Source organism: Bolinopsis microptera, chromosome 2 (assembly GCF_026151205.1).
Source record: "Bolinopsis microptera isolate Bmic1 chromosome 2, MBARI_Bmic_1.0, whole genome shotgun sequence".
NCBI classification, from domain to species: domain Eukaryota; kingdom Metazoa; phylum Ctenophora; class Tentaculata; order Lobata; family Bolinopsidae; genus Bolinopsis; species Bolinopsis microptera.
Genome location: NC_087073.1, coordinates 5,732,033 through 6,308,748, shown reverse-complemented (window position 1 = coordinate 6,308,748; position 576,716 = coordinate 5,732,033). Strand labels below are relative to the sequence as shown.

General features: G+C 39.1%; 35 protein-coding genes, 1 long non-coding RNA gene and 1 other non-coding gene across 50 annotated transcripts in view; 22 read left to right on the top strand and 15 right to left on the bottom strand.

Annotated features, from left to right (window-relative positions):
• Positions 1-1,230, top strand: part of LOC134811111 (arrestin domain-containing protein 2-like) — a 4,117-nt gene extending 2,887 nt beyond the window's left edge. The window contains exons 8-9 of one of the 2 annotated variants that reach the window (XM_063817840.1): positions 180-407; positions 589-1,230. In XM_063817840.1, coding sequence (XP_063673910.1) covers positions 180-407; positions 589-845 — 485 coding nt within the window. In that variant the 3' untranslated portion in view covers positions 846-1,230. The remainder of the gene's footprint in view (positions 1-179; positions 408-588) is intronic. The other variant, XM_063817839.1, reaches the window with a different exon arrangement.
• A 2,373-nt stretch (positions 1,231-3,603) lies between these two features.
• Positions 3,604-10,636, bottom strand: LOC134811162 (uncharacterized). Its single transcript, XR_010159765.1, has 4 exons — positions 10,245-10,636; positions 8,985-9,072; positions 5,019-5,153; positions 3,604-4,811 (listed from the first exon to the last, which is right to left on the bottom strand). It is a non-coding gene; the product is annotated as an uncharacterized LOC134811162 (long non-coding RNA).
• A 7,020-nt stretch (positions 10,637-17,656) lies between these two features.
• LOC134811201 (uncharacterized) lies at positions 17,657-21,535 on the bottom strand. Its single transcript, XM_063817957.1, has 5 exons — positions 21,340-21,535; positions 20,939-21,096; positions 20,552-20,755; positions 18,658-18,793; positions 17,657-18,403 (listed from the first exon to the last, which is right to left on the bottom strand). The coding sequence occupies exons 1-5, from the start codon at positions 21,517-21,519 to the stop codon at positions 18,263-18,265; spliced, it is 819 nt and encodes a 272-aa protein (XP_063674027.1). The 5' UTR covers positions 21,520-21,535; the 3' UTR covers positions 17,657-18,262.
• Positions 21,536-21,751: 216 nt separating this feature from the next.
• Positions 21,752-122,031, bottom strand: LOC134811525 (PRELI domain-containing protein 1, mitochondrial-like). 2 transcript variants are annotated; one of them, XR_010159826.1, is made up of 6 exons: positions 122,016-122,031; positions 25,771-25,923; positions 25,401-25,538; positions 24,995-25,155; positions 22,409-22,585; positions 22,307-22,376 (listed from the first exon to the last, which is right to left on the bottom strand). XR_010159826.1 is itself a non-coding variant. In XM_063818372.1 (5 exons), exons 2-5 carry the CDS (start codon positions 25,885-25,887, stop codon positions 22,468-22,470), a joined length of 534 nt encoding a protein of 177 aa, XP_063674442.1. In that variant the 5' UTR covers positions 25,888-25,923; positions 122,016-122,031; the 3' UTR covers positions 21,752-22,467. The 2 variants fall into 2 exon arrangements, 1 of the variants encoding a protein (XP_063674442.1); XM_063818372.1 differs by having other exon boundaries at positions 21,752-22,585.
• Positions 25,925-64,299, bottom strand: LOC134811524 (nucleoporin p58/p45-like). Its single transcript, XM_063818371.1, has 9 exons — positions 64,288-64,299; positions 29,509-29,644; positions 29,277-29,362; positions 28,543-28,976; positions 28,254-28,364; positions 27,917-28,033; positions 27,590-27,760; positions 27,319-27,438; positions 25,925-27,063 (listed from the first exon to the last, which is right to left on the bottom strand). Exons 2-9 carry the CDS (start codon positions 29,640-29,642, stop codon positions 26,914-26,916), a joined length of 1,323 nt encoding a protein of 440 aa, XP_063674441.1. The 5' UTR covers positions 29,643-29,644; positions 64,288-64,299; the 3' UTR covers positions 25,925-26,913.
• LOC134811522 (WD repeat-containing protein 49-like) lies at positions 39,337-107,525 on the top strand. Of its 2 annotated transcripts, none has more exons than XM_063818368.1 (27): positions 39,337-39,346; positions 43,840-43,921; positions 44,099-44,177; positions 44,365-44,454; positions 44,598-44,651; positions 44,817-44,882; positions 45,072-45,176; positions 45,313-45,472; positions 45,587-45,674; positions 45,841-45,974; positions 46,089-46,184; positions 46,339-46,441; positions 46,619-46,745; positions 46,977-47,136; positions 47,264-47,436; positions 51,242-51,310; positions 51,546-51,713; positions 51,982-52,147; positions 55,319-55,428; positions 55,602-55,724; positions 58,131-58,299; positions 58,515-58,666; positions 59,093-59,203; positions 59,553-59,655; positions 78,480-78,607; positions 78,761-78,911; positions 106,697-107,525. In XM_063818368.1, exons 2-27 carry the CDS (start codon positions 43,866-43,868, stop codon positions 106,879-106,881), a joined length of 3,126 nt encoding a protein of 1,041 aa, XP_063674438.1. In that variant the 5' UTR covers positions 39,337-39,346; positions 43,840-43,865; the 3' UTR covers positions 106,882-107,525. The 2 variants fall into 2 exon arrangements, with proteins under 2 accessions (XP_063674438.1, XP_063674437.1); XM_063818367.1 differs by having other exon boundaries at positions 51,227-51,310.
• Positions 70,182-71,756, bottom strand: LOC134811523 (coadhesin-like). The gene has a single exon (XM_063818369.1). The coding sequence runs from the start codon at positions 71,705-71,707 to the stop codon at positions 70,331-70,333; it is 1,377 nt and encodes a 458-aa protein (XP_063674439.1). The 5' UTR covers positions 71,708-71,756; the 3' UTR covers positions 70,182-70,330.
• Trnak-cuu (transfer RNA lysine (anticodon CUU)) lies at positions 78,259-78,331 on the top strand. Its single transcript has one exon. It is a non-coding gene; the product is annotated as a tRNA-Lys (tRNA).
• On the bottom strand, positions 108,108-120,767 carry LOC134811416 (uncharacterized). The gene is made up of 3 exons (XM_063818213.1): positions 120,714-120,767; positions 110,438-110,513; positions 108,108-109,123 (listed from the first exon to the last, which is right to left on the bottom strand). Exons 1-3 carry the CDS (start codon positions 120,761-120,763, stop codon positions 108,728-108,730), a joined length of 522 nt encoding a protein of 173 aa, XP_063674283.1. The 5' UTR covers positions 120,764-120,767; the 3' UTR covers positions 108,108-108,727.
• A 1,032-nt stretch (positions 122,032-123,063) lies between the features above and the next one.
• Positions 123,064-181,893, top strand: LOC134826333 (BAI1-associated protein 3-like). 3 transcript variants are annotated; one of them, XM_063838669.1, is made up of 28 exons: positions 123,064-123,227; positions 127,399-127,551; positions 147,977-148,073; positions 148,217-148,303; positions 148,504-148,596; positions 148,696-148,822; positions 149,102-149,240; positions 149,686-149,820; positions 150,002-150,083; positions 150,197-150,304; positions 150,435-150,562; positions 150,744-150,927; positions 151,173-151,297; positions 151,510-151,654; positions 156,049-156,189; positions 156,375-156,523; positions 157,057-157,243; positions 157,390-157,569; positions 157,795-157,890; positions 158,313-158,393; positions 158,865-158,933; positions 177,071-177,150; positions 177,329-177,437; positions 177,793-177,876; positions 179,421-179,501; positions 179,946-180,196; positions 180,392-180,578; positions 181,023-181,893. In XM_063838669.1, the coding sequence occupies exons 2-28, from the start codon at positions 127,499-127,501 to the stop codon at positions 181,179-181,181; spliced, it is 3,357 nt and encodes a 1,118-aa protein (XP_063694739.1). In that variant the 5' UTR covers positions 123,064-123,227; positions 127,399-127,498; the 3' UTR covers positions 181,182-181,893. The 3 variants fall into 3 exon arrangements, with proteins under 3 accessions (XP_063694739.1, XP_063694738.1, XP_063694737.1); XM_063838667.1 differs by lacking the exons at positions 123,064-123,227; positions 127,399-127,551 and adding exons at positions 144,200-144,428; positions 154,481-154,510 and having other exon boundaries at positions 181,023-181,265; XM_063838668.1 differs by lacking the exons at positions 123,064-123,227; positions 127,399-127,551 and adding an exon at positions 135,643-135,949.
• Positions 123,927-124,984, top strand: LOC134826728 (uncharacterized). The gene is made up of 2 exons (XM_063839217.1): positions 123,927-123,932; positions 124,328-124,984. The coding sequence occupies exons 1-2, from the start codon at positions 123,927-123,929 to the stop codon at positions 124,982-124,984; spliced, it is 663 nt and encodes a 220-aa protein (XP_063695287.1).
• LOC134811466 (uncharacterized) lies at positions 166,497-168,095 on the top strand. The gene is made up of 2 exons (XM_063818303.1): positions 166,497-167,254; positions 167,971-168,095. Exons 1-2 carry the CDS (start codon positions 166,589-166,591, stop codon positions 167,995-167,997), a joined length of 693 nt encoding a protein of 230 aa, XP_063674373.1. The 5' UTR covers positions 166,497-166,588; the 3' UTR covers positions 167,998-168,095.
• A 5,044-nt stretch (positions 181,894-186,937) lies between the features above and the next one.
• On the top strand, positions 186,938-224,267 carry LOC134826726 (centromere protein F-like). The gene is made up of 45 exons (XM_063839216.1): positions 186,938-187,150; positions 187,256-187,348; positions 187,473-188,047; positions 188,159-188,290; positions 188,407-188,499; positions 188,670-188,840; positions 188,956-189,164; positions 189,331-189,457; positions 189,832-189,963; positions 190,103-190,224; positions 195,510-195,639; positions 195,886-196,104; positions 196,287-196,433; positions 196,806-196,906; positions 197,288-197,429; positions 197,577-197,738; positions 197,937-198,083; positions 198,236-198,336; positions 198,531-198,672; positions 200,136-200,363; positions 200,781-200,927; positions 201,040-201,140; positions 201,327-201,468; positions 201,632-201,787; positions 201,929-202,075; positions 202,177-202,277; positions 202,588-202,729; positions 202,884-203,039; positions 203,324-203,482; positions 203,611-203,712; positions 215,328-215,480; positions 215,924-216,184; positions 216,387-216,458; positions 216,625-217,014; positions 217,162-217,335; positions 217,523-217,702; positions 217,840-218,220; positions 218,353-218,565; positions 221,457-221,699; positions 221,891-221,981; positions 222,237-222,433; positions 222,756-222,948; positions 223,253-223,331; positions 223,448-223,526; positions 223,744-224,267. The coding sequence occupies exons 1-45, from the start codon at positions 186,994-186,996 to the stop codon at positions 223,795-223,797; spliced, it is 7,443 nt and encodes a 2,480-aa protein (XP_063695286.1). The 5' UTR covers positions 186,938-186,993; the 3' UTR covers positions 223,798-224,267.
• On the bottom strand, positions 191,797-195,061 carry LOC134826585 (neuronal pentraxin receptor-like). The gene is made up of 2 exons (XM_063839012.1): positions 194,524-195,061; positions 191,797-192,243 (listed from the first exon to the last, which is right to left on the bottom strand). Exons 1-2 carry the CDS (start codon positions 195,029-195,031, stop codon positions 191,990-191,992), a joined length of 762 nt encoding a protein of 253 aa, XP_063695082.1. The 5' UTR covers positions 195,032-195,061; the 3' UTR covers positions 191,797-191,989.
• Positions 224,268-230,864: 6,597 nt separating the features above from the next.
• Positions 230,865-258,224, bottom strand: LOC134811412 (mothers against decapentaplegic homolog 6-like). The gene is made up of 8 exons (XM_063818208.1): positions 258,050-258,224; positions 245,321-245,457; positions 244,853-245,001; positions 239,340-239,387; positions 237,324-237,362; positions 234,858-234,980; positions 234,556-234,689; positions 230,865-233,037 (listed from the first exon to the last, which is right to left on the bottom strand). The coding sequence occupies exons 1-8, from the start codon at positions 258,137-258,139 to the stop codon at positions 232,801-232,803; spliced, it is 957 nt and encodes a 318-aa protein (XP_063674278.1). The 5' UTR covers positions 258,140-258,224; the 3' UTR covers positions 230,865-232,800.
• A 5,143-nt stretch (positions 258,225-263,367) lies between these two features.
• Positions 263,368-265,015, bottom strand: LOC134826725 (solute carrier family 2, facilitated glucose transporter member 2-like). The gene is given in 2 exon segments (XM_063839215.1): positions 263,368-264,601; positions 264,604-265,015. Coding segments are annotated over 2 exon segments (1,506 nt in total). The 3' UTR covers positions 263,368-263,507.
• A 3,528-nt stretch (positions 265,016-268,543) lies between these two features.
• Positions 268,544-361,986, top strand: LOC134811508 (uncharacterized). Its single transcript, XM_063818355.1, has 6 exons — positions 268,544-268,550; positions 358,281-358,331; positions 358,544-358,669; positions 359,320-359,411; positions 359,844-359,948; positions 360,345-361,986. The coding sequence occupies exons 2-6, from the start codon at positions 358,286-358,288 to the stop codon at positions 360,450-360,452; spliced, it is 477 nt and encodes a 158-aa protein (XP_063674425.1). The 5' UTR covers positions 268,544-268,550; positions 358,281-358,285; the 3' UTR covers positions 360,453-361,986.
• LOC134811463 (inactive tyrosine-protein kinase PRAG1-like) lies at positions 277,123-316,717 on the bottom strand. Of its 4 annotated transcripts, none has more exons than XM_063818298.1 (9): positions 315,932-316,717; positions 311,082-311,305; positions 310,067-310,174; positions 308,763-308,859; positions 281,378-281,487; positions 280,313-280,460; positions 279,845-279,922; positions 278,998-279,489; positions 277,123-278,224 (listed from the first exon to the last, which is right to left on the bottom strand). In XM_063818298.1, the coding sequence occupies exons 1-9, from the start codon at positions 316,682-316,684 to the stop codon at positions 277,970-277,972; spliced, it is 2,265 nt and encodes a 754-aa protein (XP_063674368.1). In that variant the 5' UTR covers positions 316,685-316,717; the 3' UTR covers positions 277,123-277,969. The 4 variants fall into 4 exon arrangements, with proteins under 4 accessions (XP_063674368.1, XP_063674370.1, XP_063674371.1 ...); XM_063818300.1 differs by lacking the exon at positions 315,932-316,717 and adding an exon at positions 312,899-313,668; XM_063818301.1 differs by lacking the exon at positions 315,932-316,717 and adding an exon at positions 311,837-312,153.
• Positions 343,097-435,701, bottom strand: LOC134811507 (synaptobrevin homolog YKT6-like). Its single transcript, XM_063818354.1, has 2 exons — positions 435,690-435,701; positions 343,097-344,630 (listed from the first exon to the last, which is right to left on the bottom strand). Exon 2 carries the CDS (start codon positions 344,614-344,616, stop codon positions 344,026-344,028), a length of 591 nt encoding a protein of 196 aa, XP_063674424.1. The 5' UTR covers positions 344,617-344,630; positions 435,690-435,701; the 3' UTR covers positions 343,097-344,025.
• On the top strand, positions 356,481-358,103 carry LOC134811023 (exopolyphosphatase PRUNE1-like). Its single transcript, XM_063817728.1, has 2 exons — positions 356,481-356,655; positions 356,857-358,103. The coding sequence occupies exons 1-2, from the start codon at positions 356,508-356,510 to the stop codon at positions 357,777-357,779; spliced, it is 1,071 nt and encodes a 356-aa protein (XP_063673798.1). The 5' UTR covers positions 356,481-356,507; the 3' UTR covers positions 357,780-358,103.
• Positions 360,799-361,986, top strand: LOC134811506 (translocon-associated protein subunit alpha-like). The gene has a single exon (XM_063818353.1). It carries the CDS (start codon positions 360,799-360,801, stop codon positions 361,606-361,608), a length of 810 nt encoding a protein of 269 aa, XP_063674423.1. The 3' UTR covers positions 361,609-361,986.
• Positions 362,197-363,169, top strand: LOC134811509 (protein transport protein Sec61 subunit beta-like). The gene is made up of 3 exons (XM_063818356.1): positions 362,197-362,290; positions 362,392-362,493; positions 362,722-363,169. Exons 1-3 carry the CDS (start codon positions 362,199-362,201, stop codon positions 362,807-362,809), a joined length of 282 nt encoding a protein of 93 aa, XP_063674426.1. The 5' UTR covers positions 362,197-362,198; the 3' UTR covers positions 362,810-363,169.
• LOC134811504 (wee1-like protein kinase 1-B) lies at positions 363,219-370,261 on the bottom strand. The gene is made up of 13 exons (XM_063818347.1): positions 370,134-370,261; positions 369,736-369,925; positions 369,424-369,565; positions 369,172-369,251; positions 368,073-368,136; positions 367,573-367,751; positions 365,994-366,210; positions 365,652-365,729; positions 365,250-365,378; positions 365,051-365,110; positions 364,416-364,669; positions 364,216-364,292; positions 363,219-363,782 (listed from the first exon to the last, which is right to left on the bottom strand). The coding sequence occupies exons 1-13, from the start codon at positions 370,243-370,245 to the stop codon at positions 363,754-363,756; spliced, it is 1,611 nt and encodes a 536-aa protein (XP_063674417.1). The 5' UTR covers positions 370,246-370,261; the 3' UTR covers positions 363,219-363,753.
• LOC134826677 (tubulin beta chain-like) lies at positions 370,564-372,143 on the bottom strand. The gene has a single exon (XM_063839149.1). The coding sequence runs from the start codon at positions 372,099-372,101 to the stop codon at positions 370,770-370,772; it is 1,332 nt and encodes a 443-aa protein (XP_063695219.1). The 5' UTR covers positions 372,102-372,143; the 3' UTR covers positions 370,564-370,769.
• On the top strand, positions 379,585-390,217 carry LOC134811026 (protein SEC13 homolog). Its single transcript, XM_063817732.1, has 9 exons — positions 379,585-379,646; positions 379,856-379,971; positions 380,151-380,232; positions 380,342-380,548; positions 380,979-381,035; positions 387,411-387,493; positions 388,822-389,002; positions 389,276-389,365; positions 389,711-390,217. Exons 1-9 carry the CDS (start codon positions 379,599-379,601, stop codon positions 389,783-389,785), a joined length of 939 nt encoding a protein of 312 aa, XP_063673802.1. The 5' UTR covers positions 379,585-379,598; the 3' UTR covers positions 389,786-390,217.
• Positions 391,759-397,190, top strand: LOC134811137 (uncharacterized). Of its 2 annotated transcripts, none has more exons than XM_063817874.1 (7): positions 391,759-391,914; positions 392,208-392,342; positions 392,599-392,669; positions 392,847-392,987; positions 393,105-393,699; positions 395,607-395,651; positions 396,571-397,190. In XM_063817874.1, the coding sequence occupies exons 1-7, from the start codon at positions 391,818-391,820 to the stop codon at positions 396,711-396,713; spliced, it is 1,227 nt and encodes a 408-aa protein (XP_063673944.1). In that variant the 5' UTR covers positions 391,759-391,817; the 3' UTR covers positions 396,714-397,190. The 2 variants fall into 2 exon arrangements, with proteins under 2 accessions (XP_063673944.1, XP_063673943.1); XM_063817873.1 differs by having other exon boundaries at positions 393,105-393,705; positions 396,571-396,794.
• On the top strand, positions 406,942-439,944 carry LOC134811503 (polyunsaturated fatty acid 5-lipoxygenase-like). 2 transcript variants are annotated; one of them, XM_063818345.1, is made up of 14 exons: positions 406,942-407,017; positions 410,257-410,354; positions 410,606-410,735; positions 411,342-411,539; positions 412,192-412,343; positions 412,517-412,732; positions 413,212-413,363; positions 413,469-413,582; positions 432,383-432,561; positions 432,856-432,985; positions 433,098-433,244; positions 434,335-434,472; positions 434,919-435,074; positions 439,119-439,944. In XM_063818345.1, the coding sequence occupies exons 1-14, from the start codon at positions 406,974-406,976 to the stop codon at positions 439,635-439,637; spliced, it is 2,373 nt and encodes a 790-aa protein (XP_063674415.1). In that variant the 5' UTR covers positions 406,942-406,973; the 3' UTR covers positions 439,638-439,944. The 2 variants fall into 2 exon arrangements, with proteins under 2 accessions (XP_063674415.1, XP_063674416.1); XM_063818346.1 differs by lacking the exon at positions 406,942-407,017 and adding an exon at positions 407,381-408,540 and having other exon boundaries at positions 439,119-439,940.
• On the bottom strand, positions 434,356-466,687 carry LOC134811505 (uncharacterized). Of its 4 annotated transcripts, XM_063818351.1 has the most exons (11): positions 466,577-466,687; positions 466,078-466,166; positions 464,587-464,654; positions 455,834-455,919; positions 448,092-448,168; positions 443,775-443,882; positions 443,391-443,571; positions 443,152-443,214; positions 441,291-441,369; positions 441,084-441,115; positions 439,974-440,571 (listed from the first exon to the last, which is right to left on the bottom strand). In XM_063818351.1, the coding sequence occupies exons 1-10, from the start codon at positions 466,671-466,673 to the stop codon at positions 441,109-441,111; spliced, it is 855 nt and encodes a 284-aa protein (XP_063674421.1). In that variant the 5' UTR covers positions 466,674-466,687; the 3' UTR covers positions 439,974-440,571; positions 441,084-441,108. The 4 variants fall into 4 exon arrangements, with proteins under 4 accessions (XP_063674422.1, XP_063674421.1, XP_063674418.1 ...); XM_063818348.1 differs by lacking the exon at positions 441,084-441,115; XM_063818350.1 differs by lacking the exon at positions 441,084-441,115 and having other exon boundaries at positions 448,092-448,153.
• LOC134811961 (uncharacterized) lies at positions 451,586-453,497 on the top strand. The gene is made up of 3 exons (XM_063819129.1): positions 451,586-451,616; positions 451,812-452,161; positions 453,408-453,497. Exons 1-3 carry the CDS (start codon positions 451,586-451,588, stop codon positions 453,495-453,497), a joined length of 471 nt encoding a protein of 156 aa, XP_063675199.1.
• A 2,480-nt stretch (positions 466,688-469,167) lies between the features above and the next one.
• LOC134826698 (solute carrier organic anion transporter family member 4A1-like) lies at positions 469,168-474,297 on the top strand. The gene is made up of 12 exons (XM_063839185.1): positions 469,168-469,262; positions 469,434-469,566; positions 469,723-469,877; positions 470,493-470,675; positions 470,819-471,124; positions 471,244-471,464; positions 471,866-471,972; positions 472,323-472,461; positions 472,579-472,714; positions 472,830-473,005; positions 473,184-473,345; positions 473,819-474,297. The coding sequence occupies exons 1-12, from the start codon at positions 469,191-469,193 to the stop codon at positions 473,952-473,954; spliced, it is 1,926 nt and encodes a 641-aa protein (XP_063695255.1). The 5' UTR covers positions 469,168-469,190; the 3' UTR covers positions 473,955-474,297.
• Positions 474,298-479,974: 5,677 nt separating this feature from the next.
• On the top strand, positions 479,975-492,863 carry LOC134826459 (atos homolog protein A-like). Its single transcript, XM_063838841.1, has 7 exons — positions 479,975-480,055; positions 480,194-480,304; positions 486,994-487,172; positions 488,224-488,346; positions 489,452-489,597; positions 489,929-491,281; positions 491,630-492,863. Exons 1-7 carry the CDS (start codon positions 479,990-479,992, stop codon positions 491,806-491,808), a joined length of 2,157 nt encoding a protein of 718 aa, XP_063694911.1. The 5' UTR covers positions 479,975-479,989; the 3' UTR covers positions 491,809-492,863.
• Positions 492,864-493,301: 438 nt separating this feature from the next.
• LOC134811005 (uncharacterized) lies at positions 493,302-496,371 on the bottom strand. The gene is made up of 4 exons (XM_063817706.1): positions 496,302-496,371; positions 494,884-495,052; positions 494,535-494,684; positions 493,302-494,145 (listed from the first exon to the last, which is right to left on the bottom strand). Exons 1-4 carry the CDS (start codon positions 496,356-496,358, stop codon positions 493,970-493,972), a joined length of 552 nt encoding a protein of 183 aa, XP_063673776.1. The 5' UTR covers positions 496,359-496,371; the 3' UTR covers positions 493,302-493,969.
• Positions 496,372-507,111: 10,740 nt separating this feature from the next.
• LOC134811140 (protein SON-like) lies at positions 507,112-514,966 on the top strand. The gene is made up of 4 exons (XM_063817877.1): positions 507,112-507,277; positions 509,493-509,591; positions 510,965-511,078; positions 511,213-514,966. Exons 1-4 carry the CDS (start codon positions 507,186-507,188, stop codon positions 514,964-514,966), a joined length of 4,059 nt encoding a protein of 1,352 aa, XP_063673947.1. The 5' UTR covers positions 507,112-507,185.
• Positions 512,743-519,407, top strand: LOC134811141 (uncharacterized). Its single transcript, XM_063817878.1, has 6 exons — positions 512,743-516,119; positions 516,265-516,334; positions 517,426-517,626; positions 517,738-517,901; positions 518,011-518,276; positions 518,493-519,407. Exons 1-6 carry the CDS (start codon positions 514,980-514,982, stop codon positions 518,644-518,646), a joined length of 1,995 nt encoding a protein of 664 aa, XP_063673948.1. The 5' UTR covers positions 512,743-514,979; the 3' UTR covers positions 518,647-519,407.
• A 4,832-nt stretch (positions 519,408-524,239) lies between these two features.
• LOC134811358 (uncharacterized) lies at positions 524,240-526,717 on the top strand. Its single transcript, XM_063818150.1, has 6 exons — positions 524,240-524,677; positions 524,891-525,144; positions 525,415-525,613; positions 525,852-526,024; positions 526,207-526,413; positions 526,706-526,717. Exons 3-5 carry the CDS (start codon positions 525,472-525,474, stop codon positions 526,405-526,407), a joined length of 516 nt encoding a protein of 171 aa, XP_063674220.1. The 5' UTR covers positions 524,240-524,677; positions 524,891-525,144; positions 525,415-525,471; the 3' UTR covers positions 526,408-526,413; positions 526,706-526,717.
• A 6,478-nt stretch (positions 526,718-533,195) lies between these two features.
• On the top strand, positions 533,196-533,762 carry LOC134826724 (trimeric intracellular cation channel type B-like). Its single transcript, XM_063839214.1, has one exon. It carries the CDS (start codon positions 533,196-533,198, stop codon positions 533,760-533,762), a length of 567 nt encoding a protein of 188 aa, XP_063695284.1.
• A 1,184-nt stretch (positions 533,763-534,946) lies between these two features.
• Positions 534,947-574,604, top strand: LOC134811025 (cytoplasmic polyadenylation element-binding protein 4-like). The gene is made up of 9 exons (XM_063817730.1): positions 534,947-534,998; positions 553,397-553,563; positions 557,565-557,987; positions 560,757-560,982; positions 562,491-562,604; positions 562,869-562,958; positions 570,616-570,746; positions 570,994-571,287; positions 571,450-574,604. The coding sequence occupies exons 1-9, from the start codon at positions 534,947-534,949 to the stop codon at positions 571,645-571,647; spliced, it is 1,695 nt and encodes a 564-aa protein (XP_063673800.1). The 3' UTR covers positions 571,648-574,604.
• Positions 574,605-576,716: the final 2,112 nt, after the last annotated feature.

Sequence of the window (576,716 nt, the reverse complement as noted above, 5' to 3'; positions counted from 1 at the left end):
CTTCAGTAACATAGTAGTATATAGTATACGGACTAGATTAGTTATTTTAATATTCAATAAGTGTTGTTATATAGCAACACTTATTACAACACTTGCTATAAATAGCAGGTACTGTATGTTAAAGTCCATGTAATTTCAACATTTTTGTTTCATATTTCCTTTTAACACTTCCTTGCCAGAACTAACGGTGGAAACAGTGAGACTCCCCAAACAGAAACTACAGATCCCCCTAATAATCGGCACTATCCCGCTCAAAGAAGACGCTGATCAGTTCGAAGATGAACTGGACACAATCGCGGAGTCCCTCCAAGAGGCATTCGGCAGGAAGGCTCCCTCAATGCAGTTCGCAGAAAGCGTGTGGGGCAAGACAGAGCTTAACACTAACCAGCGCCGTGTCAGCCAAGCAGGTTACCATAACAACATCTTAGATTGAATACTAGTTGTATAATAAGGGTAATACATAAAAGTTAACGTCACCAGTATAAATGTAGACTATAGCTATATCTCGCTATGTCCATCGCCCGCAGATTATGGGCCTCTCTCTCTCTAAAAATTTGTAAATTAACAATTAACATTTCATTGTTTCAGGAAACTCGTTCACTCCTAACTACGTACTCTACAAGCGAACCTCCACGTTCGGTGGACACGCAACCAGCAAAACCATCAACCGAGTCAGCTCCACTTCTAACAATAAAAACTATTCCAAATCAAACGGTTCAAGCAGTTTGGACAGTATCCTAGACGAGGACAGCTCCCCACCGTCCCCCACCACTCACATTCCCACCATACCTGAGTATACAGCTAACTCTAACTCAAGGAGAAACAGCAGATTGTGCTCCAGATGAAGGTAATTTCACCAGGTGACCGCGCTGGTTCTCTTAAAGAGTAAGAGCAAGTAATCATGGTATTGGCAACGATAGCCGAGTAACTACAAGGTATCTCAGAGACAATCGTAGGAGCTTAGTTTAAAGCAGTGAACTGATGTGATATATATAAAGCTTATTTAATAAATTATTTAACTTAATTACGGTATATTCATCTGTTACACTTACACGATGCTGACCATTTGCTCCAAGAAAGGGCACGACATTTTTTAGATTTGTTTTCACTGAAAGACAGCCTGTAAAATGAAATATTTTCGAGTTGGTATGGCCGTGCATGTGAAGATCTTGTAACCAGTTATTTTTCTATACAGTATAATTTTATCACCGTAAAATTGATTTATTTATGAACAAGACTTGCTCTTTCTTTGTAGGAATCATGATTTAAAACCTCCAATATCCTATTGACCATTACATTAATAGCCATTGTGTTGCCATTGTTATCGGATTGGCGTGCCAAGTAACCAATCGGGTAAGACCATCTGATTGGCTCTCTATAGCTATGAGCTGGTCACGTGACTCACGTACGTAAGACAGTAAAATTAAAAATATCCACTCGTATCAAATAGGATAAAGTTATAGTCACGTTTAATCAGATCTGCCATTCAAACTTCTTATCTCATCGTTATCTCTATTCTCTCCCCACTATTGCGGTTAGCTAATGGAGATTTGTCATACGTTGTATGACCAGCCGCGCACGAAGTGCGCGGCTCCCCCTGTATCGTCAGGACGATAAAGGTGACCTAGTGAAACGACCGTGGGTGTCACAACGTGATACAAATGGAGATAGGGTGTTATTATTCTCTACACAGAGTGTAAAAAAATAAGGCAATTTTACCAAAACTTATAGTGGGTATCTACTTAGGACGTCCGGCAAATAGGCAGGGGGGTGGTTTTAAAATTTCGGACAAATCCGGACAGTACAGCGGGAGGGGGTGGTTTCTGAAAATCCCGACGTCCGGAAATTTTGGCAGAATTAACGAAAAAGTCCCATTAATATCAACTCTTTGACACTATAATTACTCAATGAATTTGAGTTGGTTTTATTCGTACTCTTAAAAGTAGCTGGAAATCCGGACGTCAGCTAGGGGGAGGGGGTTTTGAAAATTCGCACACCCGAACAGTGGGAGGGGGCCGGGGAGGTCTGAAAATCTGCGATTTTGTCGGACGTCCTAAGTAAATATACAGGGTGGGCCAAATTGTCAGTACCCATACTCTGGCCTTAATAGCTCCGCCGTGTTTTATATTTGAGAGCTGTTGCTTTGCAGATGGCATACTGTACTTAGTCTTACAGTTACTGGTTCGAGGATTCCGTCGTCAAAATTTGAAAATTCGAATATTTTAGACCACGCCCATTCAATATTAAAACACTGATATTGTTTTCTCTGAACATGCTGAATGCCTGATTTTTTTAGAGACGGTAGATTATCAAATGTTGCATATGATCTGAAAATATGAGGCAAAACGGATTTGAAATGACGAAGTTATCAAGCATTTTCTGTATATCGTTAACAAAATTGACTGGGTGATTATGTGACACCGTGACACGACACCTTAATTGGGCACCCTTAACAATTCCCATAATGTTGAACGGGGTAGTTAACGGGGTCACCTTATCACGTGATTAGGTAAACCAATCACCTGATCACACGTAATGAATAAACTCGTTATGCTTCATATCTCGGTCATCTGAGAAGGCTACAGTTCTAATTCTTTCAGGACAAACGTAATTCTATAAATGGCCAAACACAATTCAATAACATTTAGTTTGATCCGACTATCCAAACTATCAAATAAATGTGAAAATGAACCTCCATTTGAAAAAAAATGAACGCGAATATTTTTCGAGTTGACAAATTCCTCGAACCAGTGGTGGTACTAATTCATACCAGAAGGAAGTATTTAAATTGGGCACTCAGTGACTGAGCTATAAAGGCCGACGTATGGCCGGTACTGACTTTTGGCCCACCCTGTATATATATAGAGATTACGTGATGACATTCATATGGCTTGGCCTGGTACTGTTGAGGAACTATTACAATTCATGGAATGGCTTAACAGTATCCACCCAAACCTTTTGTTCACTTACGACTACTCTAGGGACGGCGTTGAGTTTCTAGACACCTATGGCTATGCTGTTGGTGATGTTGCCCACACCAAACTCTACCGCTCACCCCATGGCTAGTGACACAGGCGAGGATCGAACCCGCAACCTCGTGATCGAGCAGCGTATCACGAGTAGGGCAGGTCGACTAACGAACTGCGCCACTAAGCCATTCGGTCTTGATTACAGACACAGTTGATTACGGAGGGGGGGGGGTGTGGTAAAAATGGCCAAAATATTGATTACGTAGTATAAATATGTGAATGACCCCTTCACCGCTTAGTCAAAAAAATGTAAACTCTATACTACTATTACTGCTATCATAAGTGAATTTAAATACGGCGGCGCGCGCTTCGCGCGCGGAAAGTGGCAAGCAACGTATGTCAACTAATACTATTAGTATGTCAACTACTTGATTCACGATGTCAATCCTTCGCAGCTCGGTGAGGCACAGTGGTGCATCTCGCCGATCTACCGAAGGATTGATGCATAACAACAAGACACGCGCTAAAGACGCGCATTTTCTGAGTGATGTTAACGATAGCTTTAAATTCACTGATGTCATTATTATTCAGCGTGACCGGTAATAGTTTAAAAATCAGAAGGAGAAAACACATGTTTAAATTACTAAAAAAGGAGTATCACTTTACAGGATTGAATTTAAATATAGTCATAATAGATAAGAGAGGAATTTGTTTCCCTTTGAATCAATCAAACTAGATGAATTGTTGTAAATACTTAGATCAAACTATCAATCTACAGGCTATCGTCAAACATGTTGCAAGGCGTCATCTTCAGTGACATAATAGATAAGAGTTTATTAACTATCATGCCAACTTTAGAGACGGTAACCACATTAAACTAAAGTTTTCCCAATCAAAATAAAGGGTTTATACAAAATAAAAGGTTTATGCACTAGACTGCGAGACAATTAACCTTATGCAATGCAGGTTAGTATAACTATAATATCGGACTGAGTTGAAATTTCTGAGAGCATGATACCCCAAAATAAATATATGCCTGTGTCTGGCAATAGCGTTCAGATGGCTTCCGAACTTGTGCGGATAAGATAATATAAAAAATACAAATAAACTATAATAACAATCTGAAAATTAATGTATCAGTACAGATCTTATACTCGAAATCAGGCACTTTCAAAACATTTCTCTTAAATTATCTTTCTTAACACCGTTCAATTGTAACTTTAAATTAAAATATTATGATGATCCGGACGATGATAAATATTAAATTACAACTGATTATATTTATGGATTTCGGCCTGTCGATGCTGGAAGCTGATCAGCTAATCGTTAATCGTTACCATGTGACAAGAATAGTATGATGAACCTCCCAATCAGTATCTATGTATCAAAAGAAAATATTGATCTAATTCAACTCGTCGGGAGCCCTTTTGAAACATCTCGAAGTTAGAGTGCAGAGTGCATGATTACTGATTATCAGCACGATTGGGTGAAACAAAGACGAAACCGTGTGTTGATTAGAATTAAAAGAGGAAGATATTTAGTGATAAATTGTGCACTCTTGCATTTAAGTTTTAATTGTTAGACTTGTTCGATGTAGGGCCTTTAATTTAACCTAATACTAATGCAGTTACTTAATACTTGGTAAGTCTAGGGAAAACAGGTGCTAGTTGTCGGAAATGAAATGGAGTCTGTTCCTGATCGAAGTTACATGATGCTGATAGATTTGATGCAGTTCAGCACTCAGCAGCCACTGTCTTCAAATAGAGTGTTCCAGTTCTGCAATCTGCAGTCTCAAATGTTTTCGCCCAGCTTTTCTTTTCATCGTGGTTATAGAAGACAGACCTGAAGAAATACTAGTATAATGATAATATAGGTAACATGTCCAGAATGAGTAAAATTGTATTATCGGCAAATTTACTTATGTGAAAACTCCCAACAGGGTGGCGCTGGCCCAGAAGTAACTGCACACAAGCAACCCTTTAATGATCACGCACGTAATTTGTGTGAAAATATGTAACTCATTTAACGAAGTCAGTGAAAAGAACCTACCTTTATTTACCAATGTCGATTTTTTGCTTGTGATGAAGTAGTCCTCGCAAATGTGAGATATGTATGTAGTTTGTTTTTAAAAGTAGGATTGTAGTCATAGTCGATGTATAGCGACGGTAGTTTACCAGCAGCTCCCTGTACAAATAGAAATGTGGTTTTTATATAATATTACTAGTTAAATTAATGAGTACAATGCAGGAATAAAAAAATGTGTCTTAAATGTTTTATATTAAATGTGTTATAATTATATTAACCACCTTATATTCGTATAATATGTACTCACAAACAATGATAGTCCCAACTGTTTTTAATTGCTTATAATTTAAACCTTCTTATTAAATAATTTAGATGACTGTGTCTGATCTAAAATTGCACGAGAAATAGAGAAAATTAGGTCTCAGACAGAACTCGACCGGGATATAACCGGCGCAGCCGGAATACCGGCTGGTATTTGGCGATTTTGTACCGGTACCGGCCGGGATTTTGGTTTTAGCCGGGATTTTTCCAAAATAAATTCAGTTTTTCTCAACGTTAATTTGAGTCCAAAATTAACAAATCTGTGAACATTTTCCTAAAACATTTTGACGAAGTCATTGAACAATGGAGACTGGAGTCAATCTATATTTAACATAATCATGGGTGTACGAATTATGGACTTCTTTCTGACTTATGACTTAATTATTGTGACTAAGTGTCACGGCTCACGGTCTTGTGTTACCGAGGGACAAGTAAAACAGAGTTCTCCGGGTAAAGAAAGCATTAATAAATGCTATTCAGTATTCATCCTATTCAATTATTCAGGTAAGGTGATGTAAACTGTAAAGTGATAAGCTCCAACGTCAAACACCATGTTCAATTAAATAAGTTTAAGTAACCAATACCAGATCACAGGATTGTTATAGTTACGGAGACTGTTGGAAACGATGCAAACCAGGATCGGACTCCTATCAGAAATAGTCGTCCACCGGTCCAGCCTCCCTCAAACTCAAATGCCCTACCACTACCCCAGACCACATCCACCTCTTCAGCCAGGAACAGCGCTCCCACCATACCACTACCAGCAGTTCCTACCGCCTCAGAGGATACACTGCACGTGCCCGTTATTCCTCATGCCTCGTCTTAAATGTCCAGTCCATGAATCCTAGTGCATCAAGTGCGAGTATATGGGAAGTGCCAAAAATCTCAGCTCTTATTCAGGAGAAATCCAAAAACCACTCGTTACCGTTTATTGCACTTACGGAAACGTGGCTCAAGTCCTACATGTCAGACAAATACAAAATGTGCATCACCTCTTTCTCCTGCTGAGCAGAACCTCCCCCTTAAAAGTAAACAAATCTGCATCGCCTCCCAACGACAATCCAGATATATTAAGCAGCAGAGACAATCATTTAAGGAGACTTCGATATCTATCAGGATCATGATTTTACTGCCTGAGAACTCAGCACTTCAGGATGAAACATATAATATTTGGTTTTCTCGATTTCATTCATATTTAGACAGAAGTCCGTGTAGATAATTGGTTATAGAATAATTGGATATAATTTTATGCGAAGTTGTGTCTGCGAAAATATACGTGTGAACTGGTCATCCCGCAAATGCTGAAAAAGTAGATGTTACCTATCATAAAATAACCGCTCGCACCGTACAGTGTACACGACAGAGTTGTGACTGCGTTTACAAATTCTTTATCATATTGATGTGTTGCCATGGCAACCGAAACTCCATCGGAAGATCGGCCTGTAAGGCATAATCATGATAATACACAGTATCAAAACATTGCCATTGATATCATAGCAACATTCCAGAGATTAGATTATGTGTGTGTAAGAAAATGTATGTTATAGTATTATACAGTCTGCTAGAACATTCCGTTTACACATGGTGGCCGATAACAACTTGTTTAATTTATCTCCGAATTACACACAAATTTCTGAAAGTTTCGCTGACTTAAATCAATTACAGAGGGTGTGGCTATTGGCCAGCCCCTCTATTTCACTATTATGGTTGAAACTATAAGAATACAGATTATATTGTTACAGTGATTTTACAAAAGTCGAAACAGTAAACACCAATTTGTAGGATACTTTAAATCACACCAAAATTGGTCCCAGAATGCAATGAAATCTGATGGCGTCTTTTCAGTGAAAAAGAGGCCACACTCTCTGTAATTGATTAAAGTTTACGAGACCTTTAGAAAATGAGTTATATAACTTGCAACTTAAACTAAGATAAATTGAGTATTTATACTCAATTTATCTTAGTTGCATGAGTAATATATATATACTACCCACTATACCACTACCAGCAGTTCCTACCGCCTCAGAGGATACACTGCACGTGCCCGTTATTCCTCATGCCTCGTCTTAAATGTCCAGTCCATGAATCCTGTGCATCAAGTGCGAGTATATGGGAAGTGCCAAAAATCTCAGCTCTTATTCAGGAGAAATCCAAAAACCACTCGTTACCGTTTATTGCACTTACGGAAACGTGGCTCAAGTCCTACATGTCAGACAAATACAAAATGTGCATCACCTCTTTCTCCTGCTGAGCAGAACCTCCCCCTTAAAAGTAAACAAATCTGCATCGCCTCCCAACGACAATCCAGATATATTAAGCAGCAGAGACAATCATTTAAGGAGACTTCGATATCTATCAGGATCATGATTTTACTGCCTGAGAACTCAGCACTTCAGGATGAAACATATAATATTTGGTTTTCTCGATTTCATTCATATTTAGACAGAAGTCCGTGTAGATAATTGGTTATAGAATAATTGGATATAATTTTATGCGAAGTTGTGTCTGCGAAAATATACGTGTGAACTGGTCATCCCGCAAATGCTGAAAAAGTAGATGTTACCTATCATAAAATAACCGCTCACACCGTACACGACAGAGTTGTGACTGCGTTTACAAATTCTTTATCATATTGATGTGTTGCCATGGCAACCGAAACTCCATCGGAAGATCGGCCTGTAAGGCATAATCATGATAATACACAGTATCAAAACATTGCCATTGATATCATAGCAACATTCTAGAGATTAGATTATGTGTGTGTAAGAAAATGTATGTTATAGTATTATACAGTCTGCTAGAACATTCCGTTTACACATGGTGGCCGATAACAACTTGTTTAATTTATCTCCGAATTACACACAAATTTCTGAAAGTTTCGCTGACTTAAATCAATTACAGAGGGTGTGGCTATTGGCCAGCCCCTCTATTTCACTATTATGGTTGAAACTATAAGAATACAGATTATATTGTTACAGTGATTTTACAAAAGTCGAAACAGTAAACACCAATTTGTAGGATACTTTAAATCACACCAAAATTGGTCCCAGAATGCAATGAAATCTGATGGCGTCTTTTCAGTGAAAAAGAGGCCACACCCTCTGTAATTGATTAAAGTTTACGAGACCTTTAGAAAATGAGTTATATAACTTGGAACTTAAACTAAGATAAATTGAGTATTTATACTCAATTTATCTTAGTTGCATGAGTAATATATATATACTCTCATTTTTTTAGAGCAAACGTAATTTAAATGGCTAAACACAATTCAATAAAATTTGGCTCGATCCGATTATCCAAACTATCAAATAAATGCGAAAATGAACCTTCTTTTGAAAACAATGAACACAAATATGTTTCGATTTGACAAATTTCTCGAACCAGTGGTGGTAGTAAGTCATACCAGAACCAATTATTTCAATTGGGCACTCAGTGACTGAGCTATTAATGCCAACGTTTGCACACTGACTTTTGGCCCACCCTGTATATTTATAATATACGGCTGGAAAAAATGTAACTGGATATCTGCCACAATGCTGCTATTATTAAGGTTAAAGTAACATTTAGCACATAAAGAAGTCTGGTTTGCTAGGTTTTAATTGGTCGTATAATAACAAATAAAAATGAGTTAAGACTACAAAAACGGTCGATAGAACCTAATTATAATACCTGTATCGAGAACTCGACTTCAATGCACTGATAGCGTTGGTACTAACATTCTATCAAATTATGTCATATCTTGAGACTTGATAGCTGCCTGAAACAGTTTTGAGTCAACATTATCGTGATATTCTAGAAATTGAAACCAATTCTCAACTTTAAAAAAGCAGGTTTCAATAAATGCCAAAGAATTAAATTCTACCTTTTTAAATTTTAAGAATTTGTTGATTTATTAAAATTCTGTCTCAATTAATATATAAGGGTACATGCAATGTATTTCGACACGCACTGTAGACTCACTTATTGGATTCGTGCTAGATGCTGTGTACGTCACCCTCTTAACCACCTCTATGGCGAAGATGAGGATGGTAAGTGCAAGTACAGTAATGTGAGGAGAGGATGGGTATCATTTAGCACATTTTTGCTGTAGGTGTTAAGTAGCTCTTAGTCAAGGAGTATATAAATGACGGCACGACAAGGTTCTGCAACAGATCTCTGAACATGTTATCTTGTGAGCGCCGAGTGAACACTTATAAGAACAAGGCCAGCGATGTAAGACAGTATCATTGACTTAGTCCATGCTGGGAGGAAAAAAGCAAGTACAGACGACCGAAAGGAGTCGTGGTTTGGGATCCTGAGTGGGTCTCGATATTGGATAGTGCTTTTATATATCGGACCTTATGATATTCTCAAGGTCACCAAGACGGCACAGTCTTATGGCGGGAGGTAACGGTACCATCTAAAGAGCAGATTGCTGAATCATACAAGTAAAAACTCTACCGGTACAGCAGTCTTACAGCAGACTGAGATTCAAGCGAAAGAATTGTGCTGTTATAATTATGCGGTTAAAGTTCTAGCACCGGGAGTAGTTGTTCACGGTTTGGAGAGAGCTGAGTAGGCTAGTACGGGATAGAAGGGAAGAAGCAGCTCACTGTTCCAGATGGATCTACTTCTTATCAAGGAAGAAGGAGTGGTAGGTATAGTAAGGAAGATTGGAGCCTAAGAGTTAACTTAACATCTAGAGGTACCACAAACTTTATCTCGTCGCCAATTGCGAGCTTTAACGGGTTTCCTCAAGTGACTCGATGGTTTAATTGTGACAAATCATGATACGAACTTTGATGAACCCATAATAGTATAGTGCAATAATACTATGATAGTATTCTCATAAGTTCTACCCTTGCAACCGAGTACAATGTACATACTAAGTGATATCAAGCTGCAATCTAAAATTTATTAATTGAATCTCAAAATAACTTCAAATTTTACCTAATAATTGCGACATCGTTGGAAGTGAGAAATAAAATACATTAAATTTTAATCCAATTCTGCGAGAGAAGATTTGCCCAGACAGCTGACAAGAATGTATTACCATACTTCCTGTAAATGTGGTAGTTATTAGGTCATATCAAACTTGAAAATTATGTCAAAGTTTTTCTCAGTCTCTGGTGTCAATCACCAGTAGAGTGCCCAGCCGCACCAAAACAACCTGCGATTTTTACGTGGGAAACATCGTATAATACACATGCTATACACTCTAGTTTTATAGCAGCTACTGATATCATGCGGCAGTATTAATAAGCATACAAATTCAGCGCAAAAAATTGTAAAGACGACACAAATTCATGCGGGATGTTAATAAATGTGTCCATGTTGAACTCAAACTCCGACAGAATAATATTTCAAATCGGATATATTATAATTAATCAAATGGTATCTGCTCATGTTCCGTCTATATAAACTACAAAACTTAATAATTAGTGAAGTTCTGAAACAAAGATCACGACTAGGTTTTATCAAAATTGAAAAGAAAACCGATCGAAGTGCACTAGAGATATAGTTTAAGTTTAAAGGGTCATCATTACTAAAATCTCTTCCTAGCTCCTAGCAATCAAGTTGTTAATCCTAGTTCTACACCTAAACAAGTACAAAATTACAGCCTTACATTTTGAAATTTTTCGATATCCAGCTCAACATAAGACTTCGATACCAATAATGCATAATGGGTACAATCCGATGATCGGTGTTCGTAAATATTTGATTATTTATAGTATTGAAGTTTAAAATCTTCCTAATTATGTAAGAATAACAAAAGGAATCACGTACTAGTGTGCTGTTACGAAAAACAACTATTTAATAAAAATAAATTAACAGTATTCGAGTACAAAATTAAAAATACAAACTCCAACATAATCGACAGACAAACTCAATAAATGAAGATTTCGTCGTGAAACGAGCTATATATACAGCTATAACGTAGCGCTCGACTCCAGTCTGAACCAAAATTAAGTCGCGTTCGTAGGAAATTGACCACCAGCTGCTGGTGGTTCGAATGTTGGTTTGCACACTACTGTGGTTGCGAGAAGCATTATTTGATGCGCGCGCGACCCAGTAGTGCATCGCGCTACAAGTCAACTACCTATTAGTAATAGGTTATTACTATTAGGCAGAGTAGTCCTGTTTTAGATATTTTGACATTCTTCATTACCTTACACCTTAGCATTTAGGGCCAACAAATTTGGGTCACCATAAATTTTGGTTACCATAATTTTGGGCACAAATTTCGCAAATTTTTAGTCTACAACAATTTTAGTCGCATTTTTTGACTTTTCGAGATCATTTTCCATTCCATTCATTTGATTTTTCCATTATAAAGCTAGTTTTTTTCCAATTTCGCATATTAAGAAATAAAACAATCAATTTCTAAAATAAACTGCTATCTATCGATTCAGCAATGAGCAGTGAGCACACGTCTGAGCATTACAGATTAATTTTCAATGCATTACTCAGGAATTTCAATTACATCAGATCCAGAGTCTGTATCACTAAGATCTTGTGTACAGTTAGCGATATTTAACTGTTTATCATAAACATATAATAAAGAATGTAAGCTCAACAAAATTTAATACATATATGCTCTACTAAAATGTTGGTCTACTTCAAAATTAGTCGCCGAAAAATTAAGTCACATAAAATTTGGTTTGCAACAATTTTAGTAAAAAGTTTGACTAAATTTATGGTAGACTAAATTTGTCATTCTTAAGGTATTTGGGGTAATATGTCTGTTTCCAAACCACGAATGACGAATGTTATCACTTTGTAATCACTTTGTTAATTTTATGTTTATTCTGGCCCATTCATATTATTGTGTAAAACTTTTCGATACAAAGCACTGTAATATTTAACAATAACTCAGAGAGGAAACACAATTAAATAATAGTAATACTTAAGTTAGTGGGTGAAATTATCTGCAAGTCATAATTGCTAGCTTAATATATTTGTATAAATGTCACCTTAGTGGCGCAATTGGTTAGTTGATAGTTGTTAGTCTTGGCCCTTTAGCCCGGAGGTTGGGTCAAAATTTCAAAAATCGTCAATTAGTTCACGCATTAAATGCTTGTGTATACACGTTTCAGAAAAATAGAACTAGTCACCCACCAACGTTATTACACAATAACATTAAACCTAATACCGTATGATACGAGCAAAGTTACTCAGTTTATCTAACAAACGTAAAATATGAGAATATCGGTCTAATGTGATTTCCTCGCATGGGAATATAACAACAGAGCAGTAAACACGTGCTCTGGATAACGCTAAGTAAAGTTCAGTCAGGTCCTCCACGTCCTCAGTGTACCCCGACTTATGCAGTGCTATTACAGCTGGCCACTGAGCAGAATAACTATCCCCACTGCGACACACTGCAATCTTACTATCAGTGTTTTCACATCTCATATTAACACTGTCCTTAACTATTGATATTAAACTACTAGTGACATTAGTATGTACTATACCTATATCAGAATAATTTAATTCATCACATAATCTATCAAGCTCATTATCAATTACACGTTTAATATTATCAACATTGTAATCATTAAAAACATGTATAACAGTCAATGGACCGTGTATAAAATGTCCTTGTAATTGTGTAGGTAAAATCATATCTGATAGTGATACATCAGGTATTTCTGAAAAATGAAATTCTCTAAATTGTTCTCGTATTATACATAAGATGTCAGATAAATCACATGTATTTCTAAGGCTCATTGATAAACGTACCAACTGAGTGGATGATAGTTTGTCAGATATCATTCTTAGTAGTATGTCAATGAATCCTTCACCTCGTCCGATCCATAACCAATAACCCTGTGCCAGGTCACATGCAACCCTGACAGTGCACTCTAAAGATAACAACTTGTCCATCAGTACACTACACTCCTTAGTTGAGCAGGAATACAATAACTCCTGTATATCGTCAATGAATATGTGACAGTTGGTCACAGCACTGATTGTATCTGTTAACTTCTGTATCTTCTGTATCTTCTGATGGAATGTCTGATAATCTCTTATCTCTACAATGATAACTTTACACTTACTTTCTGATAGTTCTGATAGTAGTTCTGTGGCAGTGACGTCAGACATGCTGGTCTCTTGATATTCTACACTAGCTTCTTCTAATGCACGCTGATAAAGCTGACTGTTGTTACCATCACCGCCGAATTTGAATAACACAACTTTATTGTCCTCATTAAGTTGTACCAGTTGGATTATTCTACCGCAAAGTATTACACTTTTCCCCGCCCCTGCAGGTCCGTTAATCCACAACAGATTCTCGCTTGATTCGAACGCTTCACTTTGTTCTACTGTCAAGTTTTCCACTTTAACATAGTTTTTTATAACATCAGGAGCTGTTACAACTCCAGGATTCTGTGCACGATTCTTCCCTTTTTTTGGTAAAAAAGTAAATTTTCCTGATTTGAGCCGTTCATCAATGTTTAATATGCAGTTTGCTAAACTACATTTCGATTGATCGTAGTTTTTATCGGTAGCCCAGATAGCAAGTAACATATTCCTAACCTTTTGAAAGGCATCACAATTAATTATTGTATCTTGAGCTACTGTTGCGTTGTTATTCCACCAAGAACCAGAACTTGATAAGTCTATAATGTCCTCATAAAATATTACAGTTGATAATTCTGAATCGCTTAGCTGAAGTTTTGTATCTTCACTAGCCTGGAAATGTCCTTTAAATTGTTTACTGAAATAAGGATACGCAGTGAACTGACGGATAGTTGTGTCTTTTTCTATACATTGAATCAGAGATTCTATCTTCTTTCTCTGCTCAACTGATTTTGTGAACGTACCAGATAATGCCTTGAAGTGTTTTTCCTTGTCGACCGCATTGTAAATGTGAGTCATGTTCTTAACTTCGATTATAACGATGGAGCCTGAACATAAAATTAAAAAATCACATTCTCCTTCTTTATTCGACGGGTTCTTGCACCCTTTGCACTTCTTCTTGTTCCACAAATGACTCTGATCACACAAACGATATTGATGGTGCGTGTATTCAAAGTTATGAAGAACGATGATCTTATCGTCCGGTAATTTCTCTAAAGCCCTACACACCATGACTTCAGCCTCATAATCAGACTGACGTTGTCGTTCGTCTCTGAAGTCACTACTCTCCGGGTACCTGTCTATATACGACTGATCTGGAGCTCTCGGCAGCATAGTAGGTCGTTTGTCATCAGAGGTGCAGAACTTGAGGAAGATTTCTTTTCCGTTCTTTACATAGTTGTCCATTGTTCAGTAAGTTAAGATATTCTGAGATAAATGAAACTGTTAAAAGTTTAAAGCTATATGTAGTAGTCATAATTTGTAAATGAGATGAGGCACCAGGTGTTCAGCTTTCAGGATAAAGTACGAGTTTCATTTCGATTAAGGGGAGTTGTGAGGGGTTGAGTATTACGTACATACCTCAATATTGAAGATAAATGTTGATCTTTGGTACGAAAATATCAGAAACGCAGCTTAATCTTTGACCGGAATCTGGTACCTAAAATATATTATCCTGTCAATTATTGCGAGCAAGATAGATAATTTTTGATAAGATGTCATGGACTACAAATGTGCGGGGCGGAATATTTTAAATTATTATTTTAATTTAGGATGAAGAATGAGTCATGAAGGAGAGCTGAATAATAGGGATAATCATAACTACCAGATACCACCACCTCATCATCTGGTAGATACAAGGAAATGCTCGATTACAAAAATGGGAATCCTCAACAAAAATTGTTGGTGAGGAAACGGTGCGCTAGATGGTCAGTAAACTTTTGGCGTATGCCCCCTTATCAAAATGACACAAACAAGTATTTCAATTTGGTACCTGGTGTTGAGAGACTGTTAAAATTGAGTTGGATTGATCCTCTCTTTCTGTGTACCAAATCCTGAAATTCTCCATGTTATTTTCTTAGTAATCATTTTATCTAGCTTATGCAACGGTTTAAATCGTCTCTTATCAGCTGTTTTATCAACTTTAACACAGCACCGTGCTGTACAGCCCGTTTGTTGTACAATTGACAATGGAATTCAACGTAGCAGATCTACACACACAAGAGGAAGCTTTGCATTCATCAGTGGAAAAAGTTTTAAAAGCTGTCAATACTGCAAATACTGCGAAGAACGCTGTCAATATTGAAAAATTTGAGGAACTGAATCATGCAGCACTCATGAAATGTAACAAGGACACGATGGCAAAACTCATTGAGAACTTAACCAAATCACTGATCAGTAACATTGTTTTATGCAAATCTGCAGCCGGTACCATCGATTATGTTAAGTCAGAACTGATAAAAGTGCAGAGAGAGCAGCTAAAATCTGTGCAGGAGACTGTTCAAACTGAGATTAAAACGGAGATGAAGACATGGAGCGAAATTGCCAGGAAAAACTGCGACAATAAAGCTCCAACTTTGAAGACAGTGAAGAAAGCAGTACAGTCTGCTGTTCAAGACGACGCTCGGAGCAGGAACTTCATCGTCCACGGAGTCCCGGAGGATTACTCCACGTGCCCCGCTGATTTAGCAGATGAAGTACTGGACAAGATTTTGCAACACAATAACCACTCTGATATTGTAGCTGCTAATCGTATCGGTGTGAAGAAACGGGAGGATGGTAGGCCGAGGCCAATCAAAGTGACTATGAATAGTAACGAATCAGTGAAAGAGGCTCTCTCGAGAGCAAATCATTTGAAAAAGTCCCTCTGTACAACCTACCACAGCTGGTTCGTTGCTCCAGATAGAAACCGAGAGGAACAAGCAACACATAAAAAACTTGTAGCTCAATTAAAGGAGAAAATATCTGCTGAACCGTCGAAGTATCACTATATTAACGACGGAAAAGTTTTGAGTGTAGTGAATGCATATAAGAGATAATTAACTCAGATTAATCTGTTATCTTCTTTGTTGATTTGTGCGCAATTGGGCTGAGTTTAAGAGTTTAGAATAAAGTGCGTGATTTCGCTGAATTTCAAATTTGGTATAGCAACTCGAAGTGCAGACTTTTTGAAATCTGATGAAGTATGGCCAACGGGATTGTTACTCATATAATTTCCCGTGATGATTTTTGGACCATACATTGCTGAATAGCAATCGTGAAGGAAGTCTCACCAGTAGGTTTTATTTAACTAGGCTAAGTTTTCATACGCATATTCTATAGACTATACATTTACTTACTATGATTTATTAAAGGCTAATTTCTGCCCGATGGGAGTGAGATATTGTTTGGTGTGTGAATTTTTTGACTTTATAAGTTGACTTGAAATCCCTTAAGGGTACCGGCAAAAAAAGCTGGTTTCACAACAACAAATTATGCTTTTTAAATGAAATATTCATGGCAGCTGTAGTTTACAATAATGTAATTGTGCTAATTAATAACGATTCACAGAAGGAAGATTGAGTAGTCTGAACACTAAAACATTTACTAACTTGATAAAATAGGCTTAGCGTAGAGTCTTCACAAGATTGACTATATGTAGAACAAGTTGTTTTGATCCTCTACTTCTGTCCACTGAAATCTGATATACTCCACGAGAGTCTCTTAATCTTACCGCTTTAAAATTACGTGCCGGCTGTCGTATTCTAAAATGACACTAACTAAAATATCCCTCAAATTAATCAACCAATTAATTAAATAACCAAGAACACGTATGGAAAGAAGATTGAGTTTTCTGAATACAGTAAAATAGTCATATAGCTAAAAACCTGAGCTGGAGTTGTTAAGATCAGTCTTCACAAGATAGATTGCAGGATATCTGGATAGCAGGTTAGGTAACGTGACATTTCATTAGATCACTGTGGTGTTATTATATTACTCAACAGTACTCTCTGTTCATATCAATGTTATCAGAGCCTGATACCGTATAAATCCACAAAATCACCTGAGCCTCCATATGGGGTCGTTCACATATTACGTAAAGCCGAGGGGGGGGGGGGGGGGGGGGGGTTTCAAATGCTTACGGTTGATTTCACTCTGATAGTGATAAAATTTAGAAATTGATCGAATATCCGGCTATAATAGTAAGTAGTTTAGAAGATGCTTGGCCGTATGTCATATAACAATGATTTCGGCTCATCATGATAGCATGATCAGGGTAGCATGAAACGTAGACAAAAGTGTTTTCTAGGGAAAAAAGTCGAGGGGAGGGGGGGCGGTCAGGCCATGATTACGTAATATTGCTGTCAGGAGGGGGGCCGGGGGGGGGGGGGGGGGGGGGAGGGTTGGGTCTTGATTACGGTTGATTACGGAGGGGGGGGGGGGGGGTAAAAATTGCTAAAATATTGATTACTTAATATGTGAACGACCCCTAAGTCGATAAACAAGAAAGCAAGTCCAACTTAGGGAAATGTTAAAGTTCAATTGATTTATCAAATTTACACTATTAGTATTATGTTATTTTACTGAACAAAAGTCGAATACCTCATATCTTACAATCCTAGCTAGATGGTGGATTAACAAATGCTTGCATGCAGTTGGCAGCACGCCATTATGAAAGGGTCACATAATCAGCCATTCAATAATCTATCCCAATTAAAAATTGTCAATAAATACAAAATAAATTCCAATTTTACCCATTTGTGATATCATCAGCAGATTCTCGGGTGTTGGATGGATGGATTGAAAAGGATATTAAAGTGCTATCTATTATCACGGGAATTCACTTGTAAGTTGTGTAGGTTAAATTGTTAACTTAAAATTACCTATACCGGAAGGAACTCTAAACTATTAACTAATAGTGATCATAGATCGCACTTTTCTACAGCCTTTTTGATCCATCTATCTACCGCCAAATTTATCTACCGATGATAACACATTTGGGTTATGAAAGGCCAACAGGGTCAACGTTGTAGCACTATTCTAATTTAAATCCACAATACTTTTTGGGGTCACTAGCACAGTTCAAGTAAAGATGTTCTCTTCAGCTATAGGGCGAGGGTCACTGCCTATAAGTTCTTGGCCATGAGTTTCTTGATTTCTGCGATGGCTTTGCCTGGGTTGAGACCCTTTGGGCAAGTCTTAGTGCAGTTCATGATAGTGTGGCATCTGTACACGGAGAATGGATCAGCCAGCTTTTCAAGTCGTTCCTGAGGAAAAGTTTTTATTTATTTGCACGAACATTCTCCCTAGTAGTGATTAAGTGGTTACCTAATATCTTTATTAACACAATATATAGTAACATTTTATAAGAGGCAATGCGTACGTACACACAAAAATTGGAGAATTGCCAATGCTTAAAAGTTAAAATTACTATCAAATTGTGTAATGTTCCAAAAAACATAACATTATTAGATAAGAACGTCACAGCGACTGGGGAATGTAGACCAGAAAAGGAACAAACCTTGGTCTTGTGATCACGGCTGTCGGCTAGCCATCTGTAACTCTGGAGCAACACTGCAGGTCCTAGGTACTTGTCACTGTTCCACCAGTAAGAAGGGCAGGATGTCGAGCAGCAAGCACACAGGATGCACTCATACCTGACAAGTGACAAGTGCAAGTGTTACTACATTTTACTGTACCTAATCATATCCACATCTCTACTGAGATTGTGCCCGAATGAATAGTTAGCAGCCAAATTCAAGTCGATGTGTGGCCAATGAAACATTGTCAATCCAACAAAGACAAATATGCTGCTGTTTTTATTCACTATTAGTTTTTAGTTTGTTTCGTTTATCGCTCTCTTGAGTGGGTCGATCCTGATAGATTACTGGGAACGAAATGAGAATCTCCTCTCACTAAAACAAAATATTGTCGAGCTTTCGGCTACATTCCTCTGTCATATATGAAACGATTACTCTTTACATGGCTGTAAATAGTCATTATCGTTTCGTATATGACAAAGGCATGTAACCGAAACGTCGACAATACATTGTGTATTTTTTTGCAGTGAAAACTCTCATTTCGTCCCCAATAATATATTGTTAGTTATAACTCACACCGTAAGATTAAAACTTAAACCCCCTCAACCTTAGCTAGTTCACTAGACGGATTATAGGGCTCAAAGACACCGATTTTTGGAATAGACTGAAGGAACTGAAACTTACATCCCTGCAAAGACGCCGAGAACGCTACACCATCATACATCTGTGGAAAGTTCTCCAGGGTATATGTCCAAATGATCTAGATGTACAGTTCGGAGAGAATGCCAGACTGGGAGTCTGGCATTCTCTCATTCTGGCAAAAAAGCATCAGCCGCTGCACGCTCCACCTACAACCACTCATTCGCAGTGAGAGCTGGAAGACTCTGGAATGTTCTCCCCAAAATTGTCAATACTCAAAAGATTTTGGAAAGCTTCAAGACATCTCTTGGAAACTTCCTAGACACCCTTCCAGACAAGCCCTCTACTCCTGGATACAGTGCAGAAAACCCTAACTCGATAAATTAATATAATAGACTGGTGCAGTCAAGGAGGTGGTCCGCAGATTGCGTGATGACTGATGGCCGTGAAGATGCCTACTTCTAAACCTCTAGATAGGTTCAATAGGTAGCCGGTAGGTAGCATTCGTATTTAATTGAGGGTTCGTGTAAAATTTGGCGTGAAGAGTGGTCAATGATCAGCTAGGATTTAAAAGAGTATTATTGTACGTTGTTTTACAACTAACCATCAAACTTTACTCCGTGACTTCACAGCGACCGATTCCGGAATAGATAACGTTCCATGCATTATCGAATCAAAATAGCATCATTTAATATGCGCGCGTGTGATAAACGCGCGCGCGCATCATATGACGCGCGCGTAAAAAGCACGTACCGACTACAACATTTACTTTTTCGCGCCTTCCATTTAGTGAAACGTTCTAGAACAATCTGGTTCTGTCTAACATATTGCCAACAACACAATTAGATAACACTACATGAAACAGCGTCACTGGTATCGTGTTATGTTAATTGTATAGTAGAATGCAGATTTAATATTAATGCATGCGTCAAAGAAGAAATTACCAGAATCATTCCATACATTGAAAAGGTCAAGAATGATCTAGGGCGATACGACTAGCGATTATGAATTTATTAACGTATTTTTCAGCACACATTTATTTAACAGAATTATCCATTTCTTTAAATAGTCCGATGTTAGCTGCATGTAAAATGTTGTATATTTTAAGCGAATACCAACAATGTATGTGTGCCAATAACATTATTTGTTACAGTGATAATTGTATAGATTATATTTAACTAAGAATCAAATTAATTAAGTGATTAACTGGTAAACAAGTAAATATAAAGTACTCACAGTCCGTCGAGCTTCTTCCTGTCATCCACAGACTGATAGATCTGCTTTGCTCCGTAGTCAATCTCCTCGTCCTGCTGTAACCAAGGCTGCACACTGGCGTACTGCTCGAAGAAGTGAGTCATGTCGGGTACCAGGTCCTTCACCACGTACATGTGGGGAAGTGGGTAGATCTTGATAGCTTTCTCTGTGTCAGGGTCTATTCGACTGGAAAAAGGGTGACATTTAAGTGAGGTTGTTGGTAACAGTTTGGGATAAAATATGGGTTTTAAAATATCGTTTAAACAAAATCGCATGTTATCATCTGTTCAAAGTGACAATTTCTATTCGCCATTTTCAAACTGAATAATTCACCGCAGAAATGTCTAAGAAATGGCGCTGTGACTATACCTGATACAGGCGAGAGTGTTGGTGCCACCAATGTTCATACTACAAGATCCACATATCCCCTCTCTACACGATCTTCTGAAGGTCAGGGTTGGGTCCTGCTCGTTCTTTATCTTCATCAGAGCGTCCAGTACCATAGGGCCGCATTCATTCAGGTTCAACTAGAGGTTATTTAAATTTACAATACGATTAGTTCAATACAAAAAGTCGTTGCTTTTAAACCGACCAGCTACTTTTGAATAAGTTTTTCTTTCAGATCTGGTCCAGTGAAGCAATTGGAATTCCAGTCGGATTCAAACTATATTACAAACTATACTATAAATTTCTATATATTGTGAAGCTAAAGTCAGTAATTACATGCTTATAATTAAGTTAACAATAATGATACATTTCAATTAACGAACCTTGTAAGTGTCCATATGAGGCTTGTCTCCTGGCTTTTCTGGGTCCCATCTGTAGATCTGGAAGGTCTTCTCGCGGGGCGCCAGTGCAGGCGCTGCAGCAGCTGCTGACTTACATCTTGACAGGGTGTTTGCCAAACGTGCGATGGTGGAAGTTGGTCGTAATGATGCCATACTAGACATACACTAGACTAGAATCAGTAATTTAGATAATTTGCATTTAATATGGTAGATGATTCATTATATTTGAAATATTTTATACTCTAAGAGCATTATAAAAGTAACATAGCAAAGATTACCCAAAAATTCATGCAATCTCTACCGTGTGAAATTATTTTATCATTTTATAGAGCTACTCAGAATTCAGATTTCAGATTCAAAAGATTCAATGACAAATCACAGTGAAACAAGGAAATAGTTAAGGTAATAAATTAGTTAAGGTACAAAGATTCAGTCACACAATATACTTGGGATGCATGAAAAATTTGTCTGATAGTGTTTGAATCAAAAGAACTTATAAATTATAAAGGCAACTCCTCCAACTTGAGCAAATTGACATCGTCTGCATCGTGATATTCCTAATCGATATAAGAACCGTCCTGGACCTTTGCAAACTTTGTTATAAACGGTTCGTTATAGAGTTTATTATAAAAATCGTTACTCTAACACATGTATACTCTAAGATCTCTAATTCCTATTTTGTATATTATAATTTAGCCCAAAAACGAGCTTTACCTCCTCTATAAAAAGTAACATCAATCAAAAAATAACTTAAATTAATACTCGGAACATGAATGAAACATGAAGCACACATGTAACAAAATCATCACTTAATCATTTACAAAAACTCAATCTTAGTCCTTGAAGTAAGATCCTTAACAACCGTTTGTAATACCTCTTATATATTAATGCTCAGCATTAATAATAAACTCTACAATTAATACCAAATGATTGTACTAGGCATGGGGGCAGCTCACGTGACTGAAACTAGGGGGGGGGGGGGGTGAAGGTGTAGGGAACCACCTGAAACCGGTTTAAACCTGTTGGGAAATCGTCCAAAACCGGTTTAAACCTGTTGGGAAATCGTCCAAAACCGGTTTTGAACGGTTTAAACAAGAGTAGTGGCCGTTATTACAGAGTACATTGACCGGTGAGACCCTGCCGTTTACACTCGTCCAGTAACCCCAGAACACACATCATGCCTTTATCAGTGTTGGCGATGTTCTTCTGGTATCTGTCGAACGTGTAACTGAAAATAACATTTTATCGTTAATAATAAAACAAATATTTTAATAAAACAAATATTTATTTTTACGGCACAATCAAACAATATCAATAATAAATAAATCAGGGGAGGTTTGAAGAGGTTTCAAGTGCCGAAGGCCACTGCTTATCTTTAAGATTTGAGAGTGACCTGTGCTTGAAACCCCCTCAACCATCCACTACGTCAATATACTTGTTATACAAATATAGAAAAATATAATAATATAAAATTACTTATTGGTTTAGTTTGGTGACATAGGAGAGCCCAGTTGAGTTTTAGTTTAGGTTTAGGTTTTAAATTATAGTTTAAAAGGTTAGCCATGTTTCATGGCAGAGAGAGATATCATGTGTGCAGAGCCGTACCGGATTTAGAATTTGAGATATAATATAAAGTAGTTACCATGTATTAGGGTCATCTCGATTTTGGAGGGATAGCAAGTGCTTTTTAAGGTTAGATTTAATAATACCTGACGAGGCTGACAAGTCTGAATTCTTGGAAGAACCCGGGATTATTATCCCATCTTTATTAGCATCACAAATTTCAAATACATAGGGGCTGAGGTCATTCCAAATTTTCGTAGAGGTGTACAAAAAGTTCTGTTGGGAGATATCTAACCTCAGTAATGGGACAATCAGACGAAGTTTTTCATTTCTAGGACAGAACTTGAAAAGATCTTTAATCGACTGGGGGACATCAAATTTAAGAATTTTGAATAGTTCCATAAATGTATGGTACATGTGCAGATTCTCCAGGTTCATAATTTTCTGCTCAGTGAATAGCGGTTTAGTGTGTTCAAGACAGTAGTTCTTGCTAGCCATATGTTCGTTATAAGTTCTTGAACGTGCACAGGTTAAATAGTATTCTTTATGATCAAAATTGGGAATGTTACCAAATAGCAGTCTTATACATCGTTTTTGAATTGCAAAGATTTTATTCAGCTTATGTTTAGGGATACCACCCCAGCAACTTATACAATAGCTAAGATGTGACATAAAAAGAGCATTGTATAGTTTCAAATATTCAGATTTGGGAATGAATTTGCAAATTCTCTTAATCGATACAATACTGGAGTTCAGCTTTAAAGATAAATGATTAAGATGTGGTTCCCAGCTTAGCTGTTCGTCTATTATCACCCCAAGAAACTTTGTACATTGAACTTTTTCTAGCTTTTTGCCATCTATTAAAATCGTTAGATTCCTGTTAAAGGGCCGTGTTCTGGCACAGGTCTGTGTTGCTCTTGACAAACCTGGCTGGAAATGCATAAAACAACTTTTCCCTGCATTTATATGTAACTTGTTAGACTCCATATAGTTACTGACCTGTTTCATTACATGATTAGCTTTTTCAAAAGCTTCCTGTGCTGAACTACCTATCACAAAAATATTTGTATCATCAGCAAACAGGACGAATTCAGCCAAGCTTGAGGAGCTCACAATATCATTTATATAAATCAGAAATAGTAGAGGTCCTAACACTGACCCCTGGGGTACACCATACTCAACTGAACACTTATCCGATTTTTCAGTTTGAAAAGAAGTTACTTGGCTACGGTTTGTTAGATAGCTAGCAAGAGTTTTTAGTGCAATACCTCTTACTCCATAGTGTTCAAGTTTATGCAGGAGTTTATCGTGCTCAATTGTGTCAAATGCTTTACTTAGATCAATAAATATTCCAATTACATGATTTTTCTGTTCAATCTCATTAAGTATTTTATTGACAGAATAGTTTACGGCATGAGATGTTGAGTGTTGTTTTCTAAAACCAAATTGTCGATCATAAATCACGTTCATAGCACTGAGGTAATTATATAACCTATTATAAATTATTTTCTCAAGTATTTTTCCAAATATCGGTAATGTAGAAACAGGTCGATAGTTATCAAGGCATCGTGAGTCTCCTTTTTTATAAATTGGTGTAATAGAGCCCGTTTTAAGCTTGTTTGGAAAGACCCCATTGTCCAAGAACCAATTAAAGAATCTAGATATATGACCAGACAGATAATTTACACTCTTTTTTAAGACTTTAACAGAGATATCACTTGCCTTCCCATTTTCAAGGCTACCAATAATTTTACTTATCTCTTCCTCGTCACAGGGGCTGAGAAAAAAAGAGTTCACTATTCTTTCTCTGCCCTTGAGGTATTGTATAAACTTCGTTTTATTGAAATTGCCATCAGTTACCGTACGAGATGGTACAGAAGATTGAACTTTTGAATTAAGAGTACGAGCAATAGACGAGAAGTAGATGTTAAATCCGTTGGCAATATGGTTATAGGTTAAGTTTAAAACATGAAATTAACAGACACCATTATATACTTATTAATCATTTGGTAATTTACTTTCAATTTATACCAATAAATCAAGTTCTCTCTTCATCTGATGATAAAATACTAACTTTTGTATGCTCTCTATTTTGGCGGATATGCGAGTTCGTCTCTCCATGAGAGTCTCACACATTCTAACACTCTTGTACTTGAGGGTCTCTATAACCAGACTGATAAACCTGCAGTTCAAGTTCTCTGTTGTTATCGTGCACTCCTGGTTCACTGGATCTATCTGTGAGGGAAGAGTTTAAGTGAGGAGGAGGAGGCTATTTGCAGGGAGGCGATACACAGCTACTATTGAATTGGTTAAATGGCTGGATTCAGAACCGTAGTGGAAGACCTATTCATAACGAAGGACTGTACAGGCGAATTTAATAAATGAATGAATGCTTTAGTATTCCCTTTCATCAATGATTTACTTCTAAGATTTAATTAGTTGTGTCAAACTTATTGATTGATAAATGTATTGAAACTCACCACAGAAGTTTCCTTAACATAACAGGCCTTGTGTTTTGCAGGGACCATCCACATAAAAGATGTAGGGATACGTTGCTTCTTCACTATAAACCTTACTGTGTACAGTTTACCGTCTTCAATGCGGCGCTCTACTACATCCTGAATTATTGGTTGTAATATAATATTATGAAGTATGATGTACCTTGTACAGACATACACATGTTGTACAAATGTACATGTGATTAAGTGTTGCCAAATAATCCGGGAAATTTGGTTGGAGTAGTTGATATTAGTCTCGCATAAATCTTGCTCTGTGAATTGAAAGAAGTTCCTCATTGGATAACATTACAGAATAATATGTGAAACAATAAACCTGAATTTAATAACAAACCTCTGAGAGAACATGTTTGGAGAAAGGGTTGGGGTATTTGAGCCAGTGAGCTACGGTTACATCCTCCCATGACTTTTTAAAGGTGGTCCAATTGACGAAGAATTTTGGTGAAGTCATGCTAGTCGTGTAGACTAGGGGACGGATTGTCCGCCTAACAGAAAATACAGTGTTATTTATGTGACATTACAATTGTGTAATTAAATGTGTATTTGGGACACGTGAGAACAATCAACCAATCAGCTTGCAGCTCCAACCAATCAAATACTAGTATCACTGTCACGTGTAAAACAAAGTCGCACAACCTCTATATTATAATAATTAGCCACATATTGAATGAAACAGGAAATGGGTACTTTTAGGACAACTTTAAGGACGCACACAGCGGGTAATGTGATAATACTGCATACTCAACACTAGGTAGTGTATAGTGTGTAGTGTGTAATGTATAGTGTACTGTGTATAGTGTACAATGTGTAGTGTACTGTGTATAGTGTACTGTGTATAGTGTACTGTGTATAGTATAATGTACAGTGTGTACTGTACTGTGTATAGTGTACTGTGTATAGTATAATTATAATGTATAGTGTAGTGTAGTAGTGTATACTGTATCTAGTGTATAATATATATTGTATAGTATATTGAAGATATGTCTAATTCCACGATGTGCTTCTCAGCACTAGCTGATAGAATGGTAGTAATAAGCAACTTTAACAAGCATTGCATTGAAAAGTTTGGAATGTTCTTTTTCTGTTCATTATAATGAATTTTAAAGGTTGTTCAAGAACATGAGCTTGAGTGAAGCAGTAAAGAACGAGAATCATTCAGAGAATGCGATGTCAATTTATATAATGTGTAAAATAAATATGTTAAAATTGAACTTATAAAGTGTTAAAATGTCGATACCAGTCGACAAAATCTTGTAAAGATGTCTCCCCACTTAAACTTCCCATTTCCAACATCTAAATGATCTTTCAAACCCAAATCATTAATAGAAATAAACCCTTGATTAAAGCCGAATGAATTTAGTGTACAAATAAACGAAGTCAAAGTCACAAATTCCGTATCATTATTATCAATAGTCAATCAGTTCAACCAAAACAAAATTTATAGTGAGATCTATAGCATCACAACGCTTTTAACCTTTCATCTCTTTTTTTTGATTCCGAGTTTAGGAGTAGTCGACAGGGTTGATGTGGTATTGAAACTGGTATTGAAACTAGGTGCAGTCTTGTTGAACAGGCTGGAGGACGTTAGAGTTGTGTTTTGTGGAAGTGTAGAACTTATCGTGCTCATCTGGGGGAAACAGAGTTACAATTTACAAATTCAATTATATTCCTTGTAAAATATACCTTTACTTCAGCTGGGTATACATGCCAGTAATCATAACCACTGCCCTATCTGTTAAAATCTCTAAGTCTCTCAATGATGGGTGGAACAAGTAATACAATGTATCATGAGCCAGTTGTCCTCCAACTGTCAACCAATCAAATAATTCAATTTCGATGGAAGCATAAAAATTGGACTGTTCTAGACTGTCCCAATGTTTACCTGGCTGAAGGAGGAGGGTAGCATGTTGGTTGTATCTGAGAAAGGAGTTGGGCACACCTGTGAAACCAGCCTTCCTTTCCTCCTTATCTCGAATATGTTAGTGTCGTCTCTGTAGATTACCTGAGCAAGATTAAACTAAGTTAGTTCAACTAATATTGTGAAGCAAATCTTGCTTTGATAAGCACGATATCTTTAAAAACATTTGCACTTGAAGCGCCATCCAATGCTACAAGCACGTACGTTTACATTATAATCCCGACATGATATTTACTTTTCGATAGTTGAGATAAAAATCTTTCTGTATTTTTATGTCCTCGTGTAGAGAGTGAAGCTTGCTAGCTAAAGCTACGAATATCTGCTGCATTCTGTTCAGCATAGCTCCAATGTTAGCTGTTGAAACCACGCTGTGATCACATGTCATCACGCTCTCGATCTCGTCAATCTGGAGGTAGTTTCTATTTTTAGAAGCTATATTAAGAAGTAAAAATGTTGGAAAAATGTACTTATATTTTAGAAAACCTTAAACGCTGAGAACAGTTTTTCACTTCATTGATCACTCTTTCAACTAGCGAAAACATCAAAATTATTAAATTATTACCTGAACTTTGTAGGTTTGGATAGCTTCCTCAAACTGATTAACACGTTTGTAGAAGTATTCCATAGGAAGTGACATTTCTAATGGGAGGTTTGTGGAGTCTCTTGTTCTTTGGGCGACCTAAAATTTCATGAATTATTTAACTTTGGTTTATATCTCGTGTTGAACTTCAGTAAAACTACAGTGTGCATAGTAACTACAGTTTGCATAGTAATTTTCATTTTTATAGTAGTTTTCATTTTCAATGATCCAGATACACTAGCAAAAAGTTACCTTGACCTTTAAAATAGGACAACAAGATAAATTTGAATCATTTTGAATTAAAATTAAATGAAGTTACCTCGCAATTTTTGAGTTCTTCAATAACGGAATTCTTCAGATTTGCAACGGCAACTGTGTCAGCTACAACTGCTTGAGACAAATATCTTGCATTCTTTATCAAAAACTCAACCTGTGATAATAAAGCAAGTCTTAAGATCCGGAATCCCTCTCAACGAAATCAAAATATTTGGTATATACTTTACGATTAACAGAAAATTGAGCAAAGCTAAGCAGAGTTTCCTAAAATCCTAAATCTGAAATTTAGTGCTGTTGAAGAAAGAAAGTCGTTGTATTCTATTGATCTCTACCTCTTCTTTAACTTTATCAATTGAAGCTGGAGAGAACCGGCTTATCTCATCCTTCAATTCTTTCTGCTCCTTCAGAAACTTTTTCATTTCGTCCACCAGCTTACACACAGGCTCAGGCACAGTTTCGTTTCTCCAAGCTTTTGGTCCTGTACTTTTAGCATTATCTGACTTTATTCCACCCAACGTAACTGCATCATCTTTAGGAGCCGGTGCAGCAGCGGGTGCAGGTGCAGGTGAGCCAAATAGGCTGGGTGCAGGTGCAGCTAAACTGGCTGGAGTGTTGGTATTGCCAAATAAACTGGGAGCTGTTCCACCAAGGGTTAAGGTTGAACCAGTTGAGGCAGCAGGAGCTGCTGCAAGTGAGTTGTTACCGAATAGTGAGGTTGTACTTGTTGCTGTTGCTGGCTTGGCCGCAGATAAATTTCCAAATAAACCTGGAAGATAGAGGAAATTAAAGCAAGATAACAAGGGTACACGAGGTAACTAGCTCTGACAGATGTCTCCTTTTAATTTAATACATAACGAATCATAAACATGTTGAATTATGTGAGCCAGCCTCAGCCTATGTCTACAAAAGGAATCTATAAAGCTTATGTTAGTATGATTCCTACTCTGTAGCTGTGTAAAGTGGCTCACAGATGGGAAGGGGAATAAAGTGCCAACATTTGGCTTAAATAATAGGTCAAGTATCCCCAAAAGTTTTGTAAGATTGAGTTTATAATTTATATATCAACCTGTTGAGCCAGTTGCAGGCGCAGCAGGAGCAGCCGAAGGATTGACTCCGAATAAAGTTCCAGCAGTTGGGGTAGAAGTGGTTGAGCTAAGAAAACGTTAGCGTGTTAAAAGTGCAAATATTTCCAACAAAAATTTCATTACATTTTTACTTAAATATTCTTCCATAATTGAATAACAACGACAATATTCATCTTTTTATTGATCTTTTGATGATTCTAAAAAATTACAAACCTGCCACCAAGAAGGGAAGGGGGAGTGCCTGCAGTCTTGGTACCGAAAAGGTTACTGGCAGTACCAGTGTTACCAAACAAGCTGGTGGATGAGGTTGGAGCAGCAGTTGAGGTATTTCCAAATGAAAATGCCATTCCTTGGGCAATAAAAGAAGGTGAAACAATAATTAAGATACTTATTGTGCCAAGAGAAGATAGGTGGTGCACTTACTCCTTCTACAGTAAAGGGCTTAAGCCTATTGAGAATGAACTTTATGTCCTAGTAAACTGTTCACTCTATTTTTGAAAGAATTGTTTAAGGTAAAAGAACCTCTATATAGGGGTTGTGTTCCTGGTGGAAAGAGATGAAGCTTTTTAGTGGGAAGAAAAGCAGCTCCCCAGTGGAAAAGGGAAAGAGCAATCTAATTGCAGCGGCACACATGACACTTACTATTACAATCATGATATGTAGTAGTAGTAGTAAACCCGCGATGGGGTGGCATGTGCCTCAATAAAAATATTACAATCATTTATTATTATATCAATGTATCATTAAATATTTCAAAAATATCAATAACGTATGGTTGATCCTTCACACTTGGTAAAATATATAAAAATAAAGTTAATCTACACTAAAGAATAAATAATCTATATTATATAAATCAACAATATTAACTCCCCATCTTCATGTAGTCATTTATCAAAGCGGTAGAAATCCAAGTAATTTTAGTACGCGGTGCGCAAGGAATTTCGTTTTTTTTTTTAAATGTGTAGGCAGGATAAGCCTAAGTGTGGCAGTGAAAATTGAAAAATAAGTTGCAGAATAAATTGCAGTGACTGACTGTCAAATGCATTATCGCAGTTCATTTATTTGACTGCACAGTGCACTAATATAACGTTTAGGATTCTTACAGCTGTTATATTTTGCTAATATTTTGTTTAAAAGTTGTAAAGGACAAAGTTCTTGTCCGTCCACGAAAGGTTTTCTAGGTCAAGTTTTTGTTTGTCCAGTAAGTAACGTACAATGTTGTCCTTGTATGAATTAATAAACTTATCTTGTAACTTAGGTACGTTGAAGGGAAGGATTTTGTTTATTTCGTTTATCGTGTTGTTATATAATCGTGGTCCTACGTTAGAGATGCTATAATCGGTGATCCGTAATCTGTTGAACTTAATTTCAAAATACTTTGGATTTCTCCTTTCCGTTTGTCTAAGCGGTGATTTTTCAAATATACTGCAGATACTCGATGGTGCTACTCCCATATAAACCTTGTGCATCAAAGTTAGACAGCTTTTAGCAATGAGATTAGGAAGAGCCAAAATTCCTATTTTGTTGAAGATGGATTTTGTGTGAGATGGTGTTTACGTTTTTCTTTGTCGTAAAAATAGTTATGATATTCTGAATCAGTGGCGCGAATAGCTTTCTTTTGAGCAGAGAATAAAGACTGAATGGAATTTAAAGATTTAGTACCCCAAACAGTAGCGCAGTAATACAGGTGAGATTGAATTAAACTATTGTATAGCATTTTTTGAGCTTTATTCGGAATGGAACTTTTAAGTTTCATCATTACGCCTGCATTTCTGGATATTTTAGTTTTTTTTTTTGATTGTGCTTTAGACTGAAAAACTCTCAGATCGATTTTGGGGCATTTTTAACCACTTATAATGTTTTAATTATTAAATATCTTGAATTATAAATTTTTAATCAGAACGAATTAATAACTAATATTTGATAATTTATTCGATAGTTTAGTCTGATATTGATATTTATTATATTGATATTGTTATTATTGAATGAAGCTAACTCCTGACATAAAGTAGGAGTTAGCTTCTTGGAGTATAAACGACCAAGTTTGCATTAATGTCTATCCAACCAAGAATTCAGGAGGCAAGGGTGGGTGCGTAAACTTTACGGTCTGCACTCTCCGATACATTCTTCCAACTAGAGCACTGTAAACCACTTTTCAAGCAACAAAACATCCTGGCTTTCAAAAATTTATATACATATCACACTTTTATGGAAGTTTTTAAAATACTAAAATTAAGGTGCCCAGCATCACTGCAACAGCATTATCAGCCATCTTCTAGAAAGGAAACCACTCTCATTTCACAACTCCCATCTAATGACTTCATATCAAGATCCACAAAAATCTGGAGCACAATTGCACCTAAACTTAAGCTTTTTGACTACTCCTACAAGATTAGCCTTGCTAAAAGTCGCCTGAAAAAGGCACTTCTAAAGCTGCAACATGCTTATAATGATTCAGCATGGACTTCAAGCGATTATGACATAATGCAGCTGTCATTTGAAAACAATCCCCTTCAACAAATGTAATCCAGTGTTCTCACTTCTCGGCCCACAGGTTCCTCCTATTAAACAATTTTAGATTTTGGTAAATGTGTGCTGACTCCACCACCTATGTATTTAACCTAATATTTAGTGTATTACAGGTAGACATTGACTTAGGTAGGTATTTTTCTCTTAGGTAGATATTAAGAATTTGGTAAATTTCTTAATTGTATGACTATTTCCATTATTGAGACGTTTTAAATATTTGATTTAAGAGGGTTTTTTTTTATAAGACTGGTCCACAGTGTGAACAGATTCCAGATTTATATATTTTTTAAGTGATATTTAATAAATGATTAGAAGAACCAATTTTAAAGTTGCCATAGTAAAGCCTTTAGGTCCAAAAATATACCCATTATGCTCACGTAAAAACAACTCTAAATCAGTAGGCTGTCACTCTATTAATGCACCACACCGGGAGGGGGGGGGGGGGTAATGACTTCCAATGGAGACTTTTGGGGACTAAAAATCGTGGGGACTAGAGGTCAACTCGTTGACGTAATTCACCATTTGTCCCCATAAGTCCCCAGAATTTTTGACAGTTATTTATGGTTTTCAAGTTAGTTTAATAACCTGAGGTACTCTAACAGCCCTCAAGTAGCTCCCAAGACGTCAGGAATGTCCAGTGACCATTTATAAATATTCTAGACTTCAGTCTTGAGAAGTTTACGATCTGGTCTGGAGAAGCCAGATTTTTTGAAATCTAAATGGGGACTAATGGAGACTTTTGGGGACTAATGGGGACTAAAAATCATGGGGAATTGACGTAATTCCCCAAGTCCCCAAAAGTAGTCATTACCCCCCCCCCCCCCCTGGCACCACACCGCTTCCTCCACTGCACTAAAAGTTATACAATAAATTCTTCAATCGTAATTTTGTATCGTGATGGAGACCGGTGTCCATACAAAAATTTTACTAGGTTGCCGTTTGGTGTGAGCAATAGCGAACAGCACGAACACTCCTTTGCCCCGTCAACCTATATCTAATCTATTCAAAGAGTGACAACCATACTACACATTGAATTAGGATTCCTTTAAATATCAAATTGATTGATTGTAAACTTGTTTACTCTGTAATAAATGGCATAAAATTGAATTTTTGTTTAACTGAATTTTTGTTTAACTGATCCTGTATCACCCTGTATTTTAGTTAAAGGTATATATACCTTCTAGTCACTCTCTTGCTACTCCAAGTCCCCTAAGCTAAGGTATCTGGTCTTAAGTTCGTGCTAGTTGTATAAATACTTTTATTTTCTGCTTTAATTGATACTAAATAAAATTGTTGTTTTCTTGAAATTGTTATTTTCTTGGGCGCAATGTTGCCTGTTGGCACCCACATTCAAACGACGATTAGGCGCCCCCCTGGGATGGCGGTACAAAGGTGGGAAGAGAAGAAAATTCCCAGTGAAAGCGAGGAAACTTCACGGTGGGAAGGAGGGAAGCTTTATTGTGGAAGTGGAGAAGCTTCTAGATGGAGAGGAAGGGTGTACAATGAATTATTCCAAGAGCTTTGCATGGGCAAAATTCTCAACATTTTTTCCGCACAAAAACTTGAACTCTATATGTACATTATTTCAGGGGTGGTTGCCTATACTTTAGCTCAGAGTACCTTTAATCAGGACAGTTTCACTTGCCATACTAGCAGCCTAGAAGGAACAGAATGGCAAAATGCAGCAAGTAAGTGAATGTGGTCAACACAAGACTTACATTAATAGTAGGGGGAAGACAGAACTGCAATGAGCCTATTTCGCTGTGGAAAAATAGTAAGGCATTTTCAGAAAACTTAACTGTGACTTAGTGTTATTCAAACATTTGATTAATTAATGATCCCTCATCCCTAATTACTTTAAACTTTAAATGTTTTGTGACGATGTACTATTAATTACAGTACATTAAAATGTGTGACGTGTGTGTGCTAAAGAGTATCATTAGGACATGAGTTAATACGATATAGAGTTAAGTTTCATCTCAAAAGCGAAAACAAGTTTTAATACAAATTTAAATTGTATCCTTTATTGACAGTCAAATGACATGATGAAATTATAACATATGTATAATAAGCTCTCGTGTTTATAATTTTATGACAAATAAATTTGTACGTAATCAAAATTAAATCTTTAACAACGAAACAATGGCTAGCATAAACGCATTTAAAATGACTTTAATTGACAATTTTAATCTTTTCGAATATCATTGCTGTGATTTTGTCCAATTGAAATTTGAAATAAGCTTGATAATGCTTAACAGTTGACGAATGTAGGGACTACGGGTGGAAGATGAATAATTGAAATTCCAACTGCATCTTGTTCCCTTCATTGTGCTGATTCTGGGAAGCATTTTGTTTAAATCTTAAAATATTAGTACTATAAGTTTCGTCTCAATGAGTTGATTACAATATTATAATAACTATGTGATAATAATTGAAAATGTGAAAGTTATAGGCCAAAAACTAAAAATTTGCGCGAAAAAAGCACGCGCGGCAAACAAGCGCAGTGTAGCATTTTTGATTTTTAGCGAAAATTGCTACACGGTTGGTTTATTTTATTCACATTTTTAGACAACTTTTGGTACCAAATTTATCGAAATCGGAGAAAAAAGTTCTGTGCTCGCGCTTGGCGCTTATTACATTGACTATTAAGGTTGGAATCATATTAGAGGGTTAAGGTTTCAAATAGTCATACAGGATCATTAAGAGAACATGTTCAAAATATCATGTGTTCAAAAAGTGTACTGTAACGTAATTAATCGTCATCTGAAATATTGAGAAAAGACAATATTTTTGAGAAAATTTATTTTGGCTTTTGGTTCAATGGTTTTCATAACTCTTAAGCTATAATTGAATCAACGATGAGCCATATCTCATATTAAGCTGTGCTATATTATTATTATAAACTAATTACAACACTACAAATCTATTACATTTATTAAAGACGTTACAGAAGGAATATGTTTAATGTAGTTTGTGGAGTCCTCACTCTCCTCACGTCCGACAGTGGCGTTTCTCTTGTCGCTAATATGTATCAGGTTGAGAAAGACTGTACATAATGTATATAAATATCGGTGCAATACTGAAACAATCATGGAGATAGTGGACAATATACAGTGGCGTAACGATTTGGGCTTTGGCACCCCCCTAAGACGGCTGCATCAGGTTGAGAAAGACTGGCGATAAACAAGACGTAGTAAAACAAATTTTTTAGTAAAACAAATTTTATTTTATACCCACAATCAATTCATATTTAGTTCAAATATTTAAAGTCAAAATAACCATTTCACTGAAGTGGTTTTACTATAATAAAATAATTTGTGATACGTCTTCAAGTGATTAATTAATAAATTAATTCACACTGAAAAATGTACAAAATATACACAATTTTTAACCTTGCAACATTGGCTTAGAGCGCGGCTGATCAAAAAAGTTTGGTTTGCATTTACTAACTACAATGTACAGTGTACGCGTACATGACAAGATAACTCACTGAATTGTTTAATACTAAATGCATATTAAGTCATGTTGTTCAATGAGCCACGAAAATGTTCAAATTGAGTAGGAGGGTAAAGGACACAATTGCTAATAATGCTTCTTTGTGCCCGCAAGTAAGGCCACATCATACACATGTTACATACATACATGTTACATGGTAAGGTCTCCTCCTAGTCGTTGGAGTGGCCTGCATCACACACATCGCGTTGGCGGCGTAACATATGTCTCCACTGTACTCGGTTGGTAGCCAAAGCTTCTGTTGTGTCGTTGTCGATGTTTTCAACACCTGTAAACTTAGCAGCATCTTCGAGTACGCAGGACTTCCAGTTCTTACGGGGTCTGCCCCTTGACCTCTTTCCATAATTTGGCTTCCAGTTCAACAGAAACCTCGGTAGTCTAGAGTCTGGCATTCTAACTACATGTCCATACCAACGTAGCCTGGCAGCACTGATGAAAGTCTCAACTGACTTGATGCCAGCCCTCCTAAGAACTTCGTCGTTGGTTACATGAAAGAACCATTTAATCCTAAGGATCCTTCTCAAGGAGGTTTGATGGAAAACCTCGAAACGTTTCATCTGCTTTTTGGTGGTGTTCCAGACTTCAGCTCCATACAACAAGATGGTGAGGACAGCAGCCCTATAGATCCTGATCTTGGTTGGAGTCTTTATAGTTCTGCTATTCCAAATGTTCCAGAGCTGATGAAAGGCGCCATTAGCCTTCTGGATACGGACATCCAGGTCTCTGTTGATTGTCCCATCCCCACTAATAGTTGCACCCAGGTAGACAAAGTTGCTAACCTGCTCGACGGGTTCACCCTCAACCGACAGCTCAATACAATCATCCTTGATGAAAGGTCGCTGGGAGGCGCACTTGCTTACAGCCATGCATTGGGTCTTCTTTGCATTTATTCTGAGCCCAGCGTAGGAGCTGTAATGAACTAATAGATCAGTTGATTCCTGTAGGCCTTCCCCTGAGTTGTCCATAATAGCCATGTCATCAGCATAATCGGTGTCCAGAATGACCTTTTCCTCGACCGTCTTCATCTCTTTCTGCAGCACTGCGCCTTGACTGATGATCTTGTTGGTCTCAGCCAGAAATGCAGAAAAGTTTAGGCAGAAATTAAAGACAGGAGGTGCTTGAATGTCACCCTGACCTGTGCCTGAGTTAACATCAAACCAGTCTGTCAGCTCCCCATTAACCCTCACGGCACTCATGGTACCCCCAAAAAATGACTGAAATATTCTGACATATTTTTCAGGCAGCCCATAGTGTCTCATACTGCACCAAATAAAGTCCCTTCTGATAGAATCGAACGCTGCCTTGAAATCCACAAAATTAATGTAAAGAGGAATGTTAAACTCAAGACAGTTATGAATAATAGTTCGGAGAGAATAAATCTGATCAATACATGAGCGGTTCTGTCTAAATCCGCACTGATTCTCCCTGAGGAGACACTCCATACCAGCATGTAACCGCTTAAGAAGAATCATCTGAAAAAGCTTGGATGCTGTAGACCTTAAGGTGATCCCTCTGTTGTTCCCGCAGACTGAAGTGTCTCCTTTCTTCCCAATAACAATGATCACACCCTTTAACCAATCTTCAGGAACAGTCTCTTCTTCCCACACTTTCTTGAATAGACACTCTAGTTGATCAACTAGAGCACTCGCACCATACTTCAGTTGCTCGTTAGTTATCCCGTCCACTCCTGGGCTTTTGTTGTTCTTAAGCTTTGTCAGGGAATAACTAATCTCGTCTCTGGTGGGTGGTCCATCCGAACAAGAGAGAGAGTTAAAGTGGGGTTGGGGTGGTACTGTATCAAGGTCGGCAAGGTTGACACTTGATGATGGGGGGTTCAGAAGTTCGGTAAAGTGCTCCTTCCACCTATCCCTCTGCTGTTGGGGATCCGTGATCTTCCTACCGTCCTTGTCCCGGACACAAGATGCTTGAGGCTTCTTGTTCTTACCAGAGATCTTCTTGATCTTTGCCCAAACCTCACGCTGCTGACCTTTGCTCGCTGCTTCCTCAAGATCAGTAGCTACTCTAACTGCCCAGTTATTGTCGTCTAGCTTGCTGCTTTTCTTGACTAACTTATTAAGTTTAGAATACTCTGACCTGTTAGTGTCCGAGTTTGGGTCTTTGCGCTTAAACTGTGCCCGCTGAGTCAATAAATCCTTGGTCTTCCGTGACAGGTGTTGCTCCTTTGCCTTCCGGGGTCTTTTGCCTAGTACCTCCAGTGAGACATCAGTGACGGTCTGACTGAGATTACGCCACATATCCTCGAGGTCGACCTCACTATCCAGACTTGCAAATCGGTTTTGAAGAGCCACATTGTACTCTAAAACCGTAGTACTATCCCTCAGGCGCTCAATGGCAGGCACATTGGGCCTGTTGGCGTTGATCTTTGTCACTGACTGAAGTTTGATTTTCAGCAGTCCTAGAACCAGATAATGATCGGAGCCGATGTCTGCCCCGCGACATACCCTAACATCAAAAAGTGACTGACGAAACCGCTTTCCAATGCAGATATGATCTATCTGATTGACGGTGAGCCCGTTGGGGGACCGCCATGTTCCCTTGTGAATGTTCTTGTGCTCGAAGAGAGTTCCCCCGATGACAAGCTGGTTCGTCGCACAGAAATCCACAAGTCTTGTCCCGTTGTCATTTGATGAGCTATGGAGTGATTCCCCACCGATGACCGCTTCACTTCCATATCTGCCTGATGTTACTTTTGCATTAAAATCGCCGAGCAGTAACTTGATATCGTGACGAGGTAGCCCATCAAATGTATCTGTGAGTGTCCTATAAAACTTATCTTTCTCACTCTCCTCTGCACCCTCAGTTGGAGCATAGGCCACAACAACAGAGATGTTGATTTGCTTACTATGCAGCCTAGCAGTTAAAACCCGCTCCGATGTGGGAGTGAACGATATCAGGGAGTTTCTGATTCGTTTTGAAAGACTGAGACCGACTCCCTGTCTCTTGATCCCGTCGACTCTACCGGAATGGATGAGTAGACTGCCATTGTCCAGTAGAGTGGTGCCAGATCCAGGCATGTGAGTCTCGGTGATCCCCAAAAGATCCAATCTGTACTGATCAATGTTTTTACTAAGTTGGTAGAGCTGTGTAGATGAGCTGACAAGAGATAGAACGTTCCATGTTCCAAAACGTAAAAACTGTTTGCAATAATTTACTGGATTGGATTTGTTGGAAGCAGGGTCAACATGGATGATCTGTTGACTAATAAATCTGGTCGGATGACGAGTACCCCCTCTTCTCATCAGGCGACTGGGGTCCCGTAGGCTTTGCCCAGCCTCCGTCATGCTGGAACCATCCGTCCTTGAATTGGAAGTAGCACTCCGTCCATTTGATGTGTGTGTTGTTTCAGTAGCGTTGTTATTTGAGGTGGAAGGGATGCTGGCCCTTCGCACCCGATGAACTGCATGCAGTCCTAACGAGACAGATGTCCCGGTTATATTTTTCGACCTGTACTGGTCTAGAGCCGCAGTGTTCTGTTACCGTTCACCTGTTTTAACTGGAATCACCCAGAACAGGCTACTAAGCTTAACAGTGGCACCTCGAGAAGGGTGTGGCTCTTCACCACGCACTACGGATCTTGGGCTCGGAGAGGTTGTGTAAGACACTTCACGAGCCCCTGGAGTTTGGAAAACCCCTTAAAACCCCCATCACAGCCTAATATTTGTGGCAGAATTCTACTTTAGACAATCAACAAAACCGATTTTTCAATCTAAGAAAAACTGTACATAATGTATATAAATATCGGTGCAATACTGAAACAATCATGGAGATAGTGGACAATATACAGTGGCGTAACGATTTGGGCTTTGGCACCCCCCTAAGACGGCTGCATCAGGTTGAGAAAGACTGGCGATAAACAAGACGTAGTAAAACAAATTTTTTAGTAAAACAAATTTTATTTTATACCCACAATCAATTCATATTTAGTTCAAATATTTAAAGTCAAAATAACCATTTCACTGAAGTGGTTTTACTATAATAAAATAATTTGTGATACGTCTTCAAGTGATTAATTAATAAATTAATTCACACTGAAAAATGTACAAAATATACACAATTTTTAACCTTGCAACATTGGCTTAGAGCGCGGCTGATCAAAAAAGTTTGGTTTGCATTTACTAACTACAATGTACAGTGTACGCGTACATGACAAGATAACTCACTGAATTGTTTAATACTAAATGCATATTAAGTCATGTTGTTCAATGAGCCACGAAAATGTTCAAATTGAGTAGGAGGGTAAAGGACACAATTGCTAATAATGCTTCTTTGTGCCCGCAAGTAAGGCCACATCATACACATGTTACATACATACATGTTACATGGTAAGGTCTCCTCCTAGTCGTTGGAGTGGCCTGCATCACACACATCGCGTTGGCGGCGTAACATATGTCTCCACTGTACTCGGTTGGTAGCCAAAGCTTCTGTTGTGTCGTTGTCGATGTTTTCAACACCTGTAAACTTAGCAGCATCTTCGAGTACGCAGGACTTCCAGTTCTTACGGGGTCTGCCCCTTGACCTCTTTCCATAATTTGGCTTCCAGTTCAACAGAAACCTCGGTAGTCTAGAGTCTGGCATTCTAACTACATGTCCATACCAACGTAGCCTGGCAGCACTGATGAAAGTCTCAACTGACTTGATGCCAGCCCTCCTAAGAACTTCGTCGTTGGTTACATGAAAGAACCATTTAATCCTAAGGATCCTTCTCAAGGAGGTTTGATGGAAAACCTCGAAACGTTTCATCTGCTTTTTGGTGGTGTTCCAGACTTCAGCTCCATACAACAAGATGGTGAGGACAGCAGCCCTATAGATCCTGATCTTGGTTGGAGTCTTTATAGTTCTGCTATTCCAAATGTTCCAGAGCTGATGAAAGGCGCCATTAGCCTTCTGGATACGGACATCCAGGTCTCTGTTGATTGTCCCATCCCCACTAATAGTTGCACCCAGGTAGACAAAGTTGCTAACCTGCTCGACGGGTTCACCCTCAACCGACAGCTCAATACAATCATCCTTGATGAAAGGTCGCTGGGAGGCGCACTTGCTTACAGCCATGCATTGGGTCTTCTTTGCATTTATTCTGAGCCCAGCGTAGGAGCTGTAATGAACTAATAGATCAGTTGATTCCTGTAGGCCTTCCCCTGAGTTGTCCATAATAGCCATGTCATCAGCATAATCGGTGTCCAGAATGACCTTTTCCTCGACCGTCTTCATCTCTTTCTGCAGCACTGCGCCTTGACTGATGATCTTGTTGGTCTCAGCCAGAAATGCAGAAAAGTTTAGGCAGAAATTAAAGACAGGAGGTGCTTGAATGTCACCCTGACCTGTGCCTGAGTTAACATCAAACCAGTCTGTCAGCTCCCCATTAACCCTCACGGCACTCATGGTACCCCCAAAAAATGACTGAAATATTCTGACATATTTTTCAGGCAGCCCATAGTGTCTCATACTGCACCAAATAAAGTCCCTTCTGATAGAATCGAACGCTGCCTTGAAATCCACAAAATTAATGTAAAGAGGAATGTTAAACTCAAGACAGTTATGAATAATAGTTCGGAGAGAATAAATCTGATCAATACATGAGCGGTTCTGTCTAAATCCGCACTGATTCTCCCTGAGGAGACACTCCATACCAGCATGTAACCGCTTAAGAAGAATCATCTGAAAAAGCTTGGATGCTGTAGACCTTAAGGTGATCCCTCTGTTGTTCCCGCAGACTGAAGTGTCTCCTTTCTTCCCAATAACAATGATCACACCCTTTAACCAATCTTCAGGAACAGTCTCTTCTTCCCACACTTTCTTGAATAGACACTCTAGTTGATCAACTAGAGCACTCGCACCATACTTCAGTTGCTCGTTAGTTATCCCGTCCACTCCTGGGCTTTTGTTGTTCTTAAGCTTTGTCAGGGAATAACTAATCTCGTCTCTGGTGGGTGGTCCATCCGAACAAGAGAGAGAGTTAAAGTGGGGTTGGGGTGGTACTGTATCAAGGTCGGCAAGGTTGACACTTGATGATGGGGGGTTCAGAAGTTCGGTAAAGTGCTCCTTCCACCTATCCCTCTGCTGTTGGGGATCCGTGATCTTCCTACCGTCCTTGTCCCGGACACAAGATGCTTGAGGCTTCTTGTTCTTACCAGAGATCTTCTTGATCTTTGCCCAAACCTCACGCTGCTGACCTTTGCTCGCTGCTTCCTCAAGATCAGTAGCTACTCTAACTGCCCAGTTATTGTCGTCTAGCTTGCTGCTTTTCTTGACTAACTTATTAAGTTTAGAATACTCTGACCTGTTAGTGTCCGAGTTTGGGTCTTTGCGCTTAAACTGTGCCCGCTGAGTCAATAAATCCTTGGTCTTCCGTGACAGGTGTTGCTCCTTTGCCTTCCGGGGTCTTTTGCCTAGTACCTCCAGTGAGACATCAGTGACGGTCTGACTGAGATTACGCCACATATCCTCGAGGTCGACCTCACTATCCAGACTTGCAAATCGGTTTTGAAGAGCCACATTGTACTCTAAAACCGTAGTACTATCCCTCAGGCGCTCAATGGCAGGCACATTGGGCCTGTTGGCGTTGATCTTTGTCACTGACTGAAGTTTGATTTTCAGCAGTCCTAGAACCAGATAATGATCGGAGCCGATGTCTGCCCCGCGACATACCCTAACATCAAAAAGTGACTGACGAAACCGCTTTCCAATGCAGATATGATCTATCTGATTGACGGTGAGCCCGTTGGGGGACCGCCATGTTCCCTTGTGAATGTTCTTGTGCTCGAAGAGAGTTCCCCCGATGACAAGCTGGTTCGTCGCACAGAAATCCACAAGTCTTGTCCCGTTGTCATTTGATGAGCTATGGAGTGATTCCCCACCGATGACCGCTTCACTTCCATATCTGCCTGATGTTACTTTTGCATTAAAATCGCCGAGCAGTAACTTGATATCGTGACGAGGTAGCCCATCAAATGTATCTGTGAGTGTCCTATAAAACTTATCTTTCTCACTCTCCTCTGCACCCTCAGTTGGAGCATAGGCCACAACAACAGAGATGTTGATTTGCTTACTATGCAGCCTAGCAGTTAAAACCCGCTCCGATGTGGGAGTGAACGATATCAGGGAGTTTCTGATTCGTTTTGAAAGACTGAGACCGACTCCCTGTCTCTTGATCCCGTCGACTCTACCGGAATGGATGAGTAGACTGCCATTGTCCAGTAGAGTGGTGCCAGATCCAGGCATGTGAGTCTCGGTGATCCCCAAAAGATCCAATCTGTACTGATCAATGTTTTTACTAAGTTGGTAGAGCTGTGTAGATGAGCTGACAAGAGATAGAACGTTCCATGTTCCAAAACGTAAAAACTGTTTGCAATAATTTACTGGATTGGATTTGTTGGAAGCAGGGTCAACATGGATGATCTGTTGACTAATAAATCTGGTCGGATGACGAGTACCCCCTCTTCTCATCAGGCGACTGGGGTCCCGTAGGCTTTGCCCAGCCTCCGTCATGCTGGAACCATCCGTCCTTGAATTGGAAGTAGCACTCCGTCCATTTGATGTGTGTGTTGTTTCAGTAGCGTTGTTATTTGAGGTGGAAGGGATGCTGGCCCTTCGCACCCGATGAACTGCATGCAGTCCTAACGAGACAGATGTCCCGGTTATATTTTTCGACCTGTACTGGTCTAGAGCCGCAGTGTTCTGTTACCGTTCACCTGTTTTAACTGGAATCACCCAGAACAGGCTACTAAGCTTAACAGTGGCACCTCGAGAAGGGTGTGGCTCTTCACCACGCACTACGGATCTTGGGCTCGGAGAGGTTGTGTAAGACACTTCACGAGCCCCTGGAGTTTGGAAAACCCCTTAAAACCCCCATCACAGCCTAATATTTGTGGCAGAATTCTACTTTAGACAATCAACAAAACCGATTTTTCAATCTAAGAAAAACTGTACATAATGTATATAAATATCGGTGCAATACTGAAACAATCATGGGGATAGTGGAGGCCCTTCGTTACAGTGGCGTAACGAAGGGCCCCGCTGACGGGGCACCAAAAGGGGAGGGGGCGCCAACAGGCAATGTTACGCTACTGACAATATACATAATGTACTTTCTCTTGGCCGATTTGTGACACCGATTTTGGCAAATCCATGGAATATGTCCCATGGGCAGTCGAATACACGTGGTAAAATAGGTACAATTAAAACCCAACTAAAGAACTCTATATTGGAAGCATAGCACCAACATGATGTTATAAACTTGCAGGACTTAAACTTCATCATGTTCCTCCCAATCTCTGACTAGGAAAGTCCAATGAAATGCCCTCCTTTTGTAGGATCATTCATTTAACACCTGTTGATCACATCATACATATACAAACCCTCAAAAATTGTCTTTTCTTAATTGATTGTATTGGTTGATTAGGGAAAAATAATAAAATTGTCTTTTCTCAAGGTGTAGAAAACTAACAAAACCGTACAAGGATTCTCACAGTGCTACATCTCTCTAGGATCATGAATCATGACAGTATTTTATGATGACGTCTGCTGATTCATCCGTTCTTGTTAATCGTCGCGAGGAAACGTCAGGGTATGTATTTGAACTAACAAATCAGATCAATTGTAGCATAAGTCCTTAACCGAGTGAATCAATATTTATAATGTTAATTTAGTATATTCTGTTTGTCAGGATCATCTGTTATTGAAATCTATTACTTTATGCTAAATATTATTCACTGACTCGGAGTTAATGCCAAATTTGTTGCAGCGCTGCTGTCAAAGGACACATTAAACTTGAAGATGGTTTGAACATAAGGGATCTTCTAGATCTAAAGGATGCATTCCTTGTAAGTATCAATGATCTTTTATTGAAGTATTTGGATTTTACAATACACTTAGCTAACATATTAATCTTGAGATCATTTAAATTAGCCATTAGTACTAATGATTCCTATATAGACTAACTATTTTATTAAACTTTTAAAAGCAAATCATAATAATTGCACACGGTACATTAAACGTTTAAAACCCCAGGATATAACTGAGGGAAGATCAGATAAAATATCATACTCTGAATTTAGAGAGGCATGTCAGACAATACTTGGATCAACTCATGAAGAGCAAGTAAGGATATTTGTTGAGGGCACTAGTAATGCATCGTCCCTATTCTACTTCAATAAATTAATTTGTTGCCTTCCACTATAAACAGTTTAAAATATGATAAGCAATGTATACATATGGCTTCATTCTAAAGTTAATTTATTCAGTTGAAAGAACTCTACCTGCAAGTAGATGTGGCAGGAGAAGGTCATATTGACTGGGTAAGTTTTGGAGAACTCGTGTTCATGTTTCTTGATTAATCTAATAGTTTATCACGATAGCAAACTACCTATCATTGACAATATAGTATCTTCATTCTTCAGTTTTGATTAAATGTAAATAAAAGATTACCATGGTCTACCAAGTTGATCAATAATTTCTCACAGGACATGTTCTGTTCTCATCTTCTGCGGCAGTTTTATGAAAAAGATGATAAAATGAAAGCAACAAAGGTTGTTACTAAAATATTTTCTACTCTAGCCTAGTACTAATAAAGGAGTTTTACGTAAATTTGATATCATTTCTTGAAAATCAGACAATTATGTCGACTGTATGTATTTTTATCAGTCGTTATTGAGTTAAAACGATACTATCTTAAGTTTGAAATAGTCATCTTTTTTTAAACAAGTTTTTCCTGTCAGGTTCCTCAGTGGCAGCGACACCGTCCTATTGGTAGCCCTCACAAAGAAACAGTTCAACATGTCGATATATTGCAGAACCCAAAACGATACATCACCATCAGCAAGGTATATACATGATTCAAAGCTATTATTTACAAATTGCTTCAAAAGATGACAAACTATATCATGATGTAAAACTGTGGCTAGCCAACAAACTTTCAACCAAATTACTTGTCTTTAGTTCAATTGTCAACCCAAACAGGAAGGTATGATCGGGATATGGGACATGAAAATGAGGATGACCAACACACTCAAAGTGGAGAGTGGTTTAGTGAAGTCAAGAAATCTTTGGATAACCAGTATGGCTGTGTTGCATAACCTTCCACACAAAATAGCCATAGCAAGCACCAGCAAAGAAATTAGTGAGTCTATTTTCAGAATTAGCATGTCCCAACATTTCATTACTTCAATAGAATAAAAAAGTGGCAAAACGAATCGTCAGTTATAGAGCTCTGTTTTATTTTGTTGAATTTCAGTGATATACGACCTACAGTCAAAGAAAGGCACATCATGTACCTGCCGTATACAAGGACTTCCATATGCCCCACTCTCTCTGCATTACTGGTATGGTAAACTCCTAATCTTCATTAAGTTAATTATAGTTCATTTGAACTTTCATAGACTGAGTCTAATAGTGGTGATTTTCAGTTATAATTATTATCATTACATTATTATAGTAACTCACAATTATTGTTTGTGTATTACTGAGTCTGAAAGATCATGGCTGCAGGAGTAGTCAAAGTGAATCTATTCTCTGCTACGGTGATGTTCATGGGAATGTAACTGCCTTCCTCTTCGACAAAACAGACTCTCCCAACCTTTTTGAACCTACCTCCAGACCCTCATCCGATAGTGACGGTGAAGGTATGCCTCTTACTAACGAAAAGAGTCTATCTAATCAAACTGTTCATTATGTTCAGATGATCTTTCAATCCTCCTGCTTAGTTTACAGTTGCTTCAATAGATACCGTGTTTCAGATGTTACAGAGGTGCTGTACGATAAGATCCTAGCAGGACATTACGAACATGTTAAAGTAGTCACTCACAGAGGTCACTCTGGGTGGACTAGGAAAGGTAGGATATAATCCTCCTTTACCTGTCTAAAACCAATGAAATTAAATCAGGATATCAATACAAATTGACTTATTAAATTTAAAGTCTTTAGAAAATCATATTATTTAAAGAGAGTTGTTAATTTATAATATAAACAAAGAGGAACTTTCGTCAGTGATGTATGCTCCACATTTGGATTTGATAATAAGCTGTTCAACTACCAGTACTAATTCACTGGTCCTGGGGATGAAAGAGAAAAACAAAACACTCATGAGAACGTTAGTCGCTGAGATCTTGATTATTTGTTATGGAAAATGGCGTTGACTAGTTTTCAAATGAACTTAAACTTGATGACGTTAGGATAAACAAAACTGGCTGCTTGAAAATTGTTCTTATTGAGTTGAACTCCCACAAAACGTTAAGGAATTAACCCTGTACCCAGCTTGTACCCGCAGGACTGCGTTTAACGTGCCTCAAGGGGTTAATTGTTTCGACTACAACCCGCACATGAACATTATTGCTACTGGTGATGTAGATCTCATGGTCAGACTGTGGAATCCTTACGTTAAGAAGCCTGTTGGCGTATGTTATTTAACTATTTTAGTTGTTTTAACCATCTACAGAATTGGTGTTAAAGATTATTTTGTATGGATTTCCTAAAGAGATTATCTTGGACACTTTCATAATTTTAAATCCGTTTAATATATAAGGAAATAACTTTGAATCCAATAGCAATAGGAAAATCTATGAAGGACAGAGTGCTTAAACAGCACTGTGTAGTAAACCAGTGCTTTAAACGTGCTACTCATCCAGGTCCTAGGAGGTCACATGACATCTGTAACACACGTAATACTGAACGGCAGCAGAGGTCAACTAATCAGTCTCAGCATGGACAAGACGTTTAGAATCTGGGATGTTCAGAGACAAGCCTGTCTTCAGAGACTTACTGGCATCCTTGCTAAGGGTCCCGATGGTAAGTGCCGATGGTAATGTTGTTTTGAAATTATGTGAATACTAGATCCGTTGCTATTCAATTAGTGCGAACGAATAAGATTGTATTTATTGGTGTCCATAGAGCTTCAAATATTCCCCATCCTCAGTTCTGTACTCACCTGTACCCGTGACACTCCTGTTCGACGAGCCCAAGAACCGGCTGATAATGAGCTCAAACAATCTCCTCTCCATCATGGACATGAAACCAGAGATGAAAGACAGGATACTCAGTCACGAGAAACCCATAACCTGTACTAAATATATTGGCAGAACCAAACAGGTCTCTTTTTTTTTCATGATGTTTTGATATCGTCTAAATACTTTTGAAATAATGAAATAATCCCCAAATTACATAACTCTATCTAACTCTAATCTGAAAATGTCCTCTCTCCCTTCACGACTTAAAATGTGTGATTATTTACTGCACAGTTGATAAAGCAGTTAATAAGTTGCTTGTCAATGTTGGATGGTGTGCTTGTGGGTCTGTGCTTGTGTTTCAAGTGGTTATCCAGGTGCAACATGCAGTTATACTTATACACTACTCTTAACTCATTCCATCAAATGTATTTAGATTCTACAATTGTGTCATCCATCATTTCATCAGCAAACAATCGTTACATTTTCATTCTCTGTCTTTGGCAGGTCACATGATACGTCATGGATTGCTTGTAAGCAGACTTTTTATGTCAGTATGCAGATTGACTTTGGAATACTGGATACAGTGTGTGTGACCATGTCCTTGGTTGTGACGTGATTATATTGAATTGTACGATGAGCAAAAAAGGAGGGGCCTTAGACTCAGGGCATCTCAATCTGTATGTAGCCCTTTGGTACTTCGACAGTAAGAATATAAAGGGCCACCCGGGAACGGGTGAAATATGTGGTATAGCGGGTGTATCATCACAGAACATGATTTAAATGGTCGGACTGCAACTGACCACTGACCACTGACCACAAAAAGAGGCTATGTATTTATTCATCCCACTAGTGCTACTGCCTCATAATATGTGTTTCAATAGATATGACATCTATTGAAAAGTACCATACCAACGAATTTGGTATGCCGCTGTGATCATCCTATCTTAAAGTCGGTCCAGTTGCAGTAAATGATGCAATGCTTTTTTAAAATTGTGTCACCTTTAATGTTTCCGATTTCGAACTTATCAGTTTACCGATTTTTTGCCCATCGTGTTATAAAGAAAACAATCTATCATAGGTCTAATCAACCAGCAAGCATACCAATCTAAATTATCAATATAATATCAATATTGTTATAACATATTGCCAATATGTGGTATGTAAACTGTAAGTCTCCAGCCGGACAGCACAGAACATAAGTGAATGATCACGAGGGGAGGGTTTATGAATCCCAGTAAGATTACTAGCTAGGATAAGTTTTATCCTAGCTTTATTTTTACATCTTTTTAAGATTTTAAATATTTGTCCCATTTGCAGGACTTATTAAGCTCTCTGGGATGTTTACTATCGGAGAGCTAGATTTACAGTGTTATATTTAGTAAGATAGCTCATAACACCGGTCATTGCAGCTGTAATATGATAATATAATGTCCACGTGCAAAGGTTCCCTCGAGTAGAGTTCAGATTATTACTATATAATTGGACTCTAATAACTTTCAACTTGTCTTACTTCGATCACTCGTTATGTTGTGGGTTATTTTAGAATTTGCCAGCGAAATCGCCCAGTGGAAAAATCACTAGCTATTACGCAATGAGCGATCCTTACAACCATTTCTTCTTTTCTGGACAGTTTGCATGGATTTCTGGAGTCACAATTTGTGGCTTATCGGTCATTGGGATTTTTGCTAATGGAATATCATTCTCATTCTTCATCAGGTATTATATTCAATTAAAAAGAACATAATATGTAATAAGTTCTGGTATATGATTAGATTCCAAATTTTAAGTTTTCAACCTAAGATTGGTATTTGGTATACCCAATGCACCCAACTGAAAATATATCTTACTCGTCTAAACCTCAGGAAGCAGAAAAAGGGACTGGGTAACAAACTTTTAATCGTTCTAAACATTTGTGATCTGTTTGTCTGTCTCATATCCCCGGTTATCATACTCTACTTTAATGGGGCGAACAGAAAAGAAGCGGAATTCATTAAATTTGTTAGTGAAACCAATGGAACGGAGACACAGCCCGCTGAAGAATCCAGAATATTTAGGACATACAAAGCGTATAGTGTGGTGTGGAATCTAGTTTGTTATAATCCATTTCAGTTTCTAGTGCAAGTTTCTTGCTTCTTAACAGTCCTTCTCAGTGCTACAAGAATGGTAGCTTTGCTAAAACCGCTTTATATTATTCGGCAGAAGATGGTTTGGGGTGCTCTTATTATCGCTGTAACCTTTATGTTTAGTAAAAAGATCGTTAAATGGGTTGCACTTCAATCCTTCTTAAATTCCTTTTTCAATGAAGAAATGATGGTAAAAATGTTCAAAGACACAAGCAGTGTCGATATGAAGGTATTCGAAAGTTGGACAATTGTGACGTTACTCGAAACGATAGAATTTATCTTGGTTGGAGTGATGGTACTGGTAGTGGCGGTGTGCAGTGCATTAACCGTTAGAGCCCTCAACTCACCTATAGTGGAAATAGTGGGACCTGGAGGGCTACCTGATAATTCAAACAACAGAAGAGCTACTGTCATGGTACTTCTACTGTCCTTGGTCTTCATCATTATCAATGGTACCTATATCGCCATTTTTCTCACTTTGGCCTTTGAGTTCTTGGCAAAGCCTTTGAAAGATACTGAAGAAATCTTGCGCATGCTACAAGATAAAGATAGATATATTGCAATGTACACAACAAAATTAGTGATGATGCCAGCTACGTCTTTGATCAATCCTTTGATTTACATTGCAAGGAATACAGGACTGAATGAATACATCAGGAGTTCACTTAGTCTTAGAGGAATTGGAAGGGCGATCTTAAAGGTTTTCCAAGGGATCGGAAACGCTGCAATCTGCATTCCTACCCGGACATAATCATTGAAAAGTGCTGTTTTAGACTTTAGTAGTAGATCTGTAGATCTGTAAATTAACTAATAATATATAATATCATGATTTATTTATTAAATAATACAGTGTTTTTATTCTAAAACATTGTGGTAAAGAAAGAATCCGATGTACTGGAAATGGTATGTGGTATAAAAACTCGAGCTCAATATGAAACTAATAAATGTAGAAAAATGTAAACTAATTTTGTATGCCGCTGAGATCATTCGTTTATATTTTATAATCACACAAATGTTCAATGTTCATTTTCGAAGTATGTACCTAAAATATGTACCTAAAGTATGTACCTAAAGTATGTACCTAAAGTATACATACCTAAAGTATGTACCTAAAGTTGTTCAACTGTCGAACCCGCTTTCAATGAACAATATCCCGATGTATGGTAATATGTGCTTTTTGATATATATATGTGTTTATCCGTACCATTTTACTGACACCACGGCATCAACTTTAACGCGACTTTCCGCAAAAACTGTAAAAGATATACAACTGAAACTTTTTTGACTGGGTCAAATGCTTTAATGGCCTCCAAATCAGCATGAAAAATAAAAAATTGGCCAAGGAATAGGAATGTTAGAGCCCAAAATTTGGACCCCCGAGTGGTGTCAAAAACGCGAATTAAATAGTTAATAATTATTTTAGTCTCTAATTTCTATAAAATGGCAGTTTCTAAGAGAGAATCACTCTAATTATGAAGCCAACTATTTCATTATCAAACTCATACCCCGCCACACAAACTACAGCATATTATTTTGTGACTGATTGCTAAACTTAACTTTTCCATGGACTCCACTGGTCACGTATTTTCTTTCTTGGCTGCAATCGAGGTTCAGTAATCCCGAACAAAACCAAACTTCGATCTATTCTTAGACCCCACAAAAGAACCAAACCTTGAAGTCTACAATTTTATCTATAATTCTTGAAAATAATGTATTCAAAATAAAGTGTGCATCTTAATTAACTGATTATAAAGTGTGAATCTTAATTATCTTAATTAGCTGATTATTGATATTTAGACTTCCCCCTAGATTCCATTCTACCAGGTTTCCTCAGCCTGTCAGGGGTCCACAATCACACTCTGGAACATCGACACCGGACAGAAACTCAAACAGGTACATTTACTACTTTCGTTGAACTGCATTTATTTGTATTTCAACTTTTGGCTACTGTAACTGTAAGTTTCTCCCAATTTTACAATTACTACACAGTTAACAACCTCTCGCAGTCTCACATTCCCAATAGTATCTGAATCTACAATATTACCGATCCTAAACGGCTAAACTGGTTTCAGGATATAATTTTCTCTGATAAAAATGATATGTTCGTATCCTAACAAACCCCTGGCAGATCACAAACGCACACGGAGAGTCTGAGATAACAGCGATGGTGATAGACCTCCCCAGTAAACTCCTCTCAGGAAGCAGTGATGGGACCATCAAGATCTGGGACATCAACACAACCGCCTGTCACAGGGTCCTACAGGCTGGGAGAGAGGGCCCTGTTGATATTCTACAGGTTACTTCTTATTTTTAAAAATTTTATTTAAATTTGAATTTTTAAATTTACGTAATTTATTTTATTTCTTTGATTTTCTACAAGTTACTTCTTAATCAACTCATTCATAAGCTGTGATATTTTACAGCTGGATTTCCGGTCTAAGGCTGGTTTGAAAAACAAACCATCACGTTCTTATTCAAATGATTTGAAACAGGAGTGAGGATTAAATTCATTAAAAACAGTAATCACGTGACTAACACGTGTTTGATGACGTACTGCGCTGCAGGTCCTCTGTATAAAGAGGCGAGTGATAGCAGTGGGCTGGGAACGTGATATCTGCGTCTTCAGAGACAAGCAGCTAATGAGCAGTGACTTTAACATAACCCCTGATGAGTGGAGCGGGAAGAGGGCCCACTCTGAGGACATCATGTGTGCTGCTTACCATGCACCAGGTTAGAACAGGGTCCCCACTCTGAGGACATCATGTGTGCTGCTTATCATGCACCAGGTTAGAACAGGGTCCCCACTCTGAGGACATCATGTGTGCTGCTTATCATGCACCAGGTTAGAACAGGGTCCCCACTCTGAGGACATCATGTGTGCTGCTTATCATGCACCAGGTTAGAACAGGGTCCCCACTCTGAGGCTACCGGACAACTGAACCCAATTTGGACGTTTCCTAGACAGGGTAGCTTGGGAAAATAATTATAAACCCAATCAGACTACCTAATTAACTTTGAAACGACAACTGAACCCAATCGTCACTAGAAATCACTAACAGTTTAACAGGTTTCCAAATACCGTTCTAGCCTGGTTTCTAGTGCTATAATTTCGGTCTGTTGAGGTTGGTGCTTCGGAGTGGTTGGCAGATCCGGACTTATCTGCTCGTGATTTCGGATGGGCATGTAGATAAGGCTTCGGTGAGGAGGTTTCCACCAGGATCTGGTAGTCCTCATAATTCTGCGGCCTCTATGTGTCGTCATCTCGCACAACTCCGAAAAACCGTTGTGAGTTTGGCATGTGAAAATTTGCAGCCCTCCAGACATCGATTGGGTTAACGAGTTGTCGTACGTCACCTCAAGATCGGGTGACAGGGGGCTGAACAGGCCAGAACCCAATTGATTGGGTCTGAGGTCACGTGATTATGAGCCTGAGGTCACGTGACTATGACGTCACCAGAGCTCGTTCTCCGTTTCCCGCTCTTTGGACCAGGTGAGCTTGCATGCTTGTGAAAGTGTGTGTAAGTACAGCTGTACTGTAGTTACATCCAATTACCCCTAATAGAACGAAGATTTATTTTCTGGAGCTAGAAATTTACCAAAATATCGACTTTGTTCAAAATTTATTTTGATTACCACTCCTGACCTAAAATTGCACGAGAAATCGATTAAACTTGGTTTCAGAACTCAACAATGCTTCCTTATGCCTTCAAATCCATTTTTATCGATACAATAAACATTTTGATCCTGTGGATTGATTAGTAACAGGTAACAAATGCACCGTAGAAGAGATGTGTGTGATGCAGGCCACTCCAACGACTAGGAGGAGACCTCTTCAATCTTCATGTAGCATGTATGTATTAATATTTTACCGGGGTAAGCACATTAGCACAGGGCTCCAATGCTCTAAATTACAGTGGTCATGATCTATCCTATAGTGATAATGACCACAGTCATATCACTGAAAATCCGATCGTTGGGTTCAGTTGTCGTATTTCCTTGGGTTCAGTTGTCGTATTTTCAATTGGGTGCAGTTGTGATATGACCTGGGTTCAGTTGTCGTTTTGGGATTTAAGCTGATTGGTCACCCAATTAAGCTGATTGGGTGCCTGTTAACTGCGTGGGAACTAGGTTCAATTGGGTTCAGTTGTCTGCCACCCCACTCTGAGGACATCATGTGTGCTGCTTACCATGCACCAGGTTAGAACAGGGCCCGTCTACCAAGTATAGTTCTTAAGGGGGCAGGGGGGGGGGGGGGGGTCTTTATGAAATTTCTCTCGAAATTTATTTTATAGTTGTTTCTGATAAGGGGGAGTGATATCTACCAGATGTTTTTGGTCCCATGGAAAAATTTTGTTCCTAGCTGAAATTATCGCCGGTCAAAGGTCAGCGCTCATGTGTAATTGTATTGCGCGAGCGATTTTCAATCGCGCGCCCTGAAAATCGAGTCTAAAAATCTATCTTCTCCTACATTTTTTGAGCAATCACTCTGAAACTTTCAGGATATGTTCTGGGGACCATTTAGAAGAGATAAGCCGGATGGAATTTTGAGATAGGCCTTTAAAAAATTTTTATTCGATTTTGAAAATCTTGGACCTCGAAAAATCATCAAAAAACATATAACTTTCAGGATATGTTCTGGGGACCATTTAGAAGAGATAAGCCGGATGGAATTTTGAGATAGGCCTTTAAAAAATTTTTATTCGATTTTGAAAATCTTGGACCTCGAAAAATCATCAAAAAACGAGGTCCAAGATTTTCAAAATCGAATAAAAAATGTTTAAGGGCCTATCTCAGAATTCCATCCGGCTTATTTCTTCTAAATGGTCCCTAGAACATATCCTAAAAGTTTCAGAGTGATTGCTCAAAATATGTAGGAGAAGATAGATTTTTAGAGTCGATTTTCAGGACGCGCGATCAAAAATCCCTTGCGCAATACAATTACACACAAGCGCTGACCTTTGACCGGCAATAATTTCGGCTAGGAACAATATTTTTCTATGGGATTAAAAGCATCTGATAGACATCACTCCCCTCTATTAGAAACAACTAAAAAATCGATTTTAAGAAAATTTCCATGAGGACCCCCCCCTGCCCCCTTAAGTAAAGGGCAGGGGTTTTAGGGGTAAAGGGCAGGGGTTTAAGGGAGAAGGCAGCGGTTTAAGGCATAGTTGGTTCGTGCGAGGGTAGGTAAAAGTGCGTTTTACGTTTTTTCGTACGTTAAGTGCGTTATGTTTTAAAAGTACGTTAAGTGCGCACGAACCAACTATGGTTTAAGGGGTAAAGGGCAGGGGTTTAAGGGGTAAAAGCAGGGGTTTAAGGCCTAAGGGGTAAAAACAGGGGTTTAAGGGGTTAAGGGCAGGGGTTTAAGGGGTAAAGGGCAGGGGTTTAAGGGGTAAAAGCGGAGGTTTAAGGGGTAAAGGGCAGGGGTTTAAAGGGTAACGGGCAGGGGTTTAACTGTTTAAGGGGGAAGGCAGGGGTTTAAGGAATAAAGGGCAGGGGTTTAAGGGGTAAAAGCAGGGGTTCAAGGGGTAAAAGCAGGGGTTTAAGGGGTAAAGGGCAGGGGTTTAAGGGGTAAAGGGCAGGGGTTTAAGGGGAAAAGGGCAGGGGTTTAAGGGGTAAAAGCAGGGGTTTAAGGGGTAAAAGCAGGGGTTTAAGGGGTAAAGGGCAGGGGTTTAAGGGGGATGGCAGGGGTTTAAGGGGTAAAAGCAGGGGTTTAAGGGTATATAGCAGGGGTTTAAGGGAGGAGGCAGGCCGCAGGGGCTTTCTTTTGCCACTTTATTACAGTAGGTATATTGAGAAAACTGTTGTCCCCTTTAGACTAGAGTGTAGCTCAGCGCATTTCTTTTACCTGCCGCCCTGAAGTTTGTAATGGCGTTTATTATCAACCCTTCTCATTACTAGGACACTTAGCTACAGCTAGTGCGAATGGAGAGATAGTGCTATGGAACCCAAACAGTGAGAATAAGATAATGAAACTAGAGAGTCGCTCCAGTCAAGCTATGAAAACACAGGTATGTTTGTACTCTACAGTTAATTAAATATTCATGTTCTATCAACTCCAGCAGCTGCTGTCTTCGGTGTCCTTTTCAATCTTCCACGAACTAATCACATGGCATTTATTAAGCAGCTGCTTTCCCTGAATTATTCCTCGTTTCAAAGACGTAATATAATTAACCGTTTGCAGAGTACAGTTGAAATGATGTTGATACTGGAAACAAGGCTAGAGAACCCGAAAGAGGCAGCTCTGGTGACGTGCGGGCAGAACGGTTGGGTCCGGTTCTGGAACTTACACAGTGGTAGCTGCGAGGTGAGTCGGGGTTCACTTGGTAATACGTTTCCTGTTGTTATATATCAAGCTGTTTTATTATAGCCACCAAACATTCCTTCGATAGAAATTGATGCAGATGGAATCTATTTTTATGTTGCGGTGAAGTAGATGAAGTTTTTGGGATTTAAGATGTTACTAGTATTTCAATTCTTTTTGAATTATTGGCAAAAAAATATCACCTCATCATGTAACTGTGCACTTTTTAAAAATTTGATTAAAAGAATTCGCGAACCGCTCTTTCTCAGAGCTATTGGTCACAATTTCTCCGAAATTCGACATCTATTACAGTTTCCCAACTTTAAGTTTCAGACTGCACGAATGTACCGTAAATTTCTGGAGAAACTATTTCGTCGGTGAAAATTTTCTAAGAAGCTGACGATCAGTATGATTTCTCGATCCTTATTTAAAATAATAGGTATTTGCGAATCACAACTTGGTTACAGAATACAAAATAAAACACCAAACTTCATTATGAGTGAACAAATTACTCTGACATTAGTGTCACATGAATTTTCGTTTAAATTGTATAATATAGTGTTGCTTGGATGTTCAGAAAAGTGCTCAACTGAAAAGCGGGAGCATCATATTTCAAACTAGTGAAGCACTCTAAATAGACATCTCTCTCGTAACAGACGGGTAGACATGAAACTATTCTTCTGTCCGACTATTTCGAGTGTTTTACTAGTTTAAAATAATTTAAAAAATAATTTAATCGTTCATATTAATCATCATTGACATTACGTTTCCTTGAAGAAACAGCACACGCTAATCTTTCTTTTGTCCTCATTCCTTTTCCACCCGCAACCAAATTTATTCACTCCTTTTTTAAGATTTATTTTGCTTAAGTATGAGCTGCTGAGGTCTTGTTCTTCGCTTGTGTCGAAGCAGTGACATTTAGCTGTCCGTAACCTTGTCTGTGACCCTGTCTGTAACCGGCGTAACCCTGAAGAGAATTAATGATGTTTAGTAGAAGTTGCTGTTAAATTCATTCTTTTCTTTTTTTGAGCTAAATGCCATTTATTTTTTAACTACTGTTAGTCATTAATTTGATTGCTTCGATTGATAAATCCATTAAACAATTTCAAAAATTACTAGCTTATAACGAAGTGATTATAATACGATAACCCCCGATTTTCCTGTTTCCTTTCACTCCGCGGTAAATCAGGGTTAACTGTAACATAATCAAGCAATTATTGAACAATAACCTGAGGTTCTCCCACCGGTAGTCCCTAAATAATCTCTTTTGACCACATCGTTTTGTGAACACTTTTTCAATTTGTCTGATGCCTTCCCTCCAGCATATATTTCTAGTTTTCTCCCTGCCTCTAATCCTTTTCTCAAGAGTGTTTCATTTATAGAGGCCAGCTGTGTTCCTTTAACTTGAAGACATCCAGCAAGAATGAACGCTGAAATAACTATTAAGTATCAGAATTAAGCAGTAGCAAAGGTTCATGATACAATCTAAATTTTGGATTGGTTTTTTGCGAACATTTGACTTAATAATGAATTTACGTTTACCTGATAATATGGTTAGGAGTTGGCTGATGGCCATGATGGTATCAAAGGATGAGATTAGTTGGTGCACAACTTGATGAAAAACGATATTTTCTGGCTACTGATTTATGGGCATTGTTTCTTACTTTTATATTCGTGTGCTGCCAGGTGTTTTAACTTTTAATTTGCTAGCCAGATAAAATTATTGATTGAAATTCCCATTGAGCAGTGAGCACGATTGAAATGATTCAAATTATAATCGTTAAATGCACAATTTTCCTCTGTACTCCTGTAACTCTTTCTTAAAATGAAACAATTGCCGTAATTAAAATCGTTCTACAAATAGCGGTACGGACCACTTACGTTTCAAATGAATTCAAATTTTTCGTTAAATCACCCTTGTTAAATATCTTTGGCACTATCTTACCGCCCACTTGCACTGGTCGGAAATTTAGGTTTCGGCTCTCTGGAAAGTATTAAATTTTTATTTAATAACCCGCAAGGGAGGCTTGCATCGGTCACAATGTAATTACGGCATTAATTGTATAATATTTAGTTTCAAACAACTCCGTCGTAACTTTATTTATTTCAAGCGACTTAGTTTGAAGAAATGGAGTGACCTGTAACAGTGTAACCGGGCGAGGGGTTCTCCCCGAAATCAACCATAAATTTGACTTTGGGTATGTTGAAAACATATTAAAAACACATGCTGTACGACCTCTTATAAAATTTCTTATAAAATTTCAACCTCAGGGAGAGTTCATAGCGCACCCTAACGTTAAATATTTCAACCTCAGGGAGAGTTCATAATCATAGCGCACCCTAACGTTAAATATTTCAACCTCAGGGAGAGTTCATAGTGCACCCTAACGTTAAATATCTCAACTTCAGGGAGAGTTCATAGCGCACCCTAACGTTGACAGCATCACAATGGCAGTTGATCCAGAAAACCACCTGTTAGTGACGGCCGACACCTCCGGAGAAATGAAGACCTGGCTTATTGAAGGGTTCTGTGATGGCACTGTGCTGGATGAGGAAGCTGAACCCCTTCTTAAACCTGGTCAGTTCCTGCTCGTAGTAACTATCTTATTAGTTAACTTATAACATAAGTTATTATGTATTAATTACATAAGTTATTTAATTACATAAGTTATTAATATCCCGTTTTTATAAGGGATATGATCAGGTTCTTTATGTTAACCGTGGATGCGACTAAAGGTCATTTTCCAAGCCAGTACCTACACTGTTAAAGTAACTTAAAACTTGCCCCCTCAGTGATCTACAGACAGTGGACGGGGCACGGGGAATGCATCACGGAGGTGGAGGTGTGTGTCCGTGGTAACAGGGTTGTCATAGTGAGTGCCAGCAGTGACTGCTCTCTCAAACTCTGGGCTCCTGACGGCATGTGCATTGGAACTTTCGGACAGGTAATTGAGTGTAGTCACATGTAGTCATAATGTAGTCACAGTGTAGTCACAGTGTTATAGTCAAAGTGTAGTCACATGTATTGGAAATTCAGAAAATTTATTAAATTCACGAATCTGATACAATCCACGACATTAATCAATGTTGAACTGCATAAGCCAGGTGTGCTGATGTTAATGCAGTGCTGATTTGTAGTTTATACATGCACTAGAAATATAATCGGCTCTCTTGCATGCTCAAACCTGAACAGCAATCCAATGAGATTAAAGATTATGTGGTTTCTACTTAATATTACTAAAATATGGTCGCTATATTTGTATATTTATGGCTCTACAAAACCATCCTAGCTGACGAATTGAACATGTAGAGCCCTACAGTGAAGTTGTTATGAATATTTTAAACGTGTTAAAACCAGCAAAATGTCCCAGGAAGAACATTGGAAGCTGGAGTCGATAGAGATAGCGCCAGTACCTACCGTTCAATCTGTGTTAGCAGAGAGGCAGAGAGAGGAATCCTTGATATCTGAAATAACGGAAGAGGTAGAACACATATTTTATATCTTATTTTTGTTGAATGACCTTTTAACAATGTTAATCTGTGGTAAAAAGATGGATGCAGGCTACGGTAAGACGAACGATGCCACTTTACTTCCACTTAACCATCACCATGCTGCCACCATGTCACCACTTTACTGCCACCATGTAGAATAATTCTCAACTAAATGCTTAAATGCCTATAGCGTTATTAACAGTTGGCGTTGCGGTGGCGTTGGTTGTTGCACCTAAGTGCAAAGTTAAATTTTCTATTGTTGACAATTTAGTGATCATATTATTGAATAATTGGAAATATGACTGATCGCAATGTAATCTTATATATCTGATATTTCAGGATGATTTTGAGGATGATTTTGGGTTTGACATGGACGATGACCTGACCTCCGCCGACTTTGATCCGAATTACAGCTACGAGACATGGAACACAACTATACTAGGTAAATAGTTACAGCCAACCGTAAAACAAGAAATTTAACTTTTAAGTTTTGCCCAAATTAAATTCTTGTGGTAAAGTTTTAATACAATTTCAAATGGAAGCAGATGTCTGGAGGGGGAGGCAGCTTTAAAGCGTAAACTGTTTAACGTTTGGTTTTGTTTGGTTTAATTATGTATGTTTACTGTTTAGCCCTATTTGGGGGGAAAGGAAATGGCCGCGGTGTATCGGGGTATGTGGTGAGTCGGGGTTTTACTGTATATACAGGGTGGGCCAAAAGTCAGTACCCATACGTTGGCCTTTATAGCTCAGTCACTGAGTGCCCAATTTAAATACTTCTTTCTGGTATGACTTAGTACCACCACTGGTTCAAGGAATTTGCCAACTCGAAAAATATTCGCGTTCATTTTTTTCAAATGGAGGTTCATTTTCACATTTATTTGATAGTTTGGATAGTCGGATCAAGCTAAATGTTATTGAATTGTGTTTGGCCATTCGAATTACGTTTGTCCTGAAAGAATTAGAACTAACTGTAGCTTCTCAGATGACCGAGATATGAAGCATAACGAGTTTATTCATTACGTGTGATCAGGTGATTGGTTTACCTAATCACGTGATAAGGTGCCCCCGTTAACTACCCCGTTAAACATTATGGGAATTGTTAAGGGTGCCCAATTAAGGTGTCGTGTCACGGTGTCACATAATCACCCAGTCAATATTGTTAACGAGATACAGAAAATGCTTGATAACTTCGTCATTTCTAATCCGTTTTGCCTCATGTTTTCAGTTCATATGCAACATTTGATAATCTACCGTCTCTGAAAAAATTAGGCGTTCAGCATGTTCAGAGAAAACAATATAGGTGTTTTAATATTGAATGGGCGTGGTCTAAAATATTCGAATTTTCAAATTTTGACGACGGAATCCTCGAACCAGTAAGTACAGTATGCCATCTGCAAAGCAACAGCTCTCAAATATAAAACACGGCGGAGCTATTAAGGCCAACGTATGGGTACTGACTTTCGGCCCACCCTGTATATTTTATGAACTTCAAGCTAAATCAGTATTTTTGCAACAAGTCTATCATGGAAATGGTACGGTTTCATCGGGGAGGGGAAATGGGGCAAATTTAGTGCTCCTTTTTAACTGTCGTGTGACTGAGATCAGTAGTACTGATTCAGTACTACTGTTCGCTAAACAACTCGCGAACTTGATGTAGATGATGATAATCATTGGGTTGTGGCACGAGCTTGTTTTGTTGCGTAGAGCGGTTAATCGATCAGCTCAAAGCATCAACCAATCGGATTTCAGACTCATTATCACGTGACAAAATTCAAACAATCTTGCAAGTTTCGCCACCTCTCCTGTCCCCATGATCGTAGTCATCTATGGTGGCTATAATATCATTATTAATGAAATACTTTGGTCGCTGATCATTATTGATCGGCCCTTCCCATTCGACATAATAACATTTTATTATATAATATCTATTATTCTATCTCAATCGCTTCTTGTTATCTTTAAATTCGAATAATAATACCTGATCGCTCTGATGTGATCTCACGTATGACCAGTTATATTCTTAAGAGAATTAATCAGGAGTAAGGTTTCCGATTCCTCCAGGTTGAGTTAGTAGTTGTGATTATTGTGCGTACGTTAGTATAAAACATGTCACTTTATCATTTGAATAATTGTACTTGTGTTGAACATATTATAAGAAAAAGAAGAACTGTACGCCAAGAAGTGTCACTTCTAGTTCATATATTACTTGATTGTCACGTTACAACGTCTCCAGAATGTTTTACCCATGTCATGCAACAGTTATTTTCTTGACCTTTTTTGGTGTTCAAAAAGTAAATGAACGTTTAGTATGTTAATGTCAGTAAGTCATTCAGTAAGTCAGCTATGTCGGCCACTCCAGAACGTTTTATGGTAGTTTTGTTTTATATAAATTCAACTTCGATCGTTTGTGTAATATCATTTTTAACACCAGCAATTGTTTTGCTCGTTTAAGATGATAAATACGCGTGCTCGATTGTACAAAAAAAGTTCAATTCATGAATAAAGCTCTATCTGTGCCGATTGGGACTATAAATTCATTACAAAATCAGGTAATTTCTCGACGATTAATGGCCTTTATCGGCGCAGCCACACAAAAGGTAATAACACGGCCTACTGATGGAGGTAGTTTTACTATTGATAGCTCATTAATCATATCATGTCCGCACACACTTCCTTCTAACGTTGTTGATGTAGTTCGTTGCTATGGTAACGGTAACATTCGCACAGCTTAACTTGCCAAACGTTCTCTTTAATTTTGTGAGCGTAACAGTTTCCTCTTAGGGTATCGTTATCAGCTTTATGCCATGCTGCTGCTGATATTATTAGTTGATAACAAATATTGATGTTATGATTTTATTGATTGTTAAGAGTTATGATGTTCTGAGCATGAAGTTTGAGATCTCGTCCTGGTAGTATAAGCTTAATACCTCATATTGGTGCTTGTCACGTTTTAAGTTAAATCTTTTGATGTCTAAATCGATAAATGAGTCATTTTCCCCCCTTTTCACACTATTATCAATATCGACTCAATCAGTGGATATTTTCCACCTCATCTTATCCATGTTATCAGGCCTATTCACTATTCAAAAGCAAAACGTGACGATATCACTGTAAAACACCCTCTTGAGATTAGGTAACTTTAGTTAGATCTATATTATATAATAGAGTCCTCTTTAACCAACAACAAGGATCTCTCTACTTAGGTAGTCGCAGATACAAAAGTACAAAGTAACTGCCTCTACATCAAACAGTGTTACCCTTGTCTTGAACACTGCTGACTGTAATGAGTTCAAACACATGAAATTGAATTGAGTCACTGAAGTCACGGAAATTAAGTCATGTTAGCCGCTTATATACACAATATTTTGGAATCTTATGTTGTAAAATTATGTAGTCATAATATTGAATACTCTACTTTTCAATTGTTGCCAGCTCAACTAACCCTCTATGACTCTATGAGAATAGTTTTAGGTTAGCAAATTTTGAATTTTCTGAAAACTCAGTGTAAGACGTTACGTTTGAGTTAATTCAATGAAACAATAAGCTGAAAATTTGGCGAATTGTTCAGCTCAATTGCGGTACTTTTTTCTCCAAATTTGCCGCACATAAAAAAGTTTCAGTCAGGTGCGAAATCGCACTATTTGCAAAATATTACCGCACTTACATGACACATGTTGCCTCTGGCATCATTAGTATCTACTATCTACAGCCATAGCTAAGCCCTCCAAGGCTTCCTCTCTATCTTTTCTAACAGTATTTCTCGTTTTGTTGTTTTGCCGCTCTGTACTGTGCTTATGATGTTCACAGTCCCAATCCTGATTTACCAGCTGTGAAAAGTTGTTTCTAGAGATAAAAGAATGAATGACAGTTAAATTCCTAAAAATGAATGATGAAAAAACAGAGTTTATTGGTATAGGACCTAAATCAAGTCAGCCCAATCCAGAGTCCAGACAATGGATTGTTGGGAATATTTTAACGTACAATAAATGTTAGAATATATTATTTATTTAGAGAGCCACATAATCACTCCCTTTATTTAACTACAAATAATATTATACATAATAAAGTTATTCTGTTCTAACATTGAGGTAGTATACTAAATACAAATTAATCTTGCCAATTAAACCAATAATTCGCAATAGTAATAGCTTTCTTCTTTTCATGGCAAAATTGGTAAGTTTGAAATGTTCCTAGATATGTCATAAGATTAAATCTTTAGAATTAAGGTCCGATATTAGTAAGTTAAATAACTTACCGTGTCGATCTTTCCTATTATTCTACTTATTATCAATGATTATGCAAGCTTTATAGAAATAAATGCGGGGCACGTCATGTCAGTTTATTAACTCTATCATGAGACATATGTATAATTTTCAGCGCCCATAAAGCTTTTGATTGCAGTTCACACCGATTCTTGAGAATAATATGTAACGCTATAACAATGTTATTGAATAACCTGGAGTGTTAGTGAATTCACCAATCACGCTCAAGATCTCTCAACCTGGTAGTGGTGACTAACGATAAAGTAACTCAATGGTGTAAATGAAAGGTATTTGTCATTCGTTTCGTGTAGCGTCGCTAAAAGCCCCATGTAGTACTTGCTTTTAAGACACCCGTTCACTATGCTGTCAGTTGTCACCATCTTACTTATAATTCAGAGAATTCTTTATGTACGACCGCCCACGTGCAAATTAGACGAGAAATAGGAATTTTAGTTAAGGCAAGAATTGCTGTTTATGGGTCAATCTGTGAACAAATTCGTAACTAAGGTTTGTCTACAGGAATGTGTTGTCCATAGTCCCAGGAACCACAAAAAACCGTCCAGCTGAAACTTTTGGGCAAAAATTTTTATAGTCATTTTTCTCCAGGAACCCATACGCCCCACCCCTAATAATAATATTGGTTATTCGGCTCCCGAAGGTCTTGAGATCTCCATAGGGAGTGCAAAATGACCGCAATGGCCACATTATGGCAGGCGAATGATAGTTTCAGAACGATTGGGGCTTTATTTTTCGAAATAAATGGAGTTTTTCTCAATTTTTCTCAATTTTATTGAAATTTCAAAAAAAAATACACCAAATTATTTTTAACGCTTATTTCAAATCTATTTCAAAACTCATCTACAAATAACAAATACAGTTAATCTAAAATGTGTATTCTCAGTAAATACCATGACAATTATTAATACACAGTTAATATTAATCAAAATTCGCTTGTTCTTCAGGTTCATCATGTCTAATGTTTGTGCAGTTCATACCATGGCATCGTCCACAAGCTGGCAAACAATTGAAGCCATATTTCCTACATGAACATCTGAAAGTCAAACAGGCCTGTTCCACATCGACAGAACAGTACTACAACATATAAGGTTCAAAATAGACTCTGGAGCAATTATAGCTTTTGTTGCAACTGGTTCGTAAGTGCCACCAGGAGCCAATTTCCAGCCGTCGTCAAGGTGATTCAGACTGTTAACTGGAAAACTAAAGCCCCAATCGTTCTGAAACTATCATTCGCCTGCCATAATGTGGCCATTGCGGTCATTTTGCACCCCCTATGGAGATCTCAAGACCTTCGGGAGCCGAATAACTAATATTAGGGGTGGGGCGTTTGGTGGTTCCTGGGACTATGGACAACACATTCCTGTAGACAAACCTTTGTTACGAATTTGTTCACAGAAAAATCAACTCTTGCTCTAACTATTTGCATAGTAACCATGGTAACGAGGGTTGTTACACGCACGTGCACGTGCAATGATTGTTTTAACTTGTCGTCTGTACGACCGCCCACGTGCAAATTGGATGAAAAATAAAAAGTGGCATAGTTACCATGGTAATGGTGTTGAAGGCGCACATGCACGTGCAAAGATTTGCGAGCGATATTATTATTTTGATCGACTTTGTCATTGTGGTAATAACGTTGTTTTCAGTGCGAGCTACATTTTAATCGGCTGTATTTTCGGTTGTGACGGACACTTTTTGATGCGATAAAAACAGACTATCAAAGAATAATTTTAGCTTCCTCCCTGTGACCACGGGCTTTCTAGTTTATTATAAATGAATAAAATCTAGAATCTAATATGATTAGTATAATAGTAATCATATTAGAATCTAGACTTTCTGACGTTTGCTTGATTTGATTAAAAATAACAGCGTAAGAATGGGGTCTGCGAAATGACCATGATGCCCTGTTATAAATATGGTTATTTCCGTCTAATCTCTAAATTGTGAAGTTGCGAGGTAGATTATAATATTGGATTTTCGGCGTGAGGGCAGTTGTTTTACTCTCAACTCGGCAAGCAATATGTATCATTTTAAGCCTAAGGTTTTAGCGATACGTATGTTCATAACTTGTATATTTAAACTATAATAGTATAATATAAGTAGAAAAGAAGGGTATAGGACACTAGGGCGTAGTACTGCACAAGGGCGGTAGACGCAAGAGCGGAGGACACGAGGGCGTAGGACACAAGGGCGTTACTTTCCTAAAAGGGTGGAACAAAAACCGCCCTAAATGATGGTCGTTTTAACTGAGAGGATTGATGGTTTGAAATTGAGTGAACACACCTCAGTGAAATTCGTCTACCCAAAGTAAATACCCGTTTTGGTACGTACTACCCCTGATCTAAACCCGGGTAACCGTAGCATCAGCGACTGCGATATTTTGAACGCCAAGTTTGCCTCATGATCATCTAGGCAGTGTTTGATTGGTCTAAGCACGTTACCAAACCTCAAAATCTGCTGCTGAGTTGGCTACATACTTATACAATATACATACACGTGAGTAGATCCAATTCTTCGAGCTAAGCTTTTCCTCAACCAGACTGTTGAGAACATCAAAAAACCCGTTTGTCCATGTTAAAGTGATTCGTGTGATTCGCCTTCGTGTCCACCCTTTTAAGAAAGTACCGCCCTTGTGTCCTATGCCCTTGTGTCCTCCGCTATTGTGTCTACCGCCCTTGTGTTCTCCGCCCTCGTGTCCGGTACCCGTTTGTTAATATTTATTGCTTCTATTGCCTTATTAATTGTTAAAATGTTATACATCGTCACGGTCAAGCAATCTAAACATTACTGGACCAGGTAAAGGGAGTCAGGACACAAAACGCACATTGTGAGTGTGGGGTGCTCAGCTACCGGCCTTTTTCAAAGGATCGAGTATACCTCCTGTAATCTGTTTGAATGATCTAGAACAAAGTGATAAAGGACACACAAAAGGACGCCATAATAATATAAGTACTATTTTCTGTTGAGAAATCCTTTTGAACATTCCATTTTATATAGCACAGCTTTATGAATAGTAGTAGTAGTAGCTTTATGAAGACACCGGTATTTCTAGATTATCAGCTGTGGATTGTCAAGCTGTTTAAAGAAGAGCCATTATATTGGAAATTCGCTGATGACCTGGACCTTCTGTGTTCAAACTTCTCAGATAAGCAATTCAAAGGTTGTAGAATGTAGATAGATATGTTTGTACGGTTGGTTATACATTAATTCCGCCGCTGATTAATTTGATAGGCATTATAGGATTACTTAGAAGGTTGTTTTGGCCTTGTATTGTCCTTTTACAAGCGGTCGCGTAGTATAATACTACTCGATCATCATGTAAGGATTGACCGTTATCAATATTTTGTTTCCACAACGATTGCTTTACTAACTTGTTTATTCCCCCAAGCTGTTAAAAGTGATTTGACCATGAAGCTTTACGTCCTGACCGTGGCATTCCTTTTCCACTTTATCTCACTAGCAGAACCCAAACATCAGAAAAGAGAAATAACCACGGACTCGTATACTTCAACAAGGTTTACCACTACAAATGCGACTCCTACGGTTCCGGGAGGCTTGCCAACAGGAAGTGCTTTTCCTGGCCATTCTGTTACCATGGATACAGAATCTAATTCTGTTACCATGGATACAGAATCTAATTCTTCTAAAAATGACACTGAACAAAACAGAGGTCTTGGTGCGAGTAAAACTGCAGATCTATTGCTAGGAACCTTGACTTGTCTTCTGATAATTGTTGGCTTTCTCGGAAACGTTCTCTCCGTTTGCTATTTTTGGCACAGATCAAGAAAAACTGTGTACGACCTGCTATATCTGTGTATATCTGCTGTTGATTTATGTGCTTGTATTGCCACTATTCCAGTTGCTGCTTCATTGCTGAACGACCGGAAGGAAGCTCTGTTCCAGTTCACGTCTATCTGCCAACCATGGCCGGTCATATTCTATCTTCTTCTTAAAACCTCCACTTTCCTGGTCATGGTAATAACTGTATACAGAACTGCTGGAATCTTGTTCCCAAGCTTTAACTCACTTAAACGGAGACCATTCTTGGTTGTGATGGTGCTGGTATACTGCCTCGTCTCACTTTCTGTTGATATTATCGCTATTTCTAACAAATGGGCGAAGGTGATGTATCAAGACCGGGTATCGTTCTGTGAGCTATTCTACCACTCCTTCAAGGGTGACTACACGGCTTACACATTACTATTCCAGATTCAGCTGCTTTTACCCTCGTTTGCTGTGCTGCTTGGCTTAGTGACTGGTGCTGGAACACTACTGAAAAGAAATGCTGTTCTCGCTTCTGATGCTAAAAAGTTCAGAAAAGCCTCTTGGACAATCTCCATATTCGCCGGAGTGTTTCTAGCGTGCAACCTCCCCTGTCTAGTGACGGAAGTGATGTACGCAACTCTGCACTACCGTGAAGGAAACATCAACCTGATGGTGGGAAGAAGGTTTTACCGCTGGTACGGACACTTGCTATCTCACGTATTCTTCCCTCTTCTAAATGGAGTCCTTAATCCGTGTCTGTATCTGGGGAGAATGACTGATTTTCGAGCCTGGATAAAGAGGTCCGTCAAGAAGATGGTGAAGAACTCTCGGATTCATCATACTAGAAGCAGCAATAGCACATTATCACCAAAGCTAAAGGTTATGAACGAAATACCTAACTCTCAATATATCGCTGCTGATACTGTCTGATATAAAAACACGAACTTTTTCTATGTTCGATTTTATTTCAGATCCGGTTAACTGTACTCCTAAATTTGTATACTATAATAATTGGCCCGTTGTAACTATCATATTATTTGATTACTTCTCAAGAAACAGTGATAAAGTGGGATATTTGGGTGGCCTGACATCTGTTGAGGGGGTGAAGCTGAAGGGTTGCTGTTTTTAAATTTATCTGTTCTGTTATTTAAATTGCTGATTGTTAGCTCCAATATTGACTTTTATGATTTCATGAACTTCGCTTTATTTTATTCCACAAGCTCACAGGTAGAAATTATTTTCGGCTGGAGGGCAATTCCACGGTAAGGTTCCACTTGGTGAAAATGAAAAATGTTGAGATAGGCACCTAATTTTGGTTAAAATATGTTCATTAGACTCTTAACCTTACAGGTCAACAAAAGTTTTTTGTTTCATATTGCGTTAACTTTTGATTTTTCTCATTCAAAGGAACACTACTCGGAAATGAAAAAAATCATTCAAATTTTCAAAGGGCCATAGTTTGGGTATGAAGCAATATTTCTCTATGAAATTTCATACACTTAGGCATAGGCATAAGAATGAGAGCTATGCAAAGTTTCACAACCGTTACTCTAACACTTTTTCTAAAAAATTTCCACAAAGATGGTGTCGCGTCCGTCACAAAATTAAGCAAAAAAGATTTTTCAGAGCCACATAGTGCTATTTATATTTAAAAAACCACTGTAACATATCTCTTCTGAAGGTAAGGGAGTACCGTAGAAATTATCAGGCTTGTATCTTTTAAGAAAAAAATTTTGGAAGGGGGGTCCCAACTTGTCGCGTCCGTCACATTCTTTTGAAAATGCTCCAAAAAATCTTTAAACAGACTTGAAATGCATTTTTCTTAAAGCTGAGACCGTCCTCAACAAAACTATGTCGTCAAATCGAAAATTGGACAGAAAATGGCCGAGTTATGTATAATTTTGTATATGCCCATATATGGGCGTACGGCTCACTTTTAGCCATTTTTATCCATATTTCCATTATTTTGATTAAAACCAAGACGAATAGAAGTCAAATAAGGTTGGATTGTGTTGACTATGTTAACTAGACTATCAAATAACATCATATGCAATTCAATAATTAAATTTACTGAGTTTTTGCCATTTTATTTGCTTACAACTTTTTCAGAGGTAAAAGGCACACAAAATGGACTTTACCCTATTTTCGCATATTTTTGAAGTAAAAATTCAATATCTTCCACATTTTAAACACTAAAGTAATGAAACTTTTAGGAGATGGTCTCAACAGTATGATGCATTGAACAGTGATGAATGTTTTATCAGAGTTATAAATTTGTTCAAGTAGAGAAATAATTGATGCCCCTAGACTGATACCCTAGCGTATGCCCAAAATGGACAATTTTGGCTACTGCAGACCTCTTGGGGGTATTTGAGGCCTAAAAATTGGCATGAATACAGAGTAGATGTCACTGAACAAGATAAAAGTGTCAAGTGGAAGATTTGGAAAAATTGAAAAAAAACGTGTGTCCGTCACAGTCGCGTCTGTCACAATTTGAAAATGGCGCCACGCATACAAAAATTGAGCAATCTCCAAGAAAATGGCATCTCAGAAATCCCTAAACCTTCTTCTATCATTGTAATTCCAAATTAGAGACAATAGATAACTTTTTGAGATAAATTTGGGTACCATCTGAGTAGACACCCAAAAAAAGTGTCATATTTAAGTCGCGTCCGTCACAGGGGTGCTATCTCAGAAAGTAATAATGGTAGGGGTCTGAAATTTTCACACAACCTGTAGAAAGGTTAAATGTGGACTAATAAACAGTTGGAACTGATAAATAAACAACATCTCGAGTACAACATTCGTTTGAACTTTAAAAAACAGCAAAATCGTGGTGTCCGTCACGGTGGAATTGCCCTGGAGTAGAATCATTAAAGATTGAATTAACTTTTCAAGAAATTGTAGAATTGATAGTCAAGTATTTTCAATAGTGGTAATTGAAGATAATGTATTCTAAATATTCTTGGAAATTTTTTTCTGAATTCTTTTTAAGTTCAAAACATGCAAATTGATTAAGTCTATATTCCATCTTCGTAGTCCATTCCATTCTCAGTCATGTGACTGTTTTAACTATTGTCCATTGCACTGTATCATGTAGACGTCGTTGGCCCAGCCTCCGCCTCTACCGTCCCTACAGTCTCCAGACCTACCATACCTTTGGTAATTGGGATTGGCACTAGTGAAACATTCATTACCGTACTGAATAGCAAAGATATTCCAGCCTCGTGCCAAAGCATAAGCCCGACATGCTTCCCAGTCACCCCTGAGTCTGATTCCACCATCTATAGCTCTGCTGAATTCGTCCCTCCAGCAGCCCAAACTTAGCAAATTGTTGCAATGGCAGGCATCTTCGTTACAAGCTTGAACTTCAGAGGCTTCTCCAGAGCAATCTGCGCCACCATTTGCCGGAGCAGGGTTGTTGCAAATCTTTGATCTGGACTGAGTGCCACCTCCACATGTTGCTGAGCAAGCTGACCACTCTCCAGGGGCACTCCATCCACCATTCACAGGGCAGACATTTTCGTTACAAGATTGAGTTTCAGAGGTTTCTCCAGAGCAATCTGCGCCACCATTTGCCGGAGCAGGGCTGTTGCAAATCTTTGATCTGGACTGAGTGCCACCTCCACATGTTGCTGAGCAAGCTGACCACTCTCCAGGGGCACTCCATCCACCATTCACAGGGCAGCCTTGAGTGTTACAAGCTTGAACTTCAGAGGCTTCTCCAGAGCAATCTGCGCCACCATTTGCCGGAGCAGGGCTGTTGCAAATCTTTGATCTGGACTGAGTGCCACCTCCACATGTTGCTGAGCAAGCTGACCACTCACCAGGGGCACTCCATCCACCATGCACAGGGCAGACATTTTCGTTACAAGCTTGAGTTTCAGAGGCTTCTCCAGAGCAATCTGCGCCACCATTTGCCGGAGCAGGGCTGTTGCAAATCTTTGATCTGGACTGAGTGCCACCTCCACATGTTGCTGAGCAAGCTGACCACTCTCCAGGGGCACTCCATCCACCATGCACAGGGCAGACATTTTCGTTACAAGCTCGAACTCCATTTGCTTCTCCAACACAACCTGCGCCTCCACCTGATGGAGCAGGGTTGTTGCATTCCCTTGTTCTTGACTGTGAGCCACCCCAACATGCCGCCGAGCAAGTACCCCATTCTCCGAAGGGACCATATTTACCATCTACTTTCTCTATACAGGAGACATCACAAGATGCCAGCTGTTTCTCCACCTCCGTGCATGCCTTCACTTGTCTGCGCTTTGGCTTTCCACTACCTGAAACGCATCCTTCGAGAGATGATTGATATCCTTTTTTTAAGCATCCCGCAAGGACTTTCTTCTTCCGTTTAATCACTTTATCGGGGGCTTTGCATGCACTATTAGCCTCAGAGAGGAGACCTAGAATGGTGACTACTGAGAGGAAGACGTAGAATTTTCCCATGTCGTTCAACGGAGCAAGAATCAGCAACTATCAAAATGTTAGACTGCAATAGTGTAGAGAACTAACTCTTTCCATGTTCTTAAAGACGGTTCCTGCATGGGATAATGTCACTCTATTCAGATGATCATGTGAGTATTCAATGGAGAGCTGCAAATATTTGGCCACATAGAATCCAAATTATACTAAGTGTTACTTTGATAATAATTATTCCCATTAATGGGTACGGAGCTGAGAATATTAGCTGCTCCTTCAAAGAATTCAATGGAGAGCTGCAAATATATGGCCACATTGAATCCAAATTATACTTAGTGTTACTTTGATAATAATTATTCCCATTAGTGGGGTACGGAGTTGACTCGATCGGTTCCCAGTAAGATAATATTTACAAAGGCAGACATCATGACATCATTTTACAAAGGCAAACATCATAACTCATGAGAGAAGTGAAACGAGACTTTCCCCGCGTCTTCCCCCCATAATTTATTTTCTCAAAACATTACCTCATATTTTATTTGACTCACTGCCTCATGAGAGATGTGGAACAAGACTTTCCCGCGTCTTCCCCGCACAATTTATTTTCTCAACCCATTACCTCATATATTCTATTGAATCTCTGCCAATTCAGTCATGTGCTGCGGCGAAATATTATAAACAATAGACAGAGAACATTAGCTGCTCCTTCAAAGGATTCAACGGAGAGCTGCAAATATATTACCTCATATTTTATTTGACTCTCTGCCAATTCCGGCTTATAACGGATGGCAAAATAAGTAATTAATTTGCACCACGCATATTCATAGTTTGATCTTTGGGTTTCGAGTTCTTTTTTGGAAAACTGTGAAAAACTTACTTAAGGATCATTCCGAAAGGAACATTTTGACCAGTGTATGAGTGTATAGAATTACTCATACTCGTGTTTTACTCTAAAAAATAAACAAACAACAAAAAAGTCAAAATTCAGATCGTACACTTTTTAAATTTCCTCTTTTGCACCAAAACTTTCCTCCCCGATTATCTGGTGATCTGAAATCTTTCTTGGGAACTGGAAGTCATTATCTATACTAATAATCTCAATAAATGTGTCTGTCTGTCTGTCTGTCTGTAATTTACGAATGGTTAAATCAATAAAACGGTAAGAGATATGGGACTGGTTTTTTTCGATATAGTGCCGACAAAACTCTGGCGAAGCCAAATGATTAAAGTTTTTCAAATTGGTCGGTGGTAAGTGGTTTAATTGATCATTTTGTGACCCAAATGTGATACTAAGTGCAGTTCGTGTCAATGGAGAATTGACAAGATGGTTTGATGTCGATTCAGGGACTGGACAAGGTGATGTGCAAGGGTCCCCCATTTTTAATCTTGTACTTAACTGGGGATTAGAACTTGCAGAGAAGTTTAAAAATATATCCCGTGGTTTTACTCTTCAGTACAGACAAAGTTCCAGACAACCGGAAAAATGTGTCATTGATCTGGACTATGCTGATGACATCGCAGGAATGGATGACACTGTTGAAGGACTGCAAGAAACAACGGACAATATTGCGAAATACTGTGGGCTTGGGGGTTTAAAGATGAACGCAAAGAAACCAGAGATCATGGTCATTGGGAAAGATACGTCGCAGCACCCACTCCCAGAGAATAGGACCATAGATATAACTGTCGATGGAAACTCTGCAAAGCAGGTCACTCAATTCACTTATTTGGGTGCCAAAATTACATCAGATGGCAAGATTGATAAAGAAATAAGTGTCAGGATTGGAAAAGCAACCGGAGCTTTTAACCAACTCAACAATATTTGGAAAGTTGGAAGAATAAGAACATAAGCATTAACAACAAAGTGCGAATCTGCATCGCAGCTGTTCTTACCATTCTGACCTATGGATGTGAGATATGGAACACGACTCAAGTGCAGACAAGAAGATTAGAGTCTTTCCATCAGTACTGCTTAAGAAGAATCCTGAGAGTGAGGTGGTTCCATCGAGTAAGTAATGAGGATGTTTTAAGAAGGGCATCAATAACTGCTCTTGCTGACATAATAACAACAAAACGGCTGCGTTGGTTTGGACATGTCAGTAGAATGCCTGAAGATCGGTTACCCAACTATTTACTTGAATGGAAACCCAAGCATGGGAAGAGATCAAGAGGCAGGCCTAGGAAGAGCTTAAATGATGTATTTATTGAGGATGCTGAGCAGAGATTGGATCGGAATGGACTCACGATTGATTGTATGAGAAGATTAGCTGCAGACCGAAAGGGATGGAGAAATGTTACCCGCCGAAGTTGTATAATACAAAGTAATGACGCAGTCGACGCAGACTAATCCTTTTGGATGGAGATCTCGCCATGTAACATGTAACATGTAAAGTGTCTCACTTACTCTCCCTCTCTCACACTCTCGCTCTCTCTCCCCTTAAAATAGATTTGCTTTATAATTAGGTAATTTTAACCTCAAGATTGCCTATCAAGTATTGTTTGTTTGTTTGTTTGTTTTCAAGAGCTACTTGCCACTTATGTCCAGCTCATTATATAAAATTATATAATGTAGGACTTCTAGGCAGAGTGCTTGGTTGTGGGACACACTCGACTTTAAGAATTGTGAGAAACCACAAATCTCACTAGTGAGATATCAACAGAGTGTGAACCACTGCCTGACTTACCTGTGGTTTGAGAATAGGAGAGAGTATCTTCCGTTTGTTGAGATTCTGTGAGTCCTTTGACCACGTTGCTGGTTACAAACTCTTGTTGTGGGAGGTGGTAGGATCATAGGCGCAATTGCATGATGGATAAGAGATGAGGGCAGTATCGAGATAGCCCGACCACTGGTCCGCGGACCACTGTCTGCGGACCACTGTCTACCAGATCATATTACTGTATAATAACAGTATCCCCTGAATCAAGCAACAGGTGTTTGTGAATAGTTGATTGGTTACCAGATCATATGAATGGTATGTATGGTATCTTGGATGCAATTAGTTACGACTAGCATAATTAATTGTAGCGTAGTAAATTACTGGATCAAACTATTGATTACGATTCAAATGTGGTCTCTCGGATATAATTAGTTACGAATAATATTGATTGCTCAATGAAATAAATGATTACGATTAAAATGTGGTATATAAGTCGTTCGTTTTTGGTGAAGTATTATCAGTTGCCATCATCAACAACAACAACTATTCCAATTCCTGACATGGTACTCTTCTGTCTAATGGACGAAATTAATGGACCCACCGCCTCCCTAGAGAATGCTAGAGACTTCCTATTCCAGAAAAACCTCCTAAAGAGCTCCATGTCCTGTCCTGGGTGTAATGCATCTATGTCCCTGGTTCCCTGATCGTCCTCGAATACTGTTATTATACAGTAATATGATCTGGTAGACAGTGGTCCGCGGACAGTGGTCCGCAGACAGTGGTCCGCAGACAGTGGTCCGCGGACAGTGGTCCGCGGACCAGTGGTCGGGCTATCTCGATACTGCCGAGATGGGGTTTAGCAAGTGATAGTTGTGGGGTATCTAATGGTTTAATGAGTAATAATATAAATGAACACAAGGTAAACATAAGTAATGTCAAAACAATGTCACTCTGCGAATCTCAGGTAAAGGGGAATGCTAAGGAGGAACTTGAGTAAAGAATGGGGTGAGATGCTGTTAAAATCTGCTAGGTGAGGAGAGGAGCCGAGGTGTTGTAGCCGATCGAACTCCAGGGCTGGGCAGAAAAAGAGAACGTGGTAAAAGTCTTGGCGTCCAGAGAAACAGTACGAACAATTAGGGTTGATCGTGTCGTCTATTATGTTCAGAAAGAGTATAAATAATAAAATAATGCGAGAGTTACGCCTGTTAAGAGACCTGAAGAGTTTAATGTGCTGTGGTAAGGAGTAGTGGGTAAGTAGGGAGAGTAGAGGGTAGAGGAAGTGGAGTCAGACCAGTTATTGACTCTGGAGGTAAAGCTGTTATCTCGCAGTGTCGTCTTGTAATGGCTTATGGGAAGAGGAACTGTTTAATGGAGCTGCAGGTGGTCCCTTCCTTCGCAAGAGTGTCAGCCAGATCGTTTCCTCTTATACCTGAGTGTCCTCTTATCCATGTTAGGGAAACAGAAGAGCAAAATGATGTGAGCATATCTAGTTCTTTTCTTGTTTCGATGCATAATGGGCTAGACAAGGCGTCGGCAGATAGGGCATGCACTGCAGAAAGTGAGTCTGTGAAGATGGCTACTGATGCGTTCTGACAGGACAGGGAGCGAAGGCATGTGCAAGCTTCTCTTATGGCCATCATTTCGGCTTGGAAAACGGTGTTGTGGTCATCAAGTCTCCATTAGAATGTAGCTAAGGGGTCTACGTCATGCATGGAGTATACCACAAGTGCTGAGCCTGTTTTGTTATTGAGGCTGTTTTGTTATTGAGCCTGTTTTGTTAATGAGGCGGGATCCATCAGTTAAGCAGCAGAAGTGGGAACAGAGGAACAGTGAGGAGGTAACTCGTGATGTAGCCACGTGTTAAGAATTCCTCGTGTAGGAGGAGGTTGAACAATTAAAGTAGCAGGTAATTATCACTATGATGGGTAAACGGACAGTGAAAACAAGGAGAGAAGGGTTACTAATGGCTTAAACACTAAATGCAGACTGTTCTTCGATTGAATGTTTCCACCTGCAAAATGGAGACAACTTCCAGTGCCAAGCTGTAAAAAAATGCTACGTGCGCGGGAGTGTGTGAACAAAAATGCGGCACTAACTAGCGAGCATGAGCAGGGGAAACGGGACTCAGTCGAAAAGGAGCCCTACACTAGTGTTTGTGACACTAAGGGGAGCGCAAGCGAGAGTAAAGAGGGCAAACATATAAGCAAGCAAATGCGCGAGCAATAAGACTCTGCCGACTTAAGTTGTAAACTAAGTGACCAAAAACAGAATCTAAATTAGAAGTATATCCATATGTTAAAACTTAAAGGAGTAGCAGGTTACCAGCTGGTGAGAAGGGTGCTGAAGAAAATGTTAGATGACAGAGAAAAGAAAGGTGATGGCATGAGTAAAGTCATAATAAAACGTCAGCGCAGAGAAATAGTAGATGAATTTATAAAGTAAAAGCTAAAAACTTAGAAGAGGATCATGGTTAATAATTAGTTAAAGAGTGGCAGGTTACCAGCTTTAGAGAAAATGCTTTAGTTGAAATGCTATTGAAAATGAAAGATTGCAAATAAAAGAACGTTGAAGACGTAAGTAAAGTCATAATAAATCGTTGCGTAAGTAAAGTCATATTAAAACTTACGTAAGTAAAGTCATATTAAAACTTAAGCGCAAAAGGAATAGCAGATGGGTTTATTAATGAAGTGATACGCCAAACCCTGATCTGACAACGTGATGTTTCCGTTACGTTGGTGTAATCGAAGTTGCGTCGGTATAATCGGAGTTGAAGTAGGGCTGAGCTGCCTTGAGTGTGCTGCTTGCTGCATGCTGGTATATCGTTTCCATCCAAGGTATAGGGGACGGGGTCTATAACTTTATTGAACTAGCCAAAATATCTATCTCCCTAAGTCGCGCTCTCTCTCTCTAATTATAGAGAGAGCTGCAATTAGAGAGAGGAGAGCTGAAAATTACAACGCACGGGAAACTGCAAAACTGGAACGCTGAGCCTATCAAGTATTACTATTAGTATTAGATACGTGAGGGGCATTCAGAATTACGTGAGAGAAATCCAGTGAAGTTGTTACTTAATACTTTCAACACTACTATATAACAAATAATTTGAGCCTGAAGATGGCGTTGACGCCGAAAATTTGCCCTTACTCCTAACTTCCTTGTTTCATTTGGCCTTGTCTCTTCCAACCGGATATTATCCAGATATCAGTGAAGTTGTGGTGTACCTTTTAGTAGCTGAAGAATTATTTTTATACAACTTGGTCTGTTTCTTTAAGTCTATGGTTGCTTTCACAATCTTATTATCTGAGTGTAGTTTAGCACCTCCTCTTGCATCAGTGAGAAACAAAGTGCATAGAATAAAGTCAATCTGGGAATAATAAGGGAAAAGTTTTTTGGTCTTTTTATCTTTGACCCAACCAGCTCTAGTGGTAACGTCTGGAATGTAGAAAAGCTGTGTTAGCAGCAAATAAACCATTAGATACTAGGAAATCTAACAATCTCTCACCATTTTGTTTCGTCTTCCAACACCATACCTCCCAATGTTCTTATAGAGACCACTGTCAAAGTCTTGATTGGACCTTTTACCAAATTATTAAAATCCCCAAAATCCATAACTCATGTCTATTGTCTAGCAGGTACAGTTATTGCTTCCTGAAGTTCGCAGTAAAACTGGTCAGTAGCAGCCGGATTTGAAATAGTTCTGGGGTTGGTGGGACTGTAGCAGTTCACGATGCGCAATTTACAAGGAGACTTGTTGAAAAATTTTGACGGAATTAAAAGTACATGTAAACTTCACGATCACTGATCTGATGAAATGAACGGAATAAATGATTGACACGGGAGAATAAAATTGTTCGTGGAATTGGCACTTTTAATAACAAAAGATGCATAGAATATTAACTTTATAATCGGCATGAGTTCAGTGCCCGGTTAGCTCAGTCGGTAGAGCACGAGACTCTTAATCTCGGGGTCGCGGGTTCGAGCCCCGCATTGGGCTGTTCAGTGTGAACTTCTTTTTATTCTTGACGTGTTTTGAAATGTATCTGCAACAATTCAACCTCACAGCAGCTGCAGCTGTCCGCAGCAGTCTTCATAGATCATCACTGATCGATATAATTCAGACATTTAACCTCACCCCATCGCAGGAAAGTCGTACGCAAACCAGAGATCGCAAAAAAGACCCAGACGCCAGCCTCACAACTATGCAAGACTGCCCCAAGTTGGGGCTGACCAGCGACCAATATCTGGTACACAGATGGGTGGCCCTTCACAGGTAACTGGGCTGTTAGTTTTCTATCCACTTAGTTTTCAGCTAATCCAAAAACACTGGATGTATTAGGCTGTCGCTCAAACTTAATTTACTTAGGACCATGCTAATGGAGATACACGATAGGTATAATCTGTGCTACCTCAAAAATAATCGCAGGTACTGAAAGTTAGCGATTTAGACTCGATAGGGATGCCTCAACGCCCCGACTTCATGATGAATCCACACAAATACTTTTCCGACGGTTTTTCAGACATCCAATCGAAAGGGGCCAAGTTACCGCCTCTCAGCTCCAGTGAAGTTAAAACATGTGAGTTCCTCTTCAATATTTCTGACATTAAAGAGTATGGTTATTTCATTACTTGATCATAGATCAATTTATCTATTGTGAGATTGGGCGACATCTGTCCGACAGCGACATCTGTCCGACAGCCGAATTGGGAATTTCGGACAGATGTCGCTGTCGGACAGGAGTCGTTTTTGGCGACATCTGTCCGAATTTCGGATCATATTGTAATTACGGTTCACATTCGTATTTCACAAGCTCACGGATAATCTCGTGACGTTGCTCCCATTGTTCGAATGCTGATGTGATCCATTGAGATCTGATCCATCGATACGTGATTGACTATTTGAGGACAGGATTGTGCTAGCCGTACACTGTTGATCACATCACAGGACACAGCCTACATGAGTACATATAGGACAGCGGCCGTATGGAGATCAGTTATCGCAATCCACAAAATCAACCAATTTTCAGTAAACAGACCCAGATCTGCAGCAAACAGACCCGAGAGATCTGGAAACGCTATCCATTCCTGCAAACTACATCCTCTTTACCGACAACAGTCCAATGATGCGCTGGAACTCTGGATGGGACGATCAACAGACTCGTCGATCTTTTCTTTGGGGGACTCCTAAGAACGCAGATCATATGGTGGACGCGGAGTATTGGGTAGTCGACGGTACCTTCAAATCCGCACCTAATCTCTTCCATCAGCTCTTCACAGTCCACGGACTCTTCCCTGATGGCTGGCACCTCCCCCTCTTCTATGGACTCATTCCTGGGAAATCGATGACCCTCTACCGCAACATGTTCGAGGAGATAGACACCTGGGCTTCTTGAGCCTTGGGGCTACCAACCACAATCCATCCTCATGGACTATGAGCTCGCCATTCACAACGCAGTTGCTTCATGCCTGCCTGCCTAGGTCGAAAATAAACTAGTAGTAAACTATGGCTCAGATCATATTTCAAATTGGCAATGTTACGTATACAAATTTGCAAGTAACAGTTCAGATCATGTCTCAAATTGGAAATGTGTCTTATTGAAATCAGATCACAATTTCGGACAGATGTCGTTTTTTTCTGGTACCCTGAGTCGGACAGATGTCGCTGTCGGACAGATGTCGCTGTCGGACAGGAGTCGTGTTACCGTATTGTGACTTATTATCATTAATTTTATCCACCAATGCCTTGTTGCCATGGTCCATTGTGCACACTTAATTTTGCCCCACTCAATTGTCATCGTGTAATCCAAGGAGCTACCATGTTAATTCATCGTTCACTAAATCACCTAGCTGTTTTTCTCAGACTCGGCAGATTGGACATGCATATTAAACGTGCACACTAAATTAGTCTTATTATTTTAGCCGCAGATTGTATTTTTGATATGTCCCTCGACCAGTCATGAAGTCAAGATTGTGTCTTTGTAGCGCGCGATGCAAAAGTTTTGTTGCAAGGGTTGATCATACTGCGTAGAATTGTTCCACGTGACTAAAATCAACGTTCTTTATTGGCCCTCGCTAGGGGCAACGCCAAATTGATTTGTAGCACATTCGCCTAACAAGATGAGATATCATTGTGGTATAGCACGACCGTTCTGCAGGACGAAAGATTTCCCAAATATGAATTATCTTAACTGTGTATGCGAACTGCAGTCTAGGATATATCCGTCATACCGGAGCCATTTCTTCTCTAAACTCTGAATCCTTTTTAAAATGGTGCACCTTAGCTTCACTTTAAAGTTTAAAGGTAAAGTGGAGAAAAAACCAAAATAGTCCATTCACAAGACATCAGGTTGAGCCACCAATACCATGGTGTTAAACCGGTTGCGTGACTTAAGGCTGAACACGCCATGCTGTCCGCTGAGTGCATAATCTGCGCTCCACTTCGCCTTTTTACGAACAATTCTCCGATTTTCGCAGTTTAATTAACAATATCGATCGACGGGAACAAGATTTCCAAGATATTGGTTTTTAAAATTCTAGCTACCATTGGGCGCCAGAAAAGGAACTATTTTGCAGGGACCGCCAACAATTGTAGGGGGGGGGGGGGGGGGGGGGGGGGTAAACACAGACTAAAGATTGGTGAATTTTTACACTTTGATATGTATATTTTAACCTTGCACCTATCGGATCATCGGATTTGACAACAAGTTTGAATTCATAGATTGGCCAGCGGATTTTGATAGATGGAAGCTAAGCTCTCAATTTGACATAAAAATATCGAAGATTGATATCATTTTATACAATAAATATCAGCTATAGTCTATCATAGACAATAGACAAACAAAGGAAGTGTGTCATCACTCATGGGCTGATAACAAAAATGATAAGAAAAAGAAAAGTAATTTACATCTAAAACAACATTTAAAAATCAACCCAAGATATCACAATGAATTGAGTTTGCAGAGTTTTAAACAATTCGTGTGATTGAGAAAATTTTTTTTTGTGTCTGTTAAGTGAGCCGAAATGTGTCTTTCACTTAATTTCATACCCTACATTAAAACATATCAAAATCATAAAACAGAGAGAGAGTCAGGAGCTGTAGACTAGTGTGGTGACTGCACCTCCAGAATGCCTCCATTAAATTCTGGAGTGGTCGCACTCGGACTGCTGTCTGGCGCCCCTGTAGACAAAGTCTGATGCTGGTACCCAGGTCTGATGAAGGCACTCGACACTCGCTTCCTCAGCTCACTCTCCTTATTGGAGATATCCAACAGCACTCTACTTGTCCGGCTCACTCGGACGTTCACAAACTCCTTGACACTGGGCATCCGCCAGTAATAGATCATGGGATTAACCGTGCTGTTCAGGGCCACACACGTGATATAGGTAAAGTTCCAGCTGTACCAGATAAGGGCCGGGTGATTACGGTATGTCTTGTGATAGCAGTCACTCACGCAGTCCTTACTCCACCCAGCTATAGACATCAGCAGGTAGTTCACGAACACTGGAATGTTCAGCATTATATAGACTATTGTAAAGATCAGGATTGTCATTGTGGCGTTCATCGGGGAGGATTTCTTCAATTTGGCGAGTGCGGGTTTTCCACTCGGTTTACAGAGAGGGAGTCGTGCTTTGGAGGGTCGTCGGGCTTTGAGTTGTCTGCGCTCGTTTAGCATTATAATACAGTAAGAGGTAGTGCAGCTGATACAGATGGGGATGACAGGAGCAGCTAGAGTCAGGGAGCGGGATATGGAGTTGAACTTGTAGGACCAGTCAGCAGTGGGGAGCTCGTAACAGTACACGTCACTGAACACGTACTCGTACGTGGCAGCGTCCATCCAGATAGGACACACCGTTCTCGCTATCAGGAACAAGCAGTACCCGGCTGTCAGCCCCCACTGCAACTTGGTGTTGAGCTGACAGAGAGGCTTGATCAGCACTACCGTCCGGGATATGGACATGAGGCCCACGAAGAAGACCGAGATGTAGGGCAGCATCTCCCACAGGACACCCCACAGCTGACAGAAGAGCGCGCACGCGAACCACCCAGCGCCCCGCTGGTACAGAAAACTGACGATGACTGGAGGGAGGGTAGCACAGATGACCAGGTCCGTTAGAGAGGTCAGGATGTAGAGGTTGTTGAAGAATGTTTTGTTCCCAGTGGTGTTGCTCTGCCTTGCACAGGTTATGAAGTACTGCAGGGACATGAGGTTACCGGGCAGTCCCACCAACATGCAGACCATGTAGACCACTGCAAACGTGTAGTTTGTGTACGCTGGGATGACGTGCTCCTCTGCAGAGATGTTGTGCGTGGTTAGCTGCTCCTCCATTGCTAGCCTAGTGAAATACTTGGTTAAAGAGAATAGTCTTCTGTCCTAGTCAAAAACTTGGTTAAAGAGAATGGTCTTATATTTCATTCATAAAGAATAAATTGTTATTACAACAAAGATACGGTCGGTGATCAGACAACTGGTCAACTCTTGTGTTCAAATTAATTATGATTCTGACCAGACTAGAGGAACGGTAAGATGATATTGGATAACAGAAGTCACGTTACCTCGCGCAGCGTCGTAGTGAAATTATCGACCAAAGAATCATTTTAATACTGCAATTGTCGTAGACATTTTGACTTGAAATTGGATACTATGGACATTGGACATCGATCGTTGGTCAACTGATGAGTTATGATACAAAGATGATAGGTGAAATTAACGGGTAACTAGTGCACAGTAAATATGAAATAACAAAGAACAATGAGGTGTCGACAAACTCGGCAGAGTGCAGAATAAAGTCGGCCGTGTTACCAGAACTGTGGTGGGTGTTGAGAGACACTGAACTAAGTAGTCAGTCTACCAGTCTCAATTTGGTTATTTTTGGTGTGCTGGCATCTCTATCGAATTTAAAGTGGTCTGCCGTATAATATTGAGTTTACCAGCTTAGTTTACCAGTCTACTAGTCAGTACAGTGTGATATACTGTGAGAAGGGGCAATTAAACAACACTTGAAACACCACTCAGGACAATGAGCTCGTTAAATGCAGCTCCGTGATCCTGGGGAAACTGGGACCAGGGTACGAGAGAGAGAAAGAGAGAGGATGTTGGGGTATAGTGGGTACCCAGTAAATGGTTCGTACCCCCCTGTGTACAGCCAAATCACCGACGCGAGCTTAACGATACCCGGCATAAAGTATAATGTAGTTGATTGGACAGTAGTTCTGGTGTGGTGAGCAAGAGGGTTTCCAATAGTGTAGTAGACTATAATGGTATGGCGAACAATGACAAGTTCCATGACATCCACTTTAATTATCGAACCTACGGGAACCTCTTTAGCCTGTAGTTTACAGGAAAAAAGCGAGAAAATGCATTGACGTAGCATTGTTGACTGCCTGGAATTAGCTGATAGCTAGCTGAAAATTAGCTGATAATCAATTCTTTATTTCTAAGTCAGGAGGTGGAGCTCAGAAGAATTAATAAAGCTCTTTAGAAGAGTACTTCTTGAACAATTCTATATCGAGGCTCGGTTAGATAGATCATGTAGGTGTGGGAAAATGTCTGTGAAGTTGAGTTAGAATACAAACTTCAAAACGATTTACAATATTACGCGACTACGTCCTTTTTCCTTTTTTTCTAATTAACTTGGGTATAATATATAATGATACAAACAGGCTCAACGTTCTGAAAGCAGACCATAGTTCAAGTATTGATATGTCTGGTTGATACATACACCACTAGCAGCGAATACGAGCGGCAATTATGTGCAACATCCGACATACATTAGATGAATAATCCGGAAGTAAACTAACTGGTTTTAAATAGGAGAAGAAGCACAAATTGAAATATCAGGAATATGTGTCGACCACATCCTTAGTATGCGCTGTGAGCATGACCACTAAATGTCCTAAAACACGTGTTTTTCATACACGTGAATCACATAAAGTTTCTCTTAGAGGAGGACAGAGGAGGGATAGTTCATCAGAAAAGAAAGGGGGTTGGAGCGAAACTTGTCTTGGATTGAAATTAAAAGCCGCTTGTTGTTGTTAGTTTCTCCTTCAGCTTAAAGCTTGCGGTTAACCAGCTGCGAACTGTAGACACCGTTCAGAATTGACAGACAAGAAATAATTAGTTCCCTTTACCCTTATGTAAATACGTTCTGGTTTTATTACTGAGTAAGCGAACAGAGTACACATTATGACTACAGTATTCCAGCAATTGATGTATTAAGTGGCAACGAATCAATCAGAAGCAACAAAAGAACCAGCTGATTAGTGAACCTGCCAAGATTATAATATGAAAAGGAGCTCGAAAAGAAAAACTGAGAAGCAAATAAGAAGCAAATAAGAATCAATTAGGACGCTATTAAGTATGGGTCAATACGCCGCCAATATCCGGGTACTGGCGAGAAACTCTTCCAAGATAACAATACCATTCTCATACTCCGATTCTCCTGCCCTAATGTCGAGTGTGGGCCAGCAATTACCAACCCTCCCTCTCTGCTCTCTCCCCCTCTCACTTCCCCACTATTAGTATTATAGAGGGTTTTGTAGAGAGAGAGAGAGAGAGAGAGAGAGAGAGGGGAGAAGAGAGAGAGAGAGAGAGAGAGAGGGGGGGGGAAGAGAGAGAGAGAGAGAGAGAGAGAGAGAGAGGGGGAGAGAGAGAGAGAGAGAAAGTTGTAATGAGAGCTTTTATATTAACAGTTATCTGGTAGGGCGGTTAACACTAAACACAAGTTAGACTAGGGGTAATGGAGCGAAGCTAATAATATATACGTTGGTCTGTGATGATGCGTTTACTAGGAGTGGTTTATTGAAATACGAGGACAGGTGCCAAGACTTATTATCATCTCTCCATTGACTAATGATCCTACAACCTGTTGCTGGCTCATTTTGTGTCTTTAATAACGGCGTGATGATATCCAGCTACAGAGAGAGGAGAACGGTCAATAATGAACGATATCAAGCTCGATACTAACCAGCTGGTTTATCACCGGAAATGAAGGGAAAGCATACTAATGGGAAATCGCTAATTAGTTAGCTGTTATTGTTACTAGTTACTTGGATCGTATGTTGAAATGAGATGAAATCATTTGCTTATATCCTGCCGATATGGATAGCAACTGGACACAAGTATCAGGAATTAAAAATATGGATTAAGATTTAGACTGCTCATTTTCAAGCACCTATTAAACTGGGCGTCTACGGCTAATTCAACAAAACCGTGAAATTGATATAGCTTCAAGACTGAAAAGTCTCCGTTTATAAGATATTACCGCGTCACACAAGGAAGCCTCAACTCCTTGCCTGGCATATCAAAGTTTTGGACTCGTATCAACCGCCGACTTAAATCTCGTTAAATTGTAGGTAAAGATGTGATAATAACTTGCCAAAAGTTGCCTGACCTGACACCCGCGCCGCTAGTGTCCCCTCTTGGGCCATAAAGGCAAATAATCACCATAAGAACGCAGTTCTAAATTTGACAACTCCAAGATAAAAGATAAAGCAAAATCAGTCCGATTAAACAATCGACTCCTCTGTACCCAGCCAAGACGGCTACAAAATCAGCAGATAGAAAATCCGTCCAACTCTTCGAAAAACTAGTAGTCTGCATTTCTTTTAATCCATATCAGGTCTAATCAAATAATGACATTATATTAGGTAATGCAATTAAACCGCATATATGTATGCAACTGGAAGTATCGATGAATGTTATGATTTTTATGTTATTATATGTTAGTTACTTCTCTTTATCATGTTTGATTAAGCGTAATAAAGTATAGATATAACTGTTTCTGTATGATTTGTGGTATGTGACACCATGCATCGTAAATCGATTATAAACGAGAGTAAATTAAGGTTGATTTATTGTAATTAACTTGTTGGGATGCTTCATGGGACTATGGACAACACATTCCGGAAGAGAAACCTGTGTTACGAGTATATTCACAGCTTATCCTATTCTTTCCGTAACTTCAAAGAATGCTGGAAGTTTAAACTAAAATATTATTTTAACTTAAAAAATAAAATTTAAATACAAAATCTAAATAATATAATGAGCGAACACTTACCTCGGAAAAAAAAACGCGGCGTAACAAAATCATTTTGTCGTACCTTTTTAAAATTCTTAATTAGTTCTACCTAATCACTCGGCTTTTTTGTTAGAAATTATGAATTACATTGTTAATTGGATGACGTTTACAACAAAAACTTATCATGAACTTTAATACATAATATAAACTAATAATGAATACTGACGTTTTTTATGCAGTTATTAATCACCTGCTGAAATTACCTATTCAACGGATGAAATAATACATTCATCCATACGATAATATGCCTGTGACAGGATAATGAACATAACATATTATCAGACAGGAAATAATTACTAAACTTGAATCCAAATTCTTGAAACTACCCTATTAATCTCCATATCCAAACTGCGTTACTAACAGTGTCATTCGTTGCTTTGCATATGACACAAGGATTATGAAAGCCATATCCCAGACTCAGGATATGCCACTGCTGCAGCAAGACCTTGACAGAGTCACTCAGTGGTCCATTAGAAACAATGTGTCACTTCATGAAGACAAATTTGAGTTTCTAAGCCATGCTGTCAATCGGTCTAGCCCATTGCACCACTTGCCATTTACATGTGAAGTCTACAAGTATTCAACCTCCAAAGGCAATCTTACGCCTGTCCAACAACTTCGGGACCTTGGAGTTACTGTCAGTTCTGACTTGAGCTGGACTTAACAAATCAAAGCTATGGCAAACAAGGCACGTCAAAAGGCCGCATGGGTATTGAGTGTCTTCCACACCAGAAGTTCTACTATCATGCTGACACTATACAAGTCCATGGTACGCAGTTTACTCGAATACTGCTGCCCATTATGAAAAGTGTCAGATATACAAGAACTGGAAGGAGTTCAACGGACATTCACATCTCGAATAGCAGGGACCCAACACTTTGATTACTGGGGGAGATTTAAAAAATCTCACTCATGTCTCTACAACGTCGAAGGGAACGCTATATCCTGCTACACATGTGGAAGATCCTCCATGGGTCCATCATCAACGATCTGAAGATTAACTTAACTTCAAGACCTCAAACTGGCATTAAAGAAGTTGTACCCTCCCTACGAAGGGGTGTTGCTGCTTACCACCAGAGCCTCTATGACAATTCGTTCGCTGTTATTGGCCTACGTCTCTGGAATTGCCTTCCTGGTTACATCAACAGGATAGAAGAATTCGAATTCATACAACTCACATCCTTGCTCCGGCAGATCCCTGACCAGCCTCCGGTCAAGGGATACACAATACACATCCCCTAATACCAACTCCATCCTGGAATGGCGAACGGATCCCGTAACATCGGAGCTATGGGGCGGTCAAGATAGTTGATGACCCTTTTGCAGTGCGCTAAACCCAACAAAAGTAACAAAAGTAAGTAACAAACTGTGCAAGTAAATACCAAATAAGTAGAGTGAGTTGTTTTGCTACAAACTGCAGCTCCACGCCTTGAATGATTGCTACAAATCTGCAAGAAATGGGTACAAAGTTTACAGTAAAACGACAGTAAAACGACAAGGACACAGCTGACTCGTCTAGTTATATACTGAGTGCTCTAACTTGTGCAATCAAAGTGGGCAGCTTTACCATACAAATCAGACTCCAGAGTTACGGCAAGCTAGAAATTTCACATAATGTTGAACATGAACGGAATCTCAAGGAGATATAAGAATACAGTCTCTTTGAGTAGTCTTTATAACTTTATAAGCAAGCTTCGTCAATTCAGCATATCCCAGACTGCCGTCCGGCGAGAAATGCACATGGAACTAACGATTAAAGCGTTTATTTGACATTGTAAAACCCGAAGTCCTCCGCAGTCCCAGCCCTCTTATTAAATAATTAGATCGTGGGTTCGTATGTTGCGAGACAGGCATAGAATCTGGATTCTGGAAGCAGCAACCACACGTCGTGCAGGTAAAGCAGCAGGCGAATGACAGCCCCGCACTATACATTATTTAGGCAGACGTTTGTCCCGCAGGTCCCACAGTTTAGGTAACCTTGTATTTGTAATTTAATCTGAGTAGTTGAGTCCTGTGTACCCGTCAATACAAGTGCTCATGAACCTACGTGATTAATGTTTACGTCTGTGTGTGTGTGCTCGCAAACTTGTTAACAGACAGGGGAATCAAAATATGAACTTTGGAATGAAATGAATCGAAATACAGTATTTATACCCGGACCCTACTCAGATGACCCCACTCACATGACTTACCCAAACCTAACTACGATTTAAAGACTAATCTAAGTTTAAGGACAACCTGTAGCACAAAAAGCAAGACTTTATCATAAGTCTCCAGACAAGACGGCGAAGAAAATTCTTAACTTTATTGAGTTTTAAAACTAAACAAGTAAGCAGTAAACAAAGCACTTATAAACAACAATCGGAGTCCATCTCTAAACACTTAAACAACAACAATCTCTATCAATCCATTGATATATCATCCACTTATATCATCAGGTAGGTTCCGCAAAGTCTGACATCGAGCCGACCTATCCACGGTCCGATTTCCAAGAGAATTGAATAAAAATGAGCTGATCATTAAAACTAAATAACGAGAAATGATCTGAGCTCTCCTAGGGGCTATGAGGCTTAGTGTCGTAAATTAAGTTTCATGACCACGTGTAAATTGCTCTAAAGACTAATGTCATTGAAGTTATCAATTATAACTATTGTCTATTTCCACTTCATAATGCTAATTTCTAATGTCACTTATCGTAAATTCTGTTTAATTCACTTCACTATTATAGTTGTCCAGCCGGAAGTAGTTTGTACAATGACATTAACCACTTAAAGTGTCTGCCGAAAATCGTGACAGCTATTTTAGCTCTAATATTAACTAATAACTATTATATAATGTAGGAAATTGGAATTTTATTTTCTGGTGGATCTGAACCCGCCTTAGCGTGGTTAAAAAATACGCATTTATATTTTACTCAAAGCGGCCATATGTTCGAAGTAATCAGTTGAGACGGGTTAAAACATAAGATATTTAACCTTTCTGTTTAATTTATTATTATCGAACTTTACACAAATCTAAAGCAGTTAATAATAAACATCCTAAAGATCTATTCTATTTAATATTAATCAGAAATTGCAGAACAATTCGATAACTATGGTTTCCTGAGATTATACAATTATGCCTTGCCAGCAGTGTAAAATCAAATAATTATCACAGCGCAGGTATGATAATTCGTTGAGAAAATCTGTCAAATTTTATTTACCAGAGATTAAGAACGCAGCTGGCAAATGAGTTAATTTTAGAGGTTTAATAGGTAAGATTAGTTACAGGATTGCGGTATATTTCACAGTAAAAATAACGAATGAAAAATAAATGACCTTAATCTACATACTTTTTTCGTTAATGTTGTTTTCAGATAGATAAAACGAACAAGTTTTGTTAAATATGCAACTAGAGATGCTCGCGTAAATATAACCTATTTGAATGACTAAATATTAAATTTTTGCAGGGAGTTTGAGTGAAAATTGTGTAACGTTGTGAACTGAATAGAATTAAAATTGTTTTTTTAAGTAATGACAATAAGAAACGGAGCACATCCACTTAAGCCCCACCGATATCGACTGCGTCTAGTAAAGAAAAATATAAATTTCAAACGTAAGAGCGGTTCCTACTGACTTACTAAAATATCTCACAAAGAAAAACTTTCAACTAATAATTTAATTACTTAATCAAACGATTAAGTAATAACAAATAAAACAGGCAAACCATATACAATGCAAACGATGTTCAAATAATGTCACCGAATTTAATTTAAGCTTGTCAGTTTGACGATCATCGAACAATGGATTGCGTCAGCAAGGGGAGAGGAGGGGGGTTTCAGCGGGTATAAAAGGTGAAAAACGCTTAAGTTGAGATATAAGAATATAACATAAGATACACTTAGAGGCCCCCAAGTACCTGTAACCATTAAACGCAATAAAATTACACTTGTATAAAGGGAAAATATAATAATATCCGGTGCACTTAGGGGCTAGTGACAGCACTATAAATTAAACTATCTGCTGGTTATTAGAACATACTTATCATAAGATTCAAACAGTGCTTTATTTAAAAATTGTTTTGGGACACAGCGTCATTGAATTCAGCTCTTATTTGGCTAACGGCAAACCCCTTTATCGAAATATCTGATTTTACCCTCCTTTTTACCATTTCTGCTATAGTGCTATATATACAGAAATGGTACATAGATGTATTAATATATATTATATATAATATATATATATATACTGCTATAATATGTGACCCAATATCATTATCATTTGCGCACGTAATGGTTTTAAAATGGATGCAGGCTATTATTATGCACATAATATGTCGATGTTATTTATACATATTACGAATGCCCCCTGCTCCATATAATATTTTATTTTAAAGGATGAGATTAGTTTTAACTTTTATTGAACGATAAGAATTGAAATATAAAACTGGAAATCCTGAAAGTAACCGCTTAAAGCGACAAAGTCATCAAACAGCATAATTGTTGACGGTAAAAGTTGAACGGATACTTGTTTTGAATATAATATATAAAACGAAAATGAAGATGATAACGGCATTCGGCTTAAACAGCCCTCCGTGTTCTTTATACCGATTAAGTTATATAAGTATGGATAGAGAAAAAAGGAAGTATGTGGACAATTTTTATATAAAGAGGGTCGGCATGTTCTACATCAAATTGATGAAACTAAAAGTAAAGGGCATATAATATGACCCTATGAAGATAAAGTAATAAGAAGAGACAATAGCCAAGAAAAGACAAGCCTAAGGATATAAAATGGGATTTATTTAAAGACGCAAGATCTCGACTTGACCAGACATGTCGTCATTTACCACCGGTTACCGGTGGTTACCAGTTATATAGCTATCAGAGTTTCAGAAAGATGGCATACGAGACTATGCATCATTACCGAGCATTTAATATGTTAAATACGAAGCATTATATGGGAATATGAGAATATATGGCTGATCTTACTGTAGATGTATCATGCTGCGACTAATGACAGACTGGACAAGATGCCTATCTGGTTGTAGCTACCAATTATTAATCATGACTCTACCCCGGGTTGCTTGCGGAGTGGCAGCAGTATTTTTTTCTAGTGGTCTGCAAACAGTTACCTGTCTGTTAAAGGTTTCTGACGAAGTCGGAGAGATTTCTAAGGAAGAATACGTTATAGAGCTAAAAAACAATTTCCATACATTGACTGAAGGAGACAATGGTCAATGATATTGCTAAATAGTAAATAGGCATGTTAATGTAAATAACGTATTAGAGTGTTTTACCGTAACAATGTAATAACGCCTGCCTCACCATTAAAGAGCCAAAAGTTTAAAACATAATTTCGTAACGAACGATTTTAATAAGTACTACAGCAGCTGAGTATGGACTAGATCAGAAATAGGCCAAATTTGATCAATTAAAGATAATAATTGGGGATAATTTGCAATAGTACCTGGATCCTTCCACTGCGTAGAGACAAAGGTCCTAAGGACCTAAAGTAATTTGACATGCCTTGGAGCTACCTACCAACTACTATCGAATTAGAATACACTCATTTATAAGCTGCTGAGTCCCGGGAAACTACAGCCTGGGCCATAGAGCAGTGCAATTAAGATTCCAACTCTGGAGCCTGTTACCATTTTACAAGACCCCTATATAATATTATAGATACCTAAACGTGCGCGCGGCGGCAGAACGTGCGCGCGGCAGCAAAACAGATTAAGTAGCCAAGTTAGATACACGGAGGATATGTGACGTCATCACACCACGTGACGTCATCACACCACGTAATGTCATCATATCAAGTTAGATAGACGGAGGATATGCTAGCAGTAGCAGACTGATTAGCATAGTCAGTGGCCCACAACCTACGTCCTACATTTATAATTGTGACATGCTGTTGACTCATGAACAAATTGACTAGACCAGTGCTATACTCGAGCACCTGCTGGTTTGGTAACTTATCTAGTTATCCTCTTAACGAAACGGCGGGCAAACAACAATACGAGTGAAAGTGTTATAAGCTTTGTTAGGCGACTAGGTACTTAAGTATCGTCTGCCTTGACCGTTATGTGTGAGGTGTTCGGGTAGACAGCAAACAATGGGGTATATTCGGGGAAACCATGGTAACGGCAAACTACCCTTTTCGGTGCGGATGGTGTAGACAGGATGGATATAATGTTTTGAATTGTGACAATCTTGTGTAATTCGTATTAGAGTCAGACGAAAGCATATGCGGACACAAAATTGTGCGTAATGCAGAGTATACTAATCAGCGTTTATCAGAGGTCACACGATATGAGGATATGTAAAAAGAGTTTTACATGTATAAATGTGGACAAGATTGGCCGGCAGCAGGCGCCAGGAGGAAACTGATGATGCTGGCAGATCAACCTGATAATAGCTGGCTCTTATCAGGTGGAATGAGGACTAGTGACGTTGGGACCTGTATTAGCGGACAGCTATAACACTGAACACATCTCTCTCTCCTCCTCCTCCCTCCCTTCCCAAGGCACTGATCTCACCATCTCATCATCTCTTCTCCCATCGTTAAATCTTCACAAAAGCGTCACGATGATGAAATGTGGGAGGCGATGGTTATTGAATAGGCGGAGACCAGGGTACGATGGTTGTTGAATAGGCGGAGACCAGGGTACGTGACAAGGGCGTGACACCTGCAGTCCTGATAGTGATGAGTAGATAAATGGCTCTGTTAGCACCGTGGGATACCCGGCTTGGCTTTTTGTTCACAGAGACATCTCGTATGTGTTTGTGAGAGTTTGAGTTACCATAGTGACGTAGTTATAGATATAACGGTTGGGAAGCGACTGGCTAACTGGTGTGACGTTTGTTGATCACCCCCATTTCTGGGTTCCGGTTGTCTAATTCCATATCAATTGTAATATATCGGCGAGGAAGAGCTCATCAGCTGCCTCTGACGTAGCAGATTTATTAAACTCATATTTAAATATTTAGTCTTTTCTTCTGAATGGTTTGAGTTGCTTGTGCAGGATAAATTTTTATTAAAATTAATTATAGCCAGGTTAGGAGAACAAGGATCATGTAATTAAACGGAGCCCAAAGATCTAATAGAAAACAATAACATTAATCCATTCACGCAAAGATTTCGTTCGAAAAGATTTCGTTCATAAATAATATCATCTAAAATCAATTACTGGTAAAAAAGTCTTTGTTCGAAAATTTTAAAGGTATGGCTACTATAAACTGACAGGTTTCAGAAATTAGGTACAAGCACAATTATAGCGGGTATCATAATTATAAAATAGAGCACTATAAACCTGGTTTGAGAGTATACAAATATGTTTGTTTGCAACAATCAAAATGCAATAACCGGTTGTCAATTACTTGTTCCAGTAGTGTACTTTCGTCAGTATATTCTTATATTGCCGTATTCAAAGAGGTGTGACCTAAGATGAGAAGTTCGGGTGTACGGGGGTACGGGGGTATACGGGTACGAGGGGCACGGGGGTTCGGGACTAAAGGACGTATGTGTATGCCAGATTGAAAAGTACGACTATTAAAACTATTACAACGTACTTTTCACTCAAAATATATTTGACGGTTTTTATCTATATGAGTCTCTTACTATACAATATAAAGACTCAATAACAGGTTTGACACGCATTGTTCGGATTGTACTTTTCAATAAACATTTAAAAGTACGCATGATACCGTCGAATTTAAAAGTACGACTGGTCCGTGCTTCTCATCTTAGGGTGTGACGAGTAAGAAGCGTTAAAATAATAAATAAACTGAAGTACTTAGTAATAGTCTTAAGTACTTTAAACTACTGCAACTTGAAATAACCGATGGGGTGATCTCCTTTAATGGGCATAATCTATTCTACAATTTCCTGTACTCATGCACTTGCAGTCTATTATTTGGTAACATTTTACCATTACATCACTTTCCATCCCTCGCATGGTTCATATGGTAGGCATTACGTACTGTTCAGCTGATTTTATCCATGAAATTGTTTTATAGTTATACAAATTTATGCGGATTTTATTCTGTATTTATCCATTTATGCGTTCATGTACTCCATAACGCCATCTTCTCTTTCTTTGCTAGTTATCTAATTAACAATGATTAATTAACTAATTAGTAATTAGTAATGATTATATCACCGCTTCTATTTCATTTGACGGGTTTACACTGTGCGACATTTTTTCCTGCATCTGATTTTTATGATTGGTTTGAAAAGGAGCGACCCAGACACAATCAGGAACAAGCACCCACATCTAGAAAGGCGGCAGATAATCTGCGAGGAAATTTTGGATTAAGGATGAAATTTTGTAGACGACCTGACCTTTCTTATGGCATAATAAAAATTGAACTGCGAGGAAATTTAAGACTTTCTGGATGTGGGAAGAAACAACAGCATCAATTTACAAAGCACCATTAACTAACGGTTTGAAACGATAATGGTGCTTTAGCCTCATAATGGCACTTCAAAGCACCAATGACGTATTCTTACTTTTAACTGAGAGGACATCCAAAGAGGACCAATATTGAATGAGGTCCTTTGTTAACCCTATAGTAGTTTTGTAACTTATTAACACGTAACATTTTAGAGTCTTGTCATGTCTAGAGTCATAATTGCGCTTAGTCATAGTGGAGATTGAGGAGATCAAGTTTTCACCCATGCACCGGAAGTATTGACTACTATACTTGGGTTCGTAAAGGGATTATTAATAAACAAAGGGATTATTAATCGATTCTGCTTAATTATTGGGCAGTGGGTTTCTGTGCTTTTATATCAGGCTGCTGTACTTTATTTGACTATTGTAGATCACCCTGTTTCCTGTGCTAACACATGGTCGAACAATTCATAAGTGATGGTCTGAATATTATGTTAATGTAAGAGCCATATCCCATATTATCCACTGTCTGGATTAGCGGGTTAATCTTGAGCTGTATAATTAAGCGGATGGGTGGAGACATAGTGAACGTGGGGAACAAAAAGAAAAATGAGAAGCGTCACAAAGTCAGCCGAAACAGTTTGGCTGGATTGCTTCAAAATGGCCGGTTATTTAGGGTGGGCACCAGGTAAACTAGGAAACGTACTAGTCTGGATAGTGGTAGCGTGGTTAGTGATCACTCATCAGAGTTACAGGATCAGGTAAATCATCATGTTATTTAGGTTGTGAATTATGCTGATATAACTGGTACTTATGATTGTAAATTATGTGAGAGTACAGTAGCCGGGCACTCTGTAAGTTCCTTGGTAAGCGATTCAATGGACATAATAAAGGTACTTTATGTCTCATAACAATTGTTGGCGGTGCCCATTGTTGTTTGTTCGAGCCGACAAACACAATGTGTGCTTCAGTGGATGAAATGACAAACACAATGTGTGCTTCAACGGATGAAATGGCGAGGTTCACTGGACATAGTTAACGTTCATTGTTTGTTGACTACTATTGTTGTCCATTGTATCCGACAGCTGATAGACACAATGCCTCAGCGTCCTATAAGTAGCAGTACAGTCCATGACTAGTCATGGTTAGACTAGCTTATTGTAATGATAAACAATCAATGATGGCGTCTGGACTTGGGAACAACAACGTACAGTAAACTCTTTCAGTGGCCTCGGAGAACTGAGACGCTAGCTAAAAGATGAAATATATCACTAAATTAGGCTGTCGATCAAACAAATAGACGTATAATTGACTACTCACTAACCCTTCTAATGGGTACGACCACACAGATTACTTGTACTGTATCAGTACCTGAAAGGCCCGCAAAAGAGCGGGGAAGAAGGGAGAAGAGGTGCTACTAAAGACAAGCTTGTTATACATGTTAACAACTGTATATAAATTGGTGGGGCCACATATAATAGGTTATGGGAGCCCCGTGTATGATTAAAGCAATAGGGCACCATGCCGGACCAGGCCATGCGTATGTTGATAAGCACAGCGCATTATATCAGAGAGGTATTAATGTGGAGAGAACTGGATGGGGATCCGGGCATATCTTAACAGGCCTTGTGTAGAAGAGAACACAAGCGGACACAGGGGACCCGGGCATATCTTAACAGGCCCTGTGTAGAAGAGAACACAAGCGGACACAGGGGACCCGGGCATATCTTATCAGGCCCTGTGTAGAAGAGAACACAAGCGGACACAGGGGACCCGGGCATATCTTAACAGGGCCTGTGTAGAAGAGAACACAAGCGGACACAGGGGACCCGGGCATATCTTAACAGGGCCTGTGTAGAATAGAACACAAGCGGACACAGGGGACCCGGGCATATCTTAACAGGCCCTGTGTAGAAGAGAACACAAGCGGACACAGGGGACCCGGGCATATCTTAACAGGCCCTGTGTAGAAGAGAACACAAGCGGACACAGGGGACCCGGGCATATCTTAACAGGCCTTGTGTAGAAGAGAACACAAGCGGACACAGGGGACCCGGGCATATCTTAACAGGCCCTGTGTAGGGCATATCTTAACAGGGCCTGTGTAGAAGAGAACACAAGCGGACACAGGGGACCCGGGCATATCTTAATAGGCCCTGTGTAGAAGAGAACACAAGCGGACACAGGGGACCCGGGCATATCTTAACAGGGCCTGTGTAGAATAGAACACAAGCGGACACAGGGGACCCGGGCATATCTTAACAGGCCCTGTGTAGAAGAGAACACAAGCGGACACAGGGGACCCGGGCATATCTTAACAGGGCCTGTGTAGAAGAGAACACATGGTACATAACAAGCGGACACAGTGCAGCTCCACTTAGTTAACGTATCTGGCAGACATAGACAGCGGCCAAATTAGCCTTCAACTTTTATAATGTCTGAGCTTCACAACTGACAACAGAGACAATCTGTGCAGGCGACTGAAATTATGGTTTTCGAAACCTTGGAAAATGAGAATCTCTGATGTTTGGTGTTTTCGGCTGTGCTAAAAAGGCTGCGTCTGGGCGGTCACTGGCGCCTGTCAGCCGACATATAGATCATTGGTTCGGTTGGAAAGTAGAAAGGAGCTGAGTACCCTCTTTTAGATATTTATGAATAGGGCTTTACATTTCCTAGCCTCTTTTCTCCTCTTAGATCCAGATACGCAGCCATCAAATCATTTGCATATCTTTTTCGGAGTTTTTATTATAGACAAAACAACATGAAACGTGTTTAGTGCGAGAAAAATGATATGGTGTGAACCCACCGAAAACGCCTAAGTCTAACAATTTACAATATTAGTTGGGACTGACCGTCTCCTCCGTTCTATGAGGTGATCTGCTCTCACTTTAGTTTGATCACAATTAACAGGCCTTTGTCGACTGTCAATTAGCCTGTAATGAGAACTTGTATTGTGTCCGAGCTTCAAAGTCTGTAGGAGTTGTCAAGAACGGTGTTTATTCGTGTTGGCCTGTGATTGACTGATTGATTAGTTCGGGTTTATATAAAATATAATTATTATATATTAGTTCGGGTTTGTTCCTAGTAATTCTGCCGGGATCTGGGTTGCACAAGGATGGAATTATGGTGTCAATGATCAATCTACCACTATTACAAGATCATTTGTCTTGGTATAATCCAAGAAGCCTCACATAGGTCCGTGGTATTTCACCATGGAGTTCTACCAAGACAGCAGTGGAATTACACAAGATAGTTCGTCCTGACGCGACGGGAAACAGAGAACAGGAATTTAAGTAACCATACTACACAAAATAAAACTAAATAAAAAACATCTCCCAGTTTATCCGCATTTTTCAATGTAATAACTAAAAAATGTTAGTGAAAACCTGGAACAATGCTCCTTATAACTTTCAACACAATTATGCAAACAAATAACACAATAATGCTAACAAAAGTAACTACCTGCAAACTGTATAGAACGTTTTGTGATATTAAGGCAAGTTTAGATAATAAGACGATAACTGATGGAAATTTCATCGGTATCTTTTATGTTCGCTGAACAATGAGAGATACCAATAATAGTGGTAGAAGCAGATAATTATAGATGTAAAACATAATAGATTTAATGAATGGATGTTTTCGAATGAACAATAGTAAACTTCCGGCTCTGATGTCAAACTCAAGTAAGAGACCCTGGGAATTTTAATTGTTTCCTATTTATTTCCTACCAAGGTGATAGCAAAAATTGTCTTTGTATATTTTGAATATTAACTTGTAAAAGCTTTGAACATTTCATCACCGTTAACTCATTTGCTTCATAATATAATAAGCTCATTACTTTTCTTAAATCTCATTTATATTAAAGATTTGATAATTCATATAGTCTATCTACCTATCTAGCACGAAATAACAAAAAATAACAAAAAATAATCAATATCTTATCGAATCAACATGGTTTTGAAGACAGACAGACGACTTATATTAAGGATGACGCAAAAACAATTAACATATATATTTTTTAAAATAATTCAATTGGTATTTGAGGATCGGAATGTGGGAGGAGAGCCTTGGCATACACTAAATGCCAGCAATTTGGCGAGACGGAGTTCACCAGCGCTTGTTTGGTACTGCAAATGTCAAAATACTGTTGGCTTGTGGCGTCTTTTTGTAAATTTGAGATACACCAAGCATGGAAACCATAAATTTTTGGCTCATGGTTGACGTTAATCTCTTTTGACGGAAATTAATTGAGGACTGTGGAATTTAAAATATTTTGAATTATCCCGGCGACAGAAATTTTAATTCAAATGAAGTATTAATCCATTTATTCCATATTAACAGTAGTTAAAGAGGTTTAATTCCACTCATTTCCATCCGAATATATTTGGGTTGAATAGTATATTTAATATAATATTCAATAGTACTGTGTGATAAAAGCAGGTGACTGGTTACTACTTTAACCAGGTATTAACTAGACAGCATTTTAATGTTCGTGTTTTGTGTTAAAGTAACAAATTAAATTTTAAAGTTGTAAATTACGAATATTCTACAGCTCATAACACTATTTATACGAATATTCTACAGCTCATAACACTATTTATACGAATATTCTACAGCTCATAACACTATTTATACGAATATTCTACAGCTCATAACACTATTTATACGAATATTCTGCAGCTCATAACACTATTTATACGAATATTCTACAGCTCATAACTCTATTTATACGAATATTCTACAGCTCATAACTCTATTTATACGAATATTCTACAGCCCATAACACTATTTATACGAATATTCTACAGCTCATAACTCTATTTATACGAATATTCTGCAGCTAATAACACTATTTATACAAATATTCTACAGCTCATAACACTATTTATACGAATATTCTACAGCTCATAACTCTATTTATACGAATATTCTACAGCTCATAACTCTATTTATACGAATATTCTACAGCCCATAACACTATTTATACGAATATTCTACAGCTCATAACTCTATTTATACGAATATTCTACAGCCCATAACTCTATTTATACGAATATTCTACAGCTCATAACTCTATTTATACGAATATTCTACAGCTCATAACTCTATTTATACGAATATTCTACAGCTCATAACTCTATTTATACGAATATTCTACAGCTCATAACACTATTTATACGAATATTCTACAGCTCATAACACTATTTATACGAATATTCTACAGCTCATAACTCTATTTATACGAATATTCTACAGCTCATAACTCTATTTATACGAATATTCTACAGCTCATAACACTATTTATACGAATATTCTACAGCTCATAACTCTATTTATACGAATATTCTACAGCTCATAACACTATTTATACGAATATTCTACAGCTCATAACTCTATTTATACGAATATTCTGCAGCTCATAACACTATTAATACGAATATTCTGCAGCTCATAACTCGATTTATACGAATGCGAGAGGTTGTCTCTGATTTCACACTTCTAGATTACTAGATTTAGAAAAAACTATCAATAACTTTAAACTAAAGTTCGGTACGCTAGCATACCGGGAGACGGGTAATTTAAACTAAAATTTTGTTGTTGAAAAATTCAAGAATAGATGTTCGGTACAAGATCTCCGATATAGGTGGCTTGACTTTACTTGTAGAGTTATGCAGCCTCTCAGTAGGGTGGGAAGAGAGGAAGTTTCCCGGTGGGAAGAGAGGAAGTTTCCCGGTAGGAAGTGATTCAGCATCACTGGATGACTATTGACTAGAGGGTGGCAGGTGTCCATTTTTTACTTTAATTTACTATGTGGGGTATTGTGCAATAAAACTTAACTATATTTATCAACTCTTATTGTTAGATTTCAATCCTGAAAGCAAAACAGATGTCAATATGGACGAGCTATAAAACATATAAAACCGGGGGCCCAGCTCCAAATGCCCAAAAACTGGCTTGCTGCGCTAGATCGGGCGAGTGGGAAATTATGTGCGGAATACCGGAAAGAAAAAATCTTATGAAACGTACGATTGGGTTGCTTGATTTTTTAATTCGAAACCTTACAATCTCACAATTACAAAGGAATCTGGAAATGTAAATTAACTAGCGCTAATAAAACAAAGTGCTTAAATTCTTAAATTTAAGTAAGATCCTAGATATTGGATGGAGACGAGTTTATAGATTAAGAATGCATCTGCTTGCTTAAGATCAGATCATGGAACAAGGATCTATCTTCATGGCCGAAGGATTTAACTAAAAACCTATAAGATTGGCTGAATAATGTAACAAATTTTTTATTCTTTGTATCAAAAAGAGGATAAACTTTAGCTTGATACCTAAAATTACGCTACTCATAGTGCAATGTTACAATCTCGCATTTCTTTATTCACAATAACGAGTTGTGAACGTAAGCAAGAAATAATCCTCATTTCCAGATGAAATTTCTATGAGTCTATGAGTATGGACGTGCCATTATCACCGCTATAATAACCACGTCGATACCATTTGATCTTTGTGAATTGTGATATGACAGCATTCCTCATGCGGCGAGGGGGTTATAACAAGTAAATAATAAAAATGGGGAGGTTACAAAACCATAAAAAGTAGTAATAGTAGTCGACAAGCTCTCTGATCACGGATCCAGCTTCACGTATTTAAGTATTTAGTGGGCTGTTTTAGACAAAATATTGATCATTTGGATGGATCTCAATAACTATGCAGCATTTTAATTTGAATATTTATATGCGTTACGCATCAGAAACATATATCACCCGATAAATATAACAGACGGATCAAAGGTCAGTTCAAATGAGACAAATTATTGAAACTCATCGTGTTGTCCGATCTATTGCAAATTATAATTATCAAAATGAGCAATATATTTTGTACTTGAGCACCCTCACACAGGTCATACAGTTATTAATTAAAAGTAAGCCAGAGAAAGTTGCGATCTGTTATTAAGGCTGCCGGCTGAGGCCCAGCAAATCAGGTACACCTATAGGACGAATGCAAACATCGTATATCATGATCACATAACTGTGACATCTCAGAAATGGATCGCAAAAGATCAGGTCACCGCATCTTCTTGAACGGGCACGAGGTTTACAAATCGCAGCTGAATATTACCATTATAAGGTGTGTGCACGTGACGGGCCTAAGGGCACGTGACGGGGCACAACAAGTCGTACGTCTGTCCTGGCCGCTCGTTTCTTCTGCTGACGACTAGAAACTGGCCCAGCCCTCGTGTTAGAGACTGGCCCAGCCCTCGTGTTAGAGACTGGCCCAGCCCTCGTGTTAGAGACTGGCCCAGCCCTGATGTTAGAGACTGGCCCAGCCCTGATGTTAGAGACTGGCCCAGCCCTCGTGTTAGAGACTGGCCCAGCCCTCGTGTTAGAGACTGGCCCAGCCCTGTTAGAGACTGGCCCAGCCCTGATGTTAGAGACTGGCCCAGCCCTGTTAGAGACTGGCCCAGCCCTCGTGTTAGAGACTGGCCCAGCCCTGTTAGAGACTGGCCCAGCCCTTATGTTAGAGACTGGCCCAGCCCTCGTGTTAGAGACTGGCCCAGCCCTGTTAGAGAATGGCCCAGCCCTCGTGTTAGAGACTGGCCCAGCCCTGTTAGAGACTGGCCCAGCCCTTATGTTAGAGACTGGCCCAGCCCTCGCGTTAGAGACTGGCCCAGCCCTGTTAGAGACTGGCCCAGCCCTCGTGTTAGAGACTGGCCCAGCCCTGTTAGAGACTGGCCCAGCCCTGTTAGAGACTGGCCCAGCCCTGATGTTAGAGACTGGCCCAGCCCTGTTAGAGACTGGCCCAGCCCTCGTGTTAGAGACTGGCCCAGCCCTCGTGTTAGAGACTGGCCCAGCCCTCGTGTTAGAGACTGGCCCAGCCCTCGTGTTAGAGACTGGCCCAGCCCTGTTAGAGACTGGCCCAGCCCTGTTAGAGACTGGCCCAGCCCTCGTGTTAGAGACTGGTCCAGCCCTCGTGTTAGAGACTGGCCCAACCCTCGTGTTAGAGACTGGCCCAGCCCTCGTGTTAGAGACTGGCCCAGCCCTCGTGTTAGAGACTGGCCCAGCCCTCGTGTTAGAGACTGGCCCAGCCCTGTTAGAGACTGGCCCAGCCCTGTTAGAGACTGGCCCAGCCCTGTTAGAGACTGGCCCAGCCCTGATGTTAGAGACTGGCCCAGCCCTGTTAGAGACTGGCCCAGCCCTGTTAGAGACTGGCCCAGCCCTGATGTTAGAGACTGGCCCAGCCCTGTTAGAGACTGGCCCAGCCCTCGTGTTAGAGACTGGTCCAGCCCTCGTGTTAGAGACTGGCCCAACCCTCGTGTTAGAGACTGGCCCAGCCCTCGTGTTAGAGACTGGCCCAGCCCTGTTAGAGACTGGCCCAGCCCTGATGTTAGAGACTGGTCCAGCCCTCGTGTTAGAGACTGGCCCAGCCCTTATGTTAGAGACTGGTCCAGCCCTGTTAGAGACTGGCCCAGCCCTTATGTTAGAGACTGGCCCAGCCCTGTTAGAGACTGGCCCAGCCCTCGTGTTAGAGACTGGCCCAGCCCTCGTGTTAGAGACTGTCCCAGCTGATAATTATTTCAAATCTTCTGATCCTGGTTATCGCAGCTGGCAAGGGACGGTCATTATCAGCCTGTTTAAGAGTAATGAATTGAACGTAATCAACTTTCAATTATCGGGGACTAAAAACAATAGAAGGCTGCAATTCAACGAATGATTGGGGGCGTGGCGAATAACTAATAGTGTAATTTTCCCGACAGAGTAATGAACTACTATAATTATATGATTCGTTTGAAATGCTTAAATTATTAATTAAGCTTAGACGAACAACTATAGAAAATAATTTCGAAATGACATTAATTAAACGAAAAGAAAATTTGTCGGGCGTTTAAGCATCGAGTTACAGATCATGGAAGTACAACCGTTTTTAACATGCAGCGGTAATGATGGACGATGCGCGGTCACGTGGTCCTGACTAATACTAATGGTTAACCGTGTAAAGCTCTGAGAACAGGGGTCATATTCGCTTTGAACAGGTGCACCAAGACTGCTGTTTTATTATTCTCTATTCACAGTGGTGTTTCATTGCTAGAAGCTGTCATGCTAACAAGTAAATACCCGCTCATCCGAATACCTGATAGCGAGGAGATGTGCAGACCACACAATCTTCATAATGGAGCAAGGATTGGAGGCGGATACCCCGAAATTTGCATGATATATCGCCCGTCTCATGCAATATGATCACCAACAATCAGATGCTTCAGTCGTGTCAATAGTCGACGGTCTGATTCATTAGATTGACTGAGAAGGGTTGCAAATCGTCCAGACTTCCAGACTTGCACTATCAAGAAAGTAACGTCAAACTCCTCTGATTGCAATATTTTATATCATCTGCGGTAGATAAGCGATGTTGGTACATACGACCAAGCCGTGATCATATTACCGCTCACGCTAGATAATCGGCCAGCTATATTTTTACCAGATCACAACACTGTTGGTATAAAGCACCGAGGTAATGTGCTACTGTAGACATCCGGATTCCGGAATAAGCCCAGTGTCTATTTGTATTTGTGAAGCGACTAATGATAAATATCTCTCGCCTTGTCATCTCCTACTTATTTCAACAGAAGTTCATTGTAGCTGTACATTTGCCAGACTAATGATTAGTGGCTACACAATTTCTACGTGGCCTGTTCCGACAGAGTTACAATGAAGGGTCAATAGTTACCTCATAAGAAGGTTGGAGCGGGAGCAGCTGGGAAGGACCACGTTACGGTACCTTTAGTCCTTGCTGGCGCTGCACAGCAATCAGTAGGCAGCAGTGAGCTTGGGACTTACACAGTACATACTTAATTCATTATTCGTCTACTAAAAAGTGAATAAAAAAGGGCAAAATAAAAAAACAGGGCCAGGTCTGCTAGGAGAGACAGAAGTGAGCTTGAAAATTAAGCTCTTATACACTATTGACTATACAAATTTGAAATGATGACAGAGATGAACTAAATTAACAGTATGAAATAATCCTGTAAATATGTTTAATTTCCATATAATTCTCGGTTAGGAGGTCTTGTTAAATTCAAATTAAAGTGGTTCTAGTTGTAAACATGTATCAAACTATAGTGTAAGCTACTACAAATCCACTACACAAATTAAGGAAACGTGCTCTCTGACCATGTTATTCAAACTTCAACGAAATATGATCGGTTATCTGTCGACAAAAAACATGAAAGACGGCTGTCATCTTAAACATTCATTTGAAAATCAGATGAAACGTAATTATTAGGTCAATATGATCATTGCATTTACACAATAATAAGGGATCGTTGAAATATAACATAAGCAGCCTGGTGGGAAAGTGTTTTACTTTACAATTACAAAGATATGTGTGAGGAAAGAGGTCTTATATAAGACCAAAATCTGGCATCTGTTGTATATTAGGTTTCAGAGAATGAGCTCACAAACGACAGTTGACGAATGGTCCCTTTTGTCAGCTCCTCTCAAAAGCCCATGTGTTGTTTTCAAAATTTATGCGCATAAAATTAATATCCCCGGCCCAGTTCGATTCTTTGCCTTATCCGAAGAGCTCAAGTTAAGTTTTTATTCGCTGTTACATAATACATATACACAACGATCGAAGATCCGGCCGCGAAGAGAGAGGCTGGCTCCACCTTGTTATACTTATATTGGCATTGCAATATGGGCCTATAATTATTGTCCATGTAATAGTTATACAGATAAGAGCATCATATACACAAGCCCTGAGTTATACAATAAAACGGTCAATGTAAAAAACATGGGTACAAGAACAACTACAAGAACAACTACAAGAACAACTACAAGAACAACTACAAGAACAACTACAAGGATACAAATACGTCACAAACAGCCCTATACTCAAATCCTTGGAATGTTTCAAGTCTACTGGGGAGTAGGGACCCCCCCTCCTCCCTACAGTCTACTGGGGAGTGGGGACCCCCCTCCTCCCTACAGTCTACTGGGGAGTGGGGACCCCCCACAGACTACTCCTGTAACTAGACAACTCATATTGCTGCTAACATTACAACAAACTTACTCGAAGCGAATGAATATTCAACCAGAAATGTATGGAATATTTAACTTTGTTCTATCTGATTCTTTTAAATTCAACACGGCACGTAACAATTTTTTGACAAGTTCCAACTCAGTAATTTAACACAAAAAGAAATAAAATGACTTTGTGTTTCATACGCGAGCTATCACGCAACGTCACAATACTTCACCACAATTTTATACTGCCAATAACGTGCACAAATTGTTTTATACAGAATTACAATACACTAACGAATAATAGTTACCACACACGAATATAAAATTGTAACAATAAAAGTAAAATACTTGTATTTGATCCAACACATATGATTAACATTAAACCTTAACCAAGAGAAAGAAGTTGGATATTGGATAATCATGCCATAGCGGCTGACTGTGGAGGGTGTGAAAATATCATTGCGCAAATAATTCCTTTATCATATTCTGATATTTATTAAATATTTATTAGATATAACAACTACTAAACCTTCTTGAAAGTTGGGTAACATGTAATATGGCCAGCATCTGAATCGACGAATTTTGTTTGCCTTTTTGAAAACCCCCCTTTAGGAAGCTGGTGTTATTTGTTCAGCTACCTAAAATATGTGTGCTATGTGTGCACTGAGGTTTATAATCTTATCAAACCAACAAACTTTATGGGGCACGGACCTTAATCCTTATCATCTTTTGTTCTAGTCTTTACATTTAACGACTGCCTGGCGTGTTCAAATGATTCCTTATTATGGCGATGTTAATATAATTATAAATAGCTATCTGTATAACTGTGATTTTATAAAGCAATATGTGACGTACAAGCTAATAACCACACCCATTTTCAGCTCTGAAGTTTGATGAGAAGAGTCTGTTCCCCAAGCACCTGTTGGAGGCTAGCAAGGAAGGGACAGCTGTACGGGGCCGCCGAAACAAGCCTGGTGGTAAAGCGGGGTCTAGTACCCGAGCCAGCAGTAGTTCCAACAACAAAACACCCACGATACTGCCACGACTTCGGGCTACTGCCTTCTAGATTAATATTCCACTTCAGAGCATTGTAGGACTGCTGATGTAGCTCCTTTAAGTTCAGAGCATTGTAGGACCGCTAGTGTAGCTCCTTCAGAGCATTAAGTAGGACCGCTGGTGTAGCTCCTTCAAAGCACTGTAGGACAACTGGTGTAGCTCCTTCAAAGCATTGTAGGACCGCTGGTGTAGCTCCTTCAGGATAGTTTTACAGCGAACTTTGAAATATCAGATAGTATTCGTGTCGTTGGTAGTAGGGCCTCTAAAACGAGATGAAGTTTAAGTTAAGCTGTGGCTTCTGAGCTGAGCTCATACGTTTGTAACTATTAGTATTATATCACTGGCCAATCTTAATTGCAATGTTTATGGATGCGTAACTTGTGTTTCTTCAATGTAAATTTGTACATAAACTGTAAATAGGATGAGCCGAGCCTACAGCTATAGGGCAGAGATTGAGATATTAATATTATTATTATTCAGATTTTCAGTAAATAAGTGTTATAATATAACCCTATCAAATTTTTATAGCGTCCTTTTACATGCTGAAATTTAGATTGAAATCACAAAATGGGTGTTTATTTTGATTTGTATAGTTTTAATTTGGTACCGCTGTAATATTCCATTTAATTGCAAAGTTTTATTCACAAATTTTAATCTCTGTATGTCAATTGTACCCTGCAATAAATTTCAGATTGGAATTGGAATTACTACAATCTGAATTACTAAAATCGGGATTCTCAAGCTCCCTGTATTCAAAACTTTTTTTCGATATTTGGAGGTCTTCGTCAGATAAACTGATTCGTCATCATAACATTTACAGATTTAGATGAAGCATAATGATGTTTTACCTTTCAGATGACAAGAGATGTTATGATGTTACCCTTTTAAATGGGGTATTATGATGTGTTAAAATTTAGATGAGCTTTGTACAGGCGAAATTACAAGAAAATATTTGACCAATCTGACTATAACTTTAAGGTCGTCTTTAGACGGTACTTTGGGGTCGTTCACATATTACGTAATCAGCTGAGGGGGGGGGGGAGGTTTCCGAATGATTACGCTAGTGTTATTTTGACACAATAGCTATATATGTAAAACTGATTACGGAGGGGGGGGGGGGGGCGGCCGGGGGTAAAAATGTTCCAAAAGATTATTACGTAATCTGTGAACGACCCCTTTAAATCTAATATGATTTTGGATGCATAGAACACAGAATATAAACCCTTGCATATAACTATAAGTAAAGAAGTAAGTACAATCGAACCGAGAAGCAAGTAAATCTTATCATCGGATAATATTGTCGTGGTCAAGTTTACTGAGGCAACTTTTACTTGTGATTTGACCATAAATGGCCTCTTCCACTCTCAGAGTTCTAGGGTTATTCAATGAGTGGAAGTAGAACTGCGATTTTAACGATATTTCTTACAAATGTCATGTTATAAGTTCACGACTTATAAATCATCATGACAAATGAGCTCTAATGTTCAGGAAATTTTCATGCCAAATTCGTTTTAAAAAGTCCAGGTAATTCTTCCGATCCAGCCTCTAACCCCTTCAGCATCACAATTACATATAATAAGCATTGAAATTGCGCTTTCTACTGTTAAGAATTCTTGAGGCCGACAAATCTGAATCTTATAGAGTTATAGCGTGACGTCGTTCCATTGTCTCTGCTGGTTTTTGCTGGCTGCTGACGATTCTGGGAACTGTCACACGGATCAATAGATTATTCATTATGTGTCTTTTTAGTTTCCGGTCGTTAATGTGCTCCTCATGGTACCAAATAGTCCGGCAAGCCACAAAATATGTGGTAAATCAATCATCATATTATCAAATAAGTCTATAGAGTCAATCTCCTAAATCGTTCCAGTAGTAGGATAGGTAAGGGGAGGCGATTTAGTGACGATGTATGTTCTATAATGTCCTTGTTCACCTGGTCCAGCATCAACCCCTGGTGCAGCATCATACCCAGAGCTGTAACTAGCTGGAGGTTGAAACGGAGTCAGCCACCATGATATCAACCAGAACACATAAGTCAGCAGGAGCATCACCACGATAATCCCTCCTACCGCGTTCAGGATGCACGCTCTTCTGGACCAAGTAGCAGCTCTGGGCAGGGACTTGTCACTTATTGCCTTGCGGGACTCCAAGGAACAGATCAGAGCAGGGATACCAGTGACAGGGAAGAGGAGACAGAGAAAGATGGACAGTGCAATGTGGGTCTCTACGTTTACTGGCGTCGCTGCGTGGCTCTGAAATGAGAGTGTGTTACTGTTATTGAATATTGATGTTGTAATTCTGTGGGATCTGAAGCAAATGAGATCTAGAGTCATAGATAAAGAGGTTTATCGATTAGATAAGAACAAATATGCACTGATTTGTGTCACTGCAGATCTAGAAGGTGTATTTTTTTCCCAAAGTTTTGGGTACAAATAATCTGTCTTTCTAAGTTTTTAGAATCTTCGAAACAGATCTAAATTAAAATAGGTTTCCGTGAGTTTTGGAAAATTAGCCTCATAGTACGTGAGTGTCTCCTTAATTTAAACAACTTTCTCCAGTCCGCTTATAGTCTTACTAAGACTCTTAGTCGTATTGTAGTATAATTATGTAGTATGTCACTCCGAATGAAATCCCCAGTCTTTTAATAATAATAATGGTTTGGTTATTATATAGAACCCGTCCCCAATCTCGTATCGAAAAATGATCCAACTCAATTTAATAGTGTCATTTCAAATGGTGGTTATTGGTTATTTATCTCATACGCCTGTCACCTGCCATTACCAATACAACTATTATAAATATATGTAATTTAATATACCTGTCACTGGAGCTTCAAGCGCTTTAACATTGTCTCAACTTTGAGGAAGTTTAGCCTTGAGTTACATATAGTTATACGGATACCGCTTTGACTTTCTCGAAAGATTAAATTATTGCCCGTTATTATTATTACCCGCTCAAAATAATCTCGTTTGTGTTGTAATGGACTGCACATTTACATTTATAATTCCATTCCTATATCTGGCATTACTATGGCCAACAATTCTATACTGAGTATCTCGGTCGTTACATTCGTCTTCAATTCGTCTACAACTTAAATTAAACTCGTATAACGTATTACGTATGTGGCATATTGGATCCGACGGTTGATGGTTCTAAGTCTATTGTCGAATATACCGGTAGAGTGATATTACTATATCTTGTGCAATAGTGGAGCCATTATACGAATGGACTATAAGTTGGGCTATCGTATTTGCTCATCTTGTGGAACTGGAGCTAATGGAATAAAGTGGGATCAATAGGTAATTAATTGGATCTGTCCCTTTGCGTTTTGCAATTCTCCGCTAAGATCAACAGGCTCCTGACGATTCGTTGGGTTGCATCGGAAACCGCTTTGATCTCTGTCATGAGTCTCTGTCGTGATTTATGAAACAAGTCATGACAATGCGAACAGAAACATTTTCAGCCATTTGCAACGACATAAATATATGAGCATCTCATCGTTGTTAAAATGACCATATTTCTAGACAAGTTTAATTAAAATGCAAGACATTAAATCAAAAACTTACATCTGACTCCGAATTACTCGATTTCGTTCCGAGCTTTGTATACATCGATCCATCTTCAACAACCATCATTTCGAACCTTGAAAGTTAAAATGTTAAATATTGTCGTTTAGAATACGACGGTTCGGCTCTAAATTCTGTAAATAATTTGAGTTCTGGCAGGTGATGCAAGATGGTTAGCTAAAATTGTGATATAATATACGTGAGGGCTCATCTCTTTATCACTTATTAGCGGTAACTTAAGTATCTCGAAGTCAAATCTTACAGCTTTACGCTCGGTTACTTTGACATTATCATTTCGTTCCTTTACGAGCTGTGATGTTTCATATCGATTATACTTGGTGCAGGTATAAAAATGCTCAGTAATCAATCGCCAATTTTCACAATATAAATATTATAGTATTGCAAATGCAATTGATCAAAGAATTTTCGACCGAACCGTATCTCGGTCAAAGCTTCGCCAGGCATGCAATTCAAATTAAATTTCAATGACATTATCATGATATGAAATGCTATAACTCGATCATTTCGAGTTACCTTGACGCTCGAATTAAGGAGGGTGCTTATGTAAAGTTAGACGGTCCCAATTCTGTATCGATTAGCGATGTCTTAGGCCCTTCATCTTGATTTTAAGTGTTACGGATGTCTAAAGAAGGGCTAATAATATTGGTATAGCTTTGGTTCTTTAATAACCCTTAATATGATAACCATTATAAGCCTCTGTCATCAATTCACGTAATCCCTAATGAAGACAGCAGCTGCCCGTAAGCACAAAATATCTAATCTATTTTTCAGTCATATACACTACTGTGTTTTCTTTCCCTCAAATCGATTATATCTCTTTGAGTGGACCCTATTTTGATCAACAGACTGTTAACAAAATCATGCCCATTTCAGCTTGATTGGATTCCTTTCAGATTGGCAGTATAGTTAGGGGTATGACGATAATACGCAACAATACTATTGTTAACGGTTGTTGAGATTTTTGTGATGTCTTGCAAGATCAACAGTGTTGGTATTTGTCAAATAACAGGTATAACTGCTTTATATTAGTTGATTGTGGAGTGCCGATAGATTGATCGTCTGTAACGTAAACGCAGCCAAGTATCATTATCGATGGGCTTGATTTGGTTTTCTTAGCATTATGTGGTGTCTTGCCCCTCTAGCTCTAAGTTAATGACTGACTTATAGTGATTGGTGTAATAGTAATTGGGTCACTTTAAGTTTAGTTAGAGAGTACAAAGGACAGTAGATCGAAGAATCCGGTATTTGTGCTCAATTCTTTCGAAATCAGTCTACTGAATATTCAGCCTACTTCTCGATTCAGACTTTTTATTTAAAAATTATTTAGGTATGTTCTTTATTCTCTATTTAGAAAGTAGCGTAGAAGTAGAATCATCTGGTGGACGTCCGATCAATTTTGACGTCCAATTGTATTATCCGATACCAAAAAAGATGAATTCAACGTTCAAGCAGGGATTGTTTGAAAAACTATTAGCACAAATAGTTCAATAATAAGCAACAAGGTCACATCTACGATCAAATTGTAAAAGCAAAGAACAAAAACAGCTATGAAATATCAGGGTAATAGGCTGACAGAGACTCTGACATGAATTGTTTGTTTTAGAGCATCAATGATCAAAGCTACAATCTTCGTTCGATTGAATTGAATTGATCGTTTGGAACAAACAGCAATTCCGATTGATGAAGCGAGGCAAAAATGCGTGGCGATCAGATCAAACAATTTTCCGGCAATAGAAAGTTTAGTTAAATAAGCAAAAATTAGATCTTTGTAGACTAGATGGTGATTAATGAAAAATGAAATTCTTGATGGTGTGATACACTTTCCGCTGGCGAATTGAGAAGGTCTTAGGTAACTAGTCCGACTTTAATGCTAATCAGATCACCCAATTACTCTAATTGTGGCAGAATCTGCGCCTATCACCGGAAGCAATGATTGAAATGATACAAAGTCAATTACCAATGGTCATTTATATGCCAAGTATCATGAGTACGTGTAGCAGCCAATGATTGAGGTAAGCAGGGCCTTATTATGGCTGACAAGTAGAGAATTCAATACAATTTGGTCCTGATATAAGTATAAACTACCCACATAACAGTGTAAAATTTGTAAATGGTTAGGTTGACAAAATAAAACAACTCCATATAGGCAGGGAGTAAAGAGTGAACAATTCTTTGATGGCTTCCTATTCTCCCAATTTATTTACTTCTATCTGCAGACAAACAGTTAGCACTGAGCCTATCAATTTGAGTTCTCGTTGTAGAAACAAATGGAAAGTTTGCGACTTTATAATTCCGATACGGGTTTTGCCGTAATTGTAAGGCGTGTTTACACTGTTTAAATAATATACCACATATTCGAATTAGAGTCCTATGCAGTACAGACCAGATGATATAATTATAAGCAATTTAAAACTTGAGCTTACAAAATTAGATACCTAAATGCGTTTTTCTAAAGTTGGACTTAAAGGACGAGAAACATATTGTCAATATCAAAAATAAATAGACTGGACGGATTTTCATCTTCCGCTATAAAGATTGCGGTTTATGACAAAGTGACAAGAAATAGCATTATAATAGACGAATAATTCGTCACATATTTCATATAAAAACGTGTTTTCAGGTAGTCTTCCTTGATTTTTAAACATCATTCAGAAAACAATTACTCCTTTAAAAATAATTTTGGTGAGCATGTGGCTAGACAATAACAAATAATTGTAGCGTTGGCCTCGTGGCCCGTGGTAAGATAAAAAAGTAATCTTGAAGTTGAAGATCAGAAGTTCTCAAAGGTGCTATTATTAAATTACTATCTCGCTATTCAAAGAATCAATAAGTAATAAAGTTAGCCATGATATAATAGCTTTTTTACTTTGAAGTATTAAAACGTCCCCTCGTGTTCTGCTGACTATCATATTTCTAAACATGCTCAATCTTTAATAACAGAACCTTGGCATCATCATTTCCGATATACATACAGGGTGCATGTGGGACACGCAACCCTTTATTAACTCACGTGATTCGTGTCAGAATTGCACAAAATGTTCGGAAATTATAGATATGGGTCAGACTTAGTTTTCCTGAAAGTTTCGTAAAATTTCATGGATTACCGTGGGTGTGGCAGGTCACTCCCTCCTTTTTACTATTGTCGTTATAACATGAGAATTGAGAGCGCTTTGTATGTTCATTTGTCATTGATACAAATTGTAAAGGATTCTACGGTTTCCTGGTCAGGCTCCTCCCTATAATAATGTTTTTGACAAAGCCAGAAATTAGATCAAAAGTTCGAACATTCAATTCATTTCTTATCGAGGATGATCATAATTGCAGTGTTCAAGACGGTCTTATGAAATACGGTCTTATGAAAGTTGCATCCAGTTAATTTCTCGAATGAACCTACATTCGCAAGACTAATCGATATTACTTCTATTATTATACATGGGCTATGCTTGCTTAAAATCACGCTAATTTTGTCGTTGAAAATTGGATTAAAGACTCGAATCCTTTGGGACACTCCTATAAGTTTAATAATACTAATAGCTATAAAAATGATCCATTCCACCATCGATCACTATCTTATTGGTTTAGAATCATGCCCGTAATATTGCCCGTAATATTCCCCGGTAGTTCATAACTTCATCTGGTTTTATACTGATCCGTCACTAACTCATTAAATACAGGCCCCAATTTAATCATGGTGTCCATGGTGGTACAACTGCTGCACCACTATCAATAACATATGTTCACATGTCGAGATCTGCCGATAAGATTGAGCTCACAATTCACATTAATTGCTGAGGACCTCGAGCTGTATTGTCTATCTCTACTACTGATATGATATGGTGGTCATTGCTCTGAAACGCGGACCGATTCTATGCCGACCACACTTTATTGTTTACTTAATATGCGGCTGGGATCAGAGGGTGTTTTTTGTACCTGCGTGTCATATGTCTGGTATCGTAACCCTCGGTTCGAGATCTATGGTCTACTATCACAAAGGACTGGGTACTTGCTACTTAGGGTATAGGTGTTGCACAAGATGGGTATTTTAGTGTTAGCATGTTTTGTGAGCACTCTGAAATAGGCCTTGTTAGAGGCAGGTGCTTTACTGCTTTAGCGAGTATAGCTAATAGAGCTTTACAGTGATATGACTACAGAGTCCAGTTGTCACCCCGATAATGTGATAATATGTCTAACCTTGATGTTTGGCATTGTCTTATTTCCGTCTTCTAAAAACTTCCATATAATTTCTATAATTTCATTCATGATATACAAATTTATACGCACAAGATGCAATTGCAATTCTGCATTTAGAATTCCTCTTTATGTATGTGATTTCTTTACATATGAAACTAAGATAAAAGACGACAGATTTTATCATATATGTCTTGAAATTTTAATGTGGATCAGTAAAAATCCTAAAATTTTAACTACTTATATAGCTTAATTGCAATTAAAGTTTGTTCTAGTTTTTTTCGAGTTGGTGGTATCAAATTGAAAAGTGGTCCCTCGCGCAGAATCGGCCACGCCCTGTTTAGCACTTTTCGTGATTATCTCGGCTTATGATTGGTTCATATTTACATTAAGGGTTCTGACTGGATTTGGGAACTCAACTTAATATAGCTTAATTGCAATTAAAGTTTGTTCTAGTTTTTTTCGAGTTGGTGGTATCAAATTGAAAAGTGGTCCCTCGCGCAGAATCGGCCACGCCCTGTTTAGCACTTTTCGTGATTATCTCGGCTTATGATTGGTTCATATTTACATTAAGGGTTCTGACTGGATTTGGGAACTCAACTTGGACATACAACTTTTCAGAAACTTCGTATTATAGGGGCAAATTTTATCATAATAGAGGTGATTCAACAGTCAAAGCTTGGGGTGCAATTTGTTCCAACGGAATTCTTATTAACAGATTCTAGATTAATAGTGGTGTTAGGTGACTTTAAACAGTATGCTATGTCAGCAACTTGGTTGATCAGTAATCAGTATATTAAATTTCCATAATATTCTACATTTTGATTTAGCGTAAAACATATAACATGTATAACGCATGATGGTATTTAGTTATCCGTATCTATTAGACTTAGAGTCTGATCTGTAACCATTGTGGTTTATCAGTGCGACTACTTTACGCATACATTTTTTATACCGCGTGACCTTAGATATTATATATCATCAGCAATTTTATTGTGCAATCAGCAATGATTCATGTTTTCTTACCTTTGAGTTTCGTAAATTGCAAAATTTAAAACTTCTTTGATTTAACTGACGGCTTATATGATATATTGCAGATCATGACAGATAATAATAATAATAATAATAACAAAGTATTTATATCCCGCTCATATTAGCAACTAGTGACCAAGAATGGTACTAGCTAATAATGTCAGAGCGGCTGTCCAAAAGATAAAACTATAATAATTTAGAATTCTCCAACAAAAAATTCTCATTTTCCTTTAAACTGCTTATTAGTAACACTAACGTCTAAAAACTATAATATACGACAGACATGGTGGTACAATCAGACATCAGATGGAATATACTATAAGAGAAAAATAATAATCTCGACACATAATGGTTACCTTTATTTATTCAAAAGAATTTAATTAATTGAACTTCATTATACACTCTTCTTTATTTGTAGATCAAAACAACAAACACAAACTGTGGCCTGCATCCCCGTCAATACCACACAATCATTTAATGAGTTGCTCAAGGTAGTAGACCAGGCCGACGGATCCCCAGTCCGATTTCCCTGAGTATTGTCGCACCCAATTAAGGGAACTCGCACACTACATCACCCTGTACCCAACAGCTTGCAAGCAAGCTGCCGTTCACCCACCGGTTCACTGAGGTACAGGTAGATTGCCGAAGCATGTGCTACCAACTCTGCAATCATGTGGTACCGGCCAAGGATACAGGTTATAAAAAATAGAAAATAAAAACAAGCCAGGGCATGGCAAATGGCAGTCTAGTCTCTCCGGACTCCGTGTAACTATACACAAAACTCATGGCAGTTAAAAAATCCCATGGAATAATCTACAAACTAAGGCCAGGTTCTAGGAACTTTTTAAAAAAGAACACAAATATAAATACGACTAGGTATGTTCTAAATGATTGAAAAAATGGGTTTTTAAAGCCCGTTTAAAAGTATCAATGTTGTTGGCCTTTCTTACCGTATACGGTAGCAAGTTCCAGAGTTTTGGGGCTGCGTTGCTAAACCTCCTATCACCTAGCCTGATTTTACTGGGTCTACTAACCCTAAACCTTAAGTCATCACCAGACAGTTGCCGTGTTTTAGAATATGCTGCCTGGGAGTCAATCTGAAGAAGATCAGACAGATATGGTGGTGCTTGGTTGTACATAACCTTATACGCCAGAAGACAAATCTTGAAACTTATTCGTTCTTCAATGGGGAGAATGTGTGCTTTTTTGTAGTATTCAAGAAGATCTACATCACGGTCATCGATGTTATAAATGAATCGTATTCCAGCATTCAGTACAGATTTGAGCTTTTTCAGTGACTTCATCGGTAGGCAAACATACAGTGCATTACAGTAGTCAAGCTTTGATATAACCAGTTGCTTCACTAGCATAACTTTTAAACTTTCATCAAGATAACATCGTATTCTCTTCAGATTAGTTAATGCCCACATTGACTTCTGTTTAACACTGTTTAGCTGTCTTTCCATGGTAAGAGCTGGGTCTAGTTTGACTCCTAAACTCTTCCAATTGTCACCGACACATTCTGTTGGCATCACTTCCGTACTCCCAAAATTAACAGAAATTTGATGCTGTCCAAATTCTCTAAGAACCAAAGGCTTCCCAATGACTAGTAGCTCTGTTTTTGACTCATTAAGTTTCATATAATTTTCAAGCATCCAGGCCCTTATTTCGTCAAGGCAGGCATTGATCTTAATTTTCATTTCACTTATTTCTCCAGGTATTAGGGGTTCAAAAGAAATGTAGAGCTGCGAGTCATCTGCATATAGCTGAATACGAATCCCATATTTAGCAGCTATCTTCTGAAGTTGTTTAATGTACAGGATGAACAGAATCGGTCCAAGCAAAGATCCCTGAGGCACTCCAAAAAGAAGACACATTACATCAGATAGCTCCTGACCAACTTTGACATTGAACGATCTTGCATGAAGATAATCCTCAAACCAGCTGTTAGCTTTACCTGAGATTCCAAAATCAGCTAAGAGTTTTCTGATAAGTATCTTATGATCTATTGTGTCGAAAGCTGCTGAAAGGTCTAGCAGGACCAGTGTCACAATTCTACCCTGCTCGATTTCCCCAAGAATGTCATCAGTCATTTTCACTAATAAAGTCTCACAGCTATGTTTTGGTCTATAACCAGACTGAACTGGACAATGAAGATTTTCTGCATCCAAGTATTCATTGAGTTGACTGAGTATGTACTTTTCAAGGATCTTGGACATAACCGGGAGATTTGAAACTGGTCTATAGTTTTTTAGACAGTCAGGATCTGCTCCATCCTTTTTGAGGGTGGGTCTGACCACTGCTCTCTTAAGATCTGATGGAAACTTAGCAGTTTCAATGGAAAGGTTGACGATGTAGCAGAGAAATGGTGCTAGTTCTTTAATGCAGTGTTTCAGGAGAAACATGGGTATTGGATCTAAGTCACAGAACTTATTTGACATACTTTTCACCAGGGTTTCCATCTCGGACACTTCTACTGCTTTAAAAGTCTCTAACTTTGACTCTTTTTTTATCACCTCTTGGGTTTTCCTGGGGTTCGGCCGGTTCATCACGAAGGTTTTCAATTGAGGACCGAATGTTTTCCACTTTTCCAGAAAAGAAAGCTTTGAGATCATCTGCAACTTCCTTGGGATTTCCAGATGGCATACTTGTCTGAGAATTACCCAACAAGCGATTGACTTTCTTGTAAAGGGATTTAATATCACCTGATGAAGCTGTGATAGAATTTCTATAGTATCCCTTTCTTTTTTCAAACTCCATACCCTGAAATTTATCCCGAAGTCCTACGTACGCTGATTTAAGTCCTTTTCCAGACCTCCAAGCTCTCTCTGCTCTTCTTCTCTTTCTTCTCACTTCTCTCAGCTCTTCATCAATCCAGGGCATTTCATTAGCTTTCACTTTCCTGTCCACTTCTGGGCAGTGGGTTTCCATAAGGCTCGAAAGAACCTCATTGTACTGTGTAACAGCTTCGTCTAGTGACCAGTCAAAGTTTCCTTGGCACAGAGATGAGTTCTTCAAACTTTCTCTAAAAATGTTTTTGTCAAGATCTTTAAAATTTCGGTAGTTAACCTTTTTCCAAATCGTCTTGGGTTTCTTACAGCAGTGATACCCTAAATCAAAATGAACCAGAAAGTGGTCGGAGGATGTTCCTGATTTGGTCACAGAAACTGGGCCCATTCTGGACCTAAGGTTTTCTGTAGAGAGTATAAGGTCAATTGTACCACCTTGTTCATGCGTTGGTACAATAGGCATGATTTGATAAAGGTCATTAGATTAACAAAAAATAAGCAAACATTTAGAATAAATCCTGGGTTGGTCCTGGGACTAAGTCGATCAGGGTTCCGGTCGAACCTTGGTTCCCATTACAAGTTAAACCCATCAACTTCAAAAACAGACATTAGAATTGCAGATTTTTTGACTTAACGTTACACAAGGTAATCACGCTGTTTACCTATCGTCATACGCTGCACAGTACATAAACACACCCCCATATCGTCCAAGGGTATAAGTGTAAATGACGATATGCAGTACGTATATATCTTACCGGTACCCAATGCCTAAACCTAACCTCTCCCTCAACTTCCAAGCGATCATTATGCCGTAACCGTGCGTCACGACCAAGTGTTCGTAGACTGATGATCAAGTTACTCTAATGCTATTTTCTTGTCATGTCACAAACCAAGCCATATTCATTATAATCACTCAATGTCAATAATGGCACTGTTTCGATAGATCCACCTGAGCAAATTTTATCATATATTGGCATCAATGGCACATCAAAATGGTGCCATTGGGCCGGGCATCAGCAACTATCGAACCATAAAATTCATTGACTTTGTATTTAAAAATTTTTAGCCACACATTATAGATCCACTGAAATTGATCCAATCACAGTTCGAGTCAAATAAAACGATTGTTCAAATGCTCGATTATCTTCTGACGCTTACGCCTGCTAAGCTAGTAGTATAGCTTCGTTTTAAATCGTTAGGTATTCTATTTTAAACTCATCCTGTGCTGCACTATGTCACATAAAATTTCAAATCGATTTGGCTAAACGATTAAAATTCACTCATAAGTGAGTGCTACACGTCGCGTCGTGAAGTCTTTAAATTTTAATTTCGAGTCATCATTATAATCAGCTAAAATAAGTAACTCCGCATTCTGTATCTAAAATCACGTGATAATGATAAGACTACAAAAGTTGACTCAACAACTTGTATTATATAGTTGCTAACAATTTTACATTTCCTTACGTGAATTGCTCTTTAGAAAATCTGCAACGCTAATGACAACCTCCCACCAATCTCATTACAGGTGAGAAGAGTGTTTACAAACAATTTACTTTTACCCCACCTTAATTTTAAACCCTAACAAAACCAGCTGAAGATCATGTCAGATCATCCTCTAACTCGGCTGATCCGGCGAGCTACAGCCCCGGCACTGCACTGCAGACCAGTCCCCGGGCAGAATGGCAGGGTCCTGGAGAGGAAGCGGACTGTTCTGGACTCTCTGATCGCTAGACTTGACGTCCACCACGAGTATGTATTACTGTTAGTCTTAACTAAACGATCTATACGTTGTGTAACTATACTGTGCACCACATGACCATGTAATACATTGTATATGTATTATATACAATGTATTACATGGCCATGTAATACATTGATGTATCGTATATGTTTATATAGTGTACACCTCGGATCACATTATCACTCACTGATAGTGATAATATTCATAGGCGTTTAACAGACCATACTGATACAGAATTCAGATGTTGAGATGCAGTATAATAGCATTACTATTTAGTTATATAAATTCGATATTGGTGTGAATGACGAGCGGTGGAAATTATAAATTGATACTGAAAAAAAAACCTTTCGCTGCAGATCTTGGCAACATAATATATAATTAGTAAAAATAAGTAGAAGGCTATAATCTGAGGTTCACAAACTGATCAGATTGTGCATTGGAGATTTTAACCAATTTTAGCGGTTTATAAATCTTCTCATCAAAACCAAAGAAAGATAAAGTTTACCTGGCACATGAAGCAGAGCTCTTCAAAACAGAACAAAAGTTTCGGAACATTTTCAGGAATGAACTAGCTAACCTTGATTCGGGGAAATATGCACTTGAAGAATGAAAGAATTGGTCGGGAATTTGTGTGGTCTCTGAAGTATACGAAATAAGGACAGCCTAAACAAATTTAATTCGCCAAGAATGTCGACCAGAAGGATTTGTTCCTGGCGTTGACGGAAATTATAAAGCCGATAATTGATAAAACCTCAAACGTCTGGTGACCTGAGTTACCATGGCTACCTCCATTGACCGCTCTGATCTCATTCCCATCCATGCCCTTTGATCATAGATATAGCTGCTTAAATTTAACTCGACAACAAAAATTTAACAGTTAGCCGCAAGGAAATTTTGACAAAAATCCGCGGTTTCAAAGCGTGGTAACTATTGAGAGAGATACATCCTGACTCTGCATGATTAATTCATCTTAGCTTCTTTGTATGAAATAATTAGAGACCTCTGCCACAAAATAGCCAAACTCAATTCCAACTAATTATAAAACCACCAATACCAAACCCGTGGCCTCAACTTGTCTGGTTTGTGATTCTACAATATATAATGTGAATTCAAATTCCAAAAAATGTACTATATCTGTTCACAAAGAAAAATTAACGACAATCTGAGAAATGAGCGGTCAGATTTCATTCTACTTTCACCGCATTCCAAGTCTTAAGTATTCAGCTGTCAGCTCAATTCAATTATGGTTTTAATCAGCTAAATGTCCTTATAAATGACTTCCCTTTATCTTCTTACTAATGAGATTACAACTTGACTGAAATCTGGTGATTTGTGGCCGGTGGAGCTGCTGTCAAATCTGATATCGCCGAACAAATTGGTGTCAAACATCTTATCGCAGACGGTTGTCTGCAGAGTACTTTATTATATATATTATCATATATATATATATTATATAATATGAGTATAACCTATAATGCATTGTACACACATGCGCGCGGCTCTCATCCACACGTGTAGCGCACACCGGTAATTTCATTTCATATGAGTAACTCTTCGTTTCGAGTGTAATACACGTACTCGTCCGTTTATTAAATCTGTTTTATCTCTTTTGCAGGAGATTTTAATCTACTATCAGCTCCTCGTTGATCATTGCGATAAGAAAGTGGCCAATTTATAACTTTTATAGTTGTATACCCAACAATGACCGGCGAACTGATAGCTACTTCAGAAGCAATGAAACTACGATCTTCTAAATAAAATGAGTCATAGTACTTTCAGCCGGAGCCATCATAAGTGACATAAATCTCAATAAATGTAATAGATTTGTAATGTTGTAATTAGTTTAAAACTTTTATAGTTAGTCTATCGTTTTTATTGTATTACTATCAGTTGTCTTCTTACATACAAAATTCCTGTTTAATACATATATTCCTGTTTAATACATATAGTAATAATCAACCTTATCGGCCCGAAATTTTTGGGATATTATAACCAACCTATTGATTTTTCGTTGCTAAAAAAATAGGATAAAAGAGGGAATTACTCACTTACAGCCTCACAATCAGAGAGTTCTGCTATATCATCTCATCAATACGTAAATCAATATAACTTATATAAAAAATATAGATTTTCCGTAACCAGCCAATTCTACGATTTAGACCACATATGTCAGACATATATTATAGTGTCTACCCAAAATCCCTTCATTCTTGAGTTCTTTACGTAAGCCATACATTATGTCTGCATAGTGAATTAGGAATTTTGAAAATTGCCGCAATTCTATGGTATTTTAATAGGTTAATTGCCTATTTTAATTAAACAACTCCCCGAACTTAATAATGATCTCAATATGTTGAGAGCCGTGTTAATATTAATATTTTTCACTCAACATGTTATCATACATGACCTTCCAGTTCCGCGCCTATTTACCTAGCCACTAACTGGTGTATTTACGGCGGCATCTGATCTAATCCACTATTCTTACGAATATTGTTTTACCATTTCGTAGACAGGGTGTCGTTACATGTCTAGGTGCTCTGCTAAAAGTACCTTAACTGAACCGCATTGAGCATTCAACAAATTACCTATGCTCTTAAACCCTACTCTAATTTAATATGAATAGACAGCAAATTATTGAACTAAATGAGTACCTACTCCTAACCACAAATCGATGCCGAAGTTTTAAAGTTTTGGCTCGCACATTGTCCTTGCAGAATCAGCCCGTTATAAGATATAACGGCCTATTACTCCAACTTTAAATATAACCCGAATCAGCGAGGATCGGTTGGAATGTGGTATTGACTTCACTCTCGCTTTCCATTTCATCTACTCTTCACATTTCTGTTGTTATGAAAAGTAAAGCAGCTCACTACCGCCAGAAAGGGCTGGATGACTACATAAACGAAACACTTGACTACATTATAATTACACTTTGTACTGCCGCTAATTGCACTTGTTCTTCCCTCTACTTTCTGTTTGGAAGGGGCTCTCCCATCGCTAAGAGAATCGACAAATCAGAGTAAGTTTTAATGAACGCGTAATCAATTCTTTTTATGATAAATACTTAGTTTCAAGGATCTCTCGAATAAAGACCATATTTGTGCCTAACATACAATCCCACACAATCTGGTACTGCATTAGTACTGTTCCGTACTCGAGCTCGATACTCAAATGTCCACACTTTGCCGGGTCAGCCTAAGATTCACAAATACGATTGTTAATGTGAATTATGTCCGCCGTGTCTATATTATGAGTATATGGGACTTAGGGAGTATATACCGTCCTACTTCTACAGTTGCAAAATATATCTGCCAGACAGTTTGAACGAAAGTTAAACAGTTTGAACGAAAGTTAAAAACTTGATTCGTTTTTAAATCCCTCTTGTAAACTTTAATCACTTCTGTAAATTTTGCATCAGCAGTATTGATTAATGATTTCCACGCCTAAACTACGCCTAACAATACAGACTTCATGATCTATGGAGTTCTAAAACCGTGCCAGTCTTCAACTTTCAACCAGTCGTTCGACAGATGAACCCACATCCGGGTTACAATAAATCTGATTATCTCATCATTATTAAATTATCTTTTGTCAATCTTTAATCTTTATGTCTAGAAGCTCGAAAATTGAAGGGACCGTTTAATTCTATCATCTTTACTTAACCGACTGTCCCGAGCTCCAAAAAGTAAACGTTGGTCGTATTATTTGCACGAGGGCTATGGATGTAAGATTCTTGTCTGAAAATAAAAACGCTCAACGAACTGTCAGCGGTGAGAATTCATTAGGCCGATGATAATCCATCAGGAGTAGAGCAGTGGCGTATAACCACAACATATCACTACTATCTAGTATCGTATATTATCCTTTATTCCTTTATTGGTCGTACATATGCAGAACTACACCAATTGGACTTGAGGTTAGCACACTAGAAGCCCAAACGTCGGGCCCATGATTTTTGTGCCGTTAGCTATTAGACTGGGAGTCTTTTAATTTAAATTGTTGTCAGTATTGTTCAATTGTTTACAAGACAGTTCTCTACCCCAGCTCTTCCACCAAATCCAGCTTCAAAACCGGCTCAGCCACATAGATGATGGCTAGCTGGCCCATGAGCTGGTTCAGGAGCTAGTTCAGGAGCTAGTTCAGGAGCTAGTTCAGGAGCTGGTCCAGGAGCTGGTCCAGGAGCTGGTCCAGGAGGTAGTTCAGGAGCTAGTTCAGGAGCTGGTGCATGAGCTGGTCAGGAGCTGGTCCAGGAGCTGGTGCATGAGCTGGTCAGGAGCTGGTTCAGGAGCTGGTTCAGGAGCTGGTTCAGGAGCTGGTCCAGGAGCTGGTCCAGGAGCTAGTCCAGGAGCTAGTTCAGAAGCTGGTCCAGGAGCTAGTTCAGGAGCTGGTCCAGGAGCTAGTTCAGAAGCTGGTCCAGGAGCTAGTCCAGGAGCTAGTCCAGGAGCTAGTTCAGAAGCTGGTCCAGGAGCTAGTTCAGGAGCTAGTTCAGGAGCTAGTTCAGGAGCTAGTTCAGGAGCTGGTCCAGGAGCTGGTCCAGGAGCTGGTCCAGGAGCTAGTTCAGGAGCTGGTTCAGGAGCTGGTCCAGGAGGTGGTCCAGGAGGTGGTCCAGGAGCTAGCTCAGGAGCTGGTCAGGAGCTAGTTCAGAAGCTGGTCCAGGAGCTAGTTCAGGAGCTGGTCCAGGAGCTAGTTCAGGAGCTGGTCCAGGAGCTAGTTCAGGAGCTGGCCCAGGAGCTAGTTCAGGAGCTGGTTCAGGAGCTGGCCCAGGAGCTAGGGTAGAACTTAGAAGTGCCTTGGGTGTCCCTTAAGTGTGCGTCAATCGTGTCCATCACCAGATTGCCGAATTGCTAAAAAACCCAGATCTACGGTTTTATCTGTAATACCCAACCCCTCATAACTGCGTAATTCTACTATTCACGTCTCTGATATCTACTTATATGGCCTGTTTTATTGAACGATTGAAACACACGTTCTGTGTTAATGAGACATTGCTGGAGAGTTTAAACTCCATAAAGGAGGTGACACTTTGTACTGACTTTGTTGGATCTGTATCTTCATGCGATTAGTTTTTAATTTCTTTAAATCTTCTTAAACGATTTAATATCAACAAAACAGGTAACCAAATGCATTTTTAGACCAGCTAATTAAGTTAATCGGATGCTAATCTCATCCGCTAATTTAGAAAACTTTACGGTTACTGCAGACAGGGATATTATCTTATCAGTTTTAAATGGTTAACTTAAGCCATGTAAAACTTATGATTTAAAGCTATTTAGGCTATAATTCAGTAGGAAAAGTTAGCTATTTATCTAGATTCAATCTAATTTTAGAGAAGACGAAAAAAGACAGTTTGGCGTTTGCTTGGATATGCTGATATGTACATTGTTCCCGCGAGGTATTTCTGCATTTTCCCCCTTATATATGCACTTCAAAAAAGGCTACCCGCTAATGGCATTGTTTCCTTGAGGAGGGTGCTGGCACTTTAACTTACAATTATTTTGGAGAAGGGCGATGCAGTACTGGTAATGTGCTTCTTGGGTAATTTTCACATAGAGAAAGGCAAGACCAGTAATATTACTAGAGTTTTTCTTCGTTTTTTTCCCCCGAAAATTTCTGGTTTATTTGTATTACGATAAACAGATAACCTCCAAGATAATTGTCGATTACGATTATCGGAGTGGATAGCTTAATCTCTCCTATGGCCTTCGTTGAATATTTTTGCGCTTTTCTCGAACACGATTTTGCTTCACTTCTTCTCGTACTCGTCATATTATGCACCTTTAAACTCCATCAAACTTAAATGACGATAAGTATGAGACTACAGAAATGTAGGATATGACATATATATTACAAAAACAACGACAGCCACATTAATTATGTAACTAATCTAAGTGAAATTATAAAACGTTCATACTACTCGTGGCTATCACAACGAAAACGTATTAAGTTAACAATAAAGGTGTTGTTGTAGCGATAATCTACAAACAAAGCATATGCCGGATGGTTGTTTAACCGAAATTCGGTCTCAGAAGGTCATGAGCTGGGTGGAGCAGGATTGCAACCCGTATACATTTTCATTATTCCAGCCAGAGACTCGGTAATGCCCCACTCGTTAGTTGCGTCCGGTAGCTCCGTTATTAAACACCCCTTTTACAACAGGTCCATCTAGGATGTTTAGTTTGATTGATTGAAGCTCGTCAACTTTTAGATGACTTATGTCATGGCTCATCATTTAAAATACTGACGGTGGATCACGTGGTTCAGTAATCTGTTGTGATAAATAGATTTCACTGGGACAGTGATTGTTCACCTATTATTTATCTGCTTCATAGGTCGGAAGCCTTACAGAAAGGGCTGTATTCGAACTTTAGTCGGTGGTCGCAAATCACAATGATATAGCGGATCTTATTACCTGGTGTTAGTCAGGGAGGTCGGGAGGGGCTGAGACAGGACTGTGATTACGGTTCACATGATCTGCCATGAGTCCCAGGGGGTCCTCCTTTACAGGACACTGGCGTCTCAACTCCTCACTCGCCGGACAGAGTCACCAGTGAGTACTTATAACAGCATTCAATGACAGGAATGTCTTTATAGGACCTAATTCTCTCCTGGCAAGATTGAACTCTCAATTTGCGTGACGTTGGAACATTTTGAATTTACAAAGTGGAAATATATGTGGTTAGAGTGCCCGGGGCAGTGTGATCTCCTGTTAAAGCTGTTATAGTTCGTGTTGTGTGGCAGTTTGACAGGAACTGTACTGGTACAGTTAGTAGGTAGTAACTATACAACGTGCCCTAAGTAGTATCAATGCAATACCAGTATCTCTTATTACTCGACTGTGGGAGAGCGAGGGGTTGTTAATAATGGCCAGCCTCCACCTTTTATGAGTTGTATGTGGATATTATTGATCGGCAGGGTCCACCTCAATTTGGTCATTTTTGGTGTGCTGGCATTTCTATCGAATTTAAAGTGGTCTGCCGTATAATATTGGGTTTACCAGCTTAGCTGATCGAATTTTTCAGTCTATGTTGTCAATATAATACTTTGTACTACGATAAGAACCACTTTTAGTATAATATACCATTACCATACAATCACGACGCGCTAATGTAATATAAACACTGTGTTTGATCAGAATCTGTATATTGTGAGATTTTACAGGGTTTCCTATTCCCAAACACTGATCACGTCAGGTCCACCTATTTTAATGGAAGCACTTCATACGTGCCTTACTTTTCACCTTATTATGCCCTTCCTCCCTTGTAAAGTGTATCGCTGCACTGTGCTACTACAATGCTAGTTCAACAGTACAACAGACTCTTGGGAATCCTTCAACAATCTCACGGGTAGGTTAGAGTCAAACAAAGTTAAGCATTTGTAGACACATATTTCTACGTATTTCTACATATTTCTAGTGTTATTTTAGATCAAAAGTATTTTTGTATTAACCATTTTCCTGGCTCTACTCTGCAATTCATCCGGAGTTGAAATCATTTTGTCTGGATTTTTGTAGCTTTAGAGTTCACAATGAGCGGTTACTAATACCAGCCTCACTGTGACTCAAGTGAGACTAAATTATTGAACTGCACGTGCTAAATCTAGCGGGTAGCTGGTTTAGTGCCCTTATAGAAGATAGAGCCGTGAAATTGTCGTGAGTGAAATTAATTGCGAGCGTCAAGACAAAAAAAGCCTTTGCAGCGCATGGATTGGAATGAAAATTAAGAAAGGTAATCTTGAAAGTTACATGGTTCACATTATCCACGGGCCCTGCATCAGGCATAGCTCCACCGTGTAGGTGCGGGTGGGTGCGCACCCACCCAAAGGATGTTGCACCCACTCAGTTTAGACTTGCACCCACCCAAACGATTTGAAAATTTTTACACCAAAATTGTCAAATTTTGTATAAATAATTTGTTTGATTACTTCCTTCTGACTTCTACTCAATTGAGACTGTTTTGAGAGATATTGAAATACGTTTAGGAGGGTAAAATTCCAAAATTTTCCAGGGGGCTTCAACCCCCCCCCCCCCCCCCCCCCTCCCGGCCGCTCCGCGCCGTGCTGCACCCACCCAAAGATTTTGAGCTGGAGCAATGCTTGCCCTGCATGAAAGCCTGAGGAGGTAATTACGCTGCATTATCGTCCCTGTAACAAACATATTCACTGCATATTGGCCGTGGTCGAAGTAATTTATGAGTTTAATCGTTGAGATATGTGTATTACTAGCCGTGATCCTGGATACGGGGAGCATATGGTTAGGTCACTGTCATCTTAGATACCATTCTGTACATTAGGTTCACTCGAGGGAGGCCCAGCTAACCTGGTACGGCTCTTTCAAGGGCCCCCACCCTCAGTGAGCCCGGTAGTGGTACTTAATAGTGGTACTGTTTGCAGTTGTTTCCGGAGTAGAGAGGAGTAGAGAGGAGTATACCAGATCTCAGTAGTTATCTAGGTATCAAGTAGCTAACGACCCTAGACTCTGGAAACACTGCACTGGCTACGAAACTACTACTATTATTTCGCGTGTTGCAGCCACTTAGCCGGGCTAAGCCAACCCCTGTTTTTATTGTCGATCCTATCCAGTACTTCAATATCTGATCTTACCACAAACCACATGTACAGCTTCGTTTTATTTTTACTGTTTTTAATGTGATAGTTTATATGATAGTTTGTACCGGACAGAGCATAACGTTTTAGTTAAGTTTTTAAAATATCATCGCCACTCACCGCTGAACCGCAAAGAAGTGGCTTGTTACACTTGCACGCGATCCTGCTCATCAGCTGAGGACGAGTATGATGATGTGTTTCTCACAGAGGAGGAGGCACAGTCTCAGACCCTGGTCTATAAGACACGGGAGAAGATGGTGTACTTCACCAGCAGCATGATCCAGATCAGCTTGCAATTGGAGGGGATCCTTGACCGCTTTCTGGATGGTCTCCGTGATAAATGCTGCAACATTGACCAGTACGTCTCCTTATAGTTGATTGTATTGATGTTAATTATAATATAATGATCATCCTGTATTCTGTAGAACTAGGAGACATGACCTGGCATTTAGTGACCCAGCTGAGTGAGTACCTAAATCGACCGGTTAATGGTTAATGGTGTTAGCTCGAGACCACTTAACCATTCAAAATGTCGCATTCTGACGGGATATTTTCACTGTAGTATAATAGGAGTATTGGATTCGTGTATAAATAGATAATATATATATATGTATATATATAGACTATTATATATATATTTACAGACAATATATAGTAGTCTTAGATAGATGTCGTAAAAATGAAATTCAGCTATCTTGTGATCAGGCGAGTCTTGTACTAAAATGTACTACTTGACCACACCCTCGCATTTCAGATGGCAAGATTCTTGAATAGTATGCCCACGTGATAGTTACATCCAAAACTAGCAGACATCACGCATTTTGTCTGTAACGGACAAACTAACTAGCGCTTAGTACGGGGTCTGGAGCTTCAAAGTGCTACTCGATAATGGTGATATAACGATATCTTTACCATCAGATGTCTGGGTAATACAGTCAACTACCTGTCCGGTCTACAGATACCATAGGTGCTAATTCCATTATGAAGGAGCACGACTCCCCACTATTATGAAGGAGCAGGACTCCTCGCCTCCGTTCTGCTGATATAAAAGCGGTCCCTGTACAATTAGACTGGATTTAGTTGATATGCCAGGTGTTACTTGTTAAGATAGTAGTATGTTGGGTGTTGTTATCGTCCTATTCATATGTTGTGTACTTGCAGTCCTGTTCATATCTTGTGTACTGCAGTCCTGTTCTGAGTTATACCACGGCCGTGAAAAGCTGGCCGCTAAAAGCTCAAAATTACAATACAATTACAATAAAATCTCGTAAGGAGTCCAATTTTTCACAGCTGTGTTTTAGAGTTATAGTTCTTAGCGCACAAGTGTGATATTATCATCATTCATATCACTCTGTTTCACCCACCCACTTTCAACTTTCACGTGCTTGTCACAGTGTTCACTAAATCATCAGGTAAGCATCTACACTATTTTTCTATGTCCGTGTCAGGCTGGAGAAATATATCCTGGTTGTATTTCTTTTGTTTGATTCTGTGTAAATGTGGAGGTTTGCGTTCTGAGCTTTCTTTTGTAATTCTCTCTGCAATCATCATCATGGCAGCTCTTTTCTCATACCAAGCTTCTGATCGTCTTTTGAGTTCGGTGTTCAAGATATTTCATATCATTAGTAAGTAAGTAAGTAAGCAGGGTTACATTTTATCAATTCACTATTATATCAAACACCTATCAGCATTTAAATACGTATTATAGATGGTTGATTACGTTGTTCATGACCTGCTAGGCCAAAGTAAGAGATTAAGATACAGATTACAAGTAGCACAGAACGATGTAATATAATGATACATATAATTATTATATACTATATATATATGTAACCGCTTTATCGTCCACTTACGATCGAGATAAGGTTCGATAGGTAGGTAGCAAAACATGTCTGATTGTTGGCAGTATTAATTTCAGGAAATAGAGGTCGACGTTTGTCGTCGCCTCTATATGAGGCGATGTGGTCCTCCCGACCTACTTATATCTGAGCTACAAGTCCTTTCAGCTGTAGTCTCTACCTAGTAATACCCGATACCTGGCTACACCAGCAGTTCCAGCATCAATCATCACACTAATCACCCAATCGTTAGTCGTTAAGCGTTTTGTTAAACGTTGTGTTACTGTTGGTAATGACACTCACTTGTCCACCAAATGCTTGGTTCGAATGGTTTTACTTTCAGGAGGTTTTCATCCCACAGACAATTTTAACTTTCTGGTTCTCTAATTCCTAAACAGCCCGGCTAGCGCAACCTTGCACTCAGGAAAATTGGTCGGAATAACCCTTTCAAAGTGGCTTCAACCACTGCAATGCCAGGGGCAGACCTCTATTTAGAGCTTTAGAGGATTAACTGCCGCACTTACACGACTCAACATTAATCAGGGTTAATCCTCTCCTCATATTATAATGGTGTGTGACGTGGCTCTGTGGCCGCTTCTATTGTCGTGTCCAACAGGAGCAAGATGGCGGAGAGAGAGCCCAGCTACAGAGCTCGTCTCGTTAATGAGAAGTCTGGCATAGCCGCCGTGTTCTGTATCAACACAGGGAGGAGAGAGAGAGAGAGGCCAGAGGGAGAGAGAGAGACGAGGTAGCACTGATCACTTCGCCTTTGTTGTTCTGTAAATAATGTGTCCTGGAGATCATCAGGGCGGGAGGCTCTAAATTGGTCACTTCTCTATTTTGATGGTTGTGGCTCTAACTTGTCCAGAACCTGATTTGTCATCGTCTCCTTCTAACCAACCCTGACTGGATGTTTGGCTTCACGGCAGTTCAGTGACTAATTCTGTGGAAAACATGGCCGTTCAGGATAGATGGTCCTTCATTCGACACTATTGTTATAAGTACAAGCTCAGGATACGGTAAGTGGTATAAGAGTTACGAAGAGAAGTTTGGTTACTAGAGTAATGATTACTGAGCGGTATTTGGAGATACCTTTAGGAGACTGCTGGGCTCAAATAAAATCTGTTCCTGAATATTTGTCGCTTAATGTTAGGGGTCTGTATCGATGGAAAACTTATATTAATGCATTGAGAGATCAGCAGATCAGGAGTAACTAAACAGATCTTAGTGCTGGTTACCCCGAAGTAGCCCGGCAATATCATATCGAACAGAGAGAGAGAGAGAGAGAGAGAGAGAGAGAGAGAGAGAGAGAGAGAGAGAGAGAGAGAGAGAGAGAGAGAGAGAGAGAGAGAGAGAGAGAGAGAGAGAGAGAGAGAGAGAGAGAGAGAGAGAGAGAGAGAGAGAGAGAGAGAGAGAGAGAGAGAGAGAGAGAGAGAGAGAGAGAGAGAGAGAGAGAGAGAGAGAGAGAGAGAGAGAGAGAGAGAGAGAGAGAGAGAGAGAGAGAGAGAGAGAGAGAGAGAGAGAGAGAGAGAGAGAGAGAGAGAGAGAGAGAGAGAGAGAGAGAGAGAGAGAGAGAGAGAGAGAGAGAGAGAGAGAGAGAGAGAGAGAGAGAGAGAGAGAGAGAGAGAGAGAGAGAGAGAGAGAGAGAGAGAGAGAGAGAGAGAGAGAGAGAGAGAGAGAGAGAGAGAGAGAGAGAGAGAGAGAGAGAGAAAATATCGCGACCTTAAATCTCCATTAAAATGTAAAAATTGCACTTTCGAGGTACTTAGAGGACCGCAACTGTGATGGAAATTACTCCTACCGTCGGGAATGATGCTTCAATTAGCAAAGACAATTTCACAGCAACCAACCTAATTCGAACGTCAACCATTCTGAGATATATCATGGTCCTGTACATATGGTCCTGTACATATGGTCCTGCGTAGTTTACCTAACATACCTCAGCTAAGAGCATTTGATCTAATTCTATTCCTTGGCTCAGTTTACTTCATGTAAAGTAATGCTAGGTGTATTTAGTTTGATAACTTAATGCTTTTCGACCGGATATAGCACTGTAGTCTTTGCGAGTGGTTTGTGCGATATGTTGTTTTTTGGAGGCTTGGAGCTTTCTTTCTCGATCAGTTCTGGTACTTTCCCCAACATGCCGCAAAGGTTTGTCTTCTCTCTTTTACTCAGCACTCAGCATATAAAGTTAGGATGTAAGAATTGTTTGTCTTATCTCTGTTACTCATCAGTCAGCATATAAAGTTATGATATAAGAATTGTTTGGAGGATTATCGGGTCGCTAAGCTCTTTTGATAAAACACAGTCCTCTTTTCAAGTCAGAGGTTTTGAGTCCCTTGCACTTTTTTGCCGCCCGGTCAAGAAACAATACCCGGAACGTGAATAGAACAAACTAGAATTAAAGTAAGGTCCTGAATAATGAACAAGATCCAATAAAACAAGATGATTAATCACAAACAAGAGTTGCAATTATCGTCTTCACATGCTATTGGTAATGTGGTAATAGTTGCTGGGGATGATCTGTGTTATAAACGATACATCCGCCACATTGATGCAATACTTACCACGAACTAAGGAGCAAATAGTGCCATTAACATTTAACATGCTGTAACTTGTAACCTATCGATAATAGGAGGGACGATATGTTGTAGCAGTATCAGTTCAAGTAGCAGTGTTAATTCTTAAATTGGAGCTACTCAATAATACACACTACCTAATCGGTAATCAACGAGTAATCGCTATTTAACCGCGAATCTGCAGGATATGTTCTAATTCCAGCATAATAATTTGTTTAATGTATTGCCTAAGCATTGGCTAAAGACATAAAATCTCCACACTAATTGGTCATCGACATCCTGAGAGGAACTGGTGCATTTGCTACATTATTTATTACTAGTGATATAACACTTCAATCTATTAAGTTTCATGTTCTTACCTCAACTCCCATCACTGCCACTCACTAATCTCGTCTATTTAACTTACTACTTACCAGTGCTTCTCTCTGTACGTTGATCTGGTGCTTGTACAATTTAGTTTCAGTAAGCTTGCTCTAGATGTGGCGAATCTTTTCCTTTGCAGAAATTTAAGCATATACATCGGGTAATCGTTCCCTGGGTCAGTCATCATCTGAGGAGGTGTATTAGAACTGATAGCTAAAGGATTGCAGAGTTCCGATGATGGAAGAGGTGAACGCAACACTCCAGGATCTCATAGGTCGCTTCATAGTGTCGCTGAGTACATGGGAGCCAGTTCAGCAGCTACTTATACAGGCTCACCACCAGGAGCAACAAATACATCGGCTACACGAGGAACGGTAATTCTTGAGAGTTTCGTAAATTTTGGTACCAGAACACCAGGATATACATACATTGCATACCCTACATTGCATACCCTATATTGAATACCCTACATTGCATACCCTACATTGCATACCCTACATTGCGTACCCTACATTGCAGACCCTACATTGCATACCCTACATTGCGTACCCTACATTGCATACCCTACATTGCATACCCTACATTGCATACCCTACATTGCATACCCTACATTGCATACCCTACATTGCATACCCTACATTGCATACCCTACATTGCATACCCTACATTGCATACCCTACATTGCGTACCCTACATTGCATACCCTACATTGCATACCCTACATTGCGTACCCTACATTGCATACCCTACATTGCATACCCTACATTGCATACCCTACATTGCGTACCCTACATTGCGTACCCTACATTGCATACCCTACATTGCATACCCTATATTGCATACCCTACATTGCATACCCTACATTGCATACCCTACATTGCATACCCTACATTTAATGCTTAATAATGATCTGAAATAGCAGCTATAATATTCCCTAAAATCCAGCACACATGACAGACAGATCGTTAGTGTTTATTGTGGAGGTCTATCAGAGTTTAGTCACCTACTCTCTCTCTTCTTTCTCCGACTCCTCTGGAAATCTGCCCAGAACACTGAACTTGTGTCGTGTGTCGCATGATTTGCCGTATCTCTCGGCTACTGCTCGGCTACTCGCAACATCCTTGATCCTTCATTGTTACTACACGTGTTTTGCTAAATGCTCGAGATAATCCCTGGATACCCGAGATCTTGTACTATGTTGTGTAATATGTTGGTTTGTGTGAAGCGTGTACAGTGAGGAATGAAGACCGTAGCTCATCTTATTGCGTTCCTGTAAGTTTTTTTTCAAGCAATTAAATCAAGTGTTGCACTTTGCAGAGCACAATACATAGGTAACGGAAATGGTCCATGGTTACCAATATTTTTGAACTTTAAACAATCAAATATATACACAAAGTTTTCAAACACATGATTTACTCTATCATAGGGGCAGGGATGAGGTTGTATGAGACTTCTGATAGAGGGGTCTCATCTGATTGCGTTCCTATAAGTACATGTAACCATAGCAACACTACCGTTACTAGGTTACTAGGTTACTAGGTTACTAGGTTACTAGGTTACTAGGTTACTATGTTACTAGGTTCTTAGGTTACTAGGTTACGAGGTAACTAGGTTACTAAGTACCCGGTGACTACAGACCAAATGCTTGCTGCTATTTTAAGGCGCAACCAGTTAGGCTTCAGTTCAAACATATGGCAAATATCTTTCAAAACGCTATCAGTATCACTAGATAGGCATCGGATTCTAGCCGTGGTTACACCTGTCACAACCGTATCAACAAAACATTTGACAATTGTTATCAGAAGAATCGTGATCTCCTCCGCTTTTCGTATTAACTGTTCATTAAGAAACCCATAGGCTTTATATTTGTCAATATTTCGATAGATATTAGCTGCAGTAAATGTGTGATTTAGCGAGCCCGTCCATTAGTTAGCTTACAGAGGATGAGTTGCGGACCAAGAAGTGCTTTGTCAACTTGACAGCCATTCTGACAGCCGCTCTGTCAGCTGTGTACGAGTCTAGAGTATGGTAGCTGGAGAGGCCTGAGAACTCTATTCATCAGAAAGCTCTGACGACACCATCTGTAATATTGAGAGGTCAATATCAGGCTTAGATGATATATTTCAGAGAAATTTGTCATTATATTTGCCATTATATTAATAACCTTCTTAACCTGCGTTTCTTTGAACTCGGCGCTGCCTTTTTTAAGAGTTTGTGAGGTTGGCTTTTTACATTTGTCATAGGATAGTCTTGTAATCTGTGTTAAAAGATATCGGATACTTGATGCAGATGGAGAAAAACACTTCCGGCAGTTCTTTACTACGATTCTTTTTCGGCTATCAGCTTTCTTTCAAAAAGAGGTACTGTTTCACGTATTAACATATTACTGGTTACGACTATCATTGGTAAAGCTTCATTCGTCTAGTTTATCTTAGTCTACGTGTACAATGAGCCATAATCAAACACTTTTTATTCTTTCATCTTTAAGTCTTTGGTCGCATTTGACAATGTACAGAATCCAGGCCAGGAAGTTTTGTTTCGAATTTGGCAATTTGTACACGGGACTAAAGTTACCCGTATTTTACCTAGGGGGATTCAGGTACTTGGAAATTGAAGTATTAATTGTTTGATGAAGCATGATATAGAGTGCTATTGTTAATTGATAACTACTACTATGTCGGAACTAAGTCCGATCTACGCCAGATAACCCCCTCCATATATCCCTATTCCCTGCCCCGCATCAGGGTTCGCAATTCCTCTTTAGAGTTTCCTTCTGTAACATAGACAAGGCCGACTTGTCTTAAAGTTAATTGAATAAATGCAAAACAATCGCTTTTCCTGACCGTACCATATCTGTAATGATTGCTTGTGTAGGTAATAAAACACGTAGACAAATCTAATCATAAGGGACCTATAGAACAACAATAGGTTAGTACATATAAATAATCAATGTAATATAATACTACAACAATATCCTGCAATCAATATTTATGTTTGTAGGAAATAGTCACAATATACCTATTCAAATGGAAAACAGGAACAATATAATAATAATGATAATAGAACTACCAGCTAATTGTTTGTTGTTATATCGCTATTGCTATGTTGCTGATTTGGTTGATGAAGAGGTAGTTTGAGATCCGATTATCACATGATAAAAAACTACAAATGGGGACTGTTCTGGGTCCTGTGTGAACCTAACCTTCCAGAAGACCTTTTATCGGATGACGAAGAGGACGCATCTCCGGTTGAGTCGGATCTTTTCTCCTGTAGAGGAGCCCTACACCCTTCAACCTGTGTTGGTTCCTGGTGGTACTCACCTCTAGAGTCTGACCTCGAGTGTAGTGAAGCGGAAGATACCTCTTCAACAATTGGACCGGGTTCTCCTGAGGGGGAGATTCCTGTTGATTGGAAGGAAGCTTTAATCCAGACCTCAACCAAGACCGGATTTCTCGGCCGACAGTGAGTGTAGCAACTTGTCTTATTCAGACAGTCAGACAGAATAGAAAGCTGCATTTTCATCCTTTCTTCCCCTTTTTAAAGAATTATTCTCCAATTTCCGCCACTTAGCTTGCGTCTCAGTAATCTTCACAGTTGTCATTGATAATAAGCATGATAATGGTAATCACTATCAAAACTAATTCGTTATTTTGATATCTGGTAAAAATAGCAGGATTATGGCCAGCTATAAGAGACATTGTTAAGTAAGTGGGGTTACCATTTGTCATTTATCCATTTTTCGCTATTATTTTTCGCCATTATTGTCACTCTGACGACCGACATAAACAATGTAAAAACTGCGAAAACTTCAATTTGTTCTGTTAGGAAAATGGAGATAATCACCTTTTATTTCTAGAATTCCGGATTATGAGCAGAAGTTGAAGGACTTGATATGAAACTGCGATATACATAGTACATTGTACATATTGCATAACTTACATATTGCATAGTACATAGTAAATATACATAGGTAGTAAATATACATAGTACATAGTAGGTACATAGTACATAGTACATAGTACATAGTACATAGTACATAGTACATAGTACATAGTACATAGTACATAGTACATAGTACTGGCACAAATGTCGCCAGTGTTCCTAATATAACTGCGCAAAGTTATTTTGCGAGATATTCTGAATTAAATTATTATTGGTGCGCGGCACTGAACCGATCAAAAAAATCGTTAATTTCACCATGTACGTATCCCACTAGGCATGAATTGATAGCGTATCATTTTAAGTCAGATTTTGCACAGATCCGTGTCATATCAGGTTGCATAAACAATAATGTTAAACATAATGGTTACATAGAAATATACACGATTTTCAAATTCAATATGGAATTAACTGGGCGGCGCTCGGCCTATCACTCCGCCATAACTGCATGCTTTTAAACAGTAAAGCCTGGATTCTATGAAATTTGATAAAATACGCCATCACGGATCGGGAAATTGAGCGGCCATCCACAAAATAAAAGCGGCCGCATTTCTTGTTAATTTCATAGAAGGATGTATTTTGGTTGCTTCATAGGAATTTTTTTCCCTTTGAATCAATCAAGCTAGATGAATTGTTGTAAATACTGAGATCAAACTATCAATTTACAGGCAAACATGTTGCAAGGCGTCATCATCAGTGACATAAGCCCTAAAAATTGTAAAAAGTTAGTAAAACCGAAAATTCCTTTAAAAATCTGAACACTCTTAAAACGGTTATAAAGTTAAAATTAAGATGTTAGGAGTAAGGGAAGGCCAAAAGGATTTATAGTGTTAATTTCCAAAGGTTTTAAAGTCTTGAGTAGTTGAATATATTTATGTTCACGGACTTCCAAAGTTTTAGGACTAGAATTATCAATAATTGACACATTTAAAATTTTGTTAAAAATTTTTTTTCAAATCTTCCCTTTGTCTAAAACCATGATCTAACAAATGTAAGCCCAAACTATATTCATCACTTGTTTCATCTACCTTATCGCCATTTAAAAGTTTATAATATTTGACCCTATGTTCTCCAGACTCCAGTCCTAACCCGTAGAGAGCGAGTAGTGCGACCGACGTAAGCCTTTCCACAGACACTACATTGGAACAGATAAATGATGTTGTAAATCTGGCAGTTTCCAGCCTCCAGGGGAAGCTTTAACCTTCTTGCCGTTCACTTTGAATTCATGGGTGCCTTTGACAAGTTCACAACATTTGCATCTTGGCAAATTGCATTTGCTGGTTGGGCCATGTTTAGCTCCTAGAGCAAGTTCTTTCAATTTTACGAGGCGAGATTTTAGGCTTGGGCCTGTCTTCTTTGTGTAACTGAATATTTTCTTCCTAGGCGTGGCAAATGTTGAGGAGGTCTCTTGGGATGTTTCAGCAGTGTCACTTTCACTGAAACTCCTCGTTCTTGAGAGGTGTTTTTCATACTTCTTAATCACAGACACCAGATCATCATCACTACCATAAGTAGATATGACCCTGATTGGAAGATGTAATGATGTCTGGTCATCAGGAGCCTGAACTTTGCGTGACAGTGATCTTGCTGTATTGAGGACCTTATTACTGATGTTCTCAATCATTTTTCTAGGGTAACATGCGGCAAGGAAGGCTTTTTTTTTAGGTGTTCTTTCAGGCGTTCTTGGCAGTTGATGATCCTTCTGAGTCTAAGGCATTGAGAGTACACGATACCGGAATAGATATGGTTAGGGTGGGAGCTTTTAAAGTGTAGGTATGAACGAGAGTCTGTTTTCTTTATGAACAAATCCGTTTGGAGGGATCCTAAGGAATCGAAGGTGAACATTATGTCAAGGAAAGATACGTATTTACCAGGATCTTCTATTTAGTATTCACTATTCATCAATAATTAGGCCATAGGGGAGGAGTGCTTTGTTGACATCTGCAATCCAAATTTGAACTCATCTGTACTCGGTAGTTCCCTCAAACAAACCTGCTCCGTCGTCAATGTAACGCCTGGCTGATACGATCTTATTCATGAGCCCTGGGTTACTATAAACACATTTGTTCATTAGGTAGTAGACTGCTATGTTTGCGATTTGGACACATAGTGATCCACCCGTAGGAATACCGATGAGCTGTATGAACCAATTTTGATCGAACACCCCAACAGAGGATCAGAGGCTCAATTCCACCAATTGTGTGAGCCATTTGCAGAAGTCTTCAGACCAATCTTCTCTGCATTATGGCATAGCGGACTTCAAAGCCTCTATGACGAAGGGTGGTGCTACATTTCGTGAAATGAAAATTATAGTAAATTTGTAGAGGTTGTTATTTACCGGGATCTAGAGGACTAGTCAGGTGCTATTGAGTTGGTTGGTTCAAAATGAAACACGCTAAATTAATTTGACTTCTTGAAAGATAAAGTCAGCAAAGGTTTTATTGGAATGTGGGAACTGAACTCAAATTCATGCGTATCTTACAAATCGGATAAATCAGACATATTTACAATCGAAGCCACGGACGGGGAAAGGGGTGTCATGTGATAAGTGTATCTCAAATGTGATAGGTTGATGTTAAGGTAGTGTTAGGACGGTGAAAGGTGAAGGTTGTTACTTAAGGTTTGTGAGAATGTATTCGTGAGGGAGGTAATGTTACTAAATGGTGTGAAGTCAAGGTGCTGAGAATTGTGGAAAATGCTTTGTGAAATTAGTTTGAGTTTAGCTGGAGCCGTCCGGGAATAGAACATGAAATATTAGTATTCTAATAATCAATAAAGTTATATACTGTACAATCTTCCGCTCGGAAGTTTAGCTAAGTTTGAAACCCTCCAATATATTTAGTAAAATTTATTAGGATTATAAAAGGACAAGCTTTATAATTATAATTTAAAAATTTTGAATGAAAATGAAATAAACTAAGTTAGACGATAAATACGTATACAAATTGGGTCTCAAAGCATGTAATATAAAAACATGCAAAGTGTGAATATAAAAATATGCAAAACCACAACAAACCATAAAACTTGCTAAAATCGTGTAGAATATGATTGAACAACATTTCACACCATTTTCTAGTTTTCGCCTCTTGTATCATAATTAAAAATTCGATTTTGAATCGTTTTTCGTTTCACTTACTGTTCGTTAACACTTAGTTAATCCCGTGTTTAAAATAAACGTGCCAAAAGCGTGTAAAATGTACAAACTTCATTTTACACTGTTAACGGGTATTCATTTCTCGTATTATAAGTTAACGTTGCAAATATCATTCGATTCGTCTTTCGTTTCGTTTAATATTCGTTAACATTATTAAAAATCTTTACACTTAATTAATCATATGATTTGACTCACTGATCATCCAGGGGTCATAAGGTGCCCTTTCAGATTACAAAGTTTATATAAAAATTGTTTAGGTAAACGAACAAGACTTTGCTTGTTAAAGGAAAACTTCTAGTAATTACTTTATATGATCATTTAAAATTTTAGTCGTCCATTTAGGTTGGAAGTTGTTTTAGCGAAGAGCGAGTGCGATAAGTAGAATCTCACCCGTGATGAGGAGTCTCTGTATGAGGTCTATTAGTAGGTCTTCTGTTGGTTGTATGGAATTGAAAGTCGATTAGGATGGGAATGTAATTGATCATCATGATCAAAAGTATAAGAGATTTGAGGTAGAGGGTACTGTGTCCACCCCATTATTCACGAAGGAAGATTAGAAATTGAAGGTGGGTCGGTTTACCAAAGACAACGTTCAGACATTTCTTTTTTAGGTATAGTTAAGAAATGTTACGGTTCTATCAGCGGTCGTACAGAGTATATAGGTGATAGGAGACTATAGAGGTACTGTGGGTACGGGAAATCAGTGGTAAAGTTACAGATCCATGTGCGTCTGGCTCGAGTTTACTGACCACTCAGGGCGCCAGCTCCTTGTGACAGCAAACCTCTACACATGGCGACTCCGCATTACTCGAGATCAGACTTCTTTACTCTTTAGCCAGGTCTTTGTCCTGATTTCCCGGTTCCGACATTTGTCATAGTTATTTAGTGTATACAATATTGCTTCTAGGTCTTAAGTGATTGAGCCTAAGCGTGTTGTGCTCGCTTGTTTCATCATCTTGCTGAGTCGTACTACTACTAATTGGTATTGAGATTGGAGGGGGAAGGGTAGGAGTTCCAAACAGTAGGGTAGGTAGGAGTAAGGTGGGGTAGGAGTTCCTGTATCATTGGTAAGATATCATCGTTCACATCTGGCATTTTGCCCTTTTATAAGGTGGGTCGGGGTCCTCACAAGTATTAGTACTTGATGGAGGATCGGATACCCTCAAGTTAGTCGGAATGTATTTTAGAGTATCGAAATGGACTACTACCATTTGTTCAGTAAGGTAATGGACGTGTTCAACTAAATAAGTCCATTGAGATGAGACTTCCTTGATGCACCACGGACCCCTGTAGCAGTTTCTGGATTTACGGTAATGTTTGATGAAGGACATAAAGGTTTCCGGAGTCCGGAGCAAGACCTTGTCGCCTTCTTGGTATGTTGTGTGGAACCTTTTCTTTTTATCGTAGAAAGTCTTGTAGGCGCATTTGACTTACACTAATGTTGTTTCTTACGACATTGTACAAGTCTTTCATATCGTGGTACGTGGCTAGAGCTAGATGAGCTCCGAATTTATAACTTACTGTACTGGTGGTTTCTAGAGATGCAGAAGTATCAATAGGGGTATGAGGGTCCCCGATTGGCGTGGAGTCCTGTTTAGTGGATTCCTCCGATTCGGTATCTATTGTATCTTCGTTATTAGTCTTCACTTTGTTCGCAACGCATACTGAGTTAGTCTGTCTAGGGAGATTTTCAAAGGTAGTATGGTCCACACGAGGTGACTTTGATAGACTTTTCTCTCTTAAAGCCGTGTTATTTTCTACATCATGTCAAGAGGTTCTTTCTTGAAATTATTGTGTTTCTTTGTGTGCGGGTCTGCACTCTGCAGTAGCATGTTCTTTTTGAGTCTTAAGGTCAATCTTTGACGCTGTATTGCGGCTTAGTTTCTAGGCTTGAGTCTTCTTGGACTAAATAGAGTGGTTCTTGGGCTGGAGGAGTTGATTTTCCGACGGGAAGAGGTGATTCTATAGCAGAAGGCGATTTTTTGAAAGGAGAAGGTGATTCTTGGACAGGAGAGGGTGGTTCTTTGACAAGAGAGTGTGGTTCTTTGACAAGAGAGGGTGATTCTTTCACAGGAGAAAGTGATTCTTTGACAGCAGAAAGTGATTCTTTGACCGGAGAAAGTGGTTCCTTGACAAGAGAGGGTGATTCTTTGGAGTTGTGTTGCCTTTCACAAAGATTAGCAATGAGAGAAGAGTCCCATACTTTACGAAGAAGATTTGGCCTAGAATACACTCTTCGTTCATTTTAGAGGTAACCACAAGATCTATTTCGAAGACAGTTCCCTTTATAATGACATGAGCATACCGAATGACTCCTAGAACTTGTAATGGCATGCCCGTTATCCCCTCTAGTTTGAAACATTTCTGTGTAATTATTAGGCTAAATATTTAGAGGCTAAACCGTCCTGTGAGTAGTATGGAAATATGGTGCCCACATGCACAGTCACCAATAAAGATTTCTAGCTCGAGGAAAGAAGGACCCCTTTTTTTTGATGCCGCAAAGTGTTGCCGTACTTCACGTATTTCTTAGAATTTTGAAATACGGTGTATTTTTGACCCGTTAACCATACATGGGTCATGTAACAATTTAATTTCATCCGGGTTCAGCGAAAAGTAGAAGTTTACTGACCATGCTTAAAAGGCTATACTACTAGTAAGTACTATAAATCAACATTCTCCTCTTGAATTCCAGTGTAATCAGTTTTAATTCATTGATCTCACCACTTCTCATATATATATATGACCGCTCTCTAGAATTACTCCAGTACAATCCAGTAATTGCCTGCCTCGAGGAATTAAAATTACAATCATCACAGCCTCCATTACCAGTTTCCGTTTCGTAGCACTTTGACAGCCACCATCTCCGTGACCATCTCCGTGACCATCTCCGTGACCATCTCCGTGACCATGACCCTGTGTGAACTGGAGAATATAGTTAAACTCAGACTAAAATGACTGGTGGGCTGATCAAAACTTGGATCCAATTCCGCAGAACGTTTGGGTAGGAAATTGTCCCTGTTTAGTGTTTGTTATAGCTTTGTAATGTGTACACGCGGTGACAAACTCAGTTTATTCCACCTGCGTGGTATAAATCACGTTTACTTCAGGACCGTTTCGTATCATTAGCAGTAGAAATTGTCTTGAAATTTATGCATCGGCCAGTAATCACTAATTAGACAAGCCTAGGGACCGAACATTTCCAAGTTATCGCATAATATCGTCACGTCTGGGATTATCTTCATGCTTGGTGTATCTAATCTTCTCGCCATCCTGATCTCTGGTAGTCATTCCCGCGCATTTTGCTTGTGTTCGGCCTTATATACTTGACCTTGGCCATCATTTTCATGTAGGGAGTTAAGACGTAATAGTAAGACGATTAGTTGAATAATGAGCATGTCTTGTGCCCGGCCATTAGTGTTTTAATTCGACCGGACGTTCTACTTATCACTCATTGACACCTCGCCAGCTTTACGCTCTGTGACCGCTCCGAGTGACCAGTTTAACGCTCTAGGACCAGTTTAACGCTCTAGGACCAGTTTAACGCTCTAGGACCAGTTTAAAGCTCTAGGACCAGTTTAACGCTCTGAGACCGAGCTACGTTTGACTATGTGTACCTTCCACTTTTGGGTGGAATCCCTGGATTTCGAGCTATACTTTGAGTGTCTGGATATTGACTGTGGGTGGTTGAACTGCGGTGCTCCCGAGTCTTCCTGTCTCTCTGAGTTAGGATTCTTAAAGGGTGTTCAGTAAGTTTAAACTGTGTCACGTGTACGGTGTATCTGTCTTGTGATCACTTACATTCATCACCGCCATCACTGTGACACCACTGTGACACCTTCTCAAATCACTCAGCAACATATCATTTAAATCACCTTTTTGCGATTTTGTTCGCACGCAAAGTAGCAAATAATTGTGGGACTGATGTTTTGTGTGTTATATAACACAGTTCCTCATTCTCTTGTAATTGTTGAACAGATACGATTCTGATGGCCACTTCTCCTTGTCTACTTGCGATGGAGGAAAGGTGGGTCAAACAAAATGTTTATGATTTCGTTTAACTGATAGGCAACATAGCCCCAAACACTATCTGTGAACTACTGTATAGCACATGCAATTTGTGGATAGATAAATTCACTCTGAACAATCGGATAGAATCTGGGCATCTCGTAAAATAGGACTATCGTGTTAAACAGTACATTTATCCGTTCGTGTTCTAAAAAACAATATATTTATTACAATTGTACCTACGATATAGCAACAAACAAGAAATGTGACTAATGGTGTAACACTAATGTACAGTACTAATAGTGGTCACCAGTGCCGATCTTGATACTGATGAGGATATTTAAATCGGTATCTTGGTTTAAATGCTTGAAGAATGTTGTCACACTAAAACGTGTAATTGCCAATTAACACAGTTATGCTATCAGTCATTGGTCAGCACTATGGCGCCTAAGCTAACCCAAATCTTGATAAAGATACTTTTAGCTTTTTGATACTTATAACCAAAGCTGTTTATAAAAAGTCTGGATCTAATGATAATAGCTGTCGACTCTCTTGAAAATAGTCATGCTAACAACTTGAAATAGTAGATGGTGCTTTGAACTACTTGTACTCTTCAGGCTTGTCCGCCGTGGCTAAACCAGTCGGCGGCGGCGTGGGCCTGAAACCTATAACCGGCGGCGGCGGCGTACGCCGGCGTGAGATCGACCCTAAATTTGGTCTATTATCGTGCTTTTTTTCCGACAATATGAGTAAATTGAAGCTGTGCAAAAAGTTGATTTTTATTTTATTTATTATATTTTTCAATCTGAAATTAAATTTTGAATAAAACTTTCAGATGATCATACGGAAAAATTCGATTTAACATAATTCACGCCACGCCGTCGTACGCCGTGGGTGGTACCGGCGGCGTGCGGCGTGGTAAAATTGACCGGCGGCGTTCGGCGGCGGTGGACAAGCCTGGTACACTTGTACTGACATTTGTGGAGTATCACTTTAATTTGTATTTCTCTGGTTGGGTCAATAATGTGCTCATTTCGTACATTATTATCTTGAAATTACTTTAACCAAACATATTTAAATTAAACATGTACGTGACAGCTCATTGTACGTGACAGCTCATTGTGTTGATCAACGTGACTTAACTTAAACTGTTAAAATGACCAAGATTAAACTGTTAAAATAGCAACTCACGACCTAGTCTTTACAGTTTGTGAGTCGATTAAATCCATTATTAGACTGCCTCTGGGCGATGAAAACAGTAACAAGATAAAATGATGAACGGGAAAAAAATAGGTTTGTGTCCGTCTGCCCGGCACCTCATTGATTGATATTTAACTGCCCTTCTAACTTTCTTAATCGTTACTTAAAAATGGAGCAATTTTTTAAGCATAATTGCCGATCAGAGTTCAAATGAATGTCGTTTCATGTCAAATTATAAAAGAAGTTCAGTAATGTTAATGTGGAAGCATTTTGCGACTTCGCAGTTTTAACCGTTTTTCCCCAATTATGACTTTGAGGAGATCTACCAGTTCCATTTTTATCTTACAGCGTCTGAAATCTACTGTCTTCTCGCAAATCACGTAATATACAGGGTGGGCCGAAAGTCAGTGAGCATACGTTGGCCTTAACAGCTCCGCCGTGTTTTATATTTGAGAGCTGTTGCTTTGCAGATGGCATACTGTACTTACTGGTTCGAGGATTCCGTCGTCAAAATTTGAAAATTCGAATATTTTAGAACACGCCCATTCAATATTAAAACACCTATATTGTTTTCTCTGAACATTCTGAACGCCTAATTTTTTCAGAGACGGTAGATTATTAAATGTTGCATATGATCAGAAAACATGAGGCAAAACGGATTAGAAATGACAAAGTTATCAAGCATTTTCTGTATCTCGTTAACAAAATTGACTGGGTGATTATGTGACACCGTGACAGAACACCTTAATTGGGCACCCTTAACATTTCCCATAATGTTTAATGGGGTGTTTAACGGGGTGACCTAATCTCGTGATTAGGTAAACCAATCACCTGATCACACGTAATGAATAAACTCGTTATGCTTAATATCCTGGTCTTCTGAGAAGCTACAGTTCTAATTTTTCAGGACAAACGTAATTCGAATGGCCAAACACAATTAAATAAAATTTAGCTCGATCCGACTATCCAAACTATCAAATAAATGCAAAAATTAACCTTCATTTGAAAAAAATGAACTCGAATATTTTTCGATTTGACAAATTCCTCGAACCAGTGGTGGTAGTAAGTCATACCAGAAAGAATTATTTCAATTGGGCACTCAGTGACTGAGCTATCAAGGCCAATGTATGCCCACTGACTTTTGGCCCACCCTGTACCAATTTACTTTTTCGCCCAATAATCCCACTTCTCGGCTTAATTTCTGAGCGAAAATTTCGCTAATTTCCTAGTACAATTAAATACAGTGAGGACCGTACAATCGTACATGCAAGCACATAACACACCCTGGTACACGCCCTGGACACCTACTCTGTTACTAGGATACCGCCGCGTAACTCTGCTGCTAGGAAACCGCCGCGTTACTCTGCTCTATAACGCCCAAAATATTTTTCAAATTTCCTCCACATTAACATGAAATGCTATATGCATTAGTTAACAAACGATTATCCATGACGTAAAATGACGTACTTTTTGTTGTAAATGAATGCTTTTATTTAGTATTAGTAATGGCTCAATAACTACCAACCTCGAAATTAAGAGCAAATGAAACTCCTCCCAATATCGGCCATATCCTTATCCGTTATTAAGCATGAAAGTTGGGTAAAGCATAGCTTAAAATGGCGTTCGTTCCATGACGTGTCTGTAATAAGTAATTAAATGGTTATGGAATACATGAGTTTTCATACAACCGTCTGCCTGCGGAAAGTGTAGTTGCGGTGAGCTTATCTCGTTTACGATACCGGGCATGGGTTGGTTAAGAGACGTCCGGAGAGACGTCCGAGCACATAATTTCACGTCGTTTGAGTCCTATGTACTGGTTTTATACACGATGGATTAGTCCTACTAGTTGAGAAGTTTTTTATCACTCCGAGAGGGACCACCATTCACCTCGCTGTTCCATGATCACAATGGAAATCATGGTGAAACTTCAATGTTTGATGAACGAGGTTTATGGAATGATCCTCAATTTTACCTCGTTCTCCGCTGACGATTCACGTTACTGGAAGAAGGAGCCTAGGAAGGAGCAGAAGAGATTCCTGCCCTCAATCTCCTGGTTCAGGGACAATGTTAACCTGGCCTCCTATTTCAGTGTTGGAGTTCCTGAGATCACTGAGGATCAGTTCTTCGAGGACTTTTCTTGCATTAACCAGATTCAAGCGAAAAAGAGAGGACAAATCAATAAAGAGGTTTGTTACAATTAGACATGCTCTTAAGTATTCGTGGTGTTTTTTCTAATGTTAATGTACACAGTTTTTCAGCCCCTATTTCAATCTTGATTACTGGTTTGTATCCAGTTACCATTGAATATGATTGAAAACATTTTTGACAGGTTTATAGTCGGAAACGAGGTTTGTGTCTGCCAAGTGCTGCCACTGCTGAGATATCATGCCTGAAAGTTTCCAATGTCGAAGTCGAGGTAACCACTGTCCACTTGGATTATTGATCATTATGATGAGAAATATTCCTTAAAATTTCAACAACATTTTGTCTAATATACATTAAGGATACGAATAAGATACAAAATATAAAAGGTATAGTATTGTATAATGTATTGTCGTATTATATTATCCATATTTGCTGCAAATGATGACACATCTAATCCTATAAATATATCAGAAAGACAAGCTGTTCAAGCAGCTGGTAAAGATTGCAATACATAGATCATGTAAATATGGTGGATTAGAGAATGAGGAATTCTACTCCAAACAGGTTTGGAACTCTTTGCTAACTTCATAACATTGTACACTTAATTCAAAGTGACAGTTTATCTCAATGACAGTGTCTTCTAACTAATTAATATGATTTTAGATATTCAAAAAGACGGACGAGGATTACTACATGTTTGCTGAGCTCGTCAAGAGTGAAAACATGATTAAACATGTTCTCGATATATCCTTGGTCGAAGCAAGGCACCTTATTGGAAAGGATATCGAAGGTAAATTTGTAACATTCGACCAGAACTTAAGAACTATAGGCTAAAATAGTGTGAGGAGCAACATAATGTACATTTTAGATATTTTCATTCAATATTTCGAGGAAAATGCTGTTTCCTATGCGGACTGACGGTTCTCTCCTGGTTATAATCATTCTTTTATTAGATAAGGTCCAGATCACCATGGAATATGGATCGAATCTTTAACTTTTCATAATTTTATTTTTTACAGTCGTACTTATTATAAAATTCGAAATATTTACTATGTCTTTCTCTAAACAGGTACAAGTGATCCGTACGCCACGATACACATCATGTCAACAAAGAAAGGGAAAGACAAAGATGCAGACAACGATAATTTCAATGTAACCAAGGTTGAATTCGCTACCCTCAACCCCAAATGGAATGAAAGCTTCACAATGTAAGTGTGTGGTGTATGTCATGTGGTGTTTCACAATGTAAGTGGCATTTGATGAAAGCTTCACAATGTAAATTGTAAGTAGCATTACCTCACAATGTAAGTATCATTTGAAACCTTATTGAAACTGTGAATCTGAGCTAGAAATGGAAATGTAGCCATTAAAGTTTAATCTTGGTGTATGTCATGCCTTTCCTTTTCATCTTCGGAAGCGAATTTTCTGAAAATGTGTAGCGTTTGAACTTCTAAATCTAACTTCTGATATGACTCATACGCTTGCTGCATCTCTTGATTAACACAGGCTTGCTACTGCAAATAATTCCTCTGGATCCATAGTCTATACCTGTGTAGTAAAGTAGGATTAGGGTCAATTTATTAGGGTCAAGTGTATAACAATAAATTGACCCTAATCCTACTTTACCATACCTGTAATTATAAATCTCGCCAGGAGCCTATCCGGCTCAAAAGCCGACTTTAAAGACGAAGAAGTGGTGGTCATGTTGTGGGACCATGACGAGGAACAGTCAGCTCGGGCCGCCGTCAAGGAACTGTCCAAGATAAAGTCCGTAGGAGGACTAGGCAGGTACGGTCTTCTCGTTCAGGAACTGTAAATAAAATACAGCATGTAAACTAATTGTTATATGTGTATTTTTTATTCTTCCAGCGTTTTCAGCGAATATACAGTGAATACACTACAAATTATTTCTAATAAATCTATGTGAATTAAGTTTAGGATTCCCCACGCGATTATGACTATGATTCAGGTACATCACACAGTTGGCTCAAACTGCGGTCAGCAACAAAAACGCGCACGACTTTCTGGGAATGGTTACTGTTCCAATAAAGGTTTGTCATATAATGTTTTTTGGGGTTACAATTCCATTCCAATTCTATCGTTGCATTGACGTTCGCATAAAAATGCCCCCCAGCAAATATGTACTCATGGTTTTATATTTCAGTCGATCCCAACAAATGGCCTCGACGAGTGGTTTCCTTTACAACAGAGAACTAGCAAAAGTAAAGTATCGGGGGAAATTTTACTGAAGTTAATCGTCAATTCTGTCGACGTAAGCAGTTTTATTTTGGTTTATCTTTTTCATCTGCAATCATTGATCATGGTCAGCTTTTTCTTTTAATTATTGAAGTTGTACTTAGAGAAACTAAAAGTAAAAGTTATAATTTAATCGTTACCCACAGGCGGGAGTTCAAGAAGAAAGAAGCAAGCTGTTCGCACTACACAAACAACTCTTCACCTTTTTACTGGCGCACGAGGGAAAGCGACAACATCAGGGTGCCATCCACATGTGGGGCTTTAGACTGCCCAGGTGAGTATTTGTAATGATTCTTATTTGTTTATTTATTTCAGTTTATGCTAATATTTACTAATGTTCTAAAATGTTTCAGAATAAATTTTTTTAAATTCTACTTCAGTTTAAGTCACTGAGGTAAAGATAGCATTCTCAAATTATTTGTTATATAGTAGTGTTGAACGCTCTACTTCACCAGGGAATCAGAGATAATCCTGGAGATGCACCAGCACTTCGCTGGGCTCACCCTGGAGCACACAACCATTGCTAAATGGCAAGCTCAGTGTACCCACTATATTGAGATTGGTGGTAGCGAGGAGGTCTTGATTGAGACAATGAACGAGCTTATTGAGTGTCCTGATTCTATTCTAACTACTGAAGAGGTTATTTGAGATGCCTGATTATTCTATTTTATCTTGTTTATTTCTAATGAAAATATTTAAATTTAATGTTGCAATATGAATCCAGCTCAGTCATCATTGGTATTAAAAGCAGTCAGGGGTTCAAATATTAAGATAATTGTTCCATGTGGAGCAACTAAGCACAGCTTTTTGTATTTATTTATCCACAACAGCTCTTCCAAGGAACGCTACAACACTGTTAATTTACCTTCTTAACAACCCTACAGGCGGATGAGCTGTTGCTCACTCTCAACTCGTTTGGTAACTACGTCCGTTTCCTCCTCTCAGAACTGCCCTTTGTTTGCTCACCCCACAAGAAGACCGATATCAAGACCTTATCAGACCTTGTCAGGTCTGTTAAAAGTTTCCGGGGTTAAACTGGTCGATATAGTAGATAACCCGTTTTGGTATTTCTGGTATCTGATCAATTATTGTGCCTATTTGTTTATGAATGATGTTGTTGGTAATCATCGAAGGGTCGAGAGAAGCCATGAATCTTCTTAGTCAATATACAATAATATATTATCAGTATCACCTTTAACTCTTTAATACCTTGTTCTCCAGTGGGTATCTAATGTTGTTCAAGATGGATCTGTGGAACCCGAGACAGGTTACTGAGGAGACGGATGTCAGCAAGTTGTTGCAAACAGCTGCTACTGACCTCTACGCCAAAGTAAAGGCAGCCGACAATTCCAACCACCAAGACATGGTAAGAAATTATGATAAAATTGCAAAATTCCATTTTCTGGTTGGGCAGTTTTTTTGCATAATATGTAATATAATATATCATACGCCTCAATTATTATAATAAATTATAAACTTCATCATCTGTTTATTCAAGTAAAATAAATGAAAATTAAAATGTTCGCAGAAACAAGGTTGGGGAGGGGGGAATGGGTATTTTTTTGTGAAATTTGGCGGCCAAATTTTTTTGGAGGCCTACGGGTATCGGCCTTACAAAATGACAGGCCTCACAAAATGACAGCCCACATAGACAATGCTGTAGCTTAGGTTCCCTATACATTGAACCCTATTCCTTTTACTGTATGAAAGAAAAAGCATTAATTAACACTTCCCAAGGAATGATAATGACATAGAATCTATATTTCTTACATAAATATGGACGTTTTTGCTGTTCAGTCATTGCCCCGCCTAACTGTTACCCAGAATGGAGACCAAAGTTTAGAATTTAACCCCAGAAAACCAGGTACTACCATGACTTATGTCAATCAAAGACTACTCTGGTCAAATAAAAAAACTGATTTAGTGACTTTTGTAGAAGAAATGACAAAAAAATGACCTAGCCTCACAAAATGACAGTGTTATGCCTCACAAAATGACAGTTTTATTTTATGATACAAAGATGGCATATTTATATTGGATGCCCCTTGCCTAATTATTGGTATTCTTAAACCCAGTAAGCTTATGATGAGCCTTAATGTGTTTGTTTGATCATCAATTTTGATCAAAATGCCTCACAAAATGACACCGAAAAGCCTCACAAAATGACAATGTTTCAGATTGAATTACTTTCATCATCTAAAATGGATCAGAAACAGTCAATACAAGAAGGAGTTAAAAATAATCATAATCTGACAGTTAACAATCAAGTAGCATTTAAAAAGTGCAGTTCTGATATCAAAACTTTGATTTCAAACTCTTTGATTTCAAACTCTGAATTCAAAACTCAACGAAATAAAGCTTCTATTTTGTGAAAGCAGAGAGTAATAACAACTCCTAAAACATGTCAAACGTTAACTAAACACTGAAAAGTGATCTATCCAGTCATAGAAAATATCAAATATAACCAAATACTGTGTTCAAGTATGAAAACAAAAAATGATTTTTACGCCTCACAAAATGACATTTTTAAAATTTTTTCAAAGTACAAAAAATGTTCCTTTTTTAATATATTCTGGTAAAAACAGAACTGGTATAATATAAACAACATATATATCTAACAGTAAGACACGTGAAAGAATAATGAAACTTTTTCCCAAATCGGATTTGAAGTGATGCCGTTTTGGGTTGTCATTTTGTAAGGCACTATCTCACGCGAAATTGCCCAACTTTTTTTAATCATCCTTTTTCCTGTAAAAGCTATTCTAATCTTCAATCTATTATATTTATCTAACTGTCCTAGGTGAAATCAAATTTCTATAGGCTGCTGTTAAAAAATGACAGCCGTGACGAAATTGTCATTTTGTAAGGCATGTTTTTTTGGAAGATTTCAAAGATGACAATTTTTATCGCAAAATTTACGGTTTTTCAATCAAATCAACCCCCGGGAAGAAAAATATACCTGTTGAACTACCTATCTGGATAATAAAACATGAACAAAACTCATTTTTGTGCATTTCAGAGCCATCTCCTTTTTCGTGTCATTTTGTAAGGCCGATACCCGTAAATAAAAATCCGTTCTCAAAATAAGGTGGAAATGCGATTTCGAGTCGATTCCGAAAATTTCATGCAAAAATTTTGAAAACTGATTGAGTTGTTACAATTTTAATGAGATCAATTCCGCGAATATCGCGAACCAAGATACGGGCAATTTAGTTCATTTTTTGTGGTCTTTTCGCCTTAGTATCCACGTACATTTAAACAGATTTAAAGCTATAACTTACAGAGAACATGTAGTGTAGGCTTACCTTTCATATAAAGTAAGTTTCATTCAAAAATATTGATATTTGACCAATTTATGGGACGAAATCTACCAAATTTGGTGCGTATGCCCAAATATGGGCATATGGTTTTTGGCTCATAACTCAGTCATTTTTTGTCCAATCTTGACGAAATTTCATATACGAGTTCTGGAGACCACTAGCTACAAGTAGAGCACCTTAAACCTGGTTTTTGGGCATGTTGAGGGTATTTGGCTGAATTTGGCCTAATTTGGACCAAATATGGGCGTGGCTGCCCGGCGGGCACCGTTTGGCGGTTGGGGTCCGGGACCCCCTCAAAAGTTCGGTCACTGGTCCTAGTTTGTTGGTCAACTGCTATCTCGAAATCAAGCTTCACAAAAAATACCCATTCACTGTTTACATTGCACAAAAATGCTGAAAGAAATAACAAGAATTGTGTCTCACGGTCTCTAAACTTTATTTTCAATTTTTCAATTTTATTAATAAAAGTTTCCTTCGTTAATTAATGAGGTTTGCTCGTTTCCTATAAAGTAAAATTATTTGGCAAAAAAATATTTTGTTTTCTGGTTTTGTCGTAAATGTTCTGATCACTTCATCGGATGAATAAACGGGTGAAAACTGAAACTTTGAAGTTCTCAAGATTGAAATGAACGTTGAAAGATAACAAAAATAATCAACTTAATCTGTAGGACCATACTACCGGTTGGCGGTTACCCTTCATTCTTCAATCTTCAACCATTTCAATAGAATCAGTTGATATTTTGAATGACCATTTTATATTATTTGTATTATATTATATGTAATCTGATGACCAATTGGTATAATATTTGTATAATACTTGTATAATGTTTGTGTGTTATTTGGTGTTATGTCTGTAATACTAACAATTGCAGCCCAAACAGCATCTGACTTGCTTTGGTTTGGTAAGTTGAATAAATGGGCGATCGTTTTAAATTTACTGCATGAAAAAAAAAAGGATTATGATTGTTTTAGAGTTTGGTATAGTAGATCTTATTGACTTTATAACTGCTTACGAAAGGAGGTGTTCGGTATAAACAAACGTGGATGGATAATAATCTGAATATTGGAGATTTATGGCCATAAGACATAGTGCATACTGGGTCAACTTTCTTCTTAAAATTACTGTAAAAAGTCACGTGTGCAATTTGTCGTTCCTCTCATTTAACGAAGTCGTCTAATCTTGTTTTGTCCCAAATTTATGTTGTTAAAAGTGAAAAATCAATCGTTTCCAGTTTTGTCCTTCTTATCTCATTTCTTTATACGATTAAATGATTACGTCGACCTTTAGCTTTTATCTCACTTTTCTCCTTACAGAGTGGCCGTAGAAACATATGGTTACTCAGTTATCTTTCCAAATGCTATAATATGATCATAGTTGGAATATTGGAACTAAGGTCATGCGGTTGTCTTACCCGATGACGATGCCATTGGCTAAATAATGATGCTGTAATATTGGCTCTCAAGACATGAGTCGCGTGACTGAACAGCCGTGCGGGGTCCGGACTCTACGGCGGGTTAGGGTCAGGGTCAGGGTCAGGGTCAGGGTCAGGGTCAGGGTCAGGGTCAGGGTCAGGGTCAGGGTCAGGGTCAGGGTCAGGGTCAGGGTCAGGGTCAGGGTCAGGGTCAGGGTCAGGGTCAGGGTCAGGGTCAGGGTCAGGGTCAGGGTCAGGGTCAGAGTCAGGGTCAGGGTCAGGGTCAGGGTCAGGGTTAGGGTTAGAGTCTTACGCCGTAGAGTCTTACACCGTAGAGTCCCGGACCCCAGCCGTGCATCAAGAACATCCGTTCTGAGCCAATAAACACGCGAAAAAGCTTTACGTGAGAGCTAAACACCTTTAAATATTATCTTGAAATGTCTTGTTTGATTTATTTTTCCCTGAGTTTTGAGAATTGAACCAATTTTCACTAAACATGAGTGGTTTTAAGAGTCGTGTGTATTGATTATTGGATCTGGGGCATGAGTGTATCGGTAGGTTACGATATCATAATAATATCTACCAAATAATTCTGTTAATCTTCAATCGTAGTTCCTTACTGTAAGGGATTGGTTGACATTTATTTTTTAGTGATAAAGATTTTGATGTTTTAAATTGTCTTATTTACTTCGACAGGTGATGTGATAACCGTTAACCCTGAAATGTTGAAACTTAGCCATATCCTCTATTATTATAGTCTTACTCTCACGGTAGAGAAGTTAAGCTGAGAAAAAGCGTTAAATTGGTTACATATTTGTTTGCCCTCTCTCCGTCTCCATGACCTAGATGTTTCGGCAGTATCCAAGTAGCCCGACAGGTGTTCCTGAACAGGTGTTCCCGAACAGGTGTATCCTAACAGGTGTTCCGAACAGGGTAAGGGTTAAGGTTAGGGTTCGGGAACACCTGTCGGGCTACTTGGATACTGCCGATGTTTCTAGCGGGACTGACCTGGTAAACCTTCATTGCAGAAGTCCCAACTGGAAAGCATGATACGAACGGTTATCAGGCTGCACTGCGAGATTGAGTCATTCTCCAACGAATACAGAGTCATCTTTAAACCTTGTAATTTTGATGTACAGCTCATTGTTTACGAGACAGTCATATCGCTGGTAAGGGAATTTCCACTGAGGAGTTAACTCGGTTATAATTGAGGAATTTTCACTTTTTCTGAAACTCCCATTAGTAAATTGCATGATAAGTGGTGCTATTTGACAATTTACATTATCAAGTATTTAACGAAAATAAAATTAAGTGAGTCATCTCCGCTCAGCTTATAATAGTCATCTCCGCTCAGCTTATAGAAGATGTGAAGAAAGTAATGATGGCTGTGAACAAATCGTGGAGCAAGGTTCTCCCCGACGCCAGCAGCGTTCTCATCTCTACCTTCGTTCTCTACAACTCCATCAACCAGCTGGTTCAAGCTAGTGATCCCACTAACGACAAGTGAGTTTATTGTATGTGTAATACCTTACTAAAGAGGGATGAGATTCAAGATACAGTAAAACCCCGATTCACCGCGCCCCCATTTATTGCAAACCCCGATTTACCGCGAATGTTTCCTTTCCCTCAAACCCCGCGGTAAATCGGGTTTTACTGTACTAGATGGGTGAGCAAAATTTATATCGCTAGCTGTGCACTGCGGTATTTTACAGGCGAAATTCTCAACAGTCAATGAATTAATTACTAGCCAAGGTTAATCCAGTCAATTACGATATGGTTTACTAAAATTACTCCATTACTCAACTTGGTCTTGGGAATAAAACTGCCCTTCCTCAGTTAACTTAACCTCCGGTTTTGACCGTTTGGCCCTATCTCCGATAAATTATCTTTATTTTACTCTCCTCGTTATTTTACAGTCTTCAACAGGACAATAATATTTCACCAAGTGGAGTTTCCGACAGAATCTTCAATACCATGCTAATGTTTAAAAGATGACATTCCAATTTTACATCAAATCATTTGAAAAAATCTTTCAGAGCGGCGAGACTTCAGCACATCTTCCAGAACTACTTTGCAGAGCTGATGAGAAAGTGGACCCATATCGTCCAGAACAAGCTGAACTCTCATGCTGAAAAGCTTGTCATTATGGAGAAGATACAATCTGACTCAACGATAGACGATTCTAGTCTCAGTGCTAGGGAGATAATGCGGGCAGTTAAGAATGTGAATATTGTCGATTTGTTGAAAGATTGTGACTTTACTTTGTAAATCTTGTTGATCTTGTACCCGAAGTAAAATTAATTTTCAAATAATTTATCATTGCTGATAGCTTAACAAATCCTCAAATGTATCACTCATCAAAACCTTAGATTTCCAAGTGCTGGCTGGATATCAACGCTCCTATATGCAGTCAGAACGGGCCCATATTCCAGAGTCTAGTGTCGATGCTGTGTACCCATATTCACAGTTTTACTTCTCAACTGGTCAGCCTGGTGGTGGAGATGAGATACCACGCTACTTACGACACTCAGTTTGATATCCAGGATGAGGTTTGATTTTTGTTTATTGATTCTTCAATGATTCCTTAATACCGATTTTTGATTGCTTTATGGATTTCGGAGTTTCATTTTTCGGTAACGCCACTTTTGTCCAACGGCACTATTTCCTTGTGTTTGAAGTGATATCTCAAATTTGGTACGTATAAATTCGCCCAAATTTTCACAGATTATCTGTCTTATAACTCCCTTCTCAACTTATATGGTATTGTCCCGCAGATGCTGATTGCGTTTAACAACATGCACCTGTTAAAACAGCTGAACATGGGACTAAAAGAAGAGCTCAAGATGAAACTGTGGACTTGCAGCTACGAGGTATTATAGTATAATGATATAATATTATAATAGTACTGTATAATTTATACAGTACTGAGATGATTTGTGATCTTCTAAAATTAAAAACTTTTAGTGCCTAGCTTTTAGTTTCTCGCGAGCCCGCTTTCGTGCTGTCTAGACAGGTGTTTTTGTCAAAGTGCTTTTGATTGTTTAAATTTGATGACTGTTTAGTGTTTACTATGATTGACTATCGCAGTCGCGTTTGACATTCATAGCGGCCTTTGTTAATAGCGGCCGAATATTATGTAATGCATTCATTGAGTTGGATTTAAATTAGGACAATAGGAAAAGCTATTAGTATTATAGTAATTACTGTGATAGTTACAGAACTAGTTACAGAACTATTATTTTTTATGATCTGCAACCACTTTGATCTTAACATCGGGCCTCACCACCACCAGAAGCTCCAGGAGATTATACAAGCAAACGATAACGCTCTCAAAGAGGAGGAAATAGCAATCGCCGCCGGACTGGCAGACAAAGTTAGTTTTGTAGTCAGTTTCACATATTATTCATATATTCACATATTATTCACATATGATTCACGTGTACGTCGGGTTTTGTCTCTTGAGGCGAAATTAGCCCAGAAACGTTGATCGGAGTAGTGATCGTTGCGCCATGATTGTCAGGTCTAACTCTTGAGGTGTGAGTTAGGTCTTGGACCGGAAATTCCATCAATAATGTCATTATCATCCGAATGAGCATAAGATCACTCTATTTATTAATTGCCAAAATTTTGTTGCAAAATTTCAAAGCCATGAATTTTTCCTGGATTGCGTTTGAATGGGTGGGGATGATCCTTACAAATATCATTGTGCTGGTATGAGTTCTATGTGATTGATCAAATTTTTTGTCTAAAATCTTGTCACCTATTTCGTTTAAAGAATATGTTTTACCCAAGCCTGGTTACTGAACCGGTTTTATTTCCCATTTATACTGAAGTATAATTTCAGATGGAGCCCTCCATAGAAAAATACGTATTCGAGTTGAGGAAAGCGAATCCTGATGTCTCTGCGAGCCAAGTCAGTTCCCTAATTTAAGTTTCCTGGCACCGTCTTTCATATTCAATATAATATGTTTTACCTTTACGAATGATACCCGTAAATATTTGTTTCAAACAGCAAGGTGCAGCTCAGCGCGCAGGTCTGTTTTAAACCTACAAGTTTTACATAGCAATTATATAAATAACTTTAGAACTATACGATTCGTGCAATTTATCGCGGGCACGAGTTTAAATAGTTTCGCAATTTTTGTCGAAAAATGACTTGTCCACCTGATCTCATCAGTTGTAGACCAAGCAAACTGTACTGGTACAGCATACGGCTCAAATGCGAATATTTTCAGGATTATAATATCATATGAATATTTACATCAATGAAGTATTCAGTGGTTGGAATTGGAGAATGTTTTAATGGCGCCAAATTAATTTAGAGCTCACTATTTCACAACAATTTCAAGCTTGTTGAAACTGGAATTAAGAAATCTTTGAAATTGACAGAAATTAAATTACTGAATGAGCTAATTTATGTTCTGGAATGTGAATCTAATATTAGAATATTCCCCACGTACAAGTGGAAGTGGTACCGTCCATGACAAAGAAAACCGCGCGTTACAACCATGTGATACTTAAAGATCTCATCGCTTGAGACAGGCTCGCCCTAGTACGCAGTAATTTCCCCATCTACAATCTATATTTGATCTCGTGACTCCATGTATACGTGCGCTCACATCATCGTCCATTTATTGGAAATAAAAACCAATGTTAGTGATGGAGATTGCCGCACGCTAACGAGCTAATTTACCGGTGGTGACTATTCGCTTGATTACTGTTAGAGACTTAATTTGCTTTCCGTTTGTTATCCTGTAACAGTTCGCTTGCTTCTTCGGGATCATTTTGCGTCTAAAAATATGTTATTAGAAGGCAGTTTATTGGTTGCTGATGCAATGTGAAGCTGCTGATTATCAATAAGAACTAGGAAGCTTCATGGTTATTGTTTTCTGGTACCGTTATATTTCATGAATATTCATCTATTAATCGATTACGATCATTTATAACGAATATTTTGAATTATACTAGTTTGTCAGCTAGAGTTGTCGAACCGTTTTTATTTTGGCTTTGCCCCTCCGTACCCAAAAATTATTTTCTTCCGGTCTTAGTTTCAAGACTTCCGTCATCCCTCTTTCAAATAATGATAGAACTCTATAGAAATTTGACTGATGTCTTCTCCTCGTGCCTTTACCTCTTCGGTTATTACCGATAGCTTGCCCCTTTGTTTTGAATCTGCTGATGGCATAGCAAGCTTATTTTTAAGCTGTTCCAAATTTCAGATAGTAAGTTCCTTATTCCCAGATACATTTAGTTCATAGAACTTTTCCGATTTTCTGGAAATCGCTGGAAAAATCGGATTCAATGTTATCAAGCTAGATGTGTCTTGAAATTTAATGTTTCGAGACTTCAGACTAGGGATGAATTAATTACGAAACTTTAAGGCAGCCAAAGAAAAGCTAGAAGAGCTTTAGAAAAATAAATAGAATGAACACTTAACGAGCGTCTTGTTTTTACTTACCATACCTACTTACCTTGAATCAATTGCCCAATGCAGCCTTAATGCAAATTTTGGGAGCCAATTGCCTAAGGATCTTGGAAAACCTGTGACGCCGTCACAGGTTTTCCAAGATCCTTAGGCCACTGGCTCCCAAAATTTTCAGTGTGACGGACTAAAATTAGGAAGCATAATATGTGACCGAAGTTTCGCGGATAATCACCTCGTCATCCGTACGATCTCAGATCTTCAATGTGGATTTCCTCAGAATGAGTGTAGTTGGACTGTAGCTGTTCGACTAAATTTTGTAAAAAGTTCGTAGAGTTCGGCACCTTTTAGATGTTTGTTGGCTGCGTTTTTCCCAGCTATGGATTAAGCTGCCTATAATGAACTCCCACTTGCTTTGGCCCTTATATAATAAAAAATGTTCAGAGTTTAGGATTAACGGATGTCATATATATAATGGGCATAAGTTATGGGTATATGTTTGTTTGGTTTCGAAGACAACAGGTTTTAGTTCCTTAGTCGACTGCAATTTCAAAATCAAGTTTCCATAAAATTTCAGGCTGACCATCCTTTCAATAAGTCATTATTCACTCCTAGTCTTATACTTATAGTCTTATGAAAGTATGAAGTCGGTGTTTAAAAATAGTGAGTTACGCTGTTCCCATTGTCTAAAAATGAGTTTTCCTTTCACATTATCCGTATCTTTTCCGTTTACCTTTGTCATGGTCTGCTGACTAACTTTAGAAATAGCCGATTTCTACAAGCACTCTCATTTTCTTTTTATCCCTGATTGAAACACTACAGAAGCTCCATCTCCATTATCTGATTGCACGGCGTTATTAAAGCCCATACAATTCATTTCAATCTCAAACTGCCTAGCTACAAGCACAATTCACTTCGATCTCAAAGCGCAACAATTTGAGGATTAGCTCGGCTCTGTTACTTAGTTACTACCGGGGTATTGTATCAGGGGACACCCAGACAGCAGTGCCACGGGGGATGACACCATTATGTGCGGGAGGTATGAGCTGTGACGTGTAGGGGTATGACAATGAGCACCTGCAATGCTACGTCTGGTTCCCGCTATAATAATCATTCCCCGGTAATATGACTAGGACCGGGGAGGTTGCAGGAGGGGAGAGAGAGGCAGAGAGAGAGGCAGGAGGGGTCAGGAGGGGTCACCTGGAGGGGTACTGATTTCTAATCTAGCCCAGTCCGGGCACCTGGGTACTGGGGCACATTATGTTTTTATTGTTACCGTTAAATTGTGTAACTGTTTGTTGTTGTCGATGTGACGTAGGTAATCATAGCATGGTATTATGATAGGATTTCCCTGTTCCCAATCTTCGGGTTTCTTTGATCTACGCCATTTTGTTGCTTGCCTGATTGCCAAATTCTGAGGAATTGCTGTTCTCAAATCATACACCCGTTGTCATGTGCCCGTTGTCATGTGCTGGTTTGGGCATGTTTCCCCAATATTAATATTATATTTGGTGTGAAATCTTTTTTATGATCAAGCCATCAGCAGTTATCATATGTACATGAGCTATAAATCATATACTACATTTGTATAGTTCGTTCTAATCTAACTATTCAATTAGTCGATCCTGTAAATTTGTCCAATTAAAACTTTTCAACTCTGTCTTTAATTTTCCACGCATCATTATTTTGTCAATGGCTTGCATCACAATGATTTACAGGAGTCAATGTGCATTATTTGACGTCATTGTTTATTTGCTCGTTGCTCTACCTCACGATCAAGTTTTCTCTAGAAGTTTAAATCCAGTCGTTTAGTTAAACTTTCACTCCGCATTTATTCGGTGATAATAAAGCTAGATAGCTCGGGATAGCTCCTCAACTTCCTGTCTGCCTGATTACTGATAAGATGCCTACTTATGCCTAGCGCGTGCTATCTTGAACGGGCAAATTGACCAATTATCTTTGCGTCCCAATTACAACCTTGATAGGCCACCACCCAACTTGTTACTTTCATATTTAAAGATCAATTCACGGATGTTTCTATGAGATCATGAGAATGACAGTTATCGCTGAGTTTTATTTGGAACTGGGTGAAATAACAGATTGTAAAGATTGACTTCAGTATTTGTTTATAGTTCGCCGTATTTACAATCCCGGTATTACAGCAGGAAACACGGCCAAATTGCCTATTCATATTTACTTTGTAACAAGTTCCATGGCTCGCTCACGACTTGCATAAATACACAAGACACTTGTTTTCACAAGACACGATTACTCATTTGACTCGCATTAATCCCTAGTTTTATATATCTCTCGCCGTTCTTGTCTGTCGATCTGTGTCATAATATCTGATTGGAACACTGCCCAAAGTTACGTAATCATATTATGCAGTTATGTAATTGAGAATTTGTTAACCAGCATGAGATTTTGAGATTCAAGCAAAAAATCAACGCCTGAAAAAGCAGTTTTTAACCATTTCTAACGAATTGGCTTTTCAGATATGGGAATCCTTTAAGGTATAATATTTGCGTGTGAATCGTGAATTAAACTAGCACCTGATTATTTTAAAGAATGGTCCTCGATTGATTTGAAGTCATGCTCGAGAAGAGTTCCGATCGAAGTTTGATAATATTTTCGTTTTTATAGTCTGAGATAAAAAGAAGTTTGTCATGTTCTGACACTATGTATAAGATGTTCATCATATAAGGTTCTCAATTGCTATTGCCACATGGTTGCATTGGACATTTTTCTTGAAAAAGCTACTTTACTAGTCATAATTTACACAATCACCAAGTGAAACACATCGCTGACTCTACAGCAACTGGGGATATTTTTTGTGTGTTGTAATTTTTATTCAAGATAAAGAAGAAAAATTCAGATAATTGTCCTATAGATGCCAACTAACAGTTTTAAACTATTTTCACAACTACGATTAAATACATTCATTGAGGACGTTACAGAAGGAATTAATTTAATGTAGTTGGAGGACTGGAGGAGTCCTAACTCTCCTCACGTCCGAAAATTGTGGTTCTCTTGTATCAAATAAAGAACCAGAAGACAATGTGCATTTTCTTTGCAATTACCCATTTCTCTTCACGCTACGAAGCACTAGCTTTGGATTTCCAGTTGTTACTATTAATGACTGGGGATATTAATAGCTTATTTCCTTGAATATTATATTGATTGCTCGGTCATTGATTGTCGTTTGAGATTTCCTTCTTTTAATTTCTTCATTATTCATTCTACATGACAGTATAATAACACTACATAGATCGAAATAAGAGCTCTTTCAACTTTAATTATATCCTGTTTCAAAGAGGTCGAATCATGCGACTAATTAATAACTTAGTAAGAAACAAAAGAGTTCCTTCAACCTGCGCTATTTAATTAATCAATTTAGTCGTTAGTTAAAAGTTAGGCACATGGCACCACAGAGAGTTTCTCTCTCCTACGAGGAATACTACTGGAAGACTGAACCGGTACAATTCTTCCTCTTTCAGCTCAGGTACACTGGGTACTGGGTACTGGGTACTGGGTACTGGGTACTGGGTACTGGGTACTGGGTAACTGAATGACGCTTGGGAATACCAAGCCTATTTGCTCCTATTTTGTTTTGAGCTAAACTGTGCCGTGATCTTTTGTTGCAGTGATATTTTGTTGCAGTGATATTTTGTTGCTTTGAGCTAAACTGTGCCGTGATATTTCATGATGGGGATGGTGAGATAGATTTGTGGAGTTGATTTGGGAATACCTCTCCGAAAGCATTTTCTTTCCGCGCTGGCTATTTGCTCATGTTTTGTTTCTACGCCGATCTTCATTTCAGGGCTGAGATCTCGCTAGTAGAGTACCACAGTAAATCGTGGCGTGATTAAATAGTGCCGTGATATTTTGATGCCGTGATTAAACAGTGCCGTGATATTTTGATACAGTGACTAAATAGTGCCGCGATATTTTGATACAGTGACTAAACAGTGCCGTGCTATTTTGATACAGTGACTAAATAGTGCCGCGATATTTTGATACAGTGATTAAACAGAGCCGTGATATTTTGATACAGTGATTAAACAGTGCCGTGATATTTTGATGCCGTGACTAAATAGTGCCGTGATATTTTGATGCCGTGACTAAACAGTGCCGTGATATTTTGATGCCGTGATTAAACAGTGCCGTGATATTTTGATACAGTGATTAAACAGTGCCGTGATATTTTGATACAGTGACTAAAATAGTGTCGTGATATTTTGATACAGTGACTAAATAGTGCCGTGATATTTTGATACAGTGACTAAATAGTGCCGTGATATTTTGATGCCGTGATTAAACAGTGCCGTGATATTTTGATACAGTGATTAAACAGTGCCGTGATATTTTGATGCCGTGACTAAACAGTGCCGTGATATTTTGTTGCAGTGACTAAACAGTGCCGTGATATTTTGTTGCAGTGACTAAACAGTGCCTTGATATTTTGTTGCAGTGACTAAACCGTGCCGTGATATTTTGTTGCAGTGATTAAACATTGCCTTGATATTTTGTTGCAGTGACTAAACAGTGCTGTGATATTTCATGATGGCCTAAGATAGATTTGTGGAGTGACCTAGCTGTGCCGTGATATTTTGATGGTGAGATATATTTGATATACGAGGCATTGTCACGCCGCCCACTGCCACGTTATTATCAATGTTACGGCCCTGTCGTCATAATATGAGACCCATCTCATACGCTATTACTAAGCACGTGCCACTTATAATAGCACAAGAAAGGAGAGAACCTTGACTCGTATAAGCCATCATATTTTGTCGTATTATACGGCTTAAATATGCCTTATTTTTACGGCGAAGGCTAGTGACATAAAAGCCAACGAATATTTTCAACGCTTTTGTTCATTTAGTTATTCTAAATATAATGGTGTCAGTTTAGCAAATTATTGTGAACTGACAATCGACATATAAGACGACTAGACCAGGCGCTTTTAAGATGATAAATGTGCATTGTGTAATCCTGACTCCTGATTCCTGTAACGTTTTGATATGGTACAACAAACAGCTCTGAGTTGGTTGCGGTTGCGGAAGTTTCTCATTTTGGTCTCTTTGAAGTCTAGTTAATAAGTACCGGTCACTCTAAATTGCCGTTTTTGGTGAGATTTAGCAGCCAGTGGCAGAGTTTTTCCATCCTGTTCCCAGGTTACCACGTCCGTGTCCACTAGCTGGTTACTAGCTGGTTACTTCTTTACAGAGCACTATATAGTTTTACTTCAACCTGTCAGGAAAATTAAATCGAACCTATTCCTGAACAGCTGGATTATTAGTCAATCGTCGGGTCATTGGCTAGGCTGAACAGCCTGTATCCAGAAACATGTGGTACTGGTAACAGGAAGTCGTGATGCAGCCCAATTTGCCACAGACCAGCTTAATTTCTGTCTATCAACCGCAAATGAGGCTGTATTTCGATACAAATACATTACTTTTTATTTTAATGGTTCCTAAATCGTCTCCATGCTACGGTTAAGCCTCTCCACTCTCTGTCGCTGTGATTTTTCCGACTTTTATCAATCATATTAAAAATGTCAATTATATGCGGAATCACTGTAGTTAGTGATTATAAGTGATCAATTGCTTCACAATTGTACGCTTCAAGGATATTGTCCAGGCAAGTGGTTTATTTCTGTTGCTTGGAGATTAGACAATTTGTAACCACTATCTGACACACTTTCTACCATTTTACCGATATAAGTATAATCTAAATTTAGAAGGTCGGTCGGAAGTTAGGTCTCCTTCATACTACAGGCAGGTGACGTTGCTAATTGGTTCCACGAGCACGCAGATTCTACACTCATTTCTAGTCTGAACCCTTTCTAGACCTGCTAATAATTTACTGACAGTTATATCATCTTTCTTCGTCTGGGATCTCAATTACGGTTCTAATTTTAAGCATCGCTTGCATTTTGATTTTGAATAACCGGCTGATTTGCCACATTTCGTCTAATTTTTGCTAAAGATTTATTGAATATTGACGTCAATATTTATGCATTTTATTGAAGCTCCTCATGCTTTTGCTGCAAACAATTGGAAATCTTTATACCATCTCCCGTCTCTGCTGATTTCCGTACTTTTTCTTTCAGACATGGGACGTGCTCAACTGTGATATGGCAAATGTTTGACGATATTTTTGATGCCGTAAAGGGTAAATTCGACGAGATATCGACATCAGTCGACGATCGAATAAAGGAAGCCCGAGACAACAGGTCCCGAAATGGAACAGATTCAGATCAGAAATCAGGATTGTTTGGTAGCTTTATCGAGCTTGTCGACGAAGCAAATGACACAATCAGTAAACTGCTGACTGAAGACAAAGTAGCTGGTCCGCTCCAGATCGGTGCACCGCCGACAGGTTCTCTTAAACCCAGATCATCCATTACTAGAGACTCTAACGGGGCTGGAAGCAGTCGGTCTAACCTGGAGTCAGACGATGATATGTACGGTTACAATCTTACTGATGACGAGAGCGAGGATGAGGAAGGGGATGATAGCGTTGGAGATATGCCTAAAATCAGGTCTCATCTCAAAGGATCAGATCCAAATTCTCCATCCGTCGATAAGAAATTAAATCTATCAGATCTAGGCGGGGAACCGCTGCCAAGATATGGACTGCCCTCGGTCTATCTGAAACCAAGTGAAGTCTGTCAACGTCGGGTTACGACCACCAGACGGATAACAGAAGCCGACCTGGACGAGAATTCTCCGTTGTATCGACACAGAGACCAAATTCTGGGTGCGGAGACTCAGAAAAAAGTAGCAACGGCGGATTCTAAATCTGGCGTAAGTTAACACTTTGTATTAGTTTTTATTGTTAAAAATTATCGATATCTATATGGCTATAAGTTACTCAGAACGTGCTGATGATAAGAATGAACATCCAATTGCATTATACCGGAATTTCAGAAGCACAGCCATTCAAAGAAAAATGGCCTGCACGTGAAATCGACAATTCCTACCGTGAACGTAAAACCGGTAATTCCTACTGTCCAATTAGAAGGAGACACTTTCCACAACGATGGTCCTCCTCGTTGGTCCTCCTCCCGAACTAAGTACAATTTAGCTCGGGAAGTCATCATGTCACCACGGGCCGTTCGTAAATCCCCCAAATCCAGTAACAGTCACAATGTAGGCAACAATCTTGTGCATGGTGTTGGTTCTCTTCATCCTCTGATAGTGTGATAGTTTTACTGATTTCATCTTGGCGTTTTAATCTTGTGAATTTGCATGTGGTCTTAGAAACTTGACATAGATCTGTATCTTTATCTATATTGCAACTGGATGCTTTTTCTATCACATCCTAACTGCAATTGAAAACTCCACATTCCATCAACTAACTTGCTCACCCCAACCTAATGGTACACACTATGAGTGTCAGCGAGAATAGTGTTGGCATGCCTGTATCACCCACCATGCCGTGCGTTAACCTGGCATTAATGAATTGCATGGTTGACAGAGTGCTTTTGTAAGTTCCTGCTAATAAAACCCCCAATCTGCAGGACAAAAGCAAGCGTCTGTTTAGATAGAACTATCACTAAACCACAATTTTCGTAAAATCGGTAAGGGTAAAAAAACTGCTAACTTACCTTTTACAGCACCTCTGTTTTAAAGCACCTCTTTGCTGAAAAGAAGCACTCTTAAACTATGTGAAAAGGCCTTTAAAACAGGGTGGCTCTTAATTAACTCCTTAATTAACTTCTCAGATCATCAAAAATATTTACACAGCATAAATACAACATCTATTTGCTCCTTTCACTAAATTTTGGGCCACCCTGTATTGCAGAATTGTGTTCTCGTCTGAACACCACCATAGCACTTGGCACTTGGCCAGTATGTGACATTTAAGTCTAGTAGATCATATTTTAGCAGATCATATTTTTAGCAGATCATATTTTTAGCAGTAGATTATATTTTTAGCAGAGCAAAGTTAACAAAATAACTTCACCAGATGGTATACTTACTTATCAATATATCCCCAGGTGGTGTTGAACTGTTTCTCCAGGTGGCTCACCTGTCTCGTGGACCACATCGAGGACCACTTCGTCGAAGCTCGTCGCCTCTACAATGACCGGCGGAAGAGGTAGCAGTGGCGAACATTAGGTCAATATATTTCTGGGGTTCTTCTAGAGTTGAGCTGAGTTTTAAAGCTACCTGCTGTCACGTGATCTGATTCAAAACGCGGAATGGTTAAACAACAGAAACCTTCAGCTCAACTTGATGATGATCATAAAGTTTGATGTTATCAGCTGGATAAATTACCAAGTAGATAAATGATAGGTGAAATAAACGTCGTTTGTGTACTGTTTAGGTTCATGACTCATTGATCAACAAATATTGAACCTCGGATATAAATATAATTTGTGTTGAACCAGATCGAGTGCAGCTCGAATTTGCATGAAACTAATATTAATTGATGTATTAATTATTTGAGGGATCTTTTTGAAAGTAATGTAAATAAATAATTCAGGTTTGACTTTGAATGGTTTTGGTCATTTAAACTTTTTTCTGATGTTTAATATCAAGTTGTTAATATCAGATGATTCCGTGTTATATTTAATTCGAAATTAGACTTTCGTGTAAACGGAATTTAATAGGTCTTTTGAGAAGATATTCTGACCAATATTTTCTTAAAGAAAATACAAAGTAAGATATCGTAAATGCGTATTAATTCTTAATTTTGATTATTATTTTTTGAAAGTAAGACAACTACAAGTATAAACGTTTTCCTAGTAATATGTATTCATGGGTACCAATTTTTAAGTAATTTAGAATTAGTTGCTAAAGAGATTCGTGAGATTTTCCTAATCATAAAAGCTTATGGATAATTGATTTCATCAACGTAGGTTAGGTGAAAAATGATATGACTGTTCTTTTGATACTCATCAACAATTTAACAATGACTTTCACTACGTTTAAACTTTTCAAAGGCGGAATTTAGCTAAATTACGATTTAACTTCGCCTGCTCAGAATATCTAGTCATCTTAAATGACTGTTAAATTCGGAATCAAATTTCCAAGCAAATAAATGGCTGATCGTCGGTCCTCTACGTTCGTCCACAAATATTCGGAAAAGTTACGAATGATTTCCGAAAGAAAATAGGAAGAAAGATATCATACATGAATATTGTATAGATTACTGCACAATTATTGAATCTGCTCTCTTTAGAAGTAAGGTAATGTTTTCCTAGGTTCATTTATTTTGTACCAATTTCTCTTTGGGTAATTTAAAATTACTTATTACATATTATTACAGAGATTCATGAAATTTGTACTAAATTCATTATGCTAATCAAGAAATCTTACGAATAATCGATTACTTCACTAAGAAATTACATCTCTTTTTTCGATACTCATCACTCATCAACAATTTAATAATCTCTTTCGTTTGAACTTTTCAAAAGCGGTAATTACACACTGACCTAAACCTGATTTATCTTGGTCCACGTCGTACGACCCAGATTAGTAAATCTCACTATCTGCTTGGTGACCACGTGATCAGGTTGTTTACGTTTGTTGGATGAGTGCAGTGTGGCATGTCAAAGCGGTATAATAAGTTATGTCTCGCTCCTAGAACAGCATTTAACTAACCAGTACCGTTTATCCTGCATATTGCCATGGAAACAAAGTGTCTACAGAATATGCAGGTTAACAGGTTAGCACATTAGTTCAGGAACAGCTATTGTTCGTGATTTGACCGTTGACGGGAGCTTGCAAATCCATTTTCAGAAGATAAACAGATATTCAAATTTAAAATTACTGCAATTATTGCAATGTCAAAACCCGATTCGGACGCGGCAACGGGTAGCCAATCCTGGTACGCAGAAGGGTGGTAATTGTGGCATGGGAGGAATCACGTGATCTGATTCCCTATCATTAAGTAGTGATTATATGCACTCATCATTACTACATGGATTTAAACACTTCTTCGTATTTCCTCCTATCGCGCACTTTGACATAAAGTTACTCCTGTAAATACATTCAGTTTACCTTGCCCCGGAAAGTGGCCTGGCAATGGAAGTGAGAGAGCCGGATCTCACCAGTGATTCGGACGAGTCCGACTCCTCTGTTGAAGCAGACAATCTACCGTCTCTCGTCACATTGGACAACCTCCCAGTTACAGTGCGCCTGTCACCAGACCGCGAGGGAAGGAAGTCATCTCTCCGAGGGGTGGGCTGGCTATTAAACGTTGCCACTTCATTGGTGGGAGGGGGTGTTGAGGAGCACCCAGAAGAGGGCGGGACGGACAGTGTTGAGAACAGTTCCCACTCCCTAACTATCAGACCTGGCGAGAGTGCTGACGATCTCCGCAGTTCCAGTTCTACCAACTTGTTGGAGGTGGACCATGAGTTCCATGATGAGTTCCATGATGCTGTCACCGCTCCTGACCAGTTCTCTGACAGTGCCGCCTCGCACGACAGTCAGTACATGTTTGATAATCAGCAGCATACCGAGGTTGTTAAAGCGGAACGAAGAAGCAGTTCTAGTATTGATCCTGATCACGGTGATGCAGACAAGATAGGCTCTACGGACTCTGTTTTTCTTCCGGATGCTGAGAAAGACCATACTCGAAAACATCATTCAAAACGCAGGGTAGGGAAATCACATACTGAAACACTTCTTTTCAAGGAAGGTGTTAGGACAGAAGATGATACTTACAGACACAGCTTACGAAACAAGAGACATGATCGCTCATTGAGAAGAGACCATTCTAACAAACTTAACGAAGATGCAGAAAAGATAAGGAGAAAAGTTCGTCGACATGATTCTGACAAAAAATCAAGCACCAAGGAATCTGAAGGAAAAACAAAGAAACATCGGGAAAAGACCAGTACAAGGGACCGTAGCATGACAGTTCGAAAGAAGAGAGTGGACTCTGAAAGAGGGAGTGATAACTCACTTTGTAAAGACGATTCGGTACGGAAAGGCCACCACCCTTCACTCAAAACTCCAGATCGACCTTCTTCTGTCGGAAAACTGGCTAAGGATAATACACTGTCTAAACACCAGAGACAATACTTGACCACCGAAGAGCTGGCTAGATCTTCGAGCAGTCTTCTGTCTGTTGTCAAACAGGAAGGTGTTTATGATGGAAAGGAAAAGCTCACCCCGCGTCGACCAAGCGAAAGAAAAACCAGGAAAAGAATAGAAAAAGGTAGCTCTTCCGATCGTCCTTCCGATCATCCTTACAATAATTATGACTCTACTTCGGAGAAGCACTTACGACGAGAGAGGAAACAGCTGAAACACCCAAAGCTAACAAAATTCAGTGACATGGGGAGGTCAAAACACGGTTCCAATCATGGTTCCAAGTCGAGAACTAGGCCTTCTTCTAGTGCCCTTGTTTTGCGATCAGAGTCTCGGAGAGATTCCATAGGCGTGAGTACTCTTTCTAAGTTAAGGGATAATTGGGGTGTGTTTAAAACCATGTTAGATTGTTAAATATTGCCAGCCTTTTTCATCCCTTCCATTTCCATCAACTTCATGGATCTTTGATCCATAAGCTGCTGTGTTAATCATTACTTCCCGCCTGGTTTTACATTAGTCGTGACACATCAGCCGATGGAAGGAGAAAACCCAGTGATTATATTTCAAATTGTACTCAAATGCCGAACACGTTTTAATTGTAGCCTGTAATTAAAACTAGTAACTGTTAACCTTAAACATGACAATAATATGGCTGGTCGTACTTGCCACCCGAATAATCAGACTTTCCTGGTAGCCGCGTATTATTGAGAGAGAGAGAGAGAGAGAGAGAGAGAGAGAGAGAGAGAGAGAGAGAGAGAGAGAGAGAGAGAGAGAGAGAGAGAGAGAGAGAGAGAGAGAGAGAGAGAGAGAGAGAGAGAGAGAGAGAGAGAGAGAGAGAGAGAGAGAGAGAGAGAGAGAGAGAGAGAGAGAGAGAGAGAGAGAGAGAGAGAGAGAGAGAGAGAGAGAGAGAGAGAGAGAGAGAGAGAGAGAGAGAGAGAGAGAGAGAGAGAGAGAGAGAGAGAGAGAGAGAGAGAGAGAGAGAGAGAGAGAGAGAGAGAGAGAGAGAGAGAGAGAGAGAGAGAGAGAGAGAGAGAGAGAGAGAGAGAGAGAGAGAGAGAGAGAGAGAGAGAGAGAGAGAGAGAGAGAGAGAGAGAGAGAGAGAGAGAGAGAGAGAGAGAGAGAGAGAGAGAGAGAGAGAGAGAGAGAGAGAGAGAGAGAGAGAGAGAGAGAGAGAGAGAGAGAGAGAGAGAGAGAGAGAGAGAGAGAGAGAGAGAGAGAGAGAGAGAGAGAGAGAGAGAGAGAGAGAGAGAGAGAGATATCATCGTCTCTTATTAAGACATTCACCTGTACTGTTAGAGTAATCATAATCTGTTAGAGTAATCATAATCTCATCCAAATGTCATTTAATTTAGAATAACTGTACCTGCTATACTGCTGTATTGCTTTGCCATTAGCAATTTGGGAGACTAAATCAATTCAGTCGGCCGGTTCGGCGTTGCCAACTAATCGAGATTTTTCGTCTAGTTTATAACAATTTTCCTACAGCATACGGCGACGTTTTCCAACGATTATTTTTTAATTGGCAGATGCTTCATTTTAGTTGGACAGCAAATGCCTTTTTCCTAAAGAGAACTAATTATAAAATGAATGAATTTGAAATTAGCCATAATCAGGATTTCAATTATCTGAATGTGGCACTGTCCAGCAACTGATCACAGCTTACCCTGGACCATAGTGACCATAGTAACCAAAGTGACCTGCAGGATTTCAATTTTTCAAAATCGACGCCCTCAAACCGACCGGTGCGATGGAGTTGATGGTGTCTCAGTCTGCAGTACTGGTACATAGTCATAAATTGATGTCATGAATGTAAGTATCCACAGACGCACAGTTAATATTCTTATACGGAGCACTGGATGTGGCACTCTAATGAGAGCTCCTAATTAATTAATTAATTAATGAGCTCCTAGGATGTTGTAAATATTAAATTCCAAATTGTAGGGCGCTGGCCCGCGCTGGCGTGAAATTTACCGTCGCAGCTAAATTTACCAGCCGCGTTGGCGTTCAGCCTGTCGTTCCTAGTAAGGGGAAAATTGGTCGATTTAAGGGTTCCGTTGGATTTGAATGTTCACAAGGATTTCTCAACGGAATATGGTAGTTAGGACCCCTACGAACATAATTAGACTTGTTGCCAATTTTGTATCTCAACAGAAACACCACTTTTACCACCTTTGTACCACCTTTCTGGTTTGCCAAATATCTTTAGTTGTGAACGTCGTAGAAGGCTGCAAATTAACCTAGAATGTTTATCTTATCAAGGAGTAAAACTTTTGTATGAAAAATTTTGACATTTGACAATCAGCTAATTGGATAATTACCAATTAGTTAATCACCAAAAAAAGTGAAAATTTTTTATTGGCTCAAAATGATTGAAATCGTTTGAAACACGGAGAAATGTAGTTTTTAGAAAAACTTCAAAAATTGTTCACTTAAAAATTTTTTTCGAGACTTGGAAAAAAGTTTGAAAATTTTAAAATATTTTTTTCCGCCAAAAGTGATCGAATTGCATGAAACGTGGATAAAAATGCTTTGCAGAAAAACTTCGAAGATTTTTAGATTGGGGAATACTAAAATCATCAATATTTGAAGTTGGAGTTCAGTAAATCTCGACATATTTGATATTTTAGTAATTAGGAATAGCTTAGCGGAAAGGGCTGAACCTGAAAAAGGTTATCCACACAATATTAGAGTTTCATAACTAATTACAATACAGCTTTATCAAATTCCACATAAAGAAACAGCATAAAAGGACCATTTAAGATCGAACCGATTTTACCTGCTGTACTATCATTTTATTGATTTCAATGATCAAAACCTTGCCAATCTATACCGGGTATCTGAAAGTACCGGACCTCTTATTTACCTTTATAATTAGACCCAGTTATGCAAGAAATGCGATTTCTCACAGGGATTTCTTTTAACTGTGCACTTTTTGTCACTCTCGCAAGAGGCCCGGTATTATAGGGGAGTATAGGAAGAGAGTGTAAATATACCTTTCATCATCCACTGTGGCTTTTTTGTATTGTGAATGCGCATGCCGCTTCGTTTGCTATGCCAGATACCTCAAATAACCCCCCTATATCATTGCCAGGGTCGGGATAGAGCTGGAGATAGCATCGAGAGGTTGCTAGAAATAGCTAGATTTAGAATAAACTGGTGGTAGCAGGGTGGTGCTAGCATGGATGTAGCAGAACGTAGCTACACGGGGTTTCATTGGAGTTGGTTATTTTAATGGCCAAAGAGTGCCGGAACTAAAGTTACTTAAGATTGCAGTTGAGGGGCAGTGTAAACCACGGTGTAGTCAGGGACACAGAGCTACAGTGCAGGAGTACTGCAAAAGAACAGTGCAAGTGATACAGTCTGCAACAGTAAAACGCCGACGAAGCTAGACTTAAAGTGAACTGATGGAAGCTGGGTGGTGCTAAAATGGAGGTAGCAGAACGTACTACATGATGAAAACAGGAAAACTAAGGCTGGTTGAGACCTAAAAAGATGTGAATCTGTCCTGATAGATCCAGTGAAGAGCGAGTTGCGAAGAGTTTGATCACTAACCTAAAGCTCTAAAGAAGAAGAGGGCTAAAGAGACTCACTTTGATCAATAAATCCGGTACGGCAAGGTCTGTAGCCTTGATAAGAAGATACCATGAAGTAATTCATGCGGTAAAGTCGATTTATATAAAGGGTTTCGTTGGATCTAAAAAGGGTGGGTCAGTCTCTCTGTTTTCATCAGATTCTGATGAAAGGCTGTTAAGCTCAGGACGGTGATCTTAATAGGTCGGATAGCTGTACCTGGTTGCTTTCAACCCACCCTTGTCGCTTGAAAATAAGTTCTCACTCCACCTCTTCCAAAAATGCAGTTACCAGAGCAGGACACTCTTCTTCCTCCTCTTCTTTCAACCCAAACACAATCAGGTTCCAGCTCCTCTCCTCCTCTGCAGTCACAATCTTATCTCCTTCTTCGGCGTTTTACTGTTGCAGACTGTATCACTTGCACTGTTCTTTTGCAGTACTCCTGCACTGTAGCTCTGTGTCCCTGACTACACCGTGGTTTACACTGCCCCTCAACTGCAATCTTAAGTAACTTTAGTTCCGGCACTCTTTGGCCATTAAAATAACCAACTCCAATGAAACCTCGTGTAGCTACGTTCTGCTACATCCATGCTAGCACCACCCAGCTACCACCAGTTTACTCTAAATCTAGCTATTTCTAGCAACCTCTCGATGCTATCTTCAGCTCTATCCCGACCCTGGCAATGAGATAGGGGGGTTATTTGAGGTATCTGGCATAGCAAACGAAGCGGCATGCGCATTCACAATACAAAAAAGCCACAGTGGATGATGAAAGGTATATTTACACTCTCTTCCTATACCCCCCTATAATACCGGGCCTCTTGCGAGAGTGACAAAAAGTGCACAGTTAAAAGAAATCCCTGTGAGAAATCGCATTTCTTGCATAACTGGGTCTAATTATAGAGGTAAATAAGAGGTCCGGTACATTCAGATACCCGGTATAGATTGGCAAGATTGACGGTACAGAGGTTTTGATCATTGAAATCAATAAAATGATAGTACAGCAGGTAAAATCGGTTCGATCTTAAATGGTCCTTTTATGCTGTTTCTTTATGTGGAATTTGATAAAGCTGTATTGTAATTAGTTATGAAACTCTAATATTGTGTGGATAACCTTTTTCAGGTTCAGCCCTTTCCGCTAAGCTATTCCTAATTACTAAAATATCAAATATGTCGAGATTTACTGAACTCCAACTTCAAATATTGATGATTTTAGTATTCCCCAATCTAAAAATCTTCGAAGTTTTTCTGCAAAGCATTTTTATCCACGTTTCATGCAATTCGATCACTTTTGGCGGAAAAAAATATTTTAAAATTTTCAAACTTTTTTCCAAGTCTCGAAAAAAATTTTTAAGTGAACAATTTTTGAAGTTTTTCTAAAAACTACATTTCTCCGTGTTTCAAACGATTTCAATCATTTTGAGCCAATAAAAAATTTTCACTTTTTTTGGTGATTAACTAATTGGTAATTATCCAATTAGCTGATTGTCAAATGTCAAAATTTTTCATACAAAAGTTTTACTCCTTGATAAGATAAACATTCTAGGTTAATTTGCAGCCTTCTACGACGTTCACAACTAAAGATATTTGGCAAACCAGAAAGGTGGTACAAAGGTGGTAAAAAGTGGTAAAAGTGGTGTTTCTGTTGAGATACAAAATTGGCAACAAGTCTAATTATGTTCGTAGGGGTCCTAACTACCATATTCCGTTGAGAAATCCTTGTGAACATTCAAATCCAACGGAATGCCACTTTTCCCCTTACTATCCGCTGAATCTCTATTCGGCATATGTTTATGAACATAATAGCTTAGGGTGCCCAGGTTAGCCGGGTGACGTGTGGCAGTGGCGCTGATCACTTTGTCTGTACTCGTGTAATCGGTGATATAGTAAGACCTGAGCCATCCTTTACAAGTTACAACACTTACTTCCGTGTATCTTTTATAGGAATAATATTAAGGTAATATTAGGTGTAATTTGGAAACATATTTGATTAAAATGTTTCAGGTTTTGGGTATGCTAATGGATTACCTGGACAGCAATATTATACTGATAAGCAGGATGCAGGATAAAGGAACTTTGGGCAAGTACGTTAAACACTGCTAAATTTCTATGTTCACGAGAACTACTTGAGTATTTTCTTCGTTATCTTTAATTAACCGTTTGTGATATATGGTTTGTGGTATATATGGTTGGTGGTTGTCTGAAATTACATATCCTATCTACAATCAAGCCGACACAGGATCTACAAACTGTTTGTTTCAGCATTGTTGTGAACATTTGGGGAAAGATCTGCATGAAGTTGAAAGACGTTGTGGAAACCAAGCCTGAACTAGAGGAGGAGCATTATGAGAGGGTCGGCGAATCACTCAAGGTTTTGTACATGTTTCTTATATGAGACATATAAGAAATATTTTATTTAATAATTGAATTATGTAGTAAATTAATTGATGGGTGACACGACTGATTTATTTGTACTTTATAATAATCCCAATAATAAAATTAATCGAAGAAACTTGGTTAGATACCATCGTGAATAAACCACAAAAGGGACTTCAGTTATATTTTATACATGTGATCGTTTTTGACCATTTCAAACCTTTTTTGTCCACCTGCAGAACGCCAATCAGTAGCTTACCCACTCAGGCTAGCTATACATCACATCTCCGCAAGCAATCCACGCCAATCAGTAGTCTAGACACTCAGCTTAACTTTCACCTCATTTTCAGTTTCTGAAGCATCACTTCCAGAGCAATCTAGGAGAGAATGGTGTCCCAGAGGAGAAGTTGATTGCTGAGCCCGCTTTCACTCAGGTAATAATAACACCACAGCAATTCTAATCTCAGAATTACAGTCATCACGCTCTGGTATCACAGTGTGTTGTCATTCTCTGCTCATTGCCAAATCAGATGAGATGTGATTATTTGCTTTCTTTTTGCTTTTAGTCTCGTATCACGTAATTTTTCGCTTTTGTTTCCTTATTTTATGGAGATTTTTTAATGTATCTGAGCATTAACACCACTCATCATTTTGTTGCGGCTGTTAAGTTAATAATAGATTATTTAAGTCGGGGAAGTTGTAGAGATTATTAACTCCTTGATCATAGCTCTTTCAGTTTAATTAAATACTGATCGTGTGAAGATTCACTGGATCCCAGAACATATTGAGGGTCTTATACCACCAGGAATCATAGACAGCAAGATTATACTAATAAACGCTAATAGTATTAATAAAACTACATTTAATTTAATGGCTGTCCAGTGTCCAATAAGAATTATCTAATCTAGGATTGCGAGGCTTAGCAATCAGTAGTTAAGGGTATATTGTGTATAGCGAATCAGGCAGGGCCAATAAGCTAACAGGACACTACCACCTATAACCAATAAGAGGGTGCTGCGTGCTATATAGAGTATATAGAGTACTATATATAGAGAGAAGGTATATCAATACCGGCCCGAGAACAAAGGTCCGTCCTGGCATCACGTGACTTGTATCGACCTGGTCGGTTAATTGCGCTGCCACTCCCAGTCACTTCATCTCGTTGGCTCCTGCGTAAGGTTGTTGCTCGTGTGTCAATACCCAATATTATGTACTGCTATCAGCCCAATCAGTCGGCTACCACGCCTCAAATCAAGGTTTGACACGATAATTTGGTAATGAGTCAGGGGATATTGTAGTAGGTTGTAAGATGATCACTGTATTATACTACTAGATCACTGTATTTAGACAGGATAATTACGTTAATTAGCTATATTTAGGTGGTGCAAATTTAGGATCGTATTAATATTATCCTAGTGATAGAAAGTCTTGTTTGTTGATAATTATGCATGAGATCTAATCATGATAGGCAGCATATTGAAAGATATACTGAACTTTATAATATCAGTGCTGTGTGCAGCGCTGCATACTATTGTTGGCTATTGTTAAGCTATAGGGATGGAGGGTGATACAGATAATAGGGGTCTCCTCTCTCTGGACCAAATTGCTGCTGGGGTGACACCGGAAGTTGAAACTCCTGCTATTCATTTGGTAAACCTACATGGGCGGTCATGAGCGTGGAATTGTTACCACAAAACATGATTTTGAATTGTGTGACTATTGCATGAGCCATCAACAGTCCCACAAAGCTTACAATAACGTTTTTACCATAACAAAATAATTAGCATCAAGTAAAAAATGGGTGCGTAACTAGAATAGATTAAATCCCGTGAACATTCCAAAACGTTAAAAATGAAATAGACATGGCAGTGTCTCAGAAAATATAATTTATTAGATTTTACGGACCTTTATGTCTGTCTTTTATTTGAGTGCTTTAGCTGACCAGATAAGGTAGTCCTTATAATATCTTTTCATTCAGGTCCTCGATACGATAGACTTACAGAAGATGGACACGACAGAACTCATCATTAGACACTACAAAGAACAGAGTGAAGAGAGGGTCAGTCAGTCAGTCAGTCAGTCAGTCAGTCAGTCAGTCAGTCAGTCAGTCAGTCAGTCAGTCAGTCAGTCAGTCAGTCAGTCAGTCAGTCAGTCAGTCAGTCAGTCAGTCAGTCAGTCAGTCAGCCAGGCAGGCAGGCAGGCAGGCAGTCAGTCAGTCAGTCAGTCAGTCAGTCAGTCAGTCAGTCAGCCAATCATTTTTATAGTCTCGTAGGGGGGAACGCAACGACCATTAATGTCTTTTTATTTTGCCAATACTGACATTTATTGTCTGACATTAATTGTCATTAATGGTCATTAATGGTCATTAATGGTCATTAATGGTCATTAATGGTCATTAATTGTCATTAATAGTCGTTGCGTTCCCCCGTCTCGTACCATGCTGACACAACTCTGATGAAATTGTTCAGCAAAGTTTGTATTGTCTGATTAAAGATTTGTCCAGGGTGAGCGGAGCACAGGAGCAGGTGTTATCGACCTCAAACTGTCTCTCAAAGAAAGGAGAGACGGGAAAGCGATACTGTTTGCCAAGCTACTAGGAGCTCGGGAGCTGATTGCTCTGGACACCAACGGAAAGAGTGATCCGTTCATTCAACTCCAAGTTGTACCTCACCATTTGTTCCCTGACTGCGAGCTGAAGCAGTCTACTGTTAAGAAAAGCACACTGGAACCTATCTATAACGAGATGTTTGAATTGTGAGTTAAATTGTATGCTAGGGTAACTTCATACTGTATACTGTATAGCTTATTTATTCAAATAGCAGATCTCAAGTAGTCAAATATGGGAAAATATGACTATACAATAGGCATTACATAATTTGCTACATCCTATTGACGTTTTGTTAATTTATAAATGATTAGTCTGCGTGACCTAAAAGTAACCTTCCTCAGCATCATACCACAAGATCAAATCTGCAATGGAGTTCTGGTTCTCACCGTGTTTGACTACGATTTTATCTCTGCTAATGACTTCGAAGGTGAAGCAATGGTCAGACTTACTGACCTGCCCAGGAACTCAGAGCAGCACGTCAAATGGACCATGGCCCTTCATCGACCTAAACAAGACTCCATATACAAGGTACGATGATACTGCTTGGAGCTGTGCTACTTGGAGCTTTATAACAAAAAACGTGTAGTTACTTGAAAACTGAACCAAGTATTTGCTTGCCGAACCGGACTTATTAATATGTACACGTTATTATTAAACGCGATAAAATTTGTCTAGACAGTAGGTGATGCTTGGCACAGTGCCAAGTTTGGCACAATGCCAAGTTTGGCACAGTTATACTAATTTTTAAATAAGCTACACCTCTCTTGGGACTGAGTCATTGCGTGCGTGTCTTTCCTTTACGTTCCATACTTAGCGTAATACTAAGTGTTTACATTTCATACGCTCACTAATTTGTCTGGAATAGTTTTACTTTGCCTCAAAGGTAATTAAAGTAAGGTAATAAGCCAATAAGATGCGAGCAAACATGACTCTTTCTTGGCAGAGAGCCTCGTTTAACTCTCTTCATTCCAGATTCTAGCCGGGCGAGTGAATGACAAGATCGCAACTAAGTTTGTTGAGATCAGAAAGAAAGCGATGGAAGCGGAGGAGTTTAAGTTGGCGGACAGTGGAGCATCCTCGACCACTGGGAGCAAAGTCAGTCTTGTGCAAAAACACGGATCCGAGTCCTGAACGACATCAAGATAATTTATTTCGACTTGAAACGACAAAGTTCCTGAGCTAGTGAGATATTGATTCTGTTGGTAGAAGACACTGTTGAATGGGAGTTGAGTGTGATTAACCACTAGTTTAGTAGTCCGCAGCGTTTTTGGCGTCTCAAAAGTCAAAACCACCGAGTTGGACTTGAATCTCAATCATCTTCACGTGAAAGGTGTGAATTGTGCCACATGTCAGTAAGGTTAAGTGTCTATCATCTGTGCTGCTAAGATTTAGAAGCTGTGGTCCAAAAAATCTCTTGCACTTCCAAGAAAAATTGGTTGAAATTTTATATAGAGTTAGTGATTAATAATGAGTGATTGTTATTTCGTATTTTCTCAACCGGCGTCATTTAATGTTATTTGTATTTGTTTACATGAATTATAAATTGTCATATAAACGCTCAATTTTGCCCAGAACATGTCATAAATATGGACTGGATTTAAACTTAACAAAGAACGGTTATTTCTCCATTAAAATCAAACCATGTAAATAGCGTACTATTTAACTATTAATATTATTTATTTGTTTCGTGTTTATTTGTTATTCATTGACTTGTTATTTTGCCAATTTTGTTTTGATTGCAATTGTAAAAGCTCTTTCAAACTTATGCGAAAAAGAGATTTGTTTGCTTTATTATATTTATGTTATTGTAAATTTCAATTGATTATTTAAAGATGTGGTCGAAGCTGACTCCTCTTTGCCGACGTGCTTCCATACGTGCCAGCCAATGTTAACTCAAAATATGAAATATTTATTCCCGCTTATAATTATATCATTATCAATAACCAATGTTATGAAAATTATTTTATATTAGAAAAAATTGAAGATCATTAATCACTCTGCACTCGACTGTCACGTGACTTTTTCAACCCGTTCTCTAGTTGGCTCTCAACGACTATTCGAAACCCGACCCTCTAATCTGATCCTAACCCTAACTCAATCCCTAACAAAAGTATATACTGAAACCCTAGGGTCTGCCGACACTACGCCATGTGGCCCGTCGCCCGTGTGTTTAGATAGACGGGCCACAGAGCGGGAGCTCTAAACACACTGTGCCTTTTGACCCACGCCATGTGGCCCGTCGCAACATGGCGTAGTGTGGGCAGGAAATCCGTGCCTCTGAATAGAGGCGCGGATTTGCTAAATCCACGCCAAGTGGCACAGTGTGTTTAGGTTAATCGGCCCATGTGGCCCGTCGCCACATGGCGTAGTGTGGGCAGACCCTAAACCATAACGAGAAATTAGACCAACTTCCTTATACGGTCATATCACGTGATCGAGACATTTTTTGCGAGCGTGCTAAATCACTTTACATTCGATCTTCGAGATTGTTCTAAAACTAAAAGGGCCCCCGACAGTTGTAATCGATGTATTTTTGTCATACGTTGTATGACCCACCGCGCACGAGTGCGCGGCTCCCCATGTATAAACTCTACACTATAGTAAAACGACAATGGGGGTCACAACGTGATACTTACTGGGCGGCGCTCAGCCTGTCATTCCATCAAATTTTTATTATGTTTATGAGCATAATAGCCTGGGGTCCCCAGGTAACGTGATACAAGCTTTACCTCCACTTTCATGGCATAGCAAAAAAATTTTAAAAAGTAGCTTGGAATGTTATGGCTGAAATGTTTTGAATTTTGGTCCGCACGAGTGCGCGGCTCCCCATGTATCGTAAAGACCTTCACATAGCCATGTGTCTACGCATACTGCGTGACGCGCTTGTTTCACAAGTAGAATAGTGAAACGACCGTGGGGGTCACGACGTAATACAATGTATTTCCGGACGCTGATTCCGAATCACCCCTATGACATAGGGGTAAAATGCTCCCTGCCGAGATATTGGCGAAAAACTGTCTCGATCACGTGATATGACCGTATAAGGGAAGTTAGTCTAATTTCTCGTTAGGGTTAGGGTTTCAGCATACGCTTTTGCTAAGGATTGGGTTAGGGTAAGGGTTGGGATCAGATTATAGAGGGTTAGGGTTTCAAATAGTCGTTCAGGACCAGCTAGAGAACTTGACGGATGTTACTCGTCTAAATTTCTTCGAAGTAGCGCGCTCCGCTTTCTTCTCCCGATGGCAAGTGCTACAAAGTAGCGCGCGCCGGGCCAGATCATTAACAATGGTCAACTAGAGAACGGGTTGAAAAAGTCACGTGACAGTCAAGTGTAGAGTGATTAATCATCATCCATTTTTTCGCCAGGTGAGCATTTTAACCTAATGTCACGGAGGGTGATTCGGAATCAGCATTCGAGAATACATCGATGCGATACAAGTTCAAAATTGGTTTTAACTGTTGGTTTCAACTTTTAGAAAAATCAAGTGTAGAGTGATTAAATTTAACTCGTTAAGAATTTACCTGGGGACCTCAGGCTATCATGTTTATATAAACATAAAAATTCGGCGCCGCCCAGTAAGTTAAGAATAAGCACGCTCAGGAAAAAGCCAATGTCGAAGTTACGTACTCAGTACTGCCACTGGGCGGCGCTCATCCTGTCATTCCGCCGAATGAACATGATATTGATAGCCTGGGGTCCCCAGGTAAATGTCGAAGCGGCTGACATGGACATATATGGTGACAATTTGATCTCCAGAATGCGCATATTCCCATTTTCGTTGTAAGACTAAGAGTCTACATAAATTATAAATATAAAACGGCCAAAAATGTTACACGATAAAACTAAACTTGCTCGGATTTTTAAAATTTTTGTACCATTGTTTTCTTGAGAATGTGAGCTTTTTCACAATACCAAATTTGTCATACCTTTTTGGAATGATCAGTGAGTTTCGCCGTGCGCGGCTTTTGGAGCAAAATTAGGTGTAAAATGTAAAAGCCGCGTAATTTTACGAAATTCGTTGATTTTTGTCGTATTATTCTATCGTATCTTCGGTTCCTGAACATAAATCATTCTGAAAATTTGTCAGAACCTTGCAATCATACTTAACTACCGAACCTAAATTAGTTGGGAGAGATTGGCCTTGATTAAGAGGTCTAAAAATGACAAAATAGGTATAAATTCGTTGATAACTCAAATTCTGACCATCGAAATTGCTCAAACTAATTTAGGTTCAGTAGAACATAAGTGTTTACGTAAGCTGACCAAATTTCAACAAAATTGTTATATGGCCTGGGAAGTATTATAACTTTTTGATTGTTTCCGAAATAATGTGCTGGCCGAAATACGAGCTAAAAAACCATTGGTCAGCGCGCGCGTCTTACGGTCGATGGTGCACGGCTTAACGCGCGGGTGATACTCGTAAAATATTTGTTCCATGACCGTCGACGAGTTCAACTCGGCGCGCGTCTTGGTAGGTTGTAAACCTACAATTAACGCACGGCCTACTTATTCATTATCGAGACCAAAATTCAAAACATTTCAGCCATAACATTCCAAGCTACTTTTTTAAAATTCTTTGCCATGCCATGAAAGTGGAGGTAAAGCTTGTATCACGTTGTGACCCCCATAGTCGTTTTACTACAGTGTAGAGTTTCTACGAGACAGAGGGAGCCGCGCGCACTCGTGCGCGGCGGGTCATACATGCAACGTCAAACGTATGACGTATTACAAGGCTGAGCCGGGTGAAGAAATTTTGAAACTACATTACTGCACGTCTTGATCTTAGCTGGTACATTGCTCTAACCACAGCCCTCTCGCTTCACATAGCCATGTTGCATGTACGTATACGCGCTCTGCGTGACGCGCTTGTTTCAAAAGTAAAATATATATCCCGTGCCGCCTTCGGCGGTCGCGCGCTAATACTGCCATGCAAGCGAGATGGCTCTGGTTAGAGCAAAAAGGGTAATTCTTGACTTGTGAAACAAGTGCGCCCGCGGTAGCGCGAAAGCACATGGTTAAATTAGGTGAACGCACCGTGTACTACATTAACGCCGGGTTGGACTAGCGTCCGTCAACGGTCTAGTTTACTGTCATGATGGACTAGCACTCGCATGGGGCTAAAATTTCGGAAAAAAGCGGCGCGCGCGGCGCTACTTCGAAGAAATTTAGACGAGTAACATCGGTCAACAACAGTTTATTCAAAACAAATATTTTAAAAGTTTTTCTCGTTATTGTCAGTTATCATTTGTTAATTAAATGTACTGACCTGGTGCGCGCTTGTCACGCGTTGTAGACCTGCCGTGCACGAGTGCGCAGCTTATTCATTATTGTGGCTTTCGCCACTAGTAAGTGAAACGACAATGGGGGTCACGACGTGATACAAATGCGTGCTACTTCTTAATATATATAGCACTAATATTTCGAGAAGAAAGCAGTGTTTACTTTACACAGCTTGCTAGTCTATAATTGCTCAATCGTCCTCTCACATATACGCGAGAAGCTCAAAAAGAGCGCCGCGCATTGGGATTGGCGTGCCAGGTGAGTTAAAACCATGTGTGTACCAGCTTCACGCATACTGCGTGACGCGCTTAAGTTTCACAAGTAGAATACTTCGGCGGTCACGCGGTACTGCAAGCGAGAGGGTTGCTCTAACCAGAGCCCTCTCGCTTGCAGTAGCGCACGACCGCCGGGATATTCTACTTGTGAAACGGGATATTCTACTTGTGAAACAAGCGCGTGACGCAGTACGCGTATACACATGGCTATGTGAAGAACCCTTTTTACCGCCGTGAGGCGGGCGCGCGCTATTGCAAGCGCAAGGGCTCTGGATAGAGCAACTGTTTATTTAAGATTTAGTTTTTGTTCGGACGTTGAAGCCGCCCTAAGTCGAGTAAGTCGAGTTATGATAAAGAAAAAACTTTTGTTTTAAAAAAAATTATTTAGCAACTTCGAAGTTCATAAATTTTAAATTTTAGCTAAAATGTAAAAGAGGGCCGGGAAATTGCTAATTGTGGTTTGCTGTCGTAAAAACTTAATCTTAAGTCCCAAAATTTATTTAAAAATTTTTCACTTTTCCCATCAAAATGAGTCTATTGCATCGAAATACTCCCACACTATTACTTATACTATATTTTTTTAAATTTTTCAACTGTTCTTGACTCTCGACGCAACTTTTTTAACACACGCTGCAACCCCTTTTGATCTAATTACAACACGTTACAAATCTATTACATTTATTGAATATTATGTAACTCCGGGTAATATCCTGTCCAACCCAGGATATTCACCTAACCATGTGCTTTCGCGCCACTGCAAGCGCAAGGGCTCTGGATAGAGCAACCCAGGATACATAACATGAAGACTTTGTTGTAACTTGTGTGAAAAGCATTAATATGAAACCAATTCAAATTGTTTGATGCACTAGTGGCATCAGAGATGAACACTAAGCCTACTATTTTTACAGTACACTACAACGTAGAATCGTAAATGTACTGAAGGTGAATCCTGAGAAGATCTTGATCCTAAAAAGATTTTTGATCTTTTGGTAGGGCCCTTCCCAATTTAATACTCAGTAACGGAGATCTGATCATTTGGCTGACACAACCAAGAAGTCATTACACAAATGTGTCATTTTGCATAGATCCAACGGATCCTTATTTATCTCCCCACTCCCTAAACTAAGTGATTCGAACCCTGAACCTTATTTTCTTGAAAATACGTTAGAAGTCTTTTTTGTGGGTAACTGTCCCAGTTTTACCAAGAACAGTGGTCTAATTTCTGGAAAAGTCTGATCAAAAACACTGCTGTATGCAAACATCTGAATAAAAGTCGGTCCAGTAATAATTTGATTAGTGATTTTCTATAATTTGGTGTCCTCATTAATGTCCATTTATCTTTTAGCATGTTGTAAAATCCAAACGAAGCTGAAATGTTTTAAGAAAAATGGCTGAGCGACCAAGAACATCCCATAAACCTAGACCTAGAGTGCAACATACTGATAATGAAGAGGTTCAATTACCTGAAGATGTTTCATTCCCCCTTGTGCCTACTCATGATGTGAATGCATTCCCTGATACGGAAAGTGATTCTCAAGATAAAGGTTTGGATTATTCTACTCATAAACTCAGAAAATTGTCTCATTCCTTCCTTCTTTAAATTCTATTTTCTAGAAGTTAAACTTGACAATAACTAGATGATTCCACAGGGGATTCCACCAGTGATTTGAGGACAAAGTTTACAAAAAAAGTACAAAACTGGGAAGTGAAACAATCTAAACCGATAGATCTCTTCAAAAAAGGTGCATATATATATATACGATAATTATTATATAGACTTTAATCAGTAATTCCTAAAATCGTAAATATTAAGATTATGTTAATTGAGGTTGGTACTTGATAATTTAATATGGTCCAATATTTCAGTTAAGAGACCATGGTCTGCAGCAGGCAAGATTCAGCCAGTAATTGAGATGACTGAACGGCCAGGGACAGCACCAACTGCTGTGGCTACCCCTGACCCTATCTCTGCTACAATCAAAGAGGAAACATCATTTGAAAATCCTGTGGCTGAAGATGTATCCAATGAAAGAGTAAAATCTCCGATTGCCTGGGCCTCATCTGAGGATTCCAATGAAAATATTCCTGTACCAGATGGTATAAACTTTGTCAACAAAGCTGCTATAGAAGGTGAAGCATTGAAACCAGAAAGTAATGTTATAGAGGAGATTACAAGAGCTCCTACACCTGTTAGAACAGCTTGGGATGAACAGATTAAACGTGACATGGGCTCCAGAAAGAGTTCAACTGCATCCAGAGAAAGCAACAGAACCTTGGGCGATGATCTCTCTGCATTGCGCCCTCAAGCATATGTTCCATACAATGTGGCTAAGAAGAATATTAACAGAGTCATCTCTGATATGAATCTGATGAGGGAGGACCACAGGAGGGCACTGACGGATGTTAACAGGATCTATAAAGAGATTGAAGTCGAAACTCAGGTAAAAATGTGATAAATATGTATGTGACTCACATAATTGATGACATCTCAGTTGATTTGATTTAAGAATAATTATATCATTTGTGATTTTAACTAGATGTACTACCCCCAGAGTACGTTTACGGAGTTTGTGACAGAGCTAAGGCACGACTATCGGGATAAAGTTAAAGCTTTTACCCACATTATTGACATCTGCATGAAGGACAATGCAAGGAAAGAGGAAGACTGGAAACTACAAACTGAGGTAATTACCGAAAGCATTAAAACGAATATTAGTCACAAGTGAAAAAACTATCGCATATAATAGAAAAATATATTATGATTAGTATTGACTAGTCTTCAACTTCCTTTTTTATTCAGAGTTTGAAGGATTCTAATTTAAAGCTTGTTGGAGAGGTGAATGAATTGATCGAGTATAACCAGAAACAGAAAGATATGCTCAGTAAAAATAATGTAAGTAAAATTGAAAGTGAGAGCATATATACCACACTTGAATTGATAATGTAATTATATAATTTACGGGTTTCTTAATTTGGAGTATAATATGTTTTACACAGAGCAATATTTTAAAAACACTTCTTTGTTATCATACGCTGCACCTTCTGATAACATCATATTTTCAGGCTAAAGAAATAGCACAGCTAAGACAAGCAATGACAGAAGAACGAAGACAACTGCTATTATCATTACAAGCTAGAGAGGAATCATTGAGAGAGAAATATGAGATTCACATCCAACAAATGGAGGACAGAAATAGGAGGAAGATTGACATCCTCATCAAACAGCATCAATCGGTATTTTTTAGAAAATGCTTTTTAGCAGCTTGCATAGAATATTGTAGAATATTCTACTGTCTACACCTCATTTCAGCAGTCAGCATCAAGTTACTAGTAATGACATTTTCTTCAGAACATACAACTGAGAGAAGGTGTCTTTGCGAATCAGTACGACACGCAGACCAAAGAAAAAGAGGGCAAACTTGCTGAGATGCGGGAATCTCACATCCTGGAGCTGAAAGCAGCAGCAGATGAAGAAGAGAAGAGAATGATCGAGATGAGGGAGGAGGAAAGGGTGAGGTTAGAGAAACTTCAGAATGAGAAAGAGGAAGAGATTAAAAGGTGAGTTAAACTTTAGCTGAGCAATAATTTCACGTTAAGTCCAGTCTGATCCTGATCTTTTATTTCTCAGTCATAAAGGATTCCAAACTCAATTATATCAAAAAATATTACCTCATAATCATACTGTAATAATATGTAGCACCGAATCTGATTTATTTCCTAAAAGGATTGCTGAGGAACGAGATAAGTTGGAGAAGGAGTGGCTAGCTGAACGGGACCTCATTAATGGGGAATTTCAGACGAAGATAGATGGACTCAACAAAACTATTGAAGACAGCGAGTCACAGATAACGGTACAATAAGTACATGTTTATTAAATATCAAACTTCAAATGAACATTATATATGGTTAAAATAGTCCTGCTTTATTTCAGGATGTGTGTACTGTCTACTGTGTACACTGTGTACTGTGTACTATGTACTGTGTACTGTGTACTGTGTACTGTGTACTGTGTACTGTGTACTGTGTACTGTGTACTGTGTACTGTGTACTGTGTACTGTGTACTGTGTACTGTGTACTGTGTACTGTGTACTGTGTACTGTGTACTGTGTACTGTGTACTGTGTACTGTGTACTGTGTACTGTGTACTGTGTACTGTGTACTGTGTACTGTGTACTGTGTACTGTTTACTGTGTTCAGCAAATTATAACCTGCAATTTGTAAAAGGTACACGAGGATGCACTGTCAGAATACAAGTTGAAAGTTGAAGAGGATATGAAGGAGTTTGAGGTTCAGCGCAAGGCAGAGATGGAGCGAGTCAGAACTGTAGCTTCTGAGGAGGAGAAAAAGAGAATCATGGTTAGATTCTTAGAGCTCAATCCTGACTAATCATTTTCAGTTTATCTGAGATTAGTTGAGTGAAACATTTTGATAAACTTCAATTGCTCCAGGCTGAACATTTTTGCTTGATCTATTTGTTTTTAGCAATTATCTTTAGGAAGAATTGGAGGTAAATAAGCGGAGAACAGAACGGAAAATGAGGAACTCTTTGGCGAACATCCAGTTCCACGAGTCCCAGAAGCAGACTCTTTTGGGGAAGATGGACTACGCCGAAAACCAGTTAGTAGATTATTGTGATGAGGGCATAGGAAGTTGATGAATCTTCCTGTTTAATAAAGGATTACTCTCATTGTTAGGCAATCTCGAAGTTAAAACGGCCAGGTAGCGTAGTTGGTTGATCATCGGATTTGTAATCGTAAGATTGCGAGTTCGAATCCCACTGCCTGCCTAGTCGTGGGGTGAGCATCGTTGACGCTCTGCTAAGGATCCCGAGTGGTCTATGTAGCCCCACGGTTCACTCAGCCGAATGCTCGAGAAATCGGGTGTGAGGGTTAAATGAGGAGCTGTGCTTGATCAACACAGCGAAGCCTCGGGCGAAGAAAGTGTGGCATAGTGCCTTAACCGTTGCTGGCCTTAGGAACGATCCTTCGGCTTCTTGTAAAGCTCTTCCTTGAAAGTGCTGGTTTACATTGTAATGCAGGTAATGCCGAAGTAAAATAACAAAGGTGGTCGACTCATTCGATGGCCTTGTTGCGTCGCAACGAATCCTCATAAGATAAGATAAGATAAGAAAACGTTCTCAAAACGTTCCAATATCTTTGTTAAGATTTAGGATAAATATTGACTTCACACACTCCCTCACCGCACCAATAGATCACTTGACACAAGCTAAGTCAGAGTCTGTACCAGGTGAACTGGGGACACAACGTTGTACCACTAGATTTACCACAAAAACAACATGTAACATGCAATAACGATGTAATTAGTAAGGAACACAATTTAACCCACCATACTGCATTTCCAAACATGATCTGGTAGCTACAGCAACCTCTGGGGCGTTCCTAACTCTCTCAGCATCAGCAGTGTCAAAGACCCAACAGTACCAGTTTCTCGCATCTAACAACACTGCTTTATACCCCTCATCTCCCAAACAGAAGTCTCTGCAATACTCCTCCAGCTCTTGGAGACTGACTTGCTTCGTTTGTGAGGCAGACGTGATATTTACATTTTTATAAGATTTGGAATAGTGCCAGCAACTTGTTTCCACATCATAACCGAGAAGAAAAAGGAGAAGATAAGTTCTCATTATGTTAACAAGGTTACAAGGCGTACGATATTTAACGAGTTTAAAGGTGTACTACAAACTTGGACCCCATTGTACTACTAAATGCTAAGACAATATAGTGGACAGAACCTTGTTATGTAGACTAAGACATCGCAGCTTACATGGAGAAATAACAGTCATGCATCAATGATCAGCATTTACTTCTAAGTTAATTGCTAGCTGTAGGTTACAACCCTCACCTGCTGGATATCCATGTAACTGTTAAGGAGCACTGCTACCACGTGATACCACGTGACTTCTCATTGCACCGGCCCCTGGAACCACTCTATTACCCTGTTACCGGTGGTATTTAATTTTACTTTCTTATTTGTGCTCATGACTTAAATGGTGATGTAAATGATAAAGACTAACTAATTTTCTACAAGTCAATTAAAACGTCTGTTACATGACGTTTTAATCTGCTGAATTTTTGTTGAATTATTATTTGGAAAATATTTGAGAATTACAGCTCAATCTGCTGGAGATTATCACGTGGATTTTGGTTGAGTAGAAGCAGTTAAACGAAATTCTTCAAAAGAAAATTTATTTTGAGAATCATCTACATAACATTTTTGACAAAAACTATAATATAAACTATGATTTTTAAAAAAAAATTTGTATATATAATTTTTTTTTTCTAAAGTAAAATACAACTATTAACTATTAAAACCATTAACTACGGCTACTAAGGCAAAACTTCATTGACCAAAGTCAGTTCATTTAACGAGGTCTTGTGTTGAGATGCTGAACCAGCAAGTCAGCCACGTCGCTCACAAGGCCCCAGTTGTTACACTCGCTATCCTCCTCCCTTACGTCTCCTTTCTTCACTCCCTTCTTTAAAATGTCATCCCAACTGAGGACCACCTCGTACGCAAGTGCGCGGCACAGATCTGCGCAGCGTCCGTTGTAGTACATCTCGGTCACTTCCCCCAGCGTCAGTTTCTTCTTAAACACGTTCAGCTGGTACATGTCGCCTGCAACAGTTTATATGATTTGATTTGATTTGAAACTTTTACAAAATAGCAAATATACAAATGTACAGCAAGTCGAACAAACATATAAAATGGGCCGAAATGTATAAATGCTATAAAGCGTGGGTCAGTGAAACAAGTACAGAGGACAACTTTCAAAACAGGAGTTTTATGGCCGCCCAAAGTCTCAATAACATCACCTCCACCTAGTAATAAAATTATGAAACGTGAAAAGTGTGAAACAATCAAATAATAAAATATTCAAAATATATAGTTGTCTCTTAAATACAGATAACGTCTGAAAATTCTTAAAATAATCATCACTCCTTCATATATACTGATCAGTGTCCGAGAGTGTAACTCATGATGACTTCTTATCACGGCTACATACCTTCCCGTACCGGATGTAGTGGTCGAGATGAGTCTGTTCCGCCCTCTTCTTCTTCAGGTCAGTGACCAGATGCTTCCTTGTTGCTCGTTCTTCGCTGGATCTGTCTGGACATATCCATACATCTTTGTGCTTCTCCCTCAGTCTCCCTGTTTTCATCAGAATCTGATGAACCGCTGTTGAGCTTGGGACGGTGATCTTGACTGGTCGGATAGCCGTACTACCTGGCCTCTTCCAACCGACTCTAGTCGCTTCGAAGTGAGGTTTCTCCCCGATCTCCTCCAAAACTGCGGTAACTAGCGCTGGAAGCTGTTCTTCCTCCTCTTCTTTCAGCCCAAACACGATCAGGTTCTTGCTCCTGTCCTCCTCTGCAGCCACACTCTTCATCACCTTCTTCAGGATTTTACTGTTGCAGACCGTACCACTTGCACTGTTCTGTTGAACAGCTGCACTATAGTTCTGAATCCCTGACTCCACCGTTGTTTGGACTGTCTCCTCAACAGACGTCTTAAGCAACTGTAGTTGTTCGTCCTTCTGCATCAGCAGCTGGCCCTGCAGTCTGATCACCTTTTCTTTGTCTGCTAGTGCTTCCGTCTTGAAGCACTCGATGATCTCCTTCAAGAGATACATCTGACTATTCTGCCGACGAACAAGGTCCACTGCATCCACAATCCAGCCAGACAGAGTCTGTTTATCCTTAGTCTTGATCTTTTCACGACTTTCGTAGTCAATTTCACGGTAGTCCATATGCAGGTCTTTTTCTAACTTATCGGACCAGCGTGCAACACAGCCTTCCACATCTTCCTGTTGATCATAGTTGAACTCCTTAATCAACTCCTGGGATCGGGTCAAAGTTGGGTCATCCCCCATAGTGTACTTGTATAGTAATGTACAAGTACACACGCAAAGGTAAACTACACGGTAGCAGCAAACTGAACTTATTGCAAATTTACAAAAGATAAGAGAGCTCGATATTTGCAACACAAGCTACACTAATTTCAAAATATGAAAAATTAATTTTGATTAATACTTACTTACTTGATACTTGATAAGGTCTCCTCAATCATTCGAGTGGCCTGCACCAAGGAATTGCCGCTTATGTCGTATCATCTCTCTCCAGTGCTTTCGGTTTCCTGCCAACTCTCGGACCTTATCAAATACAATGTCTGGATCTCCTGTGAATGTTACTGCGTCTTCTAGGACACAGGTTCGCCAATTCTTTCTTGGCCGCCCACGTGATCTTCGGCCGTGAGCAGGTGTCCAATCAAATAGATACTTTGGTAGCCTGGTGTCCGGCATTCTAGAAACATGTCCAAACCAGCGAAGACGGTTAGCACTGATGTAGGTTATAACCGGGTTTATTCTTGCCCGCTCCAACACTTGAACATTGCTCGTCCGGTGGAACCACTTAATTCGAAGGATTCTCCTCAAACAGTTTTGATGAAAAACTTCGAAGCGATGTAGTTGCTTTGAAGTAGTGTTCCAGACTTCGCTTCCATAAAGTAATATTGTTAGAACCGCTGCAACATATATCTGTATTTTGGTGTTAGTTTGGATATTGCGATTCTTCCAAATATTACCGAGCTGATTGAATGCTCCTGAGGCTTTCTGGATCCGTGCAGACAAGTCCCGGTCAATAGTCCCATCACTTGATATAATCGACCCAAGGTAAGTGAAGTTGCTGACTTGCTGGATAGCCGTGTCTCCTACTGTAATGTCCACCGTTGCTGCTTCAGTATACGGCCTCTGTGATGTATTCTTGCCGATGGCCATAACCTCTGGTTTCTTCGCATTTTGATTAATATATTGATAAAATCAATGGATGAAGAAAAACAGAAATAATTTATGGTACAATTTATGTCGTATCAAAAAAGTTAATCCTAGATCCTGATTACCTGCAAACACATCGTTTATATCAAAAGATCCTCCCGGAGTGTCTTGTTCTTGTCCTAAGACCAGAGTACCGCCTAGTGGTATCTGCCCTGTAGGGTGGACTCCACTCATGTAAACCCACACTCCGTTCATGTAGAAGTCTGCTCTTCCAGATTTCCAGGCGAAACAGAGGTGGTACCATTCGTCCCGCATAATCGTAGTGTCGTACTCCACATTAAACAGTCTGACATTTGTGGTGATGTGGTGATGACGAGCTGCCTTGAGAAGGATGGAGTTATCTTTACCTGCCACTGCGTAGCTGAACCAAGGAACCCCGAGTCTGCTCTGATCAAGCCTTTTCTTGAGCCAAGTACAGACAGAAAACTCCTGTTGTGCAGCACTGAGATCAGGTTTTAGGATCACGAAGTTACTTGTTGACAACTCCTCCGGGAAGCGGAGTAGTTTGTCTAGAGAGCCTGCAACACAGAGTGCGGCCAGGGCACACAGAGCAAGAGGGAACGTAAGTCGCATCGTGAGAACTGGAATAAGCTAGTGGGACGCAGTGAGGTGATTTATATAATATGGATATTGTAATGACTTAATCATCAAAATCTCTTTAAAAGAGGGGGATTAGTTTACTACAGTGCTACAATAATTCATCATGCATTCTGGTCAAAAGTGGGAACTTTTGGTATTTTGTGGAGTCATTACGACATCCGATCGTTTAAAAATTGCCGTTGCATAATATAAAATGCTCTAAATTCAATTTACGATAAGATTGGTGTATTAATCATAATATCACAATTCCGACAACTCATTACGCATCTAAATATTAACATTGAAATGGATTCTCGGTGCACCAGAAAGTTCTCGATTATTTTAGCTTTTAAGGTAGATGTTGTTGTGAAGAGGGTGAGAAAATTGAGATTTTTTGGGGTTTGTAAAGTTATGAAGAAATAAACATTTCATTATAGCTTGTATTAAGCTGATATCAACTTAACTTTGCCAGGCTGAGAGAAGCGGAGGTAGAACAGGAGGAGGCGGAAGCGGAAGTGACGCACGAGAAGAACCAAAGACTGAAGGAGTTTAAAAGTGAGGAAGAGGTGAAGTCAGCTGAGTTGGAGCACATCAAATCTGAGGTAACCTAGCAACTACACTAGTAACCTAGTAACTATACTACCCCCCCCCCCCCCCCCCCCCCCCCATAATCTGAGGTAACGGTAATATTCCTGATTAGTTGTAAATCAGACGGAATTCATTGTGCTGGCAAATTAAATGTTGCTAATTTATATTATTTAGCTTAGCTGTAATTCACGTGTTCCGTTAATAAATCTGCTATCTGTTATGTAAAGTTATAGTTCCAAATTCTGACTGGAACACTGTAGCACTCCGCAGCAGTCCTTGCTACAGCAGAAGTGCTTGCTTCAGCAGTGCTTGCTGCCGCTGAAAGTGAAAGCACGGAACGTCTTGAACCAGAACAAGCACCTGGCGCTGAGTCTTCTACAACAACTTCCCCTGATAGTGTGTCTATTGATAAACATGATTTATCAACAAACAGAGAAAATGTTGAGCTGAAGAACAAAATGGAACTTCTTATAATTGAGGTCTGTTATTGGTTGACTTGCATAATGTACAATTTACACTAATCCATGAACTCTTTTAGTGTAAATTTCATTTTTTAATCACGGGTTCAGACTTCAGATGTATCCGTATTTCAACAGTTTCCTGAAATTTGAACGGAAAATTTATCAATTTGAAATTTCGCACTCAACCTCTTCCTTGTTAGTTAAATAATGCTAAAGAAGAAACGAAGCTAGCAAGAGAGGAGGTAGAAAGAGTAAGAGAAGAAAATACGAAGAAATTTGAAGATGAGAAAAAACTAGCTGAAGCTAACTCTAATTCTCGTGAAGCAGAGTTACGAAGCAAAAAGGATGTAAGTTTAGTTGCTGTTCAGTTTAGTTGCTGTTCAGTTACATATTCATTTATTGCTTGTTTAATTTGTTTTTGTGCTTAATTTATGATTATTTGTATCTGAGATTCTGTGATTAAATTTATTTTGTTGATTACAATGTTGTGATTGCATAATTTATTGTAAATATAATATGTTTCAGAATTATGTAACGTGATTGAAATATTTTAAACGGGTCATATCCTGTCCAAACCCAGGATGCATAACAAGAAGAATTTGTCGTAACCTTGTATGAAAAGCATTAATAGAACTTACTGGTTGAGAACTAATAGTTTTCTGTAAAATAAACTCTTTTTATTATCGCTGTGGAATTACCTCACAACCTGTCCCCGTCAGGTGATTGCTGATTTGAGGAAACAGATAACAGACTTAGAAGCAAAAACTATAGCTGATTTACCACAAGATGCTCAACAAACTATCCAGACATTTCAAGACAGGTGATAAAACAGCCGCCCCCCCCCCCCCCCCCCCCCCCAAACAGCAGTTTACTGAATTTAGAGGCCCATTGGTTTAGCAGCTCCTTACTCAACCTTTATAAGCAATATATGGTATAACCCCCCCCCCCCCCCCCCCCCCCCCCCCCGGTATTCAGAAGGCTTTAATGTAAGGTACTGTGAGCTGCTCCCAAATCCAGACGCCATTATTTCATTTTCATAACAATAACCCTGTCAACTGTTTAGTCACTAACTACTGATAGGGATCTCTTTTGAACATTTGTTTTGATTTGCGGTGCGATCATATTCTGGTTAAGATATTGCAGGTAATGAAACACATACCGTTAGTAGGTCATTACTCCCACTTAATTGATGATTCTACAGGTTGGTCACACTGGAGCAAGAAGTCGAAAGTAAGGATGAACTGAAGAATAAACTGGAACTGTCAATTGAGCTGGAGAGAACTAGAGCTACTTCACTTCAAGAAGACGTTCATAGATTAAATCAATCCCTGGCAGACATGGACGTAAGTTTTCATTTTCATTTTCATTTTCTTTTATTTAATTTTATTGCCCGTTATATTTGTAATAATATACCAGTTTCCTCAATCTGATTGATTCTATAGAGCTAGTAGCATTTGTGATAGCTTGTGATACGCTGTTACTTTTTGCAGGTAAAACTATCAGATGTGAAAGAAGAGAAAGATAATGAAAACAAATCTCTCTTGATACGGTGTCAAGAGGCAGAGACAACAAAGCTTGTTGGGAAGGAATCTGCAAATAAAGAGCTAGAAATTATTGAACTCAAAAATAATCTGGAGCAGCTTTATTCGGAGGTTGGTGAACACTGGAAGAATTAAGTTATTATGATTATTATGATAATTAGGATAATTAGTTATCAGGATTGATTGATAGTATGTTCTAATCGTTCTTCGTTTTTAATTCACAATCATACAAAAAAGAGCTTTTCTTGTCATTGTTGGGTTGACCCACCATTCATCATTTATAATTCTTATCATTTACAATTTTTTCAGTTGAACAGCAGTAAAGAAGAAGTTAAGTCCGTGCTGGAGAAGATGGAGAAGCAAGAAGAAGGAAATGAGAAGAAGATTGAAGATGAGAAGAAACTGACAGAAGCTAACTCCAAGTCTCATCAAACAGAATTACAAAGCAAACAAGATGTAAGTTAAACCTGTATGTAAGGAGCACACTCTCTGTAGATCTATACACACTGTTCTACTTACTTATACAAAGTACACGGTATTAATATCCTATTATGACTGTAATATTCATTAATTAACGATCCTGTAACGTTAATATTTATCACTGTCAGATCATTACTGATTTGAGAAGTCAGATCTCAAGTTTGGAATCAGAGAAGTTGGCTACTCTACCAACTGATGCCCAGGACACAGTCAAGACATACCAAGACAGGTATGTACCGTGAATCAGAACTCCACGGGTGTTGAGTTCTTACTTCCTGATAAATTGGCTTCTTATAACCACTTGGTTTTGATAAACATTTGTTTTCCTTATCATCAGAAATGACAAGTTGTGTAATATTTGCACTCTTGTGCGACCTAATACTTTCACTTTCACTTTCACAAATTGGAAACCATTCCCACCAGGTTAACAGTGTTGGAACAAAAGATTGAGGAAAACGATGAGGCGAAGAACAAACTGGAACTGTCGGTAGAGTTAGAGAAAACTAAAGCCTCTTCTCTGGATGAAGATGTTGGCAGATTGAACCAGACTATTGCTGATTTGAGTGTGAGTTTCTATATTTATGTTTACAATATTATTTTTAGTAGTTTACTAGTAATTAAGTTTACTACTAGAATATACTATAGTTTACTACTAGCATAGTTCTGGAACTCTAAACCGTTTAACTCTAAAGTGGTGTCAAGAGACAACAATATTTATTTATTTTGTGATTTTGACACCACCTGGGGACCAATTTTCGGGACCTAAATTATTTATTCCTTGGCCAATTTTTGTATTTCTATATACTGGTCAAAAGACCTCAGCAGGTGGTTTGTCTCCACTCTTGTTTCTTTTTTCTTGTCCCCCTGCATCCTGTCCTTCTCCTTTGCTTCCCCCTCTTTCAGTCTTCATTTTCAGCATCAGCCTCATCAGTTTTAGTATTCAGAGCCACTTGCTCCTACGACCGTACCTTACTGGCTCACTGCATTTGGCCCAAACGGCATTTTAATTTTCCGTTTTTTAACTTGCCTACTGTGCATTTCACTTTTTTGCCCTAGCGACTAGCGCGCGTTCGTGTTCCCGAGCCTGTCCCCTTATTCTCTCAGAACACCTCGGGTACACTTGTTCGTCCAAGTACCTAGTGGTAGACACTTTGACAGTCATCACACTGTTATGGATTTGGCACAGTTGACATGAAAACTTTTTCTTATCAGTCATTATCATGTCACCCATCACAACATTTTGAACTTCGAAAGTACCTCACATGAATTTATCGACATTTAACTCTCTTTCACTACGACATTCTTAACTTTGTCACACAGTATCACATTTTCAAATAACGGAGTAGTTCGCTGTTTATTAGTCTCATGATTGAAATACTGATATCTGGATATTATCCGGTTGGAAGAGACAAGGACAAGTGAAACAAGGAAGTTAGGAGTAAGGGCAAATTTTCGGCGTCAACGCCATCTTCAGGCTCAATAAATGTAATAGATTTGTAGTGTTGTAATTAGTTTTAAACTAATTACAACACTACAAATCTATTACATTTATTGAGCCTGAAGATGGCGTTGACGCCGAAAATTTGCCCTTACTCCTAACTTCCTTGTTTCACTTGTCCTTGTCTCTTCCAACCGGATAATATCCAGATATCAGTATCACATTTTCATTAGACACCTACATTTTGAGAATCATTTAATTTTCGAATGGAATTTTACCGAATTAAAACCGAGTGTGCTGTGTGTGTGTTTGAGCGATTTGTACAACATTTCTGTAATGTTTCAAATTATATTCAAATGTTCTTTAAAAAAAAGGCCATAAAAGTATTTGACCCAGCCAAAAGAAATTTTAATAATATATCTCCCGCGGTTTTCGCGGATGTCGTGGTGTCAGTAAAATGGTAACAGATATAATATATCGTCTCGCTTTATATATAGTAAGATTACTGTCCAATTTATCGATGATGATATTACGCTAGGATGCTCTATTTTCTAGTGATTTGATTTAATATCAACAGCTTATTATTACAGGCAAAGCTCTTACACCTAAAAGAAGACAAAGACCAGGAAGTCAAAGCTTTACTAACGAGATGTCAAGATGCAGAAAAGAAAAAGCAGATCGAGGGAGCGGCAATCAACGTTACTCAACTAGCTATAGCAAACATAACTTCTCCATCTCAACTAGAGATGACAAACTCTCCGTCCACTAATCAAGTGGTCATAGAACTTACAAACAATATGGAACAACTAAAATCAGAGGTAGGTTTGTTCTTCACACCCCAGAGAACTTACAAACAATATGGAACAACTAAAATCAGAGGTAGGTTTATTCTTCACACCCCAGAGAACTTACAAACAATATGGAACAACTAAAATCAGAGGTAGGTTTGTTCTTCACACCCCAGAGAACTTCAAACAATATGGAACAACTAAAATCAGAGGTAGGTTTATTCTTCACACCCCAGAGAACTTACAAACAATATGGAACAACTAAAATCAGAGGTAGGTTTATTCTTCACACCCCAGAGAACTTACAAACAATATGGAACAACTCAAATCAGAGGTAGGTTTGTTCTTCACACCCCCAGAGAATTGTTTCCTAGTTCCTTCCCATCTCACCTTTTAATTTACACACGAGTCGCACATTTGGTTTGGTAACATTTGATTCTGTTTCAGTTGAACAGCAGTAAAGAAGAAGTTAAGTTCGTACTGGAGAAGATGGTGAAACAGGAAGAAGAAAATGAGAAGAAGATTGAAGATGAGAAGAAACTAACAGAAGCTAACTCCAAGTCTCATCAAACAGAGTTACAAAGCAAACAAGATGTAAGTTTTAATTCGAAATATATTGTATTATAAATAAAACAATGCTTAAAACAATTTCAAACTTTCTCTGTTATCGCTGTGTATTTGGCTTTCACAACTTGTCACCCGTCAGGTAATTGCTGATTTGAGGAAACAGATAACAGACTTAGAAGCAAAAACTATAGCTGATTTACCACAAGATGCTCAACAAACTATCCAGACATTCCAAGACAGGTAATACAACAGTTTTGTACTAATAAAAACCGGCACAAAATGGGGATCCTTACAAACACCTTAACCTAGTTGCTCAAGATAGGTAAATCCCATATAAAATGTTAAACATTTTACTTTTAGTTCTTCAAAGATATTCAAAGTTCTACTATAGTAATTTAGCTTAACTGATGAGTGATGATATTGCAGACTGGTCACACTGGAGCTAGAAGTTGAAAGTAAGGATGAACTGAAGAATAAACTGGAACTATCAGTTGAGCTGGAGAGAACTAGAGCTACTTCACTTCAAGAAGACCTTCATAGATTAAATCAATCCCTGGCAGACATGAGTGTTAGTTTTTATTTTCATTTTCCATCTTACCCACAGATTGGTTTATTTGTTGGGAGTTGTCTGGGTGAATAGTGGCCCCCCCCCCCCCCCCCCCCCCCCAATAATGCTGATTTGTATTATTAAACTGAAAGGTTACGACTTGTGACTACATTTCTATCCGCAGACAAAGCTATCGAATGTAAAAGAAGAGAAAGAGAAAGAAAACAAATCTCTACTGATAAGGTGTCAAGAGGCAGAGAAAACAAAGCATCTGGTAGAGGAGACTGCCAGTAAAGAACGTATTGATCTCAAGAACAATCTGGAACAGCTAAATTCGGAGGTTGGTATTTTCTGAAAAGCTAAGTAACTATGATTCGATGTTATATCAGTATTTCAAATCTTGCTAACTCAGTCAAGCAAAAACAAGCGGAAAAGAGCTCTTCTTCGTGTTGCCTTGGGGCTTCATACTATTATCTTTCAGTTGAACAGCAGTAAAGAAGAAGTTACGTCCATACAGGAGAAGATGGTGAAAAAGGAAGAAGAAAATGAGAAGAAGTTTGAAGATGAGAAGAAACTGACAGAAGCTAACTCCAAATCTCATCAAACAGAGTTACAAAGCAAACAAGATGTAAGTTTCGAATAGTTTGTTAGGCTTAGATCTTGAAAATTGGTCACGAAGCATATGCTAACAGGTAAGATTTGATAGATGGCTAATAATAAGTTTCTTAGATTATTGCTGAACTGAGAAAACAGATATCTGAGTTGGAAGTAAAGACACTTGCTGAACTACCACCGGACGCACAAGAAACTATCCAATCGTACAAAGACAGGTGATTTTAGTGAACACGTGTGGTCCATTATTTAACTTTTGGACTGAATAAGGACTTTGTCTTGTATTCGTCTTATGCACACAGGCGTTGGAGTCCAACGTTTGAACCTCAGTGTTGCATGTCCATCAGATCGCCAAATTTCTTATGTTAGATCGAATCAGACTGAATGGCTTTGAAGCTTGGTTTTAACCAGTAATTTATCAGTAAAACTAAAATCATATACATTATACATCTATAAGTATAAACTATATCATTTATCACTAGCGGAAACATGTACTTGTAAATCTTTCAAATATCAAATTATTCCTAGGCTCGCCTCGTTTGAGGACAAGGTTGAGGGTAATGATGAGATCAAAAAGAAGCTGGAACTTGCTTTAGAGCTGGAGAAAACCAAGGCTACTTCAATAAAAGAAAACAATGAGCGATTAAGCAAGTCTCAAGCAGACCTAAATGTATGTTATTAACATTTAACATACATTGTATGTTAACATTGTTCAGTTATAGTTGTAACAGTTTCACAGACTATTCTCGATCTGTCTAGGCTCTTTTCTCCAACAATTGTTCTTGAAATGGCCGTAAGTTTTATTTAGCGATGAATATTTGCAGACAAAACTAGAAAGCTTGAAGGAAGAGAAAGAGAAAGAAATGAAGGTTTTACTGACACGATGTCAAGAAGCGGAGAAGAGAAGTTATTTTGAGGGAGCTGCAATTAATGTGGCTCAGCTAGCTGTAGCGAATGCTGGTGAAATTGCTGTGCCAACTGTAGGTTGAATGGAAGGCTTTGAAACTGTTTATAAAAACTGTTTTCAAGCTTCCTGTGTAATGTGTTTGAATTTTGATCTGTCTAAAATACAGACCACACTTCTTCGCAAGAGCATCTCCGTGTGTAGCACAGCATTCTAACATTACAGAATTCTAGCATTCTATTATTAGAGCATTCTAATATTACAGAATTCTAACATTACAGAATTCTGTCATTCTAATATTACAGCATTCCGAATATAGCGTATGTGAAATTATACCAGTTAACAACTAAGTATTTCAAGCAGGCAGAGACAGCAGCTGTAAAGGAGACTGGGCTTGAATCCAACAAAATAGCTGATATGACATCTGAAAAGAATGAACTTGCAGGCCAGATCAACAAACTGAAACAGGACTCTGGACATAAAACCAAAACCATCGCTTCTCTGAAATGGCGACTTCAGGTTTGTAAAAATTTAAGAGATTAACCCCTGCCCTGGAATGTAAGTTCTTCAGAGCCAGAGCTTATTCCGGGAACAGTTTGTTTTAAATCAGTAGCTGTCAAAGTTAGCTCACAACTGTGATGTTTCAGGGGGAGAAAGCGAAGAGTGACTCGTTTGAAAAACACCTCAAGATGGTTTTGGCAGAGAGTTGTGAGGATGAAAAACAGAGAAAACACAACAACAAACGCCTGGTCAGCCACATTTTTGTGTCGTTCATTATTTGCTTCGTGAAATTTCGATCCAGAAAAAATTGAAAATGGCACAGAGAAAAGGACAATACGATTTTTCCATTTTTTCTGGGATTTTGACTTCCGGTAGTACCTCAATTTGGTCTCATACCATCCTCAGTTATCGAACTTATTATTGGTCACTGGGGGAAAAAGTTCACCAAATCTGTCAAATATCTATTCAGGAAATAATCTAAAATCGCATATGTTAACAGTAAAACTCGAAATTTCGCAACCGAATCAGTTATCTTAATGTGTCGTACTGCAGTACGTCATGTTAGATATAATGGAGAATAAATGTAACTGGTACAGTTGATTTACTGTATATAAATTAAAAGAAATATGTCATTCATTAACATAAACACAGAATGGAGCCAGCTAAGCATGGAGTCTAGCGGTTTCAGTTCCTCGTATCACGTATAAATAACTTCAGCAAATATTTAAATAGCAATTTCCGTACTAGCTTTTTTCGCAATTTTTTCAAAATTATATTAGCGTTCATCTCAATTTTATGTCAATATAAAAATGTATATTTACCGTGAACCTCTTTACACCGTGCTCATTTCTTCCCCCGATCTGTGTTTGGAGTTTGGACAGTTGGTGATTCATCAGAGCTCACATCGCTTATTGCATATAAAATGAGTGCATATCGAGTTGCATAAGCCCAGTATAAAGAGGTTTCACTGCATAAGTTCATACATTTTACTTTTCTTACAGTTTCAGTCAAGATGAACAAAAACCTCATCCCAAGCTATCAATATACACAAATATTTCCACTCAAGTTCGAAACTATACCACGAGGTTCACTCTGATTAAGATCTTTGTCCGTGATTTGAGGACGAATTTTAGGATCTTGTATGTGCTGCACCTCCTCAGAATGCACATTAGTAATAACGTCTTCCGTTAGTCGCAGCTCTACATCTTTAACATCGCTACATCGTTTTTACCTCTGCATCTTTGTTGATGGTTTGAGAGATGACTTCAGGATCATTTCTCTGCTGCACCAATGGAGAATGTACCTTAACTATCACATCATCAGCTGTTCCTTTTAACCAAGCACACCTGTCCTCGCCTGTAACGTTTGCTGAAGATGATTCCCCTTCTTTATCTCTAGCTTGGTTTTGGAGACCGGTAACTCCATCACCTACATATCACCGCGTGATGGAATATCAGCTATTGTCTTCGGTTCGACAGGTTCTTTCTGCTTTTCTTCTGTACTGAGAACACTACTAGCAGGTTCTCTTCTTGGAACTTCTATCTGCTCCATCTCAATAACTTCAGGTTGGGCAGTACTGAGAACACTACTAGCAGGTTCTCTTCTTGGAACTTCTATCTGCTCCATCTCAATAACTTCAGGTTGGGCAGTACTGAGACGTGCGATGAAAGTTTGGTAAATGGATGAATTGGTGATTCTGGCTGAGGTTGAGTTAAAAGATGCTCTGAGTAGTCCTGTGAAAAAATCTTCATAAAGGAATGGGTTTATCACAGAATTTATTGGCAAGATGATCATTGAGAATATACTGTACCATGGAGTTGCATCAAACACTTCTAGGGAGTGTAGCACACAGATAACGATGAAAGGCACCCAACAACAGAAGTCAGTAGTGATGATGATTGTTATCCTTCTACCCATTTTTCGGTTTCGATTACTAATTTGTCGATTGTTCTGTGGATTAGCAAGACCTTTTGAGGAATTTCTAGAAACAATTCCTATTAAAATGTATGATATTGAAATGAATAGGAAGCAGACAAAGTTTACGGTGAGTATCGCCCAAACGAAGTTTCTCTGGGGGTCGTTGTTGTCGACAAAATACTTAAAGAGGCATACACCGTCATTGCCATAGAAATCAAGCTTTGTGACTGTATCGGTGTGGTCTGGATATCCTACATCATGAGAGAACATGCCACGGTACATCTTTAGGATCGTTTCCCAACTCAGGTTTTTTCCTTTCATCCGTCCATAGTAAGCTTCAAGGACTGCGAGGACTTCTTGTTTGGTTTGAGTTCCGATAAAAAGTCTAAGCTCATCAGAAAATTTGTATCCGTTTACAAAAAAGTTTTCAAATGAGCTAATTATTGGTGCGATGGCAATGGCTGCAGATGTCATCACGATGCAAAGTACCCCTAGTGCCACCTTAACAGATTTTGCAAAGTTGACTTCACCTGGGACTCTGAGTGAACCTCTTATTCCATTTAGCCTAATGGTGCTCAACCCTGCCATGGCAAATAAGGAGATCTGGGATCCTATGGTACTGACAACACCTATTGTGGAGCACTGAAGGCTAGTCATCCATTCAATTTGACTTTTGCAGTAGTCTTTCTTGAAAATAACCGCGTCATATATTGCTATGACTAACAAATAGCAACCCACTAAGAAGTCTCCCAAAGATATCAAGATTATCAGAGATTTGTTAGCCAAGGAAACAGATGTCCTGCAGTGTTTCAGAGATCCTATGTTCTTTACCATTATGATCAGGTTTGCTAAAACAGCTAGCCCCCCTATGACTAATGAGCTTACTTTCAGAGCTACGTTTTCCAGTATCTGTCTTGAGCACTCCAGATTACATTCGTCAGACATGTCGAAGCAATCGAACTTATCATCACATTTCTTAACTTTGGTAATGATACGAGTAGAGTCGCATATGAAACCATTTGTACATGCCAACTCGTCAGATCTGTCGCCGCAATTATCAACCAAATCACAAACTTGAGAATAATTTATACATGTGACATTATTATCGCACACAAAATACTTATTCGAGTATAAGTTTTCGCGTGATTTGGTGAAGAACACCAGGTATTTGTTGTTGGCAATGGTTCCTATCCTATTAGGGTATTGATTAGAACAAGCATCGTATTTTGGCAGGTTCTTTAGTGGGCAGGTTGAGTTTTTACATCTATCTGTGCAGCTAGTGAAGACATATTGCTCCCCATACATGTGGTCACAATGTTGCTTACTGTCAGGGAGATGCAACTCTGTTTTTGTGTCCACTCCAAAAAAGTGATGATCTGGAAAGATGAAACGCTCTTGTGCGCAGTTGTCCTTTTTGAGATAGCTGATACTCCTTAGTCCTTTCATACAAAATGATAGATACTTGACAAAGCTATTTCCTTTGCTGGAGACTGAAGTGAAGATTGTAGAGGAATGTTGGGATAATGAACACATTCTTTTCTCATTACCACATGTTTCAAGTCCGTCACATAGATCGTTTAATTCGACGAAGCCGGGATCTCCTGAGGGGCACAGGAGAACATTTTCGCAAGTTTTATTGCTGGTTACTAATCTTCGGGACTTATCCTTTCCACATGTTGGCCAGATTTCCAGTTCATCAATACCATTTACACAGTCCTCTATACCGTCACCTAGCCAGGTTAAAGGTAACCTTAATTCACCTGCTTTTCCAACCCTTCTTTGGCAGGTGGTTTCCGTTTGCTTACGGCAGATTGGGTGTGTTTCATCGGATCTGTCATTGCAATCCGGGAGGTCGTCACACATCACGTGTTTGTGTTTATTAACACATGATTTTGAGATGTCCTGACATTGACTTTCCAGGTGATCATCACATATTTGAGCTTGTTTGTCTTCCATGCAAATCATATATTTAGAAAAAGTTGACCTGTATCCATCTATAGTGCACGATCCTCCTTCCCTAGCTTGGTCTGTACAATTTGTTTGATATTTCTTTAGATCTTCGTCTTCACAATACTTAATATACGGATTTTGTCTATAATCCGGATCCTGAGAATCTTGTCCGCTCAGTACTCCACACTTGATGAAGTTGTGGACCGGCACGAGTCTACCAGTAGCAGAGTGTGTACATGTGTTCTTTGTTTGGTCAAAAGGGGAACCGGTCACTGTGGCGGAAGTCACTGCGGCGGTGTACAGTCCGGCGGAGGACTGAAAAGCATTGCAGTCGAACTGATCCTCTCCGTAATCACACCAATATGATCCATCGCATATAAAACTTGGAGGAAAGTATTTGTTAAGATTGACAGTTCCACTGTTGGAAGTGGACTTACAATAAATTCCATAAGTCAGACCATTACAGTATGCTTCATCCTCACAGGACCAAGTGTCACATATATCATTACATATAAAGCGAGGATCTACTGCTAGACCACTACGTAACATAGTTTTATCTGTACAATTTTTTTCATCCATATTATCCTCACAGTGTTTGATACCATCACAAAGCAATCCCATTGTTCTCAAAGTGCTAAGTAAAATCATTTCATTTCTATCACTCACACTCCGACACAAATAATTCTCACATAATTTATCACTGCTACTTATCATGAAACCATCAAACCTTGTGTTACAAGCCTGATAGTAGTAGGGGTCCTCAGAGCATAACGATTGTTTAAACCTGTTAGCGTAATACACGTCATGGCCATAGTAGAACTCTTCCGTGTTGTGACACTTGAACTTCTCTCTGTCTTCTCTTGTAGGGGGACATTTGTACTTTAGGAACCCGCCATGTTCTCCAATGTAGCATTCTTCTGAATGATAGCATTTTATTTATTTTCCTTTAAAATAAATTTGAGGCTGACAACCTCGAGAGGACGTAATACTAATGACTGACACTGTTTTACTGATGTGATAGCTAAAATAGCCATTATACCTCCGTTATGTGAGTATGTGATAGGGTAGATAGTGCAATGTCATTATTTAAACAAATTCTGTATATTTGCTGCACAGTAACTGCTTATATTAAAGTCACTATTGTGACGGTACATTAGAACTAGACAGAAACAAAGTGTGAAGGGCCTGAACGGAACCCTTCGGTTTCAGTTCCTTGTTTAACACTGCCGTACAGCAAGGACATCCACCGGGTTCTCCAAGGATGGGCACATAGCTCACTCCATACTATGCTCTGTCAAATGTTGCTTATATACCAAGGATCTATGTGAAATATTTCCTTGTAAGTTTAGAGGGCGATCTGTGAACAGACAACTACCTCATTATAGGAACCAGAATTCCTATACTATCCCAAGACCCAACGAGCTACACCAAGCATAATTTCAGATGAGATGTGTACTACTAATTATCATTTTTACAGTGATGTTTGGCCTAATTTCCGCCGTTTTAAAAGCTCTATTTCAGTAAAAACGTTACTCTTATCACAAATGAGAATAATATAATATAATACAAGAATGATTATTTAAAGCTATTTGTTGCAAAAACGCTATGGATATGGGCTTGTATCTTGCCGAGGGAACATAATTGCCCTACAAATAAAGTCCGATATGGTAGGATGACTGTAATGCTATGATTATATTCGTGAATAACACTACAATTTTACCTTTACACTGCAGCCAGACATCGCTTCTATGATCACAGTTGCGTATGCTGAAGCTAACACTACAGTCCGAGATGTTCTTATCGTCATCGTCACACTCCACATCAGTCATTGGAACATCGTTCAAATCCAACCAACTCCTATAAAGTTGACTCAGTAAATCTGTCAAACTTAAATATATTTAAAAATCAAATCGTTCGATGTCCTCAAACTTATGATAATCATGGTAACTTAATTAAAAACTTACTCAGAAACATATTTGTAACTTGGAGTCCTGCCAGTAGCTGGTTCTTTAACAGGGTATCCCATATTCTGACAGAAGAGACGAGGTGCAGTGTCCAAAACATAATAACCACACACTGTCCCTCTCTTCTCCTCTCCGGTTTCCTTGTTGACGAGTGTAACATACAACAGTCCTTCATCTCCGGACGGAGTTACAGTTCCGTTGTCATGTTGTCGAACTAGAATCGCGTCCTTAAACTCCCAATCTGGAACAATTAATGTTTATGCGAAGTTCTCCTGGTCCTAATTTGTGTAAAAAAATCGGAAATTGGGTTTTTAAAGTTGCACTACACGCTTAGTTTTGAAAGACTTGGAATACATCAGCAACAGAAGAAAGTGTATGTTAAAACATTACTGAATCTGTTCTGACCGTATTGTTAATTCTTTAAATATTGGTACTAATTCTTTAATTATTGGTACTAATTCTTTAATTATTGGTATTTTGTACTAATTCTTTAATTATTGGTACTGTTTTATCAAATAGTCTTCTTCAGACATAACATCCAGACGTATTCAAGGAAATTTAAAGGATGAGGGGACCTTAGAAAAAGTTTTTTTCTCGTGCAAATCCTTTTATTACATTAATCGTATAAACCACTTTAGTGAAATCCGCAAAGTTGTATTTCATTCGCGCGCCGAGATATCCAGCTAAAACAATTTGAACCTGTGACGTCAATTATGTGAGTTGCTCTGATCCGCGCATATAGAAATACAGGTAAAATGAGCGACTAAATTACTAATTAAGAATACATTACCTTATCGGACCTTATTTGGACGGACATTACATAAACGGACATAATTATGAACGGACATTAATATGAACGCTCGAAGGCATTCAAAACCATCAAAAATCCGAATTTTTTCAATTTTTTTGACGTTTTTTTAATTTCAGCAAATGATTTTTAAATCCATTTTTTATACAGTAAGTAAGAAAAGCAGTCATTGAGCAGTAAAAATGTTAAAATATGTGTACATGATCAGTGTCTAATATCACATATTATCTTCATCAAATGGGTTAAGCATCAGTGATTTCTAGCTTTATGGAAACCTTTTTTATCAAACTACCCCGGTCCTGCATTTCAGTGTTAACTTTTACAAGCCATTCGGCGTGAAGTGGTTTTTATCTTAGACAACTTAGGTTAACCTTAACATCACGTGGAGCTTTCCTAGCACTGTTTCATGACCGCCCCCGAGTAATATGAACTATAACAACGTCGGACAATGTCCTTGGAAACACGATTTACCGTAATATCTAGAGGCTGGAACAAGTTTGTCATGTTGGCGGGGACTAGTTCATGAACTATGTTGTTGAGTGCCATAATTTCGTTGACTTTTTTCCGCCAAGTGACCCTTGAAAATATCATATACTAGTAGAGTTTTCTGTGCCTCCGGCAGACCAAGGAGAACCTTTCCATCGTTAACTTACGGCACAATAAATTTCTCAAAGTTGTCATATTCTGGACAAAAAGTTCGAAATGAAAAAATTTTTGAAAAAATTTCAACGGACTTTAACTTGGACGGACATTAATTGAACGGACTTTATTTGAACGGACATTAAGATGAACGCTAGGGCCTCCAGCGTTCAAGTAAAGTCCGTCCAAATAAGGTCCGATAAGGTAACAATTTACGATACGAACGAGCCTATAACCAATGGAGAGGAGACCGGTTTTTAAAAACCGGTTGAAAAAAGAATTATCACCCTACGATAACCATGAGCCGAGATACACCTGAAATAAGATTGAAGTCACACAGAAAGGCATGTAAATTATGTATATTTATAGCTCCCAACGTAACACCTAGCAACTCCCTGTTTCGTACCACAGTTGATATATCAACATGTCATATCAACACAACACGGTCCTAATAAAAATGGATCGGGTAGGTATGAAATGCATGTCTTCATTCCAGTTGGACAAGCACCAAGCACCAAGCTTTTAAGTTCTAACTCACTATGTGACACTACTTATAATGTAAGCAAGATTTGCAACTATTACACCAAGCAATATTATACCAAGCATAGCAGACGTGACGAACACATCCACATTCGTTACGCTTTACATTCAAGTCACAGCAAACTAAAACGGTAAATTATAAATGAGTGTACAACTAAAGGCCGGTACACGCGCAGTGTCAAACCGCACGTGCGTACTCAGATAGGACTAGAGGCGCCAAGGGCCAGCTAGTAAAATGTCTTCTACTACATCATACATTCTTTTTAATTGTGTCCATATCAGGTTTCAAACAAGTCAAAACAAAATAGCAGTTTGTGGTTTAGTTAGCGGATGCTACTTATCTTAGCTATTTATAAATAGAAATACCTACTAAAACTACAAGAAAGCCTTTCTGAGTTACATTTAACTATTATTATTAAAGAGAATTATTCGTAACTTAGACTAATTCAGTGCAACCAAAGATACCGCTCTCGCAAACGCCAAAGGTAACACGACGTAATTAAAACAGAACAGAACAAAATGTTGACACGAGCGAAGGGTGCGCGCGCACGTTGGTCTTAACACATAAGTGACGTCACAGCCCAAAATTGCTATCAGCCAATAGGAGCGCGGCGTGATATTGCACGAATTATCGATTTCACAGTCCGGCGTATTTTTTGATTCTACACACTTTCACAGGACTTAAACGCGAATATTTGGAAGTAAATTCTAAGGTCCCCTCATCCTTTAATGATAAATTTGGCCCTGAATATAGATTTTAATAATGGGTGGAGGTAATTCATCCTCGTTGTTTTATACATGGCAGTCATACTGAGTTTTTTTGGGTTGGAGTTTGATCACTTTCACGTCACACGTGTCAAATTAGATAATATGATTCTAATCCTCTTCGATATCCAGAACCATTGTGGTGAAAATCACATATTACAATATTATAATAATAATAATTTATGGGCTGGCAAATTGAGCCAGACTTCAAAGCTGTTTTAGCACTATAATTATAGTTATACCTTTTTCACGAGAAGTCACTGGTTGATCTGCTGTGCGAGGAGCAACCACTGGTTGATCTGCTGTGCGAGGAGCAGTCACTGGTTGATCTTCTGTGCGAGGAGCAGTCACTGGTTGATCTTCTGTGCGAGAAGTAGTCACTGGTTGATCTTTTGTGCGAGGAGCAGTCACTGGTTGATCTTCTGTGCGAGGAGCAGTCACTGGTTGATCTTCTGTGCGAGAAACAGTCACTGGTTGATCTTCTTTGCGAGGAGCAGTCACTGGTTGATCTTCTGTGCGAGAAGCAGTCACTGGTTGATCTTCTGTGCGAGAAACAGTCACTGGTTGATCTTTTATGCGAGAAGCAGTCACTGGTTGATCTGCTGTGCGAGCAGCAGCCACTGGTTGATCTGCTGTATGAGCAGAGCTTAAAACGAGTTGTAATAAAATCAAAACGTACATTTCACGAATTTACTGTGCCTTGTGTAGCACAAGTGTACAAATTGTTCTAGAAGTAAAGTCAAAAACCCAGCTCTCCCAAGTTCGTGGCGCTGATTTTACCGAGATCCATTATGTTTCTAATAGCCTTTGTTTTAATTCATTGATATAAGGTATGTTAGCAACGCCTCAATGGGTTTCCTTGCCGAAATAAATGCTCATGAATAATTATAAAGCATTGTTATGTAATTGGTCTGTGTACCTGCTTTGACTCCATTCTTTGTGTTTTTGTGTTACAATTAGAGAAGATCTTGTATAACCGGGTCTCTTACATTCGCTGACAGATTAGAAGCGACCATGTTCACTGATAGCACTGACTGAATACCCTTGGCAGGAAGCCAAGGACCTCGATCGTGACTTTTGTTGGCAACTTGGTCGTTTAGCTCCGGACAGTCTATGCAACGTCTATGCAACGTCCATGCAACAACAAAAGAACCGTCTATGCAACGTCTATGCAACGTCCCTGCACAATGAACACTCTATGCACACTCCCTGCACGGTCAGTCTATGCAACGTCTATGCAACGTCTATGCAACGTCTATGCAACGTCCCTGCACAGTACCATATGAACACCGGCTACTTCACATTACCAACCGGCTACTAACCGGCACTTGAAAAGTGGTCACTAGCCGGCTACTAACCGGCTACTAGCCGGCTAGTGACCACAAAGTGGCTACTAACCGGCTACTAAGCGGTCACTAGCCGGCTATTAGCCGAGCTCTAAAGCAGACCTACTAGTAGCCGGTTCCAAACCGGCTACTAGCCGGCACTTAGAAAGCGGTCACTAGCCGGCTACTAACCGGCTACTAACCGGCTAGTAACCACCAAGTGGCTACTAACCGGCTACTAACCGGTCACTAGCCGGCTCTAAAGCAGGGGGGTCAATTGTCGCATTGCTATAAGCACTGGCATTTGGCCAGCGTGTGCGACAGACTTTCTGGGTCTGAATATCGTCCATAATAATCCGATCCTGGAAGTGTTCTTCGTACAGAATCATAGCCTCTGCTAGCAGTCTGATAGCCCTCCAAGTCCCTTTTGTTATCTTCAACTGCTCTAGCGAATCGTACAGGGACTGTCCGCTCTTCACCAAGCTGCAAACGTCGGAATAGGCTTTCTTGTAGAGATTGGGATTGACTCCTCTCAGTCGTCTGCCAACGTCAGTTGAGGATGTAGCAGAAGTCGCTGTAGAGGAAGCTGTAGCCGTAGAGCCAGTAGGAGTTGTGTCAGAGGAGAGTCCGGCAGGGGAATTTGAGGAATCTTGGCACTCTGTGAATTTATGTGGTTGAAGAGATTTAATCTTACACGTTCTGATGTTTCTGTTCGTAAGAGTTTTAACTTTAAGATTCCTGAGCTCATGAAAAGAACCTTTGGTTGAATAATGGGAAGTTTAATGATTATCTAAAATATATAATTGATGTTGTATTGCATTTAATGAAGTCGTAGATATATCATAATTTTGCAAACTAACCAGATTAATTGTTTTATTTCATGAGGACACTATAATTATTTATATTATATATATTTGTTACCATTTTACTGACACCAGGGCATCAACTTTAACACGACGTTCCGCAAAAACCGTAAAAGATATAATACTCAAATTTGTTATGACTGGGCCGGCTAGTGACCGGTTAGTAGCCGGTTAGTAGCCACTTGGTGGTTACTAGCCGGTTAGTAGCCGGTTAGTAGCCGGCTAGTGACCGCTTTCTAAGTGCCGGCTAGTAGCCGGTTTGGAACCGGCTACTAGTAGGTCTGCTTTAGAGCTCGGCTAATAGCCGGCTAGTGACCGCTTAGTAGCCGGTTAGTAGCCACTTTGTGGTCACTAGCCGGCTAGTAGCCGGTTAGTAGCCGGCTAGTGACCACTTTTCAAGTGCCGGTTAGTAGCCGGTTGTTAATGTGAAGTTGAGGAGCTGTTATTACAAAAGTGGCTACTAGCCGGCTAGTAGCCGGCTAGTAGCCGGTGTTCATATGGTACTGTGCAGGGACGTTGCATAGACGTTGCATAGACGTTGCATAGACTGACCGTGCAGGGAGTGTGCATAGAGTGTTCATTGTGCAGGGACGTTGCATAGACGTTGCATAGACGGTTCTTTTGTTGTTGCACGGACGTTGCATAGACGTTGCATAGACTGTCCGGAGCTAAACGACCAACTTCCCCTTTTGTTACTCAAACTGACCTCACCGGTAAAACATTTAGTCAAAACTGTGAAATTTCGGTAAAGGGAACTGCAGAAAAGGTTCTATTTGAAAATCTTCCAAAATGTCCCTTTTTATTCTGATGATTGTCTGTTAATCAATTTCTCCTCCGGTAATCAAGCTTTCATAACCTCAATCATGTCTTGTGTCATCCACGTCCGATAACTCACATATTGAGCATTGAAGAAACATTCCGTAAAAACGGTGAAATTTATGTCGAGGAAAGTTGATCTCTGAAGATCAATTTATGTCCAGCCTGTCGAACTTCGGCATAATTCATTCTACTGCACAAAATGTCTATTAACCTTTTAGCTTTTTGTTTACAAACTTTGTGTTCTGACATTTAACAATGTATTTGTTGTTTCAGACGGCCAAACAAACAGAACTGGATTCGATCAGACAAAACAAGGACGAGTTGGAGCGCGAGTTGGCTGAATGGAAAGTAAAGGCAGAATCCAACGACACCTTCCAATCCTACATAACTGCTAAAGAGGAGGAGATTGCTTCTCTTAACCAAAAGGTTCCTCCTCCAACATAAATTAAATAGTTCATTTGTATAATGTCAATATGCAATTTTATTTGGACATTATAATGAATTGGGCAAAAAAAGTTCACATCAGATATAAACATATAATATAGTATATTACATAATACAATAAAGTTAGCTAAGTGGCAACAAATTAATTGTTGGTAGCTGTGATGGGCTCCTCGTGCAGAAATGCATGAAAATCTGCCGCCTTGCTGACACTTGTGTGAGCTTGGAGGAGCATGTTGCCAGGTAACTGGTAACTGGCTATCCCGTGAATGGAAGATTGTATACATTTGTTTTTTAAACTGACGAAAGAATATATTAAAGTGTTGGTAGTATGTACTATTTATGAAGGAGTAAGGGTACTATGAATTATGAAGTAATATGAAGTAATATGAACGTGACACAATGTAAATAACGGTGCTTTGTTTCAGGAGGAGAGTTTTGTGAAGAGTGTAAAAGCGCTGACTCTGTTGTACGACGGTGAGATTAGTGAGGACATCATACCAGCCAGCTCTTCTCTACTGGGAGATCCTGTAGGAGACACAAAGCTTACAGAGGGTGGGGATGTGGAGAATGTGGAGAATGTGGAGAATGTGGAGAATGTGGAGGAAACTGTGAGAACTGTTTCTGCTAGTGGGGAGAATGTTGTGTCAGGAGAGAATAGCGAGCAGATCCAGCAGCTTAGTGACCAGGTTTCGTATTATAATTGTAATAAAAAGATAAAACAGGAGATTAACCTTTTCCTCGGTAGTTTTAAAAGTCTGATAACAGGGCTAACATTTTCATCCGTTTCCTTACTTCTAAAACAGGATGAAATCATTCCAATTAAATGCGATTTTCTTCATTTATAACTTGATATGGTGACCAATAATGTGAAGTATCCTGGATTTTCAGGTGACCACACTGACGGAGGAAATAGAGTCGCTAACTGAGGAAAAAGACACACTGACTGAAGAGAAGAGGCTATAGAGAAGGACGTGATAGAGTTAAAGAACAATCTGGAACAACTTTCTTCAGAGGTCTGGGACTCTTCTTCTTCTGGTTGATTGTAGTTTTATTAATGTATTTTTGATAACGTGTTTAACGTGTTTTAGTTTAGACAACGGTTAATTTAATGCTGATTTTGATTCAGTTGGATAGCAGTAAACAAGAAGTGACGTTAGCAAGAGAAGAGACAAAAAAGGTTAAAGAAGAAAATGAGAAGAAACTGGAAGATGAGAAGAAACTGACAGAAGCTAACTCCAAATCTCATCAATTGGATTTACAGAATAAGTTAGACATCATCACTGGTCTCAGGAACCAGATTACAGACTTAGAAGCAGAAAAGCTGGCAAACCTACCACCTGACGCTCAAGAGACTATACAGACGTACAGGGACAGGTTAACATTGTTGGAACAAGAGATGGAGGGGAACGATGATATGAAGAATAAACTGGAGCTAGCGGCAGAACTGGAGAAAACAAAAGCTAATTCTCTTCAAGAAAGTAATAAGAGATTGAACCAATCCCTGGCTGAGTCGAGTGTGAGTTTTTCTTCTTTTTACTTTTCTTCTTTTTACTTGAGCATTTTCATTCAAGTTGTCATTCAGATGCTTATTTGGACCTTTCTTGTTGTGGTCAGAATTAGGCACTTTTCTTTTTTGGGAGTTTCATGCAAACTCTCTCTTTAGGCAAAGCTATCAAGTCTAAAAGAAGAAAAGGAAAAAGAAATCAAATCTTTGCTGATACGATGTCAAGAATCAGAGAAGAGTAAGCTTCTAGATGAGAAAGAAGAGAAGAAGAATGAAGCCTCGGGAGAAAAAAACAAGATAAAGCAACTCACTGCTGAAGCAAAGAAGCTTAACGTTAGTTGATCCATAGAAAGTCTAAAATCTAAACACTTGATGCTACAATTCTAAAATATTTAATTTGTATTCTACCCTATCTTACTATCCAGAAATAACTTCAGGGTATTTTGCTTATAGTTATTATTCAGATATAGCTTTTAACAATACAAATTTACTTAATTTAAAAATAAATAAATAACTTCAGGCGAAACTGTCCAAACTAGAGGATGATGTGGAACTGAAGACACAGCAACTAAAGGACACTAAAAAAGCGCTGAAGGAAGCGAAACAAGAAGCAAAGAAAGCAGCAGCATCGCCTGGTGGTCCGGGTAGGAGGGGAGGTAAAGGAGGTGCTGGAGCGGTGGGTGGGGCATCTGATGCCCAGGTGAACAAATCTTCATCAATATCCGGGTGAAGGGAATGTTTGTCAAATAACAACATTAGTGAAGAAAATGTCAGTGAAATTTGTTTTTGCTTCAGGCCTTGCTATGTCTTATCACGGCTAAAATCAACTAAAATCAGGTAAAAGCGCTCAAAGACAAAAACACCGTCCTGAAGAAGCAGGTAGACGAAACTGAGAGCGAAATGGCAGAGCTAAACAAGAAATTGCGAGCGGCTCAGGCAGAGGCGAAGAAAGCGGTAGAAGCGGTCAAAAACAACAAAGACACCAAAAAACTGGAACTAACGAAGAAAGTTCTAGACGACACGAAGTTAAAGTTGGGAAAATTAGAGGAGATAAAGGCGGAGTTGGAGAAAGAGAGCGAGAGAAACAAGAAAGAGATGTCGGAGATGCAGAACCAGATCAAGAGTCTGAGTGTGGCAGCGGCGGAGGGAGAGAGACTGGCCGGGGAGTGTGAGGAAATGAAGGGTGAACTGAAAACCATACGCAGTGAGAATGCTGAGGTGAGTTATCCATGTAGACAGCACTGAGCACTTGTGAAAGTAAAACTAAGTAACTAGATGTTTGATTATTTATTGAATAATTTAAGGTGATGTCTGACCTTAAAATCAACGCAATTATCACAATTTCCCTAGCTTGTAGAGAACTACAACAGTGAGCGAGTGCTACGTAAGAAGTACTACAACATAATAGAAGACATGAAAGGGAAGATCCGGGTGTATTGCAGAGCAAGACCTCTGTCAGGATCCGAGAAAGAGAGGGGGAACCACTCCGTCATCCTCTCCCCTGATGAGTACACAGTACAGGTGCAGACCAAGAGAGGGGTCAGGGAGTTTGCGTACGACCAGGTAACTATGACGTAACTATGACGTAACTATGACGTAACTATGACGTAACTATGACGTAACGATGACGTAACTCCGTCATTCTGTCCCCTGATGAGTACACAGTACAGGTGCAGACCAAGAGAGGGGTCAGGGAGTTTGCGTACGACCAGGTAGGTCTGGACGCTTGGGAATAAGTGGGCACTTTACTAGTGGCACTCACCCTATCTGCTCTAAAGTACTCCAAATTATCCTCACTTAAAAACATAATACCCATCCACATGATAGATACCGAGACCATGACATAACTATGACGTAACTATGACGTAAGAACGAATGTTATTAAATAACAAATACCAATGTAATGTGTGTACAGTGAAACTTCATACTCCGAACCAAATTAATACCGGCACAATCGAAAATTGCCGGAAATTGGTTAAATCGTTAAAGCAGAGTGTGATTTTGTCAACAAGCATGAAATTCCGAAATTTATATGCAAAGATTGTTATTTGGTCCTGGGTTCGATGTTTCACTGTTAGGCATTGAGTGGATTCATAATGAAAATTCTATAGAAAGAATACATGTATAGTACCGACAATGATAAGTTCAACAATCGGGATTTTTAGATTGTTCGTCTCCTAGAAATCGCCCTCGCTAAAACATTTCCCTCGCTGTTGCTACAAAACAGTAATCTATAAAACCGCAAACACAAACATCCGATTTTAATTTTCATTCTATCCGTCAAATCTCTGACGAATTCTCCGTAACTTTTTACCGAAAAATAATAAATGAAAGGGTTCATGGTAATGTTCAGACAACTCACGTACACTGCAAACCGTGTAAAATCATTGTTCCTAATACCCAGAGACTCTAGAAAATATTCCACAGCATAAGGAATATAAGACACCAGGTATATCCCGGACATGCTCAGTACCGTTACAACGCTCTGCAGGGCTAAACCCCTGCTCTGGCTAACAAAACGAAGCAAGGCTACCGTGCAAACCATTACAATTAAAACCGGTATTATTACATTTATTGTAATTAAAATAGGGATTGCTGTTTTGATGGTGGGATTGGTAAAGTTTGGAGCACAACGGTACGTTTCTTGTCTGAAGTAGAAGATGTTCTCTTCAGAGGTCATGCCGTGTATCTTGATGAAGAGGATGAGAGGAGTAGCACTGAGCCAGATTACAGCTGCTATACGGTGTCCACTCTTGTAGGATCTCAGCCTGGCAAGGAAGGGGAAGAGGATGGATGTAAGCTTGCTAACATTCAGTGCACAAACCAACAAGACATCCACCCCTGCTACGTAGTTGAATAATCCGAAACATAGGGGGCAGTACTCCTCGGCTACAAAGAAATGTTGACTGACGATGTCTTTGAAAACAACCAGATATTGTAGACTTGTAGCGATGTCAGCTATAGCAATGTGTTCGATCAGCGCTACTGAAATCTTGTCGAGTTTAAGAGCTTTGTATTTGAGGGAAGCCAGAAGGACTGTTGTGTTGCCAATCAGCGAGGTTACTAGAGCTGTAAGAACCCACGCTGCCATAGGATATCTTGCTGTGTCATTCGGAGCGGACATTGGGAACTGCAAATATTTAAGTTAAATACTACCGACCGTGCATGAGAGGGGGAATTATACGAAACAAAAGGTATAGAATAAAATTTCAACATGGACGACTCAACTGTTTTTTTACTGGAGCCTCGAAATTGGCTGAAAGAAAATTCAATCACGCCTGATGATTCTATTTGTGCGGAACTGAATCCTATGCAATTAAGAATTTGTTGATTTCCCCTTCATTTTGTTAACAGCCCATGGAATAATGAGCAAAATGACTTGAAACTACAACATCTGGCTGTAATATCGATGGAGTTGTTATGAAAAATGTAGATACGATATGTTTCATTAATTTCTTGGCTATATTTCCATTAAACCGATAACGTCACGTTAAATAAACAATTTACAATGACCCATTAATCGCACAACTGTCCAAACTGTTAAAGGCGAGGTCCTTGCTTTATCAGTTTGAAGAGTGTTACAGTAGCAATTCGTAACGATTAGAGGGTAGCTGGTTACTGGAAAGCTTTGAAGTTAAGGAAGCATTGTAGCAACTGAAGAAGGGGGAACTTACTCACGCTCTATCGGACCTGAGCCAAGGTACCAGATGGTTGGCAGTGTGTTAATTGCCAAATTATGCACTGGGCTCGTTTTATTTATTAAGATCACATCTTCACTGATGAATGGAGCTCGCTCCTGAAATAAGGGTACACCACTGTAAAGAACAATCTCGGGTTTCAAATTGTACTGTCTAGCACATTCATTATTTTGGAGGATCTTACGAATGATCTGGAAAGGACGAGACATGTGACCTGACAAATCATTTAGAACGGAGAAAGACTGTACTGCATGATCATGTAGCAGCTGTTTCAATGGACATAGTAGCTCTCATTGAGTCTGTAGATGTTGCGGAATCTTAGACTAGACACGCCTAGGAGATGAAACAAACATACAGACACAGCCTATAATAACCCTGTTATGTCTATTAGTTGACTGCAGATTAAATATTATCAGCTCGTACCCGACCCCTTCCTCCTCCACCAACCCCTTACAATCCCAGGTATTCACCCCTGACACGCGCCTCCTCCACAAACCCCTTACAATCCCAGGTATTCACCCCTGACACGCGCCTCCTCCACAAACCCCTTACAATCCCAGGTATTCACCCCTGACACGCGCCCCCTCCACAAACCCCTTACAATCCCAGGTATTCACCCCTGACACGCGCCTCCTCCACCAACCCCTTACAATCCCAGGTATTCACCCCTGACACGCGCCTCCTCCACAAACCCCTTACAATCCCAGGTATTCACCCCTGACACGCGCCTCCTCCACAAACCCCTTACAATCCCAGGTATTCACCCCTGACACGCGCGGCTCACAAGACAACGTGTTTGAAGACGTCAAGATGCTGATCCAGTCTGCAGTAGACGGTTATAACGTGTGTATATTCGCGTACGGACAGACAGGGTCTGGTAAAACGTTCACAATGATCGGGGGTGGAAAGGGAACGTTTCCAGGCGTCGCACCACGTGCATACAGCGAGATATTTGAGCTTCTACACTCTAACGAGAAGAAGTTCTCTTTTACAGTTTCGGTGAGCTTTTTATCTCCTCGGTTAATTTGGCTTGATACTGATGTTAGATGTATGATAATTACAAAGCAGTTTTCACAAAACTCTTATGATTTGACTTTCCAATTTTTCGACAAAAAAAATGTTTTGGGGACAATATGTTTCTAATAATTTTCAACATATGGGTTTGTTATAATACACATTGTTTTATTCAGGTGTACATGGTAGAACTGTATAACGACCAGTTGCTGGATCTATTCGATAAGGCCCATACTTCTAAACTAGACATAAAGAAAGATAAGAAAGGTAAATAGTTGCGTATCATAAACTTTATGACTTTTTTTGGGTTTACCAAAGCTGTATCCTTGGCTCTTTGATAAAGAGTCTTTATTATTTACAGTGAAACGTTCTCCTGAGTACTGAGAGCATTATGTACAGATGTATCTATCTCTGAATATAATCATTATCAATTAAATTGTGTTTCCATAACCCCCTACAGTAAGTATCTTACATGTGTATTCCGAATATTCAGCAAATCCACTTTTTTCTATTGCTCCTCAGGTATGGTGGTGATACAGAACGCCGTTATAAAGGATGTGACGACAGTAGAAGAGCTGCAAGCAGTGTTTGATGCGGGAAGTAAGAACAGACACGTGGCGTGCACCAAGATGAACGCTGAAAGTTCTAGATCTCATCTTGTTATTGGAATTGTCATTGAGACGACCAATTTAACAACTGGAGCTGTGATGCGAGGCAAGGTAACGAGTGAGATTTAATTTTAATTTACTGTTTACATTTTTTTGACTTGAATAGAGCAAAACAGGGATTGAATCGTTATTTATTTATGAATCATAAAATGTTTTAATTGAATTGGTTTATAGGTGTGGATTCTTGTGAGGAAATTAGCATATTTTTTGACACGTGACAGTGATTCTGTGTTTAGTTGGTCAATAGCTTAAGCTGATTAGTTAATTGCTGTCACGTGTCAATAAAATATGCTTCACCTCCTCAACCATGCACGTGTGTTTCTCCTAACTCAGAGATTCATAATGAGCCAACTGTTAATGTTTGTATTTTCAGCTCAGTTTGGTAGATCTAGCTGGGTCGGAACGTGCTGCTAAGACGGGGGCAACACCAGAGCAGCTTAAAGAAGCTCAAAGCATCAACAAGTCATTGTCAGCACTTGGGGATGTTATTGGAGCCCTCAGTCAAGAAGCTAATTTCATTCCTTATAGAAACAACAAACTGACTATGCTAATGCAGGACTCTCTGGGTAAATAATTGTCTGGATATTTGATTTATAAATAAAATATGTTTATAAATACAATATATATTATATATATATTATATATAATATATTAAGTGAATTATTATACTTAAAGAAGTAATGAGCGAGTGCTATTGTTGAGAAAATGTTAACTACACAGACGTGGTTTTTAGAAGTAGCCCCATACATGACGTCACACATGCTACACACACAGTTATTAGAGAACAGCTAATCCTATATTAAAGAGCCCTTATAACATTAGTTACCATGGTGACCAGCCTAATAACACTGATATAATCTCTGTATTCAGGTGGGAACGCCAAGACTCTGATGTTTGTAAACATTTCCCCTGCTGACTACAACGTGGACGAGACAGTCGTTTCGCTAACGTAAGTTCGTGGATAAAATTGTGATTTATCAATTATAAGTGAAGATCATAAACAATTATCATATTACTTGTGCCTGATAAATATCATTGTTCGAAGAATTGATTCCATTGTTGTAGGTATGCCTCTCGAGTCAAGCTGATAACAAATGATGCTAGCAAAAATGCTGACAACAAAGAAATTGCCAGATTGAAAGGGGTAAGTTTTTATATAACTTACACGTAAGTCAAACCTTGTTTTAGCAGCGGCGGTACAATTAGTCGTGACGCGCGAAAGACGAATGTATATTTTGTAATAAAAGTTGCGTTTCAATGCTGTGTGTGATACGCGCGTGCGCGGTGTGATAAAATTATTGCTCGAGGTGAACGAAGGTTTACCAATTAACTGGCAGATTAATACTAAAAGTTTCTTTCAGATCATCGCTAAATTGAAGAAAGGAGAAAATCTGGGTGAAGATGACGAGCCATAACTTCACTGCTCTATATAAGGAACAGTTCAACTCATATCCTAAATTCTTAGCACGAGAACAAGAAAAATTGAATAAGTAAATGGGAGTTGTTGATTTGTTGTTAGACAGTAGGTTTCATCTTCATATAAAGAATCAAAAGCGACAAAATCTGAAAAAGGACTTGTTTCGGTATATAATCTTCCTGAAATCAGAAATGATAAGGCGACAAAAGCTTGTCAGAAAGAACAAACATGTTCCACGCCTCCCGACCCTTCCAATGACATAAAAACTGAGACTGACGGTCAAGAGAGACTTCAAACCAATATAATTTATTGAAGATTGGAAACTTTACATTCGATCTTTTTACAATGAAGGTTGTGACATCGGTGGTTGAAGCTCTTTTAATTCCTGTACAGCAAAATGACAAGTGATTGACGGCTTCCTGTGTATTATATTTTAAAGTAATTGAAAGATTAGTCGTGAAATTGTAGTTATATCTTTTTATATATATTTTTAGATTATTTGAGATTTCGACCTGAGTTAGAGTATGTACAAGTTTTGATTTTTATTTATTCCGTGCTGACCTGCCCTGTTTTGATATTTGGATTACATTGGTAGTGACAGTTGTGCCATATTTGACCTTTAGAATATTTTGCTTACATATTCTTCGATTATTCTTGATCAAGAATTGTTGTGTCTAATTTCAAATTTCCAAGATCATGAAGTTTAATCTGAACCTAATATACCACAATAATGTCAGCGCATCCTGCTAGGCTGCATCAATCTGATGTTATTGAGCAATTGAGACCGGGCTATTGTTGAAATCCAAGGTCCCTATTCAGGCCAGGGTAAAGAATAAAGATACTTAGCCCTTCATTGTCCCACGTCGCTCCGTTGGATCAGGATATTCGTAAATTTGATTGATTAAACCAGTCAATGAATCGGATGAGAATGGCCACGTGTCAAAACAACTTGTTAGCTTCCGTTTGTGCATCAGTTGCTTTGTGCAGCTAGCCCCAAGAGTTTCAATATCCTGGTGCACTTGGAAGAGGGGCTGGATTTAACTAAAATGGCCAAATTTCTAATTGTTGAAGGTTATGGAATCCTTGCTTTACGGAAAATAATATCCGCAGAAGCTTGGTACACAATACCGACGTCGCGGAGCAGCTACACAAAGTGGTCAAGTTTATAGTCACCTCCGTTTGTTTGGTCAGACTTGTCCCAAATATTTCAGCTTTGTTAAAAGTTTCTTAGTCACAGAATTTCTATTTGAAATGTTTAAAGAATTGCTTTTACTCATGGTTATCACTGCCGTTCTGTCCAGGTCAGAGAACTTAATTATTCTAATATTCGGATTTCAAAACAAAATGAAACTAGGAATTCCGAATTATCCAGCTCTAAGCTTTGTTAATAACATACGTCAGTAACCAGTAATGTTTGGATTTGATTACTTTTAGATGTTATCGATCGAACCAATAGCCGTTTGTTCTCCTTATCGTTTAAGCCGAAATGATTCATCGTGATTAGGATATTGCCGTAAATTTCATACCACAACCTGAATCTTAATTAGCTGGCATTGTCATTATGATTACTACCGACTAATGGGATGAAAGTTGTCGCTGAATCTGCAACCATGTGCACTAATCTCTCTTCGGACAACAGCTGGCGGTACTTGCCTTTGATAGAAATTAGAAAACAAGGACCATAAACAGAACACGTCATAGTAAATTAGCATCTCCCCCAATTATTAAACCTAGTCAAATGTTTCAATTCGGGCCAAATGACATAAAATATGACGAAACCATGGTCGATTGTTGGTTGTTCTGGAGGAGGCGCCATACCCACAGCTGTTTACATGGAACATTAAGTCTCCAACAGCATAATTATAGAATTATGTACCAAGTTTGCTCGCCATTTATCTCATTAAGAGGGCGACAATGCTCCATTATTAGCGGCCAGTTAACGGCTAGTAGTATAACTATTTACTGATCGGATTGGAGGTGCACTAATTTTCACCTATCTTGTTTGGGGCACAACGAAATTTTCGTGGCTAACGACCTCTGCAGATCAAGGAACAGATTGAGACACAGAATGAATGAATATAAACAACGTAATATTTTCCAATGCCAAATTTTCTGCTGATATAACATTATTGGTTGAGTACTGTATCATAATGTTAGTTTATCACAGCTCACACAGTCAAGCGATTGAAGAGAAACGCCACGAGAAATTATCACCTGCACAAAAGATAGCAACACAGGCTCTGATAAAGACGACCAAAGCTAAGAAGGCCCGCCTTATACTTGAAACTAAACGAGATACTGAGGAGGACTGTTTGGACACTTTAAGTACTGGTTTAGCCCAGAATGCAGCTAAAAACTGTGCCCTGTTCAGCAGATTTTGTTCCACTGAGGGTGGTCTCGGAGACAGGGTCAGAGCGGGGTGCAGATCTACCTGTGAACTCTGTTGATTGAGAACTAGAGAATTTAAGTTATTTTGTGGTGTCTATTGCCCACGTCTACAAGTACTTTAGACTGGTGTTAACAGTAATGTTTGCAAAACCTGGGTTCATTTAGCTTTTTGATCCTTTGGCTTGACTTGGTCAAAACTTGAGCACAAAGTTAATTTTTATAGTTAAACAGACACTTATGAAAATTAGACGAGTTTTTAAGATCGAACTTTAATTGTGATTCAATTTGGCTGAATTCTTATTCTAATAATCTTTAATCAACTTATATCACTATGTTAATATAGTTCTGCCGTATATAGTTACAATGACACTAAAGTTCTAGCATTACAGAATGTGGTCATCCTAATCTTGAATCGTAAATTTCCCGGGATTAATACCGGGAAATTTGTTGAAATTCCTTGAAATTTCAGTTCGAGGAAATTAATCGTAACTTAAAATATTCTTTCAACCTTGTAGCAAGCCTGAAAACTTACATAACGGGAGAGCGTTCCATCGTGTTACTTCAAGTATAACTAGACTGAAAAAGGGAGATATGGATCTCATGATCAAGTGGCTATTCTATACGGTACTGGTAGTTGAAGTGCTAATTGGTTCTGCTGGAAAAGTAAGGACAAAAAGGTGATTATATAAAAATAAACAATTTTATTTGCAATCAGAAAATTTGGGTTTGTGATTGTTAATACATAATAGTCAAAAAGAAACCCTTTATGCCAAGGCACCATATAATACTAATAGCAGAATTGCAGTTTAATTTCATTTTGACTCTGTATAACTATAAGTATTCACACTTTATCGCAAGGACACTGGCACTAGAAGTGCGAGGAAAGTCATTCGAAGAGAAGATAATGGAGGCAACTAACAAATACCGGGGGATGCACGGAGTGGGAGGGGTACAGTGGGATACAGGGCTGGAGACTACAGCTACCCAGTGGGCCCAGCAGTTGGCAAGTGAAGACAAGTTCTACCATAGCAACGCTGGGGACAAAGGGTAATAATAATAAGCAGTTTTTTAAAACATTCTTTTCAGAATATTTTATATTTATAATCTACCAACGTGTTACGGTTAACATGTAACACTAACACTAATAGTGATCAAATTAAAAAGTAGTTTTGAGTCTGTGCCTAAAAGTAAATGTGCCACATGTCAACGGGCACGCTTTGGAACAGCACTCATTTATTAAATTTCCCGATCCTTTTAATTTTTGTCATTGCAACTTGTTACTCAGTAACACTAACTTACTGTATAAATTTAATTTTGTGTTCATGAACATCTGCGTGTTAGTGTGTTGAAGTTGAACGATAATCAATATTAATATTATTGTTGGTGACTATGATTTTATAACACGCCTCAGGTTGGCATACTGATAGTTGGATAATATCCGGTTGGAAGAGACAAGGACAAATGAAACAGGAAATTAGGAATGTAGGCAAATTTTCGGCGTCAACGCCGTTTTAATACTTTCAACACTACTATAATTATATAAAAAATAATTTGAGCCTGAACTTGAAGATGGCGTTGACGCCGAAAATTTGCCTACATTCCTAATTTCTTGTTTAATTTGTCCTTGTCTCTTCCAACCAGATATTATCCGACTATCAGTATTTCAATCATGAGACTAATAAACTAAAACGGCGAACTACTCCATCATTTGATATTCCTTAACCCCAGGTTGGGAGAGAACCTGTATTACGGGATGGGCTGGCCGGTGGGAAAAATTCCGGGGCTTGCAGTTCAAAAGTGGTACGACGAGATCAAAGATTATAATTTCGACAGTCCTTCATTTGGTCACAGTACTGGTCACTTTACCCAGGTCCTTTTTAATAATTACGTTTGACGATGCTTTTTTAACTTTCTGTGAAATTTTATGTTAATGAACTTGAAGTAATGAGTTTACATTTCGACTTTGTAAATTATAATTATATTCCTGACATGATATTGATAATCAAAAAGAGATGATATAATATAAGATATTTGACCAAAATCCATAATCATGGGTATAGTATACTATGGGTACACTATAGATATACTATAGAGTGGACCGCAACAGTGTCTCTTTACAATCCTTTTTGCATTATGGCACGCTTACTGCTTAGCCATCATGACTTTGGATTTCATTTGTCATTGCTCCACTCAAATAATAATTTTAAACGGGCTTCGTTGGTCGTCCATCCACTGCGCTTTGCATATTTTGATGTCGCATGGACAAATACAAAATAAGATCAAAGATCAGCAAGCTGAGTAAAGCCTGCCTTGTCCCGCTATACAGGACTTCTTATTCTTTGTTAACAGGGTTTGGCAAACAAAGCATCCTAAGCTAAGTGAGCGATAAAATTGAAAAGTAGCTCGAATTAATGCTTGGCGGGTAGGGCGGTGTCCACTGTCCAACAACTTTAACTTTTACAGATCATTGAGCGTACTGAAGGTACATGGGGCTGCTGTACACAAATGAAATGAAGCATGTATTATCGTGTTTCTTAACTTTGACGTTCAATTTTAAGATCCGAATATCATTTCTATGCTTGAATTTCAGCTGGTATGGAAGGATACGAAAAAGGTTGGATGCGGTTTGGCGACATCAGGTTCAGGGAAAATGTACGTTTGTTGCAACTACTCACCACCAGGAAACTATATGGGCGAGTTTGAGGAGAATGTACTTCGGCCGCTTTAATGAGCAGACACGCCTACTTTTTAAGCAGAGACACGCCTACTTTTTAACGACACTATCAAAGATAAATACTTTTAGAGTCAAATGCTTTGTTCAAAATAGTAATACCTTACAGTTTCACTAGTTGAGACCTCTGCCATGGTTAAAGTTTGTAGAAATTTCGTTAATGTTAGTTTATTTGTAATTGTTATAAACAACTGCCATTGTTTCTGTAACTTAATTTATATTCGTTTTGTTACATTTCATCTATCATTTTAAAGAAGATTTTGTATTTAGTTTCAAATTTACACAGCATGGACGTGAATTCAGAGGGATTTCAATGGGGATTTTCTATACAGTATACTTAGACTTAGAGGTGTGTGTTGAGAAAATTGGGATTGAACTTCTACTCATATCGGGATTTTGTAACTGTATGGTATTTATCATTATTATTTCTTCTAGTTAGATCTTGAGTATTTAATGTTTTTGGTGGCAGGTGCAAGGTGGATGATGTAGTCCAAACTAATGAATGGTATATTTCGTACATATTTGATATCAGATATGAGTATCTCACAGTAAATTAGAGGATAGAACTCCAGAAAGAAGACCTATTGAATGGCTGAAATATGAAAGACAAAGAGCCCTAAAAACTATCCCGGACAATGGCGACCTCTCATCTCTATCACGTGATAACGGCAGTAAAACATGCGATGTAAAGTTAAAGCACCACACCACCACACTACCGGGGACAGGGCTGGTGAGAGGGGGCTGTAACCATGGTAACAGGGCTGGTGAGGGGGGCTGTAACCATGGTAACAGGGCTGGTGAGGGGGGGCTGTAACCTGTACGGGCTGTAACCATGGTAACAGGGCTGGTGAGGGGGGCTGTAACCATGGTAACAGGGCTGGTGAGGGGGGCTGTAACCATGGGAACAGGGCTGGTGAGGGGGGCTGTAACCATGGTAACAGGGCTGGTGAGGGGGGCTGTAACCATGGTAACAGGGCTGGTGAGGGGGGGCTGTAACCATGGTAACAAGGCTGGTGAGGGGGCTGTAACCATGGTAACAAGGCTGGTGAGGGGGCTGTAACCATGGTAACAGGGCTGGTGAGGGGGGCTGTAACCAGGGTAACAGGGCTGGTGAGGGGGGCTGTAACCATGGTAACAGGGCTGGTGAGGGGGGCTGTAACCATGGTAACAGGGCTGGTGAGGGGGGCTGTAACCATGGTAACAGGGCTGGTGAGGGGGGGGGGGGGGGGCTGTAACCATGGTAACAGGGCTGGTGAGGGGGCTGTAACCATGGTAACAGGGCTGGTGAGGGGGGGCTGTAACCATGGTAACAAGGCTGGTGAGGGGGCTGTAACCATGGTAACAGGGCTGGTGAGGGGGGGCTGTAACCATGGTAACAGAGCTGGTGAGGGGGGCTGTAACCATGGTAACAAGGCTGGTGAGGGGGGCTGTAACCATGGTAACAGGGCTGGTGCGGGGCTGTAACCATGGTAACAGGGCTGGTGAGGGGGCTGTAACCATGGTAACAGGGCTGGTGAGGGGGCTGTAACCATGGTAACAGGGCTGGTGCGGGGCTGTAACCATGGTAACAGGGCTGGTGCGGGGCGTGTTCTGAGCTGAGCTCCTCCACATAGTGGTCACGTTAAATCTACTTTTGTTAGAGCTGCACCGTATCTCTCCTGGCCAGGTGGTGTAGTGAACCACCTGCTGAGACTGGTAAACAATGGCTTCTACCAGTTAGTCTGGTCACTAGCAGAGACATGTTAACCGGCCGGGTCATGGTTGAGTGAGGGGGTCAATAAGGACGACTACAGTCTAGTGGCATCTATTGAAGTAAAGTTAGCGGTCATTGTGTTTTGTTTTTAATGGTTGGGGATCATTGCCGACTTGTCTGAATCCGACTAACCGCGGGGTTCTCAGTCTACCCGGTTATTTTAGAACTAGAACATTGAGAAGAATATTGGATGTAAATTGAGAAAGCAGATTTTGAATACAATTAATAATACACGGTTATAATCAATGTAGAGCAAAATAAAGCTTTAATTTTGTTATTAAACATGGAATAGCAACAGAAACATGAACTTTAACAACGAAGAACTGCTTTAGATAAACTGTTCAGGAGCTGAACGATCAGTCATAACAATTAACGGCACTATTTAATGTGGTTAACATAAATACACTTCTTGATACCGAGGATGAGTTGGGTTCTACTTAGAAAGAAGGAATTTTAATGAGTTGGGCAAGTGAGTGTAGTTGAGTTTTAGAGTAGCTCAACATGATTCAACTTAATCTCTAATGGCTCTGTTTATAGAATATTTGACATTTTTTGTATGTTAAGATTGACAACCTAAAGTAACCTAAAGTAACCTAAAGTAAGTAACCAGCTCCAGTTGGGTATCAAGAAGTATGATGATTATGATCCGATATGAGAACCGAAATGATATGTTAGTGATGATGATGTGCATCCCTCTGTAACTTCAACAAAAAATTTAACTTATAAAACAAGAAACATAATTTGAGGATTTTCTATGGGCTTGAGGCCCTTACCATTTTGGCAGAATGCTAGCTTCATTTTCAGGATACTTAAAATATTATGATGATTTTCTAAGATTATTTTAAACCCTGATATGTGGTGCAAGTATTCTGCCAAATTGAGGTAGCCTCTTTTTAATCCGACCACCATTTCATAAACCAAGAAAGTATGAGCAACATTAGATTAAGAAAAGTTGGGTAAGTAATTCAGAAATAGATAGTCTTTGATTAGAAATGTTTATTGCCTCGGAAAGGCAAATTCTAGACGATTTACAACCATCTATCACCAGTAAATTGAGATTTCGAATTATCATCCTACGTCTAAGGAGCGAAATCTCAGGATTGAAAATCTTAAATTGAAGACTAAAATCTAAAATTCCATTCAAATTATAAGAGTTAACCGTCTGAGCCTACACGCCTTCATCGCAACAGAACCACATACACACACATTTTAACACGATTAGTTGGCATTGAGCTATTATTATCAATATAAAAGGAGTGTTCTTGATACAAGACTCATAAACCTTTGAAAATTCGTTGGGGAATAGACCGGGATGTTTTGTAGGTTTTTTTTTTCTAGCGAAAAATTACGATCATTAGTTGGGTGACGATGTTAAAATGATGGGAATTACTTCTTCAATCCCGGTCGATTCTTGAACCCGTATCAATGAATGAAACGTTCAGCTGCAACAGTAAGTCAGACTAGTATTGCGACAAGTAAATTCCAGCCGTCTCAAGTTCAACTAACATTTACAGTCTACAGATAACATTTATGCTACCACCCATCACTGGGTAGGAGGGGAGGGTTAGAGCAGCGGAACATTTCATTGATCATTCATTACACATATATCTGAACAAAAATATACAAATACAACTGCTGTGTGGTCTGAAGTGGAATTCAGCCACCTTCAGCCACACAGCCTTAAATAAATAAAACTAGCACTTAATTTAACTTGAAAATATTAGCAACCCACTCAGTCCTTAGAAAGTTGAAACTACGTTAAACATGAAACCAGCCAGCACATCATGTGACATGACGTCATCGATCACGTGAGACTCCTTATATGGTCATCACGAGTCGTGACGTCACACCAGTAAGGTCTCGAACAATGCATAACGAGAAACATCAAAACAAATTTGTAGCGTGCACGAAGAGCTGCAGCACTGTTTCTTAACAAAAACAACACGGTATGATAAATTAACACCATTCTCTCTCGCTTTAACTATAGTTCCATTTGTCAGGAAAGCTAGATCAACAGATCTTATGATTCGAAGGACGAGCAAGTTTCACTTTCAGTTTCATTTTCAGTTTCACTTTCGATTTAGTGGGTGTGTCCGAAGAGAAAGGATACGATGGAGCTAACCAATTTGTCACCTAATGCTAAGGAGAAGTTCAAGCCAGCAGGGAGCGTCAGTGATGTACTGTCTCCTGTACCCAGGACCCCAACCCTTCTCGAAAGAGAGTCTGATGGTCCGGGCGGTCCGGGACACTGTGGAGTGGTGAGCGAAGTGGTAGGAATTGAGAGCGTATCCTGGCAGCACTTTGTGCACCTGGGGTCGAGTCTTGTCTCCTGTTGACATTGTCGGAGACTGCACGAATATGCTGATCTGAAATGGTCTGGTGTTAGTCATTAGTTTCGCTATTACTTTTGACAGCCCCCAATGTTCAGTTGATGTCAATTTATTTCGCCATAACGGTCGCCTCACGCTCGCAGTCTCTTTAATAGACCCGCTGGAATTACGTTGATTATTTATCTCCTAATTGCGGTCTGAGAAGGACGGCGCGCACACGGAAGAGCCCCAGTGTAGTCGGCATACTACCCTGTGGGGGGCACATCACCAGATGAACTGCTCTGTTTGAAGTACCGAGGGAGATATAGTACCAGACTCCCCGAACAGCGGGGTAATGACCAGCTCCTGGTGGTAAGGGTGACCATTATACCAGACCAGTAATATATCCTGAATAAATGTAGGGTAGTTGAGTACCATCCAACAGGTGGTTGAGTATCAGGAAGAGCTACGGACAAGGGAGAGGGAGGGAAGGAAGTGAGGGAAGGAGGGAGGGAAGAGGGGAGGAGGAGGAGGAGGAGAGGGAAGAGAGAGGGAGGAGGAGGGAGGGAGGGAGGAGGGAGGGAGGGAGGGGGGGAGGAAGAAGGAGGGGAGGGAGGGAGAGAGAGGGGGGAAGAGGAGAGGAGGAGGGAGGGAGGGGGAGGGAGGGATGGGAGAGAGGGGGAGAGAGGGAGGGAGATAGGGGGAGGAGAGATAGAGAAGAGATGAGAAAGGGGGAGAAGAGGAGGAGGTGTGGTTCTCAGCAGACTGTTAACTCGACCAGCAGGATAATGAACATATTTTAGTACATAATGAGGGAAGGGAGGGTATCTGACATTAATAGACCGAGACCTGAGCAAGCTCTTAGTATACTGTTAAACTTTCTGTATAATATATTAAGAGAGAATATATCTTCAAAATGCACGGGTCATGAGTGAGGGCGGTTAAAAATAAGGAGAAGTGTAAATGAATAAGAGGGGCGACATGACCTGATTCAGACTTTAAGTAGTGTAAATGTAATAAAGAGTACATTAGCAGATAGAAAAATGGCTATTAACCGGTGAGATCATTGAACTGGAGGTATGAATGTCCGACTATAATACTACCATGATGTAATTGTACCTAGGATCAGGTGACATCATGATAACTGGTACTGGAGATGATAAGATCAGGAGTTAGGCTCCAGCTACCATGGCTATCACTTCTTATCATCCGGGTCTGAAACCCAGACTAGCGGGGACTATTTTAGTATCATCCAGGTCTGAATCCCGGACTAGCGGGGACTATATTAGTATCATCCGGGTCTGAAACCCAGACTAGCGGGGACTATTTTAGTTAGGCCCAGAGACCGTGATATAAGATCAGTTATTTAGTGAGCGGAAACTAGACCAAATTATATTCAGGTGTAGTCTGAGTGCAACATTATTGAACAAAGAAACGGATACACTATTACCGCACTAATATTATCTCTGTAACGATTCACGAATTATAAATCATACTAAATTAAAATGATCACGTTATTCTCGCGGAATATTCGAAATAAAGCGCCAACAACAAAGAAAGTGTAATGGACCGTACCTCACTGCGATTGTAGAGCCAGATTCCGTCCTCCTCTAGTGAAACTAAGATTCCGCTACCGATATGTTTCCTAACTCGAGCCGTCACTTCATCACGTGATACATCATCGTTAGCGATCTTAGCGAGGTCCAGACCTGTGGGATTCGGGGTTTGAAATGATGCTCAACTGAGATATTTATCTTCGAATAATCCCCTAATTTTGTCCCAAAATAGAATTTAATGTAATGTTTTTTAAGAACAGTCTTTAAAAAGAAAGTCTTAAAAAAGAAAGTCTAAAAAGGGTAACGGACCCTGCAATTTACCACTATGGGAGATATTGTTGGCGATAGCAACGATAGGATCGTTAACACAGTGCAGAGCACCTATCCTCTGGTTATGTTCCCAGTAAGCTACGTTACACCAAACACCGTTACTGTCACCTTCTTCTGTAACAAAGAGCGGTTAGAGAAAGTGTAAAGAGAAAGAGAAAGTGTTTGTTGTCACGTGTTGTGAAGTGGGAAAGAACCTGGAAGTGTCAGTGATAAAGATTGAGAATATGTATTGTTTCACCGTGCTGTGAACGGCTGTATGAAACCTCGAATGTTGAAGTTTTTTCGTTGTCAGCAGTAGCTTTACCCAGTCTCTGAACTGATATTTAGAACTTCGTCCGACAGACATGTAGACATGTAAGGCAGAGCGATAACTACTGTAAAACTTTCTTTCTACAAATTATTCTATCGGTAACCCCTCTTACGCTCCCGCCATTCAGCATATAAACGCCATTCAGCATATAAAGATATAATAACGCTGCCGTTCTATGTACGTTAGTAATATCTGGAATGATACTAAACGTGTAGACATTTCAGATTAGTTCCGAAACGTCCATTCGCCAGTCGGTTCATTTAAAATCTTGCGAGGGAGAGATTCGGGCACGGGCATTGGGTAACCAAAACCAGCACTAAAACTACTTACTTTAGGTTACTTTAAAACCAGCAATTAAAATCAGTGTTTTAACCAGACACAAAGATTTTTAACATCCTCACACAAAGATGAAGGAGGTATTTTGTGAGGAGCAGCAAGCAATGTTGAGCAGTGGAAGTGTATAGGCCAGGTAGCAAGGAACATTCTGCAGACAGTCCGCCTCATTGTTACAATATTTCTCAACGTGCAGTTACTTCTTGCTTTGTAGCAGTGTGGCACAGATCATGCGACAGTGTTTAGGAGAAAGAAGAGAGAATAGTTCCGGGTTCACGTGAGAGGGGATTAAACTAGATTTTTGAAGAGAGGACAGGATTGAGGGACAATTAGTAGAAATCAAGCTTGCTTGAGATATCGTCTGTGGATGGAACGGTGGATATTTTGGGACCGGATATAATGTTAACGTGATGTAGGAACTGTCAAAGGTGCTATTTATAGACTGATATCGAAAGACTTTTTATTTAAGACTGTGGTATAGACTGCATAATTAGAGTATTATACTGTATAATTAGCTGTATAATTAGAGCTTGTGAAGTCATGACATGAGGAAATAATCCCACACACAGTGACATGTCTAAAACAGACAGATTTCCTATACCATGAAAACGTAACGTAATGCACCACACCGTGAAGGTTTGTTACTATGGTTACTAGGGTTACTAGGTTACTAGATTACTAGGGTTACTAGGTTACTAGGTTACTAGGTTACTAGGTTACTAGGTTACTAGGGTTACTAGGATACTAGGATGACTTCTTTTCTGAGGTACATACTTGGGTCGTATTGGATCTCAGTCGGTTACACAAGGTCAGTAATGAACCTGTATATTATGATCCACTCACAAAGAGAATAACGTGATAGCACTTACAAACTGCTAAGTGCGACAGCTATCATTCTGGTACTTCTTTAAATTCTGCTGATATATTCGAGAAATCATTACCGATTGCTCTATTTTTTCACGTGAAATGTCCGCATTTGATCGCATGTGATGTCGAGAGAAGTAGACACATCAAACGCCTTCTCATCACGTGCAACATCAACTGGGCTCCATTTCCTCTGCACTACAATCTCTCATAGTCAGTCAAGTCACAAAGGGATATATATCAATATGTCGACATATTTGTCTGTAATATTTGTGAGAAGTGAGAAGCAGTGAGGATGAGTAGCGGCTAATGAGAAAATGATTTGACAATAGTGGTGATGGGAAAAGTTCGGAAAATAATGAGAATATATTATAGATTAAAAAAATCAGCAATCTTTTGGGCGGTAAAATATTCAAGGCAAAACTACCAAAATTGGTTTGATTCAGCGAATATTCGGCACTTCTCAAAAGATGATGGACAAGTTTGTTAATTCTTTCCATTTTGTATATTTCTCACCCAGAAATTGTTAAACTTAAATAAGGCATCACTTCTCATTTAAATAAGCGAAAACAAAAGAATATCCAATTATCGATGCAGGCGCATTGGAGACACAATCAATTTATTTTGTTTGTTGCAAGCATCAATTGATATGCGACTAGCACACAGGAACAACTCAAAAGAGCCGCTGTTGTGATCAAATGTTCATGAATACTGATCGCCCATGTGTATCATATACTTCTGTCTCATTGTTGGAAAATAGTCTTATTGATTCCAGGCACGTGATAAAAATGCAAATTAAAAATAAATCTAGCTCGATCTGATAAGCTTGAAATGAATCCATCCCCAGAGATGATTCCACCCAAAATTTATCTCCGTTAAATTTAAAATTGATATTTTGCCGTCCGAATGATTGCTGATAGGATAGGTAATGTGTTTCTATGGAAACTAACCTGTGTTGAAGGTGTCAGAACACATGTCGATACAGATTCCTGCAAATAATTAACGTTAGATCTCCAGAATTTAGATCATGACTAATACAATATTGTCAAACATTTGTTGTCTACAACAACGACCGTTTACTTTCAGACTAAAATGACATCAACATATAATATGTCCTGCATATCTCACACGAAAACGCACACATTTACAATTTCTTTATCATGTCTGTATTTAACATGACCACCAATAGTGTGAGTCTCATTTACACTATAAGTAGACAAGTCCGCAATCCGCACGTAGAACCAGCCTTCGCTCTATCAATCTAAAAACCCAATCACACAATATCTAGATCTCATTACATAGAGTGGTGGAGGAGGGTTGTAGTGAAGTGAAGGGTTCGCAAATGGATCACCTCTCAAGAAACTCTCACCAGGCTGGACAATATTGTCGGGACAATGGAGCTGTTAATGGCGCGGCGAACTGCTGTGTATATGGCATTATGGTATTGTGTGTCCGTCAAGGTAAGTACTTATTGCAATGAAGGGTCACTGGTCGTGCAGACTCGGTGGCGATGAGTCGGGGTTTCTTGCCGACTCCACATAATGGGACTGAAGCCCACGTGGTCTGAAATATCACGTCATGACAGGACACGTGGGCAAATCACGTGATAACTTCGTAAAGGAGTGGAATCCCTCCACACTAGATATACAAGGCTTTGCTTCTGCGTGGCTTTATTCAAATGAGAGATGTTGTCACCTTTAAACGCTGAGAAGCCAACCCAGTGTGTCAGAGAGGAGCGGACAAGAGAAGAATGCCAGGGGAGGCTTGTGGCATGTGATCATGGACCAGCAACCTGCAAACCGCTGAGTGGTAGACCAACATATCAGGGGTTTATCAGCACAGTCATCAGCTGATCATCACCTTCATGATCAAATAACCCACTTTCCCACAGGATCGCGACATTATGGTAATTGAAATTCGGTTACTTCGTTATCGAGGTTATATTTGCCAAGGTTTCGGGTCAGGCCGCTCAAACACAGCCCACAAGTGAGCCGTGAGGGCGATGCGCTTCTTAAAGTATAGCCTGGCACGTCCTAGATCCGGGTAGCACATTTTACACCAAATGCCAACCAGCCTTTGTAAGATTAGGAGATGAACCCATAATTCAGGACTGCGTTTATACTTGTGTCTTGGCAGTAAATTCCTCTAACTCGGTACATAATAATAATGAATATATCAGCAGAATTTAATGAAGTCTCATTATCCCATTACACTTTGAAAGAAGCGTGATGTTAGAGGTGGTGGCACTACTACGTATGATAACAACTCTGTGATCAACATGGCATACTAAAAACCGCCCACGTGAGACCGAGAGCGGCGCTGAAAACGTGATTAGCAGCACGTTATCGAGTACCTCTATAATACCTCTCACCTCTGGCGAGCCTGTACTTTCAAAGCGGCTTCTAACGGCGACAAAGTAACTCCTCCTTTAGTAAACCACGGCAAAGAAGCGATGTGCAGCAGTAAGCACCGGGAGAGTTGTTGTGAAGAGAACCGCAGACTATTTACCGCTACTTCAAAGGAATGGTGCGACCAAGGCCAGCTAGATACAGGGCCACTAGAGTGTGTTTTAATTCCGAAATTGTAGTGTAATAATGAGCTGCATACCGGGCGAGCATTTAGTTGAGGTTATGACAAATGTGCCTCACGCTTCTAGAATTGAGCATGAGAGATGACAAATTTGGAACCGGGCGTTTAATCTTCGGTATTGGGCACACTCGTGATTCGTGAAGATAAGACATTGCAAAATAATCCACACTAGCTTTTATGTCACCAAAACAAACCTCAACTTCATTTAGGTTGGGTAGAACAACCGCATGATTTTCATTATTATCGTATTATGCGAGTTCTCAAACACAATTTTCTCAAATTATCACAGACCGGAAATTTTGATCACTCGACATTGACCCCTAATAATCTTTATCACATCAAAAACGGTTCTAGACACCTTGAAATATGAAACTCACCTGAATCTGACAGGTCTCTGGTGATTGGCAGGGAAACTGGTGACGTATCTGAAATTATAAATCTGTAATAAATCTAATTTTTAAAATTCTAAACTAATTTTAAAAGTTTTAGACATAATATCTTTAATTACTATGCTTCATTTCTGCATAAAGTAAAAGAATATTCCAGTAATTTTTGTCTAAAAGGCCAAGAAAAAAAAATCGAATTGTGATTCCATTGCCCCTCGCAGCAGAACATTATAGCGACATGAAGTAGTGAATGCGAGATTAGAGAGCCCACATTTGCAACCCACTTTCTAGAACATCTTCAGAAAGTCTCCCAGCACTTGTGTGCTGAGTGCGAATTCTCTGATTTTCTCATCCAAAGGTACTCGCTTTCCTAGTCACGAAGCCCCCCTAAAATTACAGAAAACTGACAGCAAAAGTTTACGCGTCGCTGGATTAAAGAATCACGTTTCTTAAAATTCTTTCTTCTTTAAATTAGGTTTAAGATCAGCGATGCTGGCTCACAGGCCTCACGTCGCACAAACTGGCAGTTATTTATACCACCAAACAACAAACACAACGATTTCGACCGATTTTGGCGATGTTCATTCTTCCGCAGAAACGGGTCCGATAGAACGTGCTCCACTAATCCTGACCCACTAGGCTGGGTAGTGTTACGGTCCACAAACACCGCCTCCCACCGCCAGTTTGGCAGTGTTGCATTATCTGCCGGTAAAAATACACATGTATCTAATGAACTGTGTCAATGCACTTTAATCAAGGACGGTCCACTTCCACCAAGCTTCACAGCTTTGTTGGCTTGCTCTATTATAGATCAACACTATTTTTAGCCTCTCCCCCATTTACATAGGAACTCACTTTTCCTCCGCGATATGGGTGGGAACATTACACTGGGGAGTGTTGAGCACCAACTATAATGCTCCGTCAGAAAAAGCTTTCTCTAATCCACTTACAATTTAGAAATTATATCCGTCTCTCCCTCCCACAGAGGGAAAATGCTAGTGAGAACTGAACTAATGATGTTGGTATTTTCCATCAGCTGATGAATGATGTGGATATAACGAGAATAAACAGATCACGATACACGACAGAGGATAATTTGTCGCAGAACAGATCATGTAGCTAGACCCATTTGTCATCGTGGTTTTATGAAAAGAGTAATAATAATAAATGTATTCGTGTCATTGAAGATGAGCTTTTTATTGGATATTGCACTCGTTGCGTAAGCGTCTCCAGGACAGTAAGCGATTATTCCGACACGTTTCAATGTCTGGCTTGTTACTCAGAACAAAGTTACGAGCTGAAAGGACCTGTGTCATGCGGCAGACTTGGTATTTTGCTCTTTCGACAGATGAGTACAGGGCAGATTGGGGGAGATATCGGGCTTGCTGCGGGAGAAGTAACAATGTGCTCGACTTAGGCTCGACTGAGGCTCCACTGGGGCTCCACTGAGGAGGAGTATCCGCTGTGCTTTTCAATCCAGTTGTGGAACATAATGCCTTTGAAACCAACTGACAGGAGAGACGAGAACGCGTGATGTGCACCCAACCAGGCTCTAATGAAACAGGATCGAGACATAAAATCTAGCTGGCTAGACATATGCCTCGATTATTCCATTTATGGTTATGATTCAGCGCTATTCAACTGTATTCGATTGAGCCGGGAGGTGGGGGTAAAATGTTTAGAGCCGGAATCAAGTGGATATGGATGCTGAAGGTACGTATAATTGTAACTAAATTATTGTTAGAGCAACAGTTGGAGAGCTAGTTAGAGAGGTCTATTAAAGACTGTTGCCGAGAAAGAGAAGGGGAAAGACTTTGTATCAAGTGCTATTAGTTTCCATAGTAACACACTGTAGCTCTAATCCAATACGACAGCGCGGATCAATCACGACCTTGGGAACTGGGAAGGGCTTTATTTTCTTCGAAAGAAAATCCGGTACATTCTAGAAACATGTCGCCATTTGTCACACTTCCAGCCACACGATAACCATACAATTGCAGTGAACCAGGGTGTGAAGTATTGTATTGTGCTCCACATTATCAGGCGGACATCAGACACCACATTTCACCACCAACTTCCTACTTATCTTATCAGCGCAAATACTTGTGCCCTAGTCTAGTCCATATCTTGGGTCCTGGATGACGGGATTTTTACCCTCCCTTCTTCCTCTCCCTAGATTCCACGACACCCCCTCCTTCCTCCTTTTCTACTCTTCTCCGAATTTTGTCCAATAATTTCTCCAGTAAAATAGTATTTACTCCCTTTCCTCCCACTTCCTACTCTAGAAACGAGACCATATCACTGTCTGGCTTATCTACTCAGACAGCAGTTTGAGAGGGGAGAAGGTGAGATGGCGTCGTTTGAACGGGAAGATCACAGGAGTGCCGGCTGACTTCATGGTTATCAGGAGAGAAGAACGGGGCGACTGTCCGACTAACTCTTAATAATGTGGAATTTATCTGAGCGACTGGAGGAACTCTCTCTTTTCATGAATTTACTGCCAGTATATTACACGTACCGCGTGCGTGTACTTATCGTGATCATTGTGCTCTGCAATGATGTACTTAATAATTTTATCTAGCCCCGAGACTCGCGGCAGCGAACCTCATGTAAGAGACAATGTTAAGAAAAAGGGGCATGGCTATTGCATTTAATCTGGGAGACACGTATGCTTAATTATTGAGTTCCTCCTTACTCCATGAACTAAATAAAATTATTCAGTCCCTCCCTATTATATGTTCTAAATATACTGAGTTCCCTTATCACATCACAGAGTTGGTTTATTTTTACCTTAATTGCTGGTTCTGGATTTATATTTCAGGTCCTTTGAACTGTCTCCTACCCTGCCAGGCACTATAAGTCTCCAAAGGACACAGTTCTAATTGACTACCGGAATAGTGAGCAGCCAAACTCGCGATCTGTTTGAAACTCTACTCCCCGACTCAAACACCTTTAACTTATGTGCTACATTTTCCAGGTATGAACAGAATTGTTACTTGCAGGTATCAAAGGGCATGTATCAAAGTAAATGTAAATAAAATGAAATTTGTCCAGACAGTTCCCGGCCGGTTCGCTCCCGCGACATAATGAGTCCCAAGCGGGCCCGACATGACAAATCACAGGTCACGGAGCTCAGATACAAATAGAATTACAACATTTTGGAGCTGCACCAGACCGTAGATTAGAGTTCCGAAGAGACGGCTCAATTTTCTAAATTTGTCGCAAAGAGTTCCCGACAGAAGTTGCCGGGTTGTGTTGCTGGGATGTACAATATATCAGCTGTTAGCTGGACATAGAGGGAAACCTCTAAATGGAGCCGTAGTGAGCTCTGCTTGTAGGGAGTGTAACTCGGGTGCTAGATTTTGGTAAAAATATGGAAGCAATTAAAGTTTTGTCCTTTGTGCTGTGTGCAGTGTGAGGCATAAATTTGTAGCCCTTCTTGGATACGTCCTTTGTCATTTGGTATGAGAGAAATTAGAGAGATTGCTCTAGAAAACTATCAAGTACACCCTATTATCACAGTAGTCGCCCACGGCGACCAATCCTTGATATACCTATACACCTACAAATCGTGCGGTTTAGGCTTGCTCAACCCACAATCCACAATCCAATCTACTAATCCGCAAATATAACACCAAGCTTTACCAATCAGCTGCCCATGTGACTTGATACTGACCGATACACAGGGCCAATCAGCAGCTGTCACGTGACTATCAGCTAACCACGTGGCTATCGGATCAGGCACATACCGGGCACGATATCCCGAAGGGGGCAGAAACAGATACCAATCAGTTTGATTGGTACCACGCTGTCCTGCTCCCGCTCGCAGCATCTAGACGTTCATTAATCAGAGAGTCGGCAGCTGGTTTGGGATTAATGGAGTAACCCTCACCCGCTAGACATATAACGTCTACCGTGGCTTGCTTGTCTCGCTACCAGAGAGAGAGAGAGAGCACTCAGCGAACTTTAACCTGACAGTTATTACTCATTCTCTCAATCCCTCTCTGTATTTATCGCATCAAGCAATAAAGTGGTTAAAAGCTGGGCTTGAAGATGGGAGAGATGTGAGAGATGATGGTGTTGTGTGCGGTAAAGTGCCTGCTGGCAGCAGACACTGGACAGCTTCTTTGTCTCGTAAATAAATACCATCTCTCCCAAACACCACCGCCAACCCCACTCTGAAACTTTAACTACTTAAAAGCTTTAAGTGGCGAAGTTCTTTCTAGCAATATGTGACGATGATAAACGCTCAAGCTGAGATTTTAGGGAGGGAAGATCAACGACTTTTCTAGAAAATAATATGTCAGGCGGACCAGGACTGATTGCAATTTTCAGGACGAGATGACAGGTGGAGAAGAGAAGATCTCACTTAGAATCGACAGATAACGACAAATGAGGAATGTCTGCTGTAATTCACACTTCACTCTCCCCCGGCACATAACCCAGGGATTCTCGAGAAGGGGGTCTAGCCGGGTATTAATGTGTGATTGTGTGATTGTGTGTGTACCGAGAAGGGGGGTCTAGCCGGGTATTAATGTGTGATTGTGTGTGTACCGAGAAGGGGGTCAAGCCGGGTATTAATGTGTGATTGTGTGTGTACCGAGAAGGGGGTCAAGCCGGGTATTAATGTGTGATTGTGTGTGTACCGGATTTAAGAACCAGCAGGTCCGTGAGAGATGCTGTTGCTCGGAGGTATGGAGAACTGTATTTATACTGGAATACCTCTAATAATAACACTACGCTTTAGACTTTGAATTATCGCTTCAGGACAAAACATGACAAGCATGCTTGAGTTTGCCAAAGTGGAGTCTGTGCTGTGTACAACAAATCAGGTTGTACTAATATTGTAAGCAAGGTTTTGTCATGCTTTCTAAATTTAACTCTATGAAACATAATTATCTTGAAATTACGATTCCGTACAAAAAGGCGAGCACTAGAAAAAATAATTTTCGCGGTCCCTACTAATCAGGCTACGGAGGAGCTATAAGGCTTCATTCGAACAAAGGACACATTTTAGGAGTTCCACGAAGGAGGTGATGTCTAGGGCAAGGGTCTCTTGCGCTTAAATTTAAAAGGCTCGGAGAAGGAAACCCGGCAAATTCTCAAAATTCTCAATATATCGACTAAACCGGCCACCAGATTAGACAGCCGACTTTAGGGATAGTTTCCACGGTTACAACACACATGAACCGTTAAACGCGAGACTCTGCCGGATTTTGTACTAATTTGGAGTAACGCGAGGAATGTGAGTATTTAGACTGCCGTAGCAGAAACAGTGAAAGGTCTCTTTTCCCACCCCCTGGGTCAGCTCTCCGACAAGTTCAAGGTCTGCTACCCTCTTATCTCCGGGTCCGCTTCCCTGCGAGTCCAGGCCAGCAACCGTTCTAATTATAGCCAACCTGCTACCCTCTTATCTCCGGGTCCGCTTCCCTGCGAGTCCAGGCCAGCAACCTTTCTAATTATACCCCACCGCAACCCTTCCAGCTTTTAGAAATTGAACTCACCAGCTAGCCTTATGGTTTTGGAGGGCCCGTGGCTCATCGTCAAGAAGTAATGGAAGGGATTTAAACACTCCGATTCCTCACATCTATCATTACAGATTGGTACTCTCTTCAGAGTGGGCATAGTTCTGTACAACGGCCACCGCCACAGTCTGAGGGAAATAAGGGCGTCAAAACGGCTATTCGGTGATCCTATTTATAGTATGATTGCAGATTAATAATTGTCAAATTGAATAAAATTGAATTACAGGGATTACATGAGAATTGGGCAATTGTAATGTTTGCGATATCAGTAACATTTCCAGATGTTTCCGATAAGTAACTAAATGTCACTGCGCCGTTTTTAAATCAATACTTCTCCGATATATCGGAGTGAGATAATGTCAAAAAATAAGCGAAAACTGTTAAAAAGCGGAATTAGAGTCTAGGACCGCATTAGTCTAACTCTAAGTTAAATCAAAGCTGTCTTACTTGCAAGCGGTGAGGTGTTTATCCTGGCTGTTGACCACGATGCAGGTTGTCCCTAAAGCTCCCTCCTTAAGGACAGTTAGCAGCAGTTGTAATACCTCGACTTCCCCTATATCCTTCAGAAACACCTTTGCTAATCCCTGAAAAATAATAAATGTAAGAACATCTGTTAGCACATGTGTGGAGGTCGTGAACGAGACATGTGGTTTTTGTTAAAGGCGAATGGCTTACACTTTATAAAGTTATTCACACAAATTTGAAGCGTTTGTTGTAACTATGGTAACACTGTTCAGGTACACTGTATTGTAACTATGCTAACTCTTGTTGACCAGGCTGACAAAGAAAATATTACAGTTCTCTTTTCCAAAATATCTATGTCTCTACGTTCAGTCAATGTTGGCGAGAGAGAGAGAGAAGCAGTTCAATAATAATATGTCATATCACAGTAATATTCCCGGCAGACAGCATGATCGTCTACATAATTCCCGTCCATTTTACGGAAAGATCCTTCGTCCCACGGTATTCACTCCTCGTTTACGGTAAAATATGCGGTAAGTTTACGGTAAGATCGTTCGTCGTATCGGGCGATGTTCAGGCAGCACCGATAGTTTCTGCCATATTAGATAACACGGTAAGTAAGGTAAGCTAATTCATTCCATTTAAGGGCCCTTAGTATTGCTGGCTTGTAAGGGTTCGGATCTAGAAGAACAGTGTTCGTAACTCGGTTGATGGCGCTGTGCGGTGAGGCAGGCACTGCGCGGCTGACAACAGCACGTGCGGTGAGGCAGGCACCAGGGGCCACCACGCACAACCTCCCAAAAATGTCTATATCCTCCACCTCTTCAGGCAACTAACCGATCTTGTAGAGCTTTCTGAAGATATCTCTGTCAGACACTGTTTACACCTGGTCCGGCTATTAAAAGTTGTCAAAAAACTTTGTATTTCTGTACTGTATAACAATGGAGTTTGGTAAGTTGGGATGGTTGTAATTGTTGGATGTGATGAAAAAGAGAGTTTGTTCTTCGCAGCGGTTCCAGTCTAATTTCACACAAACTGAATAATTAGACATTGCAATGAACTGTACTAATAGATACGAAACCTGAGTACATGTTAATGGTTAAAGCACGATAAAGTTAGCACTATCATCTAGACGGTTTTGTTTTAGTCTGATATTGTTAGAATAGGAGAGCAGGCGGTTTATCTGATGGTACACCGTTACATACATGCCCTTAATCTCACACAGAGATCATTTGATTTCAGTTTATTGTAACAGGTCTTACTCCGATCAAATCAGTTGCAATATATCTAATTAGACATTAACAGAGTTGACTTTGTATCAAAAGATCACGATGGTACGGTCGGCTTCTCTTTAGCTGCGAGCTCGGATAAAGGATTACTTGTGAGCCCACTAGTGAGACCGAACTGAGTCCAATGTTTAAGTAGCTCGACCAGTCTAGACTCCCAATGCTGAGTCTTTTAATGAACCAATAACTAACTGCACTAATTAGAGAGCTCCCACAAACAAAGCAGCACATCCCACATCAACAAAACACAATGTGTGTGTGTGCTGCGGGAGAGGTGGCAACTGAAGTCAGGATGACTGGCTGACTAGGCTGGTCCTTAGCAGGTCAAGTTGAGCCATTATCCAATCAGAGGGCAGTATTTGTTCCACGTGATGAGTACCCGCTAATCAGGGAGAAGGAAGAAGAGAGAAGGTCCGGGATTGTGAAGACAAGGAGTACACCACTTAAAGGAGGAATGGAAGAAACAGTAGAATAGATGCTGTGGAGATTGGGGGTCTGATTGGCGTCAGGACTGGTGCAGGATCAAGCGCAGAACAAAAGGAAGCGCCGTCTTCCACCTCACTTCCGCCTCTTCCACCTCACTTCACCCCATCCTCCCGATCTGACAGTCGGTGGAAACTGTCCCACAGAGTGAGCACTTCTATTGTACTCATTGTTACCAACACCTAGTCACGTGACTTTGTCTCTATTAGCGAGGCGAGGATATCAAGATCCCTGTCTCCGTTTAAATTGATGACACCGGGAGTCAACCCCGGGTCTGATAATTGGGTCTAAGTGGATGATGTGAGAGACTGGCCGGGGACAAGGCCGGATGGTGGTCTCCATGTTAACTGTTAAGCACCAGGTCGTATCACCAACCCCAACATCTCGGGTCGGATAGCACAACTCCATAGCATGTCTGGTAGAGTGGACCAGGTATAAACACTGAAAATACACAACCACGTACACACCCCACCTGCACACACAGTACACACCCCACACACAAACAACCTGAACCACACCTTACTTACACCCCCCACACACACACACACACTCAAGGTATTCTTAGACTTACACTGGGTCACTGATCAGTGATCTATATCCGGGAATCATCTGATCGCAGAGATATATTATTTAGAGAAACTTAGACGGATTATATATCCAGAAATATACAGTTACACCCAGTAGTAGTGAGCGAGTGCACTCTCCTCGATACATAATGATTACTAAACACGAGCAATCTGGCATATCATTCAGAATATACGGGTATTTGATATACGGGTATTAGGAGGAAGTGGGTAGACAAGGAACAGAGTGAGTGGCTGGGAGGATCGTCTGGGAGGGGGGAGATCTAATCTCACGTTACTAGTCCACTCCTCTCAATCGGGCCCCACACACCCCCTGAACACGACACAATGTACATTAGTGTACTATGCAGTGTATTTAGTTTGTGTGTGTATACTGTATGGTGAGCAAATTGTGTACTAAATGTAGGGAAGAAGGAAGAAGAAGAGGTGTTACACAAGTGGTTTTAAGTTTTAACACATGTCAGGGGGGAGGTGATGACTGGTGTGGGGAGACTGACATGTGGTTGGAGAGAGAGGGAGACAAGTAGTACACACAACTTACACAACCACACATGTACTAAACTGTCAGTACACATGTACTAAACTGTCAGTACACATGTATTAAACTGTAAGTACACTGTCAGTACACTGTAAGACGTAAGTACACTGTCAGTACACTGCAAGTACACTGTAAGACGTAAGTACACTGTCAGTACACTGCAAGTACACTGTAAGTAGTGACTACTTACAGTGTACTTGCAGTGTACTGACAGTGTACTTACGTCTTACAGTGTACTTGCAGTCACTGCTAGTACACTGTAAGTACACGTAGTAGTAGCAGAGCTGCTGTTATACCACACAGTTAGACCGAGTTAGACTCTCTACACTCACTAAACAGCTCAAACACGGGGGTTGGGAGGGTGTCCGGAGACCTGAATATATCGTGTATTGCGGGAGAACTTTTAAGGTTACCGACAGGGTTACACACTGCTCAACTACATGATATACTCGGCTTCTTTTCTGGCAGTGCAGGGCTCAGCCCTACTAACCCCTACAGCTGTTGTAGAACCCCTACCGTTGAGCCCTGAATCTTAGCAGCGCAGCTCTAGGGTAAAATATTCTCCCACAGCACAGATCTGTCTCCCTTTTCTGGTCTTCAAAGAGTATCACGACTAAGGAGCTTCAAACTCATGTTTCTCTATAATCTGGTATCCTAACAGGTCTCCAGAAGGTATTCCTTGCTAACTCCACCGAGTTAGCACAATAGAGATAGTGTGTTCTCAGATGAGGATTCCTCTAAATATCGTGACTTTTACCTTGTCAAAAAGTATAATGGCTGGGAAGATTTAGTATGACAAGGCCCAGGAATGAGTACACAAAATTTAGGACAAATGAAATGCTAATTGTCGTTACTCTGGCTGTCTCAAAACAGTTCTAGTTGGTAACGGTTCACTGCGATCTGCCTCTGTGATCCACGACGAAGGGAGAGAAGGAGAGGAGTTACTAGATCTTCACCTAGATATATTCCTCAATGGAGGGAGACAAGCCTTATCCCCAAGCCCCACAATTTACACGACAAGGCCCATCCGACCAGACAAGGCCCTGGGGCGCGGCAAGTCATAACAAGACCGGACATGTCAACATTTGGGGACTACAGTTCCTGGTGAGTTCACACCCGACTACTGCAACACAGAGCTCATACACAGACAGTACTAACACTACAGACAGTGTGATGAAGTACAATGTGTGTACTAGAGAGTCTAGCACACATTTCCTAGTCTGTAAAGAAGAATTAACCCCCTCCTCCTCCTTGCTCGTAACCCTATCTTGATACTCCTCCGCCCTGTTAAAGAGGGTAGACACAACATCTTGTGAAGACTCCTCCTCGCCACTACAGACTACGGGAAAACATCTGCAGCAGTAGGAGCACAGTTTAACCTCGTTATAAACACAGACCGTTAACATATCGTTATATAACTTGTTCCTAAGTGTTCTAGAAAGACGGGGGTTTTGAAAAGACAATGTAGTTAGGAGAGAAGGTAGCGGCGACGAGGTAGGGATGGGTGTACTAAAGGAGAGCTCAGGCTAGACCGCCTCACAAAGATCTCTCTTTGGAGTTATGCTGAATATTTTCCGGGCGAGGGGAAGGCCGGTGAGCGAGGGGAATGAGATAACCACAAAGGTAGTCGAGACTGATGTGTAGAACACGTCACGTGACTAACACACACGGAGTCATTGTACAGCTGAATAATATCATTAGCAAGATAAGTCTGGGGTAATATCACTACGCCCAGCTAGTCGGATCAGTGTTGCCCGGTTTTCGCTAACTGTCGATCTTCTTCTAACCAGTTGGGGGGGCGATGTTTTCAACCTACCACTGATAGTATTACAAGTACGGCCTTCCCACAATGAATTTTGAGGTTTGGACGTGACCGACTTTTGAAGGCAATACCGTAATTCGTAGCTATATCTGCAAGAATATCCGGCTAAATATCCAACACTCAGCTCAGTAGGAGGGTTTGATGAGTACATATACGTGCCATCATGCTCCTGTTGTTTTGTCTGATAGTGTCTAATGTTGTCTAGCAGCTGTCTGGAAGCAGTAGTTGTTCAGCTTTAGCAGAGACAGGAAAATTGACATGGATGATGGAATGTGAATGGAGGTTAAATTAAAATAATGAGTGTCCGTGTCAGCTCAAGTGCTTCTCAGATCGAGGTTTAGTCGATGAATTAAGAAGTTGCAAAAATTTCTTCTTCTAAGTAGATGTACGATAAGCTTAATTTCAATAAATTCGTGTGGAATTTTATTACATTGGCCCTGAAGTGGGTCTTCTATATTAAAGGGTAATGTTACAAATTAATCTTTCAACGGAACATGACTTAATCAATATTTTAGCTGATTCAGTGTCTCGTTGTTAATTAGATGCAATGAAAAGTCTGATATAGCTCGCGGAATTAAATTAGAAAGGAATTGCATAGATTATCATCTGATTATCATCTGATTGACATACCATTTCGCTCGATCAACCAAGTCTGGCTGTCAAATTAATTTATTGGGCTGCTAATCAAAGATTAACGGGGACTAATGACCAACGTACGTGTCATCCTTTTCACAGATTTATGCAAAAGCTCCCAATTCTGAATCCAATTCATAAACTTACCCGAATCCAACCCTTTGAAGTTAACCAGTTTTAAACGGAGCCTAGCACTGTGCAGCGCACATTGACGGTTAGCCGTCTTCACGCCAATCTAAACTCAGTCTTATCTGAGTGAAAGTAATTCGCAGCCAGACTTTTACCGGGGTAACAACAGGAGAAGCGTGTTGTGTTGACTGTGCCGGGTACCGCTGGTTAAGAAGGCTAATGAGCGGCCGGGGAGTACTCAGCGTACTTAGGTGGGAACTAGCATGTTCCGGGGACTGCAGCCAGCTCCACCTACCCGATGAATTTAAAAGAAAATTTTGTAAATTTTCAGATATAATTTGAAGAATTTTGAGTAGATGACGTGGAGCCTTCTAATTAGACTCGGTTTAAGATCAAATCACAACACTGAGACAGTGTGAATATGTGTACCGGGTCTCTCTCTCTCTCTCTCTGTACCGGGTCATATCAACACACCTAATATACTTCCAATGAACACTCACAATTGTTGGCAAGCCCTCAGCTCTGGTCAGAAGTCCTACTTATTTCAGATTTTATTAGAGAGGTCAGACCGAGAGGCTGTGATTATATCTAATTTGAAGGTGTCAGAAGTGGGATGAAGCTGCTCGGGGAGCAAATTAGAAAATGGGAATGAGAAGAGGTGAAGCTTGATGTGATTGATTGGGACGGAGGTCTGGAGGTGACCACAAACCGGAACTAACTGATCTGGGTCTATTTGTGTGATGTGTGATGTGTGATGTGAGAGAGGGGCCCAAATGTGTGTGTACAAATAGACGAGAAGCTCGTTAAAAGCACGGTATCTCTACCAGCTGAACACTTACTGTTCCTCTGGTGACCTAACTAAGTGGGACACCACCACACGCCTCAGTTGTACACACACATATTGTGGGAGATAGGGAGACCGGGGGAACAGTGCCAATTTGAGGGTCTAGTCTTGTGATCATGAACTACGGTGGGTTGTTTCTGCCGTGCAATGTACGAGAGTGTTGCTATGGTAACTGGATTGTAGCCATGTACGGGGTTCATACCTGAGACGGAGATACGGAGATAACAATGGAGCTCCAACCTGTGGTAGACTGGGGGATGTGGCACCGCTTGGAGTTATTGATCTGGGGGAGCAGATAGGTGGAACGATCTGTTACAACGAGCTTTTTATAGGTTTCCTAGAACGGGTCCTGGAGACCGAGTTTAGGGGTCCTGGAGACCGAGTTTAGGAGCCACGTGTCCAGGTTCATGGGTCAGATGACCAGGTTCATGGGTCAGATGACTCGGTTTAGGGGTCATGTGATAGTGTTCCCAGGAGGTGACACTGTGAACCTGCACTAGACGGTGTTTAAAGGCCCCGGAATTGGCGGTGTGAAGGGAAACACGGAAACATTATCAACATCACACTGGCTGCTGAGAACAGAGAAACTCTTTGTACGGTCTGTTGGTACTGAGCTGAGGCAGCGGGGGGAGGCAAATTGAGGGTGGCAGCCGCCCACCTTGGCTTTCAACAATTATGACAGGAAATCTTAGGGGCACTGGTCTGTGAGGCTTTGTAGCGGTAAAGTGTGAGGGCTATATTAGTCAGTGCTTCTCTCGGTGCAAAATTAGACCAAATGCTACAAGTTAAAACAGGGACCAATTCAATTACTTGGCAATTGGCATCCACCAGATTATTGTGCTTAATATTGCAAACTTAGGTGGATATACAACTATGTTATTTAATAGCTTCAATTGGACAATTTTTACCCTGTATTTGCAGTGAGCTAACAGCACTATCGGTTACCAGGGAGTTGTCGGCCCATCAACCTCCATCAACTTCTAGTTGTCACGACACACCAACTTTAAAACTCACACGTATTATAATACATACACAGGATACAGCTGCACGACGCCAGTTGGAGCAGAAATAGAAACAAAACACGGGGGTGGCCGGCTACATCACCCTGTGATAGGAGACTTCTCCCTTACTTCCACCAGCAGATGGAGACTGTAGACTCTATTATTCTGTCCAGCAGGGAGATATGCCAGGTGTAAATGTGAATAGAATTCCACAGAAACCACACTGTTTCAAACCTGCAGTTATTACACCACCAGCTTTACAACGTACTACTAGTATAATAATAGTCCACCTTGCATGCAGGCTGACAGCTCCCCACTGCATCAGGTTTACATACCCTCAACAACAGTCTCAATACCAGTCAGATATACTGCCTTCCTAATTTACGGGCCTCCCTCTGAAGAACAAGTCGCAAAGTGGGCCGCTCTCTCCCTTCCCGTTCAACCTGACCAGACTCACTCGCAATGCTTTATTGCTTCTTCAAAAGCGAGACTGCAAAATTCAGTAATCGTATTACTGTAATTAGAGAGCAAACATTCCAGGACAGGGTGAGCTATGTTTTAGCACTGCACTAGGAAGGGAGGAAGGGAGGGAGGGAGGGAGGCTAGATCGACGTGTTCTAGAATCTAGAGCTTATCAGATCAGAAAGTAGGGCGACAGCTGCACAAACACCTGGGGGACCGTTTAAACGCCCCCTATCATAGACCGAGCTGGCTGAGATGGATCTGTGGTCCCATCATCAGTCAATAAGAGGGACCAGACTAGGATGTTGATTTAAAAACGTCTTGTTGACCCTAATTTCAGGAGATGCCATTCGTCGAAATAGCTGTACTTGTAAACTGTATAGACCACAGATGAATAAATGTAGATGTAAAGTATGCGGCACAGTAGATCCATGTTCACTGTTTAGCTACTACGCCGCTATAGTTTAAACAGTGATTAAAGTTAATATAGAGTTTGTAATTGTACAGTTGCCAGCAACTCCAGCTGAGCGTATCCCCCCTAATGGAGCCTCATAATAGAGATCCTCATGGAGTTCTGGAGCTCATTCTAGCGTGAGCAGGCCGAGATATTAGCCTGCAGGATAAAGCTGCTGAACCACTGAGCAAGGATAAGGACTAACCGCAGAACACATCTCACTCCACCACCACACTTACACTCAGAACATAGATTCAATTGCATGCACAACAATCATTCTAGTGTTCTTAAACAGAGACCAGGCCAGATAATTGAATATTATATCATATTCATGAATACCTGTACAAAACTACCAGCTTACATGCTTCTTTATCTAGATAGCTGTGCGGAGAGATATGCACGGTGAAAAGTGTGTTTTCTCTGGGGCTTTCTGGCAGCCGCCAACTTTTTAACTTGGGTCTCAAAACACTCATACCCCTTCCTAATTACCCTGTATGTGAAATATAATGACAAAATGTAACACTGCAAATTATACGCTCCCCGACTATTTCAATTCCTCTACCTCACCAGAAAAAGAGAACGAGTTGACACGTCCGTGTTTTTGGAACCTTCTCAGATGTGCTCCCGGCAAGGGACACCCCGCATATCCTATTTTATGTAAAATTTACACGAATTACGACTGAATTTGAAAGGTAGAGAGAGTCTGTACGAGTCGGTTACTGTGTAGCAACGCTTCACAGCTTTCACACTCCCAGGAATTCGCTAGAAGGCCCAATTTAGCCAGCCTCATTCAAACTCATCCTTAAAATGATAAATGAATGTCTCCTACTTTAATTAAAGGCGATCCAGAAAAGAGAAGCGGTAAATCTTCTGGTCTTCTCGTGAGCAGGGTCATCCGGTAGCTGGACAAGATGTGCCGATTGTTGGGGTCACATACCACGTGACAGGTCACATACCACGTGACAGGGCAGAACAGCAAATGGTATTATGACGTCACACCGCCTGGAACAACAGTATGAATCGCCATGCCTCATTGCACACAGTGGGAATAGTGTAAGAATTTAGATATAGGGCGGGCCACGTGATTATCTCATAGTTGAAGCAACATTATACCCACTCAATTGTGCTCCCTCAATAGACCAATGAGCAGACCGCAATTTAACTGAAAACCAATCACAACTCCCCATTCACAGTCTACATTTGCCTGCCTCGAGTTTCAGACTCAAATATGGTGGAAGTATACACACTAGAAAAGGTGATGAATATTACACACACACTAATAGGGAGGTTGCACAGTCACCCGCCTGTCCGACGCCGGGTAATGATGGTATCGGGAACCGGCCAGTTGAATACATTCAGTAGATACGTATCTGGAAACAGGACACGGAACTTCAAAGAGCAGTACTCCCCGGGTTAGTTCACGTGGATACCAGGTACCTGAGTACTACTATTGTTATCCACACGTGTAACAATGATGAGTAATTGGAGAATGGGAGGTAGCTCTCTCCCAATCAGTATAAATGGGTCTGTGGTCTTGTAATTGTTATCACTCAAGTAAAATTCAATTAGTTGAGTATTGAGAGGTGCCCGGGTGGGTAAAGTGAGCAGGTACACACACACACACACACACACCCACAAACCAGTCTACCACTGATGTATGGTGGAACATGGTACCTGGTTGGTACTGGAGATGAATAAAGAGTACAGGTCAGCCTGATGTATGGTGGAACATGGTACCTGGTTGGTACTGGAGATGAATAAAGAGTACAGGTCAGCCTGGTCAGCAGCCTAATGAGCCCTCAATTATAGCAGTCACCTAATTTACCGTGCACTGAGACTCAAACAAGGTTCCGACTCTAGAACAAGAGGGATACGGGCAGTACAACACCTGGCCCGCTTTGAGTAGGGATTACTGTGGCTTAATGGAGGTCTAATGTTGAGCAGCTGGTGGCTGGAACTGTGATGGCACACAGATACACATCTTGGGTCGGGATGGGAGACCCAAAAACGTGAGTGAAATCTTCCTTTTTCTTGAACAGACACACCTGTGTAGTGGGGGTCCATGTTTTGTTTTATGCATTCCAAGGTATAACTTCACATCGCGACTAACAATCTAGGATCGGATATTGATATGTAATCTCGGGAGTTTATCGTTATCAGCGAGTATAAGTCATTGACTCTTAGACTAGGACTGTTAGCCTAGACTTTATTCTGTAGTGGACTGCCGACCACAGGCGCCCCTTTTATTCTTCTCTCCGGATATTGCAATTTACGGGTCGACCTCCTCGTTTTAAACAGAAAGCTGCAGAAGTGCTCGCCGACCATCCGGCAAGCCGAGCCTGGTGGGCACCCTGGAACTGTCTCGGAAATGAGCCGGCGGCTAGTGTGGCGCCGGCTCTCGACTCACAGTCCAGTTAATGCGACCGGTTATAACACTTGTGACTGTCAGAATGTAGGGGGAAGGGAAGTTCGAGTGTGAACAACACGTGAAATTGTCGAGTAGGTGTGCGGAGTACACGTGGGTGTAACCCGGACAACCAGATGGAGCCGGGCCTGCTCGGTACTCAGCAAGTTAGATCGAGAATTAGATTTGGGGGGACTAATGACCCAACTATTCATACCCGGCCTCCGGTCATATGTCTCGCATAACTAGAGCAGCGAACGCAGCTCAGTCTCCAGTAACAACCGGGCCAGATTATAAGGTCCCCCCGTCGGAGAGGTCCTGACAGGGCATATTAACACTCAATACACTTAGACACGCTCCAGATCCTCAGCCTCTCATCACCACCGGGGCTCTGTCCCTCTCTGTTAGGTACACCACTACCACTACAACACATATCGCATACATGCAACTATTGTACCTGGCACAATACACGCCAGTGTCGTGGAACTATGAGCGTGAGAGGGTTCCTCAGAATTGGTTTAAATCTTATCTATATGGAAGTTTTCAAGAATTTGGTCTGAAAATAAATGTCCCGGGTTCAGTGCACGCATCATGACAGCACCTTTCTGCAGCGCATACAAGCCTACAGAACCCTTGAAATCCTTCCAATCGAGACTGGGCCAGCAGACAAAAAATATTCTAGATCGAGCCAATAATTATTAGCACTTAGACGTACACATTGAATACAAATTATGTGGTCAGAAACTGGCTCCCTGTTGGATTATCACATGTCCTTTAGGACCGGATATATCTGCCACATTTATGCCGACTTTCTAGACCTTGCAGTAGACATAGTACAATTACCTTATCTTAGTGCGTATTCTAAACATTTACATGGCTTTATCACAGAATATACTAATTACTAAACAGAGCAGAGAGCCTGTCACGTATTATGGCCAGTGAAAGCAGCCTGCCAGAGATCAGGAACCTGTCTATTGCAAACCGCTGATCGGATCTCGATTATAACGTGTACATTTTTGAGAAGGGCTGTTATACAAGGAGACAGACTTGTGTACACGGAGCAGGTCGTGTAGTGATGAGAGCAGAGATCGAGTTTCAGTCGGAGTCAGGTCCAGCGTCTGGAGCCTGGACTCTTCAGCCAGCAGTCTAGAGTTGGAGTTACAGTATAGCGGTTCAGTACTTGGCATGTTGTGGTACGAACTGTGATTAGCCCATTAACTATACACATACCGTAACATATAATTGTACTTAAATATGTGGACGATGATAACTAGAGGGTGATATGTTGTCTCTTGCAAGGAGGCAGTCGGAGCGGATATATTTATCCAGTAAACTACAGGACTCTGATGAGAACGTTAGGAGCTCATGGTACAAGAAATTGAGCATTGTAATCTGGTACATATGAAAATGTCAATGTCAGTTTTGCTGAATAAATCAGGCATGTATGCGTTGGTAAAGAAAATCCGTGTACTTGACAAGACAGAACTTAAAGGAATACAAATATATTAAATTCTCAGTGTATATTATACAGTCGTTTTATTATATAGTGATATGTAACTGAGTCCGCGGCCGAGCTTGCAATTACAGTAAATCAATAGTGTGTAACAGTGAGTAGCGTAGAACTGCCCGCCGGTCAGGCGGTATTTTCTGTCAAAGGAGGCCGATAGAAAGTTCATTCGCAGGGCAGCAGCAATTCTCTCTCTAACACATAATAGCATTAGCAAACGTGGTAATATAAACTAGCGACCTGCTCGAGTTCATGGCGATTTAAGGGAATCAAATTCTGTACTGGTCGGCAAGAAGAAATTGACTGAACGTAAAAGTTTCTAATTTGATCAGCTTAAACAGAGATTGGCATCGAATTTCGAAAAACAAATTTCCTAGACACTTCAAAATTTCGGCACGGTTTCCAAGAGGCATATCCAAAGTCATTGCTCGAGGAGATCTGCAACAAAGTCTTAACAATCCATTTGCAAGTCTTTATCCCTGAGCTACAGCTGGCATATGCAAATGAACGAGTGGCAATGCAAGTGTTGAAACGCATTGAACGTAAGCAAGTAGCGTAAAATCTTACTTGAGATGTTGGATCGTAGGTGTTTTTGGCTGACGATTCTTGAAGCGACAGCAACTTTTTGATCAAAGTCGATTTTCTGGTTCTAAACATAAACCCGCGCTGTTCATTGGAACATTTAGTAAATCGATACAAATCACGAAAGAACTGCAAGAGAATGGAAGGGAAGAGCGCGCTGTCCATTGCAACAGACAGCGTTGTCATTGAACAGTTATATGTCACGTGTGCGCGCCGCGTGACGATTTGAAGGTGTCTGGTTGGTGCGGCGCGCGCGCGTGATCAGTCCAGCTCTCAGACCACTGAGGCGTTAGACATCACGTGTCTCATCACGTGATGGGATCACGTGGGGCGAGACGATTAATTACGATTGGAGCAGCCCGTTGAATTATAAGTGTCTGTACAGTCTAGACTGGTCTGAACCTGCGGACACGGCCTACTGTCAGCTGCCTTTCGGAACTGGATACTCAAAATCTTAGCTCCAAAATCATGATTCTACTCTCAAGGTACTTAGTCAATTAACTTTGTGCTTTATTTGCAGTCTTCAGTCTTTGAAATTTTGGTGGTGGTAGCCCCAGAATCGCCACAGTTTACGTCTAATTCATCCGCAGGACACAACTCATAAGCTCATAATGTACAGCTAACAGTATTTAGACTATGAAGCGAAAACAAGACAGTCACCGTTACAGTTACTTCATCGTAAAATTTTATCTCTACGACAAGTCTCCCCAAATTTTGATTCGTCCAAAATCAATGTCACTGATAGAACAAATACCGTGTCTAAAATTGTCATCAGTCCACCGCGACGAATGCTGTCTTTTTATGTATTCAAATAATTCATAATTCTCAAGGCTTTTTAAGCGTTCTACGTGGTGAAATGAAGTGACGGTGGAGCGTCTGTAATATGCACTTGTCAGTGCTATGTGGAACAAAGAACTTTATCTGTTAACCCAGACGTCCATCCTAGTTATCTGGGGGGCTGTGAACGAGATTCCATTAGCCGTGACCCGTGCGATGGTTTTCGAGGGACCTGGCCGGGTTCTTGGCAGCTTTTCGGAGTCTGGCTTAACGACGGGATTTGGGTGCATAATGATAGTGATGTGGCCGGTGATGAGGCTTCGGTACTCAAGCTAGTCATTTACCGAGATATAAACGGAATTAGAAGAATTCTAATATGTCTTGTTTCTATTTCAAGGGGTCAAACCTGTAAAAATTGTTCTCAAAGAACCAGGTACAAAGTTTTATTGGTGATTGACTCTTGACATTGGACAGGAGTAAGGGCTGCAAGATTCTTGCTTCTCCCTAACTGCCAGTCAAATTTTTAGTCGGCAAGTCCGCGTTACACCCACCTTCGGTCTTTCTTCTTCTTTCTTTTGTCTTCGGGTTCTTCGGCAATCTTCCTTTTGGCTTGTGTCGGGCACTGCACTCTAACGTTTACTTTGAGATAATTATGAGAATAATTTAGACCAATCATTTCGGTGTCAATCATTATATCTAAAGCCGCAAAGATACACGGAGTTGTAACGCAGTGAATTTATAATTGGTACAGGGCATTGGCTCCTCACTAGTTGAAGTTCTGATAATTGAGTACAAAAGATTTCTAATTTTCTGGAACACTGACTGGTGCCATTAATGAGGAGCATTCAGCCTCTCAGTCTCCCTGTCTCAAGTTAGAAGAATGGGCCAACCCAAATCATCATTAAGACAAGTACCCACCCTTGCACTCACCAGTACAACCGCTATTAAGGAAATTACCATTATAATAGTGTGACTATCATAACAATTTAAATCATGACAGATGACTGAATGACTCGTTAGTAGGAGTAGTAGGACACAATGGTAACATGATAGATAATGGAACTTTGTTGCCATCATGTAGTCCTGCCGTGATGAGCCGTTATGTAGCAATGAACTAATGAGCACAGTGTCTGTGTTCGTTAGTTCCGCTGGGACTTATAATAAATCAGGTAAAGCGACAAAAGTGGAACTTTAAATTGGATTTTGATTGATTGGGTGTTGATTCGGCTAAATTTGCGTCCACTGATCATCAGCCGTTGTCTAGAAGTAGAACTAGTTATAATTTCTAGATAACTAGTTTTAGTTTCATGATCTTGATTGATATATAATGATAATAGGGCAGTCGTACTGCGAGACTGTGTTATTGACACAATAACACCTTCTTTTGCCAGATCCATTTAAGTTTCATTATTGTCCTTTTATCCTAATTTAACACTGTTAGGTAATGTGTGTAAGAGTAAAGCAAGTCCCTCCATTATCCGTAGTTTAGAACTGCCTATAAATTGGTTTTGGTTGATCCATCATAATGATACAAACAGAGCATAAATTTGACCTAATTTGAGCTAAATAACTGGTGACGGCAAAAGCGAACTCATACATCAAGAAGATGTGAAAACCCAAAACTTTTTGCTGAGAATTTTATGGCCCGCGCTAACACATGTAACATGGTGTTCATTAAAGTCACATCTAACCACCACAAATGGTACATTTCACCCTCATCCTGTGAAGATCTGCATTTCACAACCAGATATTCTCATTATAACACTGTTGTCCTGGTAACCAGTTTCTCAACTTGTCAACCGAAACGTGTCAACAACCCTACGGTGGCCTATCTGACGGCTGTTAATAATGCAATCCGAGTGAAGCTGCAGCAGAGCAGGCTCGCATCTAGACGTGACGCTCCAGATCCACACAAATGCGCATCTTTTTATGGGAATATAATGTCAGAATGTTTCCGTAGAAGTTAATCGAAATCGGCATTCATAAAACGTGAAGCATGCCCAAATTAACGCTGGCTGCTAAATTTTAACCCCCCTGCATCTGGAGAAGCTGGATAAATTTACCCAGAACACTAATTTTGATGTGGGTCGTGTCGTCTAGCGGAGCATGACCGTAGTCTCCGAGGGAGGGTGTGAATTGACCTGCCAGACAAACGTGTGGCAGAGTCTAACAAGCGGGGATATTCCCGACCGAGTGTGAGTTATAAGTGTTCTCGATATTTATTAGTGAGAGACGATGTAAGGAATCGATTCGCCTAGACTACCTGCGACTGTGTGTTGTCGGTTTAAAGGTCGTGGAGAGTAGTGATGGAGAGGATACAGTGTGGATATATTCATGTAGTTATGTAGCAGGGTATGCAGTCTCGATTCTGGCAGAATTCATGGGATTTTAAATGATTGAATATTACATTTATTATCTGAATCTCTTACCAATTGTTTTGTAACCGGATAAACTAGCAGTACAGCCAGAGGTCGCCTGATAACTCAGTTCTCTCTCTCTCTCTCTCTCTCTCTCTCTCTCTCTCTCTCTCTCATATTCATATAAATTTATGCTAGAAGTGCATTTGATAAAACTCAAGATGTATTGAAGGGACGCAGTACGTCAGAAATAGAAAAATGTAATGATATATCCGGATTCTCGTTGTTGGCAACATCTGTAGTCATTACGCCACTGAATGGCGCCAGCGGAGTTAATGTTGAATACCCTGATCTTTTATCACTATGAATTATGGCCCATTTACCAATGTTAGCATCCGTAGTACTTATACAGTATATTAATATACCAGGTCGAGGAATTTTCATTACTACCGCTACTTGAATAATGGATATATCGGGATATATGATCATTATCGATATCACATACAGGTGTTTCAACTCGATGCCATCCTTTCAGCAAGGACCTTCAACAGTGACAGTTTTGAATACAGCTTCGCGTCTATTTTTTATACTTTAGATTCAGCTAGAGGGGCTGTTACCTGAGACCCGGGAGAAGAAAGCGTCTAGTGCCTTGACTGCCATCCCCCTAGTTTACTAAGCACACGGGGAGAGAACCATAAAACGAGACATTCAGACACCATCAGACAAAAACAGACCGTAAACCTGTCACCTCTTCACCTGTCACCTCTCTACTAGGTACAGTGAAACCTTCAGCTCCAAAACTCCCCCTTATCGAAGCTAACACCGAGTGCATGGTGGGTTTCATCGCCTCCCTCACGCAATAAACAATTAGGGTTTTCGTTATCAATGAACCCCACCACTAATCACTGTGTTAACACTCATCGCGGTGAAATCACAAAATTTCTAGTGCATTAAATTACCAGACTCAAGATTACTGAATTTATTTGAAATTTGAGGTTTTTCTTTTCAGCGCGGGCTAGACCAAGTGTAGCAATGAGACTAATGAATAATAGATCACTATTAAGTTTCACAGCTAACTTGCACTTCTTCACCGCACCACTCCCTGCTACTTCTTAAGTCTATAAAATGTTGAATTTTAAGTCTATAAAATTATTAAAATATAAGGAAAAAAATAAGATGCGTGTATTTTGAATGATCTGCACATCTAGATTCTAGATCAGGGTTTTAAGTACGATTTGGCTGAGAGCCGGTCTGCCCGGAGCCTGCCAACTTGAAACCCTTGTTTAACTGGCCTGCAGCCGTATAGCTAGGATATCTACCCGGTTCACCAAGCCAGGTACTAACACGACAGAGCAGAAGTTGTACTTATTGTTGACAATTAGGGAAGAAATTTCCCTGTGTTTGAAGTCTCACAACACATTACTCTTTCTTCATTGTCAGATTTTTAGTCTTTATGTGAGCAGCAAGGCGGCAGAACCGCCTTCAAGCAAATCCCACCAGACTAGGGATTTAATCTAGATCTGACTTTTAAGTACGATTCAATTGTAGGTCGGTCTGTCCGGAGCCTTCCAGCTCCATGTTTAACTAGCCGTACAGCAAGGATATCCACTGGGTTTACTAGGCTAAAGGTACATGAAGACATCGCACTCTATAGTACTACAGAAGTTGTACTTCGAGTTTTCAATTAGAGAAGAAAATTTCCCTTGTTAGAAGTCCCACAAAATTAATTAAATTGAATATTTTATAATTTTGCCGAAGCCCTCCAAATAATATGAAGACGAGCAATATTCTTGCTGAGGAATAAGGATCGCGTTTGAGTAATTTATTTCGGGGAATTAATTTTGTTAACTATGAAAACAATAATAATCATTGGATAATAATTTCATATTTGTCGAGTTAATACTTGATAAAAACGTAAGGTCTTTACCTTTTATCTTGGTCCTGTAGAAAAGGAACTACAAAAATAAAACAATATTAAATATGAGTTTTGACCAATTGTACAGGACCAAGATAAAGGGTAGAGACCTCGCCATCAAGTTTTGATTGTAATCATATTAATGTCAATTGTAATGTCGATTATAATGTAGCACCCAAACTCCTGTGTCACAATTGTAACACCAGAATGAATTTACCACAAGACTCAAGAGTTTGGGTGCTACATTACAATTTGTATTTTATTTTTGGTGTCCCTCCTTTATCAAAATTTAAAACGTCCATGCAATAGCACAACACTATAAAGTAGTTCAATCAGCAATTGTCGATACAGACCATTTTATTACATCAGCCCAAACGTCATGAGTCCCAAACGCTCAGAAAACAAACGATGGAACTTTATCAGCTTGGTCCCTTATCTCCTTTCTAATATGCTCAACAGATTTGAGTCTTGTTTCCGGCATGAACAGAAACACGAACAGAAAGGAAACCAGGACAACGGCCATGTAGAGGAAGAAAGCATGAGGGTAGAGAGAACTTTGTATCGTGTCGTATGTCAGTAGACTAATCAGACTACAAATCCAGTTCACCCCTATACAGACACTACTAGCTTTGCCTCGAGCTTCAACGACAAACAACTCCCCGACCATCAGCCAAGGGATAGATCCAGCACTACCAGCGAACCCGATGATGAAGAGGAATACGGAGGCTATAGCAACATATTCGCTCCACTCCCCTCCACAACTCCAGGCAGCTGTACAGGACTGGGTGATAGCTAGACCACAGTACGCAACTGTCATGGCCAGAAGACCCATCAACATCATGAGACGTCGTCCAAATTTGTCTGTGAGTGGAGCTGCAATCGCTGCAGTCAGAACGTTGACAATTCCTGTTGCTATAGTTGCTGTAAGGGGGCTACCAACGTTTGCTTCAGCGAAGATGCTGGGAGTATAGCTTAGGACAGCATTGATAGCACTTAACTGCTGGGCAGCATGCAATCCCATCCCGATAACCAGAGCTAGTCTGTGTCCAGGGTCAGAGAACAACTCTCTAAATGACAGAACTTTAACAGAATCTCCTTCCTTCTGATTTAGGCTTTCAGCTTCTTCTTCTGGTAGCACTCTACGGTATCGTGCAAGAGCGTGTTTTGCTGCAACAATGTTCTGTTTATTGAACGCTAGATAACGTGGTGACTCAGGGCAGCAGAATAGGACCACACTTTGATACAGTGCTGGGAGAAGTGGGACAGCAAAGAAGACACGCCACCCAATATTATCTCCGATAACCTGGGGCATACTAAGAAGATAGGATGCGAGGGTTCCAATAGTCAAAACAGTCCCGTACAGCATACCTACACCACCTCTAATGGAGATGGGGGAGATCTCAGACAGAAATATATTAGTCAGGCCCGACCCTATTCCCACTCCAAATCCTACTACAATCCGTCCTACCAAAAGAAGTACTGGTTCGGTGCGGTGGACATGAGGACACATCCCACCAAAAACGGTACAAAGTTCAGGATCATACTTTTGGTTCTTCCGATACTGTCTGCCACATAGCCAGCTAGTAGAGCTCCAAAAAGACCACCAATTGGATTACCACTGACGAAGACACTGATGAACAGATCTGTTGAGTTGAACGTGGATTTTATTATTGGAATGGTGTTCGCTACATTCCCAATCGCAAACCCGAATTGAAAGGCTCCCCCGAGAACAGTAGCCGAGATGGCCAACAAGAGGGTTACGCTGCAGTTTTTGATACCATTATCAGGATCCTTTATCTTATCTTCTCTGTCAATGCTGTCCAATACGTTGGGTTCTTTGCTGTTAGTGTCATGTAACATACCATTACCATGTTCTTTAGTCACCAGTTGGGTTCCCTCCATGTCGACCGGTGTACCGACCTGGGCATAATTGTATTTTTTATTTGCATAATTTGTATAAGTGAAAAGCTAAAGCACTGATAGCAACTGTTTAGCAGTAAAGTTGTAAAAAAGTAACAAGAAAGCCGAAACTACAAGGAATCCAACTACATACAAGGAAAAGAAGGAAGTAAAGAGAGATATACTTTACAATAACATATTCAATATTGAAATTGAATATGATAATCAAATAAGCGAATGATTCGAGATTTCTGTTTACAATGTCAAATGTAAACCGTCCACGTTCTCGTTTAATCGCACAATACAGAAAGCACCTAAAACGAAACTTGAGCAGGGCTATAATTTAAATTTCAAGTACAAATTTAGGAATTGAGCCTTCTTAATGTTATCTGAATAATTATTTTGCAATTAGTGTCGAATTATAACATATCATGTATTTGTAAATTGTTGAAGTAACCACTGCGATCCATGGTATCGACCAGGCGATACAATTAGAATTTTTGCCACTGTTCATTTTATCCAATTGTCCAAAATACTGATGTTTAGGCTACTCAACCTTTACCTGGGGACCCAGGCTATTATGTTCATAAACATATGCATAGATTCGGCGGAATGACAGGCTGAGCGCCGCCCAGTAACACAGCCTACATTTTTTTTTGGCAACTTTGCTTTTAGATTTATTTCATTTTTTGACAACTGATGCTAACTTACTTTTGTTGTATTGACTTCGATTGTTGCAACTTTTATGTATGATCAAGCCTCAACAAGGTTAACAACCTTGAAAATCTATTAACATTACAATAGCTTCATTTATACATGACAAAAATTGTATGCAAAATGCAAAGTGCAACAGAACAGTTCTATTTGTTTTGTATCATGCACAACGACAAAAATAACATTAAAATTAAATGCATATCATTAGGATGGTACCGGAAAAGAACAATTAATATGAATTCATATAATACTATAATACCTCCGCCACTGAGTGCTGCGCGCTATAATTCCCGACAGCTTGCTGGAGGGAATTTGCGGGCACGAAGTTGCGGAGGTATTATATTTTATAATACGTTCCGGTTCCGATTGCAGAAGGGGTGTAATCCGATACGTGCGCATCATACAATATAGTGTCTAATATATAGAACGCCAGTGTTATTTGTTTTGAAACTTGCCGCCAGCCAGTCTGAGTCTGGGCTGATAATACCCTCGCTTCTCTTGCGGGAAAAATGAGCAAATTATCAGCCCTCGGTGTCCCCGAGTTTTAGTGGATATAATTCCCGGAAGGTATTATATTTTATAATATTTTCCGGTTCCGATTAGGAAGGGGTGTAATCCGATACGTGCGCATGATACAATATAGTGTCTAATATATAGAACGCCAGTGTTATTTGTTTTACAACTTGCCGCCAGCCAGTCTGAGGTCTATGCTGATAATACTTTCGCTTCCCTTGCGGGATATATCGGCAAATTATCAGCTCTCAGTGTCCGAGACTTTTAGTGGATATAATTCCCGGAAGGTATTATAAAATATAATACCTCCGCAACTTCGTGCCCGCAAATTCCCTCCAGCAAGCTGTCGGGAATTATAGCGCGCAGCACTCAGTGGCGGAGGTATTATAGTATTATAATACGTTCCGGTTCCGATTGCAGAAGGGGTGTAATCCGATACGTGCGCATCATACAATATAGTGTCTAATATATAGAACGCCAGTGTTATTTGTTTTGAAACTTGCCGCCAGCCAGTCTGAGTCTGGGCTGATAATACCCTCGCTTCTCTTGCGGGAAAAATGAGCAAATTATCAGCCCTCGGTGTCCCCGAGTTTTAGTGGATATAATTCCCGGAAGGTATTATAAATGGGATAATATGGCATAATATGGCATAATATGGCATTTATAAAGTTGAACCCTATTATAATATCATCATTACTCTTATAAAAAATTTAAAAAAAAGAAAAGCACAGAAAACAAAAATTTGTATAATAAAAATACCAAAACTGAGACCATTGTATTTGTTCTTATCATGTACCCAGCTGTTCTGAAACTGATTTGATTTAGAAAAACGGTCTAAAATCATTTTGTTAATTGCTGTGTTTCTAAAACGTCCCTTTTTTTATCGCACTTGTTATTTTCTAACTCCAAAAACATTCAGGTCTAAGTTCATTTATACCTGTGATTGGTCGAAGAGAACCTGAGTAGCTCACGTGAGAACCACAGTTTCAGTTTATTCGCTGGCTTCAAAATTGAGTTTGTGTCCGTTTAAACTTCAAGGTCGAGAACTGTGGTTCTCCGAAATTTGGTTATAATTGCTTCGTTGACAGTGTAATTGAATTTGAGTAGAGAACTAATAGAGACTTGTGAACTATCGTCGTTACGCAAATTGAAATTCTTTGAGCCTGCAATGTCCGAATTTCGCATGTTTTGTTCCAATAAGTGCTAAAACACGTGAACTTTTCAACGTGACAACTAACCATGGCATTGGGTTAACTGTCTCGTTTTTTACTTTTTCTGTATGCGTAATTGAGTGATGCCCCTGTCACCAGTCCGCTTCGCATTATTGAGCATATCACGATTTGGGCGACTCGGTTTGAGTTTGGGTTTCAGTACCATAAAGAACGTTGATCAAAATTTTATTTAATTAAGAAAAATTACGCCTTGCCAAATCATTATTGTTGTCTGAGTGCAACCTTAGCACCGAAACGTCTGTTCTCACTCAATTTGGGATATGTTACCGATCGTCGTAGCCAGGAGTCCCGTTCGAGGGATATGCTCCGTTGCTCGATTAAATTTGCGATGTCCTGACAGTAAAAATTCGCAATGTCTGCAATGCTAATTTTTGTTGTCTATACTTATTATCAAAATTGCGGTGTAGATAATTTATGAACATAAATTTTCTTTTAGCCCAGACGGCAGACACACTAATAAGTCCCAAATAAATGAATTTATGGTTTGTAATCAGTTATCTCAAATCATAATACTCAGTGCCAATACTCACCCAGGACCCTATACGAACACATTTTGAATTTCTTTCCATTACTACCTTTGGATAATAGGGCCAGGGTACCAAAAAGATGACACTGCAACTGGTCATTTGAGAAATAAAGGAATTAGGACGGGATCATATTTATGGAAAGCTTACAAATCAGATCATCAAGTCAACAATATAATGCGCAAAGTTTTCCAGTTTATTGCTTACGAATCTTGACAAATGAAAATTGGATCCATCGCTAGATTTATTAAGTGGCTGAAGTAGGACTAGGGGAGAATTTGTTCAAAGAAGCAAATTGTTGAACATAGCTTTTAACTTCACCCGAAGTGTAAATGGAAAAGAACATCATTCCGTTACAGGATGAGGAAGCAGTATTCATTACTCGTGCTGAAAGAAACAGGAATCGACTAAGACACATATAACACAACAAATGATGAATGGTGGAGGGGGCATGGAAAACCTTGTGACAATCGGCACAGACTTTACTTTGTTAAAAACCGCGATTAGTTTGACAAATCCGCAGGGTTTGCCGGTCATCACTTCTTACATTTATTGTTCTACAAGAGACGCCGGTATTATATTTCATTTATTCATACTCCTACTTTGTGGAACAAGCCGGTTATTGATTTAAGCCGTCTGAAATGGTCTAAGAATGGTTTGAAAATGACCCAAATTCAAATACGAAATTTCATTGTTTCAACAGACATTTCGTTGCATCATTTTAGACTATTGTGAGGATGAGATGTGAATTGTTACATTCAGTATGTCTGAAGGCTAATCTGCTGTTCTAATAATTGTAAGGTAATGCTTGAAACAAAAGAAAATATTTCCAGTTAATAGTTATTTGTGACAAAGTTATTCGACTAGAGACTAACTTAAATTCTAACCGGGCCTTAGGCCTCAGTGTTCTAAATAATGTCTAGACTGTGCCTGCTAAGTTTCGGAACAATTCTATGACATTTGAAAATCGACAATTGTATAGGTAGGAATTAAGGGTTGAATTTTTTAAATGGTCTTAATCAAAGTTTGTCACTGTCAGAAAGAGAGTATGAAAACATTAAACTTAATGACGTTATCAACTACTACTAGTGATTTAAATGTCATCAGGTTTTTTCACATGACTGAAGAAATAGCTGTACCGTTTATGGTTCCAAAATCCGAATCTGTGAATACCTCAATATAACCAATAATTGACTGCCGAAGCGTGTCGGGCCCGAGTTATAATTGAAGTCTAATATGTTTTGACGTTCAGAAAGGCCGATACTGCAATAGGTGTATCAGTATCTTTCGTAGACTACAGCGGTAGTCTATCGTGATAGTCCATTTCAGATTAGGAGGTTGAGGTACACGTACTCAATTGTTCGACACGCACTTCGACACGCACTCTAGTTCGACAAACCTAAGGTTCGACTGCGTACTCTACAATCTAGATCTATAAAACGGAGTACGAGTTACCATGATAGTCTTTTATCTCTCCGCTAGGTCTACAATTCTGCTAACTACCTTTGAGTCTTAGGTCAATCAAATGTTTATAGATATGGATAATAGAGATCAAATTCACACATAGTTGAACAGCATGAGACAAGTGGAAAACAAACAAACAATTAGATTTCAAGCTGTAAAGGATCGTTGCTTGAAATTTCAAAACTCTAGTTCAACAGTCGACCTCAGACTCAATTGTTAGTTAGCAGAATGAAAGAGAGATAAAAGACTATCGTGGTAACTCGTACTCCGTTTTATAGATCTACTTCTAGATTGTAGAGTACGCTATATAAATATCTACCACATACCACACTTTATATTATCACAAACGACTAGTAGTAGTAACCGACGCGCGAGTACCGGTCTAGAGATTTGGCTGCTGAACCGGTAACAGTAGGATATCAATCTTGAAATTTTTCTGTTAGCTAGACCAGAACCGAGTGGCAAACAGGATAATTAAAACTATACTGAAACTGAAAGGTTCTGGGATTTCTAACCGCTGGTTGCTAGATGTCAGAAAAATGTGTATCTGCCACTGAACCCTGTGATCTTATGATGAGGACCCAGCAATAGCCGTTGGATCACAAGCAGACTCTATTTGTCGAACTAGAGTACGCTACCTGGACTCTAGTTCGACACGTACTGAAGTTCGACAGGGGTGATATATCTATCGAACTTACGTTGTCGAACTATAGTGCGTGTCGAGCTATAAAGTACGTGAATCCGAGTTGAGTAGCTTGTACTACTACTAGACGTAAAGTCAGAAACTAATTTTGTCGCTGTACCTACCTATTGCTGTATGCTGGAACATGCAGATGGCTTTAAGTATGCTTCAAATGCTTTAGCTTTGATTATGTTTAATGACAATGAAACAGAATTTGGATTAAGAGTGCATAGTTAGCAACAAACGTTGGTTGGTTGGTTATACTTATAGAACCCGTCCCGAATCTCGTATCGGAAAATTACCTGACTCAATACTGAGTGTGAATACGGGTGGTACCTGCAAGGGTATTTATTGAGCATTTAGAGCTTTCCGTAAAACTGCAGTTCTAGTTACAATTCCGCGAAGATATTTTGTAATAATTTGGGTCGAAATAAAAGTAGAAATATTTATACATACAAAACGCGAACGTCTGTCCCAAAATTGTGTAGTGTAGTTTTCACATTTATAGTATCGACCCCTACCAGAGCAGACGCCAGACGTGTCCTAAATACTTCCTAATTTTAAATGTATCCCAGTGTTACACAATGTACTGAACAGCAAACTTGAGCAATTAGGACTACTCTGTAGGTTGTAGCTTTAGGACGATAATCTATCCCAGGGACCACAGCAATATCATCATTCATACTCATAGCCTATCCTATAATCCCAACTCTGTCAACTGTCAACTGTCAACTCCTGGATCATATTATGATTCATAACGGTCTTTGTGAAATAATCGCATTATTGATGAAATCTTAAAAACCTTGATCGGTTTCTTGACTCTTTGGAAGGCAAAAAGCATGACAGTGTCATGCTTTTTGACACTGATAATCCTTGTTGCAACCAAACCCCCCTCCTTAATATCCTATAAAAATTTGAAGAAGTGTACCCTCGACCCCACCCTCTTAATATAAAGACTTCATTATTCACGTGACGCTCCGTAACGTTCCGTCTAGCTAATATAACTAATGTCCGTATTACCCAACGCTCAAGGTCGTCTTTAAAGCCAATTTAAAGACGAGGTGGACTTTAAAACGGTTTAAAGACGACCTCGTATTACCCAACGAACATTTGAAGCTCACCTTTAAAATTAAAGACGAGCTCTAAAGGTGACCTTTAAACGACATTACCCAACAAAATTAAAGATGAGGTCAGCTTTAAATGGTCTAAAGGTCGTCTTTAAAAGGCACAATTCTAAAGTGAGCTCTAGGTCGGCTTTAAATTTAAAGATCACCTTTTAACCCATGTCCTCGAAATGTTTGGGCAAAATCAAATGCAGTTTTTTGCTTTGATAAAAGATAAGTTTATAATAAGATAAGTTTATAATAAGATTACTTATTTTACATTCTTTTTCTATACGTCAAAACCGAGCTAAAATAAACCCCTTACAACGAGCACTAACTGCAACTAAAAACTAATGGGTCAGTGGGTCACTAACGAGTCACTAACGAGTCTGACACTTTCAGAAAATAGAAGCAAAAAGAACGCTGAACATGTGCGACAACATTTATGTCAAAATTAATAAATTAAAATCCTTTGTCCGATAGTGATCAAATCATCTCTCCTAACCAATAAAATCAGTCCTAATCTCCTCTAATTCCATCTGTAAACTACTCTCATACTTTACAATTACTTTTTAGAGTTGTTCAAGATTTTCAACAGTGTCCAGGTTGGCAATCCAGCTCATGGCAGTCCTAATCGAGTCTAGCTGATCAGGCTGAGCAGTCTGCTCAGGTTGATCAGCTAGACTCGATTGAGACTTCCATGAGCTACTCATACTTATAACACTTTTAATGTGGTCAAGGGTGTCTAGATAGGCTTGGTGTTTTTCTGCCATTTGCTGTTTTTGCAACTCCCAGATTTCCATCTGTGTTCTGTCCAGATCTTCCCTCGTTAGCTTAGCATTTCCAACTTTCCTCCGTTTTACAGGCGTGGGAGTTGGTAATATGCTTGTGCTCCTACTTCTCGATCCTTCTGCGGCGACAATCTCTATCTCGTCGTCTCCTGACCCGATGTCTTCCTCTTGACCAGCTCTACTGTCAGCTCTACTGTCAGCTCTACTGTCAGCTCTACTGTCAGCTCTACTGTCAGCTCTACTGTCAGCTCTACTGTCAGCTCTACTATCGGTGGAGTCGTTATCTTCACTCTCTTGCAGTTGCACAGCAGGTGCTGAACTGCATCTGTAGGTTTTTGACGAGCAAGCAGAGTCATCGTCGAACGGGTTTTGAAGAGAAGTTTTCACCACATTCATTATGCCCAAAACTCTCTCTTCTTGGGCTGTAAGGTTCAAGCTGCTGTCAGGAGCTGCACCTGTTTTCTTAAGGTGCTTCTGTAGGTCATCACTTCTCTTCTTGCAGTCAGTTTTCATATTGTCCCATTTCGATTTGATACTCTGAACTGTTCGGGGAATGAAGTCTATTTTGTTGTTATGGGCCAAACATATTTCTTGCCAAGTTTCATTCTTAAGGTTCAGCTCCTTAAAGCCACGGTTAGTTGCTTTCGACTCAATAATATGGCGTTTTTTATCGACTTGGTCTATGAGAAAACGTGTTTCTTCTGGACTCCATTTCTTCCCTCTTGATGTCCTTTCTTTACCTTTCTTGTCTTCACCTTTAATTTGCTGCTTCTTTCTATTTCCAACAATAAACAGGGGCTCCTCTGAATCGGCTATGTCTACCATGGTCTCTGCAAGATGATTTTTATCAAATATGCTACGTCATCAATATGTATTATTGTAAGTAAATAAAGATAAAAAGTAGAATGAAATAACTTTGCAATTTATAGCTTTATAACATATTGCATTTTCTGAAGTACAAATGTAGTGTAGATAGATTGAGCAGACGCAGAAATTAAAAACAAGGATATGAAAAAGTATGTTCAATAAATAGGGTCATCGGTATAATACAAATGAACGAGAAAATCAAGTTTATTTTTGGCACGCATTTTAATTCTAGCAAAAATAAAAGTACATTTTGAACATTTTGAAGTACTAGGACTAGAAGAAAATATTTCATCGTTAATAGCTTAATAGTAATATACTGTTATCAAACAAATCGGTTAACAATCACATCTCGAACATCCTCCCCATCAAACATAAAATCTTTACCAGGCTGAAAAGGGTCATCGTCATAACAGTTTCCTTCTCCTGTTGGGGCATCTCCTCCTGGAACTGGTTGTTTGAGATCGATGCAGATGTTGTTAAGAACAGCAGTAGCAACGATAATAGTTAACGTTGTATCAACCTTACACCTCATTTGTTTAGATAATATGGGAAAACGCCTTTTCCAGTTTCCGATTGATTGTTCAACAAAAACTCTACTTTTACATAAAGCTCTGTTAAATCGCCCCCTGAACCTGTCGCTGCACGGATAATCGAATGGCACCATAACTTGTCGGGATAGTGGGTAGCCACTGTCAGCCAACAAAATCCCCTCATGACTCCCGCTCTCAAATTCCATACACAACTGCGAATTGCTCCACATTCTGCTGTCGTGAACGCTACCTGGCCACCGAGCAACCACATTAGTTAGCTTATGCTTGTGGTCGCATACCACCTGACAATTGATGCTGAAAATACCTTTCCTATTCCTATAGAGTTCGGACTGTTTACCACCTGGGCTTTGGATTGGTATATGCACGCCGTCTATCACACCACACACACCAGGGAAGTTTGAATAGTCTAAGAAGAAGTTATGAACCTCTTTAAGATAATATCCGGAGGGAAACTTGATAAGATCCGCGGATAGAGACGCAATAGCTTGAGAGACTCGTGGAACTGTTTTGGATACATACGACTGGCTGACACCAAATAAATCACCATTACCTATTTGGAAATCCCCGTTAGCGTAGCACCTAATAGTTATTGCTAGCTGAAGAACTTTCGGTATCGGAGAATTCCTATTCGTTGGATGATGCCTAAGTTTAGACTCAACAAGAGAAAACACGTGCTGAAAACCGTCCTTATGCATGCGGAAGCGCCGGAAAAACTCAACATCATCGTACTCCAGCAAAGGGTTACGGCGATCACGAACAGGTCTGTAAATTCGTGATCGTCTAGCATGACGTGAAGCGAGCTCTTCAACTGCCACAATATCGGTTATGCTGACAATACTACTCATTATGACTTCTCACTTCAGGGGCAATCCAAAAAGTGACAAATTGATTGAACTGGAGCAAAGTATTTGACAAAACAAGCACAGAAATGGTTACAAATGACATCGATATAGGAAGTTCACTATGAGGAAACCTGGATGTAATTGGGAAGTGAATATAAAACGCGCCAAAATTACTGGTTAAACCGGTTTTTTGAGCTCTTCGATCTTTTAAAGGGGACCTTTGTTGGGGAATACCAAAATAATGGAAATTTTAAGGTCGTCTTTGACTAAAAATTTGGTCGGCTTTAAATTTAAAGGTGACCTTTAAATTGTTGGGTAATATGCCAAAATTTTAAATCCTAATTTAAATAGAAGTCGTCTTTAAACATAAAGTACAGGTCATCTTTAAAGGCGTTGTTGGGTAATACGGACATTAAAGGTCTAAAGAAGTCACTATGAACTTCAAGTTTCACCTGGTCACCGAAACCTTGAAGCTATTTTCTTGAAGCAAGACAATTGAATTTTTCTAATCATCTCAATATTAAAGACATAAATGCCAGTCTATGAATAGAATTGAGGTTGACGCCTCTAACATGTCCTTTGTAACGTTATCAAACAATGGAATATTTCTACGATTTAGATTTAGATTTTTTGTTTCACATACATGATAATAAAATCAGGACCAACTATAAACAAACGTTAACTACTGAAATTTATTTATTCCTTTATTTCTTCGAACAGTATTTCTAGGTCCAGTATTTCTCTCTAAATGATTCTAGTGGTTGTTGTCACGCTTCTCCTGGGAGTGGGCTGTTCTCCAGCACAACAGAAGTACAGTGCATTAAGTTTTGGGGATGGTCAGGGTGACAAAATACAATGGAACCCAGACATGAGCCCATTTGCAACACAAATTTCAATTTGCACCTGGATTAAGAGGCGAAGTGAGACGTCCAACCCGGTTGTACTAAATTACTACGTCGCCAGCCATTCTCACATTTATCTAGAAGCTGGTGAACATTGGAACGAGGTAGTCAGTAGTAATCTCAGTCTGATCGGTAAGTTCACTGCCCCAGTAAATGAGTGGTATCATTTCTGCTGGACATGGGGGGGCTACATTCTCGCTGCTTACTTCAACGGTGAGAAAGTTGGGTCTAGAATCACGAAACAGAGTAAAATAAAGACCGGAGGTAAAATGAGTCTGGGGAATAGAGCTGATGAGGTGGTGGCGTCGAGGTTCATTTTTGGCGGAGATTTGTTCAAGATGAACATTTTCAACAGGGTACTCACCTCTACAGAGATAAGAGCAATGGCCTCTGACATGTGTTCTTCTGAAGAGGAGATACTCAACTCAAATAGACTTTTCAAGTGGGAGAATATAATGTCGCAGCAACGAACTGGAAATGTGGTTGAGATCCCTACAAACTGCTCCGTAGTTCCTGACCCCAACGAAAGACTGAGACGGATTGAAGAAAGGCTTAACACGGCGGAACAAGAATTAAAAGAAACCAATACTTCCCTCACCAACACCCAGGAGGAGCTTCAGAGCACCAGGCAGGAGCTGACAGAAACCAATACTTCCCTCACCAACACCCAGGAGGAGCTGACAGAAACTAAGCGTAGTTTGAAGTGTCACGAGGACACACTACAGAGACACTTTAGATACAAGTGTAATAGAAACTTTCACTTTCACTTTAGATAGAGGTAACAGTTTGAGTTAACAAGAAACTTTCACTTTCGCTTTAAGTTTAGATACAGGCACCAGTTAACTAAAAACTTCCACAAAGGAGGAGAAGACATTTGGATTGCGTTGTAAAGCATTCAAATACGAAATTAGTTCACACTTCTAGTGTATATATTCTGTAAATCTCTCCTAAATATTCAAATATTTATTACTTAATGCATACTAAATTCATTCCTTTTCAGACCTGTATGTGATAATGAAAACGAGGAAGACAAGATTTGTCTGAACAGAAGGAACTAAAATGCTGCAAGGATCTTGTATTAAGACTGGGGGTCAGTATAACTGTATAAGTTCACGTGTGGGGGACGCTGGACTATACTATAAATAGTTACTATCATCTCTCCAAATAACTATAATTAGCACTATTTTCTCTACGCCACTTGTTTTGTTCTTTCTTTTTGGGATTAAATATTATTATATTATTATTTAAGTTTTTGATTAACTTTAATGTCGCTCAAGATATGATCGTGAAAATTAGACTACCCATAAGTTTAATAATAATGATACAACAATTGCTTACAACACTTAACAGTATGAGGTAAAGCTGAAATCATTCAGAACGTCATCCTAAATCCTCACACTTTCTTTGCCTTGATGCGATATCTGGAGCAACAAACGTAAAAACATCCAAAACGTAACCAGACGATTAAATTTGTGATTCTTGATTGCTCAATGCTCCCTTGGAACAGATATCGTAAAGAACTGATACAGCGTCTGAATTACTTACACTCTGAAACGTACACTGATATCTACTCGAACATGATGAACCCGTTCGAAGGTAAGTGTGGTGTCATCCGTCGTATCGAGAATCATGGACCAGCCGAAAATCTGCTCTTGTTCCTATTGACTTGGTCAGTGTCATTGATGGTTAATATGGATGGAAACTACAATCGCCAAGAGATACTCTTAGTTAGCCAATATCCCAGGGCGCTTTATAAACTCTCGAACAGAGCTTCAGACTAGCTGGTCACCAGGTCACAGGTTGCTATGGTGGTCATGGTAACGTAAAAACACAGACCATTTTGTTGGATATAAAGAGATAATGGATACTTGTACTACAATTATATTACAGGCTTAGAAGTAGAAAGGGAGTCATGAAAACCACAGTTTACAGTAAAATAATTCACAAAACAATTTACAAATTCTGAAGTCACCGCGATTGAGTGACTTATAATCAAATACACAGCGCCATAGTCAGTGAGCTACGTACGATATAGAAACATGTTTAAACTAAGATCCTCAAATTAGGAATCAAGAAGAAACAAGTAACAGTGACACGGCCATAGCTTAACGACAAATTATTTATCAAACAAAAATGCACGATTAAAGGATACTTTTCTTTAATAAAAATGCATAATAAAACAAAAGTGATTCCGAATTTTATATGCAATCTCATCAAACAAAAATCTATAGCGCATGCTTGGGCTAAAAACCTAGACCTACACTATCACATGATTTAGATAAAACATGGAACAAAAATGACGCAGTCTTGACCAGACAGGATGAGAAAAAATATTCCTCTGTAGTCGTAGCCGATAACGACCCAGCCATAAGTACTACCATGTCCATAGTGAATCCTAATAATCCATCAATCAACTTTTCATAGTTAACACCCGTTTTTCGATGATACAAAACTATAAAAGTAATATTCTCTACAAATATTAATCATCATATAATAAAATTAAACTTAAATGAGCTATCAATCTAAGTTCCCATCTAAACGAATGCAGGCACACATGATCTCTCCGAACTGTTCTCTTAGTCTTAAGAACACGAATAGTTTTTACCGCAACGAACACGATATCTCTATATCTAGAGTCTTTCAATGTAGTAACTCTCGCTTTGGTTTTTAGCACGTCTGGCTTTTCGTTTTCGTTGGAAATCTCACGATTCAGATTTCACAATTCCATCCTAAAATGGATGAACACTTTGTAGATAAAGGAGACAGTATGAACTATAAGCCACGCTGTTGTGCACGCTGGCATTGGGATAAGAGGTACAAATTAGTGGTAAGAGCTCGGGCCGATGTTTCCCTCAGGAATTTGCATTTAAGTTCGTCCTCGAGTGAGAAGCCGGCTGAGTTCTGCACACGAGAACCCTGAGGTGTGAAGTTTTCAGCGAGCTTCAGAGCGAGGTTGGAGAGAATCTCACTGCGTTGTTGTTCGAGCCATTCAGCGGCCATCTGTTCAGCTGCTGCTCTGTCAGAACCCTGAAATTGGAATATTTAGTGAATGTTTAATCTTCCAGGAAGTAATTATTCCAAGGGTGGAATGACCTAGTTTAAGGAACCACATTCATAAATCATGGTGATCGTCAAGTATGTAAGTAGTACGTAGGTACTGGTTTCCTTCGACCATTGCCACTTTTAGCAAACAGCAATGACACCGTATTGATTTAATGATGCTATTGTTAAAATATAATTAAAATGGACAATGGAGTTATCATGCATGTGGTGTGAATAACTAAACGTTATAATACTATAATACCTCCGCCACTGAGTGCTGCGCGCTATAATTCCCGACAGCTTGCTGGAGGGAATTTGCGGGCACGAAGTTGCGGAGGTATTATATTTTATAATACGTTCCGGTTCCGATTGCAGAAGGGGTGTAATCCGATACGTGCGCATCATACAATATAGTGTCTAATATATAGAACGCCAGTGTTATTTGTTTTGAAACTTGCCGCCAGCCAGTCTGAGTCTGGGCTGATAATACCCTCGCTTCTCTTGCGGGAAAAATGAGCAAATTATCAGCCCTCGGTGTCCCCGAGTTTTAGTGGATATAATTCCCGGAAGGTATTATAACGGATAAGATGCATGCATAATTAATTGTGCGCGCGCTAGAAAAACGCGCGGCAAAAGCTGCAGCGCGGTTCACCCTCGAGTACAATCAAAGTCGACCGCGTGTTACTGCTCGTTTTTCATTTTTTCTCCCGTGTCCCACAACCATGGAATTTCTCTAAGTAAAATTATTAAAATCTTACCCGTAATTCTTCTGGGCCCCAAAGCATAACTTCTACAAGATCACCAGCTCGTTTAGCGGAGATCCTCTTCGATGGCTTGTGTCTGAGTAGCAGACAAACCAGTCTATCTAGAGCATAAGAATATCTAGATCTCTTGGGGATCAGCGGTAAGTCAGATTGAGAATACACTTTCTTGATCAGACTATCATCTCCCTCAAACGGGTTCATCAGGTTAAGCATCTCGTAAATCATACAACCAGCCCCAAACACATCAGCTTTAGTGTAGTCAAGTTCGGTGATTTCCTCGGAGGGGTTCAGAATCTCTGGAGGTAAATGGGGGATATTCCCACCTAACCATGTGTTACTATCGTCAGGGTTCACAATGAACGGCTCCGATTTCTCAGGTTGGTAGAGGGAGTACCCAAAGTTACACAGAGACAGTCTCTTTCCACCTCCTGGGTGATCAGCAGCTCCCACTGAGACGTTCTCCAACTTCAAGTCCCGGTGAACAGCCTGGAATATGGAAATTTAATGAAACGAAAGTGCTACTTCCATCTCTTTGATATCACAACGAGAGCATGAGCAATGGCCAATATCTAACTGGATCGTGAGTATCGTGAGTTGAAACTGGTTTTAAAAGCTTTAACTTAACAAGTAGACATGTAGTAATGCGTGACTGCACAACATATTTGTACTCATGCAACGACAAATATTCCATGTATATTTACTCTCGACAAGTTACATTAAAATAATGATACTCCGTATTGAACTTGGGTAGTAGACCTTTCAGAAAAGTGGAACAAACATTAACAAACAGATTAGTAAAATAATGGAAAGTAAATAATAATGTTGTCCGTTATTTATTTACCTTATTCTCGTGAAGGTGATGTAAGGCTCTGAATAGTTGAAGTAACAGGAGGCAAACTTCGTACTCGTACTCTTCAACCTAAAAGATGAGTTTATTAAGGTCCATTTCTAGGTTATCAGATTACACTCAATTTTTTTTGTAAAAACTCGCTGTAAGAAACCTAGTCTAGGATTTGCAAACTGTTAGAAAACTTGTACAGTAGCCTAAGATTTTAAAATATTTCTAATTAAAGAAACTGAGTGTAGTGTAAGATAAGGGCCCTTATCTTCAGATGTATAGAATTAAATACCAAGAACACGCCCCATGAATTTGTTGTAATCCACCCCAGATAATTTGAATTATGACGATAAACCAACCTTCTGCTCGCTTCATGCTTATTTCCGATTACTTTAGACCGGCAAAAAACCGCGGCAAAAACCTTATAACGGTTAAATGTATGAATTGTAATTAGAATAAGGTAACACTTACTCTGTGTTCCAACAAGTGCTGATTTTCTTTGACGAAACTCCGAAGATTTCCCTCGGACAGGAAATCGGAGATAACGAAGGTAGAGTCGGTCCTTCCGGCTGCGTCATACGGAAAATCAGGGAGATTTTCAGGGACTTTGTCCGAAAACCTGGTTCAAAATTGGGTTAGTGAAAATGAAAGGGAGAAAGATTTGGGTAATAAAATTGGAAATGAATTGACTTCGAGTTATAATACTGAAAAACTAAAGCAAGAGTAATATCTAATGTTGAAAAAGAAAGTTTAAAAGGGTTGAAACGTGATATGGGTACATAGTGTGGATTTCCCTATTCAAAAGAAATTACAAAGAAATTTGTGCTGAGCAATATGGTCACGGAACAATTTAGTGATCTCTCTGTAATTTCTTAATGTAATTGTTTAATTTGATATCAAGTATTGTGGCTACTTGGAACAATATCAGAATTGGATCAAAAAGGAACTTTTCAATCAAATATGATAAACCTAAAAGCATTTTGGGGATTATCAAATATTTGTAATTAAATGACTCCGATGAAGGGGCCCTTCTCTACAATTTAGATACCACAAAAATTTATAGTTACGAGTTAGTGACCTCAACAAAGGGGGACTCGAAATTCCCCCTTCAGGAATCAACAAAACTGTAAAACCATCTACGTTATTTTTCAGATTCCTCCGAACATTAAACATTACAATTTTGACCATGTTTTAGTCAGAAGTTTCTAAAAGATCTCAGCCAGTGACCGGACAGAATTCTGCGTCTTATAATGCAGTTAAGTACCCTTGACGAAACCATAAACTTAATCACAGTCTATACTACTCTAATGAATGAGATCATTCATAAGAAATGCTGGAATGGAATGGTGCTACACCTCGATGTAACAATAAGAATAACACTAAGTGTAAGCTGTAACAATAAGTTGATCGTACTGCATACTCACACTGTAAACCTGTAACATCAACTGCAACACTGAGTGTAAGGCATCAGGCATGATGTAACCCTGTAACCATACCACCGCCCCAACTGTGAACCTAAGTGTAAAACCAAATTACCTGGCGTAAGAAGTTGTGATGTTAGGGTGAGGAGGAAGGGCGGAACTGATCTTGAAGTCATTCTCAAAACACATGCGCTGTTGTGCGTCTTGTTGAGAAGAACACTGGATCTGAAAATAGAATTACCGTTAGGACTCTTTTTTAAATCGAGGTTACAATTTCGTTAGATTGTTTTCCCGAGCTCACTTATATTGAATTTGGAGTATCAATGTTTTAAATTTTCTGCATTTGAGGACATTTTGAGGTGAGATGATAACATGAAATATTACATTATGCGACTGAATATAACTTGGATAATTTTGTAATTCTAAATTCTATATTTTATCATATTAAGTGATAAGAGATGTTGAATTATTATATTAAATAAAATGAGGTGTTTAATTTAGACCCAGTCAAAATAAGAAGTGAACTATCTCGAACAACAATTTACGTAGTCTATTAGTGGCTTTTATTTAAATTAAGGATTTAAAATCATGTCCAGAGAGTGCTCAAATATATCTCCAGCCAACTACATGAGCAGCGGAAGTTCCAACTCAATAAATCGAGCTCAAATTTAACATGTTATTACACAAAATAGAATCCAGGTAAATTATTAGAATTCCGAGACATATCCTGTCAATGATCATGTCAAGGTTAAGTGACCCTGCTAAGCTACATATATAATATATATAAATTATATTATAACGTGTGTTAATAGTGTTTTCAGTTGAGAGCAATATCCCTTCCTCTCTCTCCCTCCCCCTCTCTCTCTACCTCTCTCTACCTCTCTCGGTGTCACACTGAGCATGTCAATGTTCAAGAGTGAAGATTAAAATCACTGCTTGTTGGAAAATCTACTGTGGTTATTGTAACGTGTCTCCGCTCAGCTGTGTACACACTACACTCTCTCTGTATACTATACTTTGTTATTACTTGTAAGTGGGGGCCAGGGGAGGGGGGGGGCCGGGGGGTTTCATATCATTTGGGGTGAAATTAATCAACTTTATCTGTGGTGAGGCGTGTGGTGTTCATTTTGAAAACTGGCCGGGATTTTGAAAAAAAAATAATTTTAGCGGTTTCCGAGTACGTGCTTAGCGAGACTTAGTAAATATCAAAGTTATGCACTTCTATATCAGTTCAGACATTATGGACAAACATTAGGGACATCATCAAAAGCTAGGTAGAAATACTACTATCCAATACCATCCAATACCATGATTACTGTTGAGCTTAGGAACAAAAGGTCACTTATATTTTCAGTGCCTCAGAATATCAATATACCCTTTTCTTCCGTATATGGTATAATGGGAGTGTAGTAGTAGCGGTTGAAAAGGTCGTGGTCCACCTAGTATACAATATGCAGTGGCGTTCTGACAGAGTTACTTTCTCTACCAGCAATAATTTAATATCCACTTTAAAATGTCATTTGTATATTAATATATTGTTTTCTAACTCCCTTATAAGTTCTATTAATATGTTTTTATCTTCTAAACATGGTGATAATATGGAGTAATTCAATTATCAGAACAAATGTTTAGCTAATGTAGAACATGTCAAGTAAGCATGTAGTTTCTTAACTTGTTATATTATTATATTATGTTATAGTATATTATGCGGTGTGTACTGTATTATATGTGTACTGTGTAATACTCTATCAGCTGATGTGAGTCGTGTAAAAGTTAACGTATAAATATTACATTAATATTTAATTGTATCATGATTATAATAATTTAATCTAATTCATTGCCACAATTGCAATAAACATCAATTATTAAGCTGACTGAAACTATTTAAGCGTTGCACGCAATCCGTTCTGAAGAACGAAATTGGATGGCAAAAAGGGCTTCTAATTACTCTATCAAATTAAACCTCTGTTCTATCTTTTAACTATTCAATCTTCATGACTCATTTATCATTATGACATTAATAATGATCAATTATTGTTTTCGAACCATTGAAATTGTAAGGAACATTTCTCTCCATACTTTTTGGCTCCCAACCCCTATATGAATTATTCTAATCGTGATACTAAGCACGCGCACTAAGTAAACACGATGATCTTAACCTCTACACTACTGACGTTTGTGTAAACAGTGAATATAAACAACACAGTTACAGTGATATATTACTTTGTGGAATGTTGATTATTTTACTACACAGCACAGCGTCAGGGAAGCATTAGTTCCTTCAGAACCGCTCAACTGTAGTTAAAGTCTCATACACTCTGTAGAATGTTCTGGAGCGATTTTATTACATGATTCTGCTGAAAACCAGGAGCTATTTAATCCATGACTACGTGATAGTAATTTGGGGTTACCGTCCCCAGTGTTTAGTCTGCCACCTGGTTCCACGATCAGGTTTCTAGAACTCTAGAGTACTGGTTAACTGGGGAGTGTGCGGGGTGGAGCCAGCCAAACATTGTCTTTATCCTACACACGCCCAGACTTGTTTATAATTCATACAAAATTTAGGAAAAATAACGGTTCATTTTTTTGCAGGGGTTTTAGGCGACGCACTTCTGGTGCACTCGATCTATAAAAAACCATGATCACTGCTAATTTATCAGTTTGAGGTTAATTAATACCTCCTGGATTACTAACATAAAGTAGAGCTGAAGTAAGGATTCAAGATCCCCCTCCCCCACGCCTAATTGAAACCCAGAATACGATACTCTAGTTACAGTTCAAAACTGGCAAACACCAAATATTTGTGATACACCTTGTTTAGAATGTAAATACTTGATAATGAAACTAGTGAAGTGAGGCTCTGAAACTCTGTATCTGGTGCTATGAATACATAGTACATTATATTTGTTACTTAGCAACCATGTCATTGCGAAATTTAGTACTGATGCAGACGAATCGTTTTAAAACTCATTAGACACAAATTTGGCCAAATCCAGACATCTTTCCCGCAGCAAACTGAAACTAGATCTGGAAAGAAACCACCTAAACCACTAGTAATATAGAACCATTCCGCGGTACAGTATTCACTAGAATAGTCCTTGTAGCTCACTGTCAGTACTGATGAACAGTCTATTGAAGATCGTTTTAAAATATTAGACACTTCAAACCACAAATAACGTTTATTGCAGACATACCTACAGCAGATACAGCAGACTCAAACTAGAGTTGAAAAGAAACCACCTAAATAGAATTATTGTAACACCGTTGTGCGGTACGAGGAATTCACTATAATTATAGTGCAAGTAGCAGGACAGTGTTGCACCGTTGCAGGACAGTGTTGCACTGTTGCACTGTTGCAAGACAATGTTGATATGAGAGGGTAGTGAAAGTGAAAGTGAAATAAAAAGTGAAACCACCGAGCCAGAAGCCATGTCTAATATAACACCACTGTGAGAGGAATCGACTAGAATTATAGTACAAGTAGAGAGTTGGGCACTACAAGTGTTGCATGCTGATATGACAGGGTAGTGACAAGTGTTGCCGTACTAATTGATAAACTTTATTCCCTGGGGAGAACGTTGGCAAACTCTCCAGAGTCATGATCTGGGTGACTCTCGTGTTAAATCATCGGTGAAAGTGAAAGTGAATGTTGTTGAGTTAGTAAGTAGTTTCACTACTTATTGTTGAGTTTATTCCCAGGAGAATTGTGAGACCGAGGACATCAAGTTAGTGTTGTTAAAGTTATAGAAAAGAGTTTACAATGGTATCCATCATGGTGGAGGGAGATGTATTTACTGTTATCACGACTCAGCAAAATAGCAAGAACCATACAGTCACACACAATGATACAGTCATTTTATGTTTGGCGGAGTCAACATTTTCAGTCTTACAGTTGAAAGTAAAAACTTACGATAAGTAGTATCAGCATGGAGTTCCTGGCATGTAACTATGGACGTGATACTATTTACTCTGTGTCTACAGTCTGCACACAGAAGAGTATTCCGTATTGTATATTGTGCAAGCTTATAACCGTAATTGAATGTGTGTGTGTCTGTTAATAGTGTAGTTGTTAGAAGAAGTGAAGCTAATGACCAGTAAGAACAACTGTAATGATGAACAATGATAAGCCTGACAGTAAGTAAGTGTTCAGTATAACATAAGGCCACACACCATGGGATCCAGTGATGGGGAAGGGGGCGGGGGGCACTTATTTAACAACATACTAATCAGGGGGGCACTTATTTAACAACATACTAATCAGGGGGGGGCACTTATTTAACAACATACTAATCAGGGGGGGCACTTATTTAACAACATACTAATCAGGGGGGGGCACTTACTTCACAGCATACTAATCAGGGGGGGGGCACTTACTTTACAGGGGGGGCACTTACTTTACAGCATACTAATCAGGGGGGGGCACTTACTTTACAGCATACTAATCAGGGGGGGGGCGCTTACTTTACAGCATACTAATCAAATCACACTGATCACTGCTACCTGGGCACTATCCAACTCACATTTTCATGTGAAATCATACCGACATTATTACCTTTCACGGTGTGGGGTTATTTCTAAAGATTTTAAGTAAGGATTAAGTAACCAGTTCAAATGACTAGACTTGAGACTAAATATAAGTGTCTGAAAATATAACCTCACGAGTCACGTGTGCTTTAGAGTGTGAACCAGTTTTATGATGTAGTAATCAGCACTGCTACAATTTGTCAAATTAACAGGAGATTGGGACGAATTGTCACCATGTAACACGTCAGCGTGTAGTTACTGGTGTACATCACAATTGTTCAGTGATTGATGTAGCGAGTATTTCTTATACACCAGGAAGGACCAACCCCTTCAATCTTGCGGGACTGCAGCTGGACTGCAGCTGGACTGCAGCTTGACTGCTTCGGGACTGCAGCTGACCGTCACCTCCGGACACATTTAACTTACCAAATAATACAATGTAGCATTTCAAGCTCGTCCAGCAGGCTCTGCATTTGAGATGTCGTTATGCCGAATTTTGACACAGTGATTTAATAATATGTCCACTTAAAATAGCTCACATGTAATGTGCATGCTGACAGAACAACAATACCTGCACGTGCACAAAACCAGAGCACGTGCACAAAACCATAGCACGTGCACAAAACCATAGCACGTGCACAAAACCATAGCACGTGCACAAAACCAGAGTATGTGCACATTGTGCACCCTATAACAAAACCACTGACACAAACTACTTGTTATATAATGCACATGTGTAGTAAGAGATGTACATTAACTGTGTGTACAGGAGCTTGACAAGGAAAAGTATGTTCCTGAACAAGTCACTTCACCTTAACTTCACATACTTCTCACACACACTAACGGGGCCTAATACACACACTGTTTGTCGGGCGTATTGCAGTGTATTATTTATTAACCGTGTATTTATTAATTTTGAAACGTTCACGTTCACGTTCCCGTAAGTTCCCTTTTAAGATCCCCGTTCCGGTCAGATATTTGCGGTTTCCTGAATACAGATTGTTTCTGAACTGTATTTCTTATGGCAGTGTACGTGTGATTCTGTGTGTGAGAGAGACTGTGATTGTAGAGCAAGCAAGCACTGGTTCTTAGTAGGAGAACTATATAAACAATACATTTGTCCTCTAATAGAATTGAATTGCTGGCAGCAAAACGTTTATATCAAATGTGCGGTGTGTAGCAGGCAATGACAGTCGGATTTGCGGGCCGATCTAGACACCATAGAGAGCTAATCTAGCTTGAAATATCCATAAAATATAATATATCTATGCTCGAAATCTGGGTGAAATATTTCAATTTCGATCAAATCCGTGTTAACTATTAGTGTAGTGAGTGTGGGGTATCCAAGACTCATCAATCCTATGCTCGATCCTTACAGACCCCTGAATAAAGTGCTAGATTCCAACTATTTACTCATACTACTGTGGAATAAAGTGCTAGATTCCAACTATTTACTCATACTACTGTGGAATATATAACATGTTATTTTGTGTGTCCTACCTTGATTGTTAGTTTCTTGTGAGGGAACATCAGATCATCAATAGAAACCAGTTTGATAGGATACACCACCCCTGAGTAGTGCAGGTCCTCGTTTAGTAAGTAAGCTCTATCCATCCTCTTTCCACAGATAGCTATATCCTTCATCGTGAACTTCTTGAGGTCGTCCTTAGCGAGTTGGCGACGTCGTGCCAACACCAGGAGTTGTGTGATCTTGTTCTTATTCTCCTTTGCCATGACTCGTCCCAGGTTGTCCCGGCCGAGTGAAGCATCGTCTCTATTACTGTGACTTGTCAGTGAGTTGATGGAGTGGAAGGAAGACATACTCCCAAATGATGACAGAGAAGTTACACTGGTCAACTCGCTGGGTGTCTCTGCTTCTCTGTTGATAACGGCCCGTAAATTAGGATCGTTGTTAACTTTTTGAGACAATCTAGAGGCACTTCGTCGGTGTGCAGCATTGCGGAGGAGGTACTTGCAGTAGGTAGCCTCGCGTCTGTTACGGGACATGGTCAGGGATCTCTCCCCTCGAGACAGGGAGTCACAGCGTGGAGACGGACCGTTAGTGAAGCTCACAGGGGTGGTGGGGTTAGACTTGACGTTGTGGAGTGTCTTTATATCACCAAAACTCTCAGTTCTGGAGATACTGAGTTGCCCAGGTGAGGGGGAGACCACGTAGCTGTGGAACCCTGTGTGTTCACTTTTAGATTTAGGGATGGTCAGTGTCAGCTCGTCAAGCTTCTTAGCCATAGCTTTCTCCTCGTCTATCAGATCAATAGGCTGTTCAGGCTTAGTTTCTATAACCTCTGTTTCACGTTGGATAGGTCTCACTGTAGCGGTGGATGAGTTGGAGTGAGTATCTGATTTCTGCGAGGAAGCAGATTCCGGTCTTTTCTTGTCATTTTTCTTTGCTCGGGTAGCTGCTTTGATGAAGTTGGCTTTTTTGTTGGCTAAAAAAGAGGGCATTGTTGCTCCGGTGCGAGTGTCACGTGTTCTCAGCAGATGTTCTCATATATTATATTCATTAACACCTGACTACACTGAAATTCATGTTGGAGTTAGTTAAATCATTTCGATGTAACCTGAATAAGCCTGACAAAGATGTAACATTTAAAATTGTTGCTTGTCGGAGACAAACATGACAAATTTCACGAACCTAGCAAGCTTCGATCGGAAATAGATAAGCAATTTAGGCAAAGTGCGAGATTCCTCGATATCCTATGATGTAACCGCAAACAGAAAGGAAATTACACCATAATTCGTACACATGGTCGAAACTGGAAGATGATCTCACAAAAAGGTCGACAAATTGCCGATCTCGCACTGATAATTGACTACTTTAACCGATCACGATCAAGCCGCCGCACGGACAATCGCGGATACAGATAAAAACAAAACGCATACAATTCGAGACGTGAAATCATCATTTTAACACTGTGTCTAATTCATTGTAGCTTTGAACAATTTAAAAGTCTTAGAACGGCAGAAAAGTCAACGTCAGGTAAAATAAGGAATATATAAGAGAGTGTGTGTGTTGAGGACAAAGAAATTTGAGTAGTTGCTAGCCTCACACGAGATTACACACTCCTTGAAATTAATCTGATACACGAAATACCTGGCAAAAATAAAATGGGATATTATAAACTGTGTGGTATCATTATTAAATTGCATATATAGGATTTTGTCACGAACAATGGTGGGAGATAAAGTGACCGGAAACGAGTTCAAAATGGCGCCGTAGCTCCTCAAAATGGCGCCGTAGCTCCACGACTACAATTATCATTACTTTCGTGGGACAAATATAAAATATTGCATTGAAAGTAAGGGTATAAAGTGGGTATTTACAGATTACATAATCTTGAAAATGAGGTTATTTATAGGATGTCGATTTAAATCTAATATATTATTATGTTTGCTATTAAGAAATAAGAACAAGACGGTTTGCAGCGCATTATATCCAGCTGTCAGCGTATATTCCCTTTTCAGGTACGTGATTATAAAGATATAAAATTCAGACTCGTATGATAATAATAGCGCAGGGAAGCTAGAAATAGTAAAAATGTAGTGCACGAGGTAAGAACAGTAAATATTGCAGTAATTTGGCGAGCAAACGAGACGTTGTCTTTGTGAAACACACACCACCCACCTAGCAGACTCCTTTTAGACACCTATTTAGACGGTGTTCAGATTAAAGAATAAGGAACCAAAACATGACGTTTAAATTAGGAGGTGACAAGGAAACAACATAACCACTAAACAAGCCATTAAATATGATATCAAACATTGAAATCGCTTAATTGATCGCATTATGTAACTGAGATCGACAACTTATGTACAAGGCTCGAACAAGAAATGATAACGCTGCAATTTAATAAGATTGGTAATTTGACCACATAAATATCACGCACTTTATTTTATACAGGGTATTACAATGCAGTGAATTGATAGGAAACAGATCATTGAGAGGAGATTACAGAAACAAGTATTTTTCTTGTTTGATCGCCCTAATGTCATAAATCATTGGGTATCAATGTAACATAGCTATTATAGGTGACAAGTTACACTTACTGTATGTGTCTGACATTCTAGATTGGATTAGTTTTTTGCCGAGCTTATTCCTAAAACTGTGGTTAGCACATTTGTTTATTTCAATCAATGCAAGCCAATTATTCTCAAAATAGCACGAGATTCTACAAAAACTTGAATTTTAATTCCGGTGAATTACAAGTAACAGAGAGTCTATCCACAGAAGTTAGTCCAAATAAGCTCTAATTTCACTGAAATTAATGCAGACTAAAAGTTACAGCAGTGAAATTTTCATCAGTTTAAATTGGAACTGTCACACATTCGCCTAAATAGCTCCCATGTCAGGATATCACTTTATAACAGACATCCGTCCCATAAAGAGAGAGAGAGAGAGAGAGAGAGAGAGGCCGGCGTGTAAAAGTTTAAGTGGTTCCGCAGGATCTCTTAAATGGGGGATATAGCTAAGTGTTCCCCGATGACACTGCCATACACTAGCAGGTATATTAGAGCGGAACTTAGTTTCACACAAACTCTCAACAATGTGTGAAGTTGAGACGGCTGTGAAAGTGAAACAGACCTCTATCTGTTGCATATCTATACTAGTGACCAGGCTAAACACAAGCTCTCAACAAGAAGCAAGAAACAGAACTATGCTAACAGATATGACTATACAGAGAAAGGCGAACACTGAACAACACAAAGATATAACACTAGATACAACACTGAGATACGAAGATAATGGACAAGGCGGCAGTCTGGGCGGCACAAAAAGAAACAAACAAATGTATGAAGGAGCAAGTAATGAAGATACTGCTTTGAACAGGGCAGGGCCAAAGTAGTGACACCTCGCCACAATGAGGGATACTAGACAAACAAATAACAACTGTCTTTGGTAAACAACACTACATGATCACACACACACGCGACCAACATTAAACAATAACTGGAGAATGGAGATATCAACAATTCTGTAGAAGAGGGAGAAGTTATGATTACACGATGATGTCCTAATGATGATGTCCTGATGATGACGTCACGTCATGTGAAAACAATGACGTCACAAACAGGTGCACTGAGAGTGAGATATCAACAGAAGCTACCACTAAACACTGTGTAGTTCTCCATTACGTCACATCAGAAAACAGTTGCGCCCACAGCTTTGAATCACGTATAATAATTAGTTTAATTGGTTGATTCGAACAGGAAATATTATATCCAAATTCTGTCTGAATAATTAGTGACGCGTTTGTCAAACGTTGTGATCTGATTTGAAAGCCATGACTCAGCTAAATACCTATTACTCAGGTGTGTACTGACTACAGAGCCGGAACAATGTTACACAAGAAGTAACAACTTGTGGTATGGTAGATACTATAAATATTATGAAATGGTACATATACTGTTTTTATTGTATTATTCTAATTTCCAAATATGTTTATAAGCTAAACATGGAAAAATTGAGTGTTTTTCTTAATTTGTCTCAGAAGTAATGGCCATTTAAAATCTCAACATTTATTTTGCATGACCCTGTAGATACCACAATACCAGTGTTGCTACTTGCTAATCAGAGGTTGAGAATTAAACATAACAGCTGCAAGCTGCCAGATACTCAAGAGAAACGTACAGCAAATAGGACTAGAGTACAGCAAATAGGACTATAACAGTACAGCAAATAGGACTAGAGTACAGCAAATAGGACTATAACAGTACAGCAAATAGGACTATAACAGTACAGCTAATAGGACTATAACAGTACAGCTAATAGGACTATAACAGTACAGCAAATAGGACTATAACAGTACAGCAAATAGGACTATAACAGTACAGTATACTTGTCATGTCCGGTGACCAGTACATATCGAGCTGGAGAGGTGCAAATTAGAGCTCACCAGCCCGCGGACAAGAAGCAACATACACATCAGACAGTGAGAGTTGAGAGTATTCCTACTACTGGAGCTGGCGTCTTACTCAGTAGGACACCGTTAATTGTCAGTCTAATTCAGTGTCAAGCTATCAGAGGAAGACCCGTACAATGTGATACAACTCTCACTCTATTTTTAGACGTGATCAATCCAAACAAATGAACGTAAAAATATTTAACATACCCTGAATAAGGAATTGACAATTCACATGGAATATGTTAAACAGCATCAGCTTCAAAGCTTCAAGCAGAACAATAAGACACTCACACTTACACTCAACATCGTAGCATTGTTCGCAGGGTGCAAACTGCAAATTAAACTAGAATGGTGACCACCACAACTATCCCAAGTCACTACAAGTTGGCACAACTAAACCGATTCGCCCCGTACACCAAATTAACGACACACAACACGTCATCATACAACCAAACGGAGGACAAAGAAATAAAATGTGGCTACAAAGTGTAAAGTGTGGCTACATATTACTCAATGTAGATCTGGAAACTAAACGTCAACACGTTCCCTAAATTAGTCTAATTAACTTAGTGCCCATCACGTCACCTTCTGATTTATATACACATGTGTGGATATCTCTGACTCTCTCAGTGCTCATAATATCCGCACATGTGCCATGGTCCCATGGGGTACTTCTGGAACGCTGACGGAGTGACCAGTTTGCGGATTAGGTGAGTAGGGTGTAGAATATCCGGAGTGTTCTGAGTGCTCACAACGGTGACACTACTAGGCTACTCCGTCCCGTACTCCGTCACGTGATACACCTTGCCTCGTATCACGTGATACACCTTGCCCCGTGTGACACCCTAACTAACACCCTGGATAGTTGAGTGATCTGTGTCAGTACAGACCGCCATGTTACCAGTCAAACTGATCTGTAAAACTTAAATACTGATGCGCCTAGATCATCAACATCGTCATTTAATTAGGAAAAGTACACCAGATTGTCGGGTAATTCTATAACGGCAAGATTTAGATTTGTCTGGCTGGAACAAAAACTGAAACGTTGCACCAGCAGCCAGCATACAGCGGGCACACTGTGCAGCCATATTGCAACATTCCGCCAGCCTTGTTGACCCGACAAATTAACGTTTTAAGGATAACATTGTCTACAGAGTGTGCCTTAAAAAACCTGATCCTCTAGTAGCAGACATGGCAGTAAATTGAGAGGGGTAGAGGGACTAGTAACATAATGTACCCGGGGATGCAGGGGACAGGAACTTGAGGTACATTACCCTAGACGTGGTGACGACTAGGCCGTGATCAAACTCTGAGCCCTCTGATCATTGCTCAGGGAGCTGGGAGTGTTCCTCCAGGGAGCTGGGAGTGATCCTCCAGCTAGTCATGGGTACCCAGCTCTAGTGGGCCGTAGACTTTCTCTGTCTTTGTATTCCTCAGAAGTCAGACTACTTGGACTATTTCACGGGAGCACAGGACCTGTTGTTCTAACCACACACTCACACTTTCTTTGCTCAGATCACGGAAATGGGGGACTCAGGACTGAGGGTTTGTAATTTCCACCTGCACTCCAAATATGCTGTATTTCTCCCTTCCTTCTTAAATGAAACTTTAAATTATATTTGGACTTGCTCTCTGCAGCTACTGCTAAGTACACTTAGTATGTGTAGTATGTGTAGTATACTCCCCCTTATAGTAGAATGCTCCTGTTTACATTCTCATAGAATTGCAACTACTCCTTATCAATAGAATCTGACGACATACTAAGGAACGCAAGAAATAGGGCGTGTACAATATTATTTAAAGACTTTCTTTGTAGGCTTGTACACGGTGATACTAATAATGTAACAAAGTGATCTGCGACAAGAATTACTGCTAACATCGGCGTCGTTACTCTGAGTAATCATTTATTAAAGAAGAGGATTAGCATCTTGAATATACAGACAGCAATAAAATATCATTTAAAGACTGCTCGAAGTAAGGGAATATATAACCTATAGAGCCCAAATGTGGGCACCGTAGAGAACAAAACCTTGGAGAACAAAACAATCGACTCACTTTAAATTTGGCTCCAACTCCAGGATACAAGTAAAGGAAGCAGGAAAGAACACAAAACAAAAAGGGAGGCACAGATTTGATCAGTAAAGACACTGTGAGAACCAGTCCGGAGAGAAGCAGAAGAAGTGACTCTGACAAAGCAGGGTTCAGGGAAGCTTCACACCGTGCTGCTGACAGCGGCCTTGCTGCAAAACCCGCTCCTCTAATGAGAGCCTCAGTAACAGAGGTGGAATTTAAATTGGGTAGCGTTTAAATCACCGGCACTGCTGCTGTTAACACTTCTGTCAGGAGGATGAGACTGGGGACGTGAAGTCTATAGAGAGTACTGATGCTTTGGAGAGTAGTACTGATACTACTGATGCATTGGAGAGTAGTACTGGTGCTTGAGGCTATTTTTACTGGAGCTAACAAGCAGGTAACTGGTACAGTGGCAGTGGTACGAGCACTGGACCAGTGACACACGTGCGTACTAATAAAGTAATAATGCTATTACTGGTACCAAAAACGGTCAGAATTCAGGACTATTTAGTTTATTCGCTTACGTCTGCATTTAAATAAAAACACTTAAACTAAATCCCAGACAAGACTGTATTTATTGTGGCATAGCGATAAAACTTGAGAGCAAGTCTGGAAGCCTTGAGGTTTCGCACTGTACTGTGAAATGGTACATGTTGAGGTTTGACACTATCGTGATACTGGTAGTTGGTATATTATTATGTTGACTGTTGAGGTTGGTAGTTTGTTTTGTGGTTTAAAGTGGCACTACTCAAATATCAGCACTACACACTGTAGTCTATAGGTGCTATCAGAGGTGAGTAATTGTAACCTTTAACTGCTAACTATAACCTTATCGCTTGGTTGATCATTTGAAAAAGTGCATTACACCTGATTTTTAAATTCAATTGAGTCTCACATTAATTGTAAGTTGTAACTATATGCTCAGGAGAGATGTTCCTTTCTTTAAATTACAAATGCTCCATTAGTCTAATTACATTTTAAGCACCAGATGTCCACAGAAATTTACCACCAGCAGAGCTCGTCACTAAAGATCCCAGGTTATATAATATTGTAGCAAAAACCACTCAATAAAGGCACTGGTAGTTCCCACTTCCCGAGACGAAGGCTCTCAACAATAGGGTAACCACTCCGATCAAGGAGCTATCTCTCAGGTGACCCCCCCCTCCTACCCCCTCCCCCTCCCTCCCTCGCTGTGTGAATACTCCTGGTGTACTCAGTGCCGGGATATGCTAACATGATATTGTTACAGGCTGAACCACACACACACTAAACACCAGGTGGTGGAGCAATATCAGATAGTAGCATTAGCCATCTCAATGTACCCTGGCTACCTGGATCAAAACACCACTCCACATTGGATCTGAATCATCACATGCGGTGACCCTGGCTCCAGTCACACAGTTTTGTGATAGTGGGTAGGCCTCCTTCCAGGCTGTAGCTGTGGTGGGCTCTGTCCCCTCTCACCAACTGTTATGAGTATGAAGATGATTCCTCTCCTGACCCTGGCCCTGGCTCCAGCCACATTGGATCTGAAGTAGCGGTAGTGTTGGTGCCCACTCCTGGCTCCAGTCACTGAGGTCATTAAGCCACACATGTATTGGAACCTGAAGGAGCGGGGGAGAAACGATCACCACAACTTACTGTTGTATAATATTACTTCTTCATTATCGAAAATATGCGACAGATATATCGGGATAAATTTGACGCCATAACCATTAAATAAATGATGGCTTGCTAAAATGGAGTTAGGAAATGAGTGCTAAATGAAGGCATTAGTCAGGAATTTACGAAACATGTAATTAATAGACTCAAGAGGAGTTGTAAAAGAGTAAATTCGTGTATATGGATCATATTATTACGTTATGATGCTCAATATTCAACGGTTTTCAAGTGAATGTGAAATTGTTCTCAGGAAAATTTCGTCTCAGGTTACGATGGCGTATGTTTCTAGAATAACACTATAATATTGGATTTTAAACAACATTATTGAGACATTGACCAGAGCCAGGTATGCTGGGGGTAGTAGTATATCATGCACTAAACCACAACACTGAACCAGTATTGTTCGTTACGGTACAAGTGGCTGGCTCCAGACATAATAGTCAATTAAATCATCTTCACTCCACATTTTAGAATTAAGATTGACGTAGGTAAACCCACCACGGCCAAAGCTCTATTATTTTCTAACTTTAAACAATCTAAATATAGTTTTTAAAACATCTTAAGAGACAGATAAGCACTAAGATTCTACCACTTAAAGAAAGATTAAAAACTTAAAATAGCTGTCTCCACAAACTCCTGTTAGAGGCAAAAACTCTTAAATTGTCTAAAAAAAGTTCAACAAGACGTGGAGAATCAAGCCGAGTGAATATATACAGATAGACATGAATTAATATTACGGCAGTACAGCAGCACAGCAAACAAAGCTCACATCACGAGTAAAGCGGCTTGTTACTAAAAATAGCACACACCAGAAACACCACCTAAATCAGACATGCTGCCAAACAGGATGAAAGTCATGACAACTACAGCAACCCCTCTCCAGCACCCTGTATAATTGACAGGGGCACTAATAATTCTGGGTCACGTGACTATTATTATAATGCTAACGTTTCTTCAGCCGATCAGCTAGTTAGTAGCCGGAGTTAGCATCCTGAGGCGGATCGGTTTAAATCTCTAATCTAATAAGCGGGGTGGTAGGGAGAAGAGAGGTGGTAGTTGGGCAGCTGCAGAAGCTGGTTAGTTCTGGTTAGCTGATACTGTGTATATAAGTTAATTGTGCTGCACGTGCGTTTCTGTGGAGATGTAGGTGGAGTTTGTCAGGTTGGGCTGGTTTTCCTCTCACCGCTGACAGCTGTAATCTGATTAGGATGAATTGACGCTGTAATTTACTGAGATCTACAGGATAAATAGATGAGGAGTCAGGATCCGTCTGATCTGCGAGTAGAACTACTGACTGTAATGAACCTAGAAGGCTTTAGAGAAAAAAACGATTGCTATTAATCAAAAACCGAAATCGAAACTTCATTTAAATGATGTATAGTTATACGTGGACAGATTGATGCTAAAGATGTAACCTTAGAAACAAAAAAACAAAGCGCCACATTAAACGGGTCCAGACAAGCAAGAATAACTGAATACATAATAAATCAAAAGAGTTCCAGCTTTAAAAACCTATTTCTTACGGTTGTTGCATTTCTACTTCAACTAACAAAATCAAAGAAGCGACCGCTAACAATTAAATGAATATTAAAAAACTGAAATCTAAGCTTTATTTAAAAATTGCGTTACTCGTTAGTTTATTTAAAAATCAAGTTGTCATGCCCACGCCAAGTAGCTAACTGGGTAAACAAAACACGAAGACACTTTTCTAAACGGTGCTCCAACAGTAAAGCCAACAGTAGAGCAAATGATGGAAGAATTGAACTTGCCTACGAAGGGAAATGAACAGGAAAAAAGGGAGGTAAAGCAAGCGAGTAGACGCCGTCAACTAAAATATACCAAGTACAAACTACTACACAACATTGACACACACACAAGAAGTAATGTATTTAATACACATATTATACGAGCCGAGTACAGGAAGACTGTAGGATATTATAAATTGAGCGGGTAGCAGTACATGCACCAGGGCCGGTAGACGAGACAGAGAGAGAGGGGCCGGGGGTGTCAGACATGGTACACTTCCAGGAAGGGAAGGTTTGTATGGCAGTGGCCGGGTTGTTGGAATATAATGCTAGAGGGTTTCTGTAGGGAGAATCAAAGGGTTGGTCAGTAGTTCACATTCGGCCAGTCAGTAAAAACTTTGAGAAACCGCAAGCTGAAAATTTCCCGAAACAACGTAGAGACTTGACAAAACTGAACAAGCCGACTAGAACTAGCTGAGTTTTAGTGGATCCTCTTTAAGCAGATGACCTCCGAGGGCCAGCCAGTCGCCAGAAACTTTAGGAAACTCGAGGAAAAAGGAGTTAGAGACCCGCTATTTTACTAAAACTAAACAAACACTTTGACTTGACAAAACTGAGCCGACAAGTTGAACTAGCTGAGTTTGGGTGGATCCTTTTAGAGGATGATCTCTAGGCGTTATAGATTATCTAATTTCTATGGAATGACGTGCTAATTTATATATAAGTTGACTCCATGATAGATTATCCAAGTTTAGTCAAGTTTAGTCACCTTCCCACCTCAGCAGTATGTAAAACAAAGACTAGACCGTCACAGGGCAACAGAAAGTGATCAACCAAGGGAAGACAGCGCGGTATATATTAGAAAATAACCTCGTGCTAAATTTCAGTTACTATCACAAAAGTCAATCGTAATCTGGTAATCACATTTGCGGATCTATCATCGTAACTTGTACTTATAGAGCGGTTTCCGGAAATTGTTCATTAATCTCTGGTTCAGGGAAAACTCAGGAGTGGTTCTGGTGTTGTGTAGCGTGCCCTGTGTGGGAAAGAACGGAGAAAACCACGTCAATGGCCGGAGAAGAACACGTGTTTTGGAGTTGTCAAGTATTAATATAGCGTTGTGGACAGAGAAACGTAGGATGTTGAATGCTTCAAAGTACGAGACTCTAAATGCATCTAATGCAGTACAAGCTACGTAATTTTTAGATGGGATATTTTAGAAAGTAGGGCTGACTGATTTTTATCATGGTACCAAGGATTGTCACTAGTTAGCATCATTACCATTCAGAAATGCCACCGCTTTGTTTCTTATACCGGAAAAAATAAATGCAATTTAATATCTTTAACTACATAGCAAATGAGGACTAAGGATATAGCATACATTCTGTCTGTGGAACCATAGTTCAGCGATGGCTGCTAGATTTATATAAAATTACAAGCTATACTATAATCAAGACTTATTGATTTATTCTGACTGATTACCTCTCTACTTCTAACAATGAAAACCAGAAAAAAGCATCTGATGTAAGACTCCAAGATATTCTATCCTGGTATTCAATTCGTTTAGTACATTATACTGAATAATTGTGAGAGCTCTGGAATTTGAAAGTTTGCCGGAATCGTTAAATCTTCGTGAGGAAATACTTCAAATTTGTTGTAATGGAGAGAAATTTTAAATTCCGTGCAAAATGTAACCATTCTAGAATAATTATTTTAACGTTTCGTGTTTTAAGCTTTAATTTTCCTCGGAATATATCTCAATTCTTCAGATAAATCGTGTATGAATTCTTCACAGGTAGCAGTCCAACCACAATTCAATACTGAGTAGGATACAAATATTATCATCATCATGTGAAATTTGATATTTCCATGGAAGCAAAACAAGCAGAATGTATTACACAAAATATAGAAGATAGAGCCCTCTGGGGTATGATCTAATCTGATATAACATTTAAAATCCACAAACTTAGCTTTGAGTAGCATCAATTATCAAGAAAACTTTCTCTTTTTTTGAGAAGCAGCGTAGAAAACACTTGCAAATATATAATATGACATCTATTTAACGAAAATTGCAACATAATAACGTGAGGTACACAATTTCATCTAGCAAGCAAGCGCTAAAATTATTTCAGCATCGTCAGAGCTCAAACTAATATAAAGCAAGCCCGCACGATATAACAGCAGTACTACAACCGGTCCGGCAATGAATACAGAATACAAATCTATGAAAAGCAGCACAAATTACTGTCATTATTGGTGTGCAAATAGCAGAGGTGCTAATGAATATAATAATATACTATGCTGTATATTTTAACAGTTTAAATCTAAATTCGTCCGTGCAAAATGCATATGAAGAAATAACTACAGAAGACGACGCAAAGCAGGCAAGTATCAACCCGAAAGTGTTTGACCGGATTTAAACTAGTTAAAACCTAACACGTGCAACTGCGCGGCAACACGTGCAGTTATTTCAGGGCCTGTGTCGGGGTGGTGTCTGATGACACGCTTTTCTCTTCGTCCGACACCTCCGCCACATAACGCCCACTAATTGCTGCACGAGTCACAACTATAGCGGCCGATAATCAGCCATCATTTTCGCCTGTCTTCTCAAGAGCAGAACTATTCAAAAATAACGCGTGTCAGTGGAGGAGGTGAATCAAGCAAGATACTCGATATCTGTCAGAACAAACAATACCAAATATGGTCATGGTAATCAAGCGTAAAAGTCAAAAATCTCAAAAGCACAAGGGAACAGAATCAGACGTGTTAGGACACTCATTACCCAATCCTGTGCCATATGTTAACGCCAATTAGTAAAATTGGGGTATAACAGTGCTAATTTGTTTGAGGGTGAACTCAACATGTTTCAACTGGCAGAACATATTGAATCTCAAAGGAATCATCATCATTTGACATATTGTGTTAAAGATGCGTTTTGTTTGACCAATTCAAACTTTTTAGGTTCACCTTCAAACAGATTAGCTTTATGCGGAAAGTTTTGCAAATCATAAGCTACCAACATGACATCAGCTAAACCAATATTTTGTTGTCCGTTCAAAACGATAAGGCGTTGTTAAAAGGCGCGTATAATATCTGGCTGTAAAACTGTAAAAGTGGGAAGTGTGACTTATAAAGAAATTACCACATATTAGTATTTTTATCATATTGTATTTTTATCTCGTGCACCGATATATATATATATATTTTGAATGATGACTCATGTAATTTCCTTATCGATAATTCACCATTATGTTACTGACACATAGCCCTCTTGTTTTGCAAATATTGGGAACTGTTAACATGTCCACTTATTGCGGTGTTATCACCTTGTTAGAATATGCTCCAATGAGGGATTGTTTTCCTACTGCTATCAAGGTCCTAGCCCACTTACCCTTACCTGTTCCCGTCATTTAAATATCATTTCGAAAATAACACCTTTAACGATTTTAATCCGGATTATCATAATTATGACAATGTTTTAATCGTTTTTTCTCTATTCACGATGGATCCTATGTATGGTAACGGGAGGATGTAAATAGGAGAAGACACCCATTAATTGTTATACAAAACTAGCGCCATGACACAAACCAATTCTTGTTGTAACCACCACAACTTTATATCATTCACAACACTTTCAAGTTCCAATCACACGAATTATTAACCAGCAGAGCAAACAACCAAATACGACAACCTTAAATTAAACTGCGAAGCGTGGGCGACAACCACTTACCAGAAGATATGAAGTGAAATGACGCAAAACATCATGACTGTCTACCAACTGGTGACTACAAGACTATATAGTGATAAGTGGTGTAGTAAAAGTTGAGACTCTGACAATCAAGAGAGTTGTAGTTTTGTTCGAAGGAAAGGTTAATTAAACAGAATTAAGAAATGAAAGATTTGGAACATAACACTTTACATCCTGATGTTGAACGAGAAATTGGCGCTAAGTGTTAGTTTTGACTTTGTTTCAACACCTATCCCGATCTGCCCAATGAAGAGCCGGAGAGTTTGGTAGTCCGGATGCCCTTGATGAGGGCTCAATTCCGTAACGGAATGCTAAGAAGGACCACACCGTGCACCGAAAGTCACCACATTAGTAGATCACTGCTGGATAATGTATCACCAGTGCAGTGCTGAATGCTATGTATCACTGGATCTAGTTGTGCTGATCACTGTTAGATAGAAATATCATTTCTCAGTATCACCACCACACTGATACTGATTTTGTTCCTCTCAGAAAGCCGGCATTATATGACCAGTGACCAGTGATCCGACCCAATATCATGCTCACTCTCGCCACTAATCCTCCTGTTATAACACTGGTAACAAAGCAGCCCCCATCTTTACAGGTAATTCACTAACTAATCCGATGTGGCGAGTATACATTGTGTCTAATTCCCGCCACTGTCTGGTAACGGAGCGTGCAGTGTCTAGAGTGGGTGCTACTTTAGCTAGATCTGGTAATGTCCCACAATATCTCATTGTCTTTTTAAACTTGCACGGTCATCATAATACGAACAAAAATCACAAGAATAAAAGTGACAGTTCAGGAATAATATGACAGCTCAAACTCAAACGAAGACATCAAATCAGTTTTAATCAAAAACTACTTTGAAGCCTGCTATATGCAAGCGAGGGAGAGAGAGAGAGGGAGAGATACAGCATTTGTAAAATGAATTTCAAGCAGGCTGTTGAGGGCTGATTAAATTTGTCTGGCAGGACGAAGTAATGAGACCAAATGTCTGGTTGGAGAATGGGCGGTTAGAACTAAACAGATCACTGAATTAATACCCGGGATAATTAATGTCATTAGTGTGAATAATTATGCCAATTAAACGTCAAATTGGTGGAGGTAATCGATTAATGATTGGTTGAGAAAAGAAACAAATGATTAATATTTGGACGGAAGGGTTGTATAGATAGTATAAAATGGAGCAAGATGCCTTTAGGAACAAATTATGCACGATTGACACTAAAATTCGTTAGAATTATCAATACACTAAACGTGCTTTCAACGAGCTTTTTATTCGAAACAAATTCCTCAAAGAAATTCCAAAGCCGGATAAATTTGAATAAATTATTATAGAGCAACTGAATCTACATTCAAACAAGGACTGTTAACACAAAAGACTGGAAAGTTCGAGAGGAAAAATATCAAGATCGCCACCACATACAAAGAAAAGAAACGAAACTTCTCCTTCATTAATTAATGTAGCTTATAATGTAAAATTATCCTGATTAACGGTAAATACTAAGTATTGTTGAATTATTATTGGTAAATATTGTTGAATTATGCGGAATCGTAATCCATTAATGGCAATCATTAATTGGATAACCTTGGTCCTTGATGGTAAAGGGGGTATTATTATGTTCATTGTTTAGAAAGGAAGCCGCCTATAACTGGGCTAGTGCAGTTTTCAGAACATACAATCTAGACTTTACCTAGCAAAGAGTATGTACCAAATTACAACCCAAAAAGCTAAAGCTGTGATCATATCACGCAAGCCGGAGCTCAAGAAGTGGAGAACCACTCAAAAGTGGCAATTAGCCAATTAGCTGGTCACGTGATCAATTACCGGAGAACAACAAGTCCCCGTGAAAACAATAGAACTACTGAGCATCTGTATCTTAGTGAGCTTGTGCTTTTGCCGAGTTGGACTGTACTAATTATGTTGTATTATGTGTGTATTATACATGTTTAGTGTGATTTAGTGCAGGCGCTTAATTTCAAGTATCTTTAGTCAAATCTGGTTACAGGCAAAAGATATGATGCCAACAAACATATAACTACCAGAGCAGAAGTGATTTGTTAAGGTTAGAAACAAAGCTACGATAATTTCACAGGAATTTAGCCATCCAAAAAATGAAACATTTTTAGTAGATTTTCGTGGGAATCAGTTCACATAACCCAGAAGTGGCAAATACCTTAAACATTAGCTCCCAAACACTTGAAAATAAAACAGCTAGGCAATCTACAACCTCAAGGGTAGCAGCAGAAGGAATCTAGGTTAATAGATCACCACAAAACAAAACAAATGTCAGAGCAGAAACACCAGTAGAGAAGTACCATGTGCCGTCAGTTGTGTAACGTTAGAGGAAATCGCTGAGAAAACAAACAAAACTACGGGAGAAGTTGTCATATATTACAATGTTATGGTATGCACGCTGTGTTTTTCCAGTGAATTTATATAATTATGCATAAAGGCGGATATTACTAGTAAAACTACATTAATTCGAATCAAGGTTGGTTTTAATCCGACCACATTAAACATATTTACTGTGGGGATATTTGTGGGTACTAAGTATCGCAACCAAAAAAATGTCGGTTCTTTTAGCTTTTCAAGTACCCCGAAAATATTGCAGCCCAATGTTTGACGAGCAGAAAAAAGTGTCGGTGGCGAGGATTTAAGTTGCTTAAGAGACCTTGCTGACTGACCGCTGACTGACCGCCAATAGCAGGGTCCTAACCACGTTGAAGACAAATGAATTTATGTTTCGGGTGACCTATGAAATTAAACCAAGTTGCCTTGGAAGTTTGGCAGACTGATGTCCCACCACGTTTAATTTGGAGTTAATAGTTCAAAAATAAATTTAAATTATCCTTCAATAGCACCATGCAAGCTATTTTTGACACTAATCAGTTGCAACTGTTCAATTTAATTGTCTTTCAGTTAACAATTAAATAGAAGTAGTGGTGATTAATTTGCTTGTTTGGCGAAGTATCAAGTTTAACACACGAAAAAGTGGGGGAAAATGACAAAATATCCGTTTATAAGCAGGTGTTGGCCATGAAACCACAAAATTGCAAATCTATAAAACCGATAAACCAACGTAATGTAACAATATTTAGCTGACGCAACAGATATTAATACTTTCAGGTCCACTTCTGATATTGCTCATTGAAATTTATGAAGTGCTGTAAACCATAGCATGATATTGAACTCCTAGAAACAAGGATGAAACAAATCAAATTGTGAGACAAGTGACAAGAGTGAAGGGCATTGATCACGACACAGAGAACACCCGCAATTTGCAGTAGCAGCAGGGTAGTAAGAGTGGCCGCGTTTACTCGATCTTATTGCAATTAACCCACTCCTATCATTTCCTACTCAGGTTCAAGAGATAATACTACTTTAGATCTCTCTCACTTCCAGCACGTTTCTGAAGTCTGGTAATTGAGGAAGTACGATCTTGTTAATGGAACTTCTAACTAAACTCATTCAAAATTCTCTGTCAACAAGGAAATTATCAAAGTCTCTCGGAACTGTATTTACTATTTTATATAGTCTGTCGATGTCTTAAAACAAGCTTTTCTTAACACGTCGAGGTTCTAACTCGCTTAACATATATATGTTTACCGATAAATTCCCAAGTAATGGACAGTAAACCTCCAAACCTCCAAACCAAAACAACAGAAAACACTCAATCGTAACCTCACACAATCAACAATTCAAACAACACAAACGTATTATAACATCGCAACAAAAGAATAATACAAATTACGACACATATTTTCCTGGAGTGAAGAATAACATGCAACAACGCTGCACGGAGTACCAGCAAACAACCACCCCGCTCACCACTCCGGGGGCCAGGGGGTCCGACGTGTATATTTCTCCTCATTCGTCTTCACGCTTTTACATTATGCCGAAAAACAAAGACTGTAAAGACTAGCCCCCCCCCCCCCCCCCCCCTTTCTTCTCCCGCTCGGAACAGTACATAATAACATATTAGAAGCGGAGGAGCGAGAAATAAGGCGTGTCAACAAGCAGTGAACAGCAGTACTCTGCACTGCTGCCCCACTGTGTACTGTGCTGAGAGACTAGAGACTTCCAGGCTGGAGGAGCTAACTGTCTAACTGTGGGAGTTACAGACTCTCTACAGAGAGAGGTACAATGTTACTAGAGGAGCAAATACCCGGGCCGGCTACTTGTATATCAGGAATCAATACATAAGTCCTTATCTATCATGTATCACCACCATACAGGAATGATGGGAATAATTCACTAATAGTTCAAATAAAATTTGCACAACCGCACAACCGTGATACTGATAGCAGATCGTTCGAAACTAAGAAACTATACGCCAAGATTTCGAGAAGGACAATTTTTAAATCAGCACTAGCTTTTTATTCAATTAACAAAAGCGGCGCATCACCATCTTGCGTCAAGACTTAACCATAAGCTCACAACAAACACACGAAACCAGTCAACTGTGACCATAACCGATCGCTCAAAACAAAACAGCAGTAAACTACAAGTTTTGCGGACGGAAGATTAAAAGAAAGGACGTAAAGAATACAAGACGGTCAAGAAAAACAGCGTCGTTACGTCAAACACTGGTTAATTATATCATTACGAGATGATAGAGCCCACTAAACAGCTAAGCTAAACGCTTCAGGGAGAAGTGAGAGCTCCTCTATGCATGACACCGAGTCATGTTGTGTTTAGCACGTTTATCAAATCTTGGATTGTAGTAAAAAGAGATAATCCGAGAATTATGATCCAGGAGACAGACTTGTGACTGCCATGCTGCTGACTGCTGCTGACTGCAGGAGAAGAGCATACAACTAAAGATAGCAAAACAGGTAAAATGTTTGTCAGAGCCCCATATTTTCTATGCAAAAGGTCCTCAAACAAAGGACTTGAACACTGGCTATCTAACAAAGACCAACTGCAGAGAACAAGAACAGTAGAGAACACTTGAACAGTGTGATAACACAGCTGTACTACACTGTAATAACAGTTTTATTCCACCAAAGCTAATTCTCTAATGACTGTTGACAGAGTTCCTTGTTTAACTGATTCTAAACTAAGAATTCAGTGTGCTCAGACATGGCTTGTTTCCACGGTCATCAGCTCACACTTGTAAATAAATTTATAAATTCTAAAAAAGCTAGTGCACGCTCCGACATACCCATGGAAGATACACTTTAGTGGAAGTTATAGAAGTGAGACTTTGTATGAAAATATCAAAATGATGCCCCTTCACCAGCCACTTGTGAAGCTGTGACAGTCCAGCAAAGAAAAGTGGCAGTTTGAGAGGAGGCCACATTATAACACGTACTTGGTTACAAGTGTGCACGATAACCATTCGTTATCGATGAATCATCAATCAGGTATTTGCGAAAAGAAAGAATGACATTCTAACTCGAACCTGGAAACCGATTCAACATACTTGCTGCAAGATAATGTAACATCCCCGCGAATTAAAGCTCATTGTCAAACCTCAGCATAATATATAATACTCTCAACAAAATAGCAACAATCAGGAATTTTAATTTTAAGAACAGACATGATAGGACGGCAAAGAGCGAGAGAGATGATTGATAGAGAGAGGTTAAAGTTAGAGCGTTCTGATAGGTTAAATAGTTGACGTGACAGGAGCAGCACGTAGGTACACTCTAACTAACATCTTAATCCCCACTGACATCTAGGTGTGTAGAGAACAGAGAGAGAGGGTAAAATCATTCACAGCACTGCGGTAGAGAGCGCTAACAGAGGGAAAGTGGAAGTAGAAAACTAACATAGTGTTGGAACAACTGCGAACAAGTCTGAAAAGATCATCCCAAGTTTTGAGGGCAAAGCTATGACCATATATGGGATAATTACACATCTGTTCTTCTCAATTGTGACCGCATTACACCTCACTAGGGTAGTCGCTTCTCACGTAGGTTAGTTGTTGATTGGGGGAGGTGATGCAATTAACGCTCCTAATTGAATGTTAACGGGATCGAATATCATGGCAATGAGGCGGGGTTGAGATGGTTACTATGGTTACTATTATAATTGCATAACATTATGTGACTGGATCATTAAACGCCTCTCACTGAATAAGCTAATCAGACAGGAAAGTAGTAATCACAAGGTAATCTAAAATATGGAGGGTACTAGACTAACGTCTGTGATCTCGTACATATTACCAATGTTTATTCTAAGACATTTGGTGTGAAATCAACGAAGGTTTTTAGCAGAAAAGTGAAAACTATCCAAACAGTCATGGTCAGCAAGCCAACCGCAAAACCGCACTTGAACCGCAAGTAACGAGGTTGAGTAGGTATGGGAATTGAGAGTCTACGTTGCAAAACTTGACGATGTAGAACGAACTTGTTTTGCGAGGTTGGAAGTAGTGCGGCAGAACATTGACAAGCACTGCGACAGTCGGCCTACCTCCAGCGACAAGAGGTCGGGAGACGAGACACTCTGTGTACAATTGTTGGTCTAGTTGGTCTAGACTGAGCAGCTGGGGAGAGGAGGAACAACTCTAAGTAGGGGGAAGCAAATCAGAGTATATCAAGCAGACAGAGAGAGAGGGAGCAGAGCTACACTGCACCACGTGTAGTTACTGCTCCGGGACAAAGTGTGATACTACACGTCGGATAGGGAGATGCTACACGTTCACAACTCCCCTGACCTTGTCTCTCTGCTGTACAACGTGTTTAATCTCACACCTCCTAGTTCTAGTATAGTGTACAGAGGAACTTTACTTTTCGCATGTTTTTATAATATGTGAACTTAAATAGCATGTTTACATAAGATTAGGTGAACTTTAATCGCCTATTTACATAGCATTAAGCGGAGTTATCCTGCATGTTTATAATATTATGATGATAGTAATATACCCACCGTGTACAACAACATGTTCTCGAACTTTTCACAAACACAGTGTGGAATTGTATCAATTATCATACCTGTACGCATAGCTGTATAATACCTGTATAATGTTAGGCGGTCTAAAATCTAAATATCCCCACAGTTATCTCAAGTATTTTACGACTTGTACTTACTGACCAATACCTCTCAGTGCATGTGTGAGAGTGTGTTTATCGCATGCAGTCTCAACATGAGAAAGTAGTACGAGTTATACACTGAATTTTCACGCAGACATATTAGACATATTATTATGTATTATATTAGACATATTAATATGTATATTATTCTAATAGACATTATATGCGGAAACAATTCTATTTAAATTATGAGTGCGTATGTAAAGAGTAAATTAAACTCCATAAACTTTAATTTGGCGGGTTAACATTAAAATTAAATGCGGGTTTTGAGGAAGTGTCCGGGCGCACAGTAACACTTTTAACCACCTAACATTGCACTTGCTTTATCTTGACCGTTAAAACGTCAGGCAGATGATGCGGTGACATTGCACAATATAACGTCTATAAGGTCTTTAACAGGGCGAATTTACCAATTTCATACATATTTATACATATTTATACAATTTTTAACAATAAACAAATTCTTTATCGCTTCAAAAATAGTTTAAGATTGTTCACTTCATTAGCTTAGCTAACAATTCGAAATGGTTCATGATGTATTATGTGATATGATTACAAAATAAAACGGTGTAGTGGGTCGTGGGAGTAAAATGAGCGGAAGAGGGAGACCTATTTCTGAAAGGCGTGGCAATTGGAATGAAGGGCTGACTCGGATGAATGGAAGGACGAATGAACTTTAATGAGCTGGTGCATGCTCAGAATGATTGAAAGAACGGAAGGTGCCAGCTAGGAGTGGATATATATAATATTACAAGTGAATGAAATGTGTGGAATGCTAGTTACCTTGGCTAGGTAGACACGTTGAGGCAGGGCCAGGTTGTCAGTGTTAGCACACCTCACTTTGTAACACCCTCTATTCTTCTCCGTGTCAACCAGTATCCTGCGCAAGCAATCCTGTTAGCGGGGTTTATATACTACTCTCGTTCCTAACAATAATTGTAAATAGTTTTCACCTGTTGCAATAGTAAATACCTTTAATAACTTCAAATAATTATCCAAAATATCAGTGAATTATTTTATCGGTCATATTTATGACTAAGAGTTAAAAGAATTGTTCAGAAGATCACGGATTAGAGAATGCTATAGGGCTCCAACATATCGTTTCATATTATATTACCGTCTACAACAGAACAATGAACAATAAACTGAGTATAATATGTGTAGAATGTAGAGTGTAAAGTGTAACCAATAGTCTATGTTGATATATCCACATTCCACAACTCCACAATGTTTTGCAATGTTATAATATCATGATGACGTCATCAAAGCCTGCCCGATCTAACGACAAATTATCGTTAAAGACCCGGAAGTGAACTGTTCACATAGAGCACTGTAGACACATTATAAGATTCACTTCACATGTAGTTCCTACAAGGGAGCTTATGTGGTATCTTACACTCACGGGTTGTGGTCTGTATAAACATTTGGAACAGTGACATGACTCATTGGATCTGGTGCAGGTTACAGAGGGAAGCATCTAGAGAAAATTCCGAATGGTAATTAAATTGAAGTAATGTTAATTGTGTTTTTACATTGAAGAATCTAGATTGCCACTTTTCAAAGACAACATTCATTACAATACTCAGAAAGGAACTTGATTATTATTAGGGGATGAAACAAGAGACCACTGAAATAGACCTTACACCGCCATTTCTTTAAAAACGGGGCTACTTTAAACAAACATAGAGGCTCGTAAAATGGTAATTCATGCCCATATTTGTCCAAAAATACCTTAATATTATATATACATACCTTGTTAATATTGTTTGGGTGATTTACAGTAACGAGGGAGACATCTAGGTGACTATTAATGAGAGCGCTAGCCGTGGGGTGACGATGAGCGTAAACAAAATTACAATATTACTAGAATATTATATAATATTATTATATTATTAACTTGACTAAGGTTTTGACTACGTCTGACAACATGTAATACAAAGCAAATAATACAGTAGTACTACAGCATAATATAATACAAGATAGCAGAAAATATAATATAAATATAAATATATATATATTTTATAGAATTATAGAATATCAATATAAGAAAATATTTTATGTATTTTATGTATTTTATAGTAACATACCTAGAACTGCACACCAGATAATCAGACCAGCCCTTCAAACTGAGATCATCTCTAACCGTATGTCTGGTATTCAACATCTTCAGTATTTCTGTCAGGGCCTTTTTGTTCCTGAGGTACGATTAATTTATCTACTTGACAAAGTAGACTATGTAATCAGTTTCTTGTTCTGAATAAATCACTCGCCTAAATCACATGATCCTAACTAAACGGTATATACTCAAGTACATGTAACGGCACGTGCTCGAACATATGCCGTTTAGTTAAGGTCTAAGTGCCATAAGTGGGGAGTGACCCTGAACACTTAGACCTTGGAGACTTAACTAGTTCCCACCAAGCTACACTAAACCACCCTGGATCAGTGTTGGAGCTGTGCCACCTGTATCACATATCAGTACCCAACAAGTTTAATCAGTACCACGTGATCAGCTACCACGTGATCAGCTACCACGTCAATACACCACTTCACACCCCTCCCTACCACTCCGCAACATACTTCCGAAAACTTTATATCCCGCTTAGAACAAACTATTTGGTCCTCCAATTACTGTCCTCAATTATAACAGGATTGCAACTAGTCAAAAATATAGAAATTGTTCAGCTTCAAATGGTATGCATATTATCGTTAATGTATTCAGGATCGATTTTGTACGGGTTCGATTGAAAAGTTAAGATCATGGTGTGCTTAGTCCAATTACGCATCTTTAGTACCTCTGATCATTGTTCTATAAATAAGAATCTTTCATCTAAATCCAGAGCTGAGTCCAGAAAATTCCTTAGTCGTGTCAAATTTAAAATGTTCTCTCATGTATTATCTTATCGTGATCTATAAAGCTTATCGTGATCTTAAAAGCCAATCCGAGCTTATTACATAAAGGACCCAAATTTTAACAATTACATCTAGAATAAAAATCAGAACCTTGCTCTGAACGCGCAATATTAAGTGAAGCTGCATGCCCCTATACTCTTATCCCCAGTCCCTGTACCCTGTACCCTGGTCCCTTGTCCCTGTACTTACCCGGAGATGAAGTGCTTGCACACGTGCACTCTCTGTCCATGCTGAGAACAGTTGCTGTGAGTAGAGTTGATGGTGGTAGAGGAGGCATGTGGGGAGATGTTGTTATTATTGTTAGTGATGTTGTTAATCGCTCCGTGGTGGTTGTGGAGAGAGTTGGTACTGTTGCTGTGGTTACTGACTGTTGTCGTCATGCCGACCCCTGGGCTCTCTTCTTCAAGGGAAGACTGTAGGAGGAGACCAGTGTTAGAATGTCAAAATACTTGTTCTTAATTTAGCCTTGAACTAACTCGGAAATAAAGCTGACGGTTTTCATAGGATCTTATATTTTTATAAATGATTCGTTAAGCAAATCCTTAATTGCATAAGTAAATGAACACAATGAACAATATACTGTACAAGGATACGTTAGGTTAAACTAAGCATCTTGCTTAACAACTACTAGTAAATCTAAGTTATGACATGTATGTAGGTTAACTAAGTATCTTACTTAACAACTACTAGTTAATCTAACACACACTTAAACACACACAAACAACACAGTCGACAAGCACTACACGTGTAGGCTGGTTGCCCAACACATTTTTGTTGTCAATTATCAGTAAATTAACAAGATATTCCTGGACTGTAAATATTAAAGTTCAAGTTACACAACAGCTCGAGTTTTGTGAGGACCTTATCGACACACTTTAATAAGGAAAACCTATGAAATTAATTAACCAATTACTACTTAAACGAAAAGGTTATGAAGTTTTTACCAGTGAGATCTTGATAAGCGCCACAATGATTGCAACCGGTCGCGGTAATCAACTAGACAAACGAATGAGATTCAATAACTTGACGATTGAGAAGTTACGTAACCGAAGTAAGACCGCACGGAAAGGGTCTCCACACAATACTCGCTACACGATGTGCAAGTGATGACACAACCGGGGGAACAATGGGTTTTTAGCGGGGTGACAAACGTGGTGTCCGGGGACGAGAAGGTGAGATTACGATAGCAACAATAATTGCGACCTTACACGCACTGCAGGATAACGAAATGATCGTTATCGGACATGAGAATTTGAGAAATGAGAAATATTATTAGTAAACTAATTATGATATCATGTACCTGCCGGAGAAGGTATCCCTTTTAGTCACCTTATATTACATCACACAGTCAAGGCAGTGCAGGATGCGTTTAGGGGCGGTTCACATATTATACGTGTAATCACATTGTGGCCAATTTTTAACCCCCCCCCCCCCCCTCGGCCTCCCCCCTCCGTAATCAGTTTTACACATAGCTATTGTGTCAAAATTACACTAGCGTAATCATTTGGAAAACCCCCTCACCCCTCAGCTGATTACGTAATTTGTGAACGACCCCTTAGCAAATATTTCAAATATGTCATGATGTGATCGGGATGATATAACGTTTTTGCTTGGGGCTTTTGAAAAAGTAAAGCTGGTAATTGGCAGGCGAATGAGTGTTATGTAATATGCGATACATTGAGCTCGGTCAACTCGAGGTTTACATCGAGGAGGTTAAAAATAAATGTTATTCGTGGTCAAAGGAAACGGAGGATTTCAGGAATGGGTAAAAATGTGACTCTTTAACTTCGAGAACTTTCCGTTTTCCGGTATAAAATTGCAGGGCAATCCTAGCGGAACAGACATTTAGACAACAACAAAGTCAACAAAGGAACTTTAAAATCTCGCTACATTAGCTAATATTAGCTCAGGTTCCATAAAAAGGAAATGATGACCATGTTAACTCGGCTCACTACCCAAGTATACTTTACTATTACAAGTAACCAGTGGTTACAAGTAACACTTACCCAGTGTACCGACTTCGAGTGAACCAATTTGTTGGAGCGACTGACTTGAGGGGAACCCAACTTCTTACAAGGCGACCAGTCGATATTGTTCACCAGATTATCTCGCCTTCGCCTCATTGACATTTTAGATATAGTTTTCATCGAACTCACAAACGAGCAAAGCGTTCCCTCAAAATAGAAAGTACTACACAGATCTTAGGATTGGATATCTGAGCGGAAAAGATCAACAAAACATTAAATATTAAGGTTCCCAAGGACAGTTGAAAGTAAAGTCGGACTAAAAGTGGGAGATATATTACAGAAGGGATATACACGTAGAACATGAAGTGAGGGATCAAGGGGAGCGGTGTAGGGGGTGCATGTTAAATAGTCATAGTGATGACAGGGCCTTATAGTTACGTTACAAGAACAAGGCAGGCAGTAGTACCGTGATACGCTCTAAAGCTGACTACAACTGAGTATAACAGGTGTTCGGTATAATGCGAGGAGGGGACAGTGTACTGCGTCACCTGGAGATTAATAATAGACCAGGTTAAATTACCAGTGTGAACTGTGAAATGACGGAGTAGACGTAGTCTACTGGGAAGTGTAGGTGCTCAAATAAACAGCTGGTACCAGAAGCAATGTTAAACAAAGTCGCGGGTAATGTTAAAACTAGACTTGGCAATGTCCTTCTGAAGACGAACGTGATGGGTACTCATGATATTATCAGTGATATGATTGGACGGTTAAAAGTTCTAACCTTGTAAGAACTACGAGGTAGTTACTACAGGTTATTACAGGTATTATATCTTACAACACTTACTGAGAGATGGAAGTTATAAAAAGGTCAGCAAACTTATAAGGGAGAGCTTTTAAAGGGCCTCCATTGGAGACACTCATGTGGCATTAGCAGAAATGTCGTTGTACTTATATGGTCTTTCAATTTGCAACACATTATATTTATGTTGATATACTTTTTACCGTGTTGTCTGTCTAAAAGTGCAATTAATTTTCGGCCTGCTGTTGAGAGACGTGAATCATATGAGGTTATTTTAACATGGTGTTAGTGTGGGACAGATTGAGGGATGAAGAAGTTTTGATCTTGAATATGTCATGTGAGTTTTATAAGTACCTACTGGAATGATAACGCGCTATTTTGAGGGTAATTTCTGGGGAAATTCACAACTACATGGTTATTGGTCAGAGCACTTGTGTTTAGTTATACTGAGTAATGATGAGTAAGAATCTCATGTTACACAATATGAGAGCGTAACATCATACATAACAAAATTCAACATTACAAGCAGAAGCATCGGCAAAAGACGGTCTAAAACGGACAGAAATACACGACCTGGGGCCAAACGAGCACTCTTTAAAATCAAATATAGCCGACATCCGTTCAAAATACACTCCGAACAATTAAGAAATTGTATTGGCAAATAAGCTGTGAAAACATTAGAACATTTGCTCCAGCCAATGCCGTGACAAGGATATAATAAATTCTCATTTCTTTCAGTTTCCTAGTGGTTTGGAGTTGCTTTGCGCCAGTATGTTATGAATCCAGATATATCATGCAATATAAGTATAAATGTTACGGCAGTTCATTTACTATTATGATAGCTAGGATATTGAATATTCATTGATAATCGTCAAAAGAACAAATGGCAAACGAGCTATGTCGTACTCTAAAGGAAACGACCATTATTTACAGTAATTTATTTGAGGTAAATATCTTAAATAAGTAAGGAAACTATTGTTACTAGCAGTAATTTATTAAATATCTTTGCTGATAGACACGTTAATGAGCACATCTGACAAACAAACTAACTAAATTTGATATTAATACAATTACGGAAAAAAAACGTACGGTAACGGGCACAGTTACAATTAATTTCTGGAGAAAACCCAACTTGACATCCCCGATACCATAATCTTTAAAATAATTCTAAAATGTTGTTAGATTCGTACCATGACCAACGAGCGAGGTATCCTCAGTCTCCTCAGAGGCATGGTGTTGTACTTGTTGTATCTGTGACGGTGAGGCATCTTCTGTTTGACCACGTGACCCCGGAGCTACTACCTCACGTGTCACTAAAACTAGAATCCCAGCCAACTAAACGAGACGAAAATAGAATTCAAAAATAGACAAGGTATCCCAGCCAAAGGTAAATGCCAGGTTTCGTAACCTATTTGTGGACGTAATTAGGTTTAATGAGTTAATTCAAATAATTATGTCAATTACAACCCGCAAAAAACAGACTACGACATAAAATGTATATTTATCACGTAATTGGACTGTCGGCATTAATTGGGTTTTAGTGTCAAAATGTTTAATAGCAACGAGGAATAAACCCATGTAAACCAACTCAAATATGCCCAATATTTGGTTCAAAAATCGTGAAACAAATACAAGAGAGCTATTGCGAATACCGATCGGTCTATCAGGTTACGAGATATAAATAACTATCGGCAATTTATAAAGTAATCTATTAAGTAAGGCGTATGATAAAATAAAAACACCGTTTTTATGTCAGATCCAAGTATGGCATTGTACAATGTCGCTAACATTCATGTCTACATTTAGTGAGGTTGTAAAGAATTGACGACTAGAAATCCGTAACAAAAACTAATGCACTATGTATGTTACACCGATGCGAATGATAAATAAGTAACTAAGCCTGCACACTTGCACTCCAGACCTGGTTATTCGTTAACAGTAAATTGCACTAAGTCATTTTATCCGGAAGATCAAGAATGGGAAGGGAGGAGAAAGCCCGGGTGACAACTGGACAACACCTCTAAAACCACGTGACAACACCTCTAAAACCACGTGACAACACCTCTAAACCACGTGCCAACACCTATCATATCAGTAACAGGACGATCACCACACCACGCAACGTTACAAGGGGACATATTGTCACTTGACATGCAAACAGCGTACTCAACTATTTTAACGCAGCAAACATGACACCCCACGGAACGACGATTAGAGACCGGAATTGTCACAAACCAGTACTGATGACTGACAGTATAGAAATATGCACTCACCTGTCCGCTAGGTTGCCGATTGTCGGAGCTGAAGGATGGTTTGTTGGCATAAAATGCCATTGTTGTTTTGACTCGGTCAGTCGACGGTCTCTTCGGTTTGAGAGGAGGAGCGTTTGTAGAAGGCATGAGATCCTGCATATCCTCCACCAGTGAGAGCTGGTTCAAAGACGCATTGATCGACTGAATAAGTTCTGCATGTTCCGGGTGTCCGAATCCGTTACCGATGTTATTTGAGTATGACCCAGTGGATGAAGCAGAGGATGCTGATGACAGAGATGAGGAAGAGCCGTGTTTTACACCGTTAACAGCACCAGGACGAGCATATCTCGCAGATCCTGGTCGTTTGCGCTGCAGGTTCGCCATTGCATCTTGATGCTGTTGGTTTACGACAGGTGGCTCATTGCTAGCGCTCGCTGTTGCTTGGTTTGCTGCACCAAAAACATGTGACTGTGATAATCTTCTATCATTTGCAGTCAAATTGTTAACCGTAGCAATACTGCTCTGATTAAGACGACCTCCAAATTTTGATTCAGTTCCTTCGTTGAACGACTGTCGTCCTTCACTTCTTTCAAATCTGCAAGCAGGTTCTGTAAAGGGTGGTATTGGAGCAGCAACGTCAACAAGGGGACGACTGTCCATCTGATAGGGTTTGTCTTGGAATGTCACACATTCGAAATCTGTACATTCAACAGCACCCTCGAATTTCTTAGAAGATGAAGATCTCTTTGTGAGCTTGCTCATAAACTTACTCATGATGTCTTGTTACTCGGCTGACATTACCTGCAATGTTTTTAAAGTTTAGATTATGTTATTGAAATGATAATAAATGAATCTCATATTAGAATAAGAAATTTGTTATCGAGGTAATTTATAAGGACTGTTTAATTTGAGCCTAAGTGCCATTTAACCTTCTAAGATCGATATTCAATTTTTTGTTAAGGAAATATAGATGGTTTTAAATTGCAACAGGAAATAGGCTAGGGACATTATTGTTCTAAAAAAGAATTTTGTAATTCACGTCACTTGTTTGAAGTAGATACCCTACACCCTCTTATCTATTTTTCTACTCTAAAGCCAACCCATCCCTGCCTTAAATCTATAATCTTCTCACCTTGCTCAGTTACTATTAGCTTAACCTGTGATACTAATAGCACTTCATTCTCTGTTTTATAGAATTGAATATCGATAAAGAATATAATCAAATGTTATGTATCATATATATATACCCTATATAGTATATAAGGTATGCAAGTGATTTTCTGGAATCCAGCAATTTTTCACAATTTTCATGATTTTCCCAGGATTTTTATCTGGATTCCAAAACTGCAATAAAACTTGTACAGACCTAAGCTTCTAAAATTTGATATATTAAGAGATGATCGACCACAATTATATAATAATGATAAATGCTTGAACCTTAGATTGTGGATTAGGTGTAGATCGTTGGACTAGATCCGAAATTAACATATTATTATCAAAATAAGACCACCATTCTGGTGGCATTGGAGCTTGGATAACCACCTTGAAAACCTCACATAAACCCTGTGGTGAAAGGCTTCAAATTGTGGGAGTCTATTCTGTTTCAGATTTTGAATACCATGCACTTAACTTAAACAGAGATATGTGCTCAGTAACAGTTCCATAGGCTCTTAAATCCAATCAGCTCCAATATTGAAGGAAAACAACTGAGCCAAATAAACATGTTTCGGGAATGATGAGGTGATTCGGCATAATTAGGCAGGTAGGTGGTTGAGATCCAGGGCCCCTCATAAGTCACTGGTCCTAGTTTAATGTTTGACACAGTCCCTGAACTACTATGACCAGCTCAAGCCGGGTTAATATATCATCACAAGCAAGGTTCATATCATTGCAAGCAGAGCCAGGGTTTCACTAGGTGACGATAAAACTACCTCACAAGATCCAGAGATCAGTTCACATCATGCAATAATGTAATACATTTCCACATCACGTTACCCCACCACCACCTGTTTAGTCAATGCTCAAGCATCTGATACATGATAAACAAGAATATTTTTCAAACAATATATATAGATAATATCACAATGACCCTATATAAAAGTTAAAATCTGAGTAAAAACCCCTTATAAACTGAGGAAAATTTATAAAAAACCTTATCAGTAAAAGTAGCCACATGACAATCAATGCACTGGCTGTAAATTTATATCTAAATCTGATATTTTAACTGCACTACCATTTTTTATTCATCTTTCTCCTCTGAGAGCAATAATTGTTGTTCTCAATAAGTCAAATCTCTCTCTTTTCCTGATAAATGTCATGTCCTCACTGTATCTTTGACCTGATTTTCTGGATAGCTAACTTTTTGAAGAAAGTATTAACTCCTCTTCCCATCCCACCTGTTGTTGATAGGACTATTGGTGTAAATGTCCCATGCTCCACTTCAATGATCCTTTTGTTGTATGCGCTTTTCTTCTGTCTCTCATAGCTAGACAGCCTTATTGGAAGGATCGCCACACACACAGTTCACGCCACACACTCGAGTTCACACCACACACTAATTGCATTCGTTTGACAGTTCACGCCACACACTAATTGCATTAGTTTGTAATTTTGTTGTCTCCTATCAGCTTGCTTATCTCGCCTAGTTTAACGGCGAGATTACTGTGTGTGCTTGTAGCTTGTATGCCATGGCTACTGTTAACGACAAGGAGTTGGAGGAGCTGCTCGGGAAATGTTCTGCTTGGATACCTAAAGCAATGGAACAAGTCGGGTGCACTGGTCCAGTTGACGTGTGACGTTAGCAGTGTGTAAACATGCGAGGAAAGACACTTTGGCATTATTGTTTTCTGAATCGTTCCACTTTGTGCGGTTTCAGGCGGAAAAAATGAAACAGTTCAAGGCTGAGCTGAGCTCCGACGAAGAGCGATCGCAGGACAGGCACACAAAACTTCATAGTTTTCGCAATATTTTGGTTAGATTTCATTTTAGGCTATTGAGGTGTTGGGGTGAGTTCATACTAAACATGGACCATTTAGTGTGCAGTGCCCTGAACAGAGGGATTATTATGCACTATTATTTTATGTGTTTTAATTGATCATTGGAAATACCTGGCACCGTCCAGCTTTCATTCAAAAAAGCTTCAGCATGAAATTCTCTTACATCTAAAAATGCCCTTTCCAATGGGTTCCAAATACTCCTAGTGCTTACATCTAATCTAGCTCCATCTGCTTTTTTGGTCCCTGCAGGAAGTTCTGTCCCGTTGACAGGAATAAGGAGAGGTTCAGTGTTAACGTCTTTACATCCAGCAGTTTCTAATAGCTCCGCTATCACATCTCTCAATAAGAAAATTCAAACAATATACACATAATCAGGGTTGCCGGCATTTTTGAGAGTCATTTTTAAGGTTTTTTCACGTCTTTTAAGGCCCCTTTTGACCCATTTTTAAGGTCCAAAACAGTTAAATTTAAGGTTTTTTAAGGTTTCCGCTACAGAAATTGCAATCATATGACATATCTAAAGGGGGAAGGTATAATTTCAGAAAACCCCAATTAGATCTACACCGACCTAGGTATAATTTCAGAAAAACCCAATTAGATCTACAACAAGCTAGGTATAATTTCAGAAAAACCCAATTAGATCTACAACAAGCTAGGTATAATTTCAGAAAAACCCAATTAGATCTACAACAAGCTAGGTATAATTTCAGAAAACCCCAATTAGATCTACAAAAAGCTAGGTATAATTTCAGAAAAACCCAATAGATCTACAACAAGCTAGGTATAATTTCAGAAAAACCCAATTAGATCTACAACAAGCTAGGTATAATTTCAGAAAAACCCAATTAGATCTACAACAAGCTAGGTATAATTTCAGAAAAACCCAATAGATCAACAACAAGCTAGGTATAATTTCAGAAAAACCCAATTAGATCTACAACAAACTAGGTATAATTTCAGAAAACCCCAATTAGATCTACAACAAGCTAGGTATAATTTCAGAAAAACCCAATAGATCAACAACAAGCTAGGTATAATTTCAGAAAAACCCAATTAGATCTACAACAAGCTAGGTATAATTTCAGAAAAACCCAATTAGATCTACAACAAGCTAGGTATAATTTCAGAAAACCCCAATTAGATCTACAACAAGCTAGGTATAATTTCAGAAAAACCCAATAGATCTACAACAAGCTAGGTATAATTTCAGAAAAACCCAATTAGATCTACACCGAGCTAGGTATAATTTCAGAAAAACCCAATTAGATCTACACCGAGCTAGGTATAATTTCAGAAAATCTTATCAGGTCTACACCGAGCTAGGTATAATTTCAGAAAATCTTATCATATCTACATCAAGCTAGGTATAATTCAGAAAATTTTACTAATCCGGAAAATCCATTTAGATCTACATCAAGCTAGGTATAATTTAGGTATGGAACCTTAAAAAACCTTAAAAACCCGAAAATTTGCCCGTTTTTCACGTCTTTTTTAAGGTTTTTTGCCCAAAATTGCCGTTTTTAAGGTTTTTAAGGTTTTTTAAGGTTTTTAAGGTCCCCCGGCAACCCTGCACATAATATAGCATTGGCCCTTACCTATATAAAAATTCAATATGAAATTGAATAAGAAATCTTAGTAAATTTTATAAAAACCCTTTATTAAGTAGTAGAAGTAGCCAGTTCAATTTTTTAGCTCTAAATTAATAGCTAGTTCACATTTGTAGTGCTATGCACTACTGGGCCGCGCCGCGCATCTTCTCGCAACCACAAATGTATGCAGATCAGCGAGATGCGAAGGATTGACTTGTATCACGTTGCGACCCCCACGGTCGTTTCACTATGGTACAGGGGGAGCCGTGCGCGGCGGGTCATACAACGTATGACAATGAATTCTTGCTTGTTGCGGCAAAATCCGAATGACTCAAGCGGGAGTGATGAGAAGTAGTGTATTGTGCACAGTACACACCTTTTTTGAAGGGTTTTCCGAGGTAATTTCCAATTCTATTGTTTAAAGTATCGACAATGTTAACATCTGGCACACGGCGACCTTTGTACAGTGTGCTGATGAGGTGAGATAATGTCTGTGCTTTGATCTAAATTTAGTGTACCGTTTCAGGAAAACACCTGGAACTTTGCTTACACTATTTGACTACTATTTAGCTTTCAGTTGTATGTTGCGTAAAATTTATTTCTGCTTCGCACCTAATTGTTATTATCTTTAACTTTAAGCTTAAGTTTTTAAATTATTTTACTGTAGTCGGTCACGTAACACTAACTGTTTGATATGAAATCTAATTTATAAATATCACTTTCGGGATGCGGATGGTTACTCTTCAGCAGCTCAAGAATAATACGTCATTGTATAGCCGTAAACCTTGTACAGCATAGTATAGATACAGTAACAGCTGTGCAATATATTTGACACAAAATTCTTTGCCAAGAACTGGTCTAGATATTTTCTACTTTCTAAAATTATATCAGATCTCCATAAGGTAGTATGACGCAATGAATAAAGATGCAACTGCCAGTGCGCCATGTTAATTACTGTTCCCAATTCTTTATTAATCATACCCGTAAATATTTGCTCGGTATCTGACAGCAGTTCATCGATTGATGTTCCGTGTTCTGTTTCCTGGTATTTTGTGAGCGGAATATTTTCTTGAGTAGGATAAGATGAAATCCGTCACCTTATCTTACACAATACTGAATACTGAATGAATACTGACTACTGAATGAATACTGAATGAATACTGAATGAATACTGAATGAATACTGAATGAATATTGAATGAATACTGGATACTAAATGAATACTGAATGAATACTGAATACTGATTGAATACTGAATGAATACTGAATGAATACTGAATGAATACTGAATGAATACTGAATGAATACCGAATGAATACTGAATACTGAATGAATACTGAATGAATACTGAATGAATACTGAATGAATACTGAATGAATACTGAATGAATGTTGAATAATGAATACTGAATAATACTGAATAATATACTGAATACTGAATGATAATTATGATGTATTATTTTTTTAAAGTTATAATGTAGACAAGGAAACACACGTTTAGATTTTTGAAGATAACTTTAACTAAACTATATTCAATAACTCTATATATCCAAATTCTTATCTCAATAATTATCAACGTTTTGGTTATAAAGTTCAAGAATCTTCCTGACGGGGAGGGAGGGTAGGAAAGGAGGGAGGGAGCCCGAAGTCCTTAACACCCGTACATACAAATACAATGGGACCTAACTGTTGGTTAAGAAAAAGACACGTCGATCAGGGAAAGCAGATTAGTTGTTTTTTATTTGTATAAAATAGCACGTGGGTCTGAGTTAATTACTCCAAAAAATTTGAAGCATTCCCGTTAGATTGAATAATATATTTGAAGACTGTTGTTGCAAAACGTTCTAAACGTATCCTTTGTAATATCATGAGTCCTATATCTTGCTCATTCTGTGGTAAGTCTTTTGTCAATAAATATAGCCTGTCCTCACACAAAAGTCGGTATCATCGAGAGAACGGAGAGTCAGAAACAAGCTCTAACATTCAACCACTATCAAAAGCTAACTCGGATGCGACTGATGTAAAACTGGATTATCCTGCTTCCACATATTCAGATGCTGATACGATAATATCTGAAGAATCTCAACAAGACGGTTCTAACTATGAGGAAACAAGTGCTGATGATGAGTCAAAAACACCATATTATAGTGATAGTAGAAGTGTGTCAAGTAGTGATGAGTTAGAATCTGACTCAGTTCGGCAACACAAAGGCAAGCGGAAAGGTGTAGCAATCAACCAAATAAATAAAAAGGTAAATCATATGTCGAAATTACTCAAATCTCTAGATGTCCTGTTACAAAGTAAATTGTGCAAGGAAGAAAACAAATGTATGGACTTTTTATTCTCTTACATAATGAAAACGGAAATGTTTGCGAAATTTGAGCAGCATCTCATTGACTGTGGACAAGACATCGCCACAATTTTAAGTATGGAAGAACAAGCTCTGTTGAATGCAGTTATCACGACTACTAGTCTATCTGATGTCAATAAACTAATGAACGAGAACAAAAATATTGTCATCAAGCTTCTTCAACTTTCACAAATATATCGTCAGGAAGATTCTTGAACTTTATAACCAAAACGTTGATAATTATTGAGATAAGAATTTGGATATATAGAGTTATTGAATATAGTTTAGTTAAAGTTATCTTCAAAAATCTAAACGTGTGTTTCCTTGTCTACATTATAACTTTAAAAAAATAATACATCATAATTATCATTCAGTATTCAGTATATTATTCAGTATTATTCAGTATTCATTATTCAACATTCATTCAGTATTCATTCAGTATTCATTCAGTATTCATTCAGTATTCATTCAGTATTCAGTATTCATTCGGTATTCATTCAGTATTCATTCAGTATTCATTCAGTATTCATTCAGTATTCATTCAGTATTCAATCAGTATTCAGTATTCATTCAGTATTCATTTAGTATCCAGTATTCATTCAATATTCATTCAGTATTCATTCAGTATTCATTCAGTATTCATTCAGTATTCATTCAGTAGTCAGTATTCATTCAGTATTCAGTATTGTGTAAGATAAGGTGACGGATTTCATCTTATCCTACTCAAGAAAATATTCCGCTCACAAAATACCAGGAAACAGAACACGGAACATCAATCGATGAACTGCTGTCAGATACCGAGCAAATATTTACGGGTATGATTAATAAAGAATTGGGAACAGTAATTAACATGGCGCACTGGCAGTTGCATCTTTATTCATTGCGTCATACTACCTTATGGAGATCTGATATAATTTTAGAAAGTAGAAAATATCTAGACCAGTTCTTGGCAAAGAATTTTGTGTCAAATATATTGCACAGCTGTTACTGTATCTATACTATGCTGTACAAGGTTTACGGCTATACAATGACGTATTATTCTTGAGCTGCTGAAGAGTAACCATCCGCATCCCGAAAGTGATATTTATAAATTAGATTTCATATCAAACAGTTAGTGTTACGTGACCGACTACAGTAAAATAATTTAAAAACTTAAGCTTAAAGTTAAAGATAATAACAATTAGGTGCGAAGCAGAAATAAATTTTACGCAGCATACAACTGAAAGCTAAATAGTAGTCAAATAGTGTAAGCAAAGTTCCAGGTGTTTTCCTGAAACGGTACACTAAATTTAGATCAAAGCACAGACATTATCTCACCTCATCAGCACACTGTACAAAGGTCGCCGTGTGCCAGATGTTAACATTGTCGATACTTTAAACAATAGAATTGGAAATTACCTCGGAAAACCCTTCAAAAAAGGTGTGTACTGTGCACAATACACTACTATGAGAGCCAATAACTTGCACTTTTCTCTGATGTAAGATCTAACAGCAATTTTTGTATTTCATTCAGTTCATTTGTAACCTCTTCTTATTCTCCTTAAAAATTTGATTCACGATGTCAATCCTTCGCATCTCTCCGATCTGCAGAAGATGCGCGGCGCGGCCCAGTAGTGCATCGCGCTACAACGTGAAAAGCATTTGATAAACCTTATTACTAGGAGGTGCACGATTAAACATAAACTTGCTCGGATTTTTGTACAATTGTTTCCTGCTTAAAGAGTGTGCGTGAGCTTTTTTTGAAAATGGGGTAAAAGATTAAAGATATTTGATCTGTCACCAGTAACACAATGTTTGATGATCGGATATGCTCAAATGCAAACATTTTCCAAAGACCCGCGCTATATCTCTACCGAAAGCACATCTAATTTGTTACTGGGCCGCGCTCAGCCTGTCATTCCGCCTAACAACATTAAAGCCTGGGGTCCTCAGGTAACTAATTTGATACCAACAAAATAATTTTATAACAATTGTTTGATTTTACATTAAGTTGACATGCATCGACCAAAATTAAACGAGGAATCGTTATATCAAAGATCATTTTTGAGGTACCTCGACAAAAGTTGTACCGCGATGGACTACTGGGCCGCGCCGTGCATCCAATATAAATGCTTTTCTCGTTTGTCGTTAGATCGGCGAGTTGATTCTTACTGGGCCGCGCTCAGCCTGTCATTCCGCCGAATCTCTATTCATATTTATGAACATAATAGCCTGGGGTCCCAGGTAAGTTGATTCACGATGTCAATCCTTCGCATCTCGCCGATCTGCATGTGGTTGCCGATCTGCATGTGGTTGCGAGAAGATTCGCGGCGCGGCCCAGTAGTGCATCGCGCTACAAATCGGCTTACCTGGGGACCTCAGGTTATCATGTTCATAATCATATAGAGATTCCGCCGAATAGAGATTCGGCGGAATGACAGGCTGAGCGCGGCCCAGTAACAAATTTACCTGAGGACCCCAGGCTTTAATGTTGTTAAATAGAGATTAGGCGGAATGACAGGCTGAGCGCGGCCCAGTAATAACAAATCGGCGAGATGTTCACCATTCACTTGACGGATGTTACTCGTCTAAATTTCTTCGAAGTAGCGCGCGCCGCTTTCTTCTCAAAAGTAACGCGATGGGTTAGTCCTTTAACATTGAACAATTTACTGTGCATTGTGTTTTTTACGGAAAAATAATACAGTAGCGTTTTGAGCTTGTTATTTTTTCAAAAGTGTATCATGTGATTTAAATATTTACAATTTATGTAGTGCGCCATCGACAGTGAGCCGCGCGTGCCGACTGTAGGATGGTCTTTTTAGCGCTAATCTCGGCCAGCACAAAATTAACGGGTGACCGGTGATACTCGTAAAATATCAGTTCCATCTGGACCGTCGACGAGTCCAACTCGGCGCGCGTCCTGGTATGTTGTAAACCTACAAGCACAAAAGTCTTGAAGCAAATGCATATTGAGTAACTTTCCTTCGATCCAATTGTAACAAAAATCGGTACGCTTATTCATAGACTTACAAGGAAACTGTCCGAAAAATTTGAGGCATATGGTCCAATCATTTATAGACATTATTAATTATATTACAATTCAAAGCAAAGTCTTTTGTCCCATTTTCATCACTATACCAACTCTGATATCCTCCAAGTTTTGTGGACAGTTTTAAAAGTCCGATTGAAAGGACTTTGAAAATTAACGAATTTCGTCAAATTATGCGACTTTTATTGCTCTAAGTCTAACCATTGCTCTAACCAGAGCCCTCTCGCTTGCAGTACAACTTACCTGGGGACCTCAGGCTATTATGTTTATAAACATAATAGTCAATATAATAATCAATAACAACATTCCGCCAAACAGAGATTCGGCGGAATGACAGGCTGAGCGCTGCCCAGTAAAGTACAACAAGCGCGTCACGCAGTACGCGTATACACATGGCTATGTGAACGACTTTTACACTTACTGAAGCTCCAAATGCCGCGCATCATCAAATATGGCACGTAGTCGAAACTCATTTTTCGAAAGGTCGTAGAGACTTCCAACTTTGTCCATTTAATTGGCGACATGACTAGTTTCGTTGGAAAAGGCCCTAAGTAACACTAACATTCCGTTGAAATATCCTTTCGAACACTCAATACCAGCGGATTCCCCTTTCAGCCCGGACTATCAGTTGAACTTGAAAGGTGAAATAAATTATCTCCGATAGCGCTCATTTTAATTATGACTCAAGTATCACCAGGACTAATCGAGACATTTCATTTATGCTTTCATCGAGACACTAGTTCTGTGATTCCAAAGTAAAGAGACTTTCCAAAGTATTTCGATTCCATCAATGCAGCACAGAGAATGAAAAATTCGCTTTCTTGCGTTGAAAATTGAATTTAAAATAAACGTACAACTTGGCACTGCAATATGATATTACAGGAGAACCAATTTCAACCGCAATACTCAGATTATTTAATAAAACGTTGAATTATACATCGTTGAATTATCTTGTCAACATATCTATTAGTATTAGTCATAATAACATTCTATGTGACAACTAGTGTGTGTACGTAACTCGATTGGAACAAATTTTGAGTATGAAAATGTGCTACATGACAAACACTATTAGTGTTGTCTTCGCTTTACTCTCAATCTCTTTCACCATCAACTTCTGATTACTGTCCTTTTCAATAGAATTACATTGTGATTGTCTATGTCACGGATTTGGGCTCGTAACATTACTTATGAGTATTCATATAACATTTGTATGAATAACTTCCATTTCATAAGTCAATAATATATTGATAATTATATAGCACAAAACAATATAAAAAACATACATCCCTTTCGCAAGGAATAATCAATCCGTTTTTGGCACACCGTCAGTGTTTACTTTCTGGTTCTGTAACTTAGTTAAATGTCACGGTCTGCACTCGGTGTAAAGTAGAGCACGTTGCCTCTCCAATACAAATGCCATGAACAAACACAAATATGAGATAAGACGTAGTTTAGTAATTTTCTTTACTCCTTTAAAAATATTTATTTACTAGTTACACCGGTCGGTTGTTGTAGTTATTGTGTCCCGAGGTGGGGTTGCTGCTAAACTGATCGGCGTTGTTGTTGTTGTTCCATCGTCCGCCTCCTCCACCGCGGTTGTTGTTATCCTTCCAGTTCCCACCCTCCTGCACCTGGTCCTTAGACCTGGCCCTCTCCTTAGAACGGGACCTGTTCTTGTCTCGAGATCTGTCTCGGTCTCTCCTGTCTCGTCTGCCTCGGTGTTCTTTGTCTGGAGATCTCTTTCTGTCTGGAGACCGTTTCGAGGAGGATCTCAACTTGGCATTCTTCTCCAGAAGTACATCGTTAGCAGCATCAAGAGTCTCAACTTTCTTCTCCAGGATCTTCACCTTCTCTTTCAACATGTTCCTCTCGATATCAATCTCTTCGTAAGACAGCTTCTGTCTCTTGGTAGGAGGGTCTGGCTCTACACTCTTGTGTTTTTCTCCAGAACTTACCACAGGCATAACCTCTGGAGTCATGATGATGGGTTCTGGAGCAATGACTGGCGGTGGAGGGGTAAAGATTTGTGGTTCTACTGGTGTGGTGGGTGTGTTACTGTTTTCAGTGGGAAACAAAGAAGGTTGCCCGTTTGGCAAGCACCCTTTACCTCGTTCCATCCTGATAGGTTTGTGCATGAATCTGAGAGGGATCAGGCCGGTGTCCTTGTAATATTGTTCTTCTTCTGCTGTGGCGTGCATGTACGTACAGGCTTGTCCTGCTTGGCAGCAGTCTCTCTGGTAGGGTTGGCAGAACAGTAAAGACGCTTCCGGATGATTTTTGGGACACTGGAAAACGCTGCAGACCCCCTTCATAAAGTCTGGACAGAGGGTGGGGAATATGGGCTGCTTAATGGGTCCAGGGTTCATCATCGGACCCGGACCAATCGGCCTCATAACACTGGAAGGAGGACCTCTGGGCATCCCTCTAAAATCTGACATGATTCTGAAACTGGAGAAATACTTTGTTATTGATTTGGATAATTTTGAATCAAATAGTACTAGAAGATATTGACAGTAATTTTTGGTTGTGTTTTATTTCTACAAATTGAATTTCAATCCATAATTTTTAGTAATTCAGTTATCTGTCGATGCACGATTGGGGCACTGTTAGGTGCGAACCTAGTAATCACATTCCATATTACTATCTAAATAGTTATCTTGTAATATAAACAAATCAGCATCTCTTTTATGTGTGCAGTGTTTCTGCTCGAACTATGCACAGAATGTGTCGTTTGCATGGACTATGCCCCTGAAATGATACTCAGTTCGTGCTCCGACTGAGTAATCAACAGATTACCGAACTAACAATTTTTACTCCTGATCAATCTGAAGTTCAGCTGGTACTATTGTTCATGTTTATTATCAATGTTGATTACACAATGAATGTTTATTCTAATAGGGAACATGTGAGCTTAAACAGAATGGTCATTTGTACCCCTTTCTGTATAATTATTAGACAAAGAAATATATGTAATGTAATGTATGTAATGGGAGCGTTTACAACTGTAATGACGTCACTTTGTTGACCTTCCAGAATGAGATTGAAAAAAGTATCATTGTCGAAGTAGTTGTAGTCATATGAGATGTCAAACATGAACGCTCCCAGATGTACACTAATACTATGGTGCGAAAAACAAGATCGTCCCCAATAAGGTAGCAACTCTCGCTGATCAGCACACAACTGCTTTAGTGGCGATATGACGATATCGATCATCGTCACTTTGACCAATTTTCAACTATTAATTGGGGTGTACACAGCTTCGCTGATATTTTAGGGGGGGGGGGGGGGGCTTCACATATATAACATAATCACGGAGGGGTAGCAAGGGTGTTTCTGAATGATTAAGCTTTAGCTTGTGTAATTTTAACACAATAGCTGTGTAAAACTGATCACGGATGGGGGGAGGGGTTAAAAATTGGCCAAAAAGTGACTATGTAATGTAATGTAAATTAAATTTTCTCAACTGTCCAGTGTCCGTTTTTCTGTATCAACTATATAAGGTGTCGTTTACATATTATGTTATCACTTTTTGGAACATTTTTACCCCCTTCCGTTATCAGTTTTACACATAGCTATTGTGTCAAAATTGCACTAGGTAATCATTTAGAAACCCCCCTCCCCCTCGGCTGATGACGTAATTTGGGAACGACCCCTAAAGAGTAACTTCATGTTTAGGGTAGTCTCATGATTATCAGATAGAATTGGTAGAGTCTTAGTAAAAACAGTTTATGAAAGCGGGTTGTCCGATGTCGGAAACGTTCCACTGACACAATGGGCTGTCTTGTGTCGTTCACCAGTTCTCGAATTCACAGGGGCGATAAATTGACCAGACGCGGACATATTTTCAATTACATACATCTTGATATCAGAGATATAGCTTATGGTTCTCATATATAATGATGTAAGGGTCCAGGGAACAGAGTTGTTTAACGATATCAATCTTGTTTGGAAGCTTTCGATAATCATGCGATCATATTAAAGGTGGTGTGCATTAATAACTGTGACATTGGAAGATAGTAAGATAGGACGTGATAGTTAGGGTATCCAGTCGTAGAACGTGTGAGACAATGATACACTCAGTAGAGCTGGAATTATCACCGCATCAGTGCTTTGAGAATTGAGTGTAATGGTTGCTCAGATCACCTTGGGAGTCTCAACTTGAGACGTGATACAGTCACAGAGACTTCAACACCCGAGACTTCAACTCCTGGACGCAGGATCATTTCGTACACAGACAATTTTCCGGAGTTGGTCCAGTAGTATTCAAAAGACTTTATGTGATTGAATGTAAACTAAATGTCGGTACTTAACTGACCCATGTTTGGAATTAACTTAACCAGGACTAGCTGGTCCAGAGTTTCAGTTTTCACTAATGTTCAAGAGCTCCTCCAAGATCCAAATCATATCAAAGTATATAACAGAAGTTCACATGAAATCGAACACGTTTAATTGTGGATCGCTGAATTTCTATCTTGTATACCAAGTTTTGTTGACTACAGTAATACTGCAATTTCGTGACCATTGACCAACGGCCTACCGCCAGATAATCCGGCCTATCAAACCTAATCTTTGTTCCAGATACTTCGTCTACTTTTTTCAGATTTTTGATACATTTCGTTTAGTTTATAGCTATACCATAAAGTATGATGACCACTCACTAGATGGGGTTAAACATCAGCCCATCCAGGTTCACGAAAGCTGCTGCAAAACACGTGCTTGTTCTTCAATGGAACTGCGATCTGATAGCAGTGGAAACTACAGGACTTCTTTGTCGCTTGCCTCAGTAACGAACAGTTTAATTGAAGCCCCACACTTCACACTCTTCAGCATATCTCGTGCTTCTTAGTCCCATCCGGCTACCCTACAAATTATTTACAATCCTGCTCAAACAACGTCAGTTAAAAGTATTGGTAAAAGTCGCTAGTGTCTTTAGAGACTGGGTGGAATCAAAGACTTGGCATGAACCCAACTATTCAGTAGCGACTGTTTCCAGTTAAAAATTGTCGTTGAGCTTCCGGAGTAGCCGACTTCCTGTAGACATTATTATTTGGTTTCAGCTCACTTTTAAAATTCTGCTCTTACATAGTGACGTTTTCTTATAGGACTGTCAAGAGCGGAGATTTGGACTATAGCCAAGTCTGGTCCATAGAAACGTAACGTCGCAACAAAGAGGAAATACTGTTGCGGCTCGACCACAACATACCCGCAAATTATAGTTTGATCTCACATACTGTGGGTTACGGTCCTAATGATAACATTAATGATGAGATGTGTAATTTTCTTTGATTTAATTGCCTCATTAGGCTAATTTTTAAACAGATGCTGGGTTTATATGTTAATCCGTTGATGGCCACATGCCACATGGGTACACATATGAATCCAATACCATAGACCAGCTGATAACAACGGTTTCCGGATGACAATTCAAGCAATCCCTTCGTAGGACACACTTTGTCAAGAACACTACACAGAAAGCTCATCAGTCCACATTTCAACAATATTCTAATCAGAAGATCGACAGGTAGATCCGGCGGATAAAAAGTAGTCAGCATGTTATAAAATCAGGCTGCCCATATTTCAAGGTGACTTTAGATTTTTTATTCGACCCCTTGAGCTTAATTTTCGCTCCCACATTCGGCTGACTAAATATTAAAGCCTAGTGCCTACATTGGCCAACAATTGCTTTGGTTTTCCGACATGAAGTAGCTGCAGAGGAGATCCCTCTTTCTACCGGTTGAGGAATAAATGAGTTATCCAGGTTTATTGTGTATAGAATCCAGGGATGTCTAAGGTACAATAGTATGTCTTAGCGTACCCTCATGAACAAAGGATCAGACATAAGTCTGCATCTAACGAACGTTGTGGTCCCAGATTTCTTCAACTCATTGTAATATAGAATTTATTCCACATATGTGATTGAATTAAACACGGTTCATGTTACAGAGTGAGTCATGGAGCAGTATATGAGATCACTGGTAAGACATTTCGAAATTTGCTTCTTCTTTCAGATTGCGGACGACACGTAAAGAGACGCGCGCATGGTCACGTGACATCACTGAATGCTGGACGTTTTATGCTTTTTACAGGGAAATGTAATTTAGCGAAGACCTTTTCAGAGAGAAACTTTGTTCGGAGACGGAAATAGTTTGTTAGATCAAGCACTGGCGAGTAACATTCCATGACGACACTCTTGCGAAATAAGAGATGGTATATAATAACGCTGAACAAAGGGCACTGCTTAGGTATCAATATGTATTGCTTCAGATATGGGTGGAACATGGCAATTTATTCTCATCTTTCACGATTGAATCATTTTTGTTTCGATTTATATCATCCGGAGAAGACAAGAATATTTACTAGATGATGAAAATCTTACTATATATAAAGTGAGGCGATATATATCTGTTGCAGGTATCACTCGTTGGGATATTACACAATGAGGATTCATGATCTCATCTTTTTAATATCTAGCAATAGAGACAAATTCGAGTAGAATCAAGTACCTACTATTTGTAAGAGCGATATTGAATGAGTCAAAACTGCAAACGTGGACAATTGTAATTGAACCATTTTTTAGTCGGTCCAAGGATATCAAAAACATGCACACCCTAATAGAGAAATTATATAATTTCCGTAGTGCGCTATGGCACGGTTTCAAGAGTAACTTGTGATAAAAAGGGTTGAGTTTTGGTATATTATCCATCATACAATTGTGTATATAAACCCATCAAGACAATATCTAATCCAGCATAATCCCCGCTACAATGCGAGTAATCGGAGATTTACGTTCCCAACAATACTTTGGCTTTCATGAGGTAGAAATATCAACCATGGTTTAATGTATCTGTGAACCACATCAAAACAATTCCGAGTATTTATCTCCCAGGAGACTATGTTTTTCTCTATCATTTCATCATAAATACTACTTCATCAGCGGGACATTCAAGGTGATCTCTCTTAAGTTAAAAGCAGCATCAGCTTCTTCTTCAAGATTTGAATACGAAGTATAATTACAATTTAATTTGAAAATCTACATTTTTGAGAAATTTTCTAAGGTGTCATAATTTCCATTTTCCACACGATTTATTTCATTTGTTGAGTACCACTTATACATATATATTGGGTAAAACTTATATATATTAGATTTTCTTAGATTTTTAAGAATTACCTTATTATGTGAAGTGGAGAACATTTTGCTCAAAAATAGTCGTCCAAATAAGGGCGTAAGGTATACGTCCGGGATCGATACATCTTCATACGATAAAATCTTACTTTGAGTAACTTTGACAGGGATAGCAACACTTCTTTGGCAGTTCTTTTCACAAGATTCCGAATAGTGTGAGTGTTGAGAGTTGCATCTAACTGAACGTGTTATTCTTTAGTTCCTGGTATGTAAGATCCCAAGGAACTTTGACATGGAGAGATGAATATGCCGCTGGGTGGAGAGTTATACAAATGCGGCCATATGGGAAGTAGACGAGTTCGGAATATCGTCCGATTTCAACTAATAGAGCGTGAGAGCGATCACAAATGTCTGATTTCCAAGAAATGAATTTATAATATGAATTCTAATTAGATGTTATTCTACAAAATGTCTTATATGTAGAAGTTAGTGCTGTGCTGTCTAATATTCGGGATATGTAATGGCTGTACAGACGGAAAATATAGATCTACTATTGTTAGTTTGTTACTAACACTATGACTGGTCGCATGTTTTCTGTTGAGGATCCAAGTTGTCGAGTTGTTGGAGCTTTGTGTGGTGTATTATTTATTAGTCAAAAATAGCCCTACAGGTTTGTTCAATTTTAATTTTTAAACTAATTTCTGTATTTCATTTGTTGTCTCTGTTGTATTGTTGCTGAGCTCCAGAAGCCCAAATTATACACCTACAAAACACCTTCAGTCAACAAACATTTCATAGTATCACCAATATCATCAAAATAACCGAAAGTAAGGATGGTTTCGAAATGTTGGTAATCTATACACTAAACCTGCGTGTGAGAATGCTGAAGGTTAAAAAGTTATTCAAGACATACTTTCGTAATCGGGGAGCAGCTTTTAACTGTCAACAACGTCAGAAAATTCTTTAATCGATATTAGTTTTCGAGGGAGCAGAACATGATGTACAGTAATACCCCGATTTACCGCGGAGCTTGGGAGAAAGGAAAAAGCCGCGGTTAATCGGGATTTGCGGTAAATCAGGGTTTGCGGTAAATCGGGATGCGGTTTTACTGTAGTAACAAATAGAAAATAGTAAATACTCACAATGACAACAGGTACAAGTTTGAGGGAACGCGTAAAATGTTGAGTTTGAACTCCGAGGAACTTGTAAATTACTGAATTCATGTAAAATACTGAATTCATACAGTATACTATGAATTCTAGTTAGATGTTCTTATACAAAATGTCTTATACATATATAGAAGTTGGTGCTGTGCTGTCTAATATTTGGGATCTGTAATGGCTGTACAGACGGAAAATATAGATCTACTATTGTTACTTGATTCACTACATCAGGAAAGACTCCGCTAAATGCAGAGGCGGAGGAGTTGGAATTATTTACAATTCAAGTGATTTGAACCTTACTCCTGTGTTTGATAAGTGTGGAGATACGTTTGAAGCAGTTTTAGGCAAATTTCGAGACTCATCGGGTGATACTGTCCTCTGTGCTTGTGTTTACCGACCAGGGTCATTGACTGATGTATTTTTTGAAGATTTGGATGAGTTTATTGGGAACATATTCATGAAATACAAGAAGTTTTTAATTTGTGGTGATCTTAATATTCATTTGGATGATCATAAATCAAGAAACACGGCCAAACTGACTGAAGTATTGGCCAGCTATGGACTGCATCAATACGTGAGAGATCCAACTCACAACAAAGGACATATTCTGGATGTTGTAATCTCCTCCCATCAGATAGTCAATCCAAAGAGTGTCACAGTAGACTCGCACACCTCGGAAATGTTCCCAAACTGTGACCATTTCCCGGTTACTTTTAGCCTCACAAAAACAGTTGCAAGCAATCTCAACAAGAAAAAAGTTATCACATTCAGAAATGTCAAAGAAATTGACAAAAATTGTTTTGCGGATAATCTTGCTGAGGAATTGGTTACTGTAATGGATCCTGAGGGTCTATGACAAGCTGAAATGCCGTCATTTGAAAGCCGCATCAGCCTATACAACTCTAAGTGCCTAACTGTGCTGAATAACCATGCTCCTCTCCTCACAAAGGAAATCAAAGAACGTAAGTCTGCCCCTTGGTTCGATGGTGAATATAAAGCACTTAGAAGCCAAAGAAGAAAAGCCGAGACAAAGTGGAAAATCTCCGGATCTTTAACTGACAAGAAACACTATGAATCAATCAGAGAGCAGTGCACAGAACTCTCAGACAGGAAGAAACATGGGTTTTTCAAAGTCGAATTCATAAAGCATTCCTATTCTTCTAAGAGTCTTTTTAGATTTGTGGACACCTTTCTTGATCGGGATAAAAGCATTGTGTTGCCTTCGTCGGAGTCTCTCAAGGACACAGTCGAAAACTTTAACGTATATTTTCAGGAGAAAATAAAGGCAATACGAAATAACTTTGATCATGTGGAGTCTGACGATCAAACGCCCTCTTACTGCGGAGAAAAACTAGCTGAGTTCTCTCCAACTACTCTAGAAGAACTAGAGGAGATAATCAAGGCATCTGAGATCAAGTCTTCTTCAATTGACCCTCTACCTGCAAACATCTTTAAAGAAAACCTTGAGGTTCTACTACCCGTCTTAGTTGACATAGTAAATGCTTCATTATCTTCTGGCAGTATTGATGGCGCTAAACTAGCTCATATCACACCCCTGATCAAGGGCCAGGGATTAGATAGTGATAATCTCAAGAATTATAGACCAATATCTAACCTTAGTTTTGTGGGCAAGTTGATAGAAAGAGTAGTGCTCAGGCGTCTAAATGAACATCTAGAAAACAACAACCTGAACATCCCACAGCAGTCTGGATACAAATCAAAACACAGCACCGAGACTCTGCTTGTGAGAGTTGTTAACGATCTACTCATTGCATCTACAGAAAGCAAGGCAACTGTTGTTCTTCTCCTAGATCTGAGCGCAGCTTTTGATACAGTTGACCACTGCAAACTACTGAACATCCTCAGAAATGAGTTGGGAATAACAGGGACAGCTTGGAAATGGTTCAGCAGCTTCCTCACAGGTAGATGTCAAACGATTAAAGTTGGAAATGAGGAATCTTATGAGATAGTGATTAAGTTTGGAGTCCCACAGGGCTCTGTGCTGGGTCCGGTCCTGTTCAACATCTACATTCGCTCTTTGTACTCAGCAGCACATGATTTGAACTTCTCCATCCAGGGTTACGCCGACGATCATCAGCTGTATAAAAGTTTCAAGCCAAACGAGGAGCCCACTGTCCTGATCAACGATGTTCCCAAATGTTTCCAAGAAATTAATGACTGGATGAAAAAACATTATCTACAGCTCAATGCAGGAAAAACTGAGATTCTTGTCTTTGGGACACCGCTTGTTCTCCAGCAGCTGTCTATAGGGGGCGTGTTTGTTAACTCTGAGACGTGTGTCAGGCTGTCACCTGTTGCAAAGAACCTCGGATTTCGTCTCGACTCTCAACTAAACTTTGGTGAGCAAATCAAGCAACTTAAAACATCGTGTTTTCTGAAACTAAGAGACCTTGCTAAGATGAAAACATTCCTAACAACCAAACAGATGGGAACACTGACTCAAGCAATTGTAATCTCATCGCTTGACTACTGCAATGCACTTTACTATGGTTGTAGTCAAGCCTCAATTACGCAGCTGCAGAACATTCAGAACCGAGCATGCCGTCTGGTTTTTGGATTAAAGAAGAGAGACTCAGTCGAGGAGAAGCTCAAATCCCTTCATTGGCTCAAGGTGAAGGAGAGGATTGAGTTTAAGTTGTGCTTACTGATTTTCAAAGCAGTCAATGGTGTTGCTCCTGCATATCTGTGTGATCTAGTAACATTTGTTAGTTCGAGTAGCAGAAGAACTTCCTCCTTACACCTACCCATCGGATCTACAAGATCACACCCAAGAGCGTTTCAGACTGTTGCTCCGAAAATCTGGAACCAACTACCAATTGAAATTAAGACTTGTTCCGATGTTGATCTGTTCAAAACATTATTAAAAACTCACCTGTTTAAGAAAAGTTATGGCATGAGCGATTAATTGACAATATAATAACTTTATGTTATTTGCTTAAACTGTTTAGGATGCAACCTAATGTCATGATCTTTTTGAACTTATTAGCAATTAGACTGTTAGCTCGCTTCACAAGCATGTCATCTTCGTTCCAAAACTTTTTATGTCCTATGCATACACTCCTTGATAGTTATCTTGATCTAGTATCTTTGTTTCACACAATAGAGCATAAGTTTTGTGGTTTATCCACTGGGCTTAGAGTTTGTGTTTAAGCTACCAAATTTTATTATTATTTATTTTTAATAAGTTTAGATAGTACTCGGGAGTCTGGAGTTTGATCACATGAACTTTTGTTTCCAACGAAAGAATGTAAGAAAACAAAAAATCATTAGCTCTGACGATGATAGAGTGCTAGCTAGTGGGCCGCGAAGGGGGGTCATGATAGTTTAGGCATGAAGGAATGGTCTGATTGGCCATATATACTGTTCTTAAGGATTGTTTGGCCCAAAAAGTCGTTTAAAGACATTTTCAGAGCTCTAGTGTCATCACAAACAAAGTTATTTCGATATTTTGAATTTTCCGAATTTTCAACTTTTTCATACGCAGACCCTTTATATCCCTATAATTGATGTTTAATGCGGAATTCTGTGCAGAATGATCTTTTCCAGTGGTAATACGATCAGAGAAGGGTGTTTTTTTATCAACTTTATGTAAAAGGAAGCCAATTCAATGCTCCCCAACCCTCGAACACGCGCACATAACGCGCGCGCTTTCAGGAGTTTAATCCACTATTTAGTGGTTTGAAGTAACCAAAGAGATGGTTATATGTATACATTTGGGGATAAGATAAGATAGCTGGAAGGAGCTTCTGAAACTGAATTGTGTTGCTCCATAAGTTGTAGACACCAAACTGCAAACTCAATTTTAATTAGCTTCTAGAGTAGATTTTTTTCACTCTCGCCCCAGTGAAAATCAGTTTTTCTGGATTTTTTCCAGAAGTAAGCATTTTGGGCCTTCATGACCTTTATAGTGTCAATATAAACATGTGCATTGCGGTCATTTTAAGCCAAAGTTTGAGTCTCTAAGACCTTCAGAAGCTGAGATACAGATTTCCCATATATGCGCGTAATGAAAAAAATGGGCGTGGCCCCCACAGGGTTGGGAATAGCGACACAACATGTGCCGTTCGGTGATTTGAGTTAGAAATGACCTATTTAACCCGATTCAGTATCAAAAAACTCTATACATCGAAGTGCACACTCAACCCCTCCCTTTTACTAGAATATTGCTTATTTAGCACCAGGAAAATACACCAAAATGAGAGCAAATGGGGATTTTTAAAAATTCATAAAATGGAAAGCCAGATCCAGCCAGAACCATTCTTGGTTGCATTTGTTAGGAAATTGTCAGTACTTAAACATAAAAGTGGTTTTTAGTGGGCACTAGAAGGCCCTAACAACTATTCCTGGTCTTGAAGACTTGAAAAAAGGTGAAAAAGAGGGTCAAAATTTGCCTCCGCGTGTAAATTTTTCCTAATCAATTGGCATGATAAGGCCTATTTCACCAGAAAGATCATTCAAAACTGTTCTAGGAGGCATCAAAATAATCATTAAACCTTATTAGGCCTTTTTTCTGAGCCACAGGGATTTAGTGGCCATTTTCACTGCTTAAATTGATTTTTTTGGCAGTCAACAAAATTTCTATATTTGGCGCGCTGCCAAAATTCAGCATTTAAATATTTTCCAATTCGGTTTTTTGCACTTTATGTGTATATCTATTTACTAGGAGATGAGGTAAACAAAATGGGATTTAAGGAAAGTCGATTTTTGGCCTAAACTATCATGGTGGCCTGGCCCACTATATATATATAGCTTTCACATCACACATTCGTTCGTTTTGCAGGATTCACATTCTTGTGTCACATTTAAGTTCGGCTGTCCGTCTGATTATAAAGTTGGCACTTTATCTTTGACCCTACATTAAATATTTCTCGGAAATATTGATTCGTGCACTTTACATTATTTTTTCTGACACGTTTTAAATTCCAAGTCTATGTGTAACTATACTCTCTGATGGCCTTGGAACAGATTCTTGAGATTATAGAGATATGGCTTCAATTAAGGTTTGTTTATCAATGTATTAGGTATAGTTCTAAGTGAAAGAGACTTTTGCCCACTCTTCAACATTATTTTTGGACCAGCAATCTATTTAAAGATTGCGACAGATCTATTTAAAAACATGCTTCCGTTTAATATCGAAATCAGCTTCTGGCGATGATTTTAGTAAATTCTGTACGATCATATCATTTGGCATGATTGCCTGGCTCGGTGATTAACACGCAATTACATACATATTTATTGAGTCGTGCCGAGCGCCGGTGACACCGTGCCAAACCAATTATAAAACCAACCTGGTAGATTTCACCAAATCTGTTAGCATAGCTTATTACTGAGTATTCATGAATCGTATTTACATTAAATAAGTGTAACCTATATCATATATGTCCTAATTTTAATTAAGTCTGAATAGACAGATTGAAAGACAATTCGGAAAATCGTGGTGACTTAATGAATGTGAAAAATCAAAATTCTGCAACTTAATCTGGGCAATTGTAAATGTAATACTCGAACACAAACGGCAACTGATGTTCTAATCAAATCGGTTATCACATGTAACGATCGAAAGACGAGATATCCAAAAACGAGAAATCTAAAAACAAGAAATCTAAAAACGAGATATCCAACGAGGGAGATCAAAACGATTGTGATCATGTAAAAGCTCAATATAAAAACAAAATCAGCAGGTAACTAGGTAAGGTGACAAGATTTCTCACAACCATCGAAAGCAAAATTATACTACTTTTGGATTCCTAATTTATTTCTATTTTTACATTATATCGGTCAGTAAATTCCCTCAATTTTCTATACAACATCTCTTCACTCGTGATTGAATAGTTTGACGATTATATAAGAATTGTTGTGCCCAATCTGTTGAATTCGATGTGACAAAGGCTCAAATTTTTGTGTTGGACCGACAATAATCATTACGGAGATTACAATTACATACGGAGATTACAATTCTCCGTGAGCTGAACGTGCCGACCTCTCATTTCTGTAAACCTCTGATGGTAAGAATCAAGACAATACATGATGTGAGCATTCCTCCTGATCGTTCAAGATCTCTCTGATCATCATATTAGAGACGTTTGGTTTGTATGCAATTGGGTCATTCGTCGAACTTTTGAGATCTTTACAGATTAAAACTCACATAATCGTGATGTCATCAATTTCCATTCGAAGAAACATCGAGTAAAAGTGCGTGTTGTCATTAAGTACAAGCGTAGCGGATGGAACGCCAAAATTTTAATGTTCAACACTAACAGTTTTCTATTGTATTCGGGCTAAGTGGCTTTCTCAAAGAATATAAGATCTGTATACTGTTAGTGGTAGTGGGGAGGTGAGCCATATTATTCTGACACAAACAGCGGTAAACCTATCAGCTTCCAAGCATTGACCAATCAAAACCAAGAAGCAAAAAATATGGTTCACCTCCCGCCCAGTATATTCGGATCCATTGAGGTTCATGGTTTATGGACAGTGTCATAGAAATAATAGGATATTAAAATTTGTCGAATAAATTGGTTTTTTGTGCCCCGATGATGCAATATATCAAAAGTAGATGATGCAGTATTATATCAGAAGTCAAAAGTTGAGATGTGTGTAGCTGGTTTCATGCAATCAGTGCTGAGGTTGTATCCACATTCCACAATAGGTCTGTTTGAGCTGCTCCAATATATTGTAAAGCTTCGTGGGCAGTCCTGTTTCTTCTCCTCACAAGCATGCTGCGCCGGGATGGAATGATGATTTATGTTGAAACTTTTGTAATGTTAACCTCTGAATCCGGTGCTATTGTATCAGTATTTAACTCGTCATGGTCTGGTGTAAGTGAGAGAATTGTGGAAATAACTATGTACCAGATTTTAGAAATTTCTTTGATTACATTTTTGTACTATTTTGGATATTGTAGTTCTTATACTCATCATCGAGATCTCACTATTACCATCATCTATAAATCCTTGTTCAAATTTTTACTGATGTCAAAAAATGAATGATATGAACATGAACGGCTTTAAAGTAGCTTTAAAGAAGGTGGTCTGTTGAATTTTATGGCACATTATAACTAAAATTCATTTTGGATTTTGGGAGGCTGATAAATTTTAGGCGGCTGGGTTTCATTGACCAAATGACATGCTTGCAATAAAAATTAATTAACTTCAATAATTTATACAGAGAAAGGGACATGCTCACATCTTTATCTATTCAAAGTAATTAGTTCTCCACAAACATCCTCATTCCAGTGTTTCAATTCTCAACCAATTGTTTCCCTCTCCCACATTTCTGCGAAACCTCTCAATACTAATAGAGTCAATGTACAGTACATGTACGTAACGATAGGTTAGGAGGAGTGTGTTTGCAAATACATCTGACAGCTTGCAGCAAATAGCTGTGCCACCTTCTTTCAATTAACCACGTCTATAAACAATATTAACATAATATCAAAGCAGGTATTTTCGTAGCTTATCCGAGTGAGTCTCCAAATGAACTGTTATATCTTTATTATGTAACAAAAACTCCAATAACCAAGATGTTTAGTCGGACTGTTGAAAAGGAAACTATCAAATTTGTATATTGTTCGCTTGCAACACATGTTAACATGTAAATTTACAGTACATAATTTCAGCAAACGACCGTGATAAGAATTTTGAAATGGCCGGGACCAGGATTGATCAATGTTGACCGGGACCGGGATTTTTTATCAAATTTTAAATTGGCCGGGATCAGTCAAATTTGACCGGGACCGGGATTTTAGCTCTATTTGGACACAAAATTTAGCGGAATCAACTATTAGTGCGGAAGTGATCCATGTTTAAGATGGCAATTTGTTAAAGATTACAAATTTGTTGAATATACAAATCTTGATAGAAGTTGTATCTAAAATCCCAGTAAAAATCCCGGTAAAATTGGTATTTTGGCTGGGACCGGGATTTGGTATAATTTATAGTAAAGGTCCAATCCCGGCTACGGACGGGCCCCGGAACCGGGATCACGGTCGATCTCTGGTACATTTAGGCATATCTTATTGGACAACTTTTCGTACACACGTTGTTTAAAAACATAATAAATATTAACATATTAGTATTCTGCAAGTTTCAGCTCACACACATGGCTGGCAGTGAAATTAAGCAAGTGCGACATGACACTTGACTTATAGAGCTGATTGACAGTGAATCTGGGTCACTGCAAACACAGCTTTGTACAATTCCATACTTTCGCAAAACAAACGTGAGTACCAACAAACATGAGTTAATATTTAACCACTTTATGTGATATATTGATAATTAATCAATAGACCATTGTTTTTTATTTGTATTCTGTAAAATGTGTGATGTAACATCGTGGTGTAACACATTACACTCGATATTTGCCCAACTTTTCATGAGATCAATCCTAAGTGAATTAACCTCATGTAACTTTAAGTTGGCCCAGTGGCCAGTACCCTAAGTTTCAATCATTGATTCAATAGCTCATGCTGAAAGTTTTATTCCAATTGAGCAGAAAACGAATCACCAATAATTGATAATTAATTATATTCCCCTATCCATTTGACTTCCCATATTGTAAGTTTGACCTAGTTTGAAAACATACAATCATGATCAGAATCTGAGAAACAAACAGAGTACGATTAAGTTATTTCTAATTTGATTATTATACCTTAGATAAATACTAGAAAAATAACGATATGCTACGTGGTAGATCAAGAAACTGTGACGAGTCCAGAACCTTCTCCACCAGTATCAATAAACTGCAGGAACAACATAGCTAGGGGATTGAAAGAGTTAGGATCACGCAACTATAATAAGTATAAAACATTGAGTGAACTATAATAACTATAAAACATTGAGTGAACTCATAATTGATTATTTTTCCAAGAGTGGAATTGAAGATGATAGTATGAAAGATTGAAAGATTAAAACACATAATTTTGCATTGCAACAGATTGATCTAGTCAAAATTAAACATTTGCATACATCTACAAATCATAAAACGGCTGTGTCTTTGACCAAAATGGACTTGTAACAATTTTTAACACAAGCGTTCCAGTAGAAAAAAATACCAAAAAATTCAATTCCATTCTGGATTCAGTAGAAATAAATATTTTTTAAATATGATGCTAAGGTTGTTGAGTGCAACCGATTCCGAAACAAAAAGAGAGGTTGAACCCGCAACCACTCATAATCTATTCTTAATTTTTTAATAATGAAAAATAGTTAAGTTCAAGACTATGATGAAGTATTTTAAGTATGAAGATGAAATCAATCCTCAATCTTAATTAGCATTCCAAATTAATTTAATACCCAAATTCGTATAATTTTATAACTACAATTAATCTATTATATAATCACATGTGTGTAGAAGCAACATAAAGGAAATCATAGAATATGTGAACTTAATGTTACAAAGAAAATGTTATAGGCTTTACTATAAATAGCTTTGAGAAAATTATGATTTCATCATCATGACAAAACATAATTCTATACACATATACATCAAAGAGTGGTAAAAATTATGGATCCTTCTAATTTAAGAAAAATAAGCAGATATGAGCTGTTTGTTAAATGTTAATGTATGCAATTTCCATCAAGAGCCAGATATCTATGGCAAAAGTTAAAGCCTTAATTTGAGTGCAACATGACTGGAAAATCGGAGTCAATTGTCCCTAAGAAATTTTATAACAAGGAAGTAAAAAAAGGTTTAATTTTACATCTGGACGGTTTTATTTGAAACAGCATTTTGAAACAGCATTTTGAAACAGAAGCACATTTACATAAGCATCGTTTGACTATTTATCAACTAATTTAGGTATACACACAATTTGCAAGCAACAGGGCACAGCTAAATTATAAACAAATTACAAGATGGTGCAACAAGAATTTGTTGATTTAGCTGTTTTATAAAATTGCTTTGATGTGAGGCTAAGATTCTCTGATTTTGCCACTATATCGTCTAATTTTTCACCCCTTTCTAAAACTTGTTCAATAGTGTTGTAAAGTATAACTTTGGTTTCATCTAGATCACCCTGAATCTGAGTAATGCTATCAGCCTGTCTAGGATCTTGAAACAGATCAAATTGCTGTTTGATCGCGGGAAGCTCAGGAAATGGTACACCTCGCCACGTGGATTTCGGCTGTTGCTTTAAAAAATCGTCCAATGATTTTAAAATAAAGGTATATGCCACCCGTTGAGGATATTCTTCGTCACAAATGAGCACACCTCCTATTTTATCTGACTTAACCAAAGTATGACAAATGTATTCCTTTTCTTTTACACTTTTGCGCTCCCCAGGGGCAGTCCGATCAGCCATGAACTGTGCAGTAAATTTAAGAAACTCAGTCACAGAACTCCTCTGAAAGTATCCAAACTGTGTAACATCAACGATGGACATGAGCTCCACTCCTTTCTCTGCCTCCTTGTTCCATATGGAAAGAGAAAGGATCCTCATAACTTGTTTTTACCCTAAAAAGAGATTAATTTGTGAAATGACTGTCATCTTTAAAATTGAGTGATGTTCAGTTTTATACATACAGCACAACCGTGCAATTAAAATTGTTAATGATGTCAGCCGAGTACCATCATGGGGAAATCTCACAAAAACTGTGTATAGCCACAAAGTGCAATAAAACATAAAGATAAGAATGTGCTCAATCATGTGTCAACCAAACGGATTAAATTTAAACCCAGTGTTTTTTATTTAAAGACCCTGGGTTGAAGATACGGTCGCACTAAATGGTAGTTCCGATTTGCAACAATTAACTTTTGAAGTCGACAAGAAATTAAAGTGAATGTGTTTACTTTCAAATGAAGAAACAGGATTTTAAAAGCAAAAGATGCTGCACCTTCAAGGGCTTGCATGAAAACATAGGTGACTAGTCAGAATAACAATGAAACTAATAAATCAATGAAACTAATAAATCAATGTTTTAGCTCATTTTACAAAGTCAAATATTTAAAACAATTAAAATTGTATAGTGCTCAATTTGTAAATGACTAGTTGATCTTTGCTATTGGAAGTTTGTCAAGGACTGGCAGCTAGCGGGGCAAGGAATGCACGGGCTTAGGGGCTTTTGTGCACACCAGAACACTAGCTCGGTAGATTTTTGGAAACTAGAAGGACTGAAAACTAAAATTGTTTTTGATGGAGGCTGAGGCATGTTTTTGAGAGGGACGGTATAATAGCTTGTGGTAACAACTGGCCTTTACTTTAATAGGATGAAGTTTTAGTTTTAGGACAGGAAGAAGGCATTAAGAAGATTTGCTCTTTGTTTACAAGGCAGAATATAAGCAATGTTGGTTATAATATGTATGTTGGTTATAATATATGTAAGCCCAGCCTGTCATATATCCTTTTCTCTAGATTTCCTATATTAGGATATATCTTTCTGTAACCCCATGTTTTCTTTAAGCATGGTTTTTTTTATATGACAGACTCTAGCTTAGAGACCTGCTAGAGCTTACGATCCTTGACGGAGCTTTCTTGGTGAGTTACTTTCTCTCCGTCAAGCGTTTCTGGTTTTAACCCTTTTACTCAATATAGAAGTATTGTGAGTTATTCAGATTGACTAAAGGTATTATTTACTATACATTGATATAGATTATTTCAGCTTGGTTATACGATTACTGGGTTTCACTGCTTATTACATACAAACACAGCCCTGTTACTGTCATGACAAGGTGATAGAATCAATACAAAATTCTTGTATGTGATCAATTCCGGGATGGACCTACACTTCAATATCACGTATTGCTCACTCGTTGTATGAAACAATACATGATACTGAATAAATAAATAAATATATAAATGGAAAGAGACCTATTTCCAGATCGTATTCTTGTGTAAATTTGTATTGATCCCGTTTGGGGGGGGGGGGGGGCCAACCATATTAAAGTATATTAAAATGTAGGATTTTTCCCGATTTTGACCCGGGGATATACTTTAATATACTTTAATATACCTACAATATACTTTAATATATCCCTATCCTTGGAGGCCTACATCGAAAATTGTTACCCAAAATAAGCTTGAAATGCAATTCTTAATTGATTCCAAAAAGTTCTTGAAAAAATATTGAAAACTGATGGAGTTATTTCAATTTTAATGAAGTCATTTTGGCTAGTATTCCGAACAGAGATATTATGTGCAATTTTCCCAATTTTGTTCATGGAGGTCTTTTTACTTAGTATCCACTATATTCAACAAACACTGAGTTATATCTTTCACATAGAGTTAGTCTCATTAAAAAATATTGAAATTTTATCGAATTTGGGCAAAAGCGAATTTGGGCAAAAGCGTATGCCCAAATATGGGCATATTTTTTAAAGCTCATAGCTCAGCCAATTTTTGACCAATCTGGATGGAAATTCATGTACTAGTCCTAAAACAGGCTTATCTTGCGAATCTGAGTGAAAAATATAGTTCATCATGTAAATCTTAACGAAGAATATAAATCTTCTAATTGTAGGTATATTAAAGTATATTAAAATGTAGGATTTTTTCCGATTTTGACCCGGGGATATACTTTAATATACTTTTAATATGGTTGGGCCCCCCCCCCCCCCCCCCCCCCCCCCCCCCCCCCCGTTTGATGCGACAAGGAAAAATGCTCTTATAAGGAAAGGAATTACTCAACGTTTCAATGTTACAACATAGTATTCATGATCTCAAATTATTTGTTATATAGTGGTGTTGAAAGTATTAAAACTTGAGATCATGAATACGATGTTGTAACATTGAAACGTTGAGTAATTTCTTTCCTGATAAGAGCATTTTTCCTTGTCGCATCAAACGGGATCGATACAAATTTACACAAGAATACATTGCAAACAGATGATGGTTCTGAGACCAAGTCTCCTTCTGAAACGGCAGAAGTGTTAGCTGATTTTTTCCAGTCAGTTTTTAAACCTGAACCTTTTGGCCCTCTGCCTCAAAATTGTTATACAGAATGTAATAATGATTACTTCTGGAGTAAATTTATGGTGCACCCTGAAAGTGTTGCCAAGATTTTGGGATCACTAGATATTAGTAAAGCTATGGGTCCTGATGGTGTTCATCCTAGACTCCTGAGGTATTTAAGTGAGAACAGTTCCTTTGTGGATGCGGTTGTGTTGCTGTTTAGTGCCTGTGCTTCTGAGCAGTATATTCCTGAGGTATGGAAAACTGCCACTGTTGTGGCCTTGCACAAAAAGGGGTCAGTACATAGTCCTAATAATTACAGGCCTGTGTCACTGACTTGTATACTATGCAAAGCCTATGAGAAGCTTCTTAGGGAGTATATTCTCGACGGTGTTGAACAGGTGCTTAGTAGCACGCAGCACGGCTTCATGAAGGGTCGGTCATGCTTATCTAACCTACTGGAGTCTATTGACGCTGTCAATGACTTGCTGGCTGAAGGTGGCTGTGCTGATATATTATACTTTGATTTCTCTAAGGCCTTTGATAGCGTACCACACCACCGTTTATTAGTTAAATTAAGAAATGTTGGTGTTCCTGAGGAGATAATTGGTATTTTAGAAAACTTTTTAGTAGGGAGGTCTATGAAAGTTAAAGTAGGAGATGAATTTTCTGAGATTAAGTATATACTTTCAGGAGTGCCCCAAGGCAGTGTTTTGGGACCATTGCTCTTTCTTTTATTTGTAAATGATCTTCCAGAAGGAATCAAAGCTATCATCAAACTTTTTGCTGATGATGTTAAAATGATTGTTAATCCTTTTATTAATCTAACAGCTGATTTGAAGTTGCTAGAACTTTGGGAGTCTCGTTGGTGTTTAAATTTTAATGTAGATAAGTGTATGGTCATGCAAATTGGTTCTTGTAATCCTAAGAATCAGTACTTGTTTGGTGGTGTGCCTTTGAGATGTGTTGAAAGCGAGAAGGACCTTGGAGTTGTCTTTAACACCAGCTTCAACTTTGAGGGTCATGTGAGAAAGTGCATTGCTAAAGCTAATAGTACCATTGCCTGGCTTACAAGAAATATTATATCGAGGGAGAAAAGCGTTATGCTGGGCTTGTATAAGTCTTTAGTAAAGCCTCACATAGAGTATTGTTCACAGGCATGGGCTCCAATGGCTAGGCATGGAAACTGGTCACTGATTCTTGAATTGGAAGGTGTTCAGAGATCGTTCACCCGTATGATTGATGGATTGGGACTCATGACGTACAGAGAGAGACTGGATAAGCTAAACCTCACAACCCTGCTTGAACGCAGGGTTCGTGGGGATCTCATTGAGATGTTCAAGATCCAGGAAGGCTTTGTGGGTTATGGTTCCGATTTATTTGGTCGTTCTGGTAGGACCGTTGCTGCTAGATCAAAGACTCATAGATTCACCACAAATGAGACTGATTTCTTTGCCCAAAGGGTCTTGCGCTATTGGAACAGTCTACCACCACTTGTGAAAGCTAGTGAGTCAGTTACTGGTTTCAAGAGGGGATTAGATGCCTTTCGGCTTCATGGATATCGAGCTAATAAGCTTGGTCATCACTGGGAACTTTCATATGACATCTTTGATAGGATAGATGTGTCTGTGTCTAATAGGAATAGTTATGTAAGTTATATGAAAGAGAATCCATTGGTAGCTAAGAGGAAGAAGGTTAATATCAAAGGTATTTAGTTAAATTTTTTAAAAGTTTGTAATTATATGGTTTCAAACGTAAAGTGTTCATTTTCTATGAATTTCATTTTGAGATGCCCAGAGAGGCATTATTTATAATGTTATGTTATGTTATGCAATCATGCGACTCATAAACAATGCTCCAATCCGGATTTTACATCTTTCCAGATCGGTATCGTTAAGATATAATCAAACGTTGTACCTCAAATATTAATAAAAGAATATGAATTTCAATACAAAAGGTTTCATCTAGTCCAATCGCCACGCGTGGATAAATATGCACTGGTATAAAGAGGGATGTGACAAATATTCGAGATAACGCTCGATTTGTTAAGTATGATATGATATGAACAGCAATAAAAATGTACAGTCGTGCAGATGTGCGCGGCGTAATACGATGAATAATTTGCGTCGCGCTTCCAAACTTTTACTTGTTAATACATTCATAAATTCGATGAAAATAAAATCTGGTTGATCATTATTTTGATTTATTTCTGATGATAATGAATAAATTTAGGGTCTGCACTTGCACACATTTCAACAATTATAATTTAATATTTTATTAAGAAAAACAAAATTTGTATCACGTCTGACGTCTGACGTATTAAGACCCCCATCGTTTACTCTATCCACAATCCAAAACCATATTAACAATTGTATCACGTTGTGACCCCCACGGTCGTTTCACTATGGTGTCCTGACGATACAGGGGGAGCCGCGCACTTCGTGCGCGGCGGGTCATACAACGTATGACAAATTAACAATGGACAAACTTTGCTTCACGCGTTGCACAAATTTAAATTGCGGTCGTGTAGTCATTTGATCACGGCAAATAACCAGAAAATATAGTTGATTTGAAAGAAATCAGTTTCGCGAGGTGAAACAAAACCAGCTTATTGTATTTAAAAAAGCAAAAATGAAAACGACAAACGAGTAATTATTTTTCATTTTGTCTTTTCTCAAAATAATAATTTTTCTCTATAATATTTGTTTTTTCTTTAATAATGCTTCTCGCAGCCATCGTTTCATTAAATCGGCCAAATGCAGTATTCGGCCACGCCGAGCTACGAAGGATTGAAATCATCAATTAATCAATTAATCAAAAAGCTCGACAACAGACAAAAGTGCCGCGCATATAGATTATAGAAAATAGCTTGTACCAGGTGACATTTTCAACAGTCAATATTTCATAATTCTTATAGCTATATCATCGAATTGAGCTGGACTCGTCAACGGTCTAGAAATAAATAATGTGCGAGTAATAACCGCTTAAAGTTGTTTATGTCATCGCGCCGCGCAAAGAATTGACGCTACAGCTGGCAACGAAATATTAAAATCGAGCGTCTGTACGACTTGTTATAATGCTGCAACGCAAAATAAACACAATTCACTGACGTAATTTATGAATGGCCCTTATATTTTTTTGCTATTATCTGGGATGGTTTAAGGATTCGTTCTTATTGATTAGATTTTCGTATCATTTATATGTTTATACAATCCCCTTCTAAATTGATTAGGGAGTTTAAACCAAGATGAAAAACTCCCCCATTAAACGAGCCAGGGTTTTAAAATTTGGTCTTTGATTTTTTGATTTGATCTTTGGACAACACCACTTACTCTACTTTGGGTATGATAATATCGATAGATTTTTTGGTTTTTGGCATGCATGCAATATTAAGGAATACAAATTTTAAGGAATACAAATTTGAATTTTGATCTTTATTACAGATTAAACATATCATATATAACCATAAAAAACTCCAACTTGTACTCCTGTTCACTAATAATTCTATACCGTAAAATTCTATACACCTTACTCATTCTTGTCCACCCACACGTTGCCCATGTTTGGTTAGATCATTATATCAGGGTGATTTTGTGTCTACTGAGATCCGCTAGTTACTTCTCAAAAAAAAGAAAAGAAAAAGGGAGGACCCCCAACCCATGTAGCTGACACGCCTCACAGCAAGTAGACCAAAGTGGCTCTTGCTTGTGAAGGGTGTATCAACTACCCGTCGAGGCGGTGGGTTGGGAGTCCCCCCTGGGATCATTTCGTCCTGTAAAATTTTACACATTACAAAAGCTACAATAAATTATCTATAAAATTTACATAAACAAACTTAAGAGACCTCAAAGCTCGTCTTCTGAGGAATGAGATTGAAGGATACGTCATCCAGTCCAAGGTGCTGGTCTTTTTGTCTTCCTCTGATTCCCCTGAGTGCTATGAGTGTGCTTCGTAGCAGATCAAACCTGAATCGTGTTCTGATGTGATTTTTGACCTGGCTCTTAGCTTCTTTATTGTGGTCAGCTATCCTTCAGAAATACGATCTACAAACACAGTGCAGAGTGGGCCCATACCTCCGGATGTTGTAAAGACTAGTGGGACAAAGGACCCTTTCTCTGACTGAAGTACTCTCTCCTCATAGAGATCTTTCTTCTCTTTCTCGTGCGCACTGTAGATTTTATCTAGTGGCTTAAATGTATTGGAGTCTCAATTAGGATGAGTGACCCTGATGTCAAAGAATGTTCTTTCGAATGGTGCATACAGTCCAACAGCTGCTACGTCCAGAGTAACTTCTCAAACTTAGATATGTAACTCTGTAGAGACAACCCTTTTGGTCTCACATATTTTCAAACTTACCGTAAACTCGGTAACTGAGCTGAGTCCTCTAAATAGATTTTGTCAAGATGACTTAGAATCTTCTCTATTGCATCCTCTGCAATGAGGACATCTTTCCCCAATGATCGTACTGTATCCTTTATCTTCCCTTGTTTCAATTCTAAGAGCAACGCAGTTCCTTGTCTATTTTTCTCTAAACCCGTGAACTCTTGCCACAGCTGCAGGTCTAACTTCCAATTGCAGTAGTCCTGATCCTCACTGTATGCCGGAGGTGCTTTGTATTTACTAGTTACTCTAACTGTCTCTGGGGGTGCCATTGCGTCCTTCTCTGCTACCACTTGTTACCTTTAATGGATCACTATGCAATGAAACACACCAGTTATTACAAGTAATTATCAAACCCCACAGACAACATGTATGTGGCACATTCTGAAATATAACACAATTAGTATATATATATATTATATCGATTATCATAAATATATAAACCAAGTATATAGCAATTCACATTCACATCGTATTTCGTTATAATATTGAGAGTACTTATTGGCCTGTATTCCATCGGAACAGTACACAATTTGTGCATTCAAGGCTACTCTAGGGTATTTGAAATCTAGTTTGATGTGAAACTCAACCGTTTTTCTGTTGCAATGTGTATCCATTGTAAAGAGGTTTCACTGCATCATGAAAGCAGCCCCATGACATTTGACCATCATATATGATTTAAGAAAAGGTGTTTCCTGTGTTCCTTGTAGTGAATCTGAAGATATTATTGTTGTTAAACTTGACAAAAACTTTTTTAAGCTTGATTTTGATCTATTTTTAGTATGTTATTATATTAGCCCTGCATATTCGTCCTATGTCAAGAAATATCCCGACTATACTGCTAAGACCTTCTCTGCTCTTGACACCCTCTGTATTAGACTACGTCAAAAAGGAGAAGTTATCATGTGTGGCGATGCAAATGCAAGAACTGGAAAACTCCCAGACTATATCCTCTCTTGTAATGCACCTGCCATGCATGACATCTATAATGATATTGGACTTGAACATGACATTGAAGAACCCAGAAACAACTCTGACCTGACTATATCTGAACCCCACTGCCAACATTTTCTTGACATGGTTATTAATAACCAACTGAAAATTCTTAATGGGCGTACCCTCGGGGACACCACTGGAAAAATGACCTGTCACAAATATAATGGAAGCAGTGTGGTCGATTATTTTGTAATCACCTCGTGGGCAAGAGATCATGTAAACTCTCTTCAAGTTAAAGAGTTTACATCATACTCTGACCACTGTCCCTTAGTCTTGAAACTCACCACATTCGAACCATTTGTTGCCAACTTCCAGCTCCCAGACTTTTCTAATTTACCGTGTGGCTATAAGTGGGACAACAACAACTCCCACTTACTATTTAAAGCAGCCCTCAACTCGCCCGAAATTGTCCATAATCTGGAATACATTGTAGCAAACGAATTTAGCGGCACCTTGGAGGGCAATAATGAACTGAACGATGCAATTACTAACTGTCTCCACAGTGCTGCTGATATAGCATTAAAAGTGAAAAAACCTCCTAAAAATTCTGCCCAAAAGAAATGGTTTGATCCACAAGTCAACTCCTCGAGACGCAACCTAAATAGGCTAGCAAACCGGCTAGGTAGTAAACACTGCAACAACATTCTCAGACGAGAATATTATAAGCAACGCAATAAGCACAGCAATCTTGTTAACAGTAAGAAATTATCCTTTCTTAGGAAGCTAAATGAAGCTATTGAAGAGGGTCATATTCTTGACTGGAAAAAATTTAAAAGGCTAAAACAAGAACATGACACTAGTCCCCTACTAGACAAATTCGATCTGGCTAGCTTTCATGATTTCTTTGCTTCCCTCTATAATAAACCAGACCAGGAACCAGATCTCACTCACCACAATCACAGACATTACCCTGAACCACCAGATCTGGACATCCTAAACAAGCCCATATCTGATTCTGAACTTACTTCCGCAATCAAAAAGCTCAAAAAGGGTAAAAGTTGCTCAAATGACTTGATCTCAAACGAGATGCTTCAGAGCCTAACTCCGCTTTGTTTCCAAGTCATCCTCAAAACATTCAACCACTCTCTGGTCTCAGGCTACTATCCATGGCATACCAGTATTATCACTCCTATCTATAAATCAGGCAACCCCTTCAGCCCAGACAATTACAGAGCAATAGCAGTTGGCAGTTGTATGGGTAAGCTGTTCTCTAGCATTTTACTTGAACGTCTGTTACACTTCAAAAAGCTCTACTGTCCTGACCCAAAAGAACAGCTTGGATTTTCGAAAGGTGCCCAAACTAACGATCACGTTTTCACCCTCAAGACAGTAATTGACAAATACACAAAAGCTAAAAAGGCTCGTCTTTATGCATGCTTTGTTGATCTAAGAAAGGCCTTTGACACTGTATGTAGGGACCTCCTTCTGCACAAAATTACATGCCTTGGAATAACCGGTAACTTCTTCAACTGCCTAAGTGATATGTACAAAAACTCTATTGCCCATATAAAAATTTCCAAACTCTTGTCGCCTAAAATTGATATTGGCAAAGGAACGGAGCAAGGACACCCCCTATCGCCAGACCTCTTTAAAATCTACATTAATGACTTTTCATCTCTCCTGAAATCTGTTGGTGACTATCCAGTTCTTGCTGACGTTCTGATATCACATCTGCTGTGGGCTGACGATCTTGTCCTTCTTGCTCTAAGTCCCGAGGCCTTGCAAGTCAATATCAACATTCTATTTGATTTCTGTAACTCCATGGGCCTTGAAGTAAATATTAAGAAAACTAAGATTGTAATATTCAGCCCTCCCAAACGAAAGCAGTCCTATGAAACATTCACATTGGGAGGTCAGCCCATCCAGCACACCGATAAATACTGCTATCTTGGCATAATATTCCACAGAAATGGATCGTTTACAGCAGCAAATACTGAGCTGAGGGCCAAGGCTCTCCGTGCTCTCTATGGCCTCAAAGGCAAAATAGTTAAGAATGCCCTCTCACACCGTGCCCTTAATATTCTATTTGACTCCTTAATAAAACCAATCCTGCTTTATGGCTGTCAAGTCTTATGCCCCCACTCAAAAACCATGAGATACCTTTCAAAAATAGATGACAAAGCCAACCCCCAGCATACCTTGAAGTACATTGCACAAGACCACTATGAAAAATTCCACCTAAAGTTTATCAAGTGGTCTTTGTCTGTACATTCAAAAGCATCAAATATAGGTTGCTGGGGCGAAAGCGGGCGCCACCCTCTATTCTTTGAAGCCTGCAAACTTGCAATAGATTACTATAGTCGCCTTGAAAACACTGAAAACGAACTACTCTGTGCTGCAATTCACGAACAAATCATGTTGGGACTTCCTTGGTATACCAACATCTCAAAGCTTCTCACCAAATACAACTTCACCCCCTCATCTTCCTCAAAATCCAAGCTCTCCACCCAAATCAGTCATAACATGAGGGAAGAATTCGTGAATACCTGGAAAGCTGCCAAGGCCTCCTCGCCAAAACTAGAATTCTATAACTTAATTAAACATGATTTCGAACCAGAGGCATACCTACGAATTATCAAAATACCGGATGTTCGAAAAAGTCTGACAAGGTTTCGTATCAGCTGCCACAACCTCTACATCGAAAGGGGCAGATACGAAACCCCCCTTGTACCAAGAGAAGAACGTTGGTGCACCTTCTGCTTTTTCCGCAAAGGGCTCAAGCCTATTGAGGACGAAAGTCACGTATTGATTGACTGTTTGCTCTACTCCTCAGTTAGGGAAAAATTCAATTTCCATCCCCTAAACATTACTGACCTAGTCGGTCTGCTCTCCAACAAAACTCTAGATCCTACCACACTCACTGCCACAGCAAGAGCAATCCATTCAATTCTCTCTGTGAACGAAAATTATACAGCCTACTATAAGAGCCCAGATTTCCACTCAAATACTGGCAAGTGCATAATGCTATAGGACCTTAAAATAAGATTGAACCATACAAACTCGATTTATCTATTTTTCTAAAACTAGCATTATATAACATTTCTAAATTATCCCTACACACTTGTAAATAATTAGAATTGTGTAACTTAAATTATTTCAGAATTACAACTATTGTGTACTCAATAAAGTAATTATCACTTTTGTATCCTTGTATCCTTGTATCCTTGTATATAAGATGCATATGTATTCCTCTTGCTTAAACAGATCAATTTGCCAAATGCTATAACTTATCACTGTACTTTCACATATTTTAATTTTCTATTTATGTTGTTGAACCACTAAATACAATTTAATGTAAATTGAGAGGCAGTAAAACTATCAGACTGCAATGAATGGGGACTTGCCATCCCATGGCCATGGCAACATTAAGATAAGGGGTATACATACGTATATCGACTCAATTACATTGCTTCCTTAACAAATGTAATCGATTTGTACTTTGTAGTGTTGTAATTGGTTTATACCTCTCCATTAGTGTAGAGCTGCAGCCCTGTCTGTCGAAAAACGTCTCTTATATAATACTCGATCAAAAACCATTCAATTAAAATTCACTTGGTCCCCTACAACCATCCCAGTATGAAAGAAGCTTACAGCTTAACTTAAACAACCTTCTCTAACCCCTCATACTATCACTTGGTGTTAAATAATGTGTATTCTCCAGTCTCCACACAAAATACATCTGACACAAAAACTGTTGATACAGAATCATATCTTTCGTTTTGTTATGAATAGATTGCCCGAAATTGTTTGAACAGTGAGGATATAAATAAGACATAAAAGCCTACTAAAACGACAATTATTTGTACAATTCTCTTACCATACAAAAAGTGTTTTCAGGCTCTTAAGCTCACTCACTAACTTGTGGCCCAATATCTCATTATAAATTGTTATTAAAGATTTTATCAAAAATTTCTATTCTCTTACCTTTACTTATCTTACTTATCTTAGCACAATCATTTAATCTCTGCCAAGCGTGATTTTTTGTTTTAGGCCTTAAACTTCTGTCTGTATTTCATTACACTTTTTATTAATCAATAGCATATAATAGTTCAATCTTTAGAGTGTCTATGAGTAGAAAGCTGGTCAAAATGCTTACTTTCTTGAAGTCTAGAGCTGACAAGACTCTTCCATCCTCAATTGTGTTAGGAAATAATGCCTGTGATCTTGATTCTGTCGTTTCAAGCATCATGTATGCTTATTTCTTGGATGCAACAGGTAATAGTCCATTTCTTAGCTGTAGATGTAGGACTGTCTCAGGTCTGAGCTGAAATTCCAAACTTAAATCAATCATTTGTTTTCTAGTATACTTCTGACCATGCCTTGGTGTACTGGCCTTAATTATTCCTTGACATCAGTTCATTGTGGGACATCAAATATCCTTTAAAATGAAGACTGAAATATCTTCATCAATTTCAGTTGAACCGACATCACCTGTCCTCTGTATACCAAAGAAAGATGTAACATTGCGGACCGAAGTTACATTTATGCTTGATAAGCTCAAGATTCCCATTGATGACTTGATATTCCTTGATTCACCACAGATAAGCGACATCCAATATAAGCACATTCGATTACATTTAGTGGACCACAACAAATACGATAACAGTTATCTCAACCTAGAATCCTTTGAAGTTGCATCAATCGTTGACCATCACAGTGATGAAAATAGCCCTTGCACAGGATACAAAAAGATCGAACGTGTTGGATCTTGTGCTAGTTTGATAACATCTCTGTTTAAAACAGATCAGTCATCACCAAATCCTGCTGTGTCCTTCACAGATAAAATGAGGTTGTTTTTGGCCGGGCCAATATTGTTGGACTCAGTCAACCTAGACTTCAGTAAGGGTAGAACACATCAGGTTGATGTTGAAATGTTTGAGTTTTTGTCAATACCTGACCGTGATAAGCTTTTTGAAGAGTTGACTAAAGCTAAAACAGACACATCACAACTCTCAGTTTATGACTTGTTGAGAAAAGACTGCAAACATTTTTCCAGCAAAGAAGGGCAAGTCTATATTGCATCATTGTTCGGGCCAACTTGGGAACAGTTTGCGGCCATGCCAAATTTAATTGAAGATACACAAAAATTTGTTTCAGAGCATGATATCAATGTTCTCATCGTTATGATAAGATCTGACGAACTCTTTCAGCTATTGTTAACTGTAGCACACGGCACCCATCTTATTAGCGAGGATTGCATAAGTGATATCACTGACAAGTTAGAACTTGTTAAATTGCAGGATTATCAGCCTGACAGCTGGCTTGTTTATGAGCAGTTAAATATCAAGGCTTCACGCAAGGTTGTTTTACCACTGTTCAAATCATGGCTTGAAGGGTAATTTAATTTTAAGGAATTTGATGCCAGTTTTATCCATAAAACACGATTACGTTTTGTCTTATTTTTGTCACTTCAGTAAACATATGTAGTAATGATGTTTCCCCAATATTTTTCTACTTTCTTCTTTCATATCATTTGATGGTAATCTGGCCTTTAACTTATTGTAAAACAACACCCTGGCTTATTTTGTACTTATCTTATCTCCTTGTTTGATGTTTTATATGCAAACATGCATTTTATTCTGCTGTTATTTATTTGTGTATATGTTGAATTTATCTTGATGTGGTATTTTGTGTTTTCGAAGGTATGTATCTGCTGATCAGTGATTACTGTGATGACGATAAAAAAACACGTCTCTCGTTTCTCAATGTCAAAACTAGGAGCACTAAATATAATGGTGCTGAAATACTTATCTATTTAGTGTTAAACATTGGTGATAAATTTAGAATTATTCACTCGACAACTGCACTTAAGTTTGTTCACTTAACACAACAATTTTAATAGGATATGTTGAGTTTACTTGTGGTGCTGGCCCTCTTCGGAGCTTCTCATGGTAAGTAAATTTTGGGGCCGGGGGTTCTGTTTCAATTATAAACTTGCCAGAGTATATTATGGAGTGACTCATACTTGTTACAAATGATTTGTATTATATTTAAAACAAATGCAATGTTCATAATTTTTCGGCCCAACTGTAAAGCGAAAGCAGCAATACAACTGGATCTTTATGGTTTTGTTTGTTTTTTTGTTATCAGATTATAATTGCAGGCTGCAGTGGAGACAGTTTCACAGTGACATCCTACACAACCACTAACCTACCTCTGGCCACAGAAACTGCTATTCTTGTTGAGTTCTCTGCTGATTGTCCTGACTCTAAACTTTCTGTTGTTATTGGTAGGTTGTTTGTAGCTGACTGCTAATTATTTAAATTTTAAAGTTGTCACCTAATTGTATGGCCAATCATCTGCTGTAGGACTTGAGGTTTTTGTAAATCGTCTTGCTGACCGTTCACATATTTCGTCAGCAAGGTTCTACAGATTTTAATATTCTAATATTCTGACGTAATACAGTTTTATTGTATGTAGCCGATACCGAAGGGATCTTGAATGATAAGTCCACGATCCGAAATGCAATGCTGTGGCTTAAATGTGGCGTGATACGTCGCTAACATTGTGCATATTGTACTTAATTGTTTACATTAGGTTTGAATTGGTTAGTCTAATTGGATCGTACACTATGGACCATGATTTCTGAACTCCAATTAGGATATAAATCTAATTAAGAGGAGTGAGCTCTTTATAATGTAACATTGTTGCGACCAGATGACTTCCCGGGACGGTGTTTATCTAACAAATTAAGCCATGAAAAGTGAAACTCTGCACAGTAAATTTAAACGTTTTGGCCAAAATTGTGGACAGTCTTCATCTAGATTCCCCCAAAACTAACCGGTCTCTCTGGTAACCAAGTTCGGGCATGCTTTTGAGAGAAGCAGTGCATATCAAGAAACTGTTTGGTCTTGGAAAGCTATAAGTTCATTATTTCAGGTGGTGAGGTATTGCCAGTATACGCTACTAATGATGGTCACATGGTTACTTTGGTGAAGGAGCACTCTGCTTTACCTGCTAGTTCATACAGCGTGAGTGATAATATATTTACTTCTATGAGTACTATAATATTTACTCGCAAATGTATTAGTATAGTGTTAGACTACAATATTTACTATAGTATTATATTTTCTGATCATTGTTATCACTGGAATATGTTCATTGGAGGCTTCCAACCCTTCCTTTGTCATGAATCATTTTTACAAGTCTTAAGGCGGAGGACCGCAGTTCAAAAAGCTAAGCCCGCAAGGAACGTAATCAAAATTCCCCTCATTTGAAAACTTCGCCTGATATTTACTTCGGTGTATCCAGACTTCGAATTAAAGCATATAATCCCTTGTATTTTGAAACAAGTGATGACAACATCCCAATTTCGCACGCTCTCTCCGTAAGGAACTTGTCCTGCTTATAATAACCACCGTGCCCTAAATGTGCCACGTGTCTGTAAACACCAAACATTACAGGTTGACTTTTACGACGAAGCTGGTATTGCAGCCTACAAGAATCACGTTAAAGATAGCGATGTTGCCGCTCCTACCCCTGTCCACTCCGCGTCCGTAAACCATCCCGTAAGTTATTGAGCAGCTCTACTAACGCTCACTATTGACTAGCACTGTCAAGTTTTCTGTTCATGTGTTCGACATTGTGTTTATATTATTGATCCTCTGATTTTGAACTTTGACCAATGTTTACCTATGAAATTAGTCCGTTTTGGAACTGACGTCACTTCACTTTTGAGTCGTGTCAGTTCTTGAAGACACGTCAGATGCAATGCGCGGAACCTGCGCAGAGGTAATGCCAGCATTTGTTTGAGCGCGCAACGTGGCAATTTGACGCGCGCACAGTCGTCATGTACCGTCATCCAAATCCAGCTCCACAATTTTGTAACCAGTTAAGTACATTGTTTTCTTTCACTCAGTAAGACAACAAAGTGACTAACTTTACTGACGCTTAATTATTTTCAGGGTGTCTCTAAAGAAGGACTACCCATTCAGACTGAATTCATCGTAATGGTTGCTTCACTCCTCGTTTGGTGGGGAGCTAACAGCATCAAAGCTAAAATCTCGGAATAAACTTATTTAATAACTTCGCATTTCAGTGATATCGTTTGCTCCTATTTCATAAAGACAATGCCTTTGTACAGTGTAACATATGTGGACGGAAGTTCGCCTTGTTTGTTAGCAGCTCGAAGAAGGCCTTTTATTTAACGTTTAATGAACTTGGGTTGACATTATCAAATTATTTGTACGTTGTTGTAGTGTTTTAAGGTATGATGGATGGTTTTTACGACATTTAGTTAGCTTCATTTGTCTAATTTGATTGTTATTTAAACTCAATGTTCCCAGAATGAATTCAATGATTACAAATTAGTACCATATTTTGTTACGTCTGTCTAACAAGTTTATCTCTTTAGCCAGTATGTTCTGGAAAGTCCTTTTGATCGCTTCTCTGTGTCTGACAGCTCAGATCACGAGATGTCAGGAGGAGGATGAGATAATGGATTCAGACGAGGAAGACGAGGAGGAACTGTTAGACGCTGAACCCCTGGACGATGGAAGCCCTCTTGATGATGGAGAGCCTATAGAACACGAACCGGTAGTTGAAGAAGCAGAGGACTTTGTGATTAAACCATCTCCAGATGCCAAAGTGTTCTACGCTTTCCCAAAACACGCTGATGAAACCATGTTCCCAGGAGGTAAAGTTGTGAAAGCTCTCATCGGTTTCCAGAACAACGGTGACTCCCCCTTTATCATTGATAACGTCGAGGGTGGGTTCCGATACCCCATGGACTACAACTATGTGATCCAGAACTTCACATCCTTCCGTTATGGCAGAGAAGTCGCTCCCGGAGTTACCCAAACTTTCCTGTATATGTTCGTGCCTAGTGAACAGCTGGCCGGAGGTTCCAGAACTTTCTCCCTTGTGATGAGTCTGAATTACCGTGGAGAGGACGGCACTCTCTACACTGACTCCCCTTTCAACGAGACCGTCTCAGTTCACGAGGTTGACGAAGGATTTGATACCGAGATCTTTTTCATGTATGTTTTGCTTGCCGCTCTTTTTGCTTTACTTCTGTTTGGCGCCCAGTACCTGTTTTCTTCTGCTTTTGGGGGTCGTAAGTCGTCGCGGAAAACAATCGAGACTGGAACAAGCGGAGGAATCGACTACGACTACATCCCTAAAGATCACCTCACCGCCAAAAAAGCTAAGGCCACTAAACGGGACTAGATCCAAAAATTATTTTAATATTTGTAATATCAAAACGTTACTCAAAATTTGCCGTCGTGTTTTTAACATAAGTTTTAAAGGTTGCCAATTCGTCCTTTATTGTAGCGTTTGGATGTTTTTTCTAGATCCATCTTTTCAGTTCAATAAACTGTTGCGTTTCGGCACGGCTTTTTAGTAGTGGGGCTCAGCTTGATCATTGAGTTGGTGATTTCTTATGAAATTTTACGGGTATTATTGTAAGTTGTATTAAAGATATTTATAATGTTGACGCTTGTGATCCAGAACTTAATAACACTGATAATAGCTCGAGAGAAATTCTTGTTGGCTGTTTTGTGTAATTTTGATATAAAGTATTGTTGAACTTATGGTTTTAATTTATATCCTTTCTCATTACTTTAAAACGAAATTGAATCACTTCTATTATTAATTCCTGTTTTAGAAAATTAATATTTCCCTCGAATCATCGTTGATCAATTCAATTGACTTAAAAATGATAAATTTTCCAATTTATCATAACGTTGAAATGTTTTTAACTAAGTTAACTCTGTGATCTAAAGCATCAAACTAACGTTCACTCCTCCAATCTAGCAATGCCCACCCCAAGTTCCGCTACTAGTGTTGGTGCTGGAGGTCGACCCTCAAGCGGCGGCCCTTCTTCCAAATCTTCAGTTGTCCGACGAGGGTGAGTGGCAATAATTCTGCCTTAAATTCATTTTAAATTGGCCTATTTTGAGGACCCTAATACCGTCTAAAGGATTGTGTCTAACATTCCTGTGTTTTCAGAAAGAGTGGTGGATCAAGCAGCACCGTTTCCCGCTCAAAACCCGGCGGTGGTAATGCTGGTATGTGGAGATTCTACACTGAGGACTCTCCCGGACTCCAAGTGTAAGTTCAGAACATTTTTCTTGTCAGTATTATTCTGCTGCATGTAGGGTTCGGACTTCGGAGAAAATGAACTGCATTTTGGCGTCACATGTCTTAGGTCTTCCAATTCATTTCTTTAATATCAAGCCACTTCTAAAATGGCCATTGGCCAACTTTTTCAGTCACGCACATGATATAATCTATAGTTACATATTTCGGATTGTATGACTAACAGGAATTTGTTTTCAGTGGACCAGTGCCAGTGTTAGTGATGAGTCTGGTGTTCATCGCTTCAGTCTTCATGCTCCACATCTGGGGAAAATGGACCAGATCTTGATTTCCTGTCACCATGCCGACAAATAAACCCTCCCAAAACTCTGAAACTGTACAGTGTACATTTTACCCCCGGGCATATGTTTTAATTTAACTTTTGTGTTGAGGTCAAACCTGTTTGATAATATCCCTTTTGGCTGTACTTTTGCAGTGATGGCTGGTTATTAGGCACGTTTTGTGAGATTGAACAGCGACTCAGGATTAATTTTAACTACGATACCCCATTTCTGACGTACTTAAAACTTTGCATACTTTCTGCAGTCTTTTAATTTCACGTAATATTATTCATGATTGTTAATTGATCGGGAAGTCTGATTATAGTTGAAATATTGGTACTTAAAGTTGAGTTTGAACAATGTGATAAGACGTGTTTTCTTTGTTATTTGAGTAATTCTCGGGAACAGCAGACACAATTTGACAATGCAAAAGTAAAATAAAGAACTTATCTAAAATTGCAAGTACATTGTACAAATTCACGAAATTTGTCAATATTTGCCTTTAAGCAAAATTATCTTTAAAAATGTCCGATCGCTCTTCAAGCCACAACGGAGTATGAAAAAAAAAAACTTGGTAAAACATTGGATTCACAACAAACAACAGGAAATTCTCCCTCAACTGAAAGGTATTTTGTAATCAAATTTGCCAGCAATCAACGATGCCACGCAAATGTATGCTGAACGTTCCTATCTTCAAATTGGTGGTTAAAAAGTTAGCGTACCACAAATAAATAGTTGGCTGTCCCTACAAAACTACATCGTTATCTCTTAACATGAATAAAGGATTCTTCATTAAAAACAAAGAATTCTCGATGATTTTCAAAGATAAAAACAAATTAAAACGGTTTCAAAGTCTCAACCAGAGTTCGTTGTCTCAATTCAATAGGATCTCCAATACTTTGTCCAGCTCCAGAAATCTGAGCCCATGAAATTATTATGTACGGTTATTCCTTCACCAGCTATTGGTAGAGTAGCGTTTTCCTTGAAATGATAGGCCGTTTAAAAATTCTTTAAGCTCAAATTCATTACGCTGGGTAATCAAGTTGAAAAAACAGAACAGGTCGATCAATTTTTGTACAAAAGAGATAATAATATAAAAAACCGGGGTACCTGCCAAGGTACCTCACGTCATGCGATTACTCATTACTACACATTAATCTGATTCACGATGAATTAAAATCTGACAATCTACTACAAATTAATCCGGACACCCTAGAATAAAAACCAAGCATGCATTCCCATGTCAATCAACATCCCAAACAAAAACTAAGAATCAATAAATTAATCTATTTGTGTTAACAATTGCGAGTTCTTTTTAACCATTCGTCAGTTCTCAGCGGCGTAAAACATTTTATGTTAAAAACATTGAGATTAAGTTCTTTTTTCTCATCAGAAGTTCATGCAATAGACATACTTCGGTTCATCTGTTTTCCAACTAGTCTTCTAGATGTCATATTCATTAATGGCGAATCCTTTGCCTTCGCAAGCTCCCTGGAAATTTGGATGTTAAATAAAATCAGTGAAAATCATGAGACAAAATGAATTAACTAGAATAGTAACATGACGGGTCAAAATTATTTTAAGAGACAAAGGTAAATTGACTGGACAAATTACCGTAGCAATCTTTGGTTCTCAATTTTCTCCTCGTTTAACTTTCTTTTTAGATCATCGATCTTCTCCTTTTCCACGCCCAACAAGAACTTTTCTTTCAGTATAACTGAAGGACTTGGTCTGTCTGACGGAACAGGACTGATCATCTTGAGAAGTAGGTTGTGTAGTTCCTCAGAGGTGCCGTCGACAGGGTCTAGGTAACCATCTCTAATTCTGTGCCATCTTGCGCCATTTTTCGGTAACTTCATCAAACTCGCCTGGAAGAAAGCCAGCGGTTTCACATAAAATATTAAGAGCAGGAAATATTTTCTGGCTGTGCTCCAAGTCGAGTGACGTGGCATGCTAAAGTCACAGGATGATCCAACAATGGTGGGGCCCGTGATTTAAGATCCACAGACACGTACCATGTGACCAAAACATTCAAATCAGGAGATTATTTTTTTGCGCGCGGCGCGAAAAACTGACAGTGGTGGTGTTTGTTTAAAGATTATCTGTCCGCGTTGGGGGAAAATGTAGCAGTAGCGGCAATTTCAAAACAGTTTATTCGGGTGCAGATCTCCAGCATAAGGATCATTTCACCTAAACTTTCAGATACTTGTGGCAGTGGGAATAATCAAGAACACTACATATATACTTACCACTTCGTACACGGTGAGCGATAGTGAGAAAACATCAGCTTTAGCCAGGTCGCTGTGATCCTGAAATAGAACAAGCGTGCATTTTGGCGCGAGATAATCAATACAGTATTATGTAACAACAAACTGGCAGTCGAACAGAATAATTATGGGTTTAATTAGATGGCGTTCATGATAATAATAGGGTGACTGAATATCATACATCGTCAATGAGTTCTTTAGGAAGGTATCTAACATCACCCTCTTCAACTTGTGGATCAGATATTTTGGTGACCATTCCCAGGTCGCCTATCTTGTAGGAGGTTCCTTTTCTGTTCTCATCATCTGTCACCTGTGTGTCACGTGTTATGTAGGGTTTATACTCGGTCTACATGAAATTAAAGACCAGAACAGTGACACATAAATTTGTGATCATGTTTGTTTGTTTTAAACTGGCCCTTGTGCAATGTTAACATAGTTAAAATATATAGTATACGGTGAAACTAGAATTTCCAATTCTTCTTTTAACAGAATGTCAACAGTACAGCAATAACATAAACTGGTTCAGTCCAGTTGGTAGAATAGGAGGCACAAATGTTCTTCAGGGAGCGAAATATTCACATACTTCTCTGTGAGATATGAAGATGTTGCCAGGTTTTATATCCAAATGAGCCAGATCTGTAGAATGCATAAAGCACAATCCCTGAGAAGATGCGATAGGTTAAGTGTCAGTTTGTTTGCATCTACTTTGGTATTTGTTGACATGACATACCACTATTTTGGTATTTGTTGACAAGACATTTAACACTCGACATAGCATACCAACCGAGTTTGTCAAAAGTAGTAATTAGAAACCTTACTTTGACCCAGAACCATACAAAATTAAACACAATCTCCATTACTCCATTATAAAGAAGCGTTGAATTCCTGAGAATACGTCGCTTTAAGCACAATTTGAAAGACAAACCTTAGCAACCTGTACCATGATCTGTTTCAAGTCTCTCTCTGGAACCATCTTCCCATTGCTGCTATACTGGGTGATCATATCACTCAAACTGCCCCCGTTACAGTACTCGTTCTGTATAATCATGTGTTTATCCTCAGCCCAGGCACTGTAGTATTGTAGGATGTGGTGGTGTTTACCTAGCACAGCGTGTGCGTAGACCTCACGTAGTGCTGCAGTTCTGGGAGGGGAGTAGAGGTTAGTGCTGAAGTTCTGAGAGGGGAGTAGAGGTTAGTGCTGCAGTTCTGGGAGGGGAGTAGAGGTTAGTGCTGCAGTTCTGGGAGGGGAGTAAGGGTTAGTGCTGCAGTTCTGGGAGGGGAGTAGAGGTTAGTGCTGCAGTTCTAGGAGGGGAGTAGAGGTTAGTGCTGCAGTTCTGGGAGGGGAGTAGAGGTTAGTGCTGCAGTTCTGGGAGGGGAGTAGAGGTTAGTGCTGTAGTTCTGGGAGGGGGTAGAGGTTAGTGCTGCAATTCTGGGAGGGGAGTAGAGGTTAGTGCTGTAGTTCTGGGAGGGGAGTAGAGGTTAGTGCTGCAGTTCTGGGAGGGGAGTAGAGGTTAGTGCTGCAGTTCTAGGAGGGGAGTAGAGGTTAGTGCTGCAGTTCTGGGAGGAAGTAGAGGTTAGTGCTGCAGTTCTGGGAGGGGAGTAGAGGTTAGTGCTACAGTTCTGGGAGGGAGTAGAGGTTAGTGCTGCAGTTCTGGAAGAGGGGAAGTTACACAAAAGTTAGGGTGCAGTGTGCATATTATCTGGACTTGAAGTAAGGGGAAGACTTGTGGGGACATCATTGATTAGATTCAATCGAGGTAAAACAATGTAAGCCAGCCCTTTATTCAATTTGGAACCAATTAGAAAGTGATTAATCTAATTTGCACGGTGCCAATTCAATACATCAGTTATTGATGGAGCCTAGATAGTAGATAATATGCAAGATAACCGACAACTACACCCAATTAGATGCAGCTATCACTTAGTTTACAGGGTGTCCAATCAGCTTGACAGGGTACTGATTTTTGGCATAAATTTAATTAGATCTGACATTTGCAGTTTTGATCATTTTAATTCTAGCAGGCTCCACAGTTCTCATCAGATGATGAATGCTTTACTAAAATTATTACTGAGTAGATAAACTGTTATGTGAGCAGATCAACTGTCCCAACTTGCCTGGGAATTATCTAATCACCCAATTAATTGATTAATTAAATATGCAATTGTTGCGCCTAATTACATCTTACTGCTCTCTATAAGTATAGAAAGTACAACCTGACCAGTCATTTGAAAGTTAATTTTGTAGATTGATTGGAAACCCAATCAGTCATGATTGCATGTTTGTTTAGACAGATCATAGTTAGATAATAGATAATAGTAACTTAATCAGTAAACATACGCATACGTATTACGTACAGATTAGGCAATTAACAAGATAATATATAACAAGTAATGAAGTAGGGTCTGGGGAGGCCTGGAAATGGCTGGTAGTTGGGTAAATTCTGAGTATACTTCAAGCGGACGGATAATTTAGCACTTTTAGAGAAGTGAAAATGAGAACTCACTCCTTGATAGAACCAGCGATTGGTTTCTTGAGACGTTTGAGAGCATAGTAACACCTGTCAATCCTGTTCTGACACTTGTAAACCTCTCCAAACTCTCCCTTTCCCAGTAGACCCATTTCTGTAAACTCGTTGCGATATCGTGACTGATTCAGGTCCAGGGTCATCTTCGTTTGTCGCATCTGTGGGGAATTCTGGACGTCAGGAAATATAAATCTGCATTGCATTGGAGGCTGGAGCATAAAAATGGCAACTTACGAAATCAGATTTTGCAAATATTTTGTCGGGTGATAACAGATAAAATACTTTATTTCGCATCAGCGAAATAGGTTTAAATTGTCGCCTTTTCTCCTCCACGTAACCGGATAAGTTGGCTCGGTCATTAGTCAACCAAATTGTAATCTGATTTTAATAGCTTATAACCTTCAAAATCTAGATCTTAAGAAAAAAGAAAATCGTTGATTCCATTTATAATCAAATTAAGAAACGGAACGAGAACTAACCGGTTTGACCCTTGAAGGCTGTCTCAGTTTCGTGAACAGTGAAACTTTGATATCATTCAAATCCCTAAAATAGGGAAGATTATTTGTAACGAATTGTTGTGACATAGCAGGCATGGATGACACTGTCGAGGGACTGCAAGAAACAACGGACAATATTGCGAAATACTGTGGGCTTGGGGGTTTAAAGATGAACGCAAAGAAAACAGAGATCATGGTAATTGGGAAAGATACGTCGCAGCACCCACTCCCAGAGAATAGGACCATAGATATTACTGTCGATGGAAACTCTGCAAAGCAGGTCACTCAATTCACTTATTTGGGTGCCAAAATTACATCGGATGGCAAGATCGATAAAGAAATAAGTGTCAGGATTGGAAAAGCAACCGGAGCTTTTAACCAACTCAATAACATTTGGAAGAATAAGAACATAAGCATTAACAACAAAGTGCGAATCTACATCGCAGCTGTTCTTACCATTCTGACCTATGGAAGTGAGATATGGAACACGACTCAAGTGCAGACAAGAAGATTAGAGTCTTTCCATCAGTACTGCTTACGCAGAATCCTGAGAGTGAGGTGGTTCCATCGAGTAAGAAATGAAGATGTTTTAAGAAGGGCTTCAATAACTGCTCTTACTGACATAATAGCAACAAAACGGCTACGTTGGTTTGGACATGTCAGTAGAATGCCTGAAGATCGGTTACCTAACTATTTACTTGAATGGAAACCCAAGCATGGGAAACGATCAAGAGGCAGGCCTAGGAAGAGCTTAAATGATGTATTTATTGAAGATGCTGAGCAGAGATTGGATCGTAATGGACTCACGATTGATTGTATGAGAAGATTGGCTGCAGATCGAAAAGGATGGAGAAATATTACCCGCCGAAGTTGTATAATACAAAGTAATGACGCAGATGACGCAGACTAATCCTTTTGGATGGAGATCTCGCCATGTAACATGTATGTATGTATGTAAAAATATTGAAATATGTTTTTTATAGATATTGCATCTAGATTGAACGAGCAATCTTTGATTTAATACCAGGCAATCATTATAATTAGGGTGATCCAAAATGAATTGGGTAAATTTAAGACTCACTCGTCATGTTGGAGTTTCCTTCTCTTTTTTTCTGAAGACTGAAGGATGCTGCGGGTTTCTTCGTGAACCGGAGTACTTGACTGAAGACATATAAATTACAGACAAGCCCCAATAAGATATGTTGTCATCTTGAACAAACTGGAAAGTGGAAGTAGCATTTGATTTTAAAACACTTATAAAAAGGGCTGACTACAGAGTCAAAGTTCTGGTTGAATTGTAGAACCAAAATAAAGACGGGCACACATTCTCAACCTGGAAAGGGTTGGTGACAGGTTCATGTATGGGAGAGGGCGTGTTTCGAGAGCACTTTAGGGCACCTAGTCTGGTAGAACGGCGTCTCGTCTGATAGTGTGCTTTTATACCAGAACAGGTTGTTCCCAATAGATTTGGGGACCTGAAAACAACAGTCTCAAAAGCTCCGAAATATTGCTATTATAGTAATTTTGACACAGTGGGAAATCAAATCTAGCATTGTAAGGGTTGTTTCAATGATAACTTTTGAAAAGTGATACAAAATAAATGATGACACTGATGGAGTTACATTCAATCAAACAAGTTCTTTACCTATTCTCATTGGAAGAGTTGGAACTCTGTGAGGCTTTTCTGAGCAGTGTTGATGGAGTGCAGGGGGTTTCAAATAGTTTGAGGGAGCCAGTTCTGGTGAGGTTTTTGGAGCTTGGCGGAGTACATGGGCTGATAAGGCTAGGTGAGTCGATACTCATGTTCAAAACGCTGTCGTTACCGTCATATTTCCCTGAGAATATATATGATATGGTCAAAGAAAAGACAAAAACAACTTAATAAAGGATTAAACTGCAAGATCTAAGAGAATTACAAATAAAATAGCACTAAGCTCGTAGTCTAAAGAATAATTTGGATTTGGAAAGGACAGTTACCAAATAACTATCAACAGACACTAGACAGGCATGGCCAATGGCCATGGCACAGATAAATATTCCAACCTGGTGTAGCGAATTCAGATGTCCAGTTCAGTTCATCAATAAAGTCGTCCGAGTTAGAAGAATTCAGTGAAGAGTTCATTTCAATGTCCTTACAACTGGATTTCAAAGTCATGGCTTAACTTCATTCTGTAATTTAGTTATTAATTTTTATTTTAAAATGATACATTCGAACAAATTAAGTGATTGGCAAAACAAAATAAACACTAAACAGGTAACAAAGATGGTTTGTTGCAACCAATATTATAAGCAATCTCAAATTTAATATGTTCATAATTCATATATCTTTCAAAACAAATATAAAGTGCTGCCCAGAAAGTCCAAGCTATGTAGGTGTAATATCAAGAGTAATGTCAACAGTCATATGATTCGCAAGATGGAATGAGATTGAGGAGTAAAATAGGATACAAAATGAACACGGAATTCTGAGAACAAGAATATTCATAATTTGGAACAAATCAATGTCAAAATTGTTAGAAATTCACCTCACATTATATAACAGTATTATATACATACAATATAAAAATTTCACAGCTAAAATAGTATATTTACATCGACTACTTCACAGAACCATATTCAGCTAGATTTAGGGAAGTTAAAAGAAATTATAAATTAAAACATGAATGTTTGTTTTCAAATTTAAGCCTCTTCTCCCTCTTCCTCTTCTTCGTCGAATCCTCCTCCCATCTCAACGTTGGCTCCTTGGTATTCAGACATGAGATCGTTCATGTTACTCTCAGCTTCAGTGAACTCCATCTCGTCCATACCTTCACCAGTGTACCAATGGAGGAAAGCCTTTTGCCTGAACATAGCAGAGAACTGCTCCATGATCCTCCTGAAGAGCTCCATGATGGCGGTGCTGTTTCCGATGAAAGTACCAGACATCTTGAGTCCTCTGGGAGGAATGTCACAGACGGCAGTCTTGACGTTGTTGGGGATCCATTCGACGAAGTAGCTGCTGTTCTTGTTCTGTACGTTCAACATCTGCTCATCAACTTCCTTCATGGACATATGTCCTCTGAACATAGCGGCAACTGTAAGGTATCGGCCTTGTCGGGGATCGCAAGCAACCATCATGTTCTTAGCATCGAACATCTGTTGGGTGAGTTCTGGAACTGTGAGTGCTCTGTACTGGTGGGAACCTCTGCTGGTGAGTGGGGCAAATCCTGGCATGAAGAAGTGAAGTCTGGGGAAGGGAACCATGTTGACAGCAAGTTTCCTGAGATCAGCGTTGAGCTGTCCAGGGAATCTAAGGCAGGTGGTGACACCAGACATGGTGGTGGAGACAAGATGGTTGAGATCACTGTGTGTGGGGGTGGGGAGATTGAGGGTTCTGAAGCATATATTGTACAGGGCTTCGTTGTCAATGGTGAAGGTTTCGTCTGTATTCTCTACGAGCTGTTGGACTGAAAGGATGGCATTGTAGGGCTCAACGACAGTGTCTGATACTTTTGGGGAGGGGACTACTGAGAAGGTGGTCATGATCCTGTCTGGGTATTCTTCACGGATTTTGGAGATGAGGAGTGTTCCCATGCCAGATCCAGTTCCACCACCAAGAGAGTGAGTCAGCTGGAATCCCTGAAGACAGTCACAGCTTTCAGCTTCCTTTCGTACAACATCCATAACAGAGTCTACAAGTTCGGCTCCCTCGGTGTAATGTCCCTTGGCCCAGTTGTTTCCGGCACTAGATTGTCCGAACACGAAGTTGTCAGGTCTGAAGATCTGACCAAAAGGTCCTGATCGTATGGAGTCCATGGTTCCTGGTTCCAAGTCAACGAGTACAGCTCTGGGCACGTATTTGCCACCAGTAGCCTCGTTATAGTACACATTGATCCTCTCCAATTGAAGGTCGAAACTTCCGTGGTAGGTTCCAGTTTGGTCAATGCCATGCTCGTCAGAGATGACTTCCCAGAACTTGGCTCCAATCTGGTTGCCACATTGACCAACTTGTAAATGAACAATTTCTCCCATGTTGATTGGAATAAGATAAACTGAGTATGCAGACGATGGAACACCCTATAAAAGTTTTTTCCGGGGTGAGTTATTCCTTACTGGATTTAACTCTCTCTGAACGTAGATAATTTTGTAACTGTCTTAAGCTTTAAAATTAGATTAGAAGGATCAAAGAAAGATATGATTTCAAAAATTATATTAAGTGCTTATATTTTTGGAATGTTTGATCATCCTTGTGTGGCAAAGAAGTGGTTTATAAATCTCTATTCCACAGGGAAGCTAACGAATAGGTTTTAAAATTTTTTAAATGTGATAGTGTTTTTGATAATATTTAAATTTATCGAAATTGTATTCGATAAATTATTAATCTCTGTTGGCAAATACATGTTATATTTTATCCACATATATGATAGTACAAGGATACTTTGTAGACATGTTTGATATCATAAATTTTACTCTACTTTACTTAACTTTAAACGATTAAATTAATTAAACAGGATGAATCCCACATCAGCTTCTTTGACAGCTTCCTCCCTAACCCTTTTAATATGACAGCTATAATGACACTCCATACAAAGAAGAAAGAGGCGAGGTCTGATTCTTACCAAGCCTGTCGCGTGAGCTATATGCTTCACTTCATCTGGATAATATTTCAGCTGCTAAATGTATTGTAAATAACTTTAATTTTTGGAATGTTTCGAATTAAGAAGTTTTATCAAGAATTGAAGGTACCAGTTATGTCAGAAATAAGGAAAAACACAATGATTATCTTTGGTTTCATCCTTATGTAGCAAAAGAAACATTTTATAAATCTTTACTCCACTGGGAAGTATGAATAAATTAAATTTATTTGTGTTGTTGATATTCATGATTAATATTTGATAAATTATTACTTTTAAATTTGATGAGAAATAGTTACTGTATATTTTTACATGTAGTGTGATGTTACCTGGGGACCCCAGGCTATTATGTTCATTAACATAACCGAATAGAGATTAGGCGGAATGACAGGCTGAGCGCGGCCCAGTAAAGTGTGATGATACTTTGTAGACATTAGTGATGATGTTACGTCATAATTTTTACTTTACTTCACTTTACTTTACCCACTTTGAAGCGAATATTAAGAAGTAGTAATTTTCAATGCTTGCGTCGTTTCAAAGATCAAAATTTTTATTGACACACGCTGTAACCCCTTTTGAGCGCGCACGAGAGGTATACAACGTGTAGCAAAATTTTTAAGTATGTAGTACTAAAAATAAACAATTATTGTAAACAAAAGGCAATTCCTTATTTAATTCATGTTACAACTTAATGCAAAAGGTAGTGTATTAAACGATTTGTGCGCAATGAATTAGATATAGATGCAGTGTATATTAATTGCACGTTTTGTTGTTTGTGCGGATAAAATGCCATGCGCACCTTTTTTTGCTTTTATCAATTCTTGACTTAATAATAGCTGTAGGCAATCGAAATTATAAAACGATCAGTTTGTTAAATATATTTAATATTTGTTCTTAATTAGTTTTTATTTGCTCTAACCAGAGCCCTCTCGCTTGCAGTAGTGCGCGACCGCCGAAGGCGGCAAAAGTAAAATACAATTTTAAGTAAAATACAATTTTTATTTTCCACAGAAGAATCAATACATATTGAATTATAAATATCCGATAATTCCATTAATAACCATTAAAAGTTGCTTTGTCATTTGTAAAATCAAAAACGAAAAGCCCCACGCTGAACGCGCGCGGCATTTTTTCTGCAGCTGCCTAGCTTCAAGCTTGTAGCCGCTAACATCAAAGCCGCCGCGCGCGCCCAGTGCTGGGGTGCATTCTCATTAACAATTAAACTTGGTCAAAGATATTTATATACAATTCCTAAATTAAATCAATAATCATGTTAATATGAGTATTCAACACTACTCGACAACAAATATTTGCCGGCCCATCAACGATTCAGTCGCCGAAACAAAAATCAAATGTTTGCTTTTTCGTTTCGGGGACTGTTTGAACTCAGTATTATATCCGACTAATCACACTTTATAATGGTTAAAATACAAAGTAAAAAGATTTTCCTCGATGGGCCAGCATTCGCAACCGCGAAACGTTTTGAGTACGACAAACGATGACACCACCACCAGCCGTTAATTGATAAGTCCATGGGTGACGGGATAAAGTTAAAGTAAGATGTGTAATTTCATATTGCCTATCACCTATCACCTAAGTTACTTTGCATATACTGCTTCTAGTTACACGATAGCGATCTCAGTTCCCAATAACGTGTGACCCAACAGAGGGGATTGTGGAAGGACACGTACATTTTTCATTAACACGTACCCTGATTACCCCCTCCGTTGAGCTACTAAACGGGGAACATTGACCGCCAGTCTGTAGTCAGATCGTTAATAAATTATACTTTAAAATTGGTTGCCGGGTGATGGTGTCAGTGAGAGACGTTAAGTTAGGTGAACATTGGTACAAAAATATAATAATCTAGCAGTTTATCTCAAAGTTAAAATCACTATTTGTTAAAGTATACAAACAGTTCTATTCAAAAGAACAAAGTCCGAGAGCAGAGAGAAGATTTGGAGACTATACACGCATATGTGGGGTTTAAATTTGGTATTAGTAATTTTAGGGTTCGACCGAAAATGTTGGTCGGTTGGTTAATCTAGCAGTTTATCTCAAAGTTAAAATCACTAAAAAAGATATACAATATATACGGTCGCTCAACACAAAGCTGAAATGTGAAAGTGGGAAAATTTGTAGAATACGGCACATTATTCCAGAAAAACTCTACAAAGAACTGTACTACACACTATTTGAATCACACTTGCGATTTGGGATATCAGTATGGGGTGGCCTTAGTAACAACAGGCTTGAACCAATATTTATCACTCAGAAGAAATGTGTTAGAATACTATTTGGTAACCGAGAGGCGTACTTAGAAAAGTTTAGAACTTGTGCTAGAACACGAAGTAAAGACAAGCAAAAATTAGGAAGCGACTTCTATGAAAAACAGCACACAAAACCGCTATTTAAGAAAAATGGTTTACTAACCATACACAGTTTGTTCAAACACACATGTTTATTGGAAATGTTCAAAATCAATAAATTAGAATCCCCAGTCCCACTCCTAAATCTATTTAACAGATCATCAAGACGTGCTGATCGATTCATCACTCCAACCCCATCCACCTCCTTCATATATCAATCGACAAAAATGTGGAACGATTGTAGAAACACTGCTAGCAATATCAACTTCTCTACATCAACGAACCTTGTGAAATCCACAATAAAAAAGGAGTTACTCGGCATGCAGTCCAGGTACGACGAAATAGATTGGTGTGAACTGAACTTCGATTCCAACGAACTGAAATTCTAATGTCTACTCAATGAAGATATGCTGAGCGCTAAAGCCGATTGAAATGTTAATGTCTAAAGTATAAAATTTCGGCGGTCACGCCGCGCATTTTGCGCGCTGTGCCGCTATTTTTGGCCCATCTTATCAGATATTATTTACAATGTACTCGCACAGTACATGCAGGGCATGCCTCAAGATCATATTAGTGTAGGAATCATTATGTTTTCAACAATTCATTATATGTCGAATTCAGCAGTGGGTCCTCTCTTCGTCCGGTTTGTGTGTTTGTCGCCTGTCTGGACTCTCGTAGTCATGTAATTTTTAATTTTTAATTTCTAATTTGTTATTTTTATTTTAATTTTAATTTTTCAATTTTCTAAATGTGTGTTCTGCTCCGGGACTCGATTACCGTATCGGCTTTCTTGAGACTGTAAATTTGGAAAGCCAACTATGCGGGGCGCCTGCCCACCGGCACTGAAGAGTGATCAAAGAATTAACTAAAATTTCCTAATATAACGATTGAATATAGAGTTGTTTAACCGGCGCGGCCATGGGTGTGTGGCCTAGCTTTGGCTGCACACCTATGACTGCGCTGTTGCTGGTGGACAGGCGCAGTTTTTGTTGTGCAGTAGTGTTGCAAGAGAATAAAACCAACTTATTATGTACTAAATGGAATCAAGAATATTATTGACTATATTTGATAACGATGAATTGTAAATTTCGATCAATTTATATTTTTCGGTCTCCAATTATTGAACTGCGGAAGCTGGTTGCCTCAACAATGTTGACTATGCATGGTATGACTGAATTGTAAAAACGTGATAATTGAACGAAAAATAAATGATGAACATGATTCAAAAACTGTAAACCACCAAATGAATTATCGCTTAAATTTAAATAAGTATTTAAACAAAAACCACCATGTGCCGTTAAGCAGCAGGGCGCGGCTCATCTGGGCCACAGCAAATCGGCGAAAATGGGTTCGAAAAAGCCACTATTGGCACTCGAGTCCTTGATCTTTCCGATGGTTCACTGGGGCTTTTGAGCTGCCGTCCTTCAGCTTCTGTAAACTGAAATTACTACCAATCCAAGTTGAAGCAATCAGCCGACGCGCGGCTTTTATGGTTATATATGATATGTTTAATCTGTAATAAAGATCAAAATTCAAATTTGTTTCTCTAAAAAATTTGTTTCTCTATATAAAAGATATACAATATATTCTACTTTTGAAACAAGCGCGCGTCACGCAGTACGCGTATACACATGGCTTTACCTGGGGACCTCAGGCTATCATGTTCATAAACATATAGAGATTCGGCGGAATGACAGGCTGAGCGCGGCCCAGTAAACATGGCTATGTGAAAGTTTTTAGTCTACCCAAGAATTTTTTCGGCTCATGCTCCAGTTGGCAAACATAAACATTTCTTTAGCATTTGGTAAAGCATTTTAAGGGCTATAATGTGTACTGGTTCTAAGACGTTTATTATTTGTCCTACGTTGTACGACCCGCCGCGCACGAGTGCACAGCTCCCCCTGTATCGTAGAAACTATAGTGAAAGGACAATGGGGGTAACGATTTGTTGTCGTTTAGCCATTTTTGACTTATAAATTTTATGAGACAGTTTTATCACATATTTACCAATGTTATCAGCATGAATACGAAGTTGTTACTTTGAAATGTCGTTCATCCTAACAGTGCAGTATCATTTGTCGCAAAAAATCAGAATACTCAGAAATTATTTGGAACTCCCAAAAACTGTTTATGTGTATACCTACTGTTTGAAACATTTTTACTCTTTTATTTATGTTTTTAAGGGTTTTTGTTACTCCGATTTTTACTTCTATATAGGGTCATTTTGATATAACATTTCAAAATTGTTCCTGCATATTTGTAGAAACAAATAGTTTTCAACTAAAATTATTTCAGGATTTCTACTATTGTGAACTTCATAAATTAATTATCACTTTTGAAAAAAAAAAATTTTAAAAGTTATATGATTGTCATGCAGCTACTCGCAATACACTAAAATTATCAAATATGCTCGCTATACACTTTTAGATACCGAATGTATATGTATATATATAATAAGCTTATAATACTAAATACCAATATACCAAATACGTCTTATGTTATGAACGTCGGGGAAATAATCGGGAAAAGTTTTGTTCCAAGATCATCTTGAAGAGTCTGGCCAGTTCTTTTTATTTTTCCCAGATATCTCAAACGGTTGTTACTCCAACTCCAATTTTTTTTGGCAACAAGTAGTGCTTGTTACTTCCTCTCAAATCACGTTACTGTGATTTGATACTTGACAGAATTTTCACTTGACAGGGTACCAATTAAATGGTACGTGTTTGAGGAGAATTGATTTGTGCTACGGGAGCACTAGCTCTACTGTGAACTAGAGGGCTTGCTCGATGAAGAGCAAGAAAGCTTTAGACCTCAAAGAAATACTGCAAGGTATCTTTATAAATTAGTTGCTACTCTAGATGAGTGTAAGAGGAAAAAACTCACTAGAACTATCATATTGTTCTATCTAGCTCTTAAAGAGCTATGATTGTCCCACAGAAGAATTATCTGAGCAATTACCAAGCTGGTACTAGGGTTGCCATTATCGGTACAACATTTTTTATCGCGATAATCGATAATTTTTTCAAAATTATCGCTATAATATCGGTTATCGGCGATAAATTTGGCAATATATTTGAAGTAATATTTGTATGCACTCTGCATACTTGCATTATGCTCCTATGCTATGTTACATCTTGTGCTGATTGCTTTGTTAAAGAATCAATTGCAATATTGCCCTTTTATTTAACAAGCCCATATTTTATAGACAAAATATGTTCTTAAAGATAATTATTGCTTCTAGCAAAAATTTTTTAAAAGTCTGCTGCCTGTTATCTGCCTGTTAGCTGTGAACAGACCTATCTCTCGTGCAAGGGTATCTGTCCTTGCTACCGTAATCGAATCGCTGCCCTAATGTAGGTCTGATAATTCTTTTGTCAGCGGGATAGTACTGGAATCTGGCATCTGAAATTGTGGGAATCGTCTGTGAGTCCTGAGGACCAATCGTCGAACTACTTGCGAAGCTCAATCGCTGTTAGTCTCTTTCTGCTTAAACAACCGCTGGAGCAGAGACTTAGAGTTACGTATCAAGGTTGACTTTGTGATCATTCTGTATTCTTGTCCTACATCTTCATCTAGAAAACCGGGGTCCGAGTAGAACATTACCAGCGATACGAAGTGAAGGTTCTTTCTCTTGGCATATTGTGTACGTAGCCTATCGGACAGGCTTCGAGAAAATGGCAAGTCTATCTCAGATCTCTTCTAGCTTGGTGTCAATAAAATAAATAATCACTTTTGCTTGAGCAAGCATGCTTCCTCTTTTACACAGAAACTCAGTTACAGTCCTGAACGGTGCGAGAGCTAACTCAGTCCCTTCTACATCCAGTTTTAGATTGCCTAGCTCCAAGTCATTAGTCATCTAAAATTCCGTGCACTGCATCAGTTATCCGGTCATATCTCTCCAACATACTGCACAGCGAGCTCCAACGAGTTTTGTAGTCTCGTTGCAGTGTGAGTTCCTTTCCGTGCTTCAACAAACTACAATAACTACGTCTGACCATACAACCTCCAAGTTACCTACTAGATGCAGAAAAAAACCATCACACTGCAAATTATGCTAGCACTGGGTTTTAACTTTACAAACAGAGAAATAGATTCGAAAAATATGTTAGATGTTGGCCATTTTACCCTAATAAAAATGTGTTGATTATCGCGATAATTCTCGAAAATTATCGCGATAATCGATAACGATTTTTGGGAAATTATCGCCGATAATTATCGGCCGATAATATCGGTTGGCAACCCTAGCTGGTACTATTAATCTTCTTTGTCTTTGTACATAAAATTATCTAACTTTAAATGAGGCACTTATTAGAAGTTGGGAATTCTTACAATATTCTGTATCCTCGCAGCTGTAGTTTTGTCTGATATCTTCTGTGCCATTTTTAATTCTTATATTTCATAATGTTTTTTACCAATCACTGGTCATAATTTGTGGTATGTCTCTCCTTACCTAATGTATGGTTTTGTTTTATACATTCCATAATACTGTTCTGATAAATTTGTTCAAGAAAGGGTTACACTGCACTATGGCTACTGTGGTAGGAAAAGTTGAGACCCAACATGAGAACATGATTGTAAGTATTTTTTCATTTGCCTTTATTCGAGTCTAAATTGTAAGTACATAAACCATACAGTACATACACAATACATAAACAATACACAGTTTTAAAATAAAACAATATAACTTAAAATTTTGGCACAATACCTTAAGGCGTGGACATTTTGCACGGTTCCTGAATTATCATCGCTTACTTGCAGCTATTTAAACTCTTTCAAATTTCAGCATGATGCCCAGATGGACATCTATGGACACCGGTTAGCCACCTGTTCCTCTGATAGATCCGTAAGAATATTTGAAGTGGACAAAAATCAGCACCGACTTATTGCTACACTGATCGGGTAATCATTGAAAATATGTATAAGATAACATGCTATTATACATGTTCATACATTATACATTATACATTAATTATACATGTTCACCTTGAGTTAATTTTCAGTGTTGACAGAATATGATAATCAGCATTTCTTGAAATGTTTCGGTTCAATTTCACTTATCAATGAGTGTTAAATTTCAGTCATGATGGACCAGTATGGCAGATTTCCTGGATGCACCCTATGTATGGAAATGCTCTCGCTTCCTGCTCTTATGATAAAAAGGTAAACACTTTAGAATTCTATGTGTTTGTGTTATTAACAATTACCAATGTATATTGTACATTGTACATAGTACTCTTCAGAATGCTCACTATGAACCACAACTTTCTAGGTGATCCTATGGAAGGAATCAGATCGAGGACAGTGGGCTAAGTTCTACACACACGAGGTCCATGCCAGCTCAGTAAACTCGATCCAGTGGGCCCCACCAGATACAGGATTATATCTAGCGTGTGGATCTAGTGATGGAACTATCAGTATTCTACAGGGATCTGGAGACGACAAGTTCTCTTTCCTCATGATTCAGAACGCACATACGGTTAGTGTTATATTGTAGCTGAACACATCAGTTTAAATAGGACACAGTTTATATTATATACAGTTTATATAGATATCCAGATAATGTCATGGTATTTTAAAATTTTTCTATATTTTTATAATTTATAAAGTTGTACTGATTATTTTGACATTGCCAAATTGTTATATATATTATATAAATTTTTTTGCGAAACTTGATTTAGAGATAGCAGTTGAACAACAAATTAGGACCAGTGACCGAACTTTTGAGGGGGTCCCAGTGGGCGGTTGGGGTCTGGGACCCTCTCTGGGACCCTCTTATCTCAAAAGTTCGGTCACTGGTCCTAGTTTGTTGGCCAACTGCTATCCCAAAATCGAGTTTCACAAAAAATACCCCATGTCCCCCCCCCCCCTCTTAATCGTGGAGATCAGATAACAAATTGAGTTTACAGACAGGCGTAAACGCAGTGAGCTGGGCGCCTTCCCACCCTTCTGGTACTACTCTCGATGTAAGTAATATAATATACTGACTGTTGTGTTATCCGTTGTGTATTTTGTTTTTGTTTTAAAGACCCGAGGGCCACCCTTAAGGGCTTTGAAACCGGTTTATTGACAATATAATATATAATAAATAAACTGAAATCGTAACATTCATGTCAATACTAACTGAAATAATATAAGCTGTAGTTAAAATAATAATACTTACTGTCACTTAATTAAGATATATGATGTAATAAAATGAATCTCTTTATTTCCACACTAATTCTCACACCAAGCTTTAATTCACACACCAAAACTTTAAATTTTATCAGAATACAAATGTCCTAATATATACGTCTCTTATCTTTTAGTAAAAAGTCAGGGGTGCAGCCGTTTAACTTCAATTAAGATTAAAACAATTCATCACGCTGGATCACGACGTTATTCTATCAAAATCAGCTAGGCGTTATTTGAATTGATTGCTGGGCTCTGTGTGGTACTGTGTAGTGGTAAGTGGGTGTGTGTGCGCGTGGTTGTTATTATGATGCGTTGAGATCAGCTACGTTGATGATATGTGATTGTGCGTGTTGTGCTGATAAGGCTTGAATTGAGCAATGGCCAGGAGTATTATCAGTAAACTAGTAGCAGGTCTGGCAGTGAAAATTTTCTGATTTCAAAAGTGGTCGGTAATTATTAGTTTTGAAGTGCTTTTGTAACTAAGAAGTTTATTGAGTGAATGCCTCATGTTGTTTAGATAGTTTACTAATACTAAGTTATGTTGTGGGGTGTGTGATTTTGTGACCGTTGAGATTTCCTTAAACCTGGAATATTATTCAGTAAAAAGGTTTGCCAGCTTTCCTCGTTGTTGCCTCTTGATTGGTGTTCCAATAGCACACGTTTTGCATTAGACTTGTAAATGTTGATTGAAAATAAGCTGGGAAGACAAGTTATATTTAAGTTTGTTTCAGTGATGGCAAGCAGTGGACCTTTAAAAAATACTGATTGTCTAAAAGTGTTACTACCGTATGTAAGAAGCCAGTCAGAGCTAGTCTCATGGCTGGAGTTAACTGTCGGGATATTACTTGGAAAAAGGCCTTTGATTGATTTTGGCACTGTTTCAGGGAAGTATTTCATCCTGTGCATTAATATAAGTGCGTTCTTCACGATAATTCCATGAATAGTGAGAATTCCATACTCTTTAAAGCTATCCCTCGTGTGTGCAGGCAATTGGCCGTCCTTGTAGAAATAGTTGACGTAACCTGGCATAACCATTCTCACACCTTGTTTCTGTTTTGTGAATAGTGACTCAATGTGTGATTTGGCTGCGAAACCCCAGACGAGGGAGCAGAAATTGAGGTGGGATTGAACAAAGCTGTGATAAATTTGAAGCCTGACTTTTAACGGTAAGTGCCGTTCAATTTTGTACATGATACCCATGTATCTATTCATCCTGGCCCTAACGGCATGTATGTGTTTGCTCCACGTTAATTTATCATCGATTATTACTCCGAGGAAACGTGCCTCAGTCACTTGATCTATCACTACTCCAGCTATGGAAACATTAATGTTAGAAAGGGTTGTCGTTCTATGATTGCTAAATACCATAAAGTGAGTTTTTTTGAGATTGAGAGCAAGTCCGTTGCTATCAACCCATTTGATCAGGAGCGAGGTTATTTGATTTAGTTTGAACTGAACCTCTTGCTCGGTGTAACCAGTAACTATAATATTCGCATCGTCTGCGTACAGTATAAACTTAGCTAAATTTGTGATGTTTGGAAGGTCGTTGATATAGATCACAAAGAGTAATGGTCCCAAAATCGACCCCTGGGGTACTCCAAACTGGATTTCTCTGGGCCTCGAGTCTTCTCCACCGACAGTCACGAATTGGTGGCGGCCGCTCAGATAGGACTCGAACCATTTAAGTGCTGAACCTTTAATGCCGTAATGTTCCAGTTTTTTTAGTAGTATAGGATGTTCAATGACGTCAAAAGCTTTAGAGTAGTCAAGAAGAAGAAGCACAGCAATTTGCTTACTGTTGAGAGAGTGTAGAATACTATTTTGAGCATTAAGTAAAGCGTGTTCACATGACATGCCAGGCCTAAAACCGTACTGACTTTCAAAAAGTGATCCATTGAAGTCTAAAAATTCAAGAACTCGACTATGCATAAGTTTTTCGTATATTTTCGAGAAAGAGCTTAGCAAAGAGATTGGTCTGTAATTAGTAACTTCTGTTTTAGAGCCACCTTTGTGTATCGGAACAACTCGTGCCGATTTTAGAGCATTTGGAAATATTCCCTCAGTAAAGGAAGAATTTATGATTACGGCCAACGTTTTTGTGAATTTCGTATCTAAGCTTGCAAGCTTCATTGGTTCAATTTTTGTGTCGAGTGTCGCTTTGTTCTTGAATTTTTTTACTACTTTACTGATTTCAGAGGGCGTAACAGGTCTTAACTCAATACTGCTAGTACCTATATCCGTCCTACGTCCGTCCTGTAAGAATTCTTCAAAACCTCCTGGATCGAAAGTTTGCCTAGCACTTATCTGGGACTTTATGTTGCTTGCAATGTTGGAAAAATACTCATTAAATTTAGCCGATACATCGGAATGGCTGCTGAGTATGTTTCCACATTCATCCTTTATTTTAATAGGCCCAGAGTGCCTGACATTTCTACCCAGGAGACTATTAATAAGTTGCCACTGCTTTTTGGAGTTGTCGCGGTACTCCTCAAAAAAGTTTTTGTAGTACTTGGTTTTGGCCAAATTTATATGTTTGTTACAAAATTTATTAATTTTTTTGTACGCAGCAATATTTGTCACGCTGGGAACTTTTATCTTATCGTGGTAGAGACGCTGTCTACGGGCACATGCATCTTCTAGCCACGGTAAGATCCAGGGTTTTGAGTCGTGCCGTTCATTTTTACGTCTAGGTCCAGGTTTCTTTTCAGGATATGCTTGATCGTAATGTTTGGAATAGATTTCACTGAATTTGTCATACTGGTCATTCGCATTAGTTTCTCTGTGCACCTCACTCCACGTTTCGCTCTCAATAATTCTTTTGAAATCAGCATGTGCAGCCGCATTGAACCTGCGGAAGTTCGGCACCTTCTCACGACCCTCACTCGATATAACACGCCTCCCTGCACTCCTGCCCAGTGAGAGTGTCGTCAGTGTTGCTAAGTGGTCCGACACATTGACCGTCAGTACATGACAACTCAAGGTATTTAATAGGTCGTTGGTATAGACGTGGTCAATTAAGGTTGCGCTATGATCAGTTACACGAGTGGGCCTTGACACCAGTTGTACAAATCCGTATTTTTCATAAACTGCGATAAGATTTTTCCCTGCTACATCTTTTTCGTGTTTTACTAAATCAACATTATAGTCACCGGTAAAAACGATGTGTTTGCGAGAGTGCCTATCAAGACTTCGAAGTAGGTTATCTAGAATTTCGGTAAATTTGTCAATACTCCTGGAAGGAGAGCGATAAACATTAACTAACAGTTTAGTTTTGTTGAAGCCTTTGCAGTTGTGAATCTTTACAAATTGGAACTCACCGTTCAAGTCACCATCCCCCTCAAAATTTGGCCTAAAAGATTCAATTTGTTCCGGATTACAGACCCGTTTGTTAATATATATCGTTAAACCCCCTCCCCTGCCTGTTTTCCTTACAGGGTCTTGCTGGAGAGGCTCGTAGAAATTTTCCAAAATAAGGTCAGTAATCCCGTTCGGTAATTTATTCAGAGTACAGTTGGTTTCATTAAAACTTAAGATATCGAAATTGCTATATGTGTCGATCTCTTCCCGGAAGTAGCTGATGTTATTATGTAGTGATCTCACATTTAGGGAAAAAATCTTGAGCTCGTTGCGATTCGCAGATTTTACGTGCGTCGGCTGCTTATATTCACAGCGTTGTAAGAATTGAGATAGCTCGTTCCAATAATCAGAGCAACCCTCGTGATCATCTAGCTTATCTCCTATATCATTTATTAAACAATCTCTGTGGTACGGATTAAATGAGATTTTGTCCGACTCTGTGCAGTAGTTCTCGTTCAAATCGATGCAGTTTATATTGAAACCTGCAATATTCTCCTCGCAACACTTCACACATCCTAACACACCTCTGTAGCATTTCACGTGAACTTTCCTGTCGCACCAATCACATTCTCTCACATTATTTATAGAATAAGACCATCCTAAACAAGCGTAACACTGTGCCTTAAATTTAACTTTCGCCTGCTGAGAGCCACTATCGTTTACAGTTTCATCAATATTCGATCGTAGATCGTTACTAGTATTACTGTTTTTACAGCTTTTGCATGACCAGGTAGGATTCGCTTTCAGTGCTTTAGCTTCAGACTTAGATAACGATTCGCATTTATGATGTTTAGTTGCTTTACATGTTGCACAAAAGAGTAATGGATGATTCTTTGTTAAACGTGTTTTACAAGTGCCACATTGTTTAGAATTGGTCGGTGGATCTACTTGATTAGTTATACTGATAATATTTAATATATAAAACTTGTAATATAGTTTCGCTATAGAACTAGGAAAACGTAACCTGTCAGAACTGTTCAGCAAGGACTATTCAGCCCTGAGTGTGAATCAGCTCGTGACTTTCCGACTAAACTAAGAGTAACCTGTACAGATTTACCTGTACAGAGTACAAATCAAAACCTGCCTGCCTGTTTATTATACCTGCCTGTTTAAAATGAAATTAAAAAAATACAAGATCTGTGTGAGAGTGTATACAAATTGTAGTGCTGTATCTGTGTGACCTCATTCCTGAAAAAAGTTTGTGTCACGTATGTCATCGTAAGATTGTACGTCGTATGTTCTATTATGTTATAAATGTCTGTCATGCTGACATAATAATTATAGTAATGAATATTTTGGGTTATTGATATGAAAGATCGTGACCGTTTAAGTGTGATTGTATTGTTATTATCAGCCTTGATTTAGTGAGATAGTGATGGTTGATTTCAGAAATAGTTGACTGAGTAAATGTAAAGGTTAATAGGCCGATTTGAATATTAGACTAGAATAAATTGTAAATATGAGATTACAGGATGAGATTAGATAGTGTTTGAAAGAGCCAATCAGATCATTTCTAGCCTCGGTGCTGAGCTGTGAGCAGCTGATTTTGAAAAAAATAAAGTCATGGGATCGCTAAGACATGAAAATATAGCAAATAATTGATGATAGCCACTAGCCAGTTTGAAATTATAGTGCGATTATTTAATTGTAATCCTCTTTTCATTGTACGATAGGCTGCACCCTCTGATGCAGGTATTTGTCGATACGTTTAATCACAGCAGATTTGTTGACATTTTGGGTAATTTAATAGACTTCTTTTAACATAACTTAAACTTAACTTTATCAGTCAGCTCAACTTCATGGCTTAAGCACAAAACTAGTTCACCTATAAGTGGACCGAGAAAATCGTTCTACTATGTTAGCATAAAGGACGCGTAAGGGTAGCGGCCCTTTACGCAGCCCCAGAGTCAAGAGGATACAGTGAACCCAGCTTCTGGTGAGCACTGATTTACCTAGCTTGTTGAAGTGAATGCCGTCGCGTGCCAGGTGCGGTAGGCCGAATAGAACATTATCAAAGAGTTTGAAATTTCTACTGCGTAAATTATTTGAGGATTCATGGACATCGGGGGACAAAGATACGAGTTTATCAATAATAAGTTTCAGATATGGGTTTGAGTCAAAGTCCCTAGCCTTGTGGTGGCTCCCCCCGTACTTATAAGGCAATGATCCGTAATAAGCCGTTTTCCTGCTCCCAAAATCACGGTCATATTCAGTCCCTGAGTCCAAGACTCCTGCATCAAAATCTGCGAACGGATTACCTTCGTAAAGTTCGTAAGGTTCCAGATTACCTGGTGAGTGCTGACTAACTGGAGCATCTGACGGTGCTGGAGCTGGAGGTTGAGAGAAACAGATGTCAGCGTTCTCTGGAACTGCAGGCGGAGCACACGTAGCTGGTGTTTGGAGGTCTGCTACCAGTGTCTGGGCGGAGTCGATGTTCTTCTTCAGCTCCTCCAACTGGGAGTTCGCTTCACAGACGTGCCTCGAAAAATGGGAGGTTAGATCGTTCAGTCTGTGTGTCAGTGCGTCGCCGTCAGTCATTAGAACACGAGTAAAGTGTTGTTTGAGGGAGAACTCCTTTTTCCTAGGCGTGTCACGTAATTCGACGTAGCTCTTGTCGTCGTAAATTCTCGTGAGCTCATCAAAAATTTGTTGGTCCGACAATTTGTCGACTAAATCAATGCAGAGTTGTGGGACAGTAAATCTGATAAAGATTACATATCACAAAAGAAATCTGCAGTGATATATAAAATGTCTTCTCACTCCCAATCTGTGGCTGAATAAAAGAAATGTAATATCATTCCAAATTTCAGCCGAGTACCAAAGACTATGATGTAATCAGCAAACGTTTTGCATCTGGGGGAGGAGATAATCTCGTCAAAGTTTGGAAATTTAGGTAGGGTTCAAATAAATTGTGTTCAGAAATTTTCATATTTGAAAATGAAACAGAATTTGTAAAATATGAATTTTCGTTTTGTAAAGCTTTCTGTAGTAAGCTTCCTCCAACCGGAATGAAAGTTCCAACAGCTCAATTGTGTCATATGCCATCTATAGTTGACTGACTAATTGGTTTCTGGAGAGGAAATCGGTCAAAACTGTGAAATTTCGGTCGAGGAAATTTCGTCTTCAAAAACTGAAAATGGGACAGGAAATGGGAGAGTATGATTTTTCCATTTTGTGGGGGATTTAGACTTCCAGTACTTCAATTTGGTCTCATACCATCCTCAATTAGCTAACTAATTGATCGGTGGGCAACATAATCATAAAATCGGTCAAATTTGTTTTAAAAAATTTTCGCATTTGAAAATGGGACAGAATTTGTAAAATATGAATTTTCGTTTTGTAAAGCTTTCTGTAGTAAGTTTCCTCCGACCGGAATCAAACTTCCAGCAGCTCAATTGTGTCATATGCCATCTATAGTTGACTGACTAATTGGTATCTGAAGAGGAAATCGGTCAAAACTGTGAAATTTCGGTGGAGGAAATTTCGTCTTCAAAAACTGAAAATGGGACAAGAAATGGGATCGGGAGAGTATGATTTTTCCATTTTGTGGGGGATTTTGACTTCCAGTACCTCAATTTGGTCTTATACTATCCTCAAATAGCTAAGTAATTGGTCGGTTGGCAAAAAGTCCATCAAATCGGTCAAATTTGTGTTCAGAAATTGTCATGTTTGAAAATGGGACAGAATTTGTAAAATATGAATTTTCGTTTTGTAAAGCTTTCTGTAGTAAGTTTCCTCCGACCGGAATCAAACTTCCAGCAGCTCAATTGTGTCATATGCCATCTATAGTTGACTGACTAATTGGTATCTGAAGAGGAAATCGGTCAAAACTGTGAAATTTCGGTCGAGGAAATTTCGTCTTCAAAAACTGAAAATGGGACAAGAAATGAGAGAGTATGATTTTTCCATTTTGTGGGGGATTTTGACTTCCAGTACCTCAATTTGGTCTTATACCATCCTCAAATAGCTAAGTAATTGGTCGGTTGGCAAAAAGTCCATCAAATCGGTCAAATTTGTGTTCAGAAATTGTCATGTTTGAAAATGGGACAGAATTTGTAAAATATGAATTTTCGTTTTGTAAAGCTTTCTGTAGTAGGCTTCCTCCGACCGGAATCAAAGTTCCAGCAGCTCAATTGTGTCATATGCTATATTTATAAATTGCACATATCAATAGATTCAGCTAAATATAGTTATTCGAAATATTAAATCAAACGTTTTCAGCGACGAGAAGAATGCGTGGGAGATGGAAGCTGAGCTGAAGGGACACAACAATTGGGTACGAGATGTAGCCTGGGCCCCGGACACTGGCTTCACTACCAGTACCATCGCCAGTTGCTGCCAGGACGGCAAAGTCTTTATTTGGCAATGTAAAGATCTCGACAAAGCTAACTGGGATATAAAGGTATAGTAAGGATATGTTAAATTATAGAACTTTACAAATGTCTCGTGTTTTGTTCATTTCCCGTAATTTCATCTTAATTTTATCTCAATTTGACAGCTCATAAGTTACTTAGGTTAATTTCCAGTCAAGAGCTAGTTCGTGTGTTGAGCTTCTTACAAAATTGCTTACCCGCTAATAATTATGACACTGCTGTATAGTGTATATATACACTATACAGCAGTGTGTATATCGAACTATCACAAAGCGATGTTAAATAATCGGTATCATTTTCAGAGAACGATGCACACATTTGATGACGTTGTGTGGCATTTAAGTTGGTCAGTAATGGGTGACATTCTAGCAGTCAGCGGTGGAGATAATAAGGTTCACGATTAGTAAATTATGATTAGACCGCAATCAGCATTAGTTTTGCCAACGTGGAACTTTTGCCACTCAAAGAAAACATTTTAGTAGTTGTAGCGCGCGTGTCATTTCTTGTTTGTCGGGAGACAGTTTAGCGCTAAATTTCACCGCGCGTGAGTTAATTTTACTCATCAGCTTTGAGCGTTTGATGTGTCCTGTAATGTACGGCAGCGATCATGAGCCCAAGCCCCTTACGTTTAAATTTGGACTCGCTTGTCGTTTCGTGACAACAAAATCCAATTGTGAACCGTCATCTGTTGCTCCACAGCTTCCGCTGGATTTATTTTATAATTCCTTCTTTTTCAGATAACGTTATGGAAAGAATCCCACAAAGGCGCCTGGATCTGTATAAGCAAACAAGACACTAATAAAACTAACTGATCATCACATGTTTGAAATCGTGACTTAATTGATGATATTATGGAATTGTTTTTTTTATAACAGTGACTGATTGGTTGGAGTTTTTCCAGGACAGATTATTCAGTTTCTTATGCTTAACGAATAGTTTTATTATATGCAAATTCAAATTTTATGGGATGATTAATAGAGGTATCGTAGGAATTTAACACTGTTATCCTCATCTTAATAACATATTTTTCGAAATTGCAGCAGACAGACCAGTGATTGTCGTAGCCTAGAGTCTAACTTTTCTTTTTGGCCCCCTGCTAAGGCAAAGAAAACGTCATGTTTTCACGATGATTAATAACATATAATAAGACTTAGCGCTTTTTTCCTGTGGGGTTATACGTTTTAAAGTATAGTAAATTTGTGTGTAAATTCAATATTTTGTAAAGATTCGCCCCAAATTCTTGATATTGGTTCATTGGTTGTACTAAAGAAGGAAAAATAGGTTTATAAATAATTTAAAATTAATCTAATTTTTAATCTAATGAATTGATAGTCTAAAATATTCCGGCGAATTTTCCTAAAGATCTTCAAAATTTTGTAGTGCATCTAAAATGTATTACGAAAGCCCGAAAAAGTCTAAATATATTATACATCATCAGAGCCAGCTAATGTCTTAGACTCTTAGAAAACTGTTGCAAAAGATGGCAGCTAACAGCGTCTCTGCTTTTTTTACAAATAGGAAATGAAAAATTTAGCTCTGTGCCACTTCCAGCTGTTTCAAAGCAAAAGATATATTTTCCACCGGGAAGTTGTATCAGTTGATAAATATTGAGTCTGAATAATTTTCTATCTCCATGGTATATAATTTGATTTTTCGTCTTTACATGTGAAATGAGACCGTCTCTCTAGTTCTTAGCCTCAGCAGCAACATCACCTGAAAAGTGTCCTGGTGTTATCAAACGTACACATAATTTGGAATATAAAATGGCTAATCTGATGTCACATGTATTTTAATGAACTAACTATTCTGATATTAGGGGTCGTTCTTGATGTGGCAAGGGGCAGATGATACTTTTGATGTTCTGTTTCATTCAGTGAGCAAACTTGTCACATAGGATCAGTACATAAATTGTACAGGCTCGCCCAGAGTAGATGAGCACCCTCAGCCCTGTATACCGGATGATAAGCAAGATATGGGACACAATCAACAACCGCTCATATCCCTAAGAAAACTAGGGAGTCCAAAAGTCTCCCTAAAGAGATTTAAACAGAGTGCCTGAGAGACCAGTGGATAGAGTTTACCAGACTCCATAAGTACGGCAGACCTTATCTTCTGTGTTCTAGTGATCCTCAATATCCATTGTACCAGTTACCGACTTTTGGTGTGGGTGGTAGAAGGATAAGGGGTCGTTCATATATTACGTAGTCAGCTGAGGGGGGGGGGGGGGGGGGGGTTCCCGAATGATTATTGATTACGCTAGTGTAATTTTGACACAATAGCTATGTGTAAAACTAATAACGGAGAGGGGGGGGGGGGGGGGGGGGTAAAAATGTTCCAAAACATGATTACGTAATATGTGAACGACCCCTAAGCGATAAAATCAAACCCATTTACTTCAATAATAAAAAGATGAGCTGATGAAAACGAGAGAAAATGGTGGTAACTGTTAGTGTGATAGTTACTGGTAAACTAAATTGAAGCATCATCTATTTTATTAAGTTTTAAACACACTATGAGTCAAACCTGTCGCCAATCTTAACAGTCAACCAGGGCTCAAAAAAGCTAATAAAAGCGCCAGGGTCCTTTCACCAGCTGTGCCATTGAGGGTGGCAGTCAGGCAGTGGGTATCGGCAAGAATACGCATTGTTTTTCTAACATCTATGATTTTTATGGTAATAGCCGTAGTATAGTTATATCGGAGTTTAACTGTATTACTGTATATATTTGAATTGATTGATTCCATTGGTTGATCGGTTAAAAATCATCTTTATTTTTTAATGGTCTTTTGAATTGAATTAATGGTGATAAGTATAAAACATAAAATAAAAGTAACCACCAGGAAGCATGTCAAAAAGGGTACCCTTAAAAAATGTAGATGTGGACGACAGCAGGAGAGCTATGAGGGTACTTAAGAATTTTCCAGGCCTGTGGAACAAGAAGGGTGAGTACAAATCTTTCCTGTATTAAATCTTTGTACAGTTTCGGCTTGCACTATGCTCCTTGTTTGCACTTAAAATACACTACACCAGTGTAGAGTAATATGTATGTACTACATGTAAATGAAGTATCAGAACTCAGAAATGAAAAGAATCTAAAAGCAAACTTAACCTGTAGAAAGAATTGAACAGTGTTTTAATCTTAGCTTGAGACTCCAAAATGTAGAGAATATGACTGCTTCATAGTTAAATTGTAACTAATTATGTCAATATTCAATTCCTACAACTCCTTTTTCAGAATACAACCGCGTCCACTGTCGTCAACAGCTAAGAAAAGAAGCGGAGAAATTTGTCCGTGAACTGCTCAGAAAAGAACAAGAGGACGGCAAATGCTATTGGAGCGACTTAAAACAAAGAGCAGGGCCCCGATGGTGTGAGTTTCAATAAACATTCAATAATTTTAGGGGCCATTCATAAATTAAATCAAGCAAGGGGAGACTTAATGGGGGACGGGCTTCAAACACCGTTGGTAGAATTGTAGTCTGCAATCTGAAAGTGTAATATGCTGTGTTTCTATTTTAGGACTTAAAAATTATTATTCTGCTTCCCTGTATAAGTGATGCCCCGACAACAAGCTCAGAGCTGTTGATAAATTGTTGGAACATTTTAAGCATTAAGAATTTATCCAGGGAATATGATCGAAGAGAGGATCGAAACGATAAAAAAGAATTTGACGAAACTGGTAGAGAGAAAGGAAAAGGTGAGTTTCTCGATTCGCTAATTTTGATTCTAATCATCCCTGTTTCACACTTTCAGTTTTCTTTTCACAAATTTGTATTGATAATATATACTATTATAATATAGTATTATTTTCGACTAACTATATAATCTGAATTCAGAAATGTTATGTTAAAAGTTTCAAATCTCTCGATTTCAGGGAGAACTAAACCCGAAGTTGAGGTTCATGGTGGGGGCCTACTCAGACTGGCCCTCAGAAGAACTGGTATGGGCAGCAAACATTGTATCAGCTAACAAATTCGAGGACGGACGATCTCTGGGAGAAGACTTGGCAGTGAAGGTTTACCCTACAATATTTGAATTAAAATTAAATAAATTTACCCAAAATTTGTCAAATATATTGAAATATTAGCTATTTAAGATATAACAAGTTGATTTAATCTTTATCTCCACCCAGGTGACTCCATCAACGGGTATAAGAATAAGGAAGCAGCCAGCCCAGCAGATATCCCCGCAGCCACAGCAGAAATCCCCGCAACCACAGCAGACATCCCCGCAACTACAGCAAACATCCCGGCAGCCACATCAGGCATCCCATCAGACAATAAGGAAGCAGCCAGCCCAGCAGACATCCCCGCAGCCACAGCAGAAATCCCGGCAGCCACATCAGGCATCCCATCGGACAATAAGGAAGCAGCCAGCCCAGCAGACATCCCCGCAGCCACAGCAGAAATCCCCGCAGCCACAGCAGACATCCCCGCAGCCACAGCAGACATCCCCGCAGCCACAGCAGACATCCCCGCAACCACAGCAGACATCCCGGCAGCCACAACAGACATCTCCGCAACCACAACAGACATCCCATAAGCCACAGCAGATATCCCGGCAGCCACAGCAGACATATATGATGTCCATAATAAGGAAGCAGCCAGCCCAGCAAACATCCCGGCGGCCACAGCAGACATCCCGCCAGCCACAGCAGACATCCCCGCAACCACATCAGACATCCCGGCAGCCACAGCGGACATCCCATTGGACACTACCATGTAACTGTAAGTGTTGGAATTAAAGTGGAACTATTTAATGATAATGAACAACTTAAGGGGGCATACACCAAATCTGTTTAGACCAAATGACCTCATAGGCAGTTCAGTGACCTTCTAGCGCACCGTTTCCACACAAAAAAAAATAATTTTGAGAATACCTATTTTTGTAATCGAGCATTTCCTGGTTAAGAGTGCAATTTTCGGAAAAAATAATTTTTTGGTCGAGACGCTACAAGTTAATCATTTCTTGCGGTATCGGGTTGAAATTTTGTTCGCCGTTTATTCAAATCTATTTCAAGGTGTGTGTAAAATCGTGATATCGTATCTAAAAAGCCTGGTGTGTTATAAATTTTTAAAGTCAAAAAGCTAAAATTGTCCTTTTCAGGCTTATTTTAACAAAAAGTCAGTCAGGGAAGATCGGATTGATTTGATGGTTGACATCAAATTGTTCTCTGAATTCTGGCGCAGTTTTTGATGCCCTCAAAAACGTTTTTACTCATTTATCTTCAGATCTATTGGACCTCAAAGCCAAACAACAAATTTAGGCACATTTTTCGTTTTTAATATTTACTGATTTTTCTAAAATTTTGATAGGAATGTGCTTGTGACTTTTTGAAGGGTGCAAAATAACCGCAACTAGCACATTTATACATGAGTTATGAACAGCAAAACACCCTAAAATGCTTTCCTTTGAAGTTATGGGAGAAAATGTGATTTTTTATCTGCAAAGCCAAAATATCACATTTTCTCCCATAACTTCAAAGGGAAGCATTCTAGGGTGTTTTGCTGTTCATAACTCATATATAAATGTGCTAGTTGCGGTTATTTTACACCCTTCAAAAAGTCACAAGCACATTCCTATCAAAATTTTAGAAAAATCAGTAAATATTAAAAACGAAAAATGTGCCTAAATTTGTTGTTTGGCTTTGAGGTCCAATAGATCTGAAGATAAATGAGTAAAAACGTTTTTGAGGGCATCAAAAACTGCGCCAGAATTCAGAGAACAATTTGATGTCAACCATCAAATCAATCCGATCTTCCCTGACTGACTTTTTGTTAAAATAAGCCTGAAAAGGACAATTTTAGCTTTTTGACTTTAAAAATTTATAACACACCAGGCTTTTTAGATACGATATCACGATTTTACACACACCTTGAAATAGATGTGAATAAACGGCGAACAAAATTTCAACCCGATACCGCAAGAAATGATTAACTTATAGCGTTTCAACCAAAAAATTATTTTTTACGAAAATTACACTCTTAACCAGGAAATGCTCGATTAAAAAAATAGGTATTCTCAAAATAATTTTTTTTTGTGTGGAAACGGTGCGCTAGAAGGTCACTGAACTGCCCATGAGGTCATTTGGTCTGGACGGCACAAACCACTGTTTTGGTGTATGCCCCCTTAACCAGCGTACATGTTTCTTCTACGCTCAATTAAAAAAAGGGGTGGGGGTAACGGTAGGACACATTACAAATTTTCATTACATCAAAGTTTTCTCCGGATACACTGCTTCCAGTACCTTGGTCCTTGATGGCGACTTTTGTCACTCTCACTGACCTCACTGATAGGGGACTGGTAAAAATTTCAGTCAAAACCGCGAAATTTGGGCCAAGGGGACGGCAGAAAAGCTCCTCTTCAAAAATCTTCCAAAATCTCTATTTATATTCTGATGATTTTCCGTTTATCAAAGCTTTCTTTGGGAATAGAACTTTGACTACCTCAATAGTGTCTTGTGCCATCCTCAGTGACCTTGTAAGATGGTTTTTCAAGAAAAAATTTTCAAAACAGTGAAACTTGGGTCGTGGAAAGGTTGGGTCATGTTTTATACTTATAGTTAAGACCAGTAATTTGCAGATGTAATATTGTAACATACATATTCTTAATAACATATTCTTTGCATTTTCAGCGAAGAGGATAAAAAGGAAGCATGAACCTGTTGGCTCGCTTCCAAGTAAGTTATCCAAGAGAATTTATAAAAGATTTGAAATTTCACTAGGATCGTATTTATACTGTACAGATTGACCCATATGTCAGATTACATAATTTTTTGCTATACAATTTAAAATAATACATCATTTATATCATTTCACAGCATTTGAAAGAGCTAAGATCATACTACATAAACATTCACCCAGCAGTATTGTTTTTCCGTGCCTAACGACTGTCGACTTCGTAAGTAGTAACGAAAATGACCAATTAAATCGCACCAAGGTCATAATGTCAATTACCACGATCCACGATCAGCGTCAGTTGAAAACATTGACACTATTACCAATGGAATAAATCACTGTAACTTGGATTTTCGAGAAGATGAGCCATAGGCTACCTGTCACCAAGATGTAAATCAGATCGAACGAGAAATTAGATCGAACCAGTTCGATCTAGGAATTAGATCGAACGCGCGGCGCGGCCTTTCAATGTATTTGTATATGTATCTCGCGCCAGCGTTCGATCTAATTCCTAGATCGAACTGGTTCGATCTAATTTCTCGTTCGATCTGATTTACATCTTGGTGACAGTACCGGCCAAATGAACCCAATTTGGACTTTTCCTAGACAGGGTAGCTTGGGAAAATAATTAAAAACCCAATCAGTCTGCCTAATTAACCTTGAAACGTCCAAATGCAAGGCCATAAATTAGTTCTAATTATATCAAGATCTCCCACTCACCTTTCATTTACAGGGGGTCCTTTCCAAAACGGTACTTAAGTCAAAAATGGTACTTAAGTAAAAAGTTAAAAAAGATCACCCTCCACCAGTCACTTTTAATTTTATATTATTTTAATTTTATTTCGGCCAAATTTAGGTTATGACAGTACATAGTAGTAACACAGTTAGAAAATCTGCTATTTAACTCAGTTTATTTTTCAGTTGATCAGGAACTGATGGACAGAGAAGCTGATAAAACCAAAATGACGAATCTGCTAGTAGATGCTGCATTAGAAACTAACTTTAATCTAGTTTATCAGTTTATCAAAAGAAAGACACGTAGTATTGAAGACTCTCTTGTTTAATCACACCGATAAACTGTCACAGTGTGACAGTGTGACAGTGTGACTTATTATTGGCGAATTTCTTTTTAATTTTATGTTAATTTACGCTTTTGAAGTTGACCAGTCTGGACATGTTTTAGTTGTACGACCTGTTTTAGTAGCCGGTTAACCCTTTAACCGGATAGTGATCTTTCAGCGGTAATAAACGGCGTTATCCCGGTCATAACTATAAGGCGGTAATAAACGGCGTTATCCCGGTCATAACTATAAGGCGGTAATAAACGGCGTTATCCCGTTCTTAAGCGTTGATTGCTGTTTGTTTCCAACCCCATTAGCTCAGAGTTTTGATGAAATGGTAAACTAATTACTTTGTTATCAATTAATAACTTTTACAGTTTTACACCTTACTTTAAAGTCTATAAATAGTATATAAATAATATTTCTTATATCAATACTGACAATTGTAATTCAACAAGTAACGATATGCAATTGCAGACTAAATTCATTGTTTTACTTCGAGTAACGATTTGTAATACTAATATATTGATGCCGATGGATTAACATATTATTATGGATGTATAAGTTCAGTTTGCTCTCTGCTGCTTTGTCCTCACGGCTGTTGATCAAAATCTTTGAGAGTAAAGCCGCACGACACACCACCAACATCAGCAACACAACGGAATCAATCCTCAAACAATGAACCTATTTAACTTGAAGTCGTATCCTTTCGGTTTGGGTACGGCCTGGATAATTCCTTTCATTGGCAAATATTTATTGCTATTTTTCATATAGTTAAGTTAATTTTATTGTTAAATTGTTAATTTGTTAGTTAAATTATTCAAATATAATAAAATAGTTAAATTGTAGCTGTGAAAGATTAAATGTTATCAACTTTGATAACATTTAATCTGCTGGTCATTTCAATCAATCCTTTGTCCATTTCAATAATATTGAAGGGTTTAGGTCTGTGTCAGCAAAATGGTAAGTATAATAGGCTTCAGACTTAGAAAAAGAGCGTAGTTTCGGAGTAAATTAAATGTTTGACTTTGAGGTCAAGAACGGGAGATCAAACAAAAACCGTGTATATATGTGACGGATTTACAAATGACAAAGATTCTCCCTTCCTGTTTTGTATCAAATATCAGTAGTTTAAAAAGGCGCTGAATAATTATAATCAACTCACCATCCATTGCAGGCTAGGTGACTAGGTAAGTGGCTAGCATCGCCGTCTTTGAATCCGCGAGTTTGAATCCCGGCGTCGTTTAGTCGAGGGGGTGAAATAAAGATTACAACATTACATATCTGTGTTGCCTCTCCTCAGTTTACTCAGCTAAATAAACGGGAAATGTAGTTGAGGTTCATTCAATATCATGTTGATTTATACTTATAACTGACACGTCAATATACAATATAATCCTTTCGATGTTCAATTGTCTTCACTTTCAGTCATTACAGTATTGGCGCCATCATATCATTTAATAAAGCAATAACTATATGAATATATACTGCAAATGTAATTATTATAGATCCAAACTTCCCATCTGATCAAGAGTCTGAGTAATTGCATTTTGTCACAATAAGTCGGGAAACAGATTACGATGTAGATTTCGTTCATTACAATATCATGAAAACTTCATAAGTTAAATCACGGCTGGTTTCACGGCTTTATTTTTGTTTAGATCAGAAACAATATCATAACTTGAATCATCTCAGAACTATGAAAGTACAGCTGCAGTGTCATTGAGTACATAACACAGTATTTCCTACTTCAATAGTTTCAATTGTCTAGAGCAAGATGACTTGATTGAGAAGTCAGAAAGTACGTAGTGTGACATGGCATGTTTCCAGTTAATTTCATTTCAGTAAAATACAATTATTCAGTTTTTACTCATTTCGTTTGTTGTCGTTAGAAGAGTTTCAGTTTGTAAACTTTACTGTAAAGGTATTATACCTCGAACAAGAAGTTATAGTTGTCTAATCAAGAAGGGTATCATGGTAAAGCATATGAATCTGTACAAGATATACGCTCATCGGAAGGACAGGTAATAAATTATTTGCAAAACTAAACTTCTTGGCTATAGCCAGCTTATCTTTACATTGGTAATATAATTCTTGACCCATTTTACAAAAAGAATGGTACATATTTAAGGTAAGGTTAGACCGGCCTATTCTTTTTCTTCTTTACCTGGGACCCCAGGCTATTGTGTTCATAAAAATATGAATAGAGATTCGGCGGAATGACAGGCTGAGCGCCGCCCAGTAATTTCTTCTGTGTTATACATTTGACCAAAACCCATAATCATGGGTAGAGTGGACCGCTGCCAGTGTCTCTCTTTCCCAAACAAAAGGAAATGATATTAATTTGATTGACCGTTCTCAAATGCAAAATGATACCGAGAATGAAATCGGTCGCTCGCTTTTCCCATTCATTCACGGCTTACGAATTGTAATAAGTTTCGATTGATTAGGTACATCAATCAGATGCTGTAAAAATCTCTTTGGGTTGCGTTCGGGTCGATACCTAGTATTTCGGGGTAAGGGTGGTAGTTATTACTTATTGAATTAGCTGAAGTTTATTGAATCTTTATTGCCGAGTACAGCTGCCTTTGGGTAGTTCTTCTTAATCTATTACAATTGTAAATGAATGGGAAAAGCGAGCGACCGATTTCATTCTCGGTATCATTTTGCATTTGAGAACGGTCAATCAAATTAATATCATTTCCTTTTGTTTGGGAAAGAGAGACACTGGCAGCGGTCCACTCTACCCATGATTATGGGTTTTGGTCAAATATCATCTCTTTTTGATAATAATGTCAGGGTACTTTATAAAGTCGAAATATAAACTAATATCTTCATTAATAAGGAGGAAGTTTCAACAATTTCGAAATTTTTCCTTTAAAAACATTTCCTTGTGTTTAGGTAAGCATATCGGTCGATCACTGACTGAATATGCCACTTAATACTAATTCAAGTTGGCATTAAATTCATTTATAATGACATTAAACTGTCGTGGCAAAGCAGAATTTGTTGGAAATCACGAATGAGCAAAATTCTCACCTTTCGCACGTGCAAACTTTGAGCGGACGTTGCGTGCGCATCCAATATTGAATCGCCGTAAATTTTTGCATGTAATTGTTTTATATATAGCTTGATAAGCACGCAAAGTTTCAAAGTATTTCAAGAAGAACTGTAATCACAACGGCACTCTAAAGTTGACAGAAAATGACGAAAACAGCAATTTTCAGTGATTTTAGCAATTTTTTATAAATTTGGGCGTGTCCCCACGTGTGCAACTTTTCGATTTTTAACTTTAAAACTAGCCTAATGCACAATTTATACCTATAGGAAGCAGAACTGAGCTCCACAACCTAAGGCATGGCCCAACACCAGAGAATACTAAATCGCAAAATTGACGTTTTTATAAAATAATTCTTCAAAAAAGCACAAACTTCAATGACGAATATCTTTATGAAGGAGCAAGCTAGAAAAACTTTCCGGTAGATTTTCAGAATGCTTGAACAATTATCTAAGATGAAAATTTCCTCAGATTTTGAATACAATTACTTTTTAATGGTGTAAAATCATTTTTAAAAGTTATTACTTTGTCAAAAATCAAGTTTTAAAAACGGTTAACTTGATGACGTCATCAAGGGGTGTTCATGACGTCAAATAATTTGTTTATACAATGTAAACTAAAGTGTAAACAATTATTTTCAAGACCTGTGGTCGGAAATGGCTGTATCTTTTATACTTTTGAATCTATGGACAATTAAATACAGGCTACAATTGACTGGCAAAGCGTCTATCCCTGAATATACCTTATCGGACCTTATTTGGACGGACATTACATGAACGGACATAATTATGAACGGACATTAATATGAACGCTCGAAGGCATTCAAAACCATCAAAAATCCGAATTTTTTTTGACGTTTTTTAAATTTCAGCAAATGATTTTTAAATCCATTTTTATACAGTTAGTAAGAAAAGCAGTCATTAAGCAGTAAAAATGTTTAAAAATGTGTACATGATCAGTGTCTAATATCACATATCATCTTCATCAAATGGGTTTTCGTGCATGAAATAGTCCATGCTTAAAGCATCAGTGATTTCTAGCTTTATGGAAACCTTTTTATCAAACTACCCCGGTCATGCATTTCAGTGTTAACTTTTACAAGCCATTCGGCGATATGAAGTGGTTTTATCTTAGACAACTTAAGGTTAACCTTAACATCACGTGGAGCTTTCCTATCACTGTTTCATTACCGCCCCCGAGTAATATGAACTATAACAACGTCGGACAATGTCCTTGGCAACACGATTTACCCATAATATCTAGAGGCTGGAACAAGTTTGTCATGTTGGCGGGGAGTAGTTCATGAACTATGTTGTTGAGTGCCATAATTTCGTTGACTTTTTTCCGTCAAGCGACCCTTGAAAACATCATATACTAGTAGTAGTAGTAGTAGAGTTTTCTGTGCCTCCGGCAGACCAAGGAGAACCTTTCCGTCATTAACTTACGGCACAATAAAGTTCTTAAAGTTGTCATATTCTGGACAAAAAGTTCGAAATGGAAAAATTTTTGAAAAAATTTCAACGGACTTTAACTTGGACGGACATTAATTGAACGGACTTTATTTGAACGGACATTAAGATGAACGCTAGGGCCTCCAGCGTTCAAGTAATGTCCGTCCAAATAAGGTCCGATAAGGTATATGTATATATATTATATATAGATAGATATCACGACAATCTGTCGTAAAACAGGGGTTCTAGAAAACCCACTTCCCGATGTTCCTGAAACCTGAAACTTTTTTTGCAGTCGATTTGGTCAACGTCTAGACGCCCTGAAAAATTTCAGATCTCTAACTCGATTTTAACATGGTTTTTAAGGCACCTGAATATGGCGATTTTGGGTTTTTTACCGAATTTCGTATAACAGTGCTGGCGAGTATTTTATGCAAATTTCTTAAAAATCTCAACATAACTATTTTTTATTCCTGTCATCTTTGACATCAAATTAGAATGTTTTGGACTAAAAATAAATCTGCTGAACGACTTCCGATGATTCTTAATGCCTGAAAAACTCCTGCCGGAGGCGGCGGCCTTCGGCCGCCGCCTCCGGCCGGAGTGCACGCTTCGCGTGCACGAAAGAGGCTTGTAACGTGTACCAAAGGGGGTATAATAGTAAAGGGGGTATAATAGTAAAAGGGGTATAATAGTAAAGGGGGTACATAGTATACCCACAATAAATGCACCGGTCGTGCTTGCCAGCACTGTGATCTACTCTTTTTCTTATTCATTATCATAGTCATATAATTTCAGCTGCCATATATATTATGTCATATATATTATATATATTACTATCACACTTTCGAGCCAAATTTAGCAGGAAAGCAGAATTGATATTACATGCCCCGATGGGGAGCACTGGCGCTCACCCGGGGGCATGAAATATCAATCAGTTACTCAGAGAGAGCCCGATATTCCCATAGGAACAAGGAGCCCACTCTCAACAACTGTTCTACTACTGCGAGGTACTGATTTAAATAAAGATTTAAATCGACAACCTGAAGTAGTCTATGACCGCTAATGCAATGATCAGATAAACTTTCCAGGATAAGGAAAAATGTATATTTATACCCGGTTTTGAAAATATTTCCTTGTGTTTGAGATGCGTCAAGCAAAATAAAATTTTTTGTTGTAAAACTTTTTCAAGCTGTTCCCTTTTTATTGCACTTTATAGTTCAAAGCCTAATTAAGCTTCGGATGATGAAACAAAGTAAAAACTCCCTGGCTTGTACGAGCTTTAAATGACTTAAGGTTATTGAAAACGAGATCAAAGTTCACAAGCAGACTTGAAAGTTTCACAAAGTTTTGGTACTTGTCAGCGATACAATCAATCAGGATAATTAATTTCCTTAATCGCTTACTTGAAATTAAAAAGGAAGTGTCAGAACAAACTACAGTCACCCTCACAAAAAATAGTAAACACTAGACGATGTTTGATTAATTCGAACGAAGAAAACACACAAAACAAAGCCAGATTTCAGCCATTTCAGACCTCAATTTTAACCCCCTCTGATCCCTTCTTTGAGCCATATTCCATATAGAAATTGTGCAGAAATTATACTTGGCTTTTCCAAACCGGTTTCGCCTAGATTAGCTTGCGAAATTCGTGGCTGATCTATAAACAGACTGATAAAGAGACTTATATGTAGATTCTGTACAATAAAGAGCGGAAATTCTATCCCAGGACTAGTTTTAACTGAATTTTAGTTAGTGCAAATAAGTGCAATAAAAACATCCTATAAAATATATTATTTATATAAATATATCAAGGGACGAATGACGTAACTTAATCAGCTAATCTGGTTAAATAAATTAGTCTGGGCACTGGGGCAAACAGGTCCGATGATTAATGTGCTGCCATTCATTAGACCAATTCAATATTGGTAACAGTACGGGTGAACTACCTGGCCATGACCAGGGTGGTTATAGGCTGGTGGAGTACTGCGTTCTAAAATGTTGAAGAGATACATTTGAATATTACAAATGTTCTGATAATTTCCAGTTCAGATAATTTCTAGCTCGAAGCAGATAATGGCAAATAATGGCAAGTAAAGATGAATACTGACTAAGAACTAAGCAGAATACTTGATAAAATTCTAAGTCAACGATTACAAGTTGCATTGATTAAATCATTCTGAAATAACAGACAATCAAGAATCAAGACGGACGATAATATTGTTGATGTAAATTAGGGAGTGTAGTGTATAATGTGGACTGATAAATAGACACTAATTATGACCCCACAGCTCTATTCAAATACAAGAACTAGGAAATTCTTTCACCTCATCGTAGATACAGATTATACGATAAGAACTGTGATGTATAATCAACACTTAAACGGATGTTCTATACATTATACTGCATCTACAGTTTTAATGACTCTAAAAATATCTAATAGAAATAAAGTATTAGAATCACCTCACATCAATTGATTTGCAGGATGTAATTACGTATCAAACGCGCTCGCGGCGGAATATTCTAGACTCATAAGTACAAGACCCATAGGCGGAAAACACATTAATATTGCATGCACTAGGTAGCAGTAAAAAGCAAATTCAGCGCGGCACACAGCATTCACTGTGTCATAAATGTGAAACGCGAGATTCTAATTTCACGTATTGTAACTTTAATATCTGAAATACTAACTTATCGAGAGCTATATATAGCTTGGACATTATAAACATAAATAAGTTCGACATGTCTAGTTTTGCTTTGGTGAGATTTATAACTAACGTTTGATCAAATTCTGCTTTCCATGCCAAATTTGGCTCCAAATAATGGCAAATAATGGCAAGTAAAGATGTATACTGACTAAGAACTAAGCAGAATACTTGATAAAATTCTAAGTCAACGATTACAAGTTGCATTGATTAAATCATTCTGAAATAACAGACAATCAAGAATCAAGACGGACGATAATATTGTTGGTGTAAATTAGGGTGTGCAGTGTATAATGTGGACTGATAAATAGAGAATCATGGCGACACAGCTCTATTCAAATTTAACAACCAGGAAATTCTTTCACCTTATCGCAGATACAGATTATACGATAAGGACTGTGATGTATAATCATTACTTAAACGGATGTTCTATACATTATACTGCATCTACAGTTTTAATGACTCTAAAAATATCTAATAGAAATAAAGTATTAGAATCACCTCACATCAATTGATTTGCAGGATGTAATTACGTATCAAACGCGCTCGCGGCGGAATATTCTAGACTCATAAGTACAAGACCCATAGGCGGAAAACACATTAATATTGCATGCACTAGGTAGCAGTAAAAAGCAAATTCAGCGCGGCACACAGCATTCACTGTGTCATAAATGTGAAACGCGAGATTCTAATTTCACATATTGTAACTTTAATATCTGAAATACTAACTTATCGAGAGCTATATATAGCTTGGACATTATAAACATAAATAAGTTCGACATGTCTAGTTTTGCTTTGGTGAGATTTATAACTAACGTTTGATCAAATTCTGCTTTCCCGGCCAAATTTGGCTCCAAAGAAAGTGTGATAAAACATTAATCACATGCCTTCTCATGCGATATCAACATTTTCAAAACTCGGCAAGCCTCGTGATTGAAAATGTCGATATAACCCTCGGCAAGCCTCGGGAAATATCGAAACTTTCGCTAACTCGGCAAGCCTCGTGGGCGAAAGTTTTGATATCGCATGAGAAGGCATGTGATAAATGTATAATATATGTATCTATATTTTTTGAGGTCAGAAAGGAAAATTTAGTGTCTTATAGGTCACTGTCAAAATCGTGCATTATTTTTAATATTAAAACGTTCGACTTAGCACATCATATAAAGCTGAGAAACGTTTTATCGATTTATGATTTCGAACAAGAACTGAAGGGTGGTTTCTGGGATGCTTTCTAATGATGATTGTTTAAGTTATCACCGCATTATCCTTTTTAACTTTTAAGGGAAATGACCCCTCTTCAATCTTCCCCGCTAGTCGTATTTCATCGCCTACGTTGGTATTCTATATATTTAGTTAACTTTTTATGCCGTGTTCTTCCAAATCCGAACAGAACCAAGTCTTCCAAATTTGAAGATTTCACTTCAAATCCTGGTATCGTACAAGTCATTGCAATCATGGTCTGCTTTAACATAAGTCCTAGAAAACTGGCCACCAACATGATCACTGATCAGTTGCCAAACGGACTAGCGTTAGAGATCATGCACTAAACACCATGGTAAGTAAACACGAGACAATACGTATTGTGTTTCAGAATCTAAATACCATGCTTAAATAGTTCCGTTAATAGTTTTCATGCATTGTTTTGTTGTTGTTTACACATGTGTTTTGGTCAGGTCTGAATTTTTTTGTTCAACTTCAGGGAGCAGGCTTGCCACATAGGTCCAGGAGTTCCGAAAGTTTAGGCAGGGTGCTAGGTTGTCGTACAGATAATATAATATGTCCGTAAAATTTCCTCGCATATTATATTATCTGCCGCCTTTCCGGATGTGGGTTCACTTCAAATTCATTTCAATCCACATAACACTCAGAGATAGTCTAGTTCTACATTAGTACAAGAGATCTGGGGACTAAATAATCTACACGTTTCAATCTACCATGCGTTCCGTGTGAAACCAAGTGCAGCACTTTTACAATTTGGTGAGCTGGTGGTGGGGACTGGCAGCAATTACCAAATCAGTAACCAAATCAGTAACCAAATCAGTAACCAAATCAGTAACCAAAGTCCAAATCAATAACCAAAAAGCATAAGAATGTAGATGACAGTGCAAAATTGCACTACCAACTACTGTACAAAGTGCAAGCTCATCCAACCACGCACCTCGTAAAGTAAGATAACAATTAGAAAATTGGCAGAAAATAATTGCATATTTGCAACAGTTTCTGGTGGTCGCGCTAAACGATGTTTCTAAAACTCAAGATATATCAGAGATATGATTAATATTCATAATAGGTATCATAATTACTGATGTGGTTATCGTGGTTACTCGACATACCTCCCGGAGTCCAGCACAGTAAAGGGCTGACTGGATAGAAAAGTATTCAAGCGCTGTTATAAGTGTTACAAATGACTAGGAAATAGCGATGGTTAATCACAGGATTGAATGCGGGTGGAGACCATTAAGATTATTTTCTGTCTAGCCTCCTATATGATGTCATTTGCTTTGTTATCGGCCGTTACGTTCTATGTTCTTCTTGTTTATACGAGATTGACGCGACCAGTCTTCAGTTATCCTAAAGTTTTTAAGGCTTTATTTGCATCGTTGTTTCTGGTTTGCTTGCCGAAAAAGTGAACGACTCATGTGTCATGATGTTGCGTAATGATTTTCTTGCAAGGAATGCCATGAGAAATGAGAAGTAGTATCACATTACGTTTTACTGAGTTGAAACAACAGATGAGCTGCTGGAGCTGCAGTTCATTGTCTTTATTAGTATTGTGCTGCTGGAGCTGCAGTTCATAGTCTTTATTAGTATTGTGCTTTGGTTTCACGAGGATTGATATTTTCATCATCATATGGTATTTTAGTTGCTTTAAGTTAAAGTTAAATCACTATAGTAGTTAGGGACAAGGATCGACCGGGACCGCTTTTTTGCCGGGACCGGGACTGGAAAAAAGTTTTAGTTACTTAAAGTTAAATGACTATAGTTTCACCTTGCCTCTAACTTACCGATTAACTAGAGCTAGTGCAGCCACAACAGCAGAAGAAACATGCCGAAACCACTCTACCACATTTACTCGGGAATGAAAGAAAGGTAATTATGCACATTGATTATGCACATTATCAGCAAATAAGCTGATGTAAATAATTGTAAACAGGAAAATTTTGCAGACTGTTCCAATCTTGGTTACAGTTAAAACGAACTCAAACTGATAGGATATGAAACATGGTCATTCACACAATACTGATTACTGTCTATACAATAACTGATACATGATAACTTATCTAGACATGCACATTATACAACGAGTACTCTTCCATGATACCTCAGGAATACCGTTAAGTGTGACTTCCTAATAATTGGCTATTGATTAACGACACCTTGACCTGTATTCGATATTGTGCAGAGGATGGGCCACGTTGATATACAAATATACATGATATTGACGTAGTTGTCACTTGCAAATGCAGCTTTTTGCCGGACGTTCTGTCTAATTGCTTAGTGATGTAGTGTACTCTCTGTGCAAGATGTGTGCCTACTCATGGGCCAGTTTTGAATTTAAACCGGATTTTATCTTTTCCGGATTATTTTTGTTCCCGATGGCATCTATTCCGAATAATATCTTGTTATGCCATCTTTGCCGTCCCGATTTCTTTCGTGGGCCGATTTGGCTTAGCATAATCAATAGTAACGGCAAAGATGACCTAATAATTATTAATACAAAGATGAAGTCCTTCAAAATATAAGAATTAGAAACATTTATAATATTCCTGGTATGTTTAAGATAGTTGACAGCACGTTTCTTGGGCGGATCTCAACAGAGAAATTATAGAGCCAGAGTTACCAAAATATCTAGTTGTTAAATAGACATGGTCCATGAGTAATATATAAAGATATAAGGTAGTTTTATAGTTTCGTGGGAAACCTTGGTCGATAGGTTTTAAATCTTAATGCTTCTAGCGTATAACAGGGCGAAGAATTGTGCAGCTGAACCCGTTTGAATGCAATTATTGAGAGTACATTTATAAATCCCACAGGCACATACCTCAAATAGAAACTGTGATATTTTTTCTATCCGAATTATCTTAGCCTAGCAGTCGACTCCTATTCTTGATTCTACAAACGCACATACGCTTCAATTGCTTACGTTGTTACTTTACATCCTTCGCACTTCGCCTATCGTTTGTTGAAGTACCAACCTATTCGTTAATATTTTACCTATGAAATCTCTTTTAAATAATAAACTTACTTTTCAAATTTCATCCACTACACGGACTTATGTTGTGTTGACTTTTTCTGCCTCTTCAAACTTCTACTTGTACGTGCCTTCCGGTATATAGTCGACACAATATGGTCTACAACATATGATAATGTATACCACCGTTTGCAAAAGTACAGTTGACACTAGACACACTTTGAATATTTAGACACGAATCTATGCAGCGAGAAGACGTAATAGTAAGACGTTGATTGAGGAAATCGCATATGCTGCTCGCGAAACTGCAATTACTCCAATTTCCTAGACATTCGTAGTCGCACTCTGCTCGTTATCATCGATCCTATTTTGTGCATATTATAGACTCGTCAGTCGTCATGTATTACTGTTTGAAGGGATTGTAAGTATATTTCATAAAACTGCAAATTAACTAATAATTTCTGTTTATGTGGCATTATAGTGACGACTTGACAGACTTAAGGTATTTAGCCTCGAACCGCCAATTGTGGAGAAATTTATTTTGAATTTGATTAGTTCGATAATTTCAGTTTTAAGTTCCATTTTTTGCATTTATAGTAAGTTTTCAGTTCTGCAAGTCTTTTAAGGGGGCATACACCAAAACAGTGGTTTGTGCCGTCCAGACCAAATGACTTCATAGGCAATTCAGTGACCTTCTAGCGCACCGTTTCCACACCAAAAAAAATTATTTTGAGAATACCCATTTTTGTAATCGAGCATTTCCTGGTTAAGAGTGCAATTTTCGGAAAAAATTATTTTGTGGTTGAGACGCTATAAGTTAATCATTTCTTGCGGTATCGGGTTGAAATTTTGCTCGCCGTTTGTTCACATCTATGTCAAGGTGTGTGTAAAATCTTGATATCGTATCTAAAAAGGCTGGTGTGTTATGAATTTTTAAAGTCAAAAAGCTAAAATTGTCCTTTTCAGGCTTATTTTAACAAAAAGTCAGTCAGGGAAGATCGGATTATTTGATGCTTGACATCAAATTGTTCTCTGAATTCTGGCGCAGTTTTTGATGCCCTCAAAAATGTTTTTACTCATTCACCTTCTGATCTATTGGACCTCAAAGCCAAACAACAAATTTAGGCACATTTTTCGTTTTTAATATTTACTGATTTTTCTAAAATTTTGATAGGAATGTGCTAGTGACTTTTTGAAGGGTGCAAAATAACCGCAACTAGGACATTTATATATGAGTTATGAACAACAAAACACCCTTAAATGCTTCCCTTTGAAGTTATGGGAGAAAATGTGATTTTTTATCTGCAAAGCCGAAAATCACATTTTCTCCCATAACTTCAAAGGGAAGCAATTTTAGAAAAATCAGTAAATATTAAAAACGAAAAATGTGCCTAAATTTGTTGTTTGGCTTTGAGGTCCAATAGATCAGAAGGTGAATGAGTAAAAACATTTTTGAGGGCATCAAAAACTGCGCCAGAATTCAGAGAACAATTTGATGTCAAGCATCAAATAATCCGATCTTCCCTGACTGACTTTTTGTTAAAATAAGCCTGAAAAGGACAATTTTAGCTTTTTGACTATAAAAATTCATAACACACCACCTTTTTTAGATACGATATCAAGATTTTACACACACCTTGACATAGATGTGAACAAACGGCGAGCAAAATTTCAACCCGATACCGCAAGAAATGATTAACTTATAGCGTCTCAACCACAAAATAATTTTTTCCGAAAATTGCACTCTTAACCAGGAAATGCTCGATTACAAAAATGGGTATTCTCAAAATAATTTTTTTTGGTGTGGAAACGGTGCGCTAGAAGGTCACTGAACTGCCTATGAAGTCATTTGGTCTGGACAGATTTGGTGTATGCCCCCTTAAGTAGACTTATCAGGTCTTTAGGATGTTCTTAGTAACTACTTTGGATTTGTGTAAAGTTTGATAATAATAATAATTATGTGGCATTAGTTTTACAGTTGGCTTCTATGTCTAAGATCTATTTCTAACGATATCACTTGGTAACTTAAATTAAAATAAATATTCAAACTTTATTCGAATTGCGCCAGACCTGACTACATGGACTTGCCACAAATTCTTCTCCTTGACGCTCAAGTTTCATCATTATCCTCCCTCAGGCACGAGCGAGCCAGATCAGCGAGGGCAGCAGTAGCAGCTACTGATGCAGCGGAAGCAGCACTTATTAAAGAGAAAGATGTAGTGGTCAATGCTAAATGTAAGTCAATAAAACAACTCTCACTCAGTTATTAAATTAAATTTTATCGAACCTTACTTATCATGCAGGGTGGCTAAGAATTATATTTATATTTCGAGATCAAGGTCAGAAGATCATACAGCTCTCAATGCTCAAGATATTGATCGGCATGAAACTTTGAAACAAATGTTGCATATTTTGATCTCGAATTTTAAACCCCGACAAAACTTAAATATTGAGGCCAGTTTAAACAACAACTGTTCCCCTTCCAGCGATCCTCGCCTCCAAAGTAGCCCCGTACGTGTTGATAATACACACCGGCACAAACAACCCTGCCCTGGATAAGATTGAGAAATGGGAGGATGGCAGGATGAGCTTCATTCTCAACCCTCAGACCACACAGTAAGTACAAATTGTTTTTGCTCACTGCGAGTAATATGGTTCAACTTATTTCAGTTTAGTTCTTTGCTCTATTACCATGGAGATGATGTTCGCTAACAATTCAAAGACTAAACCCCAAAATACTCGGAATATATGGCGTGTGGTGATGCAAGCCTAGTCGATCCTTGCCAAGTGCCAATAATAAATACTTGAGGATAAGGATTTATCGTTCCCTAGAGTCGGCAAAAAATTTGACATTCATATCAACTCCATTAGACATATTTGACATTTGCGCAAACTCATGGTTTTGCGTTAACGATTCCGGTCGAGTCGCTAACGATTCAGACACATAGCAAGAATCACTACAATTTATTAAATGTTTTATCATTACAAACCTCTCACAGTCTCACTCATTCAAATAACTCATCACGTCAACAATGCTACTCATAAATAATTTTCATATCCAGATATGACATCAAATGATTCAGCTAAAATTGTAATCCCAATATTATAATTTACCCGATAATATTTGCTCTTAGGTGTGGTACTAACATGTCTATCAAATCAGAACATGGTTAACAGGTTAATGGGAGACGTATCCGAGCTCTAACATACCTTAAATTCCAGGGCCTCCCCACTCTTCCACGTAAAGGAGCTCTTCTCAGCCAACAGGGAGTCTCACATCAGAGTCAGCAAGTATCTCCCAGACTTTGTGGGTATCCCGGAACAGCTAAAGATTTCTGTGGAAAGTAATAAGCTGGAGATCATTAAGGAGGCCCTGTACATAAGGGAGATCACAATACTGTACAAACACAAGTTTTACAGGTACAATATGTTTTACCAGATACCAGAAAAGTGTCTTAACTTTGTTATAACTTTTAATTGGATAACTTTGTGCTAAGCTCAGATCAGCTTTACTGCCAACAAACCGTCTTTGGTGAACTCTTACAATTGATAATTATAAATCACATGGGTTAAAACTATACATACGCAATACGCATGATAAGTTTAAACAATGCTTTGCCCCCAATTATTAAGAAACTTGACGAACCTGTCATGGAATTCATAAACATTTCAACACCTTCCAAGGTGTTTCGAGGCTCCGTTTATAAGATACCGATTCTAATGGCGGGTCGTTAGGTCATCAGGGAGAAACCCATGAAAATAAGTTTTAAATTTGAAATCACCCCTTGCCTAGCTTTCACTTGCCCAGTTTCCGGCCGTGCATGGTTGCGTCTAAACGAGCACAGCCATGCTGTGAATGACTACAGTCTCCCACTCAAATGTTCCACAGAATCTCAGTATATGGCTCCATGTTCTCACTGGTTCCCCGTTTAAAACCCCCTCTTCCAACAGGTTTCCTTGCACTAACTCCGTCTTCCCACTGCTTCCTTGTACTAACTCCGTCTTCCCACTGCTTCCTTGCACTAACTCCGTCTTACCACCGCTTCCTTGCACTAACTCCGTCTTTCCACAGGTTCCCAGTAAATGACTACCTGTTCCCCCACAACCCCCTACTGATGGACCCGCAGGATGTGTACGATGGGTGTCCTCCATATGTCATCTCCAAGTGTGGTAAAGGTACTTTCCTGGCGAATGAGACGGATCCAGCAGTACTGGCTGCTAGAAGTGAGTTTATCAAGGATCACACCAATATACCCTGGCTACTATTTACGTATGACTCGTGTGACTCGTGTGACGTGTTACTATATTAGAACTCATGATATATCTAAATTGAAATTGTAACAGCTATAAGGTATGACAATCTTAAACAGATTCGCTTTCAATACTTTACTTCTCAGTGAAAGAGCTTGAGTTGAGAAGAAAGCATCTGGACTGGGCCCCGAACAATGGACCTCATGTTATTCCGGGGTGCACCAAACAGGTCAACTACGACAAGCTCCCCCGCTTCCTCAAGTTCAAGAATGCTAGACAGAAGGCTTTCCAGCTCAATCTCAGACGAGGGCACAATATGATGAAGCGAACTGTCATCGAGAACAAAATAAGCGTCATTTTTGGTAAGAATTTGTAGCGAAACTTAGCATAAATTGCATATTCGAGATGGCCTCTAAGTTCTAGTGAATGACAAAATTAGTCTGGTCAGTTGTGGACAATACGAGCCAATCACTTGCAATTCATAGTAGAGGGCTGAAAAATCACCCTTTTGGCCACGCCCTTTTGTGTAAAATTGTTAGATATAGTTGTATCGGCGTCTGGACATCGTAATGCCTTTCAATAGGCTCAAACTGATTCATAACTTGTGTATAATAAATGCGTTCAATCCGGTTATAGTTTAGACACATCCAACATCCTAACATGTTTCTATTATATCAACACTGATAACATCTGCTTATCTACTGACTAACTAAATCATTTGATTTTAACATACGTCTCTTACCCCTTTTCGCCGTCCACAAATACTCTAAACATATATTTTAATGTGTATGAAAGCCTCTAAAATTTGGCAGCTGACTGGTTAAAACACCTATTTCCCCAGGTAAAGACACTCCGGAACACTTCAAAAGCTTCAAAGAGTTTGAAACATTGTTTGTAGAACTAGCAGAGGATCACGGGTATGATTTGGGGATGGTAGACGATGTATTGAGCGTCATTAAGTACTGGAAAACAGACGAAGAGTTCACGAGACAGGTAGCGACAGACAGCAGCAGACAGATTTACAGTCAATGTCATATCTGTGTCTTCCTTTCCATAACACCAATACATTCTATTACTATTAACTATTACTATTCCTAGGAGTTAGCAGGAATCAACCCAGCTCGGATCATAAAGATCACCACTTTGCCGGACACGTGGGACAACATGTTGGACATGCCGGAGCATGTCATGGGGGAGGGGGTCTCGCTGCAGGTGCGTGAAAATCAATCATTGCTAGTTAAGTTAGAATTTCGCCGTGAAATACCTCATCGAGTATTGCCTACTTATACTTATAGTAAAATAAGTAAGGTCGATGTGATGATTAGACTGTAAAGCCAGCAGCTGCTCGTAATGCTGAATTCACACCTTTTTACTTTCAACCGTCCGAGACTGCCCAGTTGCAAGACTGGTTATGCCAGTATTTACTAAATTATCTTGTAAATATTTTAACAATATATTATGAATAACGGTTACGACGAGACAAATGCATAATTTTGAACACCATGGGAACAGTTTTACCTTAAACATCTGACAGGCATAAGCAATAATTTCTGAATTATAAGAATTGACAGCCAAAACGGAGATTAGGAAACGTTTAAGCAATCAAGTACGACTAATAAAAGTAGACGCATAAAAACCGTTGAAATGAAAAATTTTACCTCAGTTTTGAATAGCTAGTGCTTTAAAAAAACTTAGTTTAACAAAAGCACTACCTGACTATCTTTTGGGGAAGAATTTTCTTTTCTTTAAAGATTGGAGCTCCCAATCTTGATGATCTAGATCTGAACTGAACTGCCAAAGAAAGCCCGCTTTTGTTTCCAAATAAATTCTGAAACGTATTATTTCCACTCAGTCATTATTTATTTTACAGACTGGTTTAGTGTTTCTTTGTGTCTGCAGGAAGTGATGACTGGTTTACGATTCAAAAACAAAATTAACATTTCGGTTGTTTCTTCTCTTTCAAAGGATAGTTTTTGCTCAATTTAGTCTATACCAATAAACCATGCTCATTTCTCTTAGACTTTTCCCATATAATTGGAAAATTATGTCATTTCCTCAACATTACGTCTTTATTCAGTCGTCATCATCACGTAGATACTTCCAGATACACTTCACTTCAAATACTGTCACCAGAGATTCACGGTTCCATCTTTCATCTCGCCGAAATCAGATTATCCATGTTGCTTCGTATTTTGTCAACAAATCAACAGCTATAACTGTCGTAAAGTCTTATGTGCTACAAGAACTGCGCCTCATATACGAAATTGATTAGATTTTATATTCCTGTTTTTTGTTTTTTTATTTTTCGGTTTGGCCTTTATAAGAAGCTTCTCATGTTTGGTAAGATGCTTGCAAAACTCGTCTAACAGAGACGCTTTGATGGTCAATCAATTGTATTCAATTCCTAACGCACGTCTACTATATTATTATGGTTTAGTTTAAATCGTAACTTGTTCTGCTTGATAAATGTCCCACTCGAGGGGTTGTTGTTAGTAGAGGATCTTTTTTAACTATGGTATTATTTTTTATTTAGTGGAACCTTCTGGGTTGAGCGAAATGGTCTAATGGTAATTTCGCTTTTCGTAAAAACAAATCGCACGGGTCCAAGTGGCCATCTATGAATATTGTGCGCCTGAACGGAGATATAGCTAAAATGCAAGCGTGAGGACCATCATTTCCTGAAGACAACATTCGGAAGGACAGTTCACTACACGAGCATGACAAGCTCCATATTGAAAATATAACTTGTCATGAATGAAATAAATATTTGTTAATAGCACAAACGTCGTGCTATTCTGAAAATCCTAAGTCTCGAAACACCAACCTTAGCATCCGTCCCGAGTGTTCAGCATTGTAATGTACAGGAGAAATGTAGAATAATTAATTATTTATTTCAAAAGACAGAGAGTAAAAGTAAAACCAGGGTGTTTACAAATACAGGCGGAATGTGTGTGAATGTTTAGTAGGCGGAAGATCAAAGACTCACAACTAAATTATTCAACACATATTGTTCCAATGGTCAATGGTCATGAGCTACCTAATGGACCTTTATTTAAGAGAACTTTACTATTATACTTACTATACTATACTATATGTATTATGAGAACGGTGGCATTAAGTGTGGGACATGTAGTAATTTTGGTTTGAGTATCCTACCTATTATGATGTTAATACTTCAAGAAAATCAGCCTGGAGCATTGAAGGATAACTTATCATTTAATTCTTTGAAGTACCGAATGTAGGTTTATTCCAAGAACTCTATGATAAGCATGATATGGATCTAGTACTTGACATCTGTTTTAAGGTGCTTAGTGCTTAGTTATCTGTCAATTTATTAGTAGAAACGTAGAAACGTAGATAGTAGATAATTAGTAGATACGTCATTAACAATACAAGTTTTAATATGCTTTTTATGCTTTTTAATCAGTTTTATGGGTGGATCGGACGGGTGCTTGAATACCCTGAAGGCTCTACGGAAAATAATAGTTGAATTAGCGCCAACTGTTCGGTCTATTTTTTCCATGAGGTCATAAAACAGGAATTGAGTCAATTGACTTATGACACGTATTGCAAAGGACTTAGCGCAGTTACAGTCATTTAATTAGAAGTTTGAAAATAATCTTCTTCGATAATAATAAGTAATATTATGATAGATTATTATTTAATAATATATTACTTAATAATAAGTAATATCATGATATCGCCAAAGAATTGCTAAATATGTATAATTTATATCATGTAGACTGTAGAGTAATTTGCTCGTAATTTCTGTTTTAAAGGTTTGACTGAACCGGTATAGGTATAAAACCACTTTCTTTACCTTAATGGTTACGAGAAACTTTAACCTTCAGCCACGTTATACTACACAGTCTTATACAGAACCATAACTTGTCAGACAGGAATTTGACACTACAGTTTCACCTACACTCCTCAGACTACACTGTCCTAAAACAATCAATATCTTTGGTGGTAAATTTAATTCGAACTTCATTACTAATGATTAAATGATAGACGAAGGGCTTTTGCACTAACTTCTGATAATAATGGATGGTTGTCGACCCAATTCTTCTTCAAATTTAATCACAAAAGGAGGTCATTTTCTCTGCGTCACCTCGCCTGTTTCTCACCTCGCCTGTTTCTCAACCTCCTCTTCGGCCTTCTCAACCTTGCTTCAACAACCTCTCACCTCTGTTAAAATCACATGTCATTCACAATTAGCTTATATAGTTTAGTGTAGTGTAGCCTATATAGTGTAGTGAAGTGTAGTGTAGTGTAGTGTAGTGTAGTGTAGTGTAGTGTAGTGTAGTGTAGTGTAGTGTAGTGTAGTGTAGTGTAGTGTAGTGTAGTGTAGCCTATATAGTGTAGTGTAGTGTAGTGTAGTGTAGTGTAGTGTAGTGTAGTGTAGTGTAGTGTAGTGTAGTGTAGTGTAGTGTAGTGTAGTGTAGTGTAGTGTAGTGTAGTGTAGTGTAGTGTAGTGTAGTGTAGTGTAGTGTAGTGTAGTGTAGTGTAGTGTAGTGTAGTTTAGTTTAGTGCCGGGTGAGTTCGAACTTCTGGCGTTGAGATTAGGACCTCTAAGATTTGTTTTACCATGTTTTGACCATGTTTTGTAGACAGTTTTCAGCTGCAGCTGGGAATGTGGTCGTTAAGACGTTAACGTACGTTAAAATGTGTGCTACAAATGGTCTTGGCAAATACAGGGATGCAAGTCATTGTTCTTTATTTTAGATGCGATTTGACAAGTATATTTCAAACTACGATTTTTGCTTTATACGTAAGATTTAGGAATTTTCATAAAATTACTAGTACTTTATTTATTAAACCACCGACTGAATATAAGCTGGTTGCCAAATAAAACCCAGAAATACAAATTTGAACCATACATTTCCTCTTATCAGTATTAATGATTGATCCTTATCGCTCCCTATAAGTAATATTATTCTGCAACTTGGCTTCCTTCATTAACTTTCTAATACCACAAATTCCAGCAATAATAAGCCGCTACAATAAATCCCGGTATTTGCACGAGCTAATTCATGTTACAAGTGACACTGTGACAGGGTGATGCCAGGATCTACACGATAGTCTCCTAGCAATATGGCTCTATTGCACCTTACTATCATTAGGTTCCCCACCGAACTTGTCTTTGTTTGCCGACAAAAAAGTAACATGCTTGGAAGTACTTAAAGGAATCTAGTCGACTAATGAGCAGTGATATTTGTCAATAAATAGCGAAGTATTAGTTTGCTTTTACCTTTTGTGTTTATAGCATGCCGAAAAGTTAAGTTTCGGAAACCTAAACAATTCTTTCGCAATGGACGTTTCTGTTTTATCTGGATTCAAAATTAAAGTTAACGTTAACTGTCTCTTTTACTATGTATTTTCGTTACTGTGCGTGACTAGTCCAGTCTAGAAAATAACAAACTAAACCGGTGCAGGGAGGGTGATGGCTTACAGCTGTTATTTTCATCAGGCTCCGTGGTGGTATAATTAGCAGTTTAGCGAATCTTTTAAAAAAAATTAATCATATAAACTAACGAACTCCGTGATTAAGTGCAGCTGTGGGTGACTATTTCTCCGCTAGGTCTTCTTTTCTGGGAATTTGCTGGAAAGTTCGTCTTAAAGTTCCAATTGAGGGAACATGTGCGTTCGTCATAGGGTAATTTATTTGCAACGTCTCTAAAATCAGAGAAATCAGGTACACATCCCTTTAAATAACCTCCCTTATCTTTCTTGTCCTCACAATGTCAATATGCGACCTTGCCTAATCACAATGTCTTGCCCTCACAATGTCAATATGTGACCTTGCCTTATCACAATGTCTTGCCCTCACAATGTCAATGTGTGACCCTGCCTAATCACAATGTCTTGCCCTCACAATGTCAATATGCGACCTTGCCTAATCACAATGTCTTGCCCTCACAATGTCAATGTGTGACCCTGCCTAATCACAATGTCTTGCCCTCACAATGTCAATATGTGACCTTGCCTTATCACAATGTCGTGCCCTCACAATGTCAATATGTGACCCTGCCTAATCACAATGTCTTGCCCTCACAATGTCAATATGTGACCTTGCCTTATCACAATATCGTGCCCTCACAATGTCATTATGTGACCCTGCCTAATCACAATGTCGTGCCCTCACAATGTCAATATGTGACCCTGCCTAATCACAATGTCGTGCCCTCACAATATCAATATGCGACCTTGCCTAATCACAATGTCTTGCCCTCACAATGTCAATATGTGACCTTGCCTAATCACAATGTCTTGCCCTCACAATGTCAATGTGTGACCGTGCCTAATCACAATGTCTTGCCCTCACAATGTCAATATGCGACCTTGCCTAATCACAATGTCTTGCCCTCACAATGTCAATGTGTGACCCTGCCTAATCACAATGTCTTGCCCTCACAATGTCAATATGTGACCTTGCCTTATCACAATGTCGTGCCCTCACAATGTCAATATGTGACCCTGCCTAATCACAATGTCTTGCCCTCACAATGTCAATATGTGACCTTGCCTTATCACAATGTCGTGCCCTCACAATGTCAATATGCGACCTTGCCTAATCACAATGTCTTGCCCTCACAATGTCAATGTGTGACCCTGCCTAATCACAATGTCTTGCCCTCACAATGTCAATATGTGACCTTGCCTTATCACAATGTCGTGCCCTCACAATGTCAATATGTGACCCTGCCTAATCACAATGTCTTGCCCTCACAATGTCAATATGTGACCTTGCCTTATCACGATGTCGTGCCCTCACAATGTCAATATGTGACCTTGCCTTATCACAATGTCGTGCCCTCACAATGTCAATATGTGACCCTGCCTAATCACAATGTCTTGCCCTCACAATGTCAATATGTGACCTTGCCTTATCACGATGTCGTGCCCTCACAATGTCAATATGTGACCTTGCCTATTGCTTAATCACAATGTCTTGCCCTCACAATGTCAATATGTGACCTTGACGCAGATAACAGCTTTATCAGATGTACTGTGCACCTGAGTTTAAAAGGATCCATCCAGTTCACAACTTTCTAATTTCTATGAATGCAATCTAAACCTGTTCGCATGGTGCCAAATTCCAATTAATCAAGCATTTGCACCTTTGTGGCTTTGTTGCTATCCCCATATATCTACCACTCACGTCTATCTCTTAAATAGCTGTGGTAATGACTAACTGTAGGTGGTAAACCATCGGCTTACTGTTGCCATCAGTGAGAATACTGACGTTTTGTCACGTGATAGCGGTTCCTGATTGTCATTGGGAGGGGCGAGGCTCCATGTTAAATTAAAATAGCTATCGTGTATCGCTCCCAGTATAACATATATAATAGTGGCCACTTCCAAACTTCACTTCCCTGTTGTAGCTTTGTTTATTTTTAAGAAGCGGTTCTAAATCTGAGAACGACACTCGCTATTGCTATACCTTGTGGGCCCTTTGTATGGATGGCCCTCACATGAGAAATATGCCCCCTACCGGTTTTAATTAGAACACCCCACTGTTGGGCCGCTCACAGTTTAGGTTGCTCATTAGTCATTGTATCAGTTACCATAGTAACAGTGCAGTTACCATAGTAACATTGTATCACCACACCACTCTGCGTGTATCAGAGTACTTCACAAATATTCCACGGTTATATTATATATATATTAACACGTAACGTTGTAATTATTCCCTGTTTAATGGTTCTTAACTAAACTATTTTCAAGTACTGTACTTGGGCCTGCCGTTATTTCAGCAGCGATATACAGTGTATAGTGTTTTTAATCTGCAAAATACTTTGATGAAAGTTGCTGATCTTAAATGCAACCATCAAGATTTCGGATGATCGCCCTTTTATCAAGTACCAAATGTAACTCCCAAGACTTTTAATCCATTAAAACTTGCCACTATAAAACTCATCAGTCCATGTTTCAATGTGCATAATAAAGTAGTCACTAGTAGTAGTCACTAGTAGTAGTCACTAGTAGTAGTCACTAGTAGTAGTCACTAGCAGTAGTCACTAGTAGTAGTCACTAGTAGTAGTCACTAGTAGTAGTCACTATAGTAGTCACTAGTAGTAGTCACTAGTAGTAGTCACTAGTAGTAGTCACTAGTAGTAGTCACTAGTAGTAGTCACTAGTAGTAGTCACTAGTAGTAGTCACTAGTAGTAGTCACTAGTAGTAGTCACTAGTAGTAGTCACTAGTAGTAGTCACTAGTAGTAGTCACTAGTAGTAGTCACTAGTAGTAGTCACTAGTAGTAGTCATTAGTTGAGACGTATTTGTTTTGACACGTGATAGGTCAATCCTGGAACCTGTTAAGTTAATCTTTGTCACGGTGGGAACCAGACACGAGGACGTAGAACACGAGGGTGTAGGACACAAGCTGGCGGTACTTTCCTAGAAGTATGGACACGAGGTCGGATCACGAGCGATAATATTCCGTGTAATCCTATGTTTTGCCAGTAAAGTCTTATTAAATTGTTGAATATGGCAATATTTTAACAGCTAAAAGATATTAATCTTTGTGTATAAAAGTAGGTTGACATTAATAAACAACAGTTAAATTCAAATTGTGTAATGTTACAAGTTTATTACTAGTTCATCATTTGGGACGGCGTTTGGTTCCACCCTCGTGTCCATGTTAAAGTGAGTACCATGAGATCCGCTCTTTGTGTCCACTGCTATTGGCCTATTGTATCCTCCGGCCACGTGTCCTCCACCTTTTTGTCCTATACTCGTCACGGTGTAAGAAAGAACATGGCACACCTCCTGTTATTATAGTAACCAACTTTTTAATTCCAAGTCAAAGTTTTCACCCAACTAAATTGGGTACGGCTCGATCATTTGCCTTAAAATATCGTACAGTGCTGTATTATAACTTTACTTATAAATTATGTTCATCCAAATAATCATGTAGCTGCTGTCATAATTAAACAGTAATTTAGCTTGTAGGGCCAGTCTTTAGTGGCCCTCAATATACTTGCCTCCCCACCCTGACTAATCCAACATTAGTGTCATTAGCTGGGAGTTTATTTAATTCTCTGAGGATCAAGCTGCACGGATGAAGTTTTTCTTAGAGAGAAAGTTTCCGAATTCTTTTATTCTCGATTATATACGCCTCCCAAAGTATATTATAAATATATTACAATTGCCCTTGGAAGGATCCTGTCCATATTAATTCCAATCGTCGAGTCAAGTGTCGCTAATTTAATACTTACAATTTAAATGCCCGCATGTGATAGGTACAGGCCGATAGTTATTATGGCGACAAATATCCTGTCATATATTGTTGTCGCTATAAGTATAAGGGTTTGACTCCCGACACCAAGATTAAATTATAACGCTCCTCTTACATATTTGACATGACTTCTGCTATACCTTTCTCCTATTTGTTATACTTATATGTTAAATTTTCTTGTTTCCTAAACTAGACTTGCTGCGGTCGTCACCTCTAAGTCTACAGAACTCACGATTGCGCCAATATGATCGAAAATGAAGTCTCAACGACTTATTTTTCTTCAGAGAATAAGCTGAATAGACTGTAAGATGGGCAATGGGCATCACGCACGCCTGCATAGCTGAGCAGGAAGCTATCGAGAATTTCCAATGCATCGAAAAAATCGTGCAAATAACCCTGCCGTCTAGATTTATCTAGATAAAGCTGGATATAGTCAAGAATCATCTGAAATATACCACCACTGCATCTAGAAGTAGACACTATTGCATTTTCACTTATAAAATAGCCTTGGAATGCTTAGTAGACTGTAAGTATATAACTTAATGCGAACTAAGTAAGTAAGTACGTCTAGATTTAACTTGCAGATATTGTTCTTTACCACACTGAAGCCATTTATATTATTAATAAAAGTTAAGTTTCCGGTTCACACTTAGATAAAGAAATAAAAGGGTTGAATATCTTAAAATTACCCAGATTTTCCAGTAGATCTCCGCTGCTTTGTGTCTGGTCAACACGTAGATCTGCGGAAAAAATTATGAAAATCATAGTTTTAATACGTTCAAGTCCCCCAGCATAGCAAACCTGTAAGAAATCCTACAGACACCACTCAACTTCCTAATTTCAGTATAATCTTACAATATTTCGCGACGAAACTTATCGCTTTGGCTTAGGGAGCAGGACTATTGAGCGGAGGACTGTTGAGCGTAGGACTGTAGGTCGTTGAAGGTCGGAAGTAGGACTGTAGAGCGGTGTCAAATCGCCAGGGTAGGACTCTAGAGCGGCCGCCCTTATAGATCTCACAACATGAGGACTTTAGAGCGGTACGATCCTAAAATGAGGACTGTAGAGCGGTGGACTGTTGAGCGGTGGACTGTAGGCCGGTGAAGGTCGGAAGTAGGACTGTAGAGCGGCCCTCCCTTATAGATCCCATAACATGAGGACTCTAGAGCGGTACCCTCCTATAACATGATGACTCTATAGCGGTTGAAAATTTGAAGATTGAACACTCAACGAAGCTAAGTTATACATTTTAACTCGTGATTGATTATGGTCATGACATTCTAGGATGATAACTTGATTAAAGAGTCATGGAGTTAATGAACATTTTCATTATAAATATTTCATTACTAATATTATAGTTTATCTTTATTTAAGATTATTGGTCGGTCTCAACGTCTTCCAAAAAAGACTGTTAACACTCTGCATATGTAGGTAGTTGTAGAAGAGGAGTAGGAATCGAATTTGATATACGAAAACTGGATACTCCGTAATATTTATACCATACCTTTGAAATCCTAACAAGATATCGCACTGCGATGGGATCTGATCTGAATCAGTCCCGTCACCAGATTGATGAACATGAGATATCCTTAGTAGGCGCTAAAGCGTCACGCGATGCGATCCTCATTCCTAAATGATCTGCACGAACTTGATCGGTACTCTGCTTAGCGAAATCACATTGATACGAACAGTTCACTAAAATACCGAAGACACGTTTTACATTTTTGAGTAGCAGGGGAATATTTCAATCATTTGGAAGACGTTGAGACCGATCAATAATCTTAAATTAAGTTACACTATAAGGGAGGGCCGCTCTACAGTCCTACTTCCGACCTTCACCGGCCTACAGTCCACCGCTCAACAGTCCACCGCTCTACAGTCCTCATTTTAGGATCGTACCGCTCTAAAGTCCTCATGTTGTGAGATCTATAAGGGCGGCCGCTCTAGAGTCCTACCCTGGCGATTTGACACCGCTCTACAGTCCTACTTCCGACCTTCACCGACCTACAGTCCTACGCTCAACAGTCCTCCGCTCAATAGTCCTACAGCCGCGTTAGGAATAATTTTAGTCAGACCGTTTTCATGACTAATACCTTGTTATCAATTTATTAAAAAAACCATCGATGAGTATTGAGTAATCCTTAGTAGTGCGTCCCATATCCATTCATGGTGATGACGAAAACCGATTTACGTGCATCTTAAGTAAAATACTGTTAAATTCCGATTCAGAAACAGCATTAACTTAGCAATTCAAGTAATTTGAAAGGCCGGTGGTAGGTATGAAGACTTGCTTGGAGACGTCTGATATTCTTCAAAGTGGTCTAATATTTATTGTTCTTAAAGATGGTAGACAGCTTTGACCATCTTAACTTGCTGGTTGGCTCATGGCTCTTTGAGTTATATAATCATCTAGTCCATAGTACTAGTAATGTTCTAAAAGCCCGCCCTGATGGCCTTCGTCTTTGTGATAACCCTGATGATGACATTAGTCTTAGTTCATTTTCAATTTAAGTTAATTTTAATTGGACTGACCATTTTCACTGTGGTGATGTCTGCCGTATGCTAACCTTCTGGCGTTTGATATTTATGATGTTTCTGTTTGTCGGTCCTAGATTTCGTGATTTGCTGAAGTATATAGACTTTTCTTTCCTGCGAAGTATACTTTTCCTACCATGAGACCTTCGAGAAATTTGTAATAGGATATGCAAATCCCCAATCCTCATACTACATGTCCCTCACAGATTAGTTGACACTGTTAGGGAAGTGGGCACTCATGGCGCCCTCATTCTTCCATTAATTACTGAAGGGCTTAGTTTAGTTCATTCATTACAGGTAACATCATAGTGATAAACGACACGACATCTGTCGACATATGGGCATATCTTTCTTGCTAATGACGTGATGGTCTCCTGCGTATTTAAATGTCTTGTGTTCAATTGTATCAAATAATGTTTAGGGGATAAGTCGGATAATGCATCCTGCTCGCAGAATTAAATTGTTTGTCAACTTATTAAGTTTTGCATACTAATTAGGTTTATTGGAGAATTCTTTGGTATGTGTCGGAGACCGGAGTAACAATTTGTTATAATTGCACTAATAGCTTTTGTCTGGGTATTTAAGTTTATATTTAATATTTAAGTTTATTGTAGCTCTTTAAATATGCTTATGGGTGAACTAAAGGCGAGCCCTCCGTCATGGTATTACCTACGTCTTAATTTAGGAGATCTAGACTGTATAAGTAGAGTTTAACCTTCACCCTTCCCCTGTAGTTCCTTGTACTCTAAATGTAGCCGTGTTTGCAGCCTTTTTCTTGAGAACTAAGGAACGCCCAGAAATCGTGCAATCGCGATATATCTTTAATGTCACCGACGTGAGGTCCGTAGCTCACAATATGAACCATCCTTCTCATTACGTTGATCGTTTTTATTTAAGTTAACATATAATTGGTGTAACCTAAGTTCCAGGCGGAGACGACGAAGACGATTCGTCGACCTCAAACCACATCCCCAGATTCAAATAGCGTGACTTGACTTGACTTAAGGTAGTATTCCCGATATCCATTGACAACAGTTCTCCACAGCTTTCGCCTTTCTGTCCTCCATCAGTCTAGCTATCTCATCTACTGACTTTAGCCCAGTATCTGCTTTTAGGATATCTAGTAGTGTTAAGTGAGGTCGCCCCCTGTTAGTATGCCCAAATATCGTAGTGAACGCGTAGTGAACGCTTATTATAGTTATTTATAGTTTAAGCATGCTCTCGTTTTGTTGATGCGTGAGACTAACGACATCTTCGCGGTTATCATTATAATGATAATGTTTATATATCCCACAAAAGTAAAGAAATATAAGTAATTTAAATATTATTTATATTTCTTTACTTTTGTGTGATAAATACACAACAGATAACCAGGTGTTTTACAGGCTTCGTACTTACTTACATCATTACAATGTGACCCACCAAATAAATAATTAATAATAGTTATGTTATATTAAATTACACATTTCCTCTGAGTGTTGACTGACTGTTGGTTTTATCGGCAGTTTTCTTTAAATCCAGAATATTTTAAGCGAGACGTTAATGAGAATGCTCATGACATGCCATGTTTGTCCTGTCTGCCTTGCACTTGAACGACAAATGACCCGGAATTTATATTACTAGAGTATCCGTGACTGAAACAGGATATGAGCCGCTTGGTAGTAGTGAAATCATCCAGTCAATCGAATAATTCGGCCCATAAAAAGGTCGTAGAAAAGGAGAAGTAAATGTGAGTCAGGTAGTAGAAAAGGAGAAGTAAATGTACATTGTACGTTAGAGGCTGGTGCAGCTAGCGGAGGCATTTAGGCACACGGAAGGACAGGTTCGTGACAGAATCTGCCTTGCTTGTCAGCTTGATCAGCTAGCTGCAATTAGGTTAGTTAGCAAGGGCTGGTACGAAGGTGGTTAGAATAAAATATTAAACAAAAATTGCATCTTCCCTTTCATTTTAAAGTTGAATTTAAGGTTTAAAGGATTGGGTTCGGGCAATGTTAGGCTTTTTAAGGTTTCTACAAGTACCACAAATCTTTTAATTTAACGTGAAGGCTATTCTACGCTGAGTTTCTAGAAATGTTTCGATATTTTATTCATATTTAAAATGTTAATTTGTAAATTTTCGGGAAAGCACTTCAATTATCAAACCAAATGTGTCTAGAAACTTTAAAGTTCCTAGCTGAAAGCGTTCTTACTTTATGGTGACAATAGTGAAAAAGAGGGAGTGGCGTGCCACACCCACTGTAATTAATTAAATTTGACGAAACTTTCAGGAAATCTAAGTTTGACCCATATCTATAATCTCTAAAATTTCTGTGCAATTCTAAGAAGAATTACGCGTAAGTTATTAAAGGGTTGCATGTGGGCAGTTACTTCTGGGCCACCCTTATATATACAATTCAATTTTCCTCCCTCAGTTTTGACTGACCTTTAGTTTTATAAGAAGGTTTCTTTAAATCCAGAATATGTTAATGGTGACGTTAATGAGACTGTTCATAAGTCATGACATACCATATTTGCCCCGCCGGCCTTCCTACCTTGCACTTGAAGGACGAATATCAATGATCTGATCTTTCAGCAAGAGGTCTGTTGGCACCCTTCATAACGATAAATTCACTGTAGTGTTTGACACAAGCTCTGAGTCGCTTGATGAAATCTCCGTAGTGAAATCTCACAGTCGCTCAAGTCATTCGGACCAAAAAAGGCAGTATATAGAAGAGAAGAAGTAAATGATCCTACTAACAGACGAAATTGGGGTGGCTGCCTCGACAATCTGATATTTGTTAAATTAGCACTTGTGCGTCAGAACTCAAAACCTCCGAGCAAGTAGTACGCAAGTAATAGTAGAGGTACGTTGGCACACTGATAACTGAGGGATAGCTGTTCGTGAGTCACGAACAGTTCGTGACAGAGACTGCCCAGCTCTTTAGCTCTCTTGTAAAGATCGTAAATTTGTGAGACCTGATGATTGATTAGCTCTGTTGTCTGCAATAAGTGTGGTTAGTGGAGGGTAGTACGGAAGCGGTTTTCTTCCATTTTCAAGGGAAAACAGGTTTAGACAATTGGGTTTTAACAATGTTAGACGTTTTAAGGTTTCCAGAGGGAGCCTCGTTAATTTTAATAACGTGAAGGCTATTTTGTTATCAAATTTTGGGAATTCAGTGTTGGACGATAAAAGTTGAAAATCTTTCGTTATTAATCCTGTACGGCTTATTGAAAACTAGCACAACCATCGCTTGGATTACAATAGCTATCGGCCTATCGCATCAATTGCCTTTAAACTTCTTCAATAATTAACTGATACTTAATAAGTTTAACTAAGTTAATATTCGGAACAACCGGAAGTCGAGCGCTTTGTTTTATTGGATTCGTCTCAGCTTCCTTAAAACTAAGTTTAACCAGGCCTTACTCACGTGAAACATATCAAGCTGATTTATTCTCCTAGAAATGAATAATTAGGGCGTTTGCTAAACCGTTAGACGCCAACTGTTACACATGACATACCGAGGGGTAAGACCGTTGTACTACCGTAATTGATGCTGTACACCTCCGCGAATCCTAAATAAGGTACCAGGAACAGAGTAACACGTAGTGTCAGAAGATGGTTTCTATTTGTCAAAAAATAAGTGTTTCCTAGATTCTGCCTGTCCACTGGGTCGTACAAATAATGCGTTTATGTCATGTTACTTGTAGGGTATCGGTGGCTTTTGTTTCAATTACTTGGGTGCTCGGACAACCTGCTGACTAACCTCTGTTACTGTTAGAAGTGTCAGACCTATAAAAACTAAAACACTTTTACAAAAAAAGAGCGTTTTTGGTTTGGGATCTTTCCAGCCATATTTGATACAGTTGTGTTTCAAATTTCTTGTACCTATTTATTCTTTCATCCATTTGTCTAAAACAAGTTCTGTAAAAGATCATCTATAGTGGCTACGTTTAATGCTTGTCCCAGAATGTGATAAAAGTCACCGTGGATAAATTCTCCATTTATCGCAAGTTTCAACCCCATTTATCGCAAGTTTCAACCCCTTATCCTCTAGTTATTATTTTCTTAAGCAGACTGTTAACTGTTGACTGCAACCCTAGCAATGGCAACCTCTACATGTATTCCGAATGCAGATTGCAGATACTCCAATAATTGTTATTATTGTAAAATAGAGGTGGCCAAGCAGACTAGTCCTACAAGGGCGTACCTGTGATAAACTCTGCCTGCTCACAAGTATTTTCACACTACACACTGTACTCACTCAGCCGTATAGCGACCAATAATGGCAACCTCTACATGTATGATAGCAGATACTCCAATAATTTGTATGCACGTTAATATTGTTTTAGATCAGTTCATTTAACGATAATTAACATACCAAAGTTGTGAATAACAGACTAAAACACGAATGTCACAACTTACATACTTACCTGTCAATATCTGTAAACGTTCGTTTCGCAGCATTCCAGGGTTGCATGATACTGATCTCGACGAGTTGGTCTAAATTGCCGAGTCTCTTTAAATTGCTTTCACTTTTTAAGTTCCCGCATGCTTTTTTTCGAATTCATAGACGATTCATTCAAAAATAAAGTACTTTTACTCATATTTAGATTTATAATTGTATGTAAAGCAGATAAACTGTGGGTATGATAGTAATGCCTCCCACCAGGCAGTTGAAGCCTCAATGAGTCTTAAAAGAATTAGTGGAGTCGTCTCCGCACCACCCTTTTTAATTTATCCAGGCTGATTCTAGTGAAATCAGCCTGGATAAAATTAAAAAGGGTGGTACGGAGAAAGATATGCTTCGAAAAGTGTTAATGTTATTCTATATCTTACGATTATTGCTTATAATGGTTTGCTTGCAATATCGATATTGATTAGGTAGCACACTTGTAATGTTTGTTCGTGTGGATATTTTGCTTTTATGGATGTCCATTTAAAACAGAACCTTAATAACTTTCAAGGATATCCTTTGGTTAGTGACAAAGTTTATCTTATAGATGAATATCTCTATAGAGCAGACAATTTACTAGACGTCAAAACTCAAAAGTGAGGCAAATTTTAAAACCATCTGTTATAAGGCACAAGGCAATAGGCAATTAGGCACCCATATAAAATGCATCTTCACATTTTGGTAACTTTTAACGCAAATGCTCTTTCATCTATTTCTTGGCTGTTTATCATTTGAAACATTGTTCAAATGAGAAATAGAAGGTCTAATTTTCACGTGATCCTTGCATGATCGCGACTGCCAATTATTTAATGGGCCAATTTTAATTATAAAGACCCTCCTGGATGACATTGCGGCTCAAATAAAGGCAAGGACGCCAGCGGTGCAAGGATTGGCTTGTCTGTAATTTGTTATCCAAAGAATTTATTAAAACAATTAGAATTACGGAAGTTTAAGGAACCATTCATCCTCCATGAAATTAGCTGCCCGGATTGATCACGGCATACCAGGACGGGAACATAGCATACAATTAAAGAGCTCCAACTTCACAATGGCAGATCTGCATGATAATAGCTTGGTCATCGATTATAAAGGAGGCATCTATGCGATGAGTCTCAAAGTAGACTGCACACGGCATATTGTTCCAATCTGCAAACGTACGGCATATTATCACTTCATTGTGAATCTATCTCTGCATAGTCCTGAATAATATGTAAGAGAGCATATTATGTGCCTTAAGTGGGACATAATTTATTTCACCGAAGGTTTCCTTGATCCGTCTGAATGAGAACATGTGTAAGTTTCAGTAATCAAAAATGTGAAAATTCACAAATAATTCATGGGGTCTATGATCTTGGTATTTTGACGGAAGCGTTTAACACTGCCACATGGATTCGGCCACTCAAAGGAATCAACGGGGACACGTTTTAATTGAACTTACCCACACAATGTATGTCCAACATGCAAACTGGCCACGATCAGAGATGTTACCTACCACTCCACTCATTTCCATGAGGATCTTTTCAATTTCCATACATTCATAACTCCACTTTATCTTCTTTGTAATTCCACATTATTGCACTAACCCTGCACAGTGAATCTCTTTGTCCCTCCTCCGGGTTCCCCCTTAACACTCAAGTGCTGCACCTGGAACAGTTTTGGTTTGTGCAGCATCATAGCTTGTGCTTTGTATAATATGTGCCATCAACATTGTCTGCTCGATCTCTCAATAACGATTGACAATATTTTATTTTTGCACTGAGTTAGTTTTGAAGGACTCGTCTGGTTAATCGTTCTATAATCGGCGCAATCAACGTGAGCAAATATTTGCTTACAGTATTTGAATTCCAGGAAAGTGTTACAAACGGTAGCGACAAGCGAAACATTTTAGTTTGTAATCTTTTTATCATAGGTTAAAGTAGGGATAGGAAATGGTCGCAACTATCCGTACGACTGCAATATTACTTGTTGAAAGATACGATTAACAGTCAATAACGTGTTATTTACGCTTGTATCAGGAGGCCTCCACTCCAATTTTACTAATGCAGAGTAACAGAGTGTTTTAGATTGATAGGATGTTGTCACGTTATTACTTGTTTCATTATCAGAATTGGTCTTTAGGAAGAACAGCACCCCTTCTTCTCTGTCAACAAGCCATGCAATTTGGTCTTTTCCTGTCGATAATTGGCGCTATCGTGATAGGGTGTTAGCTTGTAATTTGAAATTAACAGCTTGCAATCAATTTAAATTCGGCTTGGAGACTCGATGTGTTGTCTGCTTTGGCAATATTTGGTGTAATTTAAATACCAGTAATTATATACCAATATTCAAACATATTTCACATTCATTTTCTCTTAAAGCAGGAAAATGACGATCTCCACAACGGAGATAACATTTTTCCAGACCTGTGCCTCGGTAACGTTTTTCCTGGGAGTCCCCGCCAACACCCTAGTACTGATCTACCTGCTGTGGGGCAGCAAGTACCACTGTCGCATCACACACAATCTCTTCACCTTCATCGTAACTACAGATCTGCTGTTCTCCATCACCGTCAGTCCCTTTGCAATCCAGCAGATAGCGGGAATCCAGCTGTACTCGTCTGAAAACCAAGCCTTTTGCGAAGTGTTCGAACTCTTCTTTAACACTCTCTCCCGTATCATTTACTTCTGGATGTCTTTGTTAGCAGTGGTGCGAGCCAGGTCTATCAGGAACCCTTTGTCGCAAATTACCAAACTGGCCATACGTTGTTTCATGCTGGGCACCACCACATTCTTTGTCTTGCTGTCCCTGGTACCCCTTATCATCAGACAAACAACCGAGAAGGCATTCTGTGGGGGCAAACTGGAGGACACTTTCCAGAACAAGGTAGTGAGAACACTCTGGGTAGGGCTGGGTACCCTGCTGCCCTGTGCACTTTCTGTAATCGTGATGTTGTGTGCTAACTCTACCTCCCTCTACTACCTGCTCCGGGTGAAGTCTGAAGCAGCCAAGGCAAACAAAAGGAGTTTAAAAACGAAGAAGACAGCTGCAAAGACCACTCTTGTTCTGACCACTATCTTCTTCTGTCTTCACATTATCGGGGTAGTCAAGAGTTGGGGTAGGCTTCTTGGGGTGGACATTCACGTGGGCGGGTTCTATGCTAATGGCCTCATGATTCTGTCAGCAACCGTGGATCCTTTTGTTTACTTTTTGAAAACCCCGGCTGTGTGGATTTATTGGAGGGGAGTGTGTTTCAATAGACAGTTTTCTCGGATGAGAAGGTACTCTTATAAGAGGTTCGCACCCTTGACAGTTAACTACGAAGACAGAATGACAACGGTTTGTGAGGACACAAGGATGACCATGGTGATGGCGACTTTTAGAACTGTTGCTGTAAATTCAGCTCCTAGTAGTTTGAGGGGCTCGATGCCAAATACTCCAGTCAAAACTCGCTCAAACGTGGAGGAAGAAAACTCTAATTAAGTAGAGACTATAGAATATGTACCATTTGTGAGAAAAATTTAGATGGAAGGACTTCTTAAGTAACAAACAATGCCGCATAGAAAGTGGGCTTTTAGTATTCTTATTTCTTATCTTTAATAATTTGCTGAAATAGATTGATTAATATTTCATGATCCAACAAATTACTCAGAGTTCCTTGTTAAAACCATGAAAAAAACGCCATAAGGAAACCAGAATCATGAAACTCTGTTCTTCGGTCAATTAGCCAGTTAGTTTAGAAGTGAAAGAAAGTAATCATGAAATCAAATTAAATACATCTCATCTTTATCCTTTTTAGAGCCACACATTCAACCCCATCTCTTCAGGCAGAGTTGGAAGCAGGGCGGATGTACATGATAGACACGAACATGCTAGAAGTAGTAGGAGACGGGGGTATTCTCATGCCAATCCTAACAGGGTTCTCTCTACCCATGATCGTGTCTCTCGGTGACTGTCTCTATTATCACGACAGGGTGGCAGACACTCTGAGACCCGTTGCTATCAGGTTAGTCGGTTAGAGCACGTGACGTGCTCAGCACGTGTTCTGTGACTGCATATTTTCTGAGATTTATCAAAAGTATCACTGGTATATCAGGTAATTGGCCCAAATTTACTGAATCAACTCTAACACTTGATATGCCAGTAATTTTGTTTTTTAAATTCCTCAAAAATTACAATTATCTACTGGCAAACCAATAAAAATGTTTTCATATTAATTTCCTAATACAAGGTAAGCGACTTTGTTGATCCCGTGTGAATGAAAACCAAAATGTCTACTAAATTAGCATCATTTTACCAGGCTGGAATACAAGAACGGGGGAGAAGCACCAACTTTCTGGTTTCCACCCAAACCATCAGACTCAGAGATATCTCCCGAGTATCTGTCTTGGCTTCAAGCCAAACTTTACTTCAGATCTTCAAATATGCAGGTTTAATTTCACTTTACTTTATTACTCAGACTAATTAATTACTCCAAACTGTTCTAGATAAAACTAGATGTTATCCGCTTTAAGAACTAACACGTCCCACTCTGTTCGACAGATTCACGCTATCCTGACTCACTTTGTTCGGGCTCATGCTGTGGTTGAGGTGTTTGCTATTGCCATGTACCGCTGTCTACCCAAACAACATCCCCTACACAAACTCCTCCAGCCTCATCTGATGGGCGTCATCCCAATTAACGTGCAGGTAAACTATCATTAAGATAGAAGAATAAGATACGAATAAGTTATCTCTGCTAACTGTTGTTTCGCTGGACCAAAGTTAATTTAGGGTATGTCAAGATTTGTTTTGCGACTCTACAGTTCCAATCTACTTAACCCATCAAAGTTTAGACCATAGAATGTAGATTAACATAAAAACTTACCTATCAAGATGATTAATAAATCACAAACCATACGAATGGTAGTAGTTAGTACAGAATGGACTAGAATTAACTTAAGGTATTTGAAGATATGTGTTCTCAATCTCTTGCTGTCTAATTCACTATCTGCAATCTGCATCAGACTGTACCTCAACGTTATGGATCTTGACGTGTCTCTAATTGTAGTACCAAGCCTGCCTGCCTGATCGCCTAGTCATAAAGTTGTTGTAGAAAGCAGAGAGGTGATGACTACCTGAAGGTTCCATGACAACTCCGAAAAAAAGCAACGTTGCAATTTGTATCACGTTTTATAACATAATGTATGAACGACTGTTAATTTTCTAACCCGCTTTTACCACCTCTGCTTCGTGTGTGGGCTTCTCTTTCTGTTTTGGAGTATGGGCTAAATCTTAGAAAAAGAGAGTTCCCACGGCAGTAATTAGTAAAATAGTAGCTTCCTGTTAAGAAGCACTCAGTAGATCGGTAGTTACAACTACAGCGAAGTAGTAACTAGTTGTACCACACAGTGCCTAGATTTTCCCATTTATAAAGATCTATAACATTCTCAGCTGTAACATTGCATAACAGAGAAAGGCTCCTGTGCTTTGCTCGGTCCGGTAGTGTATAAACAATATGGGCTACACTCTCAGATATTTCCACATTCCATTACAAAACACTACCAAATATGTGTGAAATATGTGTACTTTGTAGTCGGGATCATTAAATATGAAGAGTTACAAGGACCTACTATACGTGACCTGCTGGATATTATAAATTCTGTGAAGAAAAAAAAATAGTGCACTTGGTTTTTGGGATTCGAGGATAATATTTTGACCAGTTAAAGAGATGACAGGGATAATGAACCTGAAAATAAACGCAGCTAATAACATCGACAACACTAAATAAACTGACCAGGGTCGAGAGTTCTTGACGAAGAGTACCGGAGTGATGGCAGCTCTGATGGCATCAGGAGATAAGTTGTGGAGTCTGGCTGATGTGTTCATGAAACAGTTCCGCTACGAACACCTCCTTCACCCTGAGGACGTTAAGAGGGTAAGTGAACCTTAATCAGTCACCTCACGACGAGGGGTGTATTACTTCATAAGCTTTAAACAGTAGTTAAATATGTTAGTTTCTCTTGATGAACATAGCCACTCAATCTTCATCATGTTATATGTTAGTTTCTCTTGATGAACAAAGCCACTCAATCTTCATCATGTTTTATTGTCCATGCGGATCTAACTTTGTAAGCTTTAATTGCGTGTTTGGTTATAAATTCAATACAATGCATATAACTGGATAATTTAACAGAACAATTTACTTGGAACTCTGTAAATGAACAGCACTAATGAAATTTCGGTTAAACCTAGATTAGTTCAACTGTTTACTTGTAACTTTGTAAGGATGAGCACACACAAATCTATTATTTTCAAGATGTTCAAAATAAAGGCTCTTACTCAGCTATTTCCATCTATTAATACCCCTAACCCTTCTTACAGCGTGGAGTTGAGGACATACCCAACTACCACTACAGAGACGATGGCATGATGTGGTGGAACAACTTAAAACAGTACTGCGAGGAGTTTATTGCTCTTCACTACACTTCTGACGAGCTTGTTAAGGGGGACTCTGAGCTACAGAACATGGTCGATGAGGTGAGTCACGTGGGGGGGGGAGAGAGAGAGAGAGAGAGAGAGAGAGAGAGAGAGAGAGAGAGAGAGAGAGAGAGAGAGAGAGAGAGAGAGAGAGAGAGAGAGAGAGAGAGAGAGAGAGAGAGAGAGAGAGAGAGAGAGAGAGAGAGAGAGAGAGAGAGAGAGAGAGAGAGAGAGAGAGAGAGAGAGAGAGAGAGAGAATACACTGTAATACAAGTACTTGTCTGAAGAATAATTAGCAGATTATTCTAAATCATGATTTCGATGACATAGTTAGGGCAAGAGTTGATTTTTCTGTGAACAAATTCGTAACAAAGGTTTGTCTACAGGAATGTGTTGTCCATAGTCCCAGGAACCACCAAAAAAAACCGTCCAGCTGAAACTTTTGGGCAAAAATTTTTATAGTCATTTTTCTCCAGGAACCCATACGCCCCACCCCTAACATTGGTTATTCGGCTCCCGAAGGTCTTGAGATCTCCATAGGGGGTGCAAAATGACCGCAATGGCCACACTATGGCAGGCGAATGATAGTTTCAGAACGATTGGAGCTTTATTTTTCGAAATAAATGGAATTTTTCGAAATTTTTCGAAATTTTATTGAAATTTCGAAAAAAATACACCAAATTATTTTTAACGCTTATTTCAAATCTTACTCGGGAAATAACTTCAATTAACAAATATCAAGGTTAACTAACACACAACAGATTATTGACCAACCCCCAGACAGCTATTCGACGGTACATACTACTCTGGTTGAATGTCTTAAGTTATCCTACAGTGAGCCGATGATAATCACATTCGATTTGCCATTGTGGATTAAGGCCACCCGAATAGTACTGGAAACTGGGATGCCTATTGTGGTCAGGGTTGGGGGCTTCCACACTCTCACGAGTTTTCTTGGCTGCATAGGCTATATAATGGCAGACTCGGGTTTAGAGGAGCTCATCAAACTCGTGTATCCTGGAGACGTCACGCATATATCGGATGGAGGATCTTACTATAAAGCGTTGAGAGCCCACTTTCTGATCAACGCCGCTCTTTGTTGTTTCATTATAGAGGAAGAAGTTTACGACGATGAACTAGTAGACTTGGAATGTTACATCAACAAATGTGTGAACGAAAATCTAAGTGTTAACTTTAAGACTAAATCTATTCAGGATCTATCAGAGAAAATAACTCTGCTTCTAAAGAACCTGTTTTCCAACAGTAGAACAGCAGCTCTATGGGTTACTTACCACAACATGATAACACTAGTAAAGGACTTCATAAGAGCAGAGAGGTTGCACGACTACAATATAATGCATTTATCAGCAGTAGCTTTGATGCTGCCCTACTTCGCAGCAGCTGGGAGGGGACAGTATGCAAAAGCTTTAAGACTGTATTTGGAGCAGGATGCTATTTTTAAAGTCAAGTATGGGGCGCTTTTAAAGACCTTTAAAGTAACAGGGCTTCACACGGTTTGTTACAACGACCACGAGTGGGCCGGGGTGTGGACTGACCTCTCCATAGAGCAGAGTCTTATGAGGGCAGCTAAATCTAGTGGTGGATTAACAAGTGGAAGGATGCGTAATCGTGAGTCCGCTCACAAGTTATGGGTGGCCACCCTGAATCAGATGGCTTTAATAAATCAGTCTTTTGGAGATTCATTAGCTAATTCATCGAAGCGAGGAGTACCAACTAAAGCTGCCATCCACTCAGATCTTACCAAGTCATCAATCAAGAAAAACTGTGATGTATTTGGAAAATTATTAACTTGGTTTAAAGTTACTGTCGACTTAACAGAATCCGAAGATAAGACTAAGTTAATATCTTTTTCGACTGGTCTTATATCACAGCCTGGGAACGATGAGGTGAATCCCGAGGAATGTTTGGCCGTTGGGGCTGTCCTTCAACGTGAGCTAGATGGGTTGACATTCATCGATAAGATAAGTATCAAAGGTAAAGCAAAGAACTTGACACAACTAAGAAAGCAGGTTAAAGTGAATAATAAAAGCGTTGCAGTCGATCCGTTGAAGTGTTTTAACCGTCTAGTCTTGGTTGCTGATAGAGAGACTTCAATAGAGGAATGCCTAACATACGAGTTAACTGTGGTGCCGATGAGCTTATTTGATCAATATCAGATGATGAGGAAATCTAATAAGGCTGCTCTTGGTATAAACCAATCTACACTTAAATCTTGCAGCTTCACGATCCCACTAGTCATTGATGGAGGTTGGCTAATTCACCAACAAAGCTCATTTAAAGGGTGTGACAATTATGGTGAGGTAGCAATGGAGTACTTGAAGCTTATCCCTAAAAATCGGGAAGTTACTGTGATTTTTGATGGATATGAGCCTTCTACTAAAGATCACGAGCACGAGCACAAGAGGAGAGTAAAAGCGTTCTGTGCTAATATTGCTGTAAAGGAATCCACCTTTTGTACTGTCACCAAAAGAACATTTCTGAGCAACAACAATAACAAAAAAAACTGATCGACCTTATCTCAAGCATTTTTACTGTAAATGGTATTGAAGTGATCAGAGCTTGTAACGATGCTGATACTTTAATTGCAAAGAAAACATTGGAAATGTCATTCCAATGTTGAATTGAAGGCAGAGGATACCGATATAGTTCAAGTCTATTAGTACATCATTTCAACAGTGACCATCACAATGATATTTATCTAACAACGAAGAAGGGTACATATTCAATCAAAGAAATATCAAGTCATCTAGATCATAAAGAAAAGGAGATACTTCTTCTAATTCATAGTATTTCAGGTTGTGATAGCGTCAGTGGACTGTTTGGTTTTAGCAAGGTTAAAGTGCTAAAGAAAGCTCTCACCTTTGATGAGCAAGGTCAGTTGGCAACATTACTTTCGGTGAGAGAATCAAAAGAAAAGATTATTGAGGCAGGCCTCTGTTTCTTGCAGTACATTTATGGTGACAAGAAAAAGACTCTTTCTGCTTTGAGATTCCTAGCATACAATAGGATGGTAGCGAAAAAGAGTCTCAATCCGAATAGGCTACCTCCAACAATAGCTTCAGCAACGGAGCACATCCTTAGAGCTTACTTACAGTACCATAACTGGGCCATGCTTAACGCTGACAGTCTGAATCCCCTTGACTACGGCTGGAAATTGGCTCCTGGTGGCACTTACGAACCAGTTGCAACAAAAGCTATAATTGCTCCAGAGTCTATTTTGAACCTTATATGTTGTAACTGTTCTGTCGATGTGGAACAGGCCTGTTTGACTTTCAGATGTTCATGTAGGAAATATGGCTTCAATTGTTTGCCAGCTTGTGGACGATGCCATGGTATGAACTGCACAAACATTAGACATGATGAACCTGAAGAACAAGCGAATTTTGATTAATATTAACTGTGTATTAATAATTGTCATGGTATTTACTGAAAATACACATTTTAGATTAACTGTATTTGTTATTTGTAGATGAGTTTTTAAATAGATTTGAAATAAGCGTTAAAAATAATTTGGTGCATTTTTTTTCGAAATTTCAATAAAATTGAGAAAAATTTCGAAAAATTCCATTTATTTCGAAAAATAAAGCTCCACTCGTTCTGAAACTATCATTCGCCTGCCATAATGTGGCCATTGCGGTCATTTTGCACCCCCTATGGAGATCTCAAGACCTTCGGGAGCCGAATAACCAATATTAGGGGTGGGGCGTGTGGGTTCCTAGAGAAAAATGACTATAAAAATTTTTGCCCAAAAGTTTCAGCTGGACGGTTTTTTTTGGTGGTTCCTGGGACTATGGACAACACATTCCTGTAGACAAACCTTTGTTACGAATTTGTTCACAGATTGACCCATAAACAGCAATTCTTGCCCTAACTAACAAGCATCAATCTCAGTGATTATTTACTAGAAAAAAATAAATAAGTATGACTTTTCTGAAAATCGTCTCTTTTTGTGCATACCATGATTCGAGAAAGAAAAAAGCGATTAAAACTTTTCATATGCATCAGTATTGACAAATCACCATTACTCATGTCTATTGTTATTTGTTAATGTAACGAACTGACTAGCTAAACGATACATTTCAGATCAAGAACCAAGGTTACAAACGGCTCCCAGAGCAAGGAGGCTTCCCCGGCTCCCTGGACACGATCGAGCAGCTGATTGAATACACCACCGCTCTCATCTGGAACGGCTCTATCTGGCACACAGCTGTCAACTTCGGGCAGTTCAACTACTTGGCTTTCGTACCAAACGCACCATGCGCCATGACCATGCCTCCACCTCCACAAGACGAGACTATAACCATGGAGAGGATCCTCCTGTCACTGCCGGTAAAAGAGATGGCACGAGTACAGATAGACATCTCCTACTCCCTCTCCCTCTTCTCCCCGGTGGAGAAGTTCTACCTGGGTAGTGTGAGGGAGGAGAAGGAGGACCTGAGGACAGAGACCATGATGGTTGATGAGAAGGAGGTGCAGTGCATTGAGAGGCTTGTAAACAGGCTCACTGATATGCAGGAACATATTGACAAGAGGAACGATGGACTCAAGATGCCTTACATGATCATCAGACCGGATTTGACTCCCCTTACCGTACAAACGTGATGGAAGGACTGTTTTTCTGTTTAATTTTTTTTCTTTCGTGACCGTAACTTGATAAATAAAGCTTTACTAAACTTTGCATGGTACATGGTTTAATAAAATATATTAATATTAAGTTATCTTTGACTGTTTGTACTTGTAGGGTACTTTTGAAATGCGATCATTTATTTCCCATTTCAGACTTGTAAAAGTCTTGATATTTTAACTTTAATTGACAATTGAACATATTTTGTTGCCAAATTATCATTTTATGTCATGTTGAGTTAATAATTTGTTATTACTTTATTCCTGCTATCATTGCACTTCAATAAAAAGATTTTTATTTTTTGTTCAGTTTTGATTAAACGATTTCAAATCGTAAATCACAAAGGGAGATTAAAACGTACATTAACAATTTTAGGTTACAAATTGCGAAATATCCGAAAAGAGATGACTTCAGCGGACACAAACATATCCCAAATTTAATATCATCACAAACCTATTTGTGTCAATTTATCACATTGTCTGACTATCATAATTATAACTTTCATTTTTTTGAGAGTCAATATTTACACGATCTAGGCTATGATAGTCATGATGATATCAATATATTTATGCAATTCTGCTGATGATAAAAGTCATATCCATGATTAAAAACTGGGCTCTGCTTCGGTGGTCCTGTTTACAGTTTAGTTGATTTGAATTGACGGAGTATTTTTATTAGTCAAGCCACGTCTTACATAACCCATGGGTCATCGATTATGGATATGACCATTATATCATGCGCATGTAAAAGCGACCAATCATGTGATAATTTTCTGAGGATAAATCAGTTCTTCTGAAATGAGATCTTTGAACTTGAGGGTGAAGAGGATAATCAGCACTTTGTCTTCAGTTGTGAAAAGAGGGCCAGAAGTCACGTCTTTTCTGCAACATTTCACTGTAAGCTGTCTCTATACTGAGGAATATATACGCATTAAAATCCTGATACACAAGAAATAGTATACATTTAGGTTACTCATGCATATAAATCATAAATGTCACAGGCTCAAAGCTCACCCTCCCACAGATTTAAACAATAAATGATTTAGTTAATTCGTATATCATTATCATGAAAAACCCAGCAGATGTAAAGAATAAGGCTATGTTAATTAATCTCGCTATGTAAAAATGAGCGACACGTGTACAATATCACAGCACAGGATTCAGGATAAGAAGTTATGACAAACATAGGATTTTATCAATGGTAGAATACAAGCTTAGTGCGATACTGAATTCCGCTCATCTGGCAAATCAAACCGACTCATGTTGGTCATTTTTATATTTTGTGGTCATTTTGAAATATATTTTGGGGCTTTTATTTTTACCACAAGATGAGCGCAATTTTGACTTGCACAGGCTGAACTTGTATTCCTAAGAAAAGGAAGTAATTTTTTTGTTAAATAATTTCTAGACACAATCAACGCCTACTTTCTAGCCCTCCAGTCGAACACTGTCAAAATCTGTGAATAATATTACCTCACATATATTTCATTCACAAATACTCGACAAATACTCGACAAATACTCGACAAATACTTGACAAATAGTCAAATGATATAGTACAAATTTGCAAACCGATGGAGGCATAAATAAAGGGTGGAATGAAAACATAACGCTTCAATAATTCACATGTTACCTTGGAATAGTTTTAGTCATGCGTTGAATCTTCAGGAATTCGCCCATCTTTGGTGCCATTTCTTTTTTCTGTTTATGTCCTGAATCAAGAGAATGCTATCTTCTACACTTACCAGCAGCAAAGTAGCCTTGACATACACTAACATACAACTTATGCGAAGTAATAATATTACTAATATGTAACATATTACTATTATATGTACGACGTACGTGCAATCCGTCTCGATTAAAAATATACAATCTCTGCAGACGAAGGGGCACAAATATTTAAACTATAAAATCGATTTTTTTAAACAAGTCGAGAAAATGCAACACACAAACATGAATTTGGGAAGGAATGCTTTACTATAACATATTAACTGCTTAACGGGTGCTCTGTTGTTTTTCCGTATGAAAACGCAGCATAGCAATTGAATTTGAACCACTTTCTGAAAGGTGACTATGCTACAAATAACTTTAAAACAGACAACCCGCCGAGCCATGAGTATCTCAAGCTTATGTATCAGTAAACTAATCGTCTGTACGTTGGTGCTAGACTGCTTTTATGTTCATAAACACAATTGCACACCATTGAAGATATCGCGGGATGACAGGCTGAGCGTCGCCCAGTTAGTAATAGGAGTACGTAGTTCCCCAACAAAGCTAAACCTTGTTTCATTTTTCATTGTTATAAACCCTATATAATATGTAGTATAATAAACATATTTATTAAAACTAATTACAACACTACAAATCTATTACATTTTTTGAGCTATGTAACTTATTGTAACGTCCTGTCCATGACAAAGGCGTGTTGCCGAAACGTCGACAACTAATATGTTTTGAAACACGGAGTGGAGACTCTCACTTCGTCACCAACTATGATCATTAAATGAACATGTTTATTGTTTATTGTTTACATGGAGTATGAACAGATATCCATTGCTACACAAGACCATCTGCAATTTTCAGAAAGATTATTATATTTTAACAAACCAAATTAAAATACATATACAACTGTAAGAAAAACAATACAACTTACCTTACTCGGGAATATTAAAGCGGGTTAATTTATGACTGGGAAAATTAATGACCGGGAAAAATATGGCGGAATTTTCCAAAACCCATCAAGCATCAAAATGTATTACTATTAGTTTACCTTACTCGGGAACATTATAGCGGGTTAATTTATGACTGGGAAAATTAATGACCGGGAAAAATATGGCGGAATTTTCCAAAACCCACCACTTTATCCTAGTTATAATATTCCCGAGTAAGGTAGTTGTATTGTTGTCAACTGTGTGTAAGTTTCACCTTTTCAGCCGTCACTGAACCAACACTCTCATAACCAGTTCAGTCGCTTGGAAAATAGTTGATTCTATTCTTTTTGTGTTCAGGCCTTACAGTTACTAAGTTGGAGAAGAAATTTGGTTTTGGTATTGCATATTGTACATGTACTTCTTGGGCAGCACATTACATGTAAAAATAATAATCACGTATGCTTTATAAGTTATCTCATGCATATTTATTTATTTTCAATTTATTCAGCATGAAGATTTTGGAGATGAGCAAACATAACTTGTTGATATTATCAGTCCTATGACCTATAGGCAATAAGCATATCGCTATTTATTTGATCACTGACGAGTAAATGCGATGAAATTAAAAGGCTTTGCAAAAACATGCGATTCTTTCTTGGATCAAAGAAGCAGCACAAAAATACAATGTTGTGAACTTGGAAAATCTTTAACTTTCATTAAACATTTCAATGCTTCGAAAATCTCTAAATATTAACAAGATATGAATTTCCATCAAGAACGAGGTAGCCGCACAATTAACAAGTTTCGAAATATTTGGCATATTGCGAATTTGCACTCACTAACCATGATTCGAGGAATTAGCTGTGTTTCTGATTCTGGGGAGTAAGATTCGACTCTTCGGGGACACTGGTTGGAAAAATTGTCGAAAGAAAGTTTTAATGATGTTGGAGATTCAATATGAAATAAAATTTGCTTGACAAATCTAGAACAAATCTCGGACCAATCCAGATTCCAACAATTATTCTTGCCAGTAAACGCCAGAAAAGGTCCATTAAAACGGAAACTACAATACAGAAACTAACTCTGAAGTGCAAGGTGGGAACACTCTATTTCTTTCTCGTACTCTTTGTACAGATACTGTTCTGTAATGTATTTACAGACTTGTGGAGCGACAAGTTCCTCAATGGGCTGCTCGTTGGCCACAGCTTGCCGCACGTTTGGTTTGCTCGTGTTTGCGTGGTCTATTATCAGGTGTATATTGTCCTGTGGACAGTGGACAAATTCAACAATCAACTAAATTACTGAATTGCGATGCAATATCACAATGGTGATGCAATATTACGTGAGAAAAATAATTATATCACGTGATAATAGATAAATATAAAATATCATCGAGTGCAATGGATATTAATATTATAATAATATAATGGATATAATATAGCGATACCATCTGGCACGTGACTCACCTCATATGCTGAGAATTTAGCACAGAACTGGACAATGTTGATAACACGATGAGGGTTTGGTGTCACACATACAACATTCTTGTTGGTAATCAGTTCGTCCACCTCACTCTGAAATACAGGCAAAACATAATCATAGTATGTCCATAATATATTATTTTAGTCTTCCAATGGTTGTAGATGCGTAGGTGATCATAAAGATCACCGCTGACTAGCAGTTCTGTGCTCTCACTATAAAAGCCAGGGCTGTGAATCGGAGGTACCCCGCTAGTGCCCCCCTGTCAGTACCTAGTCGAATAAGTCGACCTTAGCCTCTCTGCAACAAGTCCTCCTGATGCCTCCACGTGGTGAAGACTGGATACTGGACGATGGATGGTGGTGAACTCCAGGCAAGAATCAGGATGGACGACGGGTAGATAGCTGACCCCCGGAGAGACAAGATAGGAACGTCAGTTGTCTCTCGAACTCCTAGCCTCTGAAGAAGAGAGGTGCGGAGCATCAGCTGGAGGTGTTGGTCATTATATCCTCTGACTTTCCACTACGACCCAAATGATTGGACCACGCTCTGGTGGAAAGGATGACCCCCCATACCCGGGGTAACGGGCAGTCAGGGAGAGGGCTAGCTCTTGCAAAAGTTTAGCTTATGCTGACACCCTAGCCCCCCTAGCTCAGGGACAGGAGTGGCTACCTTCGGGTAGTGTCGGAGAAGAAGAAGAAGAAGAAGAAGAATTCACCACATCATTTACCCTGAGCAGACAGTTCGATTGGTTAAAGTCTGATAAAAATTTCAACTCAAGTTGATGTTCCTGCAGTTCAAACCCAAATGTTCCGGTAGCGTGGCTTTGGGAAATGACCATTTGCCACCATGGAGGGGACTCCATGGGGTCATTTAGCTATTTGAAAAACAACTATGATGAATTTATACAGCACTAGGGTTAAAGCCCCTAACACGAATCTTGTGGAGGGTCGGCAGTTTTATGACTTGGTTGGCTTAAAACCCAATCTGGGAGAGCCAGGCGATGATGTACTGTCGTACCCAACACAACACAACAGGATAAGTACAGAACCGGAAAAGAAGAGCAGTAATAGTGGCAGCGTTGTGTCGTGTAGTAGGAAAACGTCCATCGGGACACTGAACGTTCGTACTGTTAGGGAACAGTATAAGAGGATAGAGTTAGCATCGCTCTTCCTTGATAGTAGAGTTGCAGTTTTAAGGGTACAAGAGCACCGGATTGTGCATGAGGAGGAGATCAAGATCCAGAGTTTTGAGAAGGGTGTGCACCTGGTGACCACACCTGCTTGGAGAAACACCCGACAAGCTGCTACTGGTGGAGTTGTGTTTATGCTGACCAAGCAGGCCTACAAAGCAGTGAGTCTCATGAAATCGTTTGGGAAGCGAATTTTTCTCATATCCTTTGATGGAAACCCACGGCTTACAGTAATAACGGTGTACAGTCTCACTGAAGCAGCATCAAATGAAGAGGCAGAGGACTTTCACGAGGGACTAAGATCTGCATTAGGAGAGGTGCCAGCCCATCATCTGCTAATGGTTGTTGGTGATCTTAACGCCCATCTTAGCAGATTGAATGAGGAGGATTCAGGTTGGTACTGGCATCGAGTATCCAACAGAAACGGATCGCTTCTCAGGGATACTTTGTTGGAGGGAAACCTTGAGGCAACTAACCACCGATTCCAGAAACGTCCCAGTAAACTATGGACGTATCTCTCTGACGGAACACTGAGCAAGAGTCAGATTGATAACATCCTGATAAGGAAGAAGTGGCGTAACTCAGTCAAGGACACTGTTGTCTCCAATTCTTTTAACTCTCTTGGGTCGGACCACCGTCTAGTAGTTAGTTCAGTCAAACTCAGCCTGCGAAAGTGCCAGAATGCACCTAGAGTAGTAAGATATGACTACAGACTGCTCAAAGAGAATAAGGAGTTGCAAGCCTTGTATTCTGTGGAGGTGAAAAACAGATTCTCTATGCTACTGGAGGAAGAATCTAGTGAGCAGAACGATCCCACGATTCAGTACGGAAAGCTTATGGATGCCGTGAAAGCAACCAATCATAAGTTGCTTAAGCCCATCCCAAGAAGACAACGTAACAACCCCTCCCAAGATCCTAGGGTATCGGAGAGGAGGAGAACTCTGTTTCAGGCCAAAGACGCATATCATGAGAATCCTACAGAGGAGAGTAGAGAGGTAGTTAAGGAGTGTAAGGATGCACTTGCAGTGAGCTACAAAGAGGTTGAGGAGGAGACTCTTGTTTCTCGGATCAGGCGGGCTGAGGATGCTGCTGACAGGTGCAAGAATAAGGAAAGTTGGGACCTTATTAATGACATAAATGGCAGGAAAAGCAAGCCATGCAGCCTGGTTGATGGAGGTAGTGCAGAGGGGAGATTGAAGAGCTGGAAGGACCACTTCACTAAGCTCCTGGGTCAACCACCATCTGTACCTGACCAGGAAATAGTTATCCAAACCATCCACCCCCAGCAGGATATAGAGACTGGTCTGTTTTGCAGGGAGGAGTTAGCGGAGGCGAGGAAGCAGATCAAGGAGGGTAAGGCCTATGGTGATGATGGCATAGCTCCAGAGATTCTCAAAAGAGTGGACATGGACGACCTGATTCTAGAGTTCTGTAACAGCGCTCTGGTTGATGGAAAAATCCCTGATCAATGGCGGCAACTCAACATCGTGCCTGTGCCAAAGAAAGGAAATCTAACTAAAGTGGATAACTACAGAGGAATCGCTCTTACGTCCATTGTTAGTAAGACCCTGAATCGTATGATCCTTAACAGAATCAAACCAGCGATGGAGAAAATCCTGAGGATCAACCAAAACGGATTTCGGGAGGGACGCAGTACCACCAGCTACATTCTGTGTCTAAGGAGGATCTTGGAGGGGGCTAGAGACAAAAACCTGACCGCCCTTCTCTTGTTCATCGATTTTAAGAAGGCCTTTGATAGCATTCATAGGGGTATATTGATGAAGATACTCCTGGCATATGGGATACCAGAGCCCATTGTTAGGCTGATAGATGCTATGTACAAGGACACCATGGCACGAGTCATCACGGAGGATGGTCTGACTGAAGCTTTCCTTATACTTGCTGGAGTTATGCAGGGAGATACACTGGCGCCCTACCTCTTCGTGATTGTCATTGACTATGTGATGACAACAGCACTTAGAGGCAAAGATCTGGGCTTCACTGTCAACCCCAGAAGAAGCAGGAGATACCCAGCAGTTAAGATGACAGATGTCGACTTTGCTGACGATCTTGCACTGACAACAGACACCGCAGAGCAAGCGCAAGATCTTCTCCTCAGTGTGGAGCTGGCTGCTAACTCCGTTGGACTGCACCTCAACGAGAGTAAGACGAAGTACATCAGAGTCAATCTCTCTGAGTCTGACTCTACCGTCATTAAAGCAGCAAGTGGGCAGGAGATAGAGCAAGTAGATGACTTTGTCTACCTTGGAAGCAGAATAATGAGTGCGGAGAAGGACTTTGATGTTAGGAAAGCAAAGGCATGGGGGGCCTGTCATCAGTTAAAGACAACCTGGAAGTCTGGAATGCGCAGGGACTGAAAGATCCGTGTCTTTCGAGCAACGGTTGAGCCCGTACTCCTGTACGGCTCTGAAGCTTGGACGATAAGCCAATCCATGACTAAGCGGATCAATGGATGCTACACTAGAATGCTCCGGATGGCCTTGAACATACGTTGGCCACAAATCATCAACAACAGTGATTTATACGGCAACATCCCCAAGCCATCAGCGATGATAGCCTCCAGAAGAATGAGACTGGCTGGACATGTAGCCAGGCATGACGACCTTCTGGCAAACCAACTTCTGTTCTGGGACCCTCAGCATGGATACAGGAGACCGGGGAGGCCCCACCTTACGTTTCTGGACATGCTAAAGAAGGACACCAGCCTTTCCTGTGTTGAAGAGATAAGATCTGTTATGCTTGACCGCGACGTGTGGCGAGGAATTGTAGTTGCTCGGACCAAGAAGCCGACTTAAGTCAGTCATAATATCATAATAAAAAACCCACTGAAAGTGTTTATTGTTTCAAAACATTGGCTCTCAAACCTCCTGTCCCAAGACTTTGTGTCCGCGTTTTGAAAAATATTCGCAGATTTTCTAGATATAGTTAGGTCTGCATTTTGGGCATTCTAGATATCTGGGATAGTCTGTCAAAGGTACTGGATCCTATTTAATAGTAAACAGCGACTTGCAAGAATCAAAATATATAATATATAATATATAAGAATCAGAAACTACCCAACGACCTGCTAAGGATATGCAGATAAACGAACCTGAGGCCACTGCGTTATTTGAGAAACCTGCTCTTCAGTCAACATCACTGCAATAGTATCACCTGAAAAAGGAAACTCTTTCAAACCAAAATAAGTGCTTCCATTCTGCCGATTTTTTCACTTTAAAATGATCGGTTTGGACCCTTTTGCATGAATGGACGACATTCTTAATTCCGTCAAACTGTACACAGACAAGACGGGAAATACAGCTTTTTGGCATGGTGAAAACAAAATTACTTAAATTGGAACTGAAAGGACTTAATATCCTTCGCCTTTAAGCAATAAAGCACAAACTGCACAATGAAATAAAACATTGTCTGAAACAATGCTGTCCATCTGACAATTTGCATTTCCGCGGCCCAGAAAGGGTGATAGGAGCCTTACCCCTAAGTTCCATGCCCGAATTTTCACTCAAATTTTTTTACCCAAATAAAATTTGCCCGAATTTTCAACCCACATTTTTCGCTTCGACTGAAATATTCGGGCTAAAAAAATTCGTGAACTTGCGCACGAATTTTTTTATTTCACTCAAATAATATAGTCGCTGCGGTTGTAATCAATGCTATAATTGCATTTCGTTGTCCTAAATGTTTCTGGGATTACCTAACGCATATCATCATAACACTAATAATAACAACGCTATTACACTACACATCGATTACACGATTAGCCATTTTATTGAGGACCTGCAGTGAGTCATTTTCGGGTTCCAATTTCAAGAACCAATGTTTTATTATCTGATATTTAGGACGACTGAGGAGAAGGAGGAGGAGGATTGAGGAGGACTGAGGAGAACTGAGGAGGATGACTGAGGAGGACTGAGTAAGAGGAGGAGAAGGACTGAGGAGTACTGAGGAGGACTGAGAAGAAGGGGGAGGAGGAGGAGCACTAAGGACGAGTAGGACTGAGGAGGAGGAGAACTGAGGATGAGGAGAACTCAGGAGGAGGACTCAGGAGGAAAAGGAGGACTCAGGAGGAGCAGGAAGAGGACTCAGGAGGAGTAGGACTCAGGAGGACTCAGGAGGACTGAGGAGGAGAAGGACTGAGGAGGAGAAGGACTGAGGAGGAGGAGGAGGACTGAGGAGGAGGAAGAGGAGGATGAGGAGGAGGAGAATGACTGAGGAGGAGGAGGAGGAGGAGGAGGAGGAGGAGGTGGAGGAGGAGGAGGAGGAGGAGGAGGAGGAGGAGGAGGAGGAGGACTGAGGAGGACTGAGGAGGAGGAGGACTGAGGAGGATGAGGAGGAGGACTCAGGAGGAGAAGGACTGAGGAGGACTGAGGAGGAGAAGGACTGAGGAGGACTGAGGAGGAGAAGGACTGGGAGGAGAAGGACTGAGGAGGAGAAGGACTGAGGAGGAGGAGGACTGAGGAGGAGGAGGACTGAGGAGGAGGACGGAAGAGCAGGAGGAATTTCTTAAATTCACACAAAAAAGTTTATAGAAAATATATGAAGGACACTAATTTGCTTCTGCACATTGGTTGTTACACTAGTTTACGTGATGTTTACGTAATTTTCATCCTAATTTAAACTTGGGTGGTCGCAGTCTCGATCTCACCCGACGCAACCGATAGGCGTATCGATTTCCGCACGAAAATTATTTAAATTATTTGGGCATGGAACATGTCACCCGAATAAATTTGTTTCGCAAATAAAATTTGCCCGAATTATTTTACCGTATTATTTGGCCAAGGAACTAAGGGGTTACCCTCTAGTTCCATAGCCAATTAATACAGTGAAAAAATTTACAATTTTTATTTGTGAAATAAAATTAATACGGGTGACCTGTTCCATGCCCGTATTAATTTGCACACAGTGATCGATACGCGTATTACTATTGGTGGTGTCGTCGTCGAGCAAGATCAGGACTGCGGCCACACGAGTTTTAAAATTAGGATACACAAACTTAGTAACAACCAATGTAGTGTCTGGAAGCAAAATTTTGTCCTGCAATTCTATTCACTTTGTGTTTCCATCAGTTTCTGTTTGTTTTTCTCGATCAGTTTTTCAAATTTTATTGTATTGATTTTAATTTATTCTAGAATATGTTCTAGTGGTTTCATTTAAAGCAGTGATAGACGGGCGTCCAAAACGTAATTCGTGTCAGAATTGCACAACACAGAGAATGTAGATATGGTTCAAACTTAGATTTCTTTAAAGTTTTGTAACTATGTAACATTTCATTGACTAAAGAGGGTGTGGCAGTGGCACGCTACTCCCCCCTTTTTCAGTATCGTCACACGTATGAGCAGAGTCTATCTTCATAGATGAGGTTGCTTGAACTTCCATGGCTTAACTGCCAATCAAGAGATCAGGAGGGGCGAATTTGAACACGCCTCTTCTGAGGAAGGTATGGTGACTTCGTTGCTTCCCTGGAGCAACTTATCAGATTTAGAGGTGGAAAAAGCAGAACCACATACTAAAATGATAAATGTTCAAATGGAGTCGGCAGGAGCTTTGGCCAGGAAGGAGCTTTCGCAACTAACAATAACATATCTGCCTACCTTACTCGGGATTATTATGACCGGGATAAAGTGGTGGGTTTAGGGTAATTTCGCCATATTTTTCCCGAACCACATTTTCACCGGTCGTTAATAAACCCGCCTACTCAGCTTTTAGGGTTCCCAAGGGGTATGGGTGCTCATATTTTAATCGTTGTATTATATTCACTAAAGAAGACTATTGGGACACTTTTTGTAGGTTTTTCGACTTCATTTGGCTAAAATTGCAAAAAATTCACCTTTTTGCCCAATTCTTGTCATATATAATCCTTATTGTCAAATTTGATTTAAATAGGCCAATTTTTAATTTCTTAGGTATTGACTATCTCTACATAATGAAATAGGACTCAAAGTAAAAGTAACAGTTAAATTAAAACTTGAATTAATTAAAACTGATGAAAGGGATGGTCCAGATGAAGATAACGAAAATGATTACAACTTATTGGAAGACTAAACAGCTCTCCCTTTATCTTAATATCGATCTGGTTGTTACGCTTCAAATGTTAAAAATTATTTTCCATCTAGTTTGATTAACCACGAGTCATTTTTTCTGTCTACTTTCAACAATTATTGATAATTCGACTTGTTTCACAAGTTTTAGCAATGCGAAAATTTCTAAACTTGCTTATCTCTAATAAGGAAATTTACATCTGAGACAAAATTTTTGAATCTAAAATTGAAAGGTTGGACACCGGTAAAATGGCGACCGGGAAAATGTGGTGGGTTTTGAGCAATTTCGCCATATTTTTCCCGAACCATATTTTAACCGGTCGTTAATAAACCCGTCGTAATAATCCCGAGTAAGGTAACCTATTTTATCATAAGGACTGTAGTAAAGGGTGTTATTTCGTTAAAAAAGTTAGCAATTAAACGGTACACCAATATTAAAATGTTTAGTAAGTATACAACATGAACGTGCGGCGGCACAGGCGAATGAAGATAATTCTGGTGTCGATAGTTGTTCTGATGACAGCTTGTGCTCAAGTCACCCTCAACGATGTTACTCGGATGTATCGGCTCCCACCACGGTACGTAAATATATAATATGCATTTAAAAATTAAACTTGTCAAATAAAAGATAGAATATTATATTTGCACCGTTTTTTTTGCGATAATGTGCTGGGTATTATAGTTTGATGTTATTTTAAGGTACTGGGTCTGTAATTACTTAAAGTGCTGGTACTGGGTGTGGTTGTACTTAGTTTAATTTTCCCTATTTTCAGACATTGGGCCCTTTCTAAGATCAAGGGATCGCAACAGGGCTATGAACAACCAGTTTAAGGTCTTGTTCAGGCAATCGGAGGCGGAATTCAAGTCGTTTATGAGACTGACGAAGCGTCAGTTTTATGAAGTACTGGCACTTATTGAGGATGACATCGCCAAGGATAGCTCAACTTCCAGGATAGGAATATCTGCAAAGGAGCAGCTCATGGTCACTCTGCGTTATCTAGCTGGGGGAGAGAACCATAAGACTCTCTCGCTTTATTTTATGATTGGCCGACCTACGATTTCAAAATTCATCCCGAAAGTTTTGAAGGCCATCATTACACACTTGGGGCCTATTCACGCTAAGGTACCGTCATCTGAAAATGAATGGCTTGAAGTGGAGCGACGATTCGCGAATCGTTGGGATTATGTGAAAACTTATCAAATAACGGAGTAGTTCGCTGTTTATTAGTCTCATGATTGAAATACTGATATCTGGATATTATCCGGTTGGAAGAGACAAGGACAAGTGAAACAAGGAAGTTAGGAGTAAGGGCAAATTTTCGGCGTCAACGCCATCTTCAGGCTAAAATTGTTATAAATGTTAGTATGTAATAAATGCTTCTATACTAGTTAAAATGCTAAATTAAAATTACACACACTGAATACAGGTTACATCAAATGGTATTATACATTACATTGAAAATAGTGATGTACACACGTTTTACACTCTGTCCAAGTACATAATATCTACTGAACAGCAGGGTCGTGTGCTATTTGTTTAAATTTGTCTTTGAATATGTTGTAGAAGAAATCCCTTAAGCTTCTCGCACTCTTCTTTGTTATTGATACTAGGTTTAAATAAATTAATGTAGTAAGCTTCTGTCACTTTACGTTTAATGGTGCTATATAAGTTAATTTCTAAAATATCGAAGGAAATATCTGGTTCTATGTTATCGTGAAACTCTGAATAATGAGCAGCCAACGCATTATCAGGATAGGTTAAAGGCCTGTTGACTGCTCTTCGATGCTCTGAAAATCTATCGTGTGCTGTTCTACTCGTTTCCCCTATATATAGCTCTTGACATAATTTACACGTAACTTTGTGACACATTTTGGTTTGCAGTCGTGATTTGTTGTGATGAGTGGACATATGATACAGTTTGGTATGGTGCAGTGTGGTTTGTCGTGTGGTCGTGATGAACATAAGATCTCTGAGAGTTTCTTACCTGGTGTGAATATGAATTTGACCGGTAAGTTGTGTGAGAGGGCAAATTGAGTGACTTCTTTGGAAAATGGCTCGTTGATGAATGGTAGAGTGCATGTTACGTGGTCGGTATCTTGTATGTTTGATGATGAAGGGTTATGACGTGTTGTAGGTGAGATTTCAATTTTTTTTCAATGTAATGTATAATACCATTTGATGTAACCTGTATTCAGTGTGCGTAATTTTAATTTAGCATTTTAACTAGTATAGAAGCATTTATTATATACTAACATTTATAACAATTTTAGCCTGAAGATGGCGTTGACGCCGAAAATTTGCCCTTACTCCTAACTTCCTTGTTTCACTTGTCCTTGTCTCTTCCAACCGGATAATATCCAGATATCAGTATGTGAACACTATCGGAGCTATTGATGGTAAGCACGTGGTAATGATCAAGCCAAGAAGTTCAGGATCTACATACTTTAATTATAAATAAAAGGGTCATTTTCAATCAATCTGATGCCGACTATAGATTTATAGCGTATGATATTAAAATAACTCTTAAACTTGCTATTACATATCTAGGATTTTTGTATTCAGTACATACTTTTAAGGTAAAAGGAAAGTTATAGCCAGTAGCCTGAAAAATGACAACAAATCGAAATACGTCAAAGAAAGAGAACAAATAAAGGCTCAGAACAAGCATTTTGGTGAGATCTTGCTTACTTTTCTTAATTTTATTATAATCCGATAGTTTGTCTACAATATATGTTCAATGTAAAACCGTACACATGAACATAATTTTGATGAGAAGTAAGAAGTTTCATATAACGTTATTAATTTCAGCTGAGGGCTTTTCCCAATTGAGTTCTGCACTTTTTGCGTCTCTGGCAGCTCCAGCTCCCCTCCCAGCCCCTGCCCCTGGTCAGAGTGATCAGTTCTCTGCATTTGGGGAAACAGTAGTGCAGAAGTTGAGAGCAATGGAGGAAGACAACGCTCTTGGTGCAATGGCGCAAATTTCGGCCATCATATTTGCCCCTAGGGCCACCAGCAGCTATCATAACATGTAGACTAACTTATTATGTAAACTAACTTATTTTCATTTTTTTTGTCTATTTTAATCATAAAATTTTGTTTGTTTCACTTGTTGGACTGGAGAAAAGTGCCGGGAACAGGGTTAAGCCGGGACCGAGATTAAGACCGGTCTTCTGGACTTTCTTTCCCCGACCTCCGGTCGGCATCTAACTTTTGAGTGCGCAATCTTGCAGCTTCTCTGACAGCTTCTCCGAATCTCCACTGCCTCCACATGGCGAAAGGCCTCCTTCTCCAGGCCTTTCTCTTTGACTGCAGCATCATGAGCATCTATTATCATCTATCAAAAGTTCACAAACGTTATATGAACCGTTAAAAACGCAATTCTATTTTATTTACTTAAACTACATCTATATTTCATCGTTTATTAAACTGAACTGCTCACCAAACATATGAAAGTGATCACCCTCAACGAGAGTATCTGAGTGTCTCCATAATTTTCATTTAAAGTTTTCTCATCATCTACCTCTATCGGTGCTGTGCTGATAAGTTAAATTTTTGAGCATAAATAATTCTCACCTGGTTGCGATGTTGTTTGCTAGTACTGAGGACAATAGCCATTGTTCAGTTGTTCATGTATTAATCCATAAGAAGTAATCTTTCAAAGTGATATCACTATAATCCACAGACATTATCTGAGCCCTCTACAGTCTACCCCATTTCTATTTCAGTACACATGCAGTATGCACTATGATTCGAAGGGGACCATAAAATATAGATGTGAAGGGGGCGATAAAATTGAGTTGTGCCATCTCAGTGGTCGTTTTTCGCGAAGCTACTTTGTTTCATCGCTCAAATTATAGGTATCAGGTAATTTTGATCCTGCAACCTTCATGATATGATCGCTCGCTTTGAAAATCTTAAACAATAATCTCAGAATGTGTGTTTTCTGTCTGTCTGTGTGCGTGTAATTTCCGAGCGGCTTAATCAAGAAAACGGAAACAGTTACGGGACTGATTTTTTCGGTAAAGTGCCGAAAAAACTATGAGGAAGCCAAATGGTAAAGGGTTTTTAAATCGGTCGGTGGTAAGTGGTTTAATTGATGGTTTTGTACCACAAATGTTACATAAAATAGCTTGAGCAGCTTAATCAAAAAAACGGTAAGAGTTACGAGGCTCGCTCTCTCTCCCATTACTGCATATTATGTAGCGTATATATATATATATATATATATATATATCATAATTACACTCATGAATACTTTAAATTTATTAGGGGAGGAATCGCTCATAGCTGTTTGGACTGTAGAGAGAGAGTTCATACGTTTATACGACAATGTAATGCATGTTTTCAAATATGCGGGTGTGGTGCGGAGTTAATAAGGGCTAATTTCTATTGATTGTGGTTTAAGATACTATTTTTAAAGGATACTATTGGATACGTGAGGGCACTCCGAATAGAATTGCTCGCCTAATCCGGGTTTTGACTCAGCAGATAATTACTCCTACCCTTTTTAACTGCGTCAGTGAAATCCCGGCCGAAGGCCGGGTTACACTCGTATCTAATAAACATACAGTCAGATCAGGCCAGATTCATCAACACACGTGTTTTCTTGGATAACAAAATTAAAAACGCGCGCGTAGAAACGTCCGTGTTTTGCGCCTCTTTTTATAGTTTTATAAATATCACCGCCGCTGTTTAAGACGAAAACACGTGCTCACATTGGTGAAAGCGTGAGTAATTTTATTAACAGCTGCATGCATAACGCACGGAGTTATGAATAACTTGTCAAGTACTAACCTGTGGAGCAATACTTGTCCGCCAGTTTATTAATAACTTTAGGAAGAACCGTGTAACATCGCTGATTGTACTCCCATTCGTCGATACTGCAAATGAAAATGTGACGTGTGAGGAAAGCTAGGCGGTCAACAAAGTTGTAATTTACTTTACTGATTAGTTGGTAAAACTACACTCAAGACCAAATGTGCTATTAAAAGGTGTAGATAGGCTTTATAAAATGGTTTAACTTTAATGTTGATTATTACTGCTGGTATTAGCAATAGGGTAAGAGTCGACTGTAATTAGTTAACTTAGAAAATTATGAAATTTTTACTTTTATTCAGGCATATTTAAATGCAGAGTACAAAGAATGCCGTAAATTTATCAACAGTCATATTTTAAATACAAAGCTAGTTCGAATATCAGGTCTAAAGTAATTTAGTTTACGGCAGGTTTACAGATACTGTCGTTTGTCTATATTCTTATATTGAAAATAAAGGGGACACAATAGTTAGCTTGTAATGACGTGAATCCTGATAAAAAGTGGCATAATACTTGAAGAATATGTGTACGTGATGAACTATGCCGGAAGATTTCTTAACCGTTACATACTTTAGCAGCATTGTCTAGTCTTTAGGAAATTTTAGGATATATCACATAATCCAGGAATATGAACAGATCAGCGTTCAGCGACTGTAACCATCTTAGTTCATTTACAAAGTTATTAGATGGTCACAGTCTCATGTACTGCACAAAGTTAATCAATCTCAGCATGGTATCTTACTAAAACATATCCTATTAGTAAAACAAACAACTCACCAGTTCGGTGTGACCTATGCATGTTTCTTAACCAATCAACGCTATATTGTCGTTTCTTTTGTGCTCGAACGGGTAGGTTAACATTTATCGGACGCTCATTTATAGATTTAAGTTGATAATGGTATTCTTTTTTACATTAATACAGTTTATATTGATATTTGATAATCCGGTTCTAACCAAGTGGTAACCTTATTTGTACGAACCTGGTAACCTGGTAAACTGGTAACCTTATTTGTACGAACCTGGTAACCTGGTAAACTGGTAACCTTATTTGTACGAACCTGGTAACCTGGTAAACTGGTAACCTTATTTGTACGAAAACAAAATACCACAAATTGGGTTTAAACCTTATATAAGGGGTCCTTCAAATATTACGTAGTCAGTTTTTGGACAATTTTTACCCCCCCCCCCCCACCCTTCCGTAATCAACCTTACAAATTGTGTCAAAATTACACTAGCGTAATCATTTTATCCACCTTTTATCTAATATTTTATTACCTTTCACCTCATCAGCGCGCATTCTTCAGACCCTGTGTACATAGAACTTTTACAAATTTGTAAAAGTTCTATGTACATTTTCTAGTAGCGTTATCGTATTCATACATGTGTGCATATATTTATATTTGATTGTAATTAAAGATTTTGAGGCGTTAGTGCCGAGTAATGCCTCCGGGTAGTGCTCCTCATTCCTCGATTAATCATCCTAAAACCCTCATCCTAACCATATGATGAACTTTAACCCTAAACCTAACACCAACATGAACACTAGCACGAGCCAAATAGCACATTCCAAAGGTAGGAGATAAGGTTCGGGGGATGAATGACCTAATGACCACAGAAAACAGCGATTAGACCAGACCACTTAGCCGCATAAAAGCTGTCGACTGTTGAATTTTGATGCATGTTTTTATCTTCTGTTTATGCGAACTTTATTTTAAGTAATTATAATAAGTTATAATAAATATAATAATAATGATAAATAAATAAGTTATAATTTACAAGAGATTTTTTAGCTCGTTCATTCATTCTATGACTCGTTGTTTTTGTCATCAAAATTACCTGATAGTTTTATGTGAAAGGTAAAACTGTATCCGTTCGAATTTTTGTGATCACTATTAGTTTTTAACTCTTAAGACAACACGGTTTTGTTAATGAACGTTCATGCACAACCCAATTGATACCTTTCACGGACAATCTTGCACTTGCACTGAACAACAGATCCAGGACTGATATAATATGATTTGATTTTGCGAAAGTTTTTGATAGCGTTTCGCATGACCATGACCTCATTTTAAGTAAATTAAAGAATATTTTTAATGTCGATGGACTAATGCTTAAATTTATTAAGTCCTATCTTGAGGGGCGACAACAACAAGTAGAGATAGGAGGCCAAACGTCTTCCTCTCTTCCAGTTCGGTCTGGTGTCCCTCAAGGTTCTATACTTGGCCCTATATTGTTTGTAATATTTATAAATGACATGTTCTCCTGTGTCTCCGAAGGCACCAATATAAGGCAGCAATATCGCCCTTTATGCAGATTACACTAAAATTTGGAGGGAGATTTTTGGTTACCCTGACCATCACATAATTTAAAATGACATCAATAGATTGTATGATTGGTCAGTGAGAAACCGAATGAAGTTCCACCCACAAAAGTGCAAAGCCCTCTCTGTGTCCTTGCAAAGAAACGTGCTGGATAACTTGCCATTCAATACCTTCTTCTATAAACTTTCTTGAAGTGATATTGACTTTGTGCCCTCTTAGTCAGATTTAGGAGTCGCAATATACTCAAGGTTTAATTGGGGAGTACAATGTAAAGCGCTTGTTTCCAAAGCTAACTCCAGACTTGGACTACTTAAGAGAACATGTCATTTCACTACTGATAAAAGGCAGAAAAGATTCTATTAAGCGTTAATTAGGTCTATATTTGAACATTGTTCTGTCATATGGTCCCCTCAAACTGCAACTCATCTTCAACAGTTTGTTGCTATCCAAAAGAGGGCCATTAAATGGATCAATGGTGAACCGTACTCCAGTTATAATGACAATAAACTTGCTACAGAGCAAAAGAAATGAAATATTCTCCCTGTTAAACAGAATTTTATTTATAACAATCTTATGACCTTCTATAAAATAGTGAATAGCACAATTCCAGTTTCGCTCCCTACTTATTTAGTCCTATGCCATCCAGAGGGAACCCGATACACTATACTAGGCACAATGCTCAAATAATTGATAGGTCGGATACTTCAAATTATATGAGTACTACTGTGCCCTGCTCGATGCCTTCCGAAATAGCTTCTATCATAGATCAATGCTGAAATGGAATAGTCTACCAGTATGTATCCGGCAGTCAGAGCGGATTTCTACTTTTGAGGCCAAACTGATCAAGTACCTCTGGGCTGCCGATACAGTCTGGCCAGATTAGCTCATCAGTCTTATGAGTCTCAGAAATGTGTTTTTGTTGGTTACAATTCTGTCCGTCCAATTTCCTATCCGCTTGTCTTTTTTCTTCTATCAGTTGTCACAGAATTGTAATGAATAAAATCCTTATAATTATTTATGATATGTTTGATTTCTTGTTATTGTTTGTAATTCAAATTTGGTAGACGGCCCCAACGTTAATGTGGCTCTTGCTATGTGTTGGTTCAGCCGAATTAATTATTATGTAATCAAATTTATTTTTCTCTTTTAGTTAGCTGTCATCCGGCCAAACATTAAGCAACTTATATTGCAGTACCATTTATTAATTAGTATATAAAAATATGTCATTGTAATTTTGCATGGCTAAAATGTAACGCTTGATTTATATATATAAAAATTAATTGAATTTTCAAATAAATAAAAAAGACCCTCTTTTAAACACAAGCATTATCTGTTTTGTGGCCACATGCGTGTTTTCCAATATTTCCAAACGTTATCAAATTGCTGAAGAAACGTAATCACATTGCCTTATCTCTAATTCCAATCATCAATTTCTTCCTCTGCCGAATTCAACACCCCTGGTTCATCCTAAAATACTTTCACTCAAACATGACTAATTATACTGAAGTAACACCAGTAGTCAGTTACTGTTAAGAGGTTACCCTTCAGTCGGACAACTTGGATAGTTGAACTCTACAACCAGTCTACTGTATTGTGCAGGCCCGTCCATAATAAAATAAAATTACTCACGCTTTCACGTGAGCACGTGTTTTCGTCTTAAACAGCGTCGGTGATATTTATAAAACTATGAAAGAGGCCCGTCCATCACGCACACTATTGTCTTATTGAAATCATCCTATCAAAATATAATGCATATATAATAAAGATGATGAATAAATTCCGAAGAATTTCGGATAAGCGTTATACTAATTATATTTATTCAGAGTAAAACCAGAAGTCACATGATTTTAATATTCGAATTTTATAAAAAGATGGAGACGTAATTCGATCATCTGTATAGTATAGGTATAAATAACTTAATTTTACTCGTGGGAAATTTGTTTGCTTTGGAAAAATCCTACAGGAAGCTTTGAAGTTGAGTGCCCAAATCGCGGAAACCGTGTGAGATACACCATTGCAAAAATTTTTGCAGGTTCGAATGCTTTTTATTATATTAAGGCCTTTTGACCAGTATGAAGGAATAAAAAATTGCCCAAGTAATAAGAACTTTAGGTTCCGAAATATAAACCCTTCAAGTGATTTAAAATCTCTAAATAAATAAATTCCTGCTAGTATTACTAATACTAATTATTAAATGAGCGAAGCTGAACATCTCTCTAGTTTCACGCTAAATTTAGACTGCTACGGGCTACCCTGAAACCTGATTCTATCACATCAAAAGAATAGCCCGACTGTATCCTGTGTCCTTATTTTATTATCCAATTCGATTGAGAATTTGCAGAATTTCTACCACCTGTATTTCAGTTTTTCACTTATATCCTTCAACATGTTGTGTTTCCGTGATTTAGAAAATGTGCCTCAATTTTAAAGTTTTTCTTGATGAATATTCTTTGTTCGAGATACATGGTATCTCACAGATTCAACAGCAATAATTTTAATTGAAAACTTGGCTACATAATTTAAACCATGTTAAATTTCCAACATGCATCTGATTTATCAAATATCGTTTTTACATACCGTATCACACGGTAAAACTTTGAAATAGACCTCGTTATCTAGTAATGGTATTCATTAAACAGTGTTAACTGTGAGATCTCCAGATAGTTATACTGTAAGATGCTTGTTACAATATCAATCAAATACTCAACTTGCCGACCTATATATATAATATTATGTAAGATGTCTCTCTACACACGAATACCTTAGTGCAAGAAATATAGGCGGCAAGAATATAAGGCGCTAGAAATTAAGGCGGCAAGAAATTAAGGCGATATTTTTTTCGGAAAAAATACGATTTTTGATCGCAAATTTGGTTATAGTTTTGGTCGAAATAGTGTCAATTTTATTCTTTTATCAGTCTATAAAGCAAATTAAAGCAAAATAAAGCGAAATTTCCGCACAAGCTAGTACCGATAACTGTAGGACATGTGCCAATTGAAATATCACGAATTGTCTACTTTTCGATTGGTCATGGCTGCTCCTACAAAGTAAAAGTCCTGGAGGAGAAACCTGCACGTTCTCCTCTTACACAGGGCGGCTTAGAAGTGAAGTGCTCTGTAACTGCTTCATGGACCAATGAGAAGGGAATAACGCTCCTCAAGAAGTTAGTCGACGAAAAGTACAGCTTCGACAAACGTTTGGAGGATGAATCAGCTGATATTATCAAGAAGCTATTTCCAGACACGACGGAGCAAGATGACGACGACTATCTTGGTTATGGATTGCAGCTGCTGGAGATATATGACTCTGATGAAGAAGGAGAAGACGAGAATATTAATTGATATATTAATGTATTTAGACTCAAGTTAATTTATTTTAAATATGTATTTCATTGAATTCTAGCAAATAACGAAATCGACATGTAAATTTAAAATAATAAAATCACACGAAAATTTCTTATGAAAAAATCGCAAGAAAAAAAATTAAGGCGGTTAGAAATTACGGTGGTCAGATATTAAGGCGGCAAGAAATTAAGGCGATTTTGTCAGAATCGCCTTAATTTCTTGCCGCCTATATTTCTTGCACTAAGGTATACCGTAGAAAATGTTGTAGTTTACGGCAGTGAACTCGAAATAGTACCGGGGGGGGGGGGGGGGGGTACTTTTTTGATGGAACATAACCCTAAGAGTACCCGAGGGGGGGGGGGGGGGGTGGGTGTTTTATGAAATTTTCGAAAAGTATCATGGTACTTTTTTTGTCCCAAAAAAAAGAAGGGGTACCCCAAAACATGATTATAAAAGTACTTGGTACTTTTTCATTACCAAAATGTTAGAATTGGGGTTTTCTGAAATTATACCTAGCTTGTTGTAGATCTAATCTATGGGTTTTCTGAAATCATACCTAGCTCGGTGTAGATCTAATTGGGTTTTTCTGAAATTATACCTAGCTTGTTGTAGATCTAATTGGGTTTTTCTGAAATTATACCTAGGTCGGTGTAGATCTAATTGGGTTTTTTCTGAAATTATACCTTCCCCCTTTAGGTATGATTGCAATTTCTGTAGCGGAAAACCTTAAAAAACCTTAAATTTGCACTTTATTGCATTAAGTTTGTCCAAACTTTCGCACTGTGGACCTTAAAAAACCTTGAATTTAACTGTTTTGGACCTTAAAAATGGGTCAAAAGGGGCCTTAAAAGACGTGAAAAAACCTTAAAAATGACTCTCAAAAATGCCAGCAACCCTGCTCACAAGTCACATCGAGGTGTCAGAACATCTTCAGTTTAGGAAAACTGATGAACAGGAATTTTTTGAAAAAAAGGAGGGGGTGGGGGGTCATTCGGGACAATTTCGAAAAGTACCGTGGTACTTTTTTGTTATTCCATTCGTGAAGGAGGTGGGTGGGTGGTTATTTTCAGAAATTTCGAAAAGTCAGCATATGTTCCATCAAAAAAGTACCTGCACCCCCCCCCCCCCCCCTAGTACTATAACATATTCCATCTACATAGTGTAATGTAGTATATATACTAAGTTGTAAGATATCTTACTATATATAAAGCGAGACGATATATATATATTTATCTGTGCCATTTTACTGACACCACGGCATCAACTTTAACGCGACTTTCCGCAAAAACCGTAAAAGATATACAACTGAAACTTTTTTGACTGGGTCAAATGCTTTAATGGCCTTCAAATCAGCATGAAAAAATAAAAAATTGGCCAAGAAATAGGAGTTTTAGAGCCCAAAATTTGGACCCCCAAGTGGTGTCAAAAACGCGAATTAAATAGGTAATAATTATTTTAGTCTCTTAAGTCTTGACACCACTTTAGGGTTAGACGGGTTCCTGCTAGTATATATAAATTGTAAGATGTATATATATATAAATTGTAAGATATATATATATATATCTTACAATTTAAGACATTACCATTCATCCTCTAGTCTCCATCGTTGATGGATCAAATCAACAAAATTATTAGTTTCAATACATTGAAATTATTCGACTTCCATATACTTTGTGGTTATAAGATGGGTAGGAGCTCTCAAAAATACCGATTCTGATGGAATCAGACAAAATTGTAAATTTAGGTGACTGAACGTTATCATTGTGTAAAAGTAACTGGAGTACCAGTATAAACGTGACGCCTAGAAAGGTGGAACTTGGTCAGATTAAACACTCCTAATTGTCCGATTTGAACTTGGGCGCACTAATTATGTGATTATTGTTATTATGTAATTATGTAAATCAGAGGGGACCTGTCTTCTTAACAGTTAAAGAGTTAAGTAGAAATTGCTGTGATATACCTCGCAAGCTAGGGGACGCAAAACGCCCTTCAGCTGTTTGCCGTCTACGGGAGGGAAAACTCAAGGAGGAATGTTATCGTAATTCGTAATATGATATACCCCCTAAAGAGTGAAGTAGACCATTGTAACTCTTTATCTTGCCACATCACGAACGAAAAGGCCCCCGACTTGCAAGAAGTTGATATACAATTACAACTTCGGAATTTAATAATTTTTTTAATCACATTCACCAACATTTAAAATTAAGGGTAAATTGAAGGAACTTCGACATGCCATGGTCGTCCAAACCGAAGTTATTTGATCTAGGCACTCCTTAGTCCCTGACACTCTGCAGTCTGTAGGGTAACCGAATCATTTTTTTCCCAGGATTGCCAATAATTTATCAAGAATTTTTGGAATAGTTCCTGAAGCAAACCTTGTGTGGCTGTTCGGTTTTGATATTTTGTTATAAATGAGACGAACTATATGTATTTTTAAATTTGAATGAACGATATCATTTCGATAGCTATTTGATCCTTATAAATACAGTGCAGCAAATTCATAGCCGTATATGTAATTACTGTATGTAAATTGTAAATATTAAGTTACGAAATTATTCGTAATTGTCAGTTTGAAAATATTTTGCAACATATTTGTCTTCATGATGGGGTGAGTTCAATCGATGCATCCTAATCGGTTTTGCCTGGTTTACTAATTCCAAACCATCCTTAAATTTTTCGTTATTCAAGCGAAGAAATTTTGTGTCTTTCTTACTCGCAGATTTTTTAGTTGCATTATTAAAAATAAATGAATCTTTATAATAAATTCGCCTTTGCTTTTCTAAAAGCTTTATATATATGTTTATACCTTTTAAAGCTAAAAAGCTTTCTGCTTTATCTATATCGGTTTATATTGCATCAATTTGCACCTCGTATAAATATAGAGTTTGACTAAGTCAAAGGAACAAGCTTTCAGTTTATTAGTTTTAAGCCGATAAGAAACCGCATGTCGATCGCAGTTCTTTAGTTCTTTAGCTTAGGGAAACATGTCAATTGTTAAAGCTATCATTGCTGAAACATCACGCATAGTTTAAAATGATTAATGTTATAAATATCATTCAATACTAACACTAGGTTAGGAATGTTGGAGGTTGCGAGTTCGCACATCTTTATCCGATCCTGGGTCTCAGAGGAATCCTGAAAATCGTAGATATTATTTAAGATATTCTTTAATACTACTATATATAATAAAGTATAAGAAACTTTTTTTCTGAAAAAAAAACGAGCTCATAACGAACGCGATCTTTGGGATGGCGGATGCCGAATTTTACTATCGTATTCTTAAACAGCAGGCAAGACGACTCATCATAGCGTAGTATTCCGTAGTACGTACACTTTAGAAGAGCTAACGCCTAACTTCCAAGAGCAAGTAACCTTCACGCCGCAGTAAGTTCCTTAAATACCATATGTACCGACTACCGATAGTACCACTTCCAGCTTCAGACTTCAGGGGCAGGTCCCAGACAGCTTTAATCCTTAAACGTGTTCCCTGTTTATTGATCGGATACTTGTATGTCAAGTGCGGCGGAAAGAAGGCACAATTTTAATACAGTTTTACTAAATCGCTGAGATTCTCCCAATAAGAGACTCCTTCAAAATTGTATGGTTAAATTGTCCAGAAATTAGCCAGTGAAATAATTTTGTACTCTCGTATCACTACTTCTTAAGAGATTGTCGGGACCTTCTCTTTTTGGATTTGATGACATTTAATTTGTTTACGTGTTAAAGTAATATGATCCACATATTTTCATTTATGGACATGTTAAACTTAATGTGAGGTTCAGAAAATTGGTACACACAAAGAATAGCGTGATTCAGTAAATCGATTAGCCTTACCATAAGCTGTACGTTGTTTCCATTCTTTTGATATTTTGATACAATTAATACTGCTTTGTTATATTGCTTGTTATTATTAAGGCTGTTAGGTGAGACCCCGGCAATGTGAATTTATAGCAGCTGGACGGCTACTCCAGATTTACGTAGGTGGGCGGTGTTTTAAGTGGTAAAAATAGGTGGAAGGGGTTTAAAGTGGTAACAATAGGTGGGAGGGGTTAAGAGTGGTAAAAATAGGTGGGAGGTGTTTTAAGTGGTAAAAATAGGTGGGAGGGGTTTAAAGTGGTAAAAATAGGTGGGAGGGGTTTAGAGTGGTAAAAATAGGTGGGAGGGGTTTAAAGTGGTAAAAATTGCCGTAGCAAGTGAACGAGCCTTTCATAGAAATTTTGCGTCCTAGTATTGGAAACAAATTCTTGTTCCAGTTCCAATTTAACAATTTCTGTCAACAATAGAAACCAATCAATTTATCCCGGACCAATTTATTACCATCACAGTTGAGTTTCGGAATCGGGTAATTGTCCCTATTTACAATACAAAAACACTACAGCATTCAACTAACGAACCTGCTTAGTGCTTATCCATTAATTCCCGGCAAAAATTACGACTTGCTCGGACGCGAAAATATTATTCATCATCTTCAATGGTTTAAGATATTTTGGCACATATGATAGGATTTTTTTATCTGCGTCTTATGTAGCCATTTAGCCCAAAAGTAAGATTAGCTCACCTGGTTTGTGTTAGTAGTTTTAGGAGTAAGTGAGATTATAGCCCTGCCATCCACACATCCTTTTAACGAGAAGTAGTGCTTCACCAGCTCTAAACAGGGGGTATATTCAGTTAGTAGTGCTTCACCAGATCTAAACAGGGGGTATATTCAGTAGATTCATATTTTGTTTGCCACTTATAATTGTTATTAAACACTAAAAATATCTCTGAAGAGGCTAAGTAAATTCAGAAAATTGTTATTCATTATTCAATACACATAATTATTATAATTTATAAATAACATAATTTATAAGTAACATCAAACGGTACCATAAAGCACTATTGTAAATACTGAAAATAGCGCTTGAACAAAAAGATTAACCGCTCATTAGCCTTTACTAATTACATTAGCCTTTACTAATTACATTAGCCTTCACTAATTACATTAGCCTTCACTAATTACATTAGCCTTTACTAATTACATTAGCCTTCACTAATTACTATTACTTCTGCAGACTTACCGAAGACTCTGATGTGATAGTTGGTAATAGGGTCGAATGAGCCGCTAGCTAGGAGAACCAACTTGGATATATCCGGATCAGTGCTTCCTCCTGCCATATCATCCTATACTTAATTAAAGGAAAGGTTATTTTTTAATTTACATAAAATATTTATAATACATCATATTACATATTTACGTATATATATTACGTATATTACGTATATAACTGCATTGAGCACAATTGGTGTTAGCAATAGATCTTACGAGATCTTATATTGTTACCAACGTTTCCAATGTCAACATCCGGACACGGAATTCCTACGCCGCACGGAATTCCGACCCTAAATTAAGACCACGTTAATAAAAACTTTGTTGGTGGTTGGTAATGTTTATAATGATGGTTGATTTTTTTGTAAACTTGTCTTATCATCTACTGTTTAACTCAGTCAGTTTTCATCAATCTTCTGTAATTTACAATACTTTCATTTACAAACAAGTAAAAAGGTATTAATTAAATTTCATCAACTTTAAATCGTACATCAGCAATAAGAAATTCAAAGTTTAACTAGTTTTATTGGCCTAACTATCAAATTCCCCAACCACGATGCAATCTGTAGAATAAGTAATAAGTATGTACAATGTTCGTTTAACTAAACTGCCAAATGTTGAGAAGAATAAACGTTAAGAGTAAATCAAAGCAAATACTGTTAAGAGAAAAGTGTATTCAACTATTTAAAGTTATAATGCTAAAGTATTAAATTGGTTAAATATGATATCACCTGCGCTAAAATTAATGTATAAAATGAAATCGATGGTTTCTATTATAGTATCCATGAATTCGATTGTACACACTACACAAAGTTACATTTTGATTTTCGACGACTTATTTTACCAGTCCACATACTCTTAGTAGAGTCAAAGTTCGTTCTATTATAGTTAATATACAGTATTATATTGAGGATGAGAAGCTTCATTACATTCAGAAGGGGTTGGTGTGTCCGTGTCGAGTACTCGAGGCAGGTAGGACCCTGGAGGTGGGTAACAAGGTGGAGGAGGGTAGGATGCTTGCGGAGGGCTGCCAGACTTTGGGGCCGGAGTGATATGATCCACCATATACGTCATCAAGTAATTAACATGCAAGCTTGAAGCTTATGACGTATAGTTAGTGATGTGATCCATGGATTGAATATAATTGACCTAGAAATGGGCTAGATCTGGGGTAGAGTTCATATGACAACTCTGTACAAATTAAGAAGTGAACATGTTTTAAATTGAGACAATGTATTGGTTGGTTATAAAATGATAAATCGATTAATAATATAATACTTCAGAATACAACAAATTACTCAATATTATTACCAAAGTATTTCGCAACAGCGAACAAGTACTCAATCTTTGTTTGTCGTGTAGAAAGAACAAAGGTCGTACAGAATACTGCTGGAAATCCTCTTCTTTTTGGAAGAAGTCTTTCCAACAGCAAGCCGATCCAGATGATAGTCTGTAACAACCTGTTGCTCCTTAATAGCACGAAAATATTCTTGAACAGAGGGCTTTGGGCGATCCAATTGTTGTGTTCTGCGAGGGTCTGAAGGTTCCTCGCAGAACAAAGGCTATGATTCTCACATCTCGGTCAGTCTTCCCATAAAAGAGGATAAATTGTTCGTCTCATCTCGTAGATGTGCAGGGTTATTCTGCAGCCTTCCTCTTGACCGTTGTAAGGAGTTCGAGTCTCTGTGGGGTAGCCAGATCCGAATCGTGGTTGTGTGGTTTACTTCCAAGGGAAAGAGTGTTGTCTGTTAGAGCGAGGTAGCTCATGGCAGGACATTTAAGGGATTTGTTCTTCTGGCAACGCCAAGCAGAGGAGAGGACGGTGTCATCATATTTCTTGCTGCTGTAGATATATCCGTCAGAATCAAGCACCTGTTGACATCCTCTGAAACCGTTGAGGAACTGGGAGAAGGTAGGCATGACTGTTGATAGAATGCGATACTGCTACCTTCTATCACCCAATATTTATACCTAGAACACTAGATCGGCTCACTCCCCTTGCATGCCTTTGACACGTACGTCTCACATCCCTTGATACGAGAACCCCCCCCCCCCCCCCCCCCCCCCCCCCCCTTTAGCAAGGTTCCCGTCCTTTATGTGATCTACGATTCGAGCAGTCAGATCATGTTTACTTCTTAATGTACAGCTATGTTTTACAGAATTGACATGTGAACTCTACCCCAGATCTAGCCCATTTCTGTGTCAATTATATTCAATCCATGGATCACATCACTAATTATACGTCACTAATTGGTGACGTGATCTGACCCCTCTTTGGGGGCCGGATCAGTTTCCGGTCCCAAAGTCTCCCAGTGTTGCGGAGGGTAGGATACTGGCGGAAGGTAGGCGGGTTAGATGCTGGTAGTAGTTAAGATGGTGGAGGAGGGTAGGATGCTTGCGGGTAAGTTGCTTGCGGCGGCGGTTAATTCAACTTTGATATAGTATTTATGCGCTATTGTTGAGCTTCATTTGTTTTAGTTTCAATGGTAATACTCTACCTTTCACAATTTACATAATTCTAATTGTGAAAACTACGCTACTAAACTTACTTAATTTTATGTTATTTCTTAGCAATTTAACAGATCATGGAAATTGAAATGAATATTCCACGAGTAACAGATTGCGGACTCTGGGGCTGGAGACCATCTTTCTTAAAGGTTTGGATGAAAATCTAATTTTAGGTGAAAAAATAATGTTTATTTGGAATTGGCAACCTGTTGTCAATCTATATCTGTTCAGAAAATGACAGAGTTAACACACATTCGTCATTGATTATTTATTATAAGTCAGCGAGGGTGAGTAGAAATTGTAACATTGTTTTGTTTCAGATATTCAACACTCCTAATATGTACCTGGTCCTCTTCTCCATATCCTCTTTCGCAATATCCACAACTCTGGGTATGAACCAAGTGCTGATACCCACCCTCCAGCAACTCTTCAACTTGAATTCAAAGCAAATTGGTAAGGAATCGTTGGTATAAGCTGTTTTGACTATTTTATTTAACACTTTTACTATACAAATTTAAAAAGGTTATACTGGTGATGATGAGCCGGGGTTTGAAATTTTATTTTAACACCTCCTTGAATCAAATATGAAATCATCTGTATCCCATATAGGTTTGATTCTCATCTCAAATGACTTGTCTGGTCTTGTTGTGGCGTTCATATTCGGGCATTTTGCCAGCAAAGGAAAGATGAGGTGGCTACTTTTTGGAGTGATAATCAACTTGATAGCAAATCTGTTGCAAAGTGGTACACAGCTCTTTGTCAAGGTATGAACAAATTATTGAGAACTCGATATTAAGACGTATGGTAAGTGGTAAGTATAGTGAGCCTCCAATGTAATTATTTATTCGGGTTTGAAGTCAATCTAAGAGGGCTCGTTGAGCCTTAATCATTATAATTCCTATAACACATCATACGCTTGATCCAAACAGAATGCCGTATAGTGTGTAGTTGCTGTCACAACAAGACAGCAATCCATAGTAAGTACCCTAAACAGAACTCTTTATCTCCGCCAAAAATTGTTATCTGGTCCGAATATGAGCCTTGTCTTCCCAAATTCATCCGAACTAGCATTTCGGTGTTTGTGTGCTAAAGCTTTCAGGCCTGCACATCCCTTGCCCCGTTACTTGTTAGTTGGCTGTCCTTCTACTGTCTAATTAGCAGTCAAGGACAAATTCATACACCATAATATGGGCATTATATTTTAGTGAACTATTATAAATTTGCTGACTCTGTCAAATGTGCTAAAAATTTCTTGTTTCATTGAAAATTTCTCATTGATAGTGGCATAATAACATTTGTTAATTGTTCTAATAAATCCTATAATTGTAAATAGTGGCATAGTATCTCAATAATCTCAAATGAGCAACTTATCATCTTAGCTTCCAGAACCATCAAACAACGTGACGACATCTATAATGGGAACAAAGGAAGAAACCCTGGCCCTCTGTACCCCGGGTGGGGGAGATGACATATCAATCAACCTCTCCGTGGTGGACTCAATGTTTTATGCTGTTCAGAATAATAAATTGTTCTGGATCCTCTTCTTGGCAGGAATATTGCAGGTAAAAAGGAAAAATATCAACAACAAAAATTGAGCAGGCTAGTAACCATCTTATTTAGATGAATGAATTTTCCTTTCAACGTATCATAAAACATAACAACTATTAACATTTTCTATATCTGAACAAAATTACCTCCAAATCAGGGTATAGGATCACCTCAAGCAATTTGTGGTTTGACATATCTAGATGAAGTGATGACAAAGAAGAAACTTGGTCCATCTGTCGCTGTTAATAATGTCATCAATCTGCTAGGGTTTTCAGTATCTTTTGTGTTTGGAGCATATCTCCTGACACAGTATGTCACCTTGGGTACACCCCCAGATGGGGTGACACTGGGAAGTGGACAGTGGGTGGGCGCATGGTGGATGGGGTATCTAGCACCTGGAATCTTGCTTGCTCTTTCTGGGATACCTTTAATACTGTTCCCTACGCAGATGCCAGCAGCCAAGGTTTGATGGGGATATTTATTTTAAGTTCTATGTAAACAAATAGCACCAGAGAAATTTTATTTTTGAAATTTAAAGTTAAATATACTGAAAAAAATAAAGCAAACTCAGTAACATTAAAGGCAGTTCTACAAGAGAAGATAGATAGCGGGGAGGCAAGTCAGCAAGAAAAGGACTCTGAACTGAACCGATCATTCAAGGAGCTTATAAAGGACTTGTTACCCACTGTGAAACGACTTATGAAAAACAAGGCTCTACTATTTCTCCTAGCAGGAGAAGCTCTTAACAACATCTTTCTCTCGTCCATGCCATATGATACTAAATTATTATCAGACCTGTTCAAGTAAGTCGGGGGAAAAAGTATCGATATGAAAAAAAGACACTTCCACTATAATTGAGCTTGAGCGTAGTGAAATTTTATGATCACGTTTTAATATCTCCCGCTATGGTTTAACAGTGCATGTGATTGTAGCACTACTTCGATACTAGCTCACCTTCTACCAATCATCTGTCGTTATATTGTCCACCTGATCTCAGGTAAAGCTGCTCAAAAATATCACCACAATCATTATGCACATGATGAGTCATTTCTTCATTTGCTTACCAAGTTACCAACTATTTTTATCGAAACAATTGATTGAGGTTATGATACATCATATGCATTAGACATTTTAAATGAAATTAATATCAATACCGTGATATCTGGAACAATACCTAGAGGATTCTAGAACAGTTTCATCACAGGATATCGTATTCAGAAACGGGGATGTTTATTGGGATTTTGAGAACAGTTGGCACAGTCGTAGGATTGGCTCTTGGTGGACTTTACATGGGAAAATTCAACCCATCAGGTAATGACTGTGTACTTAAATGGAATTTTAAATGACACCACACACTTTTATTTGGCGGTGCTGAGTTTTAAACGTGGATGATTTGCCGATTCAATTTAACAATTTTTAAATATTTAGTTTTAAGAACTGGTAAATTGAATGCAAAATTTCGATACAAGATTGTAATCATTTCAAAGAGAAGTTAGCACCATTTACACACAAATGTTAGTGGACTTATGTGTAAAATAATTTATATTTATTATTTAATATGGCCCCTCTTATGTTCCGGCGAGCAATTTTTACCTAATGCAAAATTCAGTGGACTATCATCAACGGTAGTCATGATCATTCATTGCCATATTATTATCCAGGAAAAACGTGTGTGCTGTTCGCAGCAGTCACCCAGTTTGTAACCCTGGCTGGACCATTCATGTCACTGTACCACTGTAACACTGACATTGTGGCTGGTATAACAGTTCCCTACCCAACTAACCCTTCTTTGGAATGGAAGTAAGAGCAATCAATCTGACAATTTTTGAAATTGAAATCTCATTGAACTCCTTAACTTAAGCATACTAGCAATTATTAAAAATCTAAAACAGTTGTACAGTAAAACATTCACCCCAGCAAGGGAAGCAGGAACTTGACAGACATGTGCAATGGTATATGTAGTTGCTCAACAGATTTCTACGAGCCCGTTTGTGATCTGGAGAATATGATAACCTACTTCTCCCCCTGCCATGCTGGCTGTTCTTCATATAACGTAACTTTTAGCTCTTTATTGTAACTTAAACAGTTCTTGGTAATTTGAATGTTTCATACTTGCACCTCATTCATTAGAAACTGCTAGATTATTTATGTTCCTTAATATATTGCAGGAAAGTAGTGGGATCTATCAGAGTTGTCAGTGTAGTCAGGCTGATTTAGTCCCAGGGGCCTGTCCCGCAGAGGATTCCTGTTCGACAAAGAAATGGACTGTTTTCATAGTCCAGCAATTACTTGGGGTTATAATTTTTATTAGTCAATACCCTGCTGTAAATGTGGCATATCTTAGGTGAGAAAACTTGCTTGGCAGATATCGAATTTGTAAAAAGAGTAGACTAACACAATATGAGGTTTTTAATTCCTCATAAATTTCCTCAAAGATTGGTTTAATTCTACAAAGGAGAGACAATTGTGACCTGATTTTTACCCTGGCTAAATTTTGATTACTAATCTTTAACGATTCCCAGAGTGGTTCCCGAGATTGACAGGTCAGCGACACAAGGCATGAAGCAGTTCTTTACACGTGGGTTTGGGTTCCTACTAGGACCCATTATATTTGGAGCTATCATTGACAACTACTGCGTAGTGTGGAGAGGTGGAGGAAGCTGCTGGCTCTACGATCTCCATGAGTATGTGTACCAAGACTGTTTCTTAGTTCTTACTTTTTTAAAGCATGGCACTAGTTAAAGTATTAACAGTTCATATTTTTAACTTTTATTGAAATGAGTGAATGACACCACCACAGATTATTTTATTATGATAATTCTCACTGTCGTTTGGCAAACTACACACATCAAAATTGTACAATGCAGTGGCTGAGAAGTGTAGACCATGCATGTTATAGTGTCACAGGGGCCATCATGAGTATTTTTGAGAATTCTTGAATTTGAAAATGTATAAAAAATTATTTTTGAATCGGAGAAATTCAGCATGGATTTCTCAGAACCCTGATGTCTTAGTGTGTGCAGCTACATGAAGTCCCGAAGAAACAGCTGAGGAGCGATTTTTTAAAAGTTTAAAGAACATCCAAGGCATGATATAGACTAACAAATGCCATTTTATATTTGCACTTCTTTAACCACTGATGCTAACCTAATTTCAGTATGATAGTGACGTTTACGGTCAGTCAGTTGGGATTCCGCATAGCAGGTGCTATCTGCATGTTTATTGCATGGAGACTGTACCCAGCACAAGCTGCTTACACGTATATCAAAGTTGATGAAACAGCTAAACTCTAGAATATGATTAATAACCTTTAACTATAAAACACATTTTGAACCACAGATTGTTGCATAATTTTTAGAGTAGACTCAATTTCAGTTCAGATGTCATTGTTTGAATTTTATGGTTTATTCGATGGAAAGTTGATCTTTACAATCGAAACATTGATGGACTTTGAAATTACTTTAATTTTTAATTTCAATCAGATTTGACAGCGAAACTTTTGTGATTCAGTTACTATTAGGGTGCATCTACATTGTAGTGTACTGTAAGCATAGACTATACTTTAATTTATTTACAAGCTATGATATTTGTTACACATAAATTCTATTATAGAAATGACAGTATCTATCATCATTATGTTTTGTTTGCTTTCTCAAAGATATATGCATGCTTTAAGAATAATGATTCTAGTGTCAAGGAGCAAGATTAGGGGGTGCATATATTCTAATCAGATTCAGGGATGTACTAATGTTTATTTACTCAAAATGATCACTTGATTTTGCTCTGGACTGGCTCATGTAAAAAGTTGATAAGAGCTATATACATACATACATGAAGAGGTCTCTTCCTAGTCGTTGGAGACGGAGTTGGCAGTGGAAAGGGAACCTGTTAAGCAATTCAATAACTTTTTTTTATCTGAGTGCCAACATTATGGATCTTGACATCAGGATCCAGCGTGCCAATGGTGTGTTTTACCAGCACTGTACTCTGGAAGATATGGACCACTAATCACTATCCTGTTATAGAGAGCTGAAGTTTGGAACACTACCAGAAAGCAGATGAAGTTGTTTGAAGTTTTTTATTTGACCTCCCTGAGAAGAATCTTGAAGGCAAAGTCAATGAAACAATAAGTTTTATTTTATATTCCTTTAATCATAAATAAAATAAGAGCTTAAACCACGAAGTAGTTAACTAAAAGTAAACTTGAGTAAATCTTCTTTGGTGATTGTATATAATTATTTATTAAACTTTATTTTGTTGTTAGTATTTTTATTATGGCAAGTGGTCGAATTTAGTGAAACAGGTCAGTTTTTCTCTAGTCTTAGAAAAATTTCTACTTTACAGTAGGCAATGCTGAGTGGCAGGAATGAGGGACCAAAACGCTTGGGGCGAACAGCCTGGCTGACGATAACAATAATTCCACTCTAGAGGATAAATCATTCATAATTCCTGCCGATAAGCACTAAAACGGGCCCATCTTAGTCTATTTATTGGTTAGCGTTAGGTTTAGGATTAGGAAATCAAAATAACGGGTGTTATTTGTAGGTTTACAACCTACCAGGACGCGCACCGAGTTGGACTCGTCGACGGTCCAATATATGGCCTGGAACAGATATCTTACGAGTATCACCCGTTAAGGTGTTATTTGAAGTGGAATAGATCGACATGGGCTCAACATAGTGGCGCCCCTTCCTGCCTACTGTACTTTATATCAGACAGAACTCACAGCCATCAGAGAAGCTTGCAAATTCCTTTCAACTTATACCAATACACACATCATCATATGGACTGACAGCCTCTCCTCTATACAAGCTCGCATTGGATAAGGATTGTAGGTTTACAACCTACCAGGACGCGCGCCGAGTTGGACTCGTCGACGATCCAGATACCTCTCGACGGTCCAAATATCTCGGTCGATGGAACAGATATTTTACGCATTACGAGTATCACCCGTTAAAAGAAGGATAGAACTACTAAACTAGAAGCAGTGTATGTAAAGTAACATAGGTGACCCAGCAAAAGTTACTAGCTGGTGGTGGTATATTAGAGCGGTGGTTTAATTTAAACAGACGGCTAGACCTCGCGCTCGACATTAAGCATGATTTGCACGCGTGGCGCATTCCAATCTTCAAGCAGTCAGCACGTGACACAATTCAGCCAATCAGAGTACAGGAATCTGCATTGACGGATGTTACTCGTCTAAATTTCTTCGAAGTAGCGCGCGCGCCGCTTTCTTCTCGAAATGGCCCGACGGCAAGTGCTACGAAGTAGCGCGCGCCGGGCCAGACCATTAACAACATTTCAAGAATCTGTAAATGTTCTCCCGGGGGTGGGGGGGACGTTATTTTTACAAGACGAACATGTTGCAAAAAACCGGAAATCTTTAACTATTTTACTTTCAAAGTTAGGCCCCATCCATTAAGGGTTTCTGAGGATAGGTGATAGACAATATGAAATTACATGTATCCCATGGACTTATCAATTGAGGTCTAGTGGTGGTGTCATCGTTTGTCGTACTCAAAACGTTTCGCGGAATGACAGGCTGAGCGCGGGCCAGTAATTGGTAATGGCGCGCTTACCTTGTACCTGGGGACCTCAGGCTATTTTACCTGAGGACCCCAGGCTATTATGTTCATTAACATAAAGATTTGGCGGAATGACAGGCTGAGCGCGGCCCAGTAAAGGCTATTATGTTCATAAACGCGCCCGCCTCATAATTGCGCCCGCCTCACGACAGTAAAAAGGGCTCTAGCCATCAACCCACCTAACGAGCGCTCCCGCAGTGGTGCGAAAGCGGCTCTTACTAAAGGGCCTTTTCACAAGAATTTTCTTAAAATTTGGGCGAGCGATTTAGTAGGAGCGCGCGAAAGCACATGGTTAGGTGAAACTAATCTGATAAACTAAACTATCGAATAAATTATCAAATATAGGTTCGATCTGATAAAAACTAAGATATTTAATAATCAAAAACATTACATCAAGTGGTTAAAAATCGATCTGAAGCTCGGCTTGATGTATCTGCTAGAGGAGTTTGGACTCCATTTGATAAGACCTTCTTGACATAAGGGTTTCACACCCCAATTGCTTATCAAACAGGACAAAAACTCTTCAAGAAGTATACGAAGAGAACGAGAAAGAGAAGAAGGACGAGTACTTGGAGAGAGTGTTGAATGTGGAGAAGTCTACCTTCACCCCGGCTGTATTCCTCACATCTGGAGGAATGTCTAAAGAGTGTAAGCAGTTCGTCAACAGAGTAGCAGACCTCATTGCAAGAAAAAGGAAGGAAAGGTACTGCGATGTAGTAAGACACGTGAGAACTAGGATAAGATTTGCAATGTTGAGAACAACTCTTATTGCTCTACGAGGGTACCGAGGAAAGAAGGTGGACACCAAACGTGAGATTCAGCTATCAGAAGTTTCACACAACCTCATCCCTGCCCCTATAATGGAGTAGATCATGTGTTTTGTTAAAATGTTTTTGAAAAAATTATTAGTAGCAATGAATTGTGCTCTGCCAATTGCAACACTTAAAATTTGATTGTGCTCTGCCAATTGCATCACTTGATTTAATTGAATGTATATATATACTGTTTGACATTAATAACAATCAAAAAATCGATCTGAAAGCTTTTCAGCTTATAGTTCAATCATGATAGTAATAGTAAGTAATAATAATAATAATAATTTATACTTATAGATTATAGATTATAGTGGAACAACAACTTAAAATGCACAGGTGTGCCACGAAAACAAGTCAGGATACAAGAAAACCTGAAAAGCAATCCACATTTAGGTTCCAAACCATAGAAAATTGTAAAGACTTGATACACTAAATTACAAGGTTAAGGGTATGCACTTAACAGTAGAAACGTTGAAAAAATAGTAAATTAATTTATATCATAAGCATGTTTAAAAAGAAACGTTTTCAGATACACTTTAAAAGATTCCAGTGACATGGAAATCTTAATTTCAAGAGGCAGCTCATTCCATAATTTAGAGCCAACTTTCTGAAACGATCTTTCTCCATACTGTGAATATACTCTAGGTTCAGTCAAATAGATAAGATGAATATAATTGGCATATTTAAACATATTACTTAAATAATCTGGTCCCATACCATTAAGACATTTATAGACAAGAAGCAATAATTATATCGAATTCTGTAACTAATAGGCAGCCAATGAAGGTCTTTCAGAGTGTCTCCTAGATGATCATATTTATATAGTCCTACTATAGCTTTAGCAGCTGCTGCAATTTGATTACTGCAATTTAGAATTATATATTATAGAAGTATATTTGTTTCAAATATTGAATGAGTTCAACTTGGCACGCATCTTGGTAAGTTATAATCCTACAAAGGTATAGATGAGCTGGCTTATTTTTATACCACCATCATTTTATAATACAATAATACCTTTGCTTCTTCGGGCTACGCGTGATAATTCCCGACAGCTTGCCGGAGGGAATTTGCGGCCAGGAAGAAGCGAAGATATTATTTGTTATAACTATTGACGGTGGCTCCTGTAAGATGTGTAATGTAATACGTGCGCATGATCCAATATAGTGTGTAATAAGTGCGCCACTGTTATTTGTTTTGAAACTTCCCACCAGCCAGTCTGAGGTGACTCGCAATATGTGCTCATAATACCTTCGGTTCCTTGCGGGAATAATCTGCAAATTATCAGCTCTCAGTGTCAACGAGTTTTAGTGCATTATATAATTCCCGGAAATAACTTTACAATACAATATACTTCAGAACTTCATTTAGGTGCCATTAAATCGTTAAAAAAACTTGTAGCCAGCATTGGACCAATTGTAGCTGGTTCAATACTGGTGAATATATTATATGATATTGGTGACAATCACAATATAATTTTCGCTGTAGCAAAAACTAACCAAATAGTAAGGGATCGTTCAACTTCACATTTAATGTAATCACTGAGGGGGGGGGGGGTTTCTAAATTATTACGCTAGTGGTTATTGTAATATAGATTACACAGATAGGACTAATTGATAGTTCAATGTTTAACAGTCTCTCCACTGCAGCTCCAGAAAGGAATCATATAAAACTAAATGAATACATCTAAGCAATTATACTGTTGACTACCTGCTCCAGAACGTTCTCATTAAATGACCTCAGCTCGTTGGATAGTGACTACCCTCTCGTAAATGGGATGGTATCAAGCTCTTTGACCATGAAATAATTGCAACTGCACCTGTCCGAAACAGGATCGCAAATACTAAATTCTAACGTAATATGTGAACGGCCCCTAAACAGAATATAGTGTATAATTTTGACCAAAATAAGCATAGTTGCATTTGTACATGATCAGATGCGATAATCATTAAGTTGTTGCACTATGGCATTTGAGCTTGAATATTTCGCCTGTGATAATCTCAAGTCTATTCACTGAAAACAGGCTTAGTTAATGTTATCGACAATTTTTAAACTGTATGCAGACAGCCTACCAGTACCACATACCAGAGTCAACATTTAACTTGGGTGCCACTGCCATACTTTATCGCACCTTTGCCATCTTCCGCACATATTCGCACTACTATAATTAGTACCCCTAGACCCGTCCTTTTTAGGGGTCGTTCACATATTTCGTAATCCCGGGGAGAGAGGGGGTAATTTTAACACAATAACTATGTGTATAACTGTAACTCATTCATAATGAGGGGGGGATACAAAATTTAGTAAGTAATAATAATATGTGAACGACCCCTTAACAACTATCAACTGTATTGAACATTTATGACCTTCCATAGATCATGAAATTGAGCACCAAGGGTAAGCAGTAACCTTTGCGTTCCCTGGGTTATCTGACACCCTTTGGGCTTATACAGTAATCGAATGAGCTCAGCTTTGCAGAATACTGTAATTGTATTAACCAGTAAAAATTCCACACTCGATACTTTTCATTGCATTGGTTGATGGATTTAACATCGTCACACGAACACTGATATAATTTCGGCTGCAGCAGATAACATTCAATGTAATGTTTATGTCTTGTGTGTGCAACTTGTCCCTAATTGCGTACTCTTAGACTAACCCTGGGTGTTTCGTTGCAACTTATTTTTCTGTTTTGCAACTACGACTTATTGCCATTTATTGAATCGTTGTTTGTTAAATCATCCTTCAAATACATTAAGTTTTCAATGGAATTTGTAATATCTAATTGTTATACCACTAGCTTCTAACAACTGTACTTCTGATATGGAGTAGATATCGGTTTATACTTTCTTAAATCTAGCTGGGTTAGAATTTATCAAGTTTTGATTAATTTAATGATAACTCTCTTACAGCTTATATAGCAATGTTGATATGAAAAAATCGGAGTTACCAGATACACTGGAGGTCCTCAAAGGCCTCTTCACCCTCATAATTGAGGTATTGTACCAATTCATTACGATAGCCTACTATCTAAAATACATAACTAGACTGTTTCTTGATGAAAATCCAAATTGGAGATATATTTATAATCGATTAAGACAGTTCATCTGTTTGATATCAAACATTCCAATTAAGGTGAGGAGTGCTAATCGACATTCCGAGCGAGGCCGAGAGGAGGGTATACATTGTAAGGGCATCCTAAATCCTGAAATAAAGCACACTTGTGATGCTGAGAAATCTGCACAGGTGAGAAATTTGATTCAGACTATTATCAAATTGATTTATGTTTTTGGAGTGAGACTAACGAACGAACTGAACCCCTGGCTCATTGTAATTTCAGTTATTAATTTAGCAATACCGAATTAACCGATAAAACTAATATAATATTTAATTGAAAAAACCCCACTCCCTCCCATATATTCACCCCACTCTCCCACATCTTTACCCCATTCTCCCCCACATCTTCACCCCTCCCTCCCACATCTTCACTCCCTCCCTCCCACATCATCATCCCCTCCCTCCCACATCTTCACTCCCTCCCTCCCACATCTTCACCCCCTCCCTCCCACATCATCACTCACTCCCTCCCACATCATCATCCCACTCTCCCACATCATCACTCACTCCCTTCCACATCATCACCCCACTCTCCCACATCTTAACCCACTCCCTCCCACATCTTCACCCACTCCCTCCCACATCATCACCCACTCCCTCCCATATCTTCACACCACTCTCCCACATCTTCACCCCCTCCCTCCCACATCTTCACTCCTTCCCTCCCACATCATCACCCACTCCCTCCCACATCTTCACCCCTCCCTCCCACATATTCACCCCCTCCCTCCCACATCTTCACCCTCTCCCTCCCACATCTTCACTCCCTCCCTCCCTCCCACATCTTCACCCCCTCCCTCCCTCCCACATCATCACCCCCTCCCTCCCACATCATCACCCACTCCCTCCCACATCTTCACCCCCTCCCTCCCACATCATCACCCACTCCCTCCCACATATTCACCCCCTCCCTCCCACATCATCACCCACTCCCTCCCACATATTCACCCCTCCCTCCCACATCTTCACCCCTCCCTCCCACATCTTCACCCCCTCCCTCCCACATATTCACCCCACTCTCCCACATCTTCACCCACTCCCTCCCACATCATCACCTACTCCCTCCCATATCTTCACACCACTCTCCCACATCTTCACCCCCTCCCTCCCACATCTTCACCCACTCCCTCCCATATCTTCACACCACTCTCCCACATCTTCACCCCCTCCCTCCCACATCTTCACCCCATTCTCCCACATCTTCACCCCACTCTCCCACATCTTCACCCCCTCCCTCCCACATCTTCACTCCCTCCCTCCCACATCTTCACCCCCTCCCTCCCACATCATCACTCACTCCCTCCCACATCTTTACCCCATTCTCCCACATCTTCACCCCAATCTCCCACATCTTCACCCCAATCTCCCACATCTTCACCCCACTCTCCCACATCTTCACCCCCTCCCTCCCACATCTTCACCCCACTCTCCCACATCTTCACCCCACTCTCCCACATCTTCACCCCTCCCTCCCACATCTTCACCCCCTCCCTCCCACATATTCACCCCACTCTCCCACATCTTCACCCACTCCCTCCCACATCATCACCTACTCCCTCCCATATCTTCACACCACTCTCCCACATCTTCACCCCTCCCTCCCACATCATCACCCACTCCCTCCCATATCTTCACACCACTCTCCCACATCTTCACCCCCTCCCTCCCACATCTTCACCCCATTCTCCCACATCTTCACCCCACTCTCCCACATCTTCACCCCCTCCCTCCCACATCTTCACTCCCTCCCTCCCACATCTTCACCCCCTCCCTCCCACATCATCACTCACTCCCTCCCACATCTTTACCCCATTCTCCCACATCTTCACCCCAATCTCCCACATCTTCACCCCAATCTCCCACATCTTCACCCCACTCTCCCACATCTTCACCCCCTCCCTCCCACATCTTCACCCCACTCTCCCACATCTTCACCCCACTCTCCCACATCTTCACCCCCTCCCTCCCACATCTTCACTCCCTCCCTCCCACATCTTCACCCCCTCCATCCCACATCATCACTCACTCCCTCCCACATCTTTACCCCATTCTCCCACATCTTCACCCCAATCTCCCACATCTTCACCCCACTCTCCCACATCTTCACCCCACTCTCCCACATCTTCACCCCACTCTCCCACATCTTCACCCCCTCCCTCCCACATCATCACCCACTCCCTCCCATATCTTCACACCACTCTCCCATATCTTCATCCCCTCCCTCCCACATCTTCACCCACTCCCTCCCACATCATCACTCACTCCCTCCCATATCAGCACACCACTCTCCCACATCATCACCCCCTCCCTCCCACATCTTCACCCCCTCCATCCCACATCATCACTCACTCCCTCCCACATCTTTACCCCATTCTCCCACATCTTCACCCCAATCTCCCACATCTTCACCCCACTCTCCCACATCTTCACCCCACTCTCCCACATCTTCACCCCACTCTCCCACATCTTCACCCCCTCCCTCCCACATCATCACCCACTCCCTCCCATATCTTCACACCACTCTCCCATATCTTCATCCCCTCCCTCCCACATCTTCACCCACTCCCTCCCACATCATCACTCACTCCCTCCCACATCTTCACCCCACTCTCCCACATCTTCACCCCAATCTCCCACATCTTCACCCCACTCTCCCACATCTTCACCCCCTCCCTCCCACATATTCACCCCTATGTCGTATTCTGTGACATGTTTTGTTTTATTTTTTGTTCCACCTTGATAAGGTACGGGGATAATCACATTTGATAAAATCACATTACTGTTTGTGAATTAGGGTTTTGTTCTATTCATGGCACAGGAAATATAATTTTAACCTTACAAATTTTATAATATCACGCTTGACAGCTTCACAAATCAATTTGACACTCGCCACGTTAAAACACGTACGTTTGGATACAATTCTGACTTATATTTAGATGTAACTTCATCAATCGTATTCAACATTATTCCATCGAAATACATAGTTCTATATCTCAACACTAATATATTAAAGTCACTATTGTGACGGTACATTAGAACTAGACAGAAACAAAGTGTGAACTGTGAAGTGCCTGAACGGAACCCCTCAGTTCCTTGTAACACTGCAAATATAGATTATTTATACATTTCCTAAACAAAGTACCACGTAACTCATAACTGTTTAGACCTATAATAACGAATCTAACCTCAATATACAGAAGGTAGAACAGAAGGTTCCAGGCGGACTGTTCAGCCGTAACTCTGGTTGACGTGGTAACACTTTTAGTTTTCATTATGCTTCATATGGCAATGGTTGGGCCTTCTTCGTGTACTCAATGCATAACAGATGTACACCCTGCCCAAATCTCCAGATGTACATAGAGTTCCTGGTAATGTTAGCCGTTTGGGTGGAGGCTTACATTGTACTTTACCCTAATGTACAGTGTAGGATATGTGTGTACATTGTACTTTACCCTACACACATGTCCTCCCTTTTCCTTGAGATTTGATCCCGCACTACCACACTTATTTCACACGTGGCATTTGAGGAATGTGCCACTTTACATGTGTACCAGCATCGTGGCTGTCTTCTAAAGCTTCATTATTGTTGCAAATGTTTAATAATAATACAGTTTTAACGCCACAAGATGCAGTTCATATTTTGGCACACCATAGGTTTCGGTGACGAAAGCGGTTCATGTTTTCCAACAGCAATAATTGGAACGATGCTGGTGACATGTAACTGCACTGAAATATAATTTGAATTATAATGGTGGTCTGGTTTACCAGTTTATAAAACAGTATGTAATCATAAAGCTGAGCTGACGGCGGTCTGCTTCTTTTAAATTAAACGGTCTGATGCTCTCAACACCAACATGGTATTAGTAAATATTAGTAAATGTTAATAAATATTAGTAAATATTAGTAAATGTTAGTTAAATATTAGTAAATATTAGTAAATATACATAGTAAACCATTCGTGGACCTAGCAGGTCCTTTTTAGAAACATGTTTGTAATAACTGATCATAATAAATATTGCCATGATAAATATTGCCATGATTTAAAAGGGGTGCACTATTTACTCGGGTATTTAACGATAACGTAATTTAATTGCCTTAATGAAATATACTGGTTTAAAACTAATCCTCCTGTTGGGGCCTTACTGGTATAGTGGTCTAGTGTTACCAAGTTTGTATTAGGTTTTTGATAAGATAATAATTCGATTAGAAATAGTTCTTATCGTGTACAGCTCAACAAAAGTTATGTAATGGTTGTATTTTTCAAGGCGTGCAATTGTGCACAACCCAATCCATTTATTCCATATTTAGATTTCAAAACTTATGGTGAGTAATTTTAACACTTAAGATAACTACATAGATACTGCCAAATAAATGATTTCCAACAATCTGTTATTTAATACATACAGATTATCTGTTTTAAAAATATGTAGGTTAAATTATTGAGTCTTGAACTTAAAATCAAATAATATTTTAGAATTTAAAACGTTTACAACCCTACATAACCATTACCTGTGGTGAATAAAATAACATGTTTTTTCCCGCATTAAAGTTTAAACGATAAAACGTTGATTTAAACGATAAAACGTTGAATTTTAAGAGATTGTTGAATTCTTCATTTTAACACTGGAGCACAGGTTTAGTTCACTCTTGTATTTCATCCAGTTAGGTTAACAAAAGTTAATATTATATTATGTAAATAATATACACAATACATTTAACACAATGTAGATAATATACACAATACATAACACAATGTAGATAATATACACAATACATAACACAATGTAGATAATATACACAATACATAACACAATGTAGATAATATATACTATACATAACACAATGTAGATAATCTTACTATATATAAAGCGAGACGATATATATATATGTGTATATATCCGTGCCATTTTACTGACACCACGGCATCAACTTTAACGCGACTTTCCGCAAAAACCGTAAAAGATATACAACTGAAACTTTTTTGAATGGGTCAAATGCTTTAATGGCCTTCGAATCAGCATGAAAAAATAAAAAATTGGCCAAGGAATAATAATTTTAGTGCCCAAAATTTGGACTCTCAAGTGGTGTCAAAAACGCGAATTAAATAGGTAATAATTATTTTAGTCTCTCGAGTCTTGACACCACTTTAGGGTAAGACGGGTTCCTGCTAGTATACATAATACATAACACAATGTAGATAATATACACAATACATAACACAATGTGCAATTATGTACATAATATACACAATACATAACACAATGTAGATAATAAACACAAGCCGTGATAACGCTGCATGGGGCTATTTTCTTTCCTACCCTTTGATTTAAAATAGGGTAATATGTTTAAAGTGTCGTTGTTTTTAAAATCATAACAACTCTACAACGTATTCCTAATTGGGTTAATTATCCATGACATAATATTGTTATACATCACTCCGCTTCACGTTACCATTGCAACCACAAAATAGAATTACGAATCATATATTTACGATTCCTTATTGATTTTATTTTGGTATTATTGTACAATTAAAGGTTATGTTTCTGGGGTAAATTTGCAGTGTTTCCGTTTATTGCGACAAGGAAAAGGCTCTTATCAGGATAAGGAATTGTTCTACATTTGAATCAATAAAAATTTTGCCCCAGAACAAATAATACGGATACGTTCCTACCTTACAAAATTGTACATCAAGATGTTGACATCCAATGACCGGTAAAATGAGATGGTTTTTTTACTCTATTATTATACATAAATCTAACTGAATCGGGTTTGCTACGTTATAACTTATAATATGGCAAATAGAATCACACGGCCTATAAGACTATAATTACAAAAATCCGATGGTTCAAATCTACTTCTTATGTAGGGCTAACGCATAACATATTATGGGTATTATATATGGGTATATAATATATAGCATATTGTATTATTATAATTATGTAAAAAGTAGGTATTATATTTGCATTATGATCTTTATACCACGAGTATGCCAGATGCCTGATAAACTATATAAAAGCGTCGATTTTACAAATTACACTGTCACTTAAGCCACTATAATAGAACTGAGGTTTATGCCCATATTAGGTAAAACATTTGCGCTTAGCAACCCTGTAATGCTGTCGTCATCTTTTAATTAACATGGTAGATGTTTAGCGATCAAAAAGTATTTAATTAGAGATCACAGGGATCCTGTACCAGGTTAGAAGAGATTGTGCGGTTGTTGGGATTTGCAAGGTTAAACTGTTTCAAACCTTTTACTATGGCAAAATAAGATGGAGGTGTTAAAACTTAAAGACACTCTATTAACACGTGGTGTGTTTCCTTTGAATTTAGTAAACAAATTGTGATGTTACCATCTTTAGTATGCCCACCAACCAAACGCACACTAATTTGGTTGTTAAAAGTAACTGTAAGTCACTGTAACCTTGCAAAGTTAGATGTGTATCCGTGGGTATGTTTGTTTAACTTGACAGTAATCCGTCTAAGTTGTAACTTATTTAAACTATCACATGGTGAAAAGTTTGTGGCATTATCCCAACCCGGCAGAACTTTAGCTATTTCTCCCCACGTTTCCGGCTTAAATTTTTATTCGGGTTCATTACTAATATATTGAAGTGTTTGTAGCCAACGTATCTAAGATTACACCCTTGCAATTCATTAAGAACGGTATTTTGATCAGAAAGTGCAGCATGTGCATTGTGCACTACACAAAGTAAACAAAACAGTGATTAATGTACCACACAATGTACCATAATGTACAATGTACATTAATGTACCATACAACAGCACATTATCATCCTACTAACCCTCTCCCTCAGTGTCAGCGTCTATCAGAACTAGAAGAGACCCTGACCCCGCTGCTGATGGGGCACGACACCACCATCTACCTGGACACTGTGGCCTCACATCTCTCATTTGATGGGGAGTCTACTCAAGTGTCACCTGGGGCTGAGCTGCTCCTTCTGGAACGGTGGGAGATCAAACTTGAACATGCGGGGTATGTTGCTGCTGTTATATAACTGTTTTATTAATAACCAGTGTAGTAGTTGGCACTGTTAGTCAGTGTTATTACCATGGCAACCAGTCAACTGTTGTCATGGTAACAACTGTTACTGTTAGTGTAGCCTTGCACCATGGCATGTATTAATATATATATCGACTACGGTAGATATAATAAAACTTACAGCAGGCGATATACATAATATTTACTAGTAATGTAGTAGTGTAATATGAACGTCCAGTACGTTGTTCAGTGTATCCCGGAGGCTCTAACATTGAGCCCTATATAATTACTGGATGTGGAATTCAGATGGATTGCCAGGAATTTCACGTACAGCTACAGTATTGAATCTAACTCTGTAGACTAGAGTCTTTAATTTTGTAGTTTTATTTTGATATGACGTCATGTATTTGAGTGTATTATAAGTGTATTTAAGTGTAAACTGTGTGCCAATAAACTCCAGTAATGATGCAGTGGAATGCAGGGTTACAATAAAACACAGGTAACTGATACCCTGTAACTGATACCCGCACCTTTAAACAATGTTAGCTGCAATTCCAATGATGAATTACACCATACAGCGCCATCCAAGAAATACTTCAATAAGTTCTGAGTTGTAAGCGGCTTTGTAGTATGTATAGTATACTTATTATGTATAGTATACTTATTACACTTATTATTATTCATAAGACTCGTCATGGCATCACTCAGAGATTGTTTTATTTAATTTTTACTTAGGTTCTACAGAAAAATTCGTCGAACATTCTTTTCATTCTGCTCAATAAAATTTTAAAGTATTGATTTAAATTACGCATGATTTAATAGAGCGATAAAGTTACTTTTCTACGAAATGCTAGAATTCCGGAAATAATCATGACGTTTGTTGAGTAAATGGTTATAATCTTAAGGAACTGAAGACATTTCTATTTTTAGTGCCTGACTTTTGAGTCTCTCCTCAAACTTCCGAAAGAAGCGAGTACCTAATTCAGGATTTTATATATACCTGGTTTAATTTTTCAGCAATAAAAGTGATGATTGGGTATTACAGGACGCAGCAAGGAGGGGGGAGGAAACTGCTGTTACAAGCATTACATTCACATCTACATTTCTCACAGCTATCAGCCTGGCTTTCTTCTTCTCGGGGCCACTTTCCTGCTAATGTGTCATACAGGTAACTATAATAATGTCCATGGTAACTAATATGAATATCATGCTAACCTGTGTAGTTGTCATGGTAACCAGTGCAGTGTAGTTGTCATGGTAATCAGTGTAGTTGTTTTAGTAACACATTTACTTTTTCTATCAGCTGTACACGAGTACAGCTGCTATGTTATGTTATAAATATAATATATCCACTATCCAGGCGTCAACTGTGTATCTTGCCTACCAATGTTAGCAGAATATATTACACTGTTTAACAAACCAGTCTGTCTCGATTTAACGTAACTATCTTACATACAGCCACATCTTACGTCAGCTCTCGTGTATTCAGACCCAGTAGTCAGTAGATTGTAGAATGTCTAAAATTTATTTTGATGCACAAAAATCCGCACAAATACGCACATCATCCTTGATTCTTTGAACCCAACGTCACGACTGTAATTTAAACTTGTCTCTTAATTAGTGCACAAGACCAATTTAAACGCTGAGTAGATAAGGCCGGAAGTGTGTCTCTAAGGCTGTTTGCTTTTAATGAGATGATGTTATTTACTGAAATATCGTGTATATATCATTATTGTATTAGTGCAAAGAAATACAAACGCAAACACATCAACAGGTATTGGTACGCGTCATGAAGGGTTTTGTAATATGATAAGCTTATCACTCATAATATTCGTTCTTATGTAGGCGCAAGGCATTCGTGTGCGTTTAATCGCTTTTATTACATGATTCATCAAGCATATAAATTGAAATGTTTTGGTATTACAGCTGATATATTATATTATCACAATTAGGAAAAGTCATTACGCCTTGGTTATAGCACAGATGGTTTGTGGGCGACACGAGTATTAACATTTAACCATTACTCAACACTAAGTATAAAGTAGAAGACGTTCCATTCTTCAAATTAGTGAGATAATTGAACCCGTGCAGTTCTCAATATTAAGACATGCATTCAGCATAACTCACACAAGACCACGCAAAATGTCACGACCATATCACATGATAAACAGCCCTGTTAATTATGCAATACTGTTGCAATATATCCATGTGATTATGCTTGTTTAGAAGAAATGGTATGTGTTACTGAGAATATATCCAAACTCTCATTTCAGCATCAACTCTGATGAAAATTTGGAGTTTAAAGGAACGCCCGATGAACACAGGTTTCCGATAGTGACTGTTGGGGAAGATAAATGCTTGGTTGTGGAGGTCAAGTCACTGCCCAGATCTACACTACATCTACCAGACACTAATCCAGGTGCCAATTTACAACTACTGATAACGGTATAGTTCGTTAGTGGTGAGAGTCACGCGCATAATTGGGTCAACTTATTTGCTTTGGTTACAAATTTGTTGCCGTGGACTTACGTGTCATGGAGCGCGCGCGTGACACAATGTTAGATGACTCCGCGCACACGTCAGATTAAATTTGCTATATTTGCAGAAATTTCCAAAAATAGCCTTCTCTGTTTATATCAGTGCGTGTACATACCTAATAACAACCGAGTGTGCTTTATGGTTAATTAGACTAGGATGTAAATGATAGTGACATTATAGAACAATGTTTTGTAACTGCAGCCCAATTTCAGACCAGTTAAGAAAATCAAAGGCGAATTTTGGCGAAAAGCTGAATCTCTCACCAGAGAACGGAGTGAAACCAAGGATGAAATCTCCTACCGTCAAATCACCATCCACCTGCTCGCAACAGGTCAAGAAAAGACTGTTCACAGATATGGGGACGGATCGTGTTCCAGTCAGAAATGGTAGTGGTGATGCGTGCATCTTATCACCCGGAACCAGTTTCAGAAAATATGACCCTTTGCACGACTCTGGCATATACTCACCAAACAGCAGTTACCAATCTTCTGTATCGAGCAGCAGAGGTTACCGAGCATCTTCCAGCTCTCCTAAGTTTTTCATAGGAGACGAGTCCTCTCTAGATTCTGATATATTTCCCTCAGCCAGTTCCTCCACTTTCACTCCCATATCACTATCCCCCACCCCTTACAACTCTCCTCAGCACAGCCTCACGGAAACCACGGCCCCTTTCCGCAGTACCCCCTACCCCTGGCCCCTGTCTGACATGTTCACAGTGTCCTCTCCACCCAAATTCAGCTACAAGCCACCAGTGAGACCACGTGTTCTCTCCTCATCTCCCACTCCCTCTTCCAGTCGCTCCAAGACACCAGAACCACTCGAGTCTCTCAACTTCAGTCCCATAAAGTTTGACAGTCCCATGAAATTCACCCTGTACAAGAGTTCTCAGAGAAGGTCCTCCTCGCTCTGTATAGAGGAGAAGGGGGAGGAGGAGGACGAGTTCGAAGACAAATGTCTCCCTCACAATCATAGTTACTCCTCAAAAGAAGACGTGCGAGCCAGTTGGCATGGAAACCCTTTCTTGGACAAACCCTCCTTCAAACGCAGCACAAGTCTCCCTCTGCTGTCAAGCCCAGTCCTTTACAGAAAATCTTGTTGTCGAGGTGACAGAAAAATCAATGGACGAATAGTGCTAAACGCAAATAGAAATTGTTTGCTTGGCTCATTTGAAGAGAATATCCTCAAAGACAGATTCACCCCATGTGGTAGTATTCCAGGGTTTAAATTCAAGATGAGCGTCTCAGGACTGTTTTCCTCCCCCGCCATCACTTTACCTTTTGTCGGCAACTTCTACAACTTTTCAGACCAGTACTGCCCTTCACCCTATGCAGGATGTGTAAAACTGGACACTTGTGGCACAAACGGTTATCAGCTATCAAAACAAGGTCGGATACAGGCCACCATATTCGATCCTGAAAACTCAGTGATCCGGATCTTCCTGGTTCCGTATGACGTGAGGGACATGCCGCCCCGGTCCCAGACTTTTATCCGACAGAGGATACACGCAATGACGGCTAAAGGAAACAAGACTCTTCAGTATCATCTTCACTTCAGACTCATGTCAGGTGAGCGTGTAACCTAAAGCTTCTCTCTTTTTAACAGTAGAGTTAGACTTTTATGATTACTTGCGGGATTCGCTGAATTTAAGACCCTTTAGCGCTCTTACATTTAGAGCGCTTCAAATTAAATGCAAATATCGTTTTTTTGACAGATCAAATATAGACGTGACTGAATTTGCCGGAGGTCGGCAGAATATCAAAGGCTGCTACATAGCTCATGTTAAAATTACAGTTAACGTGTGAACACGTTACTCGGTCCAAGTGTAACCGGCAGTGTAAAACTGTAAAGTTATCAAATGTCTGTTCAGTAGTAAGAAGCGTCTGTTTAAAAACTTACAAACGTTTGGGTTTCAGGAAGGTCCTCACGAGTTTACCTGCACACCGAGATCAGACTGCTGTTTGTCAGAGGAACTAGCACTATCGACAGCTCAGACAGTGACTCGGGAGGGACTGGCACGACCATGGTCACAGAAAACTGCATACCAAGCAACCCCCGCTACTCTACTATCAGCAAAACCAAAAGATCCTCCTAGCAGATCGGGTTTTTGTTGCTAACTTTAAATGTAAAAATGTGAGATACAAGTTTTGAACTCTTCTGATTAACTTGAATCAGCTCGTAAGATTGTGATTTGTTCACGGCTGCTGCTGTGTGAACATATTGTAGATTTTAATGAACCGGTCAACATCCCTGAGTAAAGCCTTGACTTAATATACCTGAAATCCGGAACCTTGCAATGCATGTAAACTATAAACATTTTAGTTTTTACCTAAGTTATAAGTAAGTTATAAGTTATTCTGAAGTTTTTTAACCCACTTCACCGGTTACAACTCCTCAGGAGTGCCAATAGATTTTAAATTTATAATTGGGCATTTTCGGAATTTCAACCCTCCACCCTCATAAAATCGCAGTTCAGCTTTTATTGTGCCCAATCCGTATCGCAATTACTAGTGCTCAAGGAAGTATCTTATTAACAATTATAACATAAAGCTTAGTTTGTTAAGGTTTTAGATTTAGCGTATTAAATGTCATGTTAATTAAGAGATTCTAACCAGTTTTAATAATTTGAAGCATGGTTTTAAAGTTTGAACGGATCGAAAATTATGGACTCCAACACTGAAATACACGCAATTTAGATTTAAAATTTAAGTATTTGGTTTGTGGGAAAATTGTTGAATTTTGTTACGTTGTGTGTTATTTTGTAAATATTTATAGATCGATAAGTCAAACTTGAAGTGATCATGGTTATGGATGTAACCATGGTAATGGTGTTCAGGTCAATAAATCATAACAGATGTTGTCAATCCCTGCTAAAGTTGAAAGAGAGGAGATTGTATTGTTTAGTGCATTTTTCTAGTGCATTGTTCTGGTGCATTGTTCTAGTGCACAGTGTCTTTTCTTAACATAGTTGTCACTGGGTGTTGCAAGAGATATTTGGTAAAAGGTATTTTGAAAGATTACCGTTATGGCTAGTGCCATTTGAAAACCAGCGGCGCCACTAATTCCTAATAGTAATATCCCACTATTTCTGTGGTGATTACGTCCGTCCCGTCGCCGTTAAGGAAATGTCCAATTGGTAAAATTAAATCCTACATAAATTGTTTCCATTTTATTCATCGAGGACTAATTGAGTAATTAGCGACGCGTCAGAAATCCCATATTCGTATTATCGCCGCCTATTAAAGTATTAAAGCTTAAGAAGACTGGTGAGTGTCACCAAATTATGCCCTCGGATAATGCCTTCAGTTTTCAATCACGAGTGCAGTGCAATATTGACAACATCCATTTAAATTTTGAAATGGAATTAAACGAGTCGGACGTGATCACTGATGGCCATTACGATGTTAATTATTATAATTATATTATATTTATCGTAAAGATATTTCAACATGTAAATTCATTATTATGAGGTATGTTAAATACTAAATTCTTGTATCTTATTTTTATGGCCTCTGGCTAACTTCAAAAGCAAAATTTTGAAATATGACAAAGTAATTTTCAGGCAACTTAGCCAAAGAAAATCCGTACTTGATAAAAATTTAAAACTCAATGTGATATTATCATAAATACATAACATTTTCTGAGTTCATTCTCATAAAAGAAATCAGCAATTAATTTTCAATGAAAGCTGGTTAATATTTCATAATATCATATTTTTTGTTCATTTGTTAATGTTCAAAGAAATCCAACAAGTCTGAAAAATGATCCTTGAAGTGACCTCTGTTTTGCAGAAATAGCGACCTATTCGTCTGTCACATTACTGAGGACAGCTACAAGAAACATATCAGGATTAAGCTTTGTCAGGGCTATATATAAGCACATAAGCCCTCGTTGGAGGTATAAATTATAATCACTTCAACATAACTAGCTTAGTCCTGCGAGTCTGGTTAAGTTTGTGGCTGAGTATGTTACACGTGATGCCCATATATGGTAATATTGTTAACTTTACCACCACATCTTCACGGTGCCGTGTGTGCTTGTCCATCGGTATAACGCTTTCTGGGGCCGCTTTCGTCAATGAAGCCTTCCCCTGACACCGATAACTCTAGTAAGATAATTGTCGCTGCCTTTAATGTTCCGTCTGGTTAGATAGATCTGATTTGGGTCAGGTCGTATGACGGTATTGTCTCGATCTCAGAGCAGGAAGGTGGTATTACCGGTACAATGCCAGTACCAGTACCAGGTGGTACAGCATGTTACCATGGTTTCCAGTAAGTATAGGGAGTAGAAGGAGCGTGTTGGATCTGGGGCGAGGAGGAGGAGTTTGTAGGAGGGTAGTAGAAGTTGTAGCGCAGGTTAGGGTTAGTTTGAACAGGGGACCCTTCGAACCCTAGCTGGCTCATACCTCCTCCGGGGGACCTCCGGTTGTACTCTAGGGAATTATATTGTTAGTGTTTTGTTTTAGTGTAAATAGTTTGACTTGGAAGTGGTTCCTCAGAATTCCAGGTGCTGCAGTGATTATTAAACAAGGGTGTTAAAATAAGTTGTTGTTCGTGTGGGACTTGCGGAGTAAGTCAGAGTTGTCAGTATAGTTGTCAGCTTTACCGCTTCTAGCTTGTCAGTATAACTACAAGTGGTTTCTTATTTTCTTGGGGTTTAAACTTTGTGAGAACGTGGTCTCAATGTCAACACTATCTTTAACTTTTCAAAATCAGCACTAATACTATCACTGGAAGCCTTTCCAATGGAAAAGTGCCATGATGTAATTTGTAAAAAATATGGAATTTCTGCTGAGTCCTGCTAGACATTCAGAAAGCATACCTTGCTTGTGGGAGACGAATTGAGCGATGTTAGCTCTGACGTTGTTGCTGAGAGTGGGGTTGTTAACCATCATCCTGTTAACATCTCTGACACTGTCTGTGTAGCCGGCTGTGTAGTTGGTGTGGTGCGGGGTCGCCCACTGCTGTCCTCCTGAAACATGGACTGTTAGCTTTGTTTAATAGATAATGGCTAGTTCATTCGATTTTAGCAGTGGCTGGTATCACTTAAAAGGTAGAGTCACTCACTCACTGTACACTGTTATGAATACAAACACGTGAAAAAGGACCCCTCTCAGATCTAATTAATCAAAACAAGATATACAATAACTGAGCCCGGCTGTGTCCCGTACCTTGTTGGTAGTAAGCGTTGAGTTGTCGTCTCTTCTCCCGGGTAGCCTGGAGATGCTGCACGGCTAACCTGAGGGGGTCCCCACCACACTCCCCGCTGCTCGGCATCACCTCCTGCAGCTTCCTCAACTTCTCCTGGATCTTCTCCTGTCGCTTGTTTGTCTTCTTGTCCTGAAGGTGCAGTTGTGATTATCATGGGTATTACAACAGGTTGAATTGTTGAAACTCTACTGTATTACGTCTGGGCTCTGATTAACCGCATGTTTTTAATCAGTCTCGGACATGACGTCACAGACAGAATGTTTTATGGTTCTCCAGAATGATGAGGTCATGAGTCTTTGTGTATGGGGTCTTTGTTTGGGATCCGGTGAGGCACACAGCTCACGAAATCCAACCACGATCTAAAAGAACATTGAGCACGTGGGCTCTATTTTCTAGAACTTGTCATGTGCCTGATTCGGACCACTGCCATACTGAGTACTCTCGCCCCTGAGTACTAGCCCACAAGTACAATGTTGTGAATTATGGTGAATATTTGCTGGGGATCAGGCTAGCAAGGATCTGACAATAGTTGTGCTCAGCAGGTCAGCGATTGAAACTTTTACTTCTCCAACAAGTCGGCTAGTGATCTTTATACCGCCCGTACAATGTACTCTTCAATACAATTGAGGCAGAGGGTCCTGGCTCTCTCTCTCTCAACTTAGTTACCATGCTCATGCTAGTTTCTTTAAACTAGGCCCCATATCATTCTACACCAATCACAATCCACTCAGAACCCGCTAAGTGAACAATTAGGTGATGATTATGAGCATTGAGTCATCGTGCACTTGTTTTTAAGAATCAGAACAACCCTCAGGGCTCTATTAGCCGTGCTCAAGAGCGAAGAGGTTCCGATTTAAATTCGATTATCACGGACAATTAGAAACAGTTATTGGTGAGAAGAGCTACCAAATTATTTAGCCCCTTGTCTCCTTCTACTCAATATTCATCACATGTCTCACCAAGGCGTGTTAAAGATGTTTCAGGTGGGAATTTTGAAACATATTTAGCAATTTGGGGGCAAGTTATTGTTAAAGAGAACAAGTACTAAGCAATGGTGGGAATGTTGAGTGTCGAGGCGGCGAAAGGGATTTGTTTTGACACGTGACACAAATAGTACATTGTACAGCTTGCTCCTAAAATCGCCCAATCTTCACAAACAATCTACAGGCAAAGAACTTGTAGGTAGGGCGCACTTCAAAGGACTCAATTTCACAGCTTAGTGTTCACGGACAACGAGGTGAGAACAAATGAAGATCACAACTCAGCGGCGGTGGTCTAGCTCGGTGTAAATCTTGAAGATAAAAGTAAAATATCTGAAAATACTTGGTATGGGACCCATGCTACACTGTGAGGCTGGGTAGATGAAGGATATATTTACCTTGACTCGAGCTCCAAAGTGCTGGTTGGTTGTCCCTATCTCCATAGAATTCTGCATGTCTAGTATCGGCCTTGCTATAAGGTATAAGAGTTGTTAGTGAAAACTGCCGAATATTTTCTCATCTAAAATGTTGGGTAAAATTAGTTGTCATTTGTAGGTTTTGTAAGAGCAACTTCCTCTACTTTTTGTCAGCTGCATTTAAAGTCGTTAGTTTGTCTTTTTTACTATAAATCTACAAAAGTGCGCTCTCCACTTGCAATGGTTTCACAGTCCGGTGTAATTGTTTTTTGAGATGCAGTCTGAGGTAACAGTCTGGTGAGTTGGTAGTCGATAGCTCCCGTTGCCATGGAAACGCAACCGTGGAGGGCTACACGATGTCCCGGGTCAGTAAGTAAACAGTAAGTAAACAGGTGAGTAAGTAAACAGGTGTTAGGCACGCTAGAATCTAGATCAAGTGTTAGACTGAGACGGTACAAATATGTAACGGTAATTCGACATGAGGAAACAAATGTTAATAAAACATAAAGACAAACGTTAGCAGGCTACAATTTGTTCAGACTGTACTGAATAGACGAAAATTCCACTGAGTAAATAGGGCCAACAAGTCTGAGAGATAGCAATTCAATAAGGCTTGTCATGCTTCGCAGGGGGTAGCCGGGTAGAATATTTCGGGGCATTGTGGCACCGGGCTCAAACAGATCGTCCAGGGGGTAACGCTTATTAATAACGGATACATTGAACAAAAGAAGGAAAAGGATGCATATTAATAATGTGTGGTGCCAAAATCCATATAAATGGAAGCTCCTCTCCGGAAAGGATCTTTAACAAAACGACAAGAAAAAAAGTAGTGAGCTGTATAAAACAGTAATACTGATAAAATAAAGTTTACAGTCTAGGGTAGTGATGACAAGTAAAGTGATATATTGCGGGAAATCGAGGCGAGACTTTTAAAAACTACAACCAGAGTAGCGAGCAACATAATGTGGGACGTAACAGCGTAAACGTTGGTAGAATAAACGCAGTTCTAGAGTTGAGGGATGTAGTGAGAGAGAGAGAGAGATGTGAATCCTTTCAAATTCCTGATAATATGGGGTCAGCTGACCTGACTCGAAGTGTAGACACACAGTGAGCACAATCTGAAGCGACATCAGGTTGTGGAGATTAGTGGACTGGAGCTAGGATCTGTAACTGTTGCTGTAACTGTGCAGATTGGTGGACTGGAGCTAGGATCTGTAACTGTAGCTAATTCCACCTAGACACGAGGTGAGCACAATCTGAAGCGACATCAGGTTTGCAGATTGTTAGACTGGAGCTAGGATCTGCTGCTAATTCGACCTAGCCCACCCATCCACCTAGGTGTGGGACATGGTGTGACAAAGGTCCCGGAAGCTATCTTGCTACAAAGTACCCAAATTAAATACGAACACAGCGGAACAGCAGCAATATTTTGATCATGTGATCTGACCCGGCAGGAAGAGGAGCAGAAAGACAATAACTAGCACAAATCAAGCAACCCCTCCTTGAACACAGATAATACCTCGCACCTTGAACACAGATAATACCTCGCACCTTGACCATTGTTATGTTTCAGCGTCAGTATGTTGGAAGCAGGTAAGAGGTGACAGATGAACCGCACGAGCGAGAATATAAATGATTCGAGATCAAGCAAGGTTGTAAGGTTGGCCCTTGAAAAACCCGGGATCAATCAAAGCCAATTTGCCGATAAAGTATGTGCTAATTTGGGCAATTTGTCAAGCTTGATAACTGTTGCTTCCTAAAACAAATGATAGCAATTAGCGAGCTCTGCCTATCAATTAACACTTAACTTGAGTATTCCTCAGGATCAAACGAAATAGATTTGGTGAGAATTTGACAAAAAGCATCCCTTTGATGGAATATAGACATTTGATTGACGTATAATATTTGTCAAACTATTGTGATGAAACAAGTATCAATCGTGATTTGACAAATCTATCCAATAAGGTCCCCATCAAATAAGAGAAGACCTGCACGATATGACTAACAAGTAACAACAACACTCGGAGTACCTCCACTTTCGGGATGATGTCGGGATAGAAGCACCCCGGTAACTGTAGACCTTGACATTCATGTCATCACGCTCTCAGACATCTACAACAGAGGCCGCCTACATTTACGCAGGTCCACGATCACACGATATGAGGTCAAGTCTCGTGTAATTTAGGTGTGGGCGCCTGCATCTCCAGTCAAATAGTTGGCTGGTGGTTGCCAAACAAGTGAAGGTCAAAGTGAGATAGGTCTGGAAATGTGTAACAGTAACACTGGGAAGAGTGTTATTGAAATGTAAAAAGTTAGAAGTGAGAATGAGAATGAGAACGAGTCTGACGAGCATATATCTAAAATACCTATTCTGATTACAAAACCTTTTAACTGCTCTGGAATAAGAAATCGGTGTTTTGTCTCATAAAAGATTCATCAGCAAAACAAATACGGTTTTGTGCCTGGGACGATTGTTGTTTTCTTTCCTAAACACTCTGAGACCCTTCCACCAAAGTCCCAGAAAACAAGTCCCGGCTAATTCGGCAAATAGGTTGCATACGAACGATACTAAAACCATTAGTCAGCTCTTATGCAGATTACAAGAGCTCCACAAGACGGGAGGGAAAGTTGTGCTCAAGAGCTGTCCCTCTCTGTCCCTCTCTGTAGGGGTCCTTATTATTACCCACGTGGCCTGTTCAACCTAGTGTCCACGATCCCCTCACCTCTCTGCCCCCACCACTCAGAGAGCAGGTCCAGGCCACGTGACAGGAGCAAGGTCCCTCATTAGCTAACAAGCCGCACAGGGCGATTATTGTATCGGGGGAGGGTGTCGTGATTATGCTGTATTAGAGTTAGAGCATCTGTAGGGCAGATCGTCAGGTGACTTGCAGGTGAGGTGAGTCACGTGGGCTATTGTTAGTACACTTATACGTATACTGTTGTATTACACACTGTACTCTACTGCCCTCCCCCTCCGATTGTGTCTCCCCGCCGAAAACTCCGTCAGTAGTGGCGGGCACTTGTCCGAACAATGTCTCCAGTACTTGTGAAGAGGGTTCCAATGGCGACATCTTCACATCAACACCGAAGTCGGATAAATTTGCATCAGCAAAATCGGGCACACACAATTGATCACGTGAGTCACTTAAGGGAATTTCTGTGCGAATTTGGGGGTTTCCTATCACATTCTTGACCCCGAATAAGTGCCACAATCGGTGCTGGGGCTAGTAATCACGGCGATAAATTTATCTGTTAAGTGGCGATGACGTTTGCATTTTGCAACAACACCAATTTAAGGAACACTTGTTAAGTTGTTATCATCGCTATCCCAAGATAGCCCTAATTATCATGAAATTGTGGGGAACAGATTCCATTATCAGAAGAACACCCCAAAACTTCTGTCACCCTGGGCCACGCCTATTTGGAAGAGTGCCAGTGTATATCATTCCTGGAAATTAGGGGTTAGCAAAACTTGATGGTTAATGAAGGAATGGGGCGAGACTAGTTTTTAAATTCACAACTTTGAAACGAAGACCGATAATCGCTATTAATTCAAAGAAGCCTGCCTAATTTTATGTAAGGTCGGGTTTCAGCCTGTATTTGATTCTTTTGACGCAGATGAAATGAGAGTTAGAGTCATGTCTTTTACGTATGAAACGCAAATTACAAGCGACTTCAATGCGGTACAGTTTTACTTGTAAAGTAGTTACCTGAGCTGTACTGGTACTTGACCCGTGTTATAAACTAACAACACACTTTGTGAGCACTTATCCATGTGACATATAAACGTGTGAAATCTTATTGCATCACAAGTGCTCCTTCGCAGAAGATGAAGCTCCTTCAGTCAGGCATGTGCCGACCAATTTTTATATTTATCATATATTGCGTTGTACGGTATGTATTATACGTAAAACTAAATGGTTGATGCAGTAGTATAAGTAGCAATAAGTGCAATAAGTGCAGTATCAAAGTACAGTAAGTCCAGTTAGTACAATAACTAACTATACCAATTATCATATTATCATGATCAAACATTAGCAGCAAGCAGACCTTACAAGCAATTAATACTTTAATTATGGCAGCTCTTAAGCCTTTAAGCTATTTTTATGTCCGCTCTAAGCTGCTTCAGTGGAGTTTTTAAACTGTGTCCAGATTATGCACTTGTAGCTGGTCGCTCCTTCAGATTATGCGCTTATAGCTGGTCGCTCCTTCAGATAATGCACTTGTAGCTGGTCGCTCCTTCAGATAATGAATGCACTTATAGCTGGTCGCTCCTTCAGATAATGCATTTGTAGCTGGTCGCTCCTTCAGATAATGCACTTATAGTTATAGCTGGTCGCTCCTTCAGATTATGCACTTGTAGCTGGTCGCTCCTTCAGATTATGCACTTATAGCTGGTCGCTCCTTATAGTTATACTTATAGCTGGTCGCTCCTTCAGATAATGCATTTGTAGCTGGTCGCTCCTTCAGATAATGCACTTGTAGCTGGTCACTCTTTTAGATAATGCACTCGTAGTTATAGCTGGTCGCTCCTTCAGATTATGCACTTATAGCTGGTTGCTCCTTCAGATAACGGATTTATCCGTTATCTGAAGGAGCGACCAGCTTTTATAAAAGTTCTTACTGCTTGTAATGGTCCACCTAGCTTAGTCGTCACTCGCCCATGAGAACTGTAAACTGAGCTTCTACAATACTGTGGAGGGTTTATACTGTTGTTTCCTGAGGAGAGGTACATAGTACACACTGAAGAGAGGTGAGAGGTCATACTAATACTAATTCATGTTGTTTCCTTGTTTCTCACATGGAAACTAGCTGTTGAAAGAATAATGGACGTGTATCAGCTGTTAAAAAGGTTACTACTTAATGTTACGGTGCATATTTAGGTGTGACAGCGCTGATTTGGGTGTCACAGTAAATATTCATGTGTTATAGTGCTGATTTCAGAAGTGGATACGCTCGGTACGCTAGCGTACTGAGGAACGGAATTTTTAAAAATTACCGGGAAAATTCGAAATCCGCTATAGCAGGCTTGAAAAAATTCGAAATCCGCTCAAGCTGGCAAGTGGGAAATTTTGGCTAGGAGAACCGGGAAGAAAAATACTTTAAAGAGGTATATAGTAAGGTATTAACATTATGATGTCTTATTGTCTTATACGATGCTGATGAAATTGAAATTGCTGAAATGCATGATTATATGTGTTACAGTGGTTGCTAGCGTACACAGCAATTTGGTTAAAGTGTCTGTTCCGTAACCGTGCCTTGAGTAACCATTGTGCGTTAACCGTGCCTTGACCGTGCGTTATAATTATTCGTTCATCGACAGATTATCGAATTGCCGAGTACACAGCCCAAAATTTAAAGCCCCAGATATTTGGGTACTTTTTGTATTGGTCTGAGAGCTAATGATCGTTACCTTATGTAGGAAATACACACAGCTCCATCCCTCTCTCTCTCTCTGTGAATCAGCTAGTGAGTGTGTGATAATGTTGTGTGTGATAATGTGTGATAATGGTTCTGTTTGCCTGCATTAACTTCTCACTTTCCTGGTCTACTCGTTACCGTTTCTCTCCAGTCATGCAGCTCGTGTTACGTAGCTCGGCTATAAAAACCTAACTTGAGCTTGTGGAGACGTTTCATGTATCTCATCATATCTACTTAAACAGTTAAGTAGAGCCAGTATATTCCCACGGACTCTGACAGAGAGCGTGGTTTAAACCTGGTCTCTGTACTGATGACGTTAGCGGGTCACAGTGATCTACGATAATGAAGCATATAATATACTGGTTCTAAACATAAGCTGACTTGCCAAGGAGGGTGTCGTATGACATGTTTGATAATTGTGCACCCGCCTTGTCCCTCCTCGTGTTATGTAGCTTTACCTTCAACCTCGTTCAGGCTGGATTTCCCACTATTGTGTCCGTACTGATTCCTTTCATTTAGCTTTCTGTATAAATGTCGCTTATAAGTTAAAGGCCGCCCGCACCTTTATTTCTTATCATTTTGAGCGTTTCAGGTTAACTACATTCAGGCTATTCGAATGTCTTTCGTCCTCTGCGCTTTTAGTTTCCGTGGCAATATAATGCTAGCTAGGTTGTACATATCAATATAATGCTTATTATAGCTAGGTTGTACATATCGATTTTGCAATTGTTCACAATGCTTCAGTTTTTTATCCTTGATTATAGAAGCTGATCTTTCTTCAAGAAAGATAAAAAACTAATAGATTAATTCTAAAATTAATAGATAATTCTAAACCAAACTTGATGCATACACAATACATAAACTACTTGTCTTAAACCTTAATTCTTAAGACCTTATTCCTTAAAATTAATCAATCTGTTCCAAGTACGTCCATGGCTGTCATTTTTACATTCACATCATATTTATAGCAACAGAAGGTGGTAAAATAATAAGATAGTACCAGATGGTGAGCAGTGAACGTTCTCACTGTAATGTGATTATTCTGAACTACTACACGTGACTATACTACTGCACGTGATAACTTCTCATCACGTGGTATATTGTTGAGTATTGTTGACCCGATAGAGAGTTAAAGTTGGGTGCTCTGAACCCGATAAAGAGTTAAAGTTGGGTGCTCTGAACCCTACAGAGAGTTAGGGTTGGGTACTCTGAACCCTACAGAGAGTTAAAGTTGGGTGCTCTGAACCCGATAGAGAGTTACAGTTAGGTGCTCTGAACTCGATAGAAAGTTAAAATTGGGTGCTCTGAACCCGATAAAAAGTTAAAGTTGGGTGCTCTGAACCCGATAGAGAGTTACAGTTGGGTGCTCTGAACCCTACAGAGAGTTAAAGTTGGGTGCTCTGAACCCGATAGAGAGTTAAAGTTGGGTGCTCTATACCCGATAGAGAATTAAAGTTGGTTGCTCTGAACCCGATAGAGAGTTAAAGTTGGGTGCTCTGAACCCGATAGAGAGTTACAGTTGGGTGCTCTGAACTCGATAGAGAGTTAAAATTTGGTGCTCTAAACCCTGAGATCGTTGGAACTATTGGTTAAGTCCAGTGATTATTCTACACCGGGGTAATGCATACAAATTTAGGACTTTTAGTGTTATTCTATTGCAATTTCGGGCTTTTACCGACCAACCTTAAGCGGCCAACATTTACCGACCAGTAATAAATTAGATGGTATCGCTAATTATATTAATATACTTCTAAAATCTAAATCTATCACGATCTTTCTTTGTTGATCAGCAGCTGATCGGGCATGTCGCCTACTTTATGGGATTAAATTTGAATGGACATTAATTGGACGCTGGAGGCCCTAGCATTCATTCTAATGTTCGTTGAAATAAAGTCCGGTAAGGTAGTTAAATTAAAAACTGATCATGAATGCCTTCGAGCGTTCATTTTAATGTCCACTCTTAATGTCCGTTCACGCAATAGCAGGTCAAATAACGTTAAATAACGTCCGATAAGTGATGCCTTCCCACGTGATGTTTTGTTACATTCGTGCACTGTTAACTGTCTCATAACGTAACATTCGTGTACTGTTAACTGTCTTATAACGTAACATTCGTGCACTGTTAACTGTCTTATAACGTAACATTCGTGCAATGTTAACTGTCTTATAACGCAACATTCGTGCACTGTTAACTGTCTTATAACGTAACATTCGTGCACTGTCAACTGTCTTATAACGTAACATTCGTGCACTGTTAACTGTCTTATAACGTAACATTCGTGCACTGTTAACTGTATTATAACGTAACATTCGTGCACTGTCAACTGTCTTATAACGCAACATTCGTGCACTGTTAACTGTCTTATAACGTAACATTCGTGCACTGTTAACTGTCTCATAACGCAACATTCGTGCACTGTTAACTGTCTTATAACGTAACATTCGTGCACTGTTAACTGTCTTATAACGTAACATTCGTGCACTGTTAACTGTCTTATAACGCAACATTCGTGTACTGTTAACTGTCTTATAACGTAACATTCGTGCACTGTTAACTGTCTTATAACGTAACATTCGTGCCGTGCAATGTTAACTGTCTCATAACGCAACATTCGTGTACTGTTAACTGTCTTATAACGCAACATTCGTGCACTGTTAACTGTCTTATAACGTAACATTCGTGCACTGTTAACTGTCTTATAACGTAACATTCGTACACTGTTAACTGTCTTATAACGCAACATTCGTACACTGTTAACTGTCTTATAACGCAACATTCGTGCACTGTTAACTGTCTTATAACGCAACATTCGTGTACTGTTAACTGTCTTATAACGCAACATTCGTGTACTGTTAACTGTCTTATAACGCAACATTCGTGCACTGTTAACTGTCTTATAACGTAACATTCGTGCACTGTTAACTGTTTTATAACGTAACATTCGTGCACTGTTAACTGTCTTATAACGCAACATTCGTGTACTGTTAACTGTCTTATAACGTAACATTCGTGCACTGTTAACTGTCTTATAACGTAACATTCGTGCCGTGCAATGTTAACTGTCTCATAACGCAACATTCGTGTACTGTTAACTGTCTTATAACGCAACATTTGTGCACTGTTAACTGTCTTATAACGCAACATTCGTGCATTGTTAACTGTCTCATAACGTAACATCATTTGAAATAAATTTCTGACATTTACTAATTCTGCTCAGTTAGGACGATCTTATAACGAATGAAAGTTATAGCTGTCACGTTGCCAAGTTCAACAGCATCTTCATACTCTAAACTCAATTCTTTGTTATAAAAAAGTGCGCACAAAACTTTCAACTCAGCATTTGACAACATGTTATAAAAATTGTTTAATTCGTGAGAATTGAGTCTGATAAGAAATTTACTTCAAATAACGTGACGTTTGTTTCTCTGTCAGTTACTTTTGTTCATTTTTCGTCTTGCTCTGTCTTTATTACTTTATTAGACATTGCTCACTCAATAGCTGAATAGTGGTCGATTAACATACATTCAAAATCCGTCGATTAGCATGAACGCATGTGATGCAAATTCAGTCATGTTTCTCGGCTTCTATTAAATAATCTTTTAACCCTATAACTTCATAGATTCAGATTGATAATATCCTTGCGTTTATTGTATTTTGTTTGTTTTCCATTCACTTGATTTGTTGCTACAACTCCTTATAGGGAAATTGTAATATTCTAGAGACATATTATTACAATCGCACTTAGAACACAGCCTGCAATGATATCCCCAATCAGAAACAGTGTTGCTGGTAGATTCTACATCATCAGACCAGGCTAAATAAAGGTTTCAATCCAATGAATTTCATCACAATGCATAAATGAGATAGGTGAGTGAGTCCGGGGCTGCACCAATAGCAACTCTCCACAGGATCAGGGCCACCAGGGGTGGTTTAACACAGACCACGTGGTAGCTACCCTGCCAGGTATCAGTTTACCACCCCCACCTGGTGGCTCTGTGATCAGCTCAAATTTCTCTGTTCTTCGGATCTTGCTGTGCTTTCAGCTTATAGCTTGTTGCTAGTCCAGGTTATCTATAGGGTACCTATCATGATGGTTAACATTAGATGATATACTTCATTATATAGTTTGTTATCAACTCGCAAAAACGTCATGATTCTAATTCCGCCAGTGTTTCCCTTAATTGGTTTTGTAGTTTGGAGTTGGGAACTATCTAATACTTTCAGATTTCTGTACCAGTGCTGAAATAATATTTATGATATTCATCAAGCTCGACATAAAGGAAAACTGCGTACATATAGATTAATTCTTATTATGATTCTCTCCTCTGTAAGCCTATACAATATCCTTCCAATAATACCCAGCTAAAAGCTTTTCTCGTGTATTATATGGATTACGAGGACTGGAGACCTCGCAGTGTCAGGAACACATTAGTTTCCACATATATACTGGTATCACTGAATGGTGGTGTCCTGGTGGCGTAGATTTGTTACCATGGTAACGGTGTCGTGTTCTCATACAGCTGCCGGCATTTTGTCATTTTTAAAGATTCCGATCTGTTCTGATATTCACTAATTGTCCTGGTGTGCGGTGACTGGTTTACTTTCGTTATGTTTCATGCGACCAGAAGCTTCTATTTGGGGTTTTTTACCGTAAATATAACGTATTGAACGCTCACCCACAACTATCTTGCTTTAATCGAGAAGCTTCGAAGTTTCTTCAGATCTAGCTAAATTATTTAAAAATAACATAACCACGCTCCGTTGTTACATTGTCGGCTATTATACTTCATGTGTCTCCAATCTCCATAAACTTTAATCGAATGTTAGCTATAGTGGCTCACATTATATTGTTAGCTATACTCTATAGTGTCTCACATTATATTGTATGATGTGTAGAAGAGGCAGCTGGCAGATGTTACCAACTTGTTCACTAGTCTTATCTATCATTACTGATATGTGGTTACAACTAGGTGATGCCGATTGTAATCGTCATTAAGCCACATTGGAAATGGTAAAACTTCAGGAGTTTATACAAGACAGGGTCTGTGAGGATGGTATATGATCGGAATAAGAGTCAGGTCATGAGTTTTAATGTTTGTGAAGGTTTTGTTTTGTGGGGCCCTTTTTGGAGAGCATGCTTTTTTGTTAATCCTTTATTATGCATAGTCATATTATAGTGTACAATGTATAAATTGTTGTGTATTCGGGGATTTAGTTAAAATTTGTTTTTGTATACAACCGACAGGGGTCTTTAAAATATTTATCCCAGTGCAAACGGAATGCTCACAAATTGCAGGCCTAAATTTAATGTTATGCCCCCAAATCGTTATTATAGACCTTTTATTTTTATCTAGACACATGATATTTTGCTGATAACACTATACTTTGCTAGGCTAACAGCAAATGTATTAAGAAAGCATGAGAAACCCGGCTGTAGACCTACGATGAGCAACAACAACAATAACAATAACAACAACAACCCCTTTCTTTCGGTCTCCTGTGACAAATGCAAAATCCCAATAACTTCTGATACAAGGTAAGAACTTAGAGTATTTCTTAGAAGTGTCTATAAGTTTATACCCTGTCTCATGTTACTCTCTTCTATCATACGTGACTTATCTCTGTCACATTAGAGTCTGTCCGTCACATTAGAGTCTGTCCGTCACATTAGAGTCTGTCCGTCACATGCAAAGTGTTACAGATAAAATATCGCGAGTAAAATTTTGTTCTACACAAATCTTTAAATTATCGCAGCGAATTCATACGGTTCATAAATGTAAGCCTACGCCCTACACCTTAATTAAATCATGGCCCCATTTCTTGCTATTCTTTAAAAGCATATTTTCTGGGTTCCCATCTGGTTCCGTAACACATATCGAACTTTTGCTTTCGTTTAGTAAATAGTAGCACTCCTACATTATAAAATGTCATTCGTGCTAATACAAGAGAGCATAATAACAGCTTCTACATTACTCTTGGTTCGTGGTGTTTGCCTCGATTATATAGTCGTCGTAATAATCTTCTGGTTTTCTACACTTTGAAATGCTAGTATTGTTAACTTGAACCTATAAATGAGTTGGACAGTTGAAAGGCCGGTGGCTCACTTTCCATCGTATTAGTGACAGTTTGTGTTTGGTTGGCTTAAGTTTTGTCCTTTGGGGATCCCGAATCTGGCTTCGGTGTATTTTAGTCCCCACATTTGTAAATACCAAAACAGATTAGTTTTCACTCTGTCCCTATATCTCTTTTGAAAAGAACATAATATAGTTGTGAGCCGTGAGATCACGCTAATTTGTACTTGTTGAAAGAGATTGTACAAATGAACCATGATTCATTTCTTTAATTTCTTATCAGAACATTCGTGCGTACTCACTGCTTAACATGATCCTTTATTCGTTGGTAAAGATCATTTTCTTTGTACATGAAGTGCACAAAGTTTTATAATTTTGTTTTAATATTTCATTATATGAACGACCATCAAGCGACAAGCTGTAGTTGATACAATGTGTTACATTCTCAAGTCTCATGGAATATATATTCTAGGTTTTCTTTTGAAGATGTTGTGACTTTTTAAAAGGTTTTACCTTGTACCATTGAATTATAGAAAATGTCGCGAAGTGTAAAATCCGCCAGTAAATCCTCTAGTGAGCTAGTGGCTGGTGTAACGCTCACTGTTTCTCCGAGTTTGATTCGACCAGATGTGGTGGAGCTTTACGAAGCTGAAAACAGACCGATGATACTTAACAGGTCCCTCCTTCAATCTACACTTATGGGTAGATACGAATTTACTCACAAAGCAATCTGGGCAGTCAGTCTCCCTCAAACGAATGAAACATGGGATAAAATCAACTGTTTATTTTTAAGTAGTTCGGTTCCAATGTTTGAGCATTGGGCTTTCGTAGCAAGAGGCTGCTTTCCCGGACTAAAGGACAGTGTTGTATACTTTGTGGCTCAGTATAACTCTGATAGTTATATCCCCACTACTAAGGAACGCGAAGCAGAGAAGAAAAAAGGGGTAAAAAAGTATCACTTTGCTGCCGATCTAGTCGAGAATTGCAAGAGGCACGCCGCACTGCTTCTCTGCACCACCAAAGGTAAAACAAACGTCTGGGTATTTCTACCAGATTCCAGTCATCAGGATGAGTGGGTCAGAATGGGAGATATTCTAACAGATCCGGAGGGACAATTAGTCAGCGGACAGATTGATCCCTCGCAATGGGAAAGGATGCCATCTCCTCGGAAACTGGGAGACCTGAACGAGTTAATGTACCAAACTGATCTTGTCGGCCAGGAGTACACTGCAGGGGAGAAAAACTGCCAAATGTTCGCAAAAAGTATGTTCCGTCTTGCGTAGTTTCTCGATACGGAACATGCGTATTTGCAAAAAAGGATGTTCGCATTAACTTAGATAACATTAAGACTTGTGGAAAATTTAATCGAAGTCATTGGAAAACTATCATTGTTAGCGTATGCGATTCATTTTTCAATGTACTAGAATATCAACATTATATAAGCCTGTAATTATTTTTATCATCAAAATCAGTTTCTTTAAATTTGTTGTTTTATTTATTCGCAGATAAGTCCATCTATTTTGTTGTCAACTCTTACACAATAGAATCTGATTCAAAGGAAGCTTTGCAATTTATTATTATGGAACCAAAAATTGTTTCAAGGTTTCAGATTGCAGTTTAAAGACACTGGCCACAGTAGTTATTTGGAGATACCGCAAAACTCATTCATGTTTACTTCAGGTTCGAGTACCTATGTGGCCACATCATCTGTAGGATCTGTGACACGGGACGTTCCTGTCAGTACTGCGGGCACCCCGGAGTAGCAAACCAACACAACAAGTTAGTGTACTGATCACTTATATAACCTGTAATATCCGGATCCGAACTTTATTTATTAGTCACATTGTTGTAATGCTTCTGGGGCAAAATTTGTAGTGTTCCCGTTTATTGCAACAAGGAAAAAGCCTTTATCATCCTCTTATCCTTATCCTGGTAAGAGCCTTTTTCTTGTCGCAACTAACGGAACACTACACATTTTGCCCCAAAATCAGTTATCTATGACCCACAAACATGCATTACTTAAATCATGATCACACTGATCGACATTGTCGCAACTCAAAACCTTGCATTGCTGCTGAATGCAAGCACACATGTTTCAACTTAAAATTTCACAACTAACTGGAATCGAAATAATATTTTGTTCGTGCAGGTAACTATGAAGCGCATTTTCATTGTTGCTAATCCTCCAACCATCACGCCAGCTGTTGATGCTGGCAGCAATACATACAATGTTACAATCACTTTAAATCATATCATACGAATTATAACTAAATCAAATAAAATGGAGTTGCCAAGGCAACCCCTATTAGAACCCTTGTTCGTATTAAGTATCGTTGACTTGACTAACTGTCCTTCTAAATTTGTATCCTAAATTATTTTGAGCATTCCTTTTGTCCAGCAACATCTTTTCCTGGATTTTAATCACGTTCTTTTAATTGTAAGAGAAGATTTGCCAGACTCTCATATTGTTGTCATGGTGTTTGTCATAGTAACAGCTTGAAACCTGAAACCTGTTCCACGTGGCATGTCCACATGGAAATTGGCAGATACACCCTACATCTTCGATTTTGCAGATTGCAACATCTTGAAATTGAGTTGTACATAACTGTTAACCGATCTGCTCTCTGAAATTTATTTAAGCTATCATAAATGATAAATGAAGTTGTCATACCACCCGTCTTAATTCTGAGGTCATAATGAATGACGTTATTGTCATCTCTTTTGTAACAATGAATTTAATGTTCTAGTTTTATTCCCTAACACCATATGAACACTGCAAGTTCCAGTGCGCCCTTTGCCTTTTACATAACGTACCTCCATTTCACTTATAATAACGTATCACCGTTCCAATACAGCCTTTATTTAGCAGAACATACAATTACAAACAGCTCCTTGGACAGTGCATTGCAGTTCTGTGTTAGGTTTAGCAATTCCATTGTTTTTACAACTTCCTACTCCTACTGTTCTGCTGGAGCAGGTGTCTATGCATTCAGCTGTGCCGTATGTGTAGAGTTTTTAGTGTTTGATATTCACCAATTTGTTGCTGAACCTAGTTCTCGGAAGAGAACGATATCATTTACCCAGTTTGTTTTTCCTTATTGGCAGTGCTAAACCATTTTGCTATAGCTTATTAGCTGTGTATTTCATTTCAGCAATGACGGTCCCAGCACTAGCAATGATATCTGTGAGGCTTGCGAGGACACTGCACTTTACTACTGCGTGACTTGCCCCAAACTTCTTTGTGAACGCTGTGCTCATATTCATAGGTAGGGGTAAATACGCCACTCTTCAGTGCTCAGTGCTCAAATGAAAAATTGCTGCTAATTCAGGCAAGTGCTATATGCTATTATTATTACATCTATAAATTTGGACTAAATTCTTATCATTTTCAAAATTTCAGTGTCAACGCAGCTCGAAAAGACCACCAAGTAGTCTACCTGAAAGACTATCCGCGTCAAATTCAAGATTCATCAGTTAACTACGATATCCCTGAAAACGTTTACCTGCCCAGGAAAAGAACTCCCGAAACTGCCGGGGAAGATATCCCCTCTTCCCGCAGGAGAAGACCCCAACTTGACAGACGAGACACCTGGGACCGTTCCGCTGAGACCCGGAAACCCTTCAGGAAGAATTCCGCGCCAATAAAACAGTTCTCTTACAGCAAGTCCATCAGTAGCCGGGCCAGTAGTGTTCAGAGTTTTCAGGAGTCCATGGATAAACTATCTGACAGATCGTACGACAAGTTCTCTATGAAATCAGAGAAGAGCGTAGGGACGGATGTGTCAGGGGTTGCTTCCATGATCAAGAACAACCATTTCACCATCATGGTCTACACCAACAGTGAGCCTGGCTCAGTCTGCAGTGGTCCTCCTGGACAGATCCGGGTGGTAAGGAACGCTGACCCGACCGCAGAAGTTGAGGCAATTTTAAGCAAGCCGGACTGTAGAGATTGTGGTAAGACTGGCTCTAAACCAGTTCCTGAAGATGGAGAATATCATGACCACAGGGTCTACATCCAAAGGAAAGCTTCCACTGTAAGCAGCAGCTCAAGCACAAGTTTCAGTAGCCATTGCTGCGAGTCTCACCTCGGAGAATACTCCAGGTCTAAAAGCGCGAACCCACACAGTCTGGTCTCCAAATCTGATACCATGGACGATATATCTGACATCCTAAATGTTAGCAACGATCTAAGGAGGTCAGCCTCTCCTCGAGCAGCAAGCCAGGATACAAGAGGAACTTCTCCTGGGTTGTTTTTAGTGACCTCAGAAGAGGGAAACAGTGAGCCTCCCGAAGAGCAGATGGTGGATCTGTATGAACAATTGTTTTCTCCTAATTATACTACACCACCTCCCAAGTATGAACACCATCATGATATCCCCTTACTTTCTGATATAGATAAGGGTACTGAAGGGTTCATTTCGAACCCTCCTGTTAACCAAAGCACACCAGAAAATGCCACCAAGGTCGATATCCTGGATACTAATTTTCCTTCGACTAAGTCAGCTTCTTCTAAATCCAGCATTTCGTCAGTTGATTCCAAACACTCTCCTGGGGAACAATTAACTCGATCTTCTTTCCCTGGTTCTAAAGAACCTGTGAAACTTGTCGATGATCTTCTTGATAAATACACCGCTCCAACGGTAGAACCCTCTGAGATAGAGAAGTTGCAACACTCAAATGTAACCATCACTTCAGATACGAGTGAGCCTTGTATGGTCCCTCAAAAGTCAACTGACAATATGCCCGAGCTGATTAATCGATCTTCGCCTCTTTTAGAGCGGGTCAGAAAACAAAGTCTGGGCAAAGACAACATTGAATTTATAGACGAGAAGTTGTTTGATACCAGTAGCGAGGATGAAGAGGAGGAACCGTTTGTTGGGAATGAAACATACCTGACACACTCATCCCACTACTCTGGGTCGTTAGAAGAGGATAATCTGAGTAACATCGCCGAGGAACCTTCTCTGGAAACCTGCAGTGCTACGGAGATGATCGAGCGAAAGGTCTCCGAATCTATGACAAATCTCCAAGATCATATTGAACAGAACCCAGAACACAGTGTAGAAGTTGATGGCCCTCCTGTTGTGAACAGATATGACGTGTTAGTTATACCCTCAGACAAATATCCTGCTGAACCAGAACAGGGACTTTTAGTTTTTGATGATGACGATCCAGAAATAATGTTTGATGTCGAGTCCATTGGTGATGAAGGTGATATTGATATCATGGTAACCGAGCAAAGTTTCATTACTGTTAACACTGTCCCCAATTTCATCGCTTTATCAGAAGGAAACGAAGACGATGATAAAATGTCTGTAAAGTCCATGAGTAGTGAAAGTTCGAAAGCATCAAGTAAAAAGCAGTTCAGCTACTCGAAACCAATTTTAACACATCAAAATAAGCCTTTACTTTATTCTGAAGTTTTGAAATCGAAACCTTCGAATATTTTGCCCGATGACATTTCGAACAGAAATCCCCTAGCGAGATCATCTTCCGGAGAGAAACTTAGAAAGTCCCTATCCAAAGACGATCTTTGTAAATTCTCTCCTGAAGACATCGCACATGATACACCAGAATCCATGAAAGATGTCCAAAATAAGCCCATTAAAAAGTCACCATCAAATGGAAGTCTTTCTCGCATTCCAGTGAGAAGAACATCTCGAGGAAGCTCTGACAGCAAAGAGCGATCACGCTCCTCGTCCAGGGACAGTTCATTGGAGGGTCCAAGGAGAAGGTCTTCATTAGACAGTAACGGTAAAAACTCAAGGAGAACTTCAAGATCCTCGTCCGGTGAAAGTTTAAGCAAGATTCCAATAAGGCGATCGTCTCTGGGAAAAAAACGGCGAAATTCCAATGAAATAATAAGATCACCCTCCAGAGATAGCTTGAAAAGTGACCAAAGTGGTAAACCTTACCACTCAAAACCACCACTCCCCAGATCTCATTCAAAAGATGGCATTGAAAAAAAAACAGACAATCGTCGTAAGTCTAGCTCAGACTCAAAGGATTGTCATGAAAAGAATAACATCCCAGACATTTCTCCCAAAAAAAGTGGGCAAAAATCCGAAGCTTTTTCTACTAAATCAACTCCGCCAAAATCACCTTCGAGAGAAGTATATGAAGGTATAGGGATAAAAACCTTCTCAAGATCAACCTCAAAAGATAGCCTTAGTGGGAAATCAGATATCTCAATGAAAAGAAGAAGTTCTAGTCCATCAAAGATCCCCACCCGGATGAGCCGGTCAGAGTCAATAGAAAGCATAGGGAGATCATCAGTTAGCAGTAAAGGTTCGTTCGCGTATAAGCGATCGAGAAGTCCCAAGCAGCCCAATAGTCCCTCTAGAATCCCAGTGGTCAAATCCCCTTCAACTGATCGTAAAGTACGATACAACTCAATCTCCTCTAATAACAGCGAACCTTACAGTACTGGTCAAGTGTTTTCCTTAGTGTCAGCGTCTAAAGATAGCATGATATCCAGACACAGCACCATTTCTAACTTATCCCAACCTCAACCGCTAAATGAGGATCAATTGCACTCTGCCTCATTGGCAAGTTCTGATTTTCCCAGTTCTTCTAAATGTCCACCGGGAGAAATTTCGGCACAGCCACCTTCTTCAGATGATTATCTACCCCACCACAGAAAAGATTCGTCCAGCTCATCATCATCTGATGACAATCCTCCAATTGTTTACTTTGACGTAGTTGGGGTCGACCACGCAAAACCCACTGATGAAATAACGGATCAGGCCAAGCTGGAAAGACAGTCGAATAGGAGTAGAAATTCTGACAGAAGCATCAAGTCATCACAATCAGGGAACAGCAAACAATCAGTCTCTTCAAATCACAGTAAGCCTACAACAAAAACCAGTCTGATAGATGAGAATGATACAGTGTCCGAATGCTCAGGATCCTTCATCAGTGATAACAGTTTCTTAAGAAAACACCACTCCGCCCAAATAACGTACAGTGACTCCGAGGACTCTAATAACCCTGTCTCCACAAAAAAGATCATGTTAGACAGGATACTGAGTGGGAACTATGGTAACAAGGGTGAGAATCTTGGTTTTATGGATAGTATGTCTGATCGCGAGGGTTCGTTTGCAGGGGTTTCTTCAGATGGATTAGAGAAACTAGGGAAGCGAAGGTGCTGTTAGCGAGGGCTCGGTTATGTGGAGGGAAGGAAAAGTGGAACCATTAGGTCTTACCAGTGTAGAACCACTTAGCTGTAAGCACATAGTTATTGGGGATGCCCCTGACGCGGAAGAAGCCAATCTGAATACCCTCCACTTTCCTACCATGTCTGACTATGTTAGGTGGACTGAAAATCAGAGTATCTCAGGTCAGAGTTATGATGTGGATTCTGTTGGATCCATGAGGAACTACGATGAAATTGAATTTTCTGACGGGGAAAATTCAACCCTAGAACAGGAGCTATTGTACAAATATGCCAACTACAAGAATCAAATAAGTTTAGGTGAACCTACAGAGGGTAGGAAACTGGAGGATATTCTAAGCATGGATGAGATGAGTCTGACTTCATCCAAACTGGGATCCGATCACGGCAGTAACATCATGTCAGTCTACTCTATAGAGGAGCTGGCCTCTTCTTCTACCAGTACAATAGTTGACGAGGAGGAGACCCGACACGTGGTACTGTACCAAGATGCTCCTGATGGTAACTATGGTAACCAAGATGCTCCTGATGGAGTGTACCAAGATGCTCCTGATGGGATGTACCCTCCCCGCTACTTCGACCCAGAGGAGAGGTCCGCCTCGGTTGCTTCTCGTGATCTGCCCGAGGAAAGGACTGATCCAGTGCAACGTTCTCGTTCCCAGACCAGTATCTCTAGTTCTCTTTATTCAGCGGTAAGTAAGGATCTGGGACACTATGCAGACGCGTTTAATGATGCGATGGAGCCTCATCAACAGCCAGCTGGTATAGAGGTGGACACGTTCAACAGAAAGTATAGCAAAAGAGTCAGTGCTTTACAAAAAGCAAACAGACAGCAATCTGCGACCCTGCCTCGGAACAGGAAGTCTACACCAAGCTCAGAAGATAAAGTCAGAAAAACCTACACCCTCCCAAGAAAGCAACCTAAGGAGCCAGGGGCTCTGACCAACTTCCTCAATCAGACTTACTCCGGACGGGTTCCTCCCTCTAAAAACAGCGAGAGTCGCCTGCTCAGCAGATCACTCACTTTTGGGTCAGCCAGTGATTATAAAAAGTTTGAAGGGGACGAGTGGGCCAGGTCCCTACCAAGACATCTCGGGAGAAAGGCTTACATGAGACATCCCTCTCTTCGGCAGGTTTGATCATATTTATTTTCTTGGACTATGATCCCTCTTCCGCTTATTGCTATACACTTAACAGTGAACCATATTCTTAGTCGTCAAATTAGTTTGTTACAGCCAATCACCCATTATTCTACAAACAGTAACTTATCAATATCAGGTTGATTGGAGTGTAATGGGCCGTAAAGGAACTGAACCAGGTTTTCTAATGAATCCTACTGGAATAGCAGGTAGTATATCTTGTACAATGTAGAATAGCTTTGTAACACTAGTTTTTTGTTATTGGCCCAATTTCGTCAGAGTTTAGGAATAAAAGTTTTCTCCTGTTACTACCTTATCGGACCTTATTTGGAAGGACATTAAATGAACGGACATAATTATGAACGGACATTGATATGAACGATAGAAGGCATTCAAAACCATCAAAAATCCGAATATTTGTCATTTTTTGACGTTTTTTATTTCAGCAAATGATTTTTAAATCCATTTTTTATACAGTAAGTAAGAAAAGCAGTCGTTAAGCAGTAAAAATGTTAAAATATGTGTACATGATCAGTGTCTAATATCACATATCATCTTCATCAAATGGGTTTTCGTGCATGAAATAGTCCATGTTTAAAGCATCAGTTATTTCTAGCTTTATGGAAACCTTTTTTATCAAACTACCCCGGTCCTGAATTTCAGTGTTAACAATAACAAGCCATTCGGCGTGAAGCGGTTTTATCTTAGACAACTTTAGGTTAACCTTAACATCACGTGGTGCTTTCCTAGCACTGTTTCATTACCTCCCCTGAGTAATATGAACTATAACAACGTCGGACAATGTCCTTGGCAACACGATTTACCGTAATATCTATAGGCTGGAACAAGTTTGTCATGTTGGCGGGGACTAGCTCATGAACTATGTTGTTGAGTGCCATAATTTCGTTGACTTTTTCCGCCAAGTGACCCTTGAAAACATCATATACTAGTAAAGTTTTCATATACTACTAGTAAGTTAACGACGGAAAGGAGAACCTTTCCGTCGTTAACTTACGGCACAATAAAGTTATCATAGTTGTCATATTCTGGACAAAAAGTTCGAAGTGGAACAATTTTTGAAAAAAAATTCAACGGACTTTAACTTGGACGGACCTTAAATGAACGGACTTTATTTGAACGGACATTAAGATGAACGTTAGGGCCTCTAGCGTTCAATTAATGTCCGTCTAAATAAGGTCCGATAGGGTATATAAATCGGGGTTATCCATTTTCCATCTGTCTATTTCAAAAATCCGTCTGAATTCGTCTCCCAAATAGTTTTAACACCATTCTACACCAGTTGATGAGGGCTGTGTAGCTATTGCGGAGGAAGGTAACGGGAGAATCCAAATCTTTATAGAAGACGAAAGCGAGTATTGTATCAACAATCTGGTTAACCCCTGCGGTATCGCCCTCTCACCTAAACACATTTATGTTTCTGATATAGACACAAATACGATCAGGATCTTCGGCAGAAATGCTCTTGAAAGAGCTGTTCTTGGTAAGAGATCTGGTGATAATTGCGCTCAATTTCCAGTAAAACTATTTTACAATAACGAGTAATAGAATAGTGCTGTTAGCAAACTAGATTCTCACCCCGCATCTCTTCCAGGTGAACCAGGAAATCAAAAGGGTCAGTTTAACGAGCCTCGCGGTATAGCAGTGAACAACAGTAACGGTGATTTAGCCGTGTGTGACACTGAGAACCACCGTGTACAGATATTTGACGTTCAGGGCAACTTTATCAAAACCATCGGCAAGAAGGGGAAAACCAAGGTGACATTTTGATTTGGAATATCAATTAATGACAAATTATATTAGTGATGATCGCAAATGTTAATCCCTTCTTTCTTTAAGAAGTTCTTTACATACTTTTCATCTACAGGGTGATTTCAGAGAACCGATTAGTTGCACGTACGACCGATGGGGCCGTCTTCTGGTATCCGATCACTGCAACTACCGAGTCCAGATATTCGACAACAACTACCAATACCTGGCTGACTTTGGCAAATACGGCAAGAGTTCGGGGGAGTTCTGGGGGGTCAACGGATTGTGTAGTCATCTGAACGGGGACATTCTGGTGGTGGATAGTGATAACAACTGCTTGAGTGTCCACAGCTCTGATGGTAGATTTATCAGTGTTTTCGGCAGGTGAGAAGTTCACTTAGTTTTTATTATTAATTATTACCACTACCAGGCTTTTATTTTGTTGCCGCTTCAAGTTCAACAGCTGTTTTCTTTATAATAAAATGATGAACTTTGTTTCAAAATTTGAAATTTTACTGTATAAAAAATCTGTCCCGACTTTTTCCTCTCCACGTCGAGATGATTACTCGATAATTGAAAGACAATTAATTTCCCCATCAGGAGAGGAGCAGAGAGGTGGGAGTTCCTTTACCCTCATTCAGTCGGGACTGATGAGGTTGGCAATGTTTACGTGAGCGACTGGGGCAACCACAGGATCCATATCATGGACAAGAAACTTCTTCCTTACCTGGAGCTTGAATCTCATATGTTGTAACCTATTAGATCATACGACAAGCCAAAAAGCAGCATGCACCGTGAGAAGGTGTGATTGAATTGTGACGACGTGATATTGACATGATATTGAAACCACTGTCGCTGCCTGCAGCAATGATCATGATTTAATTTGATGACAAGTTCAGAAATGAGAAATCGATGTATTATGTATTATATATTTGTAGTTTGTACTCCACAACGTTTTGTGCATTATGACAGATTTTAATCGGATTTATGATTTTTAATTTCACATTTATTTAAAGACGAGTCCACGGTATACTTTTTTATAAATGTGTATCACTATCAGTATGGTGATTAATGAATAAGTTGATTAAATCTTGGCATGATTATAATGCTTTGAAAAACAGATTTTTTTAACCGGTTTTAGAAAATTCTGACCTAAAAGATTGCAATTACTTGTACCCGCTGTGATTCGTAAAGATATTAAATTGCCATTATATTATGCATATTCATGGTTTACGAAACTTTTCCGAAGTTATCGAATCAGCTATGTTCAATGTTCAATGCATTGTTTATAGTTATCAGTTATACAGACATATCACTATATTGAAAAATCCTTTCCACTTTCACTGTTCACTGATTCAATTATTTCTGCAGCGGGCAGTATGTCGATGTGTGTACAATTATAATTATATTGATGATTACTTAATTTTAATTTAGTTTATTGATCAAATGTTGAACTTGAATGTTTATTAACAGTTAACGCAGTAAATTTTATTGATTTCCTTTCCAATTTTTGAAGCTCATTGTCTTTATTTTTATATTGTCCATTGTTAATGGACTAACCCCGCGGCGCGCGCTATTTCGTGCGTAGCACTTGCAACTTGCATCAGGCTAATACTTTAAATCCAAAACTGACTCGAATTCTAAAGCATAAACATAAAACAGTTGTAGCGCGATGCGTCACTGGTATGGGCCGCGCCGCGCATCCAATAATGCCTCTCGCAACCTTCGTTAGATCGACGAGATACGCTACTTGCTACTAACTACTGGGCCTGAGGGGCCTCACCGAACTGCGAAGAATTTTGTATCACGTCGTGACCACCACTCACAAGAGGACTATAGTGCAAAGAAACTGCTGCTAACTGCTGCTCACTGCTGCTCACTGCTGCTGATCAGTGCTCACTGCTGCTAACTGCTGCTCACTGCTGCTCACTGCTGCTCACTGCTGCTAACTGCATGCTGCTATGGGCGCGCGCATGAGTTGTAGGTTTACAACCTACCAGGACGCGCGCCGAGTTGGACTCGTCGACGGTCCGAGTTGGACTCGTCTTGACATACGTTGCATGCCACTTTTCGCGCGCGAAGCGCGCGCCGCCGAAGGCGGAAAAAGGGGCATACCATGAAGGGAATCGGACTTTTTAGAGGGACGCATATTCTGCGTCCCTATTATCCTATTTGACCAAATATGGGAGTAATTGACTGAGATGGCGCGCGCGCGCCACCAAAACAGTTAAATGCATTGTTTTTAACCAAGTTGCAATATTTGTGAGTTTACTTGGTATCTTTGTAGTATTTTTATTATCTAAACGACTTTATTAAGTCATTAGAACCTTCATGCAAACAAAAATTGAAATGTTTCAATATTTCTGTAAACTGAAAACTTGTAATTTTGTTCCAAACTGCTTAATTTTTGTACGGCGCTACTAATTCATGAAAAACGCGCTATATTTATATTTCGCATTGGATATATAGATGACCAATGATATCGTGGTGTTAAAGTCATGTGACACCGCGATGAGCTAGCTGGCGTCTAGCTGCCTAAGATCATATCTATGCTTTCTCCTTTGTCCTATTTTATCACTCGATAACTTTTTACACATGCTTTTTTGTTCAACCTGTTGTTCAATTTGTTTAACATCTCTCTGGTTATTGCAAACCACTTCAATCCCCAAATTTATACATCTAACCATCTCTCTGGTTGCTTCCAACTCGTTAAAGCCAAGGCTCGACCAGGACCGCTTTTTTGGGGCTAATATTAAATACTAGTGGACTCTTTGCAGCTCTTCCAGCACCCCTGAATTTACTGATCTGGAGGTCACATTTTATTGAGCCAGTACAGGCTAATATTAAATACTAGTGGACTCTATGCAGCTCTTCCAGCACCCCTAAATTTACTGATCTGGAGGTCACATTTTATTGAGCCAGTACAGGCTAATATTAAATACTAGTGGACTCTATGCAGCTCTTCCAGCACCCCTAAATTTACTGATCTGGAGGTCACATTCTATTGAGCCAGTACAGGCTAATATTAAATACTAGTGGACTCTATGCAGCTCTTCCAGCACCCCTAAATTTACTGATCTGGAGGTCACATTTTATTGAGCCAGTACAGGCTAATATTAAATACTAGTGGACTCTATGCAGCTCTTCCAGCACCCCTAAATTTACTGATCTGGAGGTCACATTTTATTGAGCCAGTACAGGCTAATATTAAATACTAGTGGACTCTATGCAGCTCTTCCAGCACCCCTAAATTTACTGATCTGGAGGTCACATTCTATTGAGCTAGTACAGGCTAATATTAAATACTAGTGGACTCTATGCAGCTCTTCCAGCACCCCTAATTTTACTGATCTGGAGGTCACATTTTATTGAGCCAGTACAGGCTAATATTAAATACTAGTGGACTCTATGCAGCTCTTCCAGCACCCCTAATTTTACTGATCTGGAGGTCACATTTTACTGAGCCAGTACAGGCTAATATTAAATACTAGTGGACTCTATGCAGCTCTTCCAGCACCCTTAATTTGACTGATCTGGAGGTCACATTTTATTGAGCCAGTACAGGCTAATATTAAATACTAGTGGACGATCTATGCAGCTCTTCCAGCACCCCTAATTTTACTGATCTGGAGGTCACATTTTATTGAGCTAGTACAGGCTAATATTAAATACTAGTGGACTCTATGCAGCTCTTCCAGCACCCCTAATTTTACTGATCTGGAGGTCATATTTTATTGAGCCAGTACAGGCTAATATTAAATACTAGTGGACTCTATGCAGCTCTTCCAGCACCCCTAATTTTACTGATCTGGAGGTCACATTTTATTGAGCTAGTACAGGCTAATATTAAATACTAGTGGACTCTATGCAGCTCTTCCAGCACCCCTAATTTTACTGATCTGGAGGTCATATTTTATTGAGCCAGTACAGGCTAATATTAAATACTAGTGGACTCTATGCAGCTCTTCCAGCACCCCTAATTTTACTGATCTGGAGGTCACATTTTATTGAGCCAGTACAGGCTAATATTAAATACTAGTGGACTCTATGCAGCTCTTCCAGCACCCTTAATTTTACTGATCTGGAGGTCACATTTTATTGAGCCAGTACAGGCTAATATTAAATACTAGTGGACTCTATGCAGCTCTCCCAGCACCCCTAAATTTACTGATCTGGCGGTCACATTTTATTGAGCCAGTACAGGCTAATATTAAATACTAGTGGACTCTATGCAGCTCTTCCAGCACCCCTAATTTTACTGATCTGGAAGTCACATTTTATTGAGCCAGTACAGGCTAATATTAAATACTAGTGGACTCTATGCAGCTCTTCCAGCACCCCTAAATTTACTGATCTGGAGGTCACATTTTATTGAGCCAGTACAGGCTAATATTAAATACTAGTGGACTCTATGCAGCTCTTCCAGCACCCCTAAATTTACTGATCTGGAGGTCACATTTTATTGAGCCAGTACAGGCTAATATTAAATACTAGTGGACTCTATGCAGCTCTTCTAGCACCCTTAATTTGACTGATCTGGAGGTCACATTTTATTGAGCCAGTACAGGCTAATATTAAATACTAGTGGACTCTATGCAGCTCTTCCAGCACCCTTAATTTTACTGATCTGGAGGTCACATTTTATTGAGCCAGTACAGGCTAATATTAAATACTAGTGGACTCTATGCAGCTCTTCCAGCACCCTTAATTTTACTGATCTGGAGGTCCCCTTTTTTTGAGCCAGTACAGGCTAATATTAAATACTAGTGGACTCTATGCAGCTCTTCTAGCACCCTTAATTTGACTGATCTGGAGGTCACATTTTATTGAGCCAGTACAGGCTAATATTAAATACTAGTGGACTCTATGCAGCTCTTCCAGCACCCCTAATTTAACTGATCTGGAGGTCACATTTTATTGAGCCAGTACAGGCTAATATTAAATACTAGTGGACTCTATGCAGCTCTTCCAGCACCCTTAATTTTACTGATCTGGAGGTCACATTTTATTGAGCCAGTACAGGCTAATATTAAATACTAGTGGACTCTATGCAGCTCTTCCAGCACCCCTAATTTAACTGATCTGGAGGTCACATTTTATTGAGCCAGTACAGGCTAATATTAAATACTAGTGGACTCTATGCAGCTTTTCCAGCACCCTTAATTTTACTGATCTGGAGGTCACATTTTATTGAGCCAGTACAGGCTAATATTAAATACTAGTGGACTCTATGCAGCTCTTCCAGCACCCTTAATTTTACTGATCTGGAGGTCACATTCTATTGAGCTAGTACAGGCTAATATTAAATACTAGTGGACTCTATGCAGCTCTTCCAGCACCCCTAATTTTACTGATCTGGAGGTCACATTTTATTGAGCCAGTACAGGCTAATATTAAATACTAGTGGACTCTATGCAGCTCTCCCAGCACCCCTAATTTTACTGATCTGGAGGTCACATTTTATTGAGCTAGTACAGGCTAATATTAAATACTAGTGGACTCTATGCAGCTCTTCCAGCACCCCTAATTTTACTGATCTGGAGGTTACATTTTATTGAGCCAGTACAGGCTAATATTAAATACTAGTGGACTCTATGCAGCTCTCCCAGCACCCCTAAATTTACTGATCTGGCGGTCACATTTTACTGAGCCAGTACAGGCTAATATTAAATACTAGTGGACTCTATGCAGCTCTTCCAGCACCCCTAATTTTACTGATCTGGAGGTCATATTTTATTGAGCCAGTACAGGCTAATATTAAATACTAGTGGACTCTATGCAGCTCTTCCAGCACCCCTAATTTTACTGATCTGGAGGTCACATTTTATTGAGCTAGTACAGGCTAATATTAAATACTAGTGGACTCTATGCAGCTCTTCCAGCACCCCTAATTTTACTGATCTGGAGGTCATATTTTATTGAGCCAGTACAGGCTAATATTAAATACTAGTGGACTCTATGCAGCTCTTCCAGCACCCCTAAATTTACTGATCTGGAGGTCACATTTTATTGAGCCAGTACAGGCTAATATTAAATACTAGTGGACTCTATGCAGCTTTCCCAGCACCCTTAATTTTACTGATCTGGAGGTCACATTTTCCCTCAGTAGCTACTCTCCCACTCAGTATTAATTCTCTGTCTTCATCAGTGATACTCTACATTTCCCTCAGTAGCTACTCTTCCACTCAGTATTAATTCTCTGTCTTCATCAGTGATACTCTACATTTCCCTCAGTAGCTACTCTTCCACTCAGTATTAACTCTCTAAATAAATTATGACAATTATGTTAGTTATAGAATTTGTTTGTTTTTTAATGACGAAGGCTGTGAAATGTTCACAGTTCTGATAATGAGGAAATCAGAAAGATTGTTTAAAACTAGTGATGATGTTTATGTCATTATTCTTAATCTAATCTAATCTAATCTTTGCTGCAGGTGCTTGTCACGTCACATGCCTTAGGCTAGGATGATATCCAGGTAACCATTTTATGGGATCATTTGAAACATAAGCACCCTTCTAAACACAAGGAAGCAACTGCAATACGTGAATCACAGAGGGTCAAGACTCAAGAGACAAAAGTCTGATGAAGTCGAAGCTGAGCGGAGATCGATGTATCAACTGACAACATCTAATCAGCCCACACTGGGGGCAGTCTGGAGCGGCGCCACTGTTACTAGACTGATGAACGTCAAAAAGATCTAAAAAGTTGCTCCTGAAATGGATTATTGATCAGATGCTCCCATACACGACTGTTGAGAATGAACAATTTCAACAGTTTGTTGACGGTAAGATTGATTTGGGACGTTTTTAATAATTTAGCTCAATAAAAAACAACTTTTCTAGGCTCGAGCTGTGATGACTCCAGATTAAAATTCCAATTGAGTTCTTTGTGATGATAAAATTGATTGCTATTAAGTAAATTAGCAGCAGATTGACAATCATTTGTTGGATAATCATTTACAGATAAATTAAGATCATCTGACTTCCGGCTCATTCAGGTTTGAACAAGAAGTTTGACATACCCTCAGAGAAGGTGGTGCGCACAAAACTGTTTCCTGAATTATATGATAGAGTACAGTTTAAACTGAAGAAATTTATTGACTGAAAGGAGCTGATTACAGTCTGAGCTGTGATGTTTGGTTGTCAAAAGCGCTGGATTCCTATTTGGGGGTCATAATACACTTCGTAACTACAAACTTCGAAAGAAAAGTTATTGTACTGAGATGCCTTCCCTATAACCGAGCACATACCGGTAAGTTCTATCGTTAAATCTGAATAATTTAGCTCATATATATATCTAATTTGTGTCATTTCTAACCCCATGATCAAAGTTCAAACTCAGAACTCAGGACTGCCAATGCCATATAGATTGTAAAATTCGAAATACATGCTCATTTCGAGTTCATCAGAGTGCGCTTAGCTTTTTGATAGTAGAAAATATTAACCGTTAGCTGCCCACATAGTTTCTAATTACAAATTATTACGTGACTCGTTAAAGAACAATGTGTCATTTGTACTGCAGGCATGGGGTCTGTCCGAAGAGAAACTTCACTGCGTTATCAGCGACACTGCTTCAAACATGAAAAAGGCTTTGTCCGCCTGGATCCTGTTTTCTCCATCTACTGAATCTCATCGTAAAGAATTCTGTTTTTCTCAAAGTGGAGTTAACCGGCTTATCAAAAAGATCAAGAGTCTTATCAAGGAGTTTAGAACCCCTGCAGGTGAGAATCACTACATTTACCTTAGGTTTTCTGTTTGATGATTTCATTGTCACATACTGATAATAACGGCTGATTCAAAATATTTTCTTACTGAAATGTACACATTAATAACGTTTGATTAAAATGTTGCCGTAGGTACATGTTCGTTGAGTGACATAATCTTGGCAAAACTATCATTGTTACGACTTGCGTTTATCATTTCTTAACTATCATATGTTAAACTATCCCGCACATGCAGGTAAACGTCTACTGAATGAAAATCAAGCAGTAGAGGCAACTCTCATCAGACCAGTTGCAGTGGACACGAGATGGAACAGTTATTACATGATCTTCCAGGCCTTTCAGAATAAAAAATATGCAATAACAATCACCGGTCAAAATGCAGAGTTATCGTTGTCTGCATCTCAACAGGTCAGTTTACATGCAGCTCTTTTGACTCATCTCTCATTTTCTGAGTAGCACTAGTTAACATCAAGTTTAGAGAATCAATGTCCCTGGAATGTAACTGGAACAAATTCTTGTCCGCTGGACCTCCTAATTCCTAGCTCACTTCTCAATGTACAGGCTAAGTATTGATCAACTGAATTTTGCAGATGACTCCTCACGATTGGGATCTTCTGACCAAAGCTATTGCGGTACTGAAGCCATTCTACATCACCACAAAAGCGGCGGAGGGGGACATGGTTTCTGTTTCGGAGGTTATCCCAAATATAAAGAAACTGGATTACGCTATCAGGAGCATATCCTCAAGTGGAGTCGGAACTCTGAAACCCACGCTGCTTTCCGAAATGTAAAACCAAGTATGTGATATATGAACTTGCAAGTGACCCATGCAACAACCATGTCACCATGTGGTCAAGTATTCATTTTTAACCTCCGGTTTGTGCTACCAAGCATTGATTCAGGCGTTATTGGTCGCTCTGCATGTCGTTTTAAGTTACTTTTCAAATACATCCTAATGTTGGGGTTTTTTATAAGCTATTAATGTAAAAGAAATATTTTTGGGTATGCAAACAAATCAACAATCATGGATTGCCTGTACAGTATCTTTACGTATCATCTAATGATCTATTGTGACATAATATATTTCAGGAGACTGAAGAAATGCAAAGATAGTGCAGCGATCTAAAGAGAATGAGTTAGAAGACCTTCGGAATCTGAAAGTGGAGTCGCTCTACCTTGACGGGAGAAAAGATGCAGCATTGTGATGAGCTTAGGATCGACATTAGACAACTCGCCACTAAGATCTTGTGGCTGTTACGCCACTAACGTCAACACCGGACGTCACAATGGGATTATAGCCCTCTTAGAGAAGAATTTTGGATGGGAATTGCAAAGATTTATTTGGTGCCTTCACAGGATAGACCTGCCATTAAAAAATTTAAGGGGTTCTGAGTCCTGAACTGTCGAGAGAACGAATTGGTCCTCTCAGCCACGCAAGGTGGATTATAATGCAGTAGAGTTAGTTATATTATCAATATTTACTTACCGCTTGATTTGAATATGAAGTATAAAAGCTCATTCCGAGTTGTGTTCTATGAGTAAGCTAGAAGGTAGCATATTTATTTTAAAGGGATTAGATTTATTTATGTTTTGTTTTAGAACCATCTACTTCTGAGCTGCCCTGTCAAAATTAAAAGGGTGTATAGGTTGTCCCGGCAAAAGCCTCCTTAAATTATTAATGGACGATCCTAAAGACCGTAATTTGGTCATGAACACTTCAGAAGAATTGAATGAAATAAAGGATATTGCCCGCTGTAAACAATGTCGGAGGAACCGTTATTGTAGCTTTTGCCCATTTTACGGTGTGAAGATGTTTTTACCATGGTAGATTCGGTTCACGTACCCAAGTTCGACACGCACTCTAGTTCGTCACTTATACCATGTAGTTCGACAAACCCTGAGGTTCGACTCTGTCGAACTAAAGTGCTCTATCTGGAGTCAAGTTCGATACGCACTAAAGTTAGACAAGAGAACTTTGACTGTCGGACTACAGTTTTGAAATCTCCAATATCCAGCAACGATCCTTTACGAGCTTGAAATCTATTCGTTTGTTAGTTTTCCACTTGTCTCATGCTGTTCAATTATGTGTTTATATAATTTCTATAATCCATATCTATGGACATTTAATTGACCTCATACTCCATTGTTAGTTATTAGAATTGTAGGCTTAACGGAGAAATAAAAGAGTAACGTGGTAACTCTTACTTCGCATTGTAGATTATGTTAGTGAAGTAGTTAGCTAATTAGTGATTCACTCCCGGCGCGAGAACAAAGCGCCAGGAAAATAAGACAATTTTTCGCGCGAACTTGTAAATTTACTTACGCCGCGCAGAGATGTTCCTTCATGGTGTATCCATAATATCTCTGATATTTGGATACGAAACATGTATCAAGACTCGTCAAAGGTCCAATATATGGAACAAATATTTTACGAGTATCACCCGTTAAGCGCATGAGCAGCAGTGAGCATGAGCAGCAGTTAAAAGCAGTGAGCAGCAGTGAGCAGCAATTAGCAGCAGTTAGCAGCAGTGAGCAGCAATTAGTAGCAGTTTCTTTGCACTATAGTCCTCCTGTGCACTGTCGTTTTACTTTAGAGTTCTTTGTATCACATCGTGACCCCCACGGTCGTTTCACTACAGGGGGAGCCGCGCACGGGTGCGCGGCGGGTCATGCAACGGGTCATACAACGGGTCATATAACGTATGACAATTAGGTATTGTAGCGCAATCACCGCAGCGAACGCCGCGGGCTTCATATTGCTGCGCGTGTTAAAACAAATTTTCGGCATAAATTTGTCAGGAGATCGACTGTAATTCCGTTCACGAACCTTTTAAAGATATTTGACAGTGCCGATTCTATCCCGTAAAGGATTTTCAATAGTGCCGAGGAAAAATAAAACATCAAATTCATTCATCTGAACATTAGTAAAGGTTATAATGATATCAAATCAAGATTTCAAACGCGTACAATCATTAACTCTAATCAATTATTGTCAACTGTGATTAAAGATCATAGCAAAGTATGCTATCCTATATGTAAGCTACAATGAGGAAGAAACAGCATTATACAACAGTATTACAATAATAAATATAGGCATAATACCAAAATGTAACTATTACTGCTAATAAATACAGTTTAAAGATAAACTTATCAAATTTAAAATTGACACGAAACTAATACGCGGTTTATATTAGAATGCAACACAAACACTAAACACATCAAATAGAAACAAAAAAAGATATCTCGCACTGTCAGTCATTACATATTACAATTATATAAATAACACCGAAGAACTCATATATCAACAGCTCGAGTAGCGCACACTACTAGTACTAATATCGAGTGTCTGACAGTGGCAGGGGAAGCGTCCAAGGTTCGATGCCGCGACCGTGATCTTTTAAACATTTTGTGAAAGTCGTCTTTGTTTAAGAAGGTCCACTTCCAGTAGCCCATTTTCTCCCCACATAACATTTCTTCATCCTCAGCAAGACCTGTTTTATTTTCCATTACAGTAATTCCATGTTCCAATGAAATCTAACTCTTCAATTTTAATATCAGCGGTCGGATCCTGAAATATGGAAGTGAAACTAAGTAAATTTTTACAGTCAAGTAATACTATAACTTCTATTCGTAAAATTTTACAAGATTTGTTCCCAGTTTCGGACAAATTCACAATATTACTACATAACAACTTAGTAATGTAAGCAGTAAGGGCCCTCTCCAAATTTTAATCTGTAGAAGTGCACGTGCAAATAACGCGCGGCTTCAATGCAAAAATACGTGTGTGCTCTTGGCGCGCGCTAAAACTCTGCGCTGAAAATATTGGTTTGGTACCAGAACGAGAGTTTTAAAATTCCCGCCAATTTCAAACTCCAAAAAAAGAATCCGAAATTTTGGGACAGCCTAAAACATATTCTGATTAATGCTTTTCGACTTTATTTGTCCGTAAACTGACAACTACAGCAAATCTATCTTCTCTACGAACTGGGCCCGAGTTACTTGTTTTAAAATACAGCAAATCCATCTTCTCTACGAACTGGGCCCGAGTTACTTGTTTTAAAATACAGCAAATCCATCTTCTCTACGAACTGGGCCCGAGTTACTTGTTTTAAAATACAGCAAATCCATCTTCTCTACGAACTGGGCCCGAGTTACTTGTTTTAAAATACAGCAAATCCATCTTCTCTACGAACTGGGCCCGAGTTACTTCTTTTAAAATACAGCAAATCCATCTTCTCTACGAACTGGGCCCGAGTTACTTGTTTTAAAATACAGCAAATCTATCTTCTCTACGAACTGGGCCCGAGTTACTTGTTTTAAAATACAGCAAATCCATCTTCTCTACGAACTGGGCCCGAGTTACTTGTTTTAAAATACAGCAAATCCATCTTCTCTACGAACTGGGCCCGAGTTACTTGTTTTAAAATACAGCAAATCCATCTTCTCTACGAACTGGGCACGAGTTACTTGTTTTAAAATACAGCAAATCCATCTTCTCTACGAACTGGGCCAGAGTTACTTGTTTTAAAATACAGCAAATCCATCTTCTCTACGAACTGGGCCCGAGTTACTTGTTTTAAAATACAGCAAATCCATCTTCTCTACGAACTGGGCCCGAGTTACTTGTTTTAAAATACAGCAAATCCATCTTCTCTACGAACTGGGCCCGAGTTACTTGTTTTAAAATACAGCAAATCCATCTTCTCTACGAACTGGGCACGAGTTACTTGTTTTAAAATACGACAAAGTTAACTGCTGAATGTTCCCGGTCAAAAATTAATTATAGTTTATATTAAAATATTGTCTATTGTCTATGTTTTACTATAATGCTGGGAGCCTTGTTGTAAATAATAGGGTACATACCATTCCTTGAAAGTCGTTATTTCGGAGTGAGCAATCATTTTGTTGACTAGCGAATCTAAATTGAAAGTCGAATATCACTCAATTTCAGTTGCAGGTCGACATCCTTAAAATTAGAGAGCAAATAATTTTATTTTGTACTCTACTTCAGTCAATATAAATAGAAATTACAGCAATTTGAAGTAACACCATATCAAGCTATATCATACATAATTATGAAAGCCTCGCAGAGATCTCGATTAAATCTGTAAACGTACATTTAACGGTAAGATATATAGATAGCGCGCAATATATACGCACGCATAAAACCAATATGGCTGCCACACAAAGCTACAAACTGGAACAAGAAATGAAAATTGTGAATTCAACCAGCTTTGATACTATTATCCAACGCGACATTGGTTTGGGTGCATTATCGACACGTTTTAAATGCGCGGAAAATTTTTGTGCGCGGCACTAGCATTTTAAATTTTCAAAATTCAAATCATAGCCAGAGTTATGGTTATTTTTCAAGACAAATTTTGAGGCAAATTTTACGTGTAAATTATTCATTTTTCATTCATGATCACTCATAATTTCAACAATTTACCTTGGATTGAATTGAACTCTTCAGTATTCGATGATTAAAACAATTGTTTTAAGAACAAAGTAGTTTTAAAGCTAAACATTCGCAATTTGTCTTAACAGGAGTCTTGGGAGAATTATAAAAATGAAATTTAAACGTTTTAGCGGCGCATGAAGCCCGCGGCGTTCGCTGGGGTGGCAATGCACTACTGGGCCGCGCGCGCATCCAATATAAATGCTTCTCGCAACCGGCGAGATGCGGATCGGCGAGATGCGAAGGATTGACATCGTGAATCAAAAGTACAAGGTACAGCTTACTTTTACAATCCCACAGCTTATTCATATACCATAAAAAACGTATAAGCATATCCACAGAACGGTCCACATCTAATTGCCACCCCATATATAATATGCCCAGCCTGTTTAATATGGGATATCAGGCGCAGGCTTTTTTGTTCAGAAACAATCGCCGCTCAGTAAAATTAAAGCTGTCCATATTGTTAGAAACAAATTGGACTCGTACGTTGACGGTTTTTAAATAGTTGGAACAAATATTTTACGAGTATCTCTCGTTAATTGTAAATACATAATTATATTAAAAGGACAATTGGGAGGACGTACATACTTTTGTTGTTTGTTATTTTGCTTTGCCGAAATCATTTGTACTTAATTTTGATATTAATTGACGTATGTTACTCGTCTAAATTTTTTCGAAGTAGCGCGCGCCGGGCTAGTCTATCATTAACAATGGACAACATTTAGATTCGAAGTCTGGAAAATGTTATAAAGACAAAACAGTTGATCCAATTTAATGTTTAAATGCAGTTGATGTGAACATTATCACAAAAATGAAAAATGATACAAAATCGTATATTTAATTGGTTAAATTTTGAAGCAATGATTATAGAATGAAACTGTCTTTAATTAACATATTACGTGCATTATGAATTATACGACATTAACTCACATTGATAACTAGTGTTGATTTTAAAAAAATAACTTTTACAATTAAATGACTTTATGACTTGTGTGATAAAATTTAAATTTCTTCCCTTACTTTGAACTACCATACCTCGATTAGAATATGATGTTACTTTATTTATCATACCTATGTCGATAAACCAGTTACTTTGCAAAAAGCTGATGATGTTTATGAGTATTGCTGAAAGCACAGTGTAAGGCCTACACGGACCGCCTCTAACTAGCCAATCCCTGTTTACATGCCGTGTAGCAGCATGTCATTATTCTTAATCTAATCTAATCTAAGAGTTATAATTTTATTTGCGATGAAATCAAAATCATCTTACCATGTTGAGATGTTATAATTCTACAAATGTTAACATATTATATGTAGCATAATAATTTATGTGACTAGTGTTGCAATAGTGCTGCAATATTGTTATATTCAAGATCAAAAACAGCAAATTTTGTAATGAACATTTTTTACTGTTGTGACTTGTGTTGATTGACGACGGAATTTACCTTGACGAAATAAGTCGTTAAATCCTTTGAACTGGACATTCTTAAATTTGGTCAAACACAACAGCAAGGATTCCTCTGTCACATTGTTAATGTGACAAAATTTAAATCTCCCTGCTGGCCGAATTTAAGCGATATCTTATCATCTGAAAAAGATATCGTTATGTGACAAAGTTTGCAGGGGAGGGGGGGGGGGGGTGCTTTTTCAGCGGGGGCGCTAACAGGCAATGTTACGCCACTGGGTATATGAGACACTAGACAAGATTTTTAAGAGGTTACAGACACTGGGAATTGGGATCATCTCTATACTGGGTTTTTCTATACCATGCACTTTTGGTTTCCTCAAGAGAGAAATATTGTTATTTTTAAAAGATTTTATTTTTTTCAATATTACAAAACTATCATTTTATCATTTCTTCTAGGCGTAGTTCCTGCAATCATGGAAATGATTGATACGGTAGGAGACTACTTGAATCAGATTCCTTACTTTCCTGTGCTACATTCGGTGCATTGTCTGGCAACAACTGCATCTATTAGGTCACAACCAGGATCACTCGAATTTGCCCACAAGCACCCTCTCGCATCACTTGCTGGCAATACTATGATAATAAATGCAGGAGGTATTTTGGTTGCTGCATCATTAGGAAAACCTTTGATGGGTCCATTTGCAAATGTGATGAATACCTTCACTGCAATCTTCATGTGGTGGCTGGTCTACTTTGGACCTGGAGATGTTGCCTTCAACTTGTACAAAATAAAGCCAGTGCAAATTTTGCTAATGGCAGCCAGAGAAACGAGACGGTGCAAAAAGATCCTGTGGGCTGTAAGTTCTGCTGCAGCTATCTTTGAAGGGCAGTGGATTCCTCTTGTCCTAGTTGGCGCACTTGGTGGCTGTTCAGGAAAGTTTCTTCAAACTACTGAAGAGTCAGTGAGGAAGCACTCAGCTGAGATGAGTAGAGGAGAGTTCTTGCAGATATCCTTTGTCACCAAGGCATCACTGCTCATTTCAGGAATTCTTTCCATGATCCAAATTGGATTGATACCTCTGACGATTGCGCAAGGTCTCTTCTTCTGCTCTGCAATGCTTGTTTGTGTTAACCTTGGCATGAGTCTGGCTGGCCTGCCAGACCCATTCCATCCTATAGCCAATGCAACATGGAAAGTAGTGTCAATTGCAACAAAAGAACCGGCCAAGGAGTCAGCCTCAAAGGTCGCTGATGAAGACATGAAGAAAGACAACTAGAAGTATGTCATGAGTGGATATTGCATTTAATTGCAGTTTGGCATCTGATATTGCTGAAAGCTATGTCTATTCTCTTCTAATTTTTCTGTGTTATTGTATTGTGCTTGGACTTAGAACTACAGCCATTCAGATGCCATCGTTATTTGAGGACACTATTATAGTACACTTGTACATACTATACAAATTATGCTTTGACTACAGCTGTTAAATTAGCTGGACGGTTACTTTATTAATTACATCTTACTTGATCGATAAGAATTCAAAAATTATGGAATCTTTTACAATTTCAATGTTCAGTCTATCTGTCATTTACTTATTTGTTTTAAGAAATTAAATTATTGTGACTGAGTTTCATTTTGATATCTTCACATAAGTGGTCAAATTTACTTTTTATCAAGAGAAGTTTTAAGAGGAATTATTGTTTCAATTATATACTGTATTGGATATATATTTATTTTATGGTGACTTTCTATCTTTGATGTTTATGCATGTATCTGATTTTGTTGTTGTTTATTTCGCATGGATTTGAAATCAATTTTTAAAAATGTATTTATTGATATGGACATTGTTACCTTGTGTGCTTAGCTTTTTACTTCTTAATGGATTGTTTGATAATTTGTGTTTGTGCTTTTCAATAATGTTACAATCAGGCCCTAGGAAAAATATTTATAAAATTATTCTATGAACAACTGCACTAGAATGTATTGATGTTGCATTACATTTCAAGCAATAATGAAAGTTCAGTATTAGAATACACACTGTTTTTGGAAGCTCATTATTTCTACTTATTTGATTTTGTGCAATATCGATTTTATAGAAAACAAACATATTGAATTGTGAAGGGGTGCAATTGGAATTTTTAACTTGATAAATGAGATATGGCGTTGGTTATTAAATTTTATGATAATATATGATATTTTACATAATGTTTCTACTACTAATTAGTAGAAGAAATATAGTTTTAAAATTGCTAAGTGCATATTTCAAATATTTTATTGCTTATCTTATCTTCATAATTTTCTCGTGTTTCATTTGTCAGCATTTGCTGGTATCAGGTGAATGAAAATTAGTCCCTATGGGTTATGTTACCCAATCAAGCATTTTTTAAATGATTGCATCATTCAATTACTCTTAAAATGATACATCTTGTACTTGCTCTCAGCAATATCTATTTCATCAAACTAATGGATATCTTCAGGATGGCGATGCAAGTGATGTACCAGCAACCACAAATGAGTGAGTTTCTTTCTATATTTGGCGATGCATATTTTATCGGATTATTATTGGATGATCTGATGCAGACGCCCTTTCCCTTTGGTTTATAAGTTTATAATAATACTATCCTACCTGTCCATTATTTAAATACCAGTCCTAAACTGATTAGTGGGGTTGTGCTACTGTAATAAACTTTTTTTGTTTGATTTTTTATTCTCGTACCATCAGTCGTGCTTTCAGATTTGACTAAAGTTTAGCAATTTTATTAAAGCTGGTTTCTGTCTATCGTTTATCAACTCATATAATAATATATACCCTGATTTTACAGCATAGATAGATATACTGTATAGTAAATAAGATTTAGAATTTCATTTAGCAGCCCTTTTATTGTTTTTTGTTCTGACCTGATACATTTTTAAATAAGTTCCGAGAATGGAGCTTTTTTGCTATAAGAGGTACAGTTGTGATCAAACATCTCGTCAAATACTCAAAACCTGCGCATCCTGTTCTTATTTAACATATGTGTAATTCGCACTCGAGTTTAGTCACAAGGACTCATAAGTCATCATGGGGCAATAAACTTTGTCGTGCTCATAACATGTGATCGGTTACGTTAAATAAATCAGCTGATCACTTATTATTTAATCAATAGTTACACTGTAATTTCAAACGCTAATCCATCTTATCGTGGGCCAACTTTATGTTGACCATTAAGATTCGCTTTTTAGGCCCCATTTTCGATGCAAATAAATATAGAATTTACTTACTGATCACATTTTTGTTCGCTGATGCCCAAATCTCTGTTCTTAAATTACACAGGCCCAGTGGCCCTATAATAAAATGTATCTTGCCAAGTCTGAAGTTAGAGTTTTAGTTTGTATTTATGTCACCATGGCGATACTGCCATATATTAGTTAAGTGTTAAAATTATAGCACAAAACTGAATTTGTTATTGCCAGAGGCTGTTGAGTTGTCAGGACAATATCGAAACAACCTCCTTATTTTGACGATGTTTTAACGGGAACTGCACTTCTACTTCTTCCACTCTTTGAAAACAGTCTTCTCTCTCTCTCTCACTCACTATATCAGATCTGTTAAACACTCAATTGCAGCGTTCTAACACCGCTCCATTAACGAGGGCTGTGTTTCCATAGCTGAGTGCTGTTGTGCCACGTAACAGGGCATGTGAGCGCAGTTAGCCACTCCGCAAGCATCCACTCCGCAGTCAGCCACTCCGCCCCCTCCCTCCCATAGTGCATGTGACTCCCTGTTTTAAAATCAATGTGTATTGAGCAGCAGTGCATATTGAATGTTACCGGAGAGTAAAGCGCACGCAGATACAGTTGTCATGTGTAACCTACACTACAAATAACATATTATACACGCATCATATACATATTTATATCAGATGGATGCGATACTTAATTTGCGTTTTTGAAACTTTTCGGCAAGCACAGTTGCTTCTCTCTGCTGTTGCTGGTCGTGCTTGCGCGCTTGATGACAAACCAGTTTTCTTTCTTCCGAACGTGTTTCTCGAGCGGTAGTAGTGAATAAAAGCAGCCGGGGTTAGCCCTGATTTAGAGAAGTGCATTAGCAGTACTGCTGCTCTGTTATTACCGGGCACCCACCTGCAGGAATACATAGAAATACCGTTGCTTCCTAAGTAGGAAATAAAACTCACCACCCATTGGCTGCTCCGCTCCCTCCAGTTAGCCAATTACTTCCATTAATTTTCTCCCGTACCATTAAAAGCAGCCATTCCACAGCTAGTTATGAGAGCACAAAGAGGCAACAGTTTGGTAAACCATTACAGCGTCAGAGCCAAATAATAGCTACCCAACCAGGGACCTGCCCTCGGTTTAAAGTCGTAATATTTTAATATTGCAGTGTAAATTAAAATAATGAATACTGCATTGGCCTATGATTTGGGCCCATTGTGTCGAAATTGTGGCCTTTTAGAAAAGTAATTACTCGCCAACATTTCATTGGTGTGAGAGCCATGTCAACCAGTTAAATATTGAATAGTGTTACTCGTCGCAAAGATTACTTTCTTGTACCGTGGCAAACCAATCCACAATAGCTATATTTTCATATTATGCTCGCTCGAATATTTTATGCGGCCATTACAGTAATACGGTACAGCTACATCATATTTTGATCATATTCATTTCCTTTCTGCAGCCGTAGGTACTAGCATATTCAAATTTGGCCTTGGGTTCCCATGGGATATCACGTGATGTCACGTGTCCTCGGATACTTGGATAGTTGATCATGAGTTACTAATCGTATCGTACACAGAATATGTGCGTGTGTGCGTGCGTGCGTGCGTGCGTGGGTGCGTGCGTGCGTGCGTGCGTGCGTGTGTGCGTGTGCATGCGTATACATGCGTATACATGCGTGCGTATAGTTACAATAAACGTCCAACATTTGTGGCTATATATCAGTTCTTAGTCCCCCTAGTTTTGGTATCTTTGCAAAACATCAAGGTTTGAATGTAAATGTGTGTCCGATCCAATGATCAATAGAATAGTGTGAGCGGAAAGCAGTAAACAATAATCTAATAACTTAATTAATAATAAATATATGTTAATCGTTTCTCTTGATCTCCTTAAAAACCCTAATTTAAGTAACTTAAAATGCGCTATATTAAAGGATCTTCACCGTACATGTAAGGTATCAGTGGAACCTAAACGTTGACCTTATTAGAGGTCCTGACCTAAAGACAGGCGTGCTTGATACCATTGTGTCATTACTAGAGGATTACAGAGCAGATTATTTGACTAATTTGACAAAACACTGGTGTAGGGAGCCCTAACTCGACTGGGTGCTCTCATCTAGATTGCAGCCTCAGGAGCCAGATTTTACAGTAACTCAGGTTCAATATTATAATGTTAATGTTAGTTATGAGGTTGGAGCATGCTGTGCACTCCTTCAGACCAGACGGCAACTATGGGACAGATTCATGACATTTGAAATTCCGTGGCAGCTTTGACCTTGGATTAATTAGTCTCCTCCATTTTAGTCTGGAGAAATCTCCCTAGGTTCCTGAAAATCAGCAGAAGTTAGTGTCCAGTGTACTAACAGGCTTCTCATAGGCCTGCTCCACCTGCTGCATGCTGCAAACCTTACATCCAACTCTTAATTTCCCACTGTGCAACTCGTAGGGGTACAGGGAGGTACCCTCAGACCGTACCAGTATGTGTGTTACTGGTTAGGGAGGTACCTGTAGAAGGATAGTATGTGTGTTACTGGTTTTAGTTATCCAATTTAGTTACTTCCGGTTCACCCACGTTAGTAATTGACCCAGCCTCTATTGCCACCCCGCGTTTAGTGCAACTCATGATCTACAAGGTAAAAGTAAAGCAAATATCTCCGCCGAATTATACCCGTTTGTGTGTCCGTGTGTCCGGTGTGTCCGTGTGGTGTAAATATGGCGGTGCTCGCTCGGTGCCACTTCCGAGTCAATAAAGAGGTGACACGGGCATAGCACCGAGAGAGAGAGGTGTACATAAACACTGTTATAATACAATTACACTTCCGAACGGATCCTCTGACACTGATTTGCGAGGTGCAGTCACGTGGTCTTGTTTGAGCCGTTAATTGGGGGATGAGCTGCTACTCGTCTTCTTATTGGTTACAGTCAGGGTGCTCTTGTTAAGTGTTATGGTGGGGTGGGTAAGAGAGAGGGGCCGTTTCCTCCTCCACCACCTGGCACTTTGTACAGTACGAACACTCCAACATTATTATAAGCCCAAACATTGGGCAAGTCCGCTTGTGGGGTATTTAGCATGTCGTCAAGAATGGGCTTATGCAGTGTTTCCAGCCGGATTCCTGCGCTTTAAGTACTGCCAGGCATTCTAGACTTTGACACTGATGTTAGGAGTTTGACGTAGCACATTGTTACTTGGAATGTAAAGCACTCCCATTCCGCAACATGTGTGTACAGACGTAAAAGGACAAATATTTGATATGATTTTATGAAAAAGTGTACGAATAGACGAATGGGGATGCCATAGAAAAAACCTTTTGTGTAACAATTCTCGATATAATACCATTTGATTGTGCTGCATTTTAATTATACGCATCTCAATACTCGCGATCAAACAATAAATGTATCTTTTCTTGATATATTTACTACAAATATATTCCTCAGAACTTCGTCAGACAAGGACACCAATTAATAAACAAAACCGGAGAATTAGTTTCGCAGCAATTCTTATGGCTTTGAATTGATAGATAGACAGCACGAAAACAGCTTGATTAGAGCCCATTTGGCAATATGCTAATATGACACCTTACCTCTCTCTCCCTCTCTCTCCCTCTCTCTCTCTCTCTCTCTCTCTCTCTCTCTCTCTCTCTCTCTACAGTATCGTATATTTCCAACAAGTATATCCTGTAGCCAAACAGTTGAGAATGTTTACTTTTTCTTTGCACCATGTGACAGCCACCAGATCTCGAAAGTTCTTAAAATCTCCCTGTCCACTGACCTTGCTATAAAGATTCTCTCAGCCCAGGTTACAGAGCAATTATGAGATTATGTGATTGATGACGTTGTACTTATTAACCCTCTCCCAATGACCGCCCTTCGAATCTCAGACATCAGACATTTCCGGGCAAAGTCAATTTGCGTGGGATCCAGTTTTTAAACAGTCTCTCTCTCTCTCTCTGTTCTGGTCAACGGTTTCTGGCCTCTTACGTTAAGATGGAGGCCTTCTCACCGTGCCCACAGAATGCAACTCCTGCTAGCTGCACGCCAGGACTCCCAAAGTATATACGAAATCATAAAATAATAAATATCAATGCAACAGACCCCTGGAGTCTTGAAGCTGTCACTACCTGTCTCAGAGCAAACCCACTTCCGTTGTAGTACTTCTGCGGGTAGACAAGGGACTTCCGAGCAAGGTCAAAGCCTGGGAGATATGTCTCTATGCGGAGATGGGCCTAGGTTGAGTTCCTAGTATGGGATTTAGCGAAAGTTCCTGGTGAAGAATCCAAGGAGGTTACCCAAAAGAGTTTTCCCTATCCAGTCTTGTCGACTGTTCCACAAATTTGAAGATATGATGTAGTTTACTGGTGTTAAGGTAGAGTTTACCAATTATTGTCATTCTGAACGTCATGATCTGGATGCACTTGTAGAGGAGGTGCTGGGATGTTGCTGCTTCTCCTGAAAAGTGTTCGCAATCTTGCGTCTTGAAGTTGACGTTGTTTGCCACGTTCTGAAAATAAACTAGTGGGCTGTGACCTATTCTGAAAGCGACCATGTTAGCCATCTGATGTGAGTTCCAGAAAAATTAAAGTTCCTGTATTTAATTTGTGGAGGAACATCACAAGTGGAATGTTCCTTTGTCACTGAGTGTGGCCTATTTGGGAGGAAGGGTTCTGGTCCTATGGGGATGTTGTTGGATTGATCGTCCCTTGCGAATTCTTCCGATAGTTCTTTACCGTATACTCCTTAATGTCCTGGAACGAAGTCCTACTCGATGTGAATACCTAGTGAGTTGGTCTGAGATGTTCAGAACGAACCTGGAGTTAAAACTGGTGCTGTTAAGCGCTTTAAATGCAGCCTGGGAATCTGAGAGGAATTTATGATTGATGGAGATCCTAAGTTATCATAAGTCCAGATACTTGCCATGTATAACGCAAATAGCGGGTATGATTTCCTCAATTAACCTGAAGGAGGAATGTCAGTCCTGAATTGTTACCATGTAACGTCGAGCTAAAAAAATGAATCAAAAGACTGAGTAATGCATTCGATAAATATTGTATGTTCTATTTGCATCCCCTAAGCATTGCATTGATGTTTATTCCTGATCCGGTTAGCTTTGCGTCTCAGAACTAAAGAGGTCCACTATGCTTTAGTGAGCTATGCTCGCCACCAGGGTACTGTAGATCTAAGGGTTCCCCGTGTAATGGCCAATGGGGCAGGCTGTGAAAAAGCAGCTCTGCAGGATGTTCGAGATGAACTGTTTTCGAGTGTTGAGATCTTCCGCTGTAGAAACTGAATAGAACCAGTAAGGGTGTCAGTCAAACTCTGCTGCTACTAGATGATTGTAGAGCGTCCAGTCACACTTCAATGTAGAGTGTGGCAAAGCTAACCCGGTCCCCTGAAAAGTGGTTACTGGAGGAAGAAGTGCCAGGAATTCTCGCTATCAGTGTGTCCTCGTAGTCAGAGTTTAAATCCCTAATTCTGTCTTATCACGAGCCTGTGTCTAGCGTGTGTCAGCCCTTACGCATTAGCTGTTTTAACTGAAAAGACCTGAAAAGTGGTTACTGGAGGGAGAAGTGCCAGGACTACTCAATATCAGTGTGTCCTTGTAGTCAGGATGAGCGAATTGGAATCCCTAGCTCTGTGGTGGGTGACTTCGATGGGACCTGAAAGCTGAAAGAGAATTTCCTGGTGATTTAGTAGCTCTTAGAGCTAGGTATCTGTGTCCAATGTATCGTCATTTGTGTGTGTACTATCTTGTAACCTGATATCTGAAAGAGAAATTTCCTGGTGCTTGGTAGCTGTTAGTGTTGACTTCCTGGTTCCTATGGGAACTTTGAGTTGGCAAGGCCCAACCTTTGTACTCAACAAGAGAGCACACCACCCGTTAGTGCCAACCAGGCCACACCACGTGGAGGTTCGGAGAGGATTTCGTGACCCGTTCTTAAACAGTATATTTCCTTGTTCTTCGGTCGTTATTGTTGTCGTGAACTCGCCAAACAGTCGTATAATTGTCGTTGAACCCCGCAACCACAGACTACCATTTTGATTGGTCGAGTTTGTGATCCGAGTATCAAGGTAGGGTGACAATAGATTGAACCACTGTAGAATTACTAGCTTCAGTTGGTATCTTTAGGGGGAGTCCCTCTCCTCTCGGACACCATTATAACTCATATATAATATACGTGTCGCGGCGACGTGCTTTGTCCACGAAAATGCACTTAAGTTACTGTAACGGTACAAGCGGTTAGTGCAAATATGGGTCGACACATTTCATACTGATCACGCTGTTAGATTCATTGTCGATTGAAATAATGACATAAAATTTTTACCGACTTCCATTAGATATTCTACTAGAGAAAATGAAAGAAAATGAGTAACTGGTTTTATGCCTTCGTTAGATTGAGCAATGTAAAAATAGTAATGATGGAACATTTAAATTCAATGGTCGACTTAACTTGTGTCTACTGCAGCATTGTCCAAGAAATATTATCGATTCAAACTTTCAAACTTAAAGGGTAGTAAAACATATTTATCCATAATAAATTAATCAATTTATAAGTACCTAGTATAGTTACACACTGAGCATTAGTGAGTTGTAGATGATACAACTTCTAATCAGCGCGATCAGAAACCTCGCTTGGGCTTAGAATTTGTAGCCTTACTTAAAACTTCTCAAATACCTTTCCTCTACTTCCAGAAAGAGTAACAATAACTCCGGCACAATCTCTAGCTCCGAAGAATGTAACCATATTACTGATTGGATTGGCAAGAAAATGCGATCCGGAACAAGTGCAACCACATTACGCAGAACCACATTGTTGTCATCTAACTAGGCCCACGTGCAACATGACGTCACACCACGTGACAGCAGCTTTTTACCGTTTACGTCACGTGACAGCTGCTTTTCCACGGTTATATACCTCACTGAACCAGGAGAGTCGATATTATTGCAGGTACCAACTTCTGGTGTACAAGAGTCATTATGTGGGTCCATAACTCCTTTTAGTATAGCATTATGTATACCAGGACGTACCCGAGACGTTGTGCATAATGGTGAGGGGTCGGGTTACAAATCAGTAACCACAATTGTTACGTCAACAGTACGGGAGAGAGAGAGAGAGGGGAGAGGGGAGAGGGGAGATTTGACAATGGGTGCAGTATAGTTGGTGATGTGTTATAACATCTACTCTCCTGCCTCCTCTCCAATGAGGGTGCTAGTTCTTTGTTGCGCTCTCAGGTCACGATCTTAATGCTCCGTCCCACGTAACAGAGCCACTAACATTTCTACTTTTTGGCATTTGGGGGCCGTGATTTGTCTAAAAATGATCAAATTCTCGATTATAGCATTTAGTTTGCGTCGTTGGAAAAAGTCAGAACCTTGTCGTTATCTCGATGTTGCACGTCATGAATATTCGTATCGGTAGTGACAGTTTTTCTTTACATTCGTTTTATCAGCGTATCGGATCGCCACGACGTGTCGCTTCCGAGCTTTCACTTCCACAGTTCCAGGATGGACTGATTCTCGCGTGACTAACGGAATGACAGGCAAATCCAGCAAGTTCCATATTGTTCTAAAAGACAGACCTGAATATGTGTTTTACACGCGCCAGTGTTGTTAATACCACCTGAAAAAGGACACGTTAAATTCGGCGTGTGTACCCTGGGTTGTGGGTATCATATCTCACAACTTGTCGCAGCAGGTTATTTTCTAGAATAATCAATATAATGGTGTGTATATTATTCGCTCTTCACTTTATCAGTGTTTATAATGTAGCGTGTCGTGATTATCAACTGAAGATAGCATTATTGTATCTGTCTTCGCAAGCTTCTCGCATATTTGTACATTCGCATAATTATCCATAATTGTGCAGATGATTAACGCAGAAATCATGGGAAATACCGTTTTAACCAATTTAAAGTGAAGCGAAATCCAATATGTCCTCTCTTAATTCCCTGGTTCGTGTTGAAAATGGGGAATCTCGTTTTTCTTCCCGTTCTCTTAATCTCTTATCTCCCCTACATCAGATTATAGAGATCTCATTCAATTCTCCTTCACCCCTTCGTTAATTACTCTTGGAATCTGGAGCGATGCACACTCGGCGAACATATGTTCATCCGTCTCATTAAATTTGAGGTTTCCTTTGCCGATATTATATTTCGCATTTTCTCTGAAAGTATGACGCCCACTTGTCCTTTCTCCCAATATGATCCTCGAGACTTTTGTCAGGTCTTGTAGTGAACATGTCCTAATAGCACAGGCTCAGAACGATTGAATAAACCGTATTTTAATGCGTATAAAGGTTTCAATATGGAGATGGAATGACGATTGCGTCTGTTTAAAGTAATAATGCGGTCCCGTCCTTGTCACTCCTCCCGCTCCCCTAATTAACTTTATATTGCTACTCACCTGTCAATACCGCCACACCGACAGCTACCCAACCAGAGGCCTGGAAACTTGCCACGTGGCTGTTCTCAGCCAATCAGAAGCGGAGAATCTCGTCACGTGGGCGTTCTCAGCCAATCGGAACTGTCATTTGGAAACAATCCAATCAGGTACCTGCCACTATCGGAGTAGCTAAAGGTTCAAATGAGTAGCCACCCCCGGGTACCCTCCCTTCCTCTTCAGTGCTCTGTTTTAGAAGGGGCGTTATACTGACTATCTTACTGTTCAGGATATTATAGTCGTCCTGGTGGGTAGATTCATACTTTTCATGAAGTTTTGATGATGTTTTGGTGGTCGGCGTTAGCAAATCAAATGTTTAATTTCTCATCTGCTGATCATGGTTTTCTGAGAATAATATCTTGTGATAGAGTTGATTACATGATATCGTTCATTTCACTCACCAGTACTGAATATTCTAAATGTTCCATTGCTTTCAAAGATTTCTTAAAGGTTAGGAGGTTATTACAAAAATATAAAAATCTCTGGTAAATCAAAGTGAACTCTTGTACTCTCCTATTCGATCAGATAGATTGAATAATCACTCGGAAATTCTACTACGATTAAGGTTGAATTAATGTTAACTTTCACTAAAAGTCATAGATTCTTATAGATTAATAATACGTTATATATTATTTCTTGGCATTACATCCAGCCTAATCAAAATTAATGAGATTTTTAAATTTATATTAATCAAGTAATGTTGCCTCTTAAACAGTCTGATAGAATTCAGCATTTCCAATTATATGGAGTGTTAAATATGCACTTATTCCAATAATATTACGCAGTGTTGAATATGCACTTATTCCAATTACAGTAAAACCCCGATTTACCGCGCCCCGATTTACCGCAAACCCTGATTTACCGCGGTTGTTTCCTTTCCCCCAAACTCCGCGGTAAATCGGGGTTTTACTGTATATGTAGTGTTAAATATGCACTTACTCCAATTATATGCAGTGTTAAATATAATGCACTTATTCCAATTATATCATGCAGTGTTAAATATGCAGTATGCACGTAAGAGGTAAGATTACTATTAGTAAGTCGGAATATTTGTCTCGCTATGTATAGCACTGTCATACGATATAACCTAAACCAACCGATGATAACGCAACAAATGAATCTAATAAACTCTCGAGGAAAGCTTCCTTAAAATTTTCCTCTTTTACTCATGTCACCCAAATTCCCGGAATTTGGCAAAGGAACTTCTCATATTATCACCGTTATCTCAAGTCTGTAAACCTATCAAAGTTTACAATTTTGTAAAAGCAAGCTTAGTTTTCAATGTAAGTAGATTAATGAGTTGAGCCCATGCCCGTTTTGAATAGAGATCAAACTGGGTTGAAATGACTGATCGTGACCTCCTGAAATGTCCCTTAAAGATTCCCCTTGATAACGTTGGAGTCGTAGGACGTAGCACCTTAAGGGGGCAAACACCAAAACAGTGGTTTGTGCCGTCCAGACCAAATGACCTCATAGGCAGTTCAGTGACCTTCTACCGCACCGTTTCCACACCAAAAAAAAATTATTTTGAGAATACCCATTTTTGTAATCGAGCATTTCCTGGTTAAGAGTGCAATTTTCGGAAAAAATTATTTTGTGGTTGAGACGCTATAAGTTAATCATTTCTTGCGGTATCGGGTTGAAATTTTGCTCGCCGTTTATTCACATCTATGTCAAGGTGTGTGTAAAATCTTGATATCGTATCTAAAAAGGCTGGTGTGTTATGAATTTTTAAAGTCAAAAAGCTAAAATTGTCCTTTTCAGGCTTATTTTAACAAAAAGTCAGTCAGGGAAGATCGGATTATTTGATGCTTGACATCAAATTGTTCTCTGAATTCTGGCGCAGTTTTTGATGCCCTCAAAAATGTTTTTACTCATTCACCTTCTGATCTATTGGACCTCAAAGCCAAACAACAAATTTAGGCACATTTTTCGTTTTTAATATTTACTGATTTTTCTAAAGTTTTGATAGGAATGTGCTAGTGACTTTTTGAAGGGTGCAAAATAACCGCAACTAGCACATTTATATACGAGTTATGAACAACAAAACACCCTAAAATGCTTCCCTTTGAAGTTATGAGAGAAAATGTGATTTTTTATCTGCAAAGCCAAAAAATCACATTTTTTCCCATAACTTCAAAGGGAAGCATTTTAGGGTGTTTTGTTGTTCATAACTCGTATATAAATGTGCTAGTTGCGGTTATTTTGCACCCTTCAAAAAGTCACTAGCACATTCCTATCAAAACTTTAGAAAAATCAGTAAATATTAAAAACGAAAAATGTGCCTAAATTTGTTGTTTGGCTTTGAGGTCCAATAGATCAGAAGGTGAATGAGTAAAAACATTTTTGAGGGCATCAAAAACTGCGCCAGAATTCAGAGAACAATTTGATGTCAAGCATCAAATAATCCGATCTTCCCTGACTGACTTTTTGTTAAAATAAGCCTGAAAAGGACAATTTTAGCTTTTTGACTTTAAAAATTCATAACACACCAGCCTTTTTAGATACGATATCAAGATTTTACACACACCTTGACATAGATGTGAATAAACGGCGAGCAAAATTTCAACCCGATACCGCAAGAAATGATTAACTTATAGCGTCTCAACCACAAAATAATTTTTTCCGAAAATTGCACTCTTAACCAGGAAATGCTCGATTACAAAAATGGGTATTCTCAAAATAATTTTTTTTGGTGTGGAAACGGTGCGGTAGAAGGTCACTGAACTGCCTATGAGGTCATTTGGTCTGGACAGATTTGGTGTATGCCCCCTTAAACCAGCTTCTACTCGTATCTCAATGTTCCTCTGTTTTTCTACATTGATATCTCACTAAAAAGTCGTCTCACTCCTCCCACGAGATTAACGTCTCGTATTTATAATGATTATCTTTGGTTAAAGGAACTGACTGCTCACACTCGCGCACTCCTTTCCTGCTAATTGCACGACACTTACAAGCCTGTACAAAATAAGCCTGTACATTCGCCCACCACTGAGCTCACGGACTCACTAGCTCCAGCTTCTTCATTGATTAATTTAGCGCACGTGACTCGACAATAACATCCTGATTTGTTGCCTAGCAATCACCTGACTGTGTGCCTGTTTTACGATGGGTTGCCTGGGAGTCACGTGCTGGAATCCCTGCTTCCTTATTGGCCGGAGGGCGAGCGCTAATGAACATGTGCGTCTAGAATGCGGCTGATCAACTAGGTCCGATATATCGCCCAGGATTATTGATGAATGTAGCGGTGTATTATCTAGCTGTTAGCTGGATGTGTAGAGCACGTGATTGTTTTTATCACGTGACCCTCCACCACATCATGACATTGTCACCCCGGCAACAATCCCCCTCACGTACATCCCATGATTGAAGTGTACAGGATTAGGACGGTATTTGGGGTTATGGTATTGTTCAGCCTCAGTGTACCTGTTTAACCCTCTATTGTACGCCTTTAGCTGCTCTACTGTCAACCTCCAACCACTTAGTAAATACGAGATATAACACTGTTTGTAAGTGCTATACTATTCTACTCTACCATTTATCCAACATTGTCTACCGAGATCGGTTCAAGAATCAAATTTGTCATTCATTGTCCGACCTTGCAATATTGGTTCCATCCATTTTATGATTTATCGATTTCCATTCACGTTATTGTTAACAATTCAATCCCTTTCGTCAGAAAGGAATAGTTTAGCGATTCAGGTGCAAAATTTGTAGAGTTCATTACAAATTTTGCCCGAATGATTACAACTAATAAATAATGTTCCGATCCGGATATTACAATAATTTAGCCTACTAGACATTTAAAAAATCGAAATTTTGTAACAAAGTAACTCCGATAGTAACCATAGAAACCATAGCAGCCATTAGATCCAGCTCAAACTGTGTTCTCCTGCGGTGATCTGTAGTATCGCTCTCTCAAACTAAAACTTGAGCTCTAAATTGCAACAAGTGTTGCTTAGCCTGCATCTTCAAACTGCCTCCACCACCCGTGATGTCACTTTATACTCTCTGCCCACAACCACGTGATCCTCCCTACAACGCCGGGGTCACGTGATAAGTCACATGACAGCCCACGTGACAGTGTGAGCTCCTATGCAGGGCGAGGAAGGAGAGAGGCCCGAGAGGGGAGTTCGGGATACTCAATATCTGATTTGGCGCAGCTCCACCTCTCCCTTCCCTTTGATAGTCCATACTCCTTTATAAACTCCATTTTTCGTCATTTCCGTTCAGACCTCTTCGGTTTTTTCAACTAGGTTAAGACTTTACCGACATGGTTTTCTTTTAAATAGTCAACATCTTCCGATCACATTTCCTCTGTTGTTATGACTCCCCGCTAACACCAAGTAACATGTTTGTTGAACTCCTTAAATATGTCAAATAGCTGCTCACCAACAGTACTAAAACAGAGCTAGAGTTTCTGTGAGAACTTTCTCTTTTCCCATGACTGGTTACAGTTTCCGTCTTCTCCCAGTCTTGTGAATTCAGTTTCACAGTTCACAGTACTGTTAAACTGTACAGAGAGAGAAAGTGTCACAGACGAGCTGCAACACCTGAAATAAGGTTCACAAACTGTGTGGCTGTGTTAATGACAGTAACTAGTCCAGTCTCGGATTGGGAAGGTTGTGGTCGTACCAACTGCAACAGTAGTCACGTGACCTCTTCAACTGCAACATAGTTCTGTCACGTGACACTGTCACCGGTCACGTGACACCGGCATCTTCAACTGTAGCAATGTTGTGTACTTTCAACACTACTATATTATTATAACAAATAATCTGAGATCATGACTACGAGGTTGTTACATTGAAACGTAGTATACTAAACGTAGTATAGAGCAATTCATTATCCTGATAAGAGCCTTTTCCTTGTCGCAATAAACGGGAACACTACAGATTTTGCCCCAGAACTAATTCTGAGTTTTATCACGTGCCGTGTTGTGGCAGGAGTGAAACGTTCCCAGGATTACTTGATGTAATATTATACATGTTAACTGGTTGCTCATGTTAGATCGACTGGCGTGTGACGTCACTGGCGTGTGACGTCACCGATAAATTTATTTTATAATTCTGGAACAACTTATCACTTATCGGGAACAAAGTTTTACTACTGGTGGAATTAGGGGTGAAGTACAGACTTTACTAGTACGTGATACTGCATACATAACTTATTGGAAATATGTTTAACAGTGAGGACTGGAACTGCGACATTATTCCATCAACAAGTAACTTGAGTAAGGTTTGTCACGTGAAAGTCGTGCCTTTATTGCAGTGCCTAGGTTTAGGTTTTCTCACAGTGCCGTTACCATTATAGGAAAACTAGGTGATTCAGAACGGTAAACGTTTTGGCTTTACTATTCTCTAGTATTATCCATAAAACTGTCACACTTAATTTAAAATCAAAAGTTAGGACTTGCTCTTAAAATTAACATTTTAAGTACCTATTAAAAAATGGCCTTTCTAATTCTGAAGTTCATAATTTTGCTTATTGAAATATGGAGAATACGAGATATAGTTGCTTTGCACCATATCTATTCACATTATACAACGAGCACAAAGTGGCCTGGCTTAAGCATCAACAAGGGGACTGTAAACGAAATAATTATTTTCAAAATCTTTCTTTTTCTTTTTAGTAAATTATATTAATATTAAATCTAAATCTTATGATATTGTTATTATCTTAACAGTTACTGTTTTAACTTAAGATTTTAAATTTGTATTCCTTGTATTCCTTATAGAACTTAACAGTACTTAATATGTTTCCGTTACTTGGGGAACCTATGTTTCCGTTACTTGGGGAACCTATGTTTCCGTTACTTGGGGAACCTATGTTTCCGTTACTTGTGTTGAAAATAAAGTCACATACTCAGGACATACCCATGTCAACCGCCACTACTGTGTAATTTGGAACTGTTGACCGCCGCCCTATTACAGTTTCACGGTGCATGCCTCCGACTACGGACAGTAAAACAAGATCTCCTGATATAATAATACGAGTATGTAGTTATAATACAATATATGATATATAATATATAATATAGTATAACTATAAGTTACGGAGTTATAACCGATCTTTAGTGCCTGAGGAAACCTTGAAACCTTGAACGTTCAACCGTTCTTGAAGATTTGTTTTTGTGGGTCAGACCTGATCTTTAACTCCCGTAATATTTACCAGTGACTATGTTTAACAGCCTAACGATTTAAGTTGCCAGACTTGTTTTCTCGGAATAGATCCTATTTCAAATGGATCTGTCCGCATTTCTTTGACAACTGCATCTGCCTTGTGCCGCGCCGGTCCATTTAATATCTGGAATATCTCTGTTTCTTTTATATATTATATCTAAGTGAACTTGCCTCGAGAGTTTGGTAATGGGTCTGATGTTGTTCCCAGGATATGTGACAGAAACCGGCGGCCCTGGCAACTTACGTCCAATTTTCGTGGACAATCACTCAAGAAATCTCTTTCAGTGGTTCCTTGAAGATCTGGTATTTTGATTAGATTTTCTGCTGGAGCACCGTGTTCTTTAGAACTGCTTGACATGTGCCAACTAAGCTATTTGTCTCTTCGTGCGAATTAGTCTGAAAGTTGATACTTTAATGATACATTAGTACCTGTTTACTTGGACCGACACCAATGGTTTTGTTAAATAACATAGAGCTCCTTTTTCTGTGGAAGCAGTTGCTGGGTCAATCACTACCAGCGCTATATTATCAAACATATTTTTGGTTGTAAATAGACTGCTGCATTAATTCTCCAGCCATGAGTATAAATAGTTATCCATCATTTCTTTAAACCTTGCGCTGAATTTTACTTGTAATCAAGTATCGCTGTGATTTCTGTAAAAAAGTTACAAGAGCTTACAAAATAAAGTAAGAGGATTAATGTACCAGTGTTAATGATGTCATCAAAACGTTAATAATAAGGCAATATGAAAAATGTTTGCAATGATCTCATTGCTTGAGCCTTGAGCAGTAGTGCACAATGTAGTAAGTCTAAGAGTACAATATTCTGGAGCTACCCGAATTATAGCACTCAGATACAGACCCCTCAGATACAGACCCCTCCCTCCAACATCCTGATCCGCTGAGTACCTTAACCCTCGCTTTAGAGGATAAAGTGTCCTCCGCACAACCAAACACACCAGGCTCTCCCAGTGTAAACATGGCACTACCCACCCCTCTTCCACTCACAATTGAGCTACCGGATCACGTGGTACTTCCCCGCCAGTAATAGTTGAGGTAGACAGTCACGTGATGATGTCACGTGGTCTAGTCACGTGGTTTAAAGTAGTACTCATGTGTAAGCATGGGTTCTGAGCATTGAGGAGGCGTTTGTAAGGAGGCTCACTTGTGTGTGTGGGCACTGGAATATGCCGTTATGGGATCACACTCATCTCATTCATTACCGTTGCCCCTTTTTGGGTCAAATCTTCGACCATATTTTGTGGTTCTACGGAATCTTACTTTGTTATTACTGCCTTAGATGGCATTTAGTTTCTCAGAAATGCTGGGAATTGTCGGAGATCCCAACAACTAGATAGTCGTGTCCAAGATACAAGTTAAGCTAGTTAGCAGTGTCCAAGTTTAGAGTGTGTCAAGATAGTGTAGTTAGCGAGATCTCCTGTTGTTACTCTGCTCACTTCCTGGCAGGCTGGTCCCGGCTCTGCTTTTCCTCTGCTTGCAGTTTCCAGCTCGCTGACTTGCTCTAATTCTCAGTTAATTACTCTTCAGTAGGTGATGGAGGTGGGTCCGCTAGTTAGGATATTGTAGCAGATATCTCCAAAGTGGCAGTTGTAAAAGCGGAACCCCCTCCTGGAGGGTGGTTGTCTGATTGTCACACCGACCACCCCGCACAAACCACTCCTGGAACCTGCTTTCTTTTCTTACTTCTGCTAATTATCAACTCATTTGCCGACATATACTAATGTTTGGTTACTTGGAGAGGATTAGATGAAAAGACCCTGTACGCTTCGGTTTAGAGTTATGGCAACCGATTGTCTTAGAGAAGCGCCAGCTTTTTCATAGAGATTTGGCACGTCTTTCTGTCTCGTCTTGCAAAACAAATAGCTCGCTCTGCCAAAACAACACAAACTGAACCGGATAGGTAACCAATGATTAGATCTCTCTTTTAACTCTGTAGTTAGAGTAGAACAGGGCACAGCAAGCTACTTACTCGAGAATAACGGCTACAGTATTGATCAAGTGTAACGGTCCTCACAAGCATGAATCAAGCAGCTGCACAAGCACGCTTCCAGTCCAGCTGCACGTTGTACCTGTTGTCCTGGTTACCATGCACGTTGTACCAGCTGGATATCCCATCTTACATCATGCATGTTATCTAACAACCTTACCTTGTAACCTGATAACTTCAAATACTTGAACCACTTCCTCTGCTACATTCTAGTTTCGGTTTCTAAAGTTTCTGAGAGTCTGGCCTTCTTAGCAACATTTCATTTCCATGTAATATTTATTGAGAGTCGTGATTTTACCGGTGCTTGTGAAATTCGATCCCATTACGGGGTTTATTGTTATTCTTTGAGAGGCTATTAACAACCACTTATCTAATTATCTCCTAATCTTATCTTTATATTCTATAACAATTACTATCAGATTGGCTGAACCCCCTTATCATGATGATTGGTACAAATTAAATTATGTTTAACCTATTTGCCAAGATCTATGTTCAAGATATGATTCCAATCACTTTAATCACCTTGTGTGTCAATAGAAGCGTTACATTAAATGGGATTCCAATTAGCGTCTAATTAGTGCACCTTATCTACCTGTTATAAACGTACTTGAATATGGTTTGTTGTTTCGTTTCCTTGATATTCGCTCTCTTCATTGTACAATGTACATTGCGACATTGCCAGTGTCTGAGCTGTCTAAATCTAATCACCTTTATAGTTTTATTTGCAAGTTTTTACCATGTCTCATGATAAGTAAGCGACATTGCTAATGTGCGTTTTTAGATGGTCTCCCCTTGTTGATTTTACTTTTATATCTTATATTTTATTCTACTACTTTTATTCTACTTCTTACATTGAACTTGTTGTTTGGTAGTATTATCTGAAACTGCCTGCTTTTTATCAGGGTCACCACACATTCAGTAAAAGCTTTCTTGTCACCTTCTCCACACTGTTGTAACCCTAACAGCCAAGACATTTAGTAAAGTTTTGGCCACACTATATTATATAAATACCCTCGTTTTACCTCACTAACTTCAGTCTCCACACGTACCTAACCTCGTTTTTCCTCCCATGTACAGTGAGTAGCGGCGTGGTGCAACAACGTAAAATGTACGACTTGATAACAGACCACAACCAGCCGCTAACAGGACCCCAGTACAACAACACCAACTACTCCTTGTTTGGGATCCAGGACCAGACCCCGGATCATCTCCAGAACTACAACACTGTCCTCCACCCCATCAAGGTTAGTCAGTTTTACTTTCTACCTTTTAGTATGAACGGTTGTGCTATTTTACAGTAGGGTTAGGGTAGGGTTTTATAACTTTGGTCACCCACGAATAATGGGGTGAGAACCCTGGCTTGAAACCCCAAATATCTAGTATGTAACTTAGTTCTTCGGTAAAAAGGAAAATCCTTCGAATTCAGATTAAAAAACCAGTTTGTGAGAAACTTTTGCGTATTAACTTTATTGCATGGCTTAACTCTTTGAACGTAATCATAGAATCATCGACCATCAAACTATGTTCCCATTTTTTATACACTGTACCGCGAGTTAAGGCCATATTCGGGCCCAATCATAGATCAGACATATAATCACTTATTATAGCCACACGTCTTTAAGTTTAAAGATCGAGCTGATAATATTCTGATTAATAATACACTACACGAAACTGAAAGTTGAACGGAATTAATTATAAATATTTACTTATCAATTTGTGTCACGTAGGGTGTAAAGTGCATGTACTAACTCTGTAATTTAGATTGACTTATTAATTTCTTGCGTAGTACACAATTGTCTGAAAATTAGTTGATTAAAACCGTGTTATTAATGAGATGAAATGATATATTAATGAGATGGAATTAATTGAAAACTGAAAACTCGTGAATGTACTAGAATATGTACTACAAATGAGACATTATATCAAGAGTTAGAGACAATAACTGGATTCATCAGAAGTTTAATAAATATTTTTGAACCTTTACAAAATGAGCTTCGCTTAAAAACGGTATAGCTTAGAACTACATGCTTGAAAAATAGCGCTTTGCAAGTCCGTTGAATTGACGTGAAACTCTTACAGCTAATGTCAATCCTTTTATCCTTATTATCATTGCGCAAGGTCTATAGAGTTATAGAAGAATCATTACTATTTAGCCTAGCTATTTCTTTGCTCTCGTTTGGTTAGTCAGAACGTTAACCTTTTAACGTCCAGGTTGATTTGAAAAAGCCGACCATCATAGGTTAATCGTAGATTTAACATTCAAGTTGTTCATATGATTACGAAACTTCTAAAAATTCCCAGTATAATATTGGAGATCCTGCATTGTATTCAAAAAATACCCGCCTGAAGATTTCGTTGGTTCCATTTTGAAGGCTCGCTTTAAAGTTCCCGTTTATAAAGTTTCTGAAAGCTTGACCGCGTAATAACTTAATGCAGCGCTTATCCACTTCTGAATTTCTCAGAATGTCTACCTACCCTCTCTCGGTAAACAGATTATACACAAAGTGCTCCCCAGCCAGTCTAATAAGTGATTAAGTAATTACCGCTCTAATTAGTAATTACCCCACTTTAACTGACCCGACATTTGCAAGTAAGGTGCGTTCCATGTGGACCTTTTAGAATCAAAACAGGAAGCGCTGAAAATTATGGGTCACATGTTTCCAGATCCCATGCAAGCCCAACATCCTAAATTTGGTTTAATTTGTCCGAAATGCTCCGGTCGAGTCCACGTAATTGCTGGATTAACGAGTGCCGGATAATTTTCTCTGGCTCAGGATAATATCCTAGATATTTTAGTACAATCTTGGCACCATTTCCCAAGAAAGATTCTTCGTATTGACCGGTATAATGTGAACGTTGAACATAGGAACACTCATTCTGATGAAAGAAATTTAATATGACCGTAAAAATAATGCCTGATGATATACCACACTATCATGTCTATATCTCCTAAACGAGTTGACCTAGCCTTATCATCGGGATGATTACTATGGTATTAAAATAATATTATTTATGTCTGAACCGCTCTGCCTATACATAGTTTAATGTGCAGATTACACCTGACAAGAGATTATACCTACAGTTAAAGTTTTCATTGCTACTCAGTTCCCGGAATGTATTTGCCTATTTCTCAGTATGAAGTACCATCAAACCAATCTGGATACCATTCTGAACTTATTTCGCTTCTGCCTTGTCGCTCTCTTTAAATAAAGTACGAATCACCAGAAGGTAAATCTTGACGCATCATACCTGCTGGAATGAACCGCTCAATATAGTGGCCACGGCTCATTATCACGCTCATCCGCTCTTTGAGAAAACGAAATAGCACGATACTTGACGCAGTGTACATTTTAGTGTTTGAGTATCGCGTTAAATCATGTCTTTAGAATATTTCGAGCGTTTTTGAACGGACGCTTTAAATTTAAACTTGTAGAACTTGTATGATGTTTTATAATTGCTCAGGAAGTCGTTAGAGGTTTACTTAAATGCTCATTGAGCCCATTTTAATATCGCATCAAGTTGACTAATTCAAATGTTTAGCTCAATATTTGCAATCAAAAATTTGAAAAAATGACGCAATAGAATCGGTCAGTTTGATTCCCGGATAGAAGACTTTTGTAGCAATCACACCGGCTCTTTCTCTACCTTGAATCGCTAACATTTGCGATTACTTTACTATATTTAGCTTTCTCTTAGAACTATCAGGACAACTGCGGGACCGTCAGTACTGATTTTTATCTTTCCATTCGCCTCTCTCAAGTACATCGGAGGAGAAGGAGAGCTTTGTTAAAGATACCTGATTTACTTGAGTAGTTAACGGTGTTCTTGTAGGCGGTATGGATCTGTATTGGCTCCCTAACGACTACTACAACCTGGTAAGAGTGGTTTAGGTCTTCACTCTTTGTTTTTGTTTCATAAGAGTAGCTTAAAGGCATTGCAGTTAGTCAGCATTACAGTGGAATAGTTTAAAGCTAATGTTATCTTAGATAGCCTGCGTCTCAGTGCTGACCTTGCTCCAGGATACTATCCGGTAGTACCCTCTCTCATGTGATAACGAAACTTCCACCCGTACATGTTTACCCGTGATTAGCCTGACCGGACCTTGCGGCTTGCAATGTGCTCACCCACCAATCATACCCGCTCTGTCATACCACGTGACTTCCTGTCAGCCAGTCAGATCTCTTAGTTCGTGTCACGTGTCTCAGGTCCGGCTTTTGTAGGAAGTGTGGTCCATATAAGGGCTAATAATGGCAATGCTTGGTCGAGTTGGGTATTGATATGGAATGTTACCAAGGTAACACACGCGACAAACCTAAGTCATACACGTGGGCACTCCTAGTCACAGTCCCGAGCAATTCTCGAACATTCCGCTCGTATTATCACCGTCTTCCCCCTCCAACTCCGTCCAGCTTCTCAAATATTAGCGCATTTTACCGGTACATCGCACATTTGTTACTCAATGCAAAATTTGGTCCTACTCTGCTCATGTTAGCCTGGATAGCCAGGAAACTGAGGTAGCGACGAGGCGAGGCCAGGTAACCGTAATGCAACCGTCAGATAGGTGTAGATTTTAGTGACCTAAATCCATCCAATTATCCTTAATCTGGAATCTAATTGACAGGAAGCTCTTGTGGCGCCACCAGTATTCACAAAACATGCGAAGAAAATTTGTACTCTTATTAAAACATATTTTCTAATACACGCCTACCTTCGGAATGCTGACATAGGCAAGACTGAAATTAGCGAAATGTCTCTGACTGAAGAGTTCACAATCGCAAGTTCTACTGAACTCCAGGATTCTTTACTCTAGGGTTTCTGCTTCGTGTTTACCACCACACTCCCGAAATGGAACTTGAGAACCAGGTTTCCATGGCCTCCCTGGCTTCAGTCCAAATATAATGTAACTCAACTGTCTCTAAATTTAAATCGTTAGTCCACAAATTAGAGAAACCAATTTATCCAATTTTCCGGATCAACGACCTTATTTTTGAGAAAATTCCGCGCCGACACATTATTCGATACCCAACAATATAGGTACTTTACTTATAACTTAATAAGCTTATAATAACTGTGATTTGATCTGTGATAACACATAAAGCGCCTCATGTATGTGACATATATTTTTACATCATTCAGAACGAATCTTTGTCACCAAATACAATAACGGCTTCCGAATTTTGATTAAGTCATGATTCAATAACTCGACCTGGTAACACGCTCAGTGAGTAAACCTCAAACTTTTCAGTGCGAGCAACAGCCTCAGCAGCAGCAGCAGCAACAGCAGCAACAGCAGCCGCCCCAACAGCAGCAGCAGAACTGGGCACCAAGGATGTCGACCCAGGCCCCACAGATGCCCCAGATGCCGGCTGTGCAGCAGGTTCCCCAACAGTCCCAACCTGACCAGGTCTCAAACGGAGGAGACTCTAACCGTCACACTCCCTCCACATCCTCTTCTCCTAAGGAGACTGATCTGACCAGTATTTGGAGCACTGATCCCAGTGGGGTCAATGTGTCGCTTAGCAACGTCGTCAACGTGTCACTTAGCAACGCGCTTAGCGAGAAACTCAACATCAAGAACGACAACATGACCCCCGGACCCAACCCTCCTTCCACCGGGATCAACAACATGGCCAGTCTCAACACTCTGGCCAATATGAACCGGCTCCAGGTAACTTGCTATGTAACAACTATCTGCTTCTGCAGAAGTTTGAAATAAAACTATCTACTTCTACAGAATATATTAATCTCTGTATTCAAATATTTGTTCGCAATTGTATTTCTAATGATACATGTATTTCTCTTGAACTCTTTCCGACTAAAGGAAGTGGTTATTGATTTGCGATGTAAATAAATAAAATGAAGTTTAACTTCTCATGATGCCATCACACCATTCATTAAACATAAATTACGTCAAATTCCCAGTAACCAATAACTACTGTAACAATGTCCCATTACTCGAGACAAACCACTGAGCAGTGAGCAGTGAGCAGTGAGCAGTGAGCAGTGAGCAGTGAGCAGTGAGCACTGAGCAGTGAGCACTGAGCAGTGAGCACTGAGCAGTGAGCACTGAGCACTGAGCACTGAGCACTGAGCACTGAGCACTGAGCACTGAGCACTGAGCACTGAGCACTGAGCACTGAGCACTGAGCACTGAGCACTGAGCACTGAGCACTGAGCACTGAGCACTGAGCACTGCCTCTTCTCACGGAAAGAGCCACATTTTTACACCACCTTTGAACAAATAAAACAATACATTGTTGCAAGATGTAGACATGCATAGTGTACTACATATTGTGAATCTAAACAACCTCATTTATTTGGCTTAATTGAGAACCAATCGACTACATGAAACCCATTTTCTTGGCGTATTTTTGGTGCAATTTATTAGTTTCTCAAAGGAAAGGGAGGGTTATTATAGTATACGTCATTTAGTTGGTTAACAGACTTAATGATGTTATTGGCACCATTAAATCTGTAAAAGTCTAGAGGGTCTTTCATAGAGTAGGCAGTCCAATAGCTTGAATCTCTCAAAAAGCTTCAATAGAAAGCAACCTTATTTTTTAATTATTGTTAGTCACGGCATCACCACAGTGGATATTACATTTTTGCAATTGGCTCTTTGTACCAAAAACCCATTAGAGTGGTTTCTGGAGTAAACAGTAAACACCTGCAGCTGATACAGCAGGTGACCTACTGTATCCAATCAACCGAGAGTTCAGAAATAAATGCAAAGGAAAACTTGTCAATAACCATTTGGAAGATGCATTATCCCTTATATTATAACTTTCCCCATGTACACGGGAAAACTTTTCTTTTCATAAGGAAAAGTACAAAATATAAATATTATTATTCAATGACAATGTTATGATTATTCAATGAATATTGAGTATATTATACTCAATATTCATTCTGTGAAGTTAGAGTAAAGTACCACACAGCGAACTGCCCACGTGTTAGTATAGGTATGTGTACACGTGTAAGGGTTAGATGATGTACAATGTACTCCCTCTTCCTCATCCTAAGAGAAGCCTTGAGGCTCTGCTCTTTACTTTACAGTCACATGCTCATCACATAATAACTTGTTTGTCATTGCCATTTACATTCTACATGACTACTCATCATCATTAATACAAGGTAGCCTTTCCGAGCCCAATGTCAAAAGCACGCGCCGTCAGTATACCCGGAAATGAGAACTCTCTTTCTCTTTCTCTTTTGGTGCTCGCTCCTACGGGGTCCGTGAGGGTGTGATCATATGCTATTCTAGCACTTTATTCCCTCCAATTAGCCGTGTTAATGGGATCTTGGTGTGCAGGTCTGATTCTCTCTCAGTGAGCTCTGAACACTGTTTAGTCTGATGTAGTGAGCTCTGAACACTGTTCAGTCTGATGTAGTGAGCTCTGAACACTGTTCAGTCTGATGTAGTGAGCTCTGAACACTGTTCAGTCTGATGTAGTGAGCTCTGAACACTGTTCAGTCTGATGTAGTGAGCTCTGGACACTGTTCAGTCTGATGCTCTTTTGAAACAGTCGGTACAGAGCGGTGCTCTTTAATGGAGAGTAGTAAAGGTGGCCCTGAGGATACTGAAATACTGAAGTGCAGTCTGTTGTGAACTCAGGAGACACAGTTAGGGGGATTTAGAGAGAACATATTAGAGTTAGTAGAGAATGTACCTGTATTTCACCTTAAGTAGGGTCAAACTAGGCTCACTTTCAATGGGAAATGCTAATGAATTGTAGAGTATACTCACTATGCATATTACATACCCCTCCTGTTCATCTTGACACGTCCAGTGTATAATCACCTGTGGTTTATGGAATAAGTTACTGACATGCTCCTCCGGCTGAGAAGATTGGTTCTGTCACTAAAAAGAGGAAGAAAGTTCCGTAGAATGGTCCCGAGTAAGGGAGATCCTGAGTAAGGGTGGTACAATGTTGGTAATTGCGACGACAGCAGCTTGTCAGCGGTGGACTGTCACTTAATCTGATAATCTCTCTAGTCTTTCTGTGATGCCACTCTTCGACTTCACCTAATTAACAGAATCTCTAATTATCAGGCCCCCTAACTACCTAATCATCAGACCCCATAATTATTAGACCCCCTAATTATCAGACCCCATATGTATTTTGTAGGACCTCCCGTAGCTATGCAGATGTGGGTTAAACCTCCTTACAGCCCGATGATCCATGTGTTTAGAGGCCGTTTATATTAGATGTTTAAAGGAGTTAACTGAACTTTAACTGTATTGTATGGCTCGGTGTGACTCTGAAGCCATCCAAAACAATAAATGTCAAAAAGACGTTGAGGTTCAGTCTACCACTGAAATTAAAAACATGCCCAGTTCACCACGGAATGTAACATTCACAACTGAACCTAACCTAAATATCTAACCTGAATATCTAACGCTAAACTGGAATGTAAAACGTGTCAACAATTTCAGGCTTCCCTAATGTCCATGAAACCGAACATGATGTCAAACATGATGCTTGGACAGATGCCAGCCCTGGACCCCAAGCTAAGCATGCTTCTAGAACATGCTCCTAGATGGATGGCTAACAACTCTCTTAACGGACTCATGCAGCCCTCCCAGTTCATTCAGCCCAATCACATGGGTATTCCCGGGCTTATTGACACCGGTGATAGGAACCAGTACAACCACATCGACGGTAAGTCTGTCTTCTCTTACCCATTAATTTGAGTGACTTGTGTAAGTGTGAGGGAGGCTGCGTGTCAGCGATCATGATGATGTGTGTCGTGTGTATGTGTGTGTGTGTGTGTATATGTGTTCATAAAATCCGTTATGTTATCAAGTGTTAAGATGCGAGTGTGCAAATGAGTGTAGGTACAGTGTCTCGACTGGTGCATACCTTATTTTGTCTGGAATGTATGTAGGTACCAGGGGAGAAAGTGGAACTTTACTCTTGAAAAACTTCTTTTCAATATTACCGCAATTATGTGGCCCAATCCAACACCCGTAGTCTCACGGTCCATATTTAGCAACTTCCTTTTTTCTTCTCCACATATATACAGTCCATACATCACGAAAATTTGATTTAAAGTTTAAACAACATAACATTGTTTTATATGCTGATAATGCCCATATTTTTGTCGGGATTTGAATAACAACGTACCAGGGGTCTTGGTGCGTGTCGGGTGGTTAACAAGAGGTAGACACGGCGAGGTCAAGTTTCACCTACACTAACACTAACACTAACAGTTAAACCTTGTTTAATTAACAAAACAACATGCCTGTCATTTAATCAATATCATTGTCCGGGTCATGTCCCTGTTTGTAGTGAGATTAGTTAGACAGGCGAGTTATTAGGCTGCAGCCTGCGTGTCAACCTTACACAGCCGCTCATATTACTGGCATAATTCAACCGTAAGTCAACTTTTGTTCACCTGATCACTGACAATGATCATGTTCAGCTCACTGCGGGTGGGATTGTTGAAATGAAATGAGGATTAGGTCATCGTTATTCTTGCGGCTAAAGAAGATACAAATAATTGTGAAATTGGACACCCTTCCACGCCGAACTAAACCCAAAAGTGAAACCCCGTAAAAACAGTGAATACAATCTGATTTGTGAAGTTAATGTGAACCGAGTTATACGTATAGATCTGCTGTGTAATTGTGACGATATATTCTGATAGTGCATTATACCGGCACTGCTCATCCTGACAGGTCAGGTCCCGCAACATGTCAATAAAATGTCATTTAGAGCACGGTATTATTGGCCCGATATTACAGCTGTTCAATATCTACTCAGCAGGTAGAGCTCTCAACCAGTGGTTGTAATACTGTCGTTGCTATAGTAACCCTTACCTTATCACAAGGAACTCTGAGACCTCTAATAAAATCACTCTCTCACAACTTTCCTTACTCTCACTCACTTACTCCCCCATATCCACTATCTCACGCATGTAAATTGAGATTCGTCGCGAAATTTCAGACGCAATATTAACTGTGCGAGATATTTAAGCTCTAAAATCTTAAATTTTAATTTGAACGATCATGATGTGCCCGGTCGAGTACACTTACAGTCAGGGTACCGAGCCAGCGAAACGTGCGGAATTTCACTTAAAGCAAGCACTTTACTTACAGTAAGCGCCGCTGAATAGCGGCTCCAAGTTGAGTAGTAAACGGCCGTTTAATTCGGATATCATTTTCCAGACAAGCAAGATGCAGTGGTGACGTGGTGCGGAGAGTTACCTCCCAGAAGGTACAAGACACCCACCTACAGCTGCAAAGTCTTCCTAGGGGGTGTACCTTGGGACATCACTGAAGGTATGGTCTTATCTACTTTTAAAACTTTTGATTTTGTTTATGAAAGTTTCCGAAAGCGATCCTTTCTTCAATTGTTTATGTGGTGAATTTTCTGGCTGAGTGACTGTGAATCGTGTTTAGAACGTCAAATTCAATGGAAAACAATCGTTATCATATCCCATTATCCGTCGAGACTATTCAATTACATGATTTACATTTAAGTAGCTCGAAACTAGGTCTACAGATATAATAATGTAATGTAATACTCTAATAACTTAATTTCAGTGGGTCTGATTGCCTGCTTTGAGAAGTTCGGTAGTCTGAAGATTGAGTGGCCAGGAAAGGATGACCGTCACAACAGACACCCGCCAAAAGGTAAAGGTACTTCACGCTCAGCTTCTAATTTAGTAAAATAGTTACCGTTTGATTAATTATTTTGCCGGTGTGATCATTAACACGGACAGGGTACACAGCAGCAGCTAATAGGAGGGGCCCCAGCTCACAACACCCCAGTATTTAACAGTAGTACCCCCCCCCCCCCCCCCCCCCCCCCCCCCCCCCGGCCCCCTTAACAGTAGTACCCCGCCTCATTAAGAAAGACTTTGTGGTTACGAGGTGGTGGTCTGAGTCTCAAAAGTTTAATTAGCTTGGGGTGGTACCTACTTATAACTGAAACACCCGGACGAATCTATAACTTTATAACACTGCTTCTTTGTCACCGGGGGTGTTACTTCAAGATTGCTGCATGTTAGAGAGCACACATAGGGGGGTATGTGTAACCCAATGATACACAACACTACTACCCAATGACATGATGTATTATAATGGACAACGGTTTTAACAAATAGGCCCGTGAAGGCTTCAACACGCCGCATTGATTAAAAACCTTCTCCTAGGAATATCAGTATCCTTTAACACATCATGCATAATGTACATTATTATAGTGCATACAATTATGTAGAAATCATTTATGCTGTTCTCGGCCACATTATATATGTGTATAATCCTCCAAAAGGTCCACCTATTTACTCATACTCCACATTTCGCCTTCTTCCTGGTATGCAAGATGATTTACAAGTCTCTAGCAAACTCGCCATTGGGCACTACTACCTACTACATCAGCACTATTAGAACTCGCAATAACCTACTACATCAGCTTCCTGCATAGTGCATACTGTATGAGTGGCTCCTCGTTCCACTGTCAGAGGTTGAACAAGTGGGCCGTCTCCTTGCTCCACTGTCAGAGGTTGAACAAGTGAGCCGTCTCCTTGCTCCACTGTCAGAGGTTGAACAAGTGAGCCGTCTCCTTGCTCCACTGTCAGAGGTTGAACAAGTGAGCCGTCTCCTTGCTCCACTGTCAGAGGTTGAACAAGTGAGCCGTCTCCTTGCTCCACTGTCAGAGGTTGAACAAGTGGGCCGTCTCCTTGCTCCACTGTCAGAGGTTGAACAAGTGAGCCGTCTCCTTGCTCCACTGTCAGAGGTTGAACAAGTGAGCCGTCTCCTTGCTCCACTGTCAGAGGTTGAACAAGTGAGCCGTCTCCTTGCTCCACTGTCAGAGGTTGAACAATTGAGCCGTCCCCTTGCTCCACTGTCAGAGGTTGAACAAGTGAGCCGTCCCCTTGCTCCACTGTCAGAGGTTGAACAAGTGAGCCGTGGTAATAAAACTCGTTACCATGTCCCACTCTGCCAGTTACAGGGATTGATTTACAAGCTGAAATACGATCACGAGACACCATGTTGGTCGATACCCCTGATTGAGCTCTTGTCCGTCCGGCCCTGGCCGCCCTCGTGGTGTGTCCGTGGTGTGTCCGGGCCTCCCAGAATGTGAGGTCCCGTGAGTTCTGGTATTCTGGAATGTACACGGAGCAGTTAAACATTCCAAAGGGAGAGCGAGAGAGTAGTGAGTGTTAGTACACTGTCAACACCACTATAACAAATCGTGTACTGCAAACTAACTCGGCCTGAGTCTTCCCAGCTAACAGGAGGGATTATAATTATCCGCACAATAATTACTTAGCTCCGCCTGAAAACTTTAAGTCTGACTGAACTTCTGGAAGAAGATGTGTCGCGCGACAAACGTAGCTTAGAATTCAGGTTTTATGGCCATTGTATCTCGCCATATTAGGTGATTTTATTGTATCTGCACTACATACTTTATTGTTGTTTCTCGACAGGAATCCCGTCGTCTGAAAGCTACATGAAGCCGCATGTTTACTATAGTACTATGAACGTTAGGTCCATTAGGAGTGACTAGAGTATAGTCTCCAGAGCAGTCTCTGAGAGTGTAGTCTCCAATGGATCTTACGCTAAATAACGCCGACAAACATGCCTCAATACCGTTATGATGCCATGAATTTAACTGAAAGCGTCCATTTATTTGTCAGAACTTAAGAACCTAGTAATTAAAATATCGCCGTACTACAGCACTGCGTTGCTATCAATATTCTATATTCTTTGCTTACGTCATATTATGAGGATTCTTTACGATGCGGTCTACTGGATTCTAATGCTAACAATATGTGGATAATATAATACATCATTTTACACTTAACATTGAGTAAACGATAGTATTGATTAGTGAACAATATATATTATTGCACCATGTAGGTACTTTAATATCGTATTCACACAAACAATACGTCCATCTTGCTATACACACGACACGAGAAGTGTGGTTCTCCTCGTGGCAGGGATTTAATGTTTAGATATATTATAATATAATATCCGTGTACAACTTCAAGAAGTAGAAACCTGAAATTAGAGACGCTGTCTCTCTCCTTCTCTCCTTCTCTCCCTCTCTCTCTCTCTCTCTCTCTCTCTCTCTCTCTCTCTCTCTCTCTCTCTCTCTCTCTCTCTCTCTCTCTCTCTCTCTCTCTCTCCTCTCTCTCTCTCTCTCTCTCTCTCTCTCTCGCTCTCTCTCTCTCTCTCTCTCTCTCTCACTCTCTCTCTCTCTCTCTCTCTCTCTCTCTCTCTCTCTCTCTCTCTCTCTCTCTCTCTCTCTTCTCTCCTCTCTCTCTCTCTCTCTCTCTCTCTCTCTCTCTCTCTCTCTCTCTCTCTCTCTCTCTCTCTCTCTCTCTCTCTCTCTCTCTCTCTCTCTCTCTCTCTCTCTCTCACTACATTCTCGCTGTATATTCCACGAGATATGAAATCTTATATTTGATTAATTTCAGCACATATCAAAATCTCTTCGAACAATAGATAGGTTGTCTGAGAGAGAGAGTGAGAGAGAACGCCATCTAGAGAAAGAGAGAGAGAGTGAGAGAGAGAGAGAGAGATAGAGAGAGATAGAGAGAGAGAGAGAGAGAGAGAGAGAGAGAGAGAGAGAGAGAGAGAGAGAGAGAGAGAGAGAGAGAGAGAGAGAGAGAGAGAGAGAAAGAAAGAGACAGAGACAGAGAGAGAGAGAGACAGAGAGAGAGAGAGAGACAGAGAGAGAGAAAGAGAGAGAGAGAGAGAGAGCAAAGCTCATTATGACTACGGTCAGTCTTTACAGATGGTATAATCTCAAGGATCTCCCCGCCCATACATACATACACTCTCATCTTTAACATAATTTTACTTGTACTATTTTCTAATAGCAAGTCTGGCTGGCTGGCCGGTTCATGATCTAATGCGGGGTTAGGTTTTACGTAGGAACTTCCATCTGTACTCAAGCAATTCGGAGGTAGGAGAGGAAACTGGGAATTAATGGGAATAAGTCCCCTGAAATCCTCGTTGCCCCCTCCTCCCCTCCCCTCCCTCTATTCCATCTTGTCGAAATACTCAATATTGTAGAGATACTCCATCTTGTCGAAATACTCAATATTGTTGAGATACTCCATCTTGTCGAAATACTCAATATTGTTGATATACTCCATCTTGCACAATAAGATCGTGATGCTGTTGATACCAACTGCATTTTGTAATGGTCAAATTGCACTTTATGAACGAGAGAGCCTACTTTTTATCGCTTTTAAGGCAAGTACTATTCAGAATCTCATTGTTATCCCGACTGTTTCTTCTAGACAAAAAGATTCTCCTGAATCTTTGAGTCCCCCTTGCAGTAGTTGAGTCCTCAGATGTGATCGAGTTACATGGTTAGAAGAAACTGCAAACTTTAATGCTCCCTAAATATCCAAGTTATACTGTTTTTACAGCTAAGCATACAACTTGCTAACAGCTCAGTATTCACTCCCCACATTTTAACACGATATTTAATATTTGTCCAGGGTTATTATGAAGTTGTTGAAAACAATTTTCCGTGTCCGGTTCAGAACAATATCACACTTAATATCACACAATATCACACTTAATATCACACGCTACAAAAGCTGGTTCACGAGCGGTTCTTATCTGTGTAGGTCAAAGTAACAAAGAATAAATGCCCTGACATTGACAACATACTGTGCGCACCAACCGTAAGAGCTAATAAAGTTACTGTATTAGTTGACGACGTGGTCTTACAGTCAGGCGGTCTGTGATACACACAGTCAGGCGGTCTGTGATACACACAGTCAGGCGGTCTGTGATACACACAGTCAGGCGGTCTGTGATACACACAGTCAGGCGCAGGCGGTCTGTGATACACAAAGTCAGGCGGTCTTTGATACACACAGTCAGGCGCAGGCGGTCTGTGATACGCACAGTCAGGCGGTCTGTGATACACACAGTCAGGCGGTCTTTGATACACACAGTCAGGCGGTCTGTGATACACACAGTCAGGCGCAGGCGGTCTGTGATACACAAAGTCAGGCGGTCTTTGATACACACAGTCAGGCGCAGGCGGTCTGTGATACGCACAGTCAGGCGGTCTGTGATACACACAGTCAGGCGGTCTTTGATACACACAGTCAGGCGGTCTGTGATACGCACAGTCAGGCGGTCTGTGATACACACAGTCAGGCGGTCTGTGATACATACAATCAGGCGGTCTGTGATACACACAGTCAGGCGGTCTGTGATACATACTTATCCATCGGTCCGGCTGATTGACTGTTTTGTGTGAGATAATTTGAGCTTTGATTTGAGTCAAATAATGGGGAACGTGCGGACAGTGGAGAATATAAAGGGAGTACACAAATATGTAAAATTCTTCACCAAAGACGTGTTTTGCGTCAAACATTGCAAAGCTTTTCTCACTTTATCAGCTTTTGCCCTTTGTAAAAGATCTGAAATATGCAGTCTCCCGGTAAGAGAGAGAGCTAACACCATTACAAACTTATAAAACATTTTAAAACGCTCTGTGTTGCACTATTTCACCTTGTTACTACCTCCTGGTTCACCCTGTTGAGTGCTCACTATAACATAATATATCGCACTTTACCGCACTTTACCAACCATTTTATATTCCCGAGCACGTACGCATAGAAATATTAATATAATCCTGTGCGAAACATGTATGTACACGTAATGATGGAAAGCAGCATGTTGATATACGATATATAATATTCAGCGAGCATTGGGAAGTATATCCTACGTGCTTCACAAAATGTACTCTCTCGCATCAGTTACTTCAAGCAGCTCAGATTAGAGCCGTTACACAACCGTTACACAACCGTTAAACAACCGTTATACAACCGTTAAACAACCGTTACACAACCGTTACACAACCGTTAAACAACCGTTATACAACCGTTAAACAACCGTTATACAACCGTTAAACAACCGTTATACAACCGTTAAACAACCGTTATACAACCGTTACACAGCCGTTATACAGCCGTTATACAGCCGTTACACAGCCGTTATACAGCCGTTACACAGCCGTTATACAGCCGTTACACAGCCGTTAAACAACCGTTATACAGCCGTTACACAGCCGTTAAACAACAACAACCGTTACACAACCGTTACACAACTGTTATACAATATACAGCCGTTATATTTGAGGAGTAACACTGTGGCTGGCCAACTGTAAATGTCTAGTGGTCTGGTGTGTGTCTTAATCTCTTAATGTTAGATGAAAAGTTACAAATTGTGCTATCACGAGTTTTAGCACGTCGTGATTAGGTCAGCAATGTGTTCTCACTTCTCTTTGAGTTTCAGAGTGTTTAGTGTTTACGGGGATAAATTCCTTAAACACTAAACAGCCATCACATTTTTACACTGCATTCAATAAGTCTACAGATGTGAAGAATTTGACCATCTTTTTGTGGCTTCCGCTACGTGGAGGAGCGAAGTTTTCAGCCAGCAGCCCAAACATTTGACGAATGTTCAAGGATTGTCGGAAATAGAATATATTTGTCGCATAACCGGTGTGACAATATTAGCTGGCTCATTATACGATAATAACATGGTCCTGACTCCTGTATGTATCGGCGCTCTATATGCATGAGTCGCATATGCATGAGTCTTTGTAATTCAATCATATCCCCCACTGTACGGATAGTGTATTGATTGCTGTTCGTACTGCAGCGTCTTGATCCTTTGATCATTGTGTTGTATATATCTATATATTATTATAATATCTATCAACTCTATCTCGGAGTAGGCTAAGTATTCTGTACATTGGCAAGTCGACTTTTGTTGGTGTTCATAATATTAATGGAGATACAGCAATACCCCAGCCAGACAGATTTCGCAGTAAAGCAGTAAAAGTGGTGCATTCTGTTTTTAGAATTAACTTGCTAACATGTTCAATGTTCATAACTATTACCTAAACCATCACTACTCGTTTCTACACGTTCAATCAGAGTCCGTAATACGGCTTTACTCCGTATTCTGAGGTACATTCTGTGATTCTGTTGGCGGAAGTAAACCGTCTGGTGAAATAAAGGTAGCCCTGGACTCAAGTGATGTATAAGGTTGTTAGGTTGTACTATCATGGGGGTTGAGTACAGAAACTCAGACCAAAGCGGAAGTGCATCTTTTCATTAACTTTGTACATAGAAGGTCCACATTGTATAGAGCCTTAGGATGAGTAGTAAGCGAGACTGACCCTGGTGGGGCCAGGGGGAAGAGATAATTGTAATAACACAAATCTGTATTGTTCATGTAAGAGTCTGGTGAAATAAGATACCCAATATTTGATGTTACGTTACGGTTTCTTTACTTAATAACACACTCATTTTGTTACCGGCCAATACTTTTAACACGTCGACAAATCGGACCCAGGAAAATCTATTGGCCATTCTCTCGCCGTAGTGCAAATGCAATTTCCGCTTCAACGCACGGCTGTAAAACTCATTTGTAGCAATGATTTGTCTCAAAATGGAACAATATTCCAGTAACGGAAATTGTGTTTTATGTAGCGCGCGACGACAACATATAATGGAAAGTAACAAAACTGATGTGGTCTCGATAACATTAATTTAGTTTCACGCGAGTGTACATGCTGTTTCACATGCTTACGAAACGTCCGTTCAGCTCAGTTGCTAAGCGATTGTTCGTTCCTCAGAAGACACTAATGTCTGACGGTCAGTTAGAATAGCATGATAGTTGTATATAACTGCTAACTTCAAACCGATTTCTTCTTGTCCGGAGTAACATTGATTTCTGATCATTATTTTTACAGTCAACAAACTGTGATAAAGAATCAGTTCACGAAACCGCACACAATCTTGATTAGTATTGTGATCTTTCTAGAATATTCCGGACTGTGATAGCCATTGTATGGATTCAACTTTACAGCGTGTTCAGTGTTCAGTCTAAATTACAAAGAATACTACTCATTAGATGGATTCTATGAATAGACTTTAAGTCAAGACTACACACAGTATAAATTAGTGTAGTTCAATGTAGCAAAAGTTAGAGCAGACATGCTTTTTTGCGTTGACTCCAAGGTCTGAATTTTTATAAAATAGGCCCAGAAATCCGTGCAAGTGCAGGATTTGTCAGAGTCTTCCCTGCTGCTCTCTCCCCCCCCCCCCCCCCCCCGTCTTCCCTGCTGCTGAAAAATAGGCCGTTTATTCTGTGTGCCCTGTCCTGTTATTAGATTAAACCCGTCTTGAGAACATTAGCCTTGATTGTTTATTATCCGAGTTCTCAATATCATTAATAAACGTTTAACTTAATAAAGACAATCATTTACCAAACATTTGCACGATCATAATTTCAGGTTACGTTTACCTGATTTTCGATTGTGAGCGGTCAGTCAAGAATCTACTGATGGAGTGCACCCAGGAGTATAGCGGTGGTTTTATTGATTACTACTTCAAAGTCTCCAGCAAACGAATGAGGAGCAAAGAGGTTTGTAGTGATTCATTAAATTTGGTAATTTGATTTCCTTAATATGTATTCTCATAATTGCTTAATTGGCAATTACCTGTCAATATTGATAATAAAAGTGTATTTTTATTCCCAGTATTTCGTCTGATCCTAGCACTTCTACTCTGCTGTCCACAGACCTCATTTACCCTCATTTACCCATAATTAGCCCATCATCAAACCTCACCCAACCTCATTACGCGTCTGCTGACCCCTCCTTTTCCTCCAGGTACAAGTTATCCCGTGGGTCTTGTCAGACAGCAACTCAGTAGTGGGCACCTCTCAACAGCTGGATATGTGCAAAACAGTGTTCGTTGGAGCGCTTCACGGTATGCTGAACGCTGACGGTCTGGCCTACACCATGAACGAGCTGTTCGGGAATGTCGTGTACGCAGGGATTGATACCGACAAGTACAAATACCCTATCGGGTCTGGACGTGTCACTTTCAGCTCCCATGACAGCTACTTTAGAGCCATTCAAGTGAACTTTGTGGAGATTAAGACGCCCAAATTCACCAAGAAGGTTTGTGCAACTGCCAAATGTGCAAATTTTTAAATAAATAACCTTTTAACTTTTATAATTCAGAATGAGCTATAATTTATCAAATTTACAAAATTTCCAGCCCTCCTCAATTCTCTACCGTTTTAACCTGCCATCCCATACTAACTCTACCTCAATTTTCAGGTTCAAATAGAGCCATACCTGGAAGATAGCATCTGTAACACGTGCAACAGGAACCCTGGGCCACTCTTCTGTCGCAGCGTCTGCTGCTTCAAGTACTTCTGCCAGCAGTGCTGGGCTTGGCATCACTCCCTCGACCACCTCCGATCCCACAAACCTCTTACCCGGAACAGCAAGACTGGCCAAACTCGCATCCTGTAAATCGTGACTGACAATGCCTCGCGCCGTTTGTGTGCACGTGCAGTAATCACCATGTGCTGGTAACAGGTATGTATGCCGGTGTTTCCATGCACAGGTGATGTGCACGTGTGCTTTGTGCAGTTAATGCACATGAAACGTGCGCACGTTTGAATAATGTGGGTTTGTCATCATGCTCGCTTGGTGTTCTGCTGCGCGCAGACTTGCCTGGAACTGTACTATTAGGTTATTTTAACTTGACTAACTTAGTGGAAGAAGAAGTATAAAGCTTACCTAATCGCGTGGGGCGCTGTGTCACTCAATCAATCGTCTAATATTGTCATGGTAACAATTATTTTTGCTATGACAACGTTGCGCGACAATTCGTATGACCGTGCCTCGCGCTGACATAATCTAAAGATCCTCGGAACGTCCAATTTTTAAAACATCTCCTATGGTGCTAATGTTCTATTCTGTAGAGTTATTTGCTCCCCCAACAGCTTCTCATTGATTACAGTTTTCATTTTTGTATATGTTGAAAATTTTAATGAAATCAGGTCTACATGCCTGTTTTTATATTTTAAAAGGTTAACAGAAATTTTAAATCCTTTGGAAAGTAAAATACTTTTTCATTTATTGAAGCAAAGTTTTAGCTGTAATAAAATTGCATTTTTCTATATATAGCCTTATTATTTTAATGCTTGGTTGTCATGATTGGTTACTATCAACCTAGTGACTTCACGTGGGATACATGGCAACCTGGCATGAAGTGGGATTTTGTGTGTTTTCACAAACGTTAGCGAAGGAGTAAATCCTCCTGTGTTTTTAAACTGTTTGTCTGATTTATCTTGGCACCAAAACAATGATATGTTATATATTACCAGCGGTTACCATGGTGACGCGCGTCGCGCAGTGTGCATGATTGTCATTACCATGGTGCCGCTCTGGTTACCGGTACTTTGGTCGTTTTTATAATGAAATATTCTAGCACGTGTTCGGTTTTTAAAAGGATATAATCTATTATACAACAGTCTTATTGTTATTTTAATATTATTTTGGTTTGTTGGTTATTTGTCCATGTTGTACTCGGGCACTGTTAATCGAGAGTATATAGTTTTTTAATCAAATCCGGAGCATCTTGTTAATAATATTGATATAATAATAAACTTGGCCTCTCTCTCTCTCTCTCTTACTTTGAGTGTTATAGGATTGATCTCGAATAAATAACCGCACTCAAGGTTTTTATTAACCTAATGATTTCAGAAGTTTATAAAGCTCAGTATTTTTAACCTCTCTTTTAAATGTACCCCGAACCACGTAATAAGCATGATATAAACGCTTTATGATGAACATATTTTTAATTTTGGCTATATATTAAATGTAATATTAATTTTTGGAATATTTTTAAAGAGTCTACTTTGGGAGAGAATATGAAGATGAAGCGAGTTTAGCTGATCGTGGCTATAACAATATGAATAAGGTTACATGTAAAGATACCAGTTACCTAAGGTTTGGAGTCTTGTTGCTTTGATCCAGAGTAGCCTAATCACACTGTACCGTTAAAAACCGCTATGAGCGGTATCGACTATAATGTTTAGCTCTGTGTATAGAGTGTATGTGTGCAGTGTTACCATGGTTATGATGGATAAAAGTACCTGACGAGACAAATTAATTACCCTTCTTACTACAAGCGGTTAAACATCTATTTGCTATATATTATTAAGTGTGTTTTAATGATTTTCTTTTTAAAGAATGTTTTTAAATAATATTTTACAGGCTTTGAGTTAACAGCTAACCGCTTACCTAGGTAACCGCTAACCTAGAACGCTTTAACTGTTTCCTGCCTGTTACGGTAATGCCATATTTAACATTTTTTTGGGTTTTAGAAGTTATATGCAGGGCATCCACCACGTGTACCTGTTCAAAGTTAGTTATGATACATTTTCTTTTAAGTTTGCCACGTGCACCTATGTGCACCCCAGGCCCCGATGGCCCTCTCCGATTGATAATGATGTTCTGAACGGCTGGTTTTGTTCCCAAGGAACCGTGATTCCTGCAATAGGATGCCGATGATATATGAGCTACTGCGTTTTGTGTGTCTAGTGATATTTAATTAATATATAAAGTGCGTCCCGGTGAATATTTATTTGTGTAGTTATGGTGTAACGAACGATATCAAGCTCTTCAGTTGTCCGGACTACTTTCTCAAGAAGCTAGTTCCGGCAACTACGCCTGATTACCCACGTTTTAAGCCTTTATTTGTTTTTTAATCTTTTGGAGTTTTGAGAAAAACGTATATTGTATTTGTGACTGTGTTTGAGTGTGCGCGGTGTTGAAAACAACACGAGCCTGCAGTTTTACAAGCTTTTCCGCGTTGTAAAATAGTGAAATTAACTACTTTCATAATGTACGATCCTGGTGGTTACACGGTAACTTCTCCGTGATTGTTTGACTTAGAAGAATACGTGTTTTCGAGTATTACCCTTATATTACCTGATAATAATAATAATATGAGCCATAATCTCATGATTCTTTCGTAAGAACCCAACATGTTGGTATTAAATTTTTTCCAATCTAAAAACCTCGTAATGACAAATTGTTCCTATCTGAAAGCCTTTTACTGGCTCTGTCCCTGCCTACTATACCTGACTATGGCTCTATTGTCTTGGTTCTAGCGTTTGTCCCTGCCTACTATACCTGACTCTAATGTCTTGGTTCTGGCGTTTGTCCCTGCCTACTATACCTGACTCTATTGTCTTGGTTCTAGCGTTTGTCCCTGCCTACTATACCTGACTCTAATGTCTTGGTTCTGGCGTTTGTCCCTGCCTACTATACCTGACTCTATTGTCTTGGTACCCTATTTTATTTTATTATACAGTGTGTACATACTATGCAGGATGGCGTACGTTAGTTTTAATTTTGTATCTATGTAATAATATTTGTATGTAGGTAAGATGGATTAGTTATGATTTATTCCAAAATTATCTTGTTTTATTTGGTCAAAGTTGCAGTTTTACAATTTTACAGAAGGTGTAAAAATATATCACACGCTTTCGTGCACTCAGAAATTAAAAATCCACGAACTATTTGCTCAGTCCTATAATATCGGGATTAAAACGGCCCCGCCCAAGTTTGTATCACAGAATACTCCTCATCGCCCTATAACATTAACACGTGTATAATATGACACGACAGTTAGTAGCCATAACATGCAGCAAGTGGGGTGTAGTGCACATTGTGGTAAGTGTAAGTGTAACACTACTGCTAACTTACTGACTATAACAGTCTACAAAGAGTGCAGGAGGAATCGTTGTGAATAGTGCGCTGCTGAGTGCTGCACATGATCCCGTGACGTTGCTATACTAGGCTATACTAGAGTACTAGGCTATACTAAGCTATACTAGAGTACTAGGCTATACTAGGCTATACTAGATTACTAGGCTGTACTATTCTATACTAGGCTATACTAGGCTATACTAGACTATACTATTCTATACTAGGCTATACTAAGCTATACTAGGCTATACTAGGCTATACTATTTTATACTAGGCTATACTATTCTATACTAGGCTATACTAGGCTATACTATTCTATACTAGGCTATACTAGGCTATACTATTCTATACTAGGCAATACTATTCTATACTAGGCTATACTAGGTCATACTAGGCTATACTAGGCTATACTAGGCTATACTAGGCTATACTATTCTATACTATTCTATACTAGGCTATACTATTCTATACTAGGCTATACTAGGTCATAGTAGGCTATACTAGGCTATACTATTCTATACTAGGCTATACTAGGCTATACTATTCTATACTAGGCTATACTAGGCTATACTAGGCTATACTAGGCTATACTAGGCTATACTATTCTATACTAGGCTATACTAGGATATACTAGGTCATACTAGGCTATACTTGGCTATACTAGGCTATACTAGGCTATACTAGGCTATACTAGGTCATACTAGGCTATACTAGGATATACTAGGCTATACTAGGCTATACTATTCTATACTAGACTATACTAGGTCATACTAGGCTATACTTGGCTATACTAGGCTATACTAGGCTATACTAGGCTATACTAGGTCATACTAGGCTATACTAGGCTATACTAGGCTATACTAGGCTATACTAGGCTATACTAGGCTATACTAGGTCATACTAGGCTATACTAGGCTATACTAGGCTATACTAGGCTATACTAGGTCATACTTGGCTATACTAGGTTATACTAGGCTATACTAGGCTATACTTGGCTATGCTAGGCTATACTAGGCTATACTAGGTCATATTAGGCTATACTAGGCTATAATAGGCTATACTAGGTCATACTAGGCTATACTAGGCTATACTAGGCTATACTAGGCTGTACTAGGCTATACTAGAGTACTAGAGTACTAGGCTATACTAGGCTATACTAGGCTATACTAGAGTACTAGGCTATACTAGGCTATACTAGGCTATACGCTCGGCTATACGAGACTATACTAGGCTATACTAGGCTATACTATAGCCTGAATAACGTGGAGACATTATATTTGGAAGTTGACTGATGTAAACTGATCCGATATGATATCTTGGGCACTGGCAAACGTGCCCATTAGTTTTAATTAAACAAGCAAGATCAAAGCTCAATCACAATGCTGGCAAGCACGACCGTCTGCCATTATTATACATACCTCCTTTACTATAATACCCTCTTACTATTTTTCGTTCATTTAGACTCATCAGAAGTCGTTCAGCTGGTTTATTTGTTGTTCAACATATTTAATTATTCCAATTCGATGTTAAAAATTACAGGAATAAGAAATAACTCTGTGAATATTTTAAAGAAATTTGCATAAAATACGCACCAGCACTGTTACAGTATAGTGATATTAAATGATAAGTACAGAATAATGTAAAATTGCATCAAAAATTGAAGAAGTAAAATGTATATACATAACCGTTCCCAAATGACACCGATAATGAAATCGGTCGATTGAATTTTCCCATTCTTGAACGATATTTCAAATATCGATATTCTTCTTAGAAGTACTTGCATCGGTGTTCGTTCTAGTTACTTACTTATGTGATGC

Coding starts and splice junctions, on each gene's coding strand:
- LOC134811201 (XM_063817957.1), bottom strand. CDS start 21,519: ATGTCTAGTATGGCATCATTACGACCAACTTCCACCATCGCACGTTTG. Junction 21,097..21,339: donor CTCATATGGACACTTACAAG/GTTCGTTAATTG, acceptor AATAACCTCTAG/TTGAACCTGAATGAATGCGG. Junction 18,404..18,657: donor GCCGTGATCACAAGACCAAG/GTTTGTTCCTTT, acceptor ACTTTTCCTCAG/GAACGACTTGAAAAGCTGGC.
- LOC134811525 (XM_063818372.1), bottom strand. CDS start 25,887: ATGACTTCACCAAAATTCTTCGTCAATTGGACCACCTTTAAAAAGTCA. Junction 25,539..25,770: donor CCAAACATGTTCTCTCAGAG/GTTTGTTATTAA, acceptor CCAATAATTCAG/GATGTAGTAGAGCGCCGCAT. Junction 25,156..25,400: donor ATGTTAAGGAAACTTCTGTG/GTGAGTTTCAAT, acceptor CTTCCCTCACAG/ATAGATCCAGTGAACCAGGA.
- LOC134811524 (XM_063818371.1), bottom strand. CDS start 29,642: ATGGCATTTTCATTTGGAAATACCTCAACTGCTGCTCCAACCTCATCC. Junction 28,977..29,276: donor GCCTGCAACTGGCTCAACAG/GTTGATATATAA, acceptor TCTATCTTCCAG/GTTTATTTGGAAATTTATCT. Junction 28,034..28,253: donor AAGAACTCAAAAATTGCGAG/GTAACTTCATTT, acceptor ATGAAATTTTAG/GTCGCCCAAAGAACAAGAGA.
- LOC134811522 (XM_063818367.1), top strand. CDS start 43,866: ATGATGACGTCTGCTGATTCATCCGTTCTTGTTAATCGTCGCGAGGAA. Junction 55,725..58,130: donor TACACAGTGGTAGCTGCGAG/GTGAGTCGGGGT, acceptor TCTCAACTTCAG/GGAGAGTTCATAGCGCACCC. Junction 58,300..58,514: donor TGAACCCCTTCTTAAACCTG/GTCAGTTCCTGC, acceptor TTGCCCCCTCAG/TGATCTACAGACAGTGGACG.
- LOC134811523 (XM_063818369.1), bottom strand. CDS start 71,707: ATGGGAAAATTCTACGTCTTCCTCTCAGTAGTCACCATTCTAGGTCTC.
- LOC134811416 (XM_063818213.1), bottom strand. CDS start 120,763: ATGTTCCGAAACTTTTGTTCTGTTTTGAAGAGCTCTGCTTCATGTGCC. Junction 110,514..120,713: donor AGCTCTGCTTCATGTGCCAG/GTAAACTTTATC, acceptor TTAACTTTCAAG/GTTCGAAATGATGGTTGTTG. Junction 109,124..110,437: donor CGAGTAATTCGGAGTCAGAT/GTAAGTTTTTGA, acceptor CTCTCATTTCAG/AGCCACGCAGCGACGCCAGT.
- LOC134826333 (XM_063838667.1), top strand. CDS start 144,289: ATGTGTACCTTCCACTTTTGGGTGGAATCCCTGGATTTCGAGCTATAC. Junction 148,597..148,695: donor AGGAATTCTACTCCAAACAG/GTTTGGAACTCT, acceptor ATATGATTTTAG/ATATTCAAAAAGACGGACGA. Junction 177,438..177,792: donor GGGTCGGCGAATCACTCAAG/GTTTTGTACATG, acceptor CCTCATTTTCAG/TTTCTGAAGCATCACTTCCA.
- LOC134811466 (XM_063818303.1), top strand. CDS start 166,589: ATGTTTGACGATATTTTTGATGCCGTAAAGGGTAAATTCGACGAGATA. Junction 167,255..167,970: donor CGGCGGATTCTAAATCTGGC/GTAAGTTAACAC, acceptor CCCAATCTGCAG/GACAAAAGCAAGCGTCTGTT.
- LOC134826726 (XM_063839216.1), top strand. CDS start 186,994: ATGGCTGAGCGACCAAGAACATCCCATAAACCTAGACCTAGAGTGCAA. Junction 202,278..202,587: donor ATCCAATCGTACAAAGACAG/GTGATTTTAGTG, acceptor AATTATTCCTAG/GCTCGCCTCGTTTGAGGACA. Junction 217,015..217,161: donor AATCCCTGGCTGAGTCGAGT/GTGAGTTTTTCT, acceptor CTCTCTCTTTAG/GCAAAGCTATCAAGTCTAAA.
- LOC134826585 (XM_063839012.1), bottom strand. CDS start 195,031: ATGCGACTTACGTTCCCTCTTGCTCTGTGTGCCCTGGCCGCACTCTGT. Junction 192,244..194,523: donor TATAAACGATGTGTTTGCAG/GTAATCAGGATC, acceptor AAACTGTTGCAG/GCGACATGTACCAGCTGAAC.
- LOC134811412 (XM_063818208.1), bottom strand. CDS start 258,139: ATGTTTAGAACCAGAAAATCGACTTTGATCAAAAAGTTGCTGTCGCTT. Junction 239,388..244,852: donor CAAAACCATAAGGCTAGCTG/GTGAGTTCAATT, acceptor TTATAATTTCAG/ATACGTCACCAGTTTCCCTG. Junction 234,690..234,857: donor CAACAATATCTCCCATAGTG/GTAAATTGCAGG, acceptor CGAATCCCACAG/GTCTGGACCTCGCTAAGATC.
- LOC134811463 (XM_063818298.1), bottom strand. CDS start 316,684: ATGAGTAAGTTTATGAGCAAGCTCACAAAGAGATCTTCATCTTCTAAG. Junction 311,306..315,931: donor ATCGGCAACCTAGCGGACAG/GTGAGTGCATAT, acceptor CTCCTCCTACAG/TCTTCCCTTGAAGAAGAGAG. Junction 310,175..311,081: donor TGCAAGCACTTCATCTCCGG/GTAAGTACAGGG, acceptor ATCGTACCTCAG/GAACAAAAAGGCCCTGACAG.
- LOC134811507 (XM_063818354.1), bottom strand. CDS start 344,616: ATGAGGATCCTTTCTCTTTCCATATGGAACAAGGAGGCAGAGAAAGGA.
- LOC134811023 (XM_063817728.1), top strand. CDS start 356,508: ATGAGTAGAAAGCTGGTCAAAATGCTTACTTTCTTGAAGTCTAGAGCT. Junction 356,656..356,856: donor TTATTTCTTGGATGCAACAG/GTAATAGTCCAT, acceptor CATCAATTTCAG/TTGAACCGACATCACCTGTC.
- LOC134811508 (XM_063818355.1), top strand. CDS start 358,286: ATGTTGAGTTTACTTGTGGTGCTGGCCCTCTTCGGAGCTTCTCATG. Junction 358,670..359,319: donor TAAACTTTCTGTTGTTATTG/GTAGGTTGTTTG, acceptor TCATTATTTCAG/GTGGTGAGGTATTGCCAGTA. Junction 359,412..359,843: donor TACCTGCTAGTTCATACAGC/GTGAGTGATAAT, acceptor CAAACATTACAG/GTTGACTTTTACGACGAAGC.
- LOC134811506 (XM_063818353.1), top strand. CDS start 360,799: ATGTTCTGGAAAGTCCTTTTGATCGCTTCTCTGTGTCTGACAGCTCAG.
- LOC134811509 (XM_063818356.1), top strand. CDS start 362,199: ATGCCCACCCCAAGTTCCGCTACTAGTGTTGGTGCTGGAGGTCGACCC. Junction 362,291..362,391: donor TCTTCAGTTGTCCGACGAGG/GTGAGTGGCAAT, acceptor CTGTGTTTTCAG/AAAGAGTGGTGGATCAAGCA. Junction 362,494..362,721: donor GACTCTCCCGGACTCCAAGT/GTAAGTTCAGAA, acceptor ATTTGTTTTCAG/TGGACCAGTGCCAGTGTTAG.
- LOC134811504 (XM_063818347.1), bottom strand. CDS start 370,245: ATGACTTTGAAATCCAGTTGTAAGGACATTGAAATGAACTCTTCACTG. Junction 369,926..370,133: donor ATCTGAATTCGCTACACCAG/GTTGGAATATTT, acceptor ATATATTCTCAG/GGAAATATGACGGTAACGAC. Junction 365,379..365,651: donor TCTTCATATCTCACAGAGAA/GTATGTGAATAT, acceptor CGTGACACACAG/GTGACAGATGATGAGAACAG.
- LOC134826677 (XM_063839149.1), bottom strand. CDS start 372,101: ATGGGAGAAATTGTTCATTTACAAGTTGGTCAATGTGGCAACCAGATT.
- LOC134811026 (XM_063817732.1), top strand. CDS start 379,599: ATGGCTACTGTGGTAGGAAAAGTTGAGACCCAACATGAGAACATGATT. Junction 379,972..380,150: donor CTTATTGCTACACTGATCGG/GTAATCATTGAA, acceptor GTTAAATTTCAG/TCATGATGGACCAGTATGGC. Junction 389,003..389,275: donor AAGCTAACTGGGATATAAAG/GTATAGTAAGGA, acceptor TATCATTTTCAG/AGAACGATGCACACATTTGA.
- LOC134811137 (XM_063817873.1), top strand. CDS start 391,818: ATGTCAAAAAGGGTACCCTTAAAAAATGTAGATGTGGACGACAGCAGG. Junction 392,988..393,104: donor GAGAAGACTTGGCAGTGAAG/GTTTACCCTACA, acceptor ATCTCCACCCAG/GTGACTCCATCAACGGGTAT. Junction 395,652..396,570: donor ACCTGTTGGCTCGCTTCCAA/GTAAGTTATCCA, acceptor TTTATTTTTCAG/TTGATCAGGAACTGATGGAC.
- LOC134811503 (XM_063818345.1), top strand. CDS start 406,974: ATGCCGAAACCACTCTACCACATTTACTCGGGAATGAAAGAAAG. Junction 407,018..410,256: donor TACTCGGGAATGAAAGAAAG/GTAATTATGCAC, acceptor ATCCTCCCTCAG/GCACGAGCGAGCCAGATCAG. Junction 411,540..412,191: donor TACAAACACAAGTTTTACAG/GTACAATATGTT, acceptor GTCTTTCCACAG/GTTCCCAGTAAATGACTACC.
- LOC134811961 (XM_063819129.1), top strand. CDS start 451,586: ATGTTACTCGGATGTATCGGCTCCCACCACG. Junction 451,617..451,811: donor ATGTATCGGCTCCCACCACG/GTACGTAAATAT, acceptor CCCTATTTTCAG/ACATTGGGCCCTTTCTAAGA. Junction 452,162..453,407: donor TGGGGCCTATTCACGCTAAG/GTACCGTCATCT, acceptor TCCAGATATCAG/TATGTGAACACTATCGGAGC.
- LOC134811505 (XM_063818348.1), bottom strand. CDS start 466,673: ATGGCAGGAGGAAGCACTGATCCGGATATATCCAAGTTGGTTCTCCTA. Junction 443,883..448,091: donor AAATAACGCAGTGGCCTCAG/GTTCGTTTATCT, acceptor CCTGTATTTCAG/AGTGAGGTGGACGAACTGAT. Junction 441,370..443,151: donor AGCTAATTCCTCGAATCATG/GTTAGTGAGTGC, acceptor CTCTTGATTCAG/GACATAAACAGAAAAAAGAA.
- LOC134826698 (XM_063839185.1), top strand. CDS start 469,191: ATGGAAATTGAAATGAATATTCCACGAGTAACAGATTGCGGACTCTGG. Junction 469,878..470,492: donor GTACACAGCTCTTTGTCAAG/GTATGAACAAAT, acceptor TTATCATCTTAG/CTTCCAGAACCATCAAACAA. Junction 470,676..470,818: donor TCTTGGCAGGAATATTGCAG/GTAAAAAGGAAA, acceptor CCTCCAAATCAG/GGTATAGGATCACCTCAAGC.
- LOC134826459 (XM_063838841.1), top strand. CDS start 479,990: ATGAAAAAATCGGAGTTACCAGATACACTGGAGGTCCTCAAAGGCCTC. Junction 480,056..480,193: donor TCTTCACCCTCATAATTGAG/GTATTGTACCAA, acceptor ATTCCAATTAAG/GTGAGGAGTGCTAATCGACA. Junction 487,173..488,223: donor ATCAAACTTGAACATGCGGG/GTATGTTGCTGC, acceptor TGGGTATTACAG/GACGCAGCAAGGAGGGGGGA.
- LOC134811005 (XM_063817706.1), bottom strand. CDS start 496,358: ATGCAGAATTCTATGGAGATAGGGACAACCAACCAGCACTTTGGAGCT. Junction 495,053..496,301: donor ACTTTGGAGCTCGAGTCAAG/GTAAATATATCC, acceptor CTGCACCTTCAG/GACAAGAAGACAAACAAGCG. Junction 494,685..494,883: donor CAACGCTTACTACCAACAAG/GTACGGGACACA, acceptor TCCATGTTTCAG/GAGGACAGCAGTGGGCGACC.
- LOC134811140 (XM_063817877.1), top strand. CDS start 507,186: ATGAGCAACAACAACAATAACAATAACAACAACAACCCCTTTCTTTCG. Junction 507,278..509,492: donor CCAATAACTTCTGATACAAG/GTAAGAACTTAG, acceptor TGTTTACTTCAG/GTTCGAGTACCTATGTGGCC. Junction 509,592..510,964: donor GTAGCAAACCAACACAACAA/GTTAGTGTACTG, acceptor ATTTCATTTCAG/CAATGACGGTCCCAGCACTA.
- LOC134811141 (XM_063817878.1), top strand. CDS start 514,980: ATGTGGAGGGAAGGAAAAGTGGAACCATTAGGTCTTACCAGTGTAGAA. Junction 516,120..516,264: donor GACATCCCTCTCTTCGGCAG/GTTTGATCATAT, acceptor TATCAATATCAG/GTTGATTGGAGTGTAATGGG. Junction 517,902..518,010: donor GCAAGAAGGGGAAAACCAAG/GTGACATTTTGA, acceptor TTTCATCTACAG/GGTGATTTCAGAGAACCGAT.
- LOC134811358 (XM_063818150.1), top strand. CDS start 525,472: ATGAAAAAGGCTTTGTCCGCCTGGATCCTGTTTTCTCCATCTACTGAA. Junction 525,614..525,851: donor GGAGTTTAGAACCCCTGCAG/GTGAGAATCACT, acceptor CCGCACATGCAG/GTAAACGTCTACTGAATGAA. Junction 526,025..526,206: donor CGTTGTCTGCATCTCAACAG/GTCAGTTTACAT, acceptor TGAATTTTGCAG/ATGACTCCTCACGATTGGGA.
- LOC134826724 (XM_063839214.1), top strand. CDS start 533,196: ATGAATACCTTCACTGCAATCTTCATGTGGTGGCTGGTCTACTTTGGA.
- LOC134811025 (XM_063817730.1), top strand. CDS start 534,947: ATGGATATCTTCAGGATGGCGATGCAAGTGATGTACCAGCAACCACAA. Junction 534,999..553,396: donor GTACCAGCAACCACAAATGA/GTGAGTTTCTTT, acceptor TCCCATGTACAG/TGAGTAGCGGCGTGGTGCAA. Junction 557,988..560,756: donor CCAATATGAACCGGCTCCAG/GTAACTTGCTAT, acceptor CAACAATTTCAG/GCTTCCCTAATGTCCATGAA.